We start from the raw sequence: 424283 nt of genomic DNA, 5'->3' as shown, positions 1-424283 counted from the left end.
TCTAAAAATTTCGATATTTCAACGGTCGATTCCGGAAAAACGGTTGGGGTCATCAAAGAATCGAGGCCGGAAATGAGTTCTAGAACTCGAAATCTACAAGAAAATGTGTTTAGTTAAGTTTCGAAAATGTCAAAAATTGGCCGAAATTTGAAGAAGGGGGGACCATTGGAAAAATTTCACTGTTCAAAAAAGTCGTCAAAAAATTGCGAAAAAATTCAGGGACGTAGATTTCGACATGCTGATTCCAAAAATATAACATGTTGATGGTCACGGACGAACATTTTCGAAAGAATCGGTACGAAATGCGGATTTTTGACAATTTCTATAAATTTCGATATTTTAACTTTCGATTCCGGAAAAACGGTTACAGTCATCAAAGAATCGAGGCCGGAAATGAGTTCTAGAGCTCGAAATCTACAAGAAAATGTGTTTAGTTAAGTTTCGAAAATCTCAAAAATTGGCCGAAATTTGAAGAAGGGGCGACCATTGGAAAAATTTCACTGTTCAAAAAAGTCGTCTAAAAATTGCGAAAAAATTCAGGGACGTAGATTTCGACATGCTGGTTCCAAAAATATAACATGTTGATGGTCACGGACGAACATTTTCGAAAGAATCGGTACGAAATGCGGATTTTTGACAATTTCTATAAATTTCGATATTTCAACGGTCGATTCCGGAAAAACGGTTAGAGTCATCAAAGAATCGAGGCCGGAAATGAGTTCTAGAGCTCGAAATCTACAAGAAAATGTGTTTAGTTAAGTTTCGAAAATGTCAAAAATTGGCCGAAATTTGAAGAAGGGGGGACCATTGGAAAAATTTCACTGTTCAAAAAAGTCGTCTAAAAATTGCGAAAAAATTCAGAGACGTAGATCTCGACATGCTGATTCCAAAAATGTAGCATGTTGATGGTCACGGACGAACATTTTCGAAAGAATCGGTACGAAATGCGAATTTTTGACAATTTCTATAAATTTCGATATTTCAACGGTCGATTCCGGAAAAACGGTTGCAGTCATCAAAGAATTGAGGCCGGAAATGAGTTCTAGAGCCCGAAATCTACAAGAAAATGTGTTTAGTTAAGTTTCGAAAATGTCAAAAATTGGCCGAAATTTGAAGAAGGGGGGACCATTGGAAAAATTTCACTGTTCAAAAAAATCGTCTAAAAATTGCGAAAAAATTCAGAGACGTAGATCCCGACATGCTGATTCCAAAAATGTAGCATGTTGATGGTCACGGACGAACATTTTCGAAAGAATCGGTACGAAATGCGAATTTTTGACAATTTCTATAAATTTCGATATTTCAACGGTCGATTCCGGAAAAACGGTTGCAGTCATCAAAGAATCCAGGCCGGAAATGAGTTCTAGAGCTCGAAATCTTCAAGAAAATGTGTTTAGTTAAGTTTCGAAAATGTCAAAAATTGGCCGAAATTTGAAGAAGGTGGGACCATTGGAAAAATTTCACTGTTCAAAAAAGTCGTCTAAAAATTGCGAAAAAATTCAGGGACGTAGATTTCGACATGCTGATTCCAAAAATATAACATGTTGATGGTCACGGACGAACGTTTTCGAAAGAATCGGTACGAAATGCGGATTTTTGACAATTTCTAAAAATTTCGATGTTTCAGAAATCGATTCCGGAAAAATGGTTGCAGTCATCAAAGAATCGAGGCCGGAAATGAGTTCTAGAGCTCGAAATCTACAAGAAAATGTGTTTAGTTAAGTTTCGAAAATGTCAAAAATTGGCCGAAATTTGAAGAAGGGGGGACCATTGGGAAAATTTCACTGTTCAAAAAAGTCGTCTAAAAATTACGAAAAAATTCAGGGACGTAGATTTCGACATGCTGATTCCAAAAATATAATATGTTGATGGTCACGGACGAACGTTTTTGAAAGAATCGGTACGAAATGTGGATTTTTTACAATTTCTAAAAATTTCGATATTTCAAAGGTCGATTCCGGAAAAACGGTTGCAGTCATCAAAGAATCGAGGCCGGAAATGAGTTCTAGAGCTCGAAATCTACAAGAAAATGTGTTTAGTTAAGTTTCGAAAATGTCAAAAATTGGCCGAAATTTGAAGAAGGGGGGACCATTGGAAAAATTTCACTGTTCAAAAAAATCGTCTAAAAATTGCGAAAAAATTCAGAGACGTAGATCCCGACATGCTGATTCCAAAAATGTAGCATGTTGATGGTCACGGACGAACATTTTCGAAAGAATCGGTACGAAATGCGAATTTTTGACAATTTCTATAAATTTCGATATTTCAACGGTCGATTCCGGAAAAACGGTTGCAGTCATCAAAGAATCGAGGCCGGAAATGAGTTCTAGAGCTCGAAATCTACAAGAAAATGTGTTTAGTTAAGTTTCGAAAATGTCAAAAATTGGCCGAAATTTGAAGAAGGGGGGACCATTGGAAAAATTTCACTGTTCAAAAAAGTCGTCAAAAAATTGCGAAAAAATTCAGGGAAGTCGATCTCGACATCCTGATTCCAAAAATGTAGCATGTTGATGGTTACGGATGAACGTTTTCGAAAGAATCGTTACAAAATGCGGATTTTTGACAATTTCTAAAAATTTCGATATTTTAACTGTCGATTCCGGAAAAACGGTTACAGTCATCAAAGAATCGAGGCCGGAAATGAGTTCTAGAGCTCGAAATCTACAAGAAAATGTGTTTAGTTAAGTTTCGATAATGTCAAAAATTCGCCGAAATTTGAAGAAGGGGGGACCATTGGAAAAATTTCACTGTTCAAAAAAGTCGTCTAAAAATTGCGAAAAAATTCAGAGACGTAGATCTCGACATGCTGATTCCAAAAATATAACATGTTGATGGTCACGGACGAACATTTTCGAAAGAATCGGTACGAAATGCGGATTTTTGACAATTTCTATAAATTTCGATATTTCAACGGTCGATTCCGGAAAAACGGTTGCAGTCATCAAAAAATCGAGGCCGGAAATGGGTTCTAGAGCTCGAAATCTACAAGAAAATGTGTTTAGTTAAGTTTCGAAAATGTCAAAAATTGGCCGAAATTTGAAGAAGGGGGGACCATTGGAAAAATTTCACTGTTCAAAAAAATCGTCTAAAAATTGCGAAAAAATTCAGAGACGTAGATCCCGACATGCTGATTCCAAAAATGTAGCATGTTGATGGTCACGGACGAACATTTTCGAAAGAATCGGTACGAAATGCGGATTTTTGACAATTTCTATAAATTTCGATATTTCAAAAGTCGATTCCGGAAAAATGGTTGCAGTCATCAAAGAATCGAGGCCAGAAATGACATCTAGAGCTCGAAATCCACAAGAAAATGTGTTTAGTTAAGTTTCAAAAATGTCAAAAATTGCCGAAATTTGATGAAGGGGGGACCATTGGAAAAATTTCACTGTTCAAAAAAGTCGTCTAAAAATTGTGTAAAAATTCAGGGACGTAGATCTCGAAATGCTGATTCCAAAATTATAGCATGTTGATGGTCACGGACGAACGTTTTCGAAAGAATCGTTTCGAAATGCGGATTTTTGACAATTTCTAAAAATTAAGATATTTCAGCGGTCGATTCCGGAAGAACGGGTGCAGTAATCAAAGAAACAAAACCCGAAGTGAGTTCTAGAGTTCGAAATCTACAAGAAAATGTATTTAGTTAACTGTCGAAAATCGTCGAGAAAGGGTGGAAATTTGCATAAGGGATACCTAATACATAATGAAAATTTGCGTTTTTGAAAGTCATTTTAAAATTCTTTATTTTGTAGATTAGTGAACCACCAAAGAACCTTTGCAATTAAAATTAAATAAAAAAAAAATGTGTCTCACTTTTCTTGCATGAATTCTTAATCACATAATTCTTACATGAGTTTATAATTAATTAACCTAAAATTGCACTTTTTTAGGAATGAGAGGGAAAATTAGTATCTAAGCTGATTTTTGCATTTTTTTTTTTATTAACAAAACTGCTAAATGTATAAGAAAATACCTATATATCTACAATTCTGTCAGTCTCTTCCAGAAATCATCTACAAGTTTGTCCACCGACTAACTTGATCAGAGTGATCTGATCCCACCCGACCCATCAATAATTACATTTTAAGTTCTAAAATTGTTATAATTTGTTCTAATAAAACAAAGTTTCTATTGTACGCATTTTTATTACAGTTTTCAGAACCTGAAATCCGCTTTGTGAATACAGGTAGTTCTAGTGACACAGAAAATCCATCATTTCCTTATTTATTTGACTAAATTCGTTGTGGCTATTTTCAAAATGCTTACACATCTAGAAATTTTAATGAGTGTAAATTGCAAAATTGATATAATAAAATAAACTCCGGTAAAATTCTTTGAGAAATATGCACTCAGAAGAAATGTGCAAAACAGCTGAAATATGCAAAACAACCAAAACGACTTCCATGTCGCGTTTAATTACCACATTTCGTGGAGATCTTGAAGAATTTGGTTGCAATGTTAATTTTCAATTCGATATGCAAATTAATATGCGTTGAGAACTTTGCAAGTTTAACAGTTTTCGTTTTTCGTAATTTCTGTCTTGTCTACTGTGTTACACTGGAACTTTTAAACGAAAATTCTATAACGCTGTTTTTGTGTCGTAAATTGTGGTGTTGGTTGATGTTTAAAAATACAGTTCGTTCGTCTTGTCCAATTGGAAATATAATCTCTCAAAAATAAAAAGTTAATATTATTTAAGGAAGAACCAAATCTGCGAATATTCTCCTTATTCATATTTTAATCCTATTATCTTTTTGTCAAATTTGCCAGTCCGAAAAAGCTTGCACAACGTGACTGTGCACACCAATAAATAAATGATTGAATAGATTTTTCTTTCCTATTTCACCACAGTATGAAAACCACTAATGACAAGTAAAAAATGTCGAAATGATCTTTCTCTCGATCCCCCGCCTCATTTAGCACCGTCTTCCCCTACTAACGGTACAAACAAAACACATCAAATAGCGTTTTTGAATCTGCTCTCGTTTTTATCTCCATCCATGAAAAATTTCGCTGAAACGCTACGACCTGGCCTAGCATTGAGGTCACCACTCGAAATATCCCGCAATCTCTAGCCCGTCGATAAGCCATTTAGATACCACCAAACTACCACGAACGATAATGGTAATTTTTGTTGTTTTCGTAGAATAAACAGTAGATAAGTCCCAAAATGCAACTGCAACGCAAACCCCCATCCCGCCTTCTCATTGGCTGCTGCCCAACCACCGGTGGGGTTGCATTCCAACATGTTGCAGCGAAAAGTAGTTCCTGCTTATTTTCTCACGGACTTTTCTCGGTAACGCGCCGCTCCCGCGCACCCAAACCGCCACAGCGCGTCGTCCCGCCTCTAATATACCCGTCGCCGCCACACCGGGGGCGGCAAGCCGCCGAATCCCGCAGCTGTGCCACCATTTAGCGCGAGATCGCCGGCGTAGGAATACAAAAGCGCTCCGGCTGCCATCTTGGCGCGTCTTAAACAAAGCCCCCTCTCAGAACGGAGTGTGCTGTGGACGGTCGTGTACGAGTGCGGATTTTCAGCGCTGAAAAGTGGTATTTTTCAATGAAAAACACTGGAAGAGTGCTGATTTTTCGGCGGAAAATGTGCCCCGCATAGTGCTTGGTGTATTCGGTGGTTTGAGTGATTCAGATGAGATGTGTTGAGTGCCCCATGAGGGAAGTTACAATAAAATGTGGATTACTAACAGGAAGGATTATGATTTACGGATTATAGTGTCTTCCTTGGGACTTCTCTTCTTGGTTCACGCAGCAACAGGTGAGTGCTACTTGTTGAGGAACAGCCATTAAGCCCGTCTGGGAGAATACTTAAGTAAACACCCGGTGCATACGACGAGCCGCCGGTTGCAGGGGTGGCAACCGAAAGTCCACAAACTTGACTGAAAAACACACTTTTCACTGTGATACACGTTATAGAATTATTAGTTTTTCGAAAACGGGGGCTAGTAGGCTGGGAAAAGAAAATTTTGACGTTTGAGCTGATCAAAATGGCGCCGCTGCAAGAATTTTGTCTTGAGACTAGATTACTAGATTCCTGGAGTGGAATTCTACTTCTACCATCTATCAAATCAGTGAACTTCCAAGTCTGGTAAATATTACCATGAAAACTTTGTGGAATCCAAATCCAATTTGCTGCGGTTAAAGTCAATTCGGTTGTCTAAATTTTTCAGTTAATTTGATAGTGGGTACCCTATTTCAAAGTAACGACTTTTATTTAAACTTTTATCAGTGTTTATAATTCGCGTAGTTTAAATTTTATCGCTTCCCGTAACTTCCTTACACGCGAATAATAATATTTATCTGCCACCATAACGTAATGACAACATTGTGACGCACTTTCATTGTCCAAATGTCATAACTAATAAATTAATTAAAACAAATCAAGTTAAGTCAAAGTAAAATTTTGCCATTTTGATTAATTTCCATTAATTACGTTGAACATCATGAAGCTGAATGCTCATTTTCGTCCATAGTTTTCGTCCACACTTTTCTCCTCTAAAACAATGACCAGTATATTCCTCCAATGTTCGTAATATCAGTTTTCTAAAGCAACACTTAAATAACGCTGACGGTAAAAACTTTGATTACATTGCTAATAGAAACGTGATTAAAATTCAAGTAACCGATTTTTTGTACAAAAAGTTGAAACCAGTGCCGCTGTTTCAACAAAGAAAATTGCAGTCTCACTTGCAAATCTGTTTTTACACATCTTTAATTATTAGTTGCGATAATCCCGGAGAATCGAAGAAAAAACCGATCGGTTTATGCCAAGCTGTTACGAAGATATTTTTAATAATTTTGATTTGAAAAGCTCTATGAAGAAATTTTAGAAAAAAAAGGTGATCCACTATCGGAAACTAGTCTGTCTTTATAGACTTGTGTCAAAAATTGTTAACTATTTATAAACACAAAATTATTTCTCGTGTGGTAAAACAATAAGTTTTCACACATGACGCATCAAAGATTTTGTTATTTTGATAAAGTTAAATAAAAAAATCGTATTATCTCTATTTCTGTTGCGCAATATGTTTTTGAACGATTTGCATTAACTTGATACTGTAATGATTTTTTTTAAATTTGCTTGCACTTGGCATTGTTGAAAGTGCGCAGTTAGATTTCTATTTTGGAGTAATCAAGTAAGCGCTGAATCTGTCAAATTGGATATTAATATAAAATAACCATTAGAAATTTCGTTCGACAGTTCCAGTATAGTCGTTATTTTAACAAGGCGGCAAAACTCAGTGCCGACTTCGACCCGTCAATTATTTAGAGATTACTGACTTTTACTTCCGGAGCATAAGCGTATATTTTCGATGTCCCCCGTTTCCGTCTACCTGTCTGTCCGCCGTCTGTGTCGATTTTTGTTAGACAGATAATCTCCGAAACTCCGGGACTGAATGCAGTTGCTTTTAGAGCTGAAAATTGTCATTTATAAACTCCGTCGCCAAGTTGCCGTTGATACTAACTTCGATGTTCAACTTTTGCCGTATTTAAAGGGGTTGTAGAGGAAAATTGGAGGATTTACGTTGATTACTACAAAAATTTGCCATTTTAGATATGTTTTAAGTTTCTTGTGGTCGAAATAAGTCTACACATATTAAAACAAAAAGGTAAATGTAAGCCCGCCCACCCACCCTATCTCAATTGTGATGATTTTTTTTATTCGTCGTGAGCCAAGAAGGTGGAGCTTAACTGCAAAATCCTTATTTCTTTACGTGAAATTAAAAACATGTTTTTGAGTATCGTGTTATTCAAAGAATGTTATGTATATTAAGAAAAAAATAAGCCACGCCCATACCCGCCCCGACCTCAATTCTCAATTATGATAAATTTTTCGTTCGTTGTCAGACTAAGAGGCGGGGCTTAATTGCAAAATCCATATTTGTCTACAAGAATTTACCATTTTAAACATGTTTTAAGTTTCTTGAAAAGACGACTACGTATAGTAACAAAAAAAAGGCAAAATATAAGCCCCGCCCACCCCCCCTGTCTCGATTGTAATGATTTGATGATTTTTTTTATTCGTCGAGAGCCTAAAATTTACCATTTTAAACGTGTTTTAAGTTTCTAAGAATAAAAAAATCATCACAATTGAGATGGGGTGGGTGGGGGGGTTAAATATTTTAATTTTTTTTCTTAATATACATAATATTCTTTGAACAACACGAAACTCAAAAACATGTTTTTAATTTCTTGTAAATAATAGTATTTTGCAGTTAATAGGAAAAGGAGGCGAAGGTTTTTGGACGGAACTTACCTCGACTCGGAAGTGCAATCCACAAATAGCGCTTAGTTGGAAGATTACAAACATTTTCCAGCGAAATCCAGAAATTCAAAATTTTAAAATAAAGAAATTAAAAAATCAAAATAAATGGAAATTAGAAAAATTGTAAAAATCGAGAAACATGGGTCGCTAGAAATCGAAAATTCGAAAAATTGAAAAATTGATATACATGTTAAAAAATTTTAAACCAGGAAATTAAAACTTCAAAAAATCGTAAGATCGAAATACTGAAAAATCAAAAAAAAAATCGAAAAGTTCAAAAATCCCGTATCTGAAATGTTGAAGAATTAAAAATTGGAAAATCGAAACTTCAAAAAGCCGATTATTTAAAATTGAAAGAATAAAAAAAAAGGATATAGAAAAATTCAAGAATTGGAACATTAAAAAATCGTGAAATCCAAAAAACCAAAAATTAAAAAATTGAAAAACTGGAAAATTTAAAAATCTAAAAATTTAGAAATCGAAGTACTAAAATTTAAAAGTCGAAAATCCAAAAAATCGAGAAATTGAAAAACCCCACAACAGAAATGTCGAAAAATTGAAAAACCGAAAAATCTAAAAGCGAGTAGGCCAAATATCAAAAGAATAGAAATCGGAACATCAAAAAGGTGGAAAACCTAAAATTTGAAAAATCGAAATATTTGAATTGAAAAAAATTGAAAAATTACAATATAGAAAAATTTAAGAATCGGAACATTGAAAAATCGTGAAATCAAAACATCAAAAAACATTGAAGGATAATATATAATATAATAATATATAGGCCATCTTTTCATAACAAAAAACTTAAAACATGGTTAAAATTGTACATTTTTGCAAGGAAATATGGATTTTGCAATAATAGGTCGCATCCTAATTGCAAAATCGATATTTCCTTACACAAATTTTCCATTTTAAACATGTTTTAAGTTTCATGTTGTGCAAAGAAGTCTACACATTTTAAAATAAAAAGACAATATGTAAGCGAATAAAAAAAATCATCACAATTGAGATCGGGCGGGTGGGCGGGCTCACATTTTGCCTTTTTGTTTTAATGATGTGTAGACTTCTTTTCACAGCATGAAACTTAAAAAATGTTTAAAATGGAAAATTTGTATAAGGAAATATCAATTTTGTAATTAGGCTCCGTCCCATAATTGTAAAATCCATATTTTAACCATGTTCTAAATTTCTTGTTATGAGAAGATTGCTATGTATATTAAGAAAAAAAAAAAGGTAAAATATAAGCAACACCCACCCGCCTTGTCTCAATTCTGATGATTTTTTTTAATTCGTCGTAAACCGAGGGGTGGAGCTGAATTGTACAATCCTTATTTTTTACGAGAAATTACCATGTGAAATATGTTCTTAAGTAGTCGCGTTATACAAAGAAAAGTAAATGTATCAATTAAAAAAGAAACTCAAAAGAGAAGCCCCACCCATCCGTCTCGATCTCAATCGTACTGAATTTTTCATTCGTTGTCAGATCGAGGGGCGGAGCGTAATTGCAAAATTGATATTTCCCTATACAATTTACCATTTTAAACATGTTTTAAGTTTGTTGTTGTGAAAAAATGACTACACATATTAAGAAAAAAACGTCAAAATATAAGCCCGCCCCGCCCACCCACCCTATCTCAATTGTGATGATTTCTTTATTCGTCGTGAGCCAAGGAGGCGGCGCTTAACTACAAAATCCTTATTTCTCCAAAGAAAATAAAAAACATTTCTTTGAGTGTCGTGTTGGTCAAAGATACTATGTATATTAAGAAAAAACAAGCCAAAATTTAAGTGTAAATTTTTAATCAACATGTATCTCTTTATTTTATTAATGACTCCAGAAAATTTGGGAATACACAAAATTGTGTTAGGAAAGTTTTGTCTAAATAACGACACATTTTTCGCAAAATTCGGAGTCTGAGTGCCAAATAAGACTGGAAACTGAAGAACTAAATAACATTTTTGTGTATTTGTCCGTGTTTGACGTCACTTGACAGCAAAATAATTGAATTGAAATTATCCTAGCCTTGCATTCTTGGGAGTTATTTCAGTTACGTGAAACAATCTCCATGTTACGGTGGCATTTTGGCAGTAAATGCTTCTATTGTAAAAATAAATGGAAAACTATTTTGTTTTTAACACAGTGCCAGATGTCCGTGGTTTTACCTGCCATAAATCTGGTCACCACGTTTGTGATGTAAACAACTTCGGGGACCACTTTTATGAATTGGAAATTTTGAGTGATCTAAAACGTGCTCTAAAATCTCGTACGACCTCGAAAACTTCCGATTTATCAAGGTTTTTTTTTTCATAGTGCTTTTAAAACAACAGATTTTGGATCGATTCGCTATTGTGAGAATATTCTTTGTTACTTTTAATTGGTTATCAGTCTCTTTTCGGTTGTCAGAGCAAATAAACGTCACACAATCACGAATCAATGACCCTCCGATCCATATATCTAATCTCGAGTGTACAGCTGTACGTGACGTCACAGTCGCTACCCCCTCCCTTTGCGGCCGTAACGGTTAAGACAGGTGGTGCGATTCTTCCCCATATCTCCCCTACGCGCTAGGGCTGGCCAATCGGCGCACGTCTAAAAAACGGTTTCGTCGCCGCGATCCGAATGCCAAGCAGCCGCAAACTCTTAAGAAATTGATAATGAGACAATTTATATTTAAATTATAATTTGATTCCCTAGAGAAGTAAACGAATCGGCAACAAAGAGTTGAGTAAAAGCTCTGGGAATACGAGACACTCACTGGGTGCAGATTGCGTGAACTAAATAACTGGTTTCATGCAAGTTCTGAGAACTCGACTAATTAATAAAATATTTTATAGTTTATTGGTTCCGCTCCCGGGAGAAATTGTTGCACATGTTTTGCGCCGCCGTCGACGTAAGCAATTAGGGACCCATTCACGTCGTCAATTAGGAAGAGGTTCGATTTATGCGTCCCAGCCGAAATTCGGTGGAAAGTCGCGAAAACGCGAACAATAACAGCGTTATGTCACAGGTTAATTAGTATGCGTTCTCACCGATCGTTGAAATCTTTCGGCGAAAATAAACGCGCAAGCTTTTCACACACAACAGCGCGGAAATACAACCTGTTCGTTACAGTTAGCAGTGCACGTCATCTTATAAACCTGGTTAATTATCCCGATCTTATTCAATTAAGATCGAGCGCGAACGAGGAAATTACGAGGTGGCGGCGAGCGAAGCGAGCCAAAAAAATTCAAGCTAGTTTGGGTACGGATATCGGAGATTTGTTCCTGGCAATGTATGCTTTGGATTGTTACACAAATTTGCTGTTTCGGATGATAAGAAATGGATGTTTACGTTGAGGTTGTGGTTTTAAAACTTGCTTTGCCATTATTTATATTTACTTATCAGTGGGGAGGAAATAAATGCAATGATGTTACGGACTGTAAATAGAAGGAAAGCAAATAACGAGTAAAATGGTAAATATAAGTCAAATATAATAGTGCACTTTAAAAAGTTATCTGCTCGGTTTGGTGATTTAAAAAGTCGGTATTTGCATAATTTATTTGTCATGTGTTGATAAAATAGAAAAGATACCGTTTCTCGGAAGATTTATTTGTCCTCTCCAGAATGTTGGTGATGTCATCAGGAGAAATTGTTAAATGTGACCGATTTTTTTTTATCTATTATTGTATCTGAATTTGGGGCAACATGATATTATTGTTATATAGATAAGGCAATTTAAACTTTAAACGCGTTTTTACTGGGACGGATGACCTTTATAGCTATATTTTTTAAGCACGAGCGAAGGGAGTGTAATAAACGAGCGTCTAGAAAAGTTTATGAATACAATAATAACTATTGATTTTGTGAATTCTATTTTTTCAGACAACGGATATGCATTAACATAAAAAACTCTGGCGGTTTGCTAATGTTAACAGTAGATGGTAATATTGATCAGCATGTACTTAATAGTATGTACTCATTTTTATAAATTATAGCCATTTATTATTATGTATACGTGCTTAATAGTCGAATTCGTTCGAAGCATAAATATACAGTTATATACTTTAACAGTTTAAACATCTTTGCTTTTAACTTTTAGCGGTTATAAAAAAAAATTTTTGTACTATTTTGGATGAATTTTTTTCCAAAAATCTAAATAGTGATAATAAAAATAAAGGAGGGATTCATAGACCACAGCTGTATATATACATATCTGTATAGTGACAAATTTGCAACGTTATATGTCTCTAGATGTATTAATCATTTACAAAAGCTCTGTATATTGTTAACGCAAATAAATTCACCCGAAGTCACTGTTGCCAAACCGGAACTAAATATGTAAAAATATGTATCTATACTTAAAATATTTATGACGTTAGAAGACAAAATATCAAAAAAGAACAAGTAAACACAGAGAATATTTAAAGTTATGTACAGATTTAATTTTGGTTTTATCAAACTTTGTGAACTTTCAACGGTTTCATCATTCAGGACGTAAGTTTTCGTAGTTTTTGTTTTTCACGAACATTCTGTTTCCTTATAAAAGAAAGATCCAAAGAGTGAGTTCGAATTTAGTCCTCGTGAGAAATGAGCTCGATTAAACGGATGTGAGAGTGAGAAAAAAAGCAACAAATTTTCACAGGAAGAATGAAAGGAGACAAAGAGGAAATGTAAAATTGTGAAATGAAAGTATGGGAATGCGAGGAAGAGAGCGAAATCATTAAAAAAGAGAAAATTAAAATATATTGGTCGTTTTTACTTGGTTTGGTCTGAAAATGTCAGATAAGAAACAGCTTCCACTATCAGATGTTCGATAAGTTCCAGAACTGTCGTCCTTGCTAGTATTTTGAAAGCAACCGACTATCTGAAAAATGCTAATTAAATTTCTACGTTAATAAAAATTCTACTTGCTCGTTAGTTTGATCATTTTGATCCTCCTAATTATTATTTTTGTTGTTAGCATACTCTGCATCAGATAATTCAATGCTACCACGTAACCATTACACAACTCGAGTTTTGTAAGATGTGTAGCTGCCTTATCTTATTCATTCTTAATTAACCAAAAAAGCGCACCGAGTCCATCCATCACACTCACTCCCCCGACCTTCCAAAAGCCGAAAACACCCATCCGACCCAACGCAATAATCGCTATAATTAAACCCATACCGTACTCGCTCCTTCCCCGTTAATAACAACTCTTAATTCCCCAATAATTACGTTCAATCAAGACCGGAGCATGCCCTGATCTCATTTAATGTTTCTACATCGCGTCAAAACTCGAACCACAACAACTTTACGAATTTCGTGCCGTTCGGAATTGAACATGATTATATAAGTGACCTAGAATTGACACATCCCGGATGAATTCATTACTCCGTTCCATGGCGTGTTGCCGAGAGTTTCTGACACTTATACCGACCGGGATTAACGTCAATTGACCGGCTTGCGTACATTTTCAATTTCGCTTAATCCATGTTATTGTCGGGCGTTCGAATCAACGACTGTTTAAATTTAACCATCCGTTAATTAAGCCTCTTATCTACGCCCCCTTCTATCGATGCGTGACCGAAGTGCAGTGGGCGAGACTGTACAATTGAAATTTACTTTGTGCTCTTCGTTTTTTTCTATGTAAATAATAGGTTCGGTCGTTCTTCGCGAAGAAAGGCGCTCGGCGCAAGGGCGTGTCGCGTTGGAAGATGTGGGGTGTGTTGGCGGCGAACAGGCAGACAGACAGCGCGAAATAGCGAATACAGCGTCAAGAAATTTGAATATTTCATGTCTTGCTGGCGGCGATAAGGAGAATGATGATATTGAGTTTCCGGTAAAGGCGCAATTGCACGTCTGCGAATCGTACGAGCCGAGCTTGACAAATCGTGTAATCGGTACTTGCTGGTTGCTATATTATTAAAAGTGTTGTTAATTTTATGTTATATTCTTTGTTCTAGGGTTCGTTTCTTGTTCACCAAGTCCCTGCAAGAACGGCGGAACATGCATATCATCACCAAAAGGCGACTCCTTCTGCAAGTGAGTACACAGAAAAAAATATATCTGGGTTTCAAAATATACAGGGTGTATACGAATGTATATATATTTTATAGACAATTTTCAGTTTAATATCTCGACGATTTTAAAGTAATTAAAAAACTTTCTAACTTTGTCAAGGAAACGATTATTAAAAAAAAAAAATGTATAGTAAGAACGTTTAAGTGTATGTACGGGTTTTATGGCGCTGTAATGAAGGAAGTAGTATAAAAGTAATGTAATGTCTCAATATAACTCTAATAAACTAAAATTGTCCTTTTACAAAGCCATAAACTACACCTACACCAACACTCCCCTAGAGATGATGAAACCATAAAGCCGTTTAGTCTAACAATTTTACATAGTATTATTTGAGAATAATGAACCCAAAGAAATAATCGTTTTGTAAAATGTTACAATGGTATCTTTTAAATTAAGCCGTAAATGTCAAACCGATTATCACGAACAAGGAACGCGTTGGCCAACATATTTTTTTAACATTAAATTTCAGAGGTTGCTGGACGACTTTTTGCTCGATCACATAATTGGATCAGTTGAAATGTAAGACACGCAAAATTCATGTCAATAAAAATAAAATTGAATGCTAGAAATTTTAAAAATATTTAAACGGATATGGCTATATTAAAAAATATATATTATTTGTTATATTGAACACCCGTATAACCACTTTGAGGTTAAAGTTTGTCTAGAATGATAAGAATTTTATGGACTCCCAAAGTTAATTCGTTTTACAGCCCTGTTGTCAATTTTATTGTACAACTGAAGAGTGGGACGAACTCAGGTACAGTAAGCATCGGCTTTCCCCTGACAGGCTCTTTACCTGTACAATAGAATTGATGCCTGGGCTGTAAAACGAATTAACCTTGGGAGTCCATAAAATTCTTATAATTGTGGACAAACTTTACATGCTTTGATTACATTTTGTGTAAAATTTTATGATTTTTTTTTTTTTTTGTAAAACGTGACGACAGTAATATTAGAAGTGTAAAAATTTGTGAAAAAACTAACTATGTATTATAATTATTTGCAATAATAGGACAAAATCAGTTAGATTTGGTTTTTTAATTACACAAATGCATACTTTTTATGGTTTAAGTTTCCTGTTCTGAAAAGACTACGTATGTTACGAAAAAAATCAAAATATAAGCCCCGCCCACCCACCCTATCTCTATTGTGATGATTTTTTTTTAGTCGTCGAGAGCCAAAGAAGCGGAATTTAATTACAAAATCCATATTTCCTTAAAAAATTACTATTTTAAACGTGTTTCAAGTTTGCAAGAATAAAAAAAATCATTACAATTGAGATGGGGTGGGTGGGCGGGGTTTATATTTTGTTTGTTTTTAATATAGGTAATATTCTTTGAACAACGCGGTACTCAAAAACATGTTTATAATTTCTTGTAAAGAAATAAATATTTTGCAGTTAAGCTCCGTCCCTTTGGTTCACGGCGAATTAAAAAAATCATCACAATTGAGATAGGGCGGGTGGGCGGGCTTACATTTTGTCTGTTTGTTTTAATATTTGTAGACTTCTTTTCACAACATGAAGTTTAAATTGGAGAATTTGTATAAGGAAAGATCGATTTTGCAATTAGACTCCGCCCCATAATTGCAACATTCATATTTCCTTGCAAAAATGTACCTTTTGAACCATTTTTTAAGTTTCTTGTTGGGAAAAGATGGCTATGTAAATTAAGAAAAAAACGACAAAATATAAGCCCCGCCCACCCGCCCTATCTCTATTCTGGTGATTTTTTTATTCGTCGTAAATCGAAAGGAGGAGTTTAATTGTAAAATTGTTTTTTTTCTATGAGAAATTACCATGGGAAATACCGTTTTAAGTAATCGTGTTATACAAAGAAAACCAAATGTGTTAAAAAAAGAGAGAATTTTTTTTAACGAATTTTTCATTCGTAGTCAGATCGATATTTTCCTATACAAATTTACCATTTTAACCTCAAAATTTTGCATGGTAAATACCACTTCAATGTTATAAAATAACGTACTCTTGGACTTACCTTATTTTTAACCTCAGGCTTTCGCAAAAAATGTAAATCGCGTAATAAGATTGAACATTCAACCGAAATTAAAAGTTAAACATTTTTATTGTAAAACGTGGCGATATTTTTGAAGGAATACTATATTAGAAGTGTAAAAAATTGACTCCCATGTTATCAGTACTAATGAGTTCATCCTGTAGATTTAGAAATATTTTTTAAATGTTTGTTGTTTGGTTGCGTAAACGACCTGTATGTAGATACGACATAGTATGTTAATTTTTAATGCGAAATTATGTAATCATTGAATTAATTTTGTTTTTCAGTGTAAAATAAAGAAACGAAAAAAAAATTTACTCAGAAATTTCCCAGAACAACATCGCATGCGTGTGATCATGTTGTAAAATGACCTTTTTTTGGTGGGAATAATGGAACACTATTTATAACGTAACTGTATTTCCAAAAATTCTAAGACTAAATTGAACTTTTTTAAAACAGTTGATATAATAAAGGCGTACTATTTATTTATTTATTATTATTATAGTAAACGCATACACTTTTAATTTAATAATTTTTTGGATGACGTCACTAATTTTTTGAAGGGGATAGGAATTATTATTCCGTAAATTCCTGACTATTGACTGATTTAAATAAAATACGAAATTAACTTTATTTGTTGTATATTTTTATGATTACTTTTATACATGATGATCCAAAAAAGGCACGTCGTTAAGAAGTCTCTAAAGAATTCGAAAAAAAATCGTTTAAAAAATCCCTGAACAATTTTTTTTAAAATATCAAACTCCAAACATGGTCGCAGAAGCGTAATGTATAAACAAACCTTCCATAAAATTAAATGTTTATCCGACAGATCGTAAAACTTGAAACCCATCCCATATCCACAACAACGGCCCATTAATTTCATTACACCCAAATCTCCACTTGTCCGCATCCAATCAATTGTATTATCCTTCCGCATCCCCCCACAAACAATAAGGTCCACCGGGATCGTCGGGATCGCCGCATGTGCGCCCTTAATCATCATATTGTTCAATATCCGATGAAAAGCCCTCGTGACATCGTAACCTTTTTTTCTTTAATCCAAAGGGTGTTCTGTTTGTTCACTTGCACACATGTTCACACTGAAAAAACGCTTCATCAAACATGTGGTACAATCGTCACATGGCGCTCTTTCCTTGGAAAAGCATCGCTTTTGTGACGTTTAAAACATGGACGTTTTTTCGTTTTATCACGTCAAAGTGTTGCAATTAGGAATGATTATTATCCATTAAGCGTAGAGTTCAGGTAGCTGCTATGACTTGCAGGTTCTTCACGCTTGAAACAAAAGATACCGATCGCTTATCACGTTTTCTTAGGCTCTTCAACTTTGTTTTTATCGGGGAATTAATTGCTAATTGTGTGGAAGCGGCGAGTTGGGGCGTAAGTGCACTTAATTGAAAAGCGACCGAATTCTGTTTATTTGGTTTGATGGAAATGTGACGAGGACGAGACGGAAGAAGAAAAACTGTTTGACGTGGTGTTGTTTGTTTGGGATTTTGCTTGCACTTGAGTTCGGAGAGTGAAGCTGTTTGGAATTCCGGAGGTTCTGACACCTCGACACATGTTGCTGCCACTATTTTTTAATCAATTTGTTTTAAAAATTTACGACTGCGACTATAGTTGTCTTCACAGAAATATCTACAGGTGTTTTTAATTCCATTCCGTTCAAACCTCAACAGTTGGCATGACTTTTGAGAAACTCTATACATTTTTAAGTGTAGTTATTCGCATTATACTCCTCTGTATGTATAATTTTACAAACACTATAATGAAAGCCTAATTCTATAGTAGTTCCACAATGCAAATGATTGTATGATCAGACGTCTTAATAACACTTCAGCCATCAAACACTTCGTTCCATATGCGAAACAGATGCTGAAATTTATTATGTAAGGAATAAAACGAGGTCTCTTTTGTTAAAGCAAAATTATTAATCCCGAATGTTCTAGCATATGTATTCTTCAAGAACCAAGTTGTATTTTTTTGCCAAACTAGTTCCACATCAACCCCTAGATGTCGTTTCTCTTCACAACCATCAAATTCTAGACCCACCAATTCAGACTTCTTCCATAAATCCTCTCCACCTGTCGACCCATCATCCATTCTCGGTACCAGTGACTCACTCTATAATTACCACAGCAATTTCCTCTCCGAAAATTTCAAGCAGACTCGCTGTGTCACTCCATCTCTTAAATCAATCGTTCCATGCTGGAAACGCACAGGTATAATGGGTCGAGTCGAACGTGGGCAGGATGGGTTATCTATTATCTGGTACCGTGGCATCGCTCGGAGCACGAGCGGCACACCCAGCGCCTCTCTCTTCCACAGGATTTTTTCCCTAATATGACATGTTGCACGTTTCGTTCGACGAAAAACATGTGCCCCTCTGTCCCGGGGGAAAAAACTCGGGCAAAAAACGAGCACTACGCCCGACCCAGGAGCGGCAACGTCGCACAACATGCTCGAAAGTGGATTGCACTCGACCGATTCGCCGTCTCGCTCTCGCACGTTGAGATGTTTATGTAGGAAAGCGGAAATAACGTGGAGAAGTTTGTGAACATTGTATGAGCGTTCCCACGAAATGAATCCGCTTCTGGCAATGCTGCAAAAAGGATCTACCACGCGATATCTTCATTTCGTGTGTGCGCGCTGGATGGACGACCTTCGAAGCGAAGAATTTGGTAATGAGGGACTGGAACGGAGGGAAAGGGAGCAAAAGGTTGCGGCAGATCTGAGCGGGCTTCGGGCTTGTGGTAGTGTTGTTGGTGATGGTTCTTCACAGAGCGGGACAGAACCATCAAGGAATGTCTTTTTCTTTCTTTCATCGAACTGATTTTTGTCAAAGTACTACAACTACTGTGTTCACCATGTGGTGGTTCATGGTACCTAAGGTTATTCTTGAAATTAAAATCTAAAGTACTATTGTAGCAAGAGCACAGAACAATAACCCTTCGACTATGTTTACCCATTAAAGACAAATTAAGGCAAAACTCGGTAAAGATTTTATCTAAGTTCTTGCGGAATGTATCAAACAGGAACATTACTGTCACTACGATAACAAATGCAGATAAGAAACGTATAAAACCACTGAAGATAAAATTTACACAGCTGAGAAACTATTGTTAATGATGTGAAGTTGTGCAATACATCGTGTTTTTTAACTATATTCACATTTATTACTTTGGAAATTTCTCTGCAGAGTCAATTTTTGACAATCTATGACACGGATTAATAAAAATCCGAGCAAAATTGTTCAAATAAATGGAACATCCTGTATAGAATTTTCTTTGTTTGGACGGCATGTGCAAATATTTGCGTATTTGTCAACTGCATATGCAAAAACTGGAGTAAGATTCTTGTTTATCAGCTGAGAGAAGATATTTCGATAAGTAGGGGTGCAGCCTAACTGCGCCGATCTTTGTGTTAGCCTGTCTCTTTCCTTAGTTATACTATAATTAACGTTCAGTATTAGATGTCAAAACTGAGCAATAGTGGTAAAATTTTGTTGATTTCTTTAGAAAATGAAGTCAAACTAATTGGAAAATGCTATCAAAATAAAAAAGTTAGCTACGTAAAAACGTTTATATGTAAATAAATGTACATATTTAAATGTATAAAAAAAAAACAAAAATAAATAGATTCATGTTATTAGACAAAACTTCCTTCTTCCCTGAAATACCAACAAATTCAGTTTTTTGGAAAAAAAAAAATAGATAATACTAATCATAGTGCAAGAAAACGAGTGGTTGCTGAACGTTCCTCATATTAAATTACTATGAAATTTTTGATTTTTTTGCGAAAATTTGGTAAAAACTCAAGGTAAAAACATAAACCACAAGTACAAGTATGTTATTTTATGAAATTTAAATAGCATTTAGGTGTCATCAGTATTTTTGGAAGAAATTTTATATTAACCACTACAGAAATATCCAAAAATACGTCTATAATTTTAAAGTAATAGGTTTGTTAGTTTCGAAGATCTGCTAGAATCACCAATAGATAACGGAAGAACGGTAACAACAATAAACAAAAAGGAAAAAAATAAGAAGCTTCCAGTAAGCCATAAAAAAATTAGCGAGTGTTTTGTTTAAGAAGTTTTTATATCGAGAATTTTTTTATTTAAATTTACTTCCCCTTTTCGTTTTTAAAGCGATATTAGTTGATAATTTTACGTATTTCACACTAACTCCCGTAAAATATTTTGCGAATTTTATTTTTTTAATGATACAATATTAAGCTTGTCCTTTCAAGCTAAAAACAATGGGGTTTACGGCATTTTTCAATATGTTTCGTTTTCGTATAAGGCTGCAGAGTTTTATCTTGGGCAGCCTGTATATGGTTAAACTTCAATTTAAATTCTGGTAAAACTATGACTATTTCTCAAAAATAGAGAAGATACAGAATTTTAAATTTGCTATGTTATCAAAATTATTTTCTACTATTCTTGATTTTATCACCAAAAATTTTTAGTTTTCTTGATTGCTCCAGGTGAGTTGTCTTGGGAATTATTACGTATTTTTTTTTTTTTAATTGAATGAACTGTTGGCATGGTGTTACAATAAGAATTATTTTTTAATAACCAATCACGATGGAAAGTAGTTTTGATCGTTCGCGAAATTTTGAGATTCTTTGATAGACATATTTTAAAGAGTTGACCATGTTTTTATTAACATTATTTAGTTATTTTTTGCCATATAATTTTCCATTAGAATTATGGAATAGTGCTCTGAATCACCCTGTATGACATTTAAAAACTTTTAAAACTTTGAAGAAGTACAATGTGCAGATTCTTTGATAATATTAATTTTTTTTACTCATGTTTTTTTGTAAGGGAGTATTGCAATAGGTATATTGGGCGACTAGCTACTTTCATGTTTCATTTGCGTTTCATGACTCCTAGAATACGAAAAAATAGATCGCCCATTTCCGTCTGGCTGTCTATAACAGATAATCGTCGGAACTACTCTACCAATTGGTGTCAAATTTTATATGTATGTTAGAATAAAATAACATAGTACCTGTCAAGGTGAAACTGATTTTGGCAGATGACATACACCCTAAGAAAATAAAGGGCGGGTGGGCGGGGCTAGCACGTGCCCAGATAAATTAATAATTTTAGAGAAAAAACTATTTTAAGGAGGTAGTTTGCTATGTGCTTAGTCGTCGCATTCTTTCAATGTATAAACATAAACAATCAAAGTTAAACAGGTACCTGCTGATAATATAATTATACCATTGGATATCTGTTTTAAATATATTTCACATTGCCTGTAGCTGTGCGGACTGCACCCTTCGTGGTGCAGGATCATCAAATGTTTGAAGTGGATAATCATATAAAAAAATACGAGTATTAAAAGAAAAATAAAATACGCGATCAAAGGCAGGCGTGTATTTTTGAACATTTGTCGTTGATCGTTGCATTTCACCTCAAAAAAAGTTCAAAATTCGTAGACGATTTTTAAAGATGGTTCGAAAGTTTTTTTTACAATTAAAAATTTTGCTTACATCACAAGCTGGATTTTTGTTGATTTTTCTAGAACAAAAATATTATGTAAAAGATATGTGGATATAAAAACTGTTATAAAATGCAAAAATTTCGTGACTTCGTGTAATGTTATATAAGTTTACATTTTTTAGACATAATCCAATTGTGCAAAATTTCAAAATGCTTAAATAAAAGTTGTTAATGCAATTTCATTTTCGTTTTATTTGATTTGATTTACTTAACATTCTTTCAGTTTTTGAGATCATCAGAGTGCGAACCTGAAAACGATTGTTAAACTGTTCGTGACGGGTCTGCACCGAGAGGATAAAAATAGCCAACGTATGCACAAATTTTTTGCAATCGAATTTCGGTAAATTTTCGCGTCAATTTAACAATTCCGGTGTTACAAGACGTGTTGTTGCGTGACGTGACCCGATATGTTTAATGGGATCAGAACTGTGCTAGATAGTCGTAATTTTTTGTGTGTTGGTAATGTCCAGTTTTTATTTTTAAAAGCATGCCACACTTGGCACTCATCTATAGATTTCACTTGCGTGTAATCAGAGTTCAGGAAAAAAGTCATTCGTGACGTGATGCATTAGATACGGCTAATTATTGTAAAAGTAAATTGCCTGTATGTGTTTGAGTAAAAAACATTTGGAGCAGATGAGCTGCGCTAACGTAATTGAGTAAAAGAATTAGAAAAAAATGCTCGGTGTGAGGGGTTATTTCCGGGAGAGAAACTCGACTAATTGAAGACCTTCGTAGCTCTTTTAGAAAACGCTTTAATTGCGATTTGGTAATTGAAACGAGCTCTTCGATTTGCAATGGGTGTCAATTTTCACGATTATTTCATCTTCTGGAATTCAAAAATGAGGATTTTATTGCAGAGTTAATGGATTTGCGTTCTGCAGAATCCAGCTCGAGCGCTATTATCAAGTTACAGTCGTGCATAGATTTTGGCATCGAAAGTGAGAGTCTCAACCACGTCTGGCGTTCTTGAAAGACCCAGAACAGGTCTGAATCAGTTCGACAGGGTTATCCTGACATCAGATCTCTGTGGGAAGCTTATTTCGTTAAAAGATCATCTTTCTTTCCTTAGCAATCAGGCAACCAAGAGAGTTATTATAATGCTTCAATGGACCCACATCTGAAGAGTTTGGTTGAAGATGGACGTCGTGAAATAGACGTCTCATTATAAACACGTTAACCTGAGCTTATCGTTATATGGGGGCATACTTGACTCTTGAACTTTCTATGAAGTAATCAAATAAGAACACTCAATTAATTATTGCACATCGCGTACATGTGCTCAGAGTAATTTAACCTTTGACTTATGCATTTTAAAAATGATTTAACATTTCAAAGAGATTTTTAACTGTCATTTTCGAAATGGCGGATGTGATCCGATCGAAAGTCAATTGCCAATTTGTTTCATTTAAAATTCACGTCACAGCTTGATTTGGCAGTGGGCGGGTGATACTCGCTGGGATAATAGTGAGAATACCGAAGATCATTTGTTCTTGTGTCGACCAACACCAACCCAAAAAAAAAAAAAAGAAAAGTCGTATTACATTACTAACATCTCATGTCAGTGTTACTAATGAGAACTTAACTACTTCCACAAATGTTCGAATCAATTACTCCTCAAATTGGCAGGAAACGTCAAGAAACGACCTATAATTATGACGTTGTTGAGACGCGAAGTTGTTTGACCCGCTTAAAAGGGAGTACGAATCTGGCCCTTTGATTAACCACCCGATGAGACGTGGTACTGTATGGTGTGACATGTGGAGATGTCGTGCTCAAATCCAAGGTTTTTGTGAAAAAACCAAGTCTTTGATTGTCGCCTGCACGCTGTAATAATATCAGATTCGGTTCAGGAACCTGTAATCATGTCGGCAACAGCTGAATTCTTCGTCTCGCTGGGTGGTTAGGGTTAATTTTGTCATTAACCCTCCAATTCCGTTCAGGTACTTTCGTTAGAAATTTTCCACTAATTCAAAATCGTGAAAAACACCTAAAAATTGTATTCATCTGGTGTGTTTCTCCATCCAGCAATCCGGTTTGGTTGGGTTCCATATCAGCTTCACAAGACCACTCGTTTCCAGCCGTACCATTAATCTCTATCCGAATAATATCTAAATCGCGACGTACGTCGTAAATCAGCCTTTTCATTATGAGGTAACATGGTTTTGGATTTAAATGTGCGTCAGGCTCGTCAAGAAGGACAATGGCAGTTAAAATAACAATCTAGAAACAGTCTTGTGAAGAAAGAACTTAATGTGACGTTTTCTCCTTGTGGAGGTCTATTCGGTTCAGTGGAATTGGAGTTTGAATGTGTTGGTTGAGTCCGGTTGTTTGAAAGTAAACTAAGCTCCGGAAACAGTAATTAACACTTATCAAATGACAATTACTGTACATTCTCGTGCTGACAATTGTCTCTTTTTGAATGTTCTTTGCTTGACTAGACAATTTGAGTGGCTGGCATTGACTTACGCTGTTTAACAGTACGGCGGGGTTATTATCACCTTCGAACCAATGAGTTCTGTAAAGCGTATTTTATTTGGAAACAAAAGTAAGTGGGTAAACAAATTTGGATTTTTTGAAAAATTGTATTCGTAGGAATTTACTGAAAGATGATTTCAATCGTAAACACTAGTTGAAAACAAAAATTTTTTCGTTGAAGGCGATAATTCCAATCCCGGTTGTGCACGGTTGCACAGGGTAATTTTAAATATGAATCATTTTTTCTTAAATTAAATATAAAAAAAGTGTTTCGAAAACAAAACACAAGGTCCCTAAGATTTTATAATATTTTTAATAAAGATACTAGAAACTCCTAAAACTATACAGCAGAAATCCACAAAATTTTTCCAATTCAAGTCAAAGGCCCTCAACATTCTTTCACATTCTTAAAAAATAAAAGGACACTAGGAGCTCCTAAGGCTTTTCGAACACAGAACACCAGGAGGGCCTAAGATTTTTTCGAAGTGGTTCAAAAGACAAAGCCCCCCAAGATTCTCTCACATTTTTACTTCCCGAGCGTAAGCAAAGGAAGTATTGTAATCGAGTCCGTCGGCCGACTCTCTACTTTTACGTTTTCTCGATCTTTTATGACCCCTAGAAGACGAAGAAATAGGTCTCCCATTTCCGTCTGTCTGTCCGTCTGTCCGTCTGTCCGTCTGTCCGTCCGTCTGTCCGTCCGTCTGCCGTCCCGAATTTTTATTAGACAGATAATCTCCGAAAGTACTCGACCGATTGTTGTGAAATTTTGTACTTATATTAAGAATATCATGTAGATGGTAAAACGCTAACCAAAATTTGTCTAATCATCCCCACCACTAATGCGATGACGTCACTTCAAAATTGTACATAGTAAATGGGTTTTCAATTGTATAAAATAACATAGTCCTACACATGTAGTTTACAACTCTGAATCGACTTTTCACCCGAAACGTCCAGATTTTTGGAAAAAAAATCAAAATTATAAAACAACATTTTGAAATTTAATTTTTAATCTGCTAACCAGAATGCTTTGAAATGTTGCAGATGTTTTAAGGCTATAAAGAGCATCATAAATCTTTAGTCAAAAAATATTTGCTTATCCCCTCCAAAAACTTGATGACGTCAGCTCAAAAGTTTGTGGAATAAATCATATCTAAAATGTACAAAACATGATGAGTCTGTACTTGTGATCTATCACTCCATTCATATTTTTTGGATTTGCGTATACAGGGTGACTCAAAAAAATTAATGAATGCGTAAATATATTTTATTGATTTAATCAGGAACTACAAAACCGAATGCTTTGAAATCTTGCAGATCTTTTAAGGTCATAAAGAGCATAATAAATGTTTAGTCAAAATATATTTGCTTATCCCCTCCAAAAACTTGATGACGTCAGCTCGAAAGTTTGCCGAATAAATCATATCTAAAACGTATAAAATATGATGAGCCTGTACTTGTCATTTATCACTCCATTCATATTTTTTGGATTTGCATATACAGAGTGACTCAAAAAAATTAATGAATGTGTAAATATATTTTATTGATTTAATCAGGAACTACAAAACGGAATGCTCTGACATCTTGCACATGTTTTAAGGTTATAAAGAGCATAATAAATGTTTAGTCAAAATATATTTGCTTATCCCCTCCAAAAACTTGATGACGTCAGCTCGAAAGTTTGCCGAATAAATTATATCTAAAATGTACAAAATATGATGAGTCTGTACTTGTCATTTATCACTACATTCATATTTTTTGGATTTGCATATACAGAGTGACTCAAAAAAATTAATGAATGCGTAAATATATTTTATGCATTTAATCAGGAACTACAACACGGAATGCTCTGACATCTTGCAGATGTTTTAAGGTTATAAAGAGCATAATAAATGTTTAGTCAAAATATATTTGCTTATCCCCTCCAAAAACTTGATGACGTCAGCTCGAAAATTTGCCGAATAAATCATATCTAAAATGTACAAAATATGATCAGTCTGTACTTGTGATCTATCACTCCATTCATATTTTTTGGATTTGCATATACAGGGTGATTCAAGAAAATAAATGAAAGCGTAAATTTATTTTACTGATTTACTCAGGAACTACAAAACCAAATGCTTCGAAATCTTGAAGATATTTTAAAATTATCATAAGCATGGTAAATTTTTGATCAAAACGTATTTGGTCGTCCCCCCTAAAAAATTTATGACGTCACCACAAAATTTTGCTGAATAAATCCTATCTAAAATGTACAAAATATGGTGAGTCTCTTCTTGTGATTTATCATTCCATTCAAATTTTTTCGATTTGCATATACAGGGTGATTCAAAAAAAATAATGAATGCGTAAATTTATTTTATTGATTTAATCAGGAACTACAAAACCGAATGCTTTGAAATCTTGCAGATGTTTTAAGGTTATAAAGAGCATAATAAATTTTTAGTCAAAATATATTTGGTTATCTTCTACAAAAAACTGATGACGTCAGCTCAAAAGTTTGCCGAATAAATCGTATCTAAAATGTACAAAATATGATGAGTCTGTACTTGTGATTTATCATTCCATTCATATTTTTGGATTTGCATATGCAGGGTGACCCAAAAAAATTAATGAAGGCGTGAATTTATTTTATCGATTTAATCAGGAATTACAAAACCGAATGCTTTGAAATCTTGGGAATATTTTAAAGTTATTATAAGCATGGTAAACTTTTGTTCAAAATGTATTTGTTCATCCCTCCTAAAAAAATTGATGACGTCACCCTTAAATTTTGCTGAATAAATCCTATCTAAAATGCAAAAAATATGATGAGTTTGTACTTGTGATTTATCATTCCATTCATATTTTTTAGATTTTCTTAAGAGGTGGTTCAAAAAAATTAATGAAGTCAATTTATTTTATTGATTAAATTAAAGGCAACACTTATTATTAGTATTACACCCCAACCAACCCAATTTGGTAGACACAAAATTTGTTAAAGGAAAAACTCGGTTGAAACATAAGGGTAGCACGCTTATTTACATCGACTTTAACATTACAGACCTGCATTTGTTTTATGCGCTCACTTGGTTCCGCGAATGTGAAATAGACATGTTTATAATCAACCACTTGTGAATTTCACCGTCAAGAATTAAAATAAAACCCAATGTTTTATATAATAAGCGGAAGTCGAAGCAATAAAACCGACGGTCGTTTTGTTTACAGTTTCTCTGTTTGGCTCTCGCGTATGCTGTTACGCCTGTCATCTTAAATTAAGAATGTTTATACATACACGATTTTCAGTTGCCTCTGATACGTAGGTATACGTGAGTAAATTGTTTCGTTATTTTATTGATTATTACAAATCAATATTCAAACGACCCAATTCATTTTCCCGAAAATTTGAGAATATAATAATTTTATTCTTAGTATTACATTACATCTATCCCAACTGATATACGTGTCCTTGCAAAAATGTTGATGACGTCATCGCAATTTTTTTTTAAATTCCCACTACAAAAATGTAATGAGAAAAAAAACAGAATAGGCATGCAGTCGTCAAGTTTCCGACAGCGAGGGAAGTACTGTCTAAACTCTTTAGACCAATTTTTTCTAATAACAAATAGACAAATCTAGTCAGCTTTCAATTACCTTCATTCGTGTAGTCCTCAAAGCTGAGCCCGCTGCTATTTTTAACAATCGTCACCGATCTTACATAAGTCATTGAATACGAGTAACTGTTCTTTGATTGCAATTTAAATTACAGATCAAATACAATTACTCTATTGATGACTGTGGAAAAAACATTAGAGAAATGATGTAATAAAAACAAATTATATTAAATGTCGGTACATCAACATAATGTTCTAGCCAGAAAACATTTGAAACGAGAAGGAATTTCCGTATTAAACTGGCATTGAATTTCTCAATCGATGCACAGCGAGTGATCTTGTAGTTGCCTTCAATTAGTTTTATGTTTATTTAATTGCTTGAAAATTTATCAAATTTTCTAATTCTTTGTCCTTTCTGTTTCAGCTGCACCGCAAAATACGTGGGCGAATACTGCCAGCACCTCAATCCTTGCCACACAGGACCCGGACCTCGGTGTCAGAACGGCGGTTCGTGTCTAGTGCGCGTATCTCCCGGTGGATCTCCTAGCTTTACGTGTCGGTGTCCTTTAGGATTTAGTGCGTCGTTATGCGAAATACCGATCGCGAACTCTTGTGACCGAAGGCCGTGCTTGAATGGAGGCACTTGCTCTCTGTTATCCTCCCTGGAGGCGTACCAGTGTTCGTGTGCACCAGGATACACAGGTAATTCATCGCTTAACGGTCCCAAATTGCACACCTGTAGTGAAAAGCTCCAAGAGAAATTTCGCACCCAATTTGTCCGTACTCGTATAATTTATTTTTTAATTGGGGGCCACAAACAGCGCGAGTTAAGCACTCAATCACGACTGGTCCTAAAGAAATCGCTGATTGTGTTCGCCTCGTCCGGATATAAAACGTAATTTATGTAATGGATTTGTTATCGTTCCGAAATTTCTAACTTTCCATAAATAACGTTCGAGGTAGTTGTGGCGCAATTCTAACGATGGCAAATGTGGAGGATAATTATGGGCTTGGGATTGTCCCGAGGCGTACAACTGTACTGTGTCAAAGGAAACTTATTTGGTCGTGAAGACTAACTGATTTCGGGACTGACCCCTCGAATTCCGCGAGTTGTTAAGATTCTTCACAAAGCCAATAATCTGGAAGCGCACTTCAGCTTCCACCTTGATTCAATTATCCTCCTCTCCCGTCGGAGGCGACATGATGGAATGTGTACCTTGCACATGAAACCATAAATATTTATTCTGTGATTGATAATTAATCACGTTTTATGACGTGGGTGGTCTTATCTAATGTTATTAAAGCAGCAACACCAGCTCATCCGTCATTTTCGGTTCAACAGGATGTAATCGAATGCTGCAATTTTAATTTGAATGTCAGGATTTGATCCGATGCTTCTTTAATGTCATCGAAAGGAATCCCGTGAATTATAATTGTTGTGGCTGCGGATTTGATTAAGTGAGAAAATCACGACTTATTTCAAACATTTGGTGGTTTAATGAGTCCATCCTGCACTTTATTAGAAATCATGCTGCTTGAATAAATTGGGAGTCGGGTGGTCCAAGTTGGAAGCGTGAGAAAAAAAGAGTTAATTTTTGGAGATTTGGGAGGATTTTTTCGGTGGAATTAGTGATCTGCGACAGATGCGGTTTAAATTATTATAGTTGATGAGCCTCCATACAGAGTTTATTTTTAATAATTGCAATGGTCAAGTTTCCGAACAAAAAGTTAATACAAGATCTTTGTATTTGGCTGCAGAACTTTCCTATTTTGATGGTTATTCCACTTTCTTAAAAGACATATTGAAATCAGTGTTCTGTTTATAATACTAAATGAGCACGTATATTTTTTCTGTAATTGATTTTGGCAAAAAGCGTGTTATATTTCCGTGAGATTCGTTTATGGGAATACCATGTCCAATAAGAATTGATGTGTAGAAGAGATTGTGAGCTCAGTTTCGGCGAAATAGATGAAAAGCCGACGTTCTTCTGCATTGTGTTTTTAGTCTAATGTAAACATTAAAATGTCAGATGTAACGTCCTCCTTCAGGTGTAAATATTGTAACAATGCTTTCTGACGATTGCGATATATTGAGGTAGGAAGTAATGGGTGTTAACAACCTCCACCTTTTCATTTTATTCCTCGTATATCTGTCCCACCTTTTAAAATTCGCATCTCGAACCAGTCATTTGGTTCTATCTGAGTAGTTAAATGAATGGATTTTCTTTAGATGGCAAAAAATTGTTATTGGAAAAACTTCCTACTAAGAGTAAAAGGTAAACTGGGACAAGTAACACAAATAGCGTCGGCTGAAATTCCATCAGAATCAAATAATAATAATAAAATGTGGTAAAATTGATTGTTGCCATTTTAGAGATTATTCTACACATCTTTAATAATGTTAAAAGAAGAAAAATCAAACAACATTTATATAGCACAAAAATATTTATCTTGAACAATTGTCGCATCGGCGCGGCTGTCACGGATTAATTCCTGTCCCTGGTACTCTTACGCGGTTTCCGGCCTGCCAAAATTTACGTAGTTACACAATAAAATAATTTAGTTTTATATTATAAAGAAATGTTTTGATCTGTTTATATTATCATTAAAACAAATCATGTTATACAAACACAATTTGATCTTTCTTCTTTCAATATTGTTAAACAGATTTGAGGATCTACAAAAAATGTCTGTTTTTTCCATAAAGTAATTATAATTTTCAAAAAAGTGCATTGAGTAGTATTACAAAAAAATCTTCAGATTTGGTTTAGTTTTTTCAGATAACAAAAAAGTATATACAGGGTGTCGTAGTGGTTTGTTGGCAGAAAATTATAGATTTATCGTCGATCATTCAAAAATTTTCATATGGAGTCAAAGCGTTTAAGGTTACAAAATTAAAATTATTTTTAATATTTATTTATTTTAATTCTCACATTTTGGTGCTTTATTTTCGGATAAATTTAAAGAAATCTGGAGCTTTGTTGCTGGATGAACCTGAAAAAAGCTTTTGAGCTTTTAGTATTCTATTTTTTATGAATTTGAAACAGTCTTGAGTGCCGCAGAATTTTTTTTTGTTTAATTCGAGAGGCTCTTGGGTACCCATGCTGTATTATTGTGGGAGGTTTTTTGTAAATTATTTAAAACAATTTTGGGGGACTTTGGTGTTCTATTTTAGGAAAATTCTGACCTGACCTGTTGTTGAGTTAATTTTGAGACCCCGGTTTTTTTTTTGGAAAAATTTAAAACAATCTTGAAGTTCTAGGTATTCCTGCTTGGAAAGAATTTGAAAGTGTTTGTTATAATAATTTAATTAAATTTCTTAGAGGATACGTCATTTGCTAAGATCATTCTTACCTTAGTAGGTACCAGCCCCACGCACCCACCCTCTCTTTTTTTAGAGGGATCTCATTTGCCAAAATCAGTCTTATCTTAGCAGGTACATAACGTATTGAAGAGTTAATCCGCCATTTTCCAGACACTCGGTATAGGCTAAAGGGGTGGATAAATTTGCGTTTTTCCTCGCCATTTGAAGAAATACTGTAAAAATAACCAGAGAATCGTCATCCTGACACCCCTCGCTTTGTCGATTCGGACGAATATTACTAATTCTAAAAAAATAAGGACTAGGGGGCAGATAAATTTGCATTTTTCTCCGCTACTTGAAGAGACACTGCAAAAATAACCATAGAATCGTAATCCTGAGAAAATTCCAGATCAAGTAGACACCTCGCTCTGTCGATTTGGACAATTTTAATAATTCGAAAAATATCGAGGAAGAGGGGACGGACATATTTGCATTTTTCTCTATTATTTGCAGAAATATTACAAAAATAACCTCAGAATCGTATTTCTAAAGTACGACATGGAGTGTTGGTTCATTTATTCAATTGGAAACCTGAAGTTGCTGTCAGTTATCTAATTATTGATTATTCTCACCAAATACACAAAAATATATGTATATTATTCTTATTATTATTATTACCTTTCAATTTTCATCACCCTGTGTAACGAAATTGAAGTCTTATTTTGTCAAGGCAAAGTCACAAAACATGTTTTTGCTAAATTGCAAACCTTCAAAAATGCTTTTGTCGGATCTTTTCCTTCTTTTTTTATAAATAATATACACATAACACTCCATAGCCGAATATCATGAGAACTGATAGAGATATTGAAATTCTTTAACCACCATTGTTTTTAGCCTGAAGGGAGAAAGTTATAAAATTAAGCTTCCTCTTTCAAGCTAAAAACAGTGGGGTTTACAGAATTTCAATATCTGTATCCGTTCTCAAGCCCACGGAGTTTTATTTGGGACATTCTGCATATAAATAACAATCGCCATCTACTTACTTGTGCATTGAAAATAATTTTACATTGTAGCTCTAGATGGGTTTAAGTTTAAACGTTGCCAATTTTTTTGTATAAATCTCGAAGGCATAAAATTATTTCGTATTTTTGATGTAATTTTTAATTCAAATATCAAATTGATTAGCATGAACAAGGAACACTTTAGTGTTGCCAACATATTTTTTTTTTTGAGAACAATTTAAATGAGCACTAGTTTTAATGAAATGTGTATAAGTAACAGCATTATTAAAAAATTGGTCTAAAGAGTTTAGACAGTACTTCCCTCGCTGTCGGAAACTTGACGACTGCATGCCTATTGTGTTTTTTTTCTCATTACATTTTTGTAGTGGGAATTTAAAAAAAAATTGCGATGACGTCATCAACATTTTTGCAAGGACACGTATATCAGTTGGGATAGATGTAGTGTAATACTAAGAATAAAATTATTATATTCTCAAATTTTCGGGAAAATGAATTGGGTCGTTTTGAATATTGATTTGTAATAATCAATAAAATAACGAAACAATTTACTCACGTATACCTACGTATCAGAGGCAACTGAAAATCGTGTATGTATAAACATTCTTAATTTAAGATGACAGGCGTAACAGCATACGTGAGAGTCAAACAGAGAAACTGTAAACAAAACGACCATCGGTTTTATTGCTTCGACTTCCGCTTATTATATAAAACATTGGGTTTTATTTTAATTCTTGACGGTGAAATTCACAATTGGTTGATTATAAACATGTCTATTTCACATTCGCGGAACCAAGTGAGCGCATAAAACAAATGCAGGTCTGTAATGTTAAAGTCGATGTAAATAAGCGTGCTACCCTTATGTTTCAACCGAGTTTTTCCTTTAACAAATTTTGTGTCTACCAAATTGGATTGGTTGGGGTGTAATACTAATAATAAGTGTTGCCTTTAATTTAATCAATAAAATAAATTGACTTCATTAATTTTTTTGAACCACCTCTTAAGAAAATCTAAAAAATATGAATGGAATGATAAATCACAAGTACAAACTCATCATATTTTTTGCATTTTAGATAGGATTTATTCAGCAAAATTTAAGGGTGACGTCATCAATTTTTTTAGGACGGATGAACAAATACATTTTGAACAAAAGTTTACCATGCTTATAATAACTTTAAAATATTCCCAAGATTTCAAAGCATTCGGTTTTGTAGTTCCTGATTAAATCAATAAAATAAATTTACGCATTCATTAATTTTTTTGAGTCACCCTGTATATGCAAATCGAAAAAATTTGAATGGAATGATAAATCACAAGAAGAGACTCACCATATTTTGTACATTTTAGATAGGATTTATTCAGCAAAATTTTGTGGTGACGTCATAAATTTTTTAGGGGGGACGATCAAATACATTTTGATCAAAAATTTACCATGCTTATGATAATTTTAAAATATCTTCAAGATTTCGAGGCATTCGGTTTTGTAGTTCCTGAGTAAATCAGTAAAATAAATTTACGCTTTCATTTATTTTCTTGAATCACCCTGTATATGCAAATCCAAAAAATATGAATGGAGTGATAGATCACAAGTACAGACTGATCATATTTTGTACATTTTAGATATGATTTATTCGGCAAATTTTCGAGCTGACGTCATCAAGTTTTTGGAGGGGATAAGCAAATATATTTTGACTAAACATTTATTATGCTCTTTATAACCTTAAAACATCTGCAAGATGTCAGAGCATTCCGTTTTGTAGTTCCTGATTAAATCAATAAAATATATTTACGCATTCATTAATTTTTTTGAGTCACTCTGTATATGCAAATCCAAAAAATATGAATGAAGTGATAAATGACAAGTACAGGCTCATCATATTTTGTACATTTTAGATATGATTTATTCGGCAAACTTTAGAGCTGACGTCATCAAGTTTTTGGAGGGGATAAGCAAATATTTTTTGACTAAAGATTTATGATGCTCTTTATAGCCTTAAAACATCTGCAACATTTCAAAGCATTCTGGTTAGCAGATTAAAAATTAAATTTCAAAATGTTGTTTTATAATTTTGATTTTTTTTTCCAAAAATCTGGACGTTTCGGGTGAAAAGTCGATTCAGAGTTGTAAACTACATGTGTAGGACTATGTTATTTTATACAATTGAAAACCCATTTACTATGTACAATTTTGAAGTGACGTCATCGCATTAGTGGTGGGGATGATTAGACAAATTTTGGTTAGCGTTTTACCATCTACATGATATTCTTAATATAAGTACAAAATTTCACAACAATCGGTCGAGTACTTTCGGAGATTATCTGTCTAATAAAAATCCGGGGGCAGACGGACAGACGGACAGACGGACGGACAGACGGACAGACAGACGGAAATGGGAGACCTATTTCTTCGTCTTCTAGGGGTCATGAAAGATCGAGAAAACGTAAAAGTAGAGAGTCGGCCGACGGACTCGATTACAATACTTCCTTTGCTTACGCTCGGGAAGTAATAAAAACATTTCAGCACAGAAGAAACTATTTCAGCATTTGTAAAACTGAAAGGGCAATAAATAAAATAATGGCAGATTATTTTTTCTATTTGCGCAATAAATAATGCAATTTAGAATAATTTAATTAAATTTGCTCATTCGTTAAAATCACTCTTTCTTTAATAAATCAATTTGTATTTGAGAAAAAATAAACGAGCATTTCAAATGTTCCCTAAATTACTAAAATGTGCATTAGTTCACAGTAAAGTGGGCATTACACTCCCACTCTTTAAAGGACGTGCCATGTGCTTCATTTCGCGCCAGTTCGGCAGGGAAGGAATCGGCCCTTCTAAAGCCAAAAAAGCATTAATTATTATTCAATAAATTAATAATGTTTAGTAATTGAGTTTTTTGATGAAAGTTTCTTTGTTAATTTTTTCAAAACTTTTCATTTATTTAGCTACTTTTTTGCTATAAATATCTTATGTTTTTGTTAATTTTGTATGCATATTCATAAAACACATTTTAATACAGCAGGTCTATTTTTGTTTGTTATTTTCTATACAGTTTCAATAATGCACGCACTACAGAAATTCATTGCCCAAAACAATAATTTTGTTATTCCAATTTGCACTTAATATAATGCACAAAATGCAAAAACTTATGGCGCAACATAGTAAATTTAATGCACAAATGTTATTGCGCATAGTATAAAATTTAATGCACAAAGTATTAAAAATAATGCACACTTAATTACGACCCTTTTTTTTATAAATTTCCGATGTTGCTAGACGCCTTCGTTTCTCAGTAAAATGCCACTTCGTCCCTTACGTCATGAAGGTCAGTTCTCCCATCTGCCCCGCGATTACGCAACAACTCCTCGGTCGCTTCCCGGTAAAAACCCGACCACTTCCAACTCCTGCGCTCCCGTTACACCGGACGTCTTTCTTTGCCCGAGTTATCACCACCGATCGGCATCCTCGCAAAAACCGAATCTCGCGTAATTAAATCAGCAGGTGTGCGTGATTGTGGCGCGGCCAAACCGTTACTCTAGATTTTTACAATCCTGATTTGTTTTTTTTTTGTCTCGTTTTAGGCAACCACTGCGAGAAGGAAGACCATTGCGCCTCCCAGCCTTGCAGGAACGGCGCCGAATGCACTTCCGTCGGCGATTCGTATAAGTGCTCGTGCGCGCCAGGATTCACGGGTCCTACATGCAAGGACGACAAGGACGAATGCAGACACAAGCCGTGCGTACACGGGAAGTGCCACAACACACACGGCAGCTACACGTAAGTCGGAGATGTAATTGGTATGATTGGGTTAACGAGGTGCGAGTTATTACGGTATTTATCGAAGGATTAATATTGGGTAAGGCGAGCTCCGGTTGAAGGTGACGTTCCGGTGATTGGATTGCGGCGGATGGTTGAAATATGAGTGTGGTGTTTTGAAAATGTTTTAAGTTTGTTTTGTTTGTTTGTTGTAACACCCCCACAGGGTCTGCTCCGCTGGAAATATGAACGTTAACTTCAACTGTTTATGTTTATCCTTCGAAACAATTCGAAATTTAGTAAAAATTGCAAGAATTTGCAACAACAAAGTAATAATTAATTGAACTTTTTACAATTTGTTGTTTAAGTAAAACAACAGAGCTGATTTGATTTTAATTTTAGATTTAATGGAGAAAAAATTGAATTCATTGAATGTCAACAGTAATATAAAAAGCTCCAGCGTGTGTGATTATTTAAATGTTTGCAAATGAATTCGTAATAAAAGAACATATACATTTTTACTTCTCAAGCGTGAGCAAAATAATAAGTATTCTAATAACGTCGATCGGACGACTGGCTACTTACTTGTTTTCTTGACGTTTCATGACTTCGAGAGTACGAAAAAATAAGTCTCCCGTTTTTGTTTCAGTGTCTATCAGATTTTTATTTGACAGGAAATCTCCAAAACTACCACAACGACTGATGTCAAATTTAGTTTTTTTTGGTTTTTCAGATGAATGTCCAAGGTTTGAATTTAATTCCAGACATTTTCATTTTTTACTTTTCGAGCGTAAGCCACTGGCCCAAAATAATATTCAGAGCATTTTGCTCCATTATAGCTTAATTAATTATGTGCTTAATCGTCTCATTCTTTTTCGACTTATAAACTTCTTGTGTTAACGCTTCATGACAGTGTACAAACTAAAAAATCGGCTCGACTGCAACTTCCTCCGTGTTTCTGATGTCCCCATTGGCTGTATTTTAAGTTTTCATGTATAGTGTACCAAGGAGAAGAGGTCCTTTATGATTTTTACTTTTTAAAACCCCCAATCGAATATGGCCAACTAAAAAAAAAATTACAAAATTCGGGAAACCAATAAAAAATAGGATCAAAGAGACCCATGGATTTTTGATGATTTGTCTTTCAGATAATTTTCCACTTGTTAGATTGCCGTCAATTTGAAAGTTTGAGTTAAAAATGCGGGTGCTGGTCACTTGTGCGCCGCGGCTAGTTCACCACAAGTGTAGAGGTACCTCTAGCTGATGAAAAGCTTCCTAATTATAGTTCTATGACTTTTATAGTAAGTGTAACAATAGATCTGCTTCTGTAAAAAAAAATAAGTAATTTTTCAACAAACTGTTCTATTTTTTTATAAGATGAACCTGTTGGTAGAAAATTTAAGAGCAATAAAAATATTTTCGGCCCTGTATATATGTTTGATGATAAATAAATACATGTGCAGTTGTGTGAAAGTTAAATTATTTCTCCGAGTATTTATATTTATTTTAATATAACTAACACAGGCAACAACCGTTTTTGGTATTAATCCTTAAAACATTTATGCAGATTTTTCTGGCCGTGGGGCGCAACTGACCCATGCCCAAAGATGCACCAATTAAAGACAAACTTTAAAAAAATCTATGGCTGTCGTTGATCGTGTTTTATTGCTCTTTCGTTAGTTTATCTTGAAAATCCTTTTTGGTCGGTTTTCTCCTTTTTAATAAATAATCTAAATTTGGAAAATATATATGGTATTCTATTAATAAAAAAATTGGTATGTAACCTTTAAATGAAACAGGCTATGTATTTAAAAAAAAATATGATCTTTAAAGATAAACATATAGTTCTTGGACCAAAGTTGTATCATTTTAAAAGATCACTTATGTGAATAAATGACATGAGTGTCAATTTTTCAAGCTACTATATTGTCATCAGTAACTACGAATTTTTTATCTGTTTCATTGAATAACATTTTAAGTATTGATTTTACAATATTGGTTGCTTTTGAGTTTTAGAAAAAATCAATCTTTCCATTTAATTAGAATTAGTGTTTAATGTTGACGTCATTTCTGGAATAAAAATATGACGTTTCTATCACATAGACATTAAAATGATACAAATCTGTATAAAGAACTATAGGTTTCTCTTTAAGATTACAAAAGTTACAAGGGTTGTATCAAATAAAAGAGACACCCTATATATATATCGACAAATAACACCATTGTGAAGGTCATTATTCCAGTAAAATGGCCTAAACTCTCTTCTCTAGGTACATAGATAAAAGTATTTTTTCTATAAACTTACGCGTCATTGGTTCTCCAAGAGATTGAAAAAATCAAACCCAAAACAAACCTGCTCAAAATGCTCGAAGTACTTTTAAATGTCCCATCTACAGAGTGTTTAAAAAAAAGCGCACCAACTCAATGGTACATTATTAAGTCCAGCTTAAAATTTTTTACGTCAATTTGACATTCACGTGCAAAAATAAAATATCTAGATAGCTATATCAAAACACGTGAAAAATTAAAATATGGCGACATTCGAAAAGAAAAACTAAATTTTGACTTATCCTCTAGATTTCGACAAAAAAATTTTTTGATTGTGTTTTTCTCCCCATAAAGGGTCCTGAACACGTCATAAATTTGGTTTTGACCACCCTGTATATTCCTCAGGTCGAACTTTCCTTGATTTTTACAAAACTTCGGTTCTCCGTATTATTACAAACCGGATTTTCCACAATACGTTTTTTCTATCTCTAAATTTGAAGATTTCCGAGTCCAACGACCCCATGTCACTTCCCAAGAACGAAAATTGCTACAACACCGGGCTACAACAAATTCTCCGACCACACCAGTCCCATTCTGACCCCTGGGTCATCCAGCCCCGTCTAATGGTTCCGGTTCAGGCTGAATCACTTGTAGAGCAAGCAACCGGTTGTCGGCTCTTACCTGCCCCTACCTCGGCTCGGCTGCATCGTTACTTTTCGCCGCACAACGGCCATTTGTTGCGCCCAAATCAAACACGTCGATGTCCAAAAATAAAAAGACGCCACACACCCATGCGCCTGCGAACCGTCAGTGACAAAAAAATGGCGCCGATTCCCCTCTGTTGCACAACAGCAAAAAGTGGCGCAGCTAGAGCAAGTAGAGCCGGCGCAAAAAAAAAGCAGAAAAGTAGATATGCCAAAAATTCGTGCCGAGATCCGCCGCCTTAAAAGGGTGTACCGCATTCATCACTGTTATTCATAGCCGGTTATGGCGACCGGACGAGTTTCTTCCACTCTCCCATCTCATCATTATCATAATAAAAAAAGAATTAATCCTCAGGAGCGCCTCAAAAGAGTACGACGATCGCGATCACGAGCAACAAATGATTTTAACCTCCACGGCGTGGCATTCAATTGTGGCTTGAACAAATCTCTTGACAGTTTGATTACGATCTGGGCTCGGATCAAGCGTACGTGGCAACAGTGTTTCTATATTTGTACAATATCGCAATGAAAGGATTTTTCCACGTGTCTAAGCCATTCATAACGGACTTATTCATAGGAAACGTAGTAATAAAGATCCGGTTAGGTAAATAATGAGACCCGAGGCGCTACTGGAAAATATGAATTGGTACGACCTTCCCGGAGGATATGTTGTGATCAATATACATAATAGGTCGATTGTTTCTACTTAATTACCAGACCCGTTATACACATAAGCAGTCGCTTTGCCTTTTTTTCCTATCAGAGTCCTTGCCTTTCATTTGTTAGAGCCGCACTTCGAGTAGCTCGATTTTAATTAACGCACCGATAATATCGTACTGCTCCGACACTTCAAGCTTAGTCACTCTACGATCCGATCAAACCACACGGAATCCGCTCGTAGTTCAACCCGGATCTCGACGTCTTCATCCAATTCCAGAAATCTGAGCAATTTCGTCCATAATTCGGTTTCGGCGCCTTCGATTTTAATTCCTTTTCAGCAATTTCATGCTTGCACTCCCGTCGTCAGGGATCATCACGCTGTCTCCGTCTCCCGCTGCAAAAAAAAGAAACGAAAATTCATCATGATAAATTGCCGAGAATGTTGTCGAAAAGTTGGTTCGCTTGACTGACCGCTTTATGTTTTTTCCACACCGGGTCTATGTTTGTCGTACATATTTAGTGTTCCTCCTTTTGTGTTTGACTTGGCAATTATAGTTCTCGAGATTCCATCGAACTGGTTTGACCGGCGCACCGTGTTTCTGCTTTTTACTATAATCACATCAAAAATAAGTCGTGCTGGAAGGGACGGGCCCGAAATTTGTCACAGGACAATCATGGGAACGTGGAATTATGGGTTGGCGTGTGTGTTACAGGTTGATGAAAAAATTCAGTCGGAGAAATATCGTTGTGACGGCGAGTAGAAAACGAGAAGTGAGATTTTCGGTTTAAAAAGTTTGGCATGTCGTTCGCAAAAAGCGGAAACCGAAAAGGACTCATGACTCCACCTTGTCTCAAACTTTGATGACTCATTTCTTTGTGAAATTTGCTCATAATTTCTCATTTCATAATGAGCTGAGACAGGCGCGGATCCAGGGGGGGGGGGGCAATGGGTGCAATTGCCCCCCTGACACACGACCGAGGTACTTTATTTTGACCAATTTCAAAATTGAAATCGCATTTCATTTTGTAAATACAGTACAACCTCTATAATCCGAATTCACGATTATCCGAACATCCAGTAATCCGAACAGAGGCTATTTGAAGTCGATGCTTCTTTAAACCGAATAAAAACTCTATAATCCGAACTGAACTTCGAAACACGCACCTACTTGCAAAAATGACGCAAAATCTTTCTGCATGTGTTGTATGGAATATTTTGAAATTTTTAAAAATTGCGATATTTCGGTTCACTGAATTAATTAACTAATTCTGGAAAAAAGGTTCAAGTTATCGAAGAAATGAGGCCCGAAATCTACAAGAAAATGTATTTAGTTAAATTTCGAAAATCGTCCAAAATGGGTCGAAATTTGCATGAAGGAAATTTTCATTTTTGAAAAAGTTTCTTAAAAATTTTGAAAAAATTCAGGGGTATATGTATATCCCGACGTGCTGATTCCAAAAATATAGCTTGTTAATGGTAACCGAGCAATATTTTCGGAAAATTCGGTGTGAAATTTGAATTTTTCGAAATTTTTAAAAATTGCGATATTTCAACTGGACAAATCTGGAAAAATGGTTTAAGTTATCGAAGAAATGAAGCCAGAAGTGACTTCTGAGGCCCAAATCTACAAGAAAATGTATTTAGTTAAATTTCGAAAATCGTCGAGATTGGGTCGAAATTTGCATACCTACTGGTGATAATACATATTGGAAAATTTCATTTTTGAAAAATTCATCTAAAAATTCTGAAAAAATTAAGGGTATAGATCCCGACATGTTTTTTCCAAAAAGAGCGTGTTTATGGTCACGGAGTAATATTTTTTTAGAATGTATCTATTATCCATTGTCGCTCAAGAATTCTTTAATTTTGTTTAATAAAATTAAGGTTTCTTTCTTGAAGTTTGTTTTCAACTGTGTACGACGTTTTTATTCAATTCCCTTTCAGATTTTTGGGAAAATCACTGATCCAAACAAATCCTTAATCCGAACATATCTTTTTCCCAATTAATTCGGATTATCGAGGTTCTACTGTACACTATACGTGTAACGAAAACAACCAAATGTCACCCATGTTATGTAAAACAGAGTATACTAGCTAAAATTTTATAACTTTTTTTGTTTAGAACGAATTCTAGGAGATAGGTAAAACCGCACAAAAATTGCCCCCCCCCCCCCCCCCCCCTAAACGAAATCCTGTATCCGCGCCTGAGCTGAGAAAGAATTGCAATCTGACTAGTTACTACTTTCATGTTTTATAGGTGTTTCGTAACCCTAGATTACGAAACAATGGGTTTCCCGATTACGTCTATATGTGTGTCTGCTGAGTCACCCCATTTTCTCAAAAATGTGTTTATTTAAAATAATAAAATCATACATATTATAATAACCCTATTTTTTGCTCCATTGCAGCCTAATTTAACTAGTTCTCTGTTTTGAGGACACAGAATTAATCAATTTTCATTTTCTTTTAACACTACGTGCTTAATAATCGAATTTTTTCGACGTATAAACATAAAAAATCGAAGTTGAGCATGTATTGAGAATACATTTTTTCCCGTTCGAAACTACCGGACCGGTTGTTAAATTTTATATATATGTAAGAAATATTGTATATATTGGCAAAATACTAACCAAAATTTGTCTAATAATCTCCACCAATATTGTGATGACGTCCCCTCAAATCTTTTCATAATAAGTAAAGTTTCATTTTTTCTTAAATAACCTATTCCTGTACTTGTAGTTTATGAATCTGCCTTGAGATTTTCCCCGGATTTTTTCTTACACTGTCACTGCTTTTATCTTACTTTGCAAAACGTAAAAGAGTTAATAAACCAAAATCTCAAAAAAATACCATGTAATTTCGACTGATTTTAAATGAAATTTCGGTTAATTAAGATTTAGATTTAATTGGGTCTAAATGGAAGCTTGTAGTACAGAATTATATAATAAAAAAAAAGACCGTAAGTCTTTGACACAAGATCGTCCTAAAATTTATGACGAAATTTTTAGTTTACAACTCGATATTTCAATTTAATAAAAAAAAATCGTAGTTAACGACGTCGAAGTTTCTACTTAATTAAATTAAAGTCAGGACGAACTTATGGGCATCACGGGATGAAGTTTGACGTAAGAATCTAAAATTGGAACAACTTATGTTGCAACTTCGACTTTATTAAACCAAAATTGAAGGCAGTATGTCCAAGTTTTGTGAAGATACGTCACAATTTCACCTTATTTTAAACTTACACTTCGAAATTTTTAAGTAATTAATTCAAATTCTGAGTTATTAAAGCAAATTGTATCACAAAGGAACTGCAGAAAAATAGAAAATTCAAAATCAAAAAGTCCAAAATCAGAGTTAACTTGATCGAAATTTCGAAATAAAAATAAAAATTTTCAGTAAATAAATATATAATTTTAATAATAATGAATTATTTAAACTGAAAGTTTTTTCAATATTATTAAAATTAATATGGAGTTTAAACACGTATCAGCCTCATCAATACAAACAAAAAAAAATAAATAAATAAATAAATATATATTCAAAGAAAATTTACGGTTATCAATTTGTTGAAAAATTGGGCATGGGTCAGTTGCGCGCCACGGTCAGTTATGTGTCTAATAAAAATCTGGACAGACAACAGACAGAGAGTTAGAAAGAAACCAGAAACCAACTTTTTTAGTGCTGTAGGGGTCATGAAACGTCAAGAAAACAAGTAAAATCGGAGGAAACATGCTTAATGTCACATCTCCAAGTCACTTCGATTATGTACAATAACCTTGAAAAGCGAAACCGATGTTTGCGGAGTGCATTGACACATAAGTAACAGTCAATTGAAAAAATTCGGATTGAGACTCAGCAGGGTTCGATTTTTGTTCTTTTTTCGAAATTTCCAGCAAACATTTTTTGGAAGCATTGTTAAGGTGTCGACAAAATCCTTAAATTTTCATTCATCTTCTCGGTGACTAACGAGAGGTGTGCCCAGGGCATGTTTTCTTTGACAGCTGTTCGAGCTGACTGATTGCGGTGTGCCCCGACTCTCAATTAGTTTTTGACCAATTTGTGCGGAGTTCTCACGGTTGACAATTCGATCTTTCTCCGTCATTTCACTTATAAGTAACCAAGTCAATTAAGACGACTTCATTAATTTAATCATCTTTTCAGGTGCACCTGCGACGAAGGCTACACGGGTCAAAACTGCGAGAGCGAATATATACCATGTGATCCGAGTCCGTGCCTGAATGGCGGACAGTGTCGCCAACGTGACAAACATACATATACCTGTGATTGTCCGACGGGTGAGTACTGCAGTTATGAATCACTTAATTAATGACGTCGTGTCTGAAAAAATGTATCTCGGATCGTTATCTTGTCTAAATTCACTTTCTCCTTTCACGTTCTATTGGAGTCTAGTTAAAAAACAAACGGAATAAGTGTGTATACAGCGTTTTTCCATTCAGAGGCAGTGTTTTTGTTGGCTGTCTCCTGAAAATTAATTCATTTAATTGGAATGTTTGCGCTTAAAAAATAGCGGGTTTGATAAAATGTCTTAATAAGGATTAATTGCTTTTGGGCTTCCGCGTCGGAAACGGGGAATTTGGTCGGTTTTTGTGGGACTTTCTATTGGTGCCTTGCGGTTTGGTTTGGATGGTGATATAGATTTGTGCGTTCGGAGGCCAAGAGATCGATGGTTATTTATGAATATTGGCACAAATTGGCGTGGCCTGGGGCGCGATTGTATCAATAAAATTCCGGATCAAGTGCTAAGTAATTGTGCTTAATTAGCGTGTAAGTGCCATTTCCTGTGTGTTATTTTGGGTATAACGAGGTGCAAGAAATAGTTTAAGATACGAATTAATGTAGACTGGAAAGTCGGCCAAAGCATAAAAATTATATGGGCACATAATTTATTATCAAACCGTCGAACTTATTATAAAATACGATTCATTTCTTTATAGTAATAAATCAAAAATTTTTGGGGAACATAAATATTGTTTGCGTTTGTAGATAAAATCAGAATCTTTAGGACCAGTTTATATAAAAAAATCTTTTTTTTATTTTAGTGAAAAGTAAACAAGTACAAATCAGTATCTTAATTATTTATGGAAATTTTGAGAACGCGGCATATTTGTTTTGGTTTCGATAGAAAAATATATTTGCGTGTTCCAGAAATAGATTTATCTTTTTCTTGGCATTGAAATTCTTATCAGGTACTTTTATCGGAGGTTTCTTTGTGCATTTACTATTTCCGATTATTTAGTTGTTGGATATTGAAGGTTTAGATCAAAATGAAGTAACGACCTTTGAATTTTGGATATACCTTCGTTTTCCTAATTGTGTACAAGGTGCGACTGTTGAACAATACCATAAATCAATTCCTATTGTTAATTTTATTATTATTTATTTCACTTGTATATGCAAAAACCGATGCCGACGCGGATCTTTACAACATTGGTGCCGCTCATATACATCGGTCGAACCTAAATACATAATAAAGATTTTATTGCCAATAATGTGTTTATTGTTTGATAATATACTTAATTTGTGGTAAACAATAAAATTTTATCGCTTTGAGTTACACGTCTTTAGAAATGTATACAAATGTTCCGTGGTGAATTAATTTTCAGATTCACTCCGTCTACTTCAGACTGTGCAAATTAAAAAATACGTGCCTAGAGGTGATAATTTTATCATGCCATCGAAAAATTTTCAAAGAGACTTGATTACAACCCGTCCAGGAAGTGAAGATTTTTCTCGGTTCGCTACTAGGCGTCCAGTAATTTTCAGCGATAATTCACGAGCTGTGGCAACTTTTTTTTAAATAAATATCTACAGCTTGGTCTCCCCAGGTTAAAAATGAGCACAGCTCTTAGCGGGCTCCGACTGCATGATTAACAATCCACTGAGATATTAATAAAACAAAAATACATCAATTTATCACACAAAAACCACCTCTCGATCAATCCGCCTATAATTTCGCTGTCATAACCAGTTAACCAAACATGCTTTTACCATCATCCAGGAAGTCCAATCTCTAATTCAATTTCAATCCAGCACACCGCGACCAATTTATAACACCGCGCCGACCAGCCAATAAACCTCCGATACGGGTAATTATCGGGTCACAGTTAGTGGATACTGGCCAATTATAATAATTATTGGCCGTTCGAGGCATCGCCGACACCCGAAATCGCCATCAAAAGTTCTCGGGGAGAGCGGCCTGTGACATGTTTATTAGAACCGTTTTCGAAATCTAACCGATGGCCATCTCGGAGCGCACACGACAACGACCAGAGATGCATACGATTTGAATTAAATGCCTTTCGGTCGTGCCGTTCTCGGGATTCAAATTGCCTGCCCGTTTGACCTACAACGTTGCACTTGTGGAAAAAAGTCACGATGTGTCGATGTCGGTAGTAATGGGCGAAGTGGACAAGGAACCGCAGGATTCGGCCTTTGTGCTTATGGAATGCCGAGCGGTGTCGGATAATGAACTTGGAGGAACATTATATTATGGCTGGGCAAAAACATTTGTATCCAATAAAATTTTATTACCACTCATAAATAAAGAACATTACAATGGTGGATAAAAAGTACTATATTGGTCGTTACGAGTCGTTGTAGCGGGTTTTTACATGATAATACATCATAGTTGCTTTAATTGGTTATGTATGCGCTGGGGCCTGTGTTTGTTTAAGTGCAATAGGGAACAGAGCTTGTGCTTAACAATGGATAATCAGAATATGGACCGAAGCTTACGACGTCTAAATAATGGAGCGACGCACCAACGGAGCTGGGTGGGTTTTATGGTTGCAGAAACTAAATGGAAACGCTGTTTATACCGTTTTTATTGTTATTTCCAACACTATTTTTTTCTATACATTTTTTTCTATTTGTTGATAAAGTAAGAATATTCTCTCTACTTCTTAATTGTTTCATAATCTATACTCCACCTGCGGCTGCCTCCACCACCTACTTCGCGATAAAGGCTAGAATGGATTTCATGATCCGTAGAGTAAAATAACATACACCTACAGGTGTAGTTTATGAATCCGTGTTGAATTGTATCCAATCTCGGAATCGTAGAGACGTCTTACAAGTTATCGTAAGCATGATAAATTTTTAATTAAAATATTTTTGTTAATCCCCGCCAAAAAAATCAATCCTTGTAGAGGTTCTCAAAAAAAACAAATTCGCAAAGTCAAATTTTACAACTTCTCGAAAAAGCTGAATATGTTCTATTGTACTTTAGGGACGAGGGAAATTCTGTCGAAATAACGGACCACATTTTTTTACGTTAAAAAGTTTTATTAAAAAGTTATCTAGTGGGTTCGAATAAAATTTAAATGGTGACGTCACGTTCTTCACCTTTTCCATTGGCTACGAATCAGTGGTAGGTCCGCCGGACATGTCATGTTGGCGGGAATTTTAAAATGATAAAGTATTTTTTATGGCACACAATTGCTTTTTACTTCCCGAGCGTAAGCAAAGGAAGTATTGTAATCGAGTCCGTCGGCCGACTCTCTACTTTTACGTTTTCTCGATCTTTCATGACCCCTAGAAGACGAAGAAATAGGTCTCCCATTTCCGTCTGTCTGTCCGTCCGTCTGTCCGTCTGTTGTCCCGGATTTTTATTAGAGAGATAATCTCCGAAAGTACTCGACCGATTGTTGTGAAATTTTGTACTTATATTAAGAATATCATGTAGATGGTAAAACGCTAACCAAAATTTGTCTAATCATCCCCACCACTAATGCGATGACGTCACTTCAAAATTGTACATAGTAAATGGGTTTTCAATTGTATAAAACAACATAGTCCTACACATGTAGTTTACAACTCTGAATCGACTTTTCACCCGAAACGTCCAGATTTTTGGAAAAAAAATCAAAATTATTAAACAACATTTTGAAATTTAATTTTTAATCTGCTAACCAGAATGCTTTGAAATGTTGCAGATGTTTTAAGGCTATAAAGAGCATCATAAATCTTTAGTCAAAAAATATTTGCTTATCCCCTCCAAAAACTTGATGACGTCAGCTCAAAAGTTTGTGGAATAAATCATATCTAAAATGTACAAAATATGATGAGTCTGTACTTGTGATCTATCACTCCATTCATATTTTTTGGATTTGCATATACAGGGTGACTCAAAAAAATTAATGAATGATTAAATATATTTTATTGATTTAATCAGGAACTACAAAACCGAATGCTCTGAAATCTTGCAGATGTTTTAAGGTCATAAAGAGCATAATAAATGTTTAGTCAAAATATATTTGCTTATCCCCTCCAAAAACTTGATGACGTCAGCTCGAAAGTTTGCCGAATAAATCATATCTAAAATGTACAAAATATGATGAGCCTGTACTTGTCATTTATCACTCCATTCATATTTTTTGGATTTGCATATACAGAGTGACTCAAAAAAATTAATGAATGCGTAAATATATTTTATTGATTTAATCAGGAACTACAAAACGGAATGCTCTGACATTTTGCAGATGTTTTAAGGTTATAAAGAGCATAATAAATGTTTAGTCAAAATATATTTGCTTATCCCCTCCAAAAACTTGATGACGTCAGCTCGAAAATTTGCCGAATAAATCATATCTAAAATGTACAAAATATGATCAGTCTGTACTTGTGATCTATCACTCCATTCATATTTTTTGGATTTGCATATACAGGGTGATTCAAGAAAATAAATGAAAGCGTAAATTTATTTTATTGATTTACTCAGGAACTACAAAACCGAATGCTTCGAAATCTTGAAGATATTTTAAAATTATCATAGCATGGTAAATTTTTGATCAAAACGTATTTGGTCGTCCCCCCTAAAAAATTTATGATGTCACCACAAAATTTTGCTGAAAAAATCCTATCTAAAATGTACAAAATATGGTGAGTCTCTTCTTGTGATTTATCATTCCATTCAAATTTTTTCGATTTGCATATACAGGGTGACTCAAAAAAATTAATGAATGCGTAAATTTATTTTATTGATTTAATCAGGAACTACAAAACCGAATGCTTTGAAATCTTGCAGATGTTTTAAGGTTATAAAGAGCATAATAAATTTTTAGTCAAAATATATTTGGTTATCTTCTACAAAAAACTGATGACGTCAGCTCAAAAGTTTGCCGAATAAATCGTATCTAAAATGTACAAAATATGATGAGTCTGGACTTGTGATTTATCATTCCATTCATATTTTTGGATTTGCATATGCAGGGTGACTCAAAAAAATTAATGAAGGCGTGAATTTATTTTATCGATTTAATCAGGAATTACAAAACCGAATGCTTTGAAATCTTGGGAATATTTTAATGTTATTATAAGCATGGTAAACTTTTGTTCAAAATGTATTTGTTCATCCCTCCTAAAAAAATTGATGACGTCACCCTTAAATTTTGCTGAATAAATCCTATCTAAAATGCAAAAAATATGATGAGTTTGTACTTGTGATTTATCATTCCATTCATATTTTTTAGATTTTCTTAAGAGGTGGTTCAAAAAAATTAATGAAGTCAATTTATTTTATTGATTAAATTAAAGGCAACACTTATTATTAGTATTACACCCCAACCAACCCAATTTGGTAGACACAAAATTTGTTAAAGGAAAAACTCGGTTGAAACATAAGGGTAGCATCGCTTATTTACATCGACTTTAACATTACAGACCTGCATTTGTTTTATGCGATCACTTGGTTCCGCGAATGTGAAATAGACATGTTTTTAATCAACCAATTGTGAATTTCACCGTCAAGAATTAAAATAAAACCCAATGTTTTATATAATAAGCGGAAGTCGAAGCAATAAAACCGATGGTCGTTTTGTTTACAGTTTCTCTGTTTGACTCTCACGTATGCTGTTACGCTTGTCATCTTAAATTAAGAATGTTTGTACATAAACGATTTTCAGTTGCCGTATACGCGAGTAAATTGTTTCGTTATTTTATTGATTATAAAAAATCAATATTCAAAACGACCCAATTCATTTTCCCGAAAATTTGGGAATACAATAATTTTATTCTTAGTATTACACTACATCTATCCCAACTGATATACGTGTCCTTGCAAAAATGTTGATGACGTCATCGCAATTTTTTTTAAATTCCCACTACAAAAATGTAATGAGAAAAAAACACAATAGCCATGCAGTCGTCAAGTTTCCGACAGCGAGGGAAGTACTGTCTAAACTCTTTAGACCAATTTTTTACGTTAAAAAGTGTTATTAAAAATTGGTCTAAAGAGTTTAGACAGTACTTCCCTCGCTGTCGGAAACTTGACGACTGCATGCCTATTGTGTGTGTGAGTAAAGTAAATTTACGCTTTCATTTATTTTCTTGAATCACCCTGTATATGCAAATCCAAAAAATATGAATGTGGTGATAGATCACAAGTACAGACTGATCATATTTTGTACATTTTAGATATGATTTATTCGGCAAATTTTCGAGCTGACGTCATCAAGTTTTTGGAGGGGATAAGCAAATATATTTTGACTAAACATTTATTATGCTCTTTATAACCTTAAAACATCTGCAAGATGTCAGAGCATTCCGTTTTGTAGTTCCTGATTAAATCAATAAAATATATTTACGCATTCATTAATTTTTTTGAGTCACTCTGTATATGCAAATCCAAAAAATATGAATGGAGTGATAAATGACAAGTACAGCCTCATCATATTTTGTACATTTTAGATATGATTTATTCGGCAAACTTTCGAGCTGACGTCATCAAGTTTTTGGAGGGGATAAGCAAATATATTTTGACTAAACATTTATTATGCTCTTTATGACCTTAAAACATCTGCAAGATTTCAGAGCATTCGGTTTTGTAGTTCCTGATTAAATCAATAAAATATATTTACGCATTCATTAATTTTTTTGAGTCACCCTGTATATGCAAATCCAAAAAATATGAATGGAGTGATAGATCACAAGTACAGACTCATCATATTTTGTACATTTTAGATATGATTTATTCCACAAACTTTTGAGCTGACGTCATCAAGTTTTTGGAGGGGATAAGCAAATATTTTTTGACTAAAGATTTATGATGCTCTTTATAGCCTTAAAACATCTGCAACATTTCAAAGCATTCTGGTTAGCAGATTAAAAATTAAATTTCAAAATGTTGTTTTATAATTTTGATTTTTTTTTCAAAAATCTGGACGTTTCGGGTGAAAAGTCGATTCAGAGTTGTAAACTACATGTGTAGGACTATGTTATTTTATACAATTGAAAACCCATTTACTATGTACAATTTTGAAGTGACGTCATCGCATTAGTGGTGGGGATGATTAGACAAATTTTGGTTAGCGTTTTACCATCTACATGATATTCTTAATATAAGTACAAAATTTCACAACAATCGGTCGAGTACTTTCGGAGATTATCTGTCTAATAAAAATCCGGGACAACAGACGGACAGACGGACGGACAGACGGACAGACGGACGGACAGACGGACAGACGGACAGACAGACGGAAATGGGAGACCTATTTCTTCGTCTTCTAGGGGTCATGAAAGATCGAGAAAACGTAAAAGTAGAGAGTCGGCCGACGGACTCGATTACAATACTTCCTTTGCTTACGCTCGGGAAGTAAAAAGTTATCTAGTGGGTTCGAATAAAATTTAAATGGTGACGTCACGTTCTTCACCTTTTCCATTGGCTACGAATCAGTGGTAGGACATGATGTCATGTTGGCGGGAATTTTAAAATGATAAAGTATTTTTTATGGCACACAATGGCTTTTTTATTTTTGCACTTATTATTTTTTTTTTAATTCAAAGCTTCAGTTCTTTTTACATTTATTTAAATAATTAAAATTGAAAATTACGTTTTGCTGTTATCGACTTTTTATAAAATTTAAAAAAAAATTAGTGGTACAAAAATGCGCTAGTACGAATTCAAGAATTAAAGAAGAGATATAATAAATCTCTATAAATTTAATCGGAGCAACGAAATATAAAATGGATAGTCTGTAACTGTGTTAATAAAATGAAAATATTCTGACAAAATCCAATGTAAAGTTCGTTGCGCAAAATAATTTTGCTTCGCATTTCAGTCCATCATCTCCACGTCGGCACAAACATGTTTTCTCAAAGAAACTGAAACCGCATTAGTTGTTTCGAACGATGTAACGAGTACTCCTTTTTTAGGAAACTGATGTTTCTTGTAACCTTTAAAAGTTCGGGAGTGGCATTTTCGTCACAGCCATTTCTAACGTCATCCACATCACTGCAATTCGCTAATTTATCAACCACAAAGTGTTACGTATCAGAAAAAAATATTAATAGCCATTCTTTTAATTAGCTAATTTAAATAAATATTAGCCTGTATATCTAAGCACCGATCGTTCTCATGACCTAGCCGTCGCTCTTTCTCTTTTCCTCTCGTTCAGCGCGCCTAGGGTGTGGTAAATTTCGTCTCGGCGCAGAAAACGCGATGTCGGGACACCCCGAAGACACGTCTCTCCTCACGCACAACCATGAGAAATCCATCTTCCTCCGGCAGTTCCACTACTCGTCTTTCGCCTCATAATCCCACCGATTTTCCTCGGCGGCAATCAAAACACGTGGTTGTCATCAGTCATCGCAACAAGTGCTCCCGCTGCGGAGCGCGCGCGTACGTCGAGTGCCGCAAGGTGAAGAAGCACGACTGTGGGAAGGTTCTCTTCGTGTGCACTCCTTTGTTGCGGCGAAATACATATCTGGATAATAATTGGCGACGATTGTGCTTTGTTGAGGACGCAACGACCTCGGGTCGCAGGCCGATTCACTGACAATTGCAGCGTCCTGGCGAATTTGCGCTCGGGAGGTGTTTGGACCTCGGACGCAGGCTCTGTGATCAAGCGTCTCCGGGCTATCTGGAGCGATTCGCTTTTCCCACGGTTGCTATCTGCAACCCACGCTCTCCTTCTCTCTCGCTCGCTATCGCTTATCGAGAGATACTCGCTGGCTTGCGGTCTGGTTTCCGGACGGATTTTCTAATGTTCGAAGAGATTTTATACACGGTTGAGGCGTAGTCGAGTGGGGAGTTTTAATGAAAACTCGAGATGCGTGGAAGGTGGACTAAAAGCTACTTTCCACGTTTATGGAATTCGTCAAGTTTATAACTTACATTTGTAGATAATAATAATGTTTCAAAAATAGAAGAGGGAACGAACCTTGAGGTGCTTGAGCGTTTATTTAGACTATAATTGTGTCTATATTGTCTTGTAAACTAACCTAATTCGATTAATTTTAAAACGAATTTATAAATAATAAATCCTCAGTTTTCCAGGTATTAGAATGATGACATTAAATTCAATGTTAAATATGGAGGACGATTTTATTACTAAAATTGTTTACAATAAATCTGTGTGGGTCGTGATGACTTCATAGTTGTTCGTTAGTTTCTTTATTGTTCTGGATGACAAAATGAAATTTTTAGAATAAAAGAAGGTTCTATTTCGGCAGGACTTCCCTTGCTTCTGAAGCACAATCGAAGAAATTCCGCTTTTTTGAAAAATTATAAATTTTCATTTTGCGAATTTTTTTTTATGATAACCTCTATGCATTGAAACAAATACAGACAATATCAGTAACAGTGTAAGCAACTAAGTACACAACAACTTACAAATGAATTTTGACACCCTATATATTTTTACTTCCCGAGCGTAAGCAAAGGAAGTATTGTAATCGAGTCCGTCGGCCGACTCTCTACTTTTACGTTTTCTCGATCTTTCATGACCCCTAGAAGACGAAGAAATAGGTCTCCCATTTCCGTCTGTCTGTCCGTCTGTCCGTCTGTCCGTCTGTTGTCCCGGATTTTTATTAGACAGATAATCTCCGAAAGTACTCGACCGATTGTTGTGAAATTTTGTACTTATATTAAGAATAAATCATATCTAAAATGTACAAAATATGATCAGTCTGTACTTGTGATCTATCACTCCATTCATATTTTTTGGATTTGCATATACAGGGTGATTCAAGAAAATAAATGAAAGCGTAAATTTATTTTACTGATTTACTCAGGAACTACAAAACCGAATGCTTCGAAATCTTAAAGATATTTTAAAATTATCATAAGCATGGTAAATTTTTGATCAAAACGTATTTGGTCGTGCCCCCTAAAAAATTTATGACGTCACCACAAAATTTTGCTGAATAAATCCCATCTAAAATGTACAAAATATGGTGAGTCTCTTCTTGTGATTTATCATTCCATTCAAATTTTTTCGATTTGCATATACAGGGTGACTCAAAAAAATTAATGAATGCGTAAATTAATTTTATTGATTTAATCAGGAACTACAAAACCGAATGCTTTGAAATCTTGCAGATGTTTTAAGGTTATAAAGAGCATAATAAATTTTTAGTCAAAATATATTTGGTTATCTTCTACAAAAAACTGATGACGTCAGTCCAAAAGTTTGCCGAATAAATCGTATCTAAAATGTACAAAATATGATGAGTCTGTACTTGTAATTTATCATTCCATTCACATTTTTGGATTTGCATATGCAGGGTGACTCAAAAAAATTAATGAAGGCGTGAATTTATTTTATCGATTTAATCAGGAATTACAAAACCGAATGCTTTGAAATCTTGGGAATATTTTAAAGTTATTATAAGCATGGTAAACTTTTGTTCAAAATGTATTTGTTCATCCCTCCTAAAAAAATTGATGACGTCACCCTTAAATTTTGCTGAATAAATCCTATCTAAAATGCAAAAAATATGATGAGTTTGTACTTGTGATTTATCATTCCATTCATATTTTTTAGATTTTCTTAAGAGGTGGTTCAAAAAAATTAATGAAGTCAATTTATTTTATTGATTAAATTAAAGGCAACACTTATTATTAGTATTACACCCCAACCAACCCAATTTGGTAGACACAAAATTTGTTAAAGGAAAAACTCGGTTGAAACATAAGGGTAGCACGCTTATTTACATCGACTTTAACATTACAGACCTGCATTTGTTTTATGCGCTCACTTGGTTCCGCGAATGTGAAATAGACATGTTTATAATCAACCAATTGTGAATTTTACCGTCAAGAATTAAAATAAAACCCAAATGTTTTATATAATAAGCGGAAGTCGAAGCAATAAAACCGATGGTCGTTTTGTTTACAGTTTCTCTGTTTGACTCTCACGTATGCTGTTACGCCTGTCATCTTAAATTAAGAATGTTTATACATACACGATTTTCAGTTGCCTCTGATACGTATACGTGAGTAAATTGTTTCGTTATTTTATTGATTATTACAAATCAATATTCAAAACGACCCAATTCATTTTCCCGAAAATTTGAGAATATAATAATTTTATTCTTACTATTACACTACATCTATCCCAACTGATATACGTGTCCTTGCAAAAATATTGATGACGTCATCGCAATTTTTTTTTAAATTCCCACTACAAAAATGTAATGAGAAAAAAAACACAATAGGCATGTAGTCGTCAAGTTTGCGACAGCGAGGGAAGTACTGTCTAAACTCTTTAGACCAATTTTTTTGTGTTGGAAACTGAAATAATTTAAAAATTTTGAGATGATTTTGATGAATTATCGAAGAATTGAAAAATCAAAAACCGAAAAATTGGAAAATCTGATAATTGAAAAATCAAAAATTGGGAATTGAAACCCGTATAATTAAGAAATCGAAAAAATGTAAAAATATAAAACGGAAAAGTCAAAAGATTGCAAAATTACAAAATTGAAAAATTGGATAATTGTAAAATCGAAAAATTATTAGTAAATTGTGAAACTGAAAATTATATACATAAATATAAAATTGAAAATAGAATTACTTTAAAATCGAAAAATTGAAAAATCATATACATAATTATAAAATAGAAAAATTATAAAGTTGCAAAACTATGAAACTGAAAAATCAAAAACTAAAAAATTGAAAATCGACAATGATATTCGGACAACTGTAAAATGGAAAAATTATTACATAAACTCTTGAACTGCAAAATTGCATAAATGTAAAATTGGAAATAGATTAATTTTGAAATCAGAAAATTGCAAAACTGTAAAATTGAAAAATAAAAAAATCGAAAAATTGGAAAATCGAAATAGTCAAGTTTGGATAATTGAAAACTCATTCTAATTAAACACCGAACATTGAGAAACCGACAAATTGGAAAAATACATATAAAACTGAAAAATAAAAAAAATGCCATATTACAAAATTGAAAAACTGTAAAATTGTAAAATTAAACTGTAAAATTGAAAAATTTCAAAAACAGATAAAATTGAAAATCGATTAATTTTCAAAATTGGAAACTCAGATAATTGTAAAATAGAAAAATTACAAAATTTAAAAATCAAAAAATTGCGAAATTATTGAATTGAAAAATCAAAAATTGAACGATAGAAAATGGAATTTTTTTTAAATCAAATTGATTAATTAAAGCCCAAATAATTGAGACATCCAAAAATTGTTAAAACGTAAAGTGGAAACATCAAAATAATGTAAAATCGAAAAATTGAAAATCTGCTAACCTTTAAAAACGAAAAATTGTGAAGTAGTTAAACTGAAAAATCAAAAACTTGAAATATTGTATGCTTGAAAATTTATTAAACAATTGAAAAATGAAAAATTGAACAACTGATTCGTTAAGAACTGGACAATTGGGAAATCGAACAATTGTGGATAAAAAATTAAAAATATAAAACTGAAAAATAAAAAAATTGAAAATAGTCAATGATATTCGGATAATTGTAAAATGGAGAAATTATTAAATAAACTCTTGAACTGATAAATTGCATAAATGTAAAATTGGAAATAGAATAATTTTAAGATCAGAAAATTGCAAAACTGTAAAACTGAAAAATCGAAAAATTGGAAAATCAAAATAATGAAGTTTGGATAATTGAAAACTCATTCTAATGAAACACCGAACATTGAGAAACCAACAAATTGTAAAAATATATATAAAACTGAAAAATAAAAAAATTGGGATATTGAAAAACTGTAAAATTGTAAAATTAAACTGTAAAATTGAAAAATTTCAAAAACAGATAACATTGAAAATCGAATTAATTTTCAAAATTGAAAACTCAGATAATAATTGTAAAATAGAAAAATTACAAAATTTAAAAATCAAAAAATTGCGAAATTATTGAATTGAAAAATCAAAAATTGAACGATAGAAAATGGATTTTTTTTAAATGAAATTGATTAATTAAAGCCCAAATAATTGAGACATCCAAAAATTGTTAAAACGTAAAGTGGAAACATCAAAATAATGTAAAATCGAAAAATTGAAAATCCGATAACCTTTAAAAACGAAAAATTGTGAAGTAATTAAACTGAAAAATCAAAAACTTGAAATATTGTATGCTTGAAAATGTATTAAATATTAATTAATTGAAAAATGAAGAATCGTAGTATTCCAAAACCAAAAAATTGAAAAATCAAAAATTGAAAAACTGATTCGTTGAGAACTGGACAATTGGGAAATGGAAAAATTGTAGTTAAAAATGTAAAACTGAGAAATAAAAAAAAATGCAAAATTATCTACAAGTCTGAGAAAGCGTATAATTTTAAAAATGAAAAATCAGACAATAGTAAAATAGAAAAATTACAACCTTGAAAAAGGAAAAAATTATGAAATTGAAAATTCAGAAACTTGGACAGCTGGAAATCGAAATTTTGAAAAATTAAAAATCAAAAATTGGAAAATCGGATACCTTTGAAAATGAAAAATTGTAAAATAGAATTAAACTGAAAAATTTAAAACTTGAAAAATCGAATAGTATTAAAAGAGAAAATTTAGAAAATCATAAAATTGAAACATCATAATATTTACTAATGTAAATTTTGGAGATGACGTCATCCTATTGATGGTGGAGATGTTTGCCAAATTGTGGCTAGTTTACGCTCAGGAAGTAAAAGTAATTTGATGTTTATGAGCGAAAATGATTTTTTAAAACGGGGTAAAATCGTTGAAGAAATCTGAAAGCAACGAGTGGCCAAGATGCCGCCCATGTGAGACTCCAGGAATATCTTGTAAAAAAAAACAAAAAATAAATAAATAACGTAGGTATGTTTAATAAAATAGAAAAAAAATCAACCCGACCACCCGGAAATATCAGTCGTTTCACTCGGTTACGGAGCCATCGATTTTATTGCTCCGCTTGAAAATTTATTTGTGTTTCAGTTCTTCGCTATCTCAAAACCGCTCCCACACATGTTCCCATCGTAAAACTTCGTCGACACTTCCAAACCATAACAAACCACCCAATCCAAGGTAAATTTATGAAAGCACCTATCCGTGATTTAGTGCATTGACAGATTTATTCGGCTCGTAAATCGTACGAAATTAACTCTTAGCTACTTTCTTGCACATTCGGCCGACGTCGCCTTATCACTCTCGCACGCCTCAAATCCACGTTCCCGCCGCCTCTCCACAGAATTATGAATATCGCTAAACCCATCAATAACGAAGGAATGCCTGAGTTGTGATGTTGTATTGTGCGGGAACCACCCGGGGATAGCACGCTTCGTATACGGTTATTGAGTAACCGTTTGACCCCGATCACTTTTTCGAGGCATTCGCAACGAGTCGAGGTACTTATTTTTGCGGCGAGATGTTGCCATTTGAAAGGTACTCCCATGAACGCGGCGGCGATCGAATCTCGAAAAACGAAACGCTGCTATATAACGCGGTTCGCCAACGACGAGGGCATCCACTAAAAAAAAACTCGAGACGCATTTGAACAACTCTTTTTCCTTCCAGGTTTCCGCGGCACCAACTGCGAAGAAAACATCGACGACTGCCCAGGCCATCAATGTCGTAACGGCGGTACGTGCATAGACGGCATAAACTCGTACACATGCCAATGTCCTCCAACCTACACGGGTCGATATTGCACCCAAGACGTGGACGAGTGTTCTTTACGACCTTCAGTGTGCCAGAACGGTGCCACCTGCACCAATAGCGTCGGCGGCTTCTCGTGCATCTGTGTTAACGGATGGACCGGCGCCGACTGCTCCGTTAACATCGACGACTGCGCCGGCGCCGCTTGTTTTAACGGCGCCACGTGTATCGACAGGGTTGGGAGCTTCTACTGCCGCTGCACACCAGGAAAAACAGGTGCGTGATTGGTTAAGAATTAGTTGAACAGTATGATCGTGTTTAAGTAGGTTAGCACAAGCAGATCAGAGTAGTGTAGTTAGTCACTTTTGACGCTCAGATCTAGCTTCTATCTCTAGATTCCGCTTCTATATGTGGAATCTAATTACAAAATTAATTTATTTATGAACATCTCCGTGGAAACAAATCATGATATATGAAAGTGTGCATATTAATAGTGAATTTAATACAACAATATGCAAAGTGTTTCTCGACGGAGTGAATACCGATTTTTTCTACGGCAACAAAAAATTAATAGAAACATAATTATTCAAATTTGAGTCTGTGATGTAACGTGGAGCTTCGCGATTTATTACTTGGCGTCGTATCAATCCGTGGCCCACCGCTGCATCGTTTGTAATTGGCTCGTTGACCCACCGTAATGATTGTTTGTATCCAAAGGTGCAATTTAAATTAATTCCAAACCCACATTGTGGCAATTAGTCTTACCGACGAGCGTTCACGTTGAGGGATTTAATGGATGTATTAGAAAGAGAGCTATCGATTTGATTTATGGCGGCGTCCACTGGATTTATACTTATGGGTTAGGTACCTTACGTGCGATGGATCCCATAAATTTCCTCTAGAAAAAGAAAAGATCGTTCCGTTGTTTTGCAGGCCTCCTTTGCCATCTCGATGACGCATGTACCAGTAATCCTTGCCATGCCGATGCCATATGTGATACAAGTCCCATCAATGGATCGTACACCTGCAGTTGCGCCTCGGGATACAAGGGCATCGATTGTTCCGAAGACATAGACGAGTGTGAGCAAGGTAAGTGACGCTTTTTCCGCGCAAAAATCCGCCGAACACGATGTTACAGTTTTTTTTTTCAATGGCTAACAAAAACATAAGCTGCTATTGCAAAGATGTCGGATCATTGACCTGGTCACGTATTAAAATTCGTTGCGCTGTTGTGGGCATGAATCTAAAATAAATCAATGTATTATTTGCTCAAGCTAGATTCCGATAAGCTGTTGATGTTAATTTAAGAAAAAAAAGTGATGGCAGTGGCGTACCGAGCAATTTCGCTCGACGGTGGTTAATTTATGGACGTTTCACTCGGAAATTTTATCGAAGGTGAAAGCGGGAGTCGTGATTTCTTGAATCAGATTGTGGAGGTTGGGACGAGATGGGGTTTGGGCGGGAAATGGCCATTTGATGATGGGTTGACGTGCTCGAACAGGAAATCGTGGAGGTTTTGTCGTTTGGAATTTATTGTACATTTCCGTGCGGAGTAATGGATTTTTTTGCTTTTTTAATTCCCCAGTGTCACATAGGGATGCTGACATCGAACCAAAATTTGAGGTTTCGAATGACGATCAAGAATTCTAATTGAATAATCGAGATTTTTGAAAGTTGCACAGTGTTTACCGGTCCTGGATCAAAATTTTTCAAAAACTCGACTCGTAAATGATACGTCGAATTCTCAAAAAACGGTCAAAAAATCCATAATAAAATTCAAAGGTTTTTGAAAAGTTGTGTAAAAATCTTAAAAAAATTCTACAAAACCGACCTCGATATGTTCATTCGGAAAATATAAAGCGTTAATGACACTACACCAAGATTTTCGAAGAACTTGTTTTGAAAATGTTTTTTTTTTATCTTGAAGTCTCGAAAATTGCGATTTTTGAAAAGGTGCTTAAAAATCCTGAAAAAATTCTATGACTAAGATTTTTGAAAAATTCGTTTCGAAAATGATTTTTTGATATCTTGAAATTGCATAAAACGACCAAAAAGGTTTTTGAAAAGTTGTGTAAAAATCATCAAAAAATTCTAGAAAATTCGGAAAATATAAAGCGTTAATGACACTAGACCAAGATTTTCGAAGAACTTTGTTTGAAAATGTTTTTTTTTTTAATCTTGAAGTCTCGAAAAACTATTAAAAATTCGATTGAAAAATTGCGATTATTGAAAAATTGGTTAAAAATCCCGAAAAAATTCTGGGACCAAGATTTTCGAAAAATTCGATTCAAAAATGATTTTTTGATATCTCAAAATCGCAAAAAATGGCCAAAAAAATCGCTATTAAAAAATCAAAGTTTTTGAAAAGTTATCTTAAAATCTTAAAAAAGTCTGAAAGATAGACTTCGAGAAGCTGATTCAGAAAAAACAAGATGTTAATGACATCAAACCAAAATTTTCTAAAAAGTGGTTTGAAAACGATTTTTTTTAAACATCTTGAGGTTTCGAATGACGATCAGGAATTCTAATTGAATAATAGAAAATTTTGAAAGTTGCAAAGGTTTTTGAAAACTTGTGTAAAAATCTTTAAAAAAAATCTAGAAAATTCGGAAAATATAAAGCGTTAAGCGTTTAGACCAAGATTTTCGAAGAACTTTGTTTGAAAATGATTTTTTTTAATCTTGAAGTCTCGAAAAATTATTAAAAATTCATATTGAAGAATTACGATTTTTGAAAAGTTGCTTAAAAATTCTGAAAAAATTCTGGGACCAAGATTTTCGAAAAATTCAATTCAAAAATGATTTTTTTGATATCTCAAAATCGCAAAAAATAGCCAAAAAATTCGCTATTAAAAAATCAAAGTTTATCTTAAAATCTTAAATAAGTCTGAGAGATAGACTTCGACAAGCTGATTCAGAAAATACAAGATGTTAATGACATCAAACCAAAATTTTCTAAAAAGTGGTTTGAAAACGATTTTTTTTTAATTATCCTGAGGTTTCGAATGACGATCAGGAATTCTAATTGAATAATAGAGATTTTAGAAAGTTACAAAAGTTTTTGAAAAGTTGTATAAAAATCTTAAAAAAAAAATCTAGAAAATTCGGAAAATATAAAGCGTTAAGCGTTTAGACCAAGATTTTCGAAGAACTTTGTTTGAAAATGATTTTTTTTTAATCTTGAAGTCTCGAAAAATTATTAAAAATTCATATTGAAGAATTACGATTTTTGAAAAGTTGGTTAAAAATCCCGAAAAAATTCTGGGACCAAGATTTTCGAAAAATTCAATTCAAAAATGATTTTTTTGATATCTCAAAATCACAAAAAATAGCCAAAAAATTCGCTATTAAAAAATCAAAGTTTTATCTTAAAATCTTAAATAAGTCTGAGAGAGACTTCGACAAGCTGATTCAGAAAAAACAAGATGTTAATGACATCAAACCAAAATTTTCTAAAAAGTGGTTTGAAAACGATTTTTTTTTAAATATCTTGAGTTTTCGAATGACGATCAGGAATTCTAATTGAATAAGTAATAGAAATTTTTGAAAGTTGCAAAGGTTTTTGAAAAGTTGTGTAAAATCTTTAAAAGAATCTAGAAAATTCGGAAAATATAAATCGTTAAGCGTTTAGACCAAGATTTTCGAAGAATTTGGTTTGAAAATGATTTTTTTAAATCTTGAAGTCTCGAAAAATTATTAAAAATTCACATTGAAGAATTTCGATTTTTGAAAAGTTGCTTAAAAATCCTGAAAAAATTCTGGGACCAAGATTTTCGAAAAATTCGGTTTGAAAATCTTCTTAAATACCACCAAATTTTTAAAGACACGTTTTTTTGAATGATTTATCATGTTACTAATTTTTGCGTATTTTTGATGCCTGATTGCTTTTACAATATTTGAAAGAGTATCACCGAAACTTCTGGTAATTTTTCTTGACGTATCATACAATATGAGAGAGTAGGTCCTCCGTTTCAGTCTCTGTGTCTGTCAGAAGTATTTTGAGAATATTGTTACGTTGATCGGTGATTAAAAATCGGCGTGGGTAAAACTCATTTTTTAAGAAACTCGTCTTTTAAATCGGTTGTGCTTGAACACCAAGGGAAGTTCCGTCTAAATAACTACCGATCAATTTGTTCGTTTTTGTGCCATGTAGCTTCCTATTTTTTTTACGAGAGTAGTGTGCAGAGTGATGGATATATTTTTATTTTGCTCTCTTGACGCATCATATCTCCTAGAATATGAAAGAGTGCTCCCTCCGTTTCCCTTTGTCTGTCGTCTATTGGTCACTGACATTCTATGAAACTACTGGACCGATTGCCGTGCAATTTTCTATGTATTTCAACAATATTTTAATTAAATTTTGTCTGATCTTCGCTACCAAAAATTTGACGACATCGTCATACCAATCTTTCCATTTGTGTGCGCTGGAGATTCTTAACAAACTTACCCATTTTTTTCTGAGAGTAGTTCAAGCCGCCGAAACCCATAAAACATGAATAATAACCCGAGAGCGCCGAAAATATGCAAATCTTCATTTTTAACGGAATATCTGATATCAAACATCTTAAAATATTAGTTGTTTGACCTTTGCGCAGAAACCACCAACGCCTAGTGGCACTAAACAAGCCGAAAATTACGAATATTTACGTCAAATTAAAGATACTTATCGTCGTTAAAACTGAATGAGAACTGAAAAAGAAGCCCATAAAAATTAATTAATTAAAAATGAAGTTGATCGCTCGGCGAGATTGCGCCGCAGATCCTACCAGATAGTTTCAATTTATCTCACAATTGTGATTTGTTCGTACATAAACTTCATCCTGTGAAGAGTACAAATGATCGAAATCGATGAGTTAAGTTCGTTTCTTGAAACGACTTGCGTCGGAAACGTGCCGAAGGAAACAAGATAAAAACGTGTAAAAACTCCGAGTTAATGCAGTAATAATGGCAACAATAAATTTGCAGAATCAGGAAAACTTAACGCACGAGTTGTCCAAGTGATAGTTCATCAGACGAAAGTACATCTGAGAATAGCGCCCTTGTTTGTACATCCGATCCGTAAATATTGTTATTACTATTCGTGTAAATTCATGTTATTCACATGCCGAGTTTCCCATCATTGTTCATTATGGTCGGTATGGTTCTATTGTGGAACCGAACTATTGTGCAAGCAAGTTGGTTAATTCTAATTGGAAAACGGAGGTACGGAATAAAAATAAAAGCGACTGTTATATTGTGTCTTATCGCGATTTGCTGCGTTCGGGAATTATCGAATTAGTGTGGTAAAGTGTGTATTTGCGTAACAGCTAGCTCGTTCTGGGAGCTCGACCCAGTATGTCAAGTGTTCTCTATGTTAATTACAATTATTGCTTTTATTAAATATAAAAAAAATCTTAATGGGTAGTAATTGAATGAATTAAAAGTCGGTGATTATCATTTCCAGTTTTTTCATGTAAACAATCTCGTTTCTAGATCAGGCTATTTATTAAATTACGTCAGCGTAAATCTTCCAATATTAAAAAATATTTATTCAGTTATATATTTTGTCAGTGTGGTAAAATGAGATTATCATCAACGTTTTGTGTCGAATGTGTCGAACTTCGGGTCGTTTTAATGGCTATACATTATAATCCGTATAAATATCGGTACTAGTTGAAGAATGATGTTGCGGCCCGTTTTTCATTTAGTTTTAATATTCCCGATCGTGTTATTAGCTTCAGCAACCAGTTATTACGCTAGGCAGTGGAAATGGCTTCTTAAATCATTACGTAAATTGTAACGAATAGTCAAGATCCTATGAATAATATTGTAATAAAATGCATCTTTAAGATGGGACTTGTTCGAGTCCGTACATGATTTAGTTGTAGTATTAGGAGTGATTATGTGGATCTGGTAGCGGTCGACTTTCTCTTCTTATTGGAATTAATCCGTTCCGAGCTTATTATGAAGTTGAACGAATATCATGTAGCTATTTACGATTTGAATACCATTAATCATGTTTATAATTATCCATCCGCGCCGTGGAATAGATGAGAGATTGCCATTTTAAATCCAACAGCGATTTTTCTCTTTCGTAATTCCATAAAGAAAAAGTTGCGCAACGCGTGCAGCCATCTTAATCGGCGATATTTGGGGCTAATTTGTATCCGGTTGAGGCGAGGTCGAGGCGCGTAGGTGGAGCCGGCCCGTAATGGAGGTGTCAAATCTGGGAATCGCGGCGGCGTAGAGGTCGATGCACAAAAGTAAATTAATCGCGAGTCGATTGTAAACTATTTGTTTTGTCGCGAGGCTGTCGAACTCGAATGTTGGCTGAACGTAGTAGCGCTTGACATTAATTTGCATAGACGTGCTCGACTCAACATCTTTTCCAAGATGGAGCAGGCGCCGATTCTTGCGCCGAACAACTCGTTCGCTAACGGAAAAATTACGGTCATTGACAAGGTGGTACATAATCGTGAGAGTTAATAACATTCCTATTTGTTGCCCGTAAATAGAAAAAATAACGCGCCGTAAGTACCTGGAAGGAGGCGCTTTGTTGAAGTTTAATCGCGATTTTGTACCTCTCGAATCGGACGTTTCGTGGTGGAATTGGCCACCTATATGCATTTACGAATTTAATCCCTGACATGTCTACTCGTTCGCATTACGAGCGATGATAAGCAAATCAACTCTGTTCAAACAAAAACTGGATTAACGGTACCCCGGATGTGTCAAAATAAACAAATATATTGATCCCGCAACAAAGAAACTAATTTAAAAATAGATGTGGGTCGAGATTGTTTTTTCTTTTTTTTCCGAAGCGCACTCACAGTAACGCAAAACTAATCGACGTTACTATGAAATGTAGATCGTTTTAAGTTTCTGTATTTCCCTCCGTTTCTCTTGTGACAAAACAGCAATGAGTTTCTTCGCTTGAGCAGATTCGATTAGCATAAAGTTTTTTCGTGTTAAAAACGTTCAAATTACCTTCCATCAGATACTTGAGCCGTTAACAAATCACTAGCAATAACCGAAGAGTCGGCGTCGTGATGGTTTCTTTGCTTAATCGTACTGGAGAATGTTGAGAATGGAATAAACGAAATTACAGGGGAATAGAGATTTCAAGTACGAGAGGTTGGATCGAGTCGGTAATCATGCAAAAAGTGAAAATGGAAGTGCAAAGAGTTGGATTTTGTTGGTGTAATTCAATTTTTGGGTGTTCGATAAAGTTGTTTTTTGGGTTTGGTCTGAATGTCGCTGTTTATTCGGTGGAATTTGGTTTTTCTGATTTAAAGTAAGAAATTCGTTCTGGTTTTGGTCTCTTGATTGGGTTGTAAATTAAAGTTCGGATGTTTCATGTGTATCGATGCAAAGATAATGTAAGCAATGTATGTTTTACGCAGTGTGTTAACGGGAGGTGTAATGGTCACCCTAGAAGAGTCCATATGATTTAGCACATAATTCCAGAAAAACTTTAATATTTTGTATTTCTGCACGGAAAATAATGTAACGTAGAATTTAAAAATGTCTGAAAAATCTTGTTTGGCTTCTTCTAAAATTCTATTCAATGTTTTCCAAATTAATGTCAATTTTTAGGATTTTTTAAAATTTTGACATTCCAACCAAAAATTTGGAAAATGTTACTCCGGGACCATAAACGCCCTGTATTTTTCGAATCAGTCTGTCGAGATCTCCACTACAGAATTTTTTGGGGAATTTTAGGCGACTTTTCCCAAAGCTCAACAACTTATTTACTTTCGAAAATTACCTAAAGGGATTATTTTTCAGATTTCGGCTTTCATAAGCCCTTTTTGGCTTTATTTCTACGAAAATTCCTACAATTTTTCCGAAATCATCAACTGTCAATTTTAGGGATTTTTTAAAATTTTGACTTTCAAATGGAATTTTGGGAAAATCTTGCTCTGTCTATATTTTTTGAATCAGCACGTCAAAATCTATATTACAGAATTTTTTGGACAATTTTAGACAACTTTTCCCAGAGCTCAATTTTTTAATTCACTTACAATGTTCCACAATTTATCGACTAGATTTGAAAATTACCCAAAATTTATTTTCTGGAGATTTCGACTTTCATAAGTCATATTTGGCTTTATTTCTACAAAAACTTACTGCCAAGTCATATATTTCAAAAATCTTGCTGTGACAGAATTTTTTGCAGAATTTTTTACGACTTTTCCTAAAGCGCAAGTTTTCAGTACCTTTCATCGCCTTAATATTTTCGACAATTTATCGACCATTTTCTACGAAAATTCGTACCATTTTTCCAAAAGTACAGTAAGTTTTGGGATTTTTAAAAATTTCTACTTTCAAGTCGAATATTGCAAAAATTTACTCTGGAACCATAAACGGGCTATATTTTTGGAATCAGCACGTTGAGATCTACATTACAGAATTTTCTGGAAAATTTTAAGCTACTTTTCCCAAAGCTCAATTTTTTAATTCACTTAAAATGTTCCACAATTTATCGATCACATTTAAAAATTAGCCAAAAAGATTTTTTTGTATATTTCGACTTTCGTAAGCCATTTTCGGTTTTATTTCTACGAAAATTTCTGACATTTTTCCAAAATCATATTGCAATTTTTGGGATTTTTAAAACTTTCTACTTTCAAATCGAATATTTCAAAAATCTTACTCTGCGACCATAAACGGGTTATATTTTCGAATCAGCACGTTGAGATCTACATTACAGAATTTTTTGGAAAATTTTACGCGACTTTTTCCAAAGCTCAATTTTTTAATTCACTTAAAAATTTTTCAGAATTTATCAATCACGTTTGAAAATAACCCAAAAAGATTTTTTTGTAGATTTTGACTTTCATAAAGCATATTTGGCCTTATTTATACCAAAATTTCTATCATTTTTGCAAATTCATAACAAAAAAAATGTCAGTTTTTGGGCTTTAAAAAAAAAAAATACTTCTAAGCCCAATATTTAAAAAATCTTGCTTTGAAACCATAAACGCACTATATTTTGCGAATTAGCCTGTCGAGATCTACATTACAGATTTTTTTGGGGATTTTTAGGCGACTTTTCCCAGAGCTCAATTTTTCAATACTTTTAAGATTTTCGACAATTTATCGACTGTTTTTGAAAATTACCCAAAAGAATGTTTTTGTGGATTTCAACTTTCGTAAGCCATTTTTGGTTTTGTTTCTAACATTTTCCCCAAATCACATTGCAATTTTTGGGATTTAAAAAAAAATTTACTTCCAAGTCGAATGTTTCAAAAATCTTAGTCTGGTAACAGAATTTTTTGGGGAATTTTAGGCGATTTTTCCCAAAGCTCAATTTTTCAATACCCTTAATCGCCTTAATATTTTCGACAGTTCATCGACCACATTCGAAAATAACTAAAGAGATTTTTTGTGGATTTGGAATTTTATAAGCCTTCATTTCTATGAAAATTCCCAACATTTTTCCAAAATCACCAACACAAAATGTGTGAATTTTTAAAATTTTGACTTTCGAAAATTGTGCTTCGGCACCGTAAACTCCTATGATTTTTTAATTTATTTGCATCGTAGAATTTTTATGAAATTTTAGGCAACTTTTTCCAAATTTCAATATGTCAGTATCCTTACGAAATTTTCAGTCATATTTTGACCACCTAGAAAAATTACCAAAAGAGATTTCAAACGCCACAAGCCACTTTTGGATTCACTTCTTATAAATTCCTCCTATTTCTTCAAAATTACGAAATTTTTTGATTTAAAACATTTGACTTTCATATCGAATATATCGAAAATTTTGCTTGGGAACCATAAACACCCAGTATTTTTTGAATTTTATGGAAATTTGTTCAACGCTCAAATTTTTAGTACTTATCTCTTTTGAAATTTTCGAATATGAAACACATGACAAATATTATATAAAAGATTTGGAAAAGCAATTGGTATAAAAATCAAGGTGGATTCATAAACGACAACTACGGGAGTATGTTATTTAAAAAAAAAAAATGTTTGTGAGGATCATTAGACAATATTTTTACACGGAGTAAAAAAAAACAGTGCTCATTTCGAAATTTGTCAAAAGTTGTCGAATTTTTTTGAAATCTTTGTATGAGTTCTCAACGGAAAATTATTTAGTATTAAAATTTACAATTATTTTCGAAATGGTATTTAGTAATTGAAAAAAAAACCTACAGATTTCAAGCAATTTGCATCATGTTGAAATTTTCATAAATTTTGTCATTGTGACGATTGAAATTACTTAAAGATTTTGTACTAGAAGGACACTTTTTAAACATTTTAGGCAAATAATTCTTAAATTTTTACGGAAAAAAATATTTTTTATGTTACGAAAACGAAGAAAAAGAAAGAGTTTTGTTTTCTGAATTAGCTCATCGAGGTCTATATCCCAGATTTTGTAGAACTTTTCGAAAATTTTTATCTGTTTTCGTAACATAAGTTTAAAGAAACTTAAATCCTGACATGAGTATACAATTTGATTTTTTGCAAATATCTGAATGCCTGGGGTAAACAATCAAAGCTGATTCATAAACCGCAGGCATAGTAGTATGTAATTTAAATAATTTTAAAAAAGAAAGACCAAACTCTGTTTGTGTATGTCATTTTTTTAATAAGAATAAAAAATTGGTCCTTATATTTGACTAAAGTTGTAATACCAAGATAGAAAATAATCGTACTTCAAATATTTTTCTCCTATAAATCTCATAAAACTACAGAAAAATGTATATCCGGATATTTTTTACAAAAACGGCAATGTCGTCTACACAGAGCGCTAAATTCGACCACAAAATCGTTCACGAAAATCAGGAAGGAAAAATATCTCCGTACGGAGCCTTGAACAACCTCTCGATTTAGAAAAAAACACACTTACAATTAAATTTAATTTTCTTTCAGGTTCTCCCTGCGAACACGACGGCATCTGCGTCAACACCCCCGGCAGCTTCGCCTGCAACTGTACCCAAGGCTTCACCGGCCCCCGTTGCGAGACCAACGTCAACGAATGCGAATCACATCCTTGCCACAACGACGGATCCTGTTTGGACGATCCCGGAACGTTCAGATGCGTTTGTATGCCAGGTAAGTTAGTATTTTTTCGCAAAAACCTAATTAAACTCAATCGGAATCGACGTACGAGTAGTCACTCGGCGAGTTAATATACCATTTATGGCACTGGTTCGGGGCACCTTTTGCTTCTTTCGCGATCGTTATCGCGACATCTTTTCTTCTCCAAGAGATCAGTTTTTCAAAGATGATCCGCGTTTTGTTTAAAAATTTGAGAAATGCGCTTTCGAGAACGCGTTCTTGCTGTTATGTGTTGACCGGTTGTGAACATGGAGCGATTAAGGCAATTAAATAGTCGGCTAATTGTGGTTTTTATTGTATAATTCGATTAATTGTTGGATAATTATACGAAATTCCGGCGCTTTCGCACAAAGTGAGACGGAATTAAAGTTGGAGCTAGGTAATTTGTTTGTTTTGCTGAAGAAGTAAAAATTTAATTTCGACGTCATTAAGTCTGGAAAAACCTGTTCGTCCATCCGTTGCAATGATTTTCGTTTTGTGCTTTTCATAAGGTTCTTGTGTTTTTTCGTGGTAATTAATACTTGTTTTGTTGGCGTTGTTGGTTTTCTACTTCCCGTTATGTTATATAAAATGTAAACATTGGATTGAGTTTTTCTGAAGAGAGCGATCATGTAACGAACGTCGTTTTCCGATATTTAAGTGATTCTTCGATTTGTCAAAGAAATCATTTTATCGTAAGACGAACATGCGCATTGTGTTCGAGTTTCTTAAATAAGTGGCTCTTTTAACGTGTGGTTTGTTGAAGAACTGCTGGTAGCAACTGAAATAAAGTTAATGTTTAGATTTTATTACCATTTGAGTTTTTCATTTTTATGACCATGACGACTACTGAAATTCGCAGCAAATATTTGTGACTTGTCGTTCTGCTACTTCTCCAGTTACGTTGAATCGCGGATCAAAATTTATCTGTTTGTCCTCTCCAAAGGGTCGATGACGTCATCGCAATTTTTAGCAAAATTTGTATAATATGTGTTTAAATTTGTGGTGGTTTATTAATGCACCCGTTTTTAATTTTGGATGTGTAAATTTTTCGAAAAAAATTATCAAAATTTTGATTGGAATAAGTAAATCGTATGAAAATGCGTATTTTTATATTTTAGTTTACCAGTTGTTAAAAAATCGAATAATTGAAAAATTGAAAATTCCAGAAATTAAAAAGTTTAAAAATTTAAAAAAATCGAAACATCAAAAAATTGAAAAATCAAAAATTTAAAAATTTGAAAAATTGAAACAAATATCGAAGAACTGAAAATCTAGAAATTGGAAAATTTAAAGTTGAAAAATCTAAAACAGAGAAGTCGAAAAACCGAGAAATCAAAAATCCAAAATTTAAAAAATTCAAAAATTATGAAATAAGGATATTAAATCGAAAAAATGAAAATCGAGAAATTGAAAAATTCCAAAACTGAAATGACGACCAATTAGAAAATCGAAAAATCGAAACATCAAAAGATCGAGAAATCGAAAGTCGAATAGTGGAAAAATCGAAAAATTGAGGAATGAAATAGGCCAAAAAGTTAAAAATAATTGAAAAATTTTGAATTAAAAGAAAAATAAAAAAATCCAGTAATTGAACAACCAAAAGATCAAAATCTCGATAAATCCAGAAATCGAAAAATTAAAAAATAAAAATACTAAAAAATCGGAAAATAGAAAAATCAGAAATTTCAAAAATTGAAAAACCGAAACATTTTAAACAGAACAGAGAAATCTAAAAGTCTAAAAACGGAAAAATAAAAAATCTAGAATTTTAAAAAGTAAAAAAAATTAAAAATCGGGAAATTAAACTGAAAAACTAGAAATCGAGAAATTGAAAAACTCCAAAACTGAAATGGCGAAAAATTGGGAAATCGAAAAGCCGAAATCGAAAATTTAAAGTTGAAAAATTGAGAAATCGAAAAAGTAATAAATTGAAAAATCAGAAATCGAAAGGTCGAAAAACCGAGAAATCAAAAATCCAAAAATTATAAAATGGGCAATTGAATCGAAAAATTGAAAAATTCCAAAACTGAAATGACGACAAATTGGGAAATTTGAAATCGAAAAATCGAAAAATTGAAGAACGAAATAGGCCAAAAAGTTAAAAAAATAATTGAAAAATTTTGAATTAAAAAAAATCAAAAAATCCAGAAATTGAACAACCAAAAGATCAAAATCTCTATAGATCCAGAAAACGAAAAATTAAAAAATAAAAATACTAAAAAATCGAAAAATAGAAAAATCAAAAATTTTAAAAATTGAAAAACCGAAAAATCAAAAACAGAACAGAGAAATCTAAAAGTCTAAAAACAGAAAAATAAAAAATCTAGAATTTTAAAAAGTAAAAAAATTTAAAAATCGGGAAATTAAACTGAAAAACTAGAAATCGAGAAATTGAAAAACTCCAAAACTGAAATGGCGAAAAATTGGGAAATCGAAAAGCCGAAATCGAAAATTTAAAGTCGAAAAATTGAGAAATCGAAAAAGTAATAAATTGAAAAATCAGAAATCGAAAGGTCGAAAAACCGAGAAACCAAAAATCCAAAAATTATAAAATTGGCAATTGCATCGAAAAATTGAAAAATTCCAAAACTGAAATGACGACAAATTGGGAAATTCGAAAACGACAAACCGAAAAATCGAAACATTGAAAAATTCAAAAACTGAAACATTGAGAAATAGAAAAATTGAGAAATGAAATAGGCCAAAAGTTAAAAATAATTGGCCAATAAAAAAATCGAAATCTCGATAATTCGAGAAATCGAAAAATTAAAAGATAAAAAAACTTTTCGAAAAATGTAGAAACCGAAAAATTGAAAAATCGATAAATCAAAATTTTAAAAATCGAAAAACCGAAAAATCTAAAACAGAAAAGGCAAAAAATCGAAAAGTAATAAATTGAAATATCGAGAAATCGAAGAGTCGAAAAACCGAGAAATCAAAAATCCAAAATTTAAAAAAATCAAAGAATTTAAAAATCGGGAAATTTAATCGAAAAACCGAAAAATCGAAACATTGAAAAATTCAAAAACTGAAACATCGAGAAATCGAAACATCAAAAGATCGCGAAACCGAGAAGTTGAGAAGTAGAAAAACCGAAAAGTGGAGAGATGAAATAGGCCAAAAAGTTAAAAATAATTCAAAAATTTTTAATTAAAAAAAATCCAGAAACTGAACAGTCAAAAAATCGAAATCTCGTTAAATCGAAAAATCGAAAAATTAAAAAATAAAAAACTAATCGAAAATTTAGAAACCGAAAAATCTGAAACAGAAAAGTCAAAAAATCGAGAAATTGAAAAATCGAAAATTTAAAGACGAAAAATTAAAAAATCGAAAAAGTAATTAATTGAAGTATCGAGACACCAAAAATTCAAAATTTTAAAAAATTGTAAATTCCAAAACTGAAACGACGACAAATTGGGAAATCGAAAAGCCTGGAACATCGAGAAATTGAAAAATAAAAAAACTAAAAAATCGAAAAATCAAAATTTTTTAAAATTGAAAAACCGAAAAATCTAAAACAGAGAAGTCGAAAAATCGAAAATTTAAAACCGAAAAATTAAAAAGTGGAAAAAGTAATAAATTGAATTGTCGAGAAAAATTGAAGAATGGAAAAACTGAAAAGTCGACAAATCGAGAAATGGGAAAATCAAATAATCGATTCATTGAGAAATTGAAAAATAAAAAAAGTCATAAAATTGGAATGTCGTAAAACGGACACATCGGAAAAATGAGAAATCTAAAAATGACGAAAATCAAGTTCGAAAATTTGATGAATCCACAAATTGAAGAATCAAAAAATTGAAAAATACGCTGAAATATCGAAAAATTGAAAATCGACAGTCGAAAAATCGGAAAATTGAGGAATCGAAAGGTTGTAAATTGAACAATTGAAAAGTCGATAAATCCGGAAATTAAATGTTCAAAAAATCGAGACATCGAAAAATTATGACAGAAATCTCGAGAAATTGAAACATCGAAAAAAATTAAGAATCAAAAAAGTAAGAAAATGGAGAAATCAAAAAATGTAAAAGTAAAAAAATCGAAAAGATGAAAAAGGGAACAATCCAGAAATCGATAAGTCGAAAATTTGAAAAAATTGAAGAATTGAAAAAGTGAAAAATTGAAACCTTGAAAAGTCGAGAAACAGGAATGAGCAAATCAAGAAATTGATTAATCGAGAATTTGAGAAATCGAAAAATTGAAAATTTACAAATTAAAATATCGAAAAATAATGAAACTGAAAAATTCCAACACTGAAATATCGATAAATTGGGAAATCGGAAAATAATTGTTATATCTACATTTTTTTTTCTTAAAAATCTCGATATCTCGGATAAAAATTCAACACGGATTCATAAATCACAAGTTCAAGACTACGTTAGTATTCATAAACCACAAATGCAGGAATACGCTACTTTATAAAATTTAAATAATGGCTTACGCCCAGGGAGTAAAAACGTGTTTTTGATTTATAAACTTGTTCGATTTTCGAGATGTTTATTCTTCACGGTGAATTTTTTGCGGCATTTCACTATCATAAACGAAATCTCGTTTGTAAAAATGTCCAGCCTCCAACATGTACCCCGCGGTCGAAGATCGCAAGATACACCGTACTCAAAACAGAAAATATCTTCATTCGAAAACCTCGTACACACGTTGAGCAACACAAATCGCTAATTTACCATCCTCGAGTGTATTAATTACAAGCAACACGAAAAAGCACGATAACCGTAATCTAAAACACATGTAATTTGTAATTAACAAAGCCTGTGTTTGTTTAACCACCACGCAGCGGAACGGAGAGAAAAGCCTATTAAATTATTACGATTCCGATAAAGCCATTGTTAGTTCGGAATCAGTTTTTGCGTTAGGTGGTGTCTCTGGATGAAAGCACAAAATCGTTGTTAACGCCGTGACCTCTATCCAATCTCGGCAATCTCGCATGCAGTCCACAAAACCGCCTTATGAATTAGGTATAAACCTTTACATATCCGTAACGGTTGTTGTGCAACCGCGTCTCTTGTAAACACGCCCATAGCCGAGCTTTCACGGTTTAGGTACACCTTCTAGTATGTTTTCCAAAGACTCCCACGTCAGGAACATTCACATAATACCATCCTCGAGCGATCTCAAGACAAATTGAAACGTCCGAAAAGCACAAAAAAAGCATTGTGCTTCGAAGAGCGTCCACGTCCGATCGCAAATCAGCCGAATTAGACGAGCAGATAGAGATTCTGAGCTGGCATTGACGAAGAAACGCTTCATCACGTTATAAACGAATAATTAATATGCATCTCGCTGTGTCCGAGACAAGATGATGCCGCCTAAAACACAATCAAACGCAAGGGCATTGTAACCTGTAATTGAATAAGTTGCCGCTTAGAATCCGCGTTCAATGACACAACGTCGGCTAAATTACAAGCTTCGGAGGAGGCAGAAAAGTGAGCTTCGCGAAAATAAATAAATAAATAAATAAAAATCGACGGATGGCGGATTCCGTAGAGCGAATTCATTTGCATAGTGGTTTCGCTGGCCATAGCGCAGAGGTGCGTTTTTTTCCTGCTTGTGCAAGAAGTCGGGATGGTAATTGGCCCCATTCTCATAATAACGGTGCGATCTTTTTCAGCGAAATTGGATGGGTATTGAATATGTATCTCGCGGTAATTAAAACGCTCATTTTCAAACGTGTGGATTGCGTTTGGACGTTGACGTGCATGTGATGGGATTTTATGGACGGGCACACCGGTTCTGGGGTATTAAAACGGTTTCATTAACGCAGCTATGCGACATTTTTGTGCCTCGGCGAGAAAGCGAGGAATTTTTCGACGAGTGCAAGCACGCAACCGACGAAAAAGGGGAGAGTGATTTCCCAAAAACGACGACGAGGTTAATAGGTGGCGAATTTCGGGCGAAATTCGACGTGAGAACGCAGAGAAAATTTTTATTTGATTTGTAATTACATGCAAATGATGCTGATGGATATACCTGCTATAAACAGGTAATTGCGGACAAGTCGACATCTGGAATTCGTTAACATTTTTTTCAGTTCGTTTAAAAAATACGAGGCAGCAAATTACGCGAATATACCTCTTAATTGAGTCAGATTACCTGATCGATAACATTTTTTTACTCGGTTTAAGTTGTTTACGCACAAATGCAGAAGTCGTAGAAAAAAAATTATGTTTGACGTGAACTAAAACAAAATTATCGCACTTCTCAAATTATAAAACAGTACAAATGTTTGAGTTAAATTACTGTCTAAGTTTTTTACACAAGTGGTATTTTTTTATTTCATTCGAACTGTCATATGAATGCAGAAGTCGGAGATAAAATTTTATGCGTTACACGTGAGCTAAGGTAGTATTACCGCACAGGTACGAGCACGTAATCCGGCTAATATTTCGTTGTGGCGAACTTCACAGCTGAATGGTGGCTTGGTTTTGCGTGCTTTTGACATAAATATAATTTGGCACTAATATTTTCTTTTAATTAGTAAAAGTTATACATACAACTTTTTTTCTACTTTCATCCGATTATGTTTTGTCGTTGTTTCATGACTGTAGGTCTTCCGTTTCGGCTGTCTATATATTGATGTGTGTTAGGAATATCATGTAGATGGTAAAACATTAACCAGAATTTGTCAAATCATCAACATTTTTATAGCGTCAGTTCAAGATTTTGTCCAGTAAAAGATTTCAATTTTATTAAATAATGTACTCCTGTACTTGTGGTTTATGAATCCACTTATTATTATTTTTATTGTTTGGTTCTTACGAGGTTCGACAAGAGGGTGAAGTAGACAAATCGATAAATTTGATCAAACATGTAAGAATACAATAATATGGTAATATTAATTTTGGTAAGATTTTCGAAATTTTTATTAAACATGGATTGTTATAGTACTAGAGAAACAAATCGAATGATTTTGTTTAATGTCGGTAGTGTTAGATATAAAATTTAAATATTTGCAAAATTAACCAAAAATAAGTACTTTAAGTTTAGGGTTTCGTAAAATGTCACGAGTTATAAATTTGTGCGGAAGTGATCTAAAGATCCTGTTTAATTTGTTACAATTCTTAAATAACAACAACAAATAAAACCCGTACTAGTTCTCTGTTTTTATTACTTACCTAAATTACCTAGAAAGTATTTTGCTGATATGTAGAAATAGTTTTAAAATTTTGTTCTGATAATTCTCGCAAGTTTCACGTTTCTCTTTATTATTTGCTTTTGTTTATGTTAGAAATAAAACCTAAAACAGAGCAATGTCCAATTTTACGGCTAATGAATATCGTAGGTTTGCTGGTTTATTCGTCGTTCCCAGTGGAGTAATCACCGTCTGGAGAAAACATGAAGCTGAAAGTTCGAAACCTAACGAGATTACATTTAATCGAAAAAATCCTGCACTCGTAATTTATAATCAACTTTCGCATAATGTCGAAATCGTCAGTAATGAGGAGACACCACTCGAACTTCGGTCCCATTAACGATAAAAACCGGATTTTCCAAAATAGGCATTCCTTATGGTTATGAGACGAACTTAATGAATTCGAACTTGTCGAGATCGGTTTTTAAAATAAGAAAAGTGCAAATTATTTCCTGTGAAAGCAGCGGCAATAAAAGCAGCATGAGAGTCAAGTCAAATTGCAGATTTATGACACGGAAAATTATTTCGAATTGTGAATAATTAGTAGTGCGTTCAAAGAGTCGTTTATAATAACCAACCTAGTCACTATTAGTTCCACTTTTGAATAAAAACAAAAAAATAGATTAAGGTTTTGCGGTACTCGAGTCAGCTGATTAACAAGTCGAAAAGTGTCAGTTTTTATTCGCGATATGCGAAGATAACAACAAAGCTTCGTTCTCGTAGCCGGAGGACTAAAATCATCGCGATAAAACACCCATGTCCTGCAGTAAGGCGAAACCAGGTCAAAATCGACGTTTAAACTACGTTGATTTATTACGCCGACACGTTCACATGACCAACACTAGGCTCAATTGGCCTTTGTACGGTTCATGTACTAATAAACACAGAACATCTTTATTGTTTATCTCAGTTATACTATCTCCATTTGTTACTTCTATTAAAATAAACGAAGACTTGCGTTGGAATGCATGACAGGAAGTAGTTTTTCATGAAGTTTTCGTGTCGAGAAGTCTGAGAACAAAGACAAGCTTTTCGTAACACTTTTCATTGTTGTTAAATTAGTTTTGACGTCTACTATATATCACCAATCGAAATGTAGCTGCAAATATTCAGTAATTAACCACGTTGAGGAGAAAAAATGGAATAATCGTAGTCAACCAACAATACACTCTCACAGAAAAACCGATCATCAATAATACATTTTTTTTTTTTTTTGTGAATATAAAGTCCCAAGAGGCGCTCGATCGCATAGGCATTCCGCACTCTTCGCAAGCGTAAAATCATAACTCCATCAACATCTTAATTGCAGAGATGACGCATTTCATCTTCATTTCTCGTAGCTCGGTAAATTACATCGTCGCCTTCATAAACATGCACATATTCCATTTCATGTCACACGGAGCGTTCCCGTTACCACATATTAAAACAAACCGGACAAATGCGGAATTGTGATGTCCGTTTTTATTGGCCATTAATGTAATTGCAACTTATCCCAGTTAGATTGGTTCGAATGTGGTCAACGATTTCGTCGTGTGGTAGTCTATGGTATGTGACCCGCCCCAGCCATTAAGTGGCTAAGGTCATATATGTGGGCTAAGCTCTGCACTAGTGTGCGTCCATCGCTGACCCACGTAGGAGTGGGATTATCGAGAGTTGAGATGGTTTGATGGGTGAATTTACCGGTCTTTCACCCTTGGAGCGCCGACATGCGAGGATTGTTGAGAAAATGATTTTAGTCGGTTTTGAATTTTGTTGTTGGCTAATTTGGGATTTGTGAGAGATAGTTGGGGCCGAAATTTTATAATGTTAAACTAGTCGCCAAAATCTGCCAAGGTTATCAACACAATTAATTAGTGTAAGTGATATTGTTTGCATTTATTTTTTCCCACGTTCTTGATGTATTTCGAGTAGATTTTATTTTAGTTTTTGAATTTTAATATAGGTGTGATATTTTCCGGTTTTTTGCAAATAAATTGCACATTCATTACGTTTTTTTGGAGGTGTAACCTCCAAATTTTTAAGTACTTTGGTACACAAAAGCGCAAACAATGATAAACTTAACAAGACTTACTTAATGCATTTCCTCTAACGTAATTATTTTTCATAAATTTTCCTTCATACTTTTTTGGCCTTCTATACTCGCACTTATTTGCATAAAATCGCGGCCAAGTTTACAACGATTTTCTGAACTGAATTTTGGGCAATTTTGTTAAAAACTCGGATTATTCTAAATTTATCGATCAATGGAAGTGTTATTTTGAAATATCTAAAATCCCCAGTTGCTCTCAAAGTGACCTGAAATGCAGATTATCCTTACGCGGCGAGGTCAACATTGACAAAAATTATGCGAATTTAAACAATAAAATTTGAATTTCCATTATTATACACTATGGAAAATAGTGTGTTGTATTTATAAACAGAACTGGATCCGTAAAAAAAATTTAATAGGTCGGTAATATTTATATGTATACATATATATTATTTTACGATGAGACAACATACATGAATTGCCAGTAATCATTTAATTACGAAGTTGCACACAAACATAAAACTTTAACGATTTAAAATATAAATACATCATTATATTTCATTATTACATTTATTACTTCATATAATGCCTGAGGTCTGTGGACTGATGGTTCATGGTGACCATGAGCTCTGCCTATATATAAAAACCAAAAGTGCCAGCCCTTTTACTCAGCCAACAGCCCAAACCCTTACATCACCCTTCTCTCCAGGTTTCACCGGCACGCAATGCGAGATCGACATCGACGAATGCAAAGACCAACCCTGCCTCAACGGCGGCGTCTGCCACGACCTCATCAACTCCTTCAAATGCAGCTGTGCCATAGGCTTCACCGGCTCCCGGTGCCAGATAAACATCGACGACTGCATCTCGAACCCGTGCCGCAACGGCGGCATCTGCCACGACTCCATCGCCGGCTACACGTGCGAGTGTCCCCCAGGATTCACCGGCTTGTCCTGCGAGACCAACATCAACGATTGCCAGTCATCGCCGTGCCTCCACGGCGAGTGCCTCGACGGCGAGAACTCCTTCACGTGCACCTGCCACCCGGGCTACACCGGCTTACTGTGCCAACACCAAATCAACGAATGCGAGTCCAACCCCTGCCAGTACGGCGGCAAGTGCCAGGATCTGGTCAACGGGTACCAGTGCCTGTGCAAAGCGGGCACGTCGGGCCCCAACTGCGAGATCAACGTCAACGAGTGCTACAGCAACCCGTGCAGGAACAACGCGAGATGCGTGGACGGGATCAACAGGTAGGCGGCACCACAAAAATTTATGTGTGTGCAAACATATTCTTACCAGAGTACCACAGTCATCTAAACTAACACTTTTCTCTTACATGCGCACAGTAACGATCCCTACAACCTGTAAGTTCGTTTCTTTCACTTGAATTTAGTTTTTGTTTTTGTGTTGCTGAGTTTGACCGTTTCCAGCTACAACTGCGAGTGTATTCCGGGCTTCACGGGTAAGCACTGCGAGAATGACATCGATGAGTGTGCTTCCAACCCCTGTGCCAACGGGGGCGTGTGCATTGACATGATCAACGGTTTCCGTTGTGAGTGCCCTCGTGGATACTACGACGCTCGTTGTCTGAGCGACGTTGACGAGTGCAGTTCGAACCCTTGCAAACATGGCGGAAGCTGCGAAGATGGCGTCAATCAGTTCATCTGTCACTGTAAAGCCGGCTACAGCGGCAAACAGTGCGAGATCAATATTGACGAGTGCGCTTCCAATCCGTGCCAACACGGCGGGATCTGCAGGGATCACTTGGCGTCGTACACCTGCGAGTGTCTGCCAGGTACGCAAGTAACAACAGTAACAGGCAGCAGCTACGCTGTCGCCTATTACTAGACTATGTAAAGTCGATTTTAACCAAAATTTGAGTAGGTTATACCGGTGTTAATTGCGAAACTAACATCGACGACTGCGCCATCAACCCGTGCAAGAACCGAGGTACTTGCATCGACCAAGTCAACGACTACAAGTGCGTCTGTGAGCTACCCTTCACCGGACGGAAATGCGAAGAGAAATTGGATCCGTGTACCCCTAATCGGTGTCGGCACAACGCCAAGTGTACTCCTAGTTCGAACTACAAGGATTTCGCGTGTACTTGCATCGGTGGCTACACGGGGAGGTTTTGCGACCAAGACGTCGACGAGTGCGTCGTTTCTAAGCCTTGTCGCAACGGCGCCACTTGTCGCAACACGAACGGGTCGTACCACTGCATGTGTGCGCGTGGTTTCGAAGGAAAGGATTGCTCGATTAATACCGACGATTGTGCATCATGTAAGTTTCGCGCATTGCCTGCCATTTTTCGGGATTGATTTTTTTGTTGCAGATCCTTGTCAGAATGGTGGTACTTGTTTGGATGATATTGGCGATTATACGTGTTTGTGTGTCAACGGATTCGAGGGAAAACAGTGTGATATAGATATAGATGAGTGTTTGTCGAATCCTTGCCATAATGGAGCCACTTGTAACCAGTATGTTGATTCGTACACGTGCACTTGTCCCTTGGGTTTTTCGGGGATTAACTGTCAAACGAACGATGAGGACTGTACGGAGAGTAGTTGTATGAATGGAGGGACTTGTATTGATGGGATTAATTCGTACACGTGCACCTGTAAGCCTGGGTGAGTTAGTGTCGTAGGGTGTGTTTTGCGCACTCATATTAATGTGACGATATTGGTTTTTAGTTATACGGGTTCCAACTGCCAGAACCGCATCAATTTGTGTGACAGCTCTCCTTGCCTGAATGGCGCCACTTGCCAAGACCACACGACCCACTACACTTGCCATTGCCCCTACGGTTACACTGGAAAAGACTGCGGCGAGTACGTCGACTGGTGCGCCACCAACCCGTGCGAAAACCAAGCCAAGTGCCAACAAGACAAAAACCAATACCAGTGTAAATGTGGCGTGGGATGGACCGGGAAAGTCTGCGACGTCGAAATGGTCAGCTGCAAGGACGCAGCCTTACGCAAAGGAGTCCTCCTGCGCTCCCTCTGCAACAACGGTACCTGCGAAGACATCGGCAACTCCCATCGGTGCCACTGTTCCGACGGCTACACCGGCTCCTACTGCCAACAGGAGATCAACGAGTGCGACTCAGCCCCCTGCCAAAACGGTGCCACGTGTAAGGACCTCGTCGGGTCGTACTCGTGCCACTGCGCCAAAGGCTTCCAAGGGCAAAATTGCGAGCTCAACGTCGACGACTGCAAACCCAACCCGTGCCAGAACGGTGGCACTTGTCACGATTTGGTCAACGGGTTCTCGTGCAGTTGTCCCTCGGGTACTCTCGGCCTCCTGTGCGAGATCAACATCGACGACTGCCGCCCCGGCGCTTGCCACAATAACGGTACTTGCTTGGATAAGGTCGGCGGCTTCGATTGCAAGTGTCCGCCAGGGTTCGTGGGTCCGCGCTGCGAGGGCGACATCAACGAGTGTCTGTCGAACCCGTGCTCGAACGCCGGTACTCTGGACTGCGTCCAGCTGGTCAACGACTACCATTGCAACTGTAAAGCGGGTTTCATGGGGCGGCATTGCGAGTCCAAGGTGAACTTCTGCGCGACTTCGCCGTGCCAGAACGGCGGGATTTGCACGACGATCCACGCGGGACACAAGTGCTCGTGTCCGGAAGGGTACTACGGGAAGAACTGCGAGTCGAGCGGGTACGACTGCGAGCCGAATCCGTGCCAGAACGGCGGGGTTTGCCGAATTTCGGATGGGGAAGGCTACGTGTGCGATTGCCCGCTGGGTACCGCCGGTACTAATTGCGAAATTGACTCGCTGAATGAGTGCAATAGCAATCCGTGTCAACATCCTGATGCGATGTGTCAGGATAAATTGGGTGATTACGCGTGCTATTGTCCGCCGAAACAAACGGGAAAGAACTGCGAGATTTACGACAGGAGTGCGACGGGAGGCTTGGGGAAGGCGGTGGTGCCCAAGATGGACCTGAGCAGTTTCTACGCACAGGATTTGGTGAGTTGTGGGGATTTGTGTATAGGGCGGAGTTTGCCTAGCACTTATAAATAATCGTGGCATTAAAGTTTAAATTGAGATTCATTCATCGTGTTTCATAGTAGGATTCATGTAACTTCTTCACAAAGAATTATTGTTGTAAAGATATGTTTGGAACCAATGAATTACGTCACCTCTGGTTAAAAAAAAAAAAAATGTTGGGACCATTTTCTGTGATTTAAGGCTGGCGTCTGGTTCGGTTTAGCCCTATACTAAATACATTGAAAACATCGTCGCGGTTTCCGGAGTTGCATTTTAAAAATATGAGATATATCGCTTTAAAAAATTATATTTCGAATTAACAAACTTCAGTCCAGGGGACCTCCATATTTATATTCATATCTAGAATGCAGTTTTTACAAAAAAAAATTATAAAGTTGAACAACTTTTACATCACATTTTAACCGGCCACATTGATGCATTTTTTGACGAAGTGCTGAAGTTTTTTGCATTCTGAAATAGGAGGTCCCCTGGGGAAAAGCGTCAGCTTTCTTTTGATACCATTTATAATATTAAAAAATCCACGACTGAGGTAAATAACTCGCGAAAAGTCAAAATCTATTGAAACGAGAAATCGGCATTAAACGAGCTGTGATGCGGTAGCAGAATACAGGTTTACTTAGATTCTGACTTGGTTGGAGATTTCAGTATTTTAAAAATGCAATTCCGGAAACTACGACGATGTTTTCAATGTATTTAGTATTGGGCGAAACCGAACCAGACGCCACCCTTAAACAAAGCTTTTGATTGTGTACTCATAATAAAAATAATTATGTTTCTATTTGGTCTCTTCAGTTCTTAAATTATGAAGTTCTATAATATGGCACGAATTTTCTAGGTGGGGAAAAACTGGTCAGTCTTTCCAATAAATAGCGAATGTTAAACCAATGATAAATATTAATGAAGAGGACCCCCAGAATTCTTATAAATAAAATAATGCTAGACGTTCTTTAATTTTTCAAAAATATACCAAGGTCCCCCGAGAATCTTTCAAATTCTCAGAAAAAAAAAACACAGTCCTCCGTGAATCTTTTAATTCTTAAAATAAAACAGGCTCCCGAAATTCTTTTAAATTAAAAAAAAAAACAAACCTCAATATTCTCTTCAATTCTTAAAAAAATAAGCCCTACTAAAAATTCTTTAACAAACTTGTATCGCCCCCATTTTTTTTTAATTCTTAAAAAAACAGCTTTTAAATTCTTAAAAAGAGGCCTCCATATTTATTTTGAAATTGTCAAAAAAAAAGAACCTCTCCCTCCCCCTAAATTGTTTAATAAAAAAGTAGTGACTTTTTTATTCTTCAAAAATGCAGACTCCCGAGATTTTTTTAATTCTTTAAAAAACCACAAGGGACCCTTAAAATTCATTAAAAAAAACAGAAGAGGCCCTTCAGATTCTTTTAGATCCTTAAGAACAACCACTTGGGTCCTCCGTGATAATTTTAACTCTTGAAACAAAAAAGTCTTTCGAAATTGTTTAATTTTTTTTTTTTTTAACCACTAATGACCCCCGAAATGCTTTTAAATTCTTTATAGAAAAACACTAGGAATACCTGGGATTCTTTTAAACTCCCAAAAAAAAAACACTAAACTCCCCTGTGACTCTTTTTATTCTTAAAAAAATTGAATCACAAGATTCCTTTTCCATTCTTCAAAAAAAAAAAAATACGAGGGACCCCCGAGATTCTTTTACATCTGCAACAAAAAAAAAATCAATGGGCTCTCGCATGATTCTTCTAAATTAAAAAAAAAAAAACACACAAAGACCCCCGAGCTTCCTTTAAATTCTTAAAAAAAAAAACATTGGGAGCTCCCGAGATTCTTTTGGTTTTTTTCAAAACCACTGATGGGGATCTCCCGTGACTTAAATTAAAAAAAAAAAAATAGACCCCCGAATTTTTTTTAATTAAAAATAACAAATCATTCCTTCTCACTTTTTCTTTTTCTTGCGAAATTTATAACTTATGCAAAAAATAACTCACTTAATTTCCGTCTCCAGGAAAAACAGCGCCAGCAATGCAACCAGAACAAGTGCCCCATGAAACGCGGCAACGGCCGCTGCGACGAGGAATGCAACACCTACGCCTGCGAGTTCGACGGTAACGACTGCTCCTTGGGCATAAACCCGTGGGTCAATTGCACTGCGTCCATCCGTTGCTGGGAGGTCTTCATGGACGGCATCTGCAACGAAGACTGCAACAACCCCCAGTGCTTGTTCGATGGACGCGACTGCGAAAAGTCGCTGCAACCCTGCAACCCCATCTACGACGCCTACTGCCAAAAGCACTACGCTAACGGTTACTGCGACTACGGTTGCAACAACGCCGAGTGTAACTGGGACGGTTTAGACTGCGAGAAAGCACCTCCTGAACTCGCAGATGGCGTGATTTCCATGGTTATTCTCATGGACATGCAAGGTTTTAAGAAAAATCTTGTGGCATTCTTGAGGGACACGAGCCACCAGTTGAGGACTAACGTGAGGGTGAAGAAGGACCAGAATGGGCAGGATATGATTTATCCTTGGGTGGGGACTGGACCTAGTAGCTTGCAGAATAGCTACTACACGCGGAAACATCATGTGGCTTATACAGAACAAGCGCAGTCGGGGGTTATAGTGTACCTGGAGATCGACAACAGGAAGTGCACCACGTTGGCCGAAAGCAACGAAAATTGCTTCCAAACGGCAAGCGCAGCGGCCGAGTTCTTGGCGGCGAAAGCCTCCAAGCACACTCTGTCGGAGTCCTTCCCTATTTATCAAGTGAACGGATCCGTGGGCGACGTCGACAACGACATCGACACCCCCACGAACGCCAAGTACGTCGTCTTCGGGATAATCATCGTGTTTGCTATAAGCATCGCCATCGGAGTCATCGTCACCACGCAACGGAAACGCGCTTCGGGTATCACTTGGTTCCCCGAAGGCTGGACCTTGGCGACCAACGGACCCAGAAGACGTTCCCGTAGACGCGGCCCCGAAGGCCAGGAGTTGCGCAACATGAGCAAGAACGCCTCGATTCCGGGAATGGAGATCGACAACCACGGCCAACACGGCCACGTCCCGCAGTGGTCCGACGACGACTCCGACATGCCGCAGCCGAAGAGGTTCAGAGGGTTGGAGGCCGGCTACGCCAGCGACCACACCGGCATCACCGACTACGAGGAGGCCGAGCCGCGGGTATGGTCGCAGCAGCACCTGGAGGCCGCCGACATCAAACCCATCTCGATGCTGACGCCGCCTCAGGGCGACCACAACGACATCAACGCCAGAGGTAACGGTGCATGGTTGCGACTTCCTGGGTTTACGGTTGTGTTGGCAGGTCCGTGCGGGATGACTCCGATTATGGTGGCGTCGACTCGCGGCGGCGGGATGGACACCTGCGACGACGACGAAGACGACTCTGCCGGCGCGGTTATCCAGGACCTGGTGGCGCAAGGGGCCGAGTTGAACGCGACGATGGACAAGACGGGCGAGACGTCGTTGCATCTGGCGGCTCGCTACGCTCGCGCTGACGCCGCCAAGAGGTTGCTGGATGCGGGGGCGGACGCCAACGCTCAGGATAACACCGGGAGGACGCCACTCCACGCGGCGGTGGCGGCGGACGCTCTGGGGGTGTTCCAGATTTTGTTGAGGAACAGAGCGACCAATTTGAACGCGAGGATGCACGAAGGCACGACGCCGCTGATCTTGGCGGCGAGGTTGGCGATCGAGGGGATGGTCCAGGACCTGATTAGTGCAGAGGCGGATATTAACGCCGCCGATAATTCCGGGAAGACGGCACTGCATTGGGCGGCGGCGGTTAATAACGTGGAGGCGGTGAATGTGTTGTTGGCGCATGGGGCGAACAGGGATGCCCAAGACGACAAGGTAAGTTTTATTATTATTATTAATTTTACCCCACGACAAATTGTAACTGTTCGTTTCAGGATGAAACCCCGTTATTCCTAGCTGCTCGTGAGGGTTCGTACCAAGCATGCAAAGCTCTCCTGGAGGCCTACGCCAACCGGGAGATAACGGACCACATGGACAGGCTGCCCAGAGACGTGGCCAGCGAGCGCCTCCACCACGACATCGTGCGACTGCTCGACGAGCACGTCCCCAGGAGCCCGCAAATGGTGAACGTCATCCCCAACACATCCATGATGACGTCGCCGACGGGCCAGCTCCAGCTACAGCAACCCACCGTGATCGTTCCTAAGCGACAAAAATCGAAAAGGCCGAGCAAAAACGCCAACAACAACAACAACAACAACGTCTCCGTCGACCCGACGAGTCCCGAGATGGACTTGACGAACACCGGAAGTATACGAAGAAAAGCCAGCGTGAAAAAGACGAAGAAGAACACGCAACACGTTGAGGTGCCACAGAGTGTCGACTCCATAACGTCGACTCTCAGTCCGGTGGAGTCGCCCATGACGAATTTGCCGAGTCCGTACGACACGGCGTCGATTTACTCGAACATGGGGTTGACACCCCAGGGGTTGGAGAGTTTGATGGGGAGCAAGCAGCCGCCGAGTTACGAGGACGTGGTGAAGAACAACCCCCCGATGCATAACCTGGTGAACTTGGAAAACTACGGGGCGTTCACTTTGGGGAACTTCCACGATACGATGATCATGCAGCAGCGGCAGCTGCAGCAAGCCAATACTTTGAGCCCGCCTTATTCTAATCAGTCCCCGCCTCATTCAGTGCAATCTAACATGTCGCTTTCCCCCCAAGGCTACAACGGCTCCCCTTCTCCTGCCAAGACACGCCCTTCTTTGCCTACAAGCCCCACCCACATAGCCGCCATGCGCGCGGCCACCCAACAAAAGCACGGGGGCGTGCCCCAGGCCCAAAACCTGCAAATGGGGTTCGATTTTAGTCAGACGGGGTTGGAGCTGCCGCTGGCGTACCCCACGGGGCTGCTGAACAACACCAACTCGACTCTGCAGCCGCAGCAGTTTCAGCAGAACTATTACTTGACGCCGCCCTCGCAGCACTCCGATCATTTGTTGCCGGATAATTTTCCCACCCCCAGCCCGGAGAGTCCGGGCCATTGGTCGTCCAGCTCGCCGCGGTCCTGCAACTCCGACTGGTCGGAGAACGTGGCGAGCCCCAACACGTACAGCTCGTCGACCGGACATCAGACGAATAAGGGGTCTGATGCTATTTATATTTAAGATGTTAGATATGTCAATGGTCTCATTTTTAAACGCCAAAATTTAACAACTGTACCTAGAATCCATCGCGTGCCTTTGCATTTGTTGAAGCATTGTAATATTTTATAGATGACAACTTGTACATATTTTTACTATATATTTTTTATTAGTTTTTTATTTTTTATCTCAAATCACATGACATTCGAAATGTAAACATAGTTAAGGAACTTCCATTTTTTTATAGCGTACAGAATTCATAATTCTCATTAGTTAGCGTGTCTGTGATTCAGATAACGAGAGGGCCGGTGCTCACCGCCGGCGGCCTTGAAAAGGTAAACTGTTAGCTCAAAGAGTGCGGGTCGGTGGTGGTGAGTGGTGGCCCTCTTCGACGATAAATATGACAATATTGCATACATGATATTTTTAGATTTGTTAATATTTTTGATAAAGCTATTTAGGTATTTAAAAATCCAGTTTTAAGCACATTCCGTTGTTGGGAACATTTTTAGACGTCTTTCAATAGTTGTTATTGCACATTTTATATGAAAATCGCAGTAAATTATGTATTATATTATGAATGAAACCACAGTTCATAGAGTAATGATAATTTATACGTTATTTGTATATCACTCTCTTTTTATTAAATCCTTGTAAAAAGTACTGATTAGGTCACTAATTATCGTGGATTATTTTAAGGTTCTATTAGTTGAAACACCAATACTTCAAAAGAAGCATGTGGATACTTTTATTTTAGTTGTTAAGGACGCAAATGCTTTTGTACTATATACATAAATAAATTCAATTTTTTTAAGAAAACGACACGACGCTCCATTCCACCCAATAATCAAACACTCCCGTACTAAGAAGTAGGTACATTTTATTTACTCTAACAGTACGTAATCTAAACGTTAAAACAATACATTAGTACCGCTACTGCTTTAATTAGTACAAATCATAATAAAATAAATGAAAGTATGTGTCTCAGATTTTCTGTTTGGTCCTCAACCTAAACAACGCAACACTGCCTATTTTGGTTTACGCTTACGTTTAACACGACGCAATTCAAAGTAAAAAGACTCGTAAAATAAAAAGTATTGCGTCCTACTAAACGCCTTAACTCTAGCCCTGCCATCTTAGTAAATGCACGTATTTACAAAAGTAAGTCTCCAACTTAAAAATATCATATCACATAATTTGTACACTTTAATATATATACAGTTATTGTATGTATAAGTACCCATTTACTTAAGTTACTTAAGTTATTCGGTATTGCTATCATTACTATTTTCCAGACCACTCGCTCACTTTGCCGTTGTCGAACACCAGACTGTACCGTGGGAGCGGAACCAAGCGACCTCGTTTCATTATTTCCATGTTTTCACCGACGTAATACTTTGAAAACGCAAAAATAGTAATCAGTGTATTCCTTTTTGGGTGTATAGGATGTCTCACTCGTTTCCGCTAACTACTCAGAATTTGTTATTAAAACACAAAGAAATGTCAAAACTCTCCAATATATTTATAAATTTTGCTCTTCTTGCCTTACTCTTTCTCTTTTTAATAAATCTTCAGAAATACTTTCAAATTTCATTTTTATTTTTTGTTTTATTCAAGTAAAATCTCCATTAAATAACTAATAAATGAGGTTCGGATACACAAAAAAATGTTAAAAGTCTGGTGACGGTCCGAGAACTCGGGGTTCGCATAATTGCAACTATACTCCATTTTACAAGACCAAAACGGGAACAGTGAGACCTCATATACGTTCTTTCTTTTTTTTGTCTATAATTCAAATCCGAACTTACTTGACACTGCGAGATGAAATCCAGAAGCGCGGACCCCAGTTTGCGGCTAGATTCAACCAAATTTTCTAAACTACAAAAAAAAATTTAAAACAGTCATCCCTCAATGGGCAATTCCATTTCAAAGCAAACAGTGTTAACGGTTTGATATGGACTAACCCATCCAGAATCACCACTATTTACCTATTCGCGTCAGCCAAGCCTCCTGCCACTATAGTATCACAAATTTTAGTATTTGCGTTAACATCAAACAGAGGAATTCCAAAATGGCAATCTAATAGGGTCCAAACCTATTTTGAAAAATCACACACCATTACGAGCAGGTTAGTTACTGACACACATCAAGGCCATAAACTACACTCACCTCCCCGTAGTTCTCGTCCTCCACCTTGTCCTCTTTTTCTTCGACTATGCTTTCTTCCGCTTCGTTCCGCGAAAACATGCTGATGTTCTCTTCAGTTGGAGACATCAGTCCGTCTATCGACACGACGCTCGGTAACGCCTCGTCTTTCGCCTCTTTGCTCAGCTCCTTCTGCTCCAGCTCGTCCAGCTCTTGCTGCAGCAACTCCGAGCACTCCTTGCTGGTGAAGCCGTTCGCCGGCGACGAGCACTGGCTGTTCGCTACAGGAGTTAAGGCAAAATGTGACTCGTCCGGAGACTGCAACTCCGCCTCCTGCTTCTCCTTCTTACTCTTCACGCTATTAAAACTAAAATTCTCGTTCGTAATTGACAGCGGCTCGCTCTTGTTCTGTCTCGCCACGCTCGGATTGATATGTCTTTGATTCTTGCCCAGTCTCACGGTCAGCTCTTTATTCGGACACCCGAAATCCAGTACGCCGATATTGGCGAAAGTCAAGTATCCGCAGTTGTGCTCCAGGTCGACGAAGTTCGAGAGGAACTTGACAGACGGGTGGTTGCGGAACTGGAGGTCGGTTTGGACCTCGCAGAATGTTTTCGAAGGCGTGTCCGGACGGAAAGGGAAGGGAATGATGTGGGTGTCGGCGGGCTGGTGGACGCCGTAGGCTTGGATAAGTACGGGGGAATACTGTGCGGCGGCGTTGACGTGGAGGATATTCGATACTGGAATGACGGCGGGTTCGTGGAGCCACGTGGTGACGAGAAGACGGGAATAACCGAGGAACATTCGAGGGAGCTGTTTGAGTTCGGTACCTGGAACAAGCACGGTATGTCGTCATGGAATTTTAAAAATATCGCCAACCTGACAAAAAAATCACAAGTAGTAACAGTTACTCAGTAGCCTCCAGTTTCGCCGGAAATGAGCACAACTTCAATTTTTTAACTGCAGCGACTACCAATGACACAAAATATTTTACCTTTTACTAGCAGTAACGAAGGCGGCCCATACCCAGTAATATGGTACAAGAACAACTTAAACCAAAGCGAATTCACCTCGGGCACCGCAGGCCCTAAATGTGGAGGATTCAAACTAACCACAGGCCGTACTTCCCTACTCAACGGTGCCATTGATACCAACAGACTAAAACGAAAAAAACAAAATCGAAACTGAAGGACACCCCAGTCGTTTTATCAACTCACTTATATTTCTTCTGTAACAAACGAAGACACGTGGCCTCATCCAACGAGTGCAAACTCTCCAACCTCACCAGATCTAAACCCGGTCCTGGCAATTTCCGCAGGGCCAAAATCGTCGACCTCAGAATAACAGCATGATCAAAAAATCGTCTAGCTTCACCCTCACCCTCAGCGTCTAACACTGACACCTTTTCTAACTCAGAAAGAAAACTGTCGAGACTTTCGTCGCAAAGTTTACCAACTTCGAACATCGTGACGGCGTGTTTTTTCAAACCCTGGAAATTGATTTTAAAATATTTGAAACTAGTTGTAGTGGAAACACACTGGTGATAAATTTCCCATCATGAGGAATGCCGTGAGAGTGGAATCGAACAGAAACGCGACTCTGTGGCCTTTTCTGGTCAATGTCGAGTTGGCTGGACTTTCTGGGAGGTCGGTCTGAGGCGACTGAACGTTCTGAGTGAGGTTTTCCTTACTTAAGCTTAAAGTTAGTGGGGTAACTTCTACGTTTCTGTGCATAAAATACAATAAGGTTTAAAATTGGCGATTTTATTTATAACTGACCTCAGTTCTTGTGGTGTTACTAAATTCCACGACGGGTGTCTATTAACTCTGTCTTTTTCAGTCTCAGGGTCTAATTTTCGAGCGAATTGCAAGCGACAGTAGAGCGACACGGCTTGTTTTACTAATTCCGTGTCCACTTGAAGAACACCAGCGAGCTAGAAAAATTGCGGTGATGTGTGACAATTAAATAAAAATTAGTACCTCTCCAACTGTTGTGTGTTCATCAATTGACACGAAAATTTTATAAAGGAGTGTTTCAAAGTAATCCCCTAGGATGCGATTCATAACAAAACCTTGTAAAGGAGGTACTTGTATACAATCAACACCTGTTATGGGGACATCTAAGTAGATCAAACCTTTCCTAGATAACAATTAAATTAAACACAGTTTTTTTTGAATTCTAGAAACATTACTTGTAAAGGCTTATGACTACGTTGTAGTTCAGTTCTCCCGCGGTTTGCGATCCTAAGTCAATTAATCGGTCAATAACCACTAATTCTTCTTCATTTACTGACTGAAAGTGTGTAATTTTTAAAACCAGTGGTGATTTTTTTTGTGACTACCTTAACGTCATCCTCTAAGACCAGCCCCACCTCGACCCTCCACCACGGCTCAATATGTATATCACACGGTACTCTCGGCAGCAGCCCTCGCACATTCTTCTTACCAAACAAGCGCCCCCTATTCGACCTTGATTTATTCATCAACTCTATATACTCATTCCTACCAATCCCTAACAACCTCAAACCTAAAACACGACGCTATTAACACTTCACCACTACCAATTAACTCACAATCAGCTGCTGTAAAATTTGGAAGTGTGTCATAACTCTTCTCAGCCTGCATCAACTTTTCCACCACGGAAATATAATAATTAAAGGGAGTGATTCTCAGTCCTTTGACAATCATGTCAGCTAAGTGGTACGGGAAAAGCATTAAGCGTTCTTTACTGTAGGCCACCACGCGTTCATAATAGCGCTTCTCATCACGAACAATGTGTCGAACTACAATAATTTTTATTATTCCAAACAATTCGCGTGTGTTTACGCCATACCTAAATTCCCGCGGTAGCGCAGCTGGTTTTTAATACTGAAAGACACCACGTATCGCTCGTAGTCTTTTAGCGAATTGTTTAAAATCTGCAACAAGGTCAGCTGGTGTAAACAAGTGGGTGTTAATTTTTAAATACCTGTTTGATATGTGCGGGCAACTGCGACCAGGGTACATTTTTCCTGATGTTTTCCTCAATTTCGATATTCATGCTGGCATTTGGTGGTTTTCTTTAAAATTGAATAAAACAATGTGGTATACAAAGTGTCTAATTGACAGCTGCGACCATGTTGACCATATGTTGACAGGTGACAGGAGGAAGGCGCATGCGCAACGTGTCAAACGGCGCGTGAAGATAGCAATAAATAAAATTAAAACAAATCAAATTATAAAAACAACGTAAAACAAACGTAGAAAGAAAAAGGGGGGTCTTTCCTGTCTACCCAAATCACTTTTCTCTTGTGCTTTGCAACCCCAACAACGACTTCGTTTGTTGTAATTTTTCTTTAACCTTGCCAACTTCAGACCAAGTGATTGACGTTTCGCTTGACAGATTGTCAAAGCACGTGTCCCAAAAAGTGAGGTTATATTATTGTGAACAACGTGATAAAATGGAAGATGTAGATGAAAACGAACCGAAACGCCTCTTGTGTCGTTTCAAATCCGAATCCGGAGAAGTCGCGGGTGACATGATGGACCTCCCGCTCGACTGCAACCTCCACCAACTCACGCTCATCTGTAACGCTATTCTACAACAAGAGGACCAAATCCCGTACTTATTCTACGTTAACGACACCGAAATCACCCACACTCTAGAAAAGGCGTTAAAAACCTTAACCCTCAATACCGAAAATGTGGTCGATATTATTTACCAACAACAAGCTGTCTTTCGGGTGCGCCCGGTCACTAGATGCACCAGTTCCATGCCGGGCCATGCAGAGGCAGTCATTTCCGTTAGTTTTAGCCCCGATGGTAAACACTTGGCCAGTGGTTCGGGTGACACGACGGTCCGATTCTGGGATGTGGACACCCAAACCCCCTACCACACATGTAAAGGTCACAAAAATTGGGTCCTGTGTATCTCGTGGTCGCCTGATAACCAGAAACTAGCATCAGCTTGCAAAGATGGAAGAGTCATGATTTGGGACCCCGAGAGTGGTAAACAACGGGGAAAAACCATGGTGGGTCATAAACAATGGATAACGTCTTTGAGTTGGGAACCATACCATCAGAATACTGAATGTCGCCTCTTAGCAAGTTCATCGAAAGACGGAGACGTCAGAATTTGGGATACAGTTGTATGCAACTGCATTTTAACCATTTCGGGTCACTTGAAAAGTGTGACTGTGGTGAAGTGGGGGGGTTCAGGCCTCATATACAGTGCGTCTCAAGACAGAACTGTGAAAGTATGGAGGGCTAAAGATGGAGTGTTGTGTAGGACTTTAGAAGGGCACGCCCATTGGGTCAACACTCTCGCATTAAACACAGACTACGTGCTTAAAATAGGTGCTTTTGACCCAGTCGCCGACTCCAACACCTCCACCGACAAGAAAAAACCGCAAGACTTCGCCCTGAAACGCTACCGGGACGTCATCGCCGCCACTGGAGAGCGTCTGGTTTCAGGGTCTGACGACTTCACGTTGTACCTGTGGGACCCCGAGAAAGACAAGAAACCCATAACGCGGCTCACGGGCCACCAGCAGCTCGTCAACGACGTCAAGTTTTCGCCAGATGGGCGAATTTTGGCGTCGGCGTCTTTCGATAAGAGTGTTAAGTTGTGGGAAGCGAAGAGCGGGAAGTTTATTTGTACGCTGAGGGGGCACGTGCAGGCTGTTTACATGGTTGCGTTTTCGGCGGATTCCAGGTTGATGGTGAGCGGGAGTGCCGATTCGACGCTCAAAGTGTGGAATTTGAAGACAAAGAAGCTGGAATTTGATTTGCCGGGGCATGGGGATGAGGTTTACGCTGTGGACTGGTCTACGGATGGGTTGAGGGTGGCGTCGGGGGGTAAAGATAAGGTGTTGAAGTTGTGGCAGAATTAAAGTTAAATAAAATTTGAAAAGATATGGGGTGGTTTTTATTACCGATTTTTGCTTTAGGGATTTTAGTTTTTTAAAGTTCAAAATTTTGGATTTTGTCGAATTTTTTATTCTTTTCTGTTGTCATTTTTTGTCTTCTTTTTAACACCTTTTTGTTTTTTTTTTTTCATTTTTTTAGTCTACTTTTTGTCTCCGTTTTTACTGCTTTTTATGTAATTTTTTTTGTCGGCTTATTTCCATTCATCTTTTTGTCTTTCTTAGACGCGTTTTTTGTTCTTTTTTAAAATCTCTTTCGCCTTTGTTATCCCTTTTTTATGCTCTTTTGTTGTTTTTTTTCTCCTTTTATCATCATTTTTCCACCTCCTGTTGTGTCATTTTTAGTTGCCTTTTGTTAAATCCTTTTGTATTCCTTTTGAATCACCTTTTTTGTCGTTCTTTGTAGTCTTTTTTCACCCATCGTCTGTTTCCTTTTTTCATTTTTTCCTTTTTTTGACGTGCTTTTGGCCTGTTCTTTTTAATAATCTTTTTTATCGCCTTTTGTTATTGCATTTTTTGTTGCCTTTTTAATTCCTTTTTTGTGCCCTTTTATCCCTTTTTTGTCGTCTTTTTTTTCCGTTTTTCTAGTCGTGTTTTTTTGTTGTCTTTCGCCGACGTTTTCTTAGTGTCCTTTTTTGTCCCCTCTTTCTTAACACTTTTTTTACTTTTTTCGTAATTTTTCTATCGGCTTCCTTGTTTTGCTTGTTTTCCTCCATTTTTCGTCTTTTTTGTCGTGTTTTGTCATTCTTTTCTCTTTTTCATCACCCTAATTTTTTTCCTTCCCATATTTCTTGCCGAATTTTTTAGAGTATAATTTTTTTCTCACCCATTTTTGTTATTTCTCATTCACATTTTTTTGTCGTCTGATTAGTTCTTATTATCACCTTTTTTCCACCATTTTTCGCCGTTTTCGCTTTATTGAATTTTTCATTCTTTTTCGTTACACACCTTTTTTTCGTTCGCATTTTTTGTAATTTTTTGCCTCCATTTTTACTTGTTTTTATGTTGTCCTTTTTCTGTCGCCTTTTTTCCTTCTCTCTTTTTTTCACCTTTCTTGGACGCGTTTTCCTGTCTCTTTTACCGCCCTTTCCATTTTATTTTGTTGCTATTTTTCCCGTCTTTTTTATCGTTTTTAATTCACACCCTTTCATTTTTTGTGTTTTTTATGAACTTTTCGCATTTTGAAACCCTTTTAATCACCTTTTTTCCGTCTTTTTGTATCATAATTTTTTGTGCTTTTTTGTTGTGTTTTTATCTCCCTTTTATCGTCATTTTTCTGCCTTGTGTTGTGGTATTTTTGTTGCCTTTTGTTAAATCCTTTTTGATTCCCTTTGTATCACCTTTTCTGTCCTTCTTTGTAGTCTTTTTTCGCCCTTCTTTGTCGTCTTTGTTTCGTTTTTTTTCATTTCCCCCTCTTTTTGACGTGTTTTTAGCTTCTTTTTAATGGTCTTTTTTGCCTTCTTGGTCTTTTTTTTTCCTTTTCATTCTTTTTTGCCTTCATTCCATGTTTTTGTGTCATTTTCCTGTCTTTTTTATCGCCTTTCCGTTTGTTACTATTTTTTTGCCGTCTATTTTTGTCGTTTTTCACTCATGCCTTTTCGTCTTTTTTGTTGGCTTTTTGTGGTTTTAGTTCATCTTTATGATCTTTTTCGCTTTTGTTTTGACCCTTTTTCATCGCTTTTTTCCACCTTTTTTTTGCTCTTTTGTTGTGGTTTTTATCTCCTCTTTATCTGTTTATTTGGTTTTTTATTTTTTCCCATTTTTCCTCTTTTTTCCGCGTTTTTGTGTTATTTTTCTGTTTTTTATTTCGCCTTTCTGGTTGTGTTCTTTTGTTGTTTTTCGCCCACGTTTTCTTATTATCGTTTGTTGTCACTTTTTGAGTCCTTTTTGTCCGCTCTTTTTTAACAACTTTTTTTACGTTCATTTTTCTGTCGACTTCCTTTATTGTGTTTTCTTCTATTTTTCGTCTTTTTAGTCTTGCTTTTGTCATTTCTTTTCTCTTTGCACAGTCTGGGTAGAATTTATTCGGCAAAATTTTGAGATGACGTCATCAATTTTTGGAGAGGATAAGTAAAATAACTTTTTAAATCCAAAGATTTATTCTCACACCACAATTTGAACAATTTCGCCGAGATTCTTTCCTTTACATCTCTACGACAATAAAGCCCAAAAAAGGCGTTGTAAATGCGAGCGCAGCGAGCACGTTCGGGTGTAGTTTAAAAAACTATTTACTGGTCTCCCTGAGAAGCTAAAATATTCTCAAAAAAATGAATTTATCGTCTACAAAAAAATGAATCTTAAAAACAATTGTGTTTATGGGAGACTCTGGGAACCTGAACGTGCTCGCTGCGCTCGTATTCCAAGGGTGTTTTTTTCAATCAAAAAGATTAAAATTTACTTGTGAGGCCTTTGCAATTGATATTAAGTTTGTGTTTTGTGACATTACCTTGGCACTACTTGGTTAATTTTCGAAATATAGAAAGTAAAGAGGATAAGAGAAGTTTCTAACAGACAAAACATTGAAAAAAAAGTGCTTATTTGGGCAAAAAAACCAATGTTAATCCGGTTCTCAAAAAGTTCAATTCTGCTTTAATTAAATCAGACCGGGATAGCGCGTACGCAGTCCCGACTACCAAAAATTGTGCGCCCGAGTTATCCACATTAGGGATAATCGCAAGGGTCAGCCCGACCGTGGTGCAATGGAAGGGCCTCATCTTGGGGGAACCGCCTTGTTGATCACGGTAACCCCTACGCCAGGTAAGTATGCTTTGGCAACCTTCCTCTGTGGTAGTTATGGTAGTAGGTACGTTTACTATACGGGAACCATAGAATAGAGCGCCCTCTTTATTTCAATAGGTAGTATTATAGAACGAAATGTTGCAATCTGGCCTTCACTGGCAATTTTCAGAAACTCGAGTACATTAAATTATTAAAAAAAAATGCATATTAAACTACGACACAAAATATCCTGAAATCAATAGTTGTTCTCAGAAATAAATATTGTGTGGTTCACTAGCTAAGTACAATTGTCATTAAAACTCTGTATGTCGGCTATTTTAAAAAATGACAGAAAAGATATTCTTGCTGTTGCTACAACGAATGAATATTACCACCATGATTCAGCTGAAACTGTATTGATTGTGGAAAAGTGTTGGGTAAAATACGGGTAATGTACATTGTGTGGACAAATGGGATAATGTTATGGACAAATATTATATAACTAACCTATAAGAACGGGGTAAAATATCTGGGTAATTGTGACAACGATTCTATGTTTTAATTACATTAGGCCGGGATAGCGCGCACGCAGTCCCGACTACCAAAAATTGTGCGCCCGAGTTATCCGCATTAGGGATAATCGCAGGGGTCAGCCCGACCGTAGTGCAATGGAAGGGCCTCACCCTGGGGGAACCGCCTTGTTGATCACGGTAACCCCTACGCCAGGTAAGTATGCTTTGCCAATCTTCCCCGACGGTTGTTATGATAGCAGGCACTTTTATAGTACGTGAGTTGTACAACAGAGCGCCATCTATCCGGAAATAGTATCCCACAATATGCCAACCTGGTCATAATCTAGCTAATCCATGACGGGTAATAGTCTTTAATTTCTCACAACTTTATCGAAGAGGTCGATTAAAATACTAAATAAATGTAATTATTGTGGTGCAAATTGCTCCCACAATACTAACAAAATTAATTCCAGGAAGACGTGTTATTACTGGGATGCAAGGTCACGCTGTTATGTATAAGATGCTGAGTTAGAACTAGTGGTAGTAGTGGTACTCTTGGAGTGGCAAATTTTTGTCAAAATTATTTTTTTAGTAGTCGGGTGAGAGTAATTTGCACCACGAGTTAATAAAATGTTCGCAAGTTTGTGCAAGGGGTAATGCTAGAAAAAATATACAGAATGTTTCACGACCTGAATTGATGTATTTTATGTACGTTTCATGAACAACAATATAAATACAGGAACTGTCAAATGTAGTAGTCTGTGTGGGTTATGAGGTGCCACCACATTTAAAATGAGTCACTTTTTTTTCCAATGTTAAAATCCATGCAAATTTCCAACTTGTTTATTTTGTCATTAAAATATATTTTGTTCAAAATATTTACAAAACTCTCAGGCGATCTTTAAACAAAATCAAATCATACAATATCATACACATAATAAGTACTAAGCAAATAGTTAAAACCAGATATGTTTCATATAAAACCTACATAAAAGCCCGATAAATAAGATGAAACAAACTACAAGACCACACTCAATTAAAAAACCGTTCAAATTACAGCCAAGACCTTTCAGCTTTGATGAACACAAACCAAAAAATCTCAAAGAGATCACATTACAAGAGTCACACTTGAATTACGTCTTCCAAAAATTTGGATTTTGCCGTAACCGTCTCTCGAAGTTTGTGTACCAAGTCTGCACGGTGGCTAGCGGAACATAGGTGGCAGAAGGATCGGGCATCATTTGATGCTGCGTAACTGTATAACTTAACACGTAATTCATAAAGTTCTCCAACATCTTGTGCGCGAAAGTCACGTTATTGCTTGGATTATTCAGCGGCACTATTTGTTGAATGTTAGTTATGGGTTCGATCGCGATACCGATTTGCGCGTTGTGGACGATGTCACTCTGTCCGAACAAAATGTTCATCGAACTACCCATTTCTTCGAGTTTCTTTAGCGACGAGATCTTGAAGATCGCAGAGGGTTTGGTGTTGGAGATGTGGCCCAAGGGCTGCCAGTTTGGGGGGGCGTCGGGGTCAGGCCAGCTGAAATACACTGAACAAAAAAATTAAAATGGGCAAGTTCAAGGGGGACAACAAACCTTGCCCTGCGGTCCCTTCCGGAAATGGTATAACCCCCGTCAAGAAAACCACGATGTGATTAATATTATCGGCATCTGGGATGGTTGTAACGAATTGGGTTTCTGATATAGGTTGGAATTCAGTTTGAACCTACACAAGGGTGCGTTAATATTAAAAAAATAATTATTATTGTTTACCGACCATCCGTCCCGAAACAATGAGCCCAAACATAGCCATTACTACCAAAACAAACTTTCTTCCAATTTCTTCTAGAACAATTCCATTACTAAAAAGTGAGGTTACGCTGAAATCACTAGTCACTAGGTCAATGATACCAACTATTTCGTTAAATCCCTAGTTCGATCACCCCCGCTGCCGGGTGTAGGTGTGCGTGATTAGTATACCTAATTTTAAAATTTTCGTGCTTCTTATTAACAAAATTGTATTTGTTTTTTAATCATGGTAAGTTTAACGAAGTTTCGCAGTAGTTGTACGTAGTTTTGCTTGAGTTGGTGGCCTTGCGATAACTCTATGTTTTGTTTTGTTTTTCCTGCTGTCAGATTTGTGACTGACATTTGTGACATTTTTTTTCGAAATGAGAATTTGGGTGAAAGGGCTTTTCTGGGGCTGCGGTGAGGTTAATTTAACAGGAAGTGTAATGGCAAAGTTTATACTGGGTTGAGAATTTTTGGTTGGGGGTGATTGATGAGATTCGGGGTGGCACACCTAGGGTGAAAAATCAATATTTTCAGGCCTGACGTATTTATATTTTTGCAATTTGGGTAGTTTTACTGTAATATTTGTTTTTACAATTTGTAATGATTTAATTAAAGTTACCATAATTATTAAAAGAACCATTCTTATTGATATTTTGTTTGCAATACATACACATACAATGGTTTTGTTTGTATTGTGATACTGATGGATGTTCTATTGGTTTGAGATTATACAGATTGAAAACCACTTAAACAAGAAATTTGAAAACTAACAATAACAAATAAATAAATAAAAAATAAATACAGAGTTAATTTATATGCATTAGTTAAGCAAATTACTAATTTAAACCAACATTTTCGTATTCTACAAGCTGCGAAACCTCAAGAAAATATAGTCAGACATTTGTTAAAATGACTATTAGAGTACCTACTTGTTCAAAAAATTGTATTGTTGTTGGGTATTTACTGTGACCACAAAACAATATTTTAAATGTTCGTGTGAAACAAATCTCAAAAGAAAATCTAAAAACGTGGATTAAAATACAAATAAGGAAGATTTTCCAGCAGACATTTTTACGAGAGCGTTGACTTTAGGGGCGATCTATTTTTAGGTGAACATTTGAAAGATCATAAAATAAAAAGTATAGGATATATAAAAATTAATTATAACGTTGACATGTAATATAACTAAAAATCTTGTATTGTTCAGAAATCGTTGACGTGTTTAAGCACATTTACTCTACGTTTTTCAGTTTTAGTTTCCGGCACTAACTCACTTGGTTGTTTTAGAATTTAATTTTTTGTGCTTAAAAGTAGTTAGACATTCGTATGTAGGTTTCAGGTAAAACTTGTCGGATATGCAGACTTCACTAAATATTTATCAAATATCACATTTGCCGGATATTTGCTCCACCGTATGCATACGAAATTCGCTTGGGTAAATGAGTTTTCGTATAGCAGGTGTCTCAGAGTTTGTTTCCAGGCAGAACTCCGGCACTAGTTCGAGTTTGTAAATACATATTTGTCTTATTACAATGTAGAGTTTAAAAAAATGTGAAAAATTGTGCTAGCTGATATCAATAATAAACCTCTCTGATAAATTCAATCACTTGAGTAATTTTCTTGATACCATCGTAATGATGTACTCACATAATAATGGAATGATCCATCACCATATTCAGGTCGCTGATAAAACTAATAACTGTTATACACATTAAGCGTCAAGAATTAATACGACACATTATCCAGCTACTTTTAAGAACCTGTTCACTTTAATCATCTACAAATTACAAAAAAAAACGACACAGATCCCATTAACGAGATTATTACCTAGAATCGAGTGTCTAATTTTCACAGTTTATGCTCCACAGCAGCCCACGTTGCCTTTTTGAAACACTTTTTAAGGTGCGCCTTTAAATTACCTCGAGATGATTTCATGAAATCCATTCACAGTCCAGACCACAAAATTTTTACCTCTGGGATTAAATGGAAAGTCATAATTCAGAAGTAAATACCCAGACAATACATCCATTGTAGTCGCTAACTACTTTGTGACCGCCACCAGGCTCCAGTGGTTTAGTGGGAACGGTTTGATTTCCCGAGATAAAAGTTTTAGCGCAAGTGGTGTTTTTGAACGACCGCTGGGCGATTTTGTGCAGAAGTGTTAGGATAAATGTATTTAAATTTGTCTTTGTTCCTTTGTTTCAGGTGATGGTGCGTGATGTCGTTACCGGTGTCGCAGTATGAGGCTTTGCTGGCGGAAGTACGCGGTTTGAGACGCAAAGCTCAGCGCGTACAACAGCTGGCGACACCTCTTCTTACGCATTGTTCTTCCGATGTGAATCCGGTAGTTCCTTACATTCAACAGGTAACCGTCATGCTCTTATTGTTTATCTGATTATTATTGTCGTGGAATTATGCGATGAGGAAGTGCTTTGAGCGGTTCTAGTTGCGAGAATCGATGGGAAAATTCTTGATACGCGTTTTGAACAGTCAATTTTGTGCGTCCATCGTGTCTTATTACTATTTTTTTTTTGTATTTTATGATTTATAATACAAGTGCAGCAGTATGTTATTTTATAAAATTTAATAACACTTTCCATGTGAAATTTGAAAAAAATTCACTTTTAAAAAAGTTGTCAAAAAATTGTGAAAAAATTCAGGGACGTAGATCTCAACATGCTGATTCCAAAAATATAGCATGTTGATGGTCACGGACAAACATTTTCGAAAGAATCGGTACGAAATGCGGATTTTTAACAATTTCTAAAAATTTCGATATTTCAACGGTCGATTCCGGAAAAACGGTTACAGTCATCAAAGAATCGAGGCCGGAAATGAGTTCTAGAGCTCGAAATCTACAAGAAAATGTATTTGGTTAAGTTTCGAAAATGTCAAAAATTGGTCGAAATTTGAAGAAGGGGGGACTATTGGAAAAATTTCACTGTTCAAAAAAGTCGTCTAAAAATTGCGAAAAAATTCAAGGACGTAGATCTCGACATGCTGATTCCAAAAATATAGCATGTTGATGGTCACGGACAAACATTTTCGAAAGAATCGGTACGAAATGCGAATTTTTGAAGATTTCAAAAAATTTCGATATTTCAACGGTCGATTCCGGAAAAACGGTTGCAGTCATCAAAGAATCGAGGCCGGAAATGAGTTCTAGAGCTCGAAATCTACGAGAAAATGTATTTAGTTAAGTTTCGAAAATGTCAAAAATTTGACGAAATTTGAAGAAGGGGTGACCATTAGAAAAATTTCACTGTTCAAAAAAGTCGTCTGAAAATTGCGAAAAAATTCAGGGACGTAGATCTCCTCATGCTAATTCCAAAAACATAGCATGTTGATAGTTAGGGACGAACATTTTCGAAAGAATCGGTACGAAATGCGGATTTTTAACAATTTCTAAAAATTTCGATATTTCAACGGTCGATTCCGGAAAAACGGTTACAGTTATCAAAGAATCGAGGCCGGAAATGAGTTCTAGAGCTCGAAATCTACAAGAAAATGTATTTAGTTAAGTTTCGAAAATGTCAAAAATTGGTCGAAATTTGAAGAAGGGGGGACCATTGGAAAAATTTCAGTTTTAAAAAAGTTGTCTAAAAATTGCGAAAAAATTCCGGGACGTAGATCTCAACATGCTGATTCCAAAAATATAGCATGTTGATGGCCACGGACGAACATTTTCGAAAGAATCGGTACGAAATGCGGATTTTTAACAATTTCTAAAAATTTCGATATTTCAACGGTCGATTCCGGAAAAACGGTTACAGCCATCAAAGAATCGAGGCCGGAAATGAGTTCTAGAGCTCGAAATCTACAAGAAAATGTATTTAGTTAAGTTTCAAAAATGTCAAAAATTGGCCGAAATTTGAAGAAGGGGGGACCATTGGAAAAATTTCACTGTTCAAAAAAGTCGTCTAAAAATTGCGAAAAAATTCAAGGACGTAGATCTCGACATGCTGATTCCAAAAATATAGCATGTTGATGGTCACGGACAAACATTTTCGAAAGAATCGGTACGAAATGCGGATTTTTAACAATTTCTAAAAATTTCGATATTTCAACGGTCGATTCCGGAAAAACGGTTACAGTCATCAAAGAATCGAGGCCGGAAATGAGTTCTAGAGCTCGAAATTTACAAGAAAATGTATTTACTTAAGTTTCGAAAATGTCAAAAATTTGACGAAATTTGAAGAAGGGGGGGCCATTAGAGAAATTTCACTGTTCAAAAAAGTCGTCTGAAAATTGCGAAAAAATTCAGGGACGTAGATCTCCTCATGCTAATTCCAAAAACATAGCATGTTGATGGTTAGGGACGAACATTTTCGAAAGAATCGGTACGAAATGCGGATTTTTAACAATTTCTAAAAATTTCGATATTTCAACGGTCGATTCCGGAAAAACGGTTACAGTTATCAAAGAATCGAGGCCGGAAATGAGTTCTAGAGCTCGAAATCTACAAGAAAATGTATTTAGTTAAGTTTCGAAAATGTTAAAAATTGGTCGAAATTTGAAGAAGGGGGGACCATTGGAAAAATTTCAGTTTTAAAAAAGTTGTCTTAAAATTGCGAAAAAATTCAGGGACGTAAATCTCGACATGCTGATTCCAAAAATATAGCATGTTGATGGTCACGGACGAACATTTTCGAAAGAATCGGTACGAAATGCGGATTTTTGAAAATTTCTAAAAATTTCGATATTTCAACGGTCGATTCCGAAAAAACGGTTGCAGTCATCAAAGAATCGAGGCCGGAAATGAATTCTAGAGCTCGAAATCTACAAGAAAATGTATTTAGTTAAGTTTCGAAAATGTCAAAAATTGGTCGAAATTTGAAGAAGGGGGGACCATTGGAAAAATTTCAGTTTTAAAAAAGTTGTCTAAAAATTGCGAAAAAATTCAGTGACGTACATCTCGACATGCTGATTCCAAAAATATAGCATGTTGGTGGTCATGGACGAACATTTTCGAAAGAATCGGTACGAAATTCGGATTTTTAACAATTTCTAAAAATTTCGATATTTCAACGGTCGATTCCGGAAAAACGGTTGCAGTCATCAAAGAATCGAGACCGGAAATGAATTCTAGAGCTCGAAATCTACAAGAAAATGTATTTAGTTAAGTTTCGAAAATGTCAAAAATTGGTCGAAATTTGAAGAAGGGGGGACCATTAGAAAAATTTCACCGTTCAAAAAAGTCGTCTAAAAATTGTGAAAAAATTCAGGGTCGTAGATCTCGACATGCTGATTCTAAAAATACAGAATGTTGATGGTCACGGACGAACATTTTCGAAAGAATCGGTACGAAATGCGGATTTTTGACAATTTCTAAAAATTTCGATATTTCAACGGTCGATTCCGGAAAAACGGTTGCAGACATCAAAGAATCGAGTCCGGAAATTAGTTCTAGAGCTCGAAATCTACAAGAAAATGTATTTAGTTAAGTTTCGAAAATGTCAAAAATTGGTCGAAATTTGAAGAAGGGGGGACCATTGGAAAAATTTCACTGTTCAAAAAAGTAGTCTAAAAATAGCGAAAAAATTCAGGAACGTAGATCTCAACATACTGATTCCAAAAATGTAGCATGTTGATGGTCACGAACGGACATTTTCGAAAGAATCGGTACGAAATGCGGATTTTTGAAAATTTCTAAAAATTTCGATATTTCAACGGTCGATTCCGAAAAAACGGTTGCAGTCATCAAAGAATCGAGGCCGGAAATGAATTCTAGAGCTCGAAATCTACAAGAAAATGTATTTAGTTAAGTTTCGAAAATGTCAAAAATTGGTCGAAATTTGAAGAAGGGGGGACCATTGGAAAAATTTCAGTTTTAAAAAAGTTGTCTAAAAATTACGAAAAAATTCAGGGACGTAGATCTCGACATGCTGATTCCAAAAATATAGCATGTTGGTGGTCACGGACGAACATTTTCGAAAGAATCGGTACGAAATTCGGATTTTTAACAATTTCTAAAAATTTCGATATTTCAACGGTCGATTCCGGAAAAACGGTTGCAGTCATCAAAGAATCGAGACCGGAAATGAATTCTAGAGCTCGAAATCTACAAGAAAATGTATTTAGTTAAGTTTCGAAAATGTCAAAAATTGGTCGAAATTTGAAGAAGGGGGGACCATTGGAAAAATTTCAGTTTTGAAAAAGTTGTCTAAAAATTGCGAAAAAATTCAGGGACGTAGATCTCGACATGCTGATTCCAAAAATATAGCATGTTGGTGGTCACGGACGAATATTTTCGAAAGAATCGGTACGAAATGCGGATTTTTGAAGATTTCTAAAAATTTCGATATTTCAACGGTCGATTCCGGAAAAACGGTTACACTCATCAAAGAATCGAGGCCGGAAATGAATTCTAGAGCTCTACATCTACAAGAAAATGTATTTAGTTAAGTTTCGAAAATGTCAAAAATTGGTCGAAATTTAAAGAAGGGGGGACCATTGGAAAAATTTCAGTTTTAAAAAAGTTGTCTAAAAATTACGAAAAAATTCAGGGACGTAGATCTCGACATGCTGATTCCAAAAATATAGCATGTTGGTGGTCACGGACGAACATTTTCGAAAGAATCGGTACGAAATGCGGATTTTTGAAAATTTCTAAAAATTTCGATATTTCAACGGTCGATTCCGAAAAAACGGTTGCAGTCATCAAAGAATCGAGGCCGGAAATGAATTCTAGAGCTCGAAATCTACAACAAAATGTATTTAGTTAAGTTTCGAAAATGTCAAAAATTTGACGAAATTCGAAGAAGGGGGGACCATTGGAAAAATTTCACTGTTCAAAAAAGTAGTCTAAAAATTGCGAAAAAATTCAGGAACGTAGATCTCAACATACTGATTCCAAAAATATAGCATGTTGATGGTCACGAACGAACATTTTCGAAAGAATCGGTACGAAATGCGGATTTTTGACAATTTCTAAAAATTTCGATATTTCAACGGTCGATTCCGGAAAAACGGTTATAGTTATTGTTCGGGCGTGAAATTGTAAGGCGCGCAAGCGCCAAATAAGAACGCTCTGAGCAGGAAAAAACTCACCCCGTATTTGAAACAGTCCACAATAAACTTCTCGAAAAGCACACGCAGACTTTTTGTACGTCAAAAAATTGCTGGCTCCACGAGCCACACCAAAGGTCCTTCGACAATTAACGGTCACCACGACCACACATAAAATTGGTCAATTCGAGCAGGATACGGAACTGTGCAAAAACCGCGAGCGCGTGTGTGAACAAGTTAAGGCCAGTCCTTAAATCACGTGTGTGTAATTGTTAAGGCCAGTCCTTAAGCGCGTGTGTGCAATTGTTAAGGCCAGTCCTTAAGCACATGTGTGCAATTGTTAAGGCCAGTCCTTAAAGAACCACGAGAAACATCAACAGCCTCGGGGAGAGCAGGAAGCCATCCAGCGAGTACCAGCAACAAGTGAAGAATCCCAGGTTAGTGGTTCACTATCAGATCTCCCGTAATTTGTCTACATCCTAGATCCTATCGAATTGCGGTGTGTAGAGTTTCTCGACGGTTACAGCCGAATTACTGATTATTACGGGAAACTTCGAGTAATAATAACGTACAATGACGAATTCTAATGATACGGACGAATCAGCTGCTTTAAGGAGCAGACTAGAGCTTATCAAGGCAAAGGTAGAACGTATAAGGGACTACGTTGACTCCTTTGCAGATCATGATGACATTGAACAATTAGTTCTTAGGAAAGCAAGCCTAGAACAAAGCCTCCCAAAATTTGAGGAGATTTATTATCAGTTAACGCGCTTGAAGGCCGCGGATGAGACGGAAGCTGAACAATTCGAATGTGGTTACTTTGACCTTGTAGCAAAAATTAATAAATTTTTAAATAAGCGTAATACAGTAACGCCGGTACAAGCGGGTACCAAAAACAATGTTAACTTGCCAAGTCTGAAATTGCCCACCTTTAGCGGCGCGTATCATGAATGGTTGTCATTCTACGATTCCTTTACGAATTTAGTGCATAAGGACGAACGCTTGACAGATTGTCAGAAATTCTATTATTTAAAGGCATGCTTAACAGGTGAAGCGCTTCGAGCTGTAGAATCTTTGGCGGTATCAAATGCTAATTATCAGTCAGCCTATACAATTTTAGAAAGCCGGTTTAAAAATGAACGATTGATTGTCCAGGACCATGTCTACTCAATTCTTAATTTCGCACCCATCACTAAATCATCAGACACAAGTTTAAGACAGTTGCTGGATAACTTAACCATCAATTTAGAAGCTCTAAAATCACTACAGGTCCCAGTGGCCCAATGGGATGATATTCTCGTTCCCATCATTAACACTAAATTAGATTATACCACCAAAAAGGAATGGGAAACAACCCAAGGTAAGGAGCGTAGCAAACTAGACGACCTTAAATTATTTTTGGAAAAACGATGCCAGTTTATAGAATCTATTAACGCGGCTCAAAAGGTCAATCAAAATGCTGGCATGAATAAAATTTCTTATAACTATAAAAATCGATCAGCGGTGCATATTGCAACCCCAGCAAGTAAATCTGTGTGTTACCTCTGTAAGAAATTTCATTTATTATTTCAGTGTGCCGAATTTAATGCGTTATCAGTAAACGAGAGAAAAAATTTTGTGAAAAACAACAAACTTTGCTTTAATTGTTTACGACCCGGGCACCAACTTAGTTCTTGTAAATCGACTGGTATTTGCAAAGAGTGCAAAAATAAGCACCATTCTTTATTACATAGTACGGAACAAGTTGTTACAGAATTAGTACTACCATCGTCGTCAACAGCGCATGTTTCGCAAGGTAATAATGTTACCAGTATGATTTTATTATCAACAGCTGTAGTCTTGGTTGAAGACAAATTTCATAAATTGCACGAGTGTCGTGCTCTGCTAGACGTTGGATCACAATCTAATTTTATAACTGAAAATATGTTCAAAAAATTAGGTTTAGATTTCGAGGGAACTAAACTGAGTATTGTAGGTATTAACGGTAGTACAAGTTGTTCCTCTAAAGTCACAAACATCGCGTTGCACTCTCTTTATAAATCTTTTTCGCAGAAAATTAAGTGCTTTGTTATTCCACACATAACAACAGAATTACCCGCCCGGTCATTCGATTTATCTCACATCTCAATACCTAGTAACATTCAATTGGCTGACCCAGAGTTTTATAACAAAGGCTCCATAGATTTATTAATTGGCGCGGATATCTTTTGGAAAATACTTATGCCTGGGCAAATAACCCAAACACAAAATCGGCCTCATTTCCAAGAGACATATTTAGGGTACGTCGCGGGGGGTGTCATAAATCCGAGCTCCTCGTCCTCAACAGTGTGTAATTTAACAAGAATTTCTTTAGAGACACAATTGCAACGGTTTTGGGAAATTGAAGAAGTGAGCAGTAATTCGGTCATATCAAGGGCAGATGTTGCCTGTGAGCAACACTTTCAAGAAACTTTTCGTAAAAAAGAGGATGGCCGGTTTATTGTGTCTCTCCCCTTCAAGGATAAGGTTGTAAATTTAGGTAGTTCATATGACATTGCGTTGAGACGATTTTACAACCTCGAAAACAAATTACAGAGACAACCGCAGTTGAAGGAAGATTATTGCAGATTCTTAAACGAATATGAATCACTTGAACATATGGAATCAGTGCCTGCTGAGACCATTACTAACCCCAATTCTTGTTATCTACCCCACCATGCAGTTGTAAAACAATCAGCCCTGACCACGAAATTGCGTGTAGTTTTTGACGCGTCATGCAAAACATCGAATAATTTGAGTCTAAACGACAATCTAATGAGTGGCCCTAATCTACAACAGGAATTATTTTGTATTTTAACTCGATTCCGAACATACAAATATGTAATTAGTGGTGATATTGAGAAAATGTACCGGCAAATATTAGTAAACGAGAACGACGCTAACTATCAATTAATTCTATGGAGAAAAACTAAAAATGAGTCAATCAGAACATATAAACTAAAAACTGTTACATATGGTACTGCTTCAGCGCCATATCTTGCAATGCGGTGTTTGAAACAATTAGCCTGGGAAAACCAAGACAAATATCCACTTGCTTCATTTCATATTTTAAATAATTTTTTCATGGACGATTTGCTTTGTGGCCACAATTCAATTATTCAAGCAGTCAATTTACAAAAAGAAATTATACAGATTTTAAGACAAGGGCAATTTCGGTTGTACAAGTGGGCATCAAATGATTCGGCCTTAATTCCCGAAAATTGTAGTCAGCTACATAACATTGTACAATTTAATAAGGACACAAAAACGTTAGGTTTGATTTGGAATACAGAGGAAGACAAACTTAAATATTGCGTTAAGGCGGACTCCCCGCAAGGTAAACTAACTAAACGCAATATTTTATCCATAATAGCTCAAATTTTTGATCCGCTGGGATTAATATCACCTGTTGTAGTTAAGGCTAAGGTTATCATGCAACAGTTATGGTCAAGTCAATTAGATTGGGATGAACGTGTATCTCAAGAAATTGAGGTAAAGTGGTGTAATTTTATCCAGGAATTAGCTTTATTAAGTACGATCGCCATTCCCAGGAATGTAATAATTAATCACGATAGTCCTGCTATTGAAGTGCATGGATTCTCAGATGCGAGTTTGCAGGCATATGGAGCAACAATTTATATTAGATCACCCGGCATAAATGGGAATTATAATGTACAGTTACTGTGCGCAAAAAGTAGGGTAGCTCCACTGAAAACGCTTTCATTACCGAGACTTGAATTGCTAGGTGCGTTGTTATTGTCCAGACTTATCAGTAAAATTTGTTCTTCTTTGAATATGACCATAAATAAATGCACTCTGTGGACCGACTCAACCATCGTTCTAAGCTGGTTATCGGCTCCCGCGCATACCTGGCAAACCTTTGTTGCCAACAGAGTTTCGGAAATTCAATCAAACACCCTCAACTGTACCTGGAACCACATTAACACAAATGATAATCCAGCGGACATTATCACCAGAGGCCGATCACCTGAACAGCTTAATAACTCGAGTCTCTGGTGGAATGGACCCAGTTTTTTAAATAAAGACGAATCTGTCTGGCCTATACCCAAACAACAATTTTCGAATGATGTTCCAGAAAAACGTGTAGTGAATTTAGTTACTACTGTTAAATCTAGAGTTATACTTAAGGAGTGCTCGTCACTCAACAAATTAGTAGCCGCAATTGGTTGGTGTTTGCGTTACATCCACAATTTGAAGAATACTAACGATAAACGTACTGAAAGTAATCTAAGTATTTCCGAATTAAGGCAAGCAAACAACTTCATTTTGAAGCAAGTTCAAAATGAAGGTTTTACGGAAGAATTCAAGCATTTACAAAAGGGAACGCCCTTGCCCCGTAGAAGTAAACTAATTTCATTAGATCCCTTTATCGATTCAAACGGGTTGTTGAGGGTGGGGGGCAGACTAAAAAATTCGGCATTAGATTATGCGGTAAAGCACCCAATTTTATTGCCAAGCAACCATTTTGTAACTGACCTTATCATTGCACATGAGCACAGATTACAATTACATAGTGGTCCACAATCCACTTTATATTCCTTAAGGCTAAGGTACTGGCCAATCAATGGTCGAAACAACACCCGTAAAATCATTAAAAAATGTTTAACTTGCTTCAAGGTTTCACCAAGGGTAGTAACTCCAAAAATGGGCGATTTGCCAACACAACGCCTTGAACCGCTTCGCCCCTTTCTGAGATCTGGTATAGACTATACTGGACCTGTTTTAATTAAAACAGGCCCTAAGAGAAGTACAAGAACATCAAAGGCTTATATTGCGCTTTTTATATGTTTCACCACGAAGGCTATTCATATCGAATTGGTCAGCGACCTATCATCCGAGGCTTTCTTAGCCGCTCTTAATCGCTTCATCTCAAGACGAGGCAATGTTTTAGACTTATTTTCCGATAATGGTACCAATTTTATCGGAGCAAACAGATATTTGAAGGAGCTAGGTCAGTTTTTAAAGTCAAATACCTTTTACGAAAACGTTGTAAAACAATTGCGGCTGAAAAATACCCAATGGCATTTTATTCCTCCCCGAAGCCCACATATGGGAGGCTTATGGGAGGCTGGTGTAAAAACACTCAAAGGTCATTTAAGGAGAGTTTGCGGCAATTCGTCTCTGACCTTTGAGGAACTCTACACATTGTTAACACGCATTGAAGCATGCGTCAATTCGCGTCCGCTAAGCCCTTTGTCCAACGACCCCAAAGATTTTATTCCCCTGACTCCCGGACATTTTTTGATCGGTGAACCACTCACGGCACCCATCGAACGAGACCTACAAGCCATAAAGATCCCGCGGCTAACCCGGTGGCAGCGATTAGAACAGTTGCGTCAACACTTTTGGTCACGTTGGTCGCGCGAATATTTAACCCATCTGCAGCAACGCTCCAAGTGGCTTCGTCCGACCCCTCCGGTGAAGGTTGGGTCCATGGCTCTCTTAGTTGAAGACAACTTACCTCCCTTATGTTGGAAGTTGGGTAGAATCGTCGAGGTGCATCCAGGACGGGATGGGGTTGTGAGGGTGGTAAGCGTGAAAACTCGAACGGGAGTGATTAAACGCGCAGTGTCGAAAATTTGTGTTCTCCCAATGGCCAGTGACACGGACAATACTAATTGAACAAACTGAAATTTTAATCATGTTCTTGTTTAAACTTACAAATTTGTTTCTTCTCAGTATTAAGCAACTATCTGTATAATTTTCAGTTGCTATGACTTGATGACATGTACTTATGGGGTTAATCCCTATCTTAATCTCATTTACTTATAACTGTGTATATGTATATTGTTTTTTGAAGCCAGAAGCCTTCAACGGGGGCGGCATGTTCGGGCGTGAAATTGTAAGGCGCGCAAGCGCCAAATAAGAACGCTCTGAGCAGGAAAAAACTCACCCCGTATTTGAAACAGTCCACAATAAACTTCTCGAAAAGCACACGCAGACTTTTTGTACGTCAAAAAATTGCTGGCTCCACGAGCCACACCAAAGGTCCTTCGACAATTAACGGTCACCACGACCACACAGTTATCAAAGAATCGAGGCCGGAAATGAGTTCTAGAGCTCGAAATCTACAAGAAAATGTATTTCGTTAAGTTTCGAAAATGTCAAAAATTGGTCGAAATTTGAAGAAGGGGGGACCATTGGAAAATTTCAGTATTCAAAAAAGTCGTCTAAAAATTGTGAAAAAATTCAGGGACGTAGATGTCGACATGCTGATTCCAAAATATAGCATGTTGATGGTGACGGACGAACATTTTCGAAAGAATCGGTAAGAAATGCGAATGTTTCAAAATTTCTAAAAATTGGTCGAAATTTGAAGAGCTGTCAGTCATTGTTGGGCAAGACTCTATTCGAGGATATTTTATAGTTTTTCACATGACTTTATCGTTTATCTGAGAAACATCTTGTGACATTGTAGATCAAGGCAAACGATTTTGCAACGGAAGCAGATTTACAGTGTTTTGACGTTGTCCAGATTTTATCTCATAATTATTAATTAAATTTACATATATTTCGGATGTAGTCAAAGTGTTTTAGGTTGTCGTATTTATTTAAATTTTTAAATAAGTTCTTTTGTAACTTGCTGGTTGAAAGATTTTTTTTAAATCTATACCTTGTGTACCCTATCATATAAAAAATTTGATAATAAATTAAACAAATTAAAAAAGTCAGGTTATTATTGATACCAACTAAAATTCATACGCTACCTAACAATAAAGACACGCTTCCTTTGTGACGTAATTTGTGCAGCACTGCACCTAGCAGTAAAAATTATTGATCGTTTTGCAAGAATTTAAGATCCGACGAGAATTTTAAATGTTTTACATTGTCATTTTAACAGTGGAATGTAAAGTTGAATTCCACTTATTCTTAAACCGAAGTTCATGCTTTATACAACATGTTTCGATTTGTTTGTTTCTCCCGTGTGGTAAAAATCGTTGAGCAATCTCTGGAAAACACAACGCACACAAACTCCTGAAACGATAACCTAGTTGATTCAGCCATGTTCCGTTCCAACTTTGCGACCTTTATTACCCCAACTCCAATCAATTCCAAGCTAATACCCCATCTCCCCTTTTTTTAATTTTCTCCGCTCCACAAAACTTTAATAGATCTTCCTCTTGTAATTGCCCCAATCCCAACTCAATTTCATTCCACACAAGAAAGAGTTATTTACATCGGTTCAACACGTCTAAAAATAATCCTCCAAGTGTACACACAGCCTTCAACGCGAGATGAAACTTTACTATTATTCCGGTCAATGTCATCCACAGTCATTCATCCATGTAAGGACCGGCCTTTCAATACCCCACTGACAATTTCGGGTGTGACCGTCTGAAGATAACAATGACTTAATGGTCTTAATAACGAGGAAAAATTGACGGTTTTATCTTGCAGACGACAAGAAAGCAGCTGTGTTTTTTATTGCATGATATTTCCTGCTCCTGAAATTGATAGCAGACATTTGTTTCGGTGTCGGAAGAGAGAGTTTAGTACTAATTATTACTAAAATTTGGTGTCGGTGCCAAAATAAATGTGAGCTCTGGAATAAATTATAGTGTGAGAAACTCTCAAAGAGATGGAAATCTGAGAGAGAAATATTTATGGCGGCGTGTTTTTTGGATGTGAAAATAAAATTCAGATTCTGGCTTGAAAGACAAACAAATTCCCTTATGGAGTTTGTTTGCGCGTTTTATCTGTATGAAAATCATAACTAGTGATGTCATATCAGTTTGAATAGGAGATTGGTGAGTAATTTTAGTTTCATGTGACTGATATCACGGTACATCAGAATTTATGGTTTTCACGTGTAGGGCAGAAATTATGGTAAGTTTTTTCAGAGAGAAATTTTAACTTTTAAAATTTCGAAATCGTGCATATACAGACCACTGCAAGCGACACCCGTTGGTTTGTAAAAAATTGAAAATTAGAATTATTGTAAAAATTATTCAGCAATTGTTTAAAGAAATGATTGTAAAGTCTTACGTTTCTCTTCCTAATTAATGAAATGTAATTAATTAAAATTAATGATTACTCAGGTTGTAACTAAATCATACTATCTGAAGTGCACTGGTTGTAACGCAAAATAATTTACTAAAATTAGTGACGAACTTACTAATTCACTCTTTGAAGTATTTCTAATTATACGTAATTTATAATTACAAATGTTGATTCGTTGCTTTATTCGAAAAAAATTAAGAAAATATGTTCAGAATTATTTTTCTACGAGGTTCCTATTTAGTTAATTACCAGGATTCATGAATTATTAACACACTAATTTGATTCCATAACTCTGTTAGCAGATAACAATGCATTTACCCCACTTGTAGCGTAAGTAACAAGTTCGTTTTTATCTACAAAGTAACATTAAAAATAGCATATTTGTCAAATTCTGCTACTGATTCATTGAAAAGTCATTTGATTGTTGAAAGAGTCAGGTCACGTATTATATTGGTTAGGAAAAACAATAAACCGCTGGCAAATAATAATTAGCTTGTAATCACTGTTGTAACCCGAGGCTTAACCGAGAAATACAACGCGAACGTAAATGTAATTTTTTTATGGACCGAGGGATTTGCTAATTTCAAAGAGAATTTTCCTCTGAAGGGTATTTCACAGAATTATTTCAGTGTAAAGGAAAATTACACGAGATGCAGACAACTGAAAATAACGAATCATTCAGAAATCACTTCCAAATTATATTACAGTTGTCAAAATATAAAAACCCTAGGTAATGCTTGACAGACTCGTAGTTCCGTCAATATTCTATAGGTGGCTGTGACGTTCTCTAGTAATTATTTCATGTTTTTGTTCATGCACCGATAAACTAATCAATATATTATTTTCTCAATAGATAATTGCTTTGTTCAGACTTGAACTTTAACTTTCGTTTTATGTTCTGACCTTTTTTTTTCTAAATTAGGCCTGCAATAACAAGTGATTAATGGTTTCTACGTGATTAATTGTGCATGTCTATTTTTAAGGTTCCCGCGATTTAAACAATGTCGACTTAAATTACTTTCGTTAAAAATCTAATATTCTCGAGCCATTATTTCGCAACAGAGCGTGTTAACAACTACAAGCCATAAAACAACCCAAAACCGTAAAATTTCATTCGACAAAAAACCATCGAAACTCTCTTCAACTGGACTTCTTCGATCAATCGAACCTTACTAATCGCCAGTGAAAGGACTCCAAACCCCGAAACTCAACCTTTCAAATCCTCGTTAGTCCGAGCACAGCCTCAGCAGGAATGCACAAATCGTATCGATCTCGCCTTCTTCCGGATGCATTTTCCTCCTCTCCACGACTCATAGACTCCTGTCTGCTGGAGTCGGACTCATCGCACAATTTAGGCTCGGAATCGGCGCAGTCTCATTTCACTCCTGCATTGCACCACGTCCCAGACTCGAAAGAAACTTCATCCTGTGCGCGAGACTGTGAGTGTGATTGTGGTGTGTTCGCTCGACTAATTTTGTGGTGTGTCGTTGACTGCGAGGAAGGCGAAGTTTGTGCATAGTTTGGCCGGGTTGGTATGGACTTGAACCTCAGGAGATAAGGGTGAAGGGTGAGTGTGTTGGGGTGTCAGGAGCTAAAAGTAGTGGGTTATGACTATGAGGATAAATGTCTATATTAATAATAAAAGTGTGCGTTTTTGCGGTGTGTCCAGGGCCGGCTTAGACGGCCAAGGAAGCAGTTGGGTCAGGTCGCAGATTTAGGGGCTAACTTGACATATTGGACTTTTTTATTTCTAGCTAATTTGATCTTAAAATATACTTGCAAAAGTGTGGAAACTCCCCTTGTCGCGACTCTTATCACGTGATGGAATATTGAGCCGAGAGGAATCCTCGACCGATGGACTTCCCCGATGTTGTTTCAGTGTCTGTCAAATTGTATTTTTTGAACGCTTCATTTTCACTTTAGAGTAACGTTTTTAGAAATTCTAGGGTTTTCTAAGTTTTCACTACAGTATCCATGTATACATATCTAATGGTTTATTGTTGTAAATGCAGAGGATTTGCAGTGGTTGAAACATAAAACATGTAGTTGGTACGACTGATTTAAAAATGACACAAGGTCCTCTTCAAACACTTTGGTTGTCAGACTTGAGTAACGACAAATCACTTTAAAATTAATTAAGAATTTAGTTTGTCATGTGATGGAAAAAAGTCCTCTAGTGAGCCATGAAATTTATAATTAAACTGATAATGTTGGTATTGCAGCTATTTGACACTTTGTTTGACATCTATTTAATGGTAACTGTCAAACTAAAAGAAAACGTGTTAGTGTTGCCAACATAATTATTTAAAAAATAAATTTCATGGCCTACTAGAGGATAAACTAAGGTTGGGAGTGTACGTCTGATCTGAAAATTACATATAACATTCAAAATAATTATTGGATAATAGCTGCTGTTACGTAAACATGGACGTTTAAATTTAGCATAGGTAACACAGCACTTATTTTTTAGCGATTTGCAGTGGACTGAACCATTAAACTTGTAGTTGGTACGACTGGTTTAAAATGACACGATTTGCTTGAAATTTCACACATCTGGTTATTATTGTACAAAATACACCCCAAAGAACACTTAAACGTGCACGTATTCATTCCTCCTATAACCGGAAATTTAATTATGCCGTTCATGAGCGACACGTGACACTCTTCCGATATCGGTTCCCCGCATCTGATTGCGGTTTCTTCGCAACAGGTGTTCCATATTTTTCAAAATATGTTTAGTCGGAAACCGAACGTGCCACTTTCAGCCATGTTAATTTTAACATCGTGTTTCAGCTGTTACTCACAAAGCAAAAAATACCTCACGAATAACCGCAGAATTGTCGGCTTGGGTTTCGACATCTCGCTTTTATAACCAAATCCTAAATAAAAATTTTATCGCCAGAACTAAAAGCAACCGAAACAGCCCCAATTGATGGCAGCCGACAATGATCTTTAATGTCACGGCTAAGTTCCGACATTTATTTGCGGATGCGTTAGTCATCCAATTGTCGATTAACATTAGCGGCGGGTACATTGTACCATTGTTGCGTGCGATTTTTGTTAAAGAGAAGCGAGGGAATTATTACGTAAGGACGATTATAAGAAAATTACGTGGTTCTGAAGAGTAGAATGTTAATTGGGGGTTTTGGGGTAATTTAACGTCAAAGCTAATAGTTTACAGATTGGTCGGTGCGGGGAGGTGGGAAGTTACGCAACTTTGAGGCCCGTGTGCTGTTCATGTGGCACTAATTGTATTTGTTGCGTGTTATCGCAGGTGGCTGATAATTGCGACCTGGAAAATGGCAGAAAATGTCATTGGTAACTGCGTGAAGTTTGCTAAGTAATTTATTTCTGGCATTTCTTGCGTTTTGTTAATGTCTATATGAAGTCTGTTTTAACTCAATTGTTTCGTAGCTGCTTTAGATGCAAACTATTCTTGATTAAAAGAGGGAAGCGATACAATTGCAAAATAGGGTTCCTGGATATTGTTAGTAAGCGGTGTATGTATACACTGTAACGTAGCCAGGCCTGTACTTTCTTTCCGGTGATTCATAAGATGTAAATTAGGAAGTGTAGTAAACATCATAACAACTAAATGATGAAAAGGCGATAGGCATGTACCAAATAAAGCAATCCCACGAATACTAATCCAGCAATGACAATATCATTTTTATTTATTTGTCATTAAAATCGTGTTCGGTTTAGATTAGTCTAAATAGGTAAGTAATTGAAAAACAAATTCCAACAAACTGAAAAATTTGTTCTTGTGGATATGACATTTCGTTTGTACTGCATTAACTTTTACTACCCTAGCGTGACTAACCGCAAACCCCAATAAAAGCTTGTATACAGATAAGCTTATCTGTGTCAAAATGTCTATGTTTGTCGGTCAAGTCGGTTATGGAAGAGTTGTCAAAAGTGTCATCAAAATTTGCCGCTTTGTAGAAACGATGAATATATTTATTTAAATTTGAACTGCTGGTTGCCTACATCGCAAACGCCATAATTAATTAAAAAAATAATTTGAATTTTTGAAAGAAAAATATTGTATTGAATAATGTAAAGTTTGCAATTGGTAAAGGTTGTCAGATTTGAATAACAACGTGTTGGAAATTGACGTAACGTCATTTTGAAATCAGGAGTGCCAATCGAGGGCCCAAACCAACCTAAATTAACCAAGAGTCAATATTTATTTATATGAATGTAATTTATTAAATTGTATTATTAATTTGTAATGCTTTTCCACTCCGAGTCGGAAGTAAAAATCGTTAAAAATACAAGTGTAGCAAGGTTTGTGAGTGGTACTTTTGTACGTCTGACGCGTATTCGCCTACGACATAATTAATCTAGACTCTAAATTTTCTGCTGACCCTTTTTATAATAAGCACAACATCCTAACATCCCTTATAACTCGTTGAGTGGTTTCTATTTAACCCATTTCATTTCACTTTATACCCCCCTGGAGTCCATTCCTACACTACTCTCAAACATCGTTTCATTTCTATTAATGTCTAATGAGTTTTTCTGTCTTTAAATGGAACATCTTGTTATTACATCCCTGCATTCCGGCTAATCTTCTGCAAACATCTGCCATTCTTTTCTGCTCGTTTTTCTTGCGTGGAGGGACACAGACTCATTAATATTTAGCTATTTGAAACACGAAAATGTCTTACGTCCCTGCCTCACGTAAATACGACTTTGACCTTCACCCTATCTAAATCGATATAGACTTACGGTAGGAGACTGTGACATCGGCCAAGTTTTTGCATTTATTGGGGGGCACATGGTCGTAACTGCACGATCTCGGAGGTAATATAAATAGACGAAGGTGGCTCTTGTTTATGGCTTTCATAAGTATCGATTTTGGGGCGAGCGGTTTATAGTCGGCGGATCAAGATTTGTGTTGGGGCGGTTTGGGAGTCCGGGTTTCGTGTTTAATGAGCTGCATGGGGGATTAAAGACCTAGTCGAGTTACTGACCGCGAGTTTGGTACCTAAAACACATAAATAACTGGATAATGCTTGAACAACCTCCTTGGTAAAGATCCTCGTGTCATTTTTAACCACGTTGATTTGATAGTTGGGTGAACTAGAACGGTCTATGTATGTTTCTGAGCATCCCAAAACAAAAACGGCCTCCAATCAATATTACAGCCACTGAAAGACATTTCTAGGACAAGTAAACGCCATGAGTCATCGATTTTTCAGTTTATTATCAGCTAGAAGGAAACTATTCAAAGCCGGCGAAAGTTAATAATTTTTGACAACGTATCATTAGCGATTTCTCTAATTATTCGAGTCTCGAGTGGGCGTATTATTGTATTCAAAATTCTAATTTTGCGGATCTTCCTACATACTTATTTACAAAGCAATCAGCTAGAAAACCGTTGCAGTTGACCACCATCTGTTTCGCCTCGCCGCACTTAATAAATAATTGCGGCTTCATTCGTCATCGTACCATTTTCCCAATTATTAATGAAATTACTCCTCTCTGTCGCATCATCCATTTAGAAACAGCACCAGACACCAAATGCTCTTAATGATGTAGATCTATCTATAACGGAAGCCGTTCTAGCTCCATACGAATCCAACAAAAATAGCACCGCGACCATATGTCGATGTTTTATTTATTTTACGTTGTTTTTCACTATAGTTTACTGGTATCAAGTTATGTGCGATTTTTACTCGGCTTTTGTTTGGCCGGAGCGCGGTTAGAACAACAAATAGATAGGATTTCACACGGTGTTTATTCCACTTTTTAATTAATGCTGCTTGTTTCAGAATGACGAAGTGAAATTTAGAAGTTCTTCCTATAAAATGGAACCCCTGCTGGCGGGAAAACAGCACAATGGCTCATCAACGAACGTGAGTTGTTTGTTATTTTGGGACGGATCCATTTGTTTTCTAAAAACGGTCATAGAAATTAATTTCGGATTAAGAGCTCTCGGAGTGATTTATTGCGAGTTGAGAGATGCGCGAGATTAATGAGAACACTTTAAATGTCTACAGGGTGAGGCAGTAATAACTCATTAATTGTATTAAAGATACAGCGTGATCGACAATTATTGTTACAGTTTCTATTTGTTTTTATGATTGGTAGGACTGTCACCCCACCTTACTTCCTGTTGTCAAAACTAAAATAGTTGACAATGACAATTTCAAGTGAATCGGATTAATTTAAAATATATATGTATGCTGTATTGAGTCACCTTGTGCATAATAAAATTTGCGATTACAAGGAATAAACTAAAGTATCTCTCAAGGACTTAAAATATTCAACGCTTCCATTCCAGAAATTTGTGCTCTAATCCTTCTTCTAAATTATTCCATAAATAAGGAATTTAGCGTTGTTACTTCAAAGATATCGTTGACAAAGCATAATAATGAACCAGCGCCAAAGAGAAGCTTGTTTTCAATTTAATTTAAATGGTTTAGTATGATCACACAATTTTTGATTAAATTACACAAGCTTCTGTATTAAGTAATTTATTCTGCTACAATTATTATAAATTAACGTCTACTTCGTCCACAAATCTCGCCTCCAACACCCAATATTTTAAACGAAATCTCCCTCAGTTTTTTTTTACGAGCGTTTTAACCAAGTTACTAAACTCGAACGTTCTGGAATCTCCAGACTTCATGATTTTATTCAATTATCTCCGAAGATTGGAGACGAAAACAGCTAAGCTCAGTCGAATAGGATGTCGAGATCGTTTTCGGATAAAATTTCATCTCAACGACTAAAACAGATTCGATTTTTTCAAGTCGTTTCAAAAGTGGCGCAGTCGGTAGGATGCAAATAACCATAACTCGATTAAAATAAATTCCAGTGTGACGGTGCCGCCACCAGCAGCGCGGACGGCGATACGACCTGCAGCGAGGACGAGTATGTCCCTGGCCGCCTCAGCGCCACCCACCTATCCGTCAGCAGCGAACCCGTGGCCCATCGCGACCACCTCTCCATGTTGTACCATGGCACGTGGCCCGTGGAACGAACCATGTGGAACTCGGACCCCATCTCGCGAACCACCGCCCCTGTACATAACCCCAACATGGTACAACCACGCAACCGCGTCACTTTAACCACCTAACTCGATTTTTGTAGCAGGACGTCACTAGCGTCATGAGCTTCGCTTCCAGCTCCGGCGGCGCCCTCCTCGGCAGCCCGAGTCTGTCCCGTCGGTCCTCGCAGCAACTCGAAGCCAAAGTCGACATGGTGTATAGTCTACTGGCGATGTTGAGCGGGCAAGAGCACGCCGATATGGGTGAAACGTTGCTAGCGCTGAGCACGAATCCGGAGAGTTGTCTGGCGATGCGCCAGTCGGGGTGCATTCCTTTGCTTGTACAGATGGTGAGGACCAGTGGGTTCGGGGATGGGTTTGGTGTGACGTCGTGGTTTTACAGGTGCAGTCGGACAAGGACCCGGAGGCTAGGAAGAAGGCGTCGCAGGCGCTGCAGAACTTGGTGCACTCGCAGCCGGACGAGAAGCTGAGGAAGAGGGAGGTTCGGGTTTTCAAGTTGTTGGAGAATACAAGGGGGTATACGGAAGCGCTGAGGAATCATAGGGAGTTCGAGTTGGAAGTTACGTCGTCGAGTTCGGAAGGTGATTGTGTTCATTGTGTGGTTTCTCCAATAATGGGGGAGGGTTGTAGATGATGATAAGCATCCAGTACAGACGGTGGCGCATTTAATGAAGCTGTCATTCGATGAGTTGCACAGGCAGGCGATTTGTTCGTTGGGAGGGATACACAGTATAGCTAGTTTAGTTGAGGTAAGTAGGAGAAAAGTAAATTAAAAATCAATGTTTTCTTTAACACGTGGTGTGGGATTGAATATAATTCGCAAATAGACGAAGTTTTTTTTTTGTATATAGTGGAAATTCAAGACCGATTTGCCACTAAGAAGGGCTTCCCGCGGTGCAAATTTTTTCACATACTGTATTACTTTTTTTTTCGTATGTCTATACAAGCTCATTTGTCGCTTTGTTTTGAAAAAGATCCAAAAAACAGGTCATTTTTATTTTTTGTCTTGTTCAGGAATTAGAAATAAATTTAATTTTAGTGACTTCAAGAAATTTTGTCTTCAGTACAAGATCATATCAATTTCCGCTTGATTAACCCATTCTAAAGGATTTTCGGAAAATTTTTGGAAATTTAATATTCGATTTTCTCGCTTTTTTCACAAGGTATCGAACCATCGACGTCAGACTTTTCATCCAAAAGCAATTCTGAATAAGATGGCAGCAATTTCCACCCCATTAACCTATTTTAAAGGTTTTTCCAACAATTTTTGGATTTTTTGAATTTAATTTTCTTTCAATTACGTCAATTCTAAAGAACTTTTGAAAAAAGGTACCGAAACAGCGATTTAAGACTTGCCGCAACGTCAAATTTTACATCATAATCTGCCCCCCAAAAATAAAAATTGACCTGTTTTTAGATTTTTCTCAAAATAAGCAACACTTGATTTATTATGGGACTCCTTTTCATTGAAAAGCCCTCAATAGAATTGTATTCAAGGCGGAATTTCTACAGGGTTATGATCTTTCTTACATCGTAGTGGGTTATGAAATACTTTCTCAGTCTACTGATTTATAACTGAAATGTTTATTTGGTTGCATATAAACAAAGAATATTTAATAAAACCGTTGAAACAAATAACAATCGTCTTTCGTATGTCTGAATTTACATGTACCCGATATGTCAAAAAAGTGAGGTTATAACCATAGATTAATATAGATGCGACATACAGGCTGATTTTGCAAAACCATTGGAGTCCTCAACCGCCAAAGGCAAGCGCCAAATTTAAGTAGTCGGTGTCAATAAAAAAACTCGTCGCCTGAGAACTTGTTTGATCTACAGACCAGAGCGCGCTCAGGCCAATGTCGACTCTAAGCGTTCAGAAGCTATTTGGTTGGTTTAGACTATAATTTCTGCGGGAAATAGTTGTTTGGTCGGTTTTTATAACGACAAAGTGAATATTTTTGGTACATATTTAGTTTAACTAAGAATATTGTTGAAATGGTTTTTTTTTTCGGGAAAACGTTTTGGAAACACTGTGTTCTATTTTGTACGATTTTTTTTTTTATGTTTTTAGTGACAATTTTTGTGGTTGTTTTCGATACACTGTATGATATTAACAGTGAGAAAAATTAAAATAATCGAAAATTCGAAAAATCGAGAAATCTAATAATAGAAAAATCGAAACCTTAAAAAATCGTAAAACCGAAACATTGAAAAATCGAAATATCGAACAACTGAAAATCGAAAAAATGTAAAATTTAAAAATCGAATAACGAAAAATCGAAACTCCCAAATTTAAAAAATGGGATAAACTGAAAAATCGAAACATCGAAAAACAGGAAAATCGATAAACTGAGAAATCGAAAAATCAAAAGATCAAGAAATTGTGGAGTCGAAAAGTCGAACAATTGAGAAACCGAAATAGGTCAAAATCGAAAAGTTAAAAATTGAACAATTTATAAATTGAGAAATTGCCAATCAAAATATCGAAAAATCCAAATCTTGATAAATCGAGAAATCAAAAAACTTAAAAATTCGAAAAATTGAGAGATTGAAAGATCCAAAGAACGTGAAATCGAAAAGTGATGAAGTCGAAAAATAGAGAAATCGACAAACAAAAAGTTAAAAGTTGAAAAATTGGAAAAGCCGAAAAATCTAAAAACGAAAAAATGGAAAACTAGAAAAACCGAGAAATCGAAATAGGCCAAAATAAAAAATTGAAAAAATGATAAATCGAAAACCTGAACAATCAAATCTCGATAAATCGGAAATGAAAAATTAACAAATCGAAAAACTGAAAAACAGACCATCTGAAACCAGGAAGTCGAAAATAGGAAGCTTAAGAAATATTGAAAAATTAAAATATCAAAAGATTGAAAAATCTAAAATTTAAAAATCCAAAAATTGAAAGATCGAAAAAGTAAAAAGGTAGACACATCGAAATACCCGGAAGTCAAAAATAGAAAAGCCGAAGAATTGAAATATGTATTGAAAAATCCTAAAACTGAAATACCTAAAAACTGAAAAATCGAAAAATCAAAAAAGTGAAGCCGAAAAATAGAAACCTTAAAAAATCGAAAAATTGAAAAATCAAAAACCTGAAAAATCAAAAAATTAAAGAATTGAAGAACAGGAAAATCGAAACACTCGAAAGCCAAGAAATGGGAAAATCAAAACAACGATTAATTGAAAAATCGAAAAATTGAGAGTTTATAAAAGTCAAATTTGAAAAATTAAAAAATCGAAAATTTTACAAAATGACAATTGAAAAACAGAAAATCTAAAACCGACTTTTTGATGTTTCATATTTTTGATTTCCCGATTTTTGAATGTTTCTTAAATTTAAGATTTTTCGATTTTTCGACATCTCGACTTTTCGATTTCCCGATTTTTAGATTTTTCAATTTTGCAATTTTTTCATGTTTCGATTCTTCGATTTTTCGATTTTTCGATTTTATAACTTTTCCAGATTTGGATTGTGGATTTTTTTTATTTCGCGATTTTTCAGTTTGTTGCTTCTTCAATTTTTGGATTTTTTACGTTTTAAAATTTTCGAGATATTGTTTTTTCCTTTTTGCTTTTTTAGTTTTTAGATTTTCAATTTCTCCTTTTCCAATTTTTCAATTTTTGGAGCTTGTGATGTTTTGATTTTCGAGTTTACTAAATTTTTGAATATTTCAATTTTTCTAATTTTCGATTTTTCAGGTATCTGCTTTCTCTATTTTTCAACATTCAATTTTAGGAATTTTTCAAATTTTAAGGAATCTTTCAATTTCCGTATTTTTCAATTTTTCCAAGATTCATTTCTCGGTTTTTCGATTTTTCGACTTTCGGCCGTTTCGATTTTTCGGTTTTCCAATTTTTCCCTTTTTCTATTTTCCAATTTTTCGACATTTCAGTTTTTGGGATTTTCCAACTTCTCAATATTTCAGGTTTTCACTTCTTCCATTTTTCCATTTTCTAAATGGATTTTTGGATTACCTATTTTTTTGATTTTTCAGTTTTTCGAGTTTACGTTTAAAATTGTTTGATGTTTCGAATTTTTCATTTTTCGACATCTCAGGTTTCCGTCTGCTCCCTTTTTTTTGATTTTTTAATTCTTCGATTTTCGATTTCTCCATTTTTTAGGTTTCCGGTTTCTCAACTTTTTAGCAAACATTTCGATTATGGGAATTTTTCAATTTCTGTATTTTTCAATTTTTCGATATTTTAATTTTTCGATTTTTTAAATTTTGAATTTTTCGATTTTTCTGATGCTTTAGTTTCGATGTTTGGCCTTTTCTGATTTCGATTTATCAGTTTTTCAATTTTTAGATTCCAGTTGGGGTAAGTGTAGTTATTTACGCCATTGGTTTCTACTTAATATTGATTATCAGAATATACTCTGAATTTTTCCACAATTTTTGAAATTTAATTAAATACATTTTCTTTCGATCACCAGAACTAGTTCATTTTGTCAATTTTTGGATTTTTCAGTTTTTGAATTTTTTAATAAGTATTTCAGTTTTTCGATGTTTAATTTCCCGATTTTTCAATTTTTAACACTTCAATTTTTCAATTCTTAGCTAATTGAATAAGTCGAAGAATCGAAATATTGAAAAATCCCAAAACTTAAATATCGAAAAACTGAAAAGTGAAAGAAAAACTAAAAATGGAAAACTAAATCGGCAAATCAAAACATTGAAAAATCGAAGAATTTAAAACGACAATTGAAACCAGAAAATCTAAAACCGGTAAGTCGAAAAATCGAAAGATTAAGCGATCGAAAAATTGAAAAATCGAAAAAGTAAAAAATCGACACAACGAAAACTCCAGAAGTCAAAAATCGAAAAGTCGAAGAATCAAAATATCGAAAAATCTCAAAACCGAAATATCGAAAAGCTGAAAAATGAAAGAAAACCTGAAAAATCCGAAAACTGAAATATCCAAAAACTGAGAACCTAAAAAGTCGAGAAATTGAGCAATAGAAAAATCCAAAAAGTGAAGTCGAAAAATTGAAACCTTAAAAAAATTAAAAACCTGAAAAATCGAAAAATTATAGAATTGAAGAACAGTAATATCGAAACCCTCGAAAGTCAAGAAATGGGAAACTCAAAACATCGATGAATTAAAAAATCGAAAAATTGACAGTTTATAAATGTCAAATTTGAAAAATCGAAAATCTGAAAAAACGACAATTGAAAAACAGAAAATCTAAAGCCGGGAAGTCGAAAAATCGATTGATTAAGAAATCAAAACATTTGAAAAATTCGAAAACTTGAAAAACTGAAAGATCGAAGAACTGAAATGAACAATCGAGAAATCGATAAATCTAAAATTTTAAATACTGAAAAATTAAAATATCAAAAAACTGAAAAATCTAAAATTTAAAAATTGAAAAATCGAAAAACGACAATTAAAAAACAGAAAATCTAAAACCGGGAAGTCGAAAAATCGAAAGATTAAGACATCGAAACATTTGAAAAATTGAAATATGGAAGAGCTCAAATGAAAAATCGAGAAATGGAAAAATCTAAAATTTTAAACATTGAAAAATTAAAATACCAAAAAATTGAGAAGTCTAAAATTTAAAAATCGAAAAAGTAAAAAGCCGACACATTGAAAAATCCAGAAGTCAAAAATGGAAAAGTCGAAGAACAGAAATATTTAAAAATCCCAAAACTGAAATATCCAAGAACCTAAAAAGTCGAAAAATTGAACAACAGAAAAATCCAAAAAGTGAAGTCGAAATATCGAAACCTTAAAAAAATCGAAAAATTGAAAAATCAAAAACCTGCAAAATCGTAAGATCGAAAAATTGAATAATAAGTAAACTGAAAAATCCCAAAACTGAGAAATTAAAAAATTGAAAAATTGAGAAATAGAAAAATCAAAAAAGTGAAGTTGAAAAATCGAAACCTGAAAAAATAGAAAAATTGAAAAACCAAAAAACATTAATTGAAAAATCGACAAATAGAGTTTATAAAAGTCCAAAAATTGAAAAATCGAAATATTTAAAAATCGTAAAATTGAAGAGAAAAACTGAAAACCGAGAAATTGAAAAATTGTAAAATCCAAAAATTAAAAAATAAATAGGAGTAAACTGGAAAGTCCCCAAACTAAAATTTAGAAAAACTGAGAATTCGAAAGTTGAAACAACAGAAATTATAGTCGAAACCGGTCAGGATCATGACTTATAAATCAAATCGTTTCCGAACGCTTAGAGTCGACATTGGCCTGAGTGCGCTCTGGTCTGTAGATCAAACAAGTTCTCAGACGACGAACTGTAATTCGTGTGACCTGAATTAAAATGAAGGAAAAAGTAAGCAGCCTGTAATATTCTGGTAAATCTAGTGTCAATTTGTCGAAAGTAAAACGCGCCGTTAAAAATATTATAACATTTTTTCTAGTTACTTTTATTCCTAGTTAGAAACAAACACTGTTGCCAACATAAGTCGAGGAGTCCTCAACCGGCATTTAATTTAAACTATGACGCTTCTCTATGTTCTCTGTTATAACGAAGTGTTATGATGCCAACTGAACGGACACTTATAGCCACCGTAGTTTATTTTCCGCTTCATTTCTTCGAAAATCCATCGTTTTTCCAAAATCGACAAGAAAAATGACAATTTTTAGGATTTGTAACCGAATATTTCGAACATTTTTTGATGGGAACAAATCGTTGAAGAGACTGAAATTAAATTTATTTTTTTAAGCAACGACGTTGTAGCTAGTTGCCAATATGTATTATTTGACAGTTATTGAAGTCATGTTGATGTTGCCAACATAGTTTTTTTTAACATTAAATTTCAAAAGTTTCTATAGACGACTTTTTTTTAATAAATTAAATGCGACTGTGGTCAAACGTCAAATCCTTTTTGAAGCCACCTACGATGTGACATTATCATAACCCATAACTAAGAAGCGCTTTCCACGGTGCGACTTCTCCGTTGTTGCCCAAAAATCCACACTTTCCACACGTGTGACTTTGATTTTCTCCACCCCCAGGCCGAACATGTAAATCACGGAAGCACCGCCGACGAACAGCACTGCATCCTCATGCGTAGATATGCTTGTATGGCCCTCACCAACCTCACGTTCGGCGACAGTGGCAACAAAGCTTTATTATGTTCCTTTAGGGAGTTCATGCGAGCACTAGTTATCCAATTACAAAGCCCTAGTGACGAGCTGCGCCAGGTATACCAACCTCCTCTCCCCAAAAACCCCAACTAAACCCACCCGTGTTTAGGTAACCGCCAGCGTTTTGCGAAACCTGTCGTGGCGGGCGGACTCCACCAGCAAAGAAATCCTGCGTGAAGTCGGCAGCGTTACCGGGTTAATGAAAGCCGCCATGCTAGATAACAAAGAAAACACGCTCAAGTCAATTCTGTCAGCTTTGTGGAATTTATCGGCACACTGTACCGAAAACAAGTCGGAAATTTGTTCGGTAGAGTGCGCTTTAGGGTTTTTGGTTGACATGTTGACGTATAAAACGGTGTCGAAGTCGTTGGCGATTATAGAGAACTCGGGCGGGATTTTGAGGAACGTTTCGAGCCAGATCGCCGTCAGGGATGACTATAGGGAGGTTTTGAGGCAACATAATTGTTTGCAAATTTTGTTGGATCAGTTAAAGTCCCCTAGTTTGACTATCGTGAGTAACGCTTGTGGCACTTTGTGGAATCTGTCGGCAAAGTGTCCACAAGACCAGGAGGCGTTGTGGCAAATGGGGGCACCTGCGATGCTTAGAAGTTTGAACCACTCAAAACACAAAATGATCGCGATGGGGTCAAGCGCGGCTTTGAAAAATTTGTTGAGTGCAAGGCCTACTCAGACCGTCCCGACTGTACTGGATTCGACAGCTTTAGCTATGGACTTACCAGTGTTACCAACGCTAGGAGCGCGTAAACAAAAGGCCCTGTTGCAAGACTTGGACCAAACTCTCTCAGAGACGTACGAAAACATAGAGAAAGACTCACCTGTTAAAACCAAAGACGATAAACACATCGCTGCAACGACGCACGATTTTATCCAAAAATCGAAGAAATACAGTAGACAATCTAGCGACAATAGTCCTGAGTTTAAATATAGCGACTACGAGACAGATTTTTGTAGTTTGACTGAAGGCGAACCGTCGACCAGTTACGAGACCAAGCAAAATTTAAGTTTGCCTTATTTAGATAATTCGGTTAGTAGTAACGATTTGAATAAGAATTGTTTCGTGAAGAGTAGACGCAATGCGTCGGAAAACGACAATCGAACTTTTAATGTCTACTCAGATTCGGGCTTACAGTCACTGGAATCCCCCGTCAAGTTCGACCTAGATTCGGGTTCAACGAGCTCAATCGATAACGATAAGTGTAAAAAACAGTTCAAGTTGAAGGAAGTTAGCGTGTACTCAGACGAAAAGGATCATTGCTCGATCGAGGACGTTTCGGACTCGGACAACCAGTCATCGTTAGGATTTGAACACAAAGTCCACGATGAGTCCAGGTTTGTAGCAAGTCCGAGTGAGCCCTCGATGATTTTGTCGTTGCAGTTTTTTATCCAGCGGGTTGATCGCGCGCAAGGAAGTTCCACATTCTTCGGGGTTGTCCACCCCCACGTTACCCCACCCGAACTTCAAGTACCCCAACCTGGCTTCGTCGAACGTCACGATGTTTGAAGGGAACATCGACGAAATCGACATGGACGACATTTCGATACACTTCGCATCAGAAGTGGGTTAACTCTCACATATATATGTTTAAAAAAAAAACTGATTTCTGCGTTGCAGCAAAGCAAAGACGGCGACGATGACACCGAAAAGCGCGACGTCGAAAACGAGAAAAAGTCGCACCTCCAGGAAATCGTGGAGGAGTCGACGAGCGAAAATCGGCGACTTACTTTTCCGAAGACCTCGGCGAGGGGCAGCGGGATTCCACTTCCCAGAAGTTTACCACGACCTATACCCAATTCAAACGTCAATCATCAGACTATCGACTTAGATTCGCCGGAACTACCAGTCGCGAAAAAAATTAACAAATCAAATATCGCTCGACTTTCTTCGGGTTTGCCACGACGGAACTTACAGACGAGCACACCCCTTAGGATTACCGGTAATGCGCGAAGGGGTGAGGGGTCAAGCGAAGCCTTTAAAGTAGAAAATATTGACATGGGTGATGATAGTTCAGTGTCGCCTATTGTTAAGACGGACGAGTCAAAAGTGACGTCGACAGACATCGAGTGAGTCTCGTTTTATCATCATTATTATTATTATTATTAATAATGTGTGTTCGTAGTTGTAGTTTACCGGAGGTGGAGTTTTCAAGCAGCAGCGACCAAAGTAAGTATACTTAAAAAAAAAAAAAAATAATAATAATAATAATGATGATGATATTTTTGTTTGTAGCTAACCTAAGTCCACAGGACCTCCACCACCACAAACCCCCTCCCACCCCACTCAACTTCGACCAGATGGAGAAACCCAAAGTGTCCAGCCCCACCGACTTCTCCTACCTCAGTCCAGAAGCCTGCGTCAACTTTAACCTAAAGCACGACCGCGACCGCCTCCTGGAGCGCAGTTGCGAGGAGAACAACCTCATGGACAACCGCATGCTGGACCCCGACGCCATGATCGAGTCTCTGGACCGTTTCACGGCCGAGTTGGTCTCGCAGGCGTCGCATTTGCAGAGTAACGGCGAGGATAAGTACAAGGATAATACGTGGAACGAGGATACGTCGCCTAACGAAGTTACTTTTCCGAGTATTTCCGGGAGTGCGCCGAACGTGATTACTTTCGGGAGTAACGAGTCGTCGGTGCCGGAAACCAGTGACGAGAAGGAGAAGGAAGTGGAGAAGGAGAGGGAGAGCGAGCATCAGTCGAACGACTTTTCGTCGATCAACACGAACACGAGCACGATGACGGAGTCGACGCTGATTGCGATCGAGGCGACGAAGATGGCGACGGTGAGTGTGGGAGTGGGAGCGGGGTGAAGTTGGGTTCGGATTTGGTTTTTCGATGGTTTTCTTTAGATAGTTCTTCTGTCGGTCGACGACTGTCTTCCGTTTTTCGATGGTTTGTTGGATCTATTTTCTGTCAGTAGCTGTCTTCTGGTGGTTTTCTTTCAGTGACTTTTTCGTTTTTCAATAAACTTGGTCTCTCCTTCGACGGCCTACTTTTCTCTTCTGACTTTCCTTTTTTCTCATTCCATGGCCCTTTTCTCTCTGTCGATGCCGAATTTCTCTTTCAATGGCCCTCTTTTATCTTTCGGCGGCCACCTTCTATCTTTCGATGGCCCCTTCTCTCTTTCTATGGCCCTTTCCTCTTTTGATGGCTTTCGTCTCTCTTTCAACGGCCCTCTTCTTTCTTTCAATGGTCTTCTTCTCCAATTCTATATTCCTCTTCTCTCTTTCGATGACCCTCTTCTCCAATTCTATATCCCTCTTTTTATATTCCTGATTCAAATCAAAATCGATTTAAGTAAACAAAACACGAATCCAAATCCAAATTCGAAGCTAACTTCACCAATCAAACGCCGTCCGTTAACATCTTCAATTTTATGACGTCCCGCACCAAAAACGAGCTCGCTTTCGGTGCGTCACGTTATTCTATTAAATGAAGATAACAATTACTGCGAACATTTCCACTGTATTGTTTTGTTTGTGTTTACCAGGTGTTCAAAACCGAGGCCGAAATGTCGCACAGCATCAGCAGCGTCGCGTCCTTGGAACTAGACAAAGTCCAGCCGCCATCTTTACTGGACTCTATGAGTCTGGACCTAACCAAAAGCCCGAAGTTGACAGCGCGCAAAAAATCCCTCCCCAAAGCACTGATGGTGAAAAGAGCCCTCAGCAACTCGCTGAACAACGGTTCCAGTTTAGAAAGTCTCGAGAACCACAGTTTATCCAACCTAGATCAAGTGAATCCCCCATCGGCAATGGCCGAAGTACTCGACATGGAAGGCAGTATCACCAGTGTTGCCAGTCTACCGAGCGAAAACAACGAACTTAAAACAGATTTCGTTATTAACGGCTCGGTAAACAAAAACAACTCGTTCTTAACGTCGAGACTGAGTCACGTGGTTAGCAACGTTTCGAACTTGAACAGTGTGACGGATTTGGAGAACATCAATCCGCCGTCTTTGTTTAACGAGATCACGGATTTGTGTAACTCGTTGGCTGACGTTCCCACGGAAGCTATCGGTAGTGAAACCGAGATGTTTGAGGATTGTCACACTCACGTGTTACCGACGGAAGATGACGTCACTGAATTCTCGGACGCTAATAGCGCGACGCCCATTCAGTCTGACGTCAGCAGCCCGGAAGTGTCGCCCAAGAAGAACAAGAGTATTAAAAAGCCGATGACGTTGAAACAGAGGCGAAATTTAGCGCGCGATCGATACAAGACTTACACGATAGCGGCGGAGATGTTGACACGAGAGGAAGATGAAAAACAGTCGACTTCGGAGGATTTTAACACCGTCAATTGTTCGCCAACCGAGAATTACTACTCGGTGATTGATACTCATACGTATAGTGTGAAGAGCAGCGAGAAGTTGACGCCGAAGCAGAAACGACAGAATGACAGGTCGAGGTTTGAGACTCAGGTGGTGGAGGAGGCGGTGACTGAGTTGTTGCAACAACCGGTGATAGAGAGCAGTTCGCCGAGGGAGGAGAGAGGGGATGAAACGCCGCAAAGTAGTCCTGGGGGAAGTCCGGCCAGAACTAAATTGAGTATAAGGAGGAATTTTATGCAGAAGAGGTTGGAAAATAGGGATAGGTTTAAAACGCAGACTTTGACTGAGGCGAGTTTTTCTCCGGAGTTGTCGGCTTCGCCCGAAGCTGATCTGCATTTGCTGGTACAAAGGGAGGCTAATTTGGTGCTGAAGAGTTTGAGGGAGACTAAAACTAGTACGGACGAGTTGCTGGAATGCGAGACTTTGAGTCTCGTGTCGAATGACGACGATTCTGAACATAATTCAGGTAGGTGGTGGCTCAAAATTTTTGGTTTATTTTGGGATTATACGGAATTAATCCATTTCCCAGAAGTACTTTTTTCTAATTGTAAACAAAAATTGGTTTTTTAAATTTTAGAGATTTTATCGTGGTTGGTACGACAAATGTCAAGTTGTAACGTTTGAAGTTTAAATTTTCACAATAATAATAGTTATTTATGTTACAAGTGTTGAAAACGGTCCATTGCATTACGAACGGGAATACGGCGCGAGAGTACAATATTTTTTGCGCTGCCTTTTTGAAAAAATAACATTTTTCAATCGCTAAAAGAATAAATATTACTGAACCGAAATTATGTTGGTATTGAATTTATCACCAAATACGTCAAATACCAATCTGTCAATTTGTCCGGGCTAGATTTTGAATTTCAAAGTTGAAATGGAAATTCGTGGACGTATTCAGAGAACTGCAGATAAAGCAACTGCAAATTTGTTGCCTGCAAAAGCCGCAAATCCATATGAAGCCGAATATCAAAAATGCATCAAGTGGTGCGAAAAAAATAAAATACGCGAATTTTCTGAAACGACCCTCTTGGTTTATTTCCAAATTAAGTCGGAAATTATGAAAGCATCCACACTGTGGACAATATATTCAGTTCTGAAAAGTACTCTTGGCATCAAACATAACATAAATCATTCGAAATTTTATAAATTAACAACGTTTTTAAAGCGGCAGAATGACACAAGCCCAAGAAGTCGGAAATACTTACCAGTGGAAACATTTTTATATACGGCTTCAGATCAGAGAGAATCTTGTGATTATGATTCAGCGTGAGGTTGCGAATAACGTCAAGTTTAAACGGTTTTTTTAATTAACAAGAACTACTAACAAACAGTAATAGTTGTCAACAACATAAACCAAACCACCGATTAGTGTCAACTGTCAAATTACTACAAATCTAAATTTTGATCAACAAATTCCCCTATTTAAGATTACAACTTAAATTGCACTTTTTTTAAATTTCGAGCCACTTTTTGTTATAATAACTTTAGATACTTGATTATCAATTAGTAGTAATTACTTTCTGATACTCAATTTATTTTTTTAAAGCTTAAATTCCTCGTTTGTATATTGCAACACTAGATCCTTTTTCATTGCCATTGCGACACGCCACGTGTCAACGTAAAATGTCAATTACAACTATGGCAGCGCAAAAATAAATTTAAACTAACAAATGTTATACAATTTGACATTTGTCATACCAACTGCGACCAAATTTCCCAAAATTTTAGAAATTCCAATTTTTATTTAAAAGTAGGAAAAGAGGTGCAAATGTCACTGTTACATAATATAACAGTGGGATTTATAATCTTGCTGTTGCCGTTGAAGTTCCCGTTCCAATTGCTGTTGAGAAAAAAAAAAACAAAATGTAGCCCCTCCCACCCGCCCTATTTCAATTGTGATGATTTTTTTATTCGTCGTGAGCCAAGAGGGCGGAGCTTAACTGCAAAATCCATATTTCTCTACGAGAAATTAAAAACATGTTTTTGAGTATGCATACTGAAATAAATCTGAAGCCCCACCCATACCCGCCCCGATCTCAATTCTCAAGTGTGATGAATTTTTCATTCGTTGTCAGATCAAGGGGCGGTGCTTAATTGCAACTTCTACTTCGCACCTCTTTTCCCAGTTTTAAATAAAAAATTGAATTCCTAAAATTAACTGTCACTATTTTCAGGAAGCCCCATCAACTATAGAACCTACCACAAAAGCTGGGGTTTAACAAAAAACATCCCCGTCATCGACCCACCCCCTCCTCCGCCCCCCGTCCAGGACCGCCTCCCGTCGCCCGCCTCCGACCCCGAACCAACCCCCGACGACCAGCCCGCCAAACCAAAGATAACAAAACCTTCCGAAAAGCCCCCGGAAGAAGAGCCCCCCGAAGAAGAACCCCAAGGCAAAGCAATACGGGGCAGACGAAAACCCCTCTACTCGAAATCCACAAGCAAAATAGCCCCAAAAACCCCACTCAAACCACTCAAAAACATGACCTCGAATCTAGTCAAAAACGTGACCTCCTCCATCAAGCAAGTGAAGCAGACGAAGCCTCCAGCTAAACCCCCCACTCCGCAGAGTCGCGCTTCCAGCGGTTACGGCACCAGGTCGAGCTCGCCCAAGACCGGCGCCAGCGCGAAGCCAAAGCTGGAGCGCCAGGGGACCTTCACGAAAGAGGAACCGGCGCCCGCGGCCCCCAGGAGCCGGATACCCACTCCCGGGAGCGCGAAAACCGCGTCGAAGATCCCGGCGAAGGCGCGACCGGCGACGTCGGCGAGCTCGGACAGGGTAGCGGTGAGGAACACGAGGACGGGGTACGCTAGATCCACGAGCGCGGATAGCACCAGGAGGGCGCCGAACGCGGCGAGTGTCGTGAAGAGAGCGTCGATTCCGACGCCGAGTCAGCGGAGTGGGAGCAACACGAGTTTGAACACGGCGGCTACTAATACAAAGAAACAAGTTACCAGTAAAATAGCTAGTTTATGGAAGAAGATCGAGGAGAGCAAGAAGCAGCCGGCGAAGAAGGACACGAGGGTGTGGATCCAAAATCCGGGGGAGGGGGGGTTGACGAGGAGTAATACGTTCGATAACAAGAACGGGGTGACGCTGAGGGGTAAAAAGAGGGATGGGGATGACGGGAAGAGGGTATCGAGGTTGGGGTCGTTCATTGTGATGGACGACACGGAAGAGGGGGTGAGGATGCAGCAGGTGATCAATGCTGAGTAAGTTTTTGACTTAAGCCATATATTTCTAGTCTGACTTTGTAAGTATAAGCATTTAATATATTTGTGTAAAGACTGTATATTATTTATTTAGGTTTTTTTTTCTTTTGGTGATATTACTAGCTGTTTTAGCTAAATATATGTATATAAAATCATGTTGTTACTTTATAAAAATTATATTCACAAGTAGTTTTTTAATATTTGTAATACTCATCTCCATGACACAACTCTTAGAGGCGATTTAAAGGTGCTTTTGATGGAAGGGTGTTTCATCAAAATTCCTTTGAAATTGTGCTTTCGTCTTGTCATACAAATTGTAACAATCGATAATTTGTGAAAATATATTGCTTTAATGTTAACTTGTTGCTTATTTAGTCAGTAGTTGTGCTGAAAATAGCACGAAATAGCGAAGGTAAGTAAAAAATTGTTCTACAGTTAGAGATATTATTTTGAATACATCAATGGTAAAGCAGAATTAAGCAAAACTGAAGATAGTAATACTAACCAACCAAAGGAATACAGCGATTTTAACACCATCTTTTTCAACTTTTTGTGGTCTGATAAAATACCAGATATTCAACTCAGCGAACAGATTTAATGTGTTTTTTGGTCATGAATTAATGTGTTTACGAGCATTTTACTCAACCGTATTTAATGTTTGTCCACTAATAGGTCATTTAACCCTAAATGAATGAATTAATTTATGTCTCAACAAACAACATAAGGTCGCATTAATTTATTTTATTTAATTGTGAACAGGTACAATATCAAAACATCCAAACTCCGTTAATTAGCGAATATAAACCTCCGTACCGTTTTAGATTTGTTTGTTATTTTTTGACTCTACTGTAAAACACAAACCAAAAATCTAATCTAACCCAAGGTACACCCAAATTTGCCATAATTTCGAACCACACTAGTCGATGTCCAGCCTTCTAAAATTACCATAGAAACCCAACAGTTCATCGTTTCGTAATTTTTCCGGGCGAAGTGCTTCGTCAACTTTGAAGTTCTCTAAATCATCGAAGAACTCCTGGTGTTCCTTGAACTCGTTTTCCAAAGTTTCTAAATTTAAAGTAAGAATTTACTAATACACACAAACAAAAATCATACCTTGTAATTTTTCAAGAGATGCACCTCTACCACCAAAATCCTCAGGAAGAAAGTCTTCTGAGAAAACCTGTTTCAATATCTTACTGTCGGAAAGAACGTGGATCTAGAAAATTTTACTACTAGTTAATAATACAGCGAACGAGTGTCTTATTTTTACCCTCTCAAATATTTTCGGTTTTATAATTGTTTTCATTGTAGTTATTAGCTTCTCTCCAAAAGAAGGAAAATTAATGAAATACAAAGCATGCAGACGAAGGGAATAAATTTTCTGTAACAACCAAGAGAATATTTTTTTTTTTTGAGTGCCTACCGTAGAACTTACTTTGTAAATAGTCATTACATTATAAACAAGATATTTAGGTGTAACTTTCAGGAAATAAGATAAAGGGAAATCACTACAATCCACAATGAATATTTCGCCATACAATACATCTTCCCTCAGTCTCATTTCGTGTATGTTCATAGCACAACGCAACGCATTATAAGGATCGAGATTTTGAACCAAACCTTGGTCACGTACTTTGCTAAGAAATACCCTGCGATGGTCCAGCAGCTGAGGATGAGGAACAAAATATCTGGAAAGAACGTAAAAAAAAATCGAAACACACAAATAATGTTTTACAGTATCTGTCGAGTTTCTTTCATATGCGGAAGTTCCGGATTCATTTCTTCGTAAATCTCTCTCATGTGGGTTCGAATTGTGTAATAATTGTCGATTTTTTGTTTAGATTTTTCGACGCTCGTTTTGTTGAGGATGAGGAAGTTCAAAATGCTCCTTCGGTCTAAGAAATGCGGAAAATAGTTAGGGACAAAACTGTGAAAATAATCTCTACTTACCTAGCGGCACAAGCAGGTGCGGCTGCTGTTGCAACCATTTTTCTATTGTTGTTACATCTTCATCTAGAGATTTTTTGGTTCTGTTGAATTTTTTTAAAACTTGTTCCACAGTTGCATCATCCACTTTGAACATTTTTGGATAAATTAAAATCGTTTTCGTTGAATAAAACACCGTTTGTGACGTCTTTACCTTGAGATAACTTTTAAATAAAAGTTTAGAAACTTGTTGTGTCACGTGATTACTTGTAGTAGCAGGTTTTACCATTAGTCTTTTAAGATTTGAGTTGGTGAAGGATTATAAAATCGTTTTTTTTTATTTTTATAAAAAAATATATAGGTATAAAGTAATACTGTCGTAATTTTCTTCAGCAATGCGTTTATTATTTTTTACCGATAATTCTGCAGAGAACCTTAGAAAACAATAACCAGTAAATAACGTTGAGACATATCTCAATGTTGCGGTGTTTTTAAAAACGCGTCTGGTTTATCAAAATTATCATCGTCAGTCCACTTCCGCGGACGATTTCCTCGTTGTTTCAAGCGTGTAAAACGCATACGTGATAAAGTTTATGTATATGTTTTTCATTTTTAATATTTTCATGTAAGTGTGGAAAAAGGGCCATTACGCAACACATGTTAATTAAAAGGGTTGATGTGACTCGGGTGGTTGACCGTGTTCATTTTTAATGCACCGAATCCGCGCGTGATGGCGCCACCACTTGTTTACTCCACTTGACAGATGAGGTTATGTTGTGCGCAGCTGATATAAAAACAACCGAGATTTCACCCTAAATTCTAATAAAAAAATGGATCCTGAAGAACCGTCTCCAGTTGTCTCAGGTCTGTACCGACAATTTCACAACTCGAGTTTACCCCTAATTGAACTCATTTCCAGATCTCTATTTTCTTATGCACAAGTTTCTATCAGGAGGGCCCCTCTCGAAAACCTTACAAGTCCGTTATCTCCCTCTAGTGTAAACACATTAACATTGTCTGTTTTTAAGGTTTTTCACGAAGAATTAGTTGAACACAATTTGCTACCAAAACGTACTGATTGGTTAGGACTGGAACATGAACGCACGGTGGAAGACCTAGATCACCAGTACCCCAGCGTCAGGCCCGATTATCTACTGCAGTTGTGTTGTCGGGCCGGTGTTGCAGCCTCATCAATTTCTAAGGGACCAGAAAAAGTGAATACTCTTTTTCGTTTGAAAAAAAGTGCCACGAACAGTAGTCATGTCGAGTATAATTTTAAACAGTGGTGTAATTATGTGAGAAGGCGACACCTTATTCCAGTTTGTAGTAGCACGCACGTTGCGAGTAATATAGGTGAGCGCGTTGATTTTTTTTTTTTTTTTTTTTGAAAATAAAATTCGGGTTTATTGTTACAGTTAATATTTTAAGAGGACGCGAAGTATCCGGGCCGGTGCACAGACGATGGATTGTGTCACCGAAATTGTACAGTTCGTTACATTTCCAGAGGCGGACTTTGGGGCATTTGTCCGCCGTGTATTGCCTGTTGTTCGACTACTCAGGACAGTACATAATCACAGTAAGTGGGTCGCTCCATCTGTTCGGTAAACGGACTATATAGAGGCAATTTTTTTAAATCCGTGTTGTGACTACAGGGTGCCGACGACCTCCTCATCAAGCTCTGGTCCTCCCGCACCGGCCGCCTCATGGCCACGTTCCGTGGAGCCTCGTCCGAAATCACCGACATCGCCATCAACCTCGAGAACACCCTCCTCGCCGCTGGCTCCATCGATCGAATCCTGCGGATCTGGGACCTCCAGACCGGCACCCCCGTCGCCGTGTTGACCGGCCACACCGGCATGATCACCTCCGTCAACTTCTGCCCTTCCCCGTCGTGGAACTTCCAGTACCTGATAACGACGAGTACAGACGGCTCGGTCGCCTTCTGGGCCTACAGCTACGACTCGGGGGGGAAAGTGAATTTTCGGGCCAAGCCCACCATGTACCAGGAGAAGATGCGGCCGGGCCAGGCGCAGATGATCTGCTCGTCGTTTAGTCCAGGGGGGACGTTCCTGGCGACGGGGTCGGCGGACCACCACGTCAGGGTGTACTACATGAAGGGAGACGAGGGGCCGCACCGGATACTGGAGACGGAGGCGCACAACGATAGGGTGGACTCGATTCAGTGGGCGCACGAGGGGCTGCGGTTCATGTCGGGGAGCAAGGACGGGACGGCGATCATTTGGAGCTTTGAGTCGCAGCAGTGGAAGACGATGTACTTACACATGACGACGGCGACGGCGGGGGCGAAGGCGAGCACCTCGAACGCCAAGAAACCAGCAGAGGAGTCCAAGAAGCTGAAGGTAGGGTATTTGATTTATGCTTTCAAAATTGATAACCATCACAAATGTCATTATTACATACAAAATAAACGTCAGAATAAATTACCCTATTCCAGGGGGCGATTCATGTGAAAATTTAAACTTCAAATTTTTCTATATGGCATTTGCAATACCAAATACGACAAAATTCCCCAAATTTTAAAACATATCAATTGACTCTTTTCCAAATTTTGGGATTCGTACGCTAAAATAATGTTTTCTGAAACTTGTTTTTTAATCTATACTTATATAATAAAGCTGAAGCTGTTGTTTATTTGAACACGCTAATCTCAGAAACTACTGGTTCAAATTCAAAAAATCTTTTTGTGTTGGATAGTCCATGTATCATATCTACATATAGGCTATATAAAATCACGCTACGATCATTAGGAGCGAAGTAGCAATGAAAAATTCGGAAAAACGGGATAATTATTCCTCCTTTGACAGCTTCCGTTGCTTACGCTGCTTAAACGGTTAAAGTTACGTAAAAATCATGTATGACGAAATTGTTCCCCTCTAAAAGTTCTAAAGAAAAGTCCGCGACAGCATATGTCTATCTTTTAAGGTCGAGTTAGTATAACCCTTTTTATGGTAATGAAATTTGTTCTAAAATAATAATGCATTATGTATAAAATTCTCGCGTCACAGTGTTTGTAACCGAACTTCTCCGAAATGGGTAAACCGATTTGTATGAAATTTTTTGTGTCTATTCGGTAGGTCTGACAATAGGTTGTAAACTATTTTTTAAACCCCTAAGTGATAAGGGTGGCCCACCCTAAAAACTTTTTGTCTATTTTTTGGACAAAATTTTTTATTTTTATTTTTTTAAGAATTGGCATCAAAAAATACACATAACCCTAAATTTTCACCTTTCTACCACCAACCCCCATTTTTTAATCGTCTATATAATAAAAATCAATTGCTGTTCCTGTTGGTCTCGCTAAGACTCAAAAACGGCTTGACCGATTTGAAATTTTTTTTATATTACGGGGATGGTTTATAAATTAAAAAAATAAGGATAACTTAAAAGAACAGTTAAAAAATAAAAAAATTCTAAAAATTTTGTATGGGAATCGCCACTTCGAATTAATTTCAATAGTTGGCGTTTCTGACGGACCTGTCGTCTAACTGACGTGTCATACAAAACTAATTCTTCCGTGCAATTGTGAAAAGTATATTGCATTTCAAATCGTTCTTTGTTTTTCGTAAAAAAAAACGTCGTTTATTTTAAGAAAAGTCTTGGTTAAAGTGAATTTAATTACACATTGCGAAAGTTTCTTATTAATTTTGATCTGCCATTCTATTTACCTATATTCACTTTGTTGGTTTCGACAAAACCTCAAACTTTACCGTTATTCGAGGATTTAATTTGAAGTTTTCAATATTTTAAAATTCTCAAGACAAAATTTACAGATTTGATTGACTGTGAAAATAATTCTGTGTCGTTTTATGAAGTTCATTAAAATGCCGAGAAGACGGCAACCTCACATAGGTCCACGAAGTCAATCAAATGTGCGACGAACTACCTCAGGTGCAAACCGCAATGATTTATTTCATGGGTAATTCGGATATGGAAGTTGATCAGCGTTGAGCTCATAATCAACATAATCAAACATTGAAGCGAGACATTGAGTGGTATGAATAAAACTGAGTAGATACTCATATTCGAAGTACGAAGTACCTACTTCATTATTACTCTTATATACCTGAGCATCTACTCTATGTACTGAGTACCTACTGGGAAACATTGTATCTCCCCGAACACAAACTGAACATCTACGCGTTTTGTGAGCATTTAATCTAGAAATGAGCATCGGCGTGGCAAATAACTGAGCTGTCTGTAAAGTAGCTTAGAAAACCAGTAGGATCGTTGTAAGAGTGAATTTTAACTAAACATGGTGACTTTCATGAATGTGGAACGTCGTCAAAAGCTGCATTCAGTTTGAAAAACACATTAGGAGCAGGAATATCGAAAACTTTTCATGTAATTAACTTTTATTTATTCATAAATTGTGCAGTGCGTTTTTTCTAACACTGGCCATAGAGATTCCCATCTCAAGGTGTCTACCCCATACTAACTTATATTTTGGTGACTCGATTTTTGCCTTGATCGTTGAACACTGTCACTGTTGTCTTTTTTTGTTGTATCGAGATGCTACTTGAGCATCAACTGTTACTTACTGAAGTATTAGTATCATCTAGAAAAACTAGAAATATTTTGATTTGGTATTCGAGTAGATACTTCGTATTTCGAGTATGAGCATCTACTGAGTTTTATTTATATCAACCATTGTCAAAAAATTGATCGAACGTTGTTTCGACAGAACTTCCTTCGCACCAAAAGTATAATGAAACATATTCAGCATTTTCGAGTTGAGTCTTTTCTTCACACAATTTTGTGATGACCTAATCAACATTTACTATCAACACGTTGATATACCACCTTGGATTGGTGCAGTGTAATACTAAAAATAACTATTGTATTCCCAAAATTATCTGCGAAAATCGAGTGAGCCATTCCATCAATTTTTTGGGGGGAATAAATAAATATTCTTAACAATTTACCATGCTTACAATAACTTTAAAACGTCTGCAAGATCTCAAAGTATTCATTTTTGCAACTCTTGAGTTATTCACTAAAATAAATTGACTGATCCATATATTTTTTTGAGTCACTGTAAAAGCAAATCTAAAAAATATGGATGCAGTGATAAATTACGAAAATATACTGATGAGATTTTCCACATTTTAGATAGGATTTATTCGGCAAAATCTTGAGATGACGTCTTCAAGTTTTTGGGCTTGATAAACAGATATATTTTGATTGAAAACCGACCATGTCAAACAGTAACTTCAAAACGTCTGCAATATTTCAAAATTCAGTTTTGCAATTCTTGATTCAATCAATAAAATAAATTGACTCAGTGATTAATTTTTTTGAGACACCCCCTATAAGCAAAACTAAAAAATATGAATGGAATGATAAATCACAAGTATAGTCTCATCCTATTTTGGACATTTTAGATAGGATTCATTTGGCAAAATTTTGGGCTGACGTCATCAATTTTTTGGAGGGGATAAGTAAATATATTTTGAATAAAAATTTATTATGCTTATCATATGTTTAAAACATCTGCAAGATTTCAAAGCATTCGATTTTGCAGATTCAAAATTAAATTGTAGGTGAAACGGAGTTCACGGGGTCAGCTAGTACACAATATTTGTATTGATTGTTTTTTCAGGCGAATATATTTTTTTATTAATTGTTTGACAATTCAAGCGAGTTGACATTCAATTTTTGTTATCAAGTAGGTCCTTTTGACCTACTTGATGATAATAATAATAATAATAATAAGGTGACTATGGTTACGTGGGACCGCTCCGACAACTGGGCCATCACCGCCGTGAGCGACTACTCCCTCAAGACCTGGAACACCCGCACCGGCCAGCTCGACAAGGTCCTCACCGGCCACACCGACGAGGTCTACGTCCTCGAGTGCCACCCCCACGACCGTCACGTGATCCTCTCTGCCGGCCACGACGGCCAACTCTTCATCTGGGACCTCACCAAAGGCGAAATCATCTCCCGTTTCAACAACACCATCGAGAACCAGGGCTACGGCGCTATCTTCGACGTGAAGTGGGCGCCCGACGGTAACGTAGTCGCCGCCTCCGACTCCCACGGCCACCTGCTGATCTTCGGCTTCGGCACCGGCAACAAGCTCCTGGAGCAGGTATGTGGGACGTCTGGGGGTTGCCGCAATGACGTGTCCAGTTGCAGCTGCCCAAGGAGCTGTTCTTCCACACGGACTACCGCCCCTTGGTGCGCGACGCCAACAACTACGTGCTCGACGAGCAGACGCAGATACCGCCGCACCTGATGCCGCCGCCGTTCCTGGTGGACATCGACGGGAACCCGTATCCACCCATGCTCCAGAGGCTGGTACCGGGGAGGGAGCACTGCAAGACGGAGCAACTGGTACCGAGTATAGTTTTAGGGAGCGAAGGTGAGTGTGGTGGTTTAGTCTGCGGTCGTACAAGCGCCGTTTATAGGTAATCAGGAGGTGATTCAAGTGGTGGCGGAGGAGGGGGCACGATTCGAGAACCACAGGAACGAGGGGCACGAGGAGGGGAGGAGTAACGCGTTTTTGCAGAGGTCGACGAGCCGCAGGGATAGGGAGGGGATACGTCAAAGCACTGGGGATTGGCAGAGCGATCCTAACATGAAGTGGAAGAAGCACGTTTTGGTACCCCCTTTGAAGGACATCGACATTAAAAGAATAAGGGAGGATGTGTAAGTACATATCCCGTTTTAGAAAATAATTAATAAATATATGCATTTTTCGTGTAGCGAAATTATGGAGAATCTGGAAATGCAGGAATACCGTAGACAGCTCTGCCAGCGCCCTCACATGATCAGCATCACCACGAACAACGAATCGGCCAAATCGAGCGACAAAAAGAAGGGCAACGCTTTGTACGAAACCCGGCTAGCAAAACAGAGACTCCTGAAACCGGTGCGTAACATTCTAATCTCGTGCAAACCTTTTCTCACACGACCCGATCGTTTAGACGGTGATCCTATCAAGCGAAAGCTCGTCTGAAAGCGAGTACTCCGACTCGACTGGGTACTCCGACTGGGTGGCCGAAGAAGACGTCAATGAAGATGTCAACGTGGAATCGCCGAAACGTACGCGTCGAAGACAAGTCAACTACAACTCGGAGTCGGAGGGCGGGAAAAGCGAGTCGCGCGAAGCCAGCCCAGAGAAACCACCCCCAAAGGAGCCCTCCAAGGTAACCACCAACCACGTGACAAAAGAACCCCTCGCCGAAATGTACCGAACGAGCGAGTGGTTGACGGAAGTGAGGGCGAGGAAGACGCCGTACTTCCCCCAAATGGGCGACGAGCTGGTGTATTTCCCTCAAGGTCACCATTTGTATTTGGACGCGGTGCGCACGAAGAAGATCTACGAAATTAATAGTAAGACGTTGCCGTGGACGAAGCTGCAGCTGAGGGTGGGTGTGGCGTAGCGGTTGCGATTGTGATCAATTAGGGATTTTTTCAGAGTCACGAGTACGTTAAAGTGGTGGGGATCCAATACGAGGTGAAGCCGGCGCGCCTGTGCAACTTGCGATTGGCGCTGCTGGACGACGATGGGCGGCTCAATGGGCGGATCTTCTCGGTGAGGTACCACGACATGCCCGACGTTTTAGATTTTTTTGTGCTGAAGCAGAATTTTGACACGGCGATGTCGAGAAACTGGAAGGAGGGGGACGGGTTTAGATGTATGATTGACGACGGCTGGTGGATCGGCGAGATCGTGGCCAAAAGCACAGCTAGTGAAGACTTCCCCAACTCCCCGTTTCTTTGTTACGAAATCAAGTGGGACAACGGAGAGCTGGAACGGATGAGTCCTTGGGACATGGAACCGCTAGACGACAACAGTAAGTACCACCCTAAGTGAAAATCGAAACTAAAAACCTTACGTAGGGGTTCCGGAAAACTCGGGCGAAGCTCTCCCAGTCCTCGAGGAAGAAATCCAAAGCATTTTGTACCAACCTACGGCGGACGATTGGCCCAACAACGACCGCGAATCCGTCACCAACTACATCCTCCAAGGTCTCGCAAAAGTAATGGAATTGGCAATCGCCGAACCTTTTCTAGTCCCCGTAGATCTCAACGCATACCCCACTTATGTTCTGATAGTTGCATACCCCATCGATCTTTCTACAATCAAAGCTCGTTTCGAAAATCGATTTTATAGACGAGTGACAGCTGCTCAATTCGACATACGCCATCTAGCGACGAATGCCGAAAAGTTCAACGAACGTCACAGCGTCATAGTCAAGCACGCCAGAATATTAACGGAGTTGGGTTTGAGGATTATTAAGTGAGTGAGGTGGGGGAGTTTGTACGAGTTTGGCATTTTTTCAATTTTCAGACAATGTACCACTCACCTGGACGTCACTGCCGTGTACCACCAGTTGGTGGATACTTACGATTCCACCGATACGGAGGTGGATGTCGAAATACTGCCATCTAGTAGTAGAATGCTGAGATCTTTGCCGACGCGATACTTACGTCACGCCAGCGACTGGAAATCCGAAGCGAAAATCCTGTTCGACGCCATTTGGAACTGCGAGGATTCCGTGCCTTTTAGGATGCCTGTGAATAACTTAAAATATACAGGTAGGTCAAAAGTAAGAGTTACTCATCTTTATTATACTTGACAGTTAACTACGTCAACGGTGTTATTAAATGTCAATCGCCAGCGCCACCTATCGTAACTTTTATTACAGATTACCATGACGTCATTGAGGCGCCAATGGATCTCAGTACCGTGAAAGACAAACTCTTTAACGACAAGTACGAGACTCCCAACGAGTTCTACAACGACATGAGACTCATTTTCCAGAACTCGAGGACCTACAACACCAATAAGCGTTCACGGGTAAACAATTCCTTTGTTTGTTTCGCTTTGGTGATCTTCTTTTACTCAGATTTTTGTGATGACGGTCCGCCTGGCCGCCGTCTTCGAAGAACACATCACCAAACTCATCAGGAACTGGAAAATGGCGAAACGAAGAAGTTACGCGACTCAGAACAACAAGCAAGAGGAAAGTGGGACGACGTCGTGTTCGTCTTCGTCCGAGTTGAGCGAAATCGAAGAAATAAAAAATGGGGTGAACGAACAAAGCGAAGATAGTGACAGCGAAGACGACAATACGCCGTTGAAGAAACTGCAGGCTCGGGTTCCGAAGGTGGTGTCTGAAGAGAGTGACGATAGTTCGCAGTCGAGTCCGAGTGTGAAGAATGAGGAAAGCGACGAGTCGGAGGATTCTGAAGACAGTTATAAACCGACGTTGAGGAACACAAGGAAGAGGAATAGGTTGTCGTCCTCGGAGGAGGATGAAGATGACTCGAGTGATAATAGTGACGATGATAAACCCTTGAGTTCACACAGGTACAGCGGAAGGGCTAGGAAAAGGTTAAAAACTTACTCAGGGAGGAGGCGAGTTACTGGCGATAGTGATAATTCGGACGAAGACAAGACTGAATTTCTTACGAGTGTTAGTAGTAGAGGACGAGTGCGAAAGTTGAATCCACGTGTCACTGCCTTAATGAAGAAATAGCAGTATTTGTTAAGTTGAGATGTAAATGTGCATTTTATATTTATTTACGTAAATACATGTTTTTATATATGGTGGGGGTTTGAGCGAACACTTAGTAAGCCAATTAGTTTATTTTAATATAAATATCACAAATCACAGAAATAATACTGATAAAACAAACAACAAAACTTTGTAAAAAAAACAACAGCAACCATAATATGGGACTATACTGGGTGTGGGCTTTAACAGAACACTCGGTTCTACCAAGCCCGGTTTAAATTTAAGTAACGTTGCAGTGAACAAAGCCGGTCATATGTTACCGTTACCATAGATCAAAAAGCAAAACTGAGGTTAGAAACACACATCACGTGCGATTCCAATAACGACCAGCCTTGAACACCTGCCTGTATATAACTAATTACGTTAAAAACGTGTCTGAATGTGACTTTTTTCTTATACGACTAGTACGAAAATAAAATTCTCAACTGGAAAAATCCACGAAGGCATCGACATCGTCTAACTAAGGAAGTCAGCTAGTTTAATCCTAATACCTAAAAGCTTCAAATTGAAACGACTAGTCTTGATCAATGGACTGGATCGGTTGTTTTATTGTTGATTTTAGTCCTAAAACAACGTCGACAGTCAAATCATTCACTAAAATAACTTTATTACAAGAACCACCTGTAATTCTGCATGTCTATAACAAATTTTGTGGCTTGTTTATATTTCCCCTCGTGTTCTAATTTCGAGGCATTCCTAGCCCCCACAGTGTGCGGTAGCGCTTTCACCACTATACAGTTGTTCTCTGCGTCGTGGAGAATCATGTTAGTGACAGTAGCTTTGATTTGTGGACAGATGATTGGACAGACGTAGTCTTGGGTTATTCGCAGCGGCATGTCTAACTTCAAGTCCAATACGTTTTCACCCTAAAAAATCGTACTTCGATATCGCTATATCACAACAATGCTCAATTGACTCACCCTATATTTAGGAATCGCTTGCCCTGAGGTTATCGCATACTCCGAAATAGGCCGCCTATAACAATGTCCTAAAGGCCTCTCCGTCGTAATGGCATTAATTCGTTCTTTCTTCAACACCCAATTGTCTTTATCTTCGTCAAACTGCGACAAATTTATCAATCTTGATCTTTCTTCCGGAGGCACAAAATTATCTATGACCAGAAAATGTTTCCTTAGTTGCCTGAAAATACAACATTAACCCTAATAACTTCAAGCGCTAAAAAATACATTGACGCATCGTCATTTGCTTCCTCTATTTCTTTCCTATCATTCATGTATATCTTATGGTTATCTTTAATCTCTTGTCTTATTGATTGGAGTTTAGCGTACAACCTCTTCAACTTGTCTTTTTTGAAATCTACTTGTTGCTGTAGACTGGCGAAGACTTGTTTCAATTCGGTGCAAGTTTCTTCCTCTAATTCAATCTTCTGTTGCATTTCAATTTCCCGTTTCTATAAGCATTACAATCAAAGAAAGTTGACGTCAATTACAGCGAAACCGCACAAACTTACCTTTCTCGCTGCAATTTCCAGCCGCTGCTGCTCCAACCTAATCTCGTTCTCGTTCACACTATCCACAATATTCTTCCCCCCGTGCACCATCTGTTTCTCCAAAATCTCCAACTTCTGCGCCAACTCATCCACCTCCATCTTCCCCAATTCTAGTTTCTTCTTACTTTCGTCTTTCTTGCTGTCGTCTTCGTCCTCATCCGACGTTTCGCTCTCCTCTAACACCACTTCAGACACGCACTCCTCCCCGTTCGTCTTCTGCTCTATCAACTGCTTCAACCTCTGTATCTCCTCCTGCAGCGCCAACAACTTCGCATCTTTAATATCCTCGTTCTTGATTGGCTGGTTCTTAATACTCTTCGCCCTATAAGCGTACCGCAACGTAATTATCGTCTCTTCGTAGTTAACATTCGCGGGCCCGACGTTCGCTATCATGATGGTCTTACTGTTACCCCCCAGCGAGTCCTGGAGCAACCTCGTCAACTTGGAGTCCCTATAAGGTATGTGCGCTGAATTCTCCGCCAGAGCGTAAATGACATTCCCTAAACTCGAAAGCGCCTTGTTGATCTTAGTCGCTTCCTTGAACCTCTCCCCAGTGGCCCCCGTCTTCGACTGCCTCTCACTACCAGCAAGATCCACCAAGTTCAATTTTCCGACTTTGACCGACTTCGACTGATGCTCGGCCATTTCTATGACGATTTGAAAGATGGCGTGCGATCTTGAGCTGTGTTCGTTCATGTTAGTGGCGCCACTGGTGCGGTTTTTGTTGCCTTGGCGCATGGCGCGCATCATGTCGTCGGCACTTTGACAGGTCTGGGAGTGGAGGTGGGTCACGCAGACGCCTTTCCCGGTGATTTCGCGCAGCTCGAGGGACTTCGAATTCTTTATTTTCAAGAGGTCTCTATAAAACATAGTAGGCTTTGGTTAAATGTCATTCGGTGTAAATTTTTTCGAACAATGTCAAACATAGTGGGCTTTGCTTAAACGTCATTCTAGTACTGTCACTTTTTACAACAGTCGAGTTTGTTTTACCTTTTTTTTTTCTTAATATACTTAGCCATCTTTTCACAACAAGAAACTTAGAACATGGTTAAAATGGTACATTTTTGTAGTTAATCAACTTAAATCCTCCGTTTTTCTTCTACAACCCCTTTAAATAGGGCAAAGTTGAACATCAAAGTTACTATCAACGGCAACTTGACAACGGAGTTTATAAACGACAATTTTCAGCTCTAAAAGTAACGTCAGCGGGAACTTCAACGTCAACAGCAAGATTATAAATCCCACTTAAGTTAGAAATTTATTTTAGTCCGATTTAATTTATTTCAAGTACGTTGTCGAGCGGTAATCGAAAATAAAATTACCCATAGTTGGCCGTGCCTGTCAAACTTGGGGTGGTACTACTGCCCTCAGTTTGACAAAAAGAATGTCAACATCAACCAAATCATAAGTCAGACGTGTCAATTCCAGATCACAGTTCCTACCATGATTTGTAACCCATGTTCAGAAACAAACAAAAACAGCGACTCTGACGATATTACCAACAGTCAAAAACCACAAGAACCCGTTTTTCTTAATGTCTACGACATGTATAAACTGAACGAATACACTAGCAACATTGGCTTCGGGGTATTCCATTCGGGAGTTGAAGTTTACGGAAGAGAATATGGTTATGGGGGCCACCACCACAATTATAGTGGAGTTTTTGACATGGAACCCCGAAATGAACAAATTCTCGGCGATTTTTTTAACATGAGAGGCCACCTACAATTTAGACAGACCATTCACATAGGGTATACGAATTTCACTTTGGAGGAAGTAGAAATGATAAAAAATCGACTAGGAAGAAAATTCCGAGGAAATAAATACAACTTGATTAGTAACAACTGCAACCACTTTTCTGGAGCGTTTACAAAAATTCTGTGTAAGAAGAATATTCCTGGATGGGTCAACCGTTTAGCCAACGTTAGCAGTTTTATCCCGTTCCTAAACAAAATTCTGCCAACCGATTGGGTCAACCCTAGCATTTGGGCCCCCATGTAACCCACAATAAAGTTTTCCTCACCTGATGTCTTCCATGTAAATTTCCAAGTAGCGCACCGTCACTAAAAATTCTAAACCAGTAGTCCTGTTAATATGGTACCAGATTTGATCAAAAGCCCTTGGAATAACGCCAAAATGCTCCTCGTCCTTCTCAATCCCCTCCATTGTGTAAGTTTTCCCAGTTCCAGTTTGTCCATACGCGAAAACACACCCATTATAGCCATCAAGGACCGATGAAACCAAAGGCCGGACCATTTCATCATAAATGCACTGCTGTGACGCACTGCAACACCGCCATTAAAAACAAACACAAAAAAACACCAGCTACGAACTTCCAGTCGTAGACTGCGTCATATGTGAAAATTTTCTTTCGTTCGTTTTCGGATCTAGCTTTGGGGTTCTCCACTTCGATCACGCCTCGGTTTGAGTAAACATTAACAACTGGGGAACAATCTGCTTGGGTTTCTTGGTCGCTCATGGGTCTGCAGCGGACTATCACTTGAACGGCTTCATTGTTGGTTGGTTTTTGCTGAAATAAGGGTGGTTTTGGTGGGTCGAGGGCGGTTTAGGTTGTACTCACGGATACGGAATCTTTGCTTGAATTGCTCATTGTTGTAAAATATTTGTAAAATACACGGTTTAAATTATAACATACACAACACGCATTGCACGGGGTAATCACAATTGTTACAAAAATAAAATTAAGTTTTCATGGTAATTATTTAGGACATATTTCGACATTTAATCATTTCATTACTTTATATGTCAATGTCATCGACCGATTTAAGTACCAACTCCATGACAAAAGTCCCTAGACGGATTAAGTTGTTAAAATAATTCAGTCCACAATGATTCAGTAATCATTATTCATTAATCAGTAGCGGAACGCAAATTTTGATGCTTGCGGGGGTGACTTTTCTTAACTAAATACTCGAAAAAGGCTTAAATAACTGGGTTTTGACATGCATGTGTGATGTTTGGTAATAAATTTGAGATAAAGCGTATTTTTTTTAAATGAAAGATTGACGTGTCGAGTTATATTGGTAATGCCATGATGTGACATTATGATTTTCAGTATATCCACCCGTGTACAAAGTTAGTTTACCACACTTCAATATTTTGATATTGATAACGAACTTGACATGAAAAAACTCTCAAACGGTCTTAAATAGTCTTAATAACAGATATTTACTAAGGTTTCCAACTTTGCATGAGTAATACAGACTTTAGTGGTGTTGCTTCCGCCACACAAAGACTTTTCTGTTGAGAAAATCTGTCTAATCGTTAAAAATCAGTGTTCCGTTTGAAATTCCCCCTTCGACCTGTCAGCCTGCTGCCAATTGTCGTCGTTCCCCCTAGCCGCCCTCCAAAAATCCCTAACCAGTTTCCAGCACGCAAAGCGCTTGCTTGGTATGTTGTGTCCCGTTTAAAGAAAAAAATCGCAAATGTCGGCATTGTGCCCCAAATGAACCCGCGCCCTCTCGCTAGTGGTGTTTCAGTGCCCCCCTTCACCTCGAAAATATGAAATTACCTTCCAATGCCGGACCTTTAGTGCATTTTAGCGTTCGCCTCAACGCCTTCTGTCAAACGTAGCGGCTGCAAATGGCGTCAGATAATGAAGCTTCTTGTGAAAGTGATCCGAATTTCGCCGTTATTTGTGCGTTCATGGAGAAATTCGGGACGACATGCGGCATACAAAGCATCGACTTCTTGGAGCTGCAGGAGATGCTCGAGAACACGCAGGAAGGTAAAGCACGAACCCGTCAAATTACACACAATGGCCCTGAACTTGGAGGAAATTGTCGCGTTTACGTTCGGTTCGCGTTTCTAGGATTGGGAATGTGCGTGGTATTGGGGCCACACGTGTTTTCCGTTCGAGAAAATCGCGAACTTGGTGCCCCGTTCGTGTCGGCACAGATTTCACCCATTGTGTTTTGGGCAGTGTATTTGTAAACAAATGCGCTTTTTGTGCATGCTTGGGTGGGTTTTGCGGTACTGGGACCACGGCGGCGTTTGGTTTTTGCGGGGATGGTTTTGGGGTGACGAGCCGGGTTTACGCAGGAGAAGGTTGAGAAGAAAAAAAAACAAAAGAAGGGCAAGTGTCAAATGTCAACTTACGACCCGGCTTTATTATATTTGGCAGGTTGATTTGTGTTACGGATGCGACTAACAGTAGTACGCGGTTTTTACGAAGTCGGCGTTTATGGTTTTTCACCGTTAGAATTAACGGGAGATAATTGTACAACCAGATGCAAAATACAGTTGTGATTTCAGCTATTTCAGGAATTTTTTCAGATCGCAGATGGTGAACGATTCATTACGTTGTTTCAGGTGGTGTCACAGCTTGGTATTGTTTTACAAATTTAATTCGATAAATGGTATACATTACTACGACATATCACACCTGGTAAATGCTTTGTAATGTTTAACTTTGCCTCGTTGGAATTAATGTTGTTATTAATTATAATTACATAAATATGCAACCAGTTATACAAGTTTGAATAAATTAACCTATGCACCTTGCAGTCATTAAAAAAAAGGTACACAAACAACACGAAAATGCGTTTTTATAAAGATTTAATAAATAAATTAATACATTTCTCACTCACTTTACAATTTGTAGAAGCGTGTTTGTCATTAAATTGGGTACATCATCGAGAAAAAAAGTCGTCTAGCAAGCTTTGAAATTTAATGTTGAAAAAATTGTGTTGGCGTTGCCGTGTTCATTTGACACTTACGGTCAAATAACTGTCAAATAAAGTGTCAAAAATCAATTTCAGCACCTACTAAGCGATTTTTTTCAGTCATATGGTGTATATTATTGTTTATAACTGACTCGATCCAAGTGCAAATTGGAGTCCAAAAACAAAATTGTTCCCAATTGTGTCATTTGCCCACTTTAATCAACATGTTTTGCGCAAAATTTTATCTGGAGTTTCGAAATTTGTATTACTAGACGAGTGCGGTACTAACATACCCTCGTACTTGTGGTTTATGAATCTGCCGTCATTTTTTAACCGACCTTGGGAACAGTTTTTACTTTTTATCATTTCTCTTATTTAAAATCAAAATGTATTAAGAAGTGCTTTATTTGTAAGATTTAAAATACGAAAAACAACAATTTACATACGAAACACACTGGAGTAGCGTAGTTGTTATTAGTAAATCAATGCTATTGTTTTTTATAATAATTATTTGTTATTATTAGTATTATTGTTAAGGCGTCGACACAAAAAATTCTCAAATGATTTTTTAACTCGGCTAACGCCTCTTCTATGCTACTATTTCGTGCACAAATAACCATTCTACTGAAAAGTTACATAATAGTTACGGGTTAAGAAAACATTTTTAATTATTTGTAGCTTTTTAAAAATATTAATATTGCAAAAAAATCGTGTGCTAAATTCCGTCAAGTTATTAAATTACAATATATGTAGATTTATCGGTGTTTGGGTTTATATGACTGAATTTCTTGAGAAAAAAAAACATTTCATTTTAGTAATAGTAATAATGTCTTTATTTTCTACAAATTAATTGCCCGATGAAATTTTATTAATTATATTATAAAACTCATTAATTAATGAGTCTGTACTTGTGGTTCATCATTCCATTGATATTTTTTGGATTTGCTTATATAGGTTGACTCAAAAAAAAAACGCGTGAAGCAGTCAATTTATTTTATTAAATAAATCAAGAATTGCAAAACTAAATACTTGGAAATCTTGCAGACCTTTTAAAGTTATTGTAAGCACGGTGAATTGTTAATCAAAGTATCTGTTTATTCCCCCCAAAAAATTGATGACGTCATCTCCAATTTTGCCGAATAAATTTTATCCAAAATGTGCAAAATATGATGAGTCTATACTTGTGATTTTATATTTTTTAGATTTGCTTAAACAGGTGGCTCAAAAAAAATGAATGAGTCAATTTATTTTATCGATTAAATCAAGAACGGCATTTTCCCAGAAATACAATACTGCTATTTTTCAATTTCCATTTTCCACTAAATAAAATAATCAGTGAAATGGAGAAGGGAGGTGGGCGGGGGCTAAATTTAGCTTTTTTCTATTTTTATGAGCAAGCAGTAGGCCCGCCCACCCACCCCTTCTTCGTTCCAGTGACTACTCTTAATATTGTTCAGTCCTATCTTAGCAAGTTTTAGCCCCGCCTGCCCACCCTTTTTTTTTTCTTAAAGGATATGTCATTTACCAAATCAATCTTATCTTAACAAGTACTAGTAATAAAAATCCGTACAGACGACAGACAGACAGACGGAAACGGTAGGACTCATTTTTTCGTGTTCTAGGGGTCATAAAACGTCCTTAGCTTACGCTCAGGAGTAAAAGTCACCCGGTATTAATTGGTTTACCTTAACGTGGTACCAATTATAATTCGCTCGAACCGCAACTAATATTCCCGCCGACCACAGACTTAATTTAGTTGATCGGCCTTCAAATAGGCAAGCACCTTTGAACTCTACCGACACAACTATTAAATAAAAAAATTCTGCCTAACCCATTATGTTTATTAAATTAGGTCGAAATGGTAGCGTGGTGTTTTTTAACCACTGACGTGTCCCATTTTGCCGCTACCCTCCTATTCCAGCTGTTATCCCCCAGTAAAATCACCCACGGAAAAACTTTGGAGGGGTTGCTTGGTAACCATGAATATCTGATTGATACAGTATTAATTTCAGCGGTGTCAATTAAAGTTTGATTAAAGCACGCAGTTGCCAAGTGATGGGTAATATGTAAAATTATGGTGGCGGCGACTGATTAATTCGGCGTATTTTAGGTTTCGACCGAACCGATTACTTTGATTTTTTTTAATGAAATTATGGTGTATTTCATGGCTGCCTTCGAGCTATAATTTAATTGCTGCGAATTTCTAATTAAGTACGTATGGAAAAATTTTCGTTCAAAATGTAAGTAAACGTGATGTTTTATTTAATTAATTGTTCATGAGTTGGTTTGAGTTTTGAGAACGAAGTACGAGGTTTATGTTTTTGTCATAAGGTTTAATTTTTTTCTTGTTTTAATAATATAATATTGCGAAGTTTGTGCTGGTTGTAATATTTCGTGATTAAATTCAGTTAGAAGCACATACATATTTGGATTTCGTTGACTACTGTAAATAGAATATAAAAGGTATCTCGAGTATCTATTATACATATTTTTTTATAATTGTAACCTGTGCGATATCGAATTTAGGTAACAAATATGGCTTGAAGGTGGGTATTTTTAGAGGGTTGAGAGCCATTAAAAAGAATGTGGTTGAAGTTCTGTCTATAATTAGCCACTTAATCCTGCTGTGTTTGTGTGATACGTGACACCAAAAATCAATACGGTGTTTAAAAAACCTCAAGTCACAATAATTTCAAGCAGTAACTTTGACCAATTCAAAAAAATAGTCACCGAGGAAGCAGAAAATGCGGAAAACTCTTTGTGTAAAGTGCATCCAATACTTCGTTTTATTCAATTAATTGCATTTGAAATCCGAACGCGAACCCGATCCACCAAGTTGGAATTTTCGCGAGGAACAAGAACGACGAAATTTAAAGTCGTTCTAGCGCTATGCAGGTGCGAATTCTAGTTTACAAGCGGATTCAAATAGCTTTTCTATAAAAATCGGAAATGCAGGTGACAGCGTACAGAATGCAGCGGGATTTTTATGAATTGTGATAAATTCAAAGACGTAAACGGACTATTTCGAAGTTTTAATGCATCTTGGGATTAATACAAACATTTCAACCTGCGGCTCCCCCCACCTTTGAATAATATTTATGAAATCGTTTCGTTTCAGTTCCACAAGAACTAATAGACCTCCACATCAAACTTCTCCGTAAATCAAGGAAAACAGTCTCCAACGAACGTTGGGAGAAGGCAGTGATAAAGTTCTGTCATACCTTTTGTGTCCAGGATGCATGGGAGATCGAACGATTCGGATACAAGAAAGCGAGGCTGTCGTCAAAGCTGCGAGTTCTTAAAGTAATTAATTCTCCAATTAGTATCTGAACGAGACTTATTTGGTCATCCCACAGGAACTCTTGGAAATGCAGTTCGATTATAATGCGCGCTTCAAAGCCGAAGTCAACAAAATGTCAGCGGAGGAGTTGCGCTCTCAGCCGTTGGGTAAGGACAAACAGGGGCACGCTTACTGGTTTCAGAACGACAACAACTGTCAGATACGCGTGTACAAGGAGGATCCCGACGAGGAGACCTGGACTTTGGTGGCAAAGTAAGTGATGTTGGATGTCTGTGGTCAGTCACTGTTCTTTTTTTTTTTGGTGATTTTTTTATCATAAAAAAAATAGTTGTACGGAGACTTCTGTTTTGGATTATGGAAAATTTGCCGCTTATTAAAAACAATGAATTTCGTATTTAATATATGAATTACTGGTTGTCTACATAATTAACATTAAGCACTAATCTTTGCAAATTTAAGTAAATTTTGATTATTCTGTGTCGACTACCAACAAACTTACTAGATTTTCATGGCCAACACTGCTTCGAAAAGATCGTGAAAAGAACTATGAAAATGTATGTGTGGGCATGCGCACTACTAACATGCTTTGGAGAGAATGTATGTACACCCCGTATAAACTTTGTATAAATTGCTCGTTAGTTGGAAAGTTCTTTCAATAAAATTTTTGTTGTGCAATGTTCACGATAAAAGTATACAACATTCGTCATAAAAACTTGTTTTCCTATCAGTGTAACGAACATTTTAAAAGACGTATTTCTACCGTTTGGTGAGAAACCAGCAACAAAGAAAAATCTTTCTTTTGTGGCTACAGAAAGACACCTTTTGAGGTACATGCTGACAACTTTTTAATTGGGAGATGTGGAATTCTGTATAACGTGCTATTTTCAGAGAGATGTTTCAGGCACGATATCCAAGTTAGCATTTAGCAATTCAATACAAAATCATTATAGTTGATTGTAAAAATGTGAAGAAACAATATCCCGGCGTGAATAATTATTGTTTTAACGGTGTTCAAAAAAAAAATTAAATTATGCGAGATCTGACGTAGGTTACAGTTGTTGCAATTTAAAAACAAACTTTTGAATAAAAACAATTCCAAGGTAATTGGAAGTTGAAAATCTAATCAATATTTACATACCACTGAAAACAAATGAAATTTCGTGGAGGTCATACACATGGCAGGTTATATCAGTTTCCATTTATTATTATTTAACTGAATTTAATTAGCACATTTCTGTTAATTAGCGTTGCATCACTGTTGAGCGTAGACGTGCCTCTATTGTTTGTTGCTAATCCTAACAATGGTAAAATTTTGTAGTTGGTAAACTTAACAGATGTAATTGTTCAAATTTTGTTGAACGTTTTCATTGAATTCTAATTATTTTTTCATGCAAAATCTAGCTTAACTATTGCTTGACAAACATGTGCAATGAACACGGGCAGTGGAAGCTAATGACACAAATACTAACCTTAAAATTTTTTTGAGTGTGGTTCCTTTACTACTATTTTTACTTTCCGTAGTTAAGGTTATCTAAATTTTATGAAGTAATATATTTCTGTACTCGTGGTTCATGAATCCGACTTGGTTTTTATGACAATTACTTTACAATTTTTTTTGTGCAATTTTCCACGTGGTTCATGTAGCCGATATCTCGCTCATGCACCAAATATCTCATGGCCTAGTTGGTTAAGTGGTAGATTGTCGAACTTGCTAAGATAAAACTGAACAATATTAAGAGTAATCACTGGAATGAAGAGGGGGTGGGTGGGCGGGGCTACTGCTAGCTTATAAAAGATTCTGTAAGAAAAAGTTAAGTTTAGCCCCGCCCACCCACCCGTTGTCTAATTTTTTCTAAGATAGGATTGAACAATACTAGGAGTAGTCAATAGAATGAAGAAGGGGTGGGTGGGCGGGCCTAATGCTTGGCTATAAAAGACTCTCTAGGAAAAAGTTAAACTTAGCCCCTCCCACTCACCCGTTCTCTCATTTTTTCTTCTGAAATAAGAAATAAATCTTATTAAAAATGGTACGACAAAAAAGCTACGATTGGTACTTTTTCTTCACAACCTAGTTTCTATCACTCCCACTCTGCAGAAGAACATATAATATACCCCGCCCACCCACCCGCCTCCATTTCGGTGATTAATCTTATCTAAAAAAAGTACTACTCCGGTTGAAGAGAAGAAAAATAGGAAACTTAAAACATATTTAAAATAGTAAATTCTTGTAGAAAAATATCGATTTTGCAATTAAACTCCGCCCCTTCTATCTGACAACGAATAAAAAATTCGTCACAAGTGAGACAGGGGCGGGTGGGTGGGGCTCAATTAATTTTTGGCTTCTTTTTCTCAATGTATATCTATTTTCAACAACACCAAACACCATTTGATATTTTAAGTACTTTATTGTTGAGAGAAGACTATGTAATATGTACTAAGAAAATCGAAGGATAAACCCCACCCACCCGCCCCACCTCAATGGTGATTTAAATTTTTATTCGTCGTAAGGCGGGGAGCGGAGAGAAGACATTACCCTTTTTTTGGAAAGAAAGTTTCAGGCGTCCAAATTGTAAAATCGGTCCCACTGGCAAAATTTTTCTAAGTACTTATTCTGTAAAGTCCTTTCTTATGTATTTTTAAAATTATATTGTCAATAATTAACAGTATTAAGAGTAGTCACCAGAATGAAGAGGGGGTGGGTGGGCGGGGCTACTGCTAGCTTATAAAAGATTCTGTAGGAAAAAGTTCATTTTAGCCCCGCCCACCCACCCTTTGTCTAATCTTTTCTAAGATAGGATTGAACAATACTAAGAGTAGTCACTAGAATGAAGAGGGGGTGGGTGGGCGGGGCTACTGCTAACTTATAAAAGATTCTGTAGGAAAAATTTAAATTTAGCGCCGCCCACCCACCCGTTGTCTAATTTTTTCTAAGATAGGATTGAACAATACTAAAAGTAGTCACTAGAATGAAGAGGAGGGTGGTTGGGAGGGCCCAATGATTGCCTATGAAAGACTCTCCCCACCCATCCCACAAATATTATATATATATAAAACAAATTTTCAAAATAAAATTTTATAATTTTTATAAAAACTGGATTTTTTTTATTGGAGTCATTTTCTTCAAATGAACTAATCTATTTACTAATTATTTCCTAATTTATGTTCTACCTGCGAATCCTCCGTGTTGCTTTTTTGATCAAGGCAAAGTACGGGATCGAACTTTCGTCATAATTACACATTTTCTCATTATTTTAATTATTCATCAGATTAAGATCTCCCAAAATATTTAAAAATTCACCGTTTTAAAATTGTTTTCTCCAAATTTAAACAATGTTCGTCTTTCATGTCATCTGACCCGACCTAATTAAATCTGACAAGACTTGATCTGGTTTGGCTTGGCTTGATTTTACTTGACTTAATCTGATTTGATCTGACCTGACTTGGTCTGACCCGATGTAGCCTGAGTTAAGTTCACTTTAGACAAGATTTGACATAATCCGACCGGTCTTGATGAGGTTAGGTTTGACTTGACTTAATCTGGTTTGGCCTGACCTGACCATAGGATACATGAAAGTTGTTTAAAATTGGTGAAAGCAGGTAGTAACTATAATAGTGTCCAATTTGAAGGTAGGTCGGATCTCTCATTCACCCGTCTTTGTTTTTGGCTTGGAGAGGTAGTGGGAGAGCCGCAGGTGGAGTAGAGCTTAGGAAGTAATCTACAAGTAGGTTAGCATAATCGAATTTTTTGACGTTTTGACATTCCAACAGGGATAGAGAAGGCCTAGCTTCATTAATAAGCGAACTGAGCGATGGCGATTCAAAAGTGAGTTCAGAATCGGCCACCAACGAGGAAGACAGCAACAGTTTAGCCGAGAAACCTATAATAGACACCGGTCAAGTGGACTCGTCCTCGTCCGACTCCAATAAAAAAATCTCCGGCGATTCCGAAAGCTCGAACGAATCGAAGGAATCGACGAAAAAAGAAGATAATAACATATCACCCCAAGAAGAAGGCGACGCCGCAACCGACGAAGAATCACCAGAAGAATCACCCGAAGAGAAGGAAACCAAGATGGAGAGCGAAGCGTCGACGAACCCGAAACGTCCCAGAGAGAGCGACGAGGAACCGACCGAATCCAAGAAGCCGAAGCTCGAAGAAGAAGCCGTGGTGAGTGAGGCGATAGAAGAACCCGTGATGATAATCAAGGGCGAGGGCTCGGGGGCGGAGAACCAGGCCGTCAGCCCGATCGTCGGCGAAGAGGTCGAGGAAGATCTGATGTTTTTTTACGGCGAAGGTGACGGCGAGGAGTGCCAGACGGGGAACGAGGACAAGAACGCGGAGCAGAGCCAGCCCGAGGGCGGCGAGTCGAAGAGCGGTGGTGGGAGAGACGCTAGTGATAGTGTAGTCAGTATTAGTGATTCGAAGAATTGCGTCAACGACGAAGTTCCTACATCTCCTGTAAAAAGTCCATACAAATTAGGTACCATTATCGACACGAAGACTGACAATAAATTTTTTAGTACAGTTAAGAGTCCGACGAAGAAATCGCGATGGGACGTGGACACGATAATCGCGACGGACGCGCCGGAGTGCGGCCGCGTCAAGGAGCTCGTCACCAAGTGGGAGCAGGCGAACGACGACGATAAGGAGGCGGACACGCCGAAGAAGTCGATGTTCTTCTTCGGACCGGGCTGTCTCCAGTTCAGCCCGGCGACGGTGGGCTTCGGCCAAAAAGTGCCTCCAGAAAAAAACGAAAGCCTGGAAGTCCTGCCCGACAAGGCGAAGGGGGACGTCGGGTATAGGATAGGGGAGGACAATAAGGCGGAAACCAACGATTGTGTTCAGTCCGGCGCTGAAGCGGGACCTTTAGTTAGTCAAGTCGATAATGAAGAAACACCAGTAGAATGTAAAGTAGATAAGTTAGACAATGAAGTAAGTACTGCAGGTGATAATCTAGGTGCAGCTAGCGAAGTAGAACAAACCAAAGTTGAAGAAGCTAGAGGTAGCGAAAGTCGTGGACCAAAAGGTGACTCTGAGGCAAACGAAGAACAAGTCAGAAACGAAGAAACAGACATACAAGCAGCTGTGGAAGAACAGATAGTCACAGAAAGCGACGACGCAGAAGAAAGTCGCAGGATACCTGAAGTCACCGCCGCTTTGGTCGACTACAAAGAGTCTCCACAAGACGCCAAAAACGAAGAAAGTGAACCCGTGGTCGCTGAATCCACCTCGGATCCGGTGCCTGCAGTTGAAGAACCATGCGTCAAAAAACACGCTTACGTTCTTGGTGAAGAAACGACGGAAGCACCAGTTGCCGAAGAACCAACCGAAAACCACGAAGTTGAAGAAAGTGTCCAAGAGACAGAGAATCGCGAATCTGAAGAAAAAACAGAAGCTGTGATCACTGAAAAAGAAACACTAGTTATAGACAATCCGGCAGAAGTAAGAAAACCGGAAGAAGAAGTCTCGAACATTGACGAAAACGAAAATAAACAAGTAGTAGCTGAGTTGAAGAATGAAGAAAATCTAGAATCAATTAAATGTGATCGAAAAGAAGATGATGTTTTAGCGAGTAGCGAAACCGGTCCGAAAGAAGAAAAAGTTTCGGTTCCGGAAACTACCGAAGTTTGTACAAGTTTATCAAAAGAAAGCGAAAATTCTACCAAAGTGGAAGCGACCACCGAAATTGAAGAAACAAAGGAAGCCGTGCCGAAAACAAACGACGAAGTAACTCTAGAGGTCGACGGAAACGCCCCCAAGAGTGAAACTGTAGAAAAAGAAGATCCAGTTGAAGATCAAAAAGAAGAACACGACGCAAAAACACCAGATTCTGTAGTAGAAAAACCGCCCGAAACAACACCACCAGAAGTTGAAAATCCGGTTGAAGATAAAGCTACTGAAAACGAGTGCAAAACGGATACGAATACAAAAAACCCTCAAATAGAAGAAGAAGAAAAACCAAGTTTAGACGTGATAAAAGAACTTCCGCAGCCGGAAACTGTACCAACAGAAGATAAAAAATCCCCCGCAACAAAAGAAAGCGACAATAAAGTCCCCGATAAACCGGAAAAGCCAAAGAAAGAAGCAATCGTGTATCTAAAAAACGAAGATAAACTTAAAGTGGACGAAAAATGTATGAAAGAAGAAATCAAAGAAGCGACCGTTGTTACAAAGCGCGGCCGCAAAAACAACTCCGACCAAAGTGCTGAACCTCGCGTTTTCACAAGACGTTCGACTCGATCTTCAAAAAACGAAGAATCGGGTGAAGACAGGCCGCTCGAAATTCCACCACCGACGAGGAGAGGCCGCCCGCGTGCCAACCAAAAGTCCGGGAAAGAAGAAGAAGGAGACTCGAGCAAGAAAATGAAGCTATCGAACGAAGAAACCCAAAGTGACCCGAAGCGAACGCTACGCAGCCAACAAAAAGAGGAGCCGAAACCGGACGAAGCACCCGAAAAACCGAAGGAAGAGGTTGCGAAGAGCGAAGATACGGAAGAGACGACGGCGGAAGTGGAACAACCGAAGCCGGAAAAAGAAGAAAGCTCGCCTGGGTCGGCCGACGTCACTGAAACCGTGGTGGTGGAGAGCAGCAGCAGCAGCGACGTGGTAGAAGTCACCGATAAAGATCCGTTAGATGGCGAAAACGCGAAAGAAAAGAAGAAACCGATGTCGTTGGCGACGTTCTCGCTCGATTTTAACGAATCTCCGACTCCGATGCCGCTTTTGACTAGACGCGGCTTGAGGAAAAGAGGGCGCGAAAGTCCGCAGAATTCCGAAGAAACTGAAGAAACGGCGGGGAAACGTCCGAAAATGAAGGCGAAACGAGCCGCCGATATCAAACTGCGGAAAAGTATAGAAGAACAGAAGAAGAAGGATCTTATTAGTAGCGACGACGACAGTAAGGGAGAACAGGCCAATAAGAGTGAAAAGAAGAAACATGCGAGTCGGGACGACGAAGAGGACGAAGACGCGATCGTGGTGAGCAGCGAAGACGAAAAGGAAGTCAAAAAGAAGAAAAATAAGAAAGCCGTGAAGAATAAAAACAGTGAGTTGAAGGTACCTTGTGGTTTGTGTGTGTAATTCGTGCTATTTCAGAGAGGATATTGTCGAATTTGGGGATCGATCTTCAACAGGCCTTGGAGTTAGGGCACGAACAAGTTGGGGTGAGACAGTCGAGGAGGATAGCGCAGCTGAAGATAAAAGAAGAAGCGGAAAGAAGGAAGTTGGAGGAGGAGATGGTGCACGAGACGGAGCATACGAAGAAGAAGAAATTCAAGAAAAAAGACAAAGACAAAGTAAGTGGGATTAAACGAGAGAGCGAAACGTTATTGTCATTTTTAGGACTACAAAGTGAAGAAGTCGCAGTTGGAAAAGGGCGACGACGAACCGGCCGAAGATGATAGCACCGACTCGAAGAAAAAAAAGAAGAAAAAGAAGAAGCACAGGTTGTTCGACGAATTGAATCCGTGGAGGTCGAGCAGCGATTCGAGCAGTTCGAACGAAGAAGAAGAAATGGGGGAAGAAGAGGAGGAGGAAGATGAAGATGTGCTTCAGTACGTTTCTGATCACGAGTTTTCGCCAGAGAGTGACATGGAAGGCGACGGCGAAGCGTTGCCTCTGAAAAGGGCACGTACTGCTCGTAAAGGTAATACGATAACCGATCTTCATTCTTCAATATATGTTTTTTTTAATTTCTATGATCTATTACAGAGTCGGATGTAGAGGAAGTCGACGACTGCCCGTGTCAGAAATGTGGTAAATCCGACCACCCTGAATGGATTCTACTTTGTGACAACTGCGACAACGGTTGGCACTGTTCGTGCCTAAGACCGCCCCTTTTGGTAATACCAGAAGGTGATTGGTTCTGTCCGCCATGTCAGCACGCAAGCTTACTCAAAAAACTGCAAGAGAAACTAAAAGAATACGATAAAAGATTAAACAAAAAGGAAATCGAAGATCGGCGTAAACAACGCTTAGCTTATGTTGGTATCAGTCTCAATAGCGTCCTTCCGGCTAAAGATACCGAAAACATTAAAAAGCGACGTCGCCTTAAGAAAGCTAAGCACGATGACGACGACGACGACGACGATGACGTAGATGGCGAAGAAGCAAGTAGTGAGGAATCCGAGTCCGACTCTGCCTCTGATTCTGAATCAGGGAGCGACTCAGACGAGCCGATTTATCAATTACGTCAAAGGCGCCAGGCTCACAGTTACAGGTTTAACGACTTCGACGACTTGATTAATTCCGCGATTCAAGACGAAATGGATGCGGTGAAGGGGGCCGGTAACCAAGGCAGGGGTAAGGATATAGCGACGATAGTGAACGCCGAAAAGGAAGAAGAGAGGAAGAAAGAGGCGGAGGCCGAGGCAGAAGTCGAAGTCGAGGCGGAAAAGGAGGGAGAGCCTGTGGAGTTGGAACCTTTACCGCCTGTGGTGCCTATTAACGAAAAAGACAAAGAACCGAAACCGCTATTTGGTGAAGACCCCATCGGTAAAAAGAAGATCATCGGAAGAAAGAAACACAGGAAATTGAACGCGCTTGATATTAGTAGCGCGGACGATGACGAAGATTCGGATGAAGATTTCAAAGGGACGAGTAGCGAGTCGGATGATGATTTCGACGAGGAACTAGGGAGTGACGATAGCGATGATTTGGACGGCGGGCGAAATAGAAGACGGGGGGCTGATCCGGTTAGACGATCCACGAGGGCTAGAACTTCGAGATATGACGCAGATTTCAGTAAGCTCTTACTAGCTTTGACTTACGTTTGGTAAAAAATTGTGTTTCAGTTGACGACGGTGACAGCGACAGCGAAGATCACGCGCCTCGACGCAAGAAGAAGCGCTCGATTTGGGACGAGACCGAATCCGAGGAGAGCGACCGCTCGTGGGGTCGCAGAAAACGAAAACCGGCTAGTCGCTCCAAGAAGCCCACAAGCACTTCAAAGAAGAAGAAATCGAAGAAAAAGAAAAAGCACGACTCGGACGAAGAAGTGTACAAGAAGAAGAAACCGAAGATCAAGTTTGGTTTGGACGGGGATGACGACGGTCCCGTTCGGAGGACGCGCGGGAAGAAAATCAACTACGTGGACGCTTTAGGGTCGGACAGTGATGAGGATCGAGTCAAGAGACCTCCGCCTAGGATCGAGAGCGACGAAGAGTACGTTGCGAACGAAGACGAGAAAGTCAGCGAGGACGAAGGCGAATCGGGGGAGGAAAACATGATGTCGAAGCCTCCGAAAATCCAGATTCAGTCCTACACGGATGCCAGGTTTACTCAGTTGTTGCCGGAACCGAAGGGTCAAGGTTTGGATGAGTGCGAGGGGGAGTTGAACCCGATTGATCAAATCAATAGGAATGTGGAGATGATGGACGAAAACGAGATGGAGAAAATGATGGAGGAGGAGGAGTATGCGAATAAACAGTTGCAGATGGTGGCGCAGCAGTTGGAGAAGGAGAAAAGGAGGAAGGAACGGGAGGCGAAGAAGTTGGAAGGGGGTTTACCGGGTCAGTTGCAGTCAGAGCAGAAGAAGAGGATGATGAGGAAACAGAGAGATCAGTTCCAGTTCAGTGGGTCGATGCAGGAACCTCTGGTGGGTAACGTCGATAGTTTAATTATCAATTCGGAAAACAACGACGAGCTGTCGGAACCACCGGGAGTTTCTTTGCCTTTGTTTGCCGAATTGGGGGCTGGCGGTGGCGACATGGAAGAAACGGTAAAGAAACGTAGAGGTTTGTAATTCGTGTTTTATGATTTTGTCGGTCTTAAGTCGCGTTGGCTTGTAGGAAGGAGTAAAAAGACTTTGGAGGAGACGGTAGCGAATCTAGGCGGTACGAGATTGCAGGAAGGGGCAGCGTTTATGGCGATGGGTGGCAATAAGATGCATCCGACGGACTTATCCATGCCTCAAGAGAGTAACATCGAAATAGCCGCCCCTCCACAACCTTTCTCCCAGAGTCAACCTACCCCATCTGTGATCACCAGGATGTTGCAAAGCAAACCTGGACAAGCTGGATACCCAGTGGGTACTATTAGACCTAAGCAATTCGCCTCGATGCCTGATAGAGACGAGGACGTCCACCAGCCCATATCTTCGGCGGCGGCGCACCCTGGACAATACATTCAAGGTAGGAATTGGCAAAAATTATTTTTCATCTACAGAGTGGCCGGTTAAATAAACCATTTCATTGCTGGAATTTATTAATCATTTCACGTAACATAACTATGCATGAAATATAGCCACGAGGGGTTGTCAGAGAGATTACACAAAAATGAGTGCGAATACGGATGAATATTTCAAAATGATCAAAGAATACGTTGTGAATTCGTGAATACAAACTTTCTAGTTCTATACAAAACATTTTTTTTTACGAGCGTTAATGTCAGCCTTGGTCAGTGTCACACTTGATAAATATAAATTCAGAGCAAGTAAATCACTACTTACCTTCGTATTTCTTTTGAGGCTTGAATGCATCTGAAGCTGGAAATCATACTATTGGTTCGTTCGAGGTCACGCGAACTATACAGTCAGTCATAGTGACTTGATTGCGCAAGTTGACAACCCCTCGCACGAAATAGTCCCTAACGCTGCTCTCGGCAGTCACGAATGGTGGTATTTCAGGTGCCGGCATGCGGCCTCAGATGTCTAGCCCGTACCGGCAGATGGCGCCAGCCATGAACCACTACCCCCGCACCGCCCCTCCCCCTCCTCAACTCCGCACCCCCGTCCCGCACTTGTACCACCGCGCCATGGACCCGTCGCCGTCCGGCGGTGGCATCGCGGACCACAATTCGCCCGGGCGCGTCGTCTCCCCGGCCTCCAGCAGCCCAGGGAGCAACAAAAACGAGACGCCGCCGCCTCCGTACTCGCGACCGCCGGCAGCCGCGCCCCCTGGGGGCCGGTTCCCGCCGCTCGTGACGACCAGCGCCGGTGCCAGGCACATCCAGCAGATGGTGCCGCCGCCCCACATGCAGCCGCCGCGGCCGAACCTGTCGCCGTACCACCCGGGCATGCCGCCGCAGTACCACTACGGGCAGTTCGGCCAGGAGGACGCCCTGCCCCCGACCATGTACCAGAATTCGCCGTACTCGGAGCCGTTCGAGGGGCAGGCCAACCCCTCGGAGAACAGTAACAGTAAGTCGTTCGAGGAGGAGTCGGGGGGCGAGTTCGGAGGGTTGGTTTCGTACTTTTCGAGTCAGCGGGAGGATGACCTGGAGTCATAAGGACTTTGCGAACGCGTGTGTAGCCATTTATTAAATTATTGAGATTTGTATAACGTTTTTGGTACCTACCTGTGGAATTTAGTGGGGGTTTTATATCATTTTTTCGATTTAAGAATTAAATTATATTTATAATGTACAGAAATTAGTTCTAATTTTTATATTAATATCAAATAGATGTGTAAATATTTGTATATAAAATATAATAACTAGACAATTCAATAACGCTAGTATTACTACTATGATATAAAGAATGGGTGTTTTTAATGTGATGTGTATATTCCTTACATAGTGTATACAAGAAGTTTATGCATTTTTACCTAAAAGCTTATTTTTATTTAAACAGAGTCTAGCTTCCAGTGTTGCTACTAAAAGTGCGACGTTTTTCTCGAATGACGTTCGGTCATGTTCGGAAACTGTGACGAATGAACGCATTTCAGCCCCCTTTCTTTTTGTTATGATCGACTTAAGTCAGTCAGAGTGTAAACGTTAGTTTTTGAATTGTAAAGCACTTTATTTACGAGAAATAAAAAGCGAGTTTTGGTTTACTGTTGTTTCTTAAGGGTAGCTGTTTGTCAGATGATTTTCTAAAGTTGTTTATTGTTTGTAAAACAAGTTGACAGTACACGATATGGTTCTGTAGAGTGCTTTTTATTACACAACCTAGCCATTTTCGTAACGTAACGTAATGTACAGGACGTAAGTAAGTAACATACCGATATAAAATTTTTTATTATTACATCAAATTCAAACATACATATGAAAAACATATGTTTAACAATAACGTGTAAGTTCTAACTAACAAATTCGTAACAATTGCACAGGTGTGCATACATCAACTCAACTGCGTAAGTGGGAAGCGTTTTATAAAAATATGTGTAACTAGTCGAAACAAAATAAAAACTGTCAACACTATACATTTATCTACGACTATTTCACAGTCTACGTAACACGAATCGAAAGGATAATGTAGGTGGCCATACATAGACGTTTTTCTTATCGTTTAGAAGAGCGCAACCTTGTTCCCACGTGTTTCACCGACTACATTATCCAATTGAATTGTCGAATCTATCGTCTATCTACAAAAATAATCGTTCTGTGGGCGCGAAACAATAATCTCTGCAAATACTTGATCAAGATGCGTTTAATAGTCAAGATATAAAAATTTCTGGTCGTAGAAGAAGGTATTAAAGTGAAAAGTTATAAATTCAGCAACAACAATTCACAGGTTAATAAAGGATGGCCGAGTGGCGGCCATATTGGAAGCTGTACAAAAATACCACCATAGAAGAATAATTCCGGTGGTTGTGTCATCATCATCATCGTCAGTACATTGTCTTGTGATCGACCAATTCGTTAAAGCATGCAAACGGGGCGGGCCTATTTACAAGGAGGATCAGAAGGGCGTAACGCAAAATCATCACAAACAAAAACGAAAAATCGAATAATTTATTAGAAAACGCTACAAACGAACAAAAATAAAGTGGAAACAGAATACATACAACACGTCACGTTTGAACAACAGTGATTGGTCCATAGACAATGTGATTGTGAATATATTCGCCTTCGTCTGTTTTTTGCATTTTTCTTTTTAAAATTTGTCTAATACCCTGTGCGATATATCGAAGTTTGCATTGTGCGTAGTTTCCGGTAGTCGAAATTGCATCAGTCGTCAATATCGATAGTCAACGAATAAAACAGCAAATAGGAAAACGAGACCTCGGTTATATGTACAGTTAGGCCTTACTTAAGTTCACGTCATTTAGCACAGCACGTTCGGCAGTAGCCTTGTATCACTAGGGGGTTTATTACAGTACTATGTACACAGATAAAACTCCGACTTACTGTCCACCACCACACATCGTCGAAATTCACGGAACACTAAATTTTTTTGGCACTGGAGATCTCTTTTTGGCAAAACGAAATTTCAACGATGTGTCTGTGGTTACAGTAACGTGGTCTTGTCTCAGGAAACGTCGCGGTGCCTGGACTTTTTGTGACCGCCGAAAGTGAACCACGTTCCCACTTTGCGACCTAGCGAGTTCGAGTTCGTGTTCAGCTGGAGGGCAAATCCCATGTAGGCGGGACTGTGCTTGTAGTTTTTACCGGCTGGAATAGACTTTTTAGAGCCGGAGGACGACGACGCTTCCGATCTAACAATACCTCTGGGCTTCCGGGGCGGCCGCCGCTGGGAGCGGGCTGCCACTTTCGCCAGTTGCTTGGCCGAAGGTGGAAACTCCAAACCGTCGTCTTTATCCTGAGCCACCAGTTTGCGCTCCTCGGAGAAGGCTTGCAACCATCGCTGTTTGTCGGACGAAGAGCGGCAGCAGAACAGCAACCATTTATCGCGGATACAGCTGTACACTTTGATGGCATGTCTCACGCTAACACCTAAATGGTTGTCTGCAAAATTACGGTTTATGCGTGTCGTCGGTACTACACTTAGTAGACGATTCGATACATTTTGAGTAGGCAACTTTTTTTTTTTACCTTACTTAATACAAAAGTTCTATACCCCGTCTATCGAACAGATGGACTGAAGGTTTTTCAACATTTGCGGAGTTCAGTGAAAAAATAAAAATCACTGCCTACTCAAAATTCACGGTTGCTTATTTTTTGACGCCGAATTGAGTGGACTATAAATGATTTTACCTTTTCCGTCAGGTACGTCGATGACTTCGCTTGTGTCCAAGCATATGCGACCCTTGTACACGTACACGCTCCTTTTTAATATGTCCTACGAAAAATATTGAAGTTGGGCTTGTATTGAAAGTGGGTTGGTTACCTTTTTGCAGTAGACAATTTGGTGGTCAAAAAGGAACAGAGTGATGTTGTTGGTCCACATGCCGGTGGTGACCTTCACGACTTCGCCTTGGTGAATTAGTTGGCTGCTTATATCGATCAGGTCCTCGCCCTGAAAACACGAACGTCTTGTAAATTGAAGTAAACCGTGCTTTTGTTCAGTGGGCTGTGTAGGTATGACGTGTATACAATACGACTGTCAGTTGTGGGGAGTGGGGTGAAGGTCTCTACAAGTTTAAGTATCACCAGGTAAACTGTACGGAGTTGGAAGTTTCGTTCAATCACTTAGAATTTACTGGGTGTTTTAATTTTTTACTTTTTGAAACATTTAATAAGGGGAAAGTTGGAGTTTTACACTTTCCTTTCGGAAAATACCTTGTTTGTCATTAATGATGTACCAAACTTTTCATCATTATTATTGATCGCCTTCATTTTGCCGACGAAGCTGCATTTCTACGACAACAAAAAACACAGTGCCAATTTTATGTCAGAATAGGAATTTTGTTTTGGTAATTTTTGCGCACGATTACCAACGGAAAAATTTGGGCGAAAGTTGTAGACTCATCATATTTTGCACAATTTAGATAGTATTTTTTCGGCAAAATTATGACACGTTTACGCTCGGGAAGTAAAAATCTGTGTTGTAAACGGTAAACAAGAAGTAGTTGATTGCTTAACCCTCGAAGCTGGACCACTTCGAGACTCTTTTGTTGTAATACCATTTTCTCGGTAGGCGCAAATATCTGTCTTGGGTTTTCCTTATGTTTTTGCTCTTTCTCATATACAAAAAACGTCAAGTTGGCGGTGGACGAGCGGGCTCTTTTTCGTGATCCACTCACAGTGGGAATCAACAAGACAGCTTAAATTCCAGCGCCAACTTGAGGACAATTTTGCATCACTTCTTCATATTTTCTTCGTTTAAGAAGTATCGACGAAAAGATCATGTGTTGTTTATTAACTGCCGCCCCAAATCTGACCTGGCTTAAGTTGACCTGGCCTAGCATGACGTAACCTCACTTGACCTCATCTGACCTGACGTCGGCGCTTCGTACTCTTCTTAAGAGACCTCAAATTGCTGTTGTTTTTTGAATGATTGTAATGACTGGGATTACTTTGTACGATATCCATGTCTTCCAGAAGTCAGTTTTTAGAAAAATTACAAGCTAAGAGCAATAAGTGATTATTTTTTATCCTGTTCAATGGCGCTCGTTATTAACAAATAAGTAGAGTCCATTAAATGAATTTTATGGTGGGGGTTAGTCGGTAGGATATCTTCAAGGATCAATTTTTTTTTTATGTTGACAGGAAACAAGTGACTATTGTGTACAGTTACTTGTTACTGATTTCTCGGTATTTCTCGTATATTTTGGGATTATTAGTAGTAAATCATTCAGTGTGTCTCAGGAGCCTTATTAGTTTTATTACGATGGATTACTACTTTTATTTCTTCCTTTTTCCCCCATTTCGTCAAACTGCCTTTGAGAATGCTTCCGCTTCTCGAGACGTCCTTTACCCGAACGTTCGTCATCGCCTTGGCACCCATTCAAGAGCCCTATCATTTCAACGAGAGAACATTCCACAATCACCCAAAAACCGTTATAAACGAAAATACGACCACAATAAAGCTTTTCATGTAAAAATTCGCCGCTTCAGCTATAAAGTCGTTATCGCATGTATACGCCTACTCATCCGTCCAATATTCCGTGAAAGTGATGATTTATGTTAAACGCATTGTGATTCAGCTCCTCTCATAGATTTCCATAACTGCGGTTAAAGCTCAGAAGGCAACCGTATGAAATTTAATGAATCTATTCAAAACCAGAATACGGAACTGACAACATATGGGGGTGCCTCCCACATCGCCGAACATAATTTACCATCCACGATTAAATATTCTCCCCATTAAAGTTTTTTCCGTTGCATTATTTATGAAAATCAGAAAAAAAATTCATGCTTACCTCCCACCCCTCCACCCTTTGTTGCCACGCAACCAGTTTCTCCAAACTCTCCATCCTCCTCTTCCTCTCGTTAATCAAAACGGCCACGCCCCGCATCACTTCCAAAGCCTCCTTGATATCGTTATAGTCTTTATGGTCGGGTTTCGTGTACTTGAGCAACTCGGCCAGCTGCAGAGGGTACTTGCAGATCCTCTGTACCGGCGTCAGCAAATACCCATCCAGCGGAATCTCGATCAGTCCCCTCATCAAACGGCAAGCCTCGAAGAACTTGCTGTAGTTGTTGAACTGGTAGAGTTCTTGCAAGGCGGCCGTCGCCGACGGATGGCTATTGCAGTACTCGGAGTACATCTTGAACCCGGCCCGGTGCTTGAGGAAACAACTGCCGACGCAACTCTTGTAGGGGGCGTCGAAGTCGATCTGCGCCTCCAGGTCGCGGACGAAACTCGACTGGAACCTCAGGATGTCCTCTAGATTGATGAAGATGGTGGCGATCTGGTCGGCGGTGAACATGTCCTGGCGCTTGTGGCACTCGGCTATGTAACCCTCGGCTACGTCCTGCAGGACCTACACGAAAAGACGAGACTCGAGGGTCGACAAACGCCGCACGAGGTCGTTACCTTCACGAAATCCCTCTCCGTCTTGACCAGCTCCCTGACGACGCTCGTCCTGACCTGGTCGTTCGACAGCAGCGAAATGCTCGTCCGCCTCCGTATTTGCGACGGTACGGTTTTCCCCGACGCCATGGCAGCCAGACAGTCCTCCACCGTATCCTCTTGACTTACCCTCAGCCGGACGAACTGAGCCGGGAACCAACCCGATTTGCCCCCCGTCGAGCCCCACCACCACTCTCTATTGGCCGTCTCCAGCACCTCGATGAGGTCCCCGGCGCGAAACGCCAGTTCCTCCGCCTCGAAGGCGACGTGATCGAAGACGGCCTCCGCCAAAATCACCATCTCCTCCTCCATTGCCAATTCGAGCGACTTCTTTCGTTCCGTCAACGAGGCGATCGACGATTCCGAATCCGACATCATCTCGTCGTCGGAAGTGCCGATGCGGCCGTCGTGCTCGTCCTCGCTGAGGACGTGAGAGCCGCCTAGCCGTAAACCTGAAAAATCAAACACGGTACAGCAAAGCCGACGATTGCATATAACGGAGACGTACCTGCGGTTTTGGTCCTCATCAGCGGCGACAACTTGTCTATATCCAACGGCTGGCTGAGCGACCTTCGCAGTTGACCTCGGCGGTGGGTCACCCTTAGTTGGACGCCGCCGGGAACATCCGGAGGTTTTCTGCGGGGGCTTTGGGGGCGCCCCCGCAGCGGACTCGGTGTCGACATTAGACGCTTGTAGGAAGATCGGGCGTCCCAGTGGAGGAGTCGCTGACCTCCGAGGTCGGATCGGGTTCTTCGGACTTGATTATGGCGATGGGTACGTTGTTTTAAATCAGACTGAGAGAGACAAAGAAAGAAGATTACTTTATGGAATTAATGTAAGGAATGAATAAATGAATGAATGCGATGGGAGTGCAGAAACGACGCTTTCGAGGAAACGGGGGGAAATAAAATAACACTATCAGCAAATAAATCAGCATTTTAATTGTATTTTACATTTCGGTGTGTTGCAAAACGACTGGTTTAACAATAGTGGTGGTAGTACTTAAACTTAATTAAAGTGCCATTAAAAATATTGGAGTCGCTCGAAATACTTCTTCCATTACAGATTAGTGAAAGGGAGGAATAATTATTTTTTTAAACAACGAGTTGAAAAATTAAAAACACATTGCTACATTCATTTACACACACGTACTACAAAGTTCAAGTTCAATAATATTTGGGAGAATCAATAAAATCGTCCTTGGTCTCCTTAGCCCCTCAAAATACAAAGCAAATAAAGTAAAATAATGTTGTAAAATCTATTGTTGCTTTCAAAAAGGGATTACAAGTTAAAACACAGTATGCGTCTCTTGTCAAAAGTCGCATTGCATGACTTACACTCATGCCGTGCATTAGTTTTTCTTGTTATCTCATAATAACTATTTTGCTGTTATTTTACCTCATCAAAATCTACTAAAAAACACCAGAAGTGATATCCAAAACTGTATACTGGGATCAAAATTAAAATATGAAAATAACTTCGGTGTTTCCCTCAATCCATTGTAATAAGCTCGATTTGGCGACGGCTTAATTTTATATTTTCTCGACGTTTCACATCTTCTAGAACATGAAAAAGTAGATCCCCGTTTTAAATTTTAAAAATAAATGTGAAAAATTTTTGTTATTCTTATTTTGGTAGATATTAGCTGTTTCGAAGAATCTAGAAGAAAGTAGAAGAATCTAAAAGAGTCTGCAGGGATCTGAAATGATCTGGAAAAATTTGAATGAATCCGAGAGAATCTCGAAGAATCTAGCAAAATCTAAAAAAATCTGGAAGAATTTGGAGGAATCTGCAGGGATCTGATATACTCTCGTACTTTTGGTTTATGAACCCACCTCGATTTAGTTTATTTATTAGCATTATTTTATTGTTTAAAGCATCTCGTGCTTTAAGTCACATAATACGTAATGGACTTGCAGGGAGACGGTGTATTTTTTTTATTGATCAAATCCAAAACGGCACACCAAATTTTCTCGACAATTTGAGACTATAGTAATGAATTACATACCAAATATACACCAAGAATTTTATACGTGCTTAATCGCCGAACCGTTTCAGTGCATAAATAGGTAACTGACAGCCTACAGTACTGTTTTTGTTCAGTTGTTTTTTAGTCTGCTCTAATTATTATAGCTCCCAAGAGGATTGGCACCATCAACTCCTCAAATTGTCAATAGACGATATCGACGATACAGATCATTAACATCCCGCCGATTTTCGTCGAGTATTCCACTCGAACACAATTACGAGTGGTCGCAGTAAACATCGCAGAAAAATACGGAGTTTGTTTCGCACTACATGTATTTGTCAGAGCCTGGTTTAAATACGGGGCACTCTTTTCGACGTTCTTCCGCTACATTACTTGCGACCGCCGGGGAACATCTTGTAGGTTTGAAACGACGTACTGAAGTTATGTTCATGATCCTCTCCATAAAAAATTGGAGCGGAGAAATTTTTCAAAGGGAAAAGAGAGCCACTGGTGTGTGAACTTAACCCAATATACTAAAAGAGGCCCGATTTTCAGAAAATTTAAACACTCGGTTGTTATTAAACTCGACAAATATGGTTTCGTGGTGAATCATGGTGTGACTAAAAAATAATTTCTGAAAGGCCAATTAAACCCAATTTGTACAATAAAAGTGGTGGGTTGTTAATGAAGGTGATAAGAGTGGAATTTGAAAGAAAAATATTGACGCTTCGCACATACTTTAAACCATAACGGTGTTATCTAATCGGGGAAAATGATTTCCATGTTTGTTCTTTGCTTGTAGTATTTAAAAAATACTGAAGGTGGTAATGATAATCAGTATTTGTCACTCTGTGTATACAAAGTGGTGTTGTTGACGAAAAAACAAGGCAAATATTTAATTATCGTATTTGAGTAGTGTCGTGTTGATAAAAACCGATGACACGATTAAATATTTGTGTCTGAAAATAAGTATTTTCACAATTTTTGCAAGCATTGTAATTCTGGGTCTAGATCGATGGACGTGTTTATTTTAAACAAACATGTGGCTATCGTCCAAACGTGCCTTAATATAGAACCCACATCACAACTTGTTTTTGAACGCGACCCAGAGTACGTATAATTTTGAAAAAGAATATCAAATAAGGTAACAATGTACACAATACGTTCGCAAAGTAGCCATCTGTCGCGTCAATTTTTCAATGCAAAACCTCGCTTGTCGACTTCACAATGTCTGTTGTGCACTCAAGTGTGACGCTTGAATGAAGGGGTGAAATGGCTCGATTGAATCGAGAACCAGAATACGTTTTTTTGTTGAAATACAGTTTGATATCACTTCCGGCGAATTCTTATCTTTTCAATTCCTATACACCCATATACACCCGTCCCCGTCGATCCCGTTTAACATTTCTACATGTGCATAATTCATGGTTTCTATTTCTTCGTGGCCCGATAGCGGGCACGTTTTCGGCCATAAACCCATCAAAAACCAATTAAGTAGAGTACTTCCACAGTAATAATTCATGAATCACTCACAAATTCGATAAAGCGTTCCTACGACAAAGCACAGGTGTCCACGCTACGAAAAAGGGGCGATAATCCATCATGCCAAAACAAATCACCACCGAAATTAACAATCCTCCAATACCGACGTCACGGCCACTTTAAATGCACCACTCCCACAAAGACGCCTCGACGCAACAGTCTTCCTCATTTATCAAGAACTGGTCTTTTTATCTGGAAAAGAACAGGGACGTCCGCGTCACCATCGCAAAAACGCACTCGGACACTAGCACAGGTAGCCGCAGATGTTCCACCCTTGGTTTTCGCACTGAAACACCTGCCCTTGCGCCCGCCGCCAAATGCCGCCGCCGCCGTATCAGCATTGTGCGGTGCGTTCGCACGACGACATCCTGAAATCGACTTCCCGGTCGTTCGCCGTAGAAACGAGTGGGAATCCTTGCTCGATATCAGAAACACGACTTGCATTCGAACATGGGCGTCGACTCCGGGAGAAACGGGGGCCGAGTACAGTTTCAGTTTACATGGGAGGTTGCGGATCGATAGGGCGGGATGGTTTTTCGCCGGGTGTGCGGTCACGTTTTAAGCAGAAATAAAACGAAGAAGGCGACATTCGGAATGTACATTCAAACTTAGAGGATGTGGCGTCATATACATTATAATACATTCCTTTTTCCTTTCAGAGCGATCGTTAAGGCATATTTTCAGGGGCGGCTCGTGCCTGGACTTGACGCAAGATGTGGAAAAGTGCTGTTCTGCGTCACGCTTACGTTGCGGTTCAATGACTCACCTCCGCTGCAAGCTGTTTTATTTATGACTTACAACAAAATCTCGACTCGTCACATTTATCTAGTCGATGTCGGCAAGCATCGGTTTTGTGGTTCTAGAATATCGTACAAAATCTAGTGGCTTATTTTTAGAAAAAAAAAAAAAAAAAAACTCAAAAACTGAAGCCACACTTTTGGAAATGGAACATCCTATATATTTTTACATATACTAATTGGCCTCTTGGATTCTATAGCCACCGTGTATTTTAAAAATTTCAATGTGATGTTGCCACGTTGTTCAAATTCTTTGGAATTTTTTAGCGATGCAAGGGTTCAAAAAATTTGTTACAATATTTTATAGAATTTTCTATAAACGCTCTGTATTTTAAAATTTAATTTAACTCTCAAAATATTGCAACGTAGATCTCAAAAATAACACTAAGGGAATTTTTGGAGAACTCTCGGTTTGTTGTTCACGCAAATGCAGCAACAATTAATTAAAATGTAATTGGGGCAATAACATCCACAAAATTTACACAATAATGTAAAACTACAAAACCGATCATAGATGTCTCAAAGAGCGCCAGTTTTGAATATTAATTACTTTTTAATAAACGCTGTTTTGATCAACAACAGTAAGATCGAGTCCTACGCTTATTTTATGCCGAATTTAGAGCTATAAAGAGTAGTAAAGCAATTGGTTGGTTTGATTATGATTGACGACCGTATTTTAGATTCACTGTGGGCAGATGCACGTCAGACTCGGTCAAATAGGACATTTCGTGTTAACCTAAACAAATAAATAAAAAATTAACTGAGGATAGTTTTAACTTATTTGTTGCAAAGATTGTTATTTTTCGTTTTGATAAACACCGGACCCATTTTTTGCAGCTGCGTAACTAACTGTCAGTGAAAATATTCATTAAAATCCAAATTCAATCTCATATTTTTGTAGATCATCAGATCGACCATTCAAGTTCATAATAACTAATCAGCCTATCGTAAAGAAAACCCGTTATCCCTAAAACACTTTCATCGGATGAGTCCATTTGTAATAAAAACAGGCTGATGAAGACAGTAATGAGGACAAACGAAAGATAAAGCGCATGAAATATATATCGTGTCGTAAAATTTCCTTGGAATATTTTCCTTCCGAATTAATAACTTAACATCGGCAGTAAGAAGTTTATAGTGCAGCTCGTAAACTTTCCAGTTTGCAGGAATTTATTCGTCCGAATTGACTAAATTTGTACTTGTAACGACTTAATGAGGTAGCAGCGCTACGTTTTCTAATTTATCGGACTTAACACACGGGCGCTGAAATTAAAACGTCCAGGATATTTACTGTCGCCTTTTTTAAATACACCAGATTAGAGTTTAATTGCAGAACTTTACGTCCGAACGCCGGCTTGCCGTCAATCTCTTCGACACTTCAAACAAGCCCAAGTTCACGCAAATATTTAGAAGAAATCACCTGATTTATCCCGGAAAAAAATTCCCCGACGCTGGTAGCACCAAGCCGTTAGTATAAAATTAGACCGAGTGCGACATTTCGGTCGATACTTCGTGTACTTGTGCAGTCGCACTTTCTAGAAATAAAACAAACCGACTGCGACTGGGGGAAAATTCGAAAAATTCGTTAACCCTACACGGACGGTTTTATTCGACGCTCGAGACCAATTCGGCAGCGGTTTTATTTCATTCCTCCTCATTCAGTCGATAACAAGAGGATACAACTAATTGATATTTTGTCGTTTTCCAACTTCACCAGTAAACGAGCATTCCAGGTGCCACAGGAGACAAATTTAGAACCATATTTGAGGCCAGCAAGATTTATCGTCCGAAAACTTACAAAGCTGTGTTCTGCGTCTCCAGAACGAGACTAATTTCGCACTAATTGCTCGACTTTCATTCTGTGGCGCCAAAAGTTAATTTGGGGGTGGTGGAATTAATTTAGGGGAGGTTTTATGTCATCTTTGAACGTTTTAAACTGCTTTAGTAAGTCACCGAATGAGCAATAGTAGAGAAAATTTACTTAATTTTAAATTTTAGCCCAGTTAAGAGTGGTAAAAATAATCAACTTTAAAAAACTATGATTACGTATTTACTAATCTATTCGCTACCTGCGGCTTCTGCACAACCTCCCGACCAGGACTACGAGTCACACGAGATCAAGTCAACTCAAATTTAATCGGGTCGGGTTAGATGATACGATAGTCCAAAGTTGTTTAAATTTGGTAAAAGCACTTAATGACGGTACATTTTCTTATGAATGGTAAAAATAAAAAATCGGTCGAAAGCTATTTCGATATCATAATTGGGCAAATTTTGGTTAGCGTTTTACCATCTACACGATATTCCTAACATACATACAAAATACAATCGGTCCAGTAGTTTTGGAGAATATCTGCCAAATAAAAATCTTAACAGAAGACACACAGACTGGACCAGGAGATCTAATTTTTCATACTCTATGGGTCATGAAATGTCTAGAAAACATAAAAGTCGGCAGTCGCCCCCCGATAGACTCGATTGCTTACGCTCAGGAAGCAAAAATAAAAATCGCAAAACTAAATTTTATAATTTTTATACAAAATTATTTCATACTTTTCAAGCATTCAAAAAATTCACTGTCTTAGAAAAAAAATTCTAAATCAACTCAGATTCATAAACCACAAATACAAATTTACGTGACGTTATCAAATTGCTGCTGGGTATGAACAGAGATTAACTGTCTAATAAACATCAGCACAGAGACAGGCACACAGAAACGGTTTTTTTTTGCTACTCTAGAGGTCATGAAACGTCGAAAAAACATGAAAGTAGCTGTTATCCGAATAGACGATATTACAATATTTCTTTAGCTTACACTCGGAAAATAAAAAATGTTTTTCTTACATTAGCATAAAATGTTAATTATACTGAAGGCGCATTCATAAACCACAAGTACAGGAAAATGTTAATTTGACATAAATATTTATCAATGTTTATTTGTACTTTCGACACAGTACAAAGAAAACATTTTTTTCATAAATGATTTTCCTATTACATGTTTTCTATCAATTTTTCCTTCTTTAGATAATCCGATAAAAGCAGTGTGCGATTCTATTTTAGCTACTTTATTTTCAGTTATACAGGTTTTTGCATATCTCTAAAAGAATAAAAAACACTCTTGTTGCCGAAGGATTTGTGTTTTTGGTCTCTTATCCGTAATAAAAACTCTGTACCCAATTTTTACAAATCTCATAATAAAACGACTTCGGTTTGCAAAGAAATAAAAAGTGTTTTCGGTAATTTAATTCAGGCCGTGAAAACTTTCATTGCAGTCAATATCCGCGATTCCAGTTTTGGCTTTTTGTTGGCGATTTCAGGAAACTCATATTTAAATATTAGAAAAACGTAAACATAAATTTTGTAAGAATTTTAATCCGGTTTAGCGAAATCTTAAAGTCGGAAATTGCAGAAGCCATCTTGTCGCGATGTGCTCAACATGAGCCAAATAACAGATCCTTTACATATACCGGTGCAATGGCCACTTCATCGTATTTATGCAAACAGTCGAGGTTGTGTTGCATTGAAAATTAATCTTGTCTGTGATTGTGTTGAGTACCGCCCTGACAGATGGAAAATCGTGATTAGGGATCTAATGGAAAATGTAAATTCAGCGGATTCTAAAGGGGTCGGGGAGATGGACACGTGATGGAAATGGGTTTCCACGGAAAAACTTTCCTGAATTTTATTTATATTGTGGGTGTTTTAATATGGTACAGCGGAGACACATTCTCGTTACGACGGCACAGCGCATTCAAAAGAAATGTATTAGAGTATAATACAAAAAGTACATTTTTTATGAATGAGCTAAAACAAAGCGTGTTATTTGCATGAAATTATTGATCAAAACCAGAACTGCTACACTGTTGCCCTGGTAAATGGCCGAAGGTGCTGTAACGAGCTTGAACTGTGTAGGTTCGCAAAAAATTCAATTAGCTGTATCTACAACGAGATATTTATGAAGATCGATAGTTTTTCTTGGTTAGTGTCGACTTATTCCGGGCCTGTGTGGGTTATGCTTGTAGTAATTAACTGAATAAATACCCGAGAGAAACGTATCAGTGTATCTTTAATTTCAACAGTAACGAACTACGACCGAAAAATAATAGCGTCCCTTCCGGTTTGACTTGGTAGCGCACAAAATCCGTCAGCAATGCATTTTGTATGGGAGGATTCGCGGCGTAGTTGTCAGTTATCCAAAAACCTACCGATTTTTTAATTATCTTAAATTTTTGCTATTCCGCTTTTATTCGTGTGAATATTGGATTTTTATATATTTAAATTCGATGACAATGACAAGATTCACGTATCAACTACTTTGTAGAAATCGGTAGGTGTTTGAATAATTGATTGACACCGTCGCGAATTTTGCCAAGTCAAATCGGAACGCACAGTAGGTGTTTGGCGCACCGATTATCGAGTCGGTGCCTGTTACCGCTATTAACATGGCACGGATGCGTTGTGCAAGCACGAATCGCGTTGCATATTTTATCAGTGCGACTCGTTATCAGCAGCAAGATGAAACTTGATCTAAGTTTAATTTCCGTGTGTAATAAATTGACGACAGCGACAGTTAACGAGGTCGTAAATTTTATAACATACCTATAAACGAAAAGCTAAACGTTCAGCTCACAATTAGTATGTTTCAAAGACACACAAAAGTCGGAAAGAATCGTTATAGTAAAGCAAAATTCAAAATTTGCATTGTGATTTAGTAGCAGTGTAACGGCTACAATTTGTAATTGGGAAATAAAGGTTCCTACAATTTCGCACTCCACCTACCTTAAATTTATCGATGAGTATTTGATTGAGCAGATCGGAGTGGGGTCTGGAACCTTTTCCATGCGGAGTCCTTCGCCTAATGGACGGAGGACTATCCGTATCGTCACCAGGTGGGTCAGTGTCGTGTGATTCGGAACTATCGCCAGCGCCCCCACAGCCGGGCATCATCTGCAACCGAGAAAGTCTCACACCAAATCCTCAACACCTTCGCGTGTCATGTCGGTCCGTCTGTGTTCGCGCAAACAAATGAGAAACATGACCATAGATAAAATGACAACAGTATAGTTTACAAGGGTTCGATCCATCCGTACACAAAAAATGAGTCGGTGTGGATAAGTGGGTACAAAGTCGCTCAAGTTGCAAACTGTTAGAAAGGGTGCAACGGTTAGGTGTTACAGAAGTGTCCAAGGCAGTTTTACGACTAAAGCGACTTTTGAAAACCCTACTAGCGACGAACAGTGTCTGAGTGGTTGCGGGACACTAATGGGTTCACGCAAGTCTGTGGTCCTTCTTCTTTATGTGAGGTGTGAGATGCAGTAAAATGGGGATTTTTGTGTCAACAACAATGATTACTTTATTACTAGAATAATGAGAATATTTGTGTTTATAATAGGTAGAGGTCTGGCTGGCGAGATAACATTTTATAAGCTCAGTGCACTTTTCGACGGCGATATAAAGCAGGGGATGCTTGACCGTTACGGTTGGTATTACGTGACTGTTGGTGGATGTGAATCGTAAAATATTCCATAATCACCTGACAAAAGTCGTAAAGACCTCGTATACGAGCTCGGAGAGCATAAAGAGCTTAAGCGGGCATAAAGACTAATTACTTTCATAAAAATGGGGATTTTACTCAAAAAACTATAATGGCGAGTTTATCACACGTACACAGTTTATTGTTCGTTTGTTTTTGAGGACATTCAGCTGAAGCTAACTTCCACCTCCCTTAATGGGAGTAGCTTTATTCTGACTTATAGATAAACAAATATACTCATAATATTTTGCACATTTTAGAATGAATTTATTCAGCAAAACTTCGAGATGACGTCAATCAGTTCATGAAGGGGATAGTCAGACAAATTTTGATTAGCATTCTATCACCTACACGATATTCCTAAAACACATCTAAAGTTTCACAACAATCAGCTCAGTAGTTTGGAAGATTATCGGCCGAACAAAATCGGCAACAGAAGACATAGAAAATTGTAGTTTTTCAGTTGCTACTTCTACATTTGATTTTCCGTATTGGTCGGACTCTACCTTGCCGTCACAAAACTGTAGGTGCTCTACAAAACCAAACGAAAGTGTGAATTTCACTTTATTTTTGCAGAGAAAGCCCAAATTTTGGTTTATTATCCACAAAATTTGTCACACAATTATTTTAATTAAATATTTGCTCGCAATTTAATTCAATGAAACACCCACCACAGTAAATACCAAACGAAATCCAAAAATTCATCTCGGACCGCTTTCCGGACGAATAATCCGAGTATCATCCCTGGCAGCTTTGGGCGAAATCGAAAACCACTAAATTATTTCGTTGACGTGATTGAAATTGATTGCACTCCAGGCTAAAATAGCAAAAAGTTTTCCAACTAGTTTATTAATCAAAGGGGAAAATGAATCGGGAACATAGAAATTTCGTATTTGCTAAAAATCGCTCACACTCTACGGCGTACGCGCTCTTTTCGGCCATTGGTTTTAAACAAAATAAATTTGATTCCCCAAATTTTCTTTTAAACTGTTACGCAACGCTCTGGGAAAACACAACATAATGAATAAAGGTTGAACCGCGAAAAGTCCTCATAAAGGAATTACCGGAGGAAATTTTTATTAACATTCCCTTTGTTCCGAATTCTCTTACAAAATTTCTTCTGCGTTATAAAATTACATCGTTTGAAAAACGAAAACATTATTTGTTTGGCAAAATAACGCAGATTTATAATTACGGGCTTTTGTGATGCGAAATTGCTTGAAATAGTTCCGTGATGTTTAATAATAAAGAAAGTTAAAACTCATTTAAGCCTTCTTTTAATCTATCGTGTCTCAGTTAAACACCCCTCCGAGCCACTGAAGCGAATAAAATGAACAGCCAGCTGCATTATATATACAGAGTCGTTCTAAAAACTACATGATAGGTAGAGAACACCGGCCGAAGCAATCCAGAAAGACGCATTTCGTCGCCCCTCCCAATGTAAATCCAGCTTTAATAGTCTTAAACCTCGTCTTTCGTAATAAAACCTTCTAAAATGGCCTGTTAAGCCCTCAACGTGCCATAAAGCAACGACGGATTAAAACAAAGAACAAAAGTGAAGTAAATATTTACAGGGTGGGCGATAAAAGCGCGTCCTCTCCCTCGGGCCGGTGCGGATGTAGTACATGATAAAAACCACGATGAAAATAAACAAATTGTAAAAATTATGCGTTATACAAATATCTTACCAAGCTATTCTAGCCGCAGCCTAGTAAAAATTCGACAAAAATTAGTGTGCTGTCATTTCAGATAAGAAAAAAAAAAACGAATATATACTGTGTGATATGTGGTCCTACCTACCCATTGCTGTGCATTGGGGGAGGGAAAAACGACAAACTTTCCCTCCCCAAAGAGACATAAAAAGTTTTTATAACAACGAGTGACTTTACGATGTGCTTGATATAATAAGAAGGGTGCTGAAGGAGATGCTGAGAAAAATGAAGTGGCTTTGTTACTAACCTCGATCTGGATTCCGCTGTCGCCGCTGTTGCATTTCGCATTCCTCGCAGCTTTGTTCAGCTTTTTGCGTTCTTTACTCGAGCGCCAGATCAGAGGGCCGAAGCGGCTGGAAAGAACATTGCATTAAACGGGTGCTAAAAATTCACGAAACAAGACTAGAGAGCTTAACGCAAACAGAAATTCGATACGGTCCTTTTTCTTTACACAATGATATACGAGGACTAATCAGGAAAGACAGAGATTTTTTGACACAGGCTGACTCTTTTCTAAATGCCCCTCGTATCGTGCTTACGCCCTCCAAGCATTTCCACCATGTGCCATAAAAAAATTAACAAAATAAATAATACATTAAAAGTTTGCCTGCTCGCTTTAACCGCAATCACAATTACTCATTAAAACTTTGTCACAAGTTGTATTTCTTTCGCTACTTTAAATTATAATTTTCCAGCGATTTAACTGGAACTCGCCAACTTTACCAGCGAACTTTTAGTATTATCCCGTTTAAAAATGTTTTAAAAAAGTTTTCTAAAAAGGTCATTTTAAAATATTTGATAATTAATCTGCGAATAACAGGCACGACGTTGTGGTTATTTTCCTTTTTATGATGTTTACGGATTAAAAATTCTAAAGGATACTTTTTTCCTAATTTTTTTAGTAACCCAAACTTTTGTGATGATTAGAGAGCGGATTTCTGTCGGGCTACGTCACGATTATTAGGTGGGGACGCGTGAATCGCTGTGAATCAGTAGCGGGTAATAATCAGTGCATTTAATTTTCACTTATTCCATAAATACAATTCACGAAACCTTAATTCGTAAAACAGCTAGGTAAATGAGAACGGGAATTAACAGCAAAGTACAACGAAGCACCGTTATTTTATTCGAAAATAGACGAAGTGCAGCTAGTAACTGCTCTGAATTCCCGTCCCGCACGAGCCGTACCGAGTTTGGCCTTGCCAAGCCCGACAGAAATCCGCTGTCTAGTGATGATCGATATCGTAAAACAAGAGTTTGTTGTCACCATGACATCTAAATGATTAGCAGCTCTTGGTCACAAAACCCTCATATTTTCGGTTTACGGTTGAATCAAGTTATTTGGTCGTAGCACACACTTTGGTTCAAGTTATTACGGAAATGTCGCATTTCTACGTATTTTTATTAGGTTATGCGGAACAATACAGAAATACGTAGTAATCACATCTCCAGGTGTACGATTCCTCCAGAAACTATCCATTTGAGGATCAACTATTACGGTTGGTCAATTCTTCTAGAAATTCTACAACGTTCTGTCAACAATCTATAAATCTTGGTTGCAATCTTTAGCTGTGGTTTTATAACGTCACATCCCATTTTAACAAATTTGTTGCTGTATAGTCATAATGCACTGTTTAACATTTGTCGTTTTACATAGGCCGCATCTGTATTTCTTTGGAATAGTTAAATGTTAAAACTGCAATCATCCACAAATGTTTGTCGAAAATTTCTTGTCTAGTTTTCCGTGATTTTTTGTCTAGTTAGCTGACCCCTGGAGACGTTTGCCTCCCATTCAGAGTAACCCCGGCACTTTTTCGAAACAGTTTAACCAATCATCGACAAATGTTTGTCGAAAATTTCCGTAAATATAACACGCGGAACGTCTCAGTTCTTCCTGAACATCCATCGTATTTGCATTTAGAAGAAATAAAGAACCCTTAAAAATTAAAATACCAAACTCGTCAACGTCTGCCGCTGCGTCACGACGTCAACACACATCCAAAACCAACTTCATCCTCGTACATTCTTCCGCCCCTACAAATTTTCCCTTGCAGCTGTTGAATTTCCTGGAACCTCCCCCTCCCCCCTAATCCCGCTCCGGGCTACCGAAACGAAAAACCACTTTCTCAACTTACCTGCTCTTTTGCTCGGGTTGTTCTTCTTTCGTTTCAGCTGCGGTCGTCGCGGTCGAGGCCGACGCTGCATGACGGGGCGACTCCTCTTCGGAGCGGTCTCCCAGGATTTCCGAAAGAGCCTCTCCGAGATCGGAGGTACAACTGTCCCTGCTGGTGATCTTTTTTTGGTGGAAGCGGAGTGAGAACGTCTTCCTGAACTTTTGCAGGACGCTTTCGGTGGACGTGGTAGCTGGAAGGAGTGCGAAAACGTTTATAGGAGGTTTTACGCGTGTTATATGTGCGATTTTATGTTTGTATGTTTGAATGAATGATTAAAATAGTAATCTTCTATTCGGGTTTCGAGCGGGCTTCGAGCGGAGATAAAAACCTGATTGTTTCGGGGTAATGCAGGGTTTTAATATTCGCGAAAATGGGTCGAATGGACGATAGTTGACAGATACGAGCTATTGTTCGCGCAGATCGGTAGCTATTAAGGTTCGTTATTGCGGCACTAAAAGCTTTCATAGAGGAATTATTTTTGAACGTTCTTGGTCTGCTACATTCTTTCAAAGGAAAAAATTATATGAAAGGATAATCGTAAAGAATATAAACAATACTTGCCGTTGTCTGTTCACTATTTCAGAAGCGACACCCTGTAGTAACAGGTTTCGACGATAACATTGTTATTGTAACGTTCCCTACGCTTCCTAAAGATATGACACTGTCAGGTAAATGTGCTTCCTAGTTCTAACAAATAGTTTGCGAGATTCTGTTATCATCTTCCATGGTATTATATTTGGTTCTCAACTGTCAATAAGTGTTATAAAATAAGATTCTGTGTTCGGTTTAAAGTCTTATTTAGCACTGACAAGTAACTGACACATCACCCGAGACGTTCGATCCAAATTGGATCAACTGTCATGGTTAGCTCTGAGTTCGGACAAAAATTAAACTGTCGATGAATACAGACATATTTCACAATTTACTGAAAATCTATAAGTCTTTGTAAAGTCTGAAAGCTCCGGGAAAGTTCCTACACGCCGTAACTAAAGTTTTTCCACTTTGGCTATTTTTTTCGCTTAGTTTTTCAAGAGCAACACTTTGTTTATTACTAGGTGATATGAACAAACGATCTCCACTGAGCTTCGTGCTTTTAAAACTTAACGAAGCAACGAAAAATCAAAAGTTTTATTAAAAGTTCAACAATGGTGATGTTTTTTCAGAGCCGATTCAAAAAACTATCAATAAACCTTGAAAATAACGCAAAATTAAAACATGTTGAGAAAAACGTGAATCAGTGTGGTATTTTCTCTTAGTAATTAAACATGATTTGTCTTTGAACGTCACATTACTTAATATCCTCTTACTCAAATAAGTCACACCAGGCTTTTACGTGATTAAAATCAAATAAAAATTTTGGCTTGATTCATACAACTGTTGTTTCTGCTGTTTGGACCGCCTAGACACGAGGTTTTTCGTAACGGTTTTCCCCTATTTCAATGTAGCACACGCCCTTACCGTAGTTAGCTCTAATCAACCCGACTCACTATCAATGCATATAATCTTTTGAAAAAATTTTTTAATATCAACACATTCCCACACAACCGCCCATATTTTACTCGAATCTTTCCCATATATCATGCATGATCCACCAAAAAATGTCCCACACACGCACGAAACACACATTCCATTACCATAAAAACCCCATCCATCACATCTACCACAATAATAGAAATAAAATTGATATAAACTCGCGATAAACTCAATCGACATCGAGCGAAAACAGATGCACGTACGTCGGAAAGAAATGTTCCCATTATGTACAGATTTCCTATTCTTTCCTCATCTGATCTCTCTATTTCGAATACTAAATCGATCTCGATGTGGACATAAAACTCATCGCACGAAAGACTTCTGTATGTATGGAATATAAAACGACACAAACATCTCTCTCAGACGCTAGCAATAAAACAGAAAAAATATTAACCGTAAGGGAAGCAACAACGCCGCTTTTCGTCACCTCGGCTCTCGCCGGTCAAAATTTCGCACTCGATATCCATTTTTCCAGCACGGGATGTGACACCACACTGACGACAGAACGTAAACAACACGACATCACAAATTCGAGGTAAAAGCGAAAAAACCTTATCGTCGCTCGCGATTATTTCGATGGCAGAAATTAATAAATGAAACATCAAAGAGGAACGTAATTGCTGCTGTTTATGGCCGTGATTTTTTTCTCGTATCGCGGAATGAATGTTATCAGCGTTTTGTGACGGTGGAAAAGGGGAGGAGGAAGTTTCGCTTTGAAGTAAGTAAAGTGGGATCGTTCCGACAACGGAGTGCAGTGTTGGGTTTAATACGGGCGTTCCATTACTCCTGGCACCGGGCCATCATTTTTAAGCTCGTAAATTCGGGAAAAAAATTTCGGGTTCATAAGGAATGATGGTGCGAACATCAACGGGTAATATAATGAGGCCGAAATTAAATAATGACAACGTGTACGTGAGGTATTGATTTCTGAAAGATGCGGAGATGTGGGGGAATTTGGGTCAGTTTTATAAAGAATCACGAAAAAAACGAAATAACTTCGTCAATCGACATTCTAGCTAAATTTTTATTTAATTAAATTGGCGTATTTGGGGGACAGTGGGATAGGGTGATATAAAAAGAAATGTAGAAGCAAAATTCAAATTTATATATAGTTTCACCAACGGTAAAAATGTGTATTATGCTTAGATATATTTTTGGCATAATTATAATCACTAATGCTACTGATATGCAAAAACTTATTTATTTAATAAGAAATATATTAATTTAGCAGATGAAAATTGCACCTTACCCCACTGTCCTCTAGTTTGTTTACTTTCTTATCTAATCCACTGATCCAACATTAATATGATCCTAAGCATGAATGATAACAGATTTATAATGTTATCTGAAAAACAATCATTATAGTACCCCCTTTGAGATGACGTCACCAAATTTTTGATACAAATAAATATACTAAGTAATATTAGACCGTCACAATTTCAGAGAAACTCGATGAATCGGATTTGACATAATCGGTATATTACATACATCGCGTTATAAATTAATTCTGTAGTTATCTTTGATAATTCTGTAGTTATCTTTGATAAATGTTTTTAGAAATTCCCAGAAAACATCCAATTACAGATGAGTTAAAATAATATTTTACATCAACTCATACATATTTTCAGCCAAGAGGGGCTAAATTGTAAAATAATGTCGTTAAAATTTAACAGGAACGATTTCATACGTAATTTTTTAAACAATCATAAGAAAAATTTTGCGCTATTTTTAGTTTTGAGATATTTTTTGTGTTTTTATTTCATAATCTTTACTAGGAAATCTGTGTGATTCAATCACCACTATAGATAAAAGATTAAAAAATTGGTTGAAAGCTGTTTCGCTCTTGGAGTATAATAATCAGACTAATCCAGCTCTTTAAAAAAATTTATAAAATTTGATTTAACGATTTTTGTTTTGTAATAATTGCTGTAAAGTAAAAATCAGCGTCATAAATAACTCCTGCGCCGTAAGGACAATGTAAAATATATTTAAAACACTTAACTAACGTGATAAAATCTCCTACAGCACTAGGTAATAGCAATATGAAGCTCAAGTGTTTATGTTTATACATCGAAATAATTGTCACGTAGAAATGATTTAATTTGATTTGAATGAATTAAATAATAGTTTTGTATTCTCAAAATTTTATTGAAAAAAGGAGTGATTTTGAGTTTTCTCCATTTTCTATTTTTTATTTCTCGATTTCTCGACTTACGATTTTTCAGTTTTTCAATTTATCGTTTCTTCAGTTTTTCGATTTTTCAATTTTTCAAATTTTAGATTTTTTGATTTCCGTATTTCTCGACTTCTCGGCATTTCGATGTTTCAATTTTTCGTTCTTTCACGTCATTAACTTTTCAGTTTTTCAAAATTTCAGGTTGGTGATTTTTTCAATTTTTGGATTCTTCCATTTTTCTTCGAATTTTCACTTCTTCTATTTATCGATTTAACAGTTTTAAATATTTCAGTTTTGGGATTTTTCAATATTACTTTCGCTTCTTCAATTTCTCGATATTTTCTTGTTTCGGTTTCTCGATGTTTCAATTTTTTAATTTTTCTATATCTCAGTTTTTCGATTTCCCAATTTTTCGTAATTTCGGTTTTGGAATTTTTCGATATTTTGTTTCCATTTTTCAATCTCTCAATTTCCGAATATTTCAGTTTTTCAATTTTTGGCGTTTCTAAATTTTCGATTTTTCTATTTCTGCAATTTCAGTTTTAATTCCAATTTCAATCAGTTTTTCGATTTTTCCCATTGCTCGATTTTTCAAGTTTTCGATTTCCCGATTTTTCAGTTTTTCAATTTTTTATTTTTTGATTTCTCGATTTCTCAATTTCCCGATTTTTCGACCTTTCGATGTTTCTATTTCTCGACCTTTGATTTCTCGATTTCACGACATTTCGATGTTTATATTTCTGGAATTCTCGATTTCAGTTTTTCGTTTTTTCAGTTCATTGATTTTTCAATTTTTCGATGTTTCAATTTTGGAATTTTCCAGCTTTTGGATTCTTCCATTTTTCTTCACTTCCTTAATTCTTTGATTTATCGATTTATCAGTTTTTAGATAATTCAGTTATGGGATTTTTCAATATTAATTTCGCTTCCTCAATCTTTTCGATTCTTGGTTTTCAGTTTTCCGGATTTTTAACTTTTATGTTTTTCAATTTTTTTGATTTGCGACTTCTCGGTTTTAGATTTTACGGTTTGTTAATTTTTCCGGTTTTAAATTTCTGGGTTTTTCGGTTTTCCGATTATTCAATTTTTCGATTCCTCAATTTAAGGAGATTTCGACGTTTCGATTATCCGATTTTTCAATTTCTGATTTTTCAGTTGTTAGATTGTTTGACTTTTCTTCAATTTTAAATTTTTCAAATTATCAATTTTGATTTCTTGATTTTTCAATTTCCCGTTTTCTTGATCATTTCATGTTTCAGTTTTAAGATAAGATTGATTTTGGTAAATGACATCCTTTAAGAAAAAAAAAAAGGTGGGTGGGTGGGGCTAAAACTTGCTAAGATTGAACTGAACAATATTAAGAGTAGTCACTGGAACTAGGAAAAAGCTAAATTTAGTCCCGCCCACCTCCTTTCATCATTTCACTGACTTATTTTATTTAGTGTAAAAGGGAAATTGAAAAATAACAGTCTTGCATTCCAAAAATTTTCTGGGAAAATGGGGCGAGCCGTTCATGATTTAATCAATAAAATAAATTGACTCATTCATTAATTTTTTGAGCCACTTGTTTAGGTGAATCTAAAAAGATGAATGCAATGATAAATCACAAGTAAAAACTCATTATTTGCCAATTTTTCGATGTTTCGATTTTTCAGTTTTTAGATTTCCCAATTTTTCGCTATTTTAGTTTTGCAATTTCTCAGTATTTCCATCCTTCAATTTTTCGACATTTTGTTTCGACCTTTGGATTTTTTAAATTTTAGATTTTGCGATTTTTCTGTTTTTCGATTTCTCGATTTTTCAATTTTTCGATTTCTCGATCTTTTCATGTTTCGGTTTTTCGATGTTTCAATATTTTAATTTTTCTATAATACATAATTCATTTTTTCAATTTCTCAATTTTTCGATTTTTCGACTTTTGGAATTTTCATTTGCCAAGTTTTCGATGTTTGGATTTTCTAATTTTTCGCTATTTCAGTTTTGGATTTTTTCAATATTTCGATCCTTCAATTTTTCGATTTTTTGATTTTTCGATTCTGCGATCTTACTATTTTTCAATTTAGCGTTTCTAAATTTTCAGTTTTTCGATTTCTTTAATAATCGATTTTGAGAGTTTTCAACTTTTCAATTTCTCTCCAATTTTACGATTTTTCGATTTATCATATTTTGCACATTTTGGGTGGAATTTATTCGCCAAAATTTTGAGATGACGTCATTTTTTGGGGAGAATAAACGCATACATTTTGATTAACAATGTATTATGCTTACAATAACTTCAAAAAAAGTGATACATCCATTACACTTGGCTTGTCAACTAAATCGAAGAACTTGTAGACGTCGCCACTGTCCATCATTTTATACAGGGTTTCTATAAATGATTATAGGGGCGAAGTAGGTCATGGAAACGTGCCGCCTCTCAGTTTGGACTAATTCATTAAACAAATTTTTTTGTGGTTAAACATCACAGTAAATATTGAAAATGTTCACCATTTTGTTCAAGGCACATGTTCACTCTCTTTTTAAATTTCAAAACTGTTCTGTAATATCCTTTGGTCAATACTTTGGACCCATTGTTCAATTTCATCTTGAAACAGGAACTCCTGACTGCTGAGGAAATCTTGTCAAAGATGTTTGCGGATTCTGCTCGGACTACACGTGTTCTGGACCCATAACCTGTTACTGCGATGAGCTATTCAAACGGTGCAGCGGGCAAACAACCATTACACTTAATTCAACAACTACAAGCACCTCTTCGATATGTGTTAAAACTATCAACGTGTGCTGTAACTATTTTATTACATTATTATTTCAGCACCGTATCGTCAAATAACTACGTGCCCACCATACATATTCTTGTCAGTTCTCGTCTACATTTTTTAAATAAATCGGCACCTATTTTTCTTTCAGCGAACTGTCAAGTCTTTCGACGTTCGACGTGCAACGAAATGCACATCTTGTAAATATTTATGCATTTACTATGCAATGGTGCTATAAATTCGCGAGGAAATGAAATATTCATAGCGCGTGCTTTCCAATAGGTATATACTTCGAAGGAACGTAAAATAGGCAACTGAAAACAAACAAAAGTGCCGAAAACTTAACAATAAAACGAAAATACGAACTCAATTTAGTAAATGCATTACCGAATCCGTCTCTGACATAACACTGTTTTTTTTTTCGTTTAAATTTCTCTAGATATAAATAAACACAGTGGTTTCCACACAAACTAAAGCTGCGCTTCCAGCTTTAATTACAGGGTAATGAATTTTCTCACCTCCTCGAAAATAGCACCCAGAAAGAGAGAGAAGCGGTGCATTTAGTTAATCTGGAATGTGAAGCTTCGATGTTTTGTGCATCCGTGCCCTTTACGATGAAATGAATAGTTGATTTGCACAGTAAATGCGCAGCGACTGAGAACCTCTCGAAAGTTAATATCACACATACTCGTAAATAATTCGAGACGTAAAATGGTGTGCAAATACCTTTATTGAATTTTTTCACAGTTGATAAATTTTTTGGGTAGCACTTGTTACATTACAAGTATATGAGTATATTTTTGTGTAACATTCAAATAATTTTAGAATACTATTCATTGAAATGACGTCATCAAATTGTTGGTGGGGATGATTAGCCAAATTTTAGTTAGCATTTAACCATCTACATGATATTTCTAATATACATAACAAAATTTGACAACAATTGATAACAATAAAAGAATAAGCTGTCTGAACGTCAAACTCTGACATTTTATCACGAGAAAATGATCACTTGGTGGTGTTTTTGTATGTACTTCCGTTCGCGTTTGAGCGTTGAATTAATATAAGTGACGTTGCAGTTGTTCACGTATGCAATATGTCGCTTCTGCGAATACATGTATACGTTGTGTACAAACCAGACACGACAATATTGTTATAGTGAAATAATTATAGGCAACGTAGTCACCTCCTGGGAATGAGAGAATCTCGCACCTCTGGTCCCCTGTGGCCTTAAAACATTTATATATAACCTTCAAAAGAGAATTTCATTCTTTTGATGGATTTCCTAATTAAAAAGTGTTTACAATTACAGCTTGACGATAATTTCGGTCAAAAACTCTACACTGTTAACTAGTTAACTAAATGAGGACGCGTTGCACGCTTAGCCTGTTATAAAAATATCTTATACATGACTTTAGTGTTGCGAATCGATTCACAGTACACCATCGTACAAAGTAGCACCAATTTTATTCTCTTCTAATTTAAGGCTTTTCTCGAGTTGCTTAGCAAACAAACCGTTTGGTTAATTTCACAAACAGATGCGCTCTTCAAAACAACAGCATTGTCGGTTTCTCGTTTTTATTACAAACTACCTAATTTTTATTGCACCCTGGGATTTGGAACGCTCCAATCCAAATTTGTTTACGTCATTTTATTACACGGTCAGTTTTATGATGTTAGTTACGAATCTTAAATTTAGATTTGTTTTTTGCCGCGTTTACGTCTCCTGAGTGTATTTATATATAGAAAAAAAAAGTTATATCTATTGTTCCAAAAGTAAGTATTTATGTAAATTTTGCACTCCCGTTTCCCGTTTTTAATCTTATGCATGACGATTTTCAATCAATTCAGTGCGCGTTGCACGCTTGGACTGGGTTAGCAAATACGTCACGATTGTGATACCGACCGGAAAAGTTCCTTTAATTGTGCCACTCGCTCGCTATTACGTGTAAACAAAAGCCTTCTCCGCCGCCCTATTCCCGCCCCCAATATCGCGCTCATCCATAATCTCCGTCTCGCTGTCCCTCATTGTTAGTCTACGAACTCACCACGTAAATTCCTGCGGGGTGGAGGTTCCTGGTTGGGTGGATTAGGTGGGGTCTCTTTCTCCTGTTCCGTCTTTTCGGTCCACTTCCTGCAACAACAGATCTCAAACTACTCGCCCTCCACCTCGCCGACTTCAAACATGTTTATAACCGTTAAAGCCAAGTACGAGTAACACTATATCAATAATGATACCCTCGTCTGTTTACTCTACCGCAACGCGTTCGCGTAGCAAAGCAAACAAACCGCCGTTTAATTGATCATAATTAACAGATACCTGTTCTCCGAGGCGGGAGCTTCTAGTAGTTGTGGAGTTGATGACGCTTTCGGACGACGGACTGGGCCGCCCAGGGGGGATCTCCTGCGCCCTCCTTCATGTAGAGGCTGCGAAACAGGAAAATGCGATTAGTTACTCCGGATCGTGGCGGTGGAGGTTCCGATTCACACTAAAATCACGTCAGGTTTGACAGGTGGGTCACGATGCGCTCAAACATGCTGCATGTACAAAGTGGCTATAAATGATTCTGGTATCAAGGGCGGCTTTGAAATTTCAAACAAAGTGTGCCGCTTTTTGCAACAAAGGGGTGATTCACGAGTGATAATGAGCCTAACTGAGCCGAATAGGCAACCCAAAATACATTGTCAGGGGTTTCATATCGAAAACATTAAACACTTATATGAGCTTTTTGCAGTTGACATGCCAGTCAACCATAAGCATTCAACTGTACAGTAATTCACATAACTAGAGTAAATTCCACTGAAAAATCCAATGGCATCAAGTCAGGAGAGTATGGAGGGTTTGTAGGATAACCTCTTCCGAAAATTATTGATTGGTATAACGTTCTTCTGAAGAATTCAAAGTGGCACCTGCTTATGTGCTGTAGCTCTATCTTGCTACATTTACAATATTTCTTCTGTATAAAGTGCTTCAGTAGGATACTGCTGATTGCTGAGATAAAGTTATCTGTATCTTTTTGTCGACTTGCCCTTGTTAGCATTCCCAGTTCATTTGAATGTCTAGACATTTGCCAAAAACCCATTTTTTGTTATAGTTTGAACACTAAACAACGAAAGTTGGAAAGATCGTTTGATTAAGAAATTCCAGCGTCGCCCTTGACACTAGAATCATTTATAGACACGTTGTAATTTGCGGACGATCCATACGGGAGAGTCGGCCACGGTGGAGTGATGCTTGCGTTTTTGACGTATCAAAGCTGTCAGAAACAAACGTTACGCTAATGTGGTGTTTGCTTGTGGCGCCGGTTTTGTTAAGCGGGGGGAGATCTCTAGAAGCGGAAAGTCGCTGTGGTCCAGTAGATATAGATACGGGAGAAGCGGAAGAAGAACGGGAGTCCCAGTTAAAACATAGATAATTATTTACGTTTGAATGTTGTGCAGTTCTGTGATTTCGTGCTTTCGAACTTGGAGGTGGAAGGGACGGACCGTGGCACGGGCGATGGGACAACGACGTAACTATCTTAGAAACTATGGTTGGTTAATCTTAACAATTAGTCGTCAAGCTGATAGTTGTGTTAGTTGTGTTCGAGTCTTTAATACCCTAAGACTATTTGTTTTTAGATAAACATGGTCGGTCTAAATATAAAACCTCGTAGGTGTATTTTTGTAAAAATCGTTGTTTATAACCCTACAGTAGTGTGTTTCGCTGCCCTTTAACAGGTTATGGGTCCAGGACAAGTGTCATCGCAAGTGTTGAAAAGCGCGAGTGGATCTAAACAAATGATGAGTTTACGTCCTTGGTGGAATAGGAGCGCTAGCGGGCCGCCAATGGTCAGCGAAAGCCGTGACTCGAAGGGAAGTGTTGGAGCGCCAGCTATGCACCAACGTGCGAGTCCCGGATCACGATAGTTCCGTCGCCTACGCCGACGTTATGTCTATACTCGGTGCCGCCATGCTCATTCCCTTCTCTGTAGACATACCACGGCGTGTGTTTTATATGTATATTTGTGATGTAGTGTGTGCCAATTAGTAGTTCTCGTCTGTTTCGTTGTCCTGAAATAGGTTATGGGCCCAGGACACTTCTAACGCAAAACCTATATTTTTGACGTAAAATTCGAGTTTGGTAATGCGAGGTTTTATAGTTAGGCCGCCACGTTCCATTACGTAAATACCACAAATATACTGAAGTATGTTTTATCTGAGACATCCCTGCATTTCATCATGTGCATGAAATTACAGCCTTTTCCGACCACATTAATGGGAAGATTGCTCACAGCCACGTTCAGCCAAAAGTGGCACACAACGTTCCCACTCTTGTCTAAATTTGCATCACAATTTTCCAATTAATCTGATTCGAATTGGGGGTGAAACAGGGATTTTATTAAATAATTTGCTTCACACCTTCTATGTTTTCGAAAAACAGGTGCTCCACGTCGTGCGGGCACGACCTAAAATTATTAAACTCATCAATAACATGCCATTACAGTCCACGAAATCACCCCTATAATACGACTTTAATGAGAGATGATTAAGTCGTCTCTCGTTAATCCATAAATGTCGTGTGCGGAACAGAACTATTAGTTCCTACCGCTAACGAACTTAGCTTATTGATCGATCGGTGTATTGTTATGATGAGGATGGACTGATCAATTTCAATTTGCCCCATTACGAAAGGTTAGAACTGGAAATGAGCCACCGCGAGCTAGGTGTACAATTAGGAAGTTGAATAATCGCCAAGTCGGCGTTTTAAGTTTACACAAAAGCGCTCATTAAGTTTATCGATTAGTTGCCTATAGCAAGTAACGAGAGGCTGCAGGTACTGAAAAATAACTAAACTTCAAACTTAAATCAGTTATTGATTGTTTTAATTTAATAATAGATACCTAAATTACTCCTAAAAATAATGTAACGTACAGTTCGCGACTACTCAGGACGCGTTGCACGCTTATCCCGGGTCACGAAACCTAAAAACCTAAACCTGCCGTGCCACGGATTCCACAATCGCGTGATCGTTAACGCCAGCTTACTTTCGCGAAATTTTGCGCTAATCCCTCAAGCGCAGATCTTACACTGTGCAATTTTAAACCGGAACGTCGTACGACGTTTTCGCTTCTTGCAATTAATCTTTAACCGGATACGCGACTCCAAGAATTGCAGATATGAGATAAGGAGTTCCAGAAAATAGGAAGTCGTTAACCGTTTGGCGGAATTTCATTAGCGGTGTTGCTCGTTCCATATCCACAAAACAAATCGTTGTCGTTTCGCGTTTAGGCTAAGCGTCCTCGTGATTTTCAGATGGTGAAATTCGTCTAGCTTCCTAATTGGCCATAAAATGCTCTAATTGTGAAGACCGTTGCGTTATACAACACCCTGTTGAATCGATACTGTCGTGCTAATAAATTTCTAATTGGAAAGGGGGAGTCTGGATTGAAGGCTGGTACTAAATTAACGGATAACGAATGTGTGCGAGCTGATATCGTTGTTATTGGATTGTGTTGAAGCATGGATTGACTTGTTATTGAGGTGGGTATTGTAATTTATAGTTGCGAGGATTAATACGATTGTTTCTTTTACCATTTTTGAGAAGGAAACAATGATAAAAATGCTGCTATTTTGCTTAAAACCCGAGATTTCCGATTAATGTGGTTGATTCCATAAAAAAATCGATGCCATCATTGAAACTATATCGACGGGTTGTGTTTGTTACATGAATACTTGGAAATTTATTGTTTGGTAGTTATTTTGCTGCTATTTCGAGTTTGCTAATTCTTATCGTAAGTACATAGAAATCCGAAAGGTAAAAGAATGTCTGTAACTTTATGACCATAATTAACTACTGCTAATTGTTTCATTCTTTAGAAACTACTGTCCTCCACTAAACAGGTTTTAGTTTTATTTCAAAAATTTCAAAAATAGCTGCCAAACATTATTAAGACACAAAATGAAATTTCGAGTAATAAATACTGAATATGGGCCTGAAATGGCTACTCATAAATATACACTCTACTTAAATATTCACTACGTTGGAGACCTACAAAAGCAATGACACAGCTATAGCAATAACCGGAATTCAGCTCTTCGGTCCAAATTTTCTTTCGCAGGAGTTGTGGAGTATAGAAAAAGAATAAAAGCCCTAGGGAATATTTAACAGAGAAACGTTTTTATTTTATTGTATTTATTTATTTACAATAGAATCCAATTTCCTTCAGAATTGTTCGAAATCTTGCCTTCGCGCAACAAAGAAATTATCACAGAGATGTTTTCTAAATAATATCTCTTTATTAATTAAAAATAGCACATACAAGGAACCAAAAGGGGACTTTAGAGTTAACCAAGTGCGAAAATTTAGAAGCAAGGCAAACAGCCCTATAATGATTACAACCCCGAATAACAATTTAATATTGTTACCAGATCCTCCACTTCCATTTACCATTTCCCGGTTCTGACGTGCCACCGCGCTGCAAAATTAGATTTGACATTAAAATCGCATTATTAATAACCGAATTAACAATGGTAATTCCTGTAATTATACGGTTTGATGCAAATAGCTGAATGCAACGTAAAGATAAGTTGTGCAGCGACTTCTGACACCTGAAAATCCGCATTCACCCGAAACGTCTCACGTTGTGTGAAGTCTAGCATCGATTTGGAGATGTCGCCTCTCTCATTACCATTGCATCTCGATCTGATTAAAACCGACTGAAATCACCGTTTCTAAAATACCAAAACGTGGACTCACCCTGCACGCCCTCCAAACACCATACATAATTAATTTAACCCGACACAACTCAGTTACATCCACACAGAGCGCCAGTTTTGCAACTCACACTGTAGTAGATGATCATTCTTCTCACTTGTGACAGTTATTCCACTCATAAGCGACCGAGCCGGCGTAGTTTTGCTCTTTCCCAGACGCCGCTCGCGAAATAATCGCACAGAAAAACACCAAACAATTAATTATTTTTTTTTTGGTTCAAGCTTACAATAGTTGCATCGGAGCAACTGTTACCATTCGCAGGATGGTAAAATGCCCGACGTAGCGGATCGGGTCGTCAATCAAATTATGTATTTAGGTAAGTAGCGAAGTACGTGCATCCTCGAACGATAAAACACAATTAAAAAAGTCACTTTTATCGGGGGACGGATCGAGGACGGCTTCAGATGACAATGAACTTAAGATTTGTTACGTTTAAGCGAGTGAAAAGGCAAAACGGGAAATCTTTACATTATTCAGCGCGAATCAAAGAATTTCGCGTATAAAATTATACATTGTTTGAAGCAGCTTTATGTTTCCGTATTACTTCATAAAGTGATTTAATCCCTCTCTTGCGCACATTCCTTCAATTTTCACGGTTCACGTGACGTTGCAAAGAAAAAATTCTCCTCGTAAATTTGCTGGAAAATTCTTATAATGCATCTTTTCCGTGTAATTCGCGTAATCTCCTTTTCTCTCTGTCTGTCTCTCTTTCTCTCTCCCCGGGCTTTAACGGCGTGTGTCTTTCCACCGTGAAAATACCGGAATATATCTGTTCGGGTTTTTTTTTTTCTATTAAACTGAGAGAATTTCCTCCAAGGGAGAGCGAAGCTATTTCCATACTGGCTGTTATGGACGTGTGGATTTATGGTTCGGATCCGGTGACCACTGTCACTTGCAGTGGTCGTAAATTGTACCCCGATTAAAGCTGTTTGTTTGTGACGTTTCCACTTGTTACTTTTCTGTTGATTCATTTACGTTCACGCCCTAACACACGCATGTGGATCATTTTCATTTGGATTATAACGGAAGGGTCGGACGCATAAATACAGAAATAAATAGCACTGTATATTATTATTCTTTAACTACTGGACCCTAGATGGCTCACATATGTAGAAAACAAATATTATTGTACCCAGGCGGTCGCCAACTGTCGAACAGGGACGTACTATTCTGTAATGAATTTAACTATAGTCGAATAATAATAAGTAGTAAATTTTCTATCCAATGAATGATTACAAAATAGAAATCCTCCATGTTGTCTTAAAATGTACCAATTATTAGACATCGGTTTTACATGTAGTGCCTTTAGCTGTTCTCTAAAGAATGTCTGAAACGAACAAAACATTTACTTTATTACCCTTTGTAGTATAAAATTTGCACAAACCAAAGTACGTATGTAATGAGACTTTAGTCTCGAAATTGGTTGTAAAAAATTTCAACATGTCTTTAGATTTTTTTCATTTCATTCTTTGATCTTTTATTTGTCTAACAAAATAGAGCCTTTATTAATTTTTTTGTAAGCACGATTGACAGCACCATTTAGTTACTCGGGTCAATAAACGTAAATGATAAATAAAATTATTGTTTAATAACAGATTTCTATCTACCGTATTTGCATTAGCCTGAACGATAACAAAATAGGGCTCCTGCATCTTATACTAAATGGTACCAATTACCAAATCCCGCTCTTATATATAATGCCTTTAGCAACTGTCTGAGGCATGTCTGAAACGAACAAAACACTTCACTTTTATTTACTTTTTGTGGTATTAGATTTATATGAAACAAAGTAAGTACGTAATGAGGTTTTAGTCTCGAGAGTGGTTGTAAAAAAATTCGGCGCGTTCAGATTTCTTCATTACAAACTTTGATCTTTTATTTATCAAACACACAGGGCGTTTATTAAAATTTTTTGTTCGGCACCTACGACTGACGTCTGAGTAATTGTCTGCAGTTTCGGAGCAGGGTACAATTTTGTTCGGAATTTTTAACACAAAAATTATGACAAGAGAAGTTTGGATATGAACAAAATTTGAATGAAATGCACTGGGTGTCTAATATTTCGTTGTATATAATATTCAAGTTTAGTGACAAATCTTGTAAGGGTTAGCGCCCTTACTCGGGTAATAGAACACTTCAGCTGACGTAATACATTTTTTTGAAGTAGGCAAATTTAGGTTATCATTCTTGTGATAATCTTAACTACATCTAGAACTAACAAGCAATTCGTTCAGTAGTTTAAGATCATCTTACTAATAAATCGGCAAACAAATCACACTCGGTATTTCGTGGAAAATTAAAAAATGACCCTATAACGCAGTGGTTCGCGAACTGGGTGCCGCGGCACACTGGGGCGCCGCGGAACTCCCAAGAGGGTGCCGTGAAAATTTTATGATGATTTTAATAAATATAAGCACAAAACCAACTTTAAAAAATAGTAATTGATGATCTGATTTTATTAATATCGTACAACTGTTCAGTAATGGAAAATGTGTTCTGAACATGTTAACTTTCTTCATACTGAAGTAAGATGGCTATCTAAAGGCCGTGTTCTTCTTTAAGAAAACAGATATAAACGTTTTTTGAATCAGAAAATATTGAACAATTTTTTGACCTCCTTCAAGACCACGTTTGGTGTTCAAAACTAGCATATTAAACTTAAATACACTAAAATAAAATATGTAAATTCAAGTATGCAAGGTAGAAATGAAAATATTTTAACCTCCGGTGAAAAAATGTTGGCTATAAAAGACAAGCTTAAATTATGGAGAACAAATATTTATAAATCAATCTTAACATCAATTACATATTATACAATCATGTGATAAAGTGTTTTTGATAATAAATTAGTCACAATTAAAACTGTTCTTGGCGGGGTGCCGCCAAATCTTGTTTAATATTTTAGGGTGCCATCAATAAAAAAAGTTTGCGAACCACTGCTATAACGGATGACTTTTCCTTCCATGTTTAACTTCCGCAGCATTAGCCAGTTTCACGTTTTCTCGATGTGGTTGCTTATTGAAAAATACTAAAATTGAAAAACCCAAAATTTAAACATTGAAAATTTGAGAAATCGAAAAATTTAGAAATCAAGAAATCGGAAAGACGAAAAATCCAAAAATTTAGAAACGCCAAAAAATAAAACAATGAAAAATCGAAAAATTTAAATATATACATAAATCCAAAAAATAAAACGTTGAAAAATTGAAAAAATTATTCCGGAAAATTGAAAAACTAGAAAATCTAAAAACGAGAGGCGATAATTCGAAACATCGAAAAGCTGAAAGATTAATTCCGAAAAATTGAAAAATTGAAAAATCTAAAAACGAGAAGCCAAAAATCGAAAACTTGAGAAATCGAAACAACTAAAACGTGAAAAACCTAAAATTTAAAAATTCGAAAAATTGAAAATCGGAAAATGCAAGATTTGAAAAATCGCAAGACCTTGAAAAATCAAATAACTAAAAAAATCTTTCAATATTTTGTACATATCATTTACATTTTATAAAATAATACATATCCACACTTGTAGTTTATGAATGCGGTTTGATTTTAAATCACAATTACTTTACAAAAATGTTTAAGACAAGTGGAGCGTTCATTTTCTGCGCGTGAGTTCGAATCCCATCCTCGTCGACATGTTGAAATAATTTCCGATCAATTTTTTTGTACAGTACTCAATACCTATATCATTAAACTCTGCTTTTATCTGTTCGATATTTCCACTTGTCAAGTTGGGTAAACAAAACATAAAAAAACCCAAATTAATTTGAAATACATTACAAAAATTTTCAGGTTCATAATCAAAAAGTCAAAAAAAGTTGATCGTTTTAACTCCGCGTCATGTGACCCGAACACGTACAATTGGAAAAATATAGCAAACTTGAAACTTCGGACTTCTAGCTAAAACGAAGAAATTCAACTTTCCTACATGCAGACTGAAAATGTCGAGGCCGATCTCTTATCGAGACGACATAAATATGAGCACAGGGATGTTAACTGTCAAATTTTCTTGACTACTAGGCAAGAATGAAAATGCCGGAAGTAAATGTACAATCCGCTTTAGAGAATTTCAAACGGATGCAGGTTGAAAAGTGAGCAGACGTGACCGGTATGGATAAAGTTAAATTAATTTCTCACATCCGACTATAATATGTTCATTATTCACTCGCATGTTTTTTATTTTCCTTTTAACCTTTCGTTAGTAAGAGCAATTGCCATTTGTTAGAACAGTGCGACATTTCTCTGAAAGTAATAAAACATGAATTTCAACTCCAACTTCGGCTTGTCAGCCAAGTAACGAAGAAAAAAGGGAGCACGAGAAGTGCAATTTCCAGCAAGTACATTATTGAACGACCGAAATAAACTCTTGATACCCTCAACAGCTTACGTAAATCGAGGTGCAAGATAGGGGTGAAATATATCACCCACTTTATTTAGAACGGCTGATATCTTGCTTTTCTTACAAACGATAAACAAATATTACGGCGTAAACGAAAACCGTCACTTTCGCAACTCATAAAACGCAATATCGGAGTTGTATATATCAGACTCGGCTAACGCGAGTCAATAGTTAGTGAGCCGACGATACATCACTATTGAAGAATTATTAACAGCTCGTGCATGTACAGCATTATTAATTAGACACGCAACAAAGCAACTAAAACATTTTAATGCCGCCAGCCTTGTAAAGTTTACCTTTAAAATCCTCCTACAACATTTAAACCCTGGATTAAAGTAAAGCACGTTCCCAGGAGCCATTTTAACCGGACTTTATCTAGCCGCGAATTTACTTTTACAATATTTAAACGGCAGTTTTGCGGTGCATCCAACGTCTCTAGCTGCCAATAACTTACAAGTTCGAGGTGGCGTTTTAAATTAACCTTTTTACGCAAGACGGATGAGTTTTACGTCCTTCTTGTTTTATCGCTTCGGGATTTTATTTCGCGTCAATATAAATTCCGTTTACGGTAAGTGCCGAAGTCGTAATACAAATTTATCGGTATCTGCTTATTTTTTATTTTAACAATTTTTGAGTTTCGTTGTGTGGGACTTTTTGTAAGTTCGTTTGTTTTTATGGATCGTAAAATTCGAAGGGGGCGGAGAGATTTTCCGCCACTGTACTGTTTGAAAAATTTATCGCCGACGCTAGGACAGGTCGGCTAATGAAAAAACTGGATGATCATAATAAAGGAGGATCATAAAAAGTCCCAATCCCGTCTTTACTTTCGGATTAGTATGAATGAATGGAGAACTAAATGACGAAACTTGGATTGTATTGTCCTCGTATTATGAGGAATATTCTCGGTCAAGGTTCAGTCCACTTACAACCTGTTGTAAAACTGTAGGAAATAATAACGAGACAAGAGGATTATGAACCTAAATCTTTGCCCCGGAGAAACACCCACGCTTTGAGGGGGAACTTATCCCTTTGTACCGAGTAATATTAGGTCGTGTAGCCACCATTAAAGTGGCAGATCTTATTCTCCGCACACCGTATTTGTCGCATAATAAAATTTTATACCCTATTTAGGCCAATAATGCTTGAACAACCTCCCGATAAACACCTATTTCAAAATAGAACGATTACGCCCGTGCTCAGCGTTTGAAGACCGCCAAGCTTTAAAACTTCTCGTTAAAACTGGCTCATTTCCGGTTGCTTTACCTTTTTCCTGCTTCACTTTAATGAAACGCCAAGCACTTGAGCCAATTGTATCTTTAATTTAACTTCTGTCAGATCGAGATATCAACAGGCGCCACGCAGGGGGTGATTTGCCCTATCCGGCTGTCAGGTCTGCCCCCTTTACTTTATCATTTTTCTAAAGGCTTGAGTCGACTTTGGAGATGGCACATAATAAATCACTCGAGAGTCGCGATGCTTTGATAAAAAGCGGTTTGATCTTGATGAGTTGAACGCCTCTAACGCATAAATAAAACTACTCACCGTAACGGGGGCGGTGTGGGACGTTTCGGATGGTTGAGAGAAGACCTTCCGAGGAAGCCCAGGTGACGAGCCCAAACTTTCGGTGCCCCGCCGCCTCCACGGGAACTGGCCACTGGAAATAGAAAAGTCTGGTTTAGCGGTGCTGTATAGTTGGCTGCCTATAGGTGAAATGAATCCGCGCTATATTGTACTAAATATATAACGAGTAAACCTGATACAATTTTTTTGTATTATTATTATAACTTTTTTATCACGAACAGTGTTGTCAATGAGATTATTAAAATTGTGCACCGAACTTCATAAAATTTGTTTTAGGCAACATATTGTATCTATTTTTACATTTTTAAATCCCAAGGGCGAAATCGACATTTTAAAACAACGACATCACTCGAAAAGCACAAAATGGGGAACTCTTAACACATTACAAACGAATTGGAATACGAATGAATATTGTTCTTGCCTTCAACGAAAGAGTCATAAAAACACAGTGAAATGGAAGCGCTTGAATAGATAGCATCTCGTTATTACACATTAGTGCGCTTTAAAAATGTAACATTGTAAGCTTTAGATTTCACGACTACTATTACTGAGACTCGACTAAAAGAATTACATTTTACGAAAGTTTAAGAACAAGAATGCAGGGTCGGAGCGCTTTTTTACTTCCCGAGCGTAAGCAAAGGAAGTATTGTAATCGAGTCCGTCGGCCGACTCTCTACTTTTACGTTTTCTCGATCTTTCATGACCCCTAGAAGACGAAGAAATAGGTCTCCCATTTCCGTCTGTCTGTCCGTCTGTCCGTCTGTCCGTCTGTCCGTCTGTCCGTCCGTCTGTCCGTCTGTCCGTCTGTCCGTCTGTTGTCACGGATTTTTATTAGACAGATAATCTCCGAAAGTACTCGACCGATTGTTGTGAAATTTTGTACTTATATTAAGAATGTCATGTAGATGGTAAAACGCTAACCAAAATTTGTCGAATCATCCCCACCACTAAAGCGATGACGTCACTTCAAAATTGTACATAGTAAATGGGTTTTCAATTGTATAAAATAACATAGTCCTACACATGTAGTTTACAACTCTGAATCGACTTTTCACCCGAAACGTCCAGATTTTTGGAAAAAAAATCAAAATTATAGAACAACATTTTGAAATTTAATTTTTAATCTGCTAACCAGAATGCTTTGAAATGTTGCAGATGTTTTAAGGCTATAAAGAGCATCATAAATCTTTAGTCAAAAAATATTTGCTTATCCCCTCCAAAAACTTGATGACGTCAGCTCAAAAGTTTGTGGAATAAATCATATCTAAAATGTACAAAATATGATGAGTCTGTACTTGTGAACTATCACTCCATTAATATTTTTTGGATTTGCATATACAGGGTGACTCAAAAAAATTAATGAATGCGTAAATATATTTTATTGATTTAATCAATAACTACAAAACCGAATGCTCTGAAATCTTGCAGATGTTTTAAGGTCATAAAGAGCATAATAAATGTTTAGTCAAAATATATTTGCTTATCCCCTCCAAAAACTTGATGACGTCAGCTCGAAAGTTTGCCGAATAAATCATATCTAAAATGTACAAAATATGATGAGCCTGTACTTGTCATTTATCACTCCATTCATATTTTTTGGATTTGCATATACAGAGTGACTCAAAAAAATTAATGAATGCGTAAATTTATTTTATTGATTTAATCAGGAACTACAAAACCGAATGCTTTGAAATCTTGCAGATGTTTTAAGGTTATAAAGAGCATAATAAATTTTTAGTCAAAATATATTTGGTTATCTTTACAAAAAACTGATGACGTCAGCTCAAAAGTTTTCCGAATAAATCGTATCTAAAATGTACAAAATATGATGAGTCTGTACTTGTGATTTATCATTCCATTCATATTTTTGGATTTGCATATGCAGGGTGACTCAAAAAAATTAATGAAGGCGTGAATTTATTTTATCGATTTAATCAGGAATTACAAAACCGAATGCTTTGATATCTTGGGAATATTTTAAAGTTATTATAAGCATGGTAAACTTTTGTTCAAAATGTATTTGTTCATCCCTCCTAAAAAAATTGATGACGTCACCCTTAAATTTTGCTGAATAAATCCTATCTAAAATGCAAACAATATGATGAGTTTGTACTTGTGATTTATCATTCCATTCATATTTTTTAGATTTTCTTAAGAGGTGGTTCAAAAAAATTAATGAAGTCAATTTATTTTATTGATTAAATTAAAGGCAACACTTATTATTAGTATTACACCCCAACCAACCCAATTTGGTAGACACAAAATTTGTTAAAGGAAAAACTCGGTTGAAACATAAGGGTAGCACGCTTATTTACATCGACTTTAACATTACAGACCTGCATTTGTTTTATGCGTTCACTTGATTCCGCGAATGTGAAATAGACATGTTTATAATCAACCAATTGTGAATTTCACCGTCAAGAATTAAAATAAAACCCAATGTTTTATATAATAAGCGGAAGTCGAAGCAATAAAACCGACGGTCGTTTTGTTTACAGTTTCTGTGTTTGGCTCTCACGTATGCTGTTACGCCTGTCATCTTAAATTAACAATGTTTATACATACACGATTTTCAGTTGCCTCTGATACGTAGGTATACGTGAGTAAATTGTTTCGTTATTTTATTGATTATTACAAATCAATATTCAAACGACCCAATTCATTTTCCCGAAAATTTGAGAATATAATAATTTTATTCTTAGTATTACACTACATCTATCCCAACTGATATACGTGTCCTTGCAAAAATGTTGATGACGTCATCGCAATTTTTTTTTAAATTCCCACTACAAAAATGTAATGAGAAAAAAAACACAATAGGCATGCAGTCGTCAAGTTTCCGACAGCGAGGGAAGTACTGTCTAAACTCTTTAGACCAATTTTTCCTAAATGATATTAATTATAATTATACCGTTGACATATCTGTGAACACATGAGACTACTTTGTTTCACAACGTACTTTGTAAAAGGTATTAAATTTTGAAACTGCAATAACTTTGCTAGAATAACAGTATCTACAAATTAATAATAAACACGCAGTCGATAAAAGTGGAGGCAAACTTGAGCATTTAGTGATTGTTGAATATTCATGCATTATTTATTATGTAGAATTTCTCGTATTCTTCGTTACTGAGCAAAAAAGGGACGGATCCACTATTAGTGAATAGTTTATAAGTTTAATGGTTGCATGTTAACCGGTTGGTTGGCCCGGATAATATTTCCGTAATCGCACATAAACGAAGAAGTAGGTGTCTGGCCCCGTCTGAACGGCGACATGGGTCTATCTGGTACACGATTGTGAGATGGCGAGATAATGAGAATACTTTTACATAGAAACACACCTCTGCGTCAGACAGGAAATGCTTACCCTAAAGTAAAGCTGTTGGCGATAAACTCTTGTGCCGTATATATGTAGTTACAATAATTTCGGAGATTATTTGTCTCGTTTTATTACCAACACACGACAGGCGACATATAGAAATGGGTCCTACTTTTTCATACTCTAGCTTTTTTAATTAGTGCTAGTTGTTATTTTTTGAGAAAAAAATGTACAAGACTGATTGTATCTAATAAAATATAATTTCAACCTTTGTCTCAAGTAATGAAAGCGCTTTTCTCGCAAAATAAAAATTCAAAAGCACTTCAAGTTCTTGCATAATAATCTAGCTTACGCTGCATCCCCAAAACGACGAAAAAAAGCGCCAAAAAACCGCAGTATCTTACCGACACTCTCCACTACCCCGAAACCCCGCTCTCCATTAACGACATTAGCACGAATCCAACAGGCGCCGACAAATTTCTCCCCTATTCCAAGTTAATTACACGGAATCCAGGTAAAAGCCCCCAGACAGACAAACATGCCAATTTACCATTCCATAGCCCCCGCCGTCAAACCCAGATGATAAAACAAAATAAGCTAATAAAAAATAGACACAATCTAAGCCGACTGCTTGACGGCGTATGAAAGGCCCTCTCTCCCGTCGACCCTAACAGACTGTGACCACCTGCCGCGATCGATTTTTATTCACCCACTAACTATTCGCTGAGGTTTCGTCTCGGAGGCTACCACCTGTACGAGAAGATGAAAAGGAATTTTCAAGCAGTTTTTTTCTTTCAAGGGAAAATGTTTCGGCGCTACGATTAAAATATCACCTCAAACGGAATTTATGGCTTCTCCAACCCAGTTTCGGCCTTCTCAGCTGCAACTAGCAGCTTACGCAATCCCCGAAGGCTATCACTAGCACCGCTAACCTACGTTTGATATATAACTTCGGTGAAGAAGTTAGTTATCTGGAATAAATCATCGGGAAGCGAAAGCTGCTGTGTGCGCTTGGAGGAGTGTTCTGTGTGGATGCGCAGTTTGTGCTAACTTATCAAACAATAAAAAGCCCACAAATGATGAAGACCCAGGCGGTTTTGACGAGATCTAGCACACACACAATATTATAATAATAATAACAAAAACGGTAAGAATTTTGTTTACAACTTTGAAGCTCTTCTTATTCACCCACAAATAAAAAGCCAAACGTACCTGCGAAGTCGACGCCATGAAGGAAATGAAATTCGCTAAAAACGCAGCTGCCGGAGCTACACAAGAGACGTCAAGTTCGTGGAATATGAAATTGACAAGTCAGTTATTCGTCTGTCACAATGAGTTTAAAGCGCGGAAATAAAATGTAATGAAAGGAAATTAATAATATTTTGCAAAAGAAGTTGACGTGATCGAACGAGAACTGCGACCAACCAATTTCTACCATTTACGATAATGGAAAAAAAATCGGAATGGGGCCAAAAGTTAACAAAAGCCGGTGATAAAGATGGGAATTAATGAAACGAAAAGGTCAAAGTACGAGGATGATCTCCGTATTATTGTATAGAACAATAATGATCAATAGCTTTATTTTAACGCAGTCACGGGAATGAATAAGTCATGCGAATTTGAGCATCTAGAAAGCGATATTCATCGGAGATCATTACAGGAATATAAATTAAGGATTTGTTAAAAATGCCCCAACGAATCTTATTTACTGACGAAGCCAAGCATGAATGTCATGAATTTGTTGAAGTTAATGTCCTCAGGACAAGGGGGTTCAAATTTTGCATTGTCCACTACGATTACTATATTGTTTTTAAATGGGAAACTTTTCTAATACATCGTGATCTGAATCTAAATCCAAAACCTTCATTGAGTACAATCAGAATATCAAAGGTTTGTCCTTTCAATACTAAACGATTTTCACAGATTAAATTTAAAGAACGAAATGGTTGAAATAAGATGACTTAGGTTCTAGTTCTTACTTCCAGGCGGAATAACGTCGTTTCGTGGATGTTTTTTTTATCCCGTGTTAGGGGAAATGAATTCCGTCTTTAGATTCTTTCGCGTCCCGCTCTTAAAATCTCGGGCCTTTCTTAGCTTTCTCTGCACGATGTCTCTTCAGGCTCGTCAGTCCTCGTTTCTTCTTCTCCAATTATCAATCTCCATAAATTCTACACTCTTAGAACCTCATCTATCCACTTTTCTCTTGGTCTTCCTCTGGATCCGGTTGTTTCCGACTGGGGTAGTTTATATTTTTTTGTGACTGATCACGAATTTGTAATTTGATGTGCTGTTAGCACCAACGAGGCACGAGCAACGTACAGAAAAACTTAAACTTGAAGACGTTATTTAACTAAAAATGTATTTATTTAAATTTGAATAAATAAAAACAACGCTGAAAGAAACGAACAACAAAAACAGCAACAGTTTTCCCCAATTACGCTTTTCCAATAATATTTCTACCCCGAATACGCAGCAGGTTTGCAATCAAAACCACTGCCTATACAACCCTCGTTAAAAATAGTAAACCTTTGTTTTTTATATAGGCCAGGTCAGGTTAAACGCAATTTTCTTCCCACAGAATCCCTAACGACATTCGGGCGAAAATGATGAATTCATCCCCACATTCACGAACCGCGCCAACCCTAATAAAAATAAACATTTTCAAAGCACACAGGTTGTACTGAAAATATTTTCAGAAGGGATGGAATGCGTGGTATTAAATTGTTACGGTTCACCTAACGTGTTCTCTCTGCCTCTTGTAAATTACGTCGTCTCGTGTGGGGTTGGCCGGCGATGATCACACCCTTTTTGTGTCGTGAATCAAATAAGAATAAAATTTAGTGGAAGGTTTAATGAGGGGAATTCGCATCATTTCTTTCAATCAATAAAACAATCATCGAAATTCCGCGACGAGATATCGGAACCTTGGCCCGTGGAGATTGAAAGTAATTTGCTACAGTTGGATGGGGGTTTTATCAGATTATTGCAAAGTCTCCGGAATATGTGGAAGTAAGTGTTTGATGAATAGTGTCCTTGGAAGATTGATGGGCTCTCATAACTTCCTTCCGATATTTTCGCTCGGAAAATGGTCGCTCGCACAAAAACTAAAAGGGTAACTGAAAGTGTTGCAAGCATTACGTTTTCCGTTTTAGTAATGTCATAAAATTATAATGTCACCTATTTTAAAAGCTCAGCTAGTTATACCAGAATGTTTCAACAGAGTTCTGATTTTATTTTCCATGCGAGTTTTGAAGGGTTCAAAATGAAAAGTGCTTCAGTGTTCTTATTACACACGCTAATACCGCTTGCTGGAACGAATTTCATAAAGGGCGAAAACTGCATTTCCAGCTTTTGAATCGATTTTTTTTTTGTTTTCGCAGTTGTAACTTGTTTCACCCGGCTTTGTGTTTAATTTCAAGTAAAATAATTTCTAGTTGAGTGCAATTCGCATTTTGCAACCACTTTGAGCGTATTCCGCCAATATTTTATCGATTTTTATTATTTGTTTTATATGAGAGGCAAACACCACCGTACGTATTTTTTGCATTTTTAACACAAGTAAATAAACTGTTCTAGAATTAAATATTGTTACGTTGATCGTAATGTAAAAATCAGCGTGGGTAAACAATTTATTTCGTAATAATTCGATTTTAAACGACTTATTACAGAGTGATTATGTACAACATAATTCCGGCACAAATTGACTGGCTTCTCTCAACATTCTCTGGACTCGACTCGACTGAATGATAATCGTTCCCGACGGTGACCTCCATTAAACCTATACATTCCTCTGGATGGATCGCGAACGTCGCAATCGAGACCGGTCAATTACATGTGAACCAAATTGACATGGTGTAACTGGGCCGTGGAACCTTGTACTTCCACAGGTTCCACTCAAAAATGCAACCAAGTGAAAGCGTATGCATGAAGCAATACTTGTAAAATTTCCTCCTATTGTTTCGTCAAAGAAAAAATATGAATTTATCGGAACCAATTATATTTAATTACACTCAGTGTTAAAACCTTCTAAGTCATTATGGTCGCATGAGGTATGTAATTGTCATTTCTGGCTTTTGGAAATCGACGTCTTAATGTACGAAACGATCGTTTACCCGTAAGTAGTGCTTATTTTATTTGGTCCCGGAAGGACACGCTCCCGGGTATTTGAAAACGTTGAATTGCAACTTTGAAAAAAGTCCACTTATTTGTTTGACTCATCTAATGTTCAGTTTGAAAGGTAGAACTTCAAATAAATTCCAAGAGATATTTTAGCACAGTCTTGTTATCCCGAAACTCGTAATTCCAACGGGAATTTAATTCCTCATTTGTGCAAACACAAATAAATTCTAATTGTCACTATGGAGTAACAGCATTGCCAAAAGCTTAACTTTCCACCAACCTTATTATGTTTACTAGTCCGACGTATTTACGTAATCTGTATGTGCGCTGTTTAATTAGATGATGTTTATTACGTTTATGTGATATTAAGCGTGAACCAACTTGAAACATGAGACTTTCCGTAAATCAGCAGGATAATAACGCTCGCACTATTCTTGTGTAATCCATTATGAACATCACTGCCTCTACGCGGTTTTGAACAGGTAGTTCTGACGTAGACGTAACGGGCGTTGGCACAACTTGTGAAATTTGACACTTGAGTTGAAGTTACGTCCGAAAAAACCGCCGCAGACGTCTATAGACTTGTCAATTAAGTTAGATAACAAGTCCATTGTATCTTGAAGGTATTGAGTGGGCTAAGAAGGTAAATTCTCCGTGGAATCTGTACTTAATGCGAAGTTGTGAGAGATTTCCTATATTTCATTTAGTTCACACAATGGGAAGTCTTACGAACCACACTCGATACATTCTGCTTCACTCCGATGGAATCAACTAACAACAAGCCGCAAGAAATAACTTCCAAAACCGCCTTCAGAGAAAATCCTCCATGCAACGCGAAAGCAGGACAACAAAAGGTACAATAACTAAATTTACCTCAGATAAATTATTCTCTCCCACTGTTACTTCCTCGCTTATAATCTCAATAAACCATGCTGTATCGATCCCGACAGCCACAACACAACTAATCCCGCATTTGGGGGAATCAACGCCGCCACCATGCACCGTCCCACGCAACGGAACCTATTATGTGCTGCAACAATTACCCCAAGTTGACCTGTTCTTAGTTAAGGTTCGCAGACTGGTCGTGACCTGTGGGAGCGATATCATTACCAGGAATGACCGCGAAGAGAGCAAACGTCCTGTCACGTGGCGGTTGTGTGGAGGGCTCTCCCGAAATGCCCCAAACGCGATCGATCCGACGCAATTTCAGGCAAAAAGCGACTTATCTGCATCGGATGCATGCAAAGGGGTTGCCGGGAAATGGAGTTTAAAAGTTACATACACCCGACAAGATCTAATAACGTTCGAAAAAACTCGAAGACGAAAATATAGTTTTCCAATTTTGCTTTAAGTGCACCCGAAGGAGAGGGAACGGCGCTCCTCAATCCAAAATATTCCAACGTTTCGAAGGAAAATAGCGGAACGAGGTTAGGGAAGGTCTTCACGGATCCCGACATGGATGAAATTATTTTTCGAGGTGGCAACGAAGGGCTCGAACTTGCCGGAAACCGAGGATAATATAGCGACTTTGATTTTTCTGCGTGTCGTGCGTATACTAAGAACGTTATTTTTGTATCCAAAAAGACTATAACAATTTTAATTAAGTACATTTAAACCAGAGTTATTAAATCTCACAAAGCAGTGTGGAAGGTTTAGGAAGTTCACGAATCAAAGCACAGTATCGAATAACAAACTAGAAGCAAGTCGCCCCTAATGACATAAAATAACATCTACTAATGGCATAGAGCATCAATTAACGTTGAGTTTGTCCTGACTTTAAATAAACTCTCTCGGTGTCTTTTATTCGAGTGCACTCGTTATTACCCTTAATTCTCGTTACAAACCCTTTCTGACGTTTCTTGCAGGAGTAGATTCTTGAAACCCACTTTCGCCCCGCTAATTAAGTTTCAGACCAATTTAGCAGTTTCCAAGACGCAGATGCTAATGAATTTACATTATTTAAAAGCCAGTAACGGTATCACGCAACCTATGCCGAAGAAAATCGAGAAAATGAAACGATTTGCGTGCTTTTTATTGGTCGCTGCCAACATTCGCCATTACATCGGGCAATTAAGTGTGTTTATGAACGAACATTACCTTGATTTATGTTAACGACATGTTGCATTAAGGTTTTGGTAAGTTTCTGGTAGGAGAGGAAGTAGCACGTGCACTTCCGTTGCGAGGGTCAGGGTTGATTGTGTAAATAAAACAGGGAGGGAAAAGGAACGACTTCGATGATAAATCTCGACTGTTGGAGATTCTTATTAAGGTTCCAAGAGAGCACACAAGCAACCATATTTATTAGAAGCCTGTGAAAGTATGGAAGAATAGGACGAAAGACAATATTAATTCTATTGTACTAAGCAGACTACACAGTCTACGCACTTTGATTAAAACGTATAAAAACGTACTTATTGTGTTCAAGATGTTGGCGCCCTTGGTGAAATAGCACAACTGAAAGTTTATTAATAGTCGTTTAAAACCAATTCCTGAAAGTTCTGCAGGTTCAAGAGAACATAAACATCAATATAATCGCCTATGATATATTTATGATCGTGACAAGAATCCGTGGAACGAATTTTGAATATATATATAAAATTATTTCAGGCCGTTCCTTGTTCCAGTTAATCGTTGAAACGCTGAATAAAACTAATATTTACGACTGTAGTGTCATACGTAAACAAAGTACCGTTATAATTCTAGGGTGTATAAAACTTTCTCAGTACTTTTCATGTAACCTAGGGTGATATTATTCTGATATGTTCTCTTTGAACTAAAAAACCCAAAATCCAAAATAAGCTAATTTACATTTTTTCACGTGTTCATTGACGTAAATTTCCCACGTCATTTTGCCATCAAGGTGTACACCTAACAACTTCATGGGTTCAAAATGAGAATTTAATTCGCTCAATGAAAAGTAAATTAGTTGTTTTCATTTATGGCTACAAAAACCAGTTTTTAACGTACTCGTATGTTCCGTTTCACTAAAATTAAAACTACTCATTGGGTAAGTCGTATCATTAGCAAAATATATAATATATAAAGGTGTTTTTATTACAATTAGGTGTATCACTGATATAAACTAAGAAGAGCACTGGTGCAAGAATAGCTCCTTGAGGAATCACATGCGTAACGCATCGCTTAAGTGAGCAATAATTTTTTTGTATTAATAAAGTAACACTATTTTCACCAAATCCGTATTTATAGGTTGGTTGTTTGAACAAAAAACTCACAAGGTCAGACGCTTTAATTAAGTGCAAACAGTGAATATTTTTACTAGCAAACACATTAACTGTAAGTTCGACAAGGCAGAGAATTTATGGCGTTAGCCATACTTCTAAATCCACACCAAATTAAAGTTTTAGTTTAAAGCATCAAAAATTATCCATAGTAAGCTTTACTAATGGATGTACGGTTAAGTTTTTAAGGATTTTACTGCTTTCGTATTAGTAGCGTATTACCTTGTAAGGCTTCAAGGAATCGAAAAGTCCAAACCGCAGTGTCGATTCTTGCACCGTTCTGGACTTATGACCCGTTAAATTTGAAATATCCATTTTTAATTCAAGAATAGTACCCCACCATACTAAACGGGTCGTGTATTTGATTTACAAATTAGCTAGTAAGAGGTCTAGAGACTGTACCGTCATAATCGCCACCGTTTTTTTTTTTATTCCCGCCGCCTCCCCAGAATCCGAAGCAGCCCCGCCCAGTGAGGAGCCGCCGCCAGAGGGAGCACAGGACAACCTTAGACGAGTTTCCAGTTTTTTTTGTTTGCCGAAAGTCTATTTTAATCCGCTCGTTTTCTTATCTAGACAGCCTACCAGGAAATAAAAATAGAAAAACAGACAGACAGACAAACGGAAAAAGATGTAGACTGTTTCGGGGTCCACTGGGAAATTTCCCGTTGAAGCTATGAAATAGAGAAAACATAGAATTAAGCATTCCTTAAAATATTTATACCATCCAGGAAAATTTTAATTCAGAATATAAAATTTAATCATAAAAAACAACTCTCAATTTTAATCATCAGCGAACGCCTACACCGTGACATATTCGAATGATTTGGCCGTAAATCGTTGCTACTCTTGCACGAAAGCTACACATATTTCACACTCATCAGATAAACCCACGTCATGGACAATTGACATATTTTTTGGCATTCTCGTAAAAACATTGTTCAAACACGCCCCATCCCTAGTGAGATTAAAATTTCTTTGTGTGGCACGACCATTACTTACTTCGCATAAATAATAATTACAGATTACAAAGAAACCGCCATCTGACATTAACAATTAGAGAAGTGAGAAGTCTCCAAAGACACGATCGACTAAAAAATCGATGCACGCCCGCATCCTGATTGTGCCCCAACTGAATTCCACTGAAAGACAACACAGGGGAGAACAGGCTCATCTGAAAGAAGGAAAATCACCAACCCGACAAATTTGTGATTAAGAGACACCGTTGAGACCTTTTGGGGCTTACTAATTAGCAAGAAAACAAAGTAAAATTCGCTGGCGCAGTAATCGATAACGGGGTTAATAGTAGAATTTTCCTAACTAGAAAAATGAATTTATGTGAAAGTCGCTAATTGGCAATAACTCAAAATGGCCAATTTCAACGTGAGCTCGGGCCCTTCAATAAATTCCGCGTCGACTTTATGGTCGTGAAAATATTTCAAATTGACCATAAAATCAGCAGTGTCCTTGTTAAATTGATCAATTTAATAAAGGAGGAATTCTGCTTTCCAAGTTGTATCCTTTAAATTGGGTGCAATTGAAATTAAATGGTGACGAGGAATGAAAAGGGGATTAGAAAAGACGTGAATAACGGTATCGTTAGGAATAGGAATGAGACTAAAGCTTCCTCTTATTTGACGCTAAAAAATCCTCGGTGGTTTTTAGCTGAATGCATCTGGTATTACAGTTCGTTTATATCCACTCAAACCGGGCTTTTCAACGTTTCCTATTCGGCTGCACTCTAAACAGGACTTTGACGGTGGCTCGACATAATTAGGTTTCTGATGAGCATATGTGCATAATGCCCCCGGCAATTTGCCTCATGTGCCGTCATCTAAAGCTCATTCAACTCGGCAACAGATACACCGTTCAGCCACAATATATCATCAATATCGAAACTCAATAGATGAAAAGATGGGGCAAAGCGAAACCCTGTCTTGTTATGCGCAGATGGGAATCTCGACTTTGTGCACCTACCTTTACACGGATCCTGAGGGGTGAATGGTAATCCACTTGAATTTCAATTTCTTGTACAAACAGACTCGATTTTAGGCCGACGTGGACGTACTCTTTTGTGAAGAACCGGTCAAATTTCATTGGCTATTTCCGAACAAAGCTCCAAAAACAGAAAAGGTGAGTGCACAAGCTTGCAATTTGCTATCTAAACATTCATTAGTCGGAGTCACCGAGACTGCGTTCAATTTACGAAACTTGGACGGTTTCGGCGAAAACTGTAAATACCCCTCAAATACGAAGCTTTAGTTTGATGTAAAGTATGTAATTTAAACCGTGTAAGAAAGTACAGTGGAATGAATGTGTGACGAAAAGCGCCTACGGGGAGACGTCTTTTGTTTCCTTCGTAACCAACTCCCTCGTCATTCCATTAAACCCGGGCGCCATTTAAGGAATCCAAACAAAGGGATAACCGCAGAATTAATAACGTTGCTATGCTTGAAGTTTTCTAAATATCAATGTGTGGATCATTCTACTGCGATAAAAGTGACAATAGTTTAATTTTTCATTGACTACCTACAACAAGAACATGACTTGGACGAAACTAAATTAAAAACGTGGGCCTCCCTTGCCATAGTATGAAGGCTATCCCTCGAGAGCCTTAAGAGCTAGTCCTATTATTTGCGCTCGCAAGGCAGTGGACCAATAAAAAAATTCAATTCACATTGGCCGCATCAGACGCCTTATTATTTCATATCCAGCTCGGCTAACGCAGCTTCGCAATTTTTAAAATTCTATAGTAGATATGACAACTTCGAGTAACAATTGTATACTGACACTTCCTGGAGGAATCGGACACCTACTCAATCTATCTATGTAGAGCAAAATGTTTTCGGTCATATGATAATTCTTAGTGCAAAAAGGGAAATATAAAAGAAAATGATCGCTTACGTGTGGCACTAATCCTGAATTATTTCTCTTCGAGTATCATAAACCCCTATCCAATTTATCTCTATATTAATTTATAAGGCAATTGCGATGTTGATGCTTGTGGCACCCTCGAGCCAATTTCGGTCTCATGTGAACAGCGTCGCACAAGGCAGCCATTTAGCTTAACAACAATATCGCAACATAAATACAGCCAACTCCCAACGATTAAAAAATAAATTTCTCTTCGTGTGGCGACAACACAGTTCAACCAGACGAATGCAACAAATTAATCCAATAAACGAGCCCCAACAAGTAAAAATCAAATTAAAAGTCTAAAAATAATTGACTGGATTGCATGACACCGGTCGCTTTTTCGTAATTATTTCAATGAAAACACATCAAAAATAAACCAGAAATTAATAACAGTACGCAAAGTCGTTTTTTACTTCCCGAACGTAAGCGACCAACTCTCTACTTTTACATTTTGTCGACCTTTCATGACCCGTAGGGTATGAAAAGATAGGTCTCCCGTTTCAATTTGTCTTGCCGTTGCATTAATATTAGGAATATCATGTAAATAATGTGATGACGTCAATTCAAAATTATACATCCTAACCGGTTATTAAATTGCATAAAATAACATAGTCACATGTAGTTTCTACTCGAAACGTCCAGATTTTTGGGAAAAAAATCAAAATTATAAAACAACATTTTGCGTTTTAATTTTGAATCTGCAAAACCGAATGCTTTGAAATCTTGTAGATGTTTTAAAGTTATGATAAGCATAATAAATTCAATACCCCCTCTTCATTCCAGTGAATACTCTTAATATTTTTCAAAATCAATCTTATTTTACCAGCTACGTAAAAACTCTCGACTATTTTTTTTTTAAACGGCACATGTAACTTACAAGGAATGCGGTACCAGCGAAATTAAATTCTACTCTAATTTAATTTCAAAAGATTTCGACCTTCACGAAATTACAACGCTTGATGAACTATTTTCAAACGGATTTTCTTGAAGTAATTATTCTGGAGACGCCGACATCAACGAGATATTCCTCTCTTTATATATAAAAAAAAAATGAGCTTTCATAGATCTTGGAAGGATAAGGTGACACTTCATTCCAAAATTTCCCGACATCCTGATTTCGTTTTAATGAAATTCTAATTCATTTTATAAATTGCTTTTCTTTGCAGCCGTTAATCTTAAGTCGGTGCTATATTAGCAGTTTGGTATTGATTTGAAACGTCTGAATTGGATCTAATTGCTCGATAATTACTTTCGTAAACAAACTTAGTTCACGTTCCAGTTATACTAATAATATTTATTGACCGTTAGATAAACCGTGAGTACTTGTTAATGAAAAATATATCCTTCTTCGGCAGGTTTCCGTAAATGTCAGAGGCGGGCTTTTGTTTTCACTAGAACCCGAACACGGGATTAAACTTTATTACAGCCTTCACAACCTTCTAGGGATAGAAACTCGTCTAATAATATTAAAAGAGCAAGAAATGAATGATATATTAAGCTAAAATTATTTAGCACTGGCAGTGTGCCATTTCGCTCTCGTATTTTGTTTTCTAATGTTAAAATTAACAAAGACGTTGAACCAACCTTTCTGTTGTGCTAATTGCTAAAGGCATTGTTTGTGAAGGTGCTTAAGTTATTAATTAGTTCCAAAGATGGCGATTATTGACGTAAATGAAGCTTCTACAGACAAGTATCTCGAGGGAAAACAAATTAGAACTGTTTAAGTAACTCGTGTTATTAATTTTTTTTCTTTAGTCGTGACATTATTAACGTAGAATTATCTTCGGAATGCAAGGCGCGGAGATCCATAATTCACGTTTCGCAATCACCGAGTATGGGAAATGAACGTGGTATATTACAACAACTAATACATAATTTAAACTATCCTGAATTACTTATTAAATTAAGCAGTCTTGGTCAACATTCATTTTGAGTTATGTGGCCATCTTTAATTAATAAAGAATAATCCTGGCAGAAGTGTACTTCAACGTTGTTTGAAGTAGTTCACGAGAAGTAATCTCCCGAGGCTGACGTTATGCACAAACGAGGATGAGTTGTTTGCAAGATTTAATTACATTCGTATAAGAGCAAAACACATAAAACAGAAAAGCAGTGATATTAATTCAGAGAAAATTTTCTGGAAGATGAAATCAATTCTCATTATTGGAGTTTGAAGAAGTTTTCCACCGATTTAAAACTGTCCCGCAATAATGAAAAAAAAAACTGGAAGAAATAAACAAGTTTTAAAGTCACGCTTACACGGTCTGTCAAAACGCAAGCCATAAGCGTGCCACATGTCCGACTTACCAACCTGTGTACGTACAGCTTAACAAATAGTTCCACTAAAATTCGTAAACGCATGAGATACAACAATAATCCGATTACCTGGTTGTTCCATCCGCCTGAAGCTATAAATTTCCACAGGGGAGTTATATTAAAATACCGAATCCATTTTCGTTGTGTAGACGAGCAGATCAGTGTACAGCGCTATTTTGCTTAACAATTCGGAAACAAGTTAAACATAATCATTTACATAATAGGCCAGACTATTTGCCGTACAATTCTACACAACGAGTTCTATTGTTGTTGGATTATAACCACCCCAAAAACAAAATCATCGACCGACCTAACAAAGAACAACCTTGTAAAAAATTACCCAGAAATTAAGAAAACCCCCTCTCTACGCATAATTTATTTTTCTTACACCCCCTTCCGTTCTTTTGTTTCGCGTCTCAAAACTTCCAAATTTTCATCCACCTTTCACATTTTCCACCAAGAAAATCCTCCTTTGTTTACACATCTTCTCGTGCAAAACCCGTAACTTCAGGTAATAAAACCGAGCCTGCGTTATGGGATTTTATCAATTTACATCATCGGGTTGCTATACTTTACGGACGAAAACCGCATCCACCGTTAAATTCAATTCCAGTGCGGAGTCTCATACAAAATCGTGCACCCTAGGAAATGTAGGTGTTATCAGCTCAATTGTGAGTAAATCACCCGTCGTATAGGGGTATGATCGGATACAAAAGCTGTTGTCGCTGTACGAAAACCACCGTTATATTTGCACGCTAGTGAGAAACGCAGAAATATCGACAATGGGAACGCTAATCTTGCTGAAGGCAGCTAAGGAATTTTTCTGATACGTAGACTGTGGCGAATGTCGATGAAGAATACGAAAATCTCGACTGGAGATTTTATTACACGGAACTACCGAACCGATCACTTTGAAATTTTACGTGTACCATAACATCATAGCAAGAAAATCGTTAAATAAACTCACTTGAAACATGCAGCAATTTGAACTGCTTAGAAATTCTGAAAGTTGATGTCGTCATCTCAGAAAATATACCAAGTGTGTGAATAATTTAACGATTGTTTTGTCAGAAATATTAAAAAAATTGGTTTGAAATTATTTAGACAAAACTTCTCCCGTTTCCCCCGTACAATCAACCAAATCCAATTTCTTAAACGAAAATAAAAAATAAAATTTGAGGTTTCCGAATTTATTTCTTTGATGACGACTCTTAAACGTTAAAACATAAATAGGTGTGGATTGTTAAACTACACTTATTTTTTGTAAGGAAAAAAAAAGGAAAAAAGAAAACAACGAAAAAAAACGACAAAAAAAATACGAAAAAAGGTAACAAAAAATGACAAAAAACATGTCAAAATAATTCCTCAAAAAATATAAAAAAGCGACGACAAAATGAAAATTGAGTAAATTTTAAAAAAGCGACAAAAAAGTCCACAAAAAAGCGACTTACAGAAGGGAGTCAACTAAAATTATTAATTAAGCTACAGTAGAACGCTCTGAATATGTATTATTTTATAATTCTTATTTTATTATTATTATTACATATACGCAGGCCCAACATTTCTGTATTCTCAAATTTTCGAAAAAATGGGAGTTCATACAAAATTTGAAAACAATCGGTCGATTAGTTTCGGAGATTTTCTCCCTAATAAAAATCAACACAGACGACACACGACAACCAAAAGACGGAAATGGGTGGTGACCTATTATTTCGTATTCTAGGGGTCACGAAAAGTGGAGAAAACTTAAAACGCTTAAATTAAATTGGCTCTTATTAAATGGAGACTCTATGAACAATGTCCACCTATAATTGCAGTTATTATGTCAAAATATTGCAACTTTTACGTATACACGTACTCGTGCTCGTACAGCAAACTTCATCCTCACGAGTAATTGGCATCATTACACGCTCGTTGAACAATATACCACTATAATTGCGCCGAACTGTAAAGCGAGCGTGAGGCAGGAGTGGAAATGAGTGAAAATATGAATAACACCGAAAAATTTATAAAATATCTGGGCAAAATATGCAAGCACCATTTAGTTGGGAAGTATTTACGAAGTAAACGTATCTTATTGACATCAAGAAAACTCACAACTAAAAATAAATCACGATTGCGTACAATTTATTTTCAGATGACCGGGTTGGCATACGTGTGAGAAGATCACAGTTACTTTTACAAAAAGACTTAAAGAAGAAAAATTTTTATATAAACTATTAAATGAGTACATCACTGTGAACCCCTCGGCTCAGCTTAATTAATATTAAATATTTTATTATTCTTCCGCTCACCGGATGCCATTTTTTCCTGCACTTATTTAAATTTCAACGTTAAATTTACCATACGCTTACCCGACCACCGGAATTCATTAATAAAGCCCATACTACCTAAATTTAATTAGATTAATATGCCCGGAATTTTGTACAACAAAAACTTTGTGTATTTCCCTCAAAAGGAGCGATTTAGTTTACACACAATACGTCCTAAATCCTGACTAGTTTTCCCGAATTAACACTACGAAATGTGTGCGCATTTTCGCTTTGTGTGGTTATTTCGACAAACAACCTCTCAATTAGGGGGTTTTTAGCCATCATTTGTAAAATTAACCCTTCTGGACTAGATAGTTTCGAATTTTTGTAAATCCCGTAACGTCAAAGTGTTTAAACCAAGCGCCACCGTAATTAACATGTAACTAACATCCAAAGTTTAGCACTCTCTTGCAATTGATAAATAAACAACTTAATCTTCTCTTTGATAGACAGGAAGCCAATAAAGTGTACTTTCATCTGACAGTTAACAAACTTTTGCAGTAATTACTATCGATCCCAGCACCTGATCGTACTTGACAAATTACCAAACTTAATCCCTGTGTATATTTATATGAAACTGTACTCGTCCAAAAAAAAAATTGCACTTGAAGTAGCACATGCATTCACTACAACAAAAAACGTGTAACATTTAATCTAACGGGCAATTTTTCCTAACGGCGCTACTTTATGCAAATTTCCAATTATATTAAAGTGCTGGACGGGCAGCTAATTGGTTTAACTTTTAGGTTAGCCTGGCACGTTACGAGGCAAAATAAATTCTTGACGTTTGCACAGTAAATCTGGAGTGTAAACATAATTGATATTTTTCCAGACTGTGAGCAGATGTAGAATTACCTAATGAACACATACAAAATTCATTCACAAACACAGCCCACATCGAGGCTTCAAATTGGGAATGAAAACTCCGTAAGTCATCCCATCGACGATAATAACACCTCTCTGTTTTGACGTTTTGCAATAAATATTTAGTGTATGATTCTGTCTTATTGAAGCAAATATAAATCGACGGTGTTTTAGTCCAGATATTTCACTACAGGCGGCCGGAAATTTACGTTTGATCTTGTAATGTCACATTTTTTATGTGCCGCTTCTACAAATTGAGTGATTTGCCGCCTTTAAACGAACCGCAAATAGCGAACCGAATTAAACCCCAATGTCAAAATTTTATTTTCGCGTATTTATTTTTCTAAAATACAGGCTACATTTGTCATTTCACTGCCCCCATTTTAATTCACCAGAGCACGTAACAGACCTCCACAAATCATAAATAATCCGTTAGAATTAAAAGACAAACGGCGAATTTCCATTTCACTTTGCGAAATACGCAAGTTTCTTAATAAGCTAAACGCCCACAGGCTCTCGTTTAAGCAAAATAAATTTCTAGAGGCACTTTTCGATTTTTTGAGGAACGCGTTTTCCGACGAGGTCTTCTAAACGAGATATTTTTAATTGGAAAGTTCGCCGTGGTGTTACAGTATCCAATACCGGTGATGGATGTATTGGTAAATTTTCTTAGGAGACGTGAATCGATGGTCTGTTATAAATTGTGGTCAAATAACGTCGCGATTTCCTTGTTCGGAATTTATTGACTGTGGGTAAACTTCATCCAGGATTGACATTCCGCTGATGGAATCGAAGCTGAGTATATATGCACATGGAATACTAATCAAATCGAGTTTGTTATTGCTTCGGCGCGAAACACAATTTAGAAAAATTCGATCCAATTATTTTTCGTCTACAAAATAATAATTAACAAGTATTCACGTCTAAAACACGTTTTTTCTTAAATTTAAAATTGTTACCGACAACAAAATGTGAAAACAAAAACGTGTTTATTAATTTTTCAATGGAATGTTAACAATAACGCTAAAGCGTGCCTTATCTTTTAGCTTGAATGGGTAATTTTAATACGTATTTTGAACCGCAACACCACAAACCAGAATGAATGCTTTTCGTTATTTCACAAAAAGTAAATACACAATGTAAACAATACGGGAAAACAATTGGAAGCTCCATGTGTCGTTTAAATTATTCAAAATTGGGAATAACGCGAATACACGTAAGTGTGGTTGTTAATGAAAACAACATTTTCAAGAATACAATTTCGTAAAGAACATGTCTATTATTAGACTGTGGAATGTTAACAATTACCAATTAATAAATTCCAGTAATGAAGGAAGTAGTCGGTTAGTGATTGCGAAAACAGGATATGTTTTTATTAGCACATAGAAGAATAAATTTTTTTTAGCATTTATGAGACCTCTGGTCTTTAGATCATTAGACCACGGGTTAAATGAAAAGTGAAAGTTTGCACTTTATTTTAATTGCGCTGGAATCGCTCGAAGGAAAATACTAGATTGAAGATCCACTACATTGTATGTGACTGAAAGTTTAAAAATACGTATGTGGGATGTGGAAGAACATAAATGAAAAATCGTCTTTGCTGGAATAAAAACAACTCCAAATTAGTTCCTGTAACCAGTTTTCAGTGAACGTGCAAATATCAAACTTTATATAACACACAGAATAACATTAACGACAATTACATAAATAGTTTCAAATGTTTCAATCGAGAACGACTGAACTAGTTACAACTAACGTGAACTTTCTTCAAACTAAAAACCGTAGCGCCTTTGACTTATCCAATCATTCTTATGTAAAATATAACAGATAAAACTTGGTTTTCACAAAACCTTTTCGTCTTTCTAAAGAAAATTGCTTAACACGTCAGACCAAGGTGGAAATAGGAGACGGTTTCACATTTCTTGTGTCACACACTTGTGAATATGTTATTTTATGCATATACAGTACCTACAAAATTTTCTTGAAGTAAATCACGTAGACGTTAAATGGAAAAAAAAGTATAAAAGTAAAATCTTGGGTTTGAGACGAATCTACGAAGTGCCTACACAATATAAAAAAAACTTCAATAACTATAGCGCAGGTAAAAATGTCTACGTTTTCGTAATATGTTCATTTCCATAACTAGATAACTTTTTTGCTGATGATGTCAAGGATATTCTTGGAATGCGTAGGTGAGCATTCCTACTGAAATTAAATCTTAATTTCAGATGCCTACGTTTTAATATTCGCGCACCACAAGAGCTACAACCTATATCTTAAAAAAGTAATTCCTTGTCTTTTTTTGAATTCTGCAGATACCAAAATAATTTAGTTCGTACTTCAATCAAGCCGTTTTTATCAAAACCGGCCATATTTGCGCGTTTATATAAACGTTCTCTAATTTGCAATCAAAGAGGACGAGACTACTTGCTAGATTAAAGTGAAATATTTACTTAAACGAATTCTGGGGAGCCTGTGAGTCTTGAAACACCGAAAGTAGAATTAATTTGTGACTTATAGGTATGTCAAAAACTTTCGGCGTTACAGGTTATATACGCAAATAAATTTAACTTTGTCACAAAAGTTGTTAACACATGTCCATTTTCATGGCAGCGACACTATTAACTCCGAACAAAATCCCTAACAAACTCAATTTACATATGCAGGCTCTAAAGCCATTAAATTTCGTGTAAGTCCTGCTTTGACCGAATTAATTAGAAAATCAATTATTAGATTAAAAAACTGAGAAAATTGCTAAATCGATGTAAGAATAATTATTAACGCAGAAGATTGAATTTCGCATTTTTTGTTTTCGTTTTATGCTGCTACATAATATACAGGCTGTTTCATAATTAAATCTGACAAGTTCAGAAATCGTACTAATAATATTCATGGGTTGTCAAATGACTTTAATCAATTTGGTTTTAGTTTTTGTGGTGACAATAGTAAATAATATGAAATGGTTTGAATGTGATAATAATCCTTAATATTTTTTTAATTGACAAAAAAAAAAGACACATCTAATTCTGCTCTTCTTTTACGTAAAACCTAAGATTCCATATACGTGTCCTTACAAAAATGTTGTTGACGTCATCACAAAATTTTGGCAAGGAAAAATTTTTCTCTTAAAAAATAAAATTCGCAAAATTAAATTTTATAACTTTTAGAAAAAAGTGGATTTATTGTATTTCAGGGACGAGGGAAGTTCTGTCGAGTAATTTTTAAAAATTTTCACTGATCTATTTTTAACTCGTTTAAAAAAGTAGTAGTCTAAAATTTAGAACGGTCAATCAACACAAAAAAAAAAACGATATAAAATCAGTAGATCGTATCATTTTTGGGAAATGATCTCAACTTCTTTTTGAAAATAAATTGTAGTGTAGGAGGGTTAAATAAAATATTTTTTATTTTTTTTACTGGTATAATAATTGTTGTTTGTTTGATAAAGGGCTTTAGAAAAAATTTTTCCATGGGAATATTATAATTTCAAAAATATATATTTTTTTAAACTTGGCGAAAATGATACTGACAGCCGAATTTCTGAAAATAGACAAAACCTCCTCTGCAAGTAAATAAAAATTGGTCTAAGATTATTTAAAAAGAACTTTCCTCATCCCTGAAATACAGAAAAATTATAAAATTTGATTTTGCAAATTAATTTTTTTTATGATAATTACAAAATTTTGTGATTACGTCATCAATATTTCAGCAAGACACAGAAGAATTGATTAATAAAAAAAATTGCCTCTTTCATTAATTTTTTGAGTCACCCCCTACAAGTTCAGAATTGTTAACCTCAAGTATCACACAATATTTTAGGCATTTTGGATAGAATTTATTCGGCAAAATTTTTAGATAACGTCATAAATTTTTTGGGAGGGGATAAACACATACATCTAGGATAAAAGATCAAACCGGATTCATAAACCACACGTACAGTAGTATGTGAATTTGAAAGCCATTCATCGGATGGACCGTATTACGATACTTTCCTCGTCTCTAACGCACAATAGAGGTGGTTTGATTACACAACTGGTTCAACATTTTACAAGATTAAAAATTACACATTAAGTAAGATTAAAGGTTAACTACAATTATTTTCAACTATACAAGTGTTCCGTTCATCCTATATATTTTTAGACGTTCTGATTGGTTTCGTCATGAGCTTTATAACCAAATTTTTTTCTGGAAATTATAAGTTTACTAACGTACGCAGCTTAAGGGCTGATTTTATTTTCAAAAGAAAACGGTAATTGTTAGTAAGCAATCATCTGTTAGAATTAACCCGGGATGGAAAAAAGACCGTAAATCTTTATAATATTATAATTTAGATAAAACTGCGCGGGCTACCACATTATTATCAATTATCATACTCGAGTGATTACATAACTCGGCTAGCGCCTCTTTATGAATAAACTTCACACTCGTGGGTAATTACGTTTTTATCCCATTCGTAACGTAAATAATTATTATAGAACATGTAAAGTTCCGCTTCGTTAATGATTATTTTATTCATTACACTTTCCAAAGGGTATTATTAACATTTTCTTCACACGTACACGTTGATATGTGCTTTTTAAGTGAACCGCCCTGTATAACTGCAAGCGAATAACAAACAATTCCACAAAGAAATCTTAAAAAACATCCCTCAACCCCCAACCAAATCTCTTACATCGTGGCCCTCCTCAGCGGCCTCTCCCCCTGCCCGCGGCCCACCGCCCCATCCCAGCTCCTCGCCGGCGGGCACACGTTCGAAGACAAACAGTCCACCGAAGAGAAGTGCCAGCTGTGCCTGGCACCCTTCAACGACGCCGAAGAGTACATGTCCGGCGGCGGCGGCGGCAGCACGGCGCACTTTGATCACGACCACACACTCACGCACGCCCCTTACGCGCTCGCCCCGCGCTCCCCTATGCAGCAGCGCGTGCAACCGGCGGCGGCGAAACAAACACACGGTCCACTGAAGAAGCGAAAGCACACAACAGCACGCGGTCGTCGTCGAGCTTGCATCGGAATCACCGCTCCCGCCGCGGTGGTAGGGGAGACGTGGCCTCTAGCGCCCCCTGGACTTAGGGTCAATCTCGTGCGCGACGCGACGAACGCGCCGTTCGGCCGAACTCGGAAACACCTGTTTGATGATGCGATGGCACGGCAGAGGTGGATAAATGAATACGCGAAAGTGAATCGAGATGGGAGAGTTACGTAAAGATGGATGCTGCCTTGAACTCGGCCGGAATTCCGAGCTGACCTTTGCGAGAGGTGGCGGTTTTGGACGGGTTTTTGTTGTGTCGGACAAGGTCGGAGAGTTTTTAGGCGGCTTTGGATGACGCATAGCATCTCGTGGACGGTAGATAAGGTAATCGCGGGTTATTAACGTAAAGACTTTCAGACAAGGGTCGTACATTAATTGTCTTTTTTTTTAGATAGTTTCAGGTTGTTCTGAGTCCACTTTTCGCCTGATGGAAAGTTTTAAAACTACAGTACAACAATTTTTTTTACAAAACTGTTATTTTGTTTTATATACAAGTACATATATTCTGAATGATTAAAACACTTCAAAACTAATATCTACCTAGAATTAAAACTGATAGTTCGACTTCTGGTCTCAGTGGAAGCGAAGGCAAATTTTGTCTGCTTTTTTGAACTTGTTTAGAAAAAATACAAATTTTACAGTACGTAAACCAAATTTTCGGAAAATTTTGAATTATACCTGTATATATATATTATTAACGCCGTAAAAAAGCACTTTTGAGAATACGCTTAAGTAATATATCTTTTCGTCCAACAATAATCTATTTAAAAGTTGTGAGTATTTTTGAAAAGCTCTAAGACGGATTTTTATTTTCACAGAAAAGTAATATTTTCAAAATAAAAATAAAAAACGTAAACACCAATTACGTCGTATTCCTAAACCATCTTTCTTTGTAACTACAATTTCACTTCTAGGATTATTTTTGCTTCCTGATGTTTTCTCGACGTTTCGTATTTTCCAGAATATAAAAAAATGGGTGTCCCGTTTTGTCTGTTTTTCGTTTGACGACTGCTGGTGATTTTGTCATACAGACAATCTCCAAAACTACTGAACTTATTATAGTCAAATTTTGAAAAGATCTAAGTTATTACCAAATACTTTATTTTTAACTTTATGTATGTAAAAAAAAAACATGACTACGAAACCGATTGTTTTGAAATTTTGCACACTTATTAAAGTTGTTTAATTTTATTGAATAAATCTTGCTTGAAATCTGTCGTATGATATGTTCTTTATTTGTGGTGTAATAATACATTTAATAATTTAAGAAATATTTGTTTTTATTTTGCCAATATACCAACACATACTGGTTTCGACGGTAATGTTTTCGAAATAAGTAACTGTACACTGCAAAAAAATGCATTCAAAAATAATATATACAATATACATAAAACTATGTACACAGAACTATGTGCTTTTAAGTGCAAATGATGATACATGTCGCTGTAAAAAATACTAATATGAACGAGTTTTCGCATTTAATAATTGTCATGAAATTTTAAAATCCCTGCAACTAAAACATCGAAATTTCAAATAACGTGTTTAAAAACGCTTCAATTAATCACAATCGGTAATTACTGCAGTGAGTGGGTATTTATTGTGAAAAACCTTTAATTTTTACGACAAAATATATTTTATTTCATGAACAATAACAACTGCAATAACCATTTTGACTCATGTACAATTTCACGTCTCGTAGTCTCCGTCTGTCGGTCTGTTAGCGATCGACATATTATTTCCGAAATGAGTATTATGAACTTTAGAATTAAAGTTTTCAATTGGTTTATCCATCCTCTCCAAAAAATCGATGACGTCAGCTCGAAATTGATTTAAGTAAAGTGTTCGCGCAACCTAATACGGTCGCCGCGTGCCAAAAACTCCATCCTGCCACATCCACGACCTTTGCGTTATTTCTGTGACCCGTTAATATTGTATGACGATTTAGTGGGGTGAATGTTGACCCGAATCCAAGATAACTATATCTTCCTGTTAATTTATTTATCTAATGTTGACGACAAAAATCGATGGTCTGAACCAGGGGCGCAACCACAGCTCGGTAAAAAGGACACGCAAACGCAACAGCATGCAGGGGCGTAGATTTGATCTTACCTGTCTACCACACAACAAATCTCACTAATAATGTACGTAGTGCTCATTTCTCTTCTTACAAAAACCAAAAAACAACGTCAAAAATACATCAAAAAAATTACAAAAAACGTTAAACCATCATTACCGATGAGACATGACCATGAACGATGTGACGGTACAGGGGTGGAACAATCTACAAAGGTTAAAAAAGGGTTGGGGTTCAACCCATTCATTGTGCTGTTGTTTGATGCGATGATGAGTGTGGTTTAACATGAAACAATAAGATGTTCAAAACATTCAAATTTTGGAAAGCACTTTACCCCAAGTGTGGAGACAACTCTTCTTCGCTAACTTCACCGACCACCGGTAGGGCACTAGAGAATAAAATAAGAGTAGTCTAGTGAATTATGGCAAGTAAAAGTAACAAAAAAGTTAAAGACATGTACATCACGTATATAACTTCAGAGTAAATTAGCAGCTTAAGTTGAATACTTCAGAAAGCTCAAAGTAAGCGAAGAGTAGAACGAGAAACGAAAAGAAGTGAAATACAGAAAAAGTGAAGTAAGTTTCGCCCGTTACAACGCTATCTTCACTAGATTTTTCATCTTTGTTTAAGAGTGAACCGTCGTCAACTATTTTTCTTTTTGAAAGAAGAATCATATAATAAGAGAATAATCGATTTTGTTTGTATGTGTCCTAACATCAGTGTAACTATGTAGCTAGATGGCGTCTTGTGTTGTGTAAATAATCGAGGCATACTTTCCTGTTTAACTTCCAATTAATTACACTGAACTTTATTTATTTGATATAAAATTCTCAGCTTATCGGACGCTATGATGCAGGAAATTAATTGGAAAATCCTCACGTAAACCCCTGTCTAAATCACTCAAACTGCTCCATCATCCCACAGACATTTTTTTTAATGCAGACCTGCGTAATTAATATCCTTAATTGACAACTTTTTGCTTCATGACTTCAGAGAATTTTTGCTCTGTCCACGTAAAAACGCCACCTCTGAACCCCATAAACATTCCCAGATTAATGCACACCAAACAATAAATTCTGCATTGCTCATTATGCAGCTTTCCTCGAACCCGTTCATCTTCGTTCCAAAATGAACTTTCAAACCGTACACCAGCATTACCGAGCATAAACCCGCCGTGAACTTTACGACGTCCGCTTTAAATATTTTTTTCTCGATCACGTGAAGACACAAAAAGCTCATTTTTCGTAGAAGAAGCCCATCCACTACCTACGTTCAAACAAAATACGACCTTCGCAGCAAAGATTTGTTTTCGGAGCCATATAAAACAGCTGTTCTGTCTGATTGAAACGGAAGCGTAACAAGGAGGGTGTAAAGCGAGACAGGTAAATGTATGGATAAGGGAATGTTGTCGTAGGGGATGGTGTACGGGGACTGAAAACGTGATTGTGCTGCATAGTAATGCCGGGATGTATTGATTTTCGGTTGTGCATTATTGATGGCGTGTTATCGTTTCATTTGTTTTTTATTCCAGTCTCTGCAAAGGGAAAGGACGGTAGTTTTTGCGAAAATGCAAGGGTCGTGTTTAAAAATGGAAATTACTGACGCCAAGGTCGATTAAAATAAAATTTACTGTGTACGTATGGGGTGGTGGATTTTCTCTTGTGATTGTGGAAAATATATTGCGGTGCTTTGTGCCGATTAGATAATTTACCGATTTCGGGGTCATTAAAAACAACTAAAATTAACGCATTTTAAAGTTATGTGGCTTCTTTACCCGATTATTATTTACATAGACACTTATTTCTTGTTTTGAATATTCTAAGACATGTTTAATATTTATAAAGTTTGAATAACAGGGTGACTCAGAAAAAATAATGAATGCGTGAATTTATTTTATTGATTTAATCAGGAACTGCAAAACAGAATACTTTGAAATCTTAGAGATGCTTTAAAGTCATTGTAAGCGTGGTTGATCAAAATAAATCTGTTCATTCCCCCAAAAAATTGATGACGTTATTTCAAAATTTTGCCGAATAAATTGATTTATCATTGCAATCATATTTTTTAGATTTGCTTCAATAAGTGGCTCCAAAAAGTTAATCAATGAGCCAATTTATTTTATTAATTAAATCAGGAACGGTTCACTCCGTTCTCCCAGAAAATGTTAGGAATACAATACTGTTATTTTTCAATTTTCATTTTACGGGGCGGGGTTAAATTTATCTTTTTTTTTTTAGTTTCATGAGCAAGCAGTAGTACCGCCCACCCACCCCTTCTTCGTTCCAATGACTACTCTTAATATTGTTCAGTCCTTACTTAGCAAGTTTTAGCCTCGCCCATCCACCCTTGTTTTTTTTTCTTAGAAGATATGTCAATTACCAAAATCAGTCTTATCTTAACAAGTACTAGATCTATTTTCTTAGAGGATATGTCGTTTGCCACAATCAGTCTTATTTAAGCAAGTACTAGACTGCACTAATCCAAGTTTATATACGTGTCCTTGCAAAAATGTTGATCAGGTCATCGTAAAATTGCGTAAAGTAAAAACTCAACTCGAAAATGCTGGATATGTTTCATTGCACTTTCGGTACGAGGGAAGTTCTGTCAAACAACTTTCGACCAATTTTTATACATTCTACTACCTTATAAGCTTAATGTCACGTACGTTTCACGTGGGCACAGCATAATGGATTTATACATCAAAAGACTTGAAAAATTCTACTGAAAATTATGAATATGATTCGGACTGATTGACAGTTAAGCCAACATTATCATTAGAAATAAATAAATGGCACTGGCTTTCGTTTCATGCTTGAAATTTAATTATGCCATGCGTATGTGATAACATTTCACTGTATATACTGTTCAACATGCCATTAAACCTTTCTTTTAACATAACTTGTGTCATGGTGGCTTGCCTACACTCTCTCATTGACTTAACTTGTGTCAAGTTACGACCGACTTTTCAGCCGATTTTCTCAAAAAAGTCGTGGGTGAGTAGATCAGAAAAATCACCAGGTCTCTTCGTGGGTTCTGTAGTAGAGTAGAAATACAATGAGAAGAACATGTTAAGTAATTACATCTAAGAAATATATTTTCATGGAAAATAAGTTTTAGTTTTGAAAATAATTACTGCTGACGATACGACCACTACAGTTTGTTGTGTTCTTCTCAAAGTACTTCCACCCTACGATTTATTTCAGGAAAAATTTAAAACTGCCCTAGTTCTCCGACTTTTAATTTCTTTTGAAATTTAATATTTATTAGCAATTTTAAAATGGACAGAAATATCAACTACACACTAAATTTCAACAACACGATTAAATTTTAGCAGGAATCGGCGCAATTTGGTATTAGCTTTCAGACTTTTATCGGCGCAGTTAGGACATACCTATTTCTGGCCCTCGCACTTAGTGCCATTGGTGCATAAAATATGTAATGGGGAGTTAGTTAACGAGATTAGAATTAATTTATTAAATTGAAGTACTATAATTTGTATTATTTACTGACTGCCCTGATTTATTTTATGGTAAAAAGGGTGCATAAATACCTTCTATTGCATTAAATTAAATTACTTTTGCTGACAGAAGCCACCATTAATCTTCTAATTTTATTAATGTGTCATTCTAGCTGGACAGTAGCTGTTAATTTGTTCGAAATTATTGTAGATAGATAAATCCATCAAAATCAGGAGCGAAAAAACACTGGAAACAAGTCATCTTTTATTACGCAAATTGGATGCAATAATCCATTGTAGTTTCGTGCATCCGGAAAAAATACGGCACACTTGCAGAACTTTTATTGCTTACTTTATGCGAAAGAATCCAGATATTTTTATTTCTTTAAAAAAAAAAATGGGATTACATAGACGGGGAAAAAAGAGCAGGCAATAATAAAATTGGGATCATAGGTAGCTAAAACTATAAGACTATAAGTGCAATAACGGGCAAATTACAAATTCTTAATAAAAAATACCCTTCGAGCTCCTTTATAGATTTATATTATGTTGACAGGATGATAACTATACCACTATACTAATAAAAAACACAATCAAAGACAGACATGGATTTTTGAGGATTTGTCTCTGATAGAATTTTCGTCTTGTCAGATCGCCAATTTGAAAGTTGAATAGAAAACGTAACGATCAAAAAAAAACTTTCAAAAAACCATGGCTGTCTTTGACCGTGTTTTTATTGCTCTTTGCTTTTATTATAGAGATGAAGAATGACTCATTTATTCTGACTCTGTGGTGTGAACAAAGTTTCGGCTAGGTATCGCAGCGGTGCTAGATTTTTTATTTAAATTTATGCTACTTTGATCATTGGATTTTCTCTGCAGTTGTATTACTGTTGCCAAAACTAGTTCAACCAATATCAAAACAAAGAGGAAACAAGAAATTTGTTTAACAAATCGATTCACTCCGTCTAATTTAATTAGCCTTCTCGTGAACGCATCTAAGAAAACATCGACCATGAACAATTTGTTCTCGGCTCCTATACGTGCGTCTAGTAATTGCATCAAAGCTGGAATGTTAATCTATACTACCGCAACTTCAGTTAACTCATTTAGCGTTAACAAACACATTAAGCCATTATTTACCATTTAATCGACACACGTGGATCGTCTTTGTGCGTATACCTTGCCTTGCCTCGCCAAAGGGATCAAAAATAAAACAGTAGCAAAAACAGACCTTGTTCTGATACAATTATAAATTCTATTTCCTTCCACATTACGCTCACGTTTGTACTGTTGAGATTAAAATGAAATTTTTATTTGCCATACGAGTGTTTTCAGTATATTTATTTTAAGCTCCTTTTGAGTGTCTGCTAGACTGATTGGATAACAGAGATTTTGAAGCTACAAAGCTGAATTTTCAGGCGACGTAACCGATCGGCGATTCAGTTTTTCCTTTACTTATTAAAAGCTCGGTCGAGTGTACGTAATTATCTTAACCGGCAAAGGGGAATACTAATTAAAACCCGTACACAGGAAATTTTTACTCTATTTTTGTTCATTTCGGCTATTGATTGTTGTCGTGTTTTTCGTTTGGTTCGTGATTTTCTCCCGCAAAAAATAAACAACGTCCTTCAACGGCAGCAATCCCGACAAAAAATAACCGGTAATTTCGGGTTTTTCACTACAGATGTGTTTCTATGTTTCGAAAGGTTTAAAAATAGAGAAAGCGTCTTTCATTATCGAGTTTTATAAACAAATTTAAAAATTTAATGTTGCCGTCGATCGACAGGAACCTCTCCTCTTTGTTGAGCAAATAAACAACTGACAAAATGATTTTTCTCGGAAAGAAGTTGTGCACACTGCATCGAATAGTAGAATGCATTCACGATTTCGTTATTTTTATGCCAGATTTTGTCAAAGGCATCGAGTTCGAACGGGATTATTATTTTCTGGACCGAAACGGAGATGAATCAAAACATTTCGGTCGGTTTTAGAGAAAATAAAAGCATTGTAAACTGCTTTAAGGGAACGATATTACTATTATTACAACACAACTGTGGCGGACAATAATAACTTATCCTCGAAGAAGGAGCAAGAAACAGAGAAAGAGATAAATCAGTGTCAGTGTCTATGAAAAGCGCATCTATAAAACATGGAATAAATCTTATCTATGAAATTCTATTAATAAATTTGAAAACTTCTGACCAAGCCGTCAATATTGTGACGTCGTTGATTTGAAATCTTTGAAAATCGTTATTACCAAGAAACCCAGAAAGCACCCAAGGAATCTATTGTTTTTTCAAAATGAATTTTGTCTAAGCCATCAATTTTTTTCTTCGAATCTAATAGAGGGTTAACTAACAAAGCGGGTGTGCTGTATATTTCAGGTAAGATTTTCGTAATAAAATTTTGTGCTGATGTCATGAACTTTTTACAGGGACAAATATATGAATTTTCATATGTACAGTGTAACACTACTAACAGTGTAGTATTATGTATCCAAAATTTCGGGAAAATTAGGTAAATCGGTTTTCATTTTATTAACAAAATAAAATGCTTCATTCCCTATTTTTTAGACATCTTGTATAAACAGTTGTCAAAAATATTGATACATTTTTAAATTAAAGGTAAAGGAGGATGCCACACTAGAAATTACTGAAGCATTGAAAAGACACCAAAGGCCCCCAGATTCATTGACTTTTAACAAAACTATACCAAGAGCCCCCGAGAATTTTTAGACTTTTTAAAAAAGACCGCAGAGCTCCCCTCCGATTTTTTGACATTTAAAAAAACACTATGGGCCTCTGACATTTTTTGGCATTAAGAAAAGACACTAGGGACCCCTGGGACTGTTTTAGAATTCTCAAAAAAATACACTAGGGACACCGACATTTTTTGGCATTTAAAAAAGAGACACTAGAGGGGTCCGATATTTTTTTGGATTAAAAAAAACATTCTAGGCACCCCCAGATATTTTTGGCAATTAAAAAAACACAGTAGGGGTCCCCGAGATTCTATAGTATTAAAAAATTCACACTTGAGGACCCCGAAACTCTTTGGCATTAAAAAACTACACTGCGCACCTCCAAATTCGTTGTCATTCTTGAAAAAGACACTAGAGCTTCTACAGAATCTTCGACATTTAAAAAATATTCTAGGGGTCCCTCAGATTTTTGGCATTCTTAAAAAAGCACACTTGCGGCTTCCCAGATTCTTTCACATTAAAAAAAAAACACTAGAGCCTCCCGAGATTAATTGGTATTAAAAAAAAAAAAAAACAGTATGAGCGCCCAAGATTCTTTAGCAATAAAAAAAGAGCCACCACTTTTTGACATTAGGAAACACACTAGGGGCCCCCAAATTCTTTGGGATTTTAAAAAAATCACACTAGGGGTGCCTGAGATTCTTTGGCATTCTTAAAAAAAAAAACAGACTAGGGCCCCCTGAGTGTCTCTGGCATTTAAAAAAGATATAAGGCCGTCCGATCTTTTCTAACATTAAAAAAGATATAAGGCCGTCCGATGTGTTCTAACATTAAAAAAATATACACTTAGTGACCCTAAAATAATTGGTATTCAAAAAATCATACTGCAGACCCGCAGATTTTTGGAATTATAAAAAAAACAGATTAGGGTTCCCCGAGATTCTTTGGCATTTAAAAAAAAACACACTAAGAGCTTACGAGATGCTTTGGAATTCTTAAAAAAGGACACTAGGGGTCCTCCAGATTCTTTGGCATTCTTAACAGATTCTTTAACATTTGAAAGAGGTATTGGGGCCCCCGAGAATCTTAGGTTTTAAAAAACACACTAGACATCCCGAGATTCTTTGGCAATAAAAAAAACACACTTGGGGACTCCGAAACCTTTTGGCATTAAGAAAAACATATTAGGAGCTTTCGAGATTCTTTAGGATTGAAAAAAAAACAAAATTTTTGTTCCTTCGACTTTTTTCTGTAAAACGAAAAATAAAAAAACCTTTCTTAAACTCAATTGAGGAACGATGTCATCAATTTTATGGAAGAGACAGAGAAATTCTAATTCAAGATTTACAAAATTCGTTATAATTTCAAAGCGCGTGCAAAACTCCAAGTAACTGATTCTGCATTTTTTACGTTATTATGTAGTAGTAGGTAACATTTCTTTTAGTACACTTTTTTTTCCAAAAACCCACATGTACATAGAAGGTGAAAAAAAAAATTATTTCGCAAATTTTAAATATTTAGCAAAATGTTAAGATGACGTCATCAAAGTTGTAGTGGGGATGGCTGTCACACAAATTTGTTTAAAATATCTTTTTTTTTAACATATCTGATCAATTTTCGTATTTTTTAAGGACAACTGTAAATTCAACAATTCGTTGCTGGACATTCAGGTTTTTAAATGTATTTTTAAAATAAATAAAAAAAATTGCGATGATTGCATGGTTTCGACAGCGTTGACAAAAAAAATTCAAATTTATTATTATGATTCAGACACGGTTAGACTTATTGCAGTGTTTTTGTGAAACTGTTGTGCAATTTATTCCATGTTTTAAACCACACTGCACAAAATATAGGAAAAACTGTTGTAACTGGACGTTGGAATAAAAACGAAACATTAAAAAGCAAAAACACAGTAGCGGCAACAAAACACGGTGAAAGTAAAAAGAATAAAATTATTTACATTATTTTCTAAATGTATTGTATGACAGGTAGTGTTTATTGGTATTGTAAGAAGAAATAGAAAACACGAGATTTGTGTCCACTGAAACTTTCAAGTCAACGAGATGTTAATTATCACATTTAAACCTGACGCTCATTTTCACTATATTCCTACAAATATGTAAAATTTTCACGTTCTATGTAAAATGCAAACGCAACCAGATTTGAATGTAATCGTGTATGGATAAAGGATAAAAACATCCCGGAATTTATTTATTATTTAACGATTTCATTAATTTTAATTCCATTTATGAGATTACATATTTTTCGCAATTTTCCCGTCGTAAGAAACTTCTTTTACGTTGACTATTTACACCGTATCCGAACCTTTAAACGAACAAACTTAGCTAACAATTTGTTTGAAGCCATTAAAATTTTCTGCAAACTATCGAAATTCTGTAAACTTCAACTCGTGCGAGTAAAATACTAAGCTACTTCAGCAACTTGCTGGTAATTAAACGTGTCTGCCTCAACCCACGTACATCCAAACGCTTCACGTCATCTAAAAGCAAGTATTAACGTTATATCCCCAAAAAATTTGAGCTTTCGGAAGCTTACGTACAAAACTTGTCATTGTTATCTTACCACTCTCCTCTCTTTCGAACACGGCTTGTTGAAAATGTCAAAGAGTACTCACCTGAAACAAAACAAAAAATATAAATATCTCCGGTATGTAACTCAATCCTGAGTTCGCATAAAACCGAGCCATCGGTAACAAGACACATTTTTTTTTTGCTTGCTTTACACTTTGAAAATTTAATTCCGTCTTTAGCTTCTCCTCCAATACCCTTTGCTCACTCCCTGTTAATAATAACAGTACATCAAGCCTGAACATCGCCTTTTGGTGTAATTTACCTAAATTTGACCTAAATTATTCACGGAGATCAGAATACCATAGAGGCAACAAAGGTGATTTCATTATAAAATACTCCACGAGATTATACACCGGGAAGCACGGTCTACGTCTTGGGGAATATTCAAAGTGACTTTCTCGCAATTCTAGGTATCACATCACGTACAGAGGGAGTTAAGGGAATCAGACGGATTTTCTATGGTGCTTATTACATGCACTGATGTAATTAAACTAATTTTACTTAGGCGAAATGTTCCTGTTTCTTATGCATCTAGTCCTAGCTTTGACTAACCAAACGGAAACTCATGCGATGCGTTCACAGAGGGGATAGCTAGAGCAACATGGGAAATAATTCAAGTTCATTGGGCGCAATAATTAACTTAAGCTAATGCAAAAGTTACACGGGTAGAAAAATTCAATAAAAGTTTAAAAACGATGTTTGGGGATATTTTTAATAATGTAGCAGGAAAAAGGAAGTTTTCGAAAGCTTTCGAATTCGTATTGTGTACAGAGACGCCTTCACTTTGGGAATTCTTCATTTCGTTTTATTCCTTGTGTGCAACTGGCGCAGAAGTAATAAACAAAATTTACATGCTAATATTTCCTATAATTTTGGTCAAGAACAAGATTGAACCTACGCACATCCCCACCAAAAATGTCATGACGCAGCTCCACTAAATTATTACATCGAAAAGTATTGTTTTTTGATTTTTACTAACAAAATTTTATTTGGCATCTTTTAATGAGCACAAAGGATACCCTTAAGGAACAGCCTACGTGTTACACAACACATAACGTCTTACTTGAAATAAATTATTACACACAACTTTGTTGGTTAACCACGCGATAAGCTCCACTACACACTATTACAGATACAATACCTCAACAAAAAATTGTTCCAGATAGAGTGAATTTTTTCGCTTCCGTGCTGAAGCTTTGTTGTGTATACAATGACGAAGAGCTACTTGAATACATTTTTATAAAAATGAGAGGTGAGTTATTATAATCCGAGTTGGATTTCGTTAGCTATAGATTTTCTTGCTGGATATGAAAGCAAAGATGTATTGCTCGGACGTGAGCGCGGCAGTAATTATTTTTAGTTTATGTTATTGCATATTTATGCTTCCTGAAAATCCAGCTATTGCTTCTAAGGATTTTTATCCTTGCACGTATCACATAAATATTCAGGTTTTGTAACAGTCCGTGTAATACTAATGCAAAATCTGATTTAAATTTTCATAACATAGAAAATTATTCATGAAAAACGGAAAAAGGTCAGATGGTAACTTGGATCTGAAAACAGCTGTTTTGTTTACAAGAAAAAAATTTAATTATTACCAACCACAGGACTTTTTCTGTATCTCTGGAAGAATAATGCCGAAAGGTTATTTGTTTTTGTAGTTTACTGATACTAATAAAAAAAAATCAACTTCAAATTTATAATATAAAAACTACTGGCAAAGTATACTTCTAAAAATAACAATGAAACAATGATAGTGTGTTTAGTATCAATAACAGATTAAGATTGAGAAAGATTAAGTCGATCTGATAAAATATAGCAACCACTCAGTTCAAACCCACATCTAGTTAATTGGTTATTTAAATTTTGTGTAGTTTAGTTGATTTACAGTGTTGTTATCATTGAAACCACTACCGGTTCCTTATTACTTTTTTAATTTATTTATCCGAATTTAATCTACCGTAGTGGTAATTTATGTCCTATTAACATCTCCTTTCTGTATTGTTAACAATAAGCTGTCGTCCTCTTTAAAAAGTTGATGACGTCATAAAAATTAATTAAATACGTTGCTTTTTAATTAAGCAGGAGTATTTAATATTCCTCGCGTTGACGTCATCAACTTGTTGGAGGAATGAGGAGAAATTAACTACATCGTTTCGGAATCATGTAAAGATTTTATCTTTTATTAACCTAAAATTAATTTCAAACGTGTTAAATCATGAGGCACTAAATATTATCCAAACCCTTTTTCATCTGTTTTGAATAATATAACAATAATATAACAAGAATAAGTTTTCAAATATGCTAAACAAATTAGATCAGTGTTTTAAACGAATAAAAGTTGAAACGTTAATGGAAAACATTTTGAATAATGTAATAAATTTAATATAATATATTAGGTGATATTTCAACGGTGTGCTTAAAACTGTTACCAGATTTTTTTTACTAGTAGCTATTTCATTTTATCGACTTGTCTGCGGTTGCATTTATGTTTTATTCATTATTTAATATATATTTACACTAATTAAAATATTCCATTGATGCGAATCTACAAAAATTCACTTCAAATGCTGCTTTGATTGATTCATATTTAAATAAGAGGATTTGTTTGTCAGTTTCTGCGAATATTGTTATCATGGATAAATTAATACAAAGAGATGCATAGAGAACGAAACCAAAGCAAAATTTATTAAAAATCTCTAAAACTAAATACGCAATGTATTGTAAAATTTTGTACCTATAACTTTGGAGGGATAAATTAAGGGCAAATTAGTATCTACAAGAGATTCATCTTAAATTAGTGTTACTAAACTAAACCAAAACTGTTATAATAGAGACAAATCAGGGGTTAATTTATTGGATTCAGATTAAAAATTAACGTCTTTATTTAAATTGATTGTTTACCCTAGTTCTCCAGATTTTCGTCAAAAATATAAAAAAAATCGCAATTTAATTTTTTTCAAGTGTTGGAAAGTCTCAATATGACAAAAAAAAAAGAAGAACTTGAAAAGAAGAAAAGGTCCAAGTCCATTAAAGCAGATGTAAAAGTCATAGTGGCGCTGAAAATCAGAGGAACAAAAAAAAAAACAATAAAAACCAAATTTGTTGAAAAGAACCAAGGAATTTTCATTCCATTAACGCAAGAATCCAGATTTCGGGAATCAACCAAAGAAATAGAACTTTTAAGTGTTGGAAAATCTGAACATGACAAAAAGAAGAGGTAGAAGGGAAGAAATGATGTCATCGGTTTCATGGAGGGGTGAAATACACAGTCTGGTGATTCTCAAGTTGTATTTTCGTACTTCCATTCCAATGCTCCTTTTCTAGTCTCTGAGACGGCACAAAAGTACAAAAGAAGTCGTTCTTTTAAATTAGCACTTTGTATTTCGACTCAATTAGTCTCAACACACGCTACAAAGTAAAGCAAAACGTAATTATTGTCCTCCATTAGATGTTTTGTTTTAACTTTTTTTCGATGTTCCGCATCCTGCCACCGACAAAACGAACAATTCATCGTAAATTCCCCGTTGATCTCTGCTTGCACGCATAGCTAGTTCACCGTGTCACTTGATTACAATTTGTGGCAAGAACGACGGTGTTATTTTAATGGCTCAATTGGGAAATTTAATGTCTCTACGGAGTCGCTTTTGTGGCCCTAATATAAAAATATTACTACAACTAGAATAAATACCCCCATTTAACGTTTTAATAAAAGCGCGCTTATTATGCCGTTGATGAATTAATTAAATTGGCAGCTTGAAGCTCGTCGAGCGTTCTTGCTCCCCATTATTCTTCATCAGATAAAAAGAATTATTTGTGGAGATAATTAATTTGTAATCGTCGTTTCTTTTGTCTTTTCGGTCACGCTAGAGGTTTCACTACCTGTCTCCGTAGGCGTAATTGCAAGACGGCGAAAATCGATAAAACTGAATGTTTCGAATCGTTCGAAAACAGCGGACGCACAAAAAATGCCGTTCTAATTAAAAACTGAGCCAGTGATCTGAATAAAGCACTTGGGTAACTTATAATGTAAATTTGAAATACGCTCGCTTTGCGGTTATAGGCAACACATCAATCACTCGTGTGTTTTGTGTAGCAAAATCGATAGACTCTCAAACTAACAGCCCTACAATACTTTCAACGGCATACAAGTGATTTTGGTGCCGTGACGTGAGTGACTAATCCCACTCCTGATGTCGAAAGGATTTGCTCTGACTAAATTAGGATGCAAATTATCTTTTTCCAACTTCTGTTTGCGGTACCTACAGAGAGATGTTTACAGAGATCCATTAACAGATGTGGAGTTGAGCAAAGAGCACTGTGGGATGTAGGTATTTAACGTGATCATTCGAAACACGATAAGGAAAGTTGAAGGAAATTTAATTAAAGTGAACATTTTTACGACTTGAGAGGTCGAAAATCACTCGAAATTATGGCGGTATTGCGCTCAAATTGATTTTGTTCAGAATATCGTAATTTGCAACGTTTGGAGTATTCTCTAGTTTGTAGACCTGGGTGAAGTATGCTTGTTATGCCCAATCGGCTTTTCTACAAAATAACCGCAATATCTACCTTATGAGGTGGAATTATTGTTTTTATATTGCCATTTAGCTTTCTGGGAAACCACTTACGAACAGACATTATTACTGAATTATGTGCAACATTCTTGTGATTCTTGTAAGCATTTAAGTTAATTCCAAAAAATCAAATTATAAATTAATTAAGTAAAAGGATAAGTCTGAAATTTTTCAAAAACCTTTTTAGTATCAGGTCGTATTTAAGACAAAAATGGTCGAATTTTTCCACACTGCTTTGGAATATACCCATTTCAAATACCAGCCGCAGTGAAAACCCTCCATGACATTTTGGGGATTGTTCTCATGTGTCAAACGACAATACAGTGTAGTGTGTAGCAAGCATAGGTCTACAAGATAAGCGGGTTGGGGATTTACGAAGGATTTCGTAATGTTGAGTGTCCTATATTTCGGACATCTCAGGTAATATTTTGGTAATCAGCACAAATTAATTGAAGAAACGCCAAGTTTAAGGATAAGTTAAAATACAATATCAGTTAATACCAGAGCGATCACGCCAAATGTCAAACTGCATATTTTATTGTCCTGTTCTCCAGGTACTAGAATACGAAAATGTAAATTTTTCGTTCGGGATGTTTTTATATTTTTTTTGTTTTTTACTACTTTCGAATATCTTTTTGAAAAGTACTATTTTGATTTTCTAAAGCCGTAATATGTATGTATACATGTCAGGTTAGATTATAACAAAATTTTCGATTAAGCAAGATTTATAAATTTATTAATAAAATGCCTTGTTGAAAAAATTTAGACATTTTTGGATGAAAAATATTTATGCCGGGCCTGTTTCTATGAATAGAATTTTTTGGCCGTTGTTGAAAATTCGTTTTAAATTTGATTATAGAAATAAGTTTGCCATTTGTAAGGCGACTATGAGAAAATCGGTTATTTATAAAGGATTATTGAAAAAATAATGTATATGCTCGATGATACGTTGTTGAGAAGGCTCTGAGTAACTCGAAAAAATGCACCCAACTTTTGAAAATATTAGACGTTAAAGTTGAAGAATTAACTTCGTAATTCAGATTTAATTCAATGCATTGTTTAATAAAGAGTTAAATAAATAGTTATTTATAATTTAATGATAATTTGCTAGAATACGACCCACGGCGTCATTTTTGACAACTTTTACCGAAATTTTAGGTTTATAATTAAATTCATGTTAAAACAAATCAGAATTACCAAGTTAATTCTTCAAATTTGAAGTTCAATGTTTTCAAAATTATAGTAAAAAAAAAAAAATATTAAGAAAAAAGCCGAAAAGAAATACGACATAAAAAAGTCAAAAAAAGGCGGCAAAAAAATGTGATAAAAAAGGGGCGAAACAAAAGCAAAAAAAAAGGAGGACCAAAAATTGAAAAAAATGTGACTTAAAAAATAATTTTTTGGCGTTTTTTTTATAAATTACCTTTTTTGTAACGAAGTTTTGTTATGAAGTTAAAATAGCGAAAAAAAGACGAAAAAATAACTAAAAAAAAGGGGGGGAAGCGCCAAAGAAGGCCACAGAACTACGACGAATAAAAAGGAAAAAAAACACAAAGAAACGCCCAAAAAGACGATTACAAAAATCAAAAAAGGCGAAAAAGCGACCAAAAAAGGAAATTAAAAAAGCCTAAAAGGGAGATCAATGAAAAGAGACGCGGAAAAAAGATGACAAGAGAAATGCAGAAAAGGCGACAAGAAGGACGAAAAGCTCATCAAAATGGCTACAAAAGGAGCGTCAAAAAAGAGGATAAAAGAGATGAAAAAAAGTGACAAAAAAAGAAGACGAGAAAGAACGACAAAACTGCGACAAAAATGCTACAAAAAAAGAAGACAAAAAAGCCACTAAAAAATTACTAACACAGTGCCAAAACCTCGCCCGTCCATGAAACAATACGTGAAAAGGCGTCGAAAAGACGTGAGAATAAAAAAATACTACACAAGAGACACGAAAAAACAATAAAAAAAAAAATGGCGAAAAAGTGACCAAAAAGGGAACAAAAAAGGTAGGAAAAAAGACGAAAAGTAAATTACCCATTAAGGAGCAGAAAAAGAGACAAACAGCGATCAAACACACAAAAAAGCCTTCAAAAGGGCGATTAACCAACCAAAAAAAAAAAAAAACCTAGCTCAAAAAAGGAGTAAAAAGGGGCCGAAAAAAGCGACAAAAAACTAGGACAAAAACGCGACAAAAAATACGATAAAAAACGACAAAATAAAGAAGGGTAAAGAAGGGTCAAACAAATAATATAAAGAAATGCAGCAGAAAATCCCCAAAACTTCAAAAAAAAAAACAGGACAATAAAAAGGAGACAAAAAATAGTAAAATAGCACTAAACATACGAAAAACACGACAAAACAAGAAACTAGCGAAAAATAATCAAACCAATTAGAATAGTACTTTATGTTTTGAAAGATAAATAAAAAAAGACAGATAATTTAGAAAAAAAAATTAATAAAAAAGCGATAGATAAGTCTGAAAAAAATAAAAGGGAAACAAAAAAAAACAGCGAAAAAAGACGACAAAAAATACGAAAAAGAAGGGCAAACAGGAACAAAAAATACATGGTAAAAAAAACTCGATACTAAGTTTGTTGATGTCTATCATGTTTTTTTTTGAAAATAGGTCAAAATTATAAAATTCAGGGTAACCATTTGTGAAACATGAGACACTTCATATACAACTATAAACCTCGTTCAATTTTTAATATTTAAGTTAAGGCAAGGTGACTAAAAAGTGCAAAATTTTGAACCTCCATCTTTAAAAATGGCGAAACGGCGAATTTTTAATTTGATGACATTTTTCTATAAAAATGTAAATATTTAATTTTCCTCGTTTTTTCATAAAAAAAAATAATCTCTTGATTTTATGTGCTATATGTATGTTCCACAATAAATTTTTATATTTTTGAGATTTGTGCAATAAAACCACATTCGAATCACTCTGCGTTGGCGGGAAGTTACATTCATCTACAAGAAACTATAATTCAGCATACCTTCGTATTTCACTATTTCAAAAAGAATATTCTTTGCGCAATCGCACGCCATATGGTTCGACATTGCTTAATTCAAGGTTCATGCCAGACAAGACAAGTTTAACAAGTCATCATTATTATCATTTATAAATGACAACAACAGCACCCACATTCACGCAAATCCACTTTCACTGCGTAAATAATGTGTACAATCTAAATACCGTTATAACGGTTATCACAAATACAACAACCGAAAGTAAGTTAATTAAAATTAGCTACCACCGCAGTGTGCTTCTCTAAAATTTAGAGATACTGTCGGTTTCCACCCGTCCGAAAATGATGGAAAGCCAAACATTCTGAAATTTTATCGACAGAACGTGCAACTGAAAATAATTTTTTACTATCAATTGTGCCTTCTGCACACGATTAACACCATTTTGACGATTTTAATCAGAAAACGGGCCGCCATTCTCCATTTTTGCAACGAAAAATAGAAGACACTAGGAACCCATCGCAGCTGCGTTTTATTCGAGAATTTCCATTGCAGACTCTAATATGGCAGCAATTCGAGCAGAAAGCGCGATCTATGGAAACACAAAAATATCTATTTTAGCCGCCTGCGGGCAAACTTAGTCAACCACAGCGATGTTAAACAATATAATAAAAGGATTTATGTGCTTATCAGAAAAATAAATATTAAATACAATGCCCGAAGGCGACGAGATTTCTGTTTACATTTCCATCATTTAATCGAAATCAGGCAGCTTTTACAATTTACAAACACGACACCATAGTGTGTTTTTGCATAAATATCAATTTTAACTCGTCAAAACCTCCTTCTAACAAAAAGCTTTCGCGTGTTGTACAAAAGCAACCGGTTAGAAAAAAGTGAAGATGGGATCTGATAAACGAATATAAATTTCCACGGGAGATGTATAGTGCTATTATAATTATCACACATATAATTTAATCTAGAAATGGCATGATTAGAAACGTTTCATCTTTTTTTTCAAGCAGCTACTTTGTCATAAAAAATAAGTTATGAAATGACTGTTATCAAAGAGACACTTTCCACACCTAAATATTTTCTCTGTCACGTAACGTAATAAATTGATACAATTATCATTATCCGCAGCACGACCGCAGCCATACTATATGCAAAATAAACTTGAAAAGCTACGTCCTTTGACGTTTCGTTGAAAATTAATTATGGAAATATGCCGTTGATTTATTCCTTAACACTGCAATAGCTCCTGGCCACAATAACAGGTTAGCGGAACAGTCTGGTCCGCATAGTTCTAATTAAAATTTTCATTACTTTATCGTAGACCTTAATCCAAACAAAATCATTTTTAATTAAACGGGAGCGTAATTAAAGGATAAGTCGCCATTTACATCAATTATTTTTTGACAGATCCTTTAGTCGGGGTGAATGAGCGCTCGGATGTTATTATAAATAATTGCCGTATTTATAAGTTTAGCAATAAGAGTTTAATCTCCTGAAATCGATTTTACAGAAGGTTGCTCTTTTCACCAGGAGGGAAAACAAGTGGGAGTTCTGTTTCGAAAACGTCAAAACGGAGACAGTTAAAATGCACATTGTACAAGATTTTGATGATTTGGCAATTGCTACTGATAAAAGGAACACAAAATCTGAAATGCAATTTTTCTGTAATCAAATTTAGTTTCTCCATGAATAATTTTGTATATATCCAACTTCTGGCGCAAAATTTAAATCCATGCGCATGCGAGGTAGAAGATTTAGTCTTTAGTCTGATTGGTCGATAGATGGCATTATAAGGTCGTATTTTTTTTTCAAATGCACTACTAGTGTTGTAATTAAGTTTATATATTTTTTTTATTTTCTAAGATCGTTTGCACGTTTCCTTATTTAGAACAAAAAAAGCATACGTATATCTGTTTAAGTTCTGGATTATTTCTAGTTAATTTATGGAGGTCTGTCAGTCGACTAGATTGCTGCATTTCAAAACTGACATTTATTGCTCTTATAAATTTTAGTCGGAAGCTGCACTGAAATGTGTAAGGAGCGACGACACGAAATGGGAGAATGAAACAGAATTTGAAGAACCACAAATTATTACTATAAAATTCCTCTTGTAAAAGCTGTAAGCAAATTATTTTCAGTTATAATATAACAAGTGATATGATTATTATCGATAATATTTCGAGTGAAACCGAGCTGAAGATTCAACGAGTGCGAAGCACGAGTTGAATGTGCTGCTTCGGTTTCACGAGCCATATCTTCGATTATTAATCATATCACGAGTTATATTCAACATGAGAATATAATGAATGAACACATTTTTTGATAACAGAATTGATTTCGTCGTTTTGAGCTTGCCCCCAACGTTGGCAAGCCATAATAGACAAAAAAATTATGAAATTCTAAAATTTGTCAAATTTGACAGTTTTTAAATTTAGGTAGCAACAGACCACAATAAGGCAATAAAATTATTATCGCTGTGATAAGACATGTAACTAAGGGCATGAACAAATTCAATTGGAAGAAATGGGGTCATATGATACATGAATTATATTCTCATTAAAACATTTTTTTAATCATACTTAGGGAAAAATAATATCATTTCTGTTCATTTTAGTGGTAAGAAACTGACCAATGTGGTCCGATAAAATAATTTTGAACAACTGAGCACGGTTGTTGATGTTCATAAATACAAGGTGTTCAAAAAATTGCGCACCAACTCTATGACACGTTGTTCAGGACCTTTTATGGAACAGAGAAAAATAATTTTTCTTTTCGAAATTTCATTATTCAAAATAATTTTGGAGGGATCTTATCTTTATCCATTGTTTTCTTCACTATACCGGCTGTCTGGAAAATGGCGGATTAACTCTCCACTACTTTTACTTAATATTTCTTTCGCCCATGACCATGTTTGATTACCATTTCAATGTACAATATGGTTGTGTCGTTTTTGTAATAATTTTATAAAATTCCATTTGACAACAATGTTTGCCCGATATAAAGCGAAGGTACACAACAAAAATCGAGTAAGCAGTTAAAAATGTTTGACGTATCGAAAATTGCCGAAGTTTTCAAAACCCTACGTTTAAAATGTTCGCAGTTAATTTTAGGTCCCTTGCTATTTTATTTTCGGATAAATTTAAAGAAATCTGGTGTTCTGTATTTTATTTTTTATCAATTTGAAAGTCTTGAGTGTCGCAGTATTTTTTTTAATTTGGGGGACACTTGGATACTCATGGTCTATTATTTTGCAAGCCCATGGAGAGATTTTTGCGAATTATTTAAAATACTTTGGGGCAGTTTGGTGTTCTGTTTTTGGAAAATTCTCTTTCTGTTTTCGGGTTAATTTTGGGACCCCCTTTTTTTTTTTTTGAAAAATTTAAAACAATCTTGAGTTTGTAGGCATTCCCGTTTGGAAAGAATTTGAAAGTGCTTTGGAGCCTCTGGTGTCTTTTCTTATAATAATTTAATCTCATTTCTCCAAATCAGTTTTATCTTATCAGGTACTATCACCGCCCATCCACCCTCTCTTTTCTTAGAGGATATCTCATTTGCCAAAATCACTCTTTTCTTAGCAGGAACTAGCCCCGCCCACCCGCCCTCTATCTTCTTAGAGGGATCTCATTTGCCAAAATCAGTTTTATCTTGGCAAGTACCTACTGATGACTAACTTTTACAAAAAATGATCAATATTTGGAAACATTACGAGCTTACTCATATGCACACGGCAGGAATTTTGAACATCTTCTCTAGTGTTTAGTTGGTAATGCTTTAATGGATTTTTCTTTTGTTGTTTTTTTTGTTTGTAATTTACAAAAGTCTTATTAAAGTTTTTTTTTTGGTTTATTTATTAATGAAAAATAACAGCTTGTTTTATTAATAATAATGCACAACGATTAATGCCTACTGCTTGTTATGGTTATTGTCCTAAAAAAAAATAAAAGGTGGATTTCAGTCCCCATCGTTATTAAGAAATCAGAAAAGTAAGCCGGAGGTATTCACACATTAGGTGCGTGCAGTGTTACCAATTTTACTTTTATAAAATTAAAGATTTTTATAATCCCGATATACATAACGTACTGCACAGTTAATCCGCCATTTTCAATACACCCAGTATATAGCTATAACTAGAAACTTAAAAATTGTTTAGGATGAATCTGACAACATCTAAATCGATATTTTGTATTTGTAAGTGAACGTCAAATTGACGTAAGGAAGTTTTTAATGATTTTGTAAGTGAACTTAAATACCGTTAAGTTGGTGCGCCATTTCTTGAACACCCTGTATATTTAATATACAGGTACTAGTTTTGTCAGTGATGCGGCTGCAACTATCTATTTGCTTGATACGCAAAATATTTAACATTTTTTATACATTTTTATGACAATTTATTAAAAACATTAAATTAATTTAATAAATCTAATAATCTAATAAAGTTAGTTTTTAGCCTTTAAACAAAAGCGTGCAATGTTATTTTATTTGTTAAATATTAGAGGCGGAAATACTTTCATGACTGGTCAACGAGCAAATTGTTATACGTTAAGCATAGCAAATAATCAATAATGTAGGCTACATCGATGTACAGCAAACAATTAAAATAATGGTAACGACGAAATGTTTGAACACAATTAACAACAAATCGCAGTATTTGTACCGTTAATTTACGATACAATACATTTAACTTTGTAAATATGATCAGTTGGAAATTTTCTAGAAAAAAAATGCGCGTACATAAAAAATGTTGAAAACTATAGAAAAAGAAAGTTCATTGTGCTGATAAGTCAAGTTTCATTTGTCAAAATAACTTCAGTATTTAGTAATTTAGAAGCAACAAGTATCAATTCATCAATACCAGTGTAACTAATGTGACTGCCGCGTAATTCCAAGATCTAATCTTAATGTTTGACGTTTCGTTCCTGTAGTGCCCCAACGGCGCCAAAAAATCGCATTCTCTCAAGGTAACGAAAAAAAAAACACCAAAAGCATGCCACTACTTTGTCGACTCCACAACAACAAACCAACATACCCTTGTTGATGACTGCCTGAGAGGAACGATTTCGGCAGAGACATCGACCTCTGCTGCGACTCCAAGAATCCGGCACTGCGTTCCTCCGTCGGTGCACTGCCCGGTCTCGTCAGTATCATCTCGCGCCCTTTATCAGACAACGGTGGCAAGTCCTCCAAAGGCGTCGAAGCGCCCGACCCTTTGGCGTTTTTCCCGACGGTTCGATCCGAGGTCGTCAACCACACGTCACTACTACTCGACGAACTGCTCACCGTACCGAACGGCACCGTGACCGGCGAGGTCTTCTTCTCGAATTCTTTCTGCGGGAGCATCGCCGAAGGCTTGCTCGGACTGACCCGTCTCTTGTTGGTCGAGTCCAGAGAGCGCTGGTGCGTCGGATAGCTCTGGGACGAACGCATGATGAACTCTCGATTGAGAGACTCGCGATGAGCGCAATGGGGCCAGAAATCGCAAGTGTCCGAGGTGCATGGGTTTTTAGGAGGAGTGGGTTCGACTTGAGGGCCGAAAACGTGTTTGCTGATGGGCAGGTTGGGTGTGGTCGAACCGCGATGGAGGACTTTGGGTCTTTCTTTTTTTGGGTTAGGCACGAAGTAGACGGTGAGGCCGTTGTTGTGGGGTTTGGGTGCTTCTTTTGGTTTTTCTTCTTTGCCCATGCTGCTGTAGCGGTGCATTAGTAGGGCTTGAGCGGCAGCGCGGGTCCTGGTGCCGTAGAGGTAGTTCGTGACGACTTCGGCTTCCCGGAGGAGGTCTTCTTCGGTGAAGGTGCTGCTTTCGATCTTGGTGAATCGCTTGGTGCGGTCTAACTGGGTACCCATTTTGATTACGGGTCGGTGGAGGTCTGGGTGCTGTGGGGACACCCGGAGCGGGTAATTCTGCGGAGTTTTCTTATCCGGTAATTGCAAGCTTCGGGATCTTCGCACTCGTTGCAAGGGATCGTCTGGAGGTGGCGGCGGCGGCACGATCTTTATGGGTTGGTAAAGGCGGCTGGGTGTGATTCTTCGGATCTGTTGCGTCGAACCCATCGGAGACCGCGACGGAAATTCGTTGCTGCTACTTGACGACGACCCCGGAGATACGCAAGGGACGGTGGCAACCTTGCTACCTTCCGAAACGGTCGGCGCTTTTCTCAGCTGACCCCTATAGTACTGCAAGCGATTGGGACGATTCGACGGCGAAATTTTCTCTTTCGGCTTATTAAAATCGCCGAACATGTTCATATTCACCATGCTTATATTTATGGAAGAACTATTGTTATCTTCTTCGTCGGCATCCTCGTAAACGTCAATGGAAGAGTCCGTGTTTTCCGACAGCCGCGGCATCGCCGGCCTATTCACGCAACTATCCAAGCTCCTGAACCCCATCGAGGACGATGACGACGACGACGATTCCCCGTGTCTTTGTACGAACAGCGACCGCCTCGTGGCCGTCGTATCCTCCAAAGACTTCGTCTGCGGGATCCGTCCGAACCCCTTCAGCTCCGGCACCACTTGCGGTACCACCTGAGGCGGCTGGCTGATCTTGCGCATCTGCGTCGGCATCGACATCGACTTCCACTTGGCCGTCTTCGGCGACGCCGGCGGAGTGATCTCGTCGCTGTCGATCGCGTTCGACCTCGGCAGGAACGGCGTCTTCCCGAAGAACGTCCTCGTCTTCACCAGCGACGGCTTCTTGTTCTTGTCCTTGTCTTGAAACGCCGGCGGCGGCGAGATGATCGGCGTGACCGGCGGCGGCGAGAACGTCTCCGGCTGCGGCGACGGCGTCTTCCTCCTCTCGACTTCGCGCGCTTGCAGCGTCAGGTGGATCGGGCGCGCCGTGGTGTCGCTCGCCTTCGGCTCGGGCAGCGACAGGCCCTCGGGTGCCTTGCCCGGCTCGCTGTTGAAGTGGTAGTCCGCGAGCTTGATGCCCGTCCGCCGCGACTGCTGCAGGGGGGTGTAGGTGGTGCGGCGGTTCTCGTCGAGGGACCGCTGCTGCACCTGGACCCAGCCGGAGCGCCCCAGGTAGACGCCGTCCACCTCGCGGTCGCACCAGCGCACCGGCGACAGTTCGCGGTTGACGGTGCCCCCGACGAACAGCTCGGAGGAGTTGTTCACTTCGCTGACCGAGTGGAAGTTGGACGAATTGGCCCACTTGTAGGGGCCGCTCAGCGACTGATGTTTGGTCAGAGTCGGGACCGTTTTCGTCGGATACGTTCTGCTTGCGGTCGTGTATACCGAGGAGGTTCGCGGTTCCCAAGGCTCCGCGGTGCTACGCAGATGCAGCACGGAGACGTTGGGGCCTCTGCAAATTAAAGCCAGTCAATACTCAGGGATTAGGCGGCGGCGACGGGTTTCCATATACGGACGGAGAACCTTGCCTTATTTCTAGCCGTTCATTGAAACTTTGCCTCAAGAAGCATTGCACGCTGACATTGGATCATTCGCTCTAATTCGCGCTCGTGTCAGCTGAACGATACGAACGCAAAAAAAATCTTGGCCCCACAATCAGGTTTATCGAAAGTATTCGGACGGTTCGAGAAAACCTGTGATCGTTCGCAACTATAAACAAGATCTACATTCATTGAAATTCATCCCCTGGTCTAGAAACAGAAACATGCGGACGTAGCTCTCGGCTCTCAGTTTCTGAAAATATCGGACAAAAAAATCCCAATGTTTGTCGTAATTTTTTAAGCCGCGGATATTATTCTTGTTCGTCACTGCACCTAACGTAGAAATTTCAACGTGTAGGTTATTGCGGGGTACCACCATTTGGCCGAAAAACTCACAGTTTAATGGTTCGTTTTACTTCAACGCGTTCGGGGAACACGAACCGAAGAAAGACTTTAACCTGTCACGACCACGTCCCGGCCCATAAACAATAACAAATGTAATTAACCGTACTTTACTGTTACCCGATGACGCTTTTGTCGATGGGTTACCCGACCCACGTTATTATAATATGGACAATGAACTTGCAAAAGTCAGATGGTGGGACGTAGGATGGCGTCCCCATATTTGCATTATCCTTGAAATTTTTAACCTACACAGTGTGGTCACCTTGCCGAAACACGTTCAACAAACACGAACAAGAGCCGATTTGAGGTACTGTTAGCGAGACGATCGGCAATTTGTCGTCAAAAACGAAATGCGCGATTTTTATGAGAAAAACTTTTATTTGCGGTAAAGTGGTCCGAGAGCGAATTCTTTGCCCACAACCTCCTGTCAACTTTATGATTTAAACTCGAGCTCTGTACAAAACGAAAATTAAACTCACTCAGCGATTCTAAATCAAAATAAAATACGGCAAAGTGCAGCTTTGGACGGAAAATCAACCAAAACAACGCGATGATGTAGTGCTGAATCTCGGGTATTTCGTATAAAACAAGCTTTTGAGTTTGCGCTTAGAGTGTGTAACCAGTTTAGACATAAATGGGAATTTTTGGTCAGTATGTTGGTTTTTTGCGGTTGAAGAATAAACCTATTCGTTTGACATAGAAGTCGGGACCTGATTTTGATTTAATTAGCTTTAATTTACCGTAAACGTTCGGTTTAAATTTCATCGTTTGTCAATCAAAGCTAGTTTGGTCGGGGCAAATTCGTTTGTTTGCAGTAGATCTAGATTAAATTTTAGTTTATTCATTAAAATGATGGCACCAGTTGATAGTAGATAGTTGGCGTTTGTTTACTCATAAAATTAGAGTGTGTGTTGTCGTGTTTTATTTTATTTTAGATGAAGAAATGAGTTTTTTTATTTCCGCAAATGAGACCAGAAAGCTTTCGGAAACAAAATTATGTAATTAAAGAATTTAAAATCCGGAAATGGAGAGAACAAACTTTAATTATGTTGTGAGTGACGCGACATTTTTTCTCTCGGAGTGCAAATTTCGACAGAATTAACCCCAGCAGCTAAAGTAACTTTCGAAAACTAATAAAAACAAAAATAACCTAAATAGAAATTTCGAAGATAGAAACGAGTTCCCTCGCAAACAAAACCGTCTCTTGTAAAAACAAAAACTTTTAACAGACTCTTTCCCCGCCATTCAAGGCACCTTACGAGAAACTTCACTAATAAAATAACACAACAAGTGAAAACATCGCTTAATTGTCTTCTATTTTAAGAAAATCGAAACCGAGGAGACGCCGATAAAAGTGTACACATGTCACTCGCATTTTCCCTACGAAGTTTTCCTTTTACGATTATCATCTCCCACGCACTTCATCGCCGACGAAATTAGACCAAACATTCGCTCAGATACGCCGTCCCCGACGCAGTTGTGGCGGTTTTCCCGGAAAAGCGGTTTCCACGCGAACCGATTATTTAGTTACAGGACACAAACTACTCACCTGGCTGCGGCCATGTCGGACTCCGCGGCGGGACTGATCCTGGTGGTGTTGGTGTTCTGACGGACCGGTTCTTCGGCTGCGGACACCCACCTTCTTACGGTTTCTGGGTTTCGAGCTCCTGCTGCTGCGCTGCCACTGATGCTGAGGCCGCGACCTTCGAACACGCTGTCCACGCTTCTCTGCAATGAGGGAAAAACGGTCATTTCCTAGCGAAAATCGAACTGTAAAAGTTTAGAAGAAAGACAAAGATTTCTCGCTGCAACACTAAGCGAAACGTTGCTGCGTTCTGAAATTCGATATTCCTAGAAAATTTATTCAATAACGCTTTCATTATTGCCACGAGGTAAACGGCGAACCCTTTGAACACGTGTCGTGACACGTTCGCGTTAATGTTTATTTAATAATTTATTGTAGTTAATTAAAAATGCAACAATTTCTTTAAAAAAGTTCATTGTGTTTTTTTTTTTTAAGATTTCGGCTACTTTTGTTTGTAATGGGTACCCTGTGAAAGTTTACTTTTCTTCGTTAAACACGTTGTTCGCTAAGTATCAGCCACCTTAATTAGCAAGAAAAAACCGAAAAAACTTCAAGGAACTTTCGGTTAAAAGCTAAAAGCTAAAAACAGATGAATTTATTTTTAACTCTTAAATAAGACACGAGATGAATGCTTGGGCTTGCTTTTGACACAATGCAGGTATAAATGAGAAGACTAGCACCAGTTTTTCAACGAACCTGTTGAAAGTTACTTAATTAATTAACGTGCGAAAATAAAATACTGACAAAAAGAGTTTTCGGTTTGTAGTAACGCAAGCTATTTTCCAGCCACTTTTGGCTAAAACTCCGGAAACGTAACATAATCCCAGCCAGTTTCACTTGCAGCAGTTAAATTTCGATTAGCTTTTAATCTGCTTGATCTGATATTCCATAAGCTTTATTAGAACTAGGTCCGTATAAACCTTCTATCCTTTTAATCCTGAGCCGTATTTGTATATAGAAAATTATATCAAATCTATACCTAACCAGACACGACCCTTATCCGAAAGGATTTTCGTAAAAAATTCCACGTCGATAAAATCCTTTGGATCTTTTCCAGAAATTTTTTAATAAAAAATTTAGTACAATGAAAAATGAACATTCATGGCCTTTTTTCAACAACTGGGGTGAGTGGTTTCGAGTGCTTTAACTAATCTAGAGCTTTTTATGAAGTAATGAGCTTGGTGAAAGCAAAATTGACGCATATAAAGTCACGACAGTGGACTATACTTTCCCGCTTGTAAAAAATCAAAGCACTGAAAAGAATTATAAAGACAAAAGCCAACCCTGTGTTATTTAGCCAGAATTTGAAGTGCGCTAATGTATTACTTTTCTTTGAAACAATTAAATTTTATTACATAAACAGCAAACCCTCATGCGTTCGAAAATCAAAAACAGGCATTTTCCTCTAAAATTCAATTACACCCGAAACTCCTACTTTATTTTTGTATGTTCAGCGAATCAGAGTTAGTTCTCTTTGTTAAATTAACAGAACTAATCGAACAAATAGACACAGATACCAATAGTTTAATGCTACATGTGGTGAAATCCGACCGTTTCGTACCTACCCAGAATTAATCGTTTACAAACTTCGCTCCCCTAACGCAGCTTTCCATTTTTGACACAAAGTTGAAATCAAACAATCGAGATGTGAAAATATTTACCAGCAGAAGGAGAAACGTTCATCAACAAACATTCGATTAACTCAAGGACGCCTCGTTGATCAAACGAACATTGAACTGATCAGGGGCAAAACTCGACTTCGTGCAAACACGGCAGAAAGTGGAAACGCGGTTTACATAATTTTTTGACCATTTTCAGATAGCATTTAAAACCCTGAAAAAAAAACACATCATCCATCAATTTCGGATACGAGCTTTCGAGTGGGTGGCGGAACGGAGACGCCTTACTAAAAGATGTATTCAAAGCGAAGAAGTCATGCAGAAAAATCGACGTTTATCACTAATCCAAAGATACCGCACAGTTTAATGTCAGAATGTACATGGTAGTGCCGGATTAATCGAAATCCAAAAAAGTGTTCTCGTATAAAACTATATATTGCAAAAATTCTTTTATGGGGATTTCGTATTTGCACGGATTAAATTTAACAAACATTTTCGACTGAGCGGCGAGAGCTTTTCATCAGGATGAAATTTGGGGTATTTAAACCCGCTGATAATTTTTTGTAACTATCAAGTTGCCAGACGAACTATTCGCTAAAGCTTTTTCATGTACTTTTGTGATGCAATAAAATACGAATTCATTATTTAAAGCAAGACAGAATGTCAAACAAAGCATTCAAACATTTGATCGGCATGGGTTGAAATTTGAAAGCTGTTTTATTTGTGTGGTCCGAAACGAAGCTGAACAAAAATGCACCCATTGTAAAGTAAGTTTATAAAATGCAACCTGATATTTTGAAAACTCTAAACCGAAGTTTATAGTCGCAGCAGCAGAATTAACAATTACGTCTATGTGTTTACTTTACAGTTGAGTCATCAGTATATTCAGACTCTAACCACCGTTTTATTGAAGGTTACTATTCAACACCTGTGTGCGCTAAATAAATAATAAAATGTTAAAAGAGTAAACACGTTGTCTTAAAGTGTTTTCAGCGCTTCCATTAAGAATCGTTGGGTTTTAATAAAACTGTTTTCAGCGGAAATGGCTACGCAAAGCAGAACTCTACAGGATCATCTGTAATTCTGTCACTGGTTAACATTCGATTTTCTGTACACAAACGCCACACATTTTCTTGCTCTAGTGAAAATTCTTATTTTTGTAAATTAAAACTGGATTGGACAGGTTTGACAATTCATTCAGTTCTCAGTATACAAATAACAACAATAATAATTTGTCTACTTTGTGTAAAACGTCAATGTTTTGTTTTACAGTTTTTCGTATTCAAAAGTTCGACTGTAAAGCTTGTAACTTTATCGAATATCGAAACATTAAACAAATATGTGATGGCAAAAAACCAGTTCGATTTTTCCATGGACGCAAAGCCTCTTGTACTACTAAGCAGCTTGAGTTAATACTCACACAAAAGAAGTCGACTTCAAAATCCGCCAAGTCTGAGAATATCGACATTTTTCACTGGCTTTATTTTATTAACGAAAAATTTTAATAAAACCCCTGTGGACTTCAGCCATCCCTTTCCCCGAACCAAAATAAACAGTAGACTGGAATAACTCCCAATTGGAACGAACCCGACAAATTTTTGTAAACAATACATAATATTTGTACTTTATAATCAAGTCAGTACAGATTAATGATTATGGTGGGCTGGTAGATGAGACATCACGTGTGGACAACGTCGTACAGTAGACAATCTTGTCATCATTGCTATGTACTAAACTAAATAAATTCTGTTTCTGTTTGTTTGCGATTAACGTCAATTTCCATAAAGTTGGGTTATGCAAATGTTAAAATAATGGAAGTTCACCCAGAGCAAAGCAAGTTTAGACCAAATTTGTGGACGCTATCCAGATCCTCTATCTGTTTTGAGGTATATATTAATAATTATTTGCTCTCATGTAACCGATGAAATCAATAATCAGCTTAAAATTTCTAGTCAGCAAAAACCTGCTCAAATCTACTCACCCATTATTAAACAAACAATTTTTACAATCTGTCTATAATTATTTCATAACCTGTTTAGAGTGGACGATCTCTGTAATGGATGCCTTCCCGAGTTACATCAATCCTCGATTGCCATTAACATTGTGTCAAATTAAATCCATCCAGTGTCGGTTTAAACAAGTTCTATTATAACATGATTTATTACTTTATTATTGGCCGGGACTTCGATTGTGCATCGATTTTTCAGCAACTTAAGTAGATACACGCAGATGTTAAATTCAGAGAATCATTATTTACACAAAAACGAGATTAATGGCATTTTTTCCGCTCCCTACAAATCATATTCCTAAAATTTGGGATCCGCAAGGATACAAGCACCTACCAATTTAAACTGTCAAGTTTTAATTCCTAAGAGTATTTCATGCCATAGCTCTTATTTATCTTCTTATACGACAATCGAGTCGTTTACTGACTCTGAGCACTAAATTGTTTTAATAAGTATATTTAACAATGGGAATTTATCTCGGTTGTCTAATTGTTTAGTACCTTGCCACTTAACAATATTTAGACAACAAATTCTCAAATTGTTAATGGAACGAACATCCAGGGTTCGCCGAAAGGCCGGGCTATAAATAAACCGGCTTTGACCTTATGCTTTTTTTAATCCACTTTTTTACTAGTTCATATATGGCTTAATAAACACGATCAATAGCCTCATCAGCCTTAATGAATTCATGCAAACCAAAGCGTGCGATTTACAAAAACCATTCCGACTGCTGGTTGGTACGTGAGTATTTTCGAGAATCGTGGAGTGGCTGTCGACAACACGAAAAAAGCTAAATACATTGTTTTACATTTATGATTGACGACGAAAGCAGGTAGGTGGACTTTTGTCCGTTTTTTTTACACAATAATTTTTATTGCATCAGTTTACTAAATTGCAATGGTAGCAAAAAGGGGAGGACAAAATTGCCACTGTGCTAATGTGCTACAGTTCACTCGAATGCGTGGAATCTCATCTGTGAGCAAAATGACAAGACAAAAAAATTGGTTGAATGTTATATTTCGACAGGACTTCCATTATAAATTTAATTTTGCGAACTTTTATTTATGATGACCTCTATATGTACATTGAAGCAAATGTAGACAATACCAGTAACAGTGTAAGAAACTAAATGGCAACCTATAAATCACTTTAACACCCTATATATTTTTTTTGTGTTAGTCTACAACCGAGAAGTTGAAAAATCCAGAAATTTGGAAATTCGGATAAGTGGAAAATCAAAAACTAATAGATACTTAACTGAAAAAACCAACAATTTTAAATATGTAGAATTATAAAATTGAAAATTGAAAAATCGATTATAAAACTTTCGTAGAGTATGCTTAGGAAGTAAAAAGTTAAAAGGAAATTAAAAAAACCTCCAAAAGGTATGCCTCGTTTCCTCTGGCTCGGACTACGTAGCAACAAATGTTTAGCAGTACCTATGCTCCTCTAGGTTAAGTCGTAAAGCCTAATGGTAGGAAAGAAAATACAAAGGAAGTCAAAAAAGCATAGTACGTAACGTAGAATTTGTATCTGTGCTTATCTTTGAAGCGAGCCTCTGACAAAAAACGATTTCAAGGATTTATCACTCACATTGATAACCGAACTCCTCTTCGAGTCCCTGTCCGCCGACCTCTGCTGCAGGTGCCTGCTCAGCGCGAACATCTCCGCCAACCGCGACCTGGTCTTCCCCGGCGTGGGGTTGATGGGCGCCACCTGTTGAGGGTTCCTCTTCCTCGAGGGAAAGACCAGATGCTCGATGTCGGGCGTGTAACCAGGATCCATCCTGACGAAATCCTGGACGCTCAGCTTCGGCCCGCTCTTCGAGCCCTGCTTGGTGAGGGTCGATTTCCGCTTGACGTTGAACGGCTTGTGGGGATTGGAGCATTCCGCCAGGAAGAGGAGTCGGTCGCGGACGTGAACCTCGTCCCGACTCATCTTGATCGCAAACGTTCTATTTTACGGCGCGTTTTTCGGGCTCGACCTCGTCAGACATCTGCAAAATTAAATTCAATTTAGGCCGGATTTACGTTTTGTAAATGCACAATTTGAATATCGCATTTGCATTTATAGAGGGGTTTAAGACGCGTGCACTAATCGATTGTTATTTATTGCCGTTTAAATCGGATTAGTGTTCTTCTTTTCGATGGACGGGAGAGCGGGCGCTAAATAATTTTGTTATTGCTTTTAATTGTGGGAGTGATGGGTTCGTTGCGCGCACCTAATTTGGAAAGAAAACGGTTTCGAGGGTACTTTTTTAGCTTTAATTGGACAATGACATATCAAGCGAGAACAAATTGTTTAATTATCTTACGAGTGGAAACTTGTGTGGGTTTTAATTAAAACGTCAGTGGGAAAAACTCCGGATGGTCATTTAGGTGATTTTCTACATGCTTTCACAATGAACGCGTTGGGTGTTGGGACTGTCAGACGTTGTTTTCCAACGCTGGGTATGTGTTTATTAGAGTCCGAGCGACATTTACGCACTTGATATGCTAGCTGAATATTAAAGTAGCGTAATGCACGTTTACCAAGATTGCGCTATGCAGCTTAATATGGTAAAAACGTTTGGATAGGTCAGGTTTCCGATTTAATCAATTAAATAAATTGCCTTTTAATAAATTTTGCAATCAAACTTTATGTTTTGATGTCAACAGCACGTTCCCATTCATACAAAGAACTGTCAGCTGCGTATAATAGTTTCGTTAACACAGCCACCCTAACACTCCCCTTTTTGTTGCAAAAAATGGGAAAATTATTTCATTATTATTTAAATACAGCTGCGAGTTGTTTGTCTTTGTAGGAAAGTTGCGGGTTTTTGCAGCTGAAATACTCCATTTCAGCGAAATATTCCTCGTTTCTTTTTACATTGTGCCCGCGGACACTGCTACAAAGTGTTCCCCCGCTCTAACAAGTGAAAGAAAATAATCGCTGTAATAAATAAAATCTTTTAAGAGACACAAAATCAATCGCTTTTATTTCTTGCTTAATTTATATTTTCTTCACAAAACAAATTCCGCCATCTTGTTCTCCTACATTTTAGACGATCCATTGTTTTATTATCGCATTTTTGCATGCTATTCCAGATTTGGAAGAATTCATTTCAGATCCATCGCGACCGCATGTAGATTGAGATAAAATCCACCGGCACATAATACAGAGAACAAAAAACAAAATGAGATTGATTAGATTTTACTGCGGCATGCGGTGCGGGTTTCTCGAAAAATTCTAAAATAATTCAATCCGGAACGGAGTAATCCCTTGACAAATTCCAGCACAAACAACCCTTTTCACCTTAATAACAGCTTCACGACACAGATAACGTCAAACTTAAGAGGCAACATTTACCTATTTTCGCGGGAATATTTATATTATGTCTTTAAAAGTTGCTCAACTCTATCCAAACTTCGGACCAATTTATACCCGATCTTGTACGTTCAAGTTTGTCATAAATTTTTTCGAGCCGCAAAAGTGGATTTACAGAGATAAATCTTTTAATTAAGACGAACATTTAATTCTAATTTTGAGGAAACCTTTTAGAATAATTTCTGTCAGTGCCAAGCTCATTGAAAAGCGTTTTGCGTTCCGACGTAAGTGGTTGGTAATTTAAGGAATTGTTGGAAAAAATCGAGCACAACAAAGAAATGCGGAATTTATTATGGATTTTTAGCTTTCTTGAACGCGACTAACGAGGAAGATTGGATTGGAGAAGTAAAAATGTCTTTACCAAAAAGTAATTTCTTGAGGTTTTTGCTTTGTGAAGTCCCCGCCACAATGGTGTAACTACACATCATTTAATTAAAATTTCAACGGCGAACATACGGAGAAAGCAGTTTCCGCTAGGAGAGCAATAATGCAGTTACTTGAAAGCAGCTGAACAAAATAATTCACTTTAAAATCTCCTTGATGAATATGCAGATGTAATATAGGGGTATCAACTGAAGAATATACGAGCTTTAATCAAGCGAAATAACGTTCTTTTATATCTCAAATATTTGGAAATACGAGACAGAGAGACGATCGTCTCTTAACTACCTGAATTTAGTGGGAAAGAGTCCTCACTAAACTTAAACAAACACAGGAGAAATGAGATTAAAATAAACATTTACTCGAGTGTCCTTTTCGACTGAATTACACCTGATGCGAACAAATACAATATTTACCTAGAAATTTCATAGACTTCCTTGCTCTTGCTGTATTTTTGATTATGTTCACAGAGTGCGAACAGGAAAACAACTGATAATCAACATAAATAAGAGTTTCAGCGTGCTTCGCGTTTCGTTGACTTAAAAGAACGAGAAAATTTAATTAATTTGCTTCAAAAGCAATAAATTACTGATGTTTCTCGTTACACGGAATTGAAGGGGTTTCTAGCAATATTTTTAGAAAAACGGTTAATTAACTGGAAATTTCATTTCAATTAGTACCCCGTTACGTTGGACCCCAATTTTATCACGTCGTTCTGTCCCAAAAAATTTCTAAAGAATGTTAAAAGACGCCATTGTGAAAACTAATAAAGCAGAGGGCACAAGCACTGACCTGAAAAGCCTTATTCAGGACACAACGTTGAGCATTCAATATTTTTGTAACAAGGTTAGTAAATCGAAGTGATCAATACCGACAAGGAAGTCTTGTAAGTTCTCTCAAAAACCTTTAGCTCTTTATCTAATTGTTTAAAGTTGCACGTTACCAGAGGTTTCTCTTAAGCGAGAATGGAAGTTTGCGGCGCGAATCGGAGGCAAACTCTAAATCGGTCTTTTAAACTAGGTTATTAATTAATTAATAATGAGTGATTAGTCCGTAAGTAACTTAATTAACTTTAAATTTAAATGCAATTCACCAGAATTAACAGTTGATTACTTAATTACAATTTATTGTTTTAATTTTAATTAATTGCAGTTAATTAAAACTAATTGTGATTAATTGCACGTAATTAAGTGACAAATGAGACAAAGTAAACTTTATGTTTCATTTTGTAACTTAAAATAAGTATAATAAAATCAAAACAGTAGAGGTTTTACCAAGCGAAGTTAATGATTAATTAATCAGTAACCGCACAATGTGTAGCTAGTAAAAACTCTCTGTTAAATTTGTTAACGGAACCTATTGCAATAATTACAGTAGTATCACGAACTGCGCAAACTTATCGCTCTTCCTCGACCCTAAAACTCTGAAATCCCAGCACACTTATCTGATATATATTTCCCTGTACCTCTAACCTGCGTGTTTATTTTTAATTAAATTAAACTGTCTTCGGAACAATCCATCACTCTAAAAACTACAACCCCATTTGTCTTCCTAAAGGAAAGGTAAGTGTGAAAAAGTCGAACGTATCTCACGCCATTACATTAAAAATACACAAAACTGACCTTTTAGGGATTAAAATAGCAATTGCTGACCCACATTGTTTGGGGCGGTTATTTTCTGGAAAACATAGCGTGACAGAAGCGATTTGTACGTCAGCATGCAAAAGCCGAATTAAAACACAACAACTGTTGGACGAATTTCATTCTTAAGCGATTACAACTTCTTCAGATAGGTGGTGAACCGAATGGCGTGGGAGTTTAGAGGTGTGACTAATATCCTCCACGAAACGCGAAAGTATAGTTTAGGAGCGAGACGTTACAGAAAAGGACGGAAGATTAATTTATGGCGAAGTAGCGAGGAGGTTGATACTTGTTTACAAAATAAGTCACTGAAGTTATTGTGACCATTTCTGAAATAATTGAAACGGCCTCTTTCTGTCTCTCTCTATTCATCTCTTTTTCTTTCTGTTTATTAAGTACTAACAATATACTTGTACTATTACTGAACACTTTGAATGTTGTACTAAATTAAGTTATAAAATCGGTTGTTATTATGTTAATAAATTGTTTCAGTTTAACGCTTTTAGATTAGCTCCTTTTCCAAGGATTCTTGCAGACTTTTTATTTAAAAATTTTACTCTGGAGTTTATTTTACTTGCTGATTAAGATTTACATTCGCTGCAGGGTTAATTAATTCATTTTTTTTTCGGAATAAACGAATTTTTAAACATCTAATACAGTATAACCTCTATAATCCGAACATCCAGTAATCCAAACATAAACTGACCATTTTTTTTTTTAGTCAAAACGGGACGTCCATACATACTACTAATAAAATATATAGAATATAGATATACCATACATACATAACATAACATACCCCAGTGGGAAGGTTAACAATAAAAATAAACAGAACTTTTTAATCTTCTTTCTTTATTTTATGTTCACAAAAATTAAAAATATTTTTAGTATTATAAGTAGTTATGAAAAATAAGAAGCAATCACCAGCTTCATTAAAGTAAAGCACCATTTATGTGACAGTAATTATTAAATTGCAACATAATGTTATATTTTTAGTCGTATTTATATTTCTCGGAGGAACAAACTTGCTTTATAATATTGATGGTGACGCGCGGTTTTAGAAAACGGGACAATTTTGCGTCCCAGATCATTATATGGGGACAACGGGACAGGTGGTCCAATAAAGGGACAGTCCCGTTCAGTGGCGGCTCGTGACTATTTTGGTTGGGTCGGCCAGCAGTGAGTAACCCAAAGTTTTAAGACATAGAATACAAGAACCAGGGACCTCAAGTTAATCATTATCTATAATTTGCTACCTGTATGGTGTTAATTCATATAGTCCTAACAACTTGGTAAAACAAAATAAAAAATATTCTTCAAATAGGTATAAAGTAAAGCATATACTTATACAATATAAGCCATCTATAATAATAAAATAACGTCAATAAACTCAAATAAAAATGAAAATAACATTCAAGTTATAAAGTAACACATTCTAACAAAAAATATAACATTAAACGTCAACAACTATTTATTAGTAAAAAACAAAATTAAAAAAGTAAATTAGAAATTTTTATAAACCAATTCAATGCGTCTTTGTTTTGTATTGGCAAAGTGGTCAATTACTTGATTATAGAACTTTTGATCTTCCGTTAAGTTTGTAAGCACTTCTTTTTCTATCGCTAAAACGAATAATTTGGATAATCAATTTTGACTAATGGAGTTTCTAGTAAAATTTGTATTTCGCTTTAAAGCTGAAAAACTGCGTTCAACATATGCTGATGTGTGTGTGTTAATTTTAATCATATACCATATGATTAAAATTAAAGACAGAAATAATTTCGGAGGCTTCTACATTTTCGTAAGTAGCATCATCAGGAGCAGGGTTGAGAAATTAGGAAGATGGCAAAAGAGCACGGTAACTCAATATGCCAATCGTACCAGACGACCAGAGGCAAAACTCTTTTTCTGAAGTTTTTTTTGAATTTATTGTCAACATGATATTCAAAAATTAAACAATACCAACAAAATAGTTTGTTTTTTCACTTGCTCCCCGTCAGCCATTCATAATTTTCATACCATGCTGTATTAATTATTAATTATTAATATGCTATTGCACCGGAGCTGACGTTATTATTGCTCCGTGCTTCGATTAAATGTTGCATGCGCGGCTCCGAACGGGCCATTTCTTTTATATCCCAGGAATTGATCATCATATGTTAAAAGTCGAAAGTCATTATTTAATAGATGTGTAACAGCATCAAAATTTAAATCAGTTACTAATTCTCTTACTAACTGTTGTCATTGTTACTGAAATTAGAAACAAACCTAAACCAATTTCATCCACGTGAAGACTGCAGAAATTCACAATATACCGATAGCGGCCAGCCGGTGCTGGTAGTGGGGAACCGCATGGAAAAGTGCACGGCAGAAGTGCAGTGATGAAACGGAATTTTGTACGGTTTCGTCGCTATTGCATTCTAACTTATGCAAACAGAAGGTGATAGCGCTATAACAACTTGATGTACTGCCAAAAGGCCGGCCGATTTTAGCAGACATTTGACCAATCACTGCTGCAGGCGCGTTAATCAGAGTGTATCAGACACGTATCAGTCTTTATAGCTATTTCTCTTTAATTCTGCTAAACAGAGAGCGATAGCAGATATGACATTATTCGACGTTTGTTCTTGTAGTCGGCCGGCCTCAGCTCCTCGCAGTAAAAATATTCAAACTTCCCGGCACGATTTGTGCTTCCGAACGAAAGTGTATAAATTAGATAACGCTTTTTGTAATTAAAAAAATAATAACAACAGTAAAATCAGGTGATTTCAAAATAGCTTTAAATTATATTCTTGCGTTTAAAATAAAAATGAATATCGCAAATTGACAAGTTCGGTGACAGACTCGGCCTGGCCTAACTGGCCCCCCCTGACGAGCCGCCACTGGTCCCGTTCAAAACGGGACGTCTGGTCACTTTATCCAAACATGGGCTAGTAGAAGTCGATGCCTCTTTAATCCGAACAAAAACTCTGCCATCCGAACTGAAGTTGAAAACATGCACCTACTTGCAAAAATGACGCAATTAATTACGAATTAATTGAATTATTAATTGAAATAAAGAATCTAAAAATTTCTAAAAATTTCGATATTTCAACAGATGATTCTGGAAAAACGGTTGGAGTTATCAAAGAAACGAGGCCTGAAGTGGTTTCTAGAGCTCGAAATCTACAACAAAACGTATTTAGTTAAGTTTCAAAAGTGTCAAAAATAAGCCGAAATTTGAAGAAAAAAATGTAACTTTTAAAAAAGTTGTCTAAAAATTGTGAAAAAATTCAGGTACGCAGATCTCGACATGCTGATTGCAAAAATATAGCGTGTCGATGGCCACGGAGCAACATTTTCGAAGGAATCGGCACGAAATGCGAATATCTGAAGATTTCTAAAAATTTCGATATTTCAACGGTCGATTCCGTAAATTATGTACCACTTTAGGGTTCACGAAAGGTCGAGAAAACGTAAAAGTAGATTTATGTCATTAAAAATTTATTTAGATATAGTTATAATGTATCTTGCTAAAACATTTAATAGAGGCTTCAATACCAACTGTTAATATTTTTTTCTCCTAGACAGATGTGCATATGTGCATGAACAAAATCAATAACTGAGGAATGTTGTTGATGGCGTTCCAATAATAGGATAACTGTATATTTAATTTGTAATTAATTATCCATTTAACTGTAAATAATGGTTATAAAATATTAATAGTGTGCCTTTTCATCCGTTCCCTATATATGTGCCTCCCTGTCTTGTTGTATATGAATTTCAAATATACCACGGCTCTAATAATAATGCTCGGACAGATGAACCTGAAGAATTTTTTACAATGTAAATAAATTTAAAACTATGTGCATGTAAATGTAAATGTCAGTTCATATTTTGCAAATGAAATATAATACTGAATTTGATCGAACAAAATTTTTAATCAAGGTTTACAAAGTCTCGATATTTTATTTTATTGGCTTCACACACAGTGATTTTTTTATTTCCCCTACTTTTTGTAATGTTTTATCATTTTCCTGAAAATTGTTGTTCCGAAAAACCTAAAAATAGTGTTTTTCGAAACAAGTTAGCTTATTAAACATCAAACTTTTTAATTAGATGTAATGTTAAACTATTGTTATATATTATGGTAAAATGTCGACTAAAATTTTAACACACACATGTGACGACGCACTGAAGTGTTTTGATTAAATTAAATTAACCTCCACAAGACTGATAGACCATTAACTAAAATTGTTTCATTCTCTTGTATTGCAATGCTAAGTTTTTATTCACAAACAACCTCTTTCCCTGCACACGTAAGCGTTAAAGTTCAACAGGCTCCGTTCAATTCACCGCTATAATAAAGCACCGAATATTCACATGGTTCCCTCAAGTGCAAACAACAAGTAAGAATTTATGCGTCAAAGTTCGTACTTCCTGCATAAAGACAAGCCCCTGTCGAACGTTCCTGACAGCAACTTTCGCCCGTAAAACTTCCGACAATGCTTTGCAATGGCTTTAAAAACGAACAGAAATCGTTATCTAACCGAGTGAAACCCAAAGAGCAAATTTGCTGAACGGCACACCGCTTGCATTAAAATTAATGAGAAAGTTGCAGTGCTGATAAGCGAAATGAAACCTATTATATTCACGCTTTGTTAGATTTTAAAAAATAACGTTAGCGGAATATGTTCTCGTTGTGTTTAGTTGCACTGCGTAGGTATGTGTTAATTTGTAACACGACGCTTTTTTAACGTGAATGCTGTCAAGAGAATTTCACAAAGAAATACTTTTCAGTCAAATGTCAAACTGTTATTACCATAAAGCTCATCGTGCTTTTAGCTTTTGCTAACAAATTCATTAATTCCAAAAACGTCGAAAATTAAAACATCGCCTACAAAGAGCTCTTAATGTAAAAATCTGCAACAAAATTTAGGAAGCGAACTTTACCTGAATTTAAATGGTTGCTTCGAGCTCTACACATTTTTGATTAAGCGATACTCCGTTTACTATTTTATTTTTCAAGGAAAAGTTTTTGAAACAGCACAGGTTTAATTAAACTACCTTTGCTGCACTCGTGCATGAATAATTATTATTATTTCCGCGCTAAATTAAAACTGTTGAACCTATTCATTTCCAAATCTCTTTGTAGGTAGCTGATTTACATAAATATTAAGCGAATGCAGTCAAAGTTGCATAACGGAGAATTTCAGAATAAAATACGACAATATCGACAAGTACTTAACTGAAAACGACGGAAGTTTAAAACTATAAACAAGAAAAACTGACGAATACTCTTTTATTTCAAGACGCCGTTTGCACTTTTTTCTGAACATCGGGATGAAGGCGCTTTGAGAGGTTTGAGATGTAGCTTTCAATGAATAATGATCAGAAAACAACAAAAAATACTTTAATATTTAACAAAGATTTTCAAGCAATGGCGTAGAAAAGTTTTAAAGCAAACATCCTTAAGTTATTACAGGTGAAACTTGAGTAATGTGATATTTTTTTGAATGATGGAGACAATTTTGGCGGATGCGCCGGGATAAGTATGATTTTTTTTTATTTATGCAGTTTTTGACGTTGCGTTGGTTGTTCATGAAACAATAATCTTCGAGAAAAATTCGTTTCTTTCCATTATTTATTTACTCGACGCCTCCATTGTTGCCACGAAATAAACAGCTAGCCCTTTGACTACCTGTTGCAAAGTAAAAGTTATTGTTTGTTTTAATGTTGATTGTTTGACTTTAATTATTTATTTTAATTAATTAAAAGCAAAGTTAAATGTTTTCCTCATTCAGAGACTAAATTTATCCGCTTAAAACCCAATTTTAAGTTGACTTTGGGTCCCCGCAAGTTAAATTTGCTCGAAAATTGCTTGAAAAACTGAAACAGTTGCAAATTTTTTAACGCAACAAGTTAACCGATGATCAAGACATTTTTTAGTCGACAACATAACATAAATTTTGACTGATTTGTAATAATATACCTACCCAAAAGCGCACATACGCCGACGGACAGACAGACAGAGAGATTTCCATGAAAATTTTGTCCTTGTGTAACACAAAAGCTTAATTTAAACTGCATTAAATTTGTTTAATTATTAATTGTACAGCTAGCTAGTTAAGCGTGAACTAAACTTCTAACTTAATTTTAGATTTAGCTTTATATTTAATTCAGGTTCGTACGAACTAGTGAGAACGTCTACGTCTCGTTGCTTTACTGACATGATAAAGAAAAATTGACAATAAGCAACGAACAAATAAAGATAAAGAAAGCTCGGGCTGTTTCCAACGGAAGTCATCGAGGGCAAGGTTAGCGCAGCAAGTGTAAAAGTTTAGTCACGTCTGCTGCTAAACTTGCCTTAAAGGAAATATCGTGATCGGCAAGAAGATACGAGGAAATCTTAAGGAGAAGACAATAAAATCATTAGACAACTTATATCGTTCCGTTTTGTCTGATCGTGATTTTATAAGTTCCTAAAAGCTGTTCCCGACGTATATTCTGGGGCGCCTGACATAACGTATCGTTCGATTTGATATGATGCAAATAAAAAATTGCTTTTGCTGTTGCCACGACAATTTCGTTAAGTGCTTTACAAGTCGCGAACTTTTCTAAGTGAAACATTCGTTCTCCAAATTCAGGCTGACTCGAAATTTGACATGTAGAAAAGAAATTACATTTTACCTACCAATTTGTTAAATTGAATGTTACAGGTCAAAAATTCGCTGGCACATTCTAATAAAATTAAAATCGAGCAAGTTGACAATACATCGATCGGGGGAACGACACAAAAGTTGGTAATTTACAAACTGTGCCAAACCATACGCAATACCGTTAATATTGATCTTCATTATGGGAAAGCTTTCATTAGGAATATTGCCAGGGAAACTGCTTGGTAGTTTCTGGGATTACGCCATAAATTTTTGACAACGTCTACAAATAATTGTAACATTTGTACATGCTTCAACGCGTTAAGCTCGTGTGGTTTAATAGGAAACGTTAGTTTCCAAGGGAAGATAAATTATTACGTTTTAACTAAAATTTACAAAAGGTATCAAGGATCATTAGCCTGCAGCAACTTGGAGGGTGGCTTTTATGCGTGTACCACCACATCAACGAACGCATAGTTTGCAACTTCTTGCTTTCACATTCTAGACGCAACAAAAAGCTGAGTGAGGGAAGAACCGTCTGTGGGGGAGGGAACCGGACAAAGTAAGAATTTGTTTCTTTTTTTTTTACATTAATTTTGTTTCATTTTCGACTAGATAGAAATGGAAACATTGTTGTACTTACAGAAATATACCCTCAACGCATATACTTAGCAAAGTTTTGTGGTGACGTCATCGGTATTTTAAAAACTATCATGTCATTGACAGAGGTAAAGAAAAAAAGTCTGATTGGTACTTCTTTCATTATATTTTCGTGTTAGTAGCTTCAAATAAATGGGTGCGGATACCAAACCGAATCACCCGGTATACACTATTTAAAGAACCTTTTCAATCCTTTGATGTTAAATTGTAACCTATACATTTAATGTGAGCTTTAAAGCGAATACTCAGTAATTCTTGCTCACATTACTGAAACGCTTAGCCACATTTCAAGTTCCTTGACATTTCTCGTGTAAGGGTTTTTAAGTGGCGGTAATTCTAGTGTTCAAGAATTAGCCCGCGCATTGCACACATTTCCATGACATAAAAAGTAAGCGAGTTTTCGAACAGTGTCATCGAAAGAAATCCATTTTGTACGTTAATCTGAAACTTGAAAAGTTTAAATTTTACGAACAAGCTTTCACTTTTCCTTACTGCAAGAAAATGACACCCACGGGTTCTATGGAAAGAAAATTAATTATGTTACCGATAATAATAAATATAATCAATAAAACTAATATAAAAAAAAATAATTCTGACACCTTTCAAATTCCTTTGTTCTCTCCATCCACGCAGAAAATATTAAACACAGAAGTTGAGTAAATCCGATCCGCACCGTTAGCGCAATCATAAAACAAATTTGTTGTATATACATCATGTAATTTTATTCGACTTTCGCATAAAACAACCGCCAACAACAATAACGCAAAAAAATCATTTAAAACAAGCCTCTGTCTGAGATTCTTTGAGGAGAACGCGCATAAAACCTGTCCCTTGCGTTGAGGGTCTTATCTATAAAACTAAAAAGCCCCATCAGATTTAATGCACACTAGTTGCAGCAAAGTGTAGTAAAATCCTTACCTTAAAGAGAATGCAGGAACAGAAGTGACGTCCTTTTTTTAAAAAAAAAGTGACAAGGGAAATATTTTGCAATTTTTAAAATGAGAGAGGGAGTTTTATGAAAATTTAATAAAATAATTGCCGCTAGGCATCTGTAGACTACCTTATTACATTTTTTCGTATCTTTCTTTGCAAGCGTGCTTCCCCAGAGGATTGTTACGAGAAATTTAGTTAAAGTTTTGTTTCGTATGGCAATAACCGCCTATGCCATAACAGTAACAGTAAAATAATAAATTAGGTTGTTTGTCCGCCTTGCGGAGGTTTATCTTGCACATATTCTGAACAGGCATAGGAGAATACAAATTAAGTCATTTTTAAACTTGAGAAATATGCCCAGCGCTGTGACTATCTATTTTGTCTCGTTTTATCGTAAACTAAAAACCACTGAACACTAAACAAAAATGGGCTTTAAACGAACTAAGTAATAAACAATACCATTGAACTGGAAATTTTTAGTCGTTGTTTGGCGCACTAATCACTAGTGGAAAATGCTCGCCAATATTAATGTTAATTAAACGTGGTACATTATTAACGTAAACTACAACAAATTTTCCAATATGATACAAGGATAATGTATATTAGTTAGTCCATGTTCACGCTGACAAAGTTGAGGCTTAAATTTTGCTCAACTCCGTACGCTGTTTCGGCTGTAGACTCTTCCAAACCGGAGGTGGGTCGATAACGTTACGTAGTACGTTCACGAAGCTTACTACCAGACCCGTATTTCCACATAATCGTGCTATTTGAGCTCTGTATTAAAATCCTCTTAAACCTCTTCTGCGGCATTTAACATTACGCGTTGCATTGTTGCAGTTTATGGCTTTCACTCATTTCCATCGCAGAAAGCGAACAACCAAACGAAGCTTGCGTGCTTTTTAACCACGATTGATCAGTTAACAAGTGGTGCAAACTTAAGCACAATATTTAGAAAACCCGTTTGCAACAGGTTGGAATAGAAATTGCATCTTGTGAAATTTTTAGCAAGCTATTTGTTTTACTGACAGGGTGACAGGTATATTTTTCTGGGTGATATTTTTAATAATTGATACTTATTATTTATTTCCTAATCTATACTCTACGTGCGGCTCCCCCCACTACTTTTCTCTTCTCTTTTCTGAAAGCTGCACAACAACATAGAATCTATTGTTAAAACAGTTAAAACGTTTCCTAAATTCATTTTAAAAAATTCAGAATACTTTTAACAGCGAATCGTAACAAACACCGTAAATGAAGTAATTACACATTTTCAATCAGTTGTCGTTTCCCTTCATTAAAATTGCACGTAACAAGGTAAACAGAATTTTAACGTAAAATTGTTGGTGTAAACCCTGTTACTGTTTAGCAATGAAGTAACTTTCAACATGAATTAATAAAAAAATACATAAATTAATACTAATAATAACGTTATATATATATTTTATACAATTTAAAACCCTGGAGTTTATGTTAGACAGACAGACGGAAACGGAAGACCTATTTCTTCGTACTGTAGGTGTCATGAAAAGTCGAGAAAACGTAAAAGTAGTAATGGACTTCTTGACCAAGGCTCGTCGGGGCTTGGCGTCGTGTGTTAAACAAGACTATCAGGAGTCTTTCAGTGCGCTGCCCCTTGACTCGAGGGGAAGTGTTAGATCGAATACGTACTGACCTACGCATAGTATTGATAGTTTTTGTGCGTATTAATATAGACGCGGTCGCGATTATTTACGTTTTACAATTTTTTCTGTGCAATATACAAACTCATAATCTAAAAGTATATCAAAACCACAGTGTATTAATAAAGGCTTATTACCAATTTTAAACAAAAAGTAATTTTATTGAATGCATTTTCAACTCTATCTTGTTTTGATGGATATATGGATGAATTTATATTTTTATGCATAAATATTGTTCGCCGTATTCATCAAAACTACATATATTTTAAAACCTGGAAAATTATCCCTAAATTCTCTAAAGCTCCGCATCCAGTCATTAGTAAAATTCGATATATGCTATTACGTTTACATGGAGTATTTCATAGAATATATCAAAGATAACAGTTCGTTAAATCGATTAAAAAAAAAACGATTAGCTGCCACAAAAAAATATCATTTCCTTTCATATCTAGTTTGCAGTAATTTCTGAATTCTGCAATAATTGGTTTCAGCGAGGGAGCAACACCAGTAAAATTGCAGATTTACTTTTTTAATAATAAATAATTAGCTCATCTCCACATTTTAATAAAACGTAAAGATTTAAAAATAAAATAAATATACAAAAGTATACACAGAGCACCCACGCCACACCGCACTTACATAAACAACGATACGTAATATGAAACATACGCTATAATTTATGAATTTACATAAGTTGTAAGTAAACACAGTGTTAACTTATTGTATGTAGTTTCGCTCGTAAAACAACAATTAATATTTTTTAAACATCCCGCAATACTGAAAAAAATACGACAGCATATCGTCTCGAATTTATAAAACTGCCGACTTCTGTGCAAGATCAATTTACGCAACATCTTCTAACGAATCCTTTCTCCAAGAAACCGAGAACCAGAATCTCTACGGCAAAATTTAATAAACCAAATCGATGAAATCATGATGCTTGGGTAAATTTATATCTAAAAATGCAATTCTTTGTTAAAGATTTTTCTTTGACGAGCAATAAACGACGTTCTCCTGTAACAGACATGAAAGCTGACAACTGCAGGGAATATCAATTGAAAATGCAAACAGCACGCTGTGTACATTAGTCTGAGCCACATGATTTAAAAATAAATTTTGCAGAAAATTTCATTTGAAATACTTGTCAGTTGCGTTGGCATTTAGTTGTTTAATTAGGGGCACGCCTGAAAATTAACCAGTTTTTTCATTGCACAAAACAAAAGCTTCTAAAGTCATTGTTTCGGTTTGTGTAATGCGTGTTTTCGCAGAAAAGAAAAAAGTAAATAGTCAAAACGACGCGTGTTTCGTTCCGCGAAATTTTCAGATGAAAAGTCAGGGGTCGTAAATAGTTAATTGTGTGACGAGAGCGTCATTTTGCTGGTGACGAATTTTACGCGAATACACACAATGTTTTTGTGCTGCGGTTGCACAATTCATTTATAAATCATTATAGCTAGGGCAATTTTATCGGTTGCTGCGAAACAAATGAAAATCCTACTTCTATGTTTGTTGACCGTCTTGACTTCAATTATTTTAAGTCCATTTTGCAGTTACACAAATCAAAGTAATTTATTTAAATCCATGATTTGACAAGCAAACGAGTGACCCATTTCTATTGAGTCTGCGTAGTTTTTAAAAGGTTTTAAAGGGAGTAATCAAAATTTTATTAGCTTTGGTTGATAGTTACCTGTTTAAACAATGATTCAAAGCTTTAAGACAGGCACCAATAATGCACGAATTTAATTGACATCGGGTGTTCATTATCAGTTTACAAATAATACACAAAGCGTTCCACCGCAGGCTTCTGATCTGTTTATTTTGCAATAATGCACGTACTTGCACTAATTTTAGAGTTAAAATTAGCGAACTAGTCAAACTCCACAACTTCATTTTTTGATAATAGAATTACCCATCATGTGCTAGAAATAAGAAATGTAAATTTATCAGTTTATTCATATTTTGAGCTCGAAAGTTATTAACACCAGCTAAAAATACAATAAAATTTAATTACGCAAATAGAACATCATAACGACAACTGAAAGCCGACAACTCAATATTTCGTTCGTTTATTATTTTCGTCAAACCAAATGTAGCTAAATTCGCCTCAAAAGGTGTCATCCCATATCACATGCAGCTGTTCATCCTCAAATCGATAAGCGAATATGCATCATTTTTTAACCAAAATACTTAAAAAAAAACATGAAGAATTCCTTTGTTAAAGCAACGATGATAAAAATAACATCGCTCCTTTTATATTAATTAGAAAATTTTTCGCTTCCAGAAGCAATTTCAGAATTTCCCGGTTGATTGGAGGCTGCTTTTATACATCGTTCACGCATTTTGCTCGCTTGTCTTAAACTCAAACAATAACATGGGTAGAAATTCCTTTTAAAATCTCCAGAAAAAATATTTCGTAAAATAATACAATTCGACAATTATTAAACTGTTCTCGAAATTCGTTTGTTCCGGAGATAAAAGAACTTGTTCTATTCAAATTTTGTAAGGCACTCGGACTCGATTTGCCTTCCAGAGAAACATATCTGTACTTCTGCATCTTACTTTTAAAGGGGATGTACCTTCTTATGAAAATCTTGCGGAATTAAGTAACCAAGCCGGATAAAAAGTTCAGAATTGGGTTCTTTATTCTACGAAAAAGAGCTTTCAGCTTATGATGAATCAAAATCGTTCACGTTAACTTTTACTTTGTGCTTGCACATCAAATCCGCGATCTTCAATTTAAATTTTCGTTCGCTTTCGTTTAGGTGAAGTTCATTTTTATAATTTTCATTTACTTCGTTTCAAAAGTTTCTTCACAAAGCTCACAAAGAACCCTTTGCCCCGTTTAGCATCAGTCTGAGTTGCAAAACCGACATCGAAACTTTCAAAAGCTCACTAAGCTGTCTTAACAAACAGAAATTAACAAGTTGCGATTAAAAATGTAAAGGAGAAGGGACTTTAAGTCACGAAGTGTTGTAGCACTCTTTCCAGAAATTTTCACATCTGATGCTCAGGTATTATTCTGAAAGCCTATATATCTAAAATCGTACATTCCGGTGAGTCATATTTTCTCGTAGGGTCGAGCGTGATTATGGCGTGTCAGCAGGGGTTTACTTGATAAATTTCATCGCTTTATGTATATGTATTTGAATTCTGAACAAACACATCTGGGACGACATATGTCACAAACTTGTAAGTAGATTACGTTTTACGGTGAGTCGTTTAGAAATTTACTTCAGGAATCTTTAGTTTCAGACTGCAAATTCCAAAAATCCGTTTATTGGTTGTACACATTGTTTAAACCGGCGCATCCACCATTTCGATGCCAGCAATGAATGTTTTAAAAATGCCAAAACGCCCACATTGTTTGATTATTGGCTTCAATACTTTGTACTAAAATATGAATTATTCAATGTGGATAAGCTGGGTCGTGTCATGCAAAACCGATTCAATGAAAACTAAAACGTCTAATTTATATTAATTAATAATAAAAATAGGAACTTTGATCTGACATTAATTATGTATTGTAACATCAATAGGTACTAACTAATTCGAAACACATTTAATTTGTTTTAGAGCTTTGTGTGTTTAAATTTAGTGTTTATTTCAACGACTGCGAATGAAATATAAAACTAATAACATTATTGGCAAACGCTGTGTCATAAAGCAATACGAATATTCTTTAGATCTTTTAGATCTTTATAGTGGTTATTGTTATATATATGGATGTTTGGGGCCCAACAGATGTTATTCCTTGGCAATAGTTCACACGTACTAGTGTATGTATTTGGATTTTTACGGCAAAACGATGTTACACAATGCCAAAACTGCTTGTGGAATAAATTTGAAACTCAATATTATTTCTTGAACAGCAAAGTTTTGCCGACTTTATGCTGCTGATTTGTTTGTAATGCTACTAAGAATTACTTTGCGTACTTGTACTTGTAGTTTATGGATTTGCCTTGATTTTGTTTGTTGTTATTATAATTTTTATTATTCAGTATTTCTCGTAGCGGCACTGGCCTTCAAGTACATAATACAAACCATATGAAAACATTTTAGAAAAAGCTGAATTTGTTGGCCTGTACTTTTTGTATTACGACAATTTCGCTTTTTCTTTAATTACTAAATGCTAAGAAATATTTTTTTGTATTCAAAAAATTAGGTCAGTTATCAAGCATGCAAAAGTAATCGTAAATTGTGAATGTCGACCGTCTCTGTTACATGTTCTGAGTTTATGGCTTCTTGGAAAAATGCGTTTGAATTAATACAAAATCGAGAATGTTTTCTTTGATATTCCGATGTTTATGACTGTTGTGAGTGACACCTTATTTAGAACTGCATGACATTGAAAAATCTTGATTAAGTCAAGAATGGCTCACCCAATTTTCCAGAAAATTTGTAAGATAGTATTATATTCCATTTATCCGAATTGATATACGTGTCCTTGCATCACAAAACTTTCGACCAGTTTTAGTTGTGTTTTACAGTTGTCTTAAATCGAACACATTTGCTGAATTTTATTTTTTAAACGCTTGGGGAAAATAATAAAAGCGAACAATTGACGTTTCTTAAATTCTCGTCTAATATTTGCATTAACGATTTGTAGCACTACCAGTAGATCGTGTAAAATAATGAAAAATCAAAGATTTTCGTCTCAGAGAAACTGGATATGATTCTCATATGCTAAGAATATCGAAAATAGAAGAGAAGTGAAAAGATTATACGAAGAGAATTTTCCAGCAAGACAAATTCCAACCCGTACGTATTTCTTACGTTTAGCCAGAAATTTATGAGAAGATCTTAGAAAAAAACTAAACGAAATGTTCATAAAGAGGCGGCCATAAATCAGAAACAAACTGTTGATATTTCTGGATGGGTCAATGTGAAAAATACTCGCCATAATAAATAACTGTATGAAATTTCCAGCTGACTTTGCAAAAATTAACACCAAGTAGAGTGCGCACTGTTTCTTTATTAATTTCATTCTAAATTTCGAACGCATTTTGATAAATAAAATACATATCACAAAGGCGTTAAATCATTGATAAAAAAACGGCAACACTTAGTCGTTCCAATCTTCATGTTTTTATCCCTTTAAATTCATGAAATGACAGTGTGGAAGTAATAAACAGCGATTAAACCAGTTTAGACTTATTTATTAATTTCTGGTGCCATTATATGGTAAAATTTCATCACATTTTTGTATTAAAACATGTGATGAAATGTTTTTTCTCAGATCTTAAACTTTCCGTCGTAAATCGGAAAAAATGCTTGACATTTTACAGCTGACGGCGCCCTAACCTTGATATCCACATTAACGAGCCTCTTAATCTACCTTATTAACTGCGTTTGGATATTCTGTTTGGAGCATCTTTACTCTTTGCACTGTCGATTTCAATTAAAACTTTGAAAAGGAGGAAACGAAGAAAATTAGTTATTTTGTACCTTTCTAGGACGGTTATCAAACACACAACAGAAGATAATTCACTTGCGGTGTATTATAAAACTTCATCAAGCTGGAAACTGGGAGTTATTATTCCAAATTTGACACTTAACGCAGATTTAATGTAGGCATGAGTTCGCCGACATTCTGGTTTTTAAGGGTAAAACATGGTGGCAATATGTTAAAATATCCACGACATTCTGTAGTTTCATTTTTCGTTATTAGTTGGCAAAAGTTCAATAATGAGTTGTAATCAACACCGCTTAAGGATAGTGATAATGGAGTGCAGCAAGTTAAACAAAGAAAAAAAAATATATATATAGCGTCAACACTGCCACGCCTACTACTTAAAATTTCACCCTCTTCTATCTGTAACCTCACTCGACTCAATTATTCTTATCTTTCGCCAACTTCATGGGCGTTATACTTTCTTGACGGCAATTACAAAACAACCGAATGGGAAAAACCAACAAAATCACAATCTTAATAAGAGATATGTACACAAAGATAATTAAAAACCTCCGAAATTAAAAAAAAGGGATGTGTGCTTTTCATCTGAGCAAATATCTGAACGCAGCTCCCATTTATGTAAATTTCGTTCAAGCCACACCTACAAATTTCGAATAGTCTCTGTGTACGTTTTATTTTGTTATTCATTAGTTTAAACGTCAGGAGCAAGTCCTTCGTCGTTTCCCCATCGTTGCGCAGTATCTGGAAAACCGAAATCAAAACTATGACGATCCGGTCAAAAATAAATGATTCTAACTAACTTCACCTGTTCTTTCAATTTCCACACAAGAAAAGCTTTCACCGGCCGCCGATAGGTCAACACTAATTACAAACTTTTAATTGCCTCCCGTCCCCGCCCCCACCTACACCGGAACACATCATTCATCATCATCCAACGCTAAACCTTACCCTTGAACACCCTTAACCAAATCACACCTCCGTTTGAACACCGCATAAAAAGAGCACCATTACATCTGCCACAATTCACAGTAAATGTATCACAATTCCAAGTTTCCACGTTCGCTTTTTATTTCTTCATTTCGGGGGCGAATCCGCAGGAACGTGCGACCTCTTGAATGAAACACATGTTTAAATTTCCGTAAAAACTACGAGATATGATTGATTTCCGTTTTGTGCGTTTAATTAAATTTAATGTGGGACTTAATTTACACGTGCGGCGGCAGCTCGTACTACGGGACGCCACTCAGTCTGCTGCCGCCAACCCACTGTCGTCCCTCCGACGTTCTGTTGTCCTTCCGTCCCGACGCCGAAAGACGCGCGCGCATTTGGAACACTTGCATCCAGACGCTCATAAAACGACGTCATCGCGATATGAATTATGCATTCGACTGGGAGATGCCCAAATTAGGCCGGTTACATCTGCGGAAGTGCAAAATGGGTCCTTAACAGGACCTCCCGTGCACAGGTGCCCGCTAAGTGCTCCTTGAATCGAAAGCGCCTTCTTTTGTTCCTTGCGGATGGAGGAAAGTTCATTAAATGCGGACAAAGATTTCATGTTGAAGCAACAGGGTAGAGTTCGAGAGAGGCGAAATTCAAGCTATTTTTATCCTTAATAAGCTATTATACAAAAAATATAAACTCACACAAATGGGTACTAAAAGGTTAACGAAATATTTAAAGTAGTTATGTACCTTAACCGTCCCCACTAGAATCGTGATGACGTCACTCAGAAATTATTGCTCTGCAACGCAAACGAGTGTAAGAAACATTGCTTTGAAGTTAGTGATGGTCGTTGTTCATGTTTAAATGGAATATTGGAAGCTCCTACGTAAAAAACTAACCCTAGACCGTTGCAAATGTCACCAGCAGAAAAACTATGGAGAAGGCTTTGCTTTTATTGATTTTATTGTGTAAGCTCATTACAATTTTCTCTTTTACCTCGCTCTCTGTTGCTTTGGGAATTCTTCTCTTTTCCATATCTTATTAACAATTCTTATCAGTCTTTTATTACCCCTGTTCAATGCACAAAGCCATGTTTTTTATCCCTGCTAAAGCAAGCTTTCCCCTTTGTAATTTACAGTCGTCTTATTAGTATTTCGGAGTTATTTGGGTACGTTTACGAAATGCTTACGTTTATTTATAAATAAAAATGATCACCTATATGTTTTTTGCGCTCATATAAACTCAGAACGTTATTTTTGTATCCATTAAAATTTTATAACGTGATTATGGTTAGCAGGGTTAGTGACGATTGTTAAATGACCGGCCAATATAGCAAGCTACCTGCTATTGTCACTTGTTACTTAAGACCTATCTGTCATTTTCGTGAATACAAAAAATAATATTCCAAGTATATCTGTCACAAAATTGTAGTCATGCAGAAAATGTATTTTTCTACCGCCCACGTTTTTTGGTTTTCTAATAGAGCTATTAACGCACGCAAATGACGTCACAGCAGTTCGTTAATAGCGGAAAGGCGTTCTTTAATAGATCTGGTGTAATTTAGATCGGTAAGATTGGTAGCAATGACGAGAAATGTCAGGTGAATGTCAGTGGCAAATCTAAACTTAAAATTTCCCACGTTTCCGGACGCGTAACTTCTTCGCAAGACATTTTAACCAATTTTAAATTACGAAAACTCGAATTGATTCGAATTACAATTGTTGTTGTGAAAATTCGAACCTCAAATATTTCGTGGTTAGTGTCAGACCAATCCATCACCAACCACGACAAAAGTCCCCAGATTAAAAAAAGTGCAAATTTTAATTAAATTTTGGGAAAAAACGTGTGCGGTAGAAAAAATAGTATAAATAACTCGTTCATAAGGCCATTGAGGCACTCATCCTTTATATAACTCGCGGCTTCGCCGCTCGTTCTATAAACTTGGATTCGTGCCTCAATATTTGCCTTATGAAACTCGTTCTTTAATATACTATTTTGGTGTATGTAATTTCTACAGGATTTAGTCTATTTTAATTGTTTTCACTCGCTGGAAACTTCGTTGAATGTTAGCGAAGTTGTAAATTCGGAATTTCATTGAAATTTTCCGCGGGATTAGGTTTGAATTGTCATAAATAATTTAAATGTGCTACATGTTATAGGTACGTATTAATGTAAAATATGTTGGTATTGCAAGTCTAATAGACGAGGCGCTTTATATTCAGACAAAACATAGGAAACATTCTGCACTTATCCTAATTAAGTTTGGACAAATAATAAGGCATATGTTCCAAGTTCTCCACTTTCTAGTCATTGTATTAGCTCACATAACACAAGGAAGTTCTAAAACTGATTTTTAAAAACTCCACATTGAATTTGTTTGTTGGATTGCAACCTACTTAAGTACTTATGGCGACAGACAACATAGCTACACATTGTAATCCTCGAGGATATCTATTTTCTTTCCACATTGTACTGGAATAATAATTATTCTAAAGGACGTTCCATTTTAAGTAAGAAGATTTTCTATTCAGTCAAGAGCCAGAACGACTCGCCAAAAGCAAATAGATGCATTCGTCTGCTAAAAGCGAGTCCTATGCAAGAATCAGTATGAAAAATTTCGTAAAAGCTTAAACGGATGATCTTCAATGTCAGGCAAATCCATCCTTATACTTCAAGAATAAGACGGACTTGAAACCAGGTAAATTATTTTTATATGTGGTACACAAAACTATTTTAAATTGTAATCTTACCATTAAAGAACTAAAAGGTATTGTATTTAATTTATAATCGATGAAAAAAATTGTCAGGCGTAGGATTCGAACCCACGCTCTCTTTTGAGAATTTCAACTGATGCCTTAGACCGCTCGGCTAGCGTAATTACACTTAATTATTTTATTTATAAATCTTTACTTTCCTATTACTATGTGAGGGGATAGCGATATAACGCGATTCTGAGCAACCACAAACCGAAGTTAACCGAACACAAGGCGATGTCAGACATCTGGAAAAAAGTAGTGGGGCTCCTGAACCAGTTTGACCTCATTTGACCTGGGTTAGGATACGCCATGTTAATCCGTCGTTCATTTATTATTGTTTTATAAAATGTGCCGTTGTTCTAACATGTGTTTTTGATTGCGTTTGTCTTTCATTTGATTGCAGCAGGTTATAGACGCATCCGCGTGAATAAACGTCTGTTTAATTTAATTAACAACCTGATTTTTACAATAAATTTCCTAAAAACACGTAGGTAGAAAGAGAAAACTCGTTTGAATAACATCCAACTTTGCTTTAATATAATTTGCGTTCCGTAAGTTATTGTTAACATGTGTGTTGTAAGCGGTGACACTCATTGTCTGTTTTCAAGGTGTAAGTATAATAGGTGTTGGGATCCGATAGTATTAAAACATTAAGAATATTATTTAATTACTTTGTGTAACTTCAATATGAAATTATTGCGAAGTCGTTCGTAATTAAAATCAGAAAGGTGTTTACATTTTTTTTTAAACAAAAGTGCTCAACCAGTAAACATAAAAACCAACATTATTAGTCAACTTTTCGGCCTAATTTATGTCACTGAGTATAACACATTCAGGCAAACGTTAATTTCACTGCGTACATTTCAAGCACAATATTAACTTCACAATTATGTGTATGCTCTTTCTCTTTCGCTCTCCACTCCGTGATACTACCCCATGAGTTTACGGAACATCCAAAAGTTGTATAATCGAATTAGCTTATCTCGTACTTACGTCAAAGAACCTAATTGAAACGGCCCCAAAAACTTCAAAAGCAAAATCTACCGGAAATATTTTCAATTCGTTTCAAAAATCGACAAAGATGGGGCGCTCCCAGATACATTTTATCGAGGATCTAATTTAAAGTTTCGCACCAACTTTCTGTACGTTCAAAATATCAAAATAATTTCTTACGTCAAAGTTTCTTTAATAACCAATTCCCAGCAGAACCTATCCATTTTACATCTAGTGAACGCGTCACTGTATACACAACATTGAAATAACCACGACGAGAACACATAAATCAAACAAGAAAACTTGTAATAAGTTTATTAAGGAAGAATTAATTCCGGCTGATAGGGCAAAGAGATCCATGAGGTCCCAGAAATTGTCAATAACTCTTTTAATACGTTTTCGTGAAAAGTCCGATACGGCAATTTCGAAACTTGTTGAATAAGTTGAAATAAATAACTTAATCACGGCCACATTCCTCTCCAGGAAACAAGGGCCTACCCTCGCAAAAAGGCAAACACAATCGACCAATTTAAATGTCTTGTTTTAAGTTGTCAGAGGACCCTTTTAATAATTTATCTTTCCCTTTGATACGACACTAGAGTTTCTACTGAGAAGAATAAATGACGTACCTCTTCTCTCCTCCGCCCTGCTCTTCCACCTCAAGTCATTGTTGAAGATGTAATAAACATTCATGCGTCATTACGGGCATTCTGTTAACGGAGTTATGATTGGTAGTGTTTGAGATGGCTGAGGCATTTCTCCATTAAATTGTCTGATATCGAACCGAATGATGGAAGGTACGCATTGGAATGTGCAAGATAAACGCTTCACGCTCCGGAAATTGTTTCACACTATGGACTCGCGCTGGTGATGTTTCCTTCGCAGTTACAAATAGGCTGGTGTTTGTAGCACACTAACAAGTGAGTAAAAATAATTGCTTTGTGTTGCGTACGATGGAAAAAACTTTCGCCAGGGCGATGACTCTAGGGAATTTTCAAAGAAAGTTAGTGTTTACGACTTGTTCTAATTTTGTCTAGAGTGCTTACAACGTTAAGAATTTTACTGCTTGTGTGTATTTTTGGGTATTTATTTATTTATTGAAATTAATTACAGATGTATCGTTATAAAAATACGTCAGTTACTTCCGTTCGAACGTGGAATTAATGATATCCCGGCGCCTCCACCAAAATTTCCCTTCGATTTATATTCCTCACGCCGCCTTCTCCACTCATATCTAACCCAACACTCCAATAAAATCACAGTAAACATAAAATTGAATTTTTCGATTATGTACACCTCACCGAAATCGAAATACATATTTTTGTTATAAACACACACGACCTTTCGTCTTTAGGTTACGTGCGCCGGAATACGCCCAAATGAGGGTGTGCAAACTTCCGACCGAAATCTTCCTTCTTAAAAAAACACCCACCTCAGTAACCTCAATTTCCGCTGGAAACTGAAAGCTAAACGCTTATCCAATTATGCACAGAACGAGATCCGAATACCGACCAAACATCTGTGAAGATTCGATAAGATAAAGACACTAATAAAGAATCGGTTCCAAGTGGATAGATGACGTTTACTACGAGATTACATGCAGTAACACAAATCCGTGTAGGCAATCAAGTGTACGGTCCCTTTAGTTGAAATCTCCTTTGATTGAATGTAGGCATGAACGACCGGAGGATCGATATATGTGGATATTAGGAGAATCCCGAATTCGTTTAAACGTTGTCAAAAGACCATCAGCTACGATTATTAGTTCTCGGTAGGAAACTCACAGGAGAAATAAATTGCCTCCACGTCATTTATTTACTGATATTAAGATTGAGGCGTGTCGTGGTTTGATGAAGGTCTAATTACTCTAATTTCATAATTGGCTTACATTTATTAGGAAGTCTGAACAGCGGTAGATCATTGAAATCAATTCGAGTAGAAGATAAATGGCGAAGTGGAAACTTCCTCTAATACTATCTGGTAGTCAGACTACAGTAAACATTCCCCTTTTTGTTGATTTAGTTCACTGTTAAATATTCACAAGCACCAGACTTTAGTGATCAAGTGTGCTGGGTTTTATTTTACTTTATCCTTACTGTTATTGTCATTTAACTTTTGATATTAAAATTAGGACTCTGGTAACGGAGGATTCGAGAACGGAAGCACAGCAGATTAAGTAGTGCTTGAAACATGGTTTAAATTCAAAACCAGTCTGATAGTAAATTGATAGTAGTTAATATTAGAGTATTAACTGTTAAAGAATCTGTAAATACAGTTGTATCATATACAACTATTATACTCCGCGGCCTTATATTTAATTAACAAATGAAAACATTGTTGTTGATATCACTGCAATTGGAATTTAATGGTTTATAAAAATCCGTAAATTAACTAAATTAAACCTAACAATATTCCTATAATCTGTTTTCACGACGTGTCAAAATTCCGTCAATTATATCAACGGTATCAGAAGTGGCTTTTTTCGGAAGTGGTCAAAAAATTCGAAAATTTTCATAAAGAGGGGAAGAATTTTAGTTTTGAAAGTTGTCTAAAAATCTCCAAAAAATTCTGGGATATAAATTTCGCCGTGCCGGGTCCAAAAATATATCGTTTTTATTATCCTGATGCAAGATTTTAGAAATATTCGATTTGAAATGCATTTTTTTTTAATCCAAAAATTGTATTATCTCAATGAGCGATCTTAGAAAAACAATAGGAAATATTGGAGAAAGTAATTCATTCAATTAATAAAATGTCAAATACCAAGTACGAAAGAACAAAAATAACAAATGGAAGAACAATCGACAAGGGAGCTAGAAGACAAAATGGGGACGAAAATGTGAAAGGATTAAAGATATCATGAACAAAAACCCAACTAAATGAAGAATACGCTTGGACTAAATAGATTTTTGGCGATTTTTGGTCTCCGTACATTTACAAAGATAATACAAGACGAGTAAAAAATGTCTAACAGAAAAAGTAGCCGACCTAAAACGAGAAAGAGACAATAAGTTGCATCGTTTTAAGAGGGATTAAACCAGATAGTCTTCCAGTGGTCTGGGGTAAGTCGAAAAAACTAAGTAATCTGTTAAGAAATTCACTGTTCAAAATTTTAGCCAAACGAGAGAACCACAAGACTTTCGCAATCCAAAAAATCTGGATGATCACGAAAACATGAAACTACACCTTCAATGCTTCCCACAACTATCAAGAAGCAAAAATCCACCAACAGCACGAAATAAACGAACGCCCCCTGTAGTCCTTCCGCTAATACCTTTTCGAGTTTCCTCTCACAATACGAGAACATTAAGTTTCGCCCAACACAGACCACAATACTGTCAGACTGTAGCCATAGTTTACATGAACCGGTTTGACCTAACCGACAAAACAGGAACTGTAACAGAACCCTCCCCCGAGACTATGTGGCATTTAGACCTTCAGCTGGCTTGCCGTGACGCACTCTGACCTTTGTTCACCTTTAACGAACCATCAAATATTAAATATAAGCCGGGGTTGGCCCGGGAATTATTACCGTCTTACTTTAAATTTGTAAATTTTAATAACAATAACGTGTTCGATTTGGTTCACACAAGGGTGATTCCTTCCGACCTAAAAAGCCAACCGCTGTTGTTCAGCGTTTTGGACATAACTCTTAACTTTCATTCACAATATTATTTCAAGGGCTTTCCATGAGTGGTTGCGTTTCGGAGTGAGGTGGATTAGCATTAATATTCAGGGAAGCTATTTACCTGTTGTTGTTTTAAATTGTCGAAATTGTTAATGTATGCGAAATACGCTACTGTAAGCCAAGGTAAACTGTTTACCTAGGATTAAAGCAATTAAGATTCAACGTCTTTCTTCGCAGCGTGTGTTCATCTCGCGAAAATGATGCAGATATCCACGCTGTCAAGAATATACAAACAGAATGTATGATTCGACTTATATAAACGAATTAATTAACCTCATTATTACATCAAAACTAATACATTTATAACTGTATAATTGGACTGAAATTTATTCCACCATACTAAACGTTGTTGATTGAAACGCACAACAAATAGCTCAGCGACATTTTTCCATAACCGGAGAAGTAATTAAGCCAACAATGAAACTCAACTAAAAACACTGCACACAACAATCGTACGTTACTTCAAGCCAATAAACCAACAACAAAAACACTTGTAACACAATTACGGAAACACGCTTTGATCAAAACATTAACCCTTTCGCAGACCGCCGCACCGTCAAATTGAATTTTTTTCAAATCGTGAAAAAATTGTTTTATATTTAATTACCCTCGCATTGATTTGGTTACCTCCCAAATACCTCATTTCCATTCGGAACCAGTAACTAATCGATTAATAATAGATCGGCGGAATTATATTACGCTCGTGGGCGCGCTTTTTCTCTCGGGGTGACACGTCATGAAGCTAAAAAAAGTTACAGAAACAAGGGATTAATTCTTGTTATTTATAAAATACTTCCCTCGTTTACCATAAAACGTTTGAACCGAGGGCGCTCATGCACTCTATGAGCGATTTTTTGGTGAGTGAGCACCAGAGAGCGAGCCGCGAGTTGTAACGAATGCGTTAATAAATCTCTACATGAGAAAATATTCGTGTCGTTTTTAATTTACAAAGGTCTGAAAATTTCGCAAAGTAGAGTAGTCACTTGCGTGTTAACCATCTTGGGCAAAAAATGGTTTGTTGTAAAACGCTATCTGATGCACTTGGTGGAACAACAGCGAAAAGCAATTGTAATTTTACCGTTGGCTTTTCATTAAAAGGAAAATAAATGGAATTAGATCACTCTGCTCGAAGTTACTCGTTTCCGACAAGTTTTAATTAGGAGAAACCGCGACTGAAAAAATTTACGACTGCCTTATTTTATTATCCACAACGACCAACAATATTCTGGAAATCTTGCATAAATTTTGTTCAAACACGAGTCAAAATCGTTTCCATTTTCTGAGAACGAAATTAAGCTAAACTCTTTCGGAGTGGCCCAAATTTCCCCGCTATACCAGACAGCAAGACAAATATCCCCATTATGCATTTACCCTGGCGAAAATAATAGCAATCCATAAATTGCGCTAAACCGTTAAAGTATGTAGTTTGAAAGTTTGAAATAGTTCTCCATCAGTAAGCTCATCATCTAAAGCGGCTTCCATTCCAGAATATCCACTCAATGTTTACGTGGATGACCTACATAAATCTTTAATGGTGTTGAGTTGTATGACGGTGATTCCAAGGTAAATCCATTACTGGGACGATAGAACTAATGCCCTGTATCCACAACCTATGCAAACTTGGTCCAGATCTCCATTTTCTTTGTTATGGGAGAGATAAAATAAACATAATCTTGGTTTTACGTCTGAATTTACGTTTCCAAAACGGACACTATCTTAGACATAAAGTCCTGAATACGGTAAATTAATGGGATTTGTGTGTATGCATTTACGGTAGTACTTGCCGCCCGCATTTAGAAGTGAGATTCGTGTTTGTATCGGAAAACTGTTCAATTGTAAAGTTAAAATGGGTCTAAGTAGGTTAATCGTATTGAAGTGGTAACATGCGAGTACAGTATGAGATTTCCCTCCCAAAAAATGGTTTATTTCACTTTTCTGCTATTTTTATTCATTTGAAACGAAAATACATTGTTCAGTTTTTCGAGTTTTCAATTTTTCAATTTGTCTTCCACTCTTGATTTTCCCAAATATTCTATTTTTCGATTTTTCAATTTATTGGCAGCTTCAATTTTTCAATTTTTTAAAATTTGAATTTGCGAATTTTCGATATTTTTTATTATTCGATTTTCTCAATTTTTCGACTAATCCATTTTTCGAGTTTTTGGTTTAACATTTTTTACTTTCCAATTTATCATTTCTAAATTTTGAGATAATATGCTTCTAGGTTTTTTCGTTTGTTCAATTTTTCAACTTTCAAATTTATTAGAGTAATTGCTTTTTCTATTCGATTTTTAGTTTATCATTTTTTTATTTTTTGATTTTTCTACTTAAATTTTTCAAATTGTGATTGTTCAATTTTACAGTTCTTCAATTATTAGATCTTTGAATTTTCCAATTTTTCGATTTGTCTAGTTTTTGAGCTAATCCATTGTTCGATTTTTACTTAATAAATTGTCGTTTTTACAATTTTTGACATAATTTTAGATTTTTCCAAATCTTCGAATTTTAATTTCTCAATTTTAAAGTTTTCGTTACGTCAGTTTTTCGATTTGCAATTTTTAGATTTTTTAATTTTACAATTTCAAAAATTTTCGATATTATGTAGAATGTTTCAATTTTTAGGTAAATTAATTTCTGTTTCTTCGATTGTTCGAGTTTTCGGTCTTTGAAGATTTTAGATTTTCTTTTAGATTTTTCAGTTTCCATTATCTTTTTTTAATTTATAATTTGCAATTTTCCTAAATTTCCAATTTTTCGATGTCTGCAAGTTTTTTATTTCTCCGATTTTTGACTAAATCCATTTTTCGACTTTTTACAATGTTTCGTTTCTACAATTTTTAGAAAAGTAACATAATATCTTTTTTTTTATTTTCGTTGGTTCACTTTTTATACAGACATAGTTTTCAATTTTAGATTTTCAATTGTTCGATTTTTAAAATTCTCAATTTTCAACTTTTCGAATTTTCAATTTTCTAGTTTTTCGTTTCTTCAGTTTTATGATTTTGCAGTTTTTGATTTTACAATTTCCCAATTTTTAATTTTTCGAATTTTTCAATTGATCCATTTTTCATTTTTACTTTGTAATTTTTCTTTTCTGCAATTTTTAGATATTGTATATAATTTAAAGTTTCGTGTAATTAATTTGTGGATTTGCAATTTTCCCAGTTTTCAGTTACTAGGTTTTTTAATTTTCATTTTTTAATTCCACAAATTTGCTACTTTTCGATTTTTTATTTTCCCGATTTTTAAATTTTTTGTTTCCTTCATGTTTCTTATTACAACATTGTCAATCTTCCAATTTTTCAATAGGTAATCTAGATTTTAGTTTTTTTAGTTTAATTTTACACTGTTTCATTTCTACAATTTTATGGCAATATAATTTTAGGTGATTTCAAAGTTTTCAATTTCGCGAATTTTAATTTTTCATTTTTTTTTTGTTTCTTCAATTACTAAATTTTGAATTTTCCAGTCTTTCTTTTCGATTTTCATTTCTTCAATTTTTCGATTTACAAGTTTTGGGTTTTTAAATTTTACAATTTTGCAATTTTTCTGTGTTAGAGTTGTTCAATTTTTCGGTAATTTGATTTTTTCAATTTTTCAATCTTTCGTTTTTTCCTTCCACTTTTGAATTTGCCAATTTTTCGTTATCTTTATTTTTTTTCATTTTTGCGATTTTTAAGTGAAACCATCTTTCGAGTTCTTCGTTTTTTTGGTTTTGTTTTACAATGTTTCGTTTTTAGGTTGCTTCAATTCCTACAGTTTTCAATTTTAAATTTGATTAATCTGAATTTTTAAATCTTGAATATTGAAATTTTCAATTTTTAGATTTTTTAATTATTATTTGTTTCTTCAACTTTATGACTTTGTTAATTTTGATTTTTCAATTTCCCTGTTTTTAAATTTTCAATACGTCGATTTTTTAACCTTTACACTTTTCCGTATTTTTAATTAAAGAAGCATTTTTCGATTTTACAGTTTTTCTTTTCTGTGATTTTTAAATATCATATCTAACTTTTCGTTTTACAACTTTTGGATTATTTAATTTTGCGATTTTTCGATTTTTCAACTTTTGAAATTTTCAGTTTTTCTTTCGATTTTTTCGTTTCAGTTTTCTATTTCTTCAATTTTTCTAGTTTTCAATTTTAACTTGTTCAGTTTTTCATATTATTAATTTTTGAATTTGTCAATTTTCAGATAACTTTAATTTTTGTTTTCTTCCTATTTTTCAATTAATCTATTTTTATATTTTTAGTTTTTCTCTTTTAATTTTATAGTATTTTGTTCCTACAATTTTTAAGTAAGTGTTAGAATTTTAGGTTTTTTCAATTTTTAGCTCATTTATAAATCTCTCTAGACCCTCGTATTTTAAACACTCGCTCTGCTCGTGTCTAAAGAGGCCTTTAGAAAATTTGTTACTTTATATGTACTATTATTTTACTTTGTGAATGTCAAATTTTAGGGTAATAATATAAAATGAAAACTGCATCCATGTGTTAGTACTCCATGAGATAAAGTACTTTTTCTGCTTTCTTCGTTATATTTAGTTTTTGAAGCGAATAAAACTTCAACATAAAACCAACAACTATGCAAATAAAAAAAAACCTGAAACGTACAACGTGATGGATAAATTCCCATGAAATGTTCCAAAGTTCGGAGCTTTCAGAACACAAAAACACGAACTACAAGCACTTAATTTTAACGAACACGCGCATTTGAATGCAAACTTTACGTCTGCATCAGATATCATCTCGGAAATGAAATAATTTAGTCACTTAAATGGCTGGTTATAATTTTGTTTTCTTTAATAATGTTTAGATAAACGAGAAATTTTTCAGAAACCACAAGGAAGGACAAAGTAACGACTAGGACAATTTCAAGGTCTTTTGCTAACACTTTGAATATTTTTCACGTATCACCTACCTTGAACTACTAAACACTTGTATTATTTTTTATGCTAATCAAAAGTAACACAATGGCAGTTGATAAAGTTTCGAAAAAAAATAGTAGTTGTTGCCTGTTGCTAGCACCACAATAAAAATTTATGATAAATCGGTAAGGACGTCGATATAAATTTCGCATTTGCCATTTAATCGAGACTTACATTGAAATATTAATGAACGACATAAATCATAGATAATTAAAGTTTGCATGGAAGCAATATAATTTCTGTATGTTCAAAACGTGAGTGATTTGTTACATCACACAATGATTCACGCTGTTAGCATAACAATGAATATGAACAATTTAAACAATATCCGGCATTGTGTTCAAAGACAAGTTGTCGAACAAGTGAAATATTTAGCGCTTTTATTTGGCTGTGTTACCACTAACCTACAGAGGATGTTCGTAAACACGGTTAGGTACTCCAAAACAAGATTTTCCTTCTGTAATTTTTATTTGACTCTAATCTAACCCTCTAATAAATATTTATAAACCCTAAGCAAAAAACGCAAACAAGCACCTCCTCGAAAGTCCTTTAATTTTTTCGTCGTCAAAACTCGCCGCTGCTCCTTTGCTGTTCCAAGTAATGAACTCATATCGAAAAATAACACTAGCGTGAAACGACAATGACACGCACAAGAGAAAACATCCAGAAGGAGAGAAAAGTCGACAAAGCCAATAAAGTTGAATGTTGAACCGAACGAAGATCACAGAGAAGCCATCTAATCGAATTATGGTGTTAATAACGTGACACACGCCAATAAAAACACGTTCCTGTTTTTTGAATACGAGCTCTGCTCTAACGAGTCGGAAAAACCCACCTGAAAAATTACTCGCGTAATCCTTTCGGTCACATCCACACACTCACATCACTTAACACAAAACTCGCGAAAAGAACACCCGTGTGTTCACACGACGCGAATTGATTACATTACGGAGACTAAAGATGTAACAAATGTTTACCGGCAGGTGGAATAGTGGGAGTTCATCACCCATGCGTTTAAAATGGGCTCTTGCGAATTAAAAGTGAAGTTTTATGCATATTACTTAATGTGAATAACGATCGACGTGTTGCACTTGCTCGATTCGTTCTTTCATAAATCTGTTCATTAACATGTTTCCAAGGCGAACAATGTGTTTTGTACGTTAGGACTTTCTAATAGTACAAATACATTTATTTCTTTGCAATAATACTAGACAGTAGTTTCGGGAGACATACGCCAACAATATTTGTCATTTCTACTAATACGACAACACATATGTGGTTTAAAAGGATGTGGGCACAGAGTGACTCACTTCAAATGATTACTACAAAAATAGTACTTCTTGGCCATATTTTTACCGTTAACATACAGTTTTTTTTTTTCAAGATGTTGCCATTGAAGAACGTCAAATTGATTTTTTTTTAAATGGAACACCTATATATTTTTTAAAACGTTCCTTATCAAAAAAGTGGAAAATAATATTAAACATAAAGCTCATTTGCTCCATACTTTTGAACATATTTTCATTTTTAAGTAAAAATATACTAGTAGACAATGTTTTTCAAACGGAATACTTTGTATTTTACACCATTTTCGAATTTGCCTCAACAAATTGCTATTGGAGTAATAAAATTACTGGGTGTCCCATTTCAAAAATACGAAAAACTGAAAATTTGCAAATTTAATGATCCTGTGGAAATAGGTGAAAATACTTTTCATTTGTTCATCAAGCAAAGGTAATTTTTGTTTGAAAATTCTAGAACTCCATCTTTAAATATGGCGAATTTGAGACTTTTGGAATTTCAAAAATCACCTGCGGTTAAAATCTTAAGAAGGCTAATCAATTTATAGGATGTTTCGCTTAAAAATCTAAGTTCTGTGTTACGCCTTAAAAACAGAACACTTTGTATCGTTAGAAATAATTTTAGAGTATAATCCTCAAAGAGTAGAAGTATATCAACAATCTTATTAGCTTCTGTTACTAATAGTTCTTTGGATATTTATACTTTTATATCGGGGATCCCTTTGTTTTTTTTTTTTTTTTGAAGTAGTTTGAAAGAATCTGAGGGAATTTATTATCATTAACTTTCACATTGCACTCGTAATAAAGTATTGCAGATGCTACAACAACGTTGAGTGGATGTGAAAGACTATACTCTAATTTGCAATAAAATGGAAAACGTGTCTTCACAATTGGAAAGTTGTCAAAATCGTAAAAAATTATCAACGCAAATGTAACATCGTCGTTCTGCAAGCACCGTCCTCGTTCAATAAGCGAAGCACTTACGGGTATTTACCCTTTAGTTAAAAGGGTTTGCTTCTAAATTTAAGATTATTATCGTCGTAACAACTTTTCATGGCGAGATAAAATTTAAAGTTTATTGTAACCCAAATGTCTGCGTAGTCACTTTCCCGATAAAGTGACCCACGGGAAGGGTACAACACAAGAATCGCCTCATAAATTTTCCTAGAACGATAAGCCATTGTAAGCAAAATTTTTAAGTGACCTAAAAGCCCGTACAAATAATAAAATACCTTTACGTCGAACACATTCAAATCGGATTTAAACCAAAAGGAATCCGCTAATTAAGCATACGAAAAAAAAATTTAATTTGTAAATGCTTCGAAAATTTGTCATTTCGTTAAAAGCATTCATTTCTTAAAACATTTTCCGGCCTCTACGGATTTCAATGCAATGAAATACTTGTTCGCCGACGGTGTCAAAGAAACGTATTTATGGAGAAAAGGCAGGCATGTTAGCAAAAACATTTCTTCCAGCGTTTCGAGGGTTCACGCATCCTTAACTCTTGTTATTACAAGTTTCTTATATTTAGCAAAATGGAAAGTGGATTTCGTCATGAACTACGCATTAATGAGAGCTCAAACAATGTTCAATAGATGAAATATTGTTTACTTTTGCTTTTTGTTCCTGTAGAAAGCGTATTCAACATATGCTTAACGATTTTATCCAATTATTTTACAGCACTCGAACTTTATACACAGATACACAGTAAGTTTTCACTAAAAGAGTAAAAAAAAATTTCAAAATGCGTTCTTTAAAATCAGAATCATTTGTTAGAACTACAGCAGGAGAAAGTTGTTGATTATAGAGCAGACGTGTATCTATTTTAGCTCAGCTTGGTTTAATTAAATTGGATGCAACCTGCAGCTAATATTTACAAAAAAAAAAAAAAAAATCAAACACAAGACTAACAAAGGTGTCGAAAGTGCAAGTAAATCGATATCGGTATCAAAGGTCAGTTTTACATCAAAGCGTACGCTGTTAATTAAAGACTGGTATGTGAGGATTAATCAGTACATCAATATTGTTTAGACCGTCACCGATCAGCTGCCTCAATCACAAAAACAAGTCATCGTACAACGTATGTCGTGTGCAAGCTGTAGTGTTTTTTTTTTCAGAAAATAAATTTAACTGAGTTTAAAACGGGAAACATACATTTTCGTATTCCACTGGCGTGAAACGCCACGAAAATATAAAATTAGATATGCGCCGGATTGATTTTAATATAGAACTTTCCTTAACTACAGTTCGGGAAATATAAAAAGCAAGCAAAGATAACCCGATCACGACATTTGTTTGTTTTACGGTTCTTGTTCTACGATAGGTAAGTTTTTCACAAAAGACGTGACATGGGGCTGGAATTTCAGAGCTGGACTTGAATCGGTCGTCCGTTAGCTACAATATTTTATCTATCAAGAGAGAAACGTTTAGCTCAAGACATTGAAGTACAATAGAACTTTTCGAACTTTTTTGTGATTTTATTTTTTATGATAACTCATATAAGTTAAAATTAAGAAAATATCAAAGAAAACAGTGGATTGTTAACGGCTCCTTCGCTATCGAGGACAAAGGCATTATGCTAAGAAACCATAAACTCAGAACAGGGAGCGCAGGCGCAGACGGTCGACGGTCACAATTTACGATTGTTTCTGCTTATTTGATAACTTGACTTGATAATAATAACCCTTACAAAATAATTTAAAGTAGAAATATGTAACAACTGCTAAAGTACAGGTAAACCAGTCACACTTACGATCGGGAAGTAAAAATATATAACATTTATCTATAATAGAAAATTGAAAAAAAATACTTGTTTCTATTGCCACAAACTTTTAAATCGTATTTTCTCTCATTATTTTATTAAGTTAACCCACTGCCGTGATAATAATAATTCAATTCAAGAGTTAAAATTACTTGGGCGACAAATTCATAATCTGATTTCATAAAACAAAGTCAAACCTACAATTAAATCTTTTATGGGCTCAAAATTCTCAGGCAAATTTCAGTCAGTGCCCCAACGTGTGATTACTGACCAATTATTGTTTATCCAAGGTGTTTTTAATCGAACATCAACATGGCTTTGAAAGTTTGTAAAATTTGCCGCTTCGTTATGATATACGACGATTATACGTTGCCTGTCGGTGAACCTATCACACAATCTAACTTTTAAAGTTTTTCAATGTGTGCTTCACCTCAAGGAGGCGGCAAAGTTAACTTGGACAGATTTGGATTTTTTTTGAAAATCTGTGTATCGAGGGTATAAAATCAAGGTGAGTTCATAAAACACAAATACAGGAGTATGTCATTTTACAAGATAACAAAATGTTATTATTTAATTTATTTTCATAATTGCCCATTTAGTTTTAGAATTACTTTAGCATGCTCCTGAGTTGAAAAACTTTGAAAGGTAGTGCTATTTTTGAAATGACTTTCCTCTTTCTGTTTCTGAAGCAGATTCATGTTTTCAAAAAAAAAAAAAACAAATAAAAATTCCTGTCAACAGAATTCGCTAAAAAGTTATAATGTAATAAATAGGTTGGATGGCACTGTAGCTCGGCTAATGATACAAATTAAGCGCTATAAATCCCCCTTCAAGTTACAAATAATGGTGTTTACAGACTTTCGATATTTCTACCCGTTCTTATCTGGAACACTCTGTATATCTACTGTTCTTGCAAATTTTTGAAGTGACCTACCAGTTTTAAATGTTTTATAGTGTCGCTCTCGCTCTCACTGAATTCTACCTGCTACTTGTACACTGTCATTTAGGGTCTGTTTACACATTTATTACGGTTTTCTTTCACTGGATACAAAAATAACGTTCAGAAAATAGGAACACCACAATTTACTTTTACCCTATAATCCTATTTATCTTTACTTTCCCTACGTGTCTTAATTGTCATAAACTCATAAAACATGAGTGCATTACGTGTGGCCTATGTTAGTTTAACCCGAAATGATCATCTCGGAAAATTTCCTTCGTTTCTGCCAGATTCTCTTTAAACTTTATATATACTGGATATGTACCAATGTTGTTTTAATACAATAAATAGACTGACATCATAAAATATAAAATTTCCAGCATAAACACTATAACTATTCGTTGTTATTGCATTTGGGTTGTAGATGTTTTTTAACTTTTCTAAGAGCTAAATATTTGATTTTGTACCGTTTTAACGATGTATTTGCAAATTCTAATTGTAAGTTTGAGTAAAAACTTACCAAGTTTTATGCAGCGTCGTGACCATGAGATCTGGAAGATCTTGATCATTTTCTGAAAAAGATGAAATAAATTATGACTCAAAACGATAACAATTTCGTTACTTATGAATCTGGTACAAACTAGAGTTCTAATTAGTTCGAATTTTTGCAAAAATTTGCTTTTTCGAACACCACCGGCCACCATTTTAACAATCTAGCAAATCGGGCGACAAATGGCAATCAGTGACAGCCGCAGAAGTGCCAACCGCACAGACGCTAATTATTCGATTGGTAACATCTCCGATTTAATCAACCCGAATAATCCCCAATCCCTTTTTAATTAATTAAGTAAAAATTGTCGCCGCAAAGTTTGAATTTAAATCGTCGATCAGCTGAGGCGGCGGCTCGCCCTCTGCCGCCGCCTCCCTCAACTAAAACCGTAACTAATGGATTTTCTGACGTCAGCCTACTGCGGCACAGCGAGTGGGAGTGAGAGGGCCGAGTCGACTCGTCCTTGTTCGCGTTCCGCAGCCATCTGGCTCAGTCAGCTGTTCGCGAATTGGAAATACGATGGCTGCTGGGTGCTGTGGTACGAAAAAACAAAAACTTAACAACTCTTCGAGCGTTCCATCCTGCAATGGTACTTCAGTCGTGCCCAACGGCATAACCAACAACGCGGGCATGGTGGCCTTGCCCGAGATGTGCTTCTTTTGTTTTGACGTGCTGTACTGTCACCTGTATAACCTGGCGCCACCGAAGACTCCTTCCTTCAGCAACGATGCATAGTAAGTCGCGGGCATGGGGGCATGGGGTTGGCGGCCCGTGCCGCTGGGACCCGTTTGGGCCCGCTTGCGAAGGTGCCACTAGCCCAAATGAGGTCATTCACCCGTACACAGCCTCCTTTGTGTTGTGATAGTGACCTCTTTTGTCTTGAATGTGCTTGGTTTTTTTCGTAAGCTGACGTTTGGTTTATCCGTAGCGTGACAGTTGAGAGTTAGCCAAAAACATTAAGTAGAACAGTCGCTATAAGGAGGGTATTGACACTCGTGCTTTGGTAGCAGTGAAGTAATGGTACGAACACTCTTCCGATGGGATGTTTGGGACCAAAGGAGGATTTAGTAGTTGATGGATAGTTTGAATTATTTACTACACGCAACTGCGATTAAACTGGATTAAAGTGATTTTGAGACGCTTCATTTTTTTTTTTTTTGTAGATATAAAGTGCCCGCGAAATCTAGGGGCTTTTACAACTTTCACAAAACAGTTGCTTGTTTCGACTATTTTAAGCCCGACGTTATATAAAAAATTGAAAATGAAGAGTCACCGTAAGAGGTAGAGTATGTTCAAAACCGTAACCTCAGTTTTCTCAGTAACCACACTTTGACAAACTGCCTGATTTTCGTCCTGAAACAAAACATTGAGCATGTTATCATTTTAACAGTTTGTTTACATTTAAGATCCTTTGTCTTATTGAATTTTGTGGTGACTGTGTTTGCAATCTTCATGGGGTAACATTTGACTTTTAAAAACCTACTTCAGTCACGTTGACATTGTTGACATTTCGAATGTTAATAGTCGAATCGATAGAGGGCGCCACTTCGAAACGTTTTTTTTTCTACATTTGGTTTATATATTAAAAAAAAAGTATCAGTTTTATTTGTAGTCTGTAGTCTTAGGTTTTATAAAGTCATTTTATTGTTTAAGTAATAAATGTGGCTTATTTTTTGTGGTGCCACCTACCCAAGGATAGAAATACTGCAACACCGAAACGTCATTTTTCTATGGAGGCGAGTTAGACTATCATACTGTTTAGCAGAAGAACCAATTTGTTAGACAGGTTTAACTAGTAGACGTTCGCTACTTGCTTCACTTTTTAGTTCGATCGAGAAAGCGGCGCTCATAGAGCCAATATGTCGCTTTCATTCAAAACTAGAAGGCATTAGAAGCGTAAGGTTTATGGCCGTGTATTGAAATGTTTGTTTTGCAAAATCAATTTGAAAAGAGAATGTTATTCTAAGGTGATAATTGCTAAGAATACAAGAAGTGCAAGTTACCTTCATACATTTATTATTTACAAATACAAAATTTAAATTAATACCTTCACACAATTATCAAGTTGATATAAACGTATGTCGCGTTTTTGTTTTACTTCAGGTGGCGTCAGGAACTTTGTGGGGGGGATGATATTTAGAAAACTTGGAATCCGCTTTGAATTTCTTTATGATCTCTCTGCAGCGGTATCTTTTTCCCACTAAACCCTGTCGATTATCCTACTTTCAATATTTAAAATTCAAATGAGCCAATAAATTCGTAAAGAACACACACTTATAGTCAGTCTCTTTACGCTTTACCTTCTTAACGGGTTTTTTCCGACAATGAAACAGATATTTTCTCTAATCTTTTTCTTTGGGTTCATTCATGCTTCGTTAGCGCCTGGTCACAATAAAAACAATTTATGTATGTTATTTCGACAAGTTTCGCCTTTGATCCGACCATCTTCAACAACCCTTCATTTTTGCAGTCCCTTGTTTGTCACGTGGAAAATCGGCAAGGACAAGCGGCTGCGGGGCTGCATCGGGACCTTCAACGCCATGAACCTGCAGTCGGGACTCAGGGAGTACGCCGTCACCAGCGCCTTCAAGGATTCGCGGTTCAGCCCGGTGACTCGGGAGGAGTTTCCCAAGTTGAGTGTGTCTGTGTCAATTCTGAGACATTTCGAGGACGGAGACGACTACCTCGACTGGGAAGTGGGCGTGCATGGGATTCGGATCGAGTTCATCAACGAGAAGGGGAACAAGAGGACAGCGACGTACTTACCCGAAGTCGCATCTGAACAAGGTAATTTCGGGGGAAATGGGTGGATTTTATCAATTTTCAAGCGAAGGATAAGTATTTAAATGGTGCGTTGCTGATGCAGGTCCATTAGATCAAGGATATTTGTGCTGGAGCAGGTAAGTTCGTAGGAGTAGAGGATTTCGTTTCTCTGTGTTGGCGGCGCTGACGTTTTGTGTTTCGATGATGGCGCTAGGGGGCGCTTCAGTTTTTAGTACGTTTTCTTTGGAAATTTAAAACGGGGTGAATTCGCTTTGTGGTGACACAAAATTGACAAAACTGCCAAATCTTGGGGAGTAGTTAACACTGAGGGTACACTGACGACCAAAAATAAAGTCCGCTGTAACATTGACTTTTCAAGTGTCGAGTTATCCAGTAGGCGTTTTATTTTGGGTCAATAGTGTAGAAAGCGGCACTTTTATTGCATAGTAAGAGCCGAATCAAAAGTATGCGGCACATTCACTGTTTCCTAAAGATCGTAAATCTTGTGGTAGAAAAGTTGTAACAGAGAAAAAAAATTGTGTTTAGTTAGCATGTCGGTAGTCGTTAACGTAGTGATTTGTTGTTAGGTTGGGATCAGCTGCAGACCATAGACTCCCTCCTGCGTAAGGGCGGTTACAAATCGGTGATTTCGAACGAAGTGCGCCGTAGCATAAAACTGACTCGTTACCAAAGTGAGAAAATAACAGTGACTTATCAAGATTACATGAACCATTGGAACAACCAGCGCTGCTAGCAGATAATGTGGGGGCGTCCGCCACCGACGCCTCCACATAGCAGTCCCGTGTCCACATACCCTCACACAGTGCCGCCCCCTTGTCGCCCGCCCGCTCTCGTCATGGTCCAGCCTACGTTTCCCCTTCCATCATACGGCTCCGGCCTGCAGCCCCCGTACATGCTGCAGCCGCTGCCGGCGCCGCCGCCCCTCTGGTGGGACCATTTTCCGGGACCTTCTTATCAGCAAGAGTACCTTTCGTCGGAAGCTCACGTCAACGGCTACCACCAGCCGTCGCCTTTCAGGAAAAGAAAGTGACCCTTGAGCATATTCATTGGCTCGATTTGTTACTGCATGAAGTTTTGAGACAAACCGAACATGTGCCCCGACCCTCAGGCTGTCTGTTGGCGGGTACGGCGCCTGCGGCGCAGGCGCCAAGAGACTGTTGTGGCGCACGCCGATTGGTTGCGCTGACATCGAAACAGACACTCTGTACACGTTTCAACACCAAAAGTATTCAGAACGCGAAATTGTAGGTTAGGTGTTTGAAATTTCGTCACTACCGTGCCTAACCATCGCACAGTATTCCGTTGAACTACTCCTCTTCGGTCAAAGTTTGCATTTAAACTTGCTTTTGCCACAATTGCTTCCGTTTTTGTTGTGCTGCAGTTACGCTGGAGGGTTTACCGATTTGTTCGCAGCACCACGACACGCCAGATAACGTTCGACTTTGCCTTAAAACAAATTCAAAAAAGCAATAGTAACGTAAGGTTTCCAGAGACATTTCGGTAAATCGGAAGGTGTTGAGGTTATACGTTATAACGTAGATTAAGAGTAACTGTTCAAAAAAAAAATTGTTCTCAGACAAAAATAATAAATATATTTTTTCAATGGCATATAACTGAATCTTGAATTTTTATCAAACACACGTGCATTGTTAACGATAAAAATAGCGTTTTTAACGAGGAACGATTTCTCAGAGTACACAGTCGTCCGAAATAGTCATAAGGGGGTGTCACTGCAATAAACAAAATACCTAAGTAATAGATAAAAATTAATGTTTAATTATTACTTTACATTACTTTGTGTGAGTGACTTCATATTAATCTATATAAAAAAAGCTATGTTAAAGTTGGTATGTAATAGTAAGTAGAACGGGTAGTTGTTCAAAATCCAAAAAATGTTTAAAAAAATTTATAAAAATACGACGCCATCTTAAGAACAACGCGATGGTAAATAAAATTAACTTAATCATCACTGCCATTTTGTCATGTTGAATAGTTTACAATCATTCATGGTGATGCTCAATTAGCTGTTTACGCGCTATGGACATCATTAAATAGTGTGATCTCGTTGCTTTTACATCTGAACTGAATCGCACGAAATTGGTCGAATCGAACCGAAAAAAATTTCTAGCCGCAAAATGTATCATCAAAATCTGTGATTTGGATGTAAACAGCAACCAAGCCAATAAGATCTAAGGTAAAAAACGTACTGGAAAGTTGGGATACACTTTCAATTAACGTTGTTGGTTCATAACGACAAGATTTATATTAATTGCAACGAAAGAAACTGTCGTCGTGAGCCGTGTGTGTCTTTTGTGTAAGTACTAATCTTTAGTATCTAAGTAATTTCAAATTCCGTGTCCCAACTTGAGTACAAGTGTCTCAACTCAGGATTTATTGAGTAATTCGAAATAATCACCATATTCCACTGCTCTACAGTAAACACAAAGTAGATTATCGCATATCTATGTTGATGTAACTGGCTAGCCAGATTCTCCTGTTTCAAACTTACCTGCGACATCTGAAGAAATGTGCCTAATGCTGGAAAAAATTGTAGAATCTTGATGACTCCAGTAAGCCATTTATTTAATGAGACACTACATTCTGATTTTTCAGTAAGAATTTAATTATATTGTATTAGTGTTTAACAATATTGCGTGTATTGTAGTGGGGTTCAAAGGTTTAATAAAAATTACTTTTTATAACTCAGTCTTTTATTATACACAATTTTTTCAGATCACGTGACCAAACATTCTCCGTTCATCCCCTCCAAAAATTAATGACGTCATTCGTAAATATTTTTAACCAAATTTAAAGTCGAATTAATCTATTTACGCGTATATCATATAATTTCACATGAAATTAATCAAATTGATATTCTCACCACTTCCAAAAATAAACAATATAGATTAAATCTTTACTGAAAAAAGCAAAAATACTTGCTAATAAATATTCCACTACTTTTTATTGTACAAACTAGCTATTCTCCAACTCCTTTTCTAAAAGGGCCAATTTCTGGCTTACTGTAATAACAGATTTTGATTCAAAATAAGTAACAACTGAACCTACAAGAGCCTGCCCTATGAAAAGAGCAAATACGACATTGGCAAGAGGCGCAGATTTGACTCTAACCAAATTAAAAACCTTCTTTGGTTCAGAAATAACATCAGGAAGGTTATAGGTAGCATATTTGTGTGCCATCTGAAACAACACCAATTAGTAAAAATTCGTACCTTTGCAAAATAGATACAGATAAGTTAGCCAAAGGAGCCAATAGGAGAGGAAACCCACATCCAATAAAAGCTTGAAGGGCGGACGCCCTCATTTCCAAACAAACTGGACAGGTGTCCCTTTTTTGCAAAACAACATCTTTTAAAACAAACTAAAAAATTAGAGTTATTTGAATAGTTTGAAATTGAGAAACATACTTCCATGTGGGTCATCACTGAGAAAGCTGCTGGTAAAAAGCACACAGGCAAGAAGGTGGAGATTCTACCATAGTGGAGTAGCTTGAATTTACTCCTGTAGTAACTATTGATGAAAAATCCCGTGAAGAAACTGGTGCCTCCAAGGACATAGGGGGCAAATTTGTAACCCCAACTAAAAAATAAAATGAGCTGGAATAGTGGAAGTTCATGTAAGCTCACATATCACTGATGTGCTTCCATTTATTAAGAATATTAGCTTGGTACTTCAAAGCTTGGTCCTCAGTCAATACAATAGCGTCAGAAGGGATATCGCTAATTTTTTTTCTTTGTAAAGCCATTTCCTACAAACAAAGTGGGGTTATGTTGACATAACCCCAAAGTTTCGTTTAAATCGCCACATTTACAAACTACGACTGTGAATTGTGGTGTTTTAACACAAACCATAACAGTACTCACTTTGTGACTCTACAAAGTTCCAAATTATAGTCACAAAGTTTTTATTTTAAATGATATAACACATGGAAGTGACAGTTTCATAACCTCAAATTGGACAACTTTTAGTGACAATGGATGAACAGAAAACACCGCTAGATCAATGTAATCATTTTGTAATTCGAAAAAAGAGGTACTGTAGAATGACTGTTAAACCCGGCGAGACATACTGTGGCGAACACCAGCCTGCGACCGAGGGAGTCCGGGAGCCTTCAGAAGACAAAAAAATTAGAGTGGTTTGCCCCCTAGACCGAAAACAGTTGGTTTCTTTTTTTATAAAAAGCCCAATTATTAATCGAGCTTTACAGCACGTGTTACGCCCACAATCTCAAGAAACATTTAAAAATTTGTAACGCACGTCCGGGGGTGGCTTTACCCTACATTGAAAAGGGTGTAAATTCAGGTGAAGTTGACTATAATTGTGACGACTCACACAAGTTGTTGTCGGAATTTTCACCCCAACAAATAACGGAGGTGGTGGCGAAAGTGAACAAAATCTATGAAGGCAAGTATAAAAAAAATTGAGTGGTAATATAATTATTATTAATGTATTAGAGGGTCTTGTGGACAAAGTTACAACTAAAACTACCACACATAGGGTGGTTGAAGACGAAATCGCGAAACCCGAACACGGCGATAAAAGCCGAAAACACCTAAAACAAGCATCAGCTGTGTTAGGTTTGTTGTCTGAGTACGATTTACTGCGCCCTGATACATGTTTTATCGAGTTCGGGGCCGGCCGAGGTAACAATAGTACTTAGATTACAACCAGTTTCATATTTTTTTTAAGGACAGTTAAGCTATTGGCTCGCCCAAACCGTCGATTCGTCCAACTGCTACTTTCTTTTGGTTGAAAGATCCTCTCCTAAACACAAACGTGACAACAAACTCGACAAAACCGACGACAAAGTCCAGAGGATTAGAGCAGACATTGCAGACTTGGTTTTGAGTAAAGTAGAGACGGTGACGAAGAGCTCGCAAATTGTTGCAGTCACCAAACACCTATGTGGCGATGCCACCGGTAGTAATTACAATTTAGCGATGAATTACTGGTTGCCTAACTTTATTTCCAGATTTGGCGCTACGATGTTTGACGAATGTTGCCGATCGGTCGAAAGTCGCGGGCTGTGTGATGACGTTTTGTTGTCACCATAGATGTCGCTGGGGAGCGTACATTGGAAAACAGTATTTTAGCAGCGTAGGACTGTGCAAAAGCGATTTTGATATGATGGGTGGGATGAGCAGTTGGGCTACGTGTGGAACGGGGTTTAGTAGAGAGAAAAACTGCGAAAAGGGTGGGGATGTGGAGATTGTGAATGAGAGAGATAGGGAAATAGGGCTGAATCGGGCGCAGAAAGGGGAGATTGGGAAGAGATGTAAGGCTATTTTGAACTGGGGACGGCTACAATTTTTGGAAGGGTTGGGGTTTCAGTGTAATTTGCACTTTTATGTTGGTAGTGATGTGTCCTTGGAGAACGTTTGTATTGTAGGGCGCAGAACGCACCCAGATAAAGCTTGATTGGATGTAATAAAGAAGTTAAAAACTTTTTGTTTTTTTTTTGTAGTTTTTGCGTAGTTTATATTTTAAAAATTTAGTTCTTATAATTGCAAATATGTCATACCAGACTAAATATTTGTCTCGTTTACAATGTTTATTTTTGGGTTTCCGATTATGTAATGACACGACAGATTTCTTTCTGTTTTATGAAAAATAAACGTACGTGACAAACACCTGCAAAGCAAAATATATGTGCAAAGTCCATCAGTCCAATGGTTGAAGATTATGGGTTTCTTGCTGTTTTAAAAAAAAGATATGACTACTTAATTTTTATTTTATAACAAATATTCCAGACATTGAAAAAATATCGTTTTAGATGAGACGTGGCCAGCCTAAGCATGCAACGCGTCCTGAGCAAGTGTCAAGACGTTTGGGTTTTCCTGTTAGGGTGTTTAATTTTTGTTATTTTTATTGACAGTACAAAGAAAGAATACAATTTCCATGAAACACATCTACTATGTAGTCCTTGCCTTATCAGTTAATTAATCTCTAAACATTAAAAATTCTACTTTTTACAAAATATGAATTTGAATACAACAGTTCTTTAATTAAATATATTGTCTAATTAACAATTTGCGTTTATTTATTACCATTTACGGAAGCAATTTATGGTTAAAACTCGTATAATTAATGAAATGAAATCACTAAATTTTCTCCTTTTAGGTGTTGTGGTTGTAGTTCTTCTCTGACTCAATCTGGTTTACATAATTTTACATAATTTGTGTAAGAAACGGAATTTGTTATTATAAATACCTAGCTTACGAGAGTAGTTTTGCCAAAGTACCTTTATATCAATTTTTATTTTTAAAATTTTGGTGAAGTTTAGGTGATTAAGGTCTCACTTTATTACCTCCAATATCTTATATGGGGTAATTAAATAATATCTGAATATAATTGACAATACCATAATTAAACCAAAAGCGTTTTCTTAGAAAAACGAAGTTATTAAAAACAAATCATTTCGTGCAAACATTGTTAAATTAGGACCGAAAATGTGCAACTTCCTGGCCATAGTTTATAAAAGATATACGGATATATTTTTAAAAACATGATCAACTTCAAGTGTTTTTCAAATGTTTGAATGTTATTGTTATACAGTTTTGATTTTTTTTCAAAAATCTGGATAATCAAGCCGGTTTCATAAACGACAAGTCTAGAATCGCACCTTTGAGACACCTGTATATACCGGGTGTCTGGAAAATGGCGGATTAACTCATCAGTACGTTATGTACGGGGGTTTCGGGAGTCCCAAAAAGTAGTAGATTACAAAAAAACGTTATTTTATAAAATAGTAAGTTCGTAATGTTTTCAAATTTTAATCATTTTTTGTAAAAGTTAGTCAACAGTACCTGTTAAGATAAAACTGATTTTGGCAAATGACATACCCTCTAAGAAAAGAGAGGGTGGGTGGGCGGGCCCAGTGGCTGCTAAAATAAGACCTTTTTTTTATTGTTAAGAGCGTGGCGGAGAGTTAATCCGCCATTTTTCAGACACCCGGTATAAATATCGACGAACTTAAAAAATAAACAAATAAGTACTGGGCGGAGAATAACAATAATTATTATCTTGGAAATGAAATTTCCACTGCATTTTTAGATGAGTTTATAATGACGATTTTTAAAGAAAATTTCCATTTCACATTTTTTTTTTCATAGACTTAGGGATTCTTTTCACGATTTAGTAATTTGACGGAACGTAATCACATGAAAGCGAGAGTGAAATAAACATCTACAGCTGTATGCAAATGGCAAACGAAAGTAATACCATAAAGTAGCCATTTTTCTGACGAACCCTTAATACGTTTTTAAACGAGGAAAATAACACAAAAAATTACTCACTTCGCTGACGATTGCTTAATTACACCCTTTTTGAAACCGACGTCTTTGTTTAAATTATACCGGAATATCCGCCCAAACTAATTTAAAGTAACTTTCCAATAATCTAATTGCGCTAGAAATACGTAAATGAAACATTAACCTTTCAATAGCACCGACGTAAATTTCGTAATCCTGAAAATTCGTTATTAGATTTCAGTATCACAATCCCCCACCACGAGGAAATAGTCACGGCCAAATTGCAGGTACGTACTAAAATGAATTGGTAGACGCATACCGGTCCATTATTAGTTCTAGCCGAAGAACCAAAGCATCAAGGCCCACTACAATGGGACGTTTCAGGAAAAAAGTGCCCTTGTGGATGTTCTTCAGTGTTTTAGTTAGTTTTGCTAGTGCTAGTGATGACAATTCGAACGTTATGAAAATTGTTAGTGACGATTACCGGAAGCACACTCCTAGGTCTTTGCTGAAATATAATTCAGAGCAAGGTACTACGATTTTCCTTTGTTAAGTTAAGCTTTGCTAACATGAAAAAATTTATTAATATCGAAATTCGGATAAACTATGCGTGAAGATAAGATAGTATTTATAATTTTTGATAAAGTGCTTCTTGTTTCAGCTCAAAAAAATCAAACTGATGAAAATTACGTGGCGTACGATCTTCAGATTATCGTGCAAGCAGTGGCAAAATTGAATTATAGTACCTGTGGGCAAGATGCTGTGGTAGCGCTCGATGCCATGTCGAAAAGAGAACGCTGGGCCATACAAAGTAATAACAATAAATTAGTGATTTTATCGTGATTATATCATACACTACGGAAACATACGCAATTCTTGTGGAGCGACCTTCCAAATTTGCTTTTCCTGCATCATTAGTTCAAATCAAATTTTGACACAAAGAGTAAATTTCATCATTCAACACTTAACATTTTTTCACGCAAATGTCATGAAAGAAGTTAGTGTGATAGTTATAGAATTCACTTGTGTAACAGTCAATATCAAGGTTTGTCTGGCGCCGAGGTTAAAAAGAGGTAGCAAAGGCGAAGAATTTGGTCTAAGCGGTTGTGTTGTCGGAAATACCACAATGGCAAATCTAAGATCTGTGCATATTTATAGTTTTTATGTGACTAATTAAGGGAATTTTAATGTGTTTAAAAAAATCGACGTCAGAGATTGATAAAACCGGAAGTTTCGGAACGTGGCAACTTTTTCGACTTTAAAACTGTTAAACGTGTTTGAACTTCTTTTGCTCTGTGCGGCTATCGACCTTTGACCATCAAACGTCCAAAGTCATAAATCATGAGTAAAGTTAAGAGGGTTGAAAGGGTTAGGATGCTGAAATTTTGGCAATGCCGGTTGGTTTTAGCTTAAAGACACACACAAAGAACTAAATTCTTCCAACTATGACTTAGTATTTATAGTTGTGATGTAAGTTGATGAAGTCGTAAAGCAACTTATTATTTATAGGTGTATGAACAATGTTCAAAGATCTTTGTCGTTTGAATTAAGTTGCAAAAGGGGTTGTTTTTTTCACGATTGCTTACAATTTTCTTTTACTAGGAATAGTAGATATGTAGGAATATATTTCGTTTTTTTTTTTTGTCTGGAGGTGAGAAGATTGCTGCGTCATCAGCGTATTTTTAAATTTGTAACTATATTTACATGTCACATATTATACAAGCGGAAAATCAAACAGTGTTGCAAATATACCGTAAAGTTGGTACCAACTATTAATGTTTATGATTTTTTTGTCAGGTTGGCACCATATTTAAAATTTTATGATGACATACGTGATTGTCAAATGAAATTTACAGCACTGTCATCTTCTTATCACGTTTGTTGGTTGACCTCATGTCAAAATTGACAACTAAGCGTCTTAATTGCACTGTCATTTTCACTTATTTAAAAAAGTAAATATTTGAAATTTAGAAAAGTAAATGTATGCAAAAGCCGTATAAAGTAAGTATGTTGTTTGCGTAAGGTCACCTTTGGTTTTTCCGAAAGTGATTTCAACTTCTTTGTGTAAACTGAATGAGGTTGTGTTAAATAGAACACTTTTTTTACGCTAGAATTATATCTCTTTGCTTTTTTTAGTTATTCTGGCAAAATAAGTTTAGTACTTAAGAACAAGAAATTTTAAAAATAAACCATAGTTATAACTCTAAGAAGAGACTAATGAGAATATGTAAAAATATATAGGGTTTTCTATAAAAAAAAAAATCGAGGACCGTACGCTTAATGACTCACCCTGTATATTTTTCCAAGTTCTGACTTACCTATTTTCCACAACTAAAGTTTATAGTTTTTTCTATTTTTCAGTTATTTTATCAAACCAAGTTGTTTTTGAAAAAACTGAATTTTGAAAATTTGAAAGTTAACAGTATTTTTGAAATTCTTTCAAAACGTCTGGTATAGCAAGATTCAATTTTCTTAACTATACTACGATTTTTTCATTCGAAAATTTTTTAGGCAATTAAAATAAATGAGCGAAAATAGAAAAATTATAATCAACTCGTTTGGTTATTTATATGCCCGTAAGCCAATTGTACGATTGTAGGATTATCTGATGTTGATAATAACCTTGTAGTGATAAGAAAATCGACCATATTGGGTTGTTTGTGGAAGTGGATGACTCAAACTAGAAGCGACTCTGAATGTTGAAAACTTTAATTCAGTTTAAACAATCATTTCTACGTCCATATTTTATTTTAAGAAAGGTTATTTTCGCGCAAACGTCAGTCACACAAAACTATTCAGTTGTTCATATACATCCAGTTAAACAAATGTGGAATTTCAGTTCACTTGACCAGCCAAAAAATAACGATTGAGATGACAGTGTTTGCATAACAAATAACAAAATTTACTGTAATTATCTAATCAGAAAGAAATTCATTAAAATAACATATCAAAACAAGTTTTATGTCCGGTTGTTGGATTAGATTGGATTATATACGAAGTTTCAGTTGAAAATTAGCCTGAAACATTACTTAATATAAAAAATGAATTTGTTGTTGTTGTTGTCGATGATAAGTTTAAAACACCACTTAATATGAAAAAAGCTGCTTGTTGTTGTCGAATGAAGTTCCATTTAATTCTCTGGCAACATTTTTCAGTTCTTATTCATAACTCATAAGAATACTTGCTTTCCAAGTCACGCTGTAGTTTAATTGCTAGAAATAGAGATTAAATCTTTTATTTCAGATGCCTGAAGCACACTAACAGAACAGCTTTACAAACATGCAAAACAAATAACACCATAGTGTCACTTTTAATGAAGTGCAATATATTTTTTTTAAGAGAGTGACTAATATTCTTTTGCGTTACATGTGTTAATGTTGCAAAAAATCCAGTTGTAATTTTATGATTGCTTTACAATCTTGTTTTTATGGCTTTCTTCGATGTAAATGAGGAGGAGTGGAAAATAACTTGTGTATTATAATAATGCTTGTTAATCTAATGTAATTAGGAGGAACATCAGGGCTGTCCGAAAAATAATAGTGGAAGAGTTTTCGTTTCAGAGCGATAACCACAAAATTAAGTTAGTTTTTTTGTAAATGTCATTGAAGCTACTTGTTTCCACTTGTGTCATGTCCATACCACGATGTAAATACCATATAAAAACAATTAATAGAATCAATCAAGTAACATCGATAAAGGTCAAACCGTGGCACTGGTAATGGGCAGTCGTGGCTTTTATGGTAATTTCAATGGGCTGAACGTATGGCATTGGTACCTTTGGTGGTCCAAGCGTCCCGTCTTTGTCTTGTTAGTGTATCTAGAATTCTAAGTGATGTTTAAAATGCAGCTTTCATACGTAAACACGATAAATTTTTAACGTGACCTTACGGCAAGCGTCCACGATTTGAGACTTCCTGATTTTACTAAAGTAAATAAAATATTACTAATAAATACAGTCAGCATGTTCAGAATCAAAAACAAATCGACCGGTTTTGTGGTTTTTCTAAGTAAAAAAAGTCTTTTTTTGGTATCAAAAATGTGGCCTGGAAAATCCTAATAGCACGCATAAATTAATGAAAACTTGCTTGCCACTACTTAAGTTCATCAGCTTCTTTCTCCTTGTACACTAGACAGTAAACACCGGTACAACGCACAAAATTCGAATTTCAATGCGTTGATCCGACTTATGAATTATGTATGCGATATCGTTTTGTATAATAACTTTTAAAAACATTAATACACGAGGTATAGTAACAAACTAGTTAGTATTCAAAGTAGTCCAATTATTTTTTGTTCGGGTTATGTAGATTTTGTGATACGGAAGGTTATGGTTATTGATGTTGTCAGTGTTTACGCTTTGTGGAAATCCTGAGGTTTGGCGTGTTTTTTCGAAGGTTGTATCCATTATCTAATTCAGTTTCTAGTTAGACGATCTTAAATTGTACCCTTTTTCCAACACATAAAATTAAATATTTTTTAGCGGTTTTGGTTATTGTTTATAATTATGTGGGAACCGGTTTTCATAAATATTCATTCCTTCCGCTTTTTCATCAATGGATTTTTAACTGAGCGTAACCTTAAGTGCATAAACTGACGTTGTAGGCATCAAGCAGTGGTTGTTTTGAAAGGAGTTGAACCACAAGTTTACATAATTTGACTCAGGTGTTTGTTAATTTGTCTATTTATGTCAAATTTATATGTTTACGTAATAAGAATGAGTTTTTGATTTTTCGTATTTTATTAAATTACAATTTGGGGATAATTGTCAGACCGTATTTGGGAATATGTTTTTAAATTTTCAGAGCCTATGCTAAGCAGGATCATTTTCACAAATTTTATGTTTACTTAAGCTTGCAGAATATGAAAATGTCGATCTTGTACATTTTTTTTGCTCAAAACTAGAAAAAATATTAAAAAGTAAGAACAAAAGTTAGTATTCGTTTCTTTGCTTTATGCAATTATTTTTTTTTTTTGAGGGCTTAAATTAATTTTCATATCTGTAGATACATCATAAAATATCGTAGAGTTTGTGGTTCTCGGTGCAGCTTGTTAAATGAGACTCCCCTATACCGGGTGTCTGGAAAACGGAAGATTAACTCTCCGCTACGCTCTTAACAATCAACTGGTGAGTCTGGAAAAAATAATTAAAAAAATCTTTTTCACATTTTGGTGGAGTCATAATGACTTTAAAATTTGGTTTTCTTAGAGGGTATCTCATTTGCCAAGTAGAAAAAATAGTATAAAATACACGTTTCTAATTTTGGAACTTTAGATAAATAACGTCCATTGTTATAAGGACCGGGTAATTATTAATGATTGAAGCATTTTTTTGTGTTGGCAATTCTGAATTATTGGCAGAAGTGTTAGCATCTCAGTTCACAGTTGTTAATTTGAACATGAGCGCGCCAAAACCACTGAGAAGGTGGCAGTTATTGAACTGACCTGACAAGAAAAAACAAGCGTTATAGTCACTTGGTATAACATTGAAATCTACTAAAAAAATCTAATTTGACATTTTAAGCACATTTTTTCACTGTAAAATACACAAATTAAGTGCATACATTTTGAACACCATTTTCACTTAAAAATGAAGGCTGGTCGCAATGAACTTGACATTTAAACCCAAGAGAAAATTAATATTGTATTAGATTATTTGAATTTAGAATAATAAAAATGCAACATCGTTTTAGTGTTTGACTCATCGTCCAAGTTCCCCACGGGTCTGCTCTATGGAAATTTCTACCAAATGGGCAACTTCGACGAGTGCGTAAATTTGAAGCAACCCACCACCAGTGGGGACGAAGAACCACCAATCCAAGGACAATACTGTCTGGCAGATGTAGAGCTATTCAATAAAAAACAATATGACGGAAGAGTGGCCAGATCTTTCGAAACCTTCAAGGTAACTAGTTAGTTTTCCGCAATCTTAAACCAGCACTCAATCAAAATAGGAAGAGTGGAAAATACCCAGTATTTATAATTATTATTAATATTATTATATAACAGGATAGACCTAGGCACGTTTTCAACAACACCATGTACTGGAGCATCTGCGTCCCCTCTTCGTGCACAGTAGACGAAGTAAAATTCGTAATCAAAGAAATTTTCACCCTAGCAACCAAACAAAAAAATGTTAACGTACGTCTGTCTGAAGACAAGTGTCATATAAAGAAACCCCAACCGTTCTCCACCATGGAAATCGTCTACGGGTAAATTTTGCCTTGACAATTTCATCTGCTGTCACAACGTCTTATAGGACTGTTGTAGGTGCGTTTACAATCTTCGTGTTTTTGGCCACAGCATTTCACTATTATGTCCTTCAACAAGAAAAAACTTCGGGTGGATCAGTCCTCAAGGAAGCTATATTGTGTTTTTCGGTCATCAGAACTGTGGGGAAATTTTTGACGACGAAGTCGTCTGAGCTCAATCTGGAGTGTATTTGTGGTATTAGATTCATCTCCATGATCTTTATTATCAGCGGACATACGTTCTTGTTTATGGTGGGAGGGCCGGTGCAGAATGTCGACTTCTACGATAAGGTAATAAGGTCAATTTTGAAAATTTCGTCTAAATTGGTGAATTTTAGGAAAGCAGAAACCCTATTAACGCAATTTTTGTCAACAGCCCGCTTTTAGTTGACACGTTTCTACTAATTAGTGGATTTTTGTTGTGTTACTTGCTTCTAATAGAGCTGGAAAAACGAAAAGGGCGAATTAACGTTCCGTTGTTATATATAGCGCGCTATATAAGGTAGGAGGAACCTTACAGTGACCAGTCGTAACATAAATTCTTCCAGACTTACGCCTTCTTATTTGGTTGTTCTTGGTTTCTACTGCACCTTTTTCTTCCGTATTGGCGATGGTCCTCTTTGGGACTCCAGAATCAAACTGGAACAAGAAAGATGTCAAAAATCGTGGTGGACCAACTTGTTATACGTTAATAACTACGTCTACACTGACTCATTGGTAAAAAACAACTAGAAACAAGTGAAAAGTACTAACACTTTCTTGTAGTGTATGTTCCAATCATGGTACCTCGCTGCTGACTACCACCTCTTCATCATCGCACCATTAATTATCTACCCCCTCTGGAAATTCACCAAAATCGGTAAAGCGGCTTTAGGTGCTGGAATTTTCGTGACTGTGGTAGCCCCCTTCATCATCACTCTAACCAAAAATCTAGACCCCACACTTATGATTTTCGCACCGTAAGTACTCACCTTTGTCCAAACCCACTGGTCATTCTAAATTTTAGCGAAATGTACGACATCACACAAAACTCCTACTTCAAAACCGCATACATCAAAACACACATGAGAGCCGGTTCCTACTTCTTTGGGTTGCTTTTTGGCTACATTTTGTACAAGCTTCAAACTAAAGGGTAAATATGCACTTCAATGTAAAAACGCACTTATGTTAACGAATAATAGGACCAAAATGTCAAAATACGTCATTTGGTTTGGCTGGATGCTCTCTGCTACGTGTGGCATCATCGCCATGTATTCCGTTGTCATTTTCTATGACCCCCACCATCAATACAACGCGTTCGAGGCAGCTGTTTATGCGTCACTCCATCGAGTCGCCTGGTGTATATCTATAGGGTGGATCATGATAGTTTGCGTCACCAAAAATGCTAGTACGTGATTGGTTGCTTGTTTGTTTTTGTTTTTCTAATGGAGTTTTAGGTCTAGTCAACCGGTTTCTGTCCTGGAAACCTTTTATACCCCTAAGTAGACTTACCTATTGTGCTTATTTGGTGAACGGGTTCATAGAAGTGTATAGTTTTGCGTCACTTAGGCAGGGGACGTATATGAGTATATTTGAAATGGTAAGAAAGTTAATTTGTTGGTGTACATAGGTACATAAATTTTGTTTTTAAGGGTTCTGTGTCGCTTTCACACACTATTTTGACGTTTTCTCTCGCATTTCTTATGTGTATATTTTTTGAATCGCCTATACATGGGTTGGAAAAGATTTTTCTGAAAAAAGGCGTGAAAAAGCAGAAAGAGGTTACAGATGGTGATAGAGTTAATAACACGTCGGTGTAGCTGATTGTACTATATTACATGTACATTTGTAGATATATATTTATTAAAGTTTGTAATTATTTGTAAAATAGTTGTTGACTGATTAAATAAATAATGTATTTTTAGGACTGATAGTTTTTTTTTCGTTGTTTTATGATGACATAGAGTTTAAATAAGTGTAAAAAGACACTGCTGTTTTTAAAATCTAGAACAATTTCGTTTAAAGAAATAAATTGGTGTTTTTTCTTTAATACATACGACTATAAAAGTGTTGAAGTTTATACCAACTAAACCCAATCCTGTAAAAACTACCTTTTCTTGAGCCTTGGACATAACCACCACTAAAGATTTTCTGTACTGTGGAATTTTAATTTCATACCATTTAGAACTGTAGACAGCATATCCAATACTGAAGGCCTACAAATATTTCGCTTTACCCCATTTTCCACGGTAGTTTTATACTAACTGCTCCTGAAGTCAGCTCCGCCAAAGTGCAATATAAGACGGATTGAGCCAACTGTTCGTTACAGTACAACCAATTTTTAACTCTATTAACCAGAGGCAGTTCACTACAAAAATACTTGATTGTTCTGTGGTTACACCCTCTAGAATTAGTATTTACTTTAATGTGGAGATGTAGATCTGCATACAAGTCGCTCCGGTTGAAGATACAAAATATAATAGGAAAATGCCACCGTAGAACCTGTTAATTAATTTACAGTACCTACAAAACAGCTACTAAAATTATGTTGGTAATTCTGAATTATTGGCAGCAGTGTTATCAATTTAACAACAGGTATCCCATCATGAAACTTTAAATATGTTGCCTACCTGGCCAAAAATTACAATCAATACCTTTGATGCTGATGGAAATCTGATTTATATTTAAGTGACGCATGCGCACTTAAAATTTAGTACCTTCTACAGGCAGGTCATAATTTTTAATTGATTTAAATGATTTTTTTAAATCAGTACAGCCCAATATTTTAAAATGTGCACCCAGTTTGACACACGCGATATCTTATCACCTTATTAATGAATTATGATGTTCGACACACTCCTTCAGATCTTTCCACAATTTTGCCTCATCTCTCTCTTCGTCCATCTGCAAATTCTGTAAGCGGTCCTTTAGTTCTTTAAACTGTATAATACCACCCACACAGAGAGAACAAAACAAAGCGTCTGTCACTAATATGGTGACAAAAACACCCATTCCAGCAAACGAATCTAAGAAAAAAAGTGTCCAAAAGTAGCCTTCCGGAATATAGGTAGCGATGGGTAATTTTCCAACCGTAAATGGTTGGATTGCAAAAATCAGAAAATTAAGTAATCCTGCACATAAATAAAACAAAATTGTGGTTTTTCCCAAATGGGAAAAATGTTGACTCTCCTGAGACAACTGTCTTATCTTCCAGATTTTTATTTTCGTTGTTAATACATCCCTGATGGTTTTCGTGTTTAAGTGCAATATAATATGGCGACAAAGTGACTGCAATAATTACAGGTGAATTAGTTGTTTTGAACAGACCTGTGGAAGATTTACATCTGTTAGTAAAAAACTTGTTTGTAAGCACTCGATCGTTAGTATTAGGTTGGTTTTTTGGTATGTTAAGATTCCTTTAATGGCGAGAGATAAAAGAATTCCGTATAGGAAAAGACCCAAGAAAAAGGCGGCTTTTTTAAACCATGGGTGACAGTCAGGGTGATAACCGCCACATTTATGCAATTTTACAAGAATCCTGTGATAAGAAAACCTGTAAACAAATATTAAAAAAGACAACACTCAATTTACGACGTTCTTGTACATTTTCTTGGTTCAGTTTGGACTTAACTATCACTGTATAAATAATTAGTCGGTGATTATCGTATCAATAATTATGTAATTAGCTTGTGGAAAATGCCAGATGCTCAACCACTTACACAATTTCCACAAGGAACTAATTTAGTTTTAATTCAAATGACACTCAGATAAATAATAGACAAGTCATGTGACCACCCTCAAGGTCAAATAACTCCAACTGACGGTACTTTATTCGAATTTAATTTTTTATTAACACAACGTTCTACAAAAGCGAAATTATGGTTTAAATATAAATTTGATAAGGACTGCTTCACAACAGAATAATACTTAAATTATAAATAAATATCTAACCTAAACATCAAGTTAGGTAATGGAATATATATCAGTAAATTTCGGTATTAAACCAGTGATCAACGCCAACTTTGCTGTATCTAGAGGAGTAACTGGTACTTTTGCGGGTGCTCGATCGGAATCCGGCATCATCTATAAAAAACCGAATCAATAAAAAATATTTTTTTACTTTCATTTTACCTTATCAGCTACATGTTTATAAACCTCTCCTTTCGTATTCACGTGAAACGTGGAAAAGCCGTCGTACCAACTGCAACAATTAAATAAAAACAAAGAAAAACGACTTCCAAAAACCTACGCTTCAGTTTTATCAAAAATTTCCCGAAAATTCCAGAGCTTGTACTTCCAAAACGTTACCATCACCTTCAACGCGGATATGCCCCTGATGCGCCACCTCACTTTGATCGTGGAGTCTTCAGGATGCTTTGTAATTTTTAGCACTTCAAAATTTACATATGCATATTTTAAGTGCGCTACGGTTCTGAGCAAAGCTAGCTGTTTCACGTAGTGATACAACCCCCTAAAACATAATTGTTGTCCACTTAGTACGAATAAATAGATGCACCATACACTGTCGTCGTGCCCCTGATATTATTTTCAAAAACCAGCTCTGGATGATATATGCTATAATCCATGGTCTTAGTGAAAAAATTGGGTAAATTATTCATGAGAACATCATACACGTGGCTGAGTTTATCAGGACTAGGTTTGTTCGGTTCTGTTGGGTCACAAAATAATAGTTCATGGTCTTGTGAAGTAGGCCTAACTGTACTGAATCTGCAACACCGAAATTTTAATATGATCACGAATCGCACGATTATTACTTTAAGTGAGAGCTAATTAAGTGTTTCCTAATCGTGTCAACATCTTCTATATGAAACACATTTTCTTTCGTAACAATATCACTAGAGCATTCTCGGTTATCTGTAACTTTCACAAACAAAGACTTCGGTACAAATTCTTCAGATTCGTTGAATTTGGCGTGGGTAGAATACTGAAAAAAAATTAAATCAATGAAAAGCACCGAGTGCCAAGTTTGAGGTTATGTCACCATAACGTACATAAAAAGACTTTCAGGCACAATTCGTACGTTGCAAAGTATAAAAGAGTTCCCACACAGGACGAAAAAATCGTTTCGGGTTAATGCATGCCGCACACTTACCTGTTCGAGGCAAATATCCTTGGAATAGAGGTTAGGTTTTTCGTACTTGATGACATGGTTTCGTGGAGTGATAATTGACGTTATTGATATAAATTTGCTCGTAATGTGTCGTAAGCAATGTGCCATTTTGTGAAATGCTTTCTTTTATTGTTGATTTAACGTTTCAATACATTCCGGTTGTCGTATGATTGAACTGGAAGTGGTTAAATGCACGGAATTTGACGTGACCTTGAGTTACTTCCATAAGTTACATAAACGAGGTGGCTAGAGTCCCACCAACGGTAAAGTAATGCATTTTGGAGGAATAATATTGCAAATATGTAAGGATCAGGACTCAGAACTGTTAAATGTCACTTGCTATTCATTTTTTTTTCACAATAGTCATTACAAAGGTACTAACAAAGGTTAATCAAAATTTCTGTCACGACAATTTGGCAAAATATTTACAATAAAGCTGTGAACTCAATTTTCAACGAATCAGTGTGTGAAAATTTGAGGAGGATAAAATGGGATAAAAATAGATTGCTCGTTGCTAAGGTATTTCTTGTAGACGGGTCTCAGACAAGTGTAAGGGGTGCATGTCGTTATGGGAACGACTGCATCAGTGCAACAGGTTGATCAATACTCGCTTAAATTCTTGTTTGAAGGTTGGAGAATAAAATATAAAAGAACGTAATTGTTGAATTTATTTGTGTAAGGTGTTATTAAATAAAATATTTCTGTTGATTAAAGTTAATTGTGTCAAGCACTTTCTTTAAAATGTAATAAATCATGTAGTTTTTAATGAAACTGCAATCATTGATTGGCCCTTCATAGTTCACTTTAGTTGAACATTAAGTTTAAATTTAATTACATTTAAAAATGGTGGATGCGCCGGGATAACATGTTTTAATTTACGTTGTCTTGAATTTGATTAAACTTAATGTCGGTTTCAGTATTTAAAAAAGTATTATCAAATTACTGACTAGAACTGAAAGCACGTATTGATTAATTTGTTGCATGATTCACTAGTTTCCATGGCTACATGCACCCGGACCTGTCTGGGATTCGTCTACCGAGAAAACCTTGACAACCAGTTTATATCGGGCGAGCAACATAATTTGTAATCGAGTTGTCCTTGAAAAGGATTTAGCTTGTCGGTGATTAAAATGCGCCAGAAACATCTACAACCATTTTGTTTAAAAATATACGTATATCAAAAATTTCATTCGTTTTTTAACACAAGATAAGACGATTTTGTTGCTAACGTCAGATTTATTTGTGGACTGAAGCACTTTCGGTTATCTGCAATTACTGTTTCCGGGATGCATCGTTGTCATAGCTACTCCTGCATAGCTGCATCGATTGCATTTCCTGCAAACGAAAAACAAAATACATGTGATGCCCTATTACGCTTCCTTTTAAAACATTTTTTTTTACGGTTGCAATGCTACATGTGACTTCAATTTTACGTTATAAAGAATAATTAATTAGATTTATGTCTATGCAAATGAGTAACTAGATGTACCGGGTCAGTTTATTTCTTGTTTTTCTGTAGCCGAGATTTTAATTTGCATGTCAGTTAAACCTTTTCTAGAACATTTATTTTATTTTAGGTTACTTCCACTTATCGATTGACTTTTTGAAGACGCAAAATTCACCTTGGATTGAAATAAACCCAAACTGGCCTGGATGCAGTTGCCATAGAAACTGGCTGCAGTGCTGCATCGATTGCATACATGGAGAAGTTGGATAATTCCATCACATATCGGGCGAGCAACATAATTTGTAATCCAGTCATCCGTGGAATTGAATTCTTAATTTAAACTGTTGATACTTTTCTAAACCTAATGTTTGAAACAGACGCGCAAAAAGCAAAAATTAAGATTTTCAACTTAGTTAACTTATACAATGTGATTTTGATTTTGAGACTATTATAGTGGGGTGTGGTGTTGTATGCACATCGTGGAAAAAAATAGAACCTGGTTAAAAAATTACAGTTTATTTAACATGTTTACAATGTAAAATATACTTATATCATATAGCAATATTTAATTAGATAACATATATTTAGTGATAAAATAATTAAATAACATCATTAATTATAAATTTTATAATATTAATAAAATATACATATACAGATATGTTATTGTTACACTTATTGTTACAAACAACAAAGTCACAGTCATCACTCGCGAATTTGGTTTCGATCCAGTCGATCTGAAAACAAGAAAATCTTCAATTACGTACCACGTCAAATTTTTTTTTATAAACAGACTTACAAAAGTTGTTGAAGCTTGGTTTACCAGAAGATGCACCTTCTTTTCACATTTGCAGCTGCCGCACCAATGATTCTTGAGTCGATACGTCCCTCCAGACGACATTTTAACCTATTTTAACACTTCATTAGAGAGAAATTTACAAGCTTGAACACTTTGGGTGGATCTGCGGAGTTGCCTAAATACCGAGATAGATTTCGTCTGAGGTTCTGATCGTGATGAAATTCACACTTAGTCAGTCCCGTCCTGTCGGTTTTCTTCTTAGTCACTCCAGCTAGAAGCAAAAGAAAATCCATCGTCCAATGGACAACCAAGTTCGAACCGTGAAAGAAAACTCCAACTGAAAATAATGTGAACACCACAGCAAAATTTAGACTATATACCATTTGAAGCTGAAGAAATGGAGGTACGAATTTTGAGTAAAGGAGGGAAAAAGAGAAAATTCGTGTACCAACCACACCACCTTTCCAGCTGAGAAGGAGATCAGTAGATTCGAAGAGGATTTCAGATTTGTGAGTATGTGTAACACCCAAAGGTTTTTGTGAGCATCGACACAAGGAGCAAAGGCACTTACATTTAAAATTTGGCTAAAGGCAGCGTTATCACTAGTAAGTTTTGTCCAAAAATAAATTTCTAAACCTGACTTGGGTGTTAGTTACTTCAGGTTTTGCAAGATATCAAGAGAAGAGATTTTTTGCTTGAAGAGATTAATAACTAGTTCCGTTTATTAGTTGGACGGAATAGCTTGTTCCCGTTTTCACACCTCTGAAAACTGTAAAATTGAACGAAAATTAGCCATTTAAACACTAGATACACACACTGGACATAGTCGGAGCCGTTTTTCGGCACAGTGAAATAGTGGGAGCAGAGGGTTATGTACAAGCACTGAAGCAAGAAGACGCAGTGTCCATCCTTCAAACACCCCTTGATTTTATCTCCCTAGTGTCCATTTTGTCACTTCATACGTTTAAACTATTAAACATTTCGTTACAGCTAGAATTTAAATTCTTTGTTCTCGTTCTCACGAGATTGATAGCCTTAGACAGCAGCTAAAATTACTACTGCCCTCCGTAGGAGTAGGGGCTAACAATTTTTCTGGTCTCAGAAAGAAACAAGGCGGATTCATAAAGAACAAGTACATTTATCCAAGAGATCAAATACTCTATTTTGTGATTATAATCCAAATGAATTTCTGAGTAGTATGTGTCACTACTAAACTAAAATTTTTTCTATATACATACATTAAAGTTTAATAATACACAAACGTGACAAGATTTAGTTTACAAAATGTCAAAAGGAGGACAGTCTTACTAAACGATAAAAAGTCATAGGAAGATTTCGACTTTTTGTAATCTGCACATGTCACTAACAAAATGTGAATGTTTTATTTGACAGTCGGTAACACCTACACGACTAAACAGTCTTTTTGTAGGACATAACGGGTGTTCAATTGAAAAAGTCATCAAGTTGGCGTGTGTCTTATTAATCCATACTGTTGCGAAAATATACGAAAAAATTAGGTTAAGTTCATTGATTTTTTCAATCGAACACCCGATACAATGACACAGAGACTGGAAGTTTAATTGTCATTGTTTATGTCGCTGTGAGGTAGCAGTTGTTTTCTTTTGTTGCGTACCACTTTGATAAGACTGACGAAGGTGGTGTTCTTAGTATTCACCACGTACGTCTGTGAACACATTCCGCCAACGAATGATAAACTGTCACTTGTCAGTCCACAGGGTTTTCTAATTTATTATTGCGTTACCAGTATGAATCAACTTGGTGGATCTTTAAAAATATAAACGGAAAGTGTTTGTGTAGTCTGACTCGAATTTATAGTGGAGTCAAAACTTCGTTAAACAAAAAAAAAAAAAAATAACTAAATTATCTACTTTTATATACACAGTATATTATATTTAATGAATTAAAACAAATACAAAACAGAAAATTAGTAGCTCCATTTTTCACAAAGGAGACTGCACGTCATCAATTTACTTGACTGGAACTTTTAATTAATTGATGACAGATTTTATAATTTTATTATAATATCTGATATATGTTCCATTAGGTGGTGACGTGACATCTTTACAAATGGGTTATTGGGTCCAAGATGGCGTTTGTCTCTTCATTCAGTTCATACAATCATTCATTCAGATACACACAAATGAAATTGGCGCAGTCTCTAGTAATTTTTAAAAAAGTTACAAAACAATACTCGTTATGAATTTTGATGTCAAATTTTCAAAGTTTATTAATAATTTATATCAGGTTCTAACGTGACAATCTGCACCTTCGATCTCCAGTGAAATATTTACAACGTAATTATTTCTCTGGTAGATGACACAAAGATGTGCTAATGATTTTAAATAATGAACAAACATCGAAATATTTTTTACATTAAATAAAATCCTATGAAACCTAGAGTTAAAATGCTGGATAGAGGTCACCCTCAACCTCTATTTCGTAGCAAGAAACTGTTAAAGAATCTTGTCTGGAGTGACAATAGTTGTAAACAAAAGTCTCTAATTCTAATCGTCTTTTCGTCTATGAACCTGGACGATGAAACGATTAAAATCTGAAAAGTGTGAGGGTTTCACACGCTCCGCAGAAGCCATCCCTCAACCTCTGCTTCTTAGCGAAGTCAGTCCAAAAGACTGGAACGGTAAAGCGCTAACGAGACACCCGTTCAAATCTCGTATCGTAGCGAACCCACCACCCACCCACATAAATTTTTTTTTAGTGCGTTCCTACACAGTTTTCTACGACTAGCAACTGCCGTAACAAAAATTAGCGTTTTTTTTCTGAAGGAACCTTTTTTATATTCAGTTAAAGCATCGTTTGTGCGAACTAAGCGCTTTTGATGACCTTTTTATTTTTGGGACGCAAAAATGGAGCAGTCGGTAGGATAGGTATTCCATTTTTTCTTTTTTCTTTTTTTTTTATTTTTCAGTGTTGCTAAATGACTAGATATGTAAAATTGTATATATTTTTTTAAATTTTATTACAGGTTTCCTGAGTTAAATCTATAATGCTTGTGTGTTTTCGACAGTGCCAAATTAAAAACATACCATAATTAGTAAAATAGACTGATCAATATTTAGACATATTTTGGCTTTAAATCCACATATCAAGGGACTTGTTCAAAAAAATAATTTCGTGGGAAATTTTATACACAAATCACCACTTTATCAAAAATATTTTTGACTGTAGCTGACACAAAATTTAGTTTTTATTATTATTATTAGGAAGTTCTGCATTGCAGTGTTGCCAGATTGGAAAAATTTTAGTTCAGAGTTGGCTACAATTATTTTATTGCAGTATATGCGTATATTTTTGGGTCAAGTATGTTTTTGGTAGATGCCAACTTCAATATACTGTTGCTGTAATAATATTTTTTGTTAAATAAGCCAAAGCGTTAATCAAATTCAACTCAGCAACAAAATATTTTTAAGTACACGGTATTTTCGCCACAACACAGGAATTTTTAATTCTTTTCTTTAGTAGAAGTGTTAATTATTATATAAAAATTATAATCATTGTTATAAATCTAAACTTAACACAGCAAATACTGGAAACATTTAAGAATGATTTATGAGGTTTTATCCTTTTACACGCAACACAGTTTTGAGCGTTTCAAATTAAAATCTCGAATTTGCTTGGAAATAAAACGAAATTAAAATGTTGCGCATAAGAGAAAATGATAATAGAACACTTATGGTAGGTTTTTGTGGCTTTGGAGGTGAATAGTCTGCTTTTGGGAAAAATTCCAAATGAGTTAATATCACAGTTTATCGATAAATCATTCAATAATTTAAGTTATATCTAGGTTATAACCTGAGTACAATTTGATTTTGTTGTGAAGAAGGGTATGATAGTAAATTTTACACAAATTGGGTGAATTTTTTTTGAAAGACATACAATGTGTGCGTAAAATTTTGTTGGGTATGTCTTAATTTTGACTTAAACATAAAATTTTGGAATGAAATTATACTCCACATTAATTTGTTTTGGACATTCTGTATATGCCCGATGTCCTGTGTTAGAACTAAATACTAAATCTAAAGGAGCACACCAACAACATCAAACGTTTTTTACTTTTAGCGGAAATGATATAAATTTTTTTTATTTATGTTTAACATTTGGTGGTTGTTGAGGACACTTCAGTTTGACCGGTTTTGACAAGTACAAGATAATTCTATACTTGGTTAATTTTAAAACTTGAAATGTCTTTTGATTTGATTTTTTCAAACTTGCTTCAACATCTGCATTAAAAATTGTGGTAAAAAATATTACAGCCTGATGCTGAAGTGGAAATTAATAAAAAGTCAGCTTATGAAAATGAACTAGGTATAGTAACTTTTTATAGTTTTAGATTTTTTTTTAATTTTGTTACAGAAATTGAAGCAAATATGTCAATATTTTTCCAAGTTTTAAAAGGTATCTTCGTTATATAGAAGGACCCAGTGAGCTTGCTCTGAGCTGAAATTTCCTCAACAAGGTTTACTTTTTAACCAAATGTTTAGCAAATATTAAAAAAAAAACCTAATTTATCTATTGGAATAACGCATTCAGGGCACATTTAAGGCGTGCGTGGACTTAATATTCAAAGTGTTTCAAAATTATTAAAACTAAGTCGAAATTTAAAATTTCCAATTCTTGAACCTACGTAAGATTTAATTGTGTACATTTTGAAACACTTTGCATGCGTATAATTTTTTACGAGCAACATTTCGCTTATGGTTGAAAGTGCGGATTTTCGAAAAAATTTTGACTGATTTTTTTAAAATTTGACTTCATTTTTGGGGTGCTGCTGATTTTAGATGTATCTGTTTTTACTATCACTGTCCATAAGCCAGATATTGCTTACAAGATCAGGTGTGTTTAACTATAGAGATAAATATTAAGAAGCAGTTTTGTACATCAAGGAAGACACAGACTGACGAACAACAAATTACTTACCTGCTCCCTTCCAGTCGTCCCCGGTAAACTTTATTTCAAAATCTACTTCACCAAAAAAGAGTCCACAAAATAATGAAAAATCATACTTTATTTTTTAAGTAGCACTGTTAGAGACGTGACGTCATCAATATTTTTTTAATAGTACTGCAGTTTTATGGCATTAAAATAATTTTATTTATAAAAAAAAGGCAAAAATGAAAATATTTCTTCTTATTTTTCGGCTATTGTCGACGTCGTCTTAAAATGTGTACAAGGAAATCGTAAATTTGTTGGCAAAATTGCGGCCGTATTAAGATGTTTTAATAAAATTTTATTTTTGTTTTTGAGCGACTGTGTTCATTATTTTACGGACATTTTTATAATTTGGAAAAATTTTATAGTTAACCCAGGTTTGAATTTTACAAAGAAACTCAGATTTAGGAAAATTTGTTTTTAAATTTTAATCTTAACTATCATTCAGAGTTATTTTTTTTTAAATTACCATTTTTTGACTTATTTTTATTTCACCAAGCGAAAAGTTGAAATTAGTTAAAACATCAATATAATCAAATCCAGCCAGACACACAACTTACTGGAGAACCTGGGCTAAAACAAGGAGTGTTGACCCTCTGCGGACCGGAGCACATCATTCTGTGAGTCCTGACCTGTCGAACAGACCTTTTATAAACTCTTCGAATACACGTATTGATTTGTTTTGCTTGGCAGCGCCACCCTTCGTCGTAAATCTGAACCAACAATGCGGGCTTAAATTAATGTATACCCTGTTCACTTTCAACTGTCAAAAGTCAAATATGTTAAAAAAGAAAACAGTTCTTTTCATCAGTAAGGTCAGCGTTTTATTTTCAGTTTTACATATTTAATCATTGTAGTTTCAAAGACAACTTTGTGGCATTCTTGAAATTAAATTTCATATTTTTGAGTAAATTTCCAGAAGAGTCAACTTCGTATCTTGTTTCAACGTATTTTCCGGGTTTTCCTGCAACGAATAGATTACAATAAATCACAGGGAAATGATGTGTTTACCATCCGAAGGTAGTTCTGTAATTTGATGGGTCACCACCACATCCACGACTAAATCAAATTGCCCAGAATTGGCATGACTGTCAATTTTCCTTAAATGATAAAGAGTAGTCATAAAATAGTACCAAAGTACTTTGATGTCTTACGTGAAGGTTAATTCGCCACCTGAATAGTCTAGACTCAAGTAATTATACTCTACGTAATTTAAATAGAAGAGGGAAGTAGTGTCGTCTAGGTAAACAGTACCATGGGCTTGATTACTCTAAAAAATATACACTGCGTTTCATATAAAATGCACCACCTAGAAGGAGTAGGCGTAGAATGTAGAAATTTGGTGGAGAAGACTGTTGCATATAGACAAACAATTGATTAAAATTTGAAAGAAAAACTACTACTTGTTTAGATAATATACCGAGTGTTATTCGATTTTTATTAATTTTTTGATTATGTTTTAAAGATACTTGAGTAAGATTCTTTTGCAATTTTACTTGACATTTGTCATTATTGTGCTTGCAAAAATGCTACGAGTTCACACACGAGGTAATTTTCAACAGATAACACCTATTGAAAGAGGGCGAATGATTGGGATGCATGAGGCTAGTTTACCATTTCGGGAAATCACCAGAAGACTCGGCCCAACGGATTCTACGATATTAAGAACAAGTCGAGAATGGAACAACGAAGAGCTACAAATGCGTCGCAGGGGTACCGACCGTTTCAGGGTCACCCAAGAACGCGAAGATCATTTGCTAAGAAGAAGTGTTATTCAGTACCCTTGGTAACCATAACGATCAGTCGGGATGGACTGGATGACAGCAATTGGGCACAGAATCCGAGGAGTACCATCTACCGCCAAATTCGTTCCTTTGGCTTGAGATCTTATCGTCCAAACTGCAAACTTCCCTTACCACAAGAACACAAAACTACCAGGCTTCACTGGTACCAAGACAGGCAGCAATGGCTGTAATAGTGGAATGTCATAATGTTTAGGAACAAGTCTAGGTCTTGTTTGTGGCACTCTGATGGACGCATACGTGTTCGAAGGCCTTGAGGCCAAAGGTAAAATCTGGAATTTGTACAGAGATGTCATATCGCTCTAACACCTGGAGTAATGATATGGGATGGTATACACATCTGTTGAAGTACTCCCTTAGTGTTCATTCCAGGCACGCTAAATGCCCGGCATTACATCGTTAACGTGTTAAATCAATTTCTTTTTCCTTATCTCTCGAACCGTCGAAGAACATCTTTTGAACAAGATAATGCGTGGCCTCATGTGGCCATATTAACTTAAAGAGTGTTTGACGAAAATAACGTCAACTTCTTACCCTGGCCTGCCCTATCACCAGATTTATCAACAATCGAAAATGTTTAGGATTTAATGCATAGAAGGCTGCGCAATTTACCACATCCTCCAAAGACTTTGGAAGAATGTCTACAACAAATTCAAAATGCCTGGAATGAGATACCCCAGCAGGCAATAGATCATCTCATTTTAAGCATGCCTAGAAGAATACAGTCTTGTATTCGTGCACGTGGAATTTTAACACATTATTAACATTTCTTGTGTTAGACATTTTATTTTTTCTTTGAAATTTTAATCAAATGTTTGTCTACGTGCAATAGTCTTCTCCACCAAATTTCAACATTCTACGCCTACTCCTTCTAGGTGGTGCATTTTATTTGAAACGCAGTGTATATCATATTGGTACTGAAAGTACCCACGAACTTACGCTGTCTAGATTGACAATTAGTGTGTACCCATCATCATACATGTCAGTTGAAGTCGGTTTAATCGTGTCTTTTCGGGGAATCACACTACCAGCCCTATAGTATATTGGTATCTATTTAAAAAAAACTATATTAATTACAAGTTTAAGTGGTACCACCTCTCACCGTGTTTATAGTAACAGGAATATCTACATAATTTCCACTTCCTTGGTATACAGTAGAACCATCAAGAGAAACCCAGTACTCGTTGGAACCACCCGGGAAATACACCGGTACTGAACTCACTCCAGGCTCACTAACAGCTCGTACCATAATATCCGTTCCCACTAAAAGCTGGTTATAAATAGCAAAAACGTTAGTATCGTACGTATATTGGAAGAACAAAGGTCGAATAACCGGCGTTTTGTATGCGATGTGTTCGTGGAAAAGGGTGTACCACACGGGTAAATGCTTGTACCTCAGTTGTATAACGTTTCGTACTACTTGTTGTACATCATCAGAAAATACATACGGTTCACGTCTTTTCGTAGTTTCGTGCGAATGCACGCGGAAGAAAGGCAACCAAGCACCCGCCTACAACTATAGTGTGAAGGTACCGCCACACAAAATTAGTACCTACTTGGAACCATCTTTGATACAATTCATCATCTGGATCACTATTAAAACCGGCAACGTCAGCTCCACAGAACACTATTCCGACTAAGTTGGAGTTTAAACACATGGCGTAACTAATATCGAGGTACTCCCAAGTACTTGTACTGTCGCCAGTCCAGATGGCTGTGTATCGTTGCGACCCGGCAAAGTGTGACCGGGAAAGAACGAAAGGACGAGCGGTGCGGTTATCTCTTTCCATTAAACCATCATGGGTGGCACGAGTCTACAAAAAAGTATGTAGTACCACCCAAACTATATTTAGTTGCTTAAAGTACTTGCAACATTCCGTACGCGTTGTGTAGTTCCTTATGCAAGACATCTCTATAGTGTACTGTATCACCAGGCATCACATTCTCATCAACACCGAAAACCTCAGGTTCGTTCATGTCGTTCCAAATCCCGGCAAGAGTAGGCGTAGTACCTGGGTAGTTTTCGTACAAGTACCGACTGGCGTAATAAGCGCGCCCTTCCGGGTGTAAGAAATCGATCCAACTACTAGTACCCGGCCAACAATCTCCTAAAACCACAATTAGCTCGTCGTTGTTAACCCAAAAGTACTACCTTCAAACGCAGAACCGTCTGGATTTTTTACAAACAGCTCGTTTTCAAGGGCACCGTCGTACACGCTATAGCCTCGTTCCACCTTGATGTGTGGGTCACTTATAACTACGAGTTTGCGATTGGTAGCTGTCAAATTCTGCTGCATTTCTATTGGGTCACTGAAATTTTGGGGCGCCCACGTGAAGTACTTTTTGGCATCGGTGTGATCAATATCCAACCAGATTGCATCAATCTGGAAGTTGTAGTTGTCGAAGTTTGCTACAATGTCTTTGACTTCTTCTTGGGTGTAGTAGCTGTAGCGGCTTTGGTGGTACCCTAGGGACCACAACTAAAAACAAATGATGCGCTGTGGTGCGTATTTACGGTTACCGGAGGCATGTATGGAGTTCCCGTTATTAAAAGGTACTGCCTCAGGACTTCGGCCGGCGTGGGTCCTAAATAGACAAACAAGTCCAGAGTACCGGCTTCCACCATGAACACCGCCATGTTTTGACCATCGGTGTTGTGTGTTATGTCGACGAATTGTTGGGCGGCGTTGTGCAAGAATATTCCAGCGGTAAATTCTGGGCTTGGAGGGAGTTAAACGAAGTTGGTACTTACGGGGGACTTACCCGTGGCCGTACATCACCGGTACTACTCCATAGATGGAGTCGGTGTCGTTGATGGGGTAATTTGGGTGATCTATGTTGAAGAGTCGGTACGGTTCAGCTGCTTCAGTGTTCCTGAGGGTCAAACCGGTGGCGTGCTGGTGCAGACCGTACAGATGGTCGGATTCGGGGAAAACCAGACCAACACTGAAGGACTGACTATTGGTGGGCTACAACTTTGTGTGAGTTTGTGGCTAGGTTACAGTTTACGAAATAATACATTGTCGATGAATAAACGATCTCCGCTTAGTAATAGTTCTAGTACGTCGTTTCTGTAGAATTCTAGATTAAAAGGGCTGAATTTTACTAGAAGTCTCGACCCGATGTTGGTGGTGATGGTCATCTGCGTGGCTTCGGTGTTTACAGACTGGACTCTGATTTGAAAACGAAAAACATGAATAATAAGAAAGTTTCTAAGTAAAACAATATAGGTACAGTAGGAGTTCTGTGCGGGAAACACCAAACACACTATTTGAAGCGAGGTACAAGGTGTGGTGGATTTTTTTTAAGTGGAATGCAACATAGGTACAGTGGTAGTTTCTTGCGGGAAACACCCCACCCTACCCTGCTAAGTTTGGCGCTCCGGCAAAAACGTCAGACAATTCGAATCTTGTGGAGTTGAATTCTTTTATTTTGACGCGAAGAATGTCGTCTTTGTAGGCAAAAACGTTCACTTCTAGGTCTTCGATGCCGCTCCTCGCCAAAAGGTTAAATCTTATGATTCCCATGTCGTCGATTTGGATGCTGTAGACGTCGACGATGTAGAGGTTGGCTGGGGGTCTGTTTCTAAGAGCGCTGAAGATAAAATTGATTATTGGAGGATATATTGATAAGATGGAAGCTTGATTTATGATTATAGCTGATTCTATTAATTTGACTAATCCAGACAACTTGTGTGGATTTATTGTTTTATCAAATAGAGTGGTTTGAAGTGTAATTTTATATCGCTATAACTGATAACCAACTGTATGTGATAATATAAATTAAATTAAGTAGCTCTACATATATGTATGTATTAGAAACACCAGAATTTTGTACAGTAATAAAATTTTACGACCTATAAGTCAAAAAAGTTAAGCCCCTAATAGTACGAACAGGATCATACTAGTTTTATGTAAATTTTGTGCTAGAGTTATGTAAATTTAAGATTCACAGGATCAATTTTTTTTTTGTATGCAAAACTATAAAAACTTACCTGCAGTATTCTACTTCGGAACATTTTAGAGCCCGTACTGTTGGTAAGGTGCACAGTATGGTAAAACTAACGATCAGTTGTACGAAAATTTTCACCTTTTGTGACTTCATGGTGACAATACAGTAAGCAGGATGTATTGTGTCCTACGAATTTATACGAAATTTTGGTACATAAATCATGTCTGACACATCATAACACTTTATGGCTATTAATTCTGTTTTATGGTCTATGGACATTTTTGAGATATTTTTGGCAGTTTATTATGGTTTGCATTTACGTAAAGATAAAAGTCCACAAAAGAAAACAATAAATAAGATATGAAAACTTCTATTCAGTTTATTTTCTAAAAACGTAATCTCTTTTTACTACTTTGTCATTTTTTTTCTCGTTACACAGGGTTGCAACATTATTTTTAATTTTATCAAGTGGGTAAACACTTCAAAGCGAATAAATTTTCCGGACGAATCCTAAGATAAGTGTTTTTACAGTTGTCGAAATTTTACCATAACTTGAAAAGATAAAGTAAAGTGTTGATAATTTTAGATTTTGTAATAAACCGTTTATAGACTTTTAATTTCAAGGACAAAACATCCACTCGACAGATCACTGCAGTCATTTACACTGAATTATGATTTCCGGTACTACCGGTACTATTATATAATTTTTAAGTGATTTACGCATTCACACACTCTGTATTTTTGCTAAAAGTGCTGAGACATCTTTAAAACCTATCAAAAGTACATGTATCTGAGATTAACACAAGTACCTTTCCAACACGTCAAACGTAGGTGCTCCTACCAGATATAAACGAAAACATTATCTTGATTTAGTCAGTACGACTGCTTCAGTAACTGGAAACATGCTAATCAAGTAAGCATTTATCAAACTGTTTGAGTTTTTCACTTAAGTACTGTTGTCGTAGGTCTCTGTTGATAATCGTGTTAGCAACTTTAGCGTTTTCTGCGGATCATGGTACTTTCAAGGACTGTGCCAGAGTAGACTTTTGCACGTACTACTACTTCATTTTCACTTTATAAAATATTGTGATATCAATATTTTGCAGTAACTTGAGGACTCGAACACCCTCTGATGACTATTCAGTTGATTCAGGAAGCGTCTCAGCATCCACTGATTCAAACACCTTAACGGCAACCCTAAAATCCAACAATGGAGGCTCAGACTTAACGCTTACTCTATCAGGGCTTCAACAAAACACCTTCAGAGTCAAAATCGCGGAAGTTGATTCAACGAGATACGAGCTTCAGGATGTTCTTGACGGGGAACCCGAAGGCCTCAAGTAAACTTCTCCCAATTGATTTCTTCCTCACAGTACCCAAATTTCAGTTTCGATGACGTCCAAATCGGAGACGACTCAGTAACTGTAACCACAGCCTCTGGCTCAAACTCCGCTACGGTCACATTTTCACCTTTCAATATTGAGTTTGGCAAAGATGGAGCCACAGAAGTGGTTTTTAACGGAGATCGTCTGACTGTAGCAAACGTAAGTCCCTTTTTTACTAGTACTGCAACTACTTAAATAGTTAAATAGAACGACGTCACCGCTCCGTTCAGTTTCGGAATTACTTTCCCTGAAGGACTACAACTCTACGGAATTCACGAGCACTGCGACAGTCTTGCTTTACAAAATACCGGACCTGGCGGTACCGATCCGTACCGTTTCAAGAATTCAGATGTGGCTTTCTATGAACTGAACTCGCCGATGGCACTGTATGGAGCGGTTCCTGTTCTCTATGGACACGGGTATGGGTTTTGAGTGGGTGGACCTAGATTTATAGGGTGTTGTAGGCCTACAGCGACTGCTGGAGTCTTTTTGCATAACGCCGCAGAACAATGGATTGAAACAACGAGTAATAACGAAGATGGCGGAAGTCAAGCGTACTTCATGGCGGAAATTGGTACTTTGGACGTTTTCGTTTTACTAGGGCCTAATCCGATCGAAGTCGTACGACAATACACGAAGTTGACCGGTACCGCGCATTTGCCGCAACTGTGGACTTTAGGGTACCACCAGTCGCGATATAGTTATGAAACCCAGGATGATGCCAAAGACGTGGTTTCTAATTTTGATAGCAACAATTTCCAGTTGGACGCTCTTTGGCTAGATATTGATTATACTGATGCGTATAAGTACTTTACGTGGAACCCGAGTACGTACAGTGATCCGGTGGGTTTGCAGGACACCTTAGCTAGTACTAACAAGAAGTTGGTGACTATTATTGATCCTCATATTAAAGTTGAAGCAGGATATAGTGTGTATGATGGGGCTTTGGCAAATGATCTCTTCGTAAAAAACGCAGATGGGTCTGTGTTTGAAGGACCATGTTGGCCGGGTACTAGCAGCTACATGGACTTTTTAAATCCAGCGGCTAGGGAGTACTATGGTAGCATGTATTCGTACGACAACTTCCCGGGTTCCACACCCACTCTCGCTGGTACTTGGAATGACATGAACGAGCCATCAGTTTTCGATAATTCACTCGAAATGACACTACCTGCTGATGGTCTTCATATTGGTAACGTCAGACACAGAGAAATCCACAACATATACGGTTTCCTACACGTAAGTTATCCCTAGTGAAAGACTAACACTGATTCTGTTGTTTGGGTAGACGATGGCCACCCATCAAGGTCTCCTAGCCCGTGACAATGGCGAACGACGACCTTTCGTTCTCACCAGGTCACATTTTGCCGGTTCCCAAAGGTACACTGCTTTCTGGACCGGGGACAATCAAGCCGATTGGACGTACCTTCATGCCGCCGTTCAAGAATGTTTAAATGCAAATATCTTAGGTCTCGTATTTTGTGGTGCCGACGTTGGTGGCTTCTTCAACAACCCCACCAACGAATTAATGGAAAGGTGGTACCAAGCTGGTGCTTGGCTCCCATTCTACAGAGCTCATTCCAACAAAGACACCAACAGACGTGAACCGTATCTGCTACCTGAAGATTCGCAAGCCATCATACGAGAAGCAATTCAGACAAGGTACAAGCATCTGCCAGTTTGGTACACTCTGTTCTATGAACACACGCGTACCGGCGATCCGATTATTAGACCCTTGTTCTATCAATACCCTGAGGAAACTGATGCGTATCATGTTGATGGTCAGATTTTAGTTGGTAAATTTGATAGACGGGTTGTGGCGATGGTACTAACGTAAAACTACTTAGGTACTGATATTTTGGTACGTGCAGTGTATGACTATTCTGGTGCTACAGATCTAGATGTGTATTTCCCCGGTGGTGAAAATGAAGTATGGATCTCCAGTACCAGTGACGATGTTCGAGCGGGAACTGGTCAAATTAATGTTCCTGTTGCTAGAGAAAATGTAAATAGTACTTCGGTCTGTTGTATTTTCTATGTGTTTATTTTAGTCGCCGACATACTACAGAAGAGGTGCTGTAATTGTACGAAAGGATACAGTGAGACCAAATACGGTTGAGATGACGGACGATTCTCACACTCTCTACTACACCGTGAATGAAGTAATAACACAAATCAGTCATTCAAAGTACTACTGTCTATATATTTCAGGATAATACTGCTCATGGTACTGTCTATCTCGATGATGGTGTTAGTTTCAAATACCGAGACGACTCTGATTTCAAATATATAAGTATTGATGTTGATGGCGACAACGTTTCTTTCACGTAAATTTTGATCATTAATATAACAAAACTCCTAACTTTTACATTTTTTTAGAACAATCGATGGAAACGGTGACTACGAGTTTGTGGTGGACAAGATTGTACGCCGAGATATTGCAAACTTTCCCAAGGGTGGCAAATCTGGATCTTACAAAGAAACTGTCATCACTAGAGATGCTAATGGAGATCTTCTAAAAAATATTAAAATTGGTTCGACAAAAAATCTGATCGTAAAATTAAAGTAGAAATCAATTGTTTCCACTGTGTAGTATAAATTGTCATTTCCGATACTGTTACCGAAATAAATATATCTGAGATTAACAGAAGTATCTTTCTAATACGTCAATCGCAAGCGATTTCAACAGATATAAACGAAAACATTTATCTTTGTTTAGTTAGTACAAGTGTTTCAACAGCTAGAAACATGCTTATAAAGTAAGTGTTTATCGCAACGTTACATTTTTTTTCAAACATTTTATTCTTAGGTTCTTGTTGACAGTAACCTCTGCAACTGTAGCGTTTTCTGCAGACCATGGTACTTACAAAAATTGTTCCAGAGTAGAATTTTGCAAGTAAATCAACTTCAATTTTAACCTATAGACCTCAACACATCTAGTTTGTAGTAACTTGAGAAGCCGAACTCCTTCTGATGACTATTTAGTTGATTCAGGAAGCGTTTCTGCCTCCATTGATTCAAACACCTTAACGGCAACGCTAAAATCCAACAATGGAGGCTCAGACTTAACCCTCACTCTCTCAGGGCTTCAAAAAAACACCTTCCGAGTCAAAATCACGGAAGTTGATTTTATGAGATACGAGCTCCAGGATGTTCTTGACGGGGAACCCGAAGGCCTCAAGTAAACTTCTCTCAGTTCATTTCTTCCCTACAGTACCTACCTAAATTTCAGTTTCGATGACGTCCAAATCGGAGACAACTCAGTAACTGTTACCACAGCCTCTGGCTCAAACTCCGCTACTGTCACATTTTCCCCTTTCAACATCGAGTTTGTCAAAGATGGAGTCACAGAAGTTCTTTTTAACGGAGATCGTCTAACAGTAGTAAATGTAAGTCCTTTCTTTTCTAGTACTGGAACAATTCAAACCGTTTTAAATAGAACGACGTCACCGCACCATTCAGTTTTGGAGTTACTTTCCCTGAAGGCCTTCAACTCTTCGGTATCCACGAACATTGCGACAGCGTCGCTTTACAAAATACCGAACCTGGAAGTACTGATCCGTACCGTTTGAAGAACTCAGATGTGGCTTTTTACGAATTGAATTCGCCGATGGCACTCTATGGAGCAGTTCCTGTTATCTATGGACAAGGGTATGGGGTTTGAAAAGGTAGATAAAAATACATGTGGTGTTGTAGACCTACAGCGACCGCTGGAGTCTTTTTGCACAACGCCGCAGAACAATGGATTGAAACTACCAATAATCAAGACGACGGAAGTCAGGCTTACTTCATGGTGGAAATTGGTACTCTCGACGTTTTTGTTTTATTAGGGCCTAGTCCCACTGAAGTGGTGCGACAATATACACAGTTGACCGGTACCGCTCATTTGCCGCAACTTTGGGCCTTAGGGTACCACCAGTCGCGATATAGTTATGAGTCACAGGATGACGCCAAAGAGGTGGCTTCTAACTTTGATAGCTATAACTTTCAGCTGGATGTTCTTTGGTTGGATATTGATTACACGGAAAAATATAAGTACTTTACGTGGAACCCGAGTACGTACAGCGATCCGGTGGACTTACAAGAAACCCTTGCCAGCACTAACAAGAAATTGGTGACTATTATCGATCCTCATATTAAAGTTGAAGTAGGATATAGTGTGTATGATGAAGCTTTGGCAAACGATCTCTTCGTAAAAAACGCAAATGGGTCCGTTTACCAAGGTCTTTGTTGGCCGGGTTATAGTAGCTATATGGACTTTTTAAATCCAGCTGCTAGGGAGTACTATGGTAGCATGTACTCATACGATAACTTCCCGGGTTCCACACCCACACTTGCTGGTATCTGGAACGATATGAACGAACCATCCGTTTTTGACACTTCGCTTGAAAACACATTACCCGCTGATGGTCTTCATTTTGGTAATATCAGACACAGAGAAATCCACAACATATACGGTTTCCTACATGTAAGTTACCACAATTGAAAAACTCACTATAATCATACGGTTTGGTAGACAATGTCCACCCATCAAGGTCTTCTAGCCCGCGACAATGGAGAACGTCGTCCTTTCATCCTCACAAGATCCACTTTCGCAGGTTCTCAAAGGTACGCAGCTTTCTGGACAGGAGATAACACGGCGGATTGGCCTTACTTTATGCCGCCGTCCAGGAATGTTTAAATGCGAACATCTTAGGTCTCGTGTTCTGTGGTGCTGACGTCGGTGGCTTTTTCAACAATCCCACCAATGAATTAATGGAAAGGTGGTACCAAGCTGGGGCTTGGCTTCCATTTTACAGAGCTCATTCAATGAAAGGCACCAAGAGGCGTGAACCGTTTTTGCTGCCTGAAGATTCGCAGGCCGTAATACGAGAAGCTATTCAGACAAGGTACAAGCATTTACCGGTTTGGTACACTCTGTTCTATGAACACACGCGTACCGGTGATCCGATTATTAGGCCATTGTTCTATCAGTACCCTGAGGAAATTGATGCGTATAATATTGACGGTCAGCTTTTAGTTGGTAAGCACCATAAACGCATTAGGGGTGATGGTACTAACGTAAAGTTGTTCAGGTACTGATATCTTGGTACGGGGGGTTTATGAAGCTAATGCTACAGAAGTAGATGTGTATTTCCCCGGTGGTGAAAATGAAATATGGGTTTCTGCTACCAGTGACGATGTTCAAACGGGAACTGGTCTTGTCACGGTTTCTGTTACTAGAGAAAATGTAAACATGTACTTTTAGTTTAAAGTACTTACTTTTATTTTATTTTTAGTCTCCCACATATTACAGAAGAGGTGCTGTAATTGTACGAAAGGATACAGTGAGACCAAACACGGTTGAAATGGCGGAGGACTCTCATACTCTCTACTACACCGTCAACGAAGTAATAGTACAAACCTAGTCATTCAAAGTACTACTATTTATTTTAGGATAATACTGCTCATGGTACTGTCTATCTAGATGACGGTGTAAGTTTCAAGTACAGAGACGAATCTGATTTCAAATATATAAGTATTGATATTAGCGGTGACGACATTTCTTTCACGTAAATTTTAGTGATAAAGATAGCACAACTTCTAATTTATAAATTTTCAGAACAATCGATGGAAGCGGTGATTACGAGTTTGTTGTGGACACGATTGTACGCAGAGATATTGTAAACCTTCCGAAAAGTGGCACATCTCGATTTTATAAAGAAACGGTAGTCACCAGAGATGCTAATGGACAACTTTTAAAAAATATCAAAATTGGTTCGAAAGAAAATATGATTTTAAAGTTGAAGTAATGTTTGTACTGATGTTGTATCTATATTTAATAGAAAAAAGATAACATTAAATCAAATAAATAACAGAATATCGCTGCAGTAATTTATGCGGAATTATTATTTCCGGTACTACCTCATCATTAAATAAATACAAAAGTAATTTTCGCTTTCACAACATTTTGTTAAAAGTGCTGATGCATGTTTACCACATATCAAAAGTACATCTATCTGAGATTAACAGAAGTACCTTTCCAACACGTCAGCTATTAAGTGCTCTTACCAGATAAATATAAACGAAAACTGTATCTTGATTCACTTAGCACGAGAGCTTCAGTAGTTAGAAACATGATTATCAAGTAAGTATTTATAACACATTTAGAGTTTTCCAACTCCAAGCACTATTGTCGTAGGTCTCTGCTGATACTCCTGTTTGCAACCTTAGCGTTTTCTGCAGACCATGGTACTTTCAAAGACTGTGCCAGAGTAGAATTTTGCACGTACTACTAGATCATTTTCAATTTATAAACTTTCGTGACATCTATATTTTGTAGTAACTTGAGGACCAGAACACCCTCTGATGACTATTCAGTAGATTCAGGAAGCGTCTCAGCGTCCACTGATTCAAACACCTTAACGGCAACCTTAAAATCCAACAACGGAGGCTCAGACTTAACGCTTACGCTATCAGGGCTTCAACAGAACACCTTCCGAGTCAAAATCACGGAAGTTGATTCAACGAGATACGAGCTTCAGGATGTTCTTGACGGGGAACCCGGGGGCCTCAAGTAAACTTCTCTCAATTTATTTCTTCCTTACAGTACCCAAATTTCAGTTTCGATGACGTCCAAATCGTAGACAATTCAGTAACTGTAAGCACAGCCTCTGGCTCAAACTCTGCTAGGGTAACATTTTCCCCTTTCAACATCGAGTTTGCTAAAGATGGAGTCACAGAAGTTGTTTTGAACGGAGATCGTCTAACAATAGCAAACGTAAGTCCCTTTTTTACTAGTACTGGAACTACTTAAATAGTTAAATAGAACGACGTCACCGCTCCATTCAGTTTTGGTGCTACGTTCCCTGAAGGCCGCCAACTCTTCGGTGTTCACGAGCACTGCGATAACGTCGCTTTGCAAAATACGGGTCCTGGAGGTACCGATCCGTACCGTTTGAAGAACTCCGATGTAGCTTATTACGAGCTGAACTCTCCGATGGCACTCTATGGCGCGGTTCCTGTCGTCTATGGACAAGGATATGGGGTTTGAAAAGGTAGATAAAAATACATGTGGTGTTGTAGACCTACAGCTACTGCTGGAGTCTTTTTGCATAACGCCGCAGAACAATGGATTGAAACTACCAATAATCAAGACGGCGGAAGTCAGGCGTACTTCATGGCGGAAATTGGTACTCTGGACGTTTTTGTTTTGTTAGGGCCTAGTCCTACCGAAGTGGTGCGACAATACACGAAGTTGACCGGTACCGCGCATTTGCCGCAGCTATGGGCTTTAGGGTACCACCAGTCGCGATATAGTTACGAAACCCAGGATGACGCTAAAGACGTGGTTTCTAATTTTGATAGCAATAACTTCCAATTGGATGCTCTTTGGTTAGATATTGATTATACTGATGCGTTTAAGTACTTTACGTGGAACCCGAGTACGTACAGTGATCCGGTGGGGTTGCAAGACACCTTAGCTAGTACTAACAAGAAGTTGGTCACTATTATTGATCCTCATATTAAAGCTGAAGACGGATATAGTGTGTACGACGGGGCTTTGGCAAATGATCTCTTCGTAAAAAACGCAGACGGGTCCGTCTTCCAAGGACCATGTTGGCCGGGTACTAGCAGCTACATGGACTTTTTAAATCCAGCGGCTAGGGACTACTACGGGAGCATGTATTCGTACGACAACTTCCCAGGTTCGACACCTACTCTCGCTGGTATTTGGAATGACATGAATGAACCATCAGTTTTCGACAATTCACTTGAAATGACACTTCCTGCTGATGGTCTTCACATTGGTAACGTCAGACACAGAGAAATCCACAACATATACGGTTTACTACACGTAAGTTACAACTAGTGAATAACTCACTCTGATCGTGCTGTTTGGGTAGACAATCGCCACCCATCAAGGTCTCCTGGCCCGTGACAATGGCGAACGACGACCTTTCGTTCTGACCAGGTCACATTTTGCCGGTTCCCAAAAGTACACTGCGTTTTGGACCGGAGATAATACAGCGGATTGGCCCTACCTTCATGCCGCCCTCCAAGAATGTCTAAATGCAAATATCTTAGGTCTTGTATTCTGTGGTGCAGACGTCGGTGGCTTCTTCAATAATCCTAGCAACGAACTAATGGAAAGGTGGTACCAAGCGGGTGCTTGGCTTCCATTTTACAGAGCTCATTCAAGTAAAGACACGAACAGACGTGAACCGTATCTGCTGCCTGAAGATTCGCAAGCTGTGATACGTGAAGCTATTGAGACGAGGTACAAGCATCTACCAGTTTGGTACACTCTTTTCTATGAACATACGCGTACCGGTGATCCAATAATCAGGCCTTTGTTCTATCAATACCCTGAAGAGACTGATGCCTACAATATTGATAGTCAACTTTTAGTTGGTAATTTTGATGCATTCGTTAGAATGATGGTACTAACTAAAATTGTTTAGGTGCTGATATCTTAGTACGTGCGGTTTATGATGCTGGTGCTACCGAGGTAGATGTGTATTTCCCCGGTGGTGAAAATGAAGTATGGGTTTCTGTTACCAGTGATGATGTTCAAGCGGGAGCTGGTCTTGTCACTGTTCCTGTTACTAGAGAAAATGTAAAACATAATTTTAGTTTGAGGTACTTACTTTTATATTATTTTTAGTCTCCGACGTATTATAGAAGGGGTGCTGTAATAGCACGAAAGGATACAGTGAGACCAAATACGGTTGAAATGGCGGACGATTCTCATACTCTCTACTACACTGCCAACGAAGTAATAATACAAATCAGTCATTCAAAGTACTACTATATGTTGTAGGATAATACTGCTCATGGTACTGTCTATCTAGATGACGGTGTCAGTTTCAAATACCGAGATGAGTCTGATTTCAAATACATAAGTATTGATGTTGATGGCGACAACGTTTCTTTCACGTAAATTTTGGTCATAAATACAACAAGACCTACTAATCTTTACATTTTTTAGAACAATCGATGGAACCGGTGATTACGAGTTTGTTGTGGACACGATTGTACGCAGAGACATTGTAAGCCTTCCCAAGGGTGGCAATCCTGGATCTTATAAAGAAACTGTGTTCAGCAGAGATGCCAATGGAGAACTTTTAAAAAATATTAAGATTGGTTCGAAAGGAAATGTATCTTTAAAGCTGAAGTACTAAAACAAATTATTGTTTTTTTCTGCTGCTGCATGCACTTATAATAATAAACAGTTATATTAAAAAATTTTGTTTTCTGTTTTATCTTAAAAGAACATGCTTAATTAGTTTAAGCATTCACAAATTATATTATTTTCCACCTATCAACAACAGTGAATATATATAGATTAACAGAAGTACCTTTCGAAAATAACAAACCTAAGTGCTCTCACTAGATATAAGCAAGGAAATGTTTATCTATATTCAGTTCATACGTGTGCTTTACTAGCTAGAAACATGTTAATAAAGTAAGTAGTTGTCACACCTTTGAAGTCTTTTTACTTCAAAATCTATTTTCTTAGGTTTCTGTTGATTGTCGCCTCTGTAACCCTAACGCTTTCCGCGGACCATGGTACTTTCAAGGACTGTACCAGAGTAGACTTTTGCACGTACTACCACTTCATTTTCAATTTATAGAAACTGTAACACATCTATTTTGTAGTAACTTGAGGAGCCGAACCCCCTCTGATGACTATTCAGTTGACTCAGGAAGCCTTTCTGCCTCCATTGATTCAAACACCTTAACGGCAACCCTAAAATCCAACAATGGTGGCTTAGACTTAACCTTCACTCTCTCAGGGCTTCAACAAAACACCTTCAGAGTCAAAATCACGGAAGTTGATTCTACGAGATACGAGCTCCAGGATGTTCTTGACGGGGAACCCGAAGGCCTCAAGTAAACTCCTCTCAATTCATTTCTTCCTTACAGTACCCAAATTTCAGTTTCGATGACGTCCAAATCGGAGACGACTCAGTAACTGTAACCACAGCCTCTGGTTCAAACTCCGCTACAGTCACATTTTCCCCTTTCAACATCGAGTTTGCTAAAGATGGAATCACAGAAGTTTTTTTTAATGGAGATCGTCTAACAGTAGCAAATGTAAGTCCCTTTTTTCTAGTACTGCAACCATTCAAACAGTTTTAAATAGAACGGCGTCACCGCTCCGTTCAGTTTTGGAGTCACTTTTCCTAAAGGACTACAATTGTATGGAATTCACGAGCACTGCGACAGTCTCGCTTTACAAAATACCGGACCTGGAGGTACCGATCCGTACCGTTTGAAGAACTCCGATGTTGTTAATTACGAACTGAACTCCCCGATGGCACTCTATGGCGCGGTTCCTGTTATCTATGGACAAGGGTATGGGGTTTGAAAAGGTAGATAAAAATACATGTAATGTTGTAGACCTACAGCGACTGCTGGAGTCTTTTTGCATAACGCCGCAGAACAATGGATTGAAACTACTAATAATCAAGACGGCGGATGTCAGGCGTACTTCATGGCGGAAATTGGTACTCTGGACGTTTTTGTTTTGTTAGGGCCTAGTCCTACTGAAGTGGTGCGACAATACACGAAGTTGACCGGTATCGCGCATCTGCCACAACTTTGGGCTTTAGGGTACCACCAATCGCGATATAGTTATGAAACCGGATTTGAAGCTGAACTCGTGGCTTCTAATTTTGATAGTCATAACTTCCAGTTGGATGCTCTTTGGTTAGATATTGATTACACTGATGCGTTTAAGTACTTCACATGGAACCCGAGTACGTTCAGTAATCCAGTGGGTTTGCAAGACACCTTAGCTAATACTAACAAGAAGTTGGTGACTATTATTGATCCTCATATTAAAGTTGAAGATGGATACAGTGTGTATGACGGGGCTTTGGCAAATGATCTCTTCGTAAAAAACGCAGATGGGACCGTCTTTGAAGGACCATGTTGGCCGGGTACCAGCAGCTACATGGACTTTTTAAATCCAGCGGCTAGGGAGTACTATGGTAGCATGTATTCGTACGACAACTTCAAAAATACGACACCTACTCTCGCTGGTATTTGGAATGACATGAACGAACCATCAGTTTTCGATAATTCACTTGAAATGACACTACCTGCTGATGGTCTTCATATTGGTAATGTCAGACACAGAGAAATCCATAACATATACGGTTTACTACACGTAAGTTACCACTATTGAAGACTCACTCTGACTGTGCTGTTTGGGTAGACGATGGCCACCCATCAAGGTCTCCTAGCCCGTGACAATGGCGAACGCAGACCTTTCGTCCTCACCAGGTCCCATTTCGCCGGTTCCCAAAGATACGCTGCTTTCTGGACCGGTGACAATACAGCAGATTGGCCCTACCTCCATGCCGCTTTCCAAGAATGTCTCAATGCAAATATCTTAGGTCTTGTATTCTGTGGCGCAGACGTCGGTGGCTTCCTCAACAACCCCACCAATGAATTAATAGAAAGGTGGTACCAAGCGGGTGCGTGGCTTCCATTTTACAGATCTCATTCAAGTAAAGGCACGTTCAGACGTGAACCGTATGTGCTCCCTGAAGATTCGCAAGTCGTAGTACGTGAAGCTATGCAGACAAAATACAGGCATCTACCAGTTTGGTACACTCTCTTCTATGAACATACGCGTACTGGCGATCCAATTATCAGGCCTTTGTTCTATCAATACCCTGAGGAAACTGATGCGTATAATATTGACGGTCAGCTTTTAGTTGGTTAGTTCCACAAACGATTTAGGGCGATGGTACTAAAGTAAAATTGTTTAGGTACTGATATCTTAGTACGTGCGGTTTATGATGCTGGTGCTACCGAGGTAGATGTGTATTTCCCCGGTGGTGAAAATGAAGTATGGGTTTCTGTTAACAGTGATGATGTTCAAGTAGGAACTGGTCTTGTCACGGTTCCTGTTACTAGAGAACATGTAAAATGTACTTTTAGTTTGAAGTACTTAGTTTTATATTATTTTTAGTCTCCCACGTATTACAGAAGAGGTGCTGTAATTGCACGAAAGGATACAGTGAGACTAAATACGGTTGAGATGGCGGACGATTCTCACACTCTGTACTACACCGTTAACGAAGTAATGATACAAATAAGCCATTCAAAGTACTACTATATATTTTAGGATAATACTGCTCAGGGTACTGTCTATCTAGATGATGGAGTTAGTTTCAAATACAGAGACGAATCTGATTTCAAATACATACGTATAAGTGTTGATGGTGACACCCTTACTTTCGCGTAAATTTTAGTGACAAATACAACACAATTCCTAAGTTTTATATTTTTCAGTACAATCGATGGAGATGGTGATTACGAGTTTGTTGTGGACGCGATTGTACGCAGAGACGTTGTAAGCCTTCCCAAGGGTGGCAAACCTGGATTTTATAAAGAAACTGTATTCACCAGAGTTGCCAATGGAGAACTTTTAAAAAATATTAAGATTGGTTCCAACGGAAATGTGGTTCTAAAGTTGAAGTAAAAATCAATTGTGTTTTCTACTGCCATATATAGTTATAATAATAAACGGTTATATTAAAAAATCTTAAAACTGCTAAGTGTTTTCCACCTATCAACAGTGAATATATATATAGATTAACAGAAGTACCTTTCGAAAATAACAAACTTAAGTGCTTTCATTAGATATAAGCAACGAAATATTTATCTATATTCAGTTAATACGTGTGTTTACTAACTAGAAACATGTTAATAAAGTAAGTAGTTATCATATCGTTGGAGTTTTTTTACTTCAAATTCTATTTATTTAGGTTTCTGTTGATAGTCGCCTTTGTAACCCTAACTTTTGCCGCGGACCATGGTACTTTCAAGGACTGTGCCAGAGTAGACTTTTGCACGTACTACCACTTCATTTTCACTTTATAAAATATTATGATATCAACATTTTGTAGTAACTTGAGGACTCGAACACCCTCTGATGACTATTCAATTGATTTAACAAGCGTCTCAGCATCCACTGACTCAAACACCTTAACGGCAACCCTAAAATCCAACACTGGAGGCTCGGACTTAACCTTTACTCTATCAGGGCTTCAACAGAACACCTTCCGACTGAAAATCACGGAAATGGATTCTACGAGATACGAACTCCAGGATGTTCTTGACGGGGAACCCGAAGGCCTCAAGTAAACTTCTCTCAATTCAATTCTTTCTTACAGTACCCAAATTTCAGTTTCGATGACGTCCAAATCGGAGACAACTCAGTAACTGTAACCACAGCCTCTGGCTCAAACTCCGCTACGGTCACATTTTCCCCTTTCAACATCGAGTTTATTAAAGATGGAGTCACAGAAGTTCTTTTTAACGGAGATCGTCTAACTGTAGCAACCGTAAGTCCCTTATTTTCTTGTACTGCCACTATTTAAGTCGCGTTAAATAGAACGACGTCACCGCTCCGTTCAGTTTTGGAGTTACTTTCCCTGAAGGATTGCAACTCTACGGAATTCACGAGCACTGCGACAGTCTCGCTTTGCAAAATACCGAACCTGGGGGTACTGACCCGTACCGTTTCAAGAATTCCGATGTGGCTCTTTACGAATTGAACTCCCCGATGGCACTCTACGGAGCAGTTCCTGTTATCTATGGACATGGGTATGGGCTTTGAGTGGGTGGACAAAGATTTATGGGGTGTTGTAGGCCTACAGCGACTGCTGGAGTCTTTTTGCATAACGCCGCAGAGCAGTGGATTGAAACCACGAGTAATCAAGATGGCGGAAGTCAGACGTATTTCATGGCGGAAATTGGTACTTTGGACGTTTTTGTTTTATTAGGGCCTAGTCCTACCGAAGTGGTACGACAATATACGAAGTTGACTGGTACCGCGCATCTGCCACAACTTTGGGCTTTAGGGTACCACCAGTGTCGAAATAGTTATGAGTCGCAGGACGAAGCCAAAGACGTAGTTTCTAACTTTGATAGTAATAACTTCCAGATGGATGCTCTTTGGTTGGATATTGATTACACTGATGGGTATAGGTATTTCACGTGGAACCCAAGCACGTTTAGTGATCCGGTTGACCTGCAAGAAACCCTTGCTAGTACTAACAAAAAGATGGTGACTATAATCGACCCACATATCAAGGTTGAAGAAGGATATAGTGTGTACGATGAGGCTTTGGCTAATGATTACTTTGTAAAATACGACAATGGTTCCATTTTCCAAGGACAATGTTGGCCGGGAGTGAGTGGCTGGATGGACTTTTTAAATCCAGCGGCTAGAGAGTTCTACGGGAGCATGTACTCATACGACAACTTTCCGGGTACCACAACCACTCTTGCTGGTATCTGGAATGACATGAACGAACCATCAGTTTTCGACACTTCGCTTGAAAACACACTACCTGCTGACAGTCTCCATGTTGGTGGAGTCCGACACCGAGAAATCCACAACATTTACGGTTTACTACACGTAAGTTACCACAATTGAAAAACTCACTCTAATCGTTCTGTTTGGTAGACAATGTCCACCCATCAAGGTCTTATAGCCCGTGACAATGGAGAACGCCGCCCTTTTATTCTCACCAGGTCCCATTTTGCCGGTTCTCAACGGTACACCGCCATCTGGACCGGAGATAACCAAGCGGATTGGCCTTACTTTTATTCCGCCGTCCAAGAATGTCTAAATGCGAATATCTTAGGTCTTGTATTCTGTGGTGCGGACGTCGGTGGCTTTATCTTTAGCCCCACCTACGAATTATTAGAAAGATGGTACCAAGCGGGTGCTTGGCTTCCCTTTTACCGAGCTCATTCAAATCAAGGCACCCTCAGACGTGAACCATATCTGCTGCCTGAAGATTCACAAGTTGTGGTTCGAGAGGCACTTCAGACAAGGTACAAGCATCTACCAGTTTGGTACACCTTGTTCTACGAACATACGCTGACGGGTGATCCGATTATAAGACCCGTGTTCTATCAGTACCCTGAGGAGACTGATGCGTATAGCATTGATGGGCAGGTTTTAGTGGGTACTGATATCTTGGTACGGGCGGTGTATGAACCTAATGTTACAGAAGTAGATATGTATTTTCCTGGTGGTGAAAATGAAGTGTGGGTTTCTGCTAATAGTGACGATGTTCGAGCAGGAACTGGTCTAACTACTATTCCTGTCGTCAGAGAATATGTAAATAATGCTTGAGTTTGGTATATTTTCACATATATTTGTTCTAGTCGCCGACTTATTACAGAAGAGGTGGTATAATTGTCAGAAAAGACACAATAAGACGAAATACGGCCGAGATGGTGGACGATTCTTATGTTCTCTACTACACTGTCGACGAAGTAATAATACTAACAAGTTTTTCATAAGATTACTTTCTCGTTTTAGAATAATACTGCCCATGGTACTGCCTATGTAGATGACGGGGTTAGTTTTAAATATAGGGACGAAGCTGATTATAGATACATAACCATTGATATCGATGGCAACACCTTTTCTTTTAGGTTAAATTTAAGACATAATCAAAACACCAATTCTAACCTTTACATTTTTTAGTGTAACTGGAAACGGTAGTTTTCCTTTTGTTGTGGATACGGTTGTACGCAGAGACATTATCAAACTTCCCGAAAACGGCCAAGCAGGATCCTATAAAGAAACTGTTTTCACAAGTGATGCTAATGGAGAACTTCTAAAAAATATCAAAATTGGTTCGAAAGAGAAAGAAGTCTTCAGACTGAAGGAGTAGTTGTTCTAATGATGCTGTATAATTAAAGAACATTAATAAAGTAACATTGAACACATTTAAGCTTTGCCATGTTAATTTAGTTGATAATGTAGCCGGGTATTGTAACGTAAGTAGCGCACTACTAACATTTGTTAATAATTTTAGATTAGATTAACACTGTATCCGCCTTTAAAACTATTAAAAACAGTCGCTGCAGTAATTTAAAACGCGAAAGCGAAATAAGTTCGAGATGTTTTGGTTAATATTATTATTTTTTATCTTCACAAAAGTAAGTTACAGTGCAGATCACTACACTTTCAAAAATTGCTCAAGAGTGGATTTTTGCAAGTAAGTATGAACAACACCCTGTAAAATAATACGAATTTGAATTGAAGTACCCTGAGGAACCGAGTACCGTCAGATGACTACACTCTAGATGCCACCAGTATAACCCTTTCTTCAGATAATAAAACACTAACGGCTCGTTTGAAATCTAGTGATAATAGATCTGACTTAAATCTTACTCTAAATGGTCTACAACAAAACACATTCAGGCTAAAAATAACCGAAGTTGACTCTTCTAGATACGAATTACAAGATGTTCTTGATGGAGTACCAACACCTCTGAGGTAAGTCACCAATATTATCCTTTTTACACACTTTCACTCCTTATAGTTTTGGCACCATCGAAACTGGAGCAAACTCAGTGACAATAACCACATCTGACTCAAATTTCGTCATTCTAAACTATTCACCTTTTAACATCGAGTTCATTAAAAACGGAGTCACTGAAATTATCTTTAACGGAAATCAGTTATCACTAGAAATTGTAAGTCGTATTAATTTTACAATCGGTACCACTATTATATTTCACATTTCTAGAATAATGCAACTTCACCTTTTACGTTTGGTGTCACATTTCCACAAGCAGTGCAACTTTATGGTCTCCACGAACACTGCGAGACTTTAGCACTAAAAAATACGTCACTAAATGGTACCGATCCTTACCGTCTAAAGAATTCAGATGTTGGGTACTACGAAATCGAGTCGCCGATGGCTTTATATGGTGCGGTACCAGTTCTCTACGGACACGGGTAAAACCACTCAGTTCTGTTGACACATTCTAACGAAATAATAGTATTAATGCTACAGAGGGCGTTTTTTTGCACAACGCAGCCGAACAGTGGATTGAAACCACCAATAATCCACTTGGTAGTAGTCACGCTTATTTCATCGTTGAAACTGGTACTTTAGACCTCTTCGTACTACTTGGGCCAACACCAAAAGAGGTTGTTCGACAATACACAGCTCTCACTGGTAGAGCACCCGTGCCTCCATTGTGGTCTTTAGGTTATCACCAGTCAAGATATAGTTATGAATCTCAAGATATCGTCGCTAATATTAGTTCCAATTTTGATGACAATAATTTCCAGTTGGATGCGATTTGGTTAGATATTGACTACACTGACGGGTTTAAGTACTTCACGTGGAACTACACCACGTTCAGTGATCCTGTTAGTCTACAACGGATTCTAGCTAGTACTAACAAGAAACTAGTGACCATTATAGACCCACATATTAAAGTAGAAAAGGGCTACAGTGTGTATGATCGAGCTTTGGCGAACGATTTTTTCGTCAAAAACCCCAATGGGTCTGTGTTTCAAGGACCATGCTGGCCCGGTACTAGCAGCTACATCGACTTTTTAAATCCAGCGGCCCGAAATTACTACTCTAGCTTGTACTCTTATGATAATTTTCCCAATTCAACATCCACCATCAGCGGGATTTGGAACGATATGAATGAACCTTCAGTGTTTGATAATTCGCTTGAAATGACCCTCCCTGGTGATAGTCGTCACAACGGAAACGTAAAACACCGCGAAATACACAATATCTACGGTTATCTTCAAGTAAGTACCCCGGTACCTAGGGTTTGATACTGATTTTATCTTTAAAGACCATGGCCACGTATCACGGTTTGTTAGATCGCGATAACCATCAACGCAGACCTTTCATTCTTACGCGTTCTCATTTCGCTGGTTCACAAAGGTATGCTGCCCATTGGACTGGAGATAATCAAGCAGATTGGTCGTACCTTCATGCAGCTTTCCAGGGATGTTTGACTGCTAATATCTTGGGTTTGGTGTTCTGTGGTGCTGATGTTGGTGGCTTCTTCAACAATCCTAGCAACGAACTAATGGAAAGGTGGTACCAAGCTGGTGCTTGGCTTCCATTTTTCAGAGCTCATTCAAGTAAAGACACCAAGAGACGTGAACCGTATTTGTTGCCTGAAGAGTCGCAGACTGTGATACGGGAAGCAATTCAGACTAGGTACAAGCATCTACCAGTTTGGTACACCCTGTTTTACGAACATAGGCGTACCGGAGATCCGATTATTAGGCCCTTGTTCTATCAGTACCCTGAGGAGAGGGCAGCGTATAAGATTGATAATCAGGTTTTAGTGGGTACTGATATCTTGGTCCGGGCAGTGTATGGAACTAATGTTACAGAAGTAGATGTGTATTTTCCTGCTGGTGAAAATGAAGTATGGGTTTCTGCTACTAGTGACGATGTTCGAGCAGGAACTGGTCTAACTACCATTGCTGTTGTCAGAGAATATGTAAATAATACCTTGAGTTTGAAAAATTTTTACATATATTTGTTTTAGTCGCCGATATATTACAAAAGAGGTGCTATAATTACCAGAAAAGATACAATAAGGTCAAATACGGTTGAAATGGAAAAAGATTGTCATACCCTTTACTACACTGCTAACGAAGTAATAATGTATACAAATCATTCGAAAAACTACTATATTGTTTCAGGATGGTACTGCCCATGGTACTATCTATCTAGATGACGGGATTAGTTTTAAATACCGAGACCAGTCTGATTTCAAATACATAAGTATCGATATTGATAGCACCCACATTTCTTTCACGTACATTTTAGTTATAAATATAACAAAATTTCTAATTTTGACATTTTCCAGGACCCTTGATGGAAGTGGTGATTATGAGTTTGTTGTAGAAAAGATTGTACGCCGAGATATTGTAAGCCTTCCCAAGAATGGCACTCCAGGATCTTATAAGGAAACTATATTGACCAGAGATGCTGATGGCGAACTTCTAAAAAACATTAAAACTACAGTTATCAAACTAAAATAAGTTTATTGTGAAATATTGATATGATCTTCATGCTAATTTAATTGTAACAATATCATTAAACTTGAATTTCAAATTTTTAAGTAACTGTCCATCAACAGTCTTTTTGTAAATTTTTGTTTCATATTTTCCGGGAATACCATTTTGGGGCTTCTTTATGATTTTATTAACCACGACATCGTCAATCACAAAGTCAAAACCGTCTGAATTCGCATCATCATCAATTTTCCTAAAAGTAAATATTAAAATAATACAAATAACTTTGACATTAGTAAGCTCACGTTAATGTAACATCAGTACCATCAACATCGATCTTCAAGTAATTGTACTCTTTATTGACATAATTGAAGCTTGTGTTGTCATCAAGGTAGACAGTACCTGAAGCTTTGTTATCCTGAAAAACACATATCAGTTTAATACAACCAAGACAGTTTGTTAAATTCATACAGCATCCAAATTGGCATGTAGAGTATGACCGTCACCCACCATTTCATCAGAACTCAACCTCAGAGTGTCTTTTCTGACTATAACGCTACCTTTTCTGTAATAAACCGGAATCTACGACAAAAATAACGAAACAAAGTACAACTTTAACATTAACTAACCCCTTGTATATCAACCGGAACATCAATAAAACCACTCCCTTCATACACATCAGACGAACTAATCGAAATCCAGTGTTCGTCGGTACCACCTGGGAAATACACCTGAACTGACTCCACTCCAGATTCAGTAACCGCTCTCACCAGAATATCATCACCTATAACCAAAAATCACTAATCAACAAAACCTTACCCAAATTACTACCCCACCAAGAAGAAGATGATCCCCTATGTTATAAACATCCACGTTGGAAGGATACTGATAGAACAATGGTCGAATAATCGGGTCTCTATTCCTTGTATGTTCATAAAAACGCGTGTACCATACTGGTAAATGTTTGTATCTCAACTGTATGGCATTTCTTATCACTGCTTGAACGTCTTCGTTAAAAAGAAAAGGTTCGCGCCTCTGCGAGCTACTGTCAGAGTGAGCTCGATAAAACGGCAACCAAGCACCTGCTTGGTACCACCTTTGTAGAAGTTCTTCACTGGGGTTGTTGGAAAAGCCACCAACATCAGCACCACAGAAGACAATCCCTAGAAGATTAGCATCCAAGCACTCTGAGTAGCTCACACTCAAGTGACCCCATTCTGCCTGGTTATCACCCGTCCAAATTGCGGAGTACCTTTGAGTACCCGCAAAGTGTGACCGGGTGAGAATAAAAGGACGCTTGGTGTTATTGTCACGGTTGATTAATCCTTGGTGGGTTGATTTTGTCTACAACAAAACATGGATAAGTAGTGTGGGAAAAATTTTGGGTCTAGTACATGTAGAAGTCCATAGATGTTGTGGATGTCCCGATGGGCTACTCCTCCGTGATGTACCGCATCACCTGGAAGTGTTTTTTCAATACTATTGTCAAACACTGATGGTTCGTTCATGTCGTTCCAAATTCCAGCAAGAACAGGAGTTGTGGACGGGAAGTTGTCGTACGAGTAGAAACTTGAGTAGTAGTCTCGGGCGTCCGGGTTAAGAAAATCCATGTAGCTGCTAAGACCTGGCCAACAATCACCTTCAAAATTGCTTCCATCTGCTCTTTTAACGAACAGATCTTGTTCTAAAGCACCGTCATACACGTTGTATCCTTGCTCTACTTTAATGTGGGGATCTATAATAGTCACCAGTCTTTTATTGGAAGCGGAGATGTTCTGTTGCATCTCAACAGGATCACTAAAAGCATTTGGGTCCCACGTGAAGTACTTCTTCCCATCTGTGTAGTCAATATCAAGCCAAATCACATCCAACGGAAAATCATAAGTAGTAAAATTTGCAACCACATCCTTTAAGTCATCTTGACTGACGTAGTTCCAACGGGACTGATGATAACCCAGAGCCCACAACTGCGGGAGGTGAGCAGTACCGGTTAAACCCACATATTGTCGTACCGCCTCAGCGGGCGTAGGACCGAGCAAAACAAACACATCTAAAGCCCCACTTTCTACCATAACGTACGCTTGGGTGTTATCTTCACCGTTGGTAATTTCCATCCATTGTTCAGCAGCGTTGTGTAAAAATATACCAGTGGTTGCTTCCGACCCGTGTCCATATAACACCGGAATCGATCCGTACAACGACATGGGTGAGTTTAATTCATACCCTGACACGTCAAGGTTGCGCAGACGGTACGGATCGGTACCACCGACTTGCGTAGTTTGCAAAGCAAGACCGTCGGCGTGCTCGTGGATCCCGTAGAGTTGGTACGCTTGAGGAAAGGTAACGCCGAAAGCAAATGCTTTGTCTAGATTTTTGTCGAAGATTAAGCGAGTGCCGTCGAGTACTAGCTGGGGGCCTTGGTTTGTGGTGAATTCGATAGAGAAGGGTGAAAATTGGATTGTAACATTAGCGCCGTCTGTTACTATGGTGTAAGAGTCTGGATCAATGACGATTTTATCATTTCTGGAAGAATTTTTGAGTACTTGAGTAGTGTGGTGGTCGGTACTTACGGTAGTACGTTAAGTTCGCCGTCTAAAACATCTTGCAGTTGGTATCGGTCCGAGTCCGGTTCTTGGATTTGGACTCTAAAGTTATCACCTTCCAGTCGGGTGATGATGACCTGGAGGTTGTCGGAACCATTGGTGTCTAGTAGATCGAATTTAAGTTGACCGCCGTCGGGGTCAATCACTACAGAATCACTATCTACAGAGTACTTGTTTTCAGGTGTTCTTGTTCGTAGGGTGCTGCAGTAGTACTTTTGTTAAGGGGTGGATGAGCAAGCAGGTGGGTACTTACGTGCAGAAATTTACCCTGGCGCAGTCTTTAAATGTGTCATGGTCAGCGAATTGACCAAAGCTTAGTAAGGTGGCAAAAACTAGACAAAATCTGGAAGAATAATTAAATAAGTAAGTAAGTAAGTAAATAAACCTACGACGGGTTTTGGTTGTTACCGTAACATAATTGGAGTCACGAAAAGTGTTAGTACTGAAGTGAGTACCTCGCAGGGATCTTTATAAGTAACTAAATTTGCGCTAGCGTATTCTAGTGGTTTTCAAGTACCAATTAAAACTTGGTACTGTACTTTAGCAGGGTTTAGGAGCTTATTTGCAGATAATATTTGTAGTGCCGCTAATCAATCAAAAAATTCATCATTTTTAAACAATAACATACATGAGTGTTTACTTTCTTTATGTATTCGTTATTTATAAAAAAATTACTTAGTGACAAGCGTTAGATAAGATACAACGCGGAACACATGTACATTTAAACAACATTTAAGTAACTAAGTGCACACTATTTAAAAGTTTATTCTCAAGTGACCACTTCCATAATCATGTTATTTCGTAATAAAATTTAATTTTCATAGCAGAACTGATTGCAGTGACATTGGACGCTTAATATGTTCGTAATTTTCCGTGTTCATTCCTTTATATTTCATTTTGTGTTTATCACTTTTGACACTTGTTTTTAAAAAAGTTGAAAACATCAATTTGGTTTCTTTTATAATATTTATCGTTGCGTGATAAAGTAAACTAAAGCTTATTTGAAGTTAATTACTCTTCACTTTGAATGACTTTGAGTGTTAATGTTTCCAATTTAAAATATCTCTGGCACTAATTCTGAGGGTTTGAATTTCCCGCCAGCTTGAACTATTAGTATTCAAATTTCCCGCCGGAAAGTGAATCAGAATAAGGTCAACCTAACTGCAGTTGTCGGTTTTGTACACATTGTTTCACAATCAATTATCAAAATTAAGATAATCAAAACATCCTTTTTTTTGTATGATATCAGTGAAATCAGAAATGTTCAATTCTGGTGTATACACAGATCATGCGACACTAACATGCTCGAATTGATAAGAGAAAGTTAGTTCAAACTGACCAGAAAAAATAAAACTGACAATAATCTACTAGTACTAGGATTTTTATTTAAACTGATTTCGTTTCTTCTAGCGTTGTTGACTTTATTTTTACACTCTGGTGGAAATGCAGTAACTCATTCTTAAAGGCGTCCCTTTTTCCACGTAATACGCTATGTAAAAATTACACATCTCGTCGTCATGCCCAGGTCCTACAATGGTATAAGTACCTTTGTGTCTACTATCCATGGTACATCTGGCCATCAACTTATCCCCAAACGTCACAGGCTTCCTATTCACAACAGGACAAAACAACTGTGCTTCCTGTGGATTTTTCTTCCCCAAAAGAAACCAATGGTCAACACCATTGCCATCTTTGTGAGTACTATAACCAGAAACCAGTTTGCCTAACTCGTGCGTGTGGACCCTGAAGGCAAACGGAAAAATGGTTTTGTTTTCTTTAATTTGACACAGTGTTTCCAACGTCGTTATGGTCCGAGGAGGTATCAGACCTTCAGAGGCTAAAGCCAAAATTCCAGCCAGTTTATTTTGGTACTTCTTGGTGTACATGAGGTTTAAACCAGAGATGTCAGTTTGGTTCTTGTGGAAGTTATGCGTGTAATGAATTTGCAACACTAGGTAGTTAATTTGGGATTTAGGTCCTACTTTAAAAGCCACATTTTTTGGTAAATGGAATGGTGTGGCGTTCAGAGCCCATGAATAGATGATTTTTGGGATACTTTCACCACAAGGGTTTTTCGTTTCGCCACAGTTCCAATATGGGTCCACACTTCCAGGTTTTGAACACCCAAATACGAGTAGATGGTGAACAAACTGCAAGCTTGCTTTTGGTTCAAAAGCCACTAGGTATATCGTGGAATTAAGTTTCTGGGACGTGCAAAAAGTGGAATCTTCTGTATCAGGGTGTACATTTGGCATTGTCAAAGAAATATTTTTCACATTTAGACTATAGGTAAAGTGGACTAGAAAAGACAATACGCAAATGGGACACAGCATTTGGTAAAAATGTCTTTCTTCATGTTGGTTGTTGACTTTAATGTTGTCAGGAAGAACTTTAAAACGTCATTAACTGTCATGTTTGATTGATAGAAATGTAATTTTATTGCACACCTACGTACAATATCATTTTAATTTTATAACTAAAGGTTCTTTTCCTTGAAATTTCTTCTCCACTAGAGGAACACCATCCACATCATGTGTGTAAATTCTCTTGACGGGCTTCCCATCATCTGTAAAATATTATTAAAATCAAGCAAATACATATAGAATTTCAGAAAGAAGTTACCATCAAATGTTATAGTAACAATCACACCAACAAAAATGTCAAAATCTTCGTCTTCAGAATCGTCAATAGGACTAGAAGATTCAATTAGATATAAAAAAAATCTTAACATAAATAGACGTGGACACACCTTAGCACTACATCATATTCAAGGGCTTCAAGACTCAGATAACTATATTTTTGAGAGTCCTTGTATTCAAAACTGAGAGTGTCATCAACGTAAAGTGTTCCGGTAGCTGTATGATTCTACAACAAATAAGTACATAGTAAGAATGACAAGGCAAATTTTAAAACGTACATTATCTAGCACACATGTTAGGACATAGAAACCATCTTTCATGGCAGTTGTGGATGCTTCTGGTACTTTCGTAGGTACAATACCACCTTGTCTATAATATACAGGAATCTACAAGCAAAAAAGACCTGGAAATGAGGAATTTATAGAAGTATACTTACTCTGTCTATTGTAACAGGAACATCAATCCAACCCGTCCCCGGATAAAAAGTATCATCAAGATATGCAGAATACCACATCAGGTCCTCACCCCCTGGAAAATACATCCGCACAGACTCAACCCCAGCTTCGTCAACCGCTTTCACCAAAATATCTCTACCTTGAATTACACTCCACTATGATCACATCCACAAACCTGTCAAACTCACCCAGTATTAGTTGATCATCAATTTCAAAAACGTCACTATCATCCGGATAATGGTACAACAAAGGTCTTATCACAGGATCACCAGTCCGTGTATGTTCATAAAACAGAGTATACCAAACTGGCAAATGTTCATATCGCATCTTCATAGCGTCCCTTATTGGTCCTTGAACCTCCTCAGAAAACACATAAGGTTCACGCCTCTCCGACCCTAAATTAGAATGTTCCCTGAAGAAGGGTAACCAAGCCCCTGCTTGGAAAAACCTTTGCAAGAGTTCCTCCGTGGGTTCGTCGAAGAAGCCCCCAATATCAGCCCCACAGAACACGGTTCCTAAGAGGTTAGCATTAAGACACATGGAAAAGCTGATGGATATGAACCCGAATTGGGCTGTGTTGTCGCCAGTCCAAAAGGCTGCGTATCTTTGAGAGCCAGCGAAATGTGCTCTGGTTAGAATGAAAGGTCGCAGGGTACCATTATCTCGATCGATCAGACCTTTATGGGTGGCTTTCACTTGAAGTAACCCATACATGTTGTGGATGTCTCTGTTGGACACTCCTCCGTAGTGGTAGACGTCGTAAGGGAAAGTTCTCTCGTTGGTGAAGTTAAAAGTGGCGCCTTCGTTCATGTCGTTCCAGACTCCACCTAAAGTGGGTGTTGTATCATTCCAGTTTTCGTATAAGTAGAGACTGGAATAATATTCTTGGGCTTCGGGGTTTAGGTAATCCATCCAGGAACTCGGTCCCGGCCAACCTTCATCTTCATAGACGGTACCATCAAGGTTTTTCATGAAGTAGTCATTAGCTAGAGACTCGTCGTACACGAAATAACCTTCTTGTTTCTTGAAGTGGCAGTCGCTTAAAACCACTAGGTACCGGTTTGTGGACGATAGGTTCTGCAACATGGATACAGGATCACTGAAGTTTTCGCTATTCCAAGTGAAGAATTTCATCTCTTGGGTGTGTTGGATGTCTAGCCAGATGGCATCTATGGGGAAGTCGTTGGCGTCCATTTCAGCTATGACGGTCTGGACGTCTTGTTGGTCGGCGTAGCCCCAACGGCACTGGTGGTACCCGAGGGTCCAAATCTGGAAAACCCACTTAGACAGGAAAAAGGAGACAATTTAAAACAAACCGGTGGTAAATGGGCCACTCCTGTTAGAGAAGTATACTGGCGGACTACATCAACGGGGGATGGTCCGAGGAATATAAAAAGATCTAGAGCTCCACTATCGGCCATGAAGAACGCATCAGCTCCTACCTCGTTATTGGTAATTTCCACCCACAATTCAGCCGCGTTGTGCAAAAATAACCCAGATGTAGAGTTGAATCTAAATTTGCATTTTAGGCAAACTGAGACAAAAAATAGGTTGTACGAACCCATGTCCATATATAACAGGTATAGCACCATACATCGCCATGGTGGAGTACAGTTCGTAATTATTCAAATCGATGGTTTTGACACGGTATGGATCGACACCTCCCGGTGCGGTAGTTTGTAGTGCCAAATGGTCAGCATGTTCGTGAAGACCATACAAATGTAGAGCTTGAGGGAAAGACACCCCAAAAGTAAACGGAGTATGCAATTCCTCCTAAAATTTGACATTATTGTCTAAAGTGCCGTCATTTTGACTTACTTTCTGGAGGGTCAAACGATCACCTTCAACAACCACAGTTAAAACATCATCGGTATAAAACGTAATGGAGAAGGGTGACACGTTGACAACCGCTTTGTTGTTACCGAGGTAGATTTCGGCGGAAGTCAAAGACAGTTGGACATCGTCGAAACTAAAATTTGAGACGATTTAAGCTGACAGTGAAGACGATTTTAGGTGCTTACTTTACAACAGTGGGTTCTCCGTCTAAAGCGTCATTTATGTGATATCTAGAAGAGTTAGTTTCTTCGATTTGGACTCTAAATATGTTGCCTTCAATCGCCGTGATGTTAAGAACTACGTCTTCACTGCCGTCTGTGGTTTGTACCCGGAAGCTTGCCACTCCTGAGCAAACACAGCTCCCTCTAATATTACTTTGTATCGCTCTTGTCTTTCCAATTCTCGGTTTTGACTACAATGGATGAATTAGAATGCCTTGGGGTTAGTAAATGATATAAGTACCTGCACAAATCTACTCTAGAGCAGTTACGGTACACTTCGTGATCAGCAGCATAGACACTTGATATTACCAAAAGCAAAAAGAAGAGTTTGTAAACCATTTTGACAATGAAGTACTGTACTGAGCTCGTTTTATTTATAGTAGGGTCAGTTGCATTATTTTGGTACGGTAATTAGAGTACGTGTTTTGATTGGTGAAAAATTTACACTTTTTGTCCGGGTGATTGGAAATTTTATGATCACTATAACATTAAACTATGTGAAGATAAGACTAACCGGGAGATTGTTTGATTTCGTCGATATAACAATGCGTTATAGTTATCTGTTTTATTTATCTGTAACGAGCAATCTTGGAATCACAAATACAAACAACTAAGTATTTCATGTATATTTTATTGCATATTTTTCAAAGTACAATTCATTTAACGTAGATTTATAACAAGAGGTTCTTTTCCTTGATATTTCATTTGATTGAGAGGAACACCGTTCACGTCGTGTTTGTAAGAATTCTTGACAACCGTTCCATCATCTGTAATTTAAAAAAAGAAATGTCACACATGAAAGAAAAACAGAGCGCACGATTACCATTGTATGTCAAAGTGACGATATCGTCAATAACAATCTCAAATTCTTCGTCATCTGAATCGTCAATGGCACTAAAACACAAAAATATATGAATGTATGAATGAATAAATTTAAACTCCCATATTAAAGATACCTTATGACCAATAGCATGTCAGTAGCAGAAAGATCCGCATAAATATATTTTTGAGAATCCCTATATTCAAAACTGAGATTATCGTCATTATAAATTGTTCCTTCAGCCATCTCATCCTAGAATCTTTCTTTAGAAACATCCTAGAATTTTACAAAAACTTACATTACGCAGCAAGACGATCATTGTGTAGCCATCGTCTTTCATATCTGTAGTAGAGGGTCTAGAAGTTTGCTTTGTGGGAATAATAGACCCCAATCTATAATAAACAGGAATCTACAAAAACCATTTTAGAAATGATCTCAAGGATAGTCAAATTTGTACCCTCTCAATAGTAACAGGTATGTCCGTCCACCCAGTACCCGGAAAAGTGGTACCATCAAGCTGTGCAGAAAACCAGATTTCGTTTTCACCTCCCGGAAAGTACACTTGCACAGACTCGACTTCAGATTCACCAACAGCTTTGACCAAAATATTTTGGCCTTAAAACAAACCCGATTAGTACTAACACCTTTACCAAAAGTGAAGAACGTACCTACTAGCAGTTGATCATCAATTTCAAGAAGTTCGACATCATTGGGGTAATGGTAAAACAAAGGTCTAATAACAGGATCGCCAAAACGCGTATGCTCATAAAACAGGGTGTACCAAACCGGCAAATGGGCGTAGCGTGTCTTTATTGTCTCTCTTATCGTTGCTTGAACATCCTCAGGATACAAATAGGGTTCGCGTCTTTCCGAGCCTATATTTGAGTGTTCTCTGAAGAAGGGCAACCACGCTCCAGCTTGATAAAACCTTTGCAAGAGTTCCTCTGATGGTTCTCCGAAGAAACCACCAACGTCGGCTCCACAGAACACCAACCCCAGAAGGTTAGCATTAAGACACATGGAATAACTGATTGGTATGAATCCAAATTCTGCGGTGTTGTCGCCCGTCCAGAACGCCGCGTACTTTTGAGACCCAGCAAAGTGCGCTCTGGTTAAGATAAAAGGTCGCAAGGCACCATTATCACGATCAATTAAACCTTTATGGGTGGCCATGGTTTGAAGGTAGCCGTACATGTTGTGAATATCCCTGTTGGACACTCCTCCGTAGTGAACCACGTCATAAGGGAAAGTTTTTTCAATTTCTTCGTTAAAAATAGCGGCTTCGTTCATGTCGTTCCATATTCCACCCAGTGTGGACGTAGTACCGTTCCAGTTCTCGTATAAATATAAACTGGAGTAGTAGTCTCTAGCAGCTGGGTTTAGGTAATCCATCCAGGAACTCGTTCCCGGCCAACATTCATCTTCATAGTTGGTACCATCGGGGTTTTTGATGAAGTAGTCGTTAGCTGTGGCTTCGTCGTACACGAAATAACCTTCTTCTTTCTTGAAGTGGGGGTCGCTTAGAGTTACTAAGTATCGGTGAGTCGATGCCAAATTTGCTAACATGTCGAAAGGATCGCTGAAATTTTCGCTGTTCCAAGTGAAGAATTTCATGTCTTGGGTGTGCTGGATGTCTAACCAGATGACGTCAACTGGAAAGTCGTTAGCATCCAGGTCTGCAATGACAGTTTCGACGTCCGTCTGGTCGGCGTACCCCCAGCGACATTGGTGATATCCAAGAGTCCATATCTAGTAAAACTCATTTAGATTGGATAAATGAGGATGTTTTGAACAAACCGGTGGTAGATGGGCAACTCCTGTCAGTGAAGTGTACTGACGAACGACATCAGTGGTGGAAGGTCCAAGGAATATGAAGATATCCAAAGCTCCACTATCAACCATGAAGAACGCATCAGCACCTACATCTTTGTTGGTGATTTCGACCCACTGTTCAGCCGCATTGTGTAAAAATAGCCCAGAAGTCGAATTGATCCTAAATTGGGGGTTTCAGACACATGGATACAAATCTAAATGGTACAAACCCATGGCCATATAAAACAGGAACAGCGCCATACATCGCCATGGTACTGTGTAGCTCGTAGTAAGTCAAGTCCATGGTTTTGACACGGTACGGATCATCACCTCCTGGAGCAGTGGTACGTAGAGCCAAATAGTCGGCGTGTTCGTGAAGTCCATACAAATGTAGAGCTTGAGTGAAAGACACTCCAACAGTAAACGGAGTGTGCAATTCTTCCTACGATTTTACTTTATTCACAATAAAGTAGCTATGTAACTTACATTCTGAAGAGTCAAGCGATCCCCTTCTATAACCACAGTTAATACATCATTAACGTAAAACTCAATAGAAAATGGTGAAAAATTGACGACTGCTCTGTTGCTACCTAGGAAAATTTCAGCCGAAGTCAACCAGAGTTGAACATCGTCAAAACTACAAAAGTTGAGATAATAACGGCAAAGACGACTTAGGTACTCACTTGACAATAGTTGGCTCTCCGTCTAGAACATCCTGGATGTGGTACCGCGAAGACTCAGTTTCTTCAATTTGGACCCTAAATATATTCCCTTCGATGGCTGTGATATTTAGTCCCACATCTTCGATTCCGTCAGCTGTTTGTACCCGAAAACTTGCTACTCCTTGGGAAAACATAGCTCCTTCTAAAATTACTTGGTACCGTTCTTGTCGTTCCAGTTCTCGATTTTGGCTACAAAGAAGTATAAATTGGGGAATAGGAGAAGTGAAATTAGTACCTGCAGACGTCTACTCTTGAACAGTTGTGGTACATGTCATGGTCGGCAGCCTTGGCACTTGCTGCCAGTACTACTAATACGACGAGTTTTGTGAACGTCATGGTGACTGATTACTTGTAGTGAACGCATTTTATTTATACAAATACTGGCTCTATTGACAGGGGTAGATAATTACAAATAAGGCGTTCTAATTGGCTAGATTTTCAACAATGTTCTGGGAAAATTATTGATCCCAGAGAAGGTTGAATATTCATAGGCTTCAAGATAAGACCCACTTGACAACACACGTCGTGTTAAGATACTATAGAACATTTTTGATTGATATGCCTGTGAAAATGGCGTGATACTTAATAATGTAGTAGAATTATCTATGTCTAAAATCTGTATATCTAAAGGAAAACTTCTACATGAATGTCAGAGTTGCTTTTGCATAATCATTGTATGAACCAAGTGGTTCATTTTAAAGTACTCAAGAACTTGGTTGAACTGAGAGATGAAACCAGTTATCAGACTGTGTCACGGTTTTGTTCTATATATCTAATCACGGACACATCTTTATGTTTTAAGTGTTTACGTACTTAATTATAATGCGTGATTATCTCATAACTATTAAACATCAGAATATTAGTTATTTATGCATCAAGGGAAAACTTTACTCCCAACCGGTTAAATTAACAATTTTTTTCCAGTTCATAGATCTTTTATATTTTAATATATTCAAACGACTAAGTATTTGTTGTATATTTTTCAAATATAATACAAGTATTTAACGTAAAATTATAACAAGAGGTTCCTTTCCTTCGTATTTCATTTGATTTATAGGAACTCCATTCACGTCGTGTTTGTAAGAATTCTTGACAACCGTTCCGTCATCTGTAATTTAAAAAAGAATTGTCACAATGAAATAAAAACAAAGCAAATGTTTACCATTATATGTCAAAACGACAATGTTGTCAACAACAATTAGGAATTCTTCATTGTCAGATTCGTCAATGGGACTAAAACACAAAATTACCTACATGAGTCCTAAATATAAAATTAAATTTTAAAAGATACCTTATGACCACTTGTTCCTCAGTACCAAAGAGGTCCGAATAACTATATTTTTGGGAATCCCTATATTCAAAACTGAGATTATCGTCATTATAAACCGTTCCTTGAGCAGTATCATTCTAAAATCTGTCTTTAGAAATATCCTAAATTTCACAAAAACTTACATTACGTAGCAAGACGGTCAACGTGTAGCCATCGTTTCTCATGTCTGTAGTAGAGGGTCTCGAAGTTTGCTTCGTGGGAATAATTGACCCCAACCTATAATAAACAGGAATCTGGAAAAACCATTATAGAAAGAATCTCAGAATGTTAAAATTTTTACCCTTTCAATAGTAACAGGTATGTCCGTCCACCCCGTACCCGGAAAAGTGGTACCATCAAGTTGTGCAGAAAACCAGATTTCGTCTTCACCTCCCGGAAAGTATATTGGCACAGACGTGACTTCGGATTCGCCAATAGCTTTGACCAAAATATTTCGGCCTTGAAACAAACCCAATCAGTACTAACACCTTTACCAAAAGTGAAGAACGTACCTAGTAGTAGTTGATCATCAACTTCAAGAAGTTCGACATCATTGGGGTAATGATAGAACAAAGGTCTGATAACAGGATCGCCAAAACGCGTATGCTCATAAAACAGGGTGTACCAAACCGGCAAATGGGCGTAGCGTGTCTTTATTGCCTCTCTTATCGTCGCTTGAACCTCCTCAGAGAACAAATAGGGCTCACGTCTTTCCGATTCCTGACTTGCGTGTTCTCTGAAGAAGGGCAACCAAGCTCCCGCTTGATAAAACCTTTGCAAGAGTTCATCTGATGGATCTCCGAAGAAACCACCAACGTCATTCCCACAGAACACCAACCCCAGAAGGTTGGCATTAAGACACATCGAATAACTGATTGTTACGAACCCAAATTCTGCCGTGTTATCACCCGTCCAGAACGCCGCGTACCTTTGAGACCCAGAAAAGTGTGCCCTGGTTAAGATAAAAGGTCGCAAAGTACCGTTATCACGATCAATTAACCCTTTGTGAGTGGCCATGGTTTGAAGGTAACCGTACATGTTGTGAATATCCCTGTTGGACACTCCTCCGTAGTGGACCACGTCATAAGGGAAAGTTTTTTCAATTTCTTCGTTAAAAATGGCGGCTTCGTTCATGTCGTTCCATATTCCACCCAGTGTGGGGGTGGTACCGTTCCAGTTTTCATATAAATATAAACTGGAGTAGTAGTCTCTAGCGGCTGGGTTTAGGTAATCCATCCAGGAACTCGTTCCCGGCCAACATTGATCTTCATAGTTGGTACCATCTAGGTTTTTGATGAAGTAGTCGTTGGCTGTGGCTTCGTCGTACACGAAATAACCTTCTTCTACCTTAAAGTGAGGGTCGCTTAAAGTTACCAAGTATCGATGAGTTGAGGACAAGTTTGCCAGCATGTCAAAGGGATCGCTGAAATTTTCACTATTCCAAGTGAAGAATTTCATGTCTTGGGTGTGCTGGATGTCAAGCCAAATTGCGTCAACGGGGAAGTCGTACGTATCCAGGTCTGCAATGACAGTTTGGACGTCCTGCTGGTCGGCGTAGCCCCAACGACATTGGTGGTACCCGAGGGACCAGATCTAGTAAAACCCATTTAGACTATAGAAACGAGGTTGTTTTGTACTAACCGGTGGTAGATGGGCAACTCCTGTCAGAGAAGTGTACTGACGCACGACATCAGTAGTTGAAGGTCCAAGGAATATGAATATATCCAAAGCCCCACTATCAACCATGAAGAATGCATCAGCACCTATGTCTTTGTTCGTGATTTCGACCCATTGTTCTGCCGCATTGTGTAAAAATAGCCCAGAAGTCGCATTGATCCTAAATTGGGGGTTTCAGACACGTGGAAACAAATATAAATAGTACTAACCCATGGCCATATAAAACAGGAACAGCGCCATACATCGCCATAGTACTAAAGAGCTCGAAGTAAGTCAAGTCCATGGTTTTGATACGGTATGGGTCATCACCTCCTGGAGCCGTGGTACGTAGTGCCAAATGGTCAGCGTGTTCGTGAAGACCATACAAGTGTAGGGCTTGAGGGAAAGACACTCCAACAGTGAACGGATGCCGCAATTCCTCCTACGATTTTACTTTACTCATAGAAGAGTTATCCATATAACTTACATTCTCAAGCGTTAAACGATCCCCTTCTATAACCAAAGTTAGTACATCGTTAGCGTAGAACTCTACAGAAAATGGTGAAACGTTGACGACTGCTCTTTTGTCACCCAGGAAAATTTCAGCCGAAGTCAACGAGAGTTGAACATCGTCAAAACTACAAAATTTGAGATAATGACGGCAAAGACGATTTAGGTACTTACTTGACAACGGTAGGTTCTCCGTCTAGAACATCCTGGATGTGGTACCGCGAAGACTCAGTTTCTTCAATTTGGACCCTAAATATGTTGCCTTCGATGGCTGTGATATTTAGTCCTAAATTTTCACTTCCGTCGGTTGTTTGTACCCGAAAGCTTGCCACTCCTTGGGAAAATACAGCTCCTTCTAGGATTATTTGGTACCGTTCTTGGCGTTCCAGTTCTCGATTTTGGCTACAAAGAAGTATAAACTGGGGATTAAGAGAAGTGAAGTTAGTACCTGCAGACATCTACTCTTGAACAGTTGTGGTACATGTCATGGTCGGCAGCATTGGCACTTATTGCCAGTATTACTAGTACGAGAAGTTGTGTTAACATGATGGCGAATGATCACTTGTAGTGAAAGCTTTTTATTTATACAATTGGTAGTTCAGTTAATGTGGGTAGATAATTACAAATAAGGCGTTCTAAGTGGCTAGATCTTCGACAATGTTTTGGAAAATTTTTTGATTACAGAGACGAAGAATATTCATGGGCTTCAAGATAAGACCCACTTGACAGGTCGTGTTAAGATACCTACTGTATACAATTTTTGATTGATATGTTTGTAAAAAATAGCGTGATACTAAACAATGTAGTAGAATTATCTACATCTAAAATCTGTACATCCAAATGAAAACTTGTATGGATTTATTTTTAATTTCAGAGGTAATAAGTTTGCATAATCAGAAAAACTTTGATATCAAAATCAGTTATCAAACTGTGGTCAAAATTCAGGTATCACGCTTTTGTCCCACGTAATCACGAGCACATCAGAATGCATTAAGTGTTTATGTTATAATACAGCAACAGCGTTGGAAATTTACCAGCTTTAAAAACTACACATTTTTGCCATAACCGGTAATAACCAGTAACCTGATTAGACCACAATCTACAAAGTTATTTCTACTGAATTTTCCTAACATTTGAAGCATGTATGTATATCACAGCATCAGGACAGGCTTAAAGTGCACTCAAAAATCCAAAGTAGTAGATTTGGTAATTACAGAGAATATCTATTTAATATCTCTCCAAATCTCTCATATTAGAAACTGTGTAAATTTAGAGAAAACATGCAGGTGTCTAATTCTTACAGGAAACTTCCACGCCCATTCACAGCACGGCTTGTAGATGCATATTTCTCCAAGAATCTTTCACAAAGAGTTACCATATGTAGCCGAAGTGTAGAAAGTGCTCCTTTCCCCACCCGTTACAATCAATACACGAAGAGCAATTGCTGCAAGTGCTTAATTCCTCCAGGAATTCTCCATATACAAACACTGTACTAAAGGGACCAACGTAGTACATTATTCAACACTTTCTCAAAGCTGCTTTAAATTTTACACGAATAAATAAGCTGGTTAAGAGAGGAGGATACAGTATTGACTGCTCTGTACATCTGGCAATAAAGACTCTTAAGCACACAGGATTTCCATAGTATGCGAATTTTAACCTTTCGTTTTGTAACAGAGACTTATTGTTTTTATTTATCTGACAACTGACTTTACATAATAATTTACGTACAAGTTCGAACAAGTCATAATCTTAAAATGTAATTCCTATTACTTTGCCAAAAGCTGTTGACGCTGTAACTATAAGTGAATAATTCAGTGATCTCTTGTCATCAAGGAGAACATCTGCACTATTTCAGAAGTTCTCACCCTTTACTTTTGATCTTTCCTTTCCATATCTGATCTGACCTGACCTGACTTGACTTGACTTGACCTGACCTGACCTGATTGGACGTACTCTAACCTGACGCGACCTAATCTGACATAAATAAAATCATAACCGATTCTGCATCAGGGTAGAATTACCAACCCAGAAAAATGAGCTTGGTCTGTCAAGCATTTAGATGGTACGGTTTCAAATTTTATAAATTTTGTGACTGACCAATCAGTTCACCTAGTTATCACGTAGATAACTTCACGGATACAAATTTAGCGCAGGACTAACTGCGATTTCACTCTATTGTCAGTAATTTGGAACCACAAGTTCCCGGACTTCCATCTCCATTTTTTTTTAAATACAATTTCCTTCGCCCCCTGCCACAATTATTAAAAAAAATCTCACCACAATATTTTTTTAATCAAAACTTACTTATTATGCCGCACCTGTTCCCGTCCCGTCCCGTCCCCATCCCGTCCTCCCAAGCAAATTTTCCCGCCCATCTCCCAATCAATATTCCTGCGACTTCCTCGATCCTAGCAACGCCGTGGAGTTGCGCGCTGGCGTCGAGCGCGTGTCATTCACGATGTCACGGTGATACTGAAAGCATGTCGTCGTCGTCGTCGGTGTCTGAAGAGCTGCACCCGCCGAAGTCGAAGTAGCGATGTCCGAAACCGACGCCGAAATCCAGGTCCGCCGTCGCCGCGGCGACGCCGACGTCAGCGCCGACGACAGCAAGCCATGCGACCGCAAAAAAAGCGCGCTCCTGCTGTGGAGGGACATGCCGAAACACCTGCAGTTCAACCCGTATATCCACACCGGCTACAGGCCGCTGCTGACGGCCTGGGGGTGTATCAATAGTCTCTTCTATTTGCACAATGAAACGGTCAACATCGTCACACACGGTAATCTTGCTTGGTTTGAAACGCTTGGTATATTTGTACCCTGCATCTGCTGCGGCTTGCCGGAATGGACTCGGTCAGCTGTTGCGCGATTTTTTTCTGTGATGCTTGCCGACGTAGGGCTCGATTTGATTTTGGTTATGAGAATGCTGAAATCTGTTCCCTTTCACCCATTTTATCGATATTTTATCCGCTGTAGCTTTTTTGACTCGACCCTCCTTATTTTGTACTAGGTGTAGATTCTGGCTTGTGAAAGCTTGAACGATCTTTAACCATTCTCCCGACAAATGTTTATCTGAAAACCACTCGAGCAAGGCACTCTATTGTGCTAGTGCCCTTGAGCCCTTGACTCTATATTCTAGGCTCTCTATTAATGTTAGAATTCGATTTATGCATGTACTTTCTACTCATCTGTCATATGCCCGGCGTTACTTTCACCCCAACACATTCTGAAAGATTTTTACTTTTGCACTTAAACAAAACTGTTCTGTTTTACTACTGCTGAACTATTTTTGAAGTCACATGATCACTGGAGCTATACTTGTACATATATAGAAAAAAAAATTACAAAAAAAAAATAGTAATTTGAGTGCGGTTGCGTGGGATTTATATTTTAGTCAACTTGTCATCAAACTTTGCTTTTATCATTTAGCACGTCTCAGCCAACAAGGAAACTATTATTGCATGGGAAACATTTTCACTCTTTTTTGATTTTACGTTTTTAATATATTTTTAGATTTATTAACCTTAGTTTCGTGTCACGTGTTAGGCATGATAGATATTTATCAGATTTTTGTATGTACACGTGATCATATATAATGTATTTTTCCATCAGACGCTTCCTGTATTGGTGACCTCTGGTTGTTTTATGTACTAGTGACTTAGTATTTTGTTTCTTCACGTCATTTTAGTGTTCTGAATACCGGATGCGCGCCTAAAAAGCCAATGAGAAGATGGCAGCTCCTGAGTTGGTGTGCAAAATTTCAATTTTACATACGCCGTCATAAAATTTTTTAAATGTTCCCACCCTGGCAAAAAATCGCAAACATTAATATTCTCAGGCTTGATGATTCTTTTCTTCTGCATTTCCAATTTTTATTGTTCTTTGTTCTTTCGTTCCTTACTCTCCTTCTTTATCTTTTCCCCATAATTTTATATTATTATGCCAAGTCCGTTCCTGTACTGAATCTGTCTCTCCTTCTTTTTATTTCTTTATCCTCGTTTTCGACATATATCTACCACTCTGGATATATCTTAACAGCCTTTCTTGTTTTAACTTTCTCCGATTCTCTTTCCACAATTTCTCTTTTTTAAAATTAGTAGCTTGTTTTTCCACTTAACGCATTTTAGTCATAACAATTCTTTTGGATCTCTTTCGTTCCTTCTTGTCTTTCGCATCCATTTACACTCTTTATTTTGCATTCTTCTATTTGTTCTTTCAAATACTCCCCTACATTTTTTTAAATCTTTATTTGTATCTTTGCAGGAGTTCCTCTTCTATTCCCTCATTTCTTTCACTTCTCTTTGCTTCCCTCTGTTTTATTGTTGCACTTTTAACATATAATTGTTCACTAAGTCCTTGTTCCTTTTTATTCCTTATTTTGTTATTCTTATTAGGTATCTCGTACTCAGGTTCGTTTAGAATTCTCTTTCCCCTTTCTTTCTGCTTTTCTATTTTTGATTTCCCCAGTTTGTACTTAATCTCGCAACTATTTTTTCTCACCAAGTTCACTTCTTTGAGTTTTTCTTATTTTACTTTCTGTATTATACAGGAAACGAAAATTCGATAAATATTCTGAATTCCTTTATTTCTACTTCGTTATTTATTATTCTTAAATCACATGTATGTCACATAAGTACAGCATAATCGCGCTATTTACAACCAAATAAAACAACAACATGGTGTATTAATATACAGATTTACAATTCACATGTTTTGAAGTTAAAACTAACTATCATTTTTGACACATCACATAGGTTTCACTCATGTAACATCTTTTTCGTCAAAGTATAATATTATTAAAACTTGTAAAACTAAAAAATACAATAACTGAATACTTATAAACACTAGCCGCTGCTTAAAACACGATATTTTTCAAGCCTGGTCATTATTTTTTTTAAGATGGCCTTCAGCCGCCATCTTGAAATTTGATAATATATATAGTGACCTATACTTTTGATGAGAAATCGATTACAGGCTCCATACTTAAAATTTTTGTTTTGTACAGAAACCGCCATATTGTAATAAGCACGTTCTACAAGTTTCCCCGACTATGACAAAAACCACAGTCAATTGTGCACCGACTTCTGACCCATCAAACTTTCATTTTTTCAGCGAGGAAACTTGAAGATCCACATTCTCGAAACTTTCGAGACGATAATTAAACTCGCTACAAAGTTTGGAGCCCTCTCCTCACCTCGACCCATAAATAAAATCACGGCAAAAAATCGTCGAACAAACGGCCGCTGCAGATCCTATCGCCCCGATCAATCCCTCTAGAGAATTCATGAAACCTGTAACCGTAATAATTCATTAGCAGCATCACGTGACCAAACGTCAACCAATTAAATTTTCACTGACCTATATTATCAACACAATAAATCCACAGAACACCGGAAGCAGCGTCTCTCATTCGCACAAATCCGTATTGTAGCCCCTAATGGCTACACAATACCGGCGAAATTACTTAAGTACTGTTTCGTGCCATTTTTGTTTGTCGGCTTTGTCGTAAACGGAAACGAATAATTTATCACGTGATACTGAAGTAAATCAATAAATAAATAAGTAAATACTTATATAAATAGATGGATTTTTATTAGCGATATAAATAAGAATATAATGAGTAAATATTTAATTGTTGCAGCCGTTCCGATCCTCTACATCCTCCTCACGGTGCCTGCGCTTCTTCCATGGTCGCAAGTCGAGCTGCGCTTCCTGTCATGGTGTCACTTCCTGGGTATCCTGTGTCCGTGGGTCGGGAGTTTCGTCTACCACTTGTTCATGAACCTGGATAGGAGTTCAGTAGTGTACTACCGGCTGCTCCAGTTGGACATGCTAGGGATTTGGATCAGTCAGAGTTTCGGTAATTAGATGCGTGTAAATCCGGCCGCTGCCTCAAACGCGTATAAATCCGACCGCGGAACTGGGGCGTTGAGAACTTGACCTACAATTGCTCTTTCACTATATGTCAAGGCCCCCCAATGTGTTCAAATTGATGGTAATCGATACCTCGGATGTTCTTTTTTTAGGGGAAAACGAGATGTCTCTATAATCATTAGACGTGATTTATTAATTCCGCTCAAACATGCAAGGATTGATTAAACGTCAATCGCTTGTGAAAGCTATGAAAGATTCGTTTCACGTAATAGATTATACAAATTGGGGTTGGCGTGCGAAGAAATGGCGCAGTCGGTGGGATTACGGATACAAATATCAACTGTTGGTCGCTCCAAAATATTCAGAGTGTATTTTATGTCATCATCACAGTCGCCTCGCCCCTAAGTACACTTTCCTTTGATACCAGATTTGTATAATTTAAAAATTGTTAGGATAACCACCTCAAGCAGGTGTCCTTCCAGGTGCCATGCCCATGGTGATCGCCACCTCCTACTGCCTCCCCCGGCTGCTCCGCTGGTTCTGCATCTCCTCGTACTGCCTCCTCAGCCTCTGGGGCCTGTACAAAGTAAGCCGCCCCCCTCGTCCCGCCCTTACTAACCGCCGCTTTCCAGGCCATGACCGCGTGGTCTCCGTGGGAGCGGCGCCTGTGCTTCCTGCTGCCATTCATCATGCGCCTCCTGCTGTGGTGCCTGCGCGTGACCAGCTACGGCGGCGGCGATCCCGCCGCCTTTCAGCACGTCGTCCTGCAGGACGTCGTGTCCATCTTCGGCGCCGCCATCGGGGCCATGCACGTGCCCGAGAAGTGGTTTCCTGGCGCCGTGGACTTCTACCTAAACTCCCACAACATCATGCACGTGCTGGTGGTGGCGGCGGTGTACTCCATGCACGTGGCTACCATGAGGGACCTGGCGTGGATGTCACGTGTCACCTGCAACGCGGTCCTCTGATAAGTAGCACCAGGTTTCGCTTACGCACGTTCCAGGGGGCTCACTCTTTTGGACTCTTTTTTAATATGCGTATTCTAAGTGGGCTCGAGTTGGGGCGCCCTGAATTTCTTCCGCGGCGCGAGGCGCCGGTTCACTTCGAGTTTCTAAAGTTTTCGAGTTATTGTGATAGAGGTTTTAGGGATTTTAGGGATTTTAGCGTTTTTAAATAGACGACAATATAGCTGTAGCGGTTTTAAATATTGCCAATTGCAGCGAGGGAGTTGCACCGGGCGGGACAGCAATAAAAATCGATTTTTTTGGTATGGCGGGATTGCGTGAGGGCGCGGGGAACACACCCTTAAGTCGTAAAGTCGATGAACTTCATCAAATGTCACGACATGCTCAACTAATCGCTACAGTAAAGAAATTTTACTATATTATACTCGAAAAGTCTATTTTACAATTAAGCTACACATAAACACTGTTCTACCTGACAAAGTTAACGATAATGTAGTATCACGTGTTAAAAATTAATTATTATTCCAAGACGCACCATCCGCAATAGTGGGATTTCCATGTCACTTTTATTACTTCCAAAGATCTTACAGACCTCCACACTTTAAACTATAAACACCTAGGAACGACACACATGTTTGACACGTGACAAACTTCTACATAATTTAATCTTTAGAAGGGTGTACGTAATATGGAAAACCTATCATATCAATATTGTTAGCAATAGAAGCATATCAATTAGTAACTGAAATCAAAAATGTGATCATAATTTCAGTAATTCATTAACGCAATAATATTTTAAACTATATACCTATGTAAAATATAATCTTCCGTTGTGCTTCCAACAAATTAAGCAATTCTTCCATGTTTAAGTGCAAACGGATGGAATAAAGTCATAACACAAACATGTTTATGTCAACACTCAGTAGATATACAGCTCGCTTTTTAGACCAATCCAAGTCAAAGATTTGAATTTCGCGCCACGCATGCGCACCCAGTTAAATTTAAATTCTAAAAGTGGCACTCTATATCTACTTACGTCAAAAGGAACGTACTTTAATATTAAATAAAATCGATGTTTGCAAACAATGGCAGATAAGTATTCATATAAGTACAAATTAATGGAAAAAATGAAAGGCACTTGATACGGGTTTCAATTTCGGACCAATTTATTGTTACAGTTATTAAGGCAACGTCGTCACTCATTTTTTTAAATGTGAACATTTTTTTTTAAGTTTAGTTTCTTTTACTAAAAAACGTTCATACTGTCGGCTTGATAACACGCATGAGTAACATAAATTGGTGGAAAATGAAGCTTTTAGTTTATCGGATACCAGTAGTATTTTTGCACTAGACAGTTTTATCCTTATGTACAAAATTAAATTTTATCACCACTGAGAAACCATGTACAGGTGTTTCTTCTGTCAACAAAAGAGAGTCTAAAAATATCGTGACAATAGAAAAATGGCTTCAATAACTTTTCGTCCAGCAGTCGTCAATTTACAAATAAAACTGCGAACATTATGTATTAATGTAGATCCTCGATTGTATAAAGTAGCTCAGATGGAACATCCTGTACATTTTGCAGAGATTTAAATTGACTATCTAAGCAGGCCTTGCTGAGCAATGGAGTTTCTGTCACTGTTGCTGCCAACGCCTCCTAGATTACGTTTTTTTTCTGTCGAACGTAAGAAAATTTGCTCATAAATGTTACTAAGTACCCGTTCGAGTTTCAGTGTGACGTTAACTCAGTTTTTACACGACCGGAGAAAAAAAAAAGGATAAGTGGCGACTGGGGAAAAGTGACGTTATAATCACTAAATATTCCTGCAAATGTCTTGTCTCAGGCCGTTAATCAATAAATAAGTTAGACGTATATGTGTAACGTTGAACGTATGTTTATTCCCGTACCGTATTTAAAGTAGGTTATGTTGTACTTCGAGCATGGTTGATTTACGTTGTTCCTGTTATGCTTACAGTTATTTCTCAACGGTGCAACTCACATATGTAAGCTTGCTTCGATTTTATTCCTACACCAATTTAGACGTGTATTTTATACAAAATGTTCAAAGTTTACCAAAGATTTAAAACGTTTTAAAAATGTACGATAAATTCCATTTTGGTGACGTCTGTCTGTAGAAGCGACTTACGTGTACAGAAAAATCAGTTCGAGTTTTTTTGAGGATTAGAAAATCCCGACCTTGCATTTCCGTTCCCTTATGTAAATATATATTTGTAAAATAAATCTTCCTTTATTATCAATAAATTATGTACATTTTGTGTATAGATATTTAAATAAATATTATGACTTATTAACAAATTTAGTATTAATCCCATCCAAAAATAAGTCTCTTTCAGAGCAACGAATCGAAAAAACTACTGTAATGGACTCTCAGACTCTGACGTGTAGCTCTTGACTCTGGAAAACCAAAAAGGCGGGAATCGGTTGTTAACCAAGTCAAAATTGCAGGTACTTTCGTCGCCTTTGAGAGTTCTGGTGAATACGGAATAGTGTGTCCAAACCAACTGAACGTGTCGCTTCTTATTAGTACTCTTAATTTGTAACTCCTGTGAAAATCAACAACAATAACAAAAATAGTCAATTTTTGCATATAATAACCATATGGAAAGTCTGCTCCGCCATTTCCCTCAAATCGGCACGACGTTTCGACTTCTTGTAACCCTGCGACGTCTTATTATCCTGCCGCTGCACAACCAGAATCACTTTATCGTCCTTCAGTCTATAGTACCCCCTCAGAATAGGACTGCGCGCATTTCTGTGCTTCATCTGCCCCACACACTGCGCCGGCTCCTCAGACGAAGTCAGGACTAGAACAATTCCTTCAGGGAAAAAACGCAAATATCGATAATAAGCAACCAAATGCCACGGTCGGTAAAACTGATCCTGGAAACTGTTCTCCCCATGACGTAGATACGTAGTTTTACCAATATAGCAACCGTTGAAGTGTAAACGCGTCCTTTCCACAAACATCTGGCGCCACGACAAGAAGTTATAGGGAGAATTACCACAGTTTAAACCCCACACCCTGCAAACGACATTATAGCAGTGCTACCAACCCACCGAAACCTACCTCAAACAAGCCAACCTCCACACCTCTGGGTCGCGAGCGCACAAGTAAAACCCGCGACACACCATGGAAAACATCTCCAGCGAGCGTAAATCGAGGTCACATGACACTACCCAGCGCAAAATGTACAAGATCATTTCCATTGGCAAGATTGAAATGTGCGTTGTCTGAAAAAACAGTGACACTTCATGTGATAAAAAACGAAATGTCACTAATTCTACCTTTTGTTCCTGTTTCGGGGAACAAATGGCCGACATTTTTGAAAACTTCTTCTGTATTCTTTGTTGCAGCTCCCCGTCTTTGATTTCTTCGTCTTCGTCTTCATCGTCTGATTCGTTGTATTCTTCTTTGTCGCTATTTTCATCCTCAGGAATGTGTTCTTGAAGGGGTTTGTTTCTGGGGACGTTGTCAATCCGCGATTCTATGTCCGGTACGAGCTGTACCGCGCGTCTGTAGAACTGTATGGCTTCGTACAGCTTGCCGTTCTTTTCCATCTCGACCCCGTTGAGGAAGTACGTTTTGGCTTTGATTTCGTGGTCATCTTCAATCTCTTTGCGAGCTGGTGATGCCACGAGTTTTTTGCGTGGCGAGATCTGAAGTTCCTTCTGCCATTTTTCGCGGAAGCTGCTCAAAACTTCCTCAACAGTGGTGTCCTTGAAGAAAATCGACATTATTTATTAACAAAATTGTACGACCGTTTTCACCATTGCACAATATTGCAAGAACACCTTATATATGTAACGCTTCAACAAAATTCCACATTCAGAGAAAACGTATGTATTTATTATAAAATAATAGCAGTTATGTTTTTATTTTTTCCTGTATAGTTCACCTACTGAAATAGTGTAATATGACTTAAGTCACACAGCTGTGAGGGTACACTTGGATTTGAGCGCTCCCACTCAAGGACACCCTTCAGGCAAACAATAAAAACAAAACTCGCAAAATAGGGGTTAATCAGTCTCCAATTCCTACGGGTTATTTACACGTGTACTTACAATTGTGCCATTGTCAACTTAAGTCATATTCCACTAATCAGTAAATGAACTATAAACAAGATACCAAGGTCAATCACAAATTTACCTTTACAATTAAAGCTACCTGATTTGGTGAAGAAGAAGATTCATCTTGGTCTTCGCCTTCGCCTGACGAATCCGTTGAAGACTGATTTGATCCACTTCCTTGAATGCTGAAACTCTACAAAAGCACAAATTATGTAACCGGTGTTTACGGGCTATGTTTTACCATTTTTCTTCCTCTTTTCGGTGTTTAGATTGCGAAGACTAGTTCACGGTCAGTATATCTGATTACAACAGTGGTATTTTTGAGATAATAATTGTGCGCTAAACCATCCATGTTTAGCACAACAGCCGATTGTTATTGAAAAATCGTCATATGGTTTTTGGGTAGTGGGAATTCTGACTATTGCAAGTTCTCATTTAACCGAACATACTAAAATTTATTAATTATTCGACATTCCTGTACTAGAATTTGAATGAGTGGTTGTTAATGAGGTGAAGAAAAGTTTTTTGAAAGGTGTCAATCGTGTTTTGTTTTTTTTTTTAACATGTAGAAGTATTTTTTTGGTGTGTGGCTAGCTTGGCTTCACGCTGTCACACAAACCGACAAAAACAACAGTTGGCAACAAATCAATACGTCAACGTCAAAATTTCCAAATAGTGCTAAAAGTTCACTTTTTATTTAGTGCGAAAGAACCTCTAAAACGTTCAAAAATGGTTTTGGAGAGTACTATGATATGGTAAGAATGACTGATTTAAAACCAAGTGATTTGAGTTATCGCTTTCATAACATCCCCAACATAACCTCAAATCTTACCAATGACTTAGCATTCTCTTTGTTGATATTACCCTTTTTTCTTACAGTGTCGACAATAGCGACTATATGAGAAATGGAGACTTTTTACCCACTCGTTTACAAGCCCAGCAGGACGCCGTAAACCTGGTTTGTCACTCTAAAACCAGATCAAACCCAGAAAATAATGTCGGATTGTTAACTTTAGCCAAGTGAGTTACACTCCTCAAGGCCCGTCCACACCATTACTCTTTGTTTTCTGTTTCTCAGTGTTGAAGTTTTGGCAACTCTCACTAGTGACGTAGGTCGCATTTTATCGAAACTTCACCAAGTCCAACCCAACGGCGACATCAATTTACACACAGGAATCCGAATTGCTCATGTAATAATTCCCTGCCACATCAAACTTAAAATAATTGCGTCAATTACAGCTAGCTCTTAAACATCGCCAAGGCAAGAACCACAAAATGCGCATTGTCGCCTTTGTCGGAAGCCCTGTGGCTTCCGAAGAAAAAGAACTAGTAAAATTAGCAAAAAAACTTAAAAAGGAGAAAGTCAACGTCGACGTTGTCAGTTTTGGGGAAGATACCACCAACAGTGACGTTCTCACCACTTTCATTAACACTCTCAATGGAAAAGTAAGACAATCTATTTTTTTCCATTGTATCCAAAATATATTTTAATTAAAAGTCCTTGAAGGATGGTTCTAGTAGCCACTTGGTAACGGTACCCCCGGGCCCCCACCTCTCGGACGCTCTAATTTCCTCCCCCATCATCCAAGGAGAGGATGGTACCGGTGGTGCCGGTTTAGGTGCTTCTGGATTCGAATTTGGCGTTGATCCCAACGAAGATCCAGAATTGGCTCTGGCGTTGCGTGTGTCAATGGAGGAACAAAGACAGAGACAGGAGGATGAAGCTAGAAGGGCGAAAGAGGCGTCGTCTGCTGAACAAGGGGTGAAAGCGTCCCCTATCAAAGAAGAACCAAGTGAAGAAGCCATGTTGGAAAGGGCCTTGGCAATGTCTATGGAGGAAGATGCGGATGCAAACGCTGCAGGGGTACCAACTGTCGATTTTGCCAACATGACTGAAGATGAACAGATTGCGTTTGCCATGCAAATGTCAATGCAAGACGCACGTGAGTAGAAATAATTGAAGTGATTTTGTGACCTTTTTTGATTGTTTGTTTGTTATTTTGACAGAGGAATCGTCAAGTTCTGGAAAAAAAGAAGAACCCATGGAGGTTGAAGCAGATGAAGATTATTCTGAGGTTATGAATGATCCTGCTTTCTTACAAAGCGTATTAGAAAATCTGCCCGGTGTCGACCCTCAGTCAGAAGCCGTGCGTCAGGCCGTTGGTAGTTTGAAAGATAAGAAAAAAGAAGAAAAAGACGATAAACAGAAGAAATAATATTTTTTATTTAGTTAATTTTTTTTATATACTTATAGTTATTGAGGTGTAAAGTGAACCCTCACAGTGGATTATAATTTCAAGTAAATTGTCACTTGCAGTTTTTGTTTGTCTTCTGACCTTTCCTTCGTCCGTGTCCCACAAGCCCCACGTTCCGTCCCCATTCTGTTCGTTCGAAAAAAAAAAACTAATGGAACGATCTAAGATTCTTTATTTGTGGTTCATTATTACATTAATAATACAAAATTGCACAACTAACTATAATAATTTAAAAATGACGCACCTCTGTAGTCACCTACCATGCATAAGATGAAATGAATTTACAATAAATTAAAAATACATGTTCGACATGTAACTATCCGTGTCGAGTGTCTCAGTCAGTGATAGTTACATTTCAAATCTACATCTATGTACAGGAAAAATTTGACAATCTAACCTAGTCAAGATAAATTATGGCAGTAATCTAGGATGAAATCTCCCCATGTGCAATATAAGCCCGCTCGGGTTGTGCCTGACGAAGTACAAAAACGGCCTGTCGAAACGCAGACGCGGGGCTTCCGGCAGCCGCGCTTGTCTGGGTCGCAGCGCCAGCGGCAGCTCCAGCAGGCTCGGATCATGGAGGGGGTCGTGGAACGCCCTCTGGTAGTCCCGCGGCTCCTCCCACTCCTCCAGCAGCAGCCTACTCCTGCGCTCCACCGTGGCCGGGTACACCTCCCTGTGGTGCGCCTCCCCGATGCGCCGCTCCCCGCACGTGGCGAACTCGTTGACCTGCAGCACCTCCGACAAGTGCAGCTCGTGGGCGGCGCCGTTGAGCCCCTTGAGGTCCGCCTTGTGGGCGTCGAACAGCTCGTGCAGGCCCATGCGCTTGAGCGACTGAGTGGCGTTGATGAGGGAGCGGTGCTGGAAGCGAGGCAGTTGCAGCTCGAGGCCGGGGCGGGGAATGAGCGAGCGGAGGAGGCGCGACCACGCCCCCTTTTTGAACGAGCTCTCGACGAGGCGCTTCTCGAGGCGGGCTAGACCGTCGCCGGGGGCGGAGCTGCCTTGCTGACCGGGGATTATGAAGATGGTGCTGACAACTTGGTCCTTAGTGCCGAGGGCGGCGGCGGTGGCGTCTAGGCTGGGCTCGTAGCCGGCGAGGAAGCCCGAGCGGTAGACGGTGGCGGGGATGGGGATGAGGCGGCGCTGGCGGAGGGAGGGTAGAACGACGAAGTGCAGCTCGCCGTCGCGGCCCTCGGAGGAGCCCTGCGAGCAGTCGGTCTGCAAAAAAAAACGAACATCAGTTCTAACCTAAAAACAAAAATCAAGGATAAAGTACCTCGAAAATGCTAACGCTAACTCCCGCTAAAGGTGGCTTCGGAATGATGGTGCTCTCCTTCAAGAATTCCATGATTTTTCCATCTGTGTTCTTCTTTACCAGAAGGTTCGTCCGCCTTCTGATTATGTCCCCGATTTCCTTAAAACTGGCCTCTTCTACATGCCCGTCATAAAACTGTCTCACTCTCTCCTTGTAGAACCCTAACAGTTTCCCCTTGCTTCTATCACTAAACAGTTCTCGAATGATTGAAGAAATAGCTACCCCTGAGTCGGGGTTGGCTTCAATCGATTCTGAAACGTTTTTGAAAATCAAGTGAGGGTTAAAAGTGACCATGTCGTCTAGTTTCAGAATTTCGTTCATTTCGCCAGAGGTGGCTCCTCGGGCTCCTAAGAACACCATGGCTAGAAGAGAGGTAGCTGCGAATGGTGATACAATCACACTTCGGGCTGCACTAATTCCAGTGGTCACAGATTTCCAAAATCCGAAAGCTAGTTCGTTACACAATTGTACGAATTGGTAGATGTCGGTGTCAAGTTTAGCGGTACTATCTTCTAAACCGAACCCTTGAAGAGGCTTAGGTACTAAATCTACAGGTGATGGAGGATCTACAATACTGGCTATCTGGTGCGAAGGAGCTTCCTCTGTAGGTTGGACTTGGACATCACTGTGAGGAGCTAAAGTCGAAACTAACATCCATTTAGTGTTATCCGGTTCAGTTTTATTTTCATTGATGGTGATGACAATTGAAGGTTTAAGATCGACAGTTGTAGACGACTTCGTGGTACTACTCGTTGTAGTTGAACTTGGAAGTTCCGTGGTAGTAATTTGCTCAGTGGTAGTGTCTACCATCATCTCCGTGGTGTCTTCCTTTTGATTAAAACTCGTCGCTTCAGTTTTCAAAACTTCGTCATTCTGTACCATCGACCCCAAACTCGAATTCTTTTTCATTTCGTTGTACAGATTTTCGTACTCTTTTTCTAAACTTAAATCAGACTTGGCAGGTTTAGGTTGGGTTCGGTTTTCGTTTCTAATTATAGTTATATTGATAATGTGGGGCACAAAGGCCTCTGTTGTCGTCGTGGTAGTTCCTGGCGTGGTGGTTGTAATTGCTTCTGTGGTACTTTCCATAGTCGTACTTGGTGTGTCATATTCCATCGTGGTGGACCCTTGTCCATAAACCTGTGATAAAAGAGAGCCAACAGAGTCACTCAACAAGCCTAAATCATCAAAGGTTGTAGGTGGTACCGTGGTACTTTCTTCACCAATTCCCACTAATTTAGACGCAATTGTGGCCGCTTCGGACATCACTTCTGGCATTGTTTTATTACCAGAGTTCATCATCATGTCTTGGACCAGCATGGCTTCCTTTTCGGATTCTATGGGTGGTGCTGGGGTACCAACGGCCTGTGACATCAGTTGTTCAATTGCTTCTATAAACGTCTGGTCTGTGGTGGTAGTCATGGGTGCCTCAGTCGGATTAGTTACTCTTATTAAAAATTTCTCCGTAGTTTTGTCTTCAGTGCTGGTGGTACTTTCATCGACATTGTCAGTCGTAACACGCACTTCTGACAATTCAGAGTTAATTTCGTAGATGTTGGTGGAAGTCAAAAGGAGTTGATCTAGAGCCGTTGACGCTTTGTCAGTCGATTGTGACTCTGTGGTAGTACTGAAGTTGGTTGGGAGTTTACTGGAGGTGACGTATTCAGTACTCAAAGTATTGAGGTCATCGGTGATGTCATTTTGTGGAGATTCATTTTGTTTGTTGTCTGATACGACGAAGAAGGTGCTCAGAGGAGCAAAGGTAGAGGTAGTTGGAGTTGTTGTTGTTGTGACGGGTACTATTTTTGATAGTGTTACGAAAGATGTTAATTTAGGTTCCTCGGTTGTAGTGAAAATTTCCGTCGTTGTAGATTCTGGGAGGGTGGTTGTAGAAGGTATTTCTGTCGTAGTTGTAGGAGTTTCAGTGGAGGTAGTTGTAGGTGTAGATGTTACAATTTCTGGAATTGGAGGCGCTTGAGATGTGGTTATTTGCTCAGTTGTTGTGGAGGGTTGAGGTGGAGCCACTTTTTCAAATATTACAGTGGAGGATTGACCTAAGGTATCTTCAATCACTTGATTGGACTTCAAGGTGGTAATCTGTGTCGTTGTGGATGTTGCTCTTGTTGTAGTAGATGTTATTGGAGTTGTAGATGTTGTGGTTGTTGTTGTTGTTGTTGGTACAGATCGTGGTGTTGTAGATGTCGTTGTTGTTGGTCTAGGAGTAGTAGATGTTGTGGTTGGTCTTGTAGTTGTAGTGGTAGATGTTGTCGTGGAGCTTGGAGTAGTCGAAGGTTTAGTTGTCGTTGTCGAAATTGATCTGGGAGTCGTAGACGTCGAACTAATAATAGGCTTCTTTGTTGGTCTAAACGTAGTAACTTTCACAGGGTATGGTCGCTTGGTAGTTTTAGAAACCTGAAGTGGAGCCACACTTTCCTTGGTCAAATCGTCATCATTATGTGGCTTGATTTCCACAACTTGCCCTTCTTCCTCACCCTCATTATTAGTCTTTTCCGTGGTAGAATTCGAGTTGGTTATAATTTCGACATTAATCATCGGCGTTCTCTCCGTCGTGGTCGTAGTAGATCTCGGCGTGGTCTTCTTAGTTTGCAACGTCATAACCTTCTCGGTTGTCGATATCTGCTCAGTCGTCGCCATCACATTAATTTCTGGTTCAACCATGATGGTATCCGGCGTCACATGGATAATGGGTGCCTCCGGCTTTATATCTTCACCCGAATTCCCAAAAACAGCCGGTAGAATCATGCTCCAAGAATCCGAAACATCTGGCGTATCGAACTGATTTTTATCCGGGTTCTTGTGCATTTTGATCTCTTCTTTGAGCACATTCTGGACGTTGTTCACCACGTCGTTGACCCTTTTCTCTGGAATGAACCCATTCCCGGTAAAAGCGTCCAAAGTGAGCCCTTCGTCATCCCCGGTTGCTATAATATCGTGAATCTCCTCTAGAGTCATCAACCTCTTGACAAGATCACCCGTATCGTCAAAAGTGTAAAACTCGTAACGGTCAGGATTGAGGAGATCTATGGGACTTGCTACATCGCCAGCGGCTTGAGGCTTAGAAACAGGTCTACCAACAGCGTCGGCGTAAATTTTCGAGCCGTTTCCAGCGTCCATGATGACGGAAACCGACGTGACGACGCTGGAATTAAAAAGTGAAACAATTTATCTGGTTGGTCTACAAATAGATCTGACAATCGGTTCGAATAACTGTTCTAAATTGCGATTTATGGATCGCACCTGTTCGTTTAAATGAAATGTAATACCGTACTTGGCAAATATTTACGACCCAGTTACCTTTGTCGATGAGCACCGTTCTTTCAGTGATAGAATGGCAGAAGTACCGATAATTGTAACGACAGGCAGCAGATGAATTGCTATTATGTATATCAAAGGATTATTAAGAATTCAATGAATTAAACGGAATGGTTTTTGTGGGAATAAAACGGTGCTTTCAAAGGGGTTTAGTGTGCTTGTGGCACAATCTGAGTAATTGCGGTCCTGTAGCAGTAATTATTTTATTGGCTACGGGCGGCCTCCCCTCCTTCGGCCATTAAGTCGCGTTACCCCTCTTACAAATTGACGCCTCCCCTTTAGTGACCATTAGTCGCCTCTTAACTTATTTGTATTTTCCGAATTACTTATTACTGTCTCACTTTAGCCAATATTGTTATTAATTTAATGCAGTTTAGTTATAGACATCCTGTGTTGATCAGGTTATGTGGATAATCGCCCAATTACGAGCTATAAAACGAAACCTTGTTTGTGTGGTATCGGAAAAATGAAAACCGTTAAAAATATCTAACTAGTGTATCATTAGATCGCCAATTAATCTTGTTTGGATGCGTAGAACCTGCAGACGTGTTCGACAAGTGGTATTACCTCTTCATCCTATCTAACGGAAAAAACAACGTCGACGTGCAACACTCACCTAGATCCTAAAATTTTCCTCGAACTTTCCCCATCCTTGTCGACAGTGTCATCAGCTGCTGCCAGTAAAGCTAGGAGGAGCAGTCGCCACATCCCGGTGGTGCAAAATTTCTGAAAAAATAGTACTCGTTATTGTTATATTTATCGTGTGTGGCTAAACACAAAATTTTGCAAAGTAATTGTGGTTTATTAATCCGCCTTTATATTCAATTTTATACATATTATTCCGCCTGCAAACTAATCCGGAATCCTCATAATTAGTCCAAGTGTGGCAACTCAGCCTCGTAAGCGTCTCTCTTACCCAATCCCCCAATTATTAACCATGCAACAATAACGGAAAGTATTCTCTTGTACCGGCAATTGTCATCCGCAGAACCGCTGTGAATTTTTTCCCTCGGCTGGATGATATAAACACGTTATATAAACACCTCCACGCACCCTCGCCGTGTTTTCATTTTTCTAAAGTTGGTCACACCGGCGACCCATTCACAGGAATAATTTATTCCAGAGCAGGACAATCGAATGCGTGGGAATGCTGGTGAAGTAGGTACGTTCGAAGCGGGAAAAAAACGCACAGATCCGCATGAATTTGTACAATGACCATCAGGGTCAATGGTACCCTGCACAAAGGAAGACTGTATCAATTTGACATGCAAATTTAATGGTGTGGAAAAATTGTTTTCTTGATGGTCATCGGACTTTTGTCCGAAAAGTGTCACGTCATCTGGCGGCTGATGGTCAGAGGCGGACCGGAGATTTGAAAATGGCGGCAAATTATGTCAATGGAGAAATGGGTGACGAAAAAACGGTTTTAGGTTGTGTTAAAGTCAACACAGGACACAACAATTTCTTACTCTAGTAGGTTTAGAAACACGTCACCATTTAGAACACAAATTAAGCTAATTAAAACAGAATTATTGGATTATGCTGTGCTCACTTGACAATCAAGTCATGGTGCAAAAGTCACATGTTGCATAATCCAGATGTATTAGATTCGCTTTAATGTGCATTATATCGCTTACTTGTGGAGATATTAACAATTAGTAGGTTAAATTTAACGAAACAATACGACATGAAGGACAAAAAAATCGTCTGGTAGTAGTAAATTTATTTTTATAACTATAAGTTGGCACTGCAGCTACTTGACAGTTCATTCGACGCAGAGAACGCGTTGGTGTTGCCAACACAATTGTTAGAATTTTAAGTTTCTAGATCACCTCGAATTTATATTTTTAAATTAAATAGAATTTTGTGCATTGTTTCGAATATTATAAATATTTATATACAATATATTATTTTGTTTAAACAATAAATCTGAGATTACGGAAGTCAGTTTCAGCATCGGTAAATAGGTTGTGTGGATAGTAGTCTGTCTAATGTGACAGTTTACTTATGTTACATGCCACATGAACACCGCATAATTAAACCTTCTACCATAAATCTTTAAAACGGAAGAAACTAGCTACTGGGTGGTATTCAAATCACATATATCTCGCTTAGAGATCCTGGATACAACCACGCATAGAAAACAACCTCTGATTGGACGAGATAAATATAGTTAGTAAGTCATAATATAGGGTTGGAATTTATGATAGGAGAAGACAATAATAAAAATTAGTTTTCAGGTGGAATCCACTGAAAATAAATTTCAGTTTTTCGAAATAAAGCAAAATTAGAAAAAGCACAAACAAACGAATCCACCAGAGAGTTTGAAACAGTCTAGAGGGTAATGTGCGGCGAGAAATATTTCCACCTCGAAATGTTATCGAAACTTCGCCATAAATATCGTCCGAAACAATAAACTAGCACTCTAACGAGTTGCTCTATTCAGTCGGACATTTATTACGTCATCCATCATACTGCCAATTGTAATTCACGTCGTTCCAGATCGATTAATAAACGATTTCATTTATTCGCCATGAATGGAGTCGCAAAGCTTTTAAGACAATTAGCATATTTATAAATGTGGGTTTCTAGGTATGAACGTTGAACGGCTCGTAGCCGCAGGGTCGGCTCTGTTTAAATAAAAACTACTGTTATTTTTTCAAACAAGCAAGAGCAGAACCGGCTCGTAGACGTCCGATAAATCGATAAAAGCCGATAATAAACCATACGAACAACAAAATCGTCCGGAGCCGACCCTGTCGCTCGTAAATCGTGAATTCCTGAAGGCAATTTCGGGAAATTGCTAAAAATTACAATGGGAGGATTGTTAGGGGTCATTATCGTTGATTGCACGGTAGATGGAAGAAGCGCGGCTTCTTCAAATTTAATTAATAACAACAATAAACAAATTACGCCGAGGAAATTGAACCGGTTTTTTGGTCCAATTTTGCGTTTCCTGTTGCCTTTTTTATAAAAACGTGGGAATTTTTCAGCGGGTTCTGGTAGCTGCGGATCGAGGTTAAGGGGCATTTCTTAATTATTAATTGTTGGTATGGTATTGTGGAGCAGGTAATGATTTATGGGTAGTGCAATGGTACGATCGTGTAGGAATAATAAGTAGGTGAATAAAGAGGTGTGTCGGTTTCAGTGGACGCCACCTACTAGGTCTCGTAACGCATGGTTGGCAACACTGACATACAACCCTAAACAGGCGAAGTCTTGGAACTAATTTGCCTGATTTTGTCTTGAGGTCACCGGTTTCCGTATTTGGTTACTTTGGGTTAGTAAAGTTTTCGCTCTGACCCCTAGGAGATGAGAGAATTACCATATACGGTACTTTATAGCTCGTTAATGGATGGATACAATAATAAAAATAAAAATACGCAACAACGTTTTTTAAAATGACTTTAAAGCTCTAAGCTGTAAAAAATTCGAAAATGTTTGTTGTAGTCCCAGTAGTTCACATTTAAACCCAAAGATGGCGCTGCAGCAAATTTTAAAATTTTTGAGGAAATCTTGACTCTATTAAATAACAAATACTTGCTAATTTACGGAAAAAGTGTATTTGAATTGCTTATTTAACTAAAACTGTTAAATGTTTATGACAACAACAAAAAAAGTGGGTAACATTTATCTCACTGGCTAGCAATTATGTCGTTATGTAAACTGAGTAACATTTAGAGAAACAATGATCCTTTAAATTGTGTTATCAGAGAAACAACCGTTTTAGTCAGTTAAAAAAAAACAGCAAAAATTTAAGTAAGTAGATTAATTTTTTTTTTATTACACATAATGGTTGACCAGAGATCGAGTCCTGTATTTAAATTTAGTTACCAGTGGCTACCAACATAAAAATAAATATAAAAACAAAGTATTTTTTATATCTCGCTATATATAGAGCAGTTTATTTGATTCCAAGTACATATAAAAATTTGTGAGATCGTATGTATCTACAAAGCATCATAAATTAATTTTAGTGGGAACCAGGGCAATGAAATAATTAACTTACACATCTTTTAATGTTACCAAATTATTACTTAAGTAACGGTGTTCCACCAATTCTTAATTTTATATTTATATGTGAATGGGTTAATTGCATAGAATTAAGAACTTAAGAAGTTTGAAAGAGATCTAAAATTATAAAAGAACAACTAATTTTAAAAAATACAAACGAAATTCGACACAATTATTAAACAATATCGGAATATTGGATTGAATTACTATATGTATATTTTTTGTAACAAAAATAAGAAAATAGTATATAAGTCACGGGAATTTTCAGAATGAGAATATACAAAAAATATATGGCCATAATTAAAAGTTCACTGCTCCAAGTTCAAAGAGGTAAGTCTATAATTTTGCAATTTAGTTACTTTACCTCCACAGATATATATGGAATTAACCAGTTTTACAACTTATTTATACAGGGTGATTAAATCTGCACATTGTCGTTATTCTCATTTTTTGTGGAACGGCTATATTTTATAACTGTTTCGAGTGATTTTTGAGTACCCTTTCTCTTGACACCAGATGTGCTCTCACACAGTTTTTTTGACAATATTTTTCTTGGTGAAAAATAAACTGAAAGATCATGTTAAAAATCGTTTGGGACATCCTATACATCTGGCGATAAATTTGGAACACCCTGTATCGTATTCGCCAAACCGTGCTTTCTTCCCAGGTGTTGCGCTGACAGTCTGAATAATAATCATTATCACTTAATTGACTCAAAAAGATAATTTTTTAATTTCTTTAATTTATGCAGTTTTTTCATTCTGAATTCTTGCATATTTAACAGGAAATGTAATTAAATCTTACAACAAAATATCATTTTTCCCGGCATCAGGATTTTCTGATTAGCTCAATAAAACGAGAAGTTCATTGCACCAACACCGGAAACACAGATCGATGCGATCAGCTAAAAACAAAAATCACACATTTTGTTTCCAAAAAACGGTTATCAGCGTTTCGCAAGAATGAGCCAAACCAATCAAAAGTTCAACGCTCCGCAAAAACCAACCCATATATGGAATAAGCACGCCGAACTTTTGAAAAAAAAAACACCCTGTAGATTTTTTTTCTAAAATTACGGTTATCAAAAATCGAATTGGTAGCAAAAATACAACCCGGCTTTTTCAAAATTTTGCAAATTTTCGGTCACACTTGTCACTTTGTCGTTTTGAATTTTGAAAAAAAAATCGTGCGTTTTCGCTTTACCCGGAATGAAAATTCGGAAATTCGACGTACCCTTGGTGCCAGTGTCTGCGTATCCTCGCAGTCTTCAGTCGATGCACACGTTCTGAAGTCAATGGCACAACTGGCGAAGAGTCGGCTGCTCTGGTCAGGTGCTCGACCTTGACCGCTGGACCACCACTGGTGGCGGAGATGCACTGCCGCCCAGCGCCGCCGCCACTGCTTTATATTGCTATTTTTAGCCGATTGAAGTTGGCGAGTTGCGGCCCAAGGCGTGCACTAATGATGGAGCGTGGCGTCTGTTCTACTGACAGATATTGCGTATACAGGGTGAAGCTTCCACCACACCGACTGCTTGTTTATGGGAGCGGTGGGGCCCGTATTTTAGCCGGAGTGAGGGTGGATATTACCGGAATAAGTCTCCGGAGTCGATAGGCCCCGGAATAACCCGTTTAATAAAGCATGCGGTCGCTGTGGGAAAAGTTGCATGAATTTTGTACAAGGGGTACGTGTGGGGAGGAATTGGCCGAGGTCGATATGTGGGTCGCGTTTTACAGGGTGTTGATGTTTTTTTCATTGCGGTAGGGAACGGACGTATTTTAAATAATGAATTGAGGAATTAAGTTGTGTATACGCATAGTTAATTTATATGTTAGTTTCTTAAAACACCCTGTGTAAGCAATCGTAATAATTAAAATTCTAGTTAAGCCGGATTTTTCAGTAAAAATTTATCTCATTAATCTCATTAGTAACAAAATGTAGAAAACAACTAATTAATTACCTAATCTTAATTAATTAACTAATTAATTGATTACCGTTACCGTAAGAGTGAGAGGAAGCTAGAAAAACCACATAATCAAAATTAATGTTCATTATTGGTAATTTAAGTTAATTAATCAGTAGCGTTAACAACGGCAGCTCGTTCGTACCACCTTAAATTAACCATTTAATTATTCTTTTATTTAATTAATTAGTAATTAAGTAATGCTGAATTGATTACTTATATGAATTACTAATTTAACTTTTGCCACAAACATTTAAATGTTCAGAAAATAAATTTCATGCAGGTATTCGAAAACGTTAATTAAATTAATTTATTCTGAAATGACGTGATCATATTGTTGGTGGGGGTAATTCCATAAATTTTGGTTAGTGGCTTACTGAACCAGTAGCTTCGGAGATTATTTTTTAACAAAATCGCGAAAAGACGATAGACAGACGATAAACAACTGAAATGGAAGACATATTTTTACGTAGTTCAGGTGATATGAAACGTCGAGAAAACATAAAACTGACCATGTAGTGAATGGATTTCGTACTAATTCTTTCAAATTGTCTCATTTGGAAAATTAATTTTTTAGTAAAAAAATGTATCAAAAAATCAATTAAGTCATTCAAGTAATTCTAATTAATTGAAATGATTAATCGATTTACATTGTCATAAGAGCGAGAAGAAGATAGCAAAATTAGATGACCAAAATTAATGTAAGTAGTTGATAATTATCTGGTTGTTAAAGAATTAGTGTTCATTACCGTTAATTTAGGTTAATTAATTTTTAGTTGCCTTAATCTATCTTGTAAAATGTAATTAACTATTTAATTAATAAATTAATGAACTAATTAATAATTAAGTAGTGCTTTATTAGAATCCGTAAAATTATCCCCAATTAATTATACGAATTACAAGTTCAACTTCTATACTTAGAGAAAATAAATCTCCTAAAACTATTCGAAAACGTATAAAAGGCCATAGTGATGGAAATTAAGTTATTTTCAAATGACGTCATCATATTGTTCGTGGAAATAATTAGAAAAATTTTGGTTACTCTTTTACTGTATACATGGTATTTAGCTCAGCAAAAGACAGAGGAAAAACAACCGACATAGATGACCTATTTTTTCATACTTCAGAGTAAATGAAACGTCGAGAAAAAATAAAAAAGTGGGGTGATTGGAGGTTACAATGCATCTTAGCTACTGACAATTACGCTCTGGTATGTCAAAATTTTGTCTGTAATTTTGAACAATATCTATTTAAGCTGTCAAAATCGTGTACAATCTTGCAATTTTTGTGCCTTCTACGATATTTTTTGTTTTAAAAATGGTCAATTACGTCATAATTTTGAACTTATCGATATCGTTATTAAGGTATAAATCGTATAAAAATTGGTCCAAAAATTTTGTAAAATTCTTAATTTTTTCAAATGTATTTTATTACTCTTTCAATACAGTTTCAATTGGAAAATTAATCTCATCATTTGTAACAAAATATACTAAATAATTAATTCAGTAATTGCCTAATCATAATTAATTTAAATAATTAGTTTATTTACGTTGCCACAAGAGCGAAAGGAAGATAGAAAAATCACATAATCAAAATTAATGTACTTATTTGATAATTACTTAGCTAATTGTTAATTATTTATTATTCATTACTGTTACTTGAAGTTAATTAATTAATAGCCTTAATCTACAGCAATCGTTTGTTCCAGCTACCCACTACCTTGTAAAATTTAATTAATCAATGTAATAATTAATTAGTAATTAAATAGTGTTAAATGTAATTAACTATTGATGATGAAAATTAATTTATTCTGGAATGACGTCACCGCAATATTCAACTCAGTAGTCACAGACAAACGACAAATAACCGAAATGGAGGACCTATTTTTTCAAACTCCAGGAGTTGTGAAACATCGTGAAAATATAAGTACCGTTTGATGGTTGAATGAACTGTTGTTGTGGAGCGGGCAAGACGTTTTAACTCTAATATATATTTGGGAAAAAAGAGGTAACAACAAAGGAAAAATAATTTAATTATACGTGAACTTTCTACAAAATCGATTAACCTAAATATAGAATCAGTGCTCTAGAGATTAAGCCTATAAATCCACCAAGATTATATTTAGAACCGATAATAAATCAAACTCCCATCGACTTGCGAAAAATTGCTCCCCGATTTCGTTAAAATTCTGGCCTTTGAATCGTTCTCTTGTTGAAAACAAAGCAACGTGATACGCGTGGGCACACCGACCCACCTGCCCTCCCGGGTCATTTTTATGTGTTTTTGGGACGATTTGTGAATAATTCAATTTTCAACGAAATCGAACCGATAACCCGAACTTTAGAAGGCGTTCTTCTAACTGTAAATCTTCAGTGATTTACCTACAGTCGACACATTTCTCTCACTGAATTCGGAATTTGCATATTGTTTGACCTCTTAACGTCGTGTTTACTTTCTGTTGTTTGACACACTGAAACCAATAACGATACTATTATATTACACGAAAAAACCAATTTATCATTACGGTACATCTTGAGAGTGAATCACTGAAGGCATCTGGAAATACTACTTTCGGGATTGGTGAAAAAATGAACGTTCGATTACTCGTGAAATCGGATTTTGTGGGAAATGGGAATGAGCAGTGCAGTAAATACAGTGTTGAGAGGATTCTGTTTGCTGAACTTGATTTAAGTTAAATAGAATGACATTACAATCCTTGTTGATCTAATAAAAAATTTAAACCCAAATTAATTTATCATAATTTGCATTCCTGTGAAAAACCGCACCGTCACGCTAATTGGTTAATTAGCACAGCACATGCAAATTCGCGAATGCTAATTGTAGACACGTTAAAACTGCAAAGCAACGAGCGATCGATTTCGCGTCTTATGTCACTAGTTTAATGGAGAATTTTGTCATCAGCGTGACGCGAACTTGACAGTGCTCCCATTTTTCACACCAAAAACAAATAAAAAATGTAAGCCGAGAGGAAGTTTACGTTTAATAAAAATTTGCGTTGACAGGAAAGTGAGATTTGAAGCTGTGATAATAGGAGGGTTAAACAAGGAGGAGTCGTGAGGCCACGGCTGTTCACAGCGTGTTTGACTGCGTTTGAATCGTTGCACAAAGGAGTTCAATTTAAAAAATGAAATTAAAAAATTATGTACTTTTGAAAATTTTAATTTACGTTGAATCGAATTTTTAACTGATGCTTCATCTAAACACATTGGTTCAAAAACTGATATAACAACTTTATAAACTCGTTAAACCATATCTCCGTTATTTAGAAAATTTGATAAATTGCATAATGAAAGTGGTTACGAAGAAACTGGTTTGGTTCCTTTTTTTCTTAAGGACTTTAATTTTTATAAAAGGTACACTCTAAAATGTTACGGGGCGAGAAAAGCAACGTTCAAACTCTTAAGACCACTTTTCTGTTAATTAAATGTTAACGAATTCCGAATATAAGGAATATTTTAGAAGAAAATGGTTTTGGTGATTTTTTTTGTCTTAAGAATTTCGATGACAAGAAATACGCCTTGACATGTATGGGGATGGGTTCAAAAGCTAATAAAACCACTCTATAAACTCGTTAAACCATTTCTCCGTTATTTAAAAGTTGATGAATTGCTTAATCAAAGTTTTTGTGAAAAAAAAAATGGTTCAATTTCTTTTCCTCTTAAGGATTTTAGTGACAAGAATTTGAAAAAAAAAACACACTATGACATGAAATTAGGAATTTCTGTGGCAGGAAATATTTATAAAAAAATCACTATAAAACCACTATTTTAATCTGTCAAACCATTTCTTTTGATATAAAAGTTGAAAAAAATGGTTTGCTTTACCTATTTTTTCCTTAAGAATTTCAGTGACAGGATTTAAAAAAACCACCCTGACATGTATAATTATATTGGTCATGGTTCAGGGAACGAAAAAGCACTATCTAAACTTTTCATTTTCTCTATTAACTAAAATTTGGAGATCTTTATAAAAAATACACTTTCAAATGTACTAGGTATTCAGAGGGTAAGGAAACATCTAAACTCTTCCGATGATTTTTATGAAGAAGTTGTTATAAAGAAAATGGTTTGTTTTTTTTCTCGTAAGAATTTGTAGGGGACCATTTTATAGAAAAAATAGTCCCTAAACACTTTAGACTATTTTGCATACCTTTTTTTTATTTAAAGATTTATAAATCTTTTTGATAATCCTTCCAGACATGCACAGGATATTAGCCAGGCTTGACGGGACTAACTTCTTGGTAATTTTTTTAATTCAAAGAAATATCTTGCCAGAACAAAATAATGAATGACAATTGTACGAAAGACAACATCTCTGTTTCACCTGATACTAAATACCGTAGTTGAGCTCAGAATGTTGTTTAATTATTTTAAACAGAACCATTTATTAGAGTTATTAACCATAAACCCAGCTCAGCATTATAATAACCAGCCGTCATAATTCCCACTATAAATTAGACGTTTCGTCCACATTCATCACCATCATAGAAAAATGCATGTGCTACATGTGCAATAAACACTTTTTGCAACCGTTACGCAAATAACTATAAAAGCCGTCATTAAAAGCCACGACTCAACTTTTGTCTCCAGTCAATGCCTACCTCCCACTTTCTCCATACACACTTTACATCCTCTACCTCAACATACCACACGACAACTAATTAACAACTAGCGGAATCAGCGTATACAATTCGTATCAATCAGTGTCAACAAAGTCCATTAATTAACGCTTCGCCTCGGTGACAAATCTACGATTACGCTCCTCATCCATCATCGCAGTCTCCGCAAGATCTCCAGTCCAGCCCGGTTTCGTCTTCCACTCGTTCCGGTGTCGATGGATGTCGATCCGTTACGCTACTTCTTTGACTTATATATCGTTTAGTAAGCCGGTGTTGTATTTCCTCTTGTAAAAATCGCCGACTAGCCGCCGGTTATTGAGGTTTTTAACTGTGCGGAATGTAAAGCTGGCGTTGAATAACTAATGATTTTGTCTCGCCGCGGCGGTCTGTGTCGACGTTCTTTTGCTCTATTTACATAAATGTTTGGTTATTGTGTGAAATGGTTGTGTGGGATTTTTTCGAGGGTCACGTTTTAGGCGTAGAAGGGGGTTTGGGTTACGTCTAGGACTGTTTTTTAACTAAAATTAATAGAGTTTCAAAGAAGCCTAGAAAAAAAAATATAGAGGAGCAAAATATTTGCCACCCAGGAATCCCTCAGGTAATTACGTGTAATTCACCTCCTGGAGGGACGCAATTATTTTCTGCCTGTATTTTACGAGTAGCGGATCTTTACGATCATCATAGAGTTTAATATAATAATCCCAAACCTTTCCCAATGTCGCCACTAATAAATAACTAATATTTTATCGTCGCTCTGTTCAAGCAAGACCTATTAGAACACCGATCTGTCGAAACACCGGCTCCCACAATTTCTGAATAATAAGTGACAAAACTATCAGCTATTACCGAAATATTCCAGTGAAAGTCCCGATTTCGTCAAAAATAGTTCGTGGCAGAAATTATGATAATTAAGTCCCGTCGATCGCCAACAAATGATGTCGCCTTCGTTTCGATCACGTTTGAGGTACTACTTAAATTCGGTTTATGCAACAGTGTGTCGTATTTACTTTCTAACACAATTATCGAATCCTTATTATCCTTACTTAACGTGAGCAGGAACCAATGGTGAATGCTAACGAGTTCTGAAATCATTCATGCGAGAGATTTTTCTCCGGTTTTGTTTCGTCGACTTATCAACTGTAAGTTTGTTTGATGCAACGTTAATACGGTTCTTCGTGCGCATTATCCGCATGCATTCTATTCTCGGTTTTATGAAACCGTGAACTTGGAAGGTCAAGTACAGCTTGGTTAAATCTTTTATAATATGTAAGTAGAGATTTCCAGAAGATTTTATTATTGTTGTGCCGACCTTTCACAAATAAAATATTAAATGTCATGAAAAGCGCATAAAAAGGTTTTATCTCTTTGACTTTGTGCTGAATAAATAATATGTAAATACTTTGAAAGCATGCTATGGAAACCCATGTGGATTACGGGCTTTATTAATTCATTAATGAATGTGAAATTTTATGTTTCTATAAACTGCAGTTTTATTGGGTCGTAAATTGGTTAAAATTTTAGTACTGTGTATAAATAAAGCGAATTAATTGGATAGAACTGTACGCGGTGGAATTAGTTGTCACGTAGCTTTTTGTACTTTTACTTATAATTTTTAATGTGTACTTAACTCCTACGACAAGTATTGCCAACAATTGCTAATTCTGACGTAAAGTCGAATTTAGCATTTAATTACAAAATTTAATTACTTTAAAAATCAGATTCTGCACGAAAAAAAAATTGAAAATAATACAGAAACTACTGCAATGTCAAATTTTCGTTGTTTTTTTTTTGTAAAGATAATAAATTAACGAAAGAGATGTTTAGTGTTGTTTAGAGATTAAAAAATTTCAACAATCCCTAGTGGATTTAGTTATCTTTTTTCGGTTTAATAGTATCAAAAGGTTTGATATAAATTCCGAAGATTTACAATTTGAAAATAAACTTCCAAAATTTAAAATTAAAACTGTTTAACTGGTGCAAAGTTAAATTTTAATTGCAACTTTTTAAAGGTAATAAATAAAAAAAAGATGTTTGAAGATTTGAAAATGTGATTTCTTTACTTCTTTAATGAAAATTTCATTTTCAAAATATTCCAATTATTTTATAAATGGGAATCTGGTTTTTGACAACGATATTTAGAAGAGATATAAGTATTTGTTTCGAGTATGACAAAAGCTTCTACAAAAATTTAAAATTAAAACTGTAAAAGTGACTTTTTATTCAAACGTCAAAAAACTTGATATTTTGTAACTTAACAAATAATCTTAAGACAAAGACTTTTTCTGACGCCTGTAGCGATTTATTGTTTAACATCTTTGAGATTTAAAATTCTCCAAAGTAATGAAGGACGTTGAAACTGCTTCTAAGTTAAATTTTCATTGCCCTTCTTTAAACACAGTAATTTAAAAAAAGGGACGTTAAAACGTTATTTTTGTTGCTTTAATGAAAATTACATTGTCAAAAAACTCATTTTTTTCCAATAAAACTAGAATTTTTGTGTTTTCTTATTCTCCAAAATTGTTTGTAAAACAATATCTGTCATTTAAACACGACAAATTTAAAAACAAAATCTCATCTAGTTTCGAAATTTGGAAATTAAACTAGAAACAACGTGTCACTTTTTGAAAAAAAAAAATTACAGCCAGTTTTATTATACTGTTTATTTATCTCTAAGTAAATCTACATGTTTTTCTTACTACTCCCAATTAGTGCCGCCTTTCACACAAAACCAACCAAATAAAAAAAAACGCTCAAATTAAACAAACCGTTCCATTTTTTATCAAACTAAAGCGTCTTTGATTACGCCAAGTTCACAGACCCAACGAACAATTAGTTGCAACTACTGTTACACACATAAAAGAACCATTCAAAATTTAATTAAATTAGCCGTAAAACGTGTCTTCTACACACATGTCCACTTAATTACCCACAATGCATAACAGGATAACCACATGACGCTCCATTTTCCGGAAACCCGACACTTCACGACACTTAAATGTCAAACCGCGAAATGTCAAAGCCGGTAATGAATAAAAGAAAATTTTAATTGCAGATTACGTACTGCAGTTAATTGAACGAATTGCCACACCGCCACGTTACTATTATTACCATTACAACATCGGGGTTTCATTTAGCCGGTGATACGTCACTCTCAGTAGTAGAGTTTTTTTCGTGACGTCACGTGGCGCGAAATTCGAATCGTTAACCTTTCACTCTTGCAAATTTTCGGAACTGCAGTTACGTAAGTTAATAGTAGTGCAGCGTTTCAATTTCCATAATTCACTGTAACTACGTACAGTTAGGAAAAAGTACAGTTGCTGGCAGAATTGTCGGAGCGGATTTATGCAACAGTGCGTGAAAGTCGAGATTAATAAGCGGAAGGTTAAAAGGTGAGTCGCCGGTTGATTGAAGACGGAGAAGAAGTTGAAGAAAGTTGATTTTTGACGTGTGAACTCTGCCAATGTCAATGGGTCTGTTGCGGCATGCGATTACAGTGTGGTGTATTTCGGTTGTTGTGGAATGGAAAGACAATGGACCTATTTACCTACCTTTCTATGGATGCTGGTCGGATTATATAAGTCCAGCATGCAATATTAGTTCATGTGAATGCACTCTCACTACAATGAAGAGGATGCGGGCCACTGATCACTTGCTGTTCTACAAGTGCAAGAAAAGACTGAGACCCTTCTAGTTTGTTCCGGCGATTTATAATAACGTCTTGGGGTCACCAGGTAACGGGAAGATTTAACAAACACTGGACTTGGAACACTGGAGGAACAGTTTTCTTCGCGGAATGGGGTATTGCTTTCGAGGTAAACGCGAGCAAAAAGATGGTTTGCGTCTACACAGGAACTTAAAAAAACTAATAACTCACTATAATGTCGCAGTAAACGTCAAGGCGTCCGGACGGGTTATTTCTCGAATTTATGAGAGGGGGGGGATCTGTACTGGTGGAATCGTCCTCGAATTTACAAAATTTTGGGATGACGTCATCAAATTATTGGTGGGAATTTCACAACAATCCGTCCAGTAGTTTCAGAAATTATTTCTCAAATAAAGTCGCCAACAGACCATACACAGATATACGACAGGCAGACGGAAACGGGAAACCTGTTTTTCCATACTATAGATTTTCTTAGATTAATCGTAAGAGTTGGTTCTGCAAACTTTATTTTTTAAATGTTAACATCTATACAGGGTGAGTTACTAACGCGCGGTTCCCTACATTTGTAATTACCAAAATTTAGATGACTCAAGCAACCTGTATTGCTTGCTGCACTCACAGTCTAAGGTTTCATTTTTTTAAGTAATTTTTTAACACAACACATCCCTATTATTTAGAAACATTTATAGTACTTTTATATGTAAAAGGTAACTAGGTTTAAATTGAGTACGTTTTATAATGGCTCTCGCTGTATGCATGATGGAAAAGAAGTGTGAAAATAATGACACAGTACACGAAAACAAAGAATTTAGTTAGCAACTGAAAGTTAATTTGCCGAGCATGGTAACTCAGAACATAACATGTCCATTATTTGAAAGCTACTTCTATACGGCATTGTCTCCTTTTTCCCTAATTCCAGATCCAATTTAGTGTGTTTGTCAGCCCGTAATGTATGCGGATAAAAGCTCTAAAATAAAAAAAAATTACAGACATGGGAGTGTCCAAAAACCATCAATCTAAAAATAGAGTACTTGTGTCGATCTAGCAATTTTCTCTAACAAAAGAGCTTATATTTGAAAAAACCAAAAATGACGAACACAATCCACCGATAAAATGCATCAAATGTCAAACACACTTCCTAATAACTCCCCCGTCTGAAGAGTGAAGCAAATTGTTAAATTTCAATTTCCTGTCAATCTTCAAGCTCGAAGACCCTCGTAACCACCAGACGCCAGATTGCTAAACTGCACTTTATTGCATTCACATTTCTTATTTTATTCCCAATATTGTGTAAACCGTGTGAGTGCAATAACTAAGTATAAAACGAACACGCATTTTTTCTCGTTCCGGGTATCGGATTCAGAGAACCGTATTTCTAGGCAAAAAGTGATTTATGAATTCAAGAGAATAACAATAAACACGATAAGCATCAAAATGTACTATTCAGACATCTTCCTCCTGTGAACTGTTTGCTGATCTTATCTAGGTTCAACGATTCCTTTGTCCAATTTTAATCGCTCCACTACACTAAATACTGTTAACCTTTAGGTGATTTCTTCGAGTCATCGACGATGATGTGCTTGTGCAACGAGAGCATCGAGGAAGTTTGAGAGTAATTGCTGTTTACTAAAGCGTGTAGGGACAAGAAGTGTTAAATAAAAATTGCTTCTTCGCGAGTTGCTGTTTTCTTTTGGTTTTAGCAGCTTTGTAGAAGGATGGGGCGAAATTATTACAGTTATTTCCAGTGTTCTCGCAATAATCCGACCTAGCGAGATTTGGTTACTGTGTGGAGATTGAGAAGGTCGTAGAAAAAATTTTGGCTGCAGCATTTTTTATAAACTAAATTCAAAAATTAAATAATTAAAATGGTAAAAAATGAACCTTTACGTTTTGATAAACAACCTTCGCGTTTTATTTATTGGGAAATAGTTAATAATTATAGACTATGGAACAAGTTTGAATTATTCTACTCAGTAGAGTTAAATAATGACTTACGTTACCGCACCGCCGTTTAAATTAGTGGGATAAGTTGGCTTAGCAAACGCTTTAATTTAATACATTAATAATAATCTTTTCCATTTACTTAACTTGGGCTTTAAATAAGGTTTTAGACCGTAGAGAAAATTTTGCAAGTAGATTGACTATACATGCTTACACATTTTATTCTGTGGTTAACAAGGCTTTTATTCCACTTGTGCAGTAATTAATTACAGTACACAATTAGACATTCACAATGGAGCTTTAAATGTGAGTTGGTTCCCCTTGTATTTTAAGTAGGTAATTTGAAAGATTCGGGAACTACTTGTGTCTGGTTTTTGAAGTAGTTTGAAAGAATCCTGCAGACTCCTTGCGTCTGATTTTTGAAGTAGTTTTAAAAAATCTCGGCGACTCCTTGTATCTTGTTTTTGAAGTAGTTTGAAAGAATCTTGAGATTTGGGTTTTGTTTTTGAAGTACCTCGTTTGAAAGAGTATTAGGGACTCCTTGTGCTTGGTTTTTGAAGTAGTTTGAAGATTCTAGGGTATCTCTTTTATTTTATTTTTGAAGTAATTTGAAAGAATCTTGGGGATCATGTGTGTTTTGTTTTTGAAGTAGTTTGAGAGAGTCTCAGGGACACCTTGTGTTTGGTTTTTGAAGTAGTTTGAAGATTTTCAGGTATTCCTTTGTTTTATTCTTGAAACAGTTTGAAAGAATCTTGGGGATCATTTGTGTTTTGTTTTTGAAGTAGTTTGAAGATTCTCGAAGACCTTTTTTATTTTGTTTTTGAAGTAATTGGAAAGAATCTCAGGGACCCCTTTTGTTTTGTTCTTGAAGTAGTTTGGAAGAATCTCGATGATCACTTTTATTTTGTTTGTGAAGTACATCATTAGAAACCTGCAAATTTCAATTTTTGAGGCAACATTTCAACCCAGAAAAAGTAAATAAAATTTGTACAGATCTTTGTTGTTTCTGCTAGTCTCAAGTATGTTCATTGTTTGTAAATACGTAACCAGATCGCCGGAATACTTCACGGTTTTATTATTTCTATTCTTCTACACTATCCGCTTTAGTCTGCATTTAATATTTCTAACATACTTTTATATAATGCAGCTAGTGTGCTATTGTGGTGTGAATTATGCAAAACGAATCGTACATCAAATTGAAATTTGTGAATTTTGCCGCCTCGTTTTGATATTGACTTATTATTTTATTCTTCACAACCCTTAAACTCCTATTTTTTCATCTGACTAGACGCTTGTTTTCTTTATGTTCCATTTCGTAGGTCCCGATTTAGGCAACAATAAATTACGAATAGCCACTTTAGCATTTCACCAACTTCCGGCCATGTACTTGTAAACATTTCATTTTCAGATATAGCTGCCGAAATTCTAGCACAGTTTTAATAACCTCCACAGATTCCTACACCTCCATCTCAGAAAACTTTCCACTTTCATAGTTAGAAAGTAAATTTTAAACCGTTTTTTTTTTATTTTTGCTCACCATTATCACATGCAAATCTAGCGTAATATTTCATCGTAATCCTCGGACATGAAGAGTTGAATGCTTTCTCTTTACCGCTAAGTGTCAAGATCTCGAGTTGACTTAGGTTTGAGTCATAAACTAGTTGACGCCCCTAATTAGTATGCACTCTGTAAATATTAAGTAAGCAAAGTGGTTCAGAAATCTACTTAAGTCGGAACGCCGCCGCAATAATGCGTACTTAACTGCATTAAAAAAAAAAACAACAACAAAACAATAAAAATTCAGAGGGCGTCTGTCTTACACTTGACATTTACACTGTTTTTTAACGTTTATGTTGTAATACTGATATTTTTATCTTGTTGGTAAATACATGAATGAGGTAGCACTTTTGCAAAAAACTCAAATCTTTCTATAAATCCGTTTCAGTTTTCGTTGAATCATTCTATGGGAGAACTCAACAAGATTTGGGCCCAGATGGTCAAAGCTGGCGAAGAAACTGTTCAACCAGTGGTAGCACCTACGGTGAAAGACACGCACAAGGAAGAATTTTGTACTGGAAACTTGTTCATTGGGAAAACAAATGAGTTCGGTATGACGGACAACGGAAAATACCTGTATTCGTTTGGTAAGTGCAACAAAAAACTCACGGTGGGCTGATCTGGGTGTTTGGTTATCATAGCAACAGGATTGACATCACTTTATTTTGTGTTTGTCAGAGTTGGACATTGTTTTTTATTTTTCGGGAAAATTAGCGTCTGTGTTCAAAATTTAATTCGGAAGTAATTCGTTGCGAGCGTCGAAATGGCGAAGAGGAGGACCAGGGCTATGAGTTTGTCCCTGGACTGGGATAACATGGTTAAAGACGACGACGCCGACAAAGATTCTAAAATGAATTTAGCAGGGCTTATAGCGTATGACAGGAATACGGTGGACTTTTGTACGGGAAGCTCATATACAGGGAAATGGAACAGGCTGGGGATGGCCGTCTACGGAAATTACACTTTCCCATACGGTTTGTTTACCCTTGTCTTGTTTATTTGCTACTTTTTGGTGTCTCAATTAACATAAAAACATATTTGAATTAATTGTTGTTTGAGGTTAGGCAACCAACATTTATAGGAGAGTGCAGATACAACCGGTCAACTTAGTCAATAGGGAATTTTATATTTATTGTTTCTATTTATGAGCTTCAAGGTCAATTTCTTAGTCTTAAAATAGCAATATGTGTTTAATTTAACTTGAATGAAAAGTGTGGTCGGTCATATGCGTTGCCGCTTTTGTTTATGGTAAATACAATGTTGTTATTATTATGAAGTGAACCGATAAATTTAATTATTTGTGAAACTGTTGAATTAAAAACTCCCATTTTGGTTGGATACAAAAATAACGTTCTGATAATAGTCCAATTTAGATCTTTGTTTAGTTACAATTGAACTAATGCATTAGAGCGACAGTTTGTGAAGACTAAAATTGCTCAATATTAATCTGATTTGTTGTCAAATTTACGTTTTAATTATTATTGAGTACTAACGCCTTTTTGGATTGTGCCAGTTTAAGTTATTAATTAAAACAGCAAGTAACACATTTTGCCACTTCATGTGATATAATGCTGTATTAAGAAGCAGTTGGCAAAGTTCATATTAAGTACAGACTGAATTATTGATTACTTGGGCATTAAACGTAAACTGCTTCTGCATGCTTTGGTAATTGAAAACATTACCATTTAAATTTAGTTTGAGAAATTATTAGCTAGTGGAAGTGAATCCCTGCCTAGAAGGATTTTTGCGACATTACAGTAGTAATTTATTTGTATAACAATATGAGTAGTTGTCAATATCAAAACGAGGCGGCAAAAGTCACAAAGTTTCAAAGCTAACTTGATGTTACGATGCATAATCAGTAAGTACCAATGTTTATATTACGAATTCAAATTAACGCGTTTTCTAATCCAACTTATCCCACTAATTCAACAGGTGGTGAATTTTTGATTTTGGAATGAGCACGACAGGGGTTTAATTATTTAAATAACTTTAGACCAATGTTTAAAATATAGCTTTCAAAGTAAGCTTATTATTAAAGCTATTCATATTCATAACTTCCGAACTGCGAGATCGTGAATTTGCTTTTTAAATGTAATTCGCAAGAATGTGCGCCGATTAGAATATTGAAATTGTGACACTACATAATTCCCCTTTTCCCTCTTTTGAATTTTGAATTTTAATGTTTTCCTTAAAATGTAATATAGTGATAGCATGAATTTAATTATTACTGCAAATGCATAGAGCATTGTTTTAATTTTAGTAAGTACATATAATTCTAGTATTAATGGTTGCCTATTCATCTTAAAACCTTATACAAGGGATAAGTTATTTTAAAATTTTATAACTAAAACAGGAACATTATTTGTTCGTACCACTTTCTCAGTTCGGACTAATCCTTTCGGCCCGTACCTGAAAATCCTTCTCCAGCTCTAAACAATCCTAAATGCGCATTACTACTGTAAAGTTGGATTAGTTCCAACAAAACCGATAGCGGTATTCCATTAAAGTTGCTAATTGTTTTAAAGCATGGTAAATCGGTCACAAATAATTTCCGCCCTTTGCACTGTTGGTTGCCTAAACCAAATTAAAAATTAACCAACCCATAAAAGCGACCTCCATCTAGTAGCAGCTGCCATCTTAAAAAATATAAAATCCTCCGACCATCTTTTGCTCGAATAAAAATTGCAAATTTATTGTTCCCATCACGTCGTATGTGTGAACAAACGCGAATTCGTCCAGCCATTGATGCGTAAAAAATTCAAGCGTTCGTCGGCCCCAGATAATCGTGGTTCTTTAAGTAGGGCGAAGGCGCCTGAAAGCGCTGTTGGAGTGCGCGCTTGTGGAACGTTTGTCTGAATTTGACCGGGTAAAGAGTATAATATGCGGCAGATTGTCTGATCTGTGTCGATATTTATTATAGACACTCAGAAACTACCGGACTGATTGTTATCAAACTTGATATTTGCTATAAACAATTCAATGACGATGTTGCACTCCGTGTAACTACTGTATCACTTCCACCTCTGGATCAGCTCTCTCTCTTCGAGCTCCTCGTTATAATTTGAATAAACCCGTGTCGTGCTTTTGTCGTTTTCTATGCGTTGTAGTGCTGCCAATTAGGCGGCTTCCCTTTAAACTTCCCGTCTTGTATTCCTGCCCCCGCCGCCACCGGCTAAAGCAAAATAAAAGCACAATATAACTGTGCAATATAATAGGGCGAACGGTGGCGTTCACACATAAATCCAGTCCGGAACTCCCGGAATGTTTATGTACCTATATTATACAGACATGGGTGGCATTTCATTGATGGATACGAATCGATCTCTGCTTCCCAGAGCCTCCGGTCATCAGCCTTTGTCGTCTGCGGAAGCCGTAATCTATTACCGTCGATTTGACACAACATGGCGCAGCAGATTGATTTTTTACCATAAAAAAATTTGTTTTCCCGTTTGTAATCGCTGCATTTGTAGATCGACTTTTTTGTGGCGATGTGTTTAGTCAGTCGATGACCTTAATGCTCCCGAGGGAAATTTCCGGGAAAGTATTTACACGGGTGCGTACTTAAAATGGGCCAGTTTGATGGGACGGGCCGATAAAGCGAAACAATGGGCCTGGAGCACCCATGTCATTGGGGCTGTTTAGCTGCCGAGAAAATGCTTGAAGGTCGGAAACTAGAACAGGAACTCTGTGTTAAAAGAGCAAAAAAAAACACGTGTTATTAGTTCGTTGTTTATGTATTAATGGTATCCCCAAGGTAATACGTTTACACTAAATAATGAACACAGTTATAATGTTTCTCTTCACACTTTTTTTTATCAAAATGAAACTTTATGATAACGTGGTATCTTCAAATTACGATTTTATAGCTTTATCCGAAACCTGGTTAAATATTAATATTTGTCACAGTGAAATGTTTCCCAGTAATTTTACTGTTTATAGGAAAGACAGGAATTCGGATAAATTAAATGTCGATAGAAGTGGTGGCCCGACGAAGTAAATATCTGTGTACTCAGACCTTTCTTATGTAACAAGTACATTAAGTTTATTGTCTTATAGGGTAGTTCTTAACCAGATTGTCTATAATCATTGTTTCTATAGATTCTGTAGACTTTATACCCTCTAGACTTTATAGGAACTCTAGAATCTTACTATTATCGAGACTCTTCAACTGCCTTAGACTCAATAAGTTCTATTTTTAAATTTAGTAAAATCTCTAGATGCCTCAGACGACTTAGTAAGCTGTGTGTATACTTCTCTACGCATTTTATGATATATGGTCTTCCTAGATTGCCTACGTTTTCCAAATTTTCGGCGACTCTAGATTCTACCTATTCTGGAAGCGCCCTAAACTCTCTAGATCCTCTATAGTCTCAAAAATCTACTGCCTAGATTGCGTAAAGTTTATAGATTTTCTATTATCTCTGAGATCTCTCTTTCTCTGTCACGATTTTCTGTAAAATACATTCACTGAGTTTTCAGTTAATTTTATAGATTATCTATGATCAGAATATCCTTTAGACTCTATAGATTCTGTGGACTTCACATTCTGTACGTTTTCTACACTCATCAAGCTCTAAGCTCTCTAGATTCTTTAGCCCCTCTAGGTTCGTTAGGATCTCTGGACTGCCCAGAGTTTCTGTGCTTTGTGGATCTCCTACATCTTGTAGATTTTCTATACTTTCTTTTTTTTCTATTTTCCCATGTGGACTTACCAAATTCTCTAGATTCTGTAGATTTTCTAGATCCTGTAAATCATCTAAACTCTGCAAACTTCCCAAATTTTCTAAACTCTCCAAAGGCCTCAGACTCAATAAGTTCTGTATATATATTTTCTACATCTTCTATGGTGTGTAGATTTTCTACACACTCTCTTCTATAATCTCAAATTTCTAAATTATATATTTCTGAGATTTCTCTTTTTTTGTTACGATTTTCTGTAATTACGTTTACTCGAGGTTTCATTATATATGTATATTAGGTCGTCCTCTAGACACTATAGATTCTGTGGACTCTAGACCCTCTAGGATTTCCAGGCACTCTAGACTCCCACTATTCGGGAGGCTTTCTTCATTCTCTAGATTGTCTAAATTTTCTACACTCTTAACGCTCTAAGTTTCCTGGACTCTTTAGCCTCGCTAGGATCTGTGGATTGCCAAAGTTTCTATACTTTGTGGATCCCCTAAGTTCTACAGATTTTCTAGACTTTCTCTGGAGTTCTATGTATACACTTTCAATGGTGTGTAGATATCCTAGTCTCACTTCATCTCTGAGATCTTTCTTTTTTTTGATAGATATATTCATAAAATGCATGTGGTTACACATCGACGACTTATTTACTACATTAACAGTCATAAGAAAATGAAATTATCTAAGTTTCTCAAGGATCAAATTTAGATCCATTACGTTTCATGCTATTTATTAATGATGTAGTGAATCCTTCGTGTTGGATCATTAGCGATCTTTTCAGGGGTCGACTACGAAGGCGGCTTCGAAGACGGCATGTTCCACGGAGAAGGTACTTTAATATACCCCATGGGCCAAAAACTAGACGGCATCTGGGAAAAGGGCCGAATGGTGGACTACAAATTCTCAAACGTTGACGGCTTGGATTACGAAGACAAATGGAAATACTGCATGATGCCAGACAGAAGGTTAGTTGACACAAACGCCTCAAACTAAAACCAACTAAAATCTTGTGCTAGGTTTAACGTGAGTATACGCGAAGGTCTTCAACCGGCTGGAAGAGAATTCATGACGAACCAACAACCCGAAAGACAAATTGAACCCGGTTGTTACGACACTGGAGACGGGTTTTACAATCCCCTTACAAGAAGCGTCATTCTATCTCGCGATCCCGCCGACTATGAGTACGTACCACCTACACTTGTTCTGTGTTACCTATTTCTTTTTCTAGAAACGTAGAACCCAGAGTAGCAGTAGACGACGAATCGGAACCCGAAGATCTCTGGGTGAACGGCGTGACGTGTGTAGTGTTAATGACAGTCATACTATTTTGATAACTTCTGGGTTTCTAGGATGGTGGTAGAGTCCAGACATGAGTGGATAGTTAAACACTGCAGGAAAGCCTGGGACGAACCGGCGGGTTATCGTCCGGATTTGTACGAGGATTGGATAACGGGTAGAAAGAAAGAACTAGAAGACTTAGAACTAAAGTACGGTTCACGGAAATCTTCCACCACTGATGAGGGCGACAGCGACAATCTGACAGCTTCGGACAAGTACAGTGTGGATTCTGGAGAAAAGAAGTCCTTGGACTATGCCGGAACCGGGAGAAAACTATCTATGGCCTGATTTCTTGACTTAGATTAGATTGTGTAAATTGTGTAGTAGAATTTACCCTTAATAGAAGCCCGAAAGTGAGAAGTTTTTTGCACGTCGATCGGTAGTTGGGGGTGCGTGATAAGAATTTACATATATCGGGATGTCTGGGGGCTGTTTAGGAGCAAGGGAGTTTCGACGCTATTACGTTTGATAAAACGAATTGTTTTACATTTGGTTTGAGGCGAAAAGAATGTGTGCTTTATTTTATCATATTTGTTCAGGGCAGTGGGGAGAATTTAAAGTAGGTAAGTGAGTTTGAAGCATCAGGGTGAAATTGTACATTCAGAAGAACGCGATCGATGAATAAGGAAAGCGGGAAACATGATAGAGGGTAATTAAGTAAGCACCATTAATTGGACCGCAGTCAAGTTAACACAAAGAAAAAGTAAAACCTATTACATTATACGAAATTATATAACAAACTATATAAAACACAATTTGCATCACAAACTCAAAATTCATTTAGAAGAAAAAAAAGTAATGCGATCCGGTCAGGGCTGTCCTGTCACAAGCAGGGGGGGCTGCTTCGGATCCTGGAGAGGCGGGCACGTCCAAAGACTTTAGACTTCACTCTTAATAAACATTTTTTGTTGTCTCGTAAAGATCCAGAGGGCAAGAAGGACGACGTACACATAAGAAAAGGATCATGATGTATTCTGCCGGACAAACCAGGTAGATACAAATTTCCAGTCGCAATAAAAAATTGACAAACTAAGCGCAAACGCGTAGAATTTCGATGAAGCAAATAAAATAAACGACACGCTCGACTGCCCTATTTATGGTTCGAATTAATGCTTCCCAGTTCGTGAATAAAATAATTTCGTTAGCATTATTTCCTATAGCTTCGGCGATGTTTCTGCGTGTTTGCGTTTCCGGAAACAACCTTAGACGCAAATTCTTTTATTAATATTAATTGTCGATGCGAAGATGCACAGCAGTAATGGATGGGGTAGTTTCAGGCGTTGCTATTATTAGATCAAAGACTTAATAAGTGAATTTATGCAGTGTGTCAAAACGCGCAATATATCATTTTAGTTATGGCGAAGTTGTGCACTTGGATGGAATCGGTATGATCTGCGTCTAATTTCGTCGTAGTAAAATTAGTTTGAAGGTACTGAAAGTTTCACTTGATTGCAAGATGTGTAATTTCTACAGACGTGCTTATTTTATCGGGATTGCGACCGTTTAAATTGTCTAATCCTGTTTAAGCGTGCAGCGCCGCCTGATTACGCGATTTAAAATTGTTTGAATTGGAGGGGGTGTACAATAAAAAAATATCTGGAGCAGGACTATTATTTGCCGTTTATTTATAACAAGGTGATTTTCGGGGACTAAATAGGCAAGTGAATAGCGTAAATACAGTCGGGTTGACAGATAATTAACATTTGATCTGACATCATTTTTTAAAAGGGCTAGATTCTGAGAGTAGAGAAGAGAATATTTACCAGAAGGTTTTTGCGTTGGATGTCTGGAATTTGAAAATCACATATGTAGATTTAATCAATTTAATGAATAATAATTTATATTTATAACATTTATGTATTGGAAAATAATCCGTAATCGAATCTACTGCATAGCCTCGGGTTTTGGTTTTTCAGATTTGAGAATATTGAGGTTGGTGGTAACGCAACCCATTGCCGTGAAAATCTAGAAAATATATCACAATAAATTACATCACTAGCACAGTTACAAATTATAGTAACATAGATTGCTATTAATCTGGTTGAAGAACTTCATTTGAACTTTTACTTTAGTTAATATTTTTTAAGCATCCACTTACCAACAGATTTACCATGAACGCAATGTAGACAGTGTCGAAGGTAATTTTTTTTTTATAAGGCCACAGTAATCTGCAGAATATACACGTAATTGCAAATAACCGGAAAAACCTATTATTTTTAACAGGGCAGTTATAATTTAGATTCATCTGGAAAAATTAACGCTCCAGAACAAAATCAATCTGGCTGTGATAACTTCTGATGCAATGTCGTTATTTGCCATAATTACACCTTCAAATTGTAGGTTTTTATTGCTTCGTTTATGTTTTTAAATTATTCTTCCGTACAATAGATAAATGGAAAATTTTACAACTAACATATAACAGACCAATAATTTGCATTTAATGCCTGCTTTTTGTAATTAATAGATACGCAATCTTTAATTTACAGTGTTACCACACTTGAGTAGGCAAATCTACCTTTCGTATGGTAGCAAATACTAGTAACACAAATTTATTGTAGTATCACTTAATCAAAAATGATTCAGCTAAACCACCTTATGATCCTTCATAATCCCTAAAGTGCGAAAAAATAGATCTCCTATTTTCGTTTGCCTGTCTGTCATCTGTCTATGTCGATTTTTATTAGATAGTTAATCCTCGAAATTACATAATCGATTGTTGTCAAATTTCATATATAGGTTAAAATACTTTTGTAGATGGTAAAACGATAAGCAAAATTTGTCCAATCATCCCCATCAACACTCTGATGACGTTTCCTCAAATTTTGCGTAATAAATACCATTTAATTTTTATAAAAACAACCTACTCTTGAATTTGAGTTTTCCCTAGCCATCCAGATTTTGGCAAAAACACAAATTGAAAAACAATTTTTTATTTAAGGGCATGGATTCGATTACCTTATGCAGCATTTTTTGTTCTTACACTGTGATTGGTATTATTCATTTTTAACTTATAGGTGTTATTATGAAAAAAATCATTTTCCCAAAATCAAATTTGATAATTTTTTGTTGCACTGTAATTCAGGAGCGAAGAAAGTGCTATCTAAATAACTCTGCACCAATTCTTTACTAGTATTTTACAATCGTGGTTAATGCTTATTAAAAGAATAAACTTTTTCCATAAATATAATGTTGCGAAACCCAGTACGACGCTTATGATTTTTCTCGAGAGCTTTCTAGTATGTTCGCCGAAGACGGGTGACTCATGAACGGTGACGGCGACCGGGCGGTATTTGATTAAAGAAGCGCCTAGATGCCTAGAAGCTATGAACAAAAAGCAAGCTCACGAAAGAAGCAAGAAAATTGTTTTGCGAGATGTACCAACAAGATATTGTAAAAGATATGAGAATATGCTCCGTATGTAAGAAATACGTGCACGAGAAGTGCGTTGATCTCACTAAAAATGATAAAGATATTTTTATTTCTCCTTATTATAAAATTTAACAATTTGTTTGTCAATAAAGTTTTTTTCCGTGCTTATTTTTGTATTTTTTTTTTCGATTTTGTAAAACAGGCCATGACACACTTTAATAAAATCGGGTACTGTTGGGCTCTACATTTTTTAAAATGTCTGAAATTTGAAAATTATGTACAAAAATGTAGCCTCTTTCAACTCGACCCACCATTAGTCTTCCATTTCAAGATCTTACAAAAATTTTAAAAATTCTCAAAGCTTACGTAGACCATATAGGGAACAGTGACCTTATATATTTAATTATTAATTTATATTTATAACATTTATATCTTGAAATGTAATTTGTAATTGTATTTATTGCTCCCGGCTTTTGGTGATCTAGACCTAGGTCCAGACATAGATCCAGACGTAGGTCCAGACATAGGTCCAGACATAGGTCCAGACATAGGTCCAGACATAGGTCCAGACATAGGTCTAGACATAGGTTCAGGCATAGGTTTATACACAGGTCTAGATATAGGTATTGGCGCAGACGACTGGATAATATTGATGTTCTGGGTCCTGAAAGCCATTGCCGTGGAAATCTACAACACATATCACAATAAATTAGACCAGTTACAAATGGTCACAAGCACAATTAGAGTAACATAAATTGCAATTTTCTTGCTGTGATATGCTCATATGTTAACGTTTTATTAAATTCATTCAGTAACAATTAATTTTATACCAACTCAATTAATCTGGTTGAAGAATTTCATTTGAACCTTTAGCTTATTTGATATAGGTATTTCTAGAAAATTTCTACAGATTTTTTTTACAAGTAGAAATTTTACTAAGTACATTTTTCAAAATCCATGATCAATAGTATCGCAAATAATGCAAACCCATGTATCTTAAACAATGGCGAGCTATAAACTGTATTTTTTCTTTAACAAAGTAATTAATTTTTTTTAAACATCCACCTACCAACAGATTTACCACTAACACGATGTAGACAGTGTAGAGTATAAATTTCATTTTGGCGAAAATCACCAGCTGTAGCTCGCTTTATAATGCCTGAGTAATCTTAAGAACATACATTTATGTCTTACTTAATTGCAAATAACCGGAAAAACCTATTATTTTTATAGGGTAGTCAGAATTTTAAATTCATCTGGAAAAATTAATGCTCGAGAACAAAATCAGTCTGGTTGTAATTACTTGTGACCCAATGTCGTTATTTGGCATAATTATACTTTCAAATTATTGCTTTTTTATTGCTTGGTTTATGACTTTAAACCATTCTTCCATATAATAGATACAAAATTTTACAACCAACATACATATAATACACCAATAATTTGCATTTAATGCCGGTTTTTTGTAATTAATAGATACGCAATCTTTAATGTAAAATATTACAACAGATATCATTGCCCCAGGTATTTTGTATTCTTAAACTGTGATTAGTATTACCCATGTTTAACTTAAATAAGGGTTATTATAATATAAATCAATTTCCCAAAACCACATTTTAAAATTTCTTGTTGGACTGTAAGTCGAAGGCGAAGTAAGTCCTGTCTGAATAAACTTACACCAATTCTTTACTGGTATTTTATAATAGAGGTTAATACTTATCAAAGAATTATCATTTTCATAAATATGAGGCACTCAAAAATATAATATTACGAAATAAACCCACAGGCCGCCCCGGTACGACGCCTGTGGATTTTCTCTAGGGCGTTCTAGTATGTACAGCGATGATGAGTGACTCAAGCCGGGCAACGTTGACTAAAAAACGCATTGAAGCGATTCTGCGGAAGTCTTGGCGGACTATCCAGAAAGGAACGTATGGGTTTAAATAGGGACCACCATCGAGAGCAGTCCATTTTTGGAATTTGAAAATCACATAATTAATTTAATGAATAGTATTTTATATTTACAACATTTATGTTTTGAAAAGTAATCCGTAATCAAATCTACTGCGTAGCCTTGGGGTTTGCTTTTCTAGTGCTGACAACATTGACGGTGGTGGTAACACAACCCATCGCTGTGGAAATCTAGAAAATATATTACAATAAATTACATCACTAGCACAAGTTACAAATCGTCACAAGTACAATTATGGTAACATAGATTGCAATTGTCTTGTAAAGCAACTCTATTAATCTGGTTGAAGAATTTCATTTGAACCTTTACCTCTCTTGATATATGTATTTCTAGAAAATTTCTACAGAGTTTTTATGTTACAAGTAAAAATTTTACACCGTACAATTTTTTTAAATCCATAAGGTATCAAGTATAGCGAATAATGCAAACCCATACCTGAAACCGCTCTACCATGTATCTTAAACAGTGGCTAGCTACGAACTGTATTTTTTCTTTGACAAAGTACACTTACCAACAGATTTACCACTAACACAATATAGACAGTGAAGAGTATAAATTTCATTTTGGCGAAAATCACCACATTATCAAACCACCTGAGCTAAACCTCTTTTTATAATGCCTCAGTAATCTCAAGAACATACATTTATGTCTTATTTGATTGCAAATAATCGGAAAACCTATTATTTTTAACAGGGTGGTCAGAATTTTAGATTCATCTGGAAAAATTAACGCTCCAGAACAAAGTCAACCTGACTGTGATTACGTGTAACCCAATGTCGTTATTTGCCATAATTACAAGTTCAAATTAGTTTTTTTTATTGCTTCGTTTATGTCTTTAAATCATTCTTCCAGATAATAGATAAACGCAAAATTTTACAACCAACATATAATAACAGACTAATAATTTGCATTTAATGCCTGTTTTTTGTAATTAATACATATTTCAATAACTCATTGTATATATTATCACATAATAAAAAATGTTTAGGCTAAACCTCCTCATGATCCCTAGAGCGCGACAAAATAGGTCTCGTATTTCCCTTTCGCCTGTGAACCAAAAACCATGACATATCAATTTTTATACATATGCATAGGGGTTGTACCAGAAGTTCATTGATATATGTATATATTTATACGTACAATTCAAAGATAGGGATTGATTCTCCTTACACGCTCGGTGCAATCCTGTTTTCACGTGTTGAGAGGAATTCCGGCTCTCCGCGCAATTCGCTCTTGGCAGAACGAATTGCTTGCAAATCTATCTAGAGCAGCGAGGATTACATAAGCCCTACCAAATTGCAGCGTTAGTCTGAATTTCTATCCCCTAATAGGGGCGAGCTTGCTCGTATATAATACAATAAATTGGAACACTAGCAAAATTGCAAACAACCACATGTAAAATTGTACTAACACAAAACAATTCTTTTTTTGTCTTTCGTGAGTGAGAGAGTCGATTTCGCCAGAATTTTAGACAATAGTCTATTGCTTGGTTCACGTTGGAAATTGGAGCCATCAGTGACATTACTTTTTATTCCAAAGCCAGGCTAGATTAGAAATTTGAAGAATGAGACGTTACTTACCAACAGACTTGCCACTAACACAGTGTAGACAATGAAGAAGATGAATTTCATGTTGGCGAAAATCACCACTTCACTTTGATAAATCTTCGTTTATAAAGGCTACACAAGAACGTAAATTTTACTTATCTACTTAATAAACTGAAAAACCTAATATTTTTAACAGGATAGTCAGAAAAATTCTCCAAATGTCATTATTCGTCATAACTACACCGTCACATTATTGTTTTTTTTATTTCTTTGTTTTTAAATCATTCTTCCATACAATATAAATAAAAAAATTACGACTACTATATAACAATAATGAATTTGGTGCTTGTCGTTTGTAATTAACAGATACGCAAATAAACGCGCAGCGTTAACACATAAGTGATGATGACAATTCATTGTGTCCATCTTGTCGTTCTGATCCTGAGAAATTTGTAACGTTTTTCTTAAATCTCGAACCTCGCTGTGTATTCAAAACAGTGTGAAAAGCATTCGTCACGTTTCGACGGACAATTTTCACGGCTCGAGCCACATGATTCAATTTTTACGTTTGTTGCATAAAATAACTATTTCTGGATTAAAACCGTCTCACCATGGGCTTTATTTTCGCACATGGCTGCTTTTATGAAAATTCCTACTAATTAAGAGGACACAAAAATGAAGCCGCGCCAGTGCAGTGTTCACAGAAACTCGAACAATTATCACCGTGGAAATTCCAGATTTCACATCCGAAAGCTCTTTGTTAGGGAATTTCAAATCAACAGGTTTGCGACCTTCACCTTGCTGGTTGCAGCGGGAAATGAACGCCATAAATCAGGCAACTCCAAAACGTAACTTCGAGTTTGCAGCACTTGTAGCTAATTATTTATTAAACTACGCTGGAAAACATAACACGATAACGAAGTCTCGTCGTAATCATTAACCAAATCTCTTGTCGCACGATTACGTTTAAGAGGGAATCAAAAAAGAGTAAAACGTGGTCGGGAAAAGTTTAATGTGTTTAGCAGGAACCTCTCGAGGAAAATTATTGGCCTTATTTCTGCGAAAGATTTTTATTGAAGATTATCTGACTCTCGTTTGCTCCTGTGTGATATAATAAATCTACGATGTTCCCATAGTAAGAGCTTTTTGTTTGCGAGATGAAGGCTTATGTAAGATTTTCTTTTTTTGGATACCTGGGGCTAAATTAAAAATTCACTCAAAATTAATCTTCCTGGATTAACCTTCTGCAGGCGTATAAATTCGTTCGAAATACTAGACAAATTGATAATTTCCAACAAACATATCTTCGGCTATTATGGGAGGTCGTTGTACTATGATGATACACGATCCCAGCCAACTCTGATCCCCGCTATTTTTTCCAAGAGCGCCGCAATTCATACAAAATTTAAGTTGAAATACACTCTATAAATCACCCTCAGCTACAAAAAGTCAAGTGTAATTTCTGCCTAAAGACGAAAATAATTCACTTGTGTCACATCCTGGCCTTTAACAAATATGAAAGCGTCCAATGCAATTTGTAGGCATATCACAGTAGAATACTGGAACTAAATTTAGACATTTGTGTTTTCCAATTCAGAACAAAACAGATTTTATTATGTTTACACAATATAATTTTTACAGAAGAAAATTTCATGAATATGAATCGAGTGAATTTATGTTCAATGAATTTATGGAAAAAAATTAACTATAAATGCATCAAAACTGATCACATGAAATTAATTTATTAATATTTTTAGATCGACACCATTATTCTGGAAATTTAATACCCCACCATTGAATGTATCCACAATGGTAGCTGATTAGTTTGAATATCAAAGGTACGCATTTGCATCACAGACAATGGTCTCCTGATGCATTAGTTAAATCGTTTCAGGCTCATAAGAGCAACTAAATACGTCGTTTCAACAATTGTCGGGATGCACACAAGAAACAATTATCTTCAAATGATCCAACAGTGAAATAATATGTTTACTAGTAAAGCAACTCCTCCGGTAGGAAATACAACCTACTGAAACAACAACACATGCTTAGCTTGAGCGCAGCGAGTCCACAAATCAAGGATAAAAAAACAACAACAAGAAGAAAGAAACAACGATGAATGGAATAAAAAAATAAAAAAAACGACTACCATTTCAAAACCCAACTCAAGCAGCCGTCATCTCGCAAAGAAAGCCAAAAATACCAATATTCAGAAAAAGAGGGATTATTCCGCTGGTGCTTTTCCCCTATATTAAAGTTCGCGGAAGTTTCCAAGGAGTTCGAAGTCAGTGAATTTGTCTCGTTGTTAAGAACGAGGGATCTAAAATGAAAGGATGATGCGGTTCTAACTTCCGAAGTTTTTACAATCCTTCAATTCCAATGACATGTATTTATTGCGACGTTGGGAAAATGGAGTTCATGATATACCTCTTTAAAACAAAGTTTGCGCGGAGTGGCGAAGTTTGTTAAAATTTATCTGGATACAATTAAAGTTCAAGGATAATATTTCGCGTGGAAACGCGGCAATCTTCGGCGATAAAACGCGCATAGTGAGAAAATAAACCAAAAATAGGGACAGTAGAAAAAGCGTAGACAGAATACGGTTGAAAAAGCGGTGCCAGTATTGATTTTAGTTATTAATTTACATTTTTTGCATCGTGAGGTGCAAAAAATTAACTGCGTCTGTTCTTATGAGTGCATCTTAGTTTGTAGTATCTGGTTTCCAAAGCAACATCGAACGCATCGTAGTAAATATTTTTGTTTCAGAAATATATTTTCTGTTGTTCTTGGAAATTTTTTTAATAATGAAAATTTAATTATCCTCATTAATGTTTTTCGTACGTGTCTTACTCAGCACGCAATGGATTGTTTACTTGATCACACTTCATATTACATGCTAGTCACATAAATCACGAATACCTGTTCTAGAATGCACACATCTGAATCACACAGGCAACATATTGGAAAGAAACTGGATTTTTTTATGTGTATTTTAATGGTATAACGTCACATGATTTTCCAAAGATGTATAGTCGAGGTTAATAGCACATTTTTCAGTTCAATTTGAAAATTGTCGTTTTATTGTCAACGGTCAGGTCGCGTTACGTTCTCTAGAGTTAACTTAGGTCAAGTCAGATCAGACTAAGTAAACTTAAATCAGGTTCTCTTCTATCGTTTGTCTTCTATCGTCTGTCTTCTGTCGTCTGTCTTCAATAGGTATTCTACCATCATCTGTCATCTATCTATTTTCATCGTCTGTTTTCTGTCGTCTCTCTTCTGTCATCTGTCTCTCGTTTGTCTTCTCTCTTCTATGGGTTATTTATTATCTATTGTATGTCTTTTCGTTTATCTTCCGCCGTCTGTTTTCAGTTGTCGCTCTTCTGTCGTCTGTCTTCTCTCGTCTACCTTTTGTCGTCTACCTTCCGTCTATCTTCTATGAATTATCATCATCTCTTCTTTATCTATTACTATTCTTTATTTATTTGTGGTTGTCTGTTTGCCGTCTGTCTTTCGTCTTCTGTAGTCTGTCGTCTGTCGTCTGTCTTCTATCTTCTCTATTCTTTAGTTTATTAGCGATTTTATTGGATGTTTAATCTCCAAAACTACTAGCCTGATTATTGTGAAATTTTATACGCGTTTTAGAAATATCGTGCACACCAACAATTTGATGACGTTGTCTCAGTGTTTCCAAGTAAATCCTACTTAGGCCTTATAAAATCACACGTCTGTATCTGTGATTCATGACACCGTCTTTATTATTTTTCGAAAAAAAAAAACTATAACAATATTTTATAAAATAACTTCAAAACCGAGTTTATAGAGGATGGAAAATTTTTTCTGCACACAGGTCGTGATTTTCTTGTTAATATTTATCTGAATCTTACCAAACAGGTTTCAGAAACCAATGCAAATTCATATTTTTGCATATATTTATTTTCATAAATCTGATGTGAAAAATTTGTATTGATATAAAAGGGGATAGTAAACAACAAAACTAAATCAATGTTAAACACTTTCTGTTTATCTTGTACCAAATTTAGGTAATTCACCTTGTCGAACCCATACAATTAGATTTTATTGTACTCTGGTATGCCCCGTTCCCGAAAAATTCTGTGTCTATAATAATAATTTATGTTTAATGGCAGGTTCATTTCTATTTGGTTAGTGTAACATAATAGCCTTAGCCGCCGCCCAAGGAGACTATTTAACGAAGGCTATAAAACCAGATTAAGTTGTAGCTGTATTAATAAATTACTACTACTACACTGGTCGTAAAAGCTAATGGCT

General features: G+C 36.9%; 32 protein-coding genes, 3 long non-coding RNA genes, 2 other non-coding genes and 1 pseudogene across 52 annotated transcripts; 19 read left to right on the top strand and 19 right to left on the bottom strand.

Moving 5' to 3' along the window:
* Positions 1-5474: 5474 nt before the first annotated feature.
* On the top strand, positions 5475-88687 carry LOC135124955 (neurogenic locus Notch protein). Its single transcript, XM_064050187.1, has 16 exons — positions 5475-5773; positions 14207-14285; positions 28371-28648; positions 35852-36047; positions 43824-43957; positions 58418-58774; positions 59432-59587; positions 69364-69546; positions 79420-79963; positions 80144-80508; positions 80598-80996; positions 81049-81343; positions 81407-82694; positions 84732-86001; positions 86050-86597; positions 86657-88687. Exons 1-16 carry the CDS (start codon positions 5689-5691, stop codon positions 87890-87892), a joined length of 7413 nt encoding a protein of 2470 aa, XP_063906257.1. The 5' UTR covers positions 5475-5688; the 3' UTR covers positions 87893-88687.
* Positions 88688-88728: 41 nt separating this feature from the next.
* LOC135124957 (protein FAM91A1) lies at positions 88729-93149 on the bottom strand. The gene is made up of 14 exons (XM_064050188.1): positions 92981-93149; positions 92846-92930; positions 92586-92795; positions 92355-92539; positions 92205-92305; positions 91993-92152; positions 91792-91946; positions 91552-91738; positions 91231-91502; positions 91008-91171; positions 90038-90843; positions 89857-89963; positions 89677-89746; positions 88729-89263 (listed from the first exon to the last, which is right to left on the bottom strand). The coding sequence occupies exons 1-14, from the start codon at positions 93050-93052 to the stop codon at positions 89153-89155; spliced, it is 2685 nt and encodes an 894-aa protein (XP_063906258.1). The 5' UTR covers positions 93053-93149; the 3' UTR covers positions 88729-89152.
* A 104-nt stretch (positions 93150-93253) lies between these two features.
* LOC135124958 (notchless protein homolog 1) lies at positions 93254-94907 on the top strand. The gene has a single exon (XM_064050189.1). It carries the CDS (start codon positions 93453-93455, stop codon positions 94881-94883), a length of 1431 nt encoding a protein of 476 aa, XP_063906259.1. The 5' UTR covers positions 93254-93452; the 3' UTR covers positions 94884-94907.
* A 2611-nt stretch (positions 94908-97518) lies between these two features.
* On the bottom strand, positions 97519-97681 carry LOC135125555 (U1 spliceosomal RNA). Its single transcript, XR_010279892.1, has one exon. It is a non-coding gene; the product is annotated as a U1 spliceosomal RNA (small nuclear RNA).
* A 524-nt stretch (positions 97682-98205) lies between these two features.
* LOC135125554 (U1 spliceosomal RNA) lies at positions 98206-98368 on the bottom strand. The gene has a single exon (XR_010279891.1). It is a non-coding gene; the product is annotated as a U1 spliceosomal RNA (small nuclear RNA).
* A 605-nt stretch (positions 98369-98973) lies between these two features.
* LOC135124954 (protein OPI10 homolog) lies at positions 98974-100051 on the bottom strand. Its single transcript, XM_064050186.1, has 3 exons — positions 99929-100051; positions 99748-99877; positions 98974-99701 (listed from the first exon to the last, which is right to left on the bottom strand). Exons 1-3 carry the CDS (start codon positions 99962-99964, stop codon positions 99280-99282), a joined length of 588 nt encoding a protein of 195 aa, XP_063906256.1. The 5' UTR covers positions 99965-100051; the 3' UTR covers positions 98974-99279.
* A 29-nt stretch (positions 100052-100080) lies between these two features.
* LOC135124953 (uncharacterized) lies at positions 100081-137063 on the top strand. Of its 4 annotated transcripts, none has more exons than XM_064050184.1 (15): positions 100081-100189; positions 102151-102310; positions 120774-120857; positions 121823-122047; positions 122101-122343; positions 122397-122595; positions 122645-122763; positions 129002-129190; positions 129243-130483; positions 130530-130710; positions 130767-131215; positions 131272-131315; positions 131382-131938; positions 132646-133954; positions 135666-137063. In XM_064050184.1, exons 2-15 carry the CDS (start codon positions 102164-102166, stop codon positions 136706-136708), a joined length of 6030 nt encoding a protein of 2009 aa, XP_063906254.1. In that variant the 5' UTR covers positions 100081-100189; positions 102151-102163; the 3' UTR covers positions 136709-137063. The 4 variants fall into 4 exon arrangements, with proteins under 4 accessions (XP_063906254.1, XP_063906252.1, XP_063906253.1 ...); XM_064050182.1 differs by having other exon boundaries at positions 122098-122343; XM_064050183.1 differs by lacking the exon at positions 100081-100189 and having other exon boundaries at positions 101974-102310; positions 122098-122343.
* A 355-nt stretch (positions 137064-137418) lies between these two features.
* Positions 137419-138899, bottom strand: LOC135124730 (uncharacterized). Its single transcript, XM_064049939.1, has 6 exons — positions 138655-138899; positions 138440-138599; positions 138140-138392; positions 137975-138085; positions 137818-137920; positions 137419-137769 (listed from the first exon to the last, which is right to left on the bottom strand). Exons 1-6 carry the CDS (start codon positions 138785-138787, stop codon positions 137621-137623), a joined length of 909 nt encoding a protein of 302 aa, XP_063906009.1. The 5' UTR covers positions 138788-138899; the 3' UTR covers positions 137419-137620.
* Positions 138900-139222: 323 nt separating this feature from the next.
* Positions 139223-148212, top strand: Brwd3 (BRWD3). Of its 2 annotated transcripts, none has more exons than XM_064050178.1 (15): positions 139223-139494; positions 139550-139608; positions 139659-139983; positions 140046-140206; positions 140283-140990; positions 144365-144742; positions 144790-145015; positions 145062-145302; positions 145360-145525; positions 145581-146024; positions 146075-146453; positions 146500-146899; positions 146951-147198; positions 147309-147460; positions 147510-148212. In XM_064050178.1, exons 1-15 carry the CDS (start codon positions 139461-139463, stop codon positions 148140-148142), a joined length of 4554 nt encoding a protein of 1517 aa, XP_063906248.1. In that variant the 5' UTR covers positions 139223-139460; the 3' UTR covers positions 148143-148212. The 2 variants fall into 2 exon arrangements, with proteins under 2 accessions (XP_063906248.1, XP_063906247.1); XM_064050177.1 differs by having other exon boundaries at positions 144784-145015.
* Positions 148213-148233: 21 nt separating this feature from the next.
* On the bottom strand, positions 148234-152499 carry LOC135124950 (kinesin-like protein Klp68D). The gene is made up of 8 exons (XM_064050179.1): positions 152273-152499; positions 152025-152221; positions 151715-151975; positions 149653-150550; positions 149369-149592; positions 149102-149321; positions 148803-149047; positions 148234-148745 (listed from the first exon to the last, which is right to left on the bottom strand). Exons 1-8 carry the CDS (start codon positions 152300-152302, stop codon positions 148706-148708), a joined length of 2115 nt encoding a protein of 704 aa, XP_063906249.1. The 5' UTR covers positions 152303-152499; the 3' UTR covers positions 148234-148705.
* Positions 151064-151718, top strand: LOC135124951 (deubiquitinase DESI2-like). Its single transcript, XM_064050181.1, has one exon. The coding sequence runs from the start codon at positions 151135-151137 to the stop codon at positions 151690-151692; it is 558 nt and encodes a 185-aa protein (XP_063906251.1). The 5' UTR covers positions 151064-151134; the 3' UTR covers positions 151693-151718.
* A 564-nt stretch (positions 152500-153063) lies between the features above and the next one.
* LOC135124946 (remodeling and spacing factor 1) lies at positions 153064-169449 on the top strand. The gene is made up of 10 exons (XM_064050172.1): positions 153064-153439; positions 157495-157679; positions 157733-157929; positions 161446-164723; positions 164774-164973; positions 165020-165323; positions 165389-166420; positions 166471-167412; positions 167467-167808; positions 168303-169449. The coding sequence occupies exons 1-10, from the start codon at positions 153295-153297 to the stop codon at positions 168902-168904; spliced, it is 7227 nt and encodes a 2408-aa protein (XP_063906242.1). The 5' UTR covers positions 153064-153294; the 3' UTR covers positions 168905-169449.
* Positions 169450-169614: 165 nt separating this feature from the next.
* LOC135124947 (uncharacterized) lies at positions 169615-302446 on the bottom strand. 4 transcript variants are annotated; one of them, XM_064050173.1, is made up of 20 exons: positions 302385-302446; positions 302283-302334; positions 264341-264743; positions 259087-259265; positions 254768-257044; positions 233769-233822; positions 207208-207319; positions 196827-196933; positions 196555-196640; positions 188003-188231; positions 186115-186220; positions 183402-183569; positions 174823-175108; positions 174279-174766; positions 173662-174225; positions 172079-172156; positions 171687-171815; positions 171554-171638; positions 171065-171304; positions 169615-171010 (listed from the first exon to the last, which is right to left on the bottom strand). In XM_064050173.1, the coding sequence occupies exons 3-20, from the start codon at positions 264683-264685 to the stop codon at positions 170868-170870; spliced, it is 5676 nt and encodes a 1891-aa protein (XP_063906243.1). In that variant the 5' UTR covers positions 264686-264743; positions 302283-302334; positions 302385-302446; the 3' UTR covers positions 169615-170867. The 4 variants fall into 4 exon arrangements, with proteins under 4 accessions (XP_063906243.1, XP_063906245.1, XP_063906246.1 ...); XM_064050175.1 differs by lacking the exon at positions 233769-233822; XM_064050176.1 differs by lacking the exon at positions 172079-172156 and having other exon boundaries at positions 302385-302445.
* Positions 215241-216230, top strand: LOC135124952 (uncharacterized). The gene is made up of 3 exons (XR_010279849.1): positions 215241-215327; positions 215392-215538; positions 215635-216230. It is a non-coding gene; the product is annotated as an uncharacterized LOC135124952 (long non-coding RNA).
* Positions 302447-302764: 318 nt separating the features above from the next.
* LOC135124944 (AMMECR1-like protein) lies at positions 302765-307798 on the top strand. The gene is made up of 3 exons (XM_064050170.1): positions 302765-303046; positions 304783-305099; positions 305663-307798. Exons 1-3 carry the CDS (start codon positions 302832-302834, stop codon positions 305827-305829), a joined length of 699 nt encoding a protein of 232 aa, XP_063906240.1. The 5' UTR covers positions 302765-302831; the 3' UTR covers positions 305830-307798.
* A 241-nt stretch (positions 307799-308039) lies between these two features.
* Positions 308040-309068, bottom strand: LOC135124945 (uncharacterized). The gene is made up of 5 exons (XM_064050171.1): positions 308978-309068; positions 308741-308862; positions 308522-308693; positions 308344-308475; positions 308040-308294 (listed from the first exon to the last, which is right to left on the bottom strand). The coding sequence occupies exons 2-5, from the start codon at positions 308857-308859 to the stop codon at positions 308070-308072; spliced, it is 648 nt and encodes a 215-aa protein (XP_063906241.1). The 5' UTR covers positions 308860-308862; positions 308978-309068; the 3' UTR covers positions 308040-308069.
* On the top strand, positions 308994-310560 carry LOC135124943 (tRNA:m(4)X modification enzyme TRM13 homolog). The gene is made up of 5 exons (XM_064050169.1): positions 308994-309272; positions 309322-309518; positions 309569-309757; positions 309804-310034; positions 310087-310560. Exons 1-5 carry the CDS (start codon positions 309088-309090, stop codon positions 310530-310532), a joined length of 1248 nt encoding a protein of 415 aa, XP_063906239.1. The 5' UTR covers positions 308994-309087; the 3' UTR covers positions 310533-310560.
* Positions 310561-312592: 2032 nt separating this feature from the next.
* On the top strand, positions 312593-320515 carry LOC135124942 (nose resistant to fluoxetine protein 6-like). 2 transcript variants are annotated; one of them, XM_064050166.1, is made up of 13 exons: positions 312593-312651; positions 312698-312894; positions 313026-313175; positions 318055-318266; positions 318371-318573; positions 318621-318903; positions 318951-319114; positions 319161-319329; positions 319378-319571; positions 319619-319744; positions 319794-319999; positions 320049-320191; positions 320244-320515. In XM_064050166.1, exons 2-13 carry the CDS (start codon positions 312735-312737, stop codon positions 320409-320411), a joined length of 2178 nt encoding a protein of 725 aa, XP_063906236.1. In that variant the 5' UTR covers positions 312593-312651; positions 312698-312734; the 3' UTR covers positions 320412-320515. The 2 variants fall into 2 exon arrangements, with proteins under 2 accessions (XP_063906236.1, XP_063906237.1); XM_064050167.1 differs by lacking the exons at positions 312593-312651; positions 312698-312894; positions 313026-313175 and adding an exon at positions 317367-317489.
* Positions 320516-320708: 193 nt separating this feature from the next.
* On the bottom strand, positions 320709-321104 carry LOC135124912 (uncharacterized). Its single transcript, XR_010279846.1, has 3 exons — positions 321013-321104; positions 320857-320959; positions 320709-320807 (listed from the first exon to the last, which is right to left on the bottom strand). It is a non-coding gene; the product is annotated as an uncharacterized LOC135124912 (long non-coding RNA).
* Positions 321105-322418: 1314 nt separating this feature from the next.
* On the bottom strand, positions 322419-323938 carry LOC135124940 (uncharacterized). The gene is made up of 6 exons (XM_064050165.1): positions 323705-323938; positions 323367-323536; positions 323113-323319; positions 322841-323062; positions 322723-322792; positions 322419-322674 (listed from the first exon to the last, which is right to left on the bottom strand). Exons 1-6 carry the CDS (start codon positions 323828-323830, stop codon positions 322555-322557), a joined length of 915 nt encoding a protein of 304 aa, XP_063906235.1. The 5' UTR covers positions 323831-323938; the 3' UTR covers positions 322419-322554.
* A 1731-nt stretch (positions 323939-325669) lies between these two features.
* Positions 325670-331568, bottom strand: LOC135124941 (uncharacterized). The gene is made up of 2 exons (XR_010279848.1): positions 325966-331568; positions 325670-325903 (listed from the first exon to the last, which is right to left on the bottom strand). It is a non-coding gene; the product is annotated as an uncharacterized LOC135124941 (long non-coding RNA).
* Positions 331569-331731: 163 nt separating this feature from the next.
* On the bottom strand, positions 331732-336866 carry LOC135124939 (neutral alpha-glucosidase C-like). The gene is made up of 13 exons (XM_064050164.1): positions 336730-336866; positions 336099-336329; positions 335755-335908; positions 335499-335704; positions 335257-335455; positions 334888-335215; positions 334602-334843; positions 334292-334549; positions 333838-334245; positions 333675-333785; positions 332088-332203; positions 331945-332033; positions 331732-331897 (listed from the first exon to the last, which is right to left on the bottom strand). Exons 1-13 carry the CDS (start codon positions 336837-336839, stop codon positions 331782-331784), a joined length of 2568 nt encoding a protein of 855 aa, XP_063906234.1. The 5' UTR covers positions 336840-336866; the 3' UTR covers positions 331732-331781.
* Positions 336867-337494: 628 nt separating this feature from the next.
* On the top strand, positions 337495-340721 carry LOC135124936 (neutral alpha-glucosidase C-like). Its single transcript, XM_064050162.1, has 11 exons — positions 337495-337599; positions 337652-337738; positions 337793-338026; positions 338074-338230; positions 338279-338490; positions 338536-339310; positions 339360-339867; positions 339919-340076; positions 340123-340233; positions 340283-340398; positions 340451-340721. The coding sequence occupies exons 1-11, from the start codon at positions 337589-337591 to the stop codon at positions 340638-340640; spliced, it is 2559 nt and encodes an 852-aa protein (XP_063906232.1). The 5' UTR covers positions 337495-337588; the 3' UTR covers positions 340641-340721.
* A 42-nt stretch (positions 340722-340763) lies between these two features.
* Positions 340764-343949, top strand: LOC135124937 (neutral alpha-glucosidase C-like; annotated as a pseudogene).
* A 175-nt stretch (positions 343950-344124) lies between these two features.
* Positions 344125-347299, top strand: LOC135124935 (neutral alpha-glucosidase AB-like). The gene is given in 10 exon segments (XM_064050160.1): positions 344125-344198; positions 344253-344339; positions 344394-344627; positions 344675-344831; positions 344880-345908; positions 345958-346465; positions 346516-346670; positions 346719-346829; positions 346875-346990; positions 347043-347299. Coding segments are annotated over 10 exon segments (2601 nt in total). The 5' UTR covers positions 344125-344187; the 3' UTR covers positions 347236-347299.
* Positions 347300-347491: 192 nt separating this feature from the next.
* LOC135124938 (neutral alpha-glucosidase AB-like) lies at positions 347492-350621 on the top strand. The gene is made up of 11 exons (XM_064050163.1): positions 347492-347519; positions 347574-347660; positions 347714-347947; positions 347995-348151; positions 348201-348412; positions 348458-349229; positions 349278-349785; positions 349837-349991; positions 350040-350150; positions 350196-350311; positions 350363-350621. The coding sequence occupies exons 1-11, from the start codon at positions 347509-347511 to the stop codon at positions 350550-350552; spliced, it is 2553 nt and encodes an 850-aa protein (XP_063906233.1). The 5' UTR covers positions 347492-347508; the 3' UTR covers positions 350553-350621.
* Positions 350622-350717: 96 nt separating this feature from the next.
* On the top strand, positions 350718-353824 carry LOC135124729 (neutral alpha-glucosidase C-like). The gene is made up of 10 exons (XM_064049938.1): positions 350718-350784; positions 350839-350925; positions 350980-351213; positions 351261-351417; positions 351468-351679; positions 351725-352496; positions 352545-353207; positions 353255-353365; positions 353412-353527; positions 353580-353824. The coding sequence occupies exons 1-10, from the start codon at positions 350774-350776 to the stop codon at positions 353767-353769; spliced, it is 2553 nt and encodes an 850-aa protein (XP_063906008.1). The 5' UTR covers positions 350718-350773; the 3' UTR covers positions 353770-353824.
* A 151-nt stretch (positions 353825-353975) lies between these two features.
* On the top strand, positions 353976-356995 carry LOC135124932 (neutral alpha-glucosidase C-like). 2 transcript variants are annotated; one of them, XM_064050158.1, is made up of 9 exons: positions 353976-354096; positions 354144-354377; positions 354424-354577; positions 354631-354842; positions 354887-355658; positions 355706-356368; positions 356417-356527; positions 356574-356689; positions 356741-356995. In XM_064050158.1, the coding sequence occupies exons 1-9, from the start codon at positions 353999-354001 to the stop codon at positions 356913-356915; spliced, it is 2535 nt and encodes an 844-aa protein (XP_063906228.1). In that variant the 5' UTR covers positions 353976-353998; the 3' UTR covers positions 356916-356995. The 2 variants fall into 2 exon arrangements, with proteins under 2 accessions (XP_063906228.1, XP_063906227.1); XM_064050157.1 differs by having other exon boundaries at positions 356574-356995.
* Positions 356899-360116, bottom strand: LOC135124934 (neutral alpha-glucosidase C-like). Its single transcript, XM_064050159.1, has 9 exons — positions 359900-360116; positions 359745-359834; positions 359459-359692; positions 358283-359411; positions 357725-358232; positions 357518-357672; positions 357360-357470; positions 357194-357306; positions 356899-357141 (listed from the first exon to the last, which is right to left on the bottom strand). Exons 1-9 carry the CDS (start codon positions 359905-359907, stop codon positions 356943-356945), a joined length of 2547 nt encoding a protein of 848 aa, XP_063906229.1. The 5' UTR covers positions 359908-360116; the 3' UTR covers positions 356899-356942.
* Positions 360117-360856: 740 nt separating this feature from the next.
* On the bottom strand, positions 360857-361875 carry LOC135124728 (peptidylglycine alpha-hydroxylating monooxygenase-like). Its single transcript, XM_064049937.1, has one exon. It carries the CDS (start codon positions 361822-361824, stop codon positions 360919-360921), a length of 906 nt encoding a protein of 301 aa, XP_063906007.1. The 5' UTR covers positions 361825-361875; the 3' UTR covers positions 360857-360918.
* Positions 361876-361950: 75 nt separating this feature from the next.
* LOC135125507 (neutral alpha-glucosidase AB-like) lies at positions 361951-365090 on the bottom strand. The gene is made up of 11 exons (XM_064051167.1): positions 364884-365090; positions 364607-364833; positions 364404-364554; positions 364147-364358; positions 363902-364097; positions 362774-363854; positions 362567-362724; positions 362409-362516; positions 362241-362356; positions 362114-362184; positions 361951-362057 (listed from the first exon to the last, which is right to left on the bottom strand). The coding sequence occupies exons 4-11, from the start codon at positions 364185-364187 to the stop codon at positions 361951-361953; spliced, it is 1878 nt and encodes a 625-aa protein (XP_063907237.1). The 5' UTR covers positions 364188-364358; positions 364404-364554; positions 364607-364833; positions 364884-365090.
* A 167-nt stretch (positions 365091-365257) lies between these two features.
* LOC135125506 (neutral alpha-glucosidase C-like) lies at positions 365258-368332 on the bottom strand. The gene is made up of 11 exons (XM_064051166.1): positions 368232-368332; positions 367958-368185; positions 367761-367911; positions 367505-367716; positions 367260-367455; positions 366131-367211; positions 365920-366077; positions 365761-365871; positions 365599-365714; positions 365466-365536; positions 365258-365409 (listed from the first exon to the last, which is right to left on the bottom strand). The coding sequence occupies exons 1-11, from the start codon at positions 368330-368332 to the stop codon at positions 365303-365305; spliced, it is 2532 nt and encodes an 843-aa protein (XP_063907236.1). The 3' UTR covers positions 365258-365302.
* Positions 368333-368957: 625 nt separating this feature from the next.
* Positions 368958-372010, bottom strand: LOC135124727 (neutral alpha-glucosidase C-like). The gene is made up of 11 exons (XM_064049935.1): positions 371920-372010; positions 371646-371873; positions 371449-371599; positions 371192-371403; positions 370947-371142; positions 369818-370898; positions 369607-369764; positions 369449-369559; positions 369288-369403; positions 369159-369229; positions 368958-369104 (listed from the first exon to the last, which is right to left on the bottom strand). The coding sequence occupies exons 1-11, from the start codon at positions 371952-371954 to the stop codon at positions 368998-369000; spliced, it is 2466 nt and encodes an 821-aa protein (XP_063906005.1). The 5' UTR covers positions 371955-372010; the 3' UTR covers positions 368958-368997.
* Positions 372011-373942: 1932 nt separating this feature from the next.
* On the top strand, positions 373943-380109 carry LOC135124931 (progestin and adipoQ receptor family member 4). The gene is made up of 4 exons (XM_064050156.1): positions 373943-374251; positions 377113-377331; positions 377828-377931; positions 377978-380109. The coding sequence occupies exons 1-4, from the start codon at positions 374011-374013 to the stop codon at positions 378311-378313; spliced, it is 900 nt and encodes a 299-aa protein (XP_063906226.1). The 5' UTR covers positions 373943-374010; the 3' UTR covers positions 378314-380109.
* Positions 380110-380539: 430 nt separating this feature from the next.
* Positions 380540-382916, bottom strand: LOC135124929 (F-box only protein 9). Of its 3 annotated transcripts, none has more exons than XM_064050151.1 (6): positions 382642-382916; positions 382480-382593; positions 381618-382049; positions 381400-381563; positions 380928-381354; positions 380540-380875 (listed from the first exon to the last, which is right to left on the bottom strand). In XM_064050151.1, exons 1-6 carry the CDS (start codon positions 382642-382644, stop codon positions 380684-380686), a joined length of 1332 nt encoding a protein of 443 aa, XP_063906221.1. In that variant the 5' UTR covers positions 382645-382916; the 3' UTR covers positions 380540-380683. The 3 variants fall into 3 exon arrangements, with proteins under 3 accessions (XP_063906221.1, XP_063906222.1, XP_063906223.1); XM_064050152.1 differs by having other exon boundaries at positions 382498-382593; positions 382642-382915; XM_064050153.1 differs by lacking the exons at positions 382480-382593; positions 382642-382916 and adding an exon at positions 382101-382368.
* A 100-nt stretch (positions 382917-383016) lies between these two features.
* Positions 383017-384716, top strand: LOC135124930 (26S proteasome non-ATPase regulatory subunit 4). Of its 2 annotated transcripts, none has more exons than XM_064050154.1 (6): positions 383017-383155; positions 383280-383420; positions 383479-383590; positions 383640-383846; positions 383908-384343; positions 384408-384716. In XM_064050154.1, exons 1-6 carry the CDS (start codon positions 383130-383132, stop codon positions 384614-384616), a joined length of 1131 nt encoding a protein of 376 aa, XP_063906224.1. In that variant the 5' UTR covers positions 383017-383129; the 3' UTR covers positions 384617-384716. The 2 variants fall into 2 exon arrangements, with proteins under 2 accessions (XP_063906224.1, XP_063906225.1); XM_064050155.1 differs by having other exon boundaries at positions 383899-384343.
* A 93-nt stretch (positions 384717-384809) lies between these two features.
* Positions 384810-403606, bottom strand: LOC135124927 (uncharacterized protein). 2 transcript variants are annotated; one of them, XM_064050145.1, is made up of 4 exons: positions 403468-403606; positions 389920-390029; positions 385932-389130; positions 384810-385873 (listed from the first exon to the last, which is right to left on the bottom strand). In XM_064050145.1, the coding sequence occupies exons 1-4, from the start codon at positions 403504-403506 to the stop codon at positions 385067-385069; spliced, it is 4155 nt and encodes a 1384-aa protein (XP_063906215.1). In that variant the 5' UTR covers positions 403507-403606; the 3' UTR covers positions 384810-385066. The 2 variants fall into 2 exon arrangements, with proteins under 2 accessions (XP_063906215.1, XP_063906216.1); XM_064050146.1 differs by lacking the exon at positions 403468-403606 and adding an exon at positions 394551-394768.
* A 3729-nt stretch (positions 403607-407335) lies between these two features.
* On the top strand, positions 407336-413468 carry LOC135124928 (MORN repeat-containing protein 5-like). Of its 3 annotated transcripts, none has more exons than XM_064050150.1 (6): positions 407336-407405; positions 407470-407668; positions 412552-412735; positions 412787-412951; positions 412999-413067; positions 413120-413468. In XM_064050150.1, the coding sequence occupies exons 2-6, from the start codon at positions 407488-407490 to the stop codon at positions 413394-413396; spliced, it is 876 nt and encodes a 291-aa protein (XP_063906220.1). In that variant the 5' UTR covers positions 407336-407405; positions 407470-407487; the 3' UTR covers positions 413397-413468. The 3 variants fall into 3 exon arrangements, with proteins under 3 accessions (XP_063906220.1, XP_063906218.1, XP_063906217.1); XM_064050148.1 differs by having other exon boundaries at positions 407399-407422; XM_064050147.1 differs by lacking the exons at positions 407336-407405; positions 407470-407668 and adding an exon at positions 407735-408055.
* The last annotated feature ends 10815 nt before the right edge of the window (positions 413469-424283 follow it).

Source organism: Zophobas morio, unplaced genomic scaffold, assembly GCF_036711695.1.
Source record: "Zophobas morio isolate AGI-343-1 ecotype UQ-CSIRO unplaced genomic scaffold, CSIRO_AGI_Zmor_V1 ptg000008l, whole genome shotgun sequence".
In the NCBI taxonomy this organism is placed as follows: Eukaryota; Metazoa; Arthropoda; class Insecta; order Coleoptera; family Tenebrionidae; genus Zophobas; species Zophobas morio.
The sequence above is the reverse complement of the archived record's forward strand: the minus strand, read 5'-3'. Positions and strand labels throughout refer to the sequence as shown.

Excerpts from the sequence above, each read along its gene's own strand:
- LOC135124728 (XM_064049937.1), bottom strand. The coding sequence starts at position 361,824 with ATGCTGTGTCCCATTTGCGTATTGTCTTTTCTAGTCCACTTTACCTAT.
- LOC135124934 (XM_064050159.1), bottom strand. Across the intron at positions 357,471-357,517 it reads TTCCGGTTGATATACAAGGG|ATTCCGGTTTATTACAGAAA; the intron begins GTTAGTTAATGT and ends TTTTTGTCGTAG. Across the intron at positions 357,307-357,359 it reads TACATGCCAATTTGGATGCT|GATAACAAAGCTTCAGGTAC; the intron begins GTATGAATTTAA and ends TGTGTTTTTCAG.
- Brwd3 (XM_064050177.1), top strand. The coding sequence starts at position 139,461 with ATGGATCCTGAAGAACCGTCTCCAGTTGTCTCAG. Across the intron at positions 145,303-145,359 it reads AAAAGAATAAGGGAGGATGT|CGAAATTATGGAGAATCTGG; the intron begins GTAAGTACATAT and ends TTTTTCGTGTAG. Across the intron at positions 147,461-147,509 it reads ACACCAATAAGCGTTCACGG|ATTTTTGTGATGACGGTCCG; the intron begins GTAAACAATTCC and ends TCTTTTACTCAG.
- LOC135124945 (XM_064050171.1), bottom strand. The coding sequence starts at position 308,859 with ATGGCTTTACAAAGAAAAAAAATTAGCGATATCCCTTCTGACGCTATT. Across the intron at positions 308,476-308,521 it reads CAGTGATGACCCACATGGAA|TTTGTTTTAAAAGATGTTGT; the intron begins GTATGTTTCTCA and ends CTAATTTTTTAG. Across the intron at positions 308,295-308,343 it reads CTCCTTTGGCTAACTTATCT|ATGGCACACAAATATGCTAC; the intron begins GTATCTATTTTG and ends GTGTTGTTTCAG.
- LOC135124957 (XM_064050188.1), bottom strand. The coding sequence starts at position 93,052 with ATGAATATCGAAATTGAGGAAAACATCAGGAAAAATGTACCCTGGTCG. Across the intron at positions 92,540-92,585 it reads AAATTTTACAGCAGCTGATT|GTTTGAGGTTGTTAGGGATT; the intron begins GTGAGTTAATTG and ends GTCGTGTTTTAG. Across the intron at positions 92,153-92,204 it reads GTAGTCATAAGCCTTTACAA|GAAAGGTTTGATCTACTTAG; the intron begins GTAATGTTTCTA and ends ATTGTTATCTAG.
- LOC135124929 (XM_064050151.1), bottom strand. Across the intron at positions 382,050-382,479 it reads AGGTAGCTTTAATTGTAAAG|GACACCACTGTTGAGGAAGT; the intron begins GTAAATTTGTGA and ends ATTTTCTTCAAG. Across the intron at positions 381,564-381,617 it reads CCCCGAAACAGGAACAAAAG|ACAACGCACATTTCAATCTT; the intron begins GTAGAATTAGTG and ends CTGTTTTTTCAG.
- LOC135124932 (XM_064050157.1), top strand. The coding sequence starts at position 353,999 with ATGTTTTGGTTAATATTATTATTTTTTATCTTCACAAAAGTAAGTTAC. Across the intron at positions 354,097-354,143 it reads TCAAGAGTGGATTTTTGCAA|TACCCTGAGGAACCGAGTAC; the intron begins GTAAGTATGAAC and ends TTTGAATTGAAG. Across the intron at positions 354,378-354,423 it reads GGAGTACCAACACCTCTGAG|TTTTGGCACCATCGAAACTG; the intron begins GTAAGTCACCAA and ends CACTCCTTATAG.
- LOC135124958 (XM_064050189.1), top strand. The coding sequence starts at position 93,453 with ATGGAAGATGTAGATGAAAACGAACCGAAACGCCTCTTGTGTCGTTTC.
- LOC135124951 (XM_064050181.1), top strand. The coding sequence starts at position 151,135 with ATGATTTGTAACCCATGTTCAGAAACAAACAAAAACAGCGACTCTGAC.
- LOC135124940 (XM_064050165.1), bottom strand. The coding sequence starts at position 323,830 with ATGGCACATTGCTTACGACACATTACGAGCAAATTTATATCAATAACG. Across the intron at positions 323,320-323,366 it reads TTAATTAGCTCTCACTTAAA|ATTCAGTACAGTTAGGCCTA; the intron begins GTAATAATCGTG and ends TCGGTGTTGCAG. Across the intron at positions 322,675-322,722 it reads ATAAACATGTAGCTGATAAG|ATGATGCCGGATTCCGATCG; the intron begins GTAAAATGAAAG and ends GGTTTTTTATAG.
- LOC135124936 (XM_064050162.1), top strand. Across the intron at positions 339,311-339,359 it reads ACATATACGGTTTCCTACAC|ACGATGGCCACCCATCAAGG; the intron begins GTAAGTTATCCC and ends TTGTTTGGGTAG. Across the intron at positions 340,077-340,122 it reads TTCCTGTTGCTAGAGAAAAT|TCGCCGACATACTACAGAAG; the intron begins GTAAATAGTACT and ends TGTTTATTTTAG.
- LOC135124729 (XM_064049938.1), top strand. Across the intron at positions 352,497-352,544 it reads ACATTTACGGTTTACTACAC|ACAATGTCCACCCATCAAGG; the intron begins GTAAGTTACCAC and ends TCTGTTTGGTAG. Across the intron at positions 353,208-353,254 it reads TTCCTGTCGTCAGAGAATAT|TCGCCGACTTATTACAGAAG; the intron begins GTAAATAATGCT and ends TATTTGTTCTAG.
- LOC135124727 (XM_064049935.1), bottom strand. The coding sequence starts at position 371,954 with ATGTACCACAACTGTTCAAGAGTAGATGTCTGCAG. Across the intron at positions 371,404-371,448 it reads ATCGTTTAACGCTTGAGAAT|GAGGAATTGCGGCATCCGTT; the intron begins GTAAGTTATATG and ends GTAAAATCGTAG. Across the intron at positions 369,765-369,817 it reads TGATGATCAACTACTACTAG|GCCGAAATATTTTGGTCAAA; the intron begins GTACGTTCTTCA and ends GTTTGTTTCAAG.
- LOC135124928 (XM_064050147.1), top strand. The coding sequence starts at position 407,845 with ATGGCGAAGAGGAGGACCAGGGCTATGAGTTTGTCCCTGGACTGGGAT. Across the intron at positions 408,056-412,551 it reads AAATTACACTTTCCCATACG|GGGTCGACTACGAAGGCGGC; the intron begins GTTTGTTTACCC and ends CGATCTTTTCAG. Across the intron at positions 412,952-412,998 it reads CGCGATCCCGCCGACTATGA|AAACGTAGAACCCAGAGTAG; the intron begins GTACGTACCACC and ends TTCTTTTTCTAG.
- LOC135124954 (XM_064050186.1), bottom strand. The coding sequence starts at position 99,964 with ATGGCTATGTTTGGGCTCATTGTTTCGGGACGGATG. Across the intron at positions 99,878-99,928 it reads TCATTGTTTCGGGACGGATG|GTTCAAACTGAATTCCAACC; the intron begins GTCGGTAAACAA and ends ACCCTTGTGTAG. Across the intron at positions 99,702-99,747 it reads GGAAGGGACCGCAGGGCAAG|TGTATTTCAGCTGGCCTGAC; the intron begins GTTTGTTGTCCC and ends TTTTTTGTTCAG.
- LOC135124955 (XM_064050187.1), top strand. The coding sequence starts at position 5,689 with ATGTGGATTACTAACAGGAAGGATTATGATTTACGGATTATAGTGTCT. Across the intron at positions 28,649-35,851 it reads GTGTGCACCAGGATACACAG|GCAACCACTGCGAGAAGGAA; the intron begins GTAATTCATCGC and ends GTCTCGTTTTAG. Across the intron at positions 86,598-86,656 it reads GGGATGCCCAAGACGACAAG|GATGAAACCCCGTTATTCCT; the intron begins GTAAGTTTTATT and ends TGTTCGTTTCAG.
- LOC135124947 (XM_064050173.1), bottom strand. The coding sequence starts at position 264,685 with ATGAGTCGGGACGAGGTTCACGTCCGCGACCGACTCCTCTTCCTGGCG. Across the intron at positions 233,823-254,767 it reads TCAGGCAGTCATCAACAAGG|TGCCCTACCGGTGGTCGGTG; the intron begins GTATGTTGGTTT and ends TTTATTCTCTAG. Across the intron at positions 188,232-196,554 it reads ACCCCGCAGGAATTTACGTG|CTACCACGTCCACCGAAAGC; the intron begins GTGAGTTCGTAG and ends CACTCCTTCCAG.
- LOC135124730 (XM_064049939.1), bottom strand. The coding sequence starts at position 138,787 with ATGTTCAAAGTGGATGATGCAACTGTGGAACAAGTTTTAAAAAAATTC. Across the intron at positions 138,600-138,654 it reads GCACCTGCTTGTGCCGCTAG|ACCGAAGGAGCATTTTGAAC; the intron begins GTAAGTAGAGAT and ends CGCATTTCTTAG. Across the intron at positions 137,921-137,974 it reads AACCGAAAATATTTGAGAGG|ATCCACGTTCTTTCCGACAG; the intron begins GTAAAAATAAGA and ends AAAATTTTCTAG.
- LOC135124944 (XM_064050170.1), top strand. The coding sequence starts at position 302,832 with ATGGCTGCTGGGTGCTGTGGTACGAAAAAACAAAAACTTAACAACTCT. Across the intron at positions 303,047-304,782 it reads TCCTTCAGCAACGATGCATA|TCCCTTGTTTGTCACGTGGA; the intron begins GTAAGTCGCGGG and ends TCATTTTTGCAG. Across the intron at positions 305,100-305,662 it reads CGAAGTCGCATCTGAACAAG|GTTGGGATCAGCTGCAGACC; the intron begins GTAATTTCGGGG and ends ATTTGTTGTTAG.
- LOC135124931 (XM_064050156.1), top strand. The coding sequence starts at position 374,011 with ATGTCCGAAACCGACGCCGAAATCCAGGTCCGCCGTCGCCGCGGCGAC. Across the intron at positions 374,252-377,112 it reads GGTCAACATCGTCACACACG|CCGTTCCGATCCTCTACATC; the intron begins GTAATCTTGCTT and ends TAATTGTTGCAG. Across the intron at positions 377,932-377,977 it reads GCCTCTGGGGCCTGTACAAA|GCCATGACCGCGTGGTCTCC; the intron begins GTAAGCCGCCCC and ends GCCGCTTTCCAG.
- LOC135124950 (XM_064050179.1), bottom strand. The coding sequence starts at position 152,302 with ATGAGCAATTCAAGCAAAGATTCCGTATCC. Across the intron at positions 149,322-149,368 it reads GCAAATGACGATGCGTCAAT|GCAACTAAGGAAACATTTTC; the intron begins GTATTTTTTAGC and ends TTGTATTTTCAG. Across the intron at positions 148,746-148,802 it reads ATAGACATGCAGAATTACAG|GACTAAAATCAACAATAAAA; the intron begins GTGGTTCTTGTA and ends ACGTTGTTTTAG.
- LOC135125507 (XM_064051167.1), bottom strand. The coding sequence starts at position 364,187 with ATGGCGATGTATGGTGCTATACCTGTTATATATGGACATGG. Across the intron at positions 363,855-363,901 it reads GAGTGGCCCATTTACCACCG|ATTTGGACCCTCGGGTACCA; the intron begins GTTTGTTTTAAA and ends TGGGTTTTCCAG. Across the intron at positions 362,357-362,408 it reads TAACATGTGTGCTAGATAAT|AATCATACAGCTACCGGAAC; the intron begins GTACGTTTTAAA and ends TATTTGTTGTAG.
- LOC135124938 (XM_064050163.1), top strand. Across the intron at positions 348,152-348,200 it reads ATCGTCTAACAGTAGCAAAT|AACGGCGTCACCGCTCCGTT; the intron begins GTAAGTCCCTTT and ends AGTTTTAAATAG. Across the intron at positions 349,230-349,277 it reads ACATATACGGTTTACTACAC|ACGATGGCCACCCATCAAGG; the intron begins GTAAGTTACCAC and ends CTGTTTGGGTAG.
- LOC135124930 (XM_064050155.1), top strand. The coding sequence starts at position 383,130 with ATGGTTTTGGAGAGTACTATGATATG. Across the intron at positions 383,847-383,898 it reads TTAACACTCTCAATGGAAAA|TCCTTGAAGGATGGTTCTAG; the intron begins GTAAGACAATCT and ends TTTAATTAAAAG. Across the intron at positions 384,344-384,407 it reads AATGTCAATGCAAGACGCAC|AGGAATCGTCAAGTTCTGGA; the intron begins GTGAGTAGAAAT and ends TTATTTTGACAG.
- LOC135124953 (XM_064050182.1), top strand. The coding sequence starts at position 102,164 with ATGTCGTTACCGGTGTCGCAGTATGAGGCTTTGCTGGCGGAAGTACGC. Across the intron at positions 122,344-122,396 it reads TTCCTTTGCTTGTACAGATG|GTGCAGTCGGACAAGGACCC; the intron begins GTGAGGACCAGT and ends GTGGTTTTACAG. Across the intron at positions 122,764-129,001 it reads GTATAGCTAGTTTAGTTGAG|GCCGAACATGTAAATCACGG; the intron begins GTAAGTAGGAGA and ends CTCCACCCCCAG.
- LOC135124927 (XM_064050145.1), bottom strand. The coding sequence starts at position 403,506 with ATGCTGGACTTATATAATCCGACCAGCATCCATAGAAAG. Across the intron at positions 390,030-403,467 it reads CGACCAGCATCCATAGAAAG|AAATTTTGCACCACCGGGAT; the intron begins GTAGGTAAATAG and ends CTATTTTTTCAG. Across the intron at positions 389,131-389,919 it reads AGGAAAATTTTAGGATCTAG|CGTCGTCACGTCGGTTTCCG; the intron begins GTGAGTGTTGCA and ends TTTTAATTCCAG.
- LOC135124946 (XM_064050172.1), top strand. The coding sequence starts at position 153,295 with ATGGCGTCAGATAATGAAGCTTCTTGTGAAAGTGATCCGAATTTCGCC. Across the intron at positions 164,974-165,019 it reads AGAAAAAAGACAAAGACAAA|GACTACAAAGTGAAGAAGTC; the intron begins GTAAGTGGGATT and ends TGTCATTTTTAG. Across the intron at positions 165,324-165,388 it reads GGCACGTACTGCTCGTAAAG|AGTCGGATGTAGAGGAAGTC; the intron begins GTAATACGATAA and ends GATCTATTACAG.
- LOC135125506 (XM_064051166.1), bottom strand. The coding sequence starts at position 368,332 with ATGACGTTCACAAAACTCGTCGTATTAGTAGTACTGGCAGCAAGTGCC. Across the intron at positions 367,717-367,760 it reads ATCGCTTGACTCTTCAGAAT|GAAGAATTGCACACTCCGTT; the intron begins GTAAGTTACATA and ends GTAAAATCGTAG. Across the intron at positions 365,537-365,598 it reads GACATGCTATTGGTCATAAG|TGCCATTGACGATTCAGATG; the intron begins GTATCTTTAATA and ends TTTGTGTTTTAG.
- LOC135124943 (XM_064050169.1), top strand. The coding sequence starts at position 309,088 with ATGGATGAACAGAAAACACCGCTAGATCAATGTAATCATTTTGTAATT. Across the intron at positions 309,519-309,568 it reads AGTGAACAAAATCTATGAAG|AGGGTCTTGTGGACAAAGTT; the intron begins GCAAGTATAAAA and ends TTAATGTATTAG. Across the intron at positions 309,758-309,803 it reads CGAGTTCGGGGCCGGCCGAG|GACAGTTAAGCTATTGGCTC; the intron begins GTAACAATAGTA and ends ATTTTTTTTAAG.
- LOC135124939 (XM_064050164.1), bottom strand. The coding sequence starts at position 336,839 with ATGAAGTCACAAAAGGTGAAAATTTTCGTACAACTGATCGTTAGTTTT. Across the intron at positions 332,204-333,674 it reads TAATTGTCAATCTAGACAGC|AGTAATCAAGCCCATGGTAC; the intron begins GTAAGTTCGTGG and ends TATATTTTTTAG. Across the intron at positions 331,898-331,944 it reads TACAGAACTACCTTCGGATG|GAAAACCCGGAAAATACGTT; the intron begins GTAAACACATCA and ends TATTCGTTGCAG.
- LOC135124942 (XM_064050166.1), top strand. The coding sequence starts at position 312,735 with ATGGGACGTTTCAGGAAAAAAGTGCCCTTGTGGATGTTCTTCAGTGTT. Across the intron at positions 312,895-313,025 it reads GAAATATAATTCAGAGCAAG|CTCAAAAAAATCAAACTGAT; the intron begins GTACTACGATTT and ends TTCTTGTTTCAG. Across the intron at positions 318,267-318,370 it reads GATCTTTCGAAACCTTCAAG|GATAGACCTAGGCACGTTTT; the intron begins GTAACTAGTTAG and ends ATTATATAACAG.